Consider the following 512500-nt stretch of genomic DNA (forward strand, 5'->3'; position numbering starts at 1 on the left):
AATGGTTGTCTAGGCAGTTACTGTAAGTCACTGATGTCAACATGTTAATATAATGCACCATAAAACACAAACAAACGTGCCAAGCTTGTCAAGGCAAGGCAAGTTTATTTATATAGCACATTTCATACACTGTGGTAATTCAAAGTGCTTTACATAAACAGGAATAAAACAGACAAGTATAAGAAAATAAAAACAAATAATAAATTCAATTTATTTTTTATTTTTTCATAATTCTTTTTCAAAACGTGTTGTTCCAAAGCTGCTTTACAAAGAATAATGTGTGCAACATAAAATACTGCTGTAGAAAAAGGACAATATTTTTTCATTGTTTACATGTGCACTCATAACAATCTGAATATGTCTTCGCAGCTGATTCCATCTGTATATGCTCAAGAAATGAGCCAAACCACAGAAGAGCGATTATCAAACACATCCGAGATGCGTCCGCCTCGAATCTTGGCGCTCTTAGACATGAGCGAGACCACACATCACAAGGTAAAATGCCATTATTTTAGCATGCTCAGCTCCAGTGCTTAATTAATTAGTTTGCTCTTCTACATCACTGGGTGCATCCCTTAGCAGCAACATTTTCAAAGTTGATTAAGGTCATCATTATAGTTTCTCTCTGGGGAGATACTGAAGGCTTTTAATTTGTGCAGTATAGCAATTGTAGCTGTTTACATTACGTTTGTATGTCAGGCTTTTATACTGACTCAATATTGACTAATACAAATGTTAGGCAAACTGGATTTGATGGATGTAATTATATGTGAAAACCTCCTTAATGCTACATGTTATGCCTCAACACAACCCTGTGTGACACAGCACACATTTTGGTAACACTTTACTTAAAGGGCCTGTTCATTAGGTTGTCATGATACCGTTGTAATCATGTCATGACTTACTTCATGAAAGTAATTGAGAGTTTATGCATGCTTATGCTCATTTTCTTTTACAACTTAACATAACAAAATACAATACAACTTGTCTTTGTCATGACAACTGGATATTATGATGCTGTAACTTAAATCATATCTTATGTCATAAATCTGTCATAAACATGATTGTCATGAGGCATTATAATTGTGTTATAAATATTTTTCTGATCACTTTTTGCAGTGAAACAAAAGGAATTGGTCACGAAAATGTCTTATTAAATGTGTCAATACTCTATCAAATAAAGTTATAGCAGCGGCATTAATATTTAATGACATTTAATGACAAATTAAATTTGTTCCACTGTAGTTGAGATTAAGAAATATATTAATTACACTGCTATAAAATTCATGACAATTGTAATGGCCTCATGACCATAATGTTTATGACTGATTTATGACAAGTTATGTTTTCTTGGTAATGTCAAGCTGTCATGATAAAGACAAAGATTGGTTATGATGCTTTTGGTTATGTCAGGCTCAAAGAATGTCACCTTTGAATTAAAAAAGACATAACAGAGCTAATGACATTTAATGACAGCGGTCATAAGCATGAATAACATCTGATTCATGGCATGCATCATGTCTTGATTATAAAGATTTCATGGCAGTGTTATGAACACCCATTCAAGTAAAATGTTGACCTAATTTTTCCCCCAGTAAAATTAATATTTTAATCATGCAAAAATATATTTAATGATCTTTTTCATACTGAAGATAAAATATAGAAGCGATTTTAAGTGTACATTTTTTCAGATATCTTCTAAAAGTCTGATTTTGACATTTGCCTCATAGTTTTCCTCATTAGATTTGGACCAGGCCATGTTTCAGCCGTACCCGTCTGAGATTGTGTTCCAGAACTACTCACCATTTCAGACATACAAGGTGCCCTTAGAGCTGCGGAATGGTGACAAGGTGACTTTTTTGCTTCGGATATTATATTATAAATTTTTATATATTAAATAGTCAGTGTTATATTTGAGCTATAAGGTATGAGAGGCCATGCCATATTAAATACACAAGGTCACAAGTGTGCTTTCTGCTTTCTGTCTGCAACACCTTCACAATACATCACACATTGAGTATATATATATTTGTGTTATAAAACTTTCACATCATGTGTTTCAAATATTCAAGCCAATATTCACGAAAACTATGTATATGTTATTAAAAGTATTCTGCCATGAAAATGACTGACAATGATAGTAAACAGCTACATACAGCAACAGACTGACACTTCTGCGCAGAGTGACACTTCAACATGTATTACAAATGTCAAAGTGCTTCTAATTCTGATTGACGATGCTTTGTAAGGAATTCTCTGTGCTAGGTTTTGTTAGCTGTATAATGTTTTCATTCATACAATAACTCCTAAATATTTCAGAATGTATTGTTAAGATAATTTAAATGAATAAATAATTCAACAATCTTTAGACTAAATGCTTACTGTATATAGAAAATATAAAGCTATGAAAATGCTGCAGAACTTGCTGTCTTTATTGATCTAAAGTATATGTTGGTAAATACACTCATAATATATTCATAAAAACATCGGTGGTGTAAGGATTTAAAGTTATGAAGCTTTATTTGCATACAGTCACTTTTGAGTATGATATTTTAAGGTAATTTACACCAATATACAGTGCATCCGGAAAGTATTCATAGCGCTTCAGTTTTTCCACATTTTTTTATGTTACAGCCTTATTCCAAAATGGATTAAATTAATTTATTTCCTCGAAATTCTACAGACAAAACCCCATAATGACAATGTGAAAAAATGTTTTTTTAAATTGTTGCAAATTTCTTAAAAATAAAAAACCTGAAAAATCACATGTACTTAAGTATTCACAGCCTTTGCCGTGAAGCTCTAAATTGAGCTCAGGTACTTTCTGTTTCCACTGATCATTCTTGAGATGTTTCAGCAGCTTAATTGGAGTTCACCTGTGGTAAATTCAGTTGATTGGACATGATTTGAAAAGGCATACACCTGTCTATATAAAATCCCAGGGTTGACAGTGCATGTCAAAGAACAAACCAAGCCTGAAAACAAAGGAATTGTCTGTTGACCTCCAAGACAGGATTGTTTCGAGGCACAAGGCTAGTGAAGGTTACAGAAAATTTTTTGCTGCTCTGAAAGTTGCAATGAGCAAAGCGGCCTCCATCATCCGTATATGGAAGATGTTTAGAACCACCAGGACTCTCCCTAGAGCTGGCCGGCCATCTAAGCTGAGGCCTTAGTCAGGGAGGTGTTTAATAACCCGATGGTCACTCTGTCTGAGTTACAGCGTTCTTCTGTGGAGAGAGGAGAACCTTACAGAAGGACTGCATGGTGGCAGCATCATGCTGTGGGGCAGTTTTTCAGCAGCAGGAACTGGAAGACTAGTCAGGATAGAGGGAAAGATGAATGCAGCAATGTACAGAGACATCCTGAATGAAAACCTGCTTCAGAGTGCTCTTGACCTCAGACTGGGGCGTCGGTTCATTTTCCAGCGGGACAATAACCTAAAGCACACCGGCAAAATATCAATTTAGTGGCTTCACAACAACTTGGTCAATGTCCTTGAGTTGCCCAGCCAGAGTCCAGATCTAAATCCTATTGAACATCTCTGGAGAGATCTGAAAATGGCTGTACACCATCATATCCCATCCAACCTGATAGAGCTTGAGAGGTACTGCAAAGAGGAACAAGCAAAAATTCCCAAAGACAGGTGTGTTAAGCTAGTGGCATCATATTCAAAAAGACTTGAGGCTGTAATTGCTGCCAAAGATTCAACAAAGTATTGAGCAAAGGCTGTGAATACTTATGTACATGTGATTTTTCAGGTTTTTTATTTTTAATAAATTTACAACAATTTTCAAAAAATCTTTTTTTTCACATTGTCATTATGGGGTATTGAGTGTAGAATTTTGAGGAAATAAATGAATTTAATCCATTTTGGAATAAGGCTGTAACACAAAAAAATGTGGAAAAAGTGAAGCACTACGAATACTTTCTGGATGCACTGTAGGTTAATACAATAAAATAACACAGGTATATTAATTTCTGCTACCAGTAACTGTTATGTTTATGTTTATATTTCCAGGATAATTAGCATTACCTGTGTCGTCAGTGGGCAGCAGATACACCCATGATTTTAAATATTTCTTGCCCGAAATTACTATCAGTATCATAGATAACATTTGAAGTAACAATACATTTACATACAGTTGTGCTAAGAATTTTTCCTGTGTGACTGAAACTCTTCAAACTAGGTTTTTTTAGGTCAAGTTTTTGGCTGTAATTAAATTATGCCCTCTCTCAGTGAAATAGCAATATGGCTGCTTGAGCACTTCCGGTGGTTTCACGCCTGAGAGCAGTTTAAGATGCAATGAGCAGACCAGTCATTATAGAGTTCAGTGAACATGCCTCATCTAATTCAAGCTCAAATAAAAACACTGAAAACTGTCAAATTAAAAACTAAAATCTGTAACTGTTCTCATACACTGGTATTAATTTTGGCAGCATTTTCTCACTCACATGCATTTGCTTATCTTTCAACATGGAAATAGTAATTTTCCATCTTGCACAGTTCAAACTTCTGTGGTTTATGACCATTTGGTCAGTTTGCCTAACAAAAAGTTTCACTCAATTTTAAAAACATACACTCAAAAAATTATTTTTGCTGTTTGATCAAACTACTTAATTGAAATGAGCTTAAACAACACAATTCTTAATTTTTTTGGGGAGAAACTTAATTGTTTTATGCTGAAACATACTTAAATTTGTAAAAACTAATAAGTTAACTGAATTCCTTCCAATCGTCCCAACACAAATGAGTTGTGTGGATCCCAGCATTTTTTATACTGGACAAACAACATGTAAAATAGAAAGCCTTTAAATACTATTTCCTCTACACTTCACAAAGTATAGTCGTGGTCACATCATTTTCCTTTTTGACTAATCACCATCTCAGACAGGATCTATCTATTTTATAAAACCATATACTACACAAAAAAACATCTAACAATATTATTACATTTAGTCGTGTATATCTTTATACTTGTATGCTTTAATAATAACTTTCAAAGGATAGAAACTGAAATTTAAAAAGGATTTACTTGCCGGAACAATTGGTAACACAGGGCATTTGCATATCACTCTAATCATGTCATGGACATTTTTCAATTACCAGGATTTATGAAAACCTTTACCGACTCCCTTTCACTTGTATACAAAATAGTGGCACAAGTGTAATTGTCCTTGCAAATCTTTTGTGTGCACTTCTGGTGTCAGTTGCACAAACTGCATAGACTTGTCTTACAAGTTAGTCATCAAATTATTTTCTGCAAGACATACAGTAACTGTTTCATTGAAAGATACATTGGTCTAATTGGAATAACAAAACAGGACTGATTTTCCATATCCATGACTGATTACTCCTAATCAACTGCTAGTTAGTCATTCATTCATTTATTTTCTTTTCGGCTTAGTCCCTTAGGGTTGCCACAGCGGAATGAACCGCCAACTTGTCCAGCATATGTTTTACCCAGTGGATGCCCTTCCAGCTGCAACCCATCTCTGGGAAACATCCATACACACTCATTCACACTCATACACTATGGACAATTTAGCCTTCCCAATTCACCTGCACCACATGTCTTTGGACTGTGGGGGAAACCGGAGCACCCGGAGGAAACTCACGCAAACACAGGGAGAACACGCAAACTGCATACAGAATAGCCAACTGACCCAGAAACGCCAACTGACCCAGCTGAGGCTCGAACCAGCGACCTTCTTGCTTTGAGGCGACAGCACTACTACTGTGCCACTGTGTCGCCCTGCTAGTTAGTCAGAATAATTAAAACATAGTAGCAATGTTTGTACTACTTGCTACTCTATTCATTGCACAAATCTGTCCTGTGGCATATATGATTTTGTTCACATTCATCAATAGGTTTTTGACCATGCAGTTATATCCACACAATTTAACATCTTACACTATTTCTTTAAGACATTTACAGATTCTGTTGTCTATTTTCATGTATAATGATCCATGACTTAATGTAGACGGACTAGTTGCTGCCTATTGCAGATTCTTGAGCTTGTAAAGGTTATCAAAGAAGACCTTATGAACATATTTCCTATTAAAGCTGAAATAAGGAAGCCATTTTACATTTCAGATATCTGCTGATACAGTATTTGACTTTTATATTTTTCGTCTTTAAACTTTCATATTCATTGGTGACATGCACCGTTTCAGATCTTGCTTTATTACTTCAAGACAATTCATGATTCTGTTCAATGTATAATAATCGCTGGCTTAATGTTACTAACTCTTGCAGGTTCCTCGACTGGTAAAGGTGACTGTAGAAGACTCACTGTACTTTAAAGTGGTGAGCCCAATAGATGTTAGTAAGAAAGTGGCTCCAGGCATGGCATCTACATTCACCATTCTCTTCACTCCACAAGAGAGCAAGGTAAAGTTATTAGTTCCAATAGAAATGCAATTGACGCTATTTTATTGGTTATACATAAATCGCCATTGCTAGTGCACTTCGAGGACACTTGCTTGTATTTTTAATGAATGAGAAAGAAAATTTGAATTCAGTTCAATTAAATTCCTGTTTATTTCTATAGCGCTTTAACAACGTAGATTGTGTCAAAGCAGCTTAACATAGAAGTTCTAATAATCTGAAACTGTTTCAGTCGAGTTGAAGTTCAGTTTAGTTCAGTTCAGTGTGGTTTAATTTTCACTGCTGAAAGAGCGAATCCATCGATGCGCAGCTCCACAAGTGTCAAGTTAATATAAAACACGGTCTTGTAAATGAACTTTAACATTAAGTTAACATATAATTTCTGATAAACTGAGGAGAGCACAGGGCACTAGAGACTTAGTGTTTACCATGACCACTTTTTTGTACATTGGTGGCTTTTTTAGTTGATTTTTAATCTTCTTTTTTGTTTGACATGAAATATGAATGCAAATTAGGTCATACTTATGTCAAATTTAGCCTATTAAAATAGTTGTGATAGTTCAATTGAAGAAAGACAGTATAATTATTTTTCTTCTAATTGAATTCTGTGTTGGGTTTAGATGCAAGGGTTTTTAGCATGTGGCTGAGGACTAACTTTCAGTAAAATTCAGTAATTTCTGAAGCCTTGGGTTTATTAAATTAAATGTGATGCAAGATATTTAATGGGAAATTCAACTTTTTTTCTCAGTAATCTTTTTTGACTATGGTAAGTGTGCCATTGCTAAGACTACAGTATATCCCAAAAAGTGTAAACATTGAACTTTCAGGCATTGAGAGCATTCTGCTCAAATATTTCAATCGCTTTCCAGCTTGACAATTAGTGAGAGTTAAGACAGTGGTTTCTATTTCTGGCAGGCCAGTGTATAAAATCATAATACTGCATGTGGGAAATAAACTCAGATTCATTTAAAGCAAAGCAAGCTAATATTCAAAGTCTTACCAAAGTATTCATAGACAGACAACTGGGTAACACTTTATTTTAAGTATTTGAGTCCATTTGAGTATTAGTAGACTGTCTGCCTAATATCTGTTGATACTGCTGCTAAACAGACATTTAACCAACTATAAGAAACTTTGCGAGTACATGTCAACTTATACTAACCCTAACCCTAAACCTAACTCTAATCTAACAGTCTACTAATAATCTAATGAGAATTAGTTGGCATGTAGATGCAATGTAACTTAAATTCAACAAACCATTAAAATAAAGTTGCACCAACAACTGGTTGAAACAATATTAAAAATGTCTGTGTTTTTACAAAAATGTAAAATCTGATAGAATATCTGTGTTTTAGTCTAAAGACCAACAATAAATTTATGTTTTTGCTATTTACTGTCACACCTCATATTAACTCAACACTATGTAACTTTTTTTGCTTATGGCCCTACCATAGATGATAATTGGAATGGTTTGCTACCAGTGTTGTGAATGCTGTCAAGTATAAGTTTCTCCATGGGCAGTGCAAAACACATTAATTTTTCAATGGTGCGCTCCACTTTTCTTGGTCTTTGGTTGGGGCAACATCAAACCACACACGCACGACATTGAAATCAATGGGTTTCATAGCGCAGCACTTTCCACGTCTGGTGTGAGAGCTGATTCATATTGCACAGTTACGTCGGCTGGAGGGAGAATGAAACCTGTGCTCTGAACAATTCTGGGTGGTGCAAGAAAAACGTAATCTTTTTTTTTGATCATTTTTCTCTTTTGTCCAATTTGCGAAAATGCATTTTTCAGGCAATAACTTTCTGAAAATTCTGTGCACTCCTATTTTTGAGACCTGCATATTAGATTGTTTAAGTGTTTTTAGAGTTAGGTGGCTTACTCCACCCAGCCAAAACAAAAATATCTTTAACTTACAGGGTCTGAGTGTACCATGCAAAGTTGCAGGTGTGGTTTTAGATGACAAAAGGCTGCACAGGTAGCAGCGTCAGTATAATTAATCTGGTTAAGAGTTGTTTTACCACTGAAATAATTATAGAGACAAAAAAATATATTGTGTTGCTTTAAATAGTTAAATACTCAAAGAAAAAGACTAGCCTTAGACTTGAAACTACAGACTGTCTCTGTAAACAACCACTGACTTTCAGATGCTTGTATTGCAGGATTATATCCACAGTGTCATCTGTATTACTGAACGTGAGAAGTTTGAGGTGCCCATTCGTGCGATAGGACCCCGTGCCATCTTGGACTTTCCTGACAGTCTCAATTTCTTAGTGTGTCCAGTCAAGTGCTTATCCCAGAGAACTCTGCTTGTGCGGAACATAGGAAATTGTGAGGCTAAATTCAGGCTCAGCACATGCAGGTAAGAGAGTAGTGTCAATACAAATTGTTTTGACGTTGTAGTAGAAAGACAGTGTGTCTGTAATAATGTATGTGTTCCCAACAGGCCATTTTCTGTAGAGCCATCTGTAGGGACGCTTGATGTTGGTCAATGCAGGCAAGTTACTGTTGGGTTCATGCCTAAAACCACAGGGGATCACAGTCAGGTTTTGCTGCTGCACTACCATTCAGGTACTTGCTGCTAATTACATTACCACAATCTGCTCTATCCACAAACTCCTCTTCTGCACACTGCTATATGTCACTGTGACACAAGTACTGATTTCCTCATCTCCATCCCACTCACATGTGTAAATGATCTTATTATTAACCTTCACGGTTAATGTCTCATCATCTTTCTTTTTTATACTTTTTATAATTATAATAGTTTTAATGTATTAATACTCTTTACTTTTCACAGCCCGCACAGACAAAAATGTGGGTGACATTTAAAAGTAAAACATCGCATAGACACATCACATAAGCTGAATTACATTATACTATTTGTGGCAGAGTATATCTCTTCATGACTTTCCTCAAGGTTTTGTGGAATTGAATGTATTATTCTTTAAGCGCTGATTACCCTGGGGTTAGTACGATTAAAAAGCATCAGTTATTTTGTGGTATTTGAGCTCAAATTCATTTTTGTTCTTTCAAGGGGTAGCCTTTAGGTGGATAGTTCTATTAATAAATCCTATTACCAGATTTTTTTTGAGCCTGATATGCCTGGTTATTATTGTTATAAATAATACATTCACTTATCTGTGTGATGATGAGGTATACATTATAATAGTCTAATAAAAATCCTATTTTGGAATTTTCAGAACATGCCACAAAATAAATAACTTTTCAGAAGTTTAGTCAATAAGACTTTTTTTACAGACATGTTAGGAATCAGAAGTGGCTAAAAAAGGATCTTTGCATGGTTACTAAGGCCCAATCCCAATTCTACCCCTTAGCCCTTCCCCTTACCCCAATTCCCAATTTTCTGTAAGCTTGAAGGCATAGAGCTAAGGGGAAGGTCTAGATACCCCTTCAAATCGAGATTTTTCAGGACCACACTCGAAACCAATAGGTAAGAAATTTTCCCAGAATACACCAGCTACAATGACAGCACAGTACACTTATTCCCACATTGTATTGTTATGATAACATGATATCGTTGCCTTCTGTGATTTCCTGAAGATGAATACCAAAAAATAACGCAACTGGAATAACTAGAGCAGTTGTGATCGTCAATCTCATATGAAGCAATAGATCGTGATGACATATGATGACGTGTGCTGGTGCTGTAGTGCTGTCCCATTTCTTAGGGGTAAATTTTGAAGCCCTTCCCCTTCACACTCTGTTTTAAGGGCCAAGGGCCCTTACAAAAATAGAATTGGGCGGTACAAAAATAGAATTGGGATTGGCCCTAATTCTATTTCAAATTTATGCTCATTTAGATTTTTTTGAACTAATAAATATAGATTTTTTTTTAAATTTATATATATTTATACAACAGTTCTGTCTGGTTCTCGAATCTGATTGGCTTATAGCCATGAGATATTAAAGTAATATCAGCACTCTTACAGCCTCTTCACCCATGTGTATTACTCCGCCCACACGAGTGGCAAGCAGAGGACCACAGTTTGACAAATATTGCAGCTGTTGGACAACATAATGTACTTTTGAGGTGAGAATGTAGTTGTTTAGATTGCAAAAGGATAGTGATATAATTTTGGAGATTCAGTGTGGAAATCTCTGTAGACTGATGGCATTTTATGCCTTTCAGCTTTATAATCCTAAAATGTGAGCAAAATCACCTGTTTTGTCATCATTTTAGAAATTATGCTAGAGAATCATTCAAATACTAGCTCTAAAGTGACGTTTGTGAAGTAGGAAGGGTTTCTGCTGTCAGCTGGAGATGTGTATCAATGGCGGAGGAAAGTAGTTCCTCTTAAAAAGGGTTTTTAGACTCTCCGTGTTTGATTTTCTTTTTTCATATCCTTGATTATGCCATCGAACCGTTGTATAAATGCAATATCACACTCGTAGCAGTGCGATATGACCGTATATCATCACTGGTGGGGGCACTGAGGCACTCGGTCTGCGGGCTTAAGCCAAAGCACGCCTCCCATCAGCGCCGATATATAGCCGTATTACACTGCTACTCGTGTGATATATCTATATATGCTTCGAAAATCTACATCAGTATAACATCAATATGCTCCAATAATTAACAAAATGGGATTTTTCCACTACTGTATATGATTAGACGATTATGAAAGCATTTTGGATATGATGACATACAGATATACAGTAATAAAAAAGTTTTAAATAGAAAATTCAATATTTAAGTTGAGAAGGCATAAAAACAGGAGCAGTGAATGCAATATGTGGTAATAAAGCAGCATTTACCCAATGGGACAGTTGACTGCTTTCCCCATCTGCCCTGAAACTCTCTAACAGCTACCCTGGGCCAACAGACGTTCATTTTTTATATACCTTGTTTAGTTTTTTGACAGGAAAATAGTCGGCTACCCTTTGAACTTTTAGGAGCAAGTGATTAATGCAATGATATTTCTCATTATTCAATAGTTTATATGTTGTTAGGATTTGTTTGATTATGTTTAAATGCTGACTCATTGTTTTATGTGAATCAGCTGCAAACGGAGAAACATTATTCACAGGGTGCCTGAGAAATTTTAAAATACAGATTATGTGGTTGTGTAAAAGAGTGTGTTTAAACTGACATGGCAGTGCGAGCATGAATTATTGTCTGTGTGAATGTGCGTATATATTTCAGCCTATAATTCAGCATGTGGTTTGGGAATGTGTGTGTAAGGTTTTTGCAGGTGCTCAGCCTGTCTCACCAAATAAACACACAGGTCTGCTGAAGGCCATCGGCATTAACATTTTAATATGCGCTCTGCTCTAAAAATACTACTTTGCGCCCGTCAGGGGAGTATCATTTTTAATTTAGCGCCTTTTCCTGTCTCCTACTCATTTATGTTTAACATGAATCTGCTTTGGAGCATGTCTTCATTGGTTTGGTTGAGGGGTTGGCAGAAACATCTCCCTGTCGTCCCAGCTGCCTCTCAGATAAGCACATAGGGCTGTCTTAAATCTCTAAAGGGGATCTCTCTCTGCTCTATAGGGAAAACAATAACCTTGCACTGTTTTGTACTGAAGGTATAATGCTTTCAGCCAACATCAATTCTTCTATAGAAAATAAAATTTCTTGCTGACTTCTTAAATAGAAATAAGCTAAAGCAGCAAAATTGCTGAACTTCACTTTATTGCATTCAGTCGACTTAAGAATTTTGAATTGAAGCTACATGAATTGTCGGAACATGCAACAAAAATCAGTCTAAGGCACTCGAAAGATGTGGAAAAAATATTAAAAAGCCTTTATTCACATGGGTAATCTTAAAAAAATGTGTTTCGGCAGAGAGCTGCCTTCATCAGGGTAACCACTTGAAGTTTTACCCAGGTTACTCTGAACGCAGCACTCTGCCGAAACGCGTAGGTTTTTTAAAGATTAGCCATGTGAATAAAGGCTTTTTAATATTTTTTCCACATCTTTCCTGTGCCTTGGACTGATTTTTGTTGCTTGTTCCAATGAGTTCCTTGCCCAAAGAGCACCAACATGTTATTTGAGCTACCCCAGAGCCCTTTTTGTTTATTTTTTATATTTTTATACACTGTAAAACCCAACAGTCAACTTTATCAAATGAGATGAGTGTAGTAAACTCAAAATTTACTAAAAGTTAAAGAGTTTTGAACTCCGTGTTGAAGGGAATGAGCTAATTAAAAACATCATTATTTCAACTTAAATGAAGTAAGTTCACAGTACTCGTATAGATTAGTTTTTTTATCTCAAATGATTTGAGTTGACTTAACTTTTTGGATTTTACAGTACTCAGTTGGTTTGAGTTCTCTTCATTTATTGGGTTTTACTGTGCTCAAAATGATTTGTTTACTCGAATGGAGTAAGTTCACAGTACTCATTAGGAATAGTTTTTAAACTTAAATGGTTTGTTGCAATCATTTTTTTTTCCAAATGGTTTGAGTTACAGTACCTTAACTTATTACGTTTTACAGTGTACATGAATTGCTTTTGTTGCAATAACTTAAACTTCACTGGTGGTTTTTCAGTTTTGCATATGACTAAAGTGGAAGAGTAAATGCTGAAATTAGGCATTGAAATAATTTTGTGCTCCTTTTACTGTTAAGTAATTTATTACATGTTGAAATGGTGTTATCAATGTGTTGAGCTTATAGTTGGGTTATTGGATGTCTACTATGAACGTTGTGAACTCTTGACTTGCTGGCATTTGAAATGGTAATAAAAGATATGTTCTTATTTATTTTGTTAGTTTGATTTTACGTTTTAGTAAATTGTGGTAAAAATTGTACATTTTACAAATTTTTTAACTAACAAATTAAATAATGACATGTGGAGTGGCATAGTGGCTGAGTGGTTAGCACTGTCGCCTCACAGCAAGAATGTCACTGGTTCTAGTTTCGGCTGGGTCAGTTGGCATTTCTGTGTGGAGTTTGTATGTTCTCCCTGTGTTGGCATGGGTTTCCTCCGGATGCTCCAATTTCCCCCACAGTCCAAAGACTGTAAGGGAGAAGTGCTATAAGTGAATTGAATAAACTTAATTGACCATAGTGTATGTGTGTGAATGCAAAAGTGTATGGTTGTTTCCCAGTACTGGGTTGCAGCTTGAAGGACTTCCACTGTGTAAAACATAAGCTGGATAAGTTGGCTGTTCATGCCGCTGTGGCGACACCTGATGAGGGACTAAGCTGAAGGAACATGATTGAATGAATGAATAAGAACATAGCTTTAGTTCACATTTTTAAGTCACCAACATACAGATGTGGCCGCTGAGAGTGCGCGAGTGAGTGAACGTGACAACACGCAATGCTGCAGTGTTGGGCGGTACAGCACAAAATGGTCTAACACAAGTTAACATAGTGAACATACTGAACTGATGTAGTAGTGCACACATGGAGAAGTGCAAAGGATAATAAATAGGCTAATTATGATTGTCTCATCAATAGTATCATGAGTTTTGTTATGATGGTTTGTTTACTGAAAACTATATTTTCAAAATGTTGAGGATCAACTCCTAAGGGTTTGAATGTTGTTTCATAAGAAGCAAAAAATTAAGTACCTCAATAAAAATATAATAAAAAGAATTTCACCACAAGAAAATTAACTCCTGCAACTTTATTTTTCATGATTTTGCTTCAGTTCAGTTTTTTTTTGCTTTTTCAAAACATCAGTGTTCTCCTTCAAATTACAGTTTTTTTTTGCCTTGACTTAACTTGACACTATGAAATATTTAAAAGTAATGTATTGCTATAAAGTACAGAATTCTAAGAATCAAATGTGGAAGAAGAAAAAACCCATGAAAAATGCATTCAGACATTGATATTAAAAGACCACATTTAGCGTACAGTTTACTAATAAATGTGTTGTGTGCAGACAAGCAGTGGTCAGATTTTGAAGGTGCAATATGCAAAGATTAACATTAAACATTTTACTCCTACAGAAAACCATTATACTAAAGACTTAACATGGCTTAATCTATTGAAAGTGATATTAGTAGACCAAATTCAGAATCCATCTTATTTCTGATACAAGCTACAGGCAAACAGATCATGGTTTATGAGCTAAATTGCAGATTGCAGGTGCTTTTCTCTTCAATAGAAAGCCTTAATAAGAAGAAAACTTAGTGTGTCTTAGGGTGACATGGTGGTGCAGTGGGTAGCGTTGTCGCCTCACAGCAAGAAGGTTGCTGGTTCAAGTCCCGGCTGGGTCAGTTGGCATTTCTGTGTGGAGTTTGCATGTTCTCCCTGTGTTGGCGTGGGTTTACTCTGGGTGCTCCGGTTTCCCCCACAGTCCAAATACATGCGGTAGAGATGAATTAGGTAAGCTAAATTGTTCGTAGTCTATGGGTGTGAATGGGAGTGTATGGGTGTATCCCAGTGATGGGTTGCAGATGGAAGGGCATCTGCTGTGTAAAACATATGCTGGATAAGTTGGCGGTTCATTCTGCTGTGGCGACCCCAGATTAATAAAGGGACTAAGCTGAAAAGAAAATGAATGAATGAGTGTGGCTTAATGCATTTAGTGAAAGAAAAGGACCAAATATGTTATACAGTTTATTTAAACATTTACTTTGTAGACGCAAGAAGATGAGCCCAGAATGTAAACCCAATTCTAAAAATGCACATCAAGTGTTTTCTCTTAAAAATATCTTTATAAATATATAGCTTTATTGTAGAATAAAGTAATATAAAGGCTCTTTAAATGTTATACTATAGATTGTGGGAAAGTGCTTAATATGATATTTTGTTTTATTTGTTTTTATTCTTCACACACCTGCTTGCTTAAATAAGGAGCACTATATAAAGAATTTTGGTCTTTTAATTTTATTATTATAGTCTGTTATGCGTCATTAAGTGTTTAGTATAGGAGGAAAACAGTTTGCACATCCCATCTGGCCATCTGCTTGCCTTATATAGTATTAATAAGTTGTAGTGTTCTGTTTGGTTTCCTTGTACTAATTCAGAAGTTACAAAAATGAATCAAATCCTAGAGCAATGGTTATATTATAGTAGAAATACAACCAGTTATTTGGTTTAATGATTGCAGTGTTTCTAAAAGTCTCTCATTTTCAAGGGTCAGAAACTCTGTGGAATGTGGATGCCAAGCATAACCATAGCAAAATGTGTAGGTTTCTAAGTGAAGATGATGCTCACTTTTCTAGAAAAACTTTAGCAGATTCTTAGTCATACTCAGATTGGTTTAAATACACAGGATTTCTGTTTTCGAGCAGCAATCTTTATCATCCCCAGCTATAGATCACATATGGTTGCGGCCAGAAGTTACCGATAATTATCTATATTATTTAATAAATGTCCCATTAAATTGTATTTTATTAACATCTACCCTTACCCCAACCCTAAACCCAACCGTCACAGTAATGTAAAAACAGATCTGGATTCTTCTTTATTAGTACAGCTGATTAACCATGTGGATGGATGATAACAGCCTTCTGAGCCTACTAGTATAAGCACCTACTGGCCCATATTCATCAGCTGATAACCCCTGATAATGCACATTCAATCGAGTAATAACATTACAGGTGGTCTCAGTGTGAGTGATCTTTATGTAGAACTGCATGACCAAAATAATGAATGAATCTCAGAACAAATCATACAGTGCATCTGAAAAGTAGCTCATAGCGCTCATAGCACTTTTTCCACATTTTTTATGTTACAGCCTTATTCCAAAATGGATTAAATTAATTTATTTTCTCAAAATTCTACACACAATACGCCATAATGACAATGTGAAAAAATATTTTTTTAAATTGTTGCAAATTCATTAAAAATAAAAACCTGAAAAATCACATGAACATAAGTATTCACAGCCTTTGCCGCGAAGCTCTAAATTGAGCTCAGGTACTTTCTGTTTCCACTGATCATTCTTGAGATGTCTTAGCAGCTTAATTGGAGTTCACCTGTGGTAAATTCAGTTGATTGGACATGATTTGAAAAGGCACACACCTGTCTATATAAGGTCCCAGGGTTGACCGTGCATGTCAAAGCACAAACCAAGCATGAAGACAAAGGAACTGGAGAGAGGAGAACCTTACAGAAGGACAACTATCTGTGCAGCAATCCACCGATCAGGCCTGTATGGTAGAGTGGCCAGACGGAAGCCACTCCCCACCTGGAGTTTGCCAAAAGGCATCTGAAGGACTCTCAGACCATAAGAAACAAAATTCTTTGATCTGATGAGACTAAAATTGAACTCTTTGGAGTGAATGCCAGGCGTTACGTTTGGAGAAAACCAGGCACCACTCATCACCAAGCTAATACCATCTCTACAGTGAAGCATGGTAGTGGCAGCATCATGCTGTAGGGATGTTTTTTCAGCAGCAGGAACTGGAAGACTAGTCAGGATAGAGGGAAAGATGAATGCATCAATGTACCTCATTGACCTCAGACTAGGACGACGGTTCATCTTCCAGCAGGACAATGACCCAAAGCACACCGCCAAAATATCAATGGAGTGGCTTCACAAAAACTCTGTGAATGTCCTTGAGTGGCCCAGCTAGAGCCCAGACCTAAATCCTATTGACAATCTCTGGAGAGATCTGAAAATAGCTGTACACTGTCGCTTCCCATCCAACCTGATAGAGCTTGAGAGGTACTGCAAAGAGAAATGGGCAAAAATTCCCAAAGACAGGTGTGCCAAGCTTGTGGCATCATGTTCAAAAAGACTTGAGGCTGTAATTCCTGCCAAAGGTGCATCAATAAAGTATTGAGCAAAGGCTGTGAATACTTATGTACATGTGATTTTCAGGTTTTTTATTTTTAATAAATTTGCAACAATTGCAAAAAATCTTTATTCACATTGTCATTTGGGTTATTGTGTGTACAATTTTGAGAAAATAAATCAATTTAATCCTTTTTGGAATAAGGCTGTAACATAAAAAAATGTAGAAAAAGTGAAGCGCTATAAATACTTTCCAGATGCATTAAACATACATGTCCTGTTGATGTCTTATATGTTTTGCTGGAAGATCATTTAGAATATTGATGAGTCATTATTGTCAACTTTAAAAGACAATTGTGAATATATGATACAAAGTTGCATCTCGGACCATTATTCCAAGGAAAATTGCACTCCACAAAATGTGATTGGTTGGTTTACCTGTCAGTCATTTAATATAGTGTGCAGTTCTTGACCATTCAAAGTGACCAAAGCTCCCAGACCTTCAGCTGTCAGTCTGAGGTCTGGCTACATGAAACTAGTGTACATATAGTGCACATTCACTCAATCAGTGCCTCTGACAAATATGCAAATAAGAATGCTTACCCAGGGTTTGGAAATGAACTGAATGGTTTGAAACATCAGAATGCTTAGGATTAATTGTTAACCCAGAATTGTGTCTCAAGATGTGCCAGGGTTCCCTAGATTGACTCAGGGTTAACTAGTTTGATTAGCTGTTATAGATCTCCTGGGGGAAAGTTATTGGATCTGTCTTAATATCGTTTGACAAAACTCTCAAACTCTAAATGGAAGAACACACAATTTATTAGTACACTAATTCAATTCTTTCATCTCAGTTTTATAGTCTTTCAGTCAGCGAACAAGCAATTTCCTGTAATCTGTGATGTGCTCAGCGGAGATCTAAAGGTTTGTGTCCACGTTACTCATTTACAACTAGAAGACGGGTTTAAAATGAACAGCCAAGGTGCAATCTGGCACAGTGCCGTTAAACTGCACTGTTTTGAGTGTCCATGAATAATGGACTACAAAGCTAAAGAGTTACTGAAGCCCATGTAGTCCCTCTGAAACCATAATCTGTTTAATTACCAATAGCTGGAAGAAAGTAGAGACACTATCTCCTCTTTGCAACACAGCCAAGGGTGAGTTACTTAATCTGTCCTACATTTTCAGATGTCTCCCAGCTGTTTTGCTTCATATCATCTGCCTTATCCAGGCTGCAGAGTTTGCCCATTGACTCTAAAATATGCATAAGGAGCCAAAAAGCCCTGGGTTTTAGCAGTGGGGCAGAGGGGATCCTACCTACTAGTACACGCTCTCGTTCTTACAGCGTGAAAGTGATTTCCTTTTAAGCGACACTTGGGATTGTTCAAAGGATTTCCCTCCCATCATTTCTGCAGATATTTCTGCCTGTAAATAAGGAACGCATGCACGGAACCTCAGCATGATAAACGGTTTGTTTCATGCATGGTAATGCGTGTATCTCATTTCTTAGATTTCCCGTTACAAATTGCGGTGCAGTGCATTACCCATGGCTTGTTTGCTATTAACGGTGTTCATATAGAAACAAAATCTCATTATCTTTGCATTCGGTGACAAGAGATAAAGGGGGAGCTGTGAGCATCTAGATCTGTTTAAATGGCAACATCGAAGTGAGGAAAGCTAATGAAAAAAACAGCATTATGGTCGTGAATGAAAAAACACGATGCACTAAAGCAAAACAAACAAAAAAACACATTATCTTTGTTGCATGGGTCACAGGTTGGGTTTTCCATTTTGTATACAGTGTATCAATCTCTCTCTTCTGTCTATTCAATAGTCTGTTTTCTGCTCAGACAGCATAACATAATGCATACAAAACATGTCATGAAAATAAATAAGATAATTACTGCTGTACGTTGAATGAATGGTTAAAATGTACTGTAAGAATACAATGCACGAATTGGCAAATTCCTTAGAAATGCCACAGAATTGGTGGCTGGGTTATTAAATATGAGTAAATAAATGGAATAACAAATAAATAAGTAATACTCTCAGAAAATCTGAGAATTAGACAATAAACATGGACAAAAATAACTTTTTAATAACTTTTTACCCAAATTTGGGCATTTTTAGCGTTATTCATATATTTGTTTTTCATTTGAAAATGCATAATTCATTCACTGTAGCCTTATCAAGTCCTAATGTACACTAACTGAAAAAAGTCTTGTCGTCGATCCCAGTTGTAAGAGCAACAAATAACTTGACTTCTAGTTCATCATTTGGAAAAGGGGCAGATTCATCTGTTGAACTCCATCCCAATCATCAAAAATACTGCAGAAGACCTATTGGAACCAGCATGGACCCAAGATCCTCATAAAAAAACAGTCAAGTTTGGTGAAGGAAAAATCTTTACAAGTATAGAGGCGTGCTAGAGATCTGCAGAGACGATGGCAACATCAACAGTCTGGGAATCAAGACATTTGTGCTGCCCATTACATTACAAACCACAGGAGAGGGCAAATTCTATAGCTGGATAGCGCTCCTCATAATTCAGCCTCCACATCAAAGTTCCTGAAAGCAAAGAAGGTCAAGGTGCTCCAGGATTGGCCAGCCCAATCACCAGGAATGAACATTGTTAAGCATGTCTGGGGTAAAATGATGGTGGAGGCATTGAAGATGAATCCAAAGAATCTTGATGAACTCTGGGAGTCCTGCAAGAACACTTTCTTTGCCATTCCAGATGACTTTATCAATAAATTATTTGAGTCATTGCAGAGATGTATGGATGCAGTCGTCCAAGCCCATGGGAGTCATACACAATATTAATTCTTTTTCCACTGCACCATGGCTTTATATTCTGTACTGTACACTATTTTAGTTAAGTGATAAGACTTTTGTCTAAGCAAAGTCAGACCTTACTGTCCTATTTAAATAATAAAAAATCAAGGCATGATCATATTTTATTTTGGTAAAATAAGCTTAATCTTGAGGCCTTTGCCTTTCATATAAGCCACTATTGATACCAAATGATCAACTAGAAGTCAAGTTTTATTTGTTGTTCCTAAAACTTTGAAAGGCGACAAGACTTTTGTCTGGTAGTGTAAGGCTAGATGATATGACAAAATATATTATGATTGTTTTTATTTATGTAGCCAGCTTTGCTTAAAAAGGTAACTTCAACCTGATACAAGCAATTTTATCTTTATTAAAAACTTGCAAAAACATCTATTAAAAGAAAATTAAATTCCAAGTGCACTGTGAGTAAAGTGATCAGTGGTGTAAATGTAAAACAAATGTGCTTGTTAATATGTAAGAAACATAACAGCAAATAACGTATAATTTGTCTCAATCATTCAATTGTTCATTTTCCTTCGGCTTAGTCTCTATATCAGGGGTCGCCACATCGGAATGAACCGCCAACTATTCCAGCATATGTTTTACGCAGTGGATGTCTTTGTACTGTGAGGGAAACTGGAGGAAATCCATGCTAACACGGGGAGAACATGCAAACTCCACACAGAAATGCCAACTGACCCAAGCTGGGACTTGAAGCTGTGAGGTGACATGCTAACACTGAGCCACCGTTCTTGGTTTTGTTTTGTTTTATATAAATATGCACTTGACTGTGTTTGACCATTATGTCCTCATCTTGTTTTTAAAATTCAGTTCAATCCTGACTTCATGAGTACAATTCAAAAAGTGCATATTGTATGAATAGTCTTTTTAGGATGACTGTTATGTTCTACTGTATGATACTGATTATTTCAATACTTAAAGAGCCCTTATTTTGCATTATAAAAGGTCATATTTTGGTTTTGAGGGTCTTTATCAACAGGCTGATATCCATCCAAGGTAAAAAAACACTTTCATTGTCTTATAATACAGTATGCATTCATTCATTTTCTTTTCAGCTTAATCCCTTTATTAATCTGGGGTCGCCACAGCAGAATGAACCGCCAATTTATCCAGCATATGTTTTACGCAGTGGATGCCCTCTCAGCTGCAACCCATCACTGGGAAACAGTATGCATTTATTTTTACCTAATTATCCCAATGACTCCCTTATGATTTGTTCAGCGATTCAGGTTAATCTGCTGTGATTTGTCCAATGACCCGGTCTGTTGTGATTGGTTGACTGAGTTCAGTGCAAGACAGAGAGAAACGCCCACCACATGAAGTAGCAGAGAGTATGTGAGATCCCAATGCAAGAATGCAATAAAGCAATGCAGTTAAACACCGGCATATTACTCTGCTCTTGAACCTTATGCCAAGTAATAACAACTACACACATTCAGTATTAATCCACACAGTGGCAAAAGTTGAACAATTTTGAAAATTGACCATGCCACATGTGTCTAGGAACAGCTGATGGTGGCCATAGCAAAGACAAACGGCTCCATTTAACTCCATTCCATCATTGATCATCATCTTCATGTCATGATCTTGTAATCCCCCACGCTCCGAGAGTGTCTGAAGGAAAAGACGTGTTCACGTTTTTCCGGATCCGGCACTACATATTTGGTGTACCATATCAACGTTGATGTGTTCAGGTAAAAGATTCGAACCTAACACGATTAATTTATTCAACTCTGAGTCGACAATTTTGTTAAAGAATCAATAGTTTTAACAAAGGTGCACTTTCAGATTTGGACCTCAGCTAGATGTTTTCATTCGCTTAGTGCAATATTACACTTTAAAAAACCCATAATATGGAGTCTTTAAATAACATAGCAAAACAAAACATTTGACTTCGTTGATAAATGCGATTTTTTTTTATTTATTATTTTTGTCAGAATCCATATTGTTTCAACACAAGACTTCCAAGAGCAAATAGCTGTTTGCAATTGTATGCTTTGGTCATCTCAGGTTTGTTTTCATTTGATCTGGATGGCCAAATGTGTATTCCACAGTCTACCTTTATGATATAAGCAGACCACTTTCCTCCTCGAGAAGAACTCCCTAATCTCGGCAGGCTTTTTAGAGTGCACTTAAAGAGTGAGCTGATGAAGACATCCCACACACACAAACTCATTGCTGCACTATGAAAGCTTTCCTCATTTCCCATTCTTCTCCCCTCCCCTCTCTTCTGAACAGCTCCCACAATCCCTCAGCCTGCTGGCAGATGCCGTGTCCCATCAAAGACACAATTTCCTTCCCACTTTTTTTCCCTCATGAAGCTTCAAGCATAGAGACAGAGGTTAAATGTCTCTGGCTCATTTGTGAAAAGTGATATCTATGGCAAATTAATCAGTGGAGAGACTAAAAGGATGGGAGAGCGAGACTGGAAAGGAGCAGAGAAAAGTGAGAAACCATAGGACACAACCTGCCTTTTGCCTTTATTATCTTCAGAATTTCACTGATTTCATTTCTTCTCCTAATGTTTTGATACACCCGCTCTGATATCACTCTCCCTCTCTCTGTCTTTCTTACATAATGTTTTGTTTTTTCCCCATACAGCTTCTTTCATCTCCTTCTAAGGCTCAAACTCTTGTTGCTCAAACATTTATGCAAATACTTCCACTTCAGGTACAGCGTACAGTATGTGCTGGGGTTTCAATGCGTTGTTTAAAATGAGCACTGCCCTTAAGCTAGGAGACATGCTTGGATAGCAGTCGCTGTAAAGAAAAATGATCCAGGCTCCCGTCTCCTCTTTCTCACACTCTTTAGCCTCTGCTGCACAGCACAGAAAATGGTTTGGTGAAGGCATATAGTGTTACAAATTGTTTACATTGTGCAAGTCACTGTTTTTATTTTTGCGGTTTAACCTTCAGCTGCAGTTTTTGCTGGTTGTATACAATCTATTAGCATTACAGTGCATAATAATAGAATACAAAATTGTGCATTTGGCAATCTCAATAGCGGAATTTGTAGATTAGCATGTACTGATTAAAATTAGCTAGGCTCACAAAAAATGTGTGCTTGTGGTGAAAACGTAAATTCCTGTATGTTTCGTGGCAGTTGGCAGGTGAAATGTCTGGTGAGTGGTGCTGAAAAGTATGTTTGGTTATAACATAGGCTCATTCTGAAAACGTACCCCATACATTTCTGGAGATCATAAATGATGTAGCTAGAAGTACGTATGGCTGCATTTTAAAATGAATGCTAGGGGGCGGAACGATACCATTGAAATGGTATTCATTGGACTTGAAATGCAGAGTAGAGTTGACTACGATGATGGGGTTCAAGTCTGGCAAAGAATGTTTCCAAAAAGCAGGTAAGAGAAAAACAAAAGCCCAAAAAAAAAAAAAATAATAATAAAGAAGTAAATAACAGGGTGAGAATGTGGTAACGTCTGAAAATGTGGTAAAAATCAGGCTGCAGGGCATTTCTTTTTCTGGATTGCTTTTGAAAACACTGTCGGTTGGGTTTAGGGAAGTGGGTGGGTGCTGGTCAATCAGTGCATTTTACAACACTATCAGTTGTGTTTAGGGAAGAATTGGGTGGGTCAGTCAGTCAGTCAGTCGACAGCGGTCTCTGGTGGATTTACGCAAGAAGAGTAGACGCGAATGGCACTCGTAAGAGAAATGTAAGATTTCAAAAAGCATATACAGCGGCCTCTGTCAGATTTTGGGAAAACAAAAACTGCAAAAAAACATACCTTCTGGGACGTATTTGGCGCTGTCCAGAAATGTATATAGGGGTGCGTAATCAGAATGAGCCTGTTTTTTTTTTTTTTTTTCGACACATAACCATGATTGTGGCAATGTTGATTATCTTGGTTCATTCTCTTAACATAGCATTTGGCAAAATGCAAGGTTGACTTGTGACGCTAAAATGGTAAAACCTTTATTGCCTTTCAAAATGACATACCAGTATTACTAAACCTTGCTAATGAAAAAAAAAAGAATTTACTGAAGCAGCCATGCCATTTTACCTTGAGAGTGATAGGACAGTAGTAGTAGTTAGAGAGAGAGAGAGAGAGAGAGAGAGAGCGGGGAAGGGGTGGGGAAAGGTCCATGAACCATGTCAGCGCACTACCCAAAAGGCTATTGGTGTTGACTATTTTACATTTGTACATCACATCTAGCTCTTTTGTCGAACCATCATTTATTGTATTCAGTAAAGCGCATTGCATCTCCGCTACTACAAAGCAAGATTATATTAGAAATACCAGCATGATGCGCTAATGTGATGCACTGTGGTAGAAGTGTTTTTAGATGATAAAACAGTATTGGGTTAACTTTCTCGGAAGTGTGTCTTCTTTATTTGATAATATGCCTCATCATCATAGTTTTTGTGAAATGGCATGAATGTTTTTTTACTTACGCTAGTGTGCTGAAAATTACAATACATTGTAAATATACAGTAGATGCATGTGTGGAGTTTTGCTAAAATGTTATTAAAGACATGCTTTTTATGTTAAATGACTTTGTAGATTGTATAAAAATTCTATATTAAATTGACTAAACAAATGAAAACATAAAACATTAAAATCAGTTGTTTTAAAAGCTTGAAGTAAATTTAGCCATCATAAGGTTTTAATTATGCCTAATTATTTTATTATTTAAAGGTTTTCTTAAATATGATTAAAGTAGACTAATCACCACATTATAGGTACACATATTGTATTTTACATATTGTACACACTACTCCTAAATATATAAACAGCCAATCACAGCTCTAAGCATTTATACATGTAGACATGGTCAAGCAATTCTGATGTGTTTCAAACTGAGCATCACAAAGGTGAATGAAATGACTTTGAACGTGGCGCTGTTGTTGGTTTCGGTTTTTCAAAAACTGCTGATCTACTGGGATTTTCACACACAAATCTCTCTAGAGTTTACAGAGAATGTTCTGAAAAAAAAGGAGAAAATATCCAATTCAGTGTGCAAAAATGCCTTGTTGATGCCAGAGGTCATTGGTTTGAGCTGATAGAAAGGTAACAGTATAAGCCTCTGAGGAATGTTTGGCACTATTGCATCTGCCATAAAGCATTAAAGGGATAGATCCCCCCCCCCACCGAATTTTTTTATTTACAACACCAAAGAAGATATTTTGAAGAATGTTGCTGGCAGCTGTTGACATCTATAGGGGAAAAATAATACTATGGAAGCCAATGGCCACTGGTTTCCACCATCTTTCAAAACATAACCAAAGAAACTCTTTTAGATTTTATATTTATAGAGATTTAGAAAAAGGGGCCATACTTTTATTCTTGGGTGAACTATCCCTTTAAGGTAGTTCAGTATAAGTGTAAGTGGCTTGTGAGTGTTTATAAAAAAATATAATCTGATTATCTGATAACTAGTGTGAAGAGAGTCATATTATGAGCATCTCAATGTACAGAAAAGACAAACAGTTGAGGAGTTAATTATATGCAATACACCTGCTACCATGAAAGTCTCGACGGGATGGCAAGAAGTAGGGTGCGTAATGTCTTAACAATCTGAAATGCCTCTGGTGACCTTTCTGTTTTTGTCCTAAAGCTAAGGCCCCGGCAGAATAGAGTCATCAGAGAGAGACACATGCTGAGAAAAATAAAAGTATTCTCTCTAGAATGCGTGCAAGAGTTGCAAGCGTTGCATATATACTGTACACACACACACACACACACACACACACACACACACACACACACACACACACACACACATAATGTGTGGACACATTTGTTCATACATGCAATATGCTGAGTGAAAAATACATGCAGTTGTTGTGTCTAGACACTGAAGCGTATCAAACAGGCAATAAATGTAACCACTGAGATTTGTTTCTCTACAATAGCCATTAGTTTACCTCTGATGGATTTCTCTGCTGTATTTGTTCACTTGATCTTGAGGAATTGTCTCATATATTTGCGCCTCTCCTCCCCAAGTCTGTGTTTGTCAGTCAGCACAATCATATTACTGTGCATATTGCAAATGCGGTATACCCTGAGCGGAAGAAGATTTATAGTCCTAGATCAATGTTTACCTGGTATATATCATTTTATAGTGAAAGCAATTGTGTTTTATTTGTTCTTTGAATGCTTTTTTAGACTTGAGTGGGTGCATGACATATTGTCATGGACAAGGCAGGGTCGGGATAGTCCACTAAGCATGAAACTCCTGCTTTGAATGTAGCCAAACTAGTAAAACAAATAAAAATGCAGGGAAATGTCTGTAAGCCAGCTGCGCTTCTGATTTTAGCTCTTGCTTTGAATTTGACTTGCATTTTGGTCACTTCTGATTGGTTTTTGGGTGATGTCATGTGATTGCACTTCACTGGAGAACTCTTGTCCTAATGGACCTTCAGATTCACAATCATTGTTTTGTTGCGCAACAGCACCACCATGGTAGAAAACAAAAACTGCACATCTATTTGCTAACATGTATCACCACATGGTGACTTTATTAATTAGGCTTACTTGCTGATTCTTGTTTTTACAAGTTTATACTTTCTAGTAAAAATATATTTCCCTTTACAGCAACAAATATATGAGCATTTCCAGTGGTTTGGATGTAACATTTGCAGTTAAAACCCAAAACATAAATTCACAGTGAAAGTATATGGCAACATTTTATTGAAACATCTGTTTATATTTTCATAAACAACTAACCGCAGAGTTATGGAATCAGAAAAATATCAACCAGTAAAAATAAATTATATTTTAAATGAGGGAAATAAACATGCGTTATGAATGTGACCAAAAAATCTGTGAGTTTACACTATGCAACATTCTTTGTAGAAATTCTGTAAATTAAACTGCACAACCCAAAAGAAATAATGCTAATCAAGAGAATAGGAGTCGGCTCAGTATAGAACAAACATAATTGATTTTATTTTATTGAAGATTTTTGCATTTATGAGAAAAAAGTGTCGTTATGGATGTCACGTCTCTCCGTTTGGATGTAACATATGTGAAATTGCCACTTGTGTGACTTTGGTAAATCAAATATAATAGATTTAAAACATTGACAAAGACATTTTTAAGTATTTTAGAAGTATTTTAGAAATGGTTTCCGTATTTTGGTGAAAACTTGCATGGAAATGCTCATATGTTTTCTACCATTCATTCTCAAAGAAAATATGCCATTAATGTTGTGATTGAATATATTTACATAATACAATAAACTGTAATCTTAAACTAAGACACAGTTTTTAAATTGATTTATCAATGTCTGTTTAATCTGTAATACAAACAAACATCCATATTATATGATAAATTAAATGTCATAAATTAAATAATGCTTTGAGTGCCACTGTTTTATTTATATGTGACATTTGTTTTTGATCATCAGTTGCAAATGGACATCCAGTCTTTCATTAATTATGTTTATCCTTATATTATCAAAACATTTATTACTAAACTATTCATCTGAATTCTGATTTTCATCCTCATCTTTATGAATTTTCATACATTAATTGTTATTCTATTGCCACTGTGTTACCAGCTTATATTGACACATTCTCTGACTTTTTATGTAAAGGAAATTTACCTTTACACACATTCTACATTTTTCTGTATTACGCAACAAATGCTTAAGTAATGTTCAAGATAATGCAGAAAGCAGTATTCTGCACTGTAATGTTGCTAAAACTTTATTTTACAGTCCTGTTTCACATGTTCATTTTTCACTGGTAACAAGAATGAGCAAGTAATAACATGTGCAAACAGAGGCCTTATTTTGTTCCAAAGAATAAACAGTTTCTTTGGCTTCTCTTTCCTCAGTGTTCATAAACTTTCACAATCATAAGTTTAATATCTTACGAATACAACATATCAATGCTGTTCTTACTGAATAATCCACACTCCACTCTTCAGCACATGCCTCATACTTAGTTATATTATCCAGTTTATGTAATGACTAAGTGCTATTCCTAAACCTACCCCTAAAACTTACCATTAGCTATACAGATTATCTTATATAACCATTACTTAGGGATATCCTGTTGTTGATTTCAATTGCATTTTTATTAACACTTAAATTTTAACAAGGTTGTAATGAAACATGTTTTATAAAGAGAAATGACCCATCAATACACAAGCTGTAGTGAGATGTATGCTGTTTGGCTAAACCTTTTTTCTCTGATCAGTCTGTAAACCCTTTGACTCTTTTTAGGAGAAGACATTGAAATCAGCCTCTATGGAGAGTCCACAGATATAAACATTGCATTGGACAGAAACAGTGTGGTGATGGAAAAAACCTACATCTCTTTGGCTAGCTCTCAGAAAGTGGCAATAACCAACAAGAGTGATTCCATTGTGCATTACCAGTGGAAGACCTTCGCCACTGAGGGTGAAGAAGAACGGGACAAATTAAGGTTTGATTAGTTTGATTAAGGTTTGATTAGTTGCTATATCGGCTTTAGGTGTTTTATTTTGCCATAAATGTATGTTTTTCTAAGTATAATCTTTCGCATTCTTTCTAAATAACGTCTTTTAACATTTGCTGGAGTGTTTTTTGTTCGAAATGAGAGTTAAAAAAGATATTTTCTGGGTTTAAAAGTATTAGTTTTTCTCTATTGTTTTCTTTTTCCTCTTTCACAGGCTTTCCTCAGAGCTCAATCAAGTGGAGGATAAAGAGGTGGAGCAGTTTCTGACAGAAAACACTGATGCTTCTTTGCAAGCTCGTCTTTCGCTGTTTTCACACACCCTCCAGGAAGGTCTCATGCAAACCCAGCAGCAGCTTTTGTCTTTGGACGACCAGGACATCATCATGAGACCCCCGGTGTGTTGTTCACAACTCAAAACATGATAAGCTTCGGGATTTTAGATTTCCGATTTACCCCCATGCAATATTACATAACCAGCAATTAAATTTGAAACTTAGGATGTCCTCATACTGTATAACCATATGCCTTAACATATGGTGGAAATCAAACTCAGACATCACTCTGCTCATTCGAGCAATTTAAAAGATACTGAACGTGATGCTAATTATAAAAAAAAAAAGTTTGTTCATTGGGGGTTGAATGATTACTTGTGAATGTGGAGTTAAATTTTAGTTAACACTTCATCTATGTTAAATTACATTCTTTATTCGTTGGTTCAACCGTGCAGTCGTTGGTACATTCTTTATTTATATATTTCTTTATTTTATATGTTACTTGCGGAATTATTTGTGTCTTTGTGAGTGTTTGTGTGTCCATAGGGGCTGAAAAAATATAGTATGTACTGTAACAGTGCCAGCAGATTATGACAGATCTGTGTGCAGGAAGTTCAGCTCAGCATTTAGTTTTTTTAATGTGTCTAATTCAAACGACACATCCAACAGTGTCTTTTGTTAATTCTGTCACCTTGCTGTGACTTTCATTAGACATAGTCAACTCCTGGTTTCCCTTTTGTGCATAGGTTGTCATTAAAACAACCCTCCCCACAAAATTAGCTTAAAGTGCTGTCTGGAATTTAACCAAAACAATTGATCAAATTAGACTTTTTTTCTTAGTGTGCACATTAAAGAGTTAAAGTGATAGTTCACCCAAAGAGTGTTGATTTGCAAAAAAAAAAAAAAAAAAAGATTTATAAAAATCTATATGATCAAATGATCATATAGGGGAATTACCAACCTACGTCACACATGACATCACAATCACACGGGTTCAACCGTGCATACCGTTTGCAAAAAAGACCGGTTGCAATAGCAAACCTGTCGTGTTGTAGGATGCCAAAATCGGAAAACTTTTATTTTACCGTACACCACGCTACTTTTAATGCCAACCACATCTTTGGCTAACAGCCATCATAAGAGCTGAATGGAGTGAGGATCTAATTAAAAAGATTCTCATTTTATATTACTACTTATTTATATTACAATATTTTTCACTCGTTTTTGATTGCAGCAATGATTTCAGCAAAAGCAGTTAAATATCTTTAAATAAACTGCGGACACTGAATGCTTAGAATGAAATGTAAAAATGTAAATTCACATACCCTGCCATACAGGTGCAGTTCGCTGTCAGAATGAAGTTGTTTTGCTTGGTGATGATTACCCAGGCCTTGTACGGTTCCATCTTCTTTCCTTGTCTTTGGCTAAGTAGAACCTCGGTTTTTAGCATTACAAAGTTTTAAATCTGGTAATCATGGAACATTATTTCTTGCACATGACCACACAGAACAAAATTGTAGGCATCCAACGACTTGTAGGCCTTTAACTTCTATCTTGTAAAAATACTTCAATAAGTTTCAATGGGATACTTGTATATTTCAGGCTGGATGCTTGACGATTTCGTCTTATCCAATATCCATTGGGTGTTATCGCAAAGGGACCTGTCAGACGAACGCCGCTCATTTTAACGTTAATTTTGCAGAATAACAGCTTATCACAGGGTGACAAGCTGTTATAATATGCTGAAAGCATTATGTAAATAATATAACTTATCTCTAATACAACAACAATCTCTGTACCGCATCGGATGTCATTCCCTCACTGTAAATGCTAACGCTCCGTTTTTTTTTTTCTGCAACCTTGATGCGCTCGCATTCCTGAATGTTTACAAACCAGTAATTCACCTATACAAGCAAAACAAAAATAATACAGTGGCTTCTGATGATACAGTACACTGTCATGAAATATTGCAAACGACCGTTTGCTGAGGATGTGGATTAAAGGCAATAAAGTAGTAAAAAATTTTACGTTTTTTGCACTTAGTGACCTTTTCTTTTCATAAGACCTCAATGTTTTGTCATGGACAATAATTTAGTTTCACTTGGACATCACTTGTACATGCTTATACCTGCACAAGGTGCCAGTAAATGTTGAGTTACACCAAGGATCAACTAAAATAATTTTTAATATTCTAGTGAAGAATTATCTTATTAAAGTGCCTGTGAAATCAAAATAATGTTTTTTAGATGTTATTATTAAAATGCTAGTCTTAAGGATAACTATAAGGTAGTGTGCTCTAAAACAGTGACAAAACATCCAAAGCTTGCAGTTTGTCATTTCCAGGTAAATGGATCAATTATTTTTGTGACATCACCTCATACTTCAGTTTCTCATCAAATCGTCTGACCAATAAAATGCTCTATAGCAGGGGTCACCAATCTCGGTCCTGGAGGGCCGGTGTCCCTACAGGGTTTAGCTCCAACTTGCCTCAACACACCTGCCTGGATGTTTCAAGTACACCTTGATTAGCTTGTTCAGGTGTGTTTGATTAGGGTTGGAGCTAAAATCTGCAGGACACCGGCCCTCCAGGAACAAGTTTGGTGACCACTGCTCTATAGTTTATGATATGTCCTGCCCCCTTCTAGATACTTTTCATTCGCTTTTCATTTGATGCGTTTCAAGTATATAAACTGGAAGCTGCGATCTGTATTTTTCTTTCGTATTGTGACGCAGTTCCTAGAGAAACAGAATTTTAAATGAGAAAACAGTGGGTGTGGCTTATTTTTTTTACCTCAAAATCACATCATCTGAGAATAAAACTGGAAACAAACAGAAAGTGCATTTTCAGATTTCAATTAAAGGTTAAAAGGGCAAACAATTTTTTTCTTAATGACATGCACACATGAATTGTTCACCACAAAACTGAGCTGACAAAATCATATGGTTAATTTTGATTTCTTAGGGACTTTAAGGTCAACTGGCTAATTTTTTTAAAGGGGAGGAGCTACTCTAGGTCGCCCCCTGTCTTCATATTTCAGTTGAAATTACGTCACCTTTAAAGTGATCCTATATTTTCCTACATAACTGTACTTTATTATGTGGTTTAATATTTGTACATTATACAGCATGTAGAATACAGAAAAGGGTAAATTAAGGATGGATACAATTTAAAAGTCCACTCCAACCCTAATTGCTCATGCACATGCAGCTTTTTCTAGAATCTAGAAACAAGAATCATGCAGGTTTGAGATAGAAAGGACTGAGACAGAGCACATAGAACAGATCGTATCCCCTCTGCTTGGATGTGAGCATCTGTTTACATGCAGCAGAGCTTGATCACACCTGCTTCGTCAACTTTCTGTCAAGCACTGCCTGGTGACACAACATGCTGTTTGTTCACCAGCGATTTAGCAAACACTTTTATTGAATGTAATTGGAAGGCCAGCCCCCCTGGAGCAGCCTAATTGTAAGTGCTCAACAGCACAGTGATTATACGAGACCTTGATATCTCAAGGTTTATTTATACATCACCTTATGAGATCATACATGTGACGTTTGTGTTACCAGCTCTGATTGTTTATGCTCTCGCCACTTGGTGTGTGTCACTGCTACCTCTGGGTGGAGTGTGGGTGTGTCCTTTTTTATGCCACTGTAATAATAATAATAATAATAATAATAATAATAATAATAGTAATAATAATAATAATACATCTACAATAAATTACTATGAATATTAATTCATACTATTTTTACACTGTTGTTCAGATTTTTCAGGCATGGTTATTAGTTAAAGGGTTAGTTCACCCAAAAAGGAAAATGCTGTTGTGATTACTCACACTCATGTCAATCCAATTCCTTAAAGCCTTCGTTGATCTTCGGAATACAAATTAAGATATTTTAGATAACATCCTTGAGCGCCCTGACCATCCATAGACAGCAGTAGTACCGAGACACTCAAAGTCCATTGCCCATTTTATTGTACGTAGTAAACGCACCCCCTGATGAAATAAAAAATATAGACAGACTTTGAGAAACTTTTTGTTTCTTTGAAAATCTTGAGCTCAGATTTTATATTAAATATCAGCAACACTTTATTTTAAGTCACAATTCATGCTGTTAACAAACCATTAACTAAGACTTTTAGCTCAAAAAACGGTTAATTAGCTGATTTTTAATAGTAAGATAGTAGTTGGGTTTAGGTATTGAGTACTTTATAGCTAATAAATAGCTAATATACAGTTAATATCTTAATAATAGGCAGGTTTATAGGCACAGAATACAAATTCTAAAACATTTTAGAATGTAATAAAAAAATGAAACAAATGTCATCAAAGAACCATCAAAGAACATCAAAGAATCATCAAAGATCATCAAATAATCTTAAAAAACAACTTAAAATATCTAGCTTCAGTATTAATAATAACATATTAATATAATAATATATTAATAATAATTAATTAATAACTACACATTTCAGATCAACTTTTAATTGTATTTTCTGAGGGATTGTGACTCTAAAGACTATAAAGATCTATAAAACATTCAGCTTAAAATCACAGGCATAAATGACCTTTGAAAATTTTATAAAATAGATTATAAAGTAACACCATATTAAAAAAAAAAAAAGAAACGATTCAGTTGCTTTTTCAAAAAATTAATATAGACCCTTTTTACATTTCCGGGTTTCTCAGTAGTGGAAGTCATCATAGTTGGGAAAACTTAGAGCGCAGTGAATAGAAGAGTACAACAATTTTTTTTATAATATTATTTGCTCAAATAATAAAAGAAAAACTCCATGATGATGTTAAAAAGACTTTCAGAAAAAGGAAAAAAATTGTGTGAGACTGATGATGGCATCCAGAGAAGAGAATAATGTCAAATTTACTTCTCCTGTCCTATAGACGCTGCATTAAAAATGCCTCGCACAAGCGGTAATTCGTTTTTTATAATTTGAAGCAAAGATGATATACTACATACATAAATACATACAAATGTTCATATGTTTTTTTAAAAAGTCTAACTCTTAAAAACTTTCAAGGATTTAAGATGCTGATGACCACTAAAGGCGTCATAACAGGCTTGTGAAAAAGGCCCATTTTGAACGCAAATGTGATATATATATAATAACATTTGTTTAAATTAATCTAAATTATGTATTATTATTAATTCTTGCCACTTTTCAGATTTTTATTTCTTTTTTTACAGAAAGGAGAAATCTGGCCCAACAGCACTGCAGAGGTGAACATCATCTTCAAACCACAGGAAGCCAGAATCTACCAGCAGACTGTTTACTGCGAAATTTCTGGTACTTACACCATAATAACAGATGTTGTATTAAAATAAATCACTTTTTCGCTGTCACATCTGTGCTTATGCATGCTTGTGTTGGTTTCTAACAATGCATTGGTATATTTGCATGAAGCATCTAGGCCCATCTGCAGGGCTGGATATCAGGTTTGCATCTATTTGCATGTTCAACTAAGGTCTGACAATATTCTGGTTGCTTGGATTAGTAGTGACCTAGAAAGTCAGACTGTTGATATTGTAGCCAGTGAAATTTCACAGCCAGTTTCATTTTGCTAACCTTTTTTTTTTGCTTTGTTTTCTCATTTGAATGCTCTGTACTTACACAGGTCGTGAATCTCGGCTACCACTCTGCATACAGGGTGAAGGTTTAGGCCCAAAACTGCGGTTCAACTTTGACTTTCTAGACATGGGAAACATCGTCATCGGCTCCCAACAGAGTTATAAGGTACAGTTGTCAATAACTGCATAGATATGAAAACCCTTTTTAGTATATGTGGCATAAAGCTAAACGCTTTGATCCCTAAAGGTGCTGTATGTAAGTTTTTGACTCTTCTAAAACATTAAAATACCATAATATGTGTGTACCATTAACCCACCCAGTGCCAGTTTAGCCAATTGTATATCAGCACCCTCGGTTGTCTTTGTGGAAAACTGCGTTTTTCATTCATTTAGTCATGAAGGCTCTCAAAATATGCATCCATGACCGAAATGCGACCTCCGATGGACATTAGCAAACTCTGAGATGAGACGCAGGTTCAGAGTTCCACATGAGGTGGTTGTTAATTAACAAATAACATAAACATTACAAATGTAAAGAATAGGTGAGCAGGTTACATAGTAACCCTTTGTCCTAATAACACCCTACGTGAGGAGATTTGCAGGGATAAGCAATTTGGGTGTTTGCACCATACGAAACGCAACAGAAATTTAAATACAGCCATTCAGAAGCACAGAATAGTGCATTCCAGCGAAATAGTAAGGTTTATAATCTAATTAATATGGAGAGAGATAAGACTCAATAATAATTCACGCAAAAGACACTATGTACACATGCGTAGCCAAATTCACGTACGTAAAATAGTTATTTATACTTACAAAAACAATTCACATGCACAAAATAAAAATAAATTTTCATAAAATACGTTTCACAAATGCAAAACACCATTTGCAAATATATAAGAGTGTACAAAAAGTTTTGAATGTTTAAAATTCACGAGTTCATCCTGAATGAGAATGTGCAAATCCTCTCTCACGTACGACTCACCCTGAATACCAGTGTGTGCATTTTGAGACTTTCCTGCCAGAAACAGGCAACTCGTACCTCTCAGCCAATCAGATGAGAGCTGTACTCAATGTCAACCACTCTGCGCTCCTTTTGCGCAGTCTGTTCCTCTAACCAACATGGCGGATACTCCTGTAAGTCAATACTGTTTCCTACTAGTTTGTGTATACGCTTTTTATAGTAGAAACTGAGTGTATTTTCAGTAACTCAATAGAAAAGTGCTTGTGTTAAGTCTATGCTAATTTAAGTGTATAGTAATAAATGTGCAAAGCATCTTGTATTAGCCGCCATGTTGTAATTTAATACAAGATGCTTTGCACATTTATTACTATACACTTAAATTAGCATAGACTTAACACAAGCACTTTTCTATTGAGTTACTGAAAATACACTCAGATTCTACTATAAAAAGAGTATACACAAACTAGTAGGAAACAGTATTGACTTACAGGAGTATCCGCCATGTTGGTTAGAGGAACAGACTGCGCAAAAGGAGCGCAGAGTGGTTGACATTGAGTACAGCTCTCATCTGATTGGCTGAGAGGTACGAGTTGCCTGTTTCTGGCAGGAAAGTCTCACAATGCACACACTGGTATTCAGGGTGAGTCGTACGTGAGAGAGGATTTTCTCATTCAGGATGAACTCGTGAATTTTAAACATTCAAAACTTTTTGTACACTCTTATATATTTGCAAATGGTGTTTTGCATTTGTGAAACGTATTTTATGAAAATGTATTTTTATTTTGTGCATGTGAATTGTTTTTGTAAGTATAAATAAATATTTTACGTACGTGAATTTGGCTACGCATGTGTACATCGTGTCTTTTGCGTGAATTATTATTGAGTCTAATCTCTCTCCATATTAATACATATTAAACCTCTTTTACATTATTAGATGTACATGCTGAATCACTGATATGTGTTGACTTACACTAAATAACAATAACAATAACAAATAGCTCTAAAGTTCAATTTAGAATGATTTATTTTAGTTTCAAGATCTGAGGTGAACTCTCTGCAGCTGCTTTCAGTAGTATGGCAATAAATGTCATGTAAAATGACATTTAAACTCACATTATTAGCATTTAACACTAAATAAAGCACATGAGGTGTACCCGAGGTGATCATGGTCAGTTTATCCTGTTGTTCAGTTGCAAGAAATAGAAGCCGTTTTTAAAATATATATTTCAGGTTAGAACAAAAACTCCTTTTAATATGGAAAATATTCCTTCTATCACGTGCCGTTGCTTTTATTTAGAACACAATTTAAATCAGCCCTAAATCAGCCTTTAGGCTCAATAATCAGGCACACTGCTGTGGTGACGTCAATCTGGCAACCTGCTTTTGCGTGTGTTTTCAATCAGGAGTGCAATACCTAGTTCAAACACTGGGTGTCAAACTTACATACTGCACCTTTAATTAAGGTTCCATTTGTTAAAGTATTTACTTACCTGAACTAAAAGTGAATTAAACTTAATCAGCACTTGTTAAAGTGCTTGTTAACATTAGTTAATGCACTGTGAGTTAACAAGAACTAACAATGAATGAACAAGAACTAACATTAACAAAGATTAAAAAGACTGTAATAAATATTGTTCAATGGTCCATAGTGCTAGGAAATACACTGATTAACATTAAATAATGAAACCTTATTGTGGAAATTCCATTAAATGTTCTATTTCATAATTTTCATTCAACTGTTTACAAATGAGCAGATGCATGACACACTAAAGGTGCAAAATGGGTTCAGTCTGACATAGAATTTTACTAATTGAGTAAGTGCTGCAACCGAATGCAGTTTGTTAGTGTTATTGTCTCCTTTTTAACCTTTAGCATAGCCTAAAAGAGAAAACCACTTAGCGTTACCTCCTCCAAATCATTACGCATACTAAAGCATGCAGTCATGGTGGGAGAAAAACTATTGATGAAACAGAAGAACCCTTCGAAGGATTGATTTGTTGTGAAGCCGTAGCAAGCAGGATCTCGCATCAAATTTAATCAGGATGTCGCTGACAATCTGCCAAGTGTAGCATGGACTCAACTGCAGTTTTAATTGAATAATAAAAGCCTCTTATTATCACAGAGTCTTGAAATAGACCAGTGTTTTTTGGCTCAGTTCACATGCACTCATATGCTGAATTATGCAAATGCTGTGGCTTTCCAATTCCTTTTGTTATCTGAGGTTTTGCATGATTCCAATAATACAATTGTCCTGAAACTTTTGGATTTCGAGTTTGAATCTGATTTGTCCCATGGGCCTTCTTTTGAGGTAGTATTCAAGTCTGTGATTAAACAATGTAAGCTGATCCCACTGGTGGAGAAATGAAACAATTGGACGTTCAGTTTGTGCAGGCATAGACTTGAAAACCCTCTTTCTTTTGTGTCTGTTTTCTCTTCCTCTTAGCTGTTTTTGAGCAACAAGGGACTGATAAATGGTGAGTACAAACTAGTGCAGCCCAGTACAGTGCTGGGCCTTTGCTTTTCCTTCAAGCCCTCTGAAGGTATGATTCCACCTGGAGCCTGTCAAACAATGGAAGTCCGCTTCTCTTCTGATAAACTGGGAGTCTTCACTGAGGAGTTACTTTTCAGTGTGGTGGGAAACCCCAAGCCTGTTACTGTCACATTCAGGTAAACCTCACAGGTTTTACATTTTAAACATGAATATGATTTAGGTTAAGGCAAATATATAGATAAATAAATGTAAATGATGTTCTGCATATCAAGGATTTTGTTTTAGGTTTATCTGTACATGGAATAATATAATTATTTGAATGTATGTATGCATTTTCATCATTTTGTTATCAGAAGGCACACTTGTTTACCCTCATACTAGACACTGTTATCAAATTCTGTCATAAATGATATATGACCTAAACATTTGAAAAAAAGTCAAATGTTTTGCTTAGTATCTGTTAAATGAACCCCTTTTGTTTTGCTCATTTTCCTCAACACCAGTATATTCCCCGCCAGTTTCCATTGCATTGCGCTGTTATGTACTAATGGCAGTTTTAAAACATGAACCCAACCATGACATGACAGATTGTCTGTCCCACTCATACAAACACATAAACATACTATTAAAAAGGTCAGTAAAATCTTTTTGTTTATGCATCTTTATACATGCACATACATCGGCCAATTTATAAGGTAGACTCGTACAACTTCTACACATCTACACACACATTAAGCTTCTCCACAATGGATGTTCAGCATTCTCCAACCTCCAGTACCTAGACTGCAGCTCTGGTCAAGAAGTTTGGCCAGAGGAGAAATGGTCTAGGTTTTTTCTTTCACTTTCGTCAAGTAGTGATGTTTGTTCCTCGCCACTGTCGCCACTGGCTTGCTTGGTTTGGGACTTGTGGAGCTGCACATCAATGCATTTGCTTGGTGTTTGGACTTTCCAAAAAAGTGAAATTTTGAAGTTCTGAACTGAACTAAACTGAACTTCAACTCTGAAAACTGGATTGACTGTTTCAATTTACTAGAACTTGTATGTTAAGCTGCTTTGACACAATCTACATTGTAAAATCGCTATAGAAATAAAGATGAATTGAATTGAAAAACTTATAATCAACAGCTAATTAATTATTTATATATGTAGACGTGGTCAGGACGATCTGCTAAAATTGTAACTGAGCATCAGTATTTGTAAGAAAAGTGATTTAAGTGACTTTGAACATGGCGTGGCGGTTGGTGCCAGATGGGCTGGTCTGGTTTTTTAGAAACTGCTGATCTACTGAGATTATTATCCACAACCATCTGTAGGGTTTACAGAGAATGTCAGAAAAGAGGAAATATAGAGTGAGTTTCAGATCTGTGAGTGCGAATGGCCTTGATGTCAGAGCTGATAGAAAGCAACAGTAATTCAAATAAACACAACCAAGGTCTGTAGAAAAATATCTCTGACCATATTGAAATTTGATGCAATAGCTCAGGAAGACCATAGCGGTGTCTCTCTTGTCAGCTAAGAGCTAACGTTTGCACATACTCACCAAAATTTGACCAATAGAAAATTGAAAAGGGTTTCCTGGTCTAATGAGTTGTTATTACTGCTGCAACATTTAGATCAGGGGTGCCCAAACTCGATCCTGGAGGGCCGATGTCCTGCAGAATTTAGCTCCAACTTGCCACAACAACACTTGCACGGATGTTTCTAGAAAGACTAGTAAGAGCTTGATTAGATAGCCCAGGTGTGTCTGATTGGAGTTGGAACTAAACTTTGCAGGACACTGGCCCTCCAGGACCAAGTTTGGGCGCCAATGATTTAGATGGTAGGGTCAGGATTTGGTCTAAACAGCATGAAAACATTGATTCGCACTATAGCCATGGTGTAATCTCCTCGATGACAGCCATATTGCGCCAGACCGCACACCACACATCAGCTGATTGGTGGAGAGGAGAAAGAGTGATAAAGCCAATTATGATATGGGGATGTTTAGGAGGCCACGATGGACAGAGGCCAGTGGGCAAATTTGGCCAGTATGCCCGGGTTAAACCCCTACTCATTTTCGAAGGACATCCTTGGATTTTTAACGACCACATAGAGTCAGAACCTCGGTTTAACGTCTCGTCTGAAAGATGGCGCTCACTGAGCAGTAAAGAGTCCCCTTAATTATACTGGGGCATTAGGACCCACACAGACTGCAGGTTGAGCACCTCCTGCTGGCCTCACTAACACCCCTTCCGGCAGGCACTGACCAGGCTCAGCCTTGCTTAGCTTCAGTGAGCGACCATGTGAGAGTTGCAGAGAGCTAGCTATGGTGGAGTATTATGAGAGATATATTCAGGATGTGAGCGTAGCTCAAAGTAAAAATTAAATAAAGATTGAAGCTATGCTACAAGTCCAGTGATGAGAAGTTTAGACTATTTTCATATAATCTAAATGTTACATATTGATTTTCTAACACATAATTCACATGCAAAATGGCATCTCAAGACAAAACAATATGCATCTATGAAATTATAAGAAAGATTAATGTACATGGCATAATAGAATGTAAAGATTAATGTACTGTAAAGATGAAATTATTGTTTATCTGGGTCTTCAGGCTATGCGTTTTAGGTTAGCATATCTCACCTGTCATTTTCACTGAGTCTTTACGAGGTAGTTCACAGGTTTTTGTCATGTCACATCTTTATAAACTAAAGTTATGTGGGTTAAGTTCATCAGTCTCTAGTCTGAAGTGACCGCACCATTAATTGACAACTGATGGTGAGGCCATCAACAGAAACATATCCATTTCATACACTTGTAAATAGTACAATTATAACCCCAATGTTCTGACAAAATTCCCTCCCTCTGCCCTTATGAAGTGGATGCTACACACTTGTGGTGGTGAACAGAGACCCCCATACAATTGTAATGCGCTTTGGCTGTATGACCATACACAATAAATGCGCTGTATAAATACACATGTAATTACATTATATTACATTACACTTTATTGGCCAGCCTTTCTTGGTACCTCCTGTTTGCGTTTTCATGCTAAATCCAAATGCATGCACCTACTATGTATGGTTTGACGGATGAACATAGGCTCATTCTGAAAACGTAGCTCTATATACATTTCTGGAGATTACGAATTATGTACCCAGAGGTACGTATGGCTGCATTTCATTTTCAAAATGAACGCTATAGGCCGATATGACGCTGTTCCTTTTGGCGCTTACCAACTGACTGCTTACTTCCGTATGGATGGCTTACCTGCTGTTACCAGTTTGTCCATTGGCTTGCTGCGTATGTCGGCGGATGTGGAGCAGAATTGACTGTTACAATGAGGTTCGGGTCTGGCGAAGAATGGTTCTAGAAAGCAGGTATAACAAAAACAAAAGCCAATAAATAATTAAATAACAGGGTGAGAATGTTGTAAAATCTGAAAATGGGGGAAAAATCAGGGTGCCACGAGGGCTTTTATTTTTCTTGTTTGTTTTTGAAAACACTGTCAGTTGGGTTTACAGAAGTGGGTGGTCGGGTCAATCTGTGTTTTTGAAAACACTGTCGGTTGGGTTTAGTGAAGGAGGAGGGTGGGTCAGTCGATCGTTCGATCAGGCGTGGAAAAAGCATACACAGTGGCCTCTGGTGGATTTACAAAACCAAAAACTGCAAAAAAAAAACATACCTCCTGGGACATATTTGGCACTCTCCAGAAATGTATATAGTGGTGCATTTTCAGAATGAGCCTGGGATAGATTTGTTTGTCGGACAAAATTGGCTGGAGCGTCTGTCAGTCAAACTGCTGGCGAATCGTCAGTTGTCTAAGTAATGTCCATCCCTTTATGACCACAGTCTACCCAAATTGTGATGACTACTTTTAGCAGGAAAACATGTCATGACACAAATCTCAAATTGGTTTCTCGAAGATGAAAATGAGTTAACAATGATCAAATGACCTCCAGAGTCCCCAGATCCGTTAGTATCTGTATTGCATTCATACTACAAACATTTATGCTACAGTATGTAAAGTACCCTTTAGCAGTTCTAAAGCAATTACTTATTCAAAATAGGTGTCTACTCAAGAGAATTTCTAACTCAGCCAAAGATGTGCACTTCAAAATCTCATTGTAGGTAAAACTGTAGATCTTTTTTTGCCTACTGTTTAATTATCTACTATAAGAGGGGAGATTTGCATTTCAGTTCCAATCCTAGTATTGCTTTAGTTGAGCTTAGTCAAAGTTGGATTTAAAGCAGTTAAGATACCCTTCGTCTGATGCAAAGATTGACCTACATTGTACATTCCTTCCTTTAATCAACCCCCTCTTATGACCATTATTAAGAAGCGTCAATGTTTCTCCCTCAGTCTTGGTTGTTTTAATCATTAGCTTATGGCTGATTAAATGAATCCATACAGGCTGAACTTTAATTAAACAAGCTCTGTTGAAATCTTTCAAACAAACCAGCACAAGTCACTTCCTTCTTGATTAAGATGGATTACCAACGAAAGTGCTGAATGTAGACATTCCGAAACTACCACTCTGCCTAGTCATCTAAAAACAATCGTTTCTCGTTCCATTGGACTTCACCTCAACAACCTTTTAGTTTTGTATAATTACTTGTAGCGCATGTTCATTGGCCTTCATTCATGGTCAGTAGGGTTTTCTGAAGGTTTCCGTGTCCCTTTATCTTTTGCAGGGGTTGTTTAATAGGGCCTACATTCCACTTCAGTGTCCCAGAACTCAACTTTGGGGAGGTGTCCTTTGGTAAATGAACTTGCACTTTCCACTTCATCAATCAGGATCAATGATAGCGATTAATCTTGTTTTGCGTGTGGTGCGGTGTGTTCAGTGATCTTCTCTCTCTGACCCAAGGGTTTCCACAAATGCTGACATGCAGCCTTAGCAACACCTCAGTGGTGCCCATGAGCTTTGGACTGCGGATCCCTGGAGATGGTACAGGACAGGCGAGCATTACCAGCACAGACCAGGTAGCTCAGCCCAACCGAAGTGAATGGGGAATGGGAGACCAAACCGAAAGGAGACCAAAAGAGTTTATCTTATCACCCTGCACAGGCACAGTTCGTGCTATGGCTGAGATTGATATCCAGGTATGTTCTCTTTCTGAGCTGTCAACATATTATCTCACCGAAAGCCATTTGAATCAATTTCCCTATGCAAAAGACAGATCGGCCTGTCAGGATGATCCCAGTGACCTGTCCACAGAACCACAAATGTCAACAAACGTCAAAAAAACTTTGATCTTTAAAACTAAGTGCAGCCTTAAACGTCCATTCAGAGCAGACCTTTAATCCCTATTAAACCTCAGACAGCTTGGACTTTTGAAAAAAAAAAAAGTCTGCTGCATTCCAATAATAGAAAAATGGGAGGAATATATTGGAAAAGAACTGATAAATGAGAATAGTAGCTCCAGCCTCACTCTCCCTCCATTGGGCTGTGATTATCTTGCCCATACTTCTTTCAGTGGGTGCCAGGTACCTCGCGTACCTGTCATGTGCTGGTCTTTTCCCATCAATGGGAGCTGTCAGCACTTTGGAGGGCTAATCTGTTGGATGTGTCCGCCTGTCTTTGTGCTTCCCGTGGATGTGGGTGTCTCCTGTCAGTGTGCAAATGCGCTTCTCCCATTCTGTCGCACCAGTCTGTGGTGGCTCACTGTGCTCTAATGAGGCCTCAGCAGAAGAATACATATTAGGGGTTTGTAGTTAGTCGTATTAGGGAAATTTTGGACGGCATTCCCAGATGCATCACATACAGCTGGCCGGCAGCCTCCCAGACGTGTTGGCATAATAAAACAATGGCACCTGGAGAGTGCTTTACTGTTCTTCTCAGGCAGTTACATTTCTTGGTGACAGTTGTCTGTGATCCCATATGTGCAGTATTAGAGCACTTAAAGCACTGCAGGGAGAGGAATGGAGGAATATTCCTATCAGAGTTGTTTGGAATAAAATGGTGATTTGTAGAGATATTTTTAGTCAAGCAGCTGTTACAAAGCTGTTCAAAGCTGCTAATTTAAACAATGCTTTGGATGTAGGAAGAATTTAAAGTTTTGCGGTTAAGTGACTTAATATTGTTACGAAAAAAAAATCTAACTATATGTTTTCATTATTTATATTTCATTAAATGCTGTGATTTAAAATTTTTGTTCATCAAAGATTCCAGAAAAAGGTTTACCAATGTGTCCACAAAATATTAAAAATGAATGAATATTATAAATAATAATAATGAATAATAATTTATTTTTGATCAATTAAATAAAATTAAGGTATTTATGCAGCAACTCAACATATTAGAACACTGGTGATTTAAAGTGACTTTGAACGTGGCATGGTTGTTGGTGTCAGCCAGGCTGGTCTGAGTATTTCAGAAACTGCTGATCTACTTGGTTTTTCTCACACAACCATCTCTAGAGTTTCAGAGAAAAGTCTGAAAAAGAGAAAATACCAGCGAGCGGCAGTTCTGTGGGCACAAATGCCTTGTTGATGCCAGAGGTCAGAGGAGAATGGCCAGACTGGTTCAATGTGATAGAAAGGCAACAGTAACTCAAAAAACCACTTGTTACAACTGAGGTAGAAGAGCATCTTTGAACGCACAACACGTCCTACCTCGAGGTTGGAAGACCACACAGGGTGCCAATCCTGTCAGTGAAGAACAGGAAACTGAGGCTACAATTTGCACAGGCTCACCAAAATTGGATAATAGAAGATTGGAAAAATGTTGCCTGGTCTTATTAGTCTCAATTTCTCCTGCGACATTTGGATGGTAGGGTCAGAATTTGGCGTCAACAATGTGAAGGCATGGATCCCTCCTGCCCTGCACTGTATCAATGATTCAGGCTGCTGGTGGTGGTGTAATATGGGGGATTTTTTCTTGGCACACTTTTGGCCCATTAGCACCAATTGAGCATTGTGTCAATGCCACAGCCTACATGAGTATTGTTGCTGACCTTGTCCATCCCTTTATGACCACAGTGTACCCACCTACATTTAGCAGGATAACACGCCAGTTGTTAAAGTGCAAAGTGCAAATCATCTCAGACTGGTTTCATGAACATGACAATGAGTTCACTGTACTCAAATGTGTAGTCAAATCATGCCAATGTGGACCAAAATCTCTGAGGAATATTTCCAGTACAATGTTGAATCTATGCCACAAAGGTTTAAAGCAGTTCTGAAGGCAAAAGTGGGTTGAGCCTGGTACTAGTTAGGTGTACCTAATAAAGGGGCTGTTAAGTGTATATCTATGTACTTTTAATACATTTTGATTTATTAAACTATTTATTATTTATTGAATTGCTTTATTTTAGTTTTAAGCGAATAAAAGTAAATAGGATCTATATTCTAAGTAACTAGTGGAAATAAATTAATTTATTTATATTTTTATAATTGATTTTTTTAACAATTATTATTTTAGTCAAGTGAGTAAACTTATTTTATTTTTTATGGTTTAGTTTTAGTTAATAACCATATTAATATCTGGAATTATAGCTTCTGTAAAAATATCAGCTTTGCTATTATAGAACAAAATACATTCAAACACATCAATTAACACAATAATCTTCAATGTGAAGCTGCTTTGACACAATCTACATTGTAAAAGCGCTATACAAATGAAGAGGAATTGAATTGAATTGAACATATCAGCTATTTTAGGTTGTAATAATATTTCACAATAAAGTTTTAGTAAAAAGGAGTTGTTTATTTCAAAAACATTAAACTTCTTAATTTGTGTGTTTGCTTTGCAGTTAACCTTTTGCTCTAACACTGTGCAAGACTATAATTTGGCTTTAGTGCTGGATGTTCAGGGTGTTGGAGAGGAGGTTTTGGCAATTCCAATCAAAGCTAGGTAAAAAAAAAATAATAGTGGGCATAATTAAATATCCTTGCTACTTTCCAAACACAAAACCTATTTCTAAATGTTCCGGTAGATGTGTTGTTCCTGATGTGGTCCTCAACAACCCAGTCCTTCAGTTCCAGCATTGTTTTCTGGGTCATCCATATGAACAATCAGTTGAGCTCGTGAATGATACTGACCTCCCTGCATGCTATGGTCTTTTGCCTCAGGTAAATCATCACAATTGATGCATTTTTTCCTTTGCTGCATTTCTAGAACAGAAATTGGAGATTTGTGTTATGATATTTAAGGATATGACACAGGCTTCTGTTTATATTTGCAGCAGTATGAGGAAGACCCTGCTGTCCTTTATTCTAGTCCTCACGCACGAGGAATCATCCAGCCGTACAGCACAGAACTAATTCCAGTAGTGTTTCAGGCCAAGAAAGGGGACAACCTGCAGCAAACAGCTTACATCGCTGTACTAGGCCGAAAAGACCCACCGTTGGTGAGTGAATTTAGTATTCTAAAATTAGTATTTAGTAGAGTTGGGACAGTTTACAAAATTGCCAGTTCAGTTTCTATCATGTTTCTGTGGTCACGGCTTATGATTTTATACAGTTTACATTGTGCAAAAAAAACCAAGAACAATACACATGCTTAAACAGAACAATACACACGTGTACCAAACTGTGATAAGAGACAAACCAAACAGTTTGTTTTTTGCATGAATCATTCCCATCCCTAGTATTTAGTATACAGCACACTATTGTTCAAAATTGGGGTTGGTAAAAATATTTTAGGGTATATGCAAAAGTATGTGGAAGGACTTTATTACTAATTTGTCAGTAACCTGGGTTAAGCGCTTCCGGTGATCTGTATGCCGTTACAATATCGGTGCATTTAAGGTCTGTTTTCTTTAATAATCAGCGATCTCCACTGGCTATCCGATCAGATCCGGTCTCAGAATGTACAAGAAGCACTGCATTAAATAAATTTTTTTCCCGCCATGTCTTTATAATATGAACATTTATTTTACCCTAGTATATTCAATAGAGCTTCTGCGCTAGCCTGCTAATCCTGATTGGACTGACGTGTAAATGGCTTTTCATCTCGTTTTACGCTTGAGCAACTAAATTAATGCCAAAGACAATTTAATTTGAATTGTATTTTAATTACATTACAACATCGATGCTGTAAAAGGAACCATATAAAATAGAAAAAAGTCACATTAACCGTTCACCGGAAGTTTATCAGTATGGGAAGAAACACTAGTTCTGCATATACCCTATTGTAACACTTTAGATAAGGGATAACATATTTGCTATTTATCTAGTTGCTTATTAGTATACATATTACAATACTAGCATTTTGACAGTTTAATAGTAGTTATTAAGCACAAATTAATGTCTTGTTCATGACCATCATTTGATTTCCCGGGGGTAGGTGATCCCTACCCCAAACCTACAAATAGCTACTACAACAACAACTTGACCTATCAGTAGGCTGTTCTTAGGAGTTTAACTAGTGACTACAGGTTCCTTAATCAGGTGGCACAGTGGTTAGAGCTCGGTGGTTAGCACTGTTGTCTCCACCAAGAAGGTCGCTGGTTCGAGTCCTGGCTGGGCCAGTTAACTACAGTAAGCAGTAATATTGTAAAATGTTATTACAATTTTAAATCAGTTTAACTTATTTCTGAATTTTCAGTTAGCCAGTGCAGCATTACATGATTTTTATTAAATATATCGGACTAAATCCTTAAGTGTGATTAAGTCATTGTAAATTACTATTTTAGTTTCAGAAATAAATTGAATATGTATATTTTATGAAAAAAAAATGGCTGCATATATATATATATATATATATATATATATATATATATATATATATATATATATATATATATATATATATATATATATATAGAGAGAGAGAGAGAGAGAGAGAGAGAGAGAGAGAGAGAGAGAGAGAGAGAGAGAGATCATGCAAACTCTACACAGAAACGCAACTGTCCCAGCTGGGGCTCGAACCAGCGACCTTCTTGCTGTTAGGCGATTGTGCTACCCGTTACCACCATGCTATATATATATAAATATATATATATATATAAATATATATATATATATATATATATATATATATATATATATATATATATATATATATATATATATATATATATATATATATATATATATATATATATATATATATATATATAGCAGCGGATGTCCTTCCAGCTGCAAACCATCACTGGGAAACATCCATACACACTCATTCACACACATACACTACGGCTAATTTAGTTTATTCAATTCACCTATACCACATGTCTTTGGACTGTGGGGGAAACTGGAGCTCCCGAAGAATATATAAAATATATATTATTAACAAAGCATACAGACTGAAATAACAATGATATGACATACATCAATTCACCCCTCCCCATCTATTGCTGTAAAAAATATTTTTTTATTGTCAGAGTTGGAAATTGTTGCGATGCTTAATATTTAATTTTTATTTCTATAATTTTTTCTGCATTGTCTGAAAACTTTTCAAATCAAAGAAGAAAACATTTAAAACATTGTAAATGTAACTTTCAATCAATTTATTACATCTTTGCTGAATAAGATTAAATTCTAAAAAAAAAAAAACTACACAAACTGAGGCAGCACTGTGGTTAGCATGGTTGCCTCATGGCGAAAAGGTTGCTGGTTTGAGTTCTGGCTCAACCATGAGGTATTTCTGTGTGGAGTTTACTTGTTCTCCATGTGTCTGTGTGGGTTTCCTCTGGGTGCTCCATGGTTTCTCCCACAGCCCAATGACATGCAGTATAGATGAATTGGATACACTAAATTAGCCATAGTGTGTGAATGGGAAAGTGTTTGTGTTTCGCAGCACTGAGGGTTGTACATTCAGTGCTGGTTTGTGGCTGGAAGGGCATCTGCGGTGTAAACATGCAGTATGCCAGAGTAATTGGTGGCTCATTCTGCTTTGGCGACCCCGATAAAGCAGGGAATAAGCTGAAGGTAAATGCGTGTACAGTCTGTGAAAGCAGTAGTGAATAACGTGTTGATGGAATTATTCTTCATCAATAAATGTATTTTATGGCAAGTACATAAATTGACACAAATTTCAGTTATGAAATTCTTTGAAATTATAAACAGTTTTTAATGACTTAAATAATTATCTTAATATAATACAATTTTGTAGCCTAGTGGGTAAGTGTGTCGACATATAGCACCAAGGTTCTCACGGCGATCTGAGTTCGATTCCCAGCTCACGGTCCTTTGCTGATCCTTTTCCTCTCTCTCTACTCCTCGTTCATTCAAATAAAGGTGAAAACCCCTAACAATAATTATTAAAAAATATTATAAAACTATTTTTATAGCAAAAATTCTGATGTACCTTTAAATTATGACATTTTAATTAAGATTTTTTTTGTTGCTCTAATGCAATTACGTGGTGGCACTACAAGTACAGTTTGCCACTTTTGTGGTTTGAGTTGCATTTTGCAAATCAACAAGAAAATGGTTTCTGCTAAAACTCTTTTATAATGTTCTACTATTAAAAAATAATCTAAATCTTGGATGGCCTGAGGGTAAGTAAATTAGCATTAAATATTACATTTGGATGAATTATCCTTTAACAGGAGCTATAGGAGCTTCTGCATTGCCAAGTTTTCAAGCGATACACATTTCCCCTCCAGTGGTGTAGTCCTAAAAAAAGTGGTGTACTATTACTCACCCAATCCAAAAAATCATAATGGCATAAATATAAACATATTAAAAACTTACAGGCTAATTTTCAAATTTCACTATTGTAATATAAGTCATAAAAGGAAATACTTTTTAATACGATACAACACATGATGTTTCAGTCTGATTTCACTCAGATATGCAGTTAAAATGAGTACATTCATTAAGTGGTTCTGTCACTGTGTGTAATCCTGTGCATGAATATATGATATAGTTAATGCACATGCACTGTGTTTTATTTTCATTGTTAATAGTGAAATAAACAGCAACATGTCTGTTAAGTTACATTTTCACTGGAGAAAACAGCTGTGCTGATTGAGGGGACCGCAGTGGAAACAAGTGTTTCTATAGCAAAGACTGCGAATATGTAGATATTCTAACAATCTATCGATAAACACACCTTGTGCTCACGGTCTGCACCGCTGTGGTTTGCTGACTAAATATAAAACAAGTTGAAAACGGAGGAGCGGAATTCTGTTTTTATATCAAATTTAAAGAGGACTGAGGCAATCATTTATAAGTGTACATTTCATAAGGTAATCGCAAAAGTTTTAGGGGGGCTGAATGGAAGTATAGGAGGGCTAAAGCGACGCCCATGCTGTTTTATAATTTTACTTGAACGTTTCAATTTGTTGTGATCTTCGAAAAACTCACGAAATGTTCTCACAGCTGCTGCGGTCGTCAGGAGGCAAGGAATGGCGCAAATTAAACAAAAATGCACCAATTACCAATTACAACAAATTAATATACGAGTTAAAAAACCTTTGGTAGACAGTTAAAGGAGACGCGAATGCACATAAATTCGTAATACCCAATAAAGTCGTAATACCCAAACAGCTCGTGGAAAAAAGTAGGCATACTGAGTATACAGTACATGCGTATAGCAAGGACTACACCACTGTTCCCCTCCTCCTTTACATGAGATGCTGTACTGAACATCCTCTCTGCTGTTTGTCTGTAGTGCTATCATCATTTATTGGCCACTGTTTATATTCAAACTATTAAAATGGATAATTTAATCTATACAGTGCTTTTTCTCTGTCAGAGTTTCTCTTCTTTGTTAATAGATCTGTTGTTGAAGGTGTTTCTGTTGCTGAAGATCATGTTCGTTCACAAATATGATTTTATTCCATTTCATGCAAAAGCATATTCAATGCATTGCATTCTTTTCTCTATAGGAGCTGCTCCTGTCCTGTGTTGGCCAGGGACCTTCTGTCTCTGTCTCTGCTGCCAAACTGAACTTTGGCTGTATTCCTGTGCTGACTGATGTCACAAGAACTCTGCAGCTGTCAAACGAGTCCCCGATTGCAGCCAGATTCTGTGCTCAAATGGTGGGTTCTAATTCAACAGAAGGGACGGAGAGCTTTAGCACTGTTTCCTAAGGGCTTTCTAATGTTCACCTGATGTCCACTCCGTGTCAGATGCATTGGTCTTATTAATGCGCTTCTAGATTAACAACCCCATATGCTTTATAGAAGACCTAATTTCCACTTTTCATTTTGCTTTTCTTTATGTTAAATAAGCTCCTTGATTCTCAGCACTGATAAATTTAGCATTAGGCTTTGTTTAATTAATCCCTGGAAGGATTGCATGCAATAACACACTCACACACACATACTCAAAGAGACTTGGAAATATATACAGACAAAGCCATTCAGATATTCAGGGCATCCTAGATTATGGGTCGACACTCATTGGTAAACTGATCCTGTCTTCTCCTCTAAAGGCTGAGGACTTTCATAAGCCCAGAGTTTTTACCAAACATTTTCCAGCTTTAGTCGATTCCTGAATTTCATTACAGCCGCTCGATAGCGTGGCCGAGTGCCAGGCAGATGCTGACAGGAGCGCGGCGTGAATTGAAAATACTCAAAACGCAGTCTCACGCTTTTGTGCGTCCATCTGTTCATGTACTTTCTGATAAACTATTATTGTGAGTTTTGCAGAAAGATATGTTTCTCTTGAGACGGGCATTTGGTTCTGTTGCGAAGCTCTACAGTGCGATGAAGTTTAAAGCAATCAATGGTGTTAAACCTTCTAATGCAAGTCTGATCTGATTATTGAAATTTCAGCTGGCTTGTTCTTCGCCTGATTCCTCTCTCAAGGGGAAACCGGCCCAACCTGGATCTAGCTCCCTATCGACCGGCTCGTCTATCTCTCTTCCCCTCCTCTATCTCTCTCCCACTTGGTTTGGCAGTTCTCTTTCAAATGAAGACTTACAGAGTGATCTATGCTTCCCTGCTGACCTCCTTTAGTCCAGCGCAGTTCAAATGATAGGGCGATCTCTCTACCCTCTGCCGGCTCAAAGTCGTTTCCTCCTTGCCGAATACTGAATTTGCAGTTTCCCTCCTTCAAGGGAAGCCTTCTGCTGCTCAGAAATGTGTTGTTTTCATTGGCTAGTTCTGGGACGAATGAGCATAGAGCATGTGTTTTTTCTCACACATTATGACAAGAGTTATAGTACTGTTTATTAGCATATTATATCATTTATACTACATAATGAATATTTTACAATACATTCATGTTATTACATACAGTTCAGGACAACGGAGATGAGAATCCACGTGCTGTTTAATAATCAAGAGGAGTCAGGCAGGCAGTGGTCAAGAACAGGGACAAACAGGAGCATGAGGGTAATCCAATGAACGTAGCCAAAATAACAGGCAAATGGTTAGGACAGGCGGCAAACAGCATAGACCATTCATTCATTCATTTTCTTTTTGGCTTAGTTCCTTAATTAATCCGGGGTCGCCACAGCGGAATGAATCGCCAGCTTATCCAGCACATGTCACCTGTACCCATGTCTTGGGACTGTGGGGGAAACCGTAGCACCCAGAGACAACCCACGCGATCACGGGGTGAACATGCAAACTCCACACAGAAACGGCAACTGATCCAGCCGAGGCTCGAACCAGCGACCTTCTTGCTGTGAGGCGGCAGCGCTACCTACTGCGCCACCGCGTCGCCACCATAGACCAACCCAGGCTCATTCTGATTGCGTACCCCTATATAAATTTTGGAGAGAGCAAAATATGTCCTGGGAGCTACATTTTTTGCAGTTTTTGTTTTTGCAAATCTGCCAGAGGCCGCTGAGTATACTTTTTCAGATCTCAAATTTCTCTCGTGAGTGCCATTCTCGCATGCTGTTCCCACGAGGCTGCTGCCAACTGACTGACTTACTGACCGACCGACCGACCGACCGACCGACCGACCGACCGACCAACCGACCAACCGACCGATCCACCCACCCTCACCCTTCCCTAAACCCAACCAGAGGGGAAACCGGAGCACCCGGAGGAAACCTACATGAACGCCACACAGAAATACCATCTGCCCCAGCCAGGACCTGAACCAGTGACTGTGACTTGCTGTTATGCAACAGTGCTAACCACTGAGCCACCGTGCCACCCGCAGATCTTTATCTTAAATAATAATAATATTAATCAATAATATAAACATACATTTGACCACCCCTATAATAGTTCATACCATTGTGAATGCATAATCCTGTCAATCAGTCTATGCGAGAAAAAAAATTCATTCATCTGAAACATGCAGATCTAGAGCACCAAAAGATATCATAATTACTACTACATAGACTACATATAGTATAGCCTAAAATATACCTAAGTGGCAGCAAATGAATTTTTTAAATTTCATCAATTACACACAAAATATAGTACAATAGAAAAGTTATTTTAAATGTTAATAAGATTTCACAACTGCTGTTCACTGTATTTATGTTCAAATAAATGCAGTCTTTGTAAACATGAAACCTCTAACATAGACTCATTCTGAAAATGTAGCCCCATATAGGTTTCTGGAGATCGCGAATTATGTAGCCAGAGGAATGTATGAGTGCATTTCGTCTTCAAAACAAACGCTAGGGGATAGTATAACACCATTTTTTTTCACGATTACCAGTTGAATGCTTACTTCGATATGGACATCTTTTCCGCTGTTACCAGTTTGTCCAGTCGCTCACTACATACATTGGCGAACTTGAGACACAGAACGGAGTTGACTGCAATGATAGGGTTTGAGTCCAGCGAAGAACGGTTTCAGAAAGCAGGTAAGACAAAAACAGAAACCAAAAAATAATATAAACAAGTAAATAACAGGGTGAGAATGTGGTAAAATCTGAAAATGTGATCCCGAGGGCTTTTCTTTTCCTAGATTGCTTTTAAAAAACACGTAAAAATACGTCGTTTGGGGTTAGGAAAGGAGGAGGGTGGGTCAATTGATCGGTCAGTCAGTCGACAGCAGCCTCTGGTGGTTTTACATGAGAACAGCAGGTGCGAATGGCACTCGCGAGAGCAATTTGAGATCTCAAAAAGCATACACAGTGGCCTCTGGCAGATTCGCGAAGACAAAAACTGCAAAAAAAACCTAGCTCCTGGGACGTTTTTGGCACTCTCCAGAAATGTGTATAGGGGTACGTAATCAGAATGAGCCTGGGTTGGAGAGTTCTTTACATTTTTAGTAGTCAAGTATTAAGTGTATGATTTTACAACAATACATGAACACCATATGGCATGTACATTACAACATATTTGAAAGGAATCCTCATGAATGTCACCAAAATCCTGCCTCTCCTGGTCAGTATATTTCTCCAAATTTATTCATGTGATTCCGCAATGGATCACAGTTGAGTGAATATGAGATATGAGCATGGCTCCTTCTGATCACACAGTCTGCCTCACAAACACACTCAGCCCCACACAAATATATAGGTCCTGGAGGACTCCCAATCCATATCAGTTTGAGGAGTTGCTTATGAGAAAGTTAGCTGCCAATTCATCTATGTGAGCCATTTACACGGTTTGCTGGAATACCTGAATCTGACTGGACAGTCATGACATTCCGCGGTCAAGTATATTTTATGTGTGATGACTGCTTATTGACCATCATCGTTTCAATTCGGTCCATTATTTTTTATCATTTTTATTTATTTATTTATTTTCCTTTAGAATAAGACATGTAATAAGTGGGATAATGTACATTCATATGTTATTAATGGCTTAGATTGTTCGTACTGAAGCGGGAAATACTCTTCCTTTAATTTCCTCTCTACAGTCGGCTCACTCGGATGAAGACTGTAAAAGGAGAGAGTTATGAAAATGATGATAAATGTGCCAAAAGCTATACTCACCCATCAGGATAAGCCACGCTCTTAAGATAAATAAAACGCTATTAATCAGAATCCCTTAACACACCAACACCCGTTCTCTTTACCCAGTCAGAAAATCCCAATTAAAAGTTAATGTGCAGGACATCAATCATTTGGCCGCATTATGAAAATTGATTTGAATCCTCCACCAACAGTTATGGAAAGCAGCGGTACAAATTAAGCAGCTGGTGGGGTGCACTTTTGCATGCAAAGATGAGTTTGTACCCCCCCTCCCCCTCCCCTCATTGGTGTATTTCTCGTTATGAGAGAATGAAAGGAAATAATGAAAGTAGGGAGAAAAAGTAGGACAGAGAGGAGGCGCTTCACATCTGGGCTTTGAAAGAGGGAAAAACTGCTTATATGCATATCATCCATGTCAGTCCCCAGTGAATGAGCAAATGTTAGCTTGATGTCAGATTCTTGGGTCAGTTAAAGCACAAACTGTGTCCTTCAATTAGCCGTTCAGCACTCGTTATAAAACTGATGAATAATTACAATTCCTTTATAAGGTTTCTAGCATATAGACTCACTGTACATCTGTGCATGTTATCGCTGTGTGGCTGCTCATTTAAACCCCTGTGCAATTACAAGATAAGATTTCGCTGAGCGGTTGGCTTTTGAGTGGCAGTTGCTTGTGTTGGAGCCAACCGGGAGGGAATGATCATTAATATTTCTCATTACCCACTAGAAAACTCACCCGCCGTGGGATCATTTCCCCTGGACATTACATAAGACACAGAAGAACCAGTCCAGTCACATAAGGGAGTTTACTGTTGTCTTTTGCATAAGACTGATATCGGACTAAGTAATGTGTGAAGCTGAACTGATGGATGATTTAGTGTTTTGTTCCTTGCCACAGTATGTGAGCGTTTGCATTTTTATTCCTTGGAGTGGCCAGGGAAATATAAAATAGCTATTTTAAATTGTAATAATAATTCACAATAGTTTTAATCATATAAATTTAATGTTGGAAGAGATTACAAAATGGTTTTACAAAAAAAACCCATTAAAATAGGCGACATGGTGGTGCAGTGGGAATGTTGCTGGTTTGAGCCCCAGCTGGGACAGTTGGCATTTCTGTGTGGAGTTTGTATGTTCTCCCAATGTTGGCGAGGGTTTTCTCTGGGTGCTCCGGTTTCCCCCACAGTCCAAAGACATGTGTTATAGGTGAATTGAATGAACTAAATTGGCCGTAGTGTATGTGTGTGAATGAGAGTGTATGGGTGTTTACCAGTGATGGGAGCTGGTGCAGCTGGAAGGGCATGTGCTGTGTAAAACATATGCTGGATAAGGTGGGGGTTCATTTCACTGTGGCGACCCCTGATTAATAAAGGGACTAAGCCGAAAAGAAAATGAATGAATGAAAGAACATTAAAATGAACTTTGAACAATACTATTTCACTAACATGCAATCCTTTTAAAATCAAAATTAAACAAAAACAAAGGCCCTTTTAAATGCCTATTTCATTTGAATATTGCTCAATTGTGACCTCATACAGTACACATCGTATTTAAATGAAAAAGATCATACTACTCTATAGTATATACACTTATGAGTAGGCCCACATGGAAACAGCACGCGCAGAAACATGCAGATTTTCACAGATTTTCAGCCAATCATTAATTCTGTTTATTCACTTGTGCAAATGTGTGTAAAATTATATTTATTCAGTTTTTAAATTAATTTTAGTATTAATATTGACTAATATGGAAATATTAATATGATTTATTTACAATATGGTTTGTAAAGTAATATTTTCTGTATTTTATCAGAGATATTCTATGAGAGACTTGCTTTGTTTACCAAATAAGTGAATCTTATTGGATCTGCACTGTAAACATTAAATAAAAGTTAAAAAGGTATTATTATTTTATTTTATATTTTAAGTTTTTGGTTATTAAGTTTTTTAGTTTAGTTAGTGATACTTCCAAAATCATTCCGCATAAATATGCAGATTTTTAACAAAATTCTAAGCCGAATCAGCAAAAAAATATCTGCAGATTCCGCAGATTCTCTCAGATTCTCTCTGGCCCTACTTATTTGAGTCCCACAACCCTGTCGCCAACCCAGGCTCATTTGATCACGCACCCCTATATGCATTTCTGGAGAGAGCAAAATACATCCCAGGAGCTACTTTTTTGCAGTTTTTGTTTTCGCGAATCCACTAGTGGGCGCTGTGTACACTTTTTCAGATCTCAAATATCTCTCACAAGTGCCATTCAGGCGTGCTGTTGTCACGTAAACCCACCAGACTGATTAATCGACTGACTGACTTGCTGACTGACCAACCGACTGATCCCCTCCCCCTTCCCTAAACCCAAACAGTAGTGTTAAAATGCACCGATTGACCTGCCCACCCCTTTCCCTAAACCAAACAGCAGTGTTTTAAAAAGAAATCTAGAAAAAAAGCCCCCTGATTTTTACCACATTTTCAGATTTCACCACATTCTCACCCTGTTTTTTACTTGTTTGTTTTATTTTTAGCTTTTGTTTTTGTCTTACCTGCTTTCTAGAACTGTTCTTCGCCGGACGCGAACCCCGTCGTCGTGGTCAACTCTGCTCTGCATCTCAAGTCCACCGACAGATTTTAAAGATGAAATGCAGCCATACGTAGCTCTGGCTACATAATTCATGATCTCCAGAAATGTGTAGGGCTATGTTTTCAGAATGAGCCTATGTTGGCTGTCGCCTAGCGTTGGGTGCATCTGGTCCTGTCTGGATCAAAAACCTGCATGTGAACTCACCAAACAAAAAACAGCCATCTAAAAAGAGAATGTACATTCTGCACCTGCGTGAGAGAATGTATCTGTTCATATTTTCAGGTGGCAGTATCTATATTGTCATTCCACAACTGGAAACCAGAACTAGTGCTTTTTCACAATACTTCTTCTACGTTTCAAATGTTGTATACAGTTGGCCAAACAATGACTCAAAGTAGAGCTGTGTGTTGTCCACAGCTCAACGATACTAAAGAGACCATTGTTTAGAGCATTTTGTGAGAGCATTTTAAGCATTGTTAAAAGCGACTGCAGGGCAACAAATCACCAGCAGCTACAACAGTGGTGACCAGGAAAATGAGTCACAGCACACAGTTCGTCGTGGCTTTCTCATAATTTTCTACAAAGTATGAAATGAACCCAAGATCACCTGTTTTATACTGTTAATATTTGGAAGAAACTGGCCTGGTCTGACAATAGTCAAGTATAAAGTATGGTGATTAACAACAGAGCCCATGGCACCTTGATTCACAATTGGTGGGCTTGTGGCAGTGGTTGCATGCTGTGGCCAATGTTTTCTTAGGAAAAATTAAGCCTTGTTATCCCAACAGCATAATACCCAAAAGCTGTATATTGTTGCGGACAAAGTGCACCTATTCAGTGCAACAGGACAATCCATCATGATTTGCCATGGAACATGTACTGTAGATGAATTTCTGTTGATGCCTTGGACTCCAAATATACCCATGAACCCAATTGAACGTTTGTGGTTTAACTTGGTAAAGTTCATGCTGTATCACTACCACTCAGCATTGTGACAACTTGTACAAATGTTGACATTATAGTACCAGATAGGGATGTTCAGATCCGATCACGTAATCAGAAATCGGGCCCGATCATGCGGTTTCAGACTCGATCGGAATCGTACATTACATCCCGATCAGGACTCAAAAATATATAGGGGTGTCAAAATTAATTGTTTCTTTGGTGCACCATGATGTAGACGCTGAGAATTTGGTATCTGTTCAGTAATACATCCTAACTGGTTATTACGTACTGATGTCATTTAACTCATATGCGCTATGTCGTGGTAGAACACTATGACAAGGGAGGCAAGCACGAATAGTTAAAACGCAGAAATTCACTGCATGTGTTTGCTGGACAGTCATTCATTGACACTGAAGTTACAGCAGAAGCCCCTATTTCACCCCCATGGAGGAAATGAAAGTAATCTCTCTCTCTCTGTCTACTCTCGGCCGTTACAGCGAGAAATGTGGATTCAAACACAAGCATGTCTGCAGAGTGAGTTTTCTCCACGCGTCTGTCACAGATCAGCTGAGATCGCCGCGTCCGTTTTTCAGTGTCTCTAATCGGTGAATAGCGGCATCACGTCAGAGCCAATCGCAGCCCTTTCTGTAGAGCACGTGACCAATCATAGGCTCGACAACTCTCAAAAAGCAAGCAGCATAATAATTATGTTTGTTTATTTGCTTTAAATGCTCGTGTGGTTTTGTGCATGTCCTTGAGTTTTGTTTGATTCAGAGTGTTTTCTTTAAGCAGGTAAAATTAAAGGTACAGTTCACATATATCTGACTGCTTGGATTAAAGGACAAGATTGTATTACAAATACATGTCAATTGTATTTTTATTCTTGTATTGGGTTAGGGTTAGTAAAATATAAAATTGTATATGAAAAGCATCGTCAATGCACCGTGATGTCGAATTGAACCAAATCGTTGCCGTGATAATTGTAACCGAATAGTGAGACCAGTGTAGGTTCACATATATATATATATATATATATATATATATATATATATATATATATATATATATATATATATATATATATATATATATATATATATGGTCGCAAATATATATATATATATATCCTCTTTTTTTTACAAATCTATGCGGTGGCATAGAGTTAGACCTCTTCCTTGACTTCACACAGAAACAGCAACGCTTGCAGCATGACATCACTTTGTTGCAGAGACTATTGGTTAAATGCCGGCAAAGTAGAACATGAAATCGCGAGTATGTCTGCAGTCTAGAGGTATTATAAAGTTGATGAAGACAACATTGCCTTAGCAAACTGTAAAATATGGAAACTTGGGATTGCTTGCAGGGTATTTTAAGTTGAGGTGCAATTTGTTTTTATATTAGATTTTTTTATATATGTTTACTGTTGCACTAAAGTCCAAGAGTGAAGAATTTATGTTATTTATTACTTGATTGTTCAAGCTACCTCGTAGAAGTGCTCTGTTTGTTAACAGAGTTGTTGAATGTTAAAATAAGGTGAATTGAATAAAGAACATCCTGGATCTGGTTCTTCGCTCTTTTTATTTATTTTTTTTATGTATTATTGAAGTATCGGATCGGGTTTAGTATCGGTGGATACTCAAAATCAAATGACTCTGACTCGAGGGCAAAAAAACCTGATTGGGATATCTAGTACCAGATATCAAAGAAGACCTACTGGCACCTCGATAAATCAATGCTTTGATTTGTGGCTGCTGTTTTGTTAGCTATATTCTATTGGTTATTAGTTGGATGGTCATAATTCTATGGCTTATGTCATAATTCTATGGCTCATGTTTGTATATGCAAGTGTTTCAATATTTACAGAAAAAGTGCTTTTTTGTTGCCATATAATCATACGTTAAATCTGCTCTGATGTGTGTGTCTTTGTTGACAGTTGAGGAACAAGTCTCACTGGCGTGTGGAACCCAGTGAAGGGGAAATTCCTCCAGAGGAGAGTTTGGAATTAAAGTTGATAGTCAATCTGAATGACACAGTGCCCTTCCAGGACGAACTGTTACTGGAAATCCAGGACAGCCAAATTTTTAACATTCCTTTGACAGCCAAAGGAAAGGGCACTACCATAGTCACTGACCGGCCATTTGCTCCCAGCTTGAATTTGGGAACCCACTTCAGGTAAAAAACAACCAATCATATGCAGATGTGTTCACTTAAAGAAGTTAAGCAGCCCAATGTAGTTTCTGCTCTTCTAGTGTGATGTAGTAGAATTACAATAATTGTACAAAAGAGCAAATATGTATGGCAATGAGTTTAGCTTATCTAGTTTAACTGAAATAATGCTGTAAATAATGTTCACTTTCACACCACAGCCTCTTTTCACTTTATAAGATCATTTTAAGAGAATTCATTTTGACTTTAAAAACAATCGTACATACTTCCCCTTTAAATGTTACACAAGTCGGCTATTTCAAGTAGTTCCTAGTTAATTTGTAAAATCTTTTGGTCTTCCAGTTCTGGCCCATGTCAATATGCCTTCAGAATCACTAACCGAGGCCGTCGCACTCACCAACTATTATGGACCACAGAGGGGTTTCCACAGTTTCCTAATAGAGACCATCTGTCACCAAACAAGCCTAGGAACAAGAAAAGCAAGAGTCTACAAACCTCACCTCAAGAAGGCCCAGTCTTCAGTTTATCCCCTGCACGTTTATTACTTCCTCCGGGACATTCAGCTGATATGCTGCTAGAAGGTTCCTCTGACGTCCCCAAGGTACCTATGTCTAAAATTCTTCACCTGTTAATCATCTGATAAATTGACCACATCCTTTGCAACAATTTTAAATATGTTGGTCAACAGCAGTTCCGACACAATTGGCTGAAGTTTGAATACTACAGTGATGAAGGTCCTTAAAGCCGCACTTAATCCTCTTTTAGTGGAGCGGCATAGAGCTGTGTATTGACTTCCTCTCGAGAGCATTGCAGAGATGCATGCCTCCTTGAATCCTTATTGATTTAATGGTAAATCAGATGAGAGAAGGTGAGAAGTGAATGCAGTCCTGACCTGCTGCATCCCACGCTGGGCTGCTGCATTGCTTAGCCATCAGTCGTCGGGATGTCAGTACACCGACTCTCAGCCTTCATAGAGAAGTTCTCTGTTTTAGTGACAAAGCTGAGCAGGCTTTTGATAAATCAAACTATCAAATTATTATTCACATCTATTCATATATTGAGAATATGAAAATGATTTTGTATACACCACTGCCTGAGTACTGCCAAAAAGTGTTGCTCATTGATCTTTTTTTATGTGTTTTTTTATAAAAAAATGTCCCCATTGCATTCAGTGTTTTATACATTGCAGGTGGTTACAGAGAAGCTTGTATGCTATGCTGTTATCGGGCGGCAATATGTGAGGGAGTGCATCATCACTGCAGACGTCACATGTCAGTTTGTCTCCCCAGCAGTTGACATCTCCTCCCAGCAACTCAACTTCTATGTAGAAAAGGTTTGCAAAAAAATCTAATTTATGATCATTTATTTACTAATTTAGTTTTCCAAAACATTTTGGCTTAATTTCTTTATTCAATTTTTGTGTTTCAGAACTGCCAGTGTTAATACTCTAATTTAAATGTAGTTTTTGAGGACTGTTATTTTGTCCCATTTTAATACAAGCAAGTTTTAAACTTATATTAAATAAATTTATGACTCTTTTTTGGTCTTATTCCAGGTTTTATTTGTTTATTTCTGTTTTTATTCATCTATATACTGTAGTTACATTTTTGGTGACACTAAACAAGGTTTTGTTTGTTAATATTAGTTAAATATAGCTGTAACAAATGGTCAGGGTGACAATAGAGTTGAGGGTCCAAATGCAGTTTATTTCCAACTTAGGCAGTCAATGGTCAAAACAGGAGCAAGCGGTATCATGGGGGTAATCCAAAAGCATAGTTGTGGTCACAGGCAAAGAGGTCGGCAAACAGCATAAACAATTAAACAAGGCAAGAATCAAAAAGCACGGCAAGGCTAGACACGAATAACGCTTGGTAATGTTACAGGTGAACAAGACTCAGCAATGTGTGTGTGAAAGTGAGAGATGTCTTTAGCATTGTGTGTGTGTGTATGTATATATATATATATATATGTATGTATGTATGTATGTGTGCGTGTGTGTGTGTGTTGCTGCGTCCCAATTCGCTTTCTTATACTACACCCTAAAAGTACGTAGTTTTTTTCTGAAGGAAAAATATATATACTTTTGAGTGTATAACAGAAGAATATGCAAGCTTTGGAACATACAGTACTACTTCCTCGTTGACAGATCGTTATGTTGCTTAGTTATGAGCCCTGTCAATCATCCACAGCTCATCCACATTTCATCTTTACTTTCCTATCTTATTGGAGAAACAGCAGCAGGTTAATCTGACATTCATGAGTCTTTCATGCAGAGAAATCTCCTCAGGTCTTTGGATAATTATGCATTCAGATATTAATGTCTGAACACATTTATATAGGTTAGGATTGTTGTTGCAAATGAAATATCACACAGAAAACAAGATTTAAACATTCTCCAGTTAGCTAGATATTAATTAACACTCATACAAACACCTTTACCGAAGCCTCTCTACTTGGTGTCTCGCACGTTCATCATGTTTTTAGTTTTTTTTATACTTTTCACCTGTGTTTGTAGTTCTAATTGAATTCATGTCCAATGCGCAATGTACTGTGGGCAACATCAGCGATTAGAATATGGATGCTTCTACACTTCAAATTTTTACCAGAAACGGTAAACCATCCGTGAACCTTTGGCATACTCTTTTCAACATACTACGATTTGGGACGTACTAATTCTTTTTTCAAATACTATTTAGGACAGATAGCATGCGAATTGGGACAAGGCATGTGTGAGTCCAAATTATTGTCAGCTGTAGCGGGTGTTGATTGGCGCATAGCAGCATGGTAGTTGTAGTTCATGTGGTGGCAGATGTGTAGTTTGCCAGCAATCTGCATAGGCTAGATCTCTGGTGATCGTGACAATAGCTACTGTATATAAAGTCAAATGTGTTTGACCTTGTGTTTGTAGAAGAACAATACTTTTACAACATGTATTGACCTTAGTTAATATCGACATTTACTCATACATTTTGAGGATCAAGAGTTGTTTGTTACTGTAAGTGAGAAATAAAGTATATCCAGGCAGTTGTTATCGCAGAATAAAGCCTGACAGGCTTATCTGCAGCTCGACACAGAGGACTGTTGTATAAGACTGAAGGGCTTTATTCTGGATGTACATTATCCAGCTTATTACACAGTTCATTGCCACGAAACCTAAAAATGTCATTTTTGTTTACAGTAATAAAACTGCTGTCATCATCTTCTCGGAACTACAGTACAACCACATTAAATTAATAAGGGGATAGTTTACCCAAAAATTAAACAATGTTCCAATTCTGTACAACTGTCTTTGTTTTATGGAACATAATAACATAAAATATTCTGAGAACTGGTTTTTCTATACAACGGAACTCATTTGTTACCAAAATCTTCAGAATATCCTCTTTTGAGTTCTGCAGAGAAAAGAAAGTCATACAGTTTTGGAATGATGGTGAGAGAATTTTCATTTTTGGCTGAACTCTCTCTTTAATTACTCATTTTGTCCATACTGTATTTCATGTGTATGTTAAATGTCAGGTCCATTATCTGTGCAGCAGCTCGATGGCTGAACTTGTACCCATTATCAAACGTCCTTTCACTTTTTATGAAGCACAAGATGCTTTCTGCTCTCCTGGAAAAGTCTCTGCTCTGTGTAATTACAGCGAGGCAATTATCTGCTCCCTTGTACAGGATTATTGAGACTAATTTATGAATGGAACAGAAGAGATATATATTGTGTGTTCATGTAATCAATCAACTTCGATCCATTTGTAAGTCACTTGACTGTATATAGACAAGGTTGAGGCATGGGCAGCTGTTATGGCCTATTGAAATTGAAAACAGATTGCTGCCCCGAGTATTGACAGTAAAGACCATGCAGTTGTTATGTCCGACTCAATCAAATGAGCTGTCCATATTTAGTTCTCATTTGCAAAATGATTGCAAATGAGCTGAAATGGCAAATTCATTTTAACCCAATGCTCTGGCTTCTCAGGTCCTCTTCTAAAAGCCGCAGAACAAGCACAGTGAGATCAGGAGGAACCATCATTATAATGAAAATGATTTTCTGCCTGCCTTATTTCACTTTTATTATTTCTCTTTCAACACACACGCACATATTTGCACACACAACACCACCCTCCTTGTCAGATCCCTGTTCTCTCCCAGTTTTGCAGCAGCCATACATATTTCCATGCACTCCTTATATCTTCTGACAGCTGCTTTCTGGTGCCTTGCAAGTCTGCATCTTAGAACTAAAAATGCAAATTTATTTCTGTGGCATTCTTTTTATCTGATTCTGTCCCATTTGTCTGTGTTTTGACAGCCCATGCTGCTAGATTTACTGAATGCTCCCTTAGTAGAGCTTGGAGGAATAAAGCAATTAAAGAGAGCGAGTAGGGAGAGGAGGGAGAGAGAGAGGCAGAGATGAGAGGAAAATTGAGGATGTGGGAAAACTCAGACTCAGAGTTGGGGAGAGTGAGATTTGCCTTTTAAGTAATGACAGTAGCACCCACAAATAACTGATATTTGTGCTTGTAAGTGATATTATGTCTGGTAGTATGTATACTGTAGTTTCAGAAATTCTGGGTCTGACTCAAAACTTATTTTCAGTTCACAGTTTTTTTATAGCCATAGTCATATACTGTATATGCATTCATTTTTATTATTTTATGAGTTACACATATTCTGAAGCACAGTACAAAAAACGAAAGAGCACAAATCAAAATGGAAGAACAAATGGCACTCTATCATCTTTTGAAAAATGCCCCACTGAATGGTCAGCAGACAGGGGTCAAAACAGGAGCAAAATATTCAACCCAGACTCATTCTAAAAGCCGCTGTCTGCGCTTTTTGAGACCTCAAATTTCCCCCGTGAGTGCCATTTACGCCTGTTGTTCTCTCGTAAATCCACCAGAGGCCACTGTCGACTGACTGCTTGACTGACTGAATGACTGACCCACCGTCCTCCTTCCCTAAACCCAACCAATAGTATTTTTAAGTCTCGAACCCCATCATCGTGGTCAACTTCTCTCTGTTTATAGATTTTCTAAATTCAATTGGGATAAAGCAAATGGTTGTTGGTCCAACCCATCGCTTAAAGCATACATTAGATCTAATTTTGACTTATGGAATTGAGGTCATTGACGTAGACATTATACCACAAACTAATGAAATAACAGACCACTACTTCTTACTATATAAGCTGTGTTTAGCTGAACTTAGCAGATCCGCTCCGATATATCGCCCTAGTAGAACTATCATCCCGTCCACTAAAGATGAATTCACAAATAACTTACCTGATCTTTCTCTATTGCGAAATGCACCCGCAAACGCAAATGACCTTGATGTAGTAACCAGCAGTATGGAAGCTATCTTTACTAGCACACTAAATACTGTGGCATCCATCAAATTAAAAAAAGGCAAGAAAGAATAAAACTACACCATGGTAAAACAGTCATACTTGCGCTGTCAAAACAGCAACCCATTCCCTGGAACGTAAATGGTAAAAATTTTTATTTAGAGGTCTTTAGAATTGTGTGCAAAGACAGTATGTACAGCTATAGGAGGGCTCTAAAATCTGCCAGAGCTGAGCACCTTCGCAAACTGATAATATATAAAACAAATATATAAAATAATCATAACAATCCTAGATTTTTATTTAACACCATTGTTAAATTAACAAATAATAGGTCATCTTTGGAACTAAATGTTACACCACAAATTTGCAGTGATGACTTTATGATTTTTTTCAGTTATAAAATTAAAAGCTTTAGACAGAATTAAGAAGATGTCAAACTTTCTGCACCACCTTATACTTCAGATCCTTTAAACATTCCACTGAATCAAAATAATTTACAGTGCTTCAAAATCATAGAATAGAAAGAGCTGTATGTTAGACCCAATTCCAACAAAATAACTGAAAGAATTGCTTCCTGTAATAAGAGAACCTCTTCTTAACGTTATCAACTCTTCTTTATCTTAAGGCCATGTTCCAAATCCTTTCAAGCTAGCTGTTATTAAGCCTATTATTAAGAAACCACAACTGGACCCCACCAACTTAGCTAATTATAGGCCTATTTCAAATCTTCCATTTATGTCTAAAATACTAGAAAACGTTGTTTCTGCCCAATTATGCTCCTTTCTGCAGACGAACAATGTTTTTAAAGTGTTTCAGTCAGGTTTCAGGCCTCATCACAGTACAGAAACTGCATTAGCGAAAATAGCCAACGGTTAGCTGCTGACCAAAGGTGCATCTCATTATTAGTTTTACTTGATCTTAGTGCTGCATTTGACACCATCGACCACAATATCCTCATAGATCGCTTAAATTCTATGGGGGTCCAGGAACAGGATCTACAATGGTTTATGTCATACTTAGCTGACCATTACCAGTTTGTGAATATTAATGAACAGCTTTCACAAGTCAGACCAGTAAAGTGTTGGGTGCCTCAAGGATCAGTTTTAGGCCCTTTGCTGTTTATAATATACATGCTACCCCTGGGAGACATTATTAGAAGACATGGGATCAGCTTTCACTGCTATGCAGATGGTACTCAATTATATGTTTCAACTAAACCTGATGAGACATTTAAACTGTCTAAGTTAACTGAGTGCATTAAAAATGTTAAAGACTGGATGAACCACGATTTCCTTCTCTTAAACTCAAACAAACAATCAGAATTATTACTTATTGGGCCTAAATTCTGTATACAGCAGATTTCACATCTCAACCTGCAATTAGAGGGATACAAAGTAAGTATTAGCTCTACTATAAAAGATCTGGGTGTTATATTAGACAGCAATTTAACTTTCGAAAATCATATCTCCCATGTCACAAATAGTGCCTTCTTTCATCTGAGAAATATCACTAAGTTACGAACTATGCTATCTATCTCAGATGCAGAAAAGCTAGTTCATGCTTTTATGACTTCTAGGCTGGATTACTGTAATGCTCAGTTCGCTGGCTGCTCAATATCCTCTATTAACAAACTTTAGCTAGTACAAAATGCAGCTGCCAGAGTTCTCACCAGGTCTAGAAAATATGATCATATCACCCCAATTTTATCCTCCTTACACTGGTGCCTGTTAAGTTTCGTATTGATTTTAAAATATTGCTGCTTACCTATAAAGCTTTAAATAATCTAGCTCCTGTTTACCTAACCAAGCTTCTGTCTCACTACAATCCAACCCACTCTTTAAGATCTCAAAACTCGCTTTTGGTAGTACCTAGAATAGCAAAGTCAAGTAAAGTAGGTCGAGCCTTGCCCCAGAGACTATGCAGCACCACTGATGCGATCCAAGATCCGCTGCGAGATGATCCCAAGGTTTCCATAATCCTGGACCAGGCCATATCCTGAGCAGCTGCTGTGGTGGTCATGGAGGAGTGGAGAGCATGAGACTGATTCCTGTGACACTCCAGGTACAGACGAGTCTTCGCTGATGTCCAACGTTCTCCAGCCACCGATACCTAGACTGCAGCTCTGCACAACACGTTTGGCCATAGGAGAAATGGTCATGCCCAATTGAGCCTGGTTTCTCTCAAGGTTTTTTATCCTTCACTTTCGCCAATTGGTGAAGTTTTTTTCCTTGCCCTTATCGCCTTACCGTAGTTCGGGACTTGTAGAGCTGCGCATCGATGGATTTGCTCTTCAGTGTTTGGACTCTCAGCAGTGAATATTAAACCACATTGTACTGAACTGAACTTAATCTCTGAAAACTGAACTGACACTATTTCAAATCACTATAATCTTCTATGTAAAGCTGCTTTGACACAATCTACATTGTAAAAGCGCTATAGAAATAAAGGTGAATTGAATTGAATTTGCACAGCTAGTGTTTTTAAGCCGATGATAAACTTTTGGTGAAAGGTTTATCTGACTATTTTCAATTTCATAAGGTTCCTTTTACAGCATCAATGTTGTAATGTAATTCAAATATTATCAGTTAAATAGACTTAAGCATGCATTTAGTTGTTAAAGCATAAAAAGAGACATTATGTAATGATTTATGTAAAGACATAGTTGTAAATAGAAATCTTTTACAAAGATATACATTTCTTTATTCAAAGTTTGATCAATTTAATATGTCATTCAACCCCTTACTAACCCCAAGTTTTGAGTGATAGTATGAAGTATATTTTTGTCATGTTTTTTCTTCAATTTATTCATGAAGTTGTCTGACTCACAGGCTCCAGATGCATCTCTGGTTCCACTTTATAAGAGGCTTGTTCTGAAGAGTTTGTCCTCCTTGAACCTCTCTATGGAACTGCTCGTGCACGAGCCCTTTGGATTGTGTGATTATGATGGGGATGATCTGTCTACAACCTCAAAGGTAAACAGGCTGATAGTCACCAGTAATGGCATTGTAATTGGATTTTAAGTGGGAGCCATTACTCATTACTTCTAAAAGCAATACAAATTTATAAAATTATTGTATTTTATCTGGGTAACACGGTGGCACAGTGGTTAGCACTGTCGCCTCACAGCAAGAAGGTCGCTGGTTTGAGTCCCGGCTGTGTCAGTTGGAATTTCTGTGTGGAGTTTGCATGTTCTCCCTCTGTTCATATGGGTTTCCTTTGGGTGCTCCAGTTTTCCCCACAGTCCAAAGACTATAGGTGAATTGGGTAAACTTTTGTTTCCCAGTACTGGGTTGCGGCTGGAAGGACATCCACTGCATAAAACATATGCCAGAATAGTTGGCGGTTCAGTCCTCTGTGGCAACCCCTGACTGGATGAATGAATTAATGTTGCATGTGTATGATAGGTAAGATTTTAATGTTTTACATTACTATGACCCGAGCACCTGAATGTTTGGTCTTTCAGTCTAATAGTTTTTGTCTTTCTGCAGAGTCTGGTGTTGGCTGTTGGAGCTCAGCAGGAGTTATGGGTGCGTTTCAACCCCATGTATCAACAGGACCGCTACAGCCGTGTGGTTGAAGAAGTGCTGGAGTTCTGCTACCATGGCCATCCTCAGCAGGACAGGGTGTTGCTGAAGGGTGAGGTCCAGTTCCCAAATCTCAAGTTCTCCAGCACTACACTGGATTTCGGCTGCATTCTCAACAACACAAAATCACGACGCAAGCTCACCATGACCAACTGCAGCCCACTCTGCGTTTCATACCGTTGGGCCTTCCTGGTGGACCAAGAACAGTGCCATATTGGGTAGGGACAGCAATTGTACATTTTGATCTATACGGCGAAAGCCTCCAAAACAACATGGCTTTCATTGCATGGATAAAAAATTCAGTGGGACATTTTTCAAAAGATAATAGAGTGCCTCCTAATATGGTGTTTAGACATTTGGCATAAGCTAAAACAGTTAGAAGCATGTCTTTGCAAAGTAAACTTGGCTTTGCTGTGCTTTAATTTCAAGCCAGTGCATTTTGAATGTATCCCACCACAGAAAAAGGGCCCTATTGCATGGACTTAAACTGATATTTAGCAATTCAAAGGCTGCATAAGCAACCTCTTGAAAGAAATGTTCAAGGAGTATTGATTTTCTGTTGACAAACAACAACAAAAAATAAATAAATAAATAAACGGGGGAATTAAAAGACTCTTCAAAAGCCTCTAAAGATTAAGAAATCGATGCCTTGCTTCAGCACTCAGATGTTAAAGATGTACAGATGTCCAGTCAAGCCATGCAAGTCTTGTGAGGAAATGCAATAAGTTGCTGTAACTAAATAAACAGGCATTGATGTGTGACAGATTGATGCAGCTGATGGCTCACACTTTGCTGGTGGGAGCGAGCAGTGGAGAAGCATGCGATTAAATAATGGCTCATCATTATTTACAGTCTCTGAGGTGTTTAGCATTTTACAATAACCGTCAATCATGTGAGCTCCATGTTCAACAACAGCATTCAGTCCCCTGAAGGGGAGCCAGTGTAGAAACTGAGTAAGTTTTTAGACTAATTTATTAGTAAATCATATATATACAAAACACAAAACAGAAAGGCAAACGGTTGTAAATCAAATAATTTATTATGTAATAATTTTATTAAATGTAATATGAGATTTATATTTGATTTTGAGTCATAGTTTTTGTCTTTTGATTAAGATATCATTTAAATTTAGTATTATTTTATTATAAATAGTATTATTTAGTATTAGTACAAAATTTAGTCTACGAATAGTTCAAAATTAAACAAGTTATTGAAACATTTTATACAGAGTTTCTCGAGATCTTAAAAATGTCTTAATTCACTCTTCTACAGGCCTTTAAAAAGTCCTACAGGAATAGTTTCCCTCAAACTGAAAATTCTGTCATTATTCACTCATTCACTTGTCATAAATCTATGTTTCTTCTGTTGATCAAAAAACCTGTAACCATTAACTTCCAGTGTTTGTGCTTCTCACTATAAAAGTCAATGGTTACATGTTTCAAACATTCTTCAAAATATCTTCTTTTGTGTTCAACAGAAAAAGGACATATCAATGAGAGTAAAATTATATTTTTGGGTGAACTCTCATTAAATCACAGCAGAAGATCTTTAATTGTAATTAAGTAATTGTTGCATGCACTTCAAATATGAACATCTTTCTTAGTATTTTTCTCTTGAAATATAAATATCTTAACATCTTTAAATCAAGATACGATGTGAAGGGAATAGTATTTGAAAAAACGCTGTATGTCAATGGGGTATAAAAATTACTTTGCTGCTAAAATTAAGTTTTTTGAGCCCACTGGCTGTAAATATAAACTCAATCAACAGTTTTGTCACAGACAAAACAAGATTTCTTTCCTTATGTAATTTGCACTCACATAAATGTTTCTTGATTTAATCTTAAGACGTTTCTTATTTTAAAAAATCACTTTTTTGCTGTGTGATCAAAAAGTACAGTAACAGTTATTTTGTTTAATGACTTAAAAAGTAAAGTGGTACAAAGTTTTATTTGCAAACTCTCAAGTGCTGCTAAAACAGAACAACTCATTGTCTGCTTCACATAAATTTACATTTAGAGGACATATTGATGTATCGTGTTCCCTTAAAATTATTCATTAAATTTTCTTAGCTTACTCTTAAAAATGTCTTACATTTATCTTTATAAAACCTGCAGAAACACTTTTAACACAAAAGTAGTAAAGGAATTCAATGTCTTTGTTTTAGTGCATTGTTATGAAAAAGACATCCCTTCAGAAAACATTACTATTTTGTAGTAAGCCGATGGTATTATACCTAACCGTAAGTGCGGAATATGCAGATCACATAAAATTAAAAAAATAAATAAAAATGTAACATATTAGTACCTAAAAAGTACAAAAATGTTCCTCTTAATTTTTTTAGGTCCTAATATGTACTCTTTAGGTATTAATATGGACCTTTTAGGTACAAATGTGTACCCCCCAGTGACAGATTGCGTACCTTTATTTCTGAGAGTGTAGTATGTAGCTTCAGTTAAGTTTCACTCACACATTTGAGACATTTTGTACAGATGCAGTTGTAATATTGTTTCTTGTGTCTGATTACACATTTCCAGAAATAACAATGTAAGTATAGTCACTTGGGCAAAACCTTTTTAAATGATACAACTGTGTCTGATTTATACCTACAGTAAATGGTGTATTTTGTATCATAAAGGTACATTTAGGTACCCAAAGTGAACATGCACTCTTAAAGTCCCTTTAAACCGGAAGCTGCAATTGTTATTCTTTTCGTAGTGTGACACAGTTCCTAGAGAAACTGAATTTTAAATGAGCAAACGGTGGGCGTGGCTTGTTTTTTGTACCACAGGCTGAATGGACATAGTAAAGTATGGTTTTCATTCAGAAAGATCAGGAAAGGGGTTGTAGAAGAGTTATTTCAACCTAACAGATTTCACCTGCTCTTCATTTCTGTTTGTTGTCAAAACTGTCAGTTGGAGCAGCGTTAGCCATGCCCATTACCTCAAAATCACATCCTCTGATAAATTAACTGAAAACAAACAGGAAGTGCATTTTCAGATTTCAATTAAAGATTAGAAGACAAACATTTTTTTTGTTCTTAATGACATGCACAGATGAATTGTTCACCACAAAACTAGCAATGTGAGCTAACAAAAACATATGATTAGTTTTTAATTCTTGGGGACTTTAAAAATACATTTTAAATCCAAAATGCAGTTTTTGCATCAATTCCTTAGACAACCCATAATTGGGTTCCCAAAAAACCTTTTAGTAGAGTAGTTCATAAAGGAACCAATTTTTTTCTTACTTTAATTTTCAAGTAAATTTTTTTCAAGTATTAATTTTTTTATTTCCCTAAAGAACATTTTTGACTATACCTAAGTACCAAAGAATTCTGGCCCAGATTTGGCATGAATCTTGCACAGCAGGCATTTATCAGGCACTGGCATACAGCATGTGTTGTCAAACATGGCCCTGGTTTGGCAGAGGTGGCATACAATACTTGGACCAGATGTAAAATGTAGTAATTGGCCCAGATGTTGATATGTAAGCCATGTAATTGTGGCCTGACTTTACCCACATTTAAAATACATTTGTATTATTTTCAAATAAAGAAAAAAATTCTACCAATCAGGTCGCTTTGAGAAAAAGCACACCCATAGCATGCCTAAAGCGCAATGATTCATGGGTTTATCAATTTTAATGCAGTAGTGGCACGCTAACATATCTGGCCCAGTTCAGGCTCATTTATGGGTAGGGCCAGACAGAATCTGCGGATATGTTTTGCTATTTCTGCACAGAATTTTATAAAAAATCTGCAGATTTATGCGGAATGATTTTGGGAGTATCATAACTATAAATTTTATGTATGAAATAAAAAATAACTCCCTTTTAACTTTTATTTAATGTTTACAACGAAAATCCAATTACATACTTATTTCAAAGCATTTCTCTCATATAATATCTCTACTACATGACAGAAAATATTATCTTACAAACTGTATTTTAAATAAATAATCTGAACACTTTCATATCAGTCAATAATATTATTTAAATGAATTAAAAAACTGAATAAATATAAATTTACACACATTTACACAAGTAAATAAATCGACTCAATGATGGGCTAAAAATCTGCGGATTTCTGCGCGGGCAGATTCCCAGTGGCCCTACTTGGCCTAGATATGGTCCATGTTTGGCCCTTCACGTCCAGTCATGCACCGTAATTCACTGCGGCAGTGGGCCAAGCAAAGCTGATTGTGTGGGCCAAAGATATTTAGCTATATGAGTAAAGATCCTTTCCGGAAACACCAATGTCAATAAAGACTCTTTTTTTTTTGAGAATATTATTAGCTAAATGAAATGGTACTGCCCTTATGGTCATTTTTTATGTGACAGTTTTAATTCAAACCATTTTATCATCACATCAACGTGCACAAATCTCTTTGTCTGACATACCTAACACCCTCCCAGGGTTTCACACATGCCCATGCTTTCCTGGTTAGAAAATAAAAATGGCTTGCACAAAGCTTCATTTTAAATCTCAGCTTCTCGACAGCTTTAGGTTGAGTTTTTATAGTTTTAAATTGTTGTTTAGTGGCTGCCATGTCCTGCATCGGATTAATCGATATAGCCTCCACGGGGCTACAGTGCAAGCCAGTGAAGATTAATCACTTTCCGCACTGCTATTCGCTTCCTACCTCCTGCATGATCCAATAAGACTATGACCTTTCCTATCAATATCACAGCATGCATTGTCCAGCCTGCTAATTAAAAGCCTATCAGTAATTAAACCAGCAGGCAAAGCTGTTATTATTGCACCACTTCTTGATCCGTTTGGGCTCCTGGCACATGGCGGATTTCTTGCTGATGGACATTTTATTCTTTTTTTTCTCATAATGTCTGCAGCTGATTTGAGACTGATTACTTTCTTTTTTTTCTGGTAGGTTTTTTGATGAGACGAGCCGAGGGATTGACGGAGATGCTGGGGGGAAAAGAAAGGAGAGCGGGGAGGCGCAGTGGGAGCTGTTAGAGCAGAAAGAAGCTGACGGCACGACGGACCCAAACAGGTCTGAGAACAGCTTCTGTGTGAGACTAGAGGCTGACAACTCCCTGAAGCGACTCTGATAATAAGCAGGAATTATTAGGATACATATAAAGTGCGATGTTTACCCGAATCTCATCATGTTAGCAGACCTTTGAGTATTACCTCACCTCCTCGCTGCTTCTCGGAGTTGATAATGAGAGGATGAAGCGTAGCCTCCTACAGAATCATTAGATTACTCAAGAGCAGCCGTCACATAGAGTACGTGCTCATATCGAGGAGGGCAGGTAAATCGGAGGCGTTTGTTTAGCGTTTCTGGCAGCATATGTCTCCTGAGAGGCTCCAGCCTTTGAGAACACCTGCACCAGGCTTCCCTTCACTGCGTTAGCATCTGAAATGCTCTCAGTCATTTGTTCAGAGCTTTCAGTCTGGTTCACAGAGATGTCAGTAAACAAGCTACTACACTTATTATGCCTAATAGCATTCAAGCACAAAAGCTGCTGACTTCCATATGGATTTCTTGCTAGATATGGCTGATGTTTTCAGGGGTCCTGTGGAGCTTATTCATTATCTGTACTAAGTAATCACCTCCTGTTTAAACCACGTTTGTTACATTTTTTGATTAACACTGCCCCCTGCTGACTCCCTTCATAAACACACCCGCTTTTACAACCTACTTAACTACAATACTTTTATTTTGGACAGTTTTTACAAGATTTCTGATTCGATTTCTTGCTTGAAGTGATATATAATATTACACACTGATTCCATCAACTAGTCTCTGTATGGCTCTTATTGTATTCTGTTCCCTTTCTTTAGAGCCTGAGATTTCCTGTGTGATCTTTTCCCCTGATCAATTACACCCATTCAATTATTTAGTGCTTTCAGTAATAAATGGCCATCTTGACAGACCCAATTTGGTTTCCGCCTGACCCTTTAGGCGGAACTAGAATGTGGAGTTAGATGGAGATCTGATGATTGGTGAAAACCCCTAATAATGTGTCATTGTTTTTGTTTCGACAGGGAGACTGACGTAATCATACCTCAATTGGAAGAGGAAGAATTGCATCATGGTAGCTCCAATGGAAAGGAGCAAAATAGGACCTGCTCAACACGAAGGAGCGCAGAGCTGGGAAGCAAACCCATCAATCTCACAGCCAACGGGCATCCGAGTGTGGGTGTGAAAGAGGTTTGTATAAAGCCCAAGTATACTACTTTTTTTTTTTTACAAAGACATGGGCAAAAACTATACGTATATATAACAGACAGTTTGCTGCCATTACTATGAATAGGGAAAAGTTCAATGCTCAGTATGGCGAATTAATTCCCACCTTCAGGTAGACACATGGTTCTTTGTGAGGGGGTCTATACAAATTATCTTGTTACAGCTAGCCCTGTTGTTTGGCAATGTGCCTGTATTGATTTTGACAGGAAAAATGACATCACATCAAATTCTATTACATATCGTGTCCTTCCAGTGTCACCCTGCAGTTTTTGCAGCTGGTTCTGTTGTTCCAGCAATTGTAGCCACATCATTTGGTTTCCATTAACAGCCAGGAAATTGGCGCCAATCTTTTAACTTAATTATTTCATAAGCAATGATGGGACCAGTCACTTCAGATTTTGTTGCTGGATTGAGATATGTAATTTAATTGCGAGTTTGGCGAGCATTTTTGAGATTTCAGGATTCATTTATATAGGACTTTGGTCTTGGATGAACTGCCCAGAGGCGTTGCAAATATGGCCGCCAAGTGAACAGACTTTCATTTAAAGGGACTTGAACAAGGGTCCATGTAAAATGACTGTGATGCTATTTTTATAATCAGATCAGTATGCTCACACTGTTCATGTACCACCCTATTTTTGGGGGGTTTCCTGTACAACAGAGCTATTCAATTAGTTTGTCATGGGGGCCTGTTCATGAAAAGCATCCCAACTGAGGGGCTGGAGAGATATGAGTGATGACACAACAGCATATAAGAGCCCATATGTTGGATTTTTGCTCCTTAAGACACCTACATTGTATTTTTCTACATGTATTTTTCTGCGCACACATATTGACATATATTCTAATATTGGAAATAAAGCACTTACATGCGGAAAAGACGAGATATGTGAATGGCCCGCTGCTATAGTTAATCCAGTGTGCGTGCGTATTAGCCTTGGTGTATAAGTTCGGAACTTTAAACTAGCACACAGGTGGCATAACTTTGTTTAGTTGCAGCAGTTTCGTTCCGTGCAACAGAAACGTGGCGTTGAGAAGCCTTTAAGCTTAACTATCTAAATGTTTTCGACTGTTCGCGCCACTCACTCGCTTAATGTCAGGTGACTCACGCTTTGCGTAGCCTTCAACTGCAGCTCATGCTGTATTCAACAGACGCACGTCACTTCATAACTATAGCGGCCGTTTTTCGACTGAACAAAATTTATTTTTGATGTCTTGGTCACACTTTTTGGAGGGCCGGAAAAAATTGAATAGCCCTGTTGTACAGTGTAAAAACAGCTCACAAATAACCTTTGAATTGTTTTTGCAGTACTTAGTTTGTCCAGATGTCAACACTAAACTGTGCAGACGTTTCACAATGAGACGGAACAAAAAAGAACAACAAACTACCAAAGACAGCAAAAACAAGAGATGGCTGTGTTAATAGTTGCTTGTGTGAGGAGATTAAAATCAATCCAAAAGTCTGTTTTAAATGAGTAATAAGACCTTTTTTAGGAGACTTTGAAGAGAAACTGCAGATACTAGACACTTCAAGAGTTTGTGTGTTTGCTATTAAATAATGTGTACTTTCAAAGGCAGTGCATTGTGCAAATATATCTAAAGGTCTGACTTATTGTAATCCTACATTTAAAGTTCTTTTTTTTTACACATTACAATCATTCTCTTGTGTTTGTAGGTGTTTGATATCTCATCACTTTATGGGGAATTACAACCTGGTGACAGCAAGCTGGTGACCTTCTCATTTCTTGGTCATGCTGACATCAACACTCATGTGTTGGCATTGTGTGATGTGGAAGGAGGGCCCACCTATGAGATAACTCTCAAGGGTCAGGCTTCTTTTGTTTCATATACACTGGACACAAATGACATTGACTTTGGTTTGCAGGTAACTATATACTTTCGCCGTTCTAGCAGTAGGAAGATTTCAGTATTTATCAGTCAGATTTTTATCTATTTTGTTTCCTATAATTGCAGTTGTTTGACCACGTGGCTGAAGCAGAGGTTACTCTGAAGAACACAGGAAAAGTTGGATTTGATTTTTCTACCCTTAATGGTGAACAAGGACCTTTTGTGGAGGAACCCTTACCTGGTCAGCCTCTCATCATCCCAAGCAAGGTGAGATGTTCTGTGTATATATTATATATATATATATATTCTGTATGTAAGCTATCAGCTGTAAACACCAACTTTTTCTATTAACTCTAACCTATAAATCTATTAACACTCTAATGCGTGTTATTTGATATTAAGTTACAGATTTACTTAAACAGTTGTCAAGAGGTTCTCAACCTTTTTCACTTCGGGGCCCACCTTCTTCAAAAATTTTTGAAGGTCCACATCTGACATTTTTTCTGAAACTGTCTAGAGAAAATGCTTTTAAACCTTTATTTATTAGCAAAACATTTCTTTTTCTTGTACTATTTTTATATTATTTTTCTACAACATTTTATAAAAAACGATGTATGCATATATATATATATATATATATATATATATATATATATATATATATATATATATATATATATATATATATATATATATATATATATATATATATATATATATATATAAAATGTATTTTAATTTTTTATTTTATTTATTTTTTGCTCATGTGGGACCCAACTAGGAAAGCCCATGTGGGGCCCACTTGGGTTTGCCCATGTGGGAATTCCAGACACCTACTTGTGACCCTCATAAGCAACTTATATGGGATTGATTTTGTTTGTCCATGTCTAGCATGTTTAATTGTGATGCTTATTCTGAATCTGCTTGGGTTTGCCGATGAGGCATCTAAAGCCATGGTAGGTACTTGTTTTTTGTTAACAGTTTTGAATTATCACGTAATAATGATTAAAATTGCCTAAGTGCACATATTTAAAAAATATATATAATGGCTACATACTGTGTATATATAGAGAAAATTAAATATAGAATATATAATAATATATATAATTTTTTTTTAAAACACACACAGATTCAAAGCTCCTTAATTCTACTGGCAGTATTTGGGCCTTTTTTTCATAATAAATGAACCTGTACTGGACAAAGATGACAAAAAAAATCTGCTGCTTTGATTTTGACTGACTACTATTCTACTACTACTATTATTTTATTGATTGTATTCAATAAAATAAGCAAAAAATAATGTAAAATACAGTAAAAACATTCCAAGTCTATTGAAACACATCGATCTGAAGGCGGTTGGGTTTTTAAGATATTATTGGAATTTGCTAACAGTTCACTAAAACACCACCAAGTCTCGCTAGATCCTCCTATATGTGTCCATTATAAAACACTTGCACTCGCGTTGTAAAACACTAATTTGGACAACTATGCTGAAATTCTAAAAAGTTCACACAATGAGAGCACGAACAGTTTGAAAATCAACGGAGGTGTGCGACTCTGATATGAGACTCCCTGCAGTAGTCAACACACAGAATATCTATCAATAAAGTGAAACCTGACATTTCTTTCTTTGCAAAGGTGCGACCTAAATGAATCATGTGTGTTTCTTCTGAAAGGGTCATCTGGAGCCCTATGCAGAAATAAAGCTCAGTGTTTACTACCTTCCTGGGATCCCAGAAGTTTTTCACAAGACCTTTCAGTTGCAAGTGGCCTTCTATGAGACTGAGAGCATTACTGTTAGAGGAGAGGGAGTTTTCCCACGACTGTGTCTGGACCTGCCTAGAGACCTAAGTAAGTTATTCTCAGTCATATACAGTACTACTGTTCAAATATATGTGGTCAGTAAAAATAACTTTGGAACAAATTAAGGAAATTAATTATTAAAATAAGTAAGGACTCTGTATATTGAAGAAAAGTGCAAGTAAAGGTATTTATAATAATACAAAATATTTCTATAGCAAATTGAAAAAGAATGAACACAAATTTTAAGCTATATATATATATATATATATATTTTTTTTTTTATGTATATATTATAACAATTTCTGAAGGATCACGTCACAATAGCTGTTTCCATGCAGAGATGCAAATTAGACTTATGCGCAAAACTGGAACATCCCATAAAACATTTGCGAATGAAGCATCCTCCCCAACCAATGAGTAAATGTCAACAAATCATCACTTCCTGATAATTTGGTGTCGAATATCAAAAAGAAAAATGGAATTTGCTGTCGTAGGAGAAGCCACTGTGGACCTTTTCTTATATAATGAATTATTTTTGACTCGAAAATGCAACGAATGCACGAAGATGAAATTGTGAACGCATGGTGGCTTTCGGAAGTTTGAGATTGTTCTTTGGGAACACAGCCACTCAGGACAGTTCTGCGAGGATATACCAATGCACCACTTTGAAGTTGAACATTGGCTAAGGGATTTTAGAATGACCAAAACAACATTTCAAATGTTTTACTATGTGGTCAGTCCACTGCATGCATCGTGCACATTTTGACTTTTTGATGCGCATGATGGAATTTATTTTGTAAATGTGTTTCTATTGTTTCTTATCGGATAATCCACTTATCTTACTAGGTTGTGTACATTTGTTTTTAATGTGCATTTTCAAAATGTATGCACACCTTGATATTTCCATTAAGCATTGGATAAAAATAAAATGAAAATGAAAAATTTTTTCATCAGAAATAATTTAGCCTTGGTGAGCATGAGACACTTTAAAAAACATTAAAGTATTGTATTACAGTATACACAAACAAGAGCCAACAACAGAGAAGAACGGGTTTAAACAATCAGAAATCATAGTAAATTAGGTTAAAAACAACACAGTAGCTAGAAATTAAACAAAAAAGAGCAAAGACTTGACCACATTAAATTTGTTGCACAGCTATTTCTAAAGTGTCGAAATTATGGTGGCTTGAGAAAGCCAACATACTGTTATTCTACATTAACGTATTATTATTCTTCTGTCTTCTTCTTCTTCTTCTGAGACTAATTTCGATATGCATGTCTTCCTAGACCGTTCATACTACAACCACCAAACTAACACCAAACCTCCAAACTGGTCTGACTCTGGTTGCTATATATTTTCCAACTGATCCGACTTATGGTTTGTCAAAATCTGACCCAGAAAATTCGGAAAAGTCCCATTGACTTAACATTGGACCAAACATTGTGACCTCATAATTTTACACCAGACTGTCATACAGACTTGAAGTTGGGTTCATTTAACTCAGACTACCAATCTGCCAATCATTGATGACCTTTCAACTTACTAGCCACACCCTAGCAACTTATTATGGCACTCTAGCAACTGTCCCATAAACTTCCATTATAAAAATCTGCCATTGACTTTACATTGGACATGCTACAACATACCAATTCATGCTAACGACATACTAATCCATACTAGAAACATACTAACAAACATATAAACATACTAATCATACTATAAATATACTAACAACATACTAATCTATACTAGAAACATACGAACAAACATACGAACATAGTAATCATACTAGCAACATGGTAATTCATACTAAATTTATGCTAACAACATGCTAGTTTATACTAGAAACATGCTAGCGACATGCTAATTCATACTAGAACCATGCTTACAACATGGTAATTTATGCTAGAAATGTGCTAGCAACATGCTAATTCATACCAAAGCCATTGTAATTTATGTTAGCAACTAACAACCTCTCAGAACACCTTAGCAATAACCTAGCAATGCCTTAGTAACCACTCAGAACACCCTAGCAACCGCCTAGCAACACCTTAGTGACCACCTTGAGCACCCTAGCAAAACCTTAGCAACCACTTAGAACACCCTAGCAACCTTAGCAACCACTCAGAACACCCTAGCAACCACCTAGCAATGCCTTTGCAACCACTCAGAACACCCTAGCAACCGCCTAGCAACACCTTAGTGACCACCTTGAGCACCCTAGCAAAACCTTAGCAACCACTCAGAACACCTTAGCAACCGCCTAGCAATGCCTTAGCAACCGCTCAGTGGTCGACCTAGCAACCACTCAGAATACCATAGCAACCACCTAGCAACACCTTACAGGGTTCATACGGTCATAGAAAACCTGGAAAAGTCATGGAATTTTGACATGCCATTTTCAAGGCCTGGAACAGTTTTGGAAAAACAGAAAAACCCACAAAGTTTTAGAAAAGTCAAGGAAAACAGATATATGTATACTTGAATATCGGTTATTTACTTCTTTTCTGTCCTTGGCCAATCACATACTATCACATTATTAGTGCAGTGTAAGCATTATCTAAATTTGACATAGATAAACATATAAATTTAAACTAAATAAATTGATGCGTGTTTTACAATATGCTGTAATAAATTTGAACCTGCATTGTTTTTGTTTTATCATGCATATGTAGACATTGCATGAAACATTACATCCTAAAAAATTTACTTGAAAGTCTTGGAAAAATCATGGAAAAGTCATGGATTTTTAGTAGTAAAAATGTAGTAGTAAAAATGAACGCTGACCTTAACAACTACCAGTCAGTCAAAACACCCTAGCAACGCCCTAGCAACCATTCAGAACACCTCAGCAATCTAATCTCAGTCTCTCTATGCTTCAAACTTCTTAAAACTACTTTAATCCTTTAAACTTTAAAACTACTTCAAACTTTCAGACGAGGCTTTCTCAAGCCACCATAAAGTTTGTCTACGAACTTTACTTTTCTAGTTTCAGTTCTATGAGAAACAGCCTATTATTTTTCTAAACAGTCAAACTATTCTCCCTGGTACATAGTAGTAAACAGGCGAAGGAAAATCCTACTGCTCAAATAGTTTTAAAAGAGAAAGTAAGTTAAAGTTTTAGGTAAGAGTTTAAAGCCAGAAAAGCAGAATCTGCATTACTGTAAGTGATTGCTCAAGTCGGACACGTATAAATGAATAAACCATTCTGAGGGCATCAGAGCTTCACAAAATGATCGTGCGCACGTTGAGAAGTTCAGACAGGATGTTTTAAATTCCTGAATTTGCTCCAACTTTCACTCTCATCAAATACACTTGAAAGGAGTCCAGCTCTGCGTCCTGGCTCACCTAACCTTTAATCAAACACAGCCGCACCATGCCAGCTTGCAGACAGATATAATGGCTTTGACCTTGAACTATCTCAGGCCCTGCGCTAGAACCGTTCAAACCTATTCCCTCTCTGATCCGCAGCCAGCCCCAGGGAGTGCTATTTATCTCTGAAACAAGCAGTTTTGCTCTCAGTGGGAACTGAGGTCTTGCGGTTATAAAGCAAATGGTGCAACTATTATTAAGGAAGGAATGCTGTGCTGTTCTCTGATTACCTATTGATCCGATTCTGGGCTGTACTAACACAGGCAGTTTGTAGTAAACAGTGAAGAAATTGCAGGCTTTGTTGCTTAAAAGATATATTTACATCAGAAGGTCAATACTTCTCCGTTTAGTCACACTATAAGGCCCATAAGGAAGAAATTGCTGAATTTGTAATAGTGGATATAGAGCAGACTCAACTGTAAGTCTGTTTTGTTGCTGTTTAGAAGCTTTCTAGAAATAAATAAATGAATGGATATTAAATCAAATGAAATTGTCAAATCTGATTTACAGATACAGTTGAAATCAGAATTATTTGCCTTAATTATCAGAATTAATAATAATAATAATAATTATTATTATTATTAAATATTTTCCAAATGATGTTTAGCAAAGCAAGGAAATTTTTACAGTATGTCTAACATTTTTTTTCTTCTGGAGAAAGTCTTATTTGTTTTATTTTGGATAGAAAAAAAGGCAGTTTTTAAATTTTTAAAGACCATTTTAGGGTCAAAATTATTAGCCCCTTTAAGCTAATTTTCGATACTCTACAGCAGTGTTTCCCAACCCTGTTCCTGAAGGCACACCAACAGTACACATTTTCAAGCTCTCCCTTATCCAACACACCTGAATCAACTCTCCAGAACATTAGAAGAGACTCCAAAACCTGAAGTGAATGGGTGAGATAGGGGAGACATCCAAAATATGTTCTGTTGGTGTGCCTCCAGGAACAAGGTTAGGAAACACTGCTCTACAGAACAAACCATCATTATACAATAACTTGCCTAATTAACCTAACCTGCCTAGTTAACCTAATTAACCTAGTTAAGCCTTTAAATGTCACTTTAAGCTGTATAGAAGTGTCTTGAAAAATATCTAGTCAAATATTGTTTTCTGTCATCATGGCAAAGATAAAATAAATCAGTTATTAGAAATGAGTTATTAAAACTATTATGTTTAGAAATCTGCTGAAAAACATCTCTCTATTAAACAGAAATTGAGGAAAAATAAACAGGGGGGCTAATAATTCAGGAGGGCTAATAATTCTGACTTCAACTGTATGCTAATGTAAACATTTTTATCTGAATGAAAATCTGTCTTTTTCTAATAATCTCAGATATTTTGGTTTAATATTTTTGGAACAGATTAATAACACCGCTCAACAAATACTCAACACAGTGGCCGCTATTTTACCCCTTTTTCAAGATTTAATATCCTAATTTCTTAATAAATTTAATATCTTAATTTAATATCTTGATTTATAGTCTTTTGTGTGTCCAGAATGTGTCTGTAAAGATTCCGCTCAAAATATTCATCATATTATATATTATACCTTTCTAGATATTAGGATTTTCAGCTCTGAGAACATTGTAGCTGTTTTTGTTGCCTGTGCCTTTAATGCAAATGAGCTAGTTCTCTCCGCCCACCATTCCCACATCCCTGTCAGAGCCATCTTCTGCTGTGTCAGATAAACAGCACAGTGACAGACATGAAGGAAGCAGATCTCTCGTAATGTTTGTGAGAAATACTACAGTAAGAACTTTCCCAATGATTATTTGATGTATTTTTTGTGTAGTTTATTCAAGCCTTTCTGCAATGATGAGTAGGGCCAGATGGAATCTGCGGATGGTTTTTGCTATTTCTGCTGAGAATTTTGGTAAAAATCTGTGGATTTCTCTGGAATTATTTTAGGAGTATCAGAACTAAAACCTTAATATGTGAAATAAAAAAGAATATCTTTTTTTAACTTTTATTTAATGTTTAAAATGCAAATCCAATTAGATTCACTTTATTTGGTAAACAAAGCAAGTCTCTCATATAATATATCTACTAAAAAACAGAAAATATTACTGTACAAACTGCATTGTACATACATCGGATGAACATTTTCATATTAGTCCATACTTTTTATTCAAAAACTGAATAAATATAGATTTACACACATTTACTCAAGTAAATAAACAGAATTAATGATGGGTGGAAAATCTGCGGAATTCTGCGCATGCAGATTCCATGTGGGCCTAGTCACACACAATGTCATTGCAAAGTTCACGCACACACACACGTTTAGCTTTGCACTGTTTTTGCACGGCAAATGTGACAGGATACATGTTGATATCCACTGCTGTATGGATATCTGTTATGTTAAAGTAATTATGTTAACAAAATAAACTTAATTTAAGGTCCACAACCTGGGATTGAAGCGTCTTCTTTTGTAATGGTTCTGAAACTATGCGGCTGTAATGATGAATTACGTAGCAATTTTACTGTCTTTATTGCAAACATGCACTGTTTTGAAAACATTTTAAACTTTTAAAACTCATGAACACATCTTTTATTCCCAGTTGCTTTCTGCAAATCTCGTCTTGTTGATATGATTATAAACATTACTATGGAGACATGTAAATACGTGGCTGTCAATCAATTTAGTAGGTGGGGAAAACCGCACTCCATCATCACGTTGCAGTTGGCCTCAAAATGGGAGGAATTTGGACCCTATTTTACCGCCAGGACTCATTCATAAAAAAAAAAAAAAAAAAAAGAGACATTGTCTTTATATCACTCTATGACTGTGGACACACTATACTGTACCTACACACAGTTCTATCCAAACAGCTTCAAAAAATCTATTTTTATCATAGGTGCCCTTTAAGCTCCAAAAGAAAATTAAAGTAAATTGTGTTAACAGCAGATTTTGAAAACTACATTATTCATGATGCTGCAAAAAAAAAATTACATTAATCTAAGAGTCCGAATGAGCATATTATGTCAAATGGGAATTAGTTAAGCTACATTTTTTCTGTAGATATAATCAATACATTTAAGTGAATTATTTTTCCACCATTTTTAATCTGATTAGATCGTTCCCAATGAATCAAGGGATTGTGATTGTATTTATTTCTCTCATTAAGGCTGCATTTACTATTTGCAAATAATACAAAATATCTTTTTCCCCCCAATTCATTTATGCCATGTTTTTTTTTCGGTTTTTGATAGGTTGGTAAACCATGAAAAATACCAATCATCATTTCATTACAATCTTAGATTTGAAACTAAAAAGGGTGTGAAAATTTGACAAAACAAAAGTTCTTAAATCATCTTTATTTCTATAGCGCTTTTACAATGTACACTACCTGACAAAAGTCTTTTTGTCGATTCCAGTTGTAAGAGCAACAAATAATAACTTCTAGTTGATCATTTGGAAAAGTGACAGAAGGTAGATTTTTCTGATGAATCATCTGTTGAGCTGCATCCCAATCATCACAAATACTGCAGAAGACCTCTTGGAACCCACATGGACCTAAGATTCTCACAGAGGTCAGTCAAGGTTGGTGAAGGAAAAATCATGGTTTGGGGTTACACATTCAGTATGGGGGTGTGCGAGAGATCTGCAGAGTGGATGGCAACATCAACAGCCTGAGGTATCAAGACATTTGTGCTGCCCATTACATTACAAACAACAGAAGAGGGCAAGTTCTTCAACCGGATAGCGCTCCTTCACATACTTCAGCCTCCACATCAAAGTTCCTGAAAGCAAAGAAGGTTAATCTTGTACTCCAGGATTGGCCAGCCCAGTCACCAGAAATGAACATTATTGAGCATGTCTGGGGTAAGATGGAGGAGGCATTGAAGATGAATCCAAAGAATCTTGATGAACTCTGGGAATCCTGCAAGAATGCTTTTTTTGTCATTCCAGATTACTTTTTAAGAAGTTATTTGAATCATTTCAGACGTATGGATGCAGTCGTCCAAGCCCATGGTAGTCATACACAATATTAATTATTTTTCCACTGCACCATGACTATATTCTATACTGTACATTATTTCTGTTAAGTTACAGAAGTTTTGTCAGACATGACTGTCCTAATTAAATGAATAAAAATCAAGGCATGATCATATTTTATTTTGGTAAAATATGCGTAATCTAGAAGCCTTTGCCTTTCATATAAGCCACTTTTGAAACCAAATGATCAACTAGAAGTCAAGTTATTATTTGTTGTTCCTAAAACTTGAATAAGCAACAAGACTTTGTCAGGTAGTGTAGATTGTATCAAAGCAGCTTAACAGATGAAGATCTAGTCAATTGAAACTGCTTCAGTCCAGTTTTCACAGTCGAAGTTTAGTTCAGTGTAACGTAAATGTCACTGAAATCCAATGATGCTCAATAGCTTTAATAGCTTTACTGAGGGAAAGAACTTCAGTTTCATGAAGCATTTTGATTGACACAATCAATTAAAAATGGCTGTAACTTAAATTAAATAATTAAAAGATAACCTAAATAATACAAAAGTATATACATTCGATTAACAACGGGTATGTCTCTGATGGTTTATCAAATATAGAGAAAAATATTTTCAGAAACATCATATATAAACGCTCTATACAGGTCTTCCTGAAGGGACTATGAACCCATATTAAGGTGTTGTTTTTCTACCTAGATGAGGAGATTTATGGTTCATTGCTAAAGGAAGCAAAAGACTCGATAGAGAATGAAAAATCAAGCGAGGGCCTGTTAAAGGATGAGATGTCACCTGAAGATGACTACATTCCTACAGTGAGTCTGTCTGTGTTTATTACACATTCTACCTTCCTCTGCATAGATTTCACTGGAAATGTATAATAATGTAATCCATCAAGCTCCAGTGAGATTAGCCATTATTGCAGCTTTGTATTTACAGTACATATCTAAATAGTGTCCATTAATATGTGCTGTAGTATGACGCCCTACTGCAGATGGAGTTAGAACGGCTCATTGTAAAGGAAAATGCCACAGCTGTACAGAAACAACACCAAACCACTGATCCAAGAGGAAGTGGGTCCAGTAGCAACTGGCTGAAGAAGCTGTGCAAGTAAGTCCATTCATGCAGAAATCACTCGCTTTCAGAAGGAATCAAAGTGTGTCTGATGGAATTTTCTCTTTAGGTTGAGCTTGCCCGAGTACACACTGGACTTTGGGTTTGTGATCAATAGCAGCATTGTGACCCATATTGTCAAAATAACCAACACTTGCCCACTGGCTGTATCTTTCAAAGCTGACAGGAGCTCACTGGCAGGCACAGGTTGGTCCATTCTGGAGAATGTGAAAACAGAGATTTTTTGTTCTGGACAGCAATCTTGTGATGTGTTTGGGGTGTTGAAATAGCTTGTTGTGTGATGCACAGTTGAGTTTCTTCTATTAGTGTTATGATTTCAGTTTGTTAGTATTGGCAAAGTCTGCTGAAATCTTCCTTCTAGATTGATTTATTCAGAGTGTGCTGCATTAATATGCATTTTTGCTTTTCTCAGGGTTTAGCACGGAATTGGACAGGGTGCAGGGTTTGCCCTTCTGTGAGACGGAGACATTTGAGGTGAAGTTTGACACCCGTGGGGCCAATTTGGGAAAGATCGATGCCGTTATGCCCATACAGGTTTGGTGAAAATAACATTAAATATCTAAGACAAACAAAAACACATTGATTTGAGGCACACACACACACATTAATCTACATTGTTTTTTTTTTGTAGTGTGTACAATACATACTAATTTGAAAGCAGCCACTGTTCATTTTTTATGTATTGCCTCTTAGTTTGTTTTACTATAAGCTGAGTGTGTGATTGACAGGTGACGAAGGGGCCGCAGGTGCAGGTGCGTTTATGTGCAGAAGTCACCATGCCCTCCCTTACAGTGTCAACAGACACACTGCAATTCCACACCATACAGTGTGGCCTGTGTGAGATCATAACCATCCAGCTGTATAATGATGGACCAGTGCCTTGTGAGTGGAGCATCAGACCGGAGGAACGGCCAAAGAAGGTACAATCTAAAATATTCAATTCAATTCATGTTTATTTATACTGTATAGCACTTTTTACAATGTAGATTTTGTCAAAGCAGCTTAACATAGTTCTAGTAAAGTCCAGATTTCAGAGATGAAGTTCAGTTTAGTTCAGTTCAGTGTGGTTTTAATTTCACTGCTGAAAGTTCAAACATTGAAGAGCAACTCCACCGAAGCACAGCTCCACAAGACCTGATACGAGCAGGCCAGTGGCAACAGTGGCGAGAAAAAAAACTTCACCAATTGATGAAGTGAGGGCCTCGGGAGGAGTATCCCCAGTTGGAAATAGAGAATAAAGAAAAAAAAAAACGTAGCTGCTGTTCATGGTGTATTTAAACGAGATGCAAAAATAAAAAATAAACATAGGGCTGCTCAATATTGGAAAAATTGGACATTGTGATATTTTATTTTTCTGAAATATTTATTGCGCTATACTATATCAATACAATTTCACCAAATGATTGAATAGCACTTTTTGGAAAGAATTTATACTCACACTTTATTTTAAGGTTCAGTTCTCACTATTAGCAAAACATTAAATATGACTTTTACTTCAAAAAACTCCTAAATTGTTCCTTATTAGTAGATATTAAAGTAGTTCAGATATTGGGTTAGGGTGTAGAATAAGATGCAGATTATGTAGATTATAAGTACTAATAGGCAGCCAATATCTTAATAACATGCATACTAATAAGCAACTAGTTAATAGTGAGAATTGGTCCCTAAAGTATTATCAAATGTATTAAATTTGATTGATTGGGATGAGTGGGGAGTGAATCATACATGTAATAAACAAACTACTGTACAATCATAGAATAACACAATAAAGCAAAGATGAAAGTGAAATAAACAGCGCATGCTTTATGGTTTTGTATATTTAAGTGTAGATACACTGCAAAGTCAACTCAATATTGCGATGTGACTATTGCAGATCCACACATTTCGATATCGATGCTGAAACGTTATACTGTGCAGCCCTACTCTAAAACTGAGCAGGGAAATTATTTAATTCATTTCACTCCAATATTTAAAAGGTTAACTGTACTTAATCGAATCATGTTACATGAAGTCAAAAATGCATTGTATTGAGGTGAACTTAAATTGACTGACAAGAAGATTTTTTATTCCCAGTGTGTCAGACTCTGTAAGGAAAATCAATATTGAATTTAATGCCTGCTTGCCATGAGTGCTACAGTATAATTTGGTACAGTATGGGTCACCTTTATCAGGTTTTTCCACTGCCAACAGGATCTTTAGTTAGGTGTGTGGTGTATGGCAGAACTTTGCAATTGATGTAATTTTTTATTCAAGAAGAAAGCAGCACAGTTTGTTTACCTATCACATCTTTTGAAAATACAGATGTATTATTTCAGATATAGCAAGCATGCGCAAATGGAGAGAGGAAACAGCAGACTTTCCACACATTTACAGCCAATATGCGAATAGCCTTGTAAACAACAATGGAGGACATACAGCAGATCCTGTTCTTGCTTCTTGTCACAAGAAGAAGATACAGGCGTTGTTTGACCATTGTATTATTGTGTAGGATTTTGGCTGTATATTTGAAAATTCCTGCATTATGGACCCTTTTTACTGTTATGTGTCACGGATTGGTCAGGCTCTCACGATCCCCACTCACGAAGATCACCATCACCTGACTTCTAATGAGCACACAGCTGCATCACATTCACGAGCACCAGATAAAAGCACAGCACTCCAGTCGCTCATTGTCCGGGCTCGTCTCGACGAAAGCGGACAACTGAGCGACCACTCAGCGTAGTCATCCTCAGCTAAAACAAACGCTTTACTTACCTGTTCTCTTTGTATTCCTCCTAGTCTTCCTGGTCCACCCGAATCGTCCTGTCTTCCAGTCCTTCCAAGTCTGTGTCATCCTCTGTCAGCTGTATCTGGTGTGTGCTGTCCATCCTCGTGTATTCCTGTTACCCAGCCACGGAGGAAAAGACCCCAACATCATTCCTGATCCTCCTGGCTATCCTTCATGTGCTCCTTGTTGTCATTTAATAAACACCCTAACGTTTCCTTACCTCTGTCTCCTGTCCGCTTCATAACAGAAGCCCGGACCACTAACGACGACAACATGAGCACCCCCGATCACTTTCAAGAGCTGGTGGACCAGTTGAAGCGGATTCTACAGCCACCAGCTCCACTTTCCAACGCACCACCAGCACCGAGCACTTCCGCCTCCACAGTTTCTTCTTCGGCCCTTCCTTCCAGTCCCATGGCCCGACCAGCGCCCTACTCAGGCGGAGCGGGGGAGTGCAATGGTTTTCTGTTACAATGTTCCCTCATATTCGAAATGCAACCTTCTCTATATCCCACAGATAAGTCAAAGATCGCCTACATCGTATCACTACTCTCTGGGCCTGCACTTAAATGGGCTGAGACGATCTGGAACCAAGCCGGGCCGGTCATGAATTCCATCACTACCTTCACGGAGTATTTCAAAGAGGTGTTTGGACGTTCTGATGGGGAAGTAGCCGCTGGAGAGCAGCTGTATCATCTAAAGCAAGGTACTCTATCTACACAGGAATATGCTCTCCGGTTTCGCACTCTAGCAGCTGCAAGTGGATGGAATGAGAGATCGTTGTTGACCACGTACCGGCTCGGCTTGGAACCCACTCTCCGAATCCAGCTGGCCACATTAGATGATACTATGGGTCTGGAGAGATTCATCCAACATTCTCTCCGATGTTCCGATCGTCTCCGTTCCTATCAACAGGACACCATCACCCCCTCGTCTGCACTCCTCCAATCGCCTGAGTCAACAGCCTCTCCAGAACCAGAACCCATGATAATAGAGTCTGGAAGACTGACATCAGCGGAACGACAGAGGAGGCTGACCCGGGGTCTGTGTCTATACTGCGGTGTCAGTGGACACACCCGTATGGAGTGTCCCCTTCGTCCCATTCGGACTTCAGTGAGTGTATTCAGTACGAATATTGAACAATGTAAACCACTTACTACCACCGTACAAATAACTACTGCCTCTATTTCTCTCCTTGTCACAGCCCTCATCGACTCCGGGTCAGCAGGGAACTTCATCTCCCAATCCCTCTGTCGTCAACTCCACCTACGTACTGAGGCGTCCTCGCATATATACCAGATACAACCGATAACCCAGTGCACTCGATCTTCGACCCGTATCCATCGACAATGCGAAGACATCCTTCTTCAAGTGGGGTTGTTACATCAAGAGAGGATTCAATTTCTGGTTCTGGAGGGTGCAAATATGGACATCATTCTAGGGCGCCCGTGGCTGGTGAAGCACGATCCCATCATCTCTTGGGGCACAGGAGAGATAAAGAAATGGGGATCTGGATGTACACTTACCTGTTTTCCAAATCTCCCTCTTCAAGGTCGGAACCCCATTTCTTTGTTTACAACATCGGTCGAGAGTCCTCCTGAGAAGCAGTCTATCCACATTCCTAAGGAGTACAGCTCCTTTCATGATGTCTTCTGCCCCAAGAGAGCTTCCCAGCTACCGCCGCATCGGCCATGGGACTGCGCGATCGACCTAGTTCCAGATGCCCAGTTGCCAAGAGGTAGGATCTACCCGCTCTCGCTTCCAGAGAATCAGGCAATGGAAGATTACATAAGGGAGGCTCTGAGTCAGGGGTACATACGTCACTCAAAATCACCAGCCGCCTCAAGCTTCTTCTTTGTGGCCAAGAAGGACGGAGGGCTGCGTCCATGCATCGACTACAGGGTCCTAAATAACGGTACAGTAAAATACCGATATCCCCTTCCTCTGGTACCAGCCGCTTTGGAACAGCTCCGAGAAGCTAAAGTCTTCACTAAATTGGACCTCCGCAGCGCGTATAATCTGATAAGAATACGTGAGGGGGACCAATGGAAGACAGCATTCGTGACCCCTACTGGCCACTATGAATATGAGGTCATGCCTTACGGTCTGGTCAACGCCCCCTCCGTATTCCAAAACTTCATTCATGAAGTCCTCCGGGAGTTTCTTCACCACTTTGTAATAGTGTACATAGATGACATCCTCATTTACTCCCGGAGTGAGGCCGAACATCGCCAACACGTTGCGGAGGTCCTACACACATTGAGAGAACATCACCTCTACCTCAAAGCGGAGAAATGCTCATTCCCCCAGAAGTCGATTCATTTCTTGGGATACATCATTGACCAAACCGGTATACGTATGGATGGGAAGAAATTGAGGCTGTTCTATCCTGGTCAGAACCCACTTCCATTAAGGAGCTCCAGAGGTTTCTTGGGTTTGCTAACTTTTATAGACGGTTTATCAAGGACTACAGCAGGATTACATCACCTCTCACTAATCTCCTCAAGGGTAAACCCAAAGGACTGGAGTGGACCAAAGAAGCAGCCGCAGCCTTCCGCCTTCTTAAGAAGGAGTTCACAAGGGCCCCACTCCTGACTCATCCTGACCCAAATCTTCCTTTCGTGGTGGAAGTGGACGCATCCACCACCGGCGTCGGGGCAGTATTATCCCAACATCATGATACACCGCCCCGACTGCATCCCTGTGCCTATTTCTCTCGGAAGTTGAGCCCGGCGGAGCAGAATTACAGCATAGGAGACAGGGAGCTTCTAGCAATCAAGCTAGCCTTGGAGGAGTGGCGTCACTGGTTGGAGGGAGCCAAACATCCGTTCCAGGTGATCACAGATCACAAAAACCTCCAATATATCAAAGAGGCCAAGAGACTATGTCCACGTCAAGCCAGATGGTCACTTTTCTTCTCACGTTTTGATTTCTCCATTTCCTATCGTCCAGGACCCAAGAATCTAAGAGCAGACGCTCTCTCTCGTTTACACGAGCATCACGATCATGAAGAACTCCCAACGAAGATTCTTCCCGAACACATCTCCATTTGTCCGATCACCTGGAACGCTCCTCCAGTCGTTGCCACTCCGGAAGCCCCTGCTCCGCCGGGATGCCCTCCTCATCGGCAGTTCATACCACCTGAACACCGGGTAGATCTGATCCACTCCTTACATACCTCGCTAGGCACTGGACATCCAGGGATCAACAATACTCTCTCGCTAGTATCCCAACGATTCTGGTGGCCAAACATGGCAAGGGATGTGAGGCAATATGTTCAGGGCTGTAAGGACTGTGCCCAATCCAAGAGCCCACGTCATCTACCCGCTGGAAAGCTCCATCCCTTGCCGATTCCGAACCGTCCCTGGTCACACCTAGGAGTGGACTTTATCACTGACCTCCCCTCGTCAGAAGGTAATACCTGTATTCTAGTCATCGTAGATAGATTCTCAAAGTTTGTCAAACTAATCCCTCTGAAAGGTCTTCCCACAGCCTTTGAAACAGCCGACAATATCTTTAATCAAGTCTTCAGGTCATTTGGTATTCCAGAAGATATTGTGTCGGACAGAGGTCCACAGTTCATCTCACGTCTATGGAAAGCCTTCTTCAAGCTCCTAGGTGTGGCCGTCAGCCTCTCTTCTGGATATCATCCCCAAACCAACGGGCAGACAGAGAGGAAGATTCAGGAGGTGGGACGGTTCCTGAGGACCTTCTGCAGTGGTCACCAGAGCTCCTGGAGCCAGTATTTGGGCTGGGCAGAATATGCCCAAAATTCACTGCGGCAACCCTCCACCGGACTCACGCCATTCCAGTGCGTCCTGGGCTTCCAACCACCGCTCTTTCCCTGGGATGGCGAACCATCTGATGTCCCCGCAGTGGATCACTGGTTCCGGGAGAGCGAGAGAGTCTGGGACGAGGCTCATCAACATCTGCAGAGGGCAGTCCGTCGAAGCAAGGTAACCGCCGATAGAAGAAGGTCTGAAGAACCCAGATACACACCCGGACAAAAGGTGTGGCTATCCACCCGGGACATACGCATGCGACTGCCCTCTCGCAAGTTAAGTCCCCGATTTGTTGGTCCCTTCACCATCGTGGAACAGGTTAACCCCGTCACCTACAAACTACAATTACCCTCTCACTACCGTATTCACCCTACATTCCACGTATCACTCCTGAAACCCTATCACGATCCTGTTCTTCCCTCCACAGAGCCTGACCACGAAGAGGAACCCCCTCCTCCACTGCTCCTAGAAGAAGGAGCCGTCTACGCAGTGAAGGAGATCTTGCGTTCCCGACGTCGTGGTGGCCAGTTGGAGTACCTGGTGGACTGGGAAGGGTACGGCCCCGAAGAAAGGACATGGGTTCCCAGAGCTGATATTCTCGATCCTAGTCTCATGGTGGAGTTTCATGAGAGCCACCCTGAGTTCCCAGCGCCTAGAGGCAGAGGGAGACCACCACGGCGTCGGAGGTGTCGGCCCTCAGGAGCGGGCCCTGGGGAGGGGGGTACTGTCACGGATTGGTCAGGCTCTCACGATCCCCACTCACGAAGATCACCATCACCTGACTTCTAATGAGCACACAGCTGCATCACATTCACGAGCACCAGATAAAAGCACAGCACTCCAGTCGCTCATTGTCCGGGCTCGTCTCGACGAAAGCGGACAACTGAGCGACCACTCAGCGTAGTCATCCTCAGCTAAAACAAACGCTTTACTTACCTGTTCTCTTTGTATTCCTCCTAGTCTTCCTGGTCCACCCGAATCGTCCTGTCTTCCAGTCCTTCCAAGTCTGTGTCATCCTCTGTCAGCTGTATCTGGTGTGTGCTGTCCATCCTCGTGTATTCCTGTTACCCAGCCACGGAGGAAAAGACCCCAACATCATTCCTGATCCTCCTGGCTATCCTTCATGTGCTCCTTGTTGTCATTTAATAAACACCCTAACGTTTCCTTACCTCTGTCTCCTGTCCGCTTCATAACATTATGACGCGTTTAACGGACACCATACTATTAAATCCTTGAAGGTTTTTAATATTTAGATTTAAAAAAAACGTATGAACATTTATATGCATTTATAAATGTATTACTGTATATCATCTTAGAGTCAAATTACAAAAAAATGAATTCTCGCTTATGGAAGGGCTGAGAGTAAATTTGACATTATTCTCTCCTCTGGCTTTCGTCCTCAGTCTCACACAAATTTTTTCCTTTTTCTGAAAGTCTTGATAACACCATCGTGGAGTTTTTCTTTTATTATTTCAGCATATAGGGTTGTGAAAAAATTATTTGCTATACTCTCGCTTTCACTGCACTCTAAGTTTACTCAACTATGAGGACTTCCGCTACTGAGAAAAGGGCCTATCGTTCCCCTGGCTTGTTGATTTACTGTGAATAAATAGCATTCAGCAGCGATTCTAGCTCCATCTTTTTAGTACTGTACTGTTGTGCTAGGGTCCCAAAAAATGAGTACAGTACAGTTTGCAATTTTGGTACTTCTGGCAGTGAAACTGTTTGATAAATACTTGTCGTACTCTACAGTAATAAACAGTACTTTTCAGTGGAAATGACCTATAAGTATTATTTTATATGTACAAGATTAACATAGATTAGTCTGTTATCTTGTGCTATTTTAAGATTACTAGAGGTCTCTGTTATGTTTAAATATGTAGGGTTACTGTTGTTGAGATGTGAAGAGACCGTGCTTTATATGATCTCAACCGTAATTATGGAAGTGTTTAAAAAATAATCTATTCAATAGTTACATTAACACATGCTATTGTTGAGTAAGTTTATGTGGCATTTATGTGAACAATCTGCACACATTAGTTTATTTGATAATTCAAATATATTGTAACAAACATTTTGATGAGTAATGGGGCAAAGAGCCTCTTGTATGTCGCCCACTTGTCACAAATATGATGTTGTACAAAATTAAGTTATACTTACTAGGAAAAAATTGGTTTGTATAAATATTTCTTAAAAGATGCATAATATAAACACGTATTTCACACTGATGAATAATTCATAGTAAGATTATGATCTAATATTAAAAGGTTAATACAGCCTGTTTCAGTTTCACATTGACTGATGATTTCCATCCTTTTAATTTGGTTTAGTACTGAATTATATATATCTGCTTAATATTAATGTGTGTTTTCTGTAGGACCAAGATTCATTTGTCTTTATGGCATGTTTGCTGCTGCTGGTTTTAGATCACACTGCAGTATACACTGTATATGAGGTTTACTTCAGTGCTCATACCATTTGTCGTTTTCTCTGATAACTTATCTAGTTTCTGCTGTGATTGAATGGAACTGGAATTTATCCCAGATGTTGTGTGTTTTGGTTATGTGATCAGATTGACAAGCACATTCCACTGTACCTCAGACGACAGGCTCAGATGAAGCAACGGCCTCCTCCAGTTGTGTTTGAGTTATTGCCTTCAGATGGCACACTCTATCCTGGTGACAGAACCAACGTGCAGGTCAAATTCAGCCCAGCAGAGGGGGTAAAGAAACACACACACGCACACAAACACGCACACACACACACACACACACACACACACACACACACACACACACACACGCACACACACACACACACACACATACACACACACTGTGATTATCTTATTATTAGGTTTACATACAGGTATGCACCACAATTCAAAAGTTTTGACATTTATTTTTATTCACAAATCAGTTCTCCACATTGATTTATCAGAATGAACCCCATAATATGGGGTATAGTTACACTATAAATAATTCCAATACATTGTAGTAGTCTTGCCTTTGTTGATCTGCGTCCAGCTGCGGTATATGTCATTATCCGTAGTGTTGATTGTTTTCTCTGTGATGTGTTTCTGCAGAAGGCGTACAGTCAGAGAATAGTGATAACAGTGGCGCAGAGCACTCAGCGGATCCTGCTGTTGGCTCAAGGTCAGGGAGAAGAGCCTCAGCTTGAGTTTTCCTCTTCAGAAATAAATTTGGGCTCTATCCTGCCCTACAGTGAAGGGAAAGTGGCTGAAGTGATCATCCGCAACCTTAGCCCCTTTCCCACTGAGTTCTACTCTCTCGACTTCGACAAACAATATTTACAAGAGGAAGAGGTGAGCTTAATTGGTTCAAAATGGTTTTTTTATTGTTAATTGTCTTTATCTCTCAACTTTGATTCAACTGTCTGGACACTGTCTAGACAATCCTATTGTATGTTTATTAGTGTTGGGCAAACATTATTGCAATTAACCGCATACAAAATTAAACTTTGTTTTGACACAATACATGATTGTATTTTCAATATATTTATTATGTATATGAGATACACACACACACACGCACACACACACACACACACACACACACACACACACACACACACACACACACACGCACACACACACACGCACACACACACACACATATACATAGAAACAAATCTATTATACAAAACAATTTTGTTACATAAATATTTAAATTTAGATATAATTTGTATCATATACATATATATTTTATAACTAAATATAAATGAACATTTTCTCAAATACAGTGCATCCGGAAAGTATTCACAGCGCTTCACTTTATCCACATTTTTTTATGTTACAGCCTTATTCCAAAATTGATTAAATTCATTTATTTCCACAACATTCTACACACAATACCCCATAATGACAATGTGAAAAAAGATTTTTTGAAATTGCTGCAAATTTATTACAAATAATAAACCTGAAAAATCACATCCATAAGTATTCACAGCCTATGCTCATTACTTTGTTGATGCATCTTTTACAGCCTCAAGTCTTTTTGAATATGATGCCACAAGTTTGGCACACCTGTGTTTGGAAATTTTTGCTCATTCTTCTTTGCAGTACCTCTCAAGCTCTATCAAGTTGGATGGGAAGCGACGATGTACAGCCATTTTCAGATCTCTCCAGAGATGTTCAGTAGGATTTAGATCTGGGCTCTGGCTGGGCCACTCAATGACATTCACCAAGTTGTTGTGAAGCCACTCCATAAAAATTTGGCTGTGTGCTTTAGGTCATTGTCCTGCTGGAAGGAGTTCAAGAGCGCTCTGAAGCAGGTTTTCTTTCAGGATGTCTCCGTACATTGAAAAACATCCCGACAGCATGATGCTGCCACCACCAAGCTTCACTGTAGAGATGGTATTAGCCTGGTGATGAGCGGTGCCTGGTTTTATTCAAATGTAACGCCTGGCATTCACTTCCAAATGTTTATTTTAGTCTCATCAGACCAGAGAAGTTTGTTTTTTATGGTCTGAGAGTCCTTCTGATGCCTTTTGGCAAATTCCAGGCGGCTTCTGTCTGGCAACTCTACCATACACTCTACCTGATTGCTGCACAGATGGTTGTTCTTCTGTAAGGTTCTCCTCTCTCCATAAAAGAACGCTGGAACTCAGACAGAGTGACCATCAGGTTATTGATCACCTCCCTGACTAAGTAAGGCCCTTCTCCCCCGATCACTCAGCTTAGATGGCCGGCCAGCTCTAGGGAGAGCCCTGGTGGTTCTAAACATCTTCCACTTACGGATGATGGAGGCCACTGTGCTCACTGGAACTTTCAGAGCAGCAGAAATTTTTCTGTAACCTTCCCCAGCCTTGTGCCTCAAGACAATCCTGTCTCGGAGGTCTACAGACAATTCCTTTGTCTTCATGCTTGGTTTATGCTTTGACACGCACTGTCAACCCTGGGACCTTATATAGACAGGTGTGTGCCTTTTCAAATCATGTTCAATCAACTGAATTTACCACAGGTGAACTCCAATTAAGCTGCTGAAACATCTCAAGAATGATCAGTGGAAACATAAAGTACCTGAGCTCAATTTAGAGCTTCACGGCAAAGGCTTTTTCAGCTTTTTTATTTTTAATAAATTTGCAACAATTTCAAAAAATCTTTTTTCACATTGTCATTATGGGGTATTGTGTGTAGAATGCTGAGGAAATAAATGAATTTAATCTATTTTGTAATAAGGCTGTAACATAAAAAATGTGGAAAAAGTGAAGCGCTATGAATACTTTCCGGATGCACTGTATATGCCAGCATGTGTGTATTTATATACACATAATAAATATATACAGCACACACACATATATCATGTCAAAACAACTTATTTTGGATGCAATTAATCACATAAAATTTTGCCCATCCCTAATAATCCTTTTCCAATATTCTTTTTCTAATCATTTTTGTGTTCTGCTCTTCAGATATTGCGGATGCTAAAAGGATATGATGCACAGAATGTGTTGCTTCTTCCTCCTCGTGTTGCTGGCGAGCCTCTCCCTCCTGAGGTGCTGGACTACTATAAAGAGCACAGCTCACAGGAACCAAAGCAGGGTACAAAACAGCAGCAGAGATGGTTCATATCAAGAAATTTCATTTGGAGATGATCGAGTTCACACAGCTCAATAAATGCTTCATTTCTATAAGCAAGGAATACAACCATATGGAAGTGTTTTGCATTAGACATAAAAAAATTTAAACTGCGGCCAATAACACATCTTTTTCTGAGTAAATGATTTGTCCTGTGAATGAGAAAAATAGTAAAATTGACCAAAATATTTAGTGAATAATATGACAAATGAAAATTGCACTTATACGGGATTAAAGAGCTTTGCTCTTGACATGCAAAATACAATTAAATTCTTGTGCATGTAATAGTCATAAGAATTGACTCCCATCCAAGATATTAAATGTCTATTTGTTGCAATTGTTTTATATTTTTTATTTCATTAAACTTTTCTATAAATCCCAATTTCAAAATCATCTATATGATAAAAAAATGCTTTTCAATGGATATTCACATTAAAGGTTTGGGCTTTTGGCAGAATTCAACGTTAATCTAACAGATCTCACCTCTTTTTTAAGAATCCACTGAAGGTCTTGCAGAAGGAGACAAGGGGGAAACAGCTGCACAGTCTGAGGGTGAAGTACCCAGTGTTAAAGGTATGCTTTAACCAATGGTAACAGAAATTCATTGCATTCATTGATGAGGCTGTTATAAAAATTCAGTACATTATTACACATATTTAAACACGTCTTCCCACACAGGCTTACCTAAGGGCAACAGCAGTGTTGTCACTGCAGTGGGGGATCTGGAATACGACCCTGTATCTACAGCTGTCGCACGTTACATGGGCATCGATCTTTCACCAGAAGGTAAAGCTGCACTAAACCGCCAGGGCATTGCCATCATTGTGCACGGCGCTCCTTTATCAGGTAAGAGTTTTTTGCATAAAGATTTTTGGGAATAAAGATTTTAAAAATGTTTTTAAATGACATCCATTCTGCTCACTAAAACTGCATTTATTTGATCAAAATTATAGTAAAATCTTTAAATTATGAAGTATTATTAAAATTCTAAATTACTACTGTCTTATTTAATGGAGTTCAAAATCAATTTGCTTATTTCTGAAATTGAAAATGCAGAATTGTAACATCACCACTCATCATTGTCAGCTGATCCTTCAGCAATTAATATGATGATCTTTTTCTCAAGTAATATTTATTATAATTATGTCTTAAAAACTGCTTCTTAATTTAGAGGAAAGTGTAATGCAATATTATTCATTCAGAAGTGCCATTAAAATGTATCTACTAAATTGCTCAAGAGTTGTAGATGTTTATAGTGTAAAAAAATGTATATGATAATTTATTTTAATATTATTTTTAAATCATCTTTTTATTATATATCTGTGTGTCTTATTTTGAGCTTCCTTTTGATCAGAAAAAGTTTGAAAATGTGTAAAGCAGGAAAAAAGATGTTTCCAACATTCCAACATAATAGTTATTGAGGATCGAGTACCAATAATAATTGTTAATAACAGAACAGAAATGCATATTATAAGGTTTTCTGAAGGATCACATGACACAGAAGACTCAAACTGTACTGCTGAAATTAAGATTTAAAGCACTGGAATAAATATAATTTTCTACGATATTGTAAGGTAATACTGTAATACTTGTAATACTGTTAAAAATAAAATATTGCAAGAAAACAAAATATTTCACAATTTTACAGTTATTACTTTTAAGTAAATAAAGCATTGGTGAGCACATCATCTTTTAAAAACATGAAGAAATCTTACTAATCCCAAGTTTTGTCCGGTGATGTGTATGTAAACATCTGTGTGCAGGTAAAACGAGGACATCAGTTACTCTGGCGAAGCACTATGGGGCAGCATGTCTCAGTGTGGATGAGGTGGTGCAGGAGGCTTTGTCATCAGGGAACAGCTCTGCAGCCTGGAGGGCAAGAGAACTGTGTGCCAAGGCTGCAGTGGTGTTTGCTCAAAGTGAAGAGCAGGAGGCAATGGTGGATATTACTGCCACTTCTTCTCAGGCTGCTGGCATCCTCAGTATGGAGGCGGTTGCCAAACACACAGCAGAGGGCAGCCAGATCAGTGATCTAAAAGTTCCCCCGTCATCGGCCTCAACCCGAAATAAAACAAATATCACAGGACGTTCACAGAAGAATGACAGCTCCAATCCGGCTGCTTCAGTGGTAAACACACTTATCAATTTGGCACATACAATACATATAGTAACAGAGGTAAAATTCTATTCACTCAGTATCTTTCTAGTAAAAATCACATTAATACAATATCAATACTTGAAGTAACACTGCACTTTATATAAATATTTGATTATAAGGTAATACTGGAAGTAATCTAAGAGGTTCATATGACAGTATTTGAAATGATGTACCAACAGGGTAAGAAAAATGTATTTTACAAATAAATTATTTAAAAAAAATAATATTAAGATGAAGAAAATATAACACTTGTAGAATAAAATGCATTATCAACTACATGTGTTTTATTCAACGGTTTGGTCAGTAACATACTTACGTAATAATAGTAATAATAATCTTATACGTAAAATTAGTACACTTAATAATTATCATATACAGTTGAATTTCCCAGAGATGGGTTGCAGCTGGAAGGGCATCCCCTGCGTAAAACATATGCTGGATAAGTTGGCGGTTCATTCCGCTGTGGCGACCCCGGATTAATAAAGGGACTAAGCCGAAAAGAAAATGAATGAATGAATACGGTTGAAGTCAGAATTATTAGCCCCCCTGAATTATTAGCCCCCGTTTTTTTTTTGTTTTTTTTTTCAATTTCTGTTTAATGTAGAGAACATTTTTAAAAAATAGCTTAAAGTGCTATATATATATATATATATATATATATATATATATATATATATATATATATATATATATATATATATATATATATATATATATATATATATTTATATATATATATATATATTTATACATGCACAGTTGAAGTCATATATGTATATATATATATATATATACAGTTGAAGTCAGAATTATTATTCGTTTTAAAATATATCTCAAATTATGTTTAATAGAGCAATACAATTTTCACAGTATGAAAATTAATATTTCTGATAATATTTTTTCTTCTGGAAAAAGTCTTATTTGTTTTATTTCAGCTAGAATAAAAGCAGTTTTAATTTTTTTTAAAAACATTTTAAGGTCAAAATTATTAGCCCCTTTAAGCTATATATTTTTTCAATTATATTTATATTTTGTATTATATAGTTAAATTTAAATAAAAATTATTTGCAAAAATTTTTTAAAGTTTAGACAAAACAATACACAATTTTACCTTCAGATAAGTGAAGAAATCTTTTTTTGATGCAATAGCTCTAATTTTTTTATTTTTCAGAGAAGACAAAAATGCTGCTTAACACAGAAATTCTAATATATGCATACAACTGTCTATCAATGTCAGATTTTCCACACATTAATATAGTAAAAATGTAACTTGCCATAGTAAAACACATGCTACACCATATGGATCTGTAATGTATCGGATCATATATTAATGAACATGAACAATGTGTTTGTGTTCCAGACAGATGGTCAGGTTCACAGGCATGTGATTGCGAGTGCCAGTCAGAATGAAGAGCTGTTTAACTGCCTGCTGCCTGATGATGTGCTGGTAGAGATCCTGTCAGAGAGACTGCAGGTGAAAACCAGACACATTTTATTGCATACCCTATACCAATATGTAATATACTGTACAGCTGCTTGTTTGTGTCATTTACAGCATATGTAGACAGCACATAGTGATTGTGTTCTCCTTGTCTTCCTGATGCAGCTTAGCGACTGTCACCGTGGTGTTGTGATTGACGGACTGGAGACCCAGTATTGCTGCTCACTGAGTAACACGCTTCAGGTCGTCCTGAAAGCGTTCAACAACCGTCGCCATATTTATGTTCTCAACCTCTTTAACAGCTATAGTGTCTTCAAGCTCAGGTGATTTACACTTTAAATAAATCACTGACAAATAAGTATAAGATTATTTTTGTTTATGAACTACACTGCAAATATGTTTTATTTTTAGGTTATTTCATAGAATGGGGATTTCAAAAATTTTTTTCAGCCAGTACTGTTTGTAAATATTTTAATTTAACAACACATTCGTGTGTTCATAATTCTCTAATGTAAGATAAGGGTCAGAAGTACACAAGAAGGGGTTCTAATGTGTATTACGTTTCTTTAATTACTATCTAGTTAAATAAAAATGCTTACTTTTAAGATACCTTGAGCTCATTTTATGAAGTAGGTCCTGATAAAGTTACAATGCTATACAATAATATTGATGTCTTAATTTCTTAACTTTTAAACATTAAAATGGTGGACAAATAGAGGTAGTAAAAGTCTTAACATATAACCAACACAGGCTCATTGTGAATACGTACCCCTGTATACATTTCTGGAGAGCATGAATTATGTAGCCAGAGGTACATATGGTTGCATTTCGTCTTTCAAACAAATGCTACGGGACGGTATGACACTGCCGATGGCTTTCTTTTTCATGCTACCAGCTGACCAGCTACCTCTGCGTGGACAGTTTTTCCTCTGGTGAATTCACGAAAACATAAACTGCAAAAAATGTACCTCCTGGGACGTATTTTGCGCTCTTTAGAAATGTATACAGGGGTATGTATCCATAATGAGCCTGTGTTGCATATAACAATATTTTTGCTTTTTAATGTATCGCATTATAAAGATGCTGTTGAAGATTTTTTTTTTTTTATCCAACACTGTCAGAAAGAAAGGTACAAAAGCTGCCACTGGGCTGTACTTTTTAGGCAATAATACGGACCCTTTAATTGCAAATGCTTATATGTAGAAAATATGTATGTATTTTAAAGACAGCTTAACCTAAACAGCAAGCTAATTCTAAATTATTAATCGAAGGATGCTCAATAGTTCTTCTATTCTAAAATTGTGTATTACTTTAGAGAAAAGCACAAACTTGACCAAGAACAAGAAGCGAGAATCCAGTGGGAGCTGGAGAATTTAAGAGAAGAGGAAATGACACCCAGTGAAGATTGGGATACCACCCCACGACCAGAAGAGCCTGTGCACCTCTCTGAGGATGTAAAACAAGAGCTGGTTAGTTTGAGTGTGCATTTCACAATATGCTTGGTAATTTTTGTACATAAAATAAAGTTCCAATGAGTTCCGATCAAGTTAAAGTGTATACTTTATGTTGAAGCAATTATTATACTTATTATACAACAGCTAAAATCTGTTATAAAAGCCTTTTCTATAATTGTTATTCTTTATTAATAGTCCATTGAGAGTGACAGACAGCTGTATGTGCGATTCCATCAATACGAAGAGAGCCAAGCAGAAATACAGCACATTCTTCAGTTCTGGGACCGAACGCAGGGTCATTTATTGCAGCCAATGGTCTCCGATGTCCAGGAGACTGTAGACATCACAGATTGTCCTCCTTCTTCCGCAAAGAAGACCAAGAAGGAACGAGAAAAGGAGAAAGCTGAGAGGGAAAAGTCAAAGGTTGATTCTCATACGAAGTCACTACCTCTTAGCCAGACCCAAGTGTCAACCGATGGTGTCGAGGGCTCGGAAAAGATAGTGCTTCCAGAGCCCACTCCGCACATATGGATGTCTCTGAAAGAGAACAAAGAACTGAGCGGATTTGAGATCATCAAAAGCATGAAACTACCCTCCCATGAGGAGGTAAAGTACTTCAACTTCTTTTTATTTTAATGTTTTGTGGAGAGCAAGTATACACACAATATTACGTCCATTTATTTTATTTTATTTAGATTTTGGATGAATTGGGGATAGGACCTAAAGGTCCACCCATCCCACCACCCGTAATATTCTCCATAGTCCATTACCCTAAGATGAGACCACCCAACACACAGCTCTCCAGCAACTACTTTACATTTTTGAAGCCCATATCTTTTGGGGACCTGTCAGAGAAAGAAGCAGACATCAGATCAGAAACTGTCAAGGTACTAAAATCTTTAAAAATTAAACAAACATAAAAGTAAGTCCAGTTCACACATCACTGACTGACAACAGACAGTGTAGACAATTACCAGATTGCATTATGTTGACAAGTTTATTTGACAATAACAAATGCTCTCCAATTGCAACAGTTCTGACAAAACCCAACAAATTGTCTACTGTCATTGGCCTGTTGGTGAAGTCTGAGTTGGCCTTAATACAGTTAGGTCCATAAATATTTGGACATCGACACAATTCTAACATTTTTGGCTGTATACACCAACACAATCAATTTGAAATGAAACTAACAAAATGTGCTTTAACTGCAGACTGTCAGCTTTAATTTGAGGGTATTTACATCCAAATCAGGTGAACGCTGTAGGAATTACAACAGTTTTTATATGTGCTTCCCACTTGTTAAGGGTCAAAAAGTAATTGGCTTTTAATAAGACAATTGGCTTTTAAACTGTTCTGTGGCCAGGTGTGTGTTATTCCCTTATTATCCCAATTACAATGAGCAGATAAAAGGTCCAGAGTTCATTTCAAGTGTGCTATTTGCATTTGGAATCTGTTACTGTCAACTCTCAAGATAAGATCTAAAGAGCTGTCACTATCAGTCAAGCAAGTCATCATTAGGCTGAAAAAACAAAACAAACCCATCAGAGAGATATCAAAAACAATAGGAATGGCCAGAACAACTGTTTGGAACATTCTTAAAAAGAAAGAACGCACCAGTGAGCTCAGTAGCACCAAAAGACCTGGAAAACCACAGAAAACAACTGTGTTGGACAACTGAAGAATTCTTTGTTTGGTGAAGAAAAAATGCTTTACAACAGTTGGCCAGATCAAATACTCTCCAGGAGGTAGGTGTATGTGTGTCAGAGTCAACAATCAAGAGAGGACTACACCAGAGTGGATACAGAGGGTTCACCACAAGATGTAAACCATTGGTGAACCTCAAAACAGGAAGGCTAGATTAGAGTTTTAAAAAATCCTTCACAGTGCTGGAACAATATCCTATGAACAGATGAGATCAAGATCAACTTGTACCAGAGTGATGGGAAGAGTAGAGTATGGAGAAGGAAAGGAACTTCTCATGATCCTAAGCAGTAAAGCGTGGTGGTAGTAGTGACATGGGTGGGCATGTATGGCTCAATGGAACTGGTTCTCCTGTATTTATTGATGATGTGACTGCTGACAGAAGCAGCAGGATGAATTCGGAAGTGTTTCAGAAATATTTTCTGCTCATATTAAGCCAAATGATGCTTCAGAACTCATTTGATGGCGCTTCACAGTGCTGATGGAGAATGACCCAAAGCATACTGCAAAAGCAACCAAAGAGTTTTTGAAGGGAAAGAAATGGAAAGAAGGGAAAGAAGTGAAACCTGACCTGAATCCGATTGAGCTTGCAATTCACTTGCTTAAGACAAAACTGAAGGGAATATGCCCCAAGAACAAGCAGAAACTGAGGATAGTTGCTGTAGAGGCCTGGCAGAGTACCACCATGAATCAAACATGGTGATATCTATGTGTTCCAGACTTCAAGGCTTCAAAGGATTTGCAACCAAGTATTAAAAAGTGAAAGTTTGACTTATGATTATTATTCTGTCCAATTACTTTTGGACCCTTAACAAGTGGGAGGAACAAATGCAAACTGTTGTTATTCCTAAACCATTCGCCTGATTTGGATGTAAATACCCTCAAATTAAAGCTGACAGTCTGCAGTTAAAGCAAATCTTTGTTTAATTTCAAGTCGATTGTGTTGGTGTATAGAGCCAAAAATGTTAGAACTGTGTCGATGTCCAAATATTTATGGACCTAACTGTATATTTTGGAATAAGAATGAATTTGAATAAGAAAAAAGAATACTTGTTTCATTTAAATTATGATTAAGAGTAGCTTTCATGTTGTCTTGTAGGAGGGCATGACAATTACTACCACATCCAACCCTGGCCAGTCTGAGGAGTCCAACCCAGAATACAACCAAGGGTACAGGAGATTCCCTATGCATATAAATGCTTGTAAAATCACAAATAAATAGAAGCATTTACCTACAGTACAGTATGTGTTAAAGGTGTTCTTTTGCAGACTCACTGATTTCCGTTGGATTGTACCACCAAATGAAGCTATTACCCTAAGGATCAAGTTTAACTCTTCGGTTCATGGGCATTTTCATCAGACATTCAGCTTCGAGGTCTTAGGGACCAAACGATGTTATCAGCTACACTGTAAAGGAATTTGTACTTACCCATCGATAAACCGAGACCCTAAGTGAGTTTCATTTCAGTAGGGAAATATATTGTAGTTATCATTGCCATTGGACATGTAGTACTTAGTAGATTTTTTTGTGTGTAATAGGATTCTGTTTGCCCACTGCAAAAAGACTCTGCATCCTGAGAGTGGACTCCAGAAGACTTACGTTATCCAGTCAGACCTATATGAGTTTGGACCTCTGCTGTGTGGAAAGACCAGAGACAGGTGCTAGCATGTAGTACTAAGCCTTTTGCACTAATGGTCATCTTTCATGTTAAAGATATTGCGGAAAAATGTGAGTGTATATTTGGTCTTTATTAATATTATGATGTTATCCTGACTTAGATATAAAGAAGGAAAATATCCAGAGAACATGGAAAAGTTTGTAATTCACAACAATTCTCAAATGGAGGCGGAGATTCAGTTTTGCTTTCAACATGACAGCAAGGCCACCACTTTCCTTCTTGACCCTCCAAATATGACCCTGGAGACTAATGAGCGAAAGGTATGAGCTTTTATATTTTGTACTCTTGGTATAACACAATTTTGGAACTGTTTGTGTGATGCATTTGCTTGTATATGATATTAATTATTTGAATGTGAAGCCAGCAACATGCTAATTCATGCTAGCAACATGCTAACCCTGATGAAAATTCCCTATGGTTTTATTAGTGAAAAACAGTACACTGTAAAAAAAAAAATCGTAAAAAAAAAGGTCAAATGACTGGCAGCTACGGCTGCCAAACAAAAACCATAATATTACGGTAAAATTTCTTTGTTGAAATAAAGTGCAAAAAATAATAAATCTACAGATATTTTCATTAAAATGTTTACAGAAAAACACTGTTATTTTACAGACTTTTCCTGGATTATTACGATCAAATCAGTTCAAAAAAGTTACACACTAAGAGTTTTACAGAGAAACACTGTTATTTCACAAACTTTTCCTAGATTATTATGATCGAACACCATCAATAAAGTGACTGCACTAAAAGTTCAAGAGAAAAAATGTTATTTAAAAGAATTTTATCTCTCAATCATTACAATTAAACACCTTTAATAAAATGTCAAGACATGCTCATGGTCGTAATTTAACAGTTTTATTTTGGATCAAAAACGTCTGGAAAAAACAACAAACGAGATACAAGGGATTAAAATTTTCACAACTTTAAGTTACAGTTGTTGCATTTTATTGAATAGTATTTATATCAAACATGTAGAGGTTTAATTTATATGGAATAATTCAGTTACAAATCTTAAATGAAATGGAACTGTAATGTGAAGGGGATGCTGACAAAGGAGTGCAGATCCAAATGCAGGTTTATTACACAGAGATGGTCAGGCAAGCAACAGTCAACACAGGGGCAAACAGATGTATGCAGGGAATCCAGAGTCATGGTCAATTAACAGCCAAATGGTCAGTCCTGGCATCAAACCACATAAACAATTAACAAACAAAGCACGGCAAAAGAAGAGAAACGCATCATAATGTTCACAGTAATAGTATAGCAAGACTAGGCAATTGGTGCGTGCGTCTGTGCTGCTTTTAAAGTCCATGTAATCAGTTCATAACGATCCTCCGACTGTGTGTGTGCATTCAGCGGAATCCGGAACAGGTGCATGTGAGCGGAATTTATCTATTTTATTTATTGAACAGAATTGATCGTAATAATCCAGGAAAAGTCTGTAAAATAACAGTGTTTTTCTGTAAACATTTTAATGAAAATATCTGTAGATTTATTATTTTTTGAACTTTATTTCAACAAAGAAATTTTACCGTAATTTTATGGTTTTTGTTTGGCAGTCGTAGCTGGCAGTCATTTGACCTTTTTTTAAAGATTTTTTATTTTTTTTACAGAGCAAGTAATTACAATTTATTACTTTAATTTTACGTAATTTTAAATGTACTTCAAAAAAACTGGAAAAAACACTGTGTAAATAATACGGCAATTGTATTGTATAAAACAGGAAAATTGCTGGAATTTGTCATTAATTATATAGTACATAAAATAACAGTCAAGCTGTTAATTTACAAATATTGTTTGTAATTTTTACGGACTTTTGAATATAATTTAAAATAACAGAAAAAATACTGTTTAAATAAAACTGTAATTTCCCTGTTTAAAAAACAAAAATGTCAGTAATTTGTTTTTAATGATGAAGTACCTAAATTGAAAGTCAAACTGTTAATTTAGAAAGATTGTTTGTCATTTTACTAAGTTTTTAATTTAATTTGAAATGACAAAAAAATACTGTAAAAAATTTAGAGATATTTTCTGTAAAATTAGGGTTTTTTTTTACAGTGTAGAAAGCATGTTTTTTTAGGGGCATATTGATTACTATTTGTATTACCACTATTTTACTACAGCTGTCGTGACTAAACTACACTGTAAAAAAAATCTGTAATAAACGGTCAAATGACTTGCAGCAGGGCATCCAAAGAGTTACCATTTCACAGAATTACAAGCAAAAACTGTAAAAATACAGAACACACTTTATGGTCAAAATTAATTAAATAACAGTTTCTTACTGTTGATAATTTGCATTTAAACTGTGACAAAACGGAAAACAAACTGTCAGAATAAAAAATGTAGATAATTTTGTAAAAGAAACAACAGTAATTTCTTGCTCCATAATTACAAGTTATTACTGTCATTTTACAGATTATAACTGTAATGATACAGGTAATTACTGCCATTTTACTAATTATTACTGCAATTATACAGATTATTACTGTCATTTTACAAATTATTACTGTAAATATATAATTTATTATTGTAATTGTACAGAAAATTAATGTGATTTTAAAGACTATTACTGTAATTGTACAGGTTATTAATGTAATTATACGAATTAATTAATGTGATTATAATGAATATTGCTGTAATTAATGGGATTATACAAATTAATTCATGTAATTATGCATGAAATCTCTAAACATTTCATAAAATTTTAAAACAGAAAAAAAAAGCTTTCGAAGATTGTTAAAAAAAAACTTAAGTACAAATAATTGCTGTTGTCATAAAACACTGTAAATATAACTGTTAAACTATAATATAGTTTAAAAATATTTTTAGGATATGTAGGTTAAATTTACTTGAAAAAATACAAAACTGTTATACATCTAATATTTTATTTCTTTTTAACAAATAACACATCAAATCAAATCACTTTTATTGTCACATCATAAGCATCACGTGTGCTGTGATGAGTGAAAAGCTTAGGTGCTGGCTCCAGACAGTGCAAATACAACTATAGTGCAAAATACAGACAGTGCAAAATACAACAACATACAACAGCATAGTCCCAAAAAAACAGGACAATGTAAAATTGGCAGTGTTGACAGCAGTATGTACAATGAATAGATGTACACATAGTTGTAGGCAGTATTGTTTTTTAGGTACGAATTGGTTAAAGTGCAGTGCATGCTACATATTGATGGTGTGCAGTGAGGGGTATGGAAGAGTTTGTGTGGGGTTTACTTATCATTAAGTAAATCATCACATTAAATCATTACATTATCATTACATTTACTTATCATTAAACACAACAAAAACAAGGTTGGTGTCATGTGAGGACGCCTGCACAATAAAGTTAAGTATCAAATAGCAGTTTAAGAGAATTGTATTGCAATTAAAGGTTGAAACAGGAACAAACAGGTGCATACAGATAATCTTAAGCGTAAAGGCGGCAAATAAAGCAAAGGGTCAAACACAGCAAGGGAAACCGCATCGCAATGCTCACTAAACAGTAAACAAGACTTAGCAACAATGTGTCTATGTGTGCTGTGTTTATAGTCCTTGAAATCAGTCCATAATGATCTTCTGGCTGTATGTGAAATCAGTAGAAATTTAGAAATTCGGGTGTGCGAGGTGCATGCTGGGCCGCGTGTACACTGAAAAAAATTAGCCACATGATTTTGGGATTTTTTTGCGTTCTTCACAAAATGAAATTCAATTTATCAACATATTATCTATATATTTTTATTTGCACTCATTTTATGTTATTATTACTAAATAATTTTTTTTTGAGCAACCGAGATGGTGCCCCCCCCCGTGTTGGTGCCCTACGCCAGTGGTTCTCAAACTTTTTAACCCGCGACCCCCATTGTAAGATCGTCAAGAACTCGCGACCCCCCACTACCAAAGCATATACAAACAATAAAAATAGCTTTTTTTAAGCTGTTCACAATATTTTAACTATATTTACTATAGATTACAGGCTCGAAATTAACATTTTTGCTTGGTAACACTGGTGCTTCTAACTTTAAAAATGTAGGCGCACCAGCCAAAATTTAGTGGCTCCCACCAATTATCGCACTGTTACTACAAGTTTTATAAACAGATTTATTGCATTTGAAAATCAACACTAATCAAAACTAACAAGCAAAAAAATAAATATGCATGCGTGAGGAAAATATGTCTCAATGAAATCCCGTTATCACAAGAAAAGACATTTTTATAACATTATTGAGTGACCAAAAGATACACGGACGGATATCCCAAAAGATATCCCACAGACTTTACAGTGAATGCTAGTTATTTTCATAGCAGACTTGAAGCCAATGGAGGTCTTTTATCCTCTCTTCAATAAGTATAGCTGGTGGATTAACATTCAGCACATGATCAGTAATCAGATGTGCCAATATTTGTAGCTTTAGGTGTTTCTAAAACTAAATCTGTCAGTGTTGTTTTCATTCTCTCGTCTTCAGCGCTTTACATTTTCGCGGTTGTAGCTCCTGTCATCTGAAGACAGGAGGCGTTGACTGAGTGATTGACAGCTGATTTTAACTAATCATTCGTGTTCAGTTCTTAGAGCAGTGGGCCAATAAGAAGAGCGCGAAGGCGGGGCAAGCGTTGAAGGCTTTGTTTACTGCGGCAAGTTGACATGACAACAGTTTTAAACTGTTCCTGAGCGCTGCGTTCCAAGTACAAAGATGCATTCTGCCTGAATGTGTCCTAAATACTTTATGAATTTATCAGTGATATCTTTTAAAAAATCTGAAAATATTAGCTTTCATTTTTAATACTGAAAAATATTTATTATAATCACTGAAAATTACACAATTTTTAAATAACTCTCGCGACCCCTTGAAATTATTCTGCGACCCCCGCAGGGGTCGCGACCTCCAGTTTGGGAACCACTGCCCTACGCAACCTGCATACTCTGCATACTGTATAGGGAGTGGCGGGACTGATGCAAGGCTTACTTAAGCCAACAGAGTTTATGCTTAACTACTTTACTATCTAGTTGATGTTTGATATTCTCCTGACAGGTTTTGAATGTGTGGGCTTATCCAAATAACCCCAAACATATAGAGGACAGTGTGGTTTGCTGCATCAAGGGGAACCCAGAGGCTGTTGTCTTCCGCCTGTCCTGTACAGGAGTAAGGCCTGAATTGGAGATGGACCGCAAGCTCCTCCATTTTGACAAAACTCCTCCATTCAGGTCTGCTATTTACTTGTTAAAGGTCACGTGAACTTAAAACGTTTTTTAGATGTTAGTGTCAGTATTGTTCATTTTTTGAATATCTATAGGGTAGTGCGCACCAAAACAGTGTCACAATTCACGTTTAGGAGATATTAAACTGATATAAACATGTAAAGCTTATAGTTTGTCATTCCGCCTAAATGGATTATTCACGTCACCTTATACTTCAGTTTCTCATCAAATCAAGAACAATTAAATGCTCTCTAGTATCTGTAATGCCCCGCCCCCTTCAAGATGCTTCACATTTGATACGTTTCAGCTCAACCACTCTCACTGGCAGAGCGGTGATAAAACGAAATGCTAGGGGAGGGGCTTCACGATGTCATGTTTTGACTGAGATTATGTCAAACATTAAATAAAAATGTACATTTTAAAGCACTTCACGGGACCTTTAAAAAAATGGTAGTTGTTTGTACATTTTAATTTAAATGTGTATACCAGCTGTTACAGTATAATTAAACATTTTTATAGTTTTCTTTCATTTGTCTACTTTTTGTACAGAAAAGAAACCCAGAGCTTGCGTTTGTCCAATAACACCCTTATGCCAGCTGCTTGGAGACTGAGGGGACTGGAGTTGCTTGGAGATGAATTCAGCGTGTCACAGAACCAGGGCATCATCATGCCTCATTCTGACTTCCTCCTACACATGCATTTTATAGCCAAGAGCCCAATCAAACTGAAGAGATCCATTTGTTTAGAGGTACTGCAGTGCAAACTTTTTTTTGTGATTGAAACTGTATCAATGTTTACAAATGTGTGTTTCCTCAACTCAGTGTAATCGTTATTGGTGTTGCACTTAGAATGCATTAGCTATTGTGTATGTGTTTACCAGGTGTCAGATGTGGAGAACATTCTTGGCATCGTTCAACATTCAGAGAACATTCAGATTATTGCAGAGGCCTATGATATTGCGGTGGACATAATCATTCCAGAAGGTACTCCACTGATAATGGTTTATTGGTTCATCACACCATAATATGTCACTCTAAAATGAAAAATGTATCCTTGCGTTATTCAATTGTGTCTCTCGTGTTGTTCCAAACTCGTGTTGTTGTTTTTTTTCTTATGCCTAACACAAAGTTAGAAACGAACTGCAGTGTCTTGATCTGGAATGCCACAACTTTTTTCTTATAAAGGGCAAAAAACCAAACTTGATTGAGGACTCTGGGCCGAAAATATACCAAAGTGAATATATATACAGTTAAAGTCAGAATTATTAGCCCCCCTTTGAATGTTTTTCTTTCTTTTTTTTTATATTTCCCTAATTATGTTTAACAGAGCAAGGAAATTTTCACAGTATGTCATAATATTTTGTCTTTTGGAGAAAGTCTTATTTGTTTTATTTCGGCTAGAATAAAAACAGTTTTTTATTGTCAAAATCAAAATTATTAGCCCCTTTAGGCAATTTTTTTTTTTTTATTCGATTGTCTACAGGCCAAACCATTGTTATACAGTAACTTGCCTAATTACCCTAATCTGCCTAGTAAACCTAATTAACCAAATTAACCTTTACATTTCCCTTTAAGCTGTATAGATGTTTCTTGAAAAATATCTAGTCGAATATTGAACGTATATAATGAACTGTCATCATGGCAAAGATAAAAAAAAAAAAAAAACAGTTATTAAAATTGAGTTATTAAAACTATTATGTTTAGAAATGTGTTGGAAATTTTTTTCCCTCTCCATTAAACAGAAATTGGGGAAAAATCCAACAGGGGGCTATATACAATATATATATCGAACCATATTACATTAAATTTGCCAATGGTAATTTCTAGATTTATTTGCTGAAATGTATAAATAACTAGAAACATGTTTTAATATTAACTAATGTAGTATCATTTTTAACATTTTATAATGAACTTATACGGTAAATCAAAACATAAACAATCCAGTCACAACACAATGCACTTTAATACTGAATACACTAGTCTTTGCCTTGATTTGCTCACAGATGTCTTGTGTAATGTCCTTTATCTGTCAAGTGACTGTATTTACAATTTAAAGTCTGATTCATTTACAACATTTAATTGAAACATTTAATTTCAGTTGGCTTTATTTTGTAGCTCAGCAATAAAACAAAGAAACAAAAAGTTACGTTAAATTCGAAATGACGACTCCAACCACCTCCCCATCATTTTCCCTGTCTTTTCAGATAGGATGGTGGGCCAAATCTTAACTTACTATGGGCCAACTTTGACCCACAGGCTTTAGTTTGGGCATCTCTGGTCTTAATTATTTAACTAAAATAAATTTTTGCAAATGATTTAGCTTTTTTGGATGACCTATTCCTTTGTTAATTTTATGTTTTTTTTTGTATTTACTGCAGATTCGGATGGGTCATTAGACTTTGGAACATTCAGAGTATCAGAAGAATTAAAGCGGTCTATTAAGCTGGAGAACAAAGGCAAATATGACATAGCATTTAAGTAAGTTATGTAGATATTTAATCATACATTTTGTGTTTTCGTGATAAGATATCATCAAATATGTCTGTATGTGTCCTCTCCCTTATAGGTTTACATTAGATGCAACAGAGCCAGGAATGCCGGATCTGAACTCCATATTCTCCATCACTCCTCGGAAGGGCTCTCTACGCCCCAACAATAAGCCCACCACTGTCCAGATAGTTTATCAAAACGACAAGGAAATGTCCATCAGAGATAACCCAATCCTTTGCTGTCAGGTCTTTTATAAATTAATACATTCTTTGCAATCCAATACTTACAGTGCTCTAATACAGTACTCTACGTTACCATGATTTTTTTCCATCTTAGCTCTGCTGCCATCAGCAATAAAACTAATGTTTAGTGTTTTTCCCAGGTTATTGAGCCCAATTTGGAGGGAGGCGAGACCATTAGTACTATTCCAATCAAAGTGTCAGTCCAGGCAGTTTTCTCTAAGTACATTATCAGTCCCTCTAATAATATCAACTTTGGCCCAATGGTCTATGGCTCGCGTAAAAGACAGACTCTCACCGTGGAGAATAAAGGCAACTTCGAGATGCGGTTTACCATTCGGCTGTGTAAAAACACCGCAGTTCCTGCACAAAGGAGAGGGTACTGCTATTGTTTTAAACAAAGGATTTTATATTTGCATATTATACACTCTACATATTGTGTATATAAAATCATTTTCTAACTTAATTTTTTTATCATTAAATTATATACATTCTGGCTCTCTCTCTTTTTTTTAAAGTGTGGTGAGTAAGAAGCCATCAAAAGACAGTTACGGTGCAAAGCCATCCAGTGCCAGTGAATTACGACTCAATATGCAGACTGAGGCTGGAATGTCAACACAGGTACAAAAAAATATTCCTTTACTAACAAGTTTTGACTCAGTATAGGGTATATGCATGGCTAGTGTTTCTTCCATACCGATAAATTTCTAGTAAACGGTTGTGACTTTTTTTCTAATTACATACGCTTTCTTTTACAGCATGGATGTTTTAATGCAATTTAAATACCATCGGTTAAATAGAATTCAGCATTCTTTTAGTTGTTCAAGCGTAAAATGACTTGAAAAGCTGTTTACATGCACACACTGTCAGGACCCGCGGGCGAGTGCAAAAACACCATTGAAAATACTGGAGTAAAATAAATGTTCATATTTTAAAGAGATAGTGTCTGAAAAGGGAATTTAATGCAGTGTTTCTTGTACAATCTGATACCCACTTTATCATATATCAACCAGGCAGTGGAGACTGTTGATTTTTAAAGAAAAAAGTGCCAATTTTGTAACTGCATATAGCACTTGACCCAGGTTTCTGCAAAATTAAAAGTCTTTCTGCATACTTCTGCATATACAGTCACAGTCTGGCATATAATATATTACGCATTTATATACATGTTGTTTTTTTTACAGGTTAATTTGACATGTGGTGTTTTCACATTGTTTCCATGCTTTGGGAATCTGGCACCTGGAGCCCAACAAGTAGTTAATGTGGATTGCAAAGCAGATTCTGTAGGTATTTGGGAGGAATGTTTAGCTATAGACATCACTGACAGAGACCCCTCTGACAACCCAGATGGGATTCCATACAAGCTTGTAGCAGAAGTTTGTGTGCCAGGTTTGCAACTTATACATATTTATATAACTTATATATATATTGATATATAATATATTAATATATTTTACTGAATCTGTTACTATATTATGTTTAAATCTATTTTGTGTGTCATTATTAGGTTTATTAGGACCTTGTTAGGCACACGAATCATATATGGGTTAACAACTTGCTTTGTGTTTTTGAATGATTATAAGAACAGGGTTCCCACAGGTCATTGAATTTCTGAAATATCATGGAATTTTAAAAGGTCTATCCCACACATTGAAAGTCAGGGAGTTTCGTATATATTTTGGTCTAAGTCATCCTAGATTTTTGTTTAACATTTTATAAAAATTTAATTTTTTGGTACCATGTTTTTTATCTTGTTGTTTAACTTATTTTTATAGTTTGTTTGTTTGATTTTTTTTACAACATCAAGCAGCATAAGTTATTTTGTTTTGTTTAAAATAAAGTCTTATAAAATAAAGTTGTCAAGTCTTGACACATTTAAAGTACAATAGTCGCTCCACACTTTTGTGCCACACTTTTTTGACATTACACTCATGTAAGGTTATGGAAAATGTCACGGAAGTTAAGCTTTTTAGTCAGTGAAAGTCAGGGAATTTGACAAATGGCTTAGACTGGGAACCCTGTAAGGAATACAGCATTACAGCAAATAATAAAAATGAATTTTAGTGATAATTTTATACAAATGAATTGTTTACAGGAATAGCAAGCACAGACATTGCTTCTATCTTTGAGGAGCACCGTATCTGTAAGAACAGTAGCATGCTGCAGTGTGAGCAGTACCGGGACAGTATGGGCATTTATGTACAGGACGAGAACAAGTTTGTCTTTAACAATGTATTGGTGGGTCAGTCAGCCAAAGCTCGATTCCGACTGATCAATCCAGGGAAAGTATCCTGTGAACTCACCCTGGCAATCAAAACAGTCAAGGTGTCTTACTTTTTTTGAAACAATTGTAATTTTTGTAACTATTAATGATATGTTTGTTGCTTAATGGTATCTTTGCTCAGCTGTTCTGATTTTTTTTTATCATTTTAGACACAGAACGTCGAGGTTTTTGAGTTGACTCCTACAAAGATGTGTATCCCCAGCCACTCTCATGCTTTTGCTACAGTCACGTTTTCTCCTTTGAGTATGCAGATGTATCACATGGTTTTTGAGGCAGTTCTGAAATCGAATACAAGGTAACTGTTTTATTTATTTATCTTTATTTTTGTGAAACATTACAAGAAACCTTTCTAATGCATCAGAGAAAAATACCATACAAAAAACATCATTTCAAGTGCTGCAGCCATAGAACGGCAGTAATATTTCTTGATTATTACATTATAACAAGAGTATAGCTCCTAGACATATCATCTTTGGTTTCTTTGGTAGCTTCAAAGAAATTCAATGAGCTAAACTAAAAATGTCCATGCCAGACCCAAAAATCTCCTAAATGGATTAAAAAATGGTAAAATTACACTGTTTAACACTAGGGGACTTGTAAAATAAGCCTATTTTAAAAAGTGTAATGTTACAGTACCCGTTCTGTTATATGCAACATAGGCTCATTCTAAAAACATACCCTTATATACATTTCTGGAGATCACGAATTATGTAGCCAGAAGTACGTATGGCTGCATTTCATCTTTAAAACGAACGCTACGGAGCAGTATGATGCCATTCTTTTTCACGCTTACCAGCTGACCGCTTACCTCCGTATGGACGGCTTTTCCACTGTGACCAGTTTGTCCAGTAGCTTGCCATCTACGTCAGCGGACTTGAGATGCAGAGAGGAGTTGACAAGGAGCATAGACAAAAACAGGGTAACAATATAACAGCATATAACAACAATAACAACAGGGTAAGAATGTGGATTGCTTTTTAGAACTGTCGGTTGGGTTTGAGGGGAAGTGGGTGTTGGGGTCAATCGGTGCTTTTGAAAACACTATTGCTTGGGCTTAGGAAAGGAGGATGGTGGGTCAGTCGATCGGTCAGTCAGTCAACAGCAACTTGTGCTGGATTTACGTGAGAACGGCAGGCACGAATGGCAATCGCGAGATAAATTTGAGATATCAAAAAGTGTACACAGCAGCCTCTGGTGGATTCGTGAAAACAAAAACTGCCAAAAAACGTATCTCCTGGGATATATTTGGCACTCTCCAGAAATGTAAATAGTGGTACGTTGTCAGAATGAGCCTGGGTTGGTTGTATTCTCTTCTGAAAAAGTTTTGTATTGTAAATAACAACAAAAAGCTTTTTTATTTAAATTATGAATGTCTTTTATTCAGCAAATCTTTTGTATTTTTCTTGCGCAACAAATGTGGACAATTTAAAATGATGATTGAATATCACAGTACAGTAACTCCTATTTAGTCTAAACTGTTTTTTAAGCTCACAGATTTGCACATTCTATACCAGGTTATTGTTTTCAATGTAAGTTTGAAGTGTTTAGATGCTTGTTTAAAGTTTGTTGAGGCTTTTCTCATTCTGTTTTGTCCATAGTCAAGTTTCTGCCCACAGACCCAAAGCTCTGGTGTTTGATCTAATGGGTGAAGGCAACTTGCCCTGCATCACTGTTTTGAAACCTGTTCAGAGGACTAATCAAGGACATCCAGTGCTACAGTTTAAGCGCTTATTGGTGGGACGAGGGCAAACTCTTCCGTTAGTGATCAAGAACAACAGTAATGTGCCTGCACAAGTAAGATAAGAATTTGTTTGACTAAACTACAGTTGAATGTCAATATTCATTGGAATAATCCATTGTTTAATTTTCAGGTTAGCATTATTCTACAATATCTCCCAGACGTTTTTACTCTAAATGCTGCTCCTGGAACTGTATGCAGACTAGCCTCCTCACACATGGAAAGTGATCCTGGAAAAGGCAAGCCATTAAACACAAATAAAATGTGTTCCCACCAAATCTACATTAATTTCACTCCAAATAAGAGCTTTAAATCTATCAAAAGCAGCAGGATATTTTCTGGACCTTGTTCAGTTTCATTATATTGTTTGTCCTTTGATTATTTAGGAGGTTGTTTAGAGCCACAAAACAGAGTGCGATAGGTAACTTCACATCAAGCAGTTGTGTTTGTCCAGATGAATACAGTCATTGACCAATCAGATTTGTGCATTCTAGAAAGCTGTATAATAACTTTAAATTTTAATTAAGTCATTTGAAGCTTTATGGTCATTGCATTTCACCGAGTGCAGCAAGAGAAGGAACAAACTGTTATTTCTTTTATGGCCTGTGTATGAACATTTAGCTCGCGACAGGCAACCATAAGCAGTAAATTGAAATAAACAGAACGTTAGCATGAGATATCCAACACAAGTGTATTAAAACTAAATGTATGTGGCATTTTTTGCTTCTCTTCAGATGCACAGCTTGCTTATGTAGCCTCTATGACGCTTCTGGCTGGCCAGCAAGCGGAATTCTTGGTTGGGTTTCATCCGAAGGTGGCTCAAAGTTTTGAAGCCAGCATGAAGCTAATGGTTAAGGATAACCAGTATGATCAGACTGTGGTGCAGATTGTAGGTGAGGGTTACCATGACATCATCATTCTGGAGAATGTTGGCAACAGAGTTCAGCAGGAAAGCACTGAAAGTAAGTCACAATGAATTTTCTAAACATTCTAAAGCATAACTGAAATAAGGATGTCATTCATAATTCTTGTGTACTGTTGAGCTTATTTTCATCCACTTTGAGAGGATTTTGAGTCTTAATTCAGCAACAACTTTCTCTGTGTTTCAGCAAATGGAAGGATTTTCAGGGACAAATCTTAGTTTGACACATATTTTGGGAAAATGTTTTGTAATTTTTCAAAAACTCAACTATACAGTCTGGCCAAATTTACGACCCTTTCGTTATGTTGGTGGCTAATTGCCCCATTGGCTTCCTTTATTATGACATGTTTTGATTGATCATTGGTAATTGTTAACACCAATTGTTAATGGTGCAAACTAATGATTGTGGGCAAAAGGAATTTATTTTTATTACTTTTGTGTCTTTATTTTTTTATTAGAATTAAATGTTTAGACTATTCATTCATTCATTTTCTTTTTGGCTTAGTCCCTTTATTAATCTGGGGTCGCCACAGTGGAATGAACCACCAACTTATTCAGCATATGTTTTATGCAGCGGATGCTCTTCCAGCTGCAACTCATCTCTGGGAAACATCCACACACACTCATTCACACACTACAGACAATTTAGCCTACCCAATTTACCTGTACCACATGTCTTTGGACTGTGGGGAAACCAGAGAACCCGGAGGAAACCCACATGAACGCAGGGAGAACATGCAAACTCCACACAGAAACGCCATCTGACCCAGTCGAGGCTCGAACCAGCGACCTTGCTGTGAGGCAACAGCACTACCTACTGCGCCACTGCGTTGCCATGTTTAGACTAACAACCGATTAATCTTTTTCTTTTGTATGATACCATGTATTAACCAAACTAACTCCTTCTTTCTTACTGTGTTGCATACTTCTTAGAAGGAACTGCTGACAAGAGGGAAATAAATATAGTGCGGGGGGCCTTGCTCCAGACTTCTGTCTAACAAGATGTCTAGGAGCTGAATGCTTGTAGAAGTTGTGAAATATATTGAAGAGGCACTTAACTGTTCAGTTCTGGTATGCAGAGAAGGGTTGCGGAAAGAGGAAGTATGTTTGCGTGCAACAGCCAAATGACTGATAAGTGACGTTACACCAAAACTCCATCTGTTAATATCAGTATATGCTGCAGTCAGAGAAATGTAAGTTATTTGTGAACCTCCTGAATGTAATTTTTGTATTGCATTGGGGTAATGTAACCCAGAGCTCTGTCCTCAAATTATTCATTTGTATCGAATAAATAACTAATAATTTAGACATTGAAGAAAATCCTCTCCTGACCTTTTTTATTGAACATGCATGGAATTGGCAAGATTTTCCAACATGATCAACAGTAAAAATGACTTTCAACATTTTCTCCTAACAGGGAAAACCACCAACAATCAAGAATGCATGATTATATGGTGTCATGGCTTTGCAACCAAAAAACGTTATTATAATGGAAGTCAATGGGACAAAAACACCCATTAACATAATGAAAGAGTAGTCAGTTTGAACAATACACAAGGGTTACATTTTTATTTTCGGTTTTGAAACCCTAATAGTGTTATACAATATATGGTAATTATCAATTCTAATTACTTTTCCCAGGTCTGTCTGAGCATCTGGATTTTGGAGATTGTCACGTGGGCCGCACTTATCAAGAAACTTTCACCATGACAAACCCAAGCAGCTCCAAGGTGCTGCGCTTTGAATGGCTTCCCAATAGCCCACAGCTGAGCTTTTCTCCTCAAGTTGGCCATTTGCATGCCGAGTGCTCCAAAGTTGTGACAGTGACCTTCTGCTCAGAGGAGCCCCTTATGCTGAACACACAAACAATAAAATGTACACTCAGCAGTATTACCTTTCAGCAGCCTGTAGACCAGGTCCCCGACTGGGATGATAGTCACAGAACTGTTAAATGGGTGGACGTAGATAAGTCTTCACAGCAGCCAACTAAGCGGAAGGTGAGTTTCATAGAATCACTGATAGATTTCAACAGTAGTCATTTTAGTACTCACAATTTGTGAGATGCATTTTGACCATTCTAAAATCTAAAGTTTCAAGTGTACTACAGTACTGAACATGTCATGTTTTTTTTCTAAGAATAAAATTTCTAAAGGAGCTATTGACATAGAATTGAACCAGATTTTGGTAAAAACCCAAACAATACAAACATAAAATCAAACAAAATAAAAAAAATTGTTGTATTAACAATGAAATGACACAAGGAGAATTATTAACAATGTATCAACAATGAAATGACACAAGGAGAAAGTACTGAAACACATTTAATACTTTATATAAAAATCTTGATAGTTGTCTGGGTCTTGTCTATTAAATCTGATCTTTAATTTGTATTTTATATTGGATTCAAGTCAGGAGATTGGCTGGGCCATTCTACAGCTTGATTTTCTTTCTCTGAAACTATTTGAGGATTTCCTTGTCTACTGTATGTTTTGGATCATTGTCTTACTAAAATATCTGCCCTTGTTTCATCTTCATTATTTTGCTATTGTAGATGTTGGACTGAAGCAGCTAATATTAATTTATAATGAGGAAAGAGTTGCAGAATAACTACTGAAAGATTTCAGCTGCTGTCCAGGCTTTCACTGCCTTTCTACACATCTCTTTCTTTCTACAAATTTCAAGTCAAAGGCACCTTTAGAATAATATTTTCTAAGAAAAATGGTGACGTGTTCAATACCTATTTTCCCCGCTGTATATAAACTAGCGATTACAAAAGATGAGATATTAATTTGCACTTGTCACATATGAAGTCACAATTATAAGTAATTAAGTCATGATTATGAGAAATGAATGTACATATGTGAGATATAATAATGTCAAGATTATGAGAAATACATTTGCAATTTAGATATAAATGTGCAATCAAAAGAAATAACCACTTAGTGCAATAGGAAATGAAGCTACAATTGTGATGTGTGAACAGGGCCGTGAGCCACTGCCCCTCTGCTCTTATTGGCTGAAGTGCCCCACTCAGCCTGTACCCCCCACTTAGCATGATTTTCACGACTGTCACTACCCCACCCCTCCCCCCACTTAGCGTGATCATGACGTATCATGATTTTCGCGACCGTCACCATAGCCCTGTGAGCACCTGCTCATTTAAGAGTCTGTGCATGGCACTGTGTGTGAAGTTACAAATTCAAGTAATGAAGTTGCAATTACAAGAAAAAAGTCTAATTTACTTTTACTTTTGGCTACTTTTCCTATTACAGTTAGTGGATATTTCTTATAGTTGCAAATTGATATCTAAATTGCAAATGTATTTCCCATAATCTTGACATTATTTTAAGTATTCACAGTTTGTGAGATACATATTGACCTTTCGAAAATGGTGAGATATCAAGTAAAATGTTGAGAACAAACGTTTTGATTATAAGAAATTAAGGTGAATTGAATAAACTAAATTGTCCATAGTGTATGTGTGTGAATGAGTGTGTATGGATGTTTCCCAGAGATGGGTTGCGGCTGGAAGGGCATCCGCTGCGTAAAACATGTGCTGGATAAGTTGGCGGTTCATTCCACTGTGGCGACCCCGGATTAATAAAGGGACTAAACCGAAAAGAAAATGAATGAATGAAAGTTACAGTTACAAGTATTGAAGTTAGAGTTAAAAGGAAAAAGATTTACTAAATTGTACTGATTTACTAAAAAATAAAGTTGCAATTTAGATATCAATTCACAGTTGAAAGTGTTTCTGTTAAGAGAAATAAAGTAGTAACTATTACAAGAAATAAAGTTACAAGAAAATTACAATTGTTCGAGAGTTATAAAGAATTAGCTCATAATTAGGACAAATACAGTCAGAATCACCTTATTGTTTACACTTCCATAGTAAAACCTTCATTACAGTAAATCACATACACTGTAAATGCTGAAATCTTACACTGCATAAAGTGCTTATGCTCTTGTATCTGTTCTGTGATCAGAAAGCAGTGACAGACCCTGAACCTCCTCACTCTGCGGTAGAAAACTCCACAAGAGAGATTGAGCTGATAGTTAGTGCCACATGCGATTATGTCCAGTTCCAGTGTTATAATAGACCCATCCGCTTCAAAGACACAATGCTGTACCAGACCAGAGTTTTTCAGTAAGTATAAATGCACTCATAACAGACTAAAATTAGCCTGGATGGACTTCTTAAATGATGCTGTGTTTGTTAGGCTCCAGATGGAGAACAAAGGCACTGTTAAACTGGAGTATTCCTGGCAGATTCTAATGGAGACATATGGAAAGATGGCTTGCTTTGAACATGGAGGTATAAACGTTTCCATTGTGGTTTTATGCATGTTATGTTAGAGAATTAGGTTTATTCACTGTAAAAATCCTGGGATTGATTTGTGTTAGGACAACATAAAGGAATTGAGTTAGCTTAATTGTTTTACAAATATTAGTGGATTTGTGTTCATTCAGCTTATTTTACATAAGTAGTTTGAACAATCAGGAAAAATAAAATAAAACTAATGTAATCAAAATACATCTTATTGATCAGGTAGGGGGTCCCGCTCGGCTCAAGGCAGTAGGACACCAGAGAGACCAGCAAGCTCTCTGCAGAGTGTGTCCTCTTTGCTGATTGGAGACCCAGAACTTCCTCCCTTCAGTGTCGAGCCTGCTGTAGGGTGTATCAACCCAGGAAAGAGTCAAACTTTCCAGATTCGGTTCTCCCCTCTGGAGGTGGCAGAGTTTGAGGCCAATTTGATCTGCCGGTCAGTCACATAGAATGTTCGTTTGTTAGAATGAATGACTAATGGATAAAAGAATATTGATTGAGGATTTTGATGTACTTATTATTTGAATCTGCTAATGTAGAAACACTTCCATTTTATTATTATAGCATCCCTAATCTAAAGGACAACCAGAGTCCAGTATTTACTGTAAATGGGCGCTGTTTGCTGCCATACTGTCATTTCCACCTCAAGGATTCAGATTACCTCACTGGAAACAGGCGGAACCCTGAGCCCCATAGTCCACTTGTGGTGGACCCCAATACCAGGGTTATAGAGTTCACCTCAGTGGGCATTGGCACGTCTGTCTGCAGGTAAATCTGAATTTGAGTCACTCTGAAATTGTTAATTACATTGATGAATAATAAATCATCAAATATAATAGGCATGAAAAATGATAATACTGTATGCATCTAATGTTAGCAGTAATATTATAGATATCATTGGCCCATAAACATTTCCTGCTTGTTGTCAAACTATTTCATATCTGAAACAAAAGGCAATTCAATCTTATTGTTAAAACTGCTATCATAACATTATTTGTCAATATGTGGCTCTTTTTGGATTCTCGGGAACTATGGAAATTAAAAAAGTAAAACAGGAAATACGTTAGCATCATTGTTATTGTTTACATCCCTCAAAATGGTCTATAAACATTTATCTTTTAATATATTTTATTTTTAATGTATGAGCATGGGATGTATGTTCCAACATAGCTGTTTAAGAAATAAAAGCCAGACACTCCATTATTTACTGTAGGTTTAAAAAAATGTTGCAAATATATAATAAAGCTCCAGTCATAGGCTCTTAACTCCTTAACTGTCACCCCACTTTTTGAGTTCACATTTGAAAATTATACATGATATCCTTATGATATGTAGTTTGTCAAGATAAGTTTAGTTTAGACTAAAAAATAAAAAAATAAAAAAAGTATGTACTGAAAATCATACTTTCTGACCAGGCAATGCTTCTTTTTGTGATTACAAAGCTGAAATTTCAGCAGCCATTTTTACTTCAAAAGAACATTCAATACATCTGGAATCTGTCAAATAATTTTTATCACTTTTGATCAATTTAAATTGTTTTTCCTGAAAATAAGTATTAACTTATTTTAAAAAGTTCTCCAAACTTTTAAACAGAAGTGTACTCACTGTTCTGTGTACTATATAGGGTGTACTGACAGCCTTGTCCCTAATTAAATATATGGCTGACTTATTATTATAAACAATGATTGATCTTTCTCTTTCATATATTATGTCTGTCAGGGAATTTGGAATTATTAATCCTACAAACAAGCCATACTCTTTCATCTGGAGATGTGAGGACTCAGGCAAATCTCCTTTCAGTTGCCTTACACCAAGCAAATCCATTCAGCCGGGAAAAGAAGTGAAGGTGATTTGTTATGGTTTTAATGAAACATAGTGTAAACATTATGCTCTTTAGACATGCATCAATATCTGTTAATATCTGTTTCTAGGTCTCGTTTGAGTATCAGGTTCTCAATTTGGATTTAGCAGAGTCCTTCTGGACCTTCTTTATCCCTGAACACAGCTTGTCTTTGCCCTTCCTGCTGGTGGGCACTACTAATGAACCTGTAGTCTACATTGATCGAGCCCACCTTAATCTGGGAAGCTTGCTATTAGGTAAGGCTTCAATAAAATACTATGTTTTGCCATTTTAAGGGGATAGTTTATTCAATAGGAAAAAAACTATGACCTTTATGATGTTACAGACATGTATGCATAAATGTTTCGACTGATGTTCCATACAAAATAACCTTGGACCTACTTACTTTCACTGTATGGACATTATTATAAATTATGACATCCAAGACTAGAGCCAATCATTAATCGCGATAGACTGGTGTTTTTCTGAGGGAGGGGCTCGGACCGTGTATTTCTGCAGATTTTGTGTGATTCGAACGTTTAGAAATGAAACGAATGAGACAGTTGTTGTTTATTTTTACTGTTGATACCTAGTATAAAATTTAATTGTAAGATTGGCAAGCAATTTTGGACAATTTGATGTTTCCCTAGTCAAACAGAATGTCCTAGCATACAGCCTGAGAGGCGTTTCAAAGTTGGCCGCCAAGTGAAATGACTTGCCTTAAAGGGACTTTGGACATAATTTGGACTGTCCAACATTATTCTAACTTTATTTATTTAAATGGAACTGTTAATCCTAATTTTACTATTATTGGTAACAAACAGTATGTCAGTCTTCTAAGCAGGGGTCATCTTGTCTTTGTGTACAGGTTGTGAAGCTCATCAGACAGTTTTTGTGGTGAATAGAGAAGACCAACCATTCCATTTCATGGTTCAAGAGTCTTCATGCCATTCTGAGGGCTACCAGGACAGACTGGTGCTAGATCCTATGGAGGGAACCATTCCACCCAAAGATAGGCATGTTATTTCACAAGACTTAACATATTAATATCTATTTAAATCAATACTGTGTAAAATTTGATCTTTTATTGTCTTAGGATCCCGTTGGTCATATGGATCACTCCTACTCGGGAGGGAGATATGGCATTTAATCTAGTAGTCACAGTGCAGAGGAAGCTCCAGCCGCTGACCATGAATGTGAAAGCAGAGTGTTACAGCATGAATGCCCACGTGCGATACGAGAGCCCTGAAAGATCCATCACAGAGCTCTCATCAAACCAAGTCCATCCGGTGGACTTCAAACGGGTATAAATTTATGTGAAGTCATTTACCTCGTGTGTGTGCTTTGTGATAGATTCATCTGTGGTAGAGTTCCAACACAAAACGTTTAGATCGAGCTTTCTGCCACTTCCTCTCATCTGTTTCCCAAAATAGGTGGAGCTAAACAATAAATCCACATGCACGTTTGTGGTTTCTAATCCTGGGAAGTTCAGTTTGGATGTTGAGTATGATCTATCTGGACCGGCAGCACTCCAGCTCCATCTGCAGGTTGAACCCAAATCAGACACAGTGGCTGTTGGTGGACAGAGCTCTCTCACCGTGACCTTCTGTCCACAGCGGAAATGTGTACTCAAAGATCTGACATTGTCCATTAAGGTAGACCCTCACCTTCTTATTGACCTTATTATTTTATGTACGTGTCAGGCACAGCCATTGGAACCTTTATTGGTCTGAGACTTCCAATCTCATTCACTTCCATTGATTTTTAACCATAAAAAACTTATATTGTTTGATGTTGCTTGTATTTTTTTATTATAATGTTCTTTTTATGTATTGCCATCAACACAATTGTTTGTAGTGCAAGTAGTTATCTGTTTACAGCTGTTTATTATTTCTACGCTGTGAACAAATGCATTTCTTACACATATTTTTGTCTTGATTCTAGTCCAAATATCTAAAGAATTCCTATATCAAGTAACATTTTCTAGATAATAATATGACAAGAAATAATATGACAAGAAATAATATGACAAAATTAAGTGAGTTTTTCCATAAAACAAGCTAAATAATCTGCCCATGGATTAAGCAATATAAGTTTATGTCAAAAGAAAAACAAGATGATTTTGCTTACACCATTGGCAGATTATTTAGCTTGTTTTAAAGGGCACCTATGATGCAAAATCATCTTTTGAAAGCTGTTTGGACCGAACTGTGTGTAGGTATAGTGTGTCCACAGTCATTTTGAAGTAATATAAAGACAAGAAGTCTCTTTTTCAAAATTTCCTGACATTAAAATAGGATCCAAATCCCTGCAATTTTGAGGCCCACCACAAGGTGATATTGGAATGTGGTTTTCCCCACCCACCGAATTAACTGACAACTGCATATTAACATGTCTCCATAGTAACGCATATAATCATATCCATAAGGCAAGACAAAACTGGAATTAAAAGATCTGTTTCAACTCTCTGTGATCAGCTGCACCTCAAAAATGAGTTTCACGAGTTTAAAACATTTTTAAATCATTGCATGTTTGTAATAAAGAAACAACAATAGAATCGATATGTAATTCATAACGATAATCGCTGGATTTGCGTCAGAGAATGCTTCAAGCACACAACAGGAGTTTATTTTGTACAGTAGCATAATCAATATAGCAGTGTATATTAACGTGTATCCTGTCATATTTGCCTCAACTATACATGCAAAAACAGTGCAAAGTTATGTGTGGTGCATGTGTGTACTGCAAACTTTGCAACAGCATTTGTGACTCATCGTTGCAGAAAGGCTTGAATAAACTCCACAACAAATAACATCAAATAAACTTTATTGTTTTTTTTACTCTGGAATGAATATCTTCCTCATTTGCTTCATTGCTGTCTCTGTAACCAACTGCTGTTGTGTGATGCAGCAGAGATACAGATATGCACGTGGGAACAGTGGGCAGGGAGAACCAGCTAATTTGCAGCTAAGACTTATCTTACATCTTGTAAAAGCGGTAAAATAGGAAAAACATATCCATTTTGACATGTTTTTGAAAACAGGACAAAACTATTTGGTTGTCTAGAAAATGTTTCTTGATTTGAGTATTTTTAGATATTTGAACTAGAAACAAGGCAACAACTACATTCACCTACCACTTTATTAGGTACACCTTACTAGTACTGGATGGGACCCACTTTTGCCTCCAGAACTGCCTTAATCCTTCATGGCAAAGATTCAACAAAGTACTGGAAATATTCCTTAGAGATTTTGGTCTATATTGATATGATCGCATCACGCAGTTGCTGCAGATTTGTCGGCTGCACATCCATAATGCGTATCTTCTGTTCCACCCCATCCCAAAGGTGCTCTATTGCTATACTTAATTGAGATCTGTTGACTGTGGAGGCCATTTGAGTACAGTGAACTCATTGTCAGTTTCAAAAAACCAGTCTGACATGATTCGCGCTTTATGACATGCGCAACGTGCATTATCCTGCTGGAAGTAGCCGTCAGAAGATGGGTACACTGTGGTTATAAAGGGATGGACATGGTCAGCAGCAATACTCAGGTAGGCTGTGGCATCGACACAATGCTCAATTGGTACTAATGGGCCCAAAGTGTGCCAAGAAAATATCCCCCATACCATTACACCACCACCACCAGCCTGAACCATTGATACAAGGCAGGATGGATCCATGCTTTCATGTTGTTGACGCCAAATTCTGACCCTACCATCCGAGTGTCGCAGCAGAAATCGAGACTCTTCAGACCAGGCAATGATTTTCAAATCTTCTATTGTCCAATTTTGGTGAGCCTGTATGAATTGTAGCCTCAGTTGCCTGTTCTTAGCTGACAGGAGTGGCATCCAGTGTGGTCTTCTGCTGTTGTAGGCATCCGCCTTAATGTTGGAAGTGTTTTGTGTTCGGAGATGCTCTTCTGCATAACTCTGTTGTGACTAGTGGTTATTTGAGTTACTGATGCCTTTCTAACAGCTGGAACCAGTCTGGCCATTCTATGACCTCTGGCATCAACAAGGCATTTGCGCCCACAGATCTGCCACTCACTGGATATTTTCTCTTTTTCGGACCATTCTCTGTAAGCCCTAGAGATGGTTGTGCGTGAAAATCCCAGTAGATCAGCAGTTTCTGAAACAGTCAGACCAGCCCGTCTGGCACCAACAACCATGTCACTTTCAAAGTCTCTTAAATCACCTTTCTTCCTCATTCTGATGCTCAGTTTGAACTGCAGCAGATCATCTTGACCATGTCTACATGCCAAAATGCATCGAGTTGCTGCCATGTGATTGGCTGATTAGAAATTTGCCTTAACGAGCAGTTGGACAGGTGTACCTAATAAAGTGGCCGATGAGTGTAAGAAAGAAAAGCATTTGTTTGCAATGGAGTCATTTCCACATAGGCAAATGAATTGGAAATTCTAAAATCAAAAGATTACTTATGCATTGCAGATTAAGATCAGTTTATTTACATGATTGTTCTGCTAATAACTTTCCTTCCTCTGTTTGTAGATAAAGAATGGTCCGAAATTCTGTTGTGCCTTGATGGGTTCAGCTGTAGCTCCAGATCTGGAATTTTCTTTCCTCAAGCATAATTTTGGAATGCAATTCACATATTGTTCTGGTATGAGCCCTGCTACACACACACTGGTGATCAGCAACAGAAGCAGTGGAGGAATCAGGTAGATGATTTTCAACAGTTTTAAAAGTAAAATTGTATATTTAGTTTTTATAACACAGTGATGTTTATTCAGTCTAGACTGCTTGTTCTCAAACACAACCGTCCTGGAAGTGAACTTTACCCCTCTGGTACTTCCTCCTGGTGGCTCTGTGGAGGTTCTTATGTCATTCTACCCACGTAAAGCAGTTCGTTACCATGAGAAGGTGGTTTTTGAGATGAATAAGTGTGCAAAACGAGTTGTGGAGATCCTGGGACAGGGTGCTGAGATGAAGGTGATAAAAAGGGTCTGGGAGTTTTAATATGATCTTTCGTTCGGATGTACAGATATTTATCCTCCACTGTTTTTATTTTGGTCCTAGATTGATTTAGAGGACTCGGCACACAGAGTGGTCAATTTTGGAGCTCTGCAGATTGGCCAGCAAAGTCGGAAATTGGTTTCCCTTGTGAATAACAGCCACTGTTCCTTGACCTTTTGTCTTCACAGACATTCTGATAACTCTCTGCAGTACTCCAAGGTAAGTATACAGTACAGTTTCTTGCACTTGGACACATTTAAAAGTATAGGGTTTGGGAATTTGATAAGATTTTTGAAAAAAATTTTTGATCAAACAAAAAGTTGACCACAGCGGAATGAACCGCCAACTTATCCAGCAAATGTTTTACCCTTCTAGCTGCAACCCATCTCTGGGAAACATTCAATCACACTCATACACTACGGACAATTTTGCCTACCCAATTCACCTATACCGCATTTTATTGCTGTGATGGTAAAGCTGAATTTTTAGCATCTTTAATCCAGTGTCACATGATCCTTCAGAAATCATTGTAGAATGGTGATTTGGTGCTCAAAAAACATTTCTTATTTTAATATGTGTCTTTAAAACAGTCATGGGGTTCTATTTTAACAATCTCGGCACAAAGTCTAAAGTGTAAGGCTCGAAAGCATTAAGGGCATGTCTGAATCCAATTTTGCTTTTTAAGGACGGAAAAATGTGTTTTGCGCCCTGGCGCATGGTCTAACAGGGTTGTGCTTATTCTCTAAATGAGTTATGGGTGTGTTTTGAGCATATAGTGCATTAAACCAATCAGAGTTTCGTTTTTCATTCTCTTTAAGAGTCACTTGTATAGCGCCATGGTGCATTTGCTATTTAGATGGTAGACTTTGTAAGTGGAAAAACTGAATGCTTTACTAGCGAGAAAACAGTTAAACAAACCATCTGCAGCGCAAAGATAAAGAACGAGCCTCCTCCGTTCAGCCTCTTTACTTTCTCTTTACTTTACTTTTACTCTTTAATTTACTCCTTTACATTTGTGGAGTTAGGAAATGGTGGAAACTCACTCCACTGAAGACATCCATTAACCTACATATTTGCATTCATTTGTTAAGCACAAAGATTTGTTTCAAAACTATTTCTAAATTCAGTTCTAATTTCCAGCAAATGAATAAATGAACAATAATAACCAAGTGTGGTCAAAAAGTTATGTCCAAACACACGTCCTATTCTTATGCCCCATATGGTGATACATACGTCTCCAAAACCTGACAGGTGGACAAATCTAAACTTGTTTTATTAAAACATTTATAAATATAAATATACTAAATACTACTACTAATAATAATAACATTAAACATATGCACATTGTTATGAATAACTGAAACCAACCCCCTCCCTGACATGAAGAAGCCATGAAGGTGGTTGTTTTTTTCTTCATGTAGAAAAAGATATTATTTGTAATATTTTAATCCTTTAATTTTTTTAGTAGGTAAATATATTTGTGTGTTGCTGTACATCCTGTGTCTATTAAGCAATGTGTACACGTTTTGGACCTGCATAAGCGCAAAACTAACATGATCTGCGCTGGACTTTAGACCAGCTTTCAGTTGGTCAGTGGCACAATCTATTTCAGTTCCTCAAAATACAGTATCAACACGCCAACAATGCGCTTTAACACATCTCCTTTTTAGACCGGAACATGCATGAGTCCACAAAGTGGCGCAAATGGATTTGCTATTTAAACAACGCAAAATGTAACAGCTCAAAATGTAAAAATTTGAGTTGTGTTGAGCTGAAAAAATAACAACAAATTACACTAAACGTGTCTTGTGCCTTATTGTGTGTATGATATAGGGTCCAGGGTGCTTAATATTTTTGTAAAAAAATATTTCGTTTCAAATAGAAATCTATTTTAACTTTTTAAAAATATGTATCGTCTGTCATTTTGATCAATTTATTGTATCCTTATTGATTTGATTAGTTAAATTTCAGTCTTTTGAATAGTAGTGTATAGTATATAGAATGGAGTCTATTTACAGTGTATTTACAGTATATACAATTGTTTATTTTTTGCATTCTTTAATTAAAATCACAAGAATAATAATTAATATACATTTTAAAAATCACTTATTTTTTTTACATTTGTTTTTTGTTGCTGCTCTGATAGCTGCTTTCAGCTTCGTGTAGTCCACAAGCTTGTGTAAAACCTGATTGTCATGTTCTCCATCATAATTTAAAAATGATCCAAACAGCATACATCAGATGAAAAGAATCTGTTTTTTTTCCCTCTTCAGATCTTGTCAGTGCGTCCAGATGGCCAGGTAACACTTAAAGAGGGAGGTGGCCGCTGTGTGGTAGAGCTTCTCTTCTCTCCTCAGCAGCGCATGCCTCCCTTCACAGAGGAGCTGCAGTTGGAGTGTTTAGGTGCTGTTCGCCCCCTGCTGGTCATGAAGGGCTGCTGCCAGGCAGTGGAGGTCAGGCTGGACATTGACTACCTACAGTTTGGGGCTGTGGTCCAGCGATGCCAAGCCACTCGTCGTATTATCATGCACAACTCAGGAGACATTGGTGCAAGGTACATGTTCATGCATAAAATCTTTGAAGGAATAGAGCTTGAATTAATCAAATCTGTCCTGGTTAGAAAAGATAATAATATAATCATAAAATCTGAATCTACTAGAATAAATCTAAAAAGTGTTAAAAATATCCCTTTTTAAGCATTTTATCTTGGCTTCAGCGTTGGCTTTCAGCTCACAATCCGAACAGGGAAATTGATGCAAAATAAATCTTTGCCTGAGTGGTCTCTTAGTTCCTATTCCACAACCATTTTTATTGCTGGATACTCATTCTTGACTGGCAGCTCGGTGACATAGTTGTAAGGTTTCTGTGGAACAATCGGACACTGAATCCCAGATTTGCACCCATCGTCAATTGGGATGGAACTGGTCTGACTTGCAACTCTGCTGCTGAAGGTTACATTAATGGTGTAGGACTGTCCCTTGTGAAGCTGTCAGGGCTTGATGTCAATCAACTACTTTTCCGTCTACTGAGCCACAGTCCACAAATTTTACCTGTTCAGCACTTGTACGAGAGAAAAGAAATAAAACCTCGTCGAGCACTTTGTAGTCCATGGTTCAAATTAATGTACGTCCTTCCTTCTGTGTCCTTTTCTCACACCCTTTTTTTATGTCACGAGACCTAAATGACTGTCCTCCAATCAAATACTGTCTGTATGGGCAGCCCTATGGCGTAAAACTTCTCGATGAACTCTCAACCAATGGTTTTAATTATTTAGTACAGGTCAATCGGGGTTGTTGCTAGATCGGATAAGGTTAGTGCTAAGTTAACAAGAGTTATTTATATTATTTATTCAATATATATATATTTTATTAACGTCTACCACCATCACCACCCCAAACCTAAACCCAACCGTCACAGTAACGTAAAAACAGTAGTTATACCGAGTATTATTTATGCTATCTATTAAATTACACAATAATTTGTATTTTTTAACACCTACCCCCACCCCAACAATAAACCCAACCATCACAGTACTGTAAAAGTTGAATTATTGTTATACAGTGTCTTAAAAAATGCTGCTATATTGATGTGCATATCGCACTTCCTGCTGCTGATCTAGACTTTACCGTCAATTGGAGCTTTTGAAAACACTATTGGTAAGGTAAAGAAGGAGTGGTAAAGAAGGAGTGTGGGTCAGTCAATCGATCAGTCAATCAGTCAGTCAGTCAACAGCAGAAATTACACAGTAACAGCAGGCGCGAATGGCACTCGTGAGAGAAAGTTGAGATCTGTACACAGGTGTACACAGCGACCTCTGGTTGATTCGTGAAAACAAAGACTGTCAAAAAACGTACCTCCTGGGACGTATTTGGCACTCTCCAAAAATGTACAGTATATACCGGTATGTTTTCAGAAAGTGTTGATATTTTTATTCTTTTAAAATGCAGCTTTGATAAGCAAAATTGGCTTCTTTTAAAACAACAAACAAAACCTTACTGATCCCAAACTTCTGACTCCAGTGAATAATTAGAAAATGTTCAAATTTGGTGAATGGTGAATACTAAAATGTGCAGTTGGTTCTGTAAATCAATTTAAATGACAATACTATACCATGTCAAATGTACAGCACAAATGAACTTATCCTCATTCTTTTCAGATTCAAGTGGGATGTAAAGAGTTTTGCTCCAGATTTCACCATTTCACCAGCTGAAGGCTACATCACCCCAGGGATGGAAGTTTCGCTTGAAGTGACCTTTGCCCCTACAGAGCTGAGACAAGACCTCCATTATGACAATCTCTGCTGTACAGTAGAAGGGGGAAAATCTTTAAAACTCACTCTCACTGGCTCCTGCATTGTCCCACCAGTCGCAACAGAGGTAATAGACTGAAGAAAACACTGAATGCTACAGTGTGCCAGTTTCCTTCACTAAGTACTTGAACGTTGCATATTTACTAAGAAAAATGTTGAAAAGTTAAAAGGCTGGACTGTTCATCATGTTACTGTCTATTTCTTGCTCTTTTTCCTCTTTTGTGCAAGCAGGTGGTGAATTTCGTATGTCAGGTGCGCAGTCAGTGCACACAGTCTCTGGCTTTGCCCATCCGCATTAACCAGCAGTGGACTCTGAAATGTGTCATAGAGGGAGAGCATTGGAGCGGGCCACCCACTCTCCTCACTGAGCCTACTCAACAGAACACCTATGAGATCACATACAAGCCGCTGGTCATGACTGCAGATGGGGAGAAGCATGAGGTGTGACACTGTCTAGACAAGAAGAAGGATCTTCCAGTCATTATTTTTTATATTTGGAGAAACTATTAAAGTGAAAAACAAATGTCAAAATTGTCATTATAAAAACCCCACACCAACTGTCAATTATAGTGTTCGCCTAATGCTGCAACAAATTTAGACATTTTCCAATAGTAATGACTTCACTTCCCTCTGCTGTGTTATTAGCATTATGTTATCATTTTTGTCTTCGTTACTTGAGTTTAATTTGGATGTTTTTCCACCATAAGTTAGCATGTTGTATGCATGTTTTACTAGCATGTTTTTTTAATTGTGGGAATTAATTAATTTTCTCTGGGTGATTCAGTTTCCCTCCAAAACTGTTAATTGGCCGTATCGCATGAGAGTGTGTGAACTTTCAGTTAGTTAGTTAGTTAGTTAGTTAGTTAGTTTATTTATATAGCACATTGTTTACAACACAACATTGCCCAAAGTGCTGAACACAATCAATACTAAATTAAAATAAAACCTACATCACATACATAACAATTAAAACATAAGGCAAAGCCCTCAACAATTAAAAAGACTTAAATGCTAAAGAACAAAGATGGAGTTTCAAACGCTTTTTAAAAACAGATAGAATTAAGCATGTCTGATGTGGGAGGAAGCCCGTTCCAGAGTTTTGATGCAATAACAGCAAAAGCCCGTTCCCCACTTCGCTTACACCGAGACCTTGGTACAGAAAGTATAAACAGATCAGAAGACCTTAGTGCCCTACATGTATACATGTAGGAGGTCTGATACGTAAGGTGGTGCCAGATCATTTAAGGATTTAAAAAGAAATATTAATAGTTTAAAATCAATCTGTGACCTAACACTGTCAGGGTTTAGGACTCGAGTTAGTGCACTCTCAGGGCTAGGTTTCAGAGAATTCACTGGTAGAACATGTGCCAGAGTAATTGTTGGTTCATTCTGCTGTGATCACCCCTGATAGAAGGGAATATACTGAAGGAAAATGAGTGATCATGTTATTAACTTGAATTAGCTTGATGCTAGCATGTTTTAACATGAAGAACATATTATCATGAATTAACATGTTGAAAGTTTTCCAAGTAGAATTAACATGTTGTTTGACATGGTTAACACATTGGCATACATTTAACATACTTGTTGAAAGTTTTCTAACAGTAAATGTTGTTTGTATGAATTAACATGATAATAATAGCATGTTTGTAGCATGTTTAGCATATTATCGTAAAGAGATAACAAGGTCCCATGAAATTGAAATAAATTTTTTTAGATGTTTGTATCAGTATTGTTAGTTTTTAAGTTATCTATAAGCTAGAGTTCTCTGAAACAGTGACAAAATTTGTGTTTAGAAGATATAAAACTGATATAAACATGTAAAGCTTGTAGTTTGTCACTTCCGCCTATATGGGTTAACTGTTTTATTCACGTCACTTCATACATCAGTTTCTCATCAAATCATAACCATAAATGCTCTCTAGCATCTGACATGCCCCGCCCCCTTCAAGACACTTTTCATTTGCTTTTCATTTAATGCACTTGAGCTCAAACACTGGTAGAGCGGTGATTAAACAAAATGCTATTGGCTGTTTTTTAAAAAGGTGAGGAGCTACATTATGTCCCACTCTCTCTTCGCGTTTTGGTTCAGATTACGTCAAACATTGATTAAAAATGCATTTTTCAAAGCACTTCATGGGACCTTTAAGATAAATAAAGTAAGAAATGGAGGTCGAGGGAGTACCTCCTTGAAATAAGTATTTGCAGGGTGAGATGTCTGAACATGTTAACATGTTTTAAGCACACTGCTAGCATGAAATGCATGTCTTTTAACCCTGTATTGTGTTGTGTGTTGCAGGGCTCTGCATTTTTCTCATTTCCTGATGGCAGTGGAATAATGTACATTTTGCAAGGCACAGCTGAGCCGCCGAAGGCTGAAGGCACAATAACCGAAGAGATCAAATGCAAAACTCAACACACACAGTCAGTACCTGTTCACAACTGGCTGTCCAGACCTCAGAGGTACATCATCAGTGCTGAAACGTATACATTCAAGTAGGGCTGAACAATATAACGATTGAGCATTGAATAGCAATGTGTGTATCTGCAATAGTCACATCGCAGGATTAGATTATTTATTAAAAATGACACAATAAAGAAGATTTTATAAATTTTTTATTTTATTTTTTAATATTAACCATTTTATGTTTGATAGTTCAATTTCTATAATTAAATATTGTTAGACTCCCCAAAAAACCATAAATCAGTATTTATTCAACTTTCTTTTGCTCGGTCATTTTTAAATATGCTTGTAGTTTATTATATTTCATGGAGATGCACTGCATGGAAAAAAACCTGATCACCCCAGTCAATCTAATTAATGAAGTTTTTCCAAATAGAGGCTATTCAAATCATCTGGTGAAATCATATTCATATCGCAATATATATCGCAACAAAACAAAAAAATGCAATGTCAGATTTTTCCAAGTGCATCCAGCCACACATCAAGTGTAATAATCACAGTACAGTATTTAAAAAAACATGTAATATACAAATTACTTACAAATAAAAATCTCTTTTTCTATCAATTCTACAAAACTGTATAGATGTGCATGCATAAAATTCGCAGACAGAATTTAAATTATCTCAACGATGAAAATAGTGTAATACTGATTAATAAACACTTCTTGCCATAGTTTGTATGCGTTACATATAAACATGCTCTCATGCATAAATATTGTTAATCCTGAAAATACCCATGAAACAGCCATACAATGCATTGCCTCATGGGATATGGCTTGTAATGATCATAAAACCTTTCGTTCACTCAATTCTAAAGCCTCAGTTGCAAATTCGATTCCGCTACTTTGCTACATTGTATAATCTATGTTTTATCATTGTGTGTTTTATGTCCTGCTGTGCAGGTTTCGTGCTGTGAGGGAGCTCATCAAACCAGATCGTTCAGATGACACTGTTTCTCTGGAGGGCCTGGAATACGTTGATGTGCCAGCACTGGATACCAAGAGTTACAAACTCTCCTTCTTCACTTATAAAGAGGGGTTGTACAGTGCTAAAGCAAGTGTCATCCTACCCTACTTTGGTTATAAAACAAATTTATGGCTCATTAAACATCATATTTCTCTCTTTCACAGGTGACATTTAAGAACGAGACTACAGGCGAATATCTGTTCTACAATCTTAATTTTAAAGCAATGGCTCCAGGAGTGATCAGGACTATAGAAATGGCAACTCGAGTGCGACAGGTAACGTCAGGGTCTGTAGAGGTGGAGAACCCTCTTCCTGTGGACGTGTCCTTCACTGCAGAATGCCAGAGCTCAGATATCAATGTTCCTCCACAGTTCCTTGTGCCCGCTCACTCTGAGGTAGGTCAATTTTCAAATGCACATGTTGATATATGAAGACATTGGCTCTCATTCACTAATAATTGTGTACGTTTTTCGTATTTATACGCATATTTAAACTTCTGATGAAAACTTTCCTACTAATTCGCAACACATGGGTACACACATGAGTTTGTTCTTAAACTTGTTCTTCTGTTAGTGAATTTGGAGTGTTTTCAATAAGTATGCGCATACACAAGGTTAGTAATTTTGCATAATACACGCCCAAACCAGCTACATACAAGGACTTTCCCCAAAGCAGCACTTGTTCAGAGAAAATTAAAAGAAGTCAAATTATAAATTAAAGGTCCCATGAAATTAAAATAAATTTTTCAGATGTTAGAATCAGTATTGTTAGTTTTTAGGATATCTATAAATGAGTGTGATTCAAAACAGTGACAAAATGCAAGTTAAGAAGATAAAAAACTGATATAAACATGTAAAGCTTGTAGTTTGTCACCTCCGCCTAAATAGATCAATGGTTTTATTCATGTCACCTCAAACTACAGTTTCTTATCAAACCATAACCAATCCAATGCTGTCTGGTATCTGACATGCCCCGCCCTCTTCAAGATGCTTCTTATTTGCTTTTTATTTGATGCACTTGAGCACAACCACTCTCACTGGCAGAGCTGTGAGAAAAAGCAAAAAGCTATTGGCTGTTTTTTTTAAAAGGGGAGGAGCTACACTATGACCCACTCTGCCTTTGTGTTTCGGTTGAGATTACGTCAAACATCAAATAAAAATGCATATTTCAAAGCACTTCACGAGACCGTAAGAAGAGAAAATTATGGCACCAAAACCCTGAAAGTGTGAGGTAAAACATTGCATTTTTGTTGACTTGGAATTGACTGCATTTTTTTAAGATGCTGGGCAACCACACTGTATCAATAGTTTGGATGCTTTCATGCTGAGTTTTTTTTCCAGCTGCAGCTAATTACATTTCATTCACCCTGTAAATAACATATCTAATTATATGTAGGGTTATTTATAGATGTTTATAAGGCCTGGGAGTACATGATTATTACATACGTGCGGTATCAGTTATTCTTTATTGTTTCATAAATTTAGAATAAATTTTAGTACCAAAGTTTTGATGAAACATGATTTATTTCTGACAAGTCCGTGTGCACATGTCATGCATAAACTTGTGCGTATGTATGGCTAGTGAATGAGACCCATTGCCTGCAAATACTAGGGGCCGGGACTCAGTTACAATAAAATCCTTAAAGGGTTAGTTTATTCAAAATTAAATATTCTGTTATTAATTACTCACCCTCATGTCTTTCCAATCCCAAATTAAGATATTTTAGATGCAATCTAAGAGCAATCCAGAGATGTTTAAAGTCCAGAAAAGGAACATTGTCAAACCAGAACAGGTTTACAGGCAGTGGTCGAATTGTAAAAAAAAAGTTGGACTTGTCCTGTAGCTACACACACCCAGTGATAACAAAATAGGTCTAAATACATTTTTAATTTGAGAAAATGCTTTTTTAAATAACCACCAAGCTTTAACAATCTTAAGCATGTCATTTTTAAGAAAATCATGAAATTAAAAGGGACAATTCATTAATTGACAATGTAAGTTTTTGAGTACCAGCAACAGCTTGATTGACTAAATATAAATTTACCTTTTATTTGCAACCTTTTCTTTACCTTATGTGGCTCACCTACATGAGCTTTTTTAATGTAAACTGAAATAATATCTGGTAGAACATCTTACTATCAGATTAAATCAACAAAACCGCCAGTAGGTGGAGTTAACTGTGTTTTACAGTGAATATAGAACAGCTTAAATTACACTTAGCCGCCTAAACTGTTCTGAAATGTAGTTATGCAAGGCAGGTACAGCATACTATTATAATGTTAGACAATTAAATATTGTACCTTCTGTTCTCTTTTTTTTTTTTTTTAAAGAATGCCAAAAGTTGCGTCTGAACTGCTCTCTTAGACATTTTGAAAATAGCGCGAAATGATGCAATGAACTGTATTGCGCTTGTGCGCCTTATTACAATACTGAGTTCTGATTGGTTAGTCGTCGTTGTTAATAGTCATAAATTACCATATATAGAGAATTTTAATATTTAATTTTCATGAAAATTTTTACATTACACACACTGTTGTTAATCTAAAGGAGATGGTGGTTTTACAAAGGGGATGCTTTTTGACATTTTTTTTTTCATAAGGCCCGCATCCCCCCTTAATTCGAGCACAGGTTACAGGGAAAACCACCAAGATTGTCATAAAATATTTTCTGTTATATTTTTAAGTGCTCCCTTAACTGCTTTTATCCATTACAACAAAGTCATTAGTAAGCATTCCTCCCTACAAAAATGAACAGATCATTAAGGAACCGAAAGAGTTGCCATGTAAGTTATCTGCTGAACTCTAATGCAATGTATGATTTTGTGTCATGTACAGAGGAAGGAGGACATTTCTGTTGATCAAAATAAGGCATTAGAAAAGATATGTATGACATTGGTTAAGTGTAATAGGTGAAAAGGACTTTAAAAATACAAACAAGTCAATAAACAATTGTCTAAACATTTGTGGATACATTCTAATTTGTTTAAAGTGGTAGTCGACTATATAAAAAAAATATTTCTCACCCTCATGTTGTTCTAAATATATTTTGGCATAGTAATAGCATACTACTGGGAAACATCCATACACACTCATTCACACACATACAATACGCCCAATTTAGTTTATTCAATTCACCTGTATCGCATGTCTTTGGAATGTGGGGGAAACCGGAGCACCCGAAGGAAACCCATGCAAACACGGGGAGAACATGCAAACTCCACACAGAAATGCCAGCTGACCCAGCCGGGATTCGAACCAGCGACTTTCTTGCTGTGAGATGACAGTGCTAACCACTGAGCCACCGTGTCGCCCCATGTCAAGGGTCATTTAAAAAGAAATAAATAAGTAAACTGTTAATTAATATCAACAAGTTTAATTAAGGCTATTTTGCTGTGGTCATCCTGGTATTTAATGCAGTTTTTTGTCGCTTAGGTTTCATTGGCATTTGAATATCAACCTCTGTATGAAGGAGAGTCCACAGCCCGGCTGGTTTTATATGCTGCTGAACTGGGACATTTCATCTATGATCTTAAGATCAAGGCCCTGTCTGCACCCAATGAGAAGCCTTTATATTTTACAGCAGCACTTGGCAGCAAACACAGTGGCATAGCGAAGTTCACTAACTTTTCTCGCGTCAAGACTGAATATATCTGCAAGGTAAGAGCCTTCTCTTTCGCATTACCATCTAGAAGATTTTATATTTGTGTTTACAGCATATAAATTGATCACACACACCAATAAAAAAGACTATTCTGTAGTCATTTACTCCCCCTGATGTCATTCCAAATCTGTTTGAGCTTCTTGTTTTCTGCAGAAAACATAAAAGGAGAGATTTTAAAGAATGATTCAATTGTTTTTGTTCATACAGTGAAAGTGAGTTGGGTGTAAAGCAATATTGAAACATTCATTTTCACTGCATGAACAAAAATTGGAATTTCAAAAACAGTCCATAAACGTTTCTCTCAAATGATGTTTCTGACTCAGACGGACAGCCCAAACTTCACAGTGGAAAAGAGCATTAAAGCAGCAGCGGGGAATCAAACTGGCACAGAAATCAGCGTTGGGGTCCATTTCGAGCCCTGCCAGGTTGGAGACATCCAAAGTCGGCTCACAATCTCCTCAGACTCTGGAGGGGAGTTCGTCTTCCCCCTGTATGGCACCTGCACCCCTCCTAAAGCTCAGGGTCCCTTCGCTATCAGCTTAGGCTCCAGTGTGTCCATTTCCTTCAAGAACGTCTTTCAGCAGACCACCACCTTCTCCTTCCAGGTAGACAATCCCGCCTTCATCGTTAAGGGAGCAGAGACAATTTCGGCTCAAAAAACTCAGCACATACAGGTTATATTTGACGGCCCTCCTACGGGCTCCAAAGGCCCCTGTTGTGGAAAGCTGACAATTTCATGCCCACGCATGGAGGGCCATGGACAGGGCATCTTCTGGGTTTACTATCTGAAAGGTGTTTGTCCTGAGCCCACTTCAGAAAAAAGAACATCATGAAGAAATAATTGAGCTGTTCTTTGGATAAAATTCATTTATGGTAGTGGTTGAAAATGGGTTAAAAAAAACGTATTTATTTTTAACCATAAAGTCAAATATACTATTTCAAAAATATAAATAAATATATATTTTAATGACTCAAAATAAACAGTAAAATAAACACATTTTTGTCATGTTGGAGTTTACAGTTTGAATCATTCTTGTCCAGTTTTAAATTAAATGTTGTTGCTACTGGATTGTCTTCTACAGTCCACCAGGAGGTGCACTTGTTGCTCCTAAATCACCTTTAACACGTCCCGTACTGAGGAGCGACAGGAGGTAAATTCCATTTAGATTCATGACTCGGATACAGATTTATGATTGTACATCTGTGTATTTGTGCAGGCAGCAGCATCTGTTTCATAATCGTATGTCATATAAGTGTGTGAAATGTCATGGATTTTATTTCTCATTTTCTCAGAAATGCCCTCCTGCGTTCTTTTGGAATTGATCTTACACTTTCAACATTTGAACAAAGTGAGTGAGCTGAGTGAATGCAGGCTGACCTTATATTTTTATATGATTACTGTTATTGTTCATTAAATATTAGGATAAATATTAAGAGAACCGGGAGCACGGTTGCACAGTGGACAGCATAATCGCCTCACAGCAAGAAGGTCACTGGTTCGAGCCTTGGCTGGGCCAGTTGGCATTTCTGTGTGGAGTTTGCATGTTCTCCCTGTGTTTGCCTGAGTTTCCTGGGTGCTCTGGTTTCCTCGACACTCATGACATGTGGTATAGATGAATTGAATAAGCTAAATTGTCTGTAGTGTATGTGTGTGAATGAGTGTGTATGGATGTTTCCCAGTGATGGATCGCAGCTGGAAGGTCATCCGCTGTGTAAAACATATGCTGGATAAGTTGGCGGTTCATTCCGGGTTCATAATCTGGGCAACCCCAGATTAATAAAAGGACTAAACCTAAAAAGAAAATGAATGAAAGAATTAAGAAACCTAGACTGAAAGAAAATTGGAATCAACGAAATGACTAAAACCTCACCATTAAAATAAAAATCAAGTATTTTGCTAAAAAATGATTCAAAATGTGAATAAAATCTATAACAAATATAAAGCTACATAAATTTTATAGAAATAAAGACAACTTTTAATTTATTCAAAATTCGCTGAACATGTTTGTATGAACAAAATATTATTATTAAGTATATGTTATATTGAATGTTTTATATTTTAAATGCAATATTAAATATTTACATTTGCTTATATATTCATTTAATCATTCATTTTCCTTCGGCTTAGTCTCTATTTCAGTGGTCGCCACAGCGGAATAAACTGCCAACTATTCCGGCATGTTTTACGCAGCAAATGCCCTTCCAGCCGCAACCCAGTACTAGGAAACACCCATGCACACTCTATCACACACACTCATATACAACGGCCAATTAAGTCAATTCACTTATAACGCATGTCTTTGGAATCCGGAGTATGTGATCACGGGGAGAACATGAAACTCCACACTGAAACGCAAACTGGCTCATCCGAGACTCGAACCAGAAACCTTCTTGCTGTGAGGCAACAATGCTAACCACTGAGCAACTGTGCTGCTTACTTCTAGACAAATTATTAAATGTTAAAAATGTTTATTCTTTCTATTTACCAAAATGTACATTTAATGGCTACACACTAACTGAGACAGTTGTAAAAAAAATTGTACATTCAATAAATAACATAAAATAATAAATAAATGTCCTTTGTAGACATTTTGTTTTCCTCATTTCCCTTTTATAATTTATTTTTCCTCTTTTTTTTTTGGGGGGGGGGATAAAAAGCATAAAAATTACAAATAATTTTTTATGTTAATATTGACCTTAATGATGTACATTTTAAGCAGAGATGTCCAATCTAAGGCCCGCCAACCAATAAGAGAAGAAATGGACAAATGATGGGGAAAGTTGGGGTGAAGCCCTCGAACAGAGATCGTCATTTCTAATTTTACATAACCTTTTGTTGCCCCCTATTTATTCCACCTCCACCCCCCTGCTATTTTTCCAACACATTTCTAAACATAATAGTTTTAATAACTCATTTCTAATAACTGATTTATTTTATCTTTGTTATGATGACAGTAAATAATATTTGACTAGATATTGATCAAGACACTTCTTCACAGCTTAAAGTGACATTTAAAGGCTTTAATAGGCTAATTAGGCAATTGTGTAATGATGGTTTGTTCTGTAGACTATCAAAAAATATAGCTTAAAGGGGCTAATAAGTTTGACATTAAAATGTTTATATATATATATATATATATTTATTTTATTTATTTATTATTATTTTTTTTTTTATATATATTGAAATTAGGAAGTTACCATGGCAACTTTAATGTAATATTGTTTGGTATATTAAGCTTTGGCCCACCACCCTCAATCAAGTTTGGTTTTTGGCCCTTCATAAGAAAAAGTTTGGGCACCCCGATTTAAAGACTACAGTTCTAATTAATAATAATTAACACGCACACAAACACACACATATGTATATACTGTAAATTATACATTGACCATCGGGGGGTCAACTTATGAAGTACATGTTTCAATGAATCAAATTTATTTATTTAAATCACATATAAATTATTAATAAAACATCTTAAGGTTTTCAGTGTTTTGAGGGATATTAAGAGTTTTCTGACCTACAGTTACTTCTGATTAGCTATTTCAGAGGTTACTTTAGGCCAAACTATAAAACCCATGACCTTACTTTTAGACTATATCTCGATACAAACAGCTATTATACTAGAAAAGTGTCTATAATAAATAATCACCAGTAAATATCAATTCATTCGAATTCAATTTTGGTTTCCTTTGTTTTTACTGACAACTTTGTTTTTCCCTTATATTTTGTATTTTATTTCTATACATTCACCAAAACAATATGCATTTAAAGGCTATAGCTCTATCAGAACGATTGTGCAGTCCAGTAAACATATTACATACATGTATATTGAAGCTGACAGAATGTCAAAAATGCCACAGCGTATCCAACCTCAGATGACGGACACATCCCCAGTCTCTCTCTTCCCGTTTGAGGCTGCCAAGCCAGAATAACCGTTCACCATTTCATTCAACCCCCTGCACATTCCCTGATACAGTATACCACTGAGTTTGTTTATGTGCAGAAAACATAGACCTGTCACTGCCACACACAAACCGGCTGTGAGGGGTGTTGATCTGAGCACGTCCAAAGACAAGGGATTACCGCTTGTTGTAATTATCGTGAAGAAGTAGTAACAGGTTGCTGTGAGTTGCCCTACATTAAAGAGATGCATCCAATCCCTTTTTTTTCCTGTTTGGCTAAATGCCTCACTATAGGAACGCAGACTGTAGGGGGGTTGTACTTGGTGCCAATTAAATAAAGGCCCTTTTAGTTGCAATGACTTAATCACCCCTTGTAAAGGGCAGGACCGGGGAGCCTTTCAACACTCTTTCAACTCACAAAGGTCATTTCAGACCATTATGGAGACAGTAAGGTAATGAGGGATTTTCTAAGCGAAGGACAACCCACCCCAAAAACTGTCAAGCTGCTGTTTTTTTTTCTCCATGTGTGAAACAAATACTATACATGTTTGTTTGTTAAGCAACAGACATTATAGGGGTGGTCCAGAGTGTATTTTTAAGGCTTGGTTGTGTTTATAAGATGCAAAGCAATGTGTGCTCATGCTTCATTTGTAAAAAATCACGTTATTTTTTTTTATATATCTTAGTTTAATTATATACAGCTACTCAGCTAACATGAAAACTGTCATTTTTCCTAGTTCCTCCAAAAGGCCTGCCCTCATGAGGCTCTGATTGTTCAGCTAACATAATGTGCTGTGATTCGCAGATCGGCTCCACGTCACCAGGAAAAGCGTCACGTCCCTACAAGCACGTGCTTTTGCGCTGTGTAAACACCAGTGTTGCCAGACGTAAGGTAATTATCGTATTTGTATGATAATTTCCACCTCTGTGCGCTGTATGATCAGTAATAAAAAAAACTATGTACAATAATTTAGCATTTAAAATTATTTTCATTGTATTCTTAGGGCTTCTATACTTATTGATCTAACTGCATCTTTTGTCTACGGTCTGTGAGTAGAACGTGGAGTTGCACACGTTTTCTATCTCATCTTACATATTCTCAGCTAATCAACCTGGAGAATGGCTCTCTCACGAGTTAACGTTTGCTTGGCTGTGCTTAGGTCAGTAGTTTTGAGGTTGAGGGTGATCGTTTAAGCAATAAAGTTTAAAAATGTGTGCTGAAAAAGAAGGTGAGAAGCACAAGGGAGTTTGCCCTTGAACTTTTTGTTTTTCTCCATTCAAATAAATCATGCGAACATGTTTTTTTTCCAAAGTTAATATCATCAAAACAAAGCCATGAAATCAGCTCATTACAGATACTCTGAATGGGAATCACAGAGTGTGTTAAAAATTTGGGAGGGTGCATTGCAATGAATGAATGAATGACTCAGTTGAACACTTTTTAAAGTGTACTGAATGCACATCTTTACATCCAGTGTTTCTTTGTGCAATATCCAATAACGCATATAATGATAGTTGGATGGACCTAGAAATATTTTTTTCATAATTATTTTTATGGGTCTTTAATCTTATTTTTTATAGGCCTGTATTGACCTTATTCTTCAATGTGGAAGTGCGCTTGTTTTTGCTATTGTTTTAGATCTAACAATTTAGTTGCCAATGGGAGAACTGACTAGGAATAATAAACGGCAGAAAACGGTCAAACTGCTTGCTCTATAAACAATTGTTTTTATGACTAAAAAACAGAATTAAAATAAATATAATAAGAAAATATCAGTTTGCTAACATCAAGCTGCATCACAAGCCGTTTTTAGCATTTAAAAATAAACGGAGGTGAATGAGACTAGAAATCTCGAGCCAAAAAGATTATGAATACAAATCTTAAAATATAAATATTTTGAAACATGCTAGTAACTGGCACCATTTGACTTCAATGGTATTTTTTCTCCTTTAGAAATCATGCCAGCGACAAGCATTCTTCAAAATATCTTCTTTTGTGTTCAACAACAACAAAAAGAAACTCGTAAAAGTTTAAACCAACATGAGACAGAGTAAATAATGAGGGTAACTTTTATTTTTTGGTGAACTCTACCTTGAAATAACAAAAGTCATAAACAGGCTAAACATTGACTCGTGTTTAGCTGGGTTATTCCTAAGATTTAAATACAGCAACCGCTAAATTGACTATTTTACAGAGTAAAGATATGGGGCTCAAAAGATTCCAATGGCAGCACCCGCGCGTACATTAAGAATGAGGTCAATCATAGAGACTGGAAAGCATAAGAAGCAGAGAAAGGGGTATCGACAAAGGACCTCGAGCTGGGAATCAAGCTTGGGTGCTAAATGTCAATGCACTAACTACTAATCTATTGGTGCCAATAAAACTAACTTTTTTGTGAATTTCTGCCATTCGTTTATGATACACACAGTGGTGTAAAGTAACAAATTACAAATACTCAAATTACTGTAATTGAGAAGTTTTTCTCAAGAATTGTAATTTGCTAAGTAGTTTAAAAAATTACTTTTACTTTCCATTGAGTACATTTTTAGTGCTGTGTCGGTACTTTTACTCCACTATTTTCCTTCAAACTGCAGTCACTACTTTATGTCTTTCTTGTCTATGGGGATTGGCTAAAGTAGAAAAATCAGTCCTGCCATTCCTGTCCAATTTAAATCGCACATAGAAAGTAAATCTCATCATACTGAACAACCTCAAGACATGGGCGCTTTATAAATGCAGCAAGCCTTTTGGAAGCATTAAAAATGGTCAATAAGATGTCCAATACCTTTACACGCAATGACCCAGAGACTTTTTATAGACTGCATGTCACTGAAGAAGATGAAGGATGCTTACTGTATGATGACTGAAATCACTAAACAGCCTTAAACAAACATTAAATGGAACGAATGAAGAATAAAAGGAAGGACAAAATGACGGAAGGACCAAACAAGGAATGGAAGGAAAAACCGAACGAAGCAAGGACCAAACTAATGAAGGAAGGAAGGACCAAATGAAAGAAGGAAGGAGTCAAATAAGGACTGTACAAGCTAAGGAAGGAATGAATGAATGAACAAATGAATGAATGAATGAACAAAGGACTTCATGAAGGAAGGAACAAAATATGAATGAACGAACGAATGAATGAGCGAACGAATAAAGGGAGGACCAAATGAATAAAGGATTCAAGGAAGGACTGTACAAACTAAGGAAGGAAGGAACGAACAAACAAACAAAGGACCTAATGAAGGAAGGAACAAAATATGAATGAACTAACAAATGAATGAGCGAGTGAACAAATGAAGGGAGGAATGAATTAAGGACCAAATAAATGAGGATTCAAGGAAGGACTGAACAAACTAAGGAACGAACGAACGAATGAACAAAGGATCTAATGAAAGAAGGAACAAAATATGAAAGAACAAATAAATGAGCGAACGAATGAAGGGAGGAATGAAGGAAGGACCAAATGAATGTAGGAAGGATTTAAGGACAGACTGAACAAACTAAGCAAGGAAGAAAAGAAGGAACGAATGAATGAATGAAAGAATGAACAAACAAAGGACCTAATAAAGGAAAGAACAAAAATTTGAACGAATGAAAGAATGAGCTAACGAATGAAGGGAGGAATGAAGAAAGGAACAAATGAATGAAGTAAGGAATGAACAAATGAATGAATAAATGAAGGAAGGAAGGAAGGAAGGAAGGAAGGAAGGAAGGAAGGAACGAACAGTGGAAGGAAGGTTGGAATATAGGAAGATCACTAAATGCAATACAGAATGTACTGCATGTACGTAAACGCATCAGCTTTTCACAGCGTTATACTCACTACTCTTGAGTACTTTACAAAAGGTCTACTTTTTAATCATACTTTAAGCAATATTTACAATAGATAATTTTACTCTACTTGCACCACAACAGGGTTTTGGGGGCCTGGAAATGCAAACATTTAAGATTGCGTTTCAGAGAGCGTGTCTACTAAAACTATACAATTTTCGTTTCTGTATGAAATACAAAAATATTTTGTCATGTGCATGCATATCAGTTTTTGCGGATACAGTATGAGCAAATGGGAACACTATTAACAATATCGTCTCTTGTATTCACACAATGTTTTACTTAATGCAAAGAAATATTTTACTTTTTTGTACATTTGTTAAAATTGAGGTTTTGTTTTTAAAAGATGCCTTTTTTTTCAGAAGTATATCGGTTTTGGAACTTAGAGGTTATTCAAAGTGCTTCTTTTCACCTCTTTCCACAAGGTAAACATAGTAACAGTTTGCCGATTTGTTGACAAATATGGTAAGTTATGCATCACTGAAAATGTGTTTACTGAAAGTAACACAAACTCCAGAAATTAAAATGATGTGCTTCTTCATAAAACAATCAAGCACATGCATAATATACAGACTTGAATGTTTAAAATCAATTGTGCCTCCTTAAGTAGTGAATATTATATAAAGAGATAGTTCACCTAAAATGAAAATTCTGTCATCATTTATGCACCCTTCATCATAATCATTGGCTCGTTTTTCACGGGGTTATTCCAAGGTTTTAATACAGCAACCGTTAAATTCGATATTTTACTGAGCTGCAGTAGAATATTTGGTAAAACAGGCCTAAAATAACTACCATAATTAATTCAAAAGTTATTATCTGCTATCATTTCCCTCTTAAATAGTTGCTTCTCTCTCTAAATTGCAAATAATGCCTTTTCTCTCATATATTGTATCTTATTCATCTGCAACTGTACTAAATGCATAGCATTTACTAAACTGCTCCAATTCGGGGTGTCAGGAGGGCTGAGTTTTGGGCTGTGAGCCGCTGATGTCATAGCGGAGGGAGGGATCGCCCCCATAGCGCGCAGCATGAACGCTCCGCGGCAAAAGGATGTGTGAACAAGCAGCGCGCTACTGCAGGGACGGCGTCCACAAACTGCTCCACAAAGAACAAGCAAAACTCCGGGCACAGGACAGTAAAGACCAGCCCACACCCGGGGCTCAGGACAGCGAGACAGCGACGGCTGCACAGTCCGGAAACAGCGGCGCTCAGCCCGGTGGAATAGACGGGCTCGTCCGCTGGATAGTCACCAAGATGAGCGACAATAAAAGCATCTCTACCCGGGAATACGCGAAGGAGGAGGCGGCGGTGGCTCAGGAGCAGTTTTTCGCACCGGAGCCACGAAAGGGCATCTCTGTCATTTTGGATGTAGGTGTTTCATTTTCTCTGTATTATGAAATATGGTGTGTGCGACCGTTCAACTTTTATTTGGTTGCCCGAATAAAGTAATGAAGTAATTTATTCAGTAATCAATTAATTAATTTAGTAACCTCAGAAGAGTTTTGAGCAGTAATTAGACATAAATGACTCATACACAACTAGTCATCCTTTGGTGCTTGGAGAATATTAAAGCAATTACACTTTATGAATTGACTTTTAACTTTAAATCCAGTCTTTTTTTTTGTAGAACAGAGAGTATGTGCATTTCAGTTGCATGTTGTTATCTAATATTCTTTGCATATATTAATACATTGTTTTCTACAGTACTTAATTCTAATTGGTTAGTTGCACGCAATCAGTTTTTGTACAGTAATCTAATTAGATATAGATAGTTGCCGATAGAGACCTACCGGCACTACTTTCTCGTGTCATTCCGCGCGAAAACTAGTTTTCACCGCGCGACTTTAAATGCTTTATTACGTCTGTTGAGTGATAATATTAATTTTAATGTATGTCTAATATGCTGTGAGCATGGAAATTGGAATGATGGGTCTCAAAGTTCCCTTAGCAAGCTCCAAAATGAGCAGAAGAGCAACCAAGAAAGATCGAAAGCTTAAAGGTTATATCTAAATTTTAAGTAACCAAAATTTCATTTAGGGTTTTTGTTTAAATTATTTCTATTTTATGATTTCAGTGTCATAATAACGCATATATGATGGACTTTCTTAGCAGAAAATCTATAAATACAATGATCAATAACTTAAATAAATAGTTTCTGTATAGATAAATAATTTGAGTAGCCATTTTTGATGTGTAAAATAATTTACAGCTGATCCTTAATGCAAAAGACCCCCCATTCAGGATGAGATAAAGCCCTCCCAATGGGACTCTATAACTGCATGCACATGCTCAATCCCAGCCTTTTACAAATACTGTTCAGCTTCTGCACTGGAATAATCAACCCAATTATGAAACACACCGAATATTCTCTAATAGCCACAACGCTGCATACATTTGGCTGTACCTTTCAGCATCTTGAGGTTATACAACAGTTTTCTTTTGCTCTGAATTTATCTCCGAGAAGTGTACCCGAATCTAAATAATTTATTGTGCTTTTCCTGTGAGCCTGGCAGTTATGCTTTGTGGTTGGCTGCTGTGGCGAGGTCTCAGCAGTATTGATTTAGTAGGTCAAAGTATTGCCTCAGTATTGTTCTTCATTGGTGCTGGATAATTATGCCTATCTGATGGTCATACCTCTCGAGATTTCCACATTGCTTTTGGGGGGAGAAGTTAAAACGTTTAAGAGAGTGATAATAAAGTAGTTCAGTTCCAGACCCAGATACAGGTAACCAGAATATATAAGGGGACGAAAACTAATTAAAAACCTCAGGAAAGAAAAGCCAAAGGCACCAGATGCACCCTAGTGTAAATACAATAGTGGAGGAGGGGTTAAGCAGATAATGAGGTGCTGTAGATAATTTGTCTTTTATGGACGGTGAGCATGTGTACACGATTTTCTCGTCGAGACTTAAGATATGGAGCACAGCTGCTTGTAAGGGAATTGATTTCCCCCTATACTTTCTGAGAGAATTCCATTACTTAACTCAATCTTGACACGTCTGCTGCAATGTCTGTTCCAGGATCAGCCTGCAATGGTAAACAGCCGAGCCACTGAGCGTCATTCGTCATTACAGTTTATTCTGAAAGTGTCTGAAGCAGCAATGCAAATGTAAAGACCCCATTTTCATTTCTGAAAGGCTTCGATTCGGCGGCTAGACCAGTTATAGATTCAGAGCGTGTCAAATTCTCGCATCCCTGCCTTCCCCAAACCTGACAGTGGAGCACTAACAAGCTGTCGTAAAGAAGGCAATAAGTGTGTTTCGCGCTATTGCTTTCTTACATAATCATGTCTCTGGTCCCAGACCTCATCTGGCTTTAGGGAGTAATTAAGTGCATTTAATGTTTTTGAACATTTCCTTTCCACTGGGGTTGAATGGTGTGCGCTGAATTACAGTAGTTTATGCTGTAGGACGCACATGTGTGAGAATAGTTGATCAAATGGTGGCAGCACGTGACATTTGCTAAAGACTTCATCACACTATTGACTTGAACTTTAAAATACAAATATATCTGGCATTTGTTCAGTGGATTGGATTTGAGCCAAAGCACAGAGAATCAATCCAATTGACTTGGCAAGTCTAAATGCGAGTCTACGTATTAGTGCCTATTAATTGAATCCATTTGTCACTCTCCCGTTTAAAGTCTTTGTCAATCTTTATCTTTCTTTGGCTGACATATCATTCTCTCTTATTATTTCTTCTAGATCATTTTCTCAACACAAAGTCAGCGTTAGTTTGTAATACTTTTATTCTTACTTTTTATGTTTTTATCCTCAAAAATGAATTAATAAAACTTAATAAATGTGATAGATGTTTTAAAATGTAGACTTATAAAAATATCTAGGCCTACAAATAAATCTACATTTAATGTTTTGTCCTGCTGTACAACAAAACTGTATAAATTCAAACGCATTGTTGTATGATATTAGAGAAAAATTCATTTTAGTATAGTTTAAGTGAAAAAGTTCTGTAAATTCTACAAAATAAATCACACACTTATTTTAAGGTTGCTTTAGCTTATATTTATTGGCAGTTTTTAAGGCTGATCTCGCCTGACTATTTTACGTTTTGTCAGTTTTGTGGCTAATTTGTACGAATTCGTAAAAGTTCAATTGTACGAAAATGTACAATCATTAGGGGATAAGCAAATCGTACTAAACTGAACGAATGAGATCGTATGAATTCATACGAATTAGCCACTACCAAAAAAGTTACAAATTGCCATGAGATCTTGTTGCAGTTTTCTCAAACATTTAAGAGTTCACATTTAGATATTGCTTGACGCTATTTGCAGGTTTAGCATGCTGTCCCAAGAAAGAACCCTGAGCTCAGGGCTCCTGCTAGGCATGGGCCGGTATAAGATTCTGACGGAATGATAACCTTGGAAAAAAATATCATGGTTTCATGGTATGGTGATTATTCATTCATTTTCTTTCGGCTTAGTCCCTTTATTAATATGGGGTCGCCACAGTGGAATGAACCACCAACTTATCCAGCATATGTTTTACAGAGCATATGCCCTTCCAGCTGCAACCCATCACTGGGAAACACCCATACACACACATACACTATGGCCAAGTTAGCTTAATCAATTCCCCTACAGTGCATGTCTTTGGACTGTGGGGGAAACCGGAGCACGGGGAGAACATGCAAACTCCACACAGAAATGCCATCTGACCCAGCCGAAGCTCGAACCAGCAACCTTCTTGCTGTGAGGTGAACATGCTACCCACTGCGCCACCGTGCTGCCGGTATTGTGATAACTGCTCTAAAATATATTCTTTTTAAATGTCTGGGTAAAAAACTAAAACTTTTCCCCCTTTGAACACAATAGATTTTATTTTGAGAAACATTTAAAATATTTTGGAGCAGTAAACATGTCAGGCTAAATAATTCAAATAAATCATTGACTTCTGCTGTCTTCATTAGTTTCAAAAACACAGATTTCTTTACCATTTAAACGGTATGTTTGGATATCTTTTCTGCTGGAGATACTGTTGTCCTAAAACACACAAAAAAAAACACACAAAAAAAACGTAAATAAAATCATACACATACCTTAAGAATGGTATACAGAAAATTTTGCCGGTTTTAAAACCTTGACTTTTCTAAACCGCGGTATACCTTGAAAAGTGTTATCGTTCCATGCCTAGCTCCTGCCTGATCTTTAGCTTGTAAGGGGGTCTGAGAGCAGGTTGGTCTCGAGAGTTTACCATGGTAAAGGAGGAAAAGGAGGAGATGGGTTGGAAAAGGGGATTCTTCCAAAATGAAGATAAGGCAATAGGGTGAAATTGGTCTATATATTGTAGGCTTGGATCAATCTGATTGGATTATCAATGATTATGGATAAGAGACAGACTGCGATCAATCATATCACATGCTCCTCTAGAAATTAGTTAATAAAACATCACAAATGATGTAAAGCTGGTGTTGTGACTCTCAGATTAGCTAGAGATGAAGTTCTTGTGAAATGGATTCATATATTAATGGGTATTTGATTACAACTTGACTGTTTTTAACTTTATTAATCTTAAACTTTTAATCTGCAAAGTTATGATGTTCAAAGTTCAGCTAATTTTCTTTTCCATAATTATCATTTTAAGACCTATAATAATGACTGGTTGCGACTACAAAAGTCTTCTTCCTGTGTTTGTGACATCAGCAGCCCTAAAATTGACAAACCCCGGCCCTGGCTTTAAGTTTCTGGGTCACATGCACTAAACCAGTATTTTCTAAACTAGCGGTTAACAAAGACCAAATTTGAAGACAACAAGGATACAAATTAATGATGAAACAAATTGTTGACAGTTTATTTTATTGTTTAATTAACCATTAAAAGTGTATTTAAGTATGTACATGGTTTGTTATTATTCTTTTTTCTTGGTATTTGTATTTATTTTATTTATTATTATTGTTTTTATTTATTTATTTAATTTCAGATCTTTTAAAATGTAAAATGCTATTTGCAAGAATAAAAATTCCATGACAAAAAAAGTGTATTTAAATACAGCTACTTACCTGAGGTAAATACCTTCCAGCATTAATCATATTTCTTCCAGCATTTCTGCATTTGTTTAAGCACCACCTACTGTCAAAAAGTGTATTTACATTTTCACTTAAGGTGTCTGCAGTGTTTGTTCAAACAAAAGCAGAAGTTAGACGGAGCTTTTATGGACTATTGCAAATATTTAAAAAAATCAAAAAATCTTTAAAAGAAATGTCATTTTATTTGATCATAGTAGACCTCAATAGATCACATCTATCAAGCCAACCTATTTATTTATTTTTTGTTCATTTAAAATCTGATCGTCATTTTTTTTTATTATATGATAATTAAAAACAACTGATAAATTCTAACTGATAAAAACTGATTAAATTCTTGTCTGATAAGGCTTTTGAAAGTATAAGGATTTTAAATATTAAAATCTAGGTCTTCTGGAAAACAGTTTGAGAACCACTGCGCTCAGTCAGTGGGTCCCAAAACGGGGGTCGCTTGGTGATTTTCATACAATTTAATACATTTCATTAAACTGAGTTACATAATTTTATCCATAACCTACAAAAGATAGAAAATTGTAAAATAGTAAGTTACACTTCTAAAAACCACATGCAAATAAAAAGCAATCCATCTTTTTATTTATTCATGTATTTATTTATTTATTTATTTATTTAGTTTTCCAGTGAATTGTGACCACTGAGGTGATTACGTTAATAAGCAGATCGATTTATTTATTTATTTATTTATTTATTTATTTATTTATTTATTTATTTATTTATTTATTTATTTTTTGGTGCCATGTTACACTTTCCGACTCTCTGGCTCCCAAAGGGAGTATCCAAAATTCAAAACCAAGAATGGACTAGCTGTACTCCAGATATTATGCTCACCCATTTCATTAGGTGAGGTTAATGTTGAATTTAAACAAATTTGACTTCATTTTTTTGTGTTGTTAATATGATTGTTAATATGATTGTTAATATACTGTAGGCCTATGGTTGTGTCTGTTCAATTGCACACAACAATTGTATATTTACAACCACCTCAGAAGATATTGGGGGGTTGTGAATTACTGTCATTGTTATTTTAGGGGTAGTGGGCTGAAAAGATTGGGAACCTCTGCATTGGACAGTGAGTGAATCAGAACACACTAGGCCAACTGGCCAATATGACTATGGGGTGGGTGGATCAATTCTAAAGTATTAATATTATTTTCAATGTATCAATGTATCAAAATAATCGATCCTTAAATAGAACTGTCGATCCTTTCTATGTTTCTATTGTTTTATCTTAATGAGTGATCAGTGCGGAGATGCGGTCATTATGACTGAACGAAAAAAGCAAAATCTGGAGTTATTTTATTCATTTGTTCATTTTCCTTCGGCTTAGTCCCCCCATTTATCAGGGGTCGCTACAGCGAAATAAACCGCATACTGTTCCAGCATATGTTTTACACAGCGGATGCTCTTCCAGCCGCAACCCAGCACTGGGAAATACCCATACACCCTCATTCACACACACACTCATACACTACGGCCAATATAGTTTACCCAATTCTTCTATAGCACATGTCTTTGGATTGTGGGGGAAAACAAAGAAATGCCAACTGGCCCAGCCAGGACTAGCGACCTTCTTCATTTTTTGTTATACAGTATATGGCATTATATAGCCAATTTCTATTCAATTAATAACGTTTTGTAATTTGAAGAAATGTAATAAGGTATTATGTCAATTTTTTTTTTTTTAAATAATAGTAATAAAAATAATAAAGGTTATTAAAAAACATTATAGAATCACTATAAAATACTTCATTGAAGTATCACTATCGATTTTGATGTTGACAATTCTTGTCTTGACAATTGGTATTGGATCAGAAAGAAAATATTTGGTATCGCCCATGCCTATCAGAGACTTTGACCAATTTCTGAGGGTGGGCCTTTATAGAACCAGGAAGTCAACAAGTCTTTTTTTAGGAGAGTGGAAACTGCGGTATAAAATAAATAAATGCAATATTTTAAAAACAAAACATGAATACGTGTTACAGGGCACCCCATAAACACAATCAAGTCTTTGAAAATAGCTTGTTGATTGCTTAAAATAGGAGTGCTGCATGAGTTTTAGTTTGTGCAGACTATGACACTCATTAACTCAGAAAGGCGTTAAACATGAAGACTTCTCATTGACGGGAATTTTGCACTGACTGGCTGTTGCTTCTATTTCTGCTATGTGACAGGCTGTTAGATTTCACATCCACATTGAGTAAAATGTCCAGAGCTCATCATTGTTATTGACAGATTTGATCTCTTTTTCAATATGACTTAGTTTATTGCCCCGTCTCCACTCTACTAGTTATTTGGTTCCCGCTGCTGCGAGCGTGGCTCTCTTTCATCAACTTGTAGCTTTGTAGTTCACATTAGCACTTTTTTTTGTAGCTGTCCCCCTTTCCTGTCATGCAGAGACAAATCTTTTGAGGTGCAAACAAACTGGGTCACCTACATTAAGTAGCTTCATATTGTCAGACCTTTCAAAAGGTATTTAATAACCTCACAGTGTCAGCGCAACACTTCAGGCAGATAATGATAATAATGAATAATGGAAGAATGATGTAACTCCCAGCTTATAATGCTTCTGGACTTGTTTTTTAACAGGTGTTATTCAATTTTTAATGTCTCTTTTTGCTTTTTATACCTTTCGGTGTCATCTGCTTAGTATCTATTGTTGCTGTGACCCGGTTCTGTTATAATAAACTGGATCTTGTCATTCAGTGGTACGAAACTGGTTTGGCTAAGAACCCAGATTTTATTTTGGACTTCAAAGGGATAGTTCACCCAAAACAGAACATTTTGTTTTTAAGTTTAAAGAGCCCCTATTATGCATTATAAAAGGTCATATTTTGGTTTTGGGGGTCTCCAACAACAGGCTGATATGCATGCAAGGTCAAAAAACTATTTCACTGTCTTATAATATGCATTTATTTTTCCCTAATTATCCCTCCCATATGATTCGTTCAACAATTTCAATAGTTCGCAAACCACTCTTTAGCGTGTAATAATCTGCACTGATTGGTTTGATGACCCAGTCTGTTGCGATTGGTCGATTGCGTTCAGCATGAGACAGAGAGAATCGCCCACCACGTCGTATCAACAATTTTGAAGTAGTCAGAGTGCAGAGTGTATGTGTGAGCCCAATGCAGTTTTAAATCAGCATACTGCTCTATTCTTAACAACGACATACATTCAGTATTAATCCACACAGTGGCAACTATTTTGAAACTTGACCGCCACACGTGTGTAGCTGATGGTGGCCGTAGCAACAACAAACAACAGAGGATCGCAAGCTCACAAACGCATTTAAATCCGTAAACAAAGCGGCACACGTCGCGTTTTCAACATGGTTTTGGACACGATATGAGAATATGAAGAGTTAACCAGATACAGTACAAGCCACATGGAGCGCTTACAAGTAACAAAACACAATTAAATACATATTCTACAAGCTAGAGAAAACAAGGAGGCAACCATTTTAATCACACTTAAGTTACTTACACTTGTGAACTGGAGGAAGAAACTGATCCATGAACTGCGTACTGTAAAGGTCCTGTCAAGCTCTGACAATGTCCCATACATCAATAGTCTTTTCTGATCCGTCCTTTAACAAACGGTCGATGAATCCCCCGTTGTAAGCATGTAGATTGCTTTAGCACTCGTTAGAAACACAAAGGGAACACAGCACAAGGCTGGGTCTATAATGCTGAGTTTTTTTGCAAAAATAAACTTCAAACAAACCTTCACAGCCTCATCTTTGGGTAGGGAAAATAACACTTTCCCTCACACTTCAGAGCACAGCATCTACGCGACATGATCCAACCGGGATCTGCTACAGTGTTTGTCGTCTTCTTTTTCTTTCTACATTGTTTGTGGGCGGTGCCGGGGGTTTTCAATTTTCTCGGGTCTTCGTGCGCAACAAATGGGCGGGGCTTGACTTCCATTTCAATGTCACACCGACATGGCTAAAGATTCGTAACCAAGACGATTCATTTAATCTACTCTGAGTCAACACTTTTACAGATGAATCAATAGTTTTAAACATGGCACACTTTCAGATTTAAACATCAGCTGGATATTTCACTTCACTTAGAGCTATGTTACACACTGCAAGGAAGGTCATTTTCAAAAACCCATAATAGAGGCTCTTTAAGTTTCTTCGGTTGAACACAAAAGAAGATATTCTGAATAATGTTCAAATCTGGTAGTCATTGACTTCTATAGTATTTTCCTTTTCTGCTATGGGAGCCAATGGCTGTATGCTGAAACATTTGGGTTTCTCTTTGTACAATGTACTACTGTACAATTTTTTTTTCCCTTTGCTCTTATGAAACGTTTAGTTCTACAATTAATGTATCCAGTCCAGTCCAGTCCAGTTTTGGAAAATGATACCATTATTACCAAACTACAAAAATGCAATTTTGTGAAAACAGTGATGCAATGTGTCAGTGTGTCACAAAAATGACAAATTGACACATTGCATCACTGTTTTCACAAAATTGCATTTTTGTAGTTTGGTAATAATGGTATCATTTTTCAAAACCTTGACTTTTAAACAGTTTTTCAAAAGTTACCATTTTCAGTCCCACAAAACAATGTTGTCATGTAAATGCATAAAGTTTACTGTTTTCATTTGTGAATGATGCATTTTAAATGCTCACTAAATGTCTGTAATGAAGTACAGATGATGACGCAGACTCTGGGCTGTCAATAATTCACAGTTTATTTTTCTTTATTTAAATACATATACTTATATGCACTCAAAATAATCTTTTTGCTGCTTGTTCAAACTACGTGTTTAAAATGAGCTGAACCAACAAAAATTGTTTGGGAGAACTTAATTGTTTTATGATCAGTCCACTTAAATTTGTTAAGTTAACTTAATCGATTTGTGTTGGGACAACCTAAATAAATAGTGTGGAACCCTGCGTTTTTTACAGTGTGGTTGGTTGTTAGTTGCTTTTAACTTGTTTTTTTTTCTTCTCTGCAGTCCTTTAAATCAGATACCATTTTTTTTGACCAACCCAACCCAGCAGTTTTGAGCCAGTACTGGCGATTAATGTTGCAGACACTTTTGCTTTAAGCTATAAAAAACGCTAGGAAGATTAAATACCAATAGTGCTTCTTGAGCGCTTTGTAAACTGCATTACAGTATCGATCGAACAGAGCTAATGTCACTGTTCCCACATTTACTCTCCCTTTTTAATGGCTGCCAAAATATGCGCCAATTTCTAAAGGCTGAAAAGCTTCATCGTTAGGGTTGTGCTGCAGATGTTTCAGCGGTTGTCCTGATATCCACGTTTACCGTCTTTTGAGTTTGCTCTGTGATGGTGAAGTATCCTGACAGGAGGAATGCTGTTAGCTGTCAGGACTGAATGAAGCAGCTGGTTCATCCAATTGAGAAGTGATTTAGGCCGTCAAGAGAAGGTGATCACTCTATTGAGGCAGATCAAATTGTGCGCTGTCAATACGTGTTTCAATTATCCGATGTTCACCGCACACTCCTTCCGAGACACAAACATGTTCGTCCAATCATAAGCACACAGCCAGTACAATAAACAATGGCATCCAGATTTGAACACAACAAATTTGCACATCGCTATATATATTTATTTAGAAAATAAGAAAGGGTAAAAGTCGAATGCATTGACTGCTGTAAAATTAGCCTGTAGTGAGTAACGCTTCCCAGCACATTCTATCGACTGTGATTTTTTTTTATTTATTTTTTTCCTCTGTTACCAGAGAGTCTTAAGTGGTCCATTTCACATCTGACTGGATGGTGTGATCAGGTTGCTCTTACAGATTTAAGCATTTCCTCAAGCAAAACGCATCTGCGATATACACACTTGCATAGGCTACATTCACAGAAAGCCAGAGCCTCCCTATATGCAATGTTTTTGCATCTTTCTAAAAAAATAAAATAGTCTCAGAGCCATCACAAATATATCTGTGCACTGAAAAAATACTGAAATCAACAAAAAAATGCAGTACTGTACATGCCAGACCAGCATGTGGTGCTGTAATTCTGCCAAGACTTGGAAATAAATGTAATAATGTAAAGGCGTAATAAATATCGTTTCACAAAATATACAGATTGGCTAAAGGCAATAAAAAAGTTACAACTTTACTCTGCCAAAAAGGTGCATCATTCTGGAAAAATTGGACAAAGATTTTATTAAACTTTTTTTACATAAACATTACAGCCAAACCTAGGGCTGGGCGATAAAATTGCTATCGGTATTTATTTACCGAACACCATTGTCAATAACGATTAAAAAAAGTTCGGCATTAAAGGGCACCTATGGAGAAAAATCTACTTTTCAAGCTGTTTGGACCGACATATGTGTAGATATAGTGTATAGACCGTCATATTGGAGTGATTTAAACACACCCAGTGCTTTTTTTTTCAATTTAATAATAATTCAATTCAATAAAAATAATAAAAATGGTGGACCAATTAAAGCGGTTTTCAGACCGACCGCAACTTTACGTAGGAGTGTGGCCCCCCCACCCAACGAATTGATTGACAGCTGCGCGTATCAACAAGAGGGGACCAGCGCAAAGCAACCGGAAATAAAAGGTCTGTTCAGTTAACTAGGATCATCAATCATCATCAAATGTGATCAAGAGTGAGTTTTACAAGTTTAAAATATTTTAAAACAGAGCATGTGTGTAATGAATTATAGCGATTTACTTCAACTTTACTTCATCACCACAGGCGCGTGTCAGAACAATTATAAAAGAAGACGCTTTATTCCTGGTTTGTGGACGTTAAATCTGGTTTATTTTGTACATTAACATAACAGATTAACCTGTATCCTGTCACATTTGCATGCAAAAAGAGTGCAAAGCTAAATGCGCTCTGTCTGTCTGTGTGTGTATATGTCTACTGCGCTGCGTGTGTGTGTGTGTGCGTGAACTTTGTAACGACATTGTGTGTGACTCATCGTTAAGTTGACTCAACACAACAAATGCATCAAATACCAATTGGTAAAGTTCTTAGTGTAGTATTTCTCACAAACACTACGTGAGATCTGCTTCCTTTATGTCTGTTTGTTATCTGAGGCAGCCAAGGGAGGAGATTAAGGCATGCTGAAAGGCACGTAGAAAGAGTGGGCGGGGAGGACTAGCCTTAAAGGTGCAGTACACCAAAACAGCCTCCTGGTGCAAAAATGTATAAAATAGAATCTTATAAAAGGTATAATAAAAAATCTGATGAGTGTTTTGAGCTGAAACTTTACAGACACATTCTGGGGACACAAAACACTTATATTAAATGTGGAAAAAGGGGTAACCTAGGTGCCCTTTAAGTTTTGGTATGAAGCGCTATAGTTTTATTAAAATGTGGCTGCTGAGCACGTTTTCCAGGTCCACCTTGTTGAAAAAAATATGTCCGTAGTGTGTGAGTGTAAATGAGTGCGTATGGATGTTTCCCAGAGATGGGTTGCAGCTGGAAGGGCATCCACTGCATAAAACATATGCTGGATAAATTGGAGGTTCATTCCGCTGTGGCGACCCCAGATTGATAAAGCGATTAAGCCGAAAAGAAAATGAATGAATGAATGTGTGTGTGTGTGTGTGTGTGTGTGTGTGTGTGTGTGTGTGTGTGTGTGTATATATATTGGGGTGTAACGGTATACAGTAGTCACGGTCGTACCTCAGTTTTGGGGTCAAGGTTCGATACAGGTCTGGTTCAACAAGAATAAGCAACAAATCCCTTGTGCTTTTAAACAGGTAGAAGTGTTTTGTCACATTCATCTACAGAACTTTTTCTAAAGAAGACTTTTTTTATAAAACAAAAATACAAAATAAAAACAATACTTTAGAAACACATAATTAGGAGTATTTGTGTTAAACTTTTAAACTTTCAGTCCAACCTCTCCAAAAACAACAGAAAAACAATAATTGTACATTAAGTTTAAGAATCAATTAGCTTCAACTGAAAATGCTTGCTTTGGAGGTCCATCCAACTGATGTTAATGCAACAGCGGATGCTGTATACAAGTCATGACCATGGCTCTGGAATGTTTCTGTCAAATAAAACATGTGTCATTTCAACTTGCTTTTCTAAACAGAAGCTTGTAACAACTACAAATTCTTCTTATTGGTCCACTGCTTTAGAACTGACACTGATGATCAGCGTCTTAAAAGTGGTACTTATGTCCAAGGTGCTGCAGAAAGACAAAACCGTAACGTCACACACATTCATCAAGCACGTATTTACATAGAAAACAATAGAAAGCAGAACATTGAAAAGTGAAAAGTATTTTCATTGTGAATAGCCCTCAGACAGTTTGGGGCTGTGTCTTATATTTCCATTGTTTTGTTTGTGACATGAGAGCTGTGTTTTTATGACTTCATGTGAAGATAAAAGAATTTCAACTTTTACATGCAGCACTGCTCATCAATGCCAGTTATAAAGCAGTGGACCAATCAGAAAAACTCAAGTGTTGCGAGCTTCTGTTTACAATAGCAAGTTGGCATGACAACTACTTTAATTGACACTTTTTTAAAAACCCATTCCTGAGTGCTGCATCTCATGTTTTTTAGGTGTAGACGCATTCTAGATTTATATTTACTTATTATTAATTGAAGTATTTAAGTGTGCACCTTGGCCAGTACTAGGTTGAGGCTGGAAGGGCATCCGCTATGTAAAACATATGCCAGAATAGTTGGCGGTTTATTTTGCTATGGCAACCCCTGATAAATAAGAGACTAAGCTGAGGGAAAATGAATGAATGAAGTGTGCACCAAAGTAGATGTTGTTAAAGTTTGGCTAGACCATAGGCAAGAGTTACATTGTATGTAATTACTGTATGTAATTACCTACTGAAATTACAGATGACTCTTTCAGGTACTGCACAATCAGTTCTTTCTTTCTTTTTTGATAGACAGTAAGTCCATTTATTGTGAACTTTAATCTTTGAAACTTTATAAACCTTTAAGATTCACAAACAACTGTATTACTCACTACATGAAAGGTAATATGTGAAAAATAAAATAAAATGTGGGCTATTTAAAGGTTATGTCAATTGTTCTAGTGGTGCTATGCAGGAATTAATCTCTGTACCATTCTAAGGACTAAGGTATATGAGGACTGAGGTGCAATTTAGTCTATTTATAGGACCACCTCCTCCTTTAATAGCTTTTCTGAGTAGGTTGACTGACATTAAACCCTGCAGAGAGATGTTTTTTTAATTACCTTTATTTCTATATACTTAACTTTTCTGCAGCCAATGTCTTAAAATGCCTGTTATGGTATGCACATTTCAGATCGGTATTAAAATTAAACAATTAATTGACCATTTTAATGCTGATTATTATTTAGGATGAGCTTTGATTAGGAGTTGATTGTACACTGTAAAAAAAAATGCTGGATCCTACACAATTGATTTGTGTTTGTGCAACATGAAAGAAGTAAATGTAAATTAATGTTTATAATTGAATAACATAATATAATTAGGTTGTCCAAAAAACCCCTCAAGAATTATGTTGTTTCCCCTCATTTTAAATAATTAGTTTGAACAAACAGCAAACGCCATTTTTTGATTGTATGAAATATAATAGTAATGCGAAGTAAAGTGATCAGTAATTCTTTTTAATATTTTGTATTTCTGTTTTTCAGATTTTCCGGAGAGCTGATAAAGATGGTGAGTGTTTAATAATCTCCTTCATTCCATATCATGCTAAATTATTAATGGAAAAGTGTCATCAGACTCTTTGAAACCCCAAAATCAATCTTAATACTCTAATGTAATTTTACCCATTTCTTGTTTCTTCATTTTGTGGTAAAAAAGATCACCAAATCTGCAGTTGTTTGATCAAAAATACCACCAAAGCATCAATATTGCAGTTTAAAAGAACACTTTAATATTGTCAGGATCAAAAATTATTCCAAGACTCGGAAGGTTTCATTTCTAAGATTTTAATGTTCTTGCAGCAAAAGAACAAAACGGAAGAAACACAAGAGGTTCCATTCTGGTTGTTCAAAGGGCAGTCCTTTGAGGCTAGTTTATATACAGGCATACAAACAGATGATGAAGCATCGTCTTTGATCATTGGTCTAAACAGTTTATTTGGTAGAATCATATTGATCATATAATCAAATCATTGTCAGCACAATATTGCTGCAACTGGCACATTCCATCCTTTCAACTGACTGTGCTGTTTGCTCATGCAAAATGAAACACCAGAAAATATACTTTAGGTCTATTTTGATGGCTAAAGCATATCGATTTTATTTTGACTTGTAAGTTCATGGCCATAAAAATGAAAATGTAACCTGAAAACAAGTTATTAAAATAGGCTAAATAAATCAATAAAATGACGGGTAGGCCTAGTAACCTAATGGCTTGTGGTGGCGTTTTACAAATGCCAACTCCACAATTTCACAAAAAAAAAAAAAAACACTTATGATGGCCTAACATAAATAATTATTTTTACCTTTGAAATAATAATAAAAGTTATAGCCTATTGAGTTGCGTGTTGTCCATGCCAAAATGTAACCATTTTTACGGTAATATAATTGCAATCACAATGTCAACACAATACTTACAACAACACACAACTAATGACAGTATATATCATTAATGCCTTATTCACACTAGCAGTGACTTTGTAGCTGTCTGTCGCTCTGGCTGGTGATCTGCTGCAAACGCAGGTCTGTGTAGGTCTACAGCACGGAGAATACAACCGGCCTCTGAGCGAGCTGCTGCTTCTATTGGCTGTCGCTCAAGAAAGTCACTCGTTATTTGCACAAATTTGAATGATTCTCAACTTTGTTGTGTTGAATGATTCTCAACTTTGTTGCATCGCTCGACATGGAGGTTGCCGGTGTTGTGCCGAAAAACGCATCCCTGCCGCAAAATGCACCCCTTCATAGACTTTCATTAACATTGTCAGTCTACATTTTTTTAAAAATTCAAAGGCCATAGTTGATTAAAACGTAAAAAATTATTAGTATTTTGATGGACAAAGCAAGGACAAGAAGTGAAACGCATTTTAAAATGCACTAGATTTACAAATAAATGTAAAAAATGTATTTAATATTGTAGTGTAGCCTAAAATTAGGCTTTTTGGTGGGTTTTAAACAGACATTTAGGCTACAAGGATTACATAAAATTGTTGTTGCTGTTTTAAACTAAACCATACATTAAAAAATTTACTTAATCTCATCGGTATTGTATTGTATTGTATTGTATTGTATTGTATTGTATTGTATTGTAAGGGAAGGGTTCCATTCATGAAACTCACCTCAGTCAATCTTATTAGTGTCATAACTCTATTATTATTATTATTTTTTTAATCAATTTCAGTTAATAGATGCACATATCAGAGGGGGTGCATTTTCTCGGCACAACACCGAAAGAAGCTCGCTCTCCGTTGAAATGAATGGTCGCTTGTTGCTTTGACGTTGCGAGTCGCTCGTAGTGTGAATGAGGCTTAATACTGTCTTTTTTGATGAAATGAATGTCTTATTAATAAATAAATAAGTTTTGAGATTGATTAAAAAAATTAACCATCTGTCGATACTGACAGCTGAAAAGACAGAACATGCAGAAATACTCCAGGACAGACAGTGGCTCATGTCTAATCTTTTAAAGAATCCCCATTTGCTAGGCTTATGAAAAGTTCAATTGTTTTTGTGTACGGATGCCCGACCAGTATGATTTCTGCATGCTATTCTAATGTCGTCATCTGTTAAGAAAATCAATATGCAATGCACCACCCAGTGATTTTCATTAGCTGGATGTTCTAAACTAATGTTTCATATATTACAATGCTAATTAAATTGCAACAGAAATTGCAGATGTATTTCCTAATTGATTTTAGATTAGTCTCATTATGCAAACGAGCCTCTTTATCCATATTCATACCCTGTGTCCGCAGAACAATTATGATTATGAATTCATGTATGAAAGATTTTACGTTACTCTAGATTTTCATCCTGGTGATTTGTCCTTTTCTGGTTAGCCTTAAAGGGACAGTTCACCCAGAAATGAATTTTCTGTCATAATTTATTTACCATCCACTTGTTTCAGATCTGTTTGGCTTTTATTTGTCTGCTCAACACATTCACTTCCATAGTATTTAATTTTTTACTACTTTGGAAGTCAGTGGTTACCAATATCCAGCATTCTTCAAAATAGGGATGCACCGATTCCAATACTCGGATTGGATATCGGTTCGATAACGCATATTCTTGCTGGATCAAGTATCGGCCAGCTGGTACCGATCCAAATCTGATCTTGCGCGTATGCTATGTTTTGTGGAATTTATAAGCCAACAAAAGCCATGAAGGTAGCCTATTATAAAGGACTAGAAAGTTGTCATGTAGGCTATTATATCCTAACTGTTCTGAAGCCATTCTATAGTTTAATATGAAGTACAGATGAATATTCGATTCCCTCAGCTACAGTATGCCTATAGGTCAATCATTCTTCATTCATTCACAATTTAAACTGCGTGTCGCGTTCATGACAATGCAAAAAAACATTCTCCAAGACTATTTGTTCCTGTTAATGTAAGTAATCAGTAAAGAAATGTATTTAGTTTTTCATTAAATGTGTTCATTTTGACCTGCAACAAGGGGTTCATTGCTATTTTTTGAATCAAGTTGCGCTGTGTCTGTTAGATCAGCAGATCACATTCGCAACACTGGAGTAGAGATGGTTATTACCTGCTCTTCACACACAAAGAAGGCATACCTGTAATATTAATTTAGAGGCTCAATAATCCATTGGACTCAACGCACTGATTTCGTCCCTTTGTGCTGTTCAGTTTTGAAAGTGTCCGCAGATAGTAGAGGGCCGCGCACTGCTGTGTCTCAGGGATGCATCAAGCACTTCATTCACACACCGGCTGTGCAGACGCGATGTGCGCCGCTCCACAAGATTATTCTCACAATGAGTTTCTGTTCTCTCATCCTTCCGACTGAGTTTATTCTAAAAAGCCTGGCTCATTGTGGTCAAAGTAGTTGATTAAATTAATAAAAGTGAAACTGACAAGAGCAATATAAATTGTCATTAACAGAAAATGATTTAGCTTAATATAGGTTACTCTGAAACTTAACAGGCGAGTTTGTGTTTTGATTAGGGTCAATAGTGGTAGCCTATTACAGATTTCAAAGAAAAATATTAATACTAAAAAAGGAAACATAAGCCGGACCACAACAGATCAATGTCATAACAAATGCTCAAATAATATAGCCTAGTTTACAGCAAGCATCATGTTTTTAGTTAGATTGTGCCATCTGTCATATATACAGTAGGCCTATGGGTCTGTTATTTTTACTAAAGAAGATATATTATTTGAGTTTATCACCAGAACTATAGAAACTGTATTATGAAAAGAAGAAAGGCACAGTATCGGGATCGGATCTGTATCAGTCGATACTCAGAAAAACTCATAAAGGTTTAAAACCGAAAGAGGGAGAGAAAAGGGTTTCTCATTTTCATTTTTTTTTTGTGTGAACTATGCCTTTAAGCACTTGTCTGTCATTATCTGTTCATTATTAGTTTGCAGTAAAATATACAAATACAAAAACATTTTTAAAAAATTATTTGGTTTTCTTTAAAAAGGGAAAAGTCCTTGCTGTGAAACTAGTCCTTGCAAACGGTTTTAAAGAGAGTCGTTAGAATTAGGCGAGAGATAAAACCTGCGACAAACCTTGTTAAACGGAGTTGTGGCTATTTGATGTACGTGCGAGCGCAATTTGTGTTATTTTTAAAGCACTCTCATGGGAGCAGCTTGGTGACAGTTTTAATGAGCGAGAAAGCGAGAGGGTGGAGGAGAGAAAAAAAAAAAAAAACAAGAGTCAGGACCGCAGGAGATGGGTGCCATGTTTTGCAATTCTTTGGTTTTCAATCATACGACTGTCTAACAAGAAACAAAGCACAGCAGTCTCATTCGCCTCTAGCGTTTAGAGCTAAACTCTTAGAAGTGAAACATTATTATCATCTTTCTTTTTCCAACAGGGCTGCATGATTTAGAGGTAGTTCTTTGTACAAAGAATTTTTTTAATTTTTTTCACATTTGTGATAGTAAATCTGCATTTATAATTTACATAAAATTTAAATCATTTCACACAGTTTATTATATAAGTAATACATTTATTGTCTTAAGTGACAATTAGGATTTTTTTGGTCTTTTATATCTTGTAATGGGGGGCTCAGTGGTTAGCACTGTGACCTCACAGCAAGATGGTCGCTGGTTCGAGTCCCGGCTGGGTCACTTGGCATTTCTGTGTATAGAGTTTGCATGTGCTCCCCATGTTCGCGTGGGTTTCCTCTGGGTGCTCCGGTTTCCCCCACAGTCCAAAGACATGCGGTACAGATGAATTAAATAAACCAAATTGGCCTTAGTGTATGTGTGTGAATGAGTGTGTATGGGGCTTTTATTATTATGTCCTTAAGATTTTTTTTTTTTGATGTGATTATTTGATGCTCAAATCATTTATTATTCTTATCAGTGCTGAAAACAATTAATTTTTGCATTTTTTGGGGAGGAAAACGAGATAAACCACCATCCAAAAGTTTGGATAAAATTAAGGGGGAAAAAATAGATTAAAATGATCAAAACTGATATTTACAGAATAATGTTACAAAAGACTTCAATTTTATTATACTTTTTTTACGGTTCCTAAATTTTATATTTATAAGATATGAATTTTCGTAATAATAAAATAAAAATCGTAATAAGAACCATGATTATTAATGAAGTATCAATAATAATTCATTATGCCGGCAGCTAGCTCTCTGCAACTCTCACATGGTCACCCACTGAAGCTAAGCTAGGCTGTGCCCGGTCAGTACCTGGATGGGAAACCACATGGGAAAGATGGGTTGTTGCCGGAAGTGGTGTTAGTGAGGCCAGCAGGGGGCGCCCAACCTGTGGTCTGTGTGGGTCCTAATGGGGGGACTCTATACTGCTCGGTGAGCGCCGTCTTTCGGATGAGACATTAAACCGAGGTCCAGACTCTCTGTGGTCATTAAAAATCCCAGGATGTCCTTTGAAAATGAGTAGGGGTTTAACCCCGGTACCCTGGCCAAATCTGCCCACTGGCCTCTGTCCACCATGGCCTCCTAATAATTCCCATATCATAATTGGCTTAATCACTCTGTCTCTACTCCACCAATCAGCTGGTGTGTGGTGTGCGGTCTGGCACAAAATGGCTGCCTCCAGGTGGATGCTGCACACTGGTGGTGGATGAGGAGATTCCCCCCTATGTGTAAAGCACATTGAGTGCCCAGAAAAGTGCTATATAAATGTAGGGCATTATTATTATTATTACTTATTGTGATTGAGCTAATGATAATTTAGATCAGCTTATTAAAGTATTTAAAAGAATCACATGACAATGATTAATTTAGATAATGCTGGAAATTGAGCTCTGCCATCATAGAAAAAAAAAATTAAAACAGAAAACTGTTATTGAAGTGGCAAAAATATTTATAGGCATTATTGTTTCAATGTGGATTAATCAACTGAGGAATTGAAAAATACACACTTATAGTGTAATTCAAAATATATGGTCCAAAAAGAAGAACCGAGGTACAGTCAAATATTAATAATTAACACAAGTATCGTTTTAAGGGGTTTGTAGGTATATGAGTCAAAGGTCATTCTTTCTTCATTCATTTTCTTTTTGGCTTAGTCCCTTTATTAATCAGGGATTATCCAGCATATGTTTTATGCAGTGGATGCCCTTCCAGCTGCAACCCAACAATGGGAAACACCCATACACTCTTGCATGCACATATGCTACGGCCAATTTAGCTCATTCAATTCACCGATAGTCCATGTCTTCGGATTGTGGGCGAAACTGGAGCACCCAGAGGAAGCCCACGCGAACGCGGGGAGAACATGCAGACTCCACACAGAAAAAACTGACCCAGCTCAAACCAGCAACCTTCTTACTGTGAGGTGATCTTGCAACCCACTATGCAACCGTGACACCTTAAATCAAAGATCCACAGTGAATATATTCTGAAAGGATAAATGAAAAACATTGAAAAAATGACACAGTAGGGCTGATATTAATTAATATCAATTTGATCTCAGGTAGTTTTCCAAATTTTCATGAATTAAGTGAACTTATTATTATTTATTATAAATTGTAATCTCTCTATTTGCATAATGTTCAGCAGCTCCATAAGCCATACAAAAAGCTGGGACCTTTTGACCTCTAGTGTAAATATGAATGAAATATTAACATGTATGTAACAATATAAAGTAAATATAAAGTAAATTTCATAATTCATAATGATTCATTCATATTGCACATTTTTTATAATATGTGTTTATAATATTTGTATAATAGTTTTATTAGTAAATGAACCATTCCTTTGAAATATGTGGTCGGTGAATTGGTTTCTCCATCATCCCGAGAGCAAACCCACAGGTCATGCCACCCTCCCGCATGTGTCTGCTTGCAGGAGTGATTGCTTACATCATGCGTGTGGAGCAGGCTTAGAGAATCATTACTGTCTGTTGTATAGAGGAAATGACATGCTCTTTTGGCCTAAGAGCTTTTATGCAAGCGTGGCCTGGCAGCCTCGGCCTCCTGCTTTCTGATTACCTGGTCTGTGAGCGTAAATAATGCCAGGGCTGTTGACATGAGAGCAGACTGGCACAGGCCTGCGTGACCCTTCGCCTTATCTGCATCTGCCGTGTGCCCTCCTAAATATATCACTCCTTTTAAGGGGGACAAAGAGCGCTTCGGGTACCTGTAATGGCAATGTAATTGGTTCTTTCAGCCGTTTTAAATTCTGTACTGTTTCTCTGAGATCTCGGCGGGCAGAGAGCAGAAGGTTACATTGGCTACATTAGTCATTGGCCACTATGATAAATCATTTAGCAGACACATACTGTACAGTAGGTTTTTTCTATTGTGTGCAGTTCTAAATGTCACTTAAGATATAGGATAAACATGTACGCTGACATTACTATGGATCTTTTTCGTTGTTTCCCCATCAGTTATGTGCATTAGAGATTTATGTTACATTTAATGTTGATAAACAATGTTTATTTTATGAGTTTAATTTTATGCTTGTTACCATACTGGTGTTTAGTAGCTGTGTGAATGACACTGAGCACCTTCTATACACTGATACACTTTTCTGCTTGTGGGAAAAGTAGTTAGTAATGAGTATTGGTTTATTATGTAACTTACCCATCACCACCTGCATATGGCTGTGTTAACGTGTCTATCTGTGTAACAAAAGATGTGTAAATGTTGGAAATACAAAAGAAAGACAGTAAAAGACAATTAATGAAATACGGTAGTTTACTGTAAAAATGAGAAATTACTTTTATGGTTTGTACCGTATTTTTAACGGTAAAATACTGCCAACGACAGCTGCCAGTTTTTTACCATAAATTTTACGGATTTATTTTTTACAGTGTACACTAAAAGCTACCCCCTGGAAAATGTAGCGAGCTGAGCTAAAAGCTACACAGTAAAAGCTTAGCTACATCTAAGCTATTTGTTTTTAATTTTTAAATAAAGCCAACTTCAAAACTTCAATTAGTCAATTCCATCTTAGTGATCAATAAAACTGTCAATGAAACATATGAGGCATAATTGTTCAGTTCAGGTCAGTAATATCCTGTTCCAAACTGAAATACTAAATATGAAGGCAAACAAAACAGTCCAATAAAACCATGTGTTACACATTTAAAATACTATAGCATATTATAGTAAAAGGAAACGTATAGGAAAGTGCATTATTTGGTATATATAGTATTTACAAATCTTTGAAAAGGTATTATACCACATAATTTAGTAATATTAGTTGCATATTATTAGTAGTATTATTAGTATGGTGGATAATAATTACCATAATACAGTTTACCACCACACTACTTAGAAATGTAGTGATGCTAGTACACAACACTGCAAATTAGGATAATAGAATCCCTTTAAAAGGTTAGTTACTCAGGCTTAGTGATGGTTTGAAATGAAAAAGATATCACATTTTGACAAAAGCTGTGGTTCTCATGCACATCTTGTCAGGGAAACACAGCTCTGTAATCACTAGTAAATCCTCTCTGAAGATCAGCGGGCGTGGAAACTGCAAATACACCACAAAGAAGAAACATACAGTAGTCAGGAAATCAAACAGAGCTGAGGATATAACTGCTCTTAATGATTCAAAATAACTAAAGTTATGTTATATTATGACTGAAGTTATGAGATGAGTTAGGAGTAACATGTTGTTAAGTGTGTTATTTTCACATGCTTTCAGATCAGCAGAAACAGAACCATAGATCACAAAGAAGCACCGCCCCAGCTGTCAAATTGCAGATTCTCATCGATTTCAGGATGCCACTGATTAAATGTTCCGCAAGCTTTTGCATAGCTTGTCAGTGAACTCTGAGCAGTACTGAGCTTCTGAGTAGCACATGCTGATCCATCAGAAATCAGCTGCTGGAGATTAACAACTGATTATAGAACTGGTTTCACTGACAAAATGCAGAATATTAATGCATAATAAATGCAGAATAAATATCACCTTCAATTAATCATGCAGCTCTAATTATTACTCACTCTCATATTGTTCCAATCCCCTGAGACCTTTGTTCATCTTCTGGACACTAATTAATAAAATGTTCATATGATTACAGTTGAACCACTGAAGTTACGTGGAAGGATTTGACTGTTTTTGGTTCATTTTCTGAACTTTGAACATCTCTGGACTGTTGCTGTCTATGGAAGATGAAGGAGCTCTTGTATTTAATCTAAAATTTGCGTTCATTTGTGTTCTGAAGATGAACTAAGGTCTTAGGGGATTGAAACGACATGAGTTTGAGTAATTAATAACAGAGTTTTCATTTTTTGGGAAACTAACCTATTAATTTACCAGAAAAGTGACAACCTAGACGAAGTGACAAGTCTTGGTTTGTTTAGTGCTGTCCTTGAAGGATCACAAACAAGGAAGGATAAACAGATTTGGATTTTTATGCAGTCTAGGGTATTTTTTGTAGTTGATAATGCTATTACTCTTGTAATCCTGATTTCATTTGTGCCATATAAACTTCATAAATACAGTATGTATACATACAGTACCTTTGGTTGGACAGAAATTTTGTGACTGTTAGAAAGAAAATGACCAATCACACAGTCAGTCTCTTACAGTCAATTCAACTATACAACAGGGCAAAGCTATTACCACCAAATATGTTATTTTTAAACGTTTACATTCTTTAACTCAGAAATTCCTAAACTTTTTTTTGCCAGCAGATCCCCTTGGTTATAAAATATTTATTTGAAATACGCCTGATATTTTCCAGTAGACACACAATGTCATCATAAGATGTTAATATTAGTTTAGATTTAGGTTGTGACGTCAGGTGACCAAAATTCAATGTCTAGCCAGCGTCTAAAGACAATCTTATTTTGACATCCAATAATGTCAAATGATGTTGATATTTGGTTGATATTAGGTTGTGTTGTAAAGTGACCCAAATTCTTTGTCGAGCTAACATCTTAAACCAACATCATTGTGACGTCAAATACTGACATTTATTCATCAGGTATGGGTAACGAAGATATTACTGTATGTCTGATAGACGTCATAATGATATAACGTCCACATAACATCAAGCTGGAACATCATTAGACATTGATATTTGGTTGATTTTTAGGTTGGACATTGGACATTGATGTCAGCCTGATGTTGGGTTCTGACAACCTGATTTTCATTTCCAAACAAAATGCAACATCCCCACAATGTTGGGGTACAGCATCGATCTGGCGTCATGTTAACATCCTGCTGGCTTTGAGTATTTTAATAATTTAAAAGTACATTTGAATCTGCCCCCTTTTCCAAAGATGCTTAATAATTACTTTGTGGCATGCAGGTATTAAATATATATATTTTTTAAAGTTTTGGAGTTTAGTTGTTTTCATTCAAATATTTTAATCATTCAGAGTGTTTGTTTGTTTGTTTGAAGTTTTACAATCTGGAGGGTTTGATGCTATTTGCCAAAAGTCAGAGCCAGTCCACAGATTTTTGGAAGTCAGAGTTGACAGATTTCACAGGAAATGGTGTACTTTAAGATGGGCACAGACTGTGAGCTTTTAGCTTCACACTATAGTGTCATCCAGTTGAAGGATATCAAACTTGTTTGATGTTTTGAGCTGATTTTAGAACACATTTTGTTTTCATTTGTATCGTGTCTCCTAGCAACAAGGTGTGTTTCTGTGCGATTTTTAACCACTTGATGGTCTGGCAGTGTGTGATCTTTGGGTGCGTCTCAATCAGCTCCTTTGTTCAGTAGTCAGGGCACTGATCAGGACATCAGCCATTTTAAGGGCTGTATCAGTTGCAAAATTCTTCCAGTGCACAGAAACATTCTCTCCCTGGAGCATCCCACAATGCACCCTAAAAAATCTGGGCACATGGATGCTCACTATGTTTCCTTAATAGAAGTTGTGAAGTGCAAAACAATTCAATAACATAAATTAAAGAAAAAAATCAGTACAGAAATCTGTTAATTTACGTATATTTTTTTCTAGTGTGCCATGATGTGACTGAGAGTACAGTGATGCCAAGAGATTTTCAGCCAGAGCCCTGAAAGTGAAGGAAAGTCAAGACTAAACTGAGAATAAACAGGGCGGACGAATAAACAAATAAACATTTGTGCTGTTGTCAAAAATCGACATGCTGATCCTGTGACTGACAAGCTTATTCTGATTGGATATTGTTTCGTTTCACATGATAATCTCCAGCAAGCATGTTTGCTTAGAAATTACAATATGAATTATTTTGTTTCAACCTAGAGAACTGAACTACAAGTATGAACACAAATGTCAAAATATTAATTAACAGTTTCTATATTTTGTGATTCATGATTTTTCCATGAGCAGTTGAACAAAGTGACTTTTATTGACATTTTAGATTAAAAAAAAAGGTTTGAAAGAATAAGAAATAATACATATTACTGGATTTACCATATATTATGGATTTGCTCTTTAGTGTTTGGATTCTCAGCAGTGAATATTAAAACACACTAGAACTGAACTGAACTTAAACTCTGAAAATTGAACTGACACCGTTTCAATTCACTATAATCTTATGTGAAGCTGCTTTGACACAATCTACATTGTAAAAGCGCTATACAAATCAAGATGACTTAAATTGAATTGAATATAGAGAATTAAGTTAATAAAATAACAAAAAAAAAAAAATCTCTCGAGACTAAAGTTAAGAATAAACACGGCGCACATCAGGATCTCTAAACGTAAATGTTCAACATGTTGAAGTGCCTCTTGTGTTCTTTCAAGCAGATCAAGCTACTCCTACCACACCTCACACCACAGGAAAAACTGATCAAATAATCTTTAGAAGTACTAAAGATAATCGGGACATTACCTACTTTAGGATCTTGGTAAAGGGGGGAAGTCGGCTCATTTTCAGCCTGATTATCTTGTGTTTTGTGCCCAGCCTTAGTCTCAATCTAGAGCACTTCTGGGTTATACACTATTTCTACAGAAAGTCAAGAGGTTTTTGCCAAGGAGGTCTGAATATTTGTGTGTACATACACAGTAACCCATTATCACGCTTGGATTTGACTGGAGCAGTTGTGGGTTTGAATGTGTAAATGCGATCTTCTGTTCTGTACTCTCCCCCACTCTGCTCTAGATTTGTGGGATCTCACTGGCAGTAAATGAGTGTTTATGTGTGCGCTCACTGAAAATAAACATGCTGACAGCAGCCTCCCGCACAGCATGCTAACATCTAGGCTTCCCTGCTCTAGATCTTATGAATCATTAAAATGGTGCAAAAATGGCATGATGGATAAATAATGGCTTATTTCTTAGTCTTGAATATTCCCGGTATTAGAATACAGTATACTGTATCACGGTATACAGGCTGAGAATGTGACCTGTTTTTTTTTTTACAGCAGATGAATGTTTAGTTGGTGTAGACCTGCACAATCTCATTAATGGAGAAGATTTTGGACACCGCATCTCTGTATCCTCCAGGGGCCACAGAGAATAGTAACACATGTTGTCTTCTCTTTGGATCAATAGATGCACGTTGCTTGGTTCTCTTTGATATTTCATCATTCTTCGCTTGTGTAGATGAGCAGCTTTGTCTTTATGTAAACCAAGCAGAACATTTGAGCCACTTATAGTGCCGTGATTAAACTAGTTTTATGCATTTGCTCCAGATGATTTAGCATTACATTACTTTGAAGGTTTATGTTTCATGATTTGCCTCATATGACTGGGCAAGATCTGTATTTTCTTTTATGTAGTTTTCACACTTATATCAGTTCATTTGTTCTAGACCAAAAAAAGGTCATTGCACGTCTAGTACTCAGTATTCACTTTTTTAAAACAGCATGTACAAATACAAAAAGGTGGGCATAATGGTGTGTGTATTTTTTTTTAAATAAATCCTCTAAAAAAAATAATAATAATATATATATATATAGATAGATAGATAGATAGATAGATAGATAGATAGATAGATAGATAGATAGATAGATAGATAGATAGATAGATAGATAGATAGATAGATAGATAGATAGATAGATAGATAGATTTTATTTTTATTTTTTTATTATAATTTTTTTTTTACCCAAGTTATAAATAAATAAGTAAGAATGAAAAAAAGACTGTTTAAATAGTTAAAACCATCAATTTAAGGAGTCAATATTCCGTCTTTCCGGTAGTTTATTGTGTATTAGATATCAACACATTAACAGAACAGGGTAAGTATGTGTGTGTTTAAGAATGCATGCACATAGTCAAATCAATAGCAGAAATATCTTTTTCACACACACACATACATATTTTTGGATCTGCTGCAAAGAGACACGTTTCCAGCATTTGTATTGAATTGCAATAAGAAACATCATGACTATGAATAGAAAAAAACTGTTCTGCTTAAACATCCTGTCCTTTTTATGGCTGCATCTATGGAAACACCATGTGCTGTGTTTGCTTCATTTAGATATCATTGATTTACTTGGAAGTGGACTTAGACCCATCTTTTAAACGGTCTCATGTCTGTTGGTTTGGTTTTTACTAGAGTTCAGATTTCAGCATTCATACACTATAAAAAGCAGTTAGTTACCCCGTTGATTTTAAAGTTAAAACTCTTAGTAACTTTTGAACCTTAACTTTTTAATTTTTATAACTATGCACATAGATCATTTGCTTAATATTTTTTGAGGCAACGGGTTTTCACACTTTTTATGTAAAGTGAACTAATTGCATTAAAAGCTTTTTACAGTTAATTATAAAGAATTGGTTAAATTAGTTTGTATTATAGTATTATCACATGGTAAAATATTCAAAGCACTTCAATATTCAAAGCATGATTCAATATTCAAAGCATGATTTTTGACGTAAAGTATATACAGTTAAAGTCAGAATTAATAGCCCCCCTTTAATTTTTTTTCTTTTTTAAATATTTCCCTAATGATGTTTAACAAAGCATGGAAATTTTCACAGTATGTCTGATAATATTTTTTCTTCTGGAGAAAGTCTTACTTGTTTTATTTCGGCTAGAATAAAAGCAGTTTTTAATTTTTAAAAATAATTTTAAGGTCAAAATTATTAGCCCCTTTAAAGCTATATTTTTTTCTGATAGTCTACAGAACAAACCATCATTATACAATAACTTGCCTAATTACCCTAACCTGCCTAGTTAACCTGATTAACCTAGTTAAGCCTTTAAATGTCACTTTAAGCTGTATTGAAGTGTCTTGAAAAATATCTAGTCAAATATTATTTACTGTCATTTTTGCAAAGATAAAACAAATCAGTTTTAGAAATGAGTTATTAAAACTGTTATGTTTAGAAATGTGTTAAAAATCTTCTCTACATTAAACAGAAATTAAAAAAAAAAAAAAATGGGGGCTAATAATTCAGGGGGGCTAATAATTCTGACTTCAGCTCTATATATTAAGTATAATTATTGGAAATTGCTCATTTAGTTAAAAAAAAGTTTTGACAGTTGGGTGGCAGAATAATCATTGAAAGCTAAATTCCTGTAAAACAGATTCAGGATATTTATTCTTAGGAATTCAGTACTTAATGAAATGGCATATAGTATGAAGATCCATGAATGTGTATTTGTCTATATTTTGATTGAAAATGTCAACATCACTATGAATCACAATAAAATTTTACTTTTAGTCAAAAGTGAAAATTAAAATGTCAAATAAAAAAATGAAATTATTACAAAATATCTGAACAAATAAATATTAATTAACAAAAATGATAACACCAATGACAACTTGGAGCACCATTTCATATAGTTTCACATCTAATGCAGTATATTATATTACAGCTATTATATAGTTATGTATAATTCAAAACAAAAATATATTTAAATAAATAGATGTTTTACTTCACAAAAATAAAACACAAATGTGTCCACATTTAACATTACTCAAAAAGGTCAACATGCTTTAAAACAGTAGATTCAGTGTGAATCATTATTTTCAACACACAATTAAATCAGTTAACCTTAAAACTTGATGGACAATATCTCACTAATGCTAATATTCAGATGACATGACAATTAAAGATTGTGTTGCCATTTATCAAAGACTGTTCACGAGTGCCAAAGCAGTTCAATTATGGCACTGAATGTAAAACATTAATGTAAAACAGACTTTTTAACTTCAGTGGCTCTTCCTGGCTTTTAAACCTCTTGACACGGAGAAAAGCACGCAGTCATGCTGTTGACCAGTGGAGCATGAAAATATTGTGCTGGAGCTGTGCTTTGGCCTATAGCAGGCAGGAACATATATTATTTAACCACTTTTGCAGTGGCATTTTTGGCATGCTGCTAAAAGAAGAAATACCCACCTGTATGCTGATTCAGACATTTTAGGTCACAGCTACAGGAAAAACACAGTGGCTGTATCAAATACTGTGAATGTTGTCACATCTGAGGCCAAAACAATCATAATGCATCGTCTCTGTTAACCCCAACATTCGAATACAGGACATACAAATAAAGACGTTTGTTAAACAGCGGTAAATGTGAATATCTGTCTCACACCCAGAACTTGATTAAACCCAATTATTGCTGTTGATGCTCCAGCAAGTTTTGACTCATAATGTCTGAAACTATTTTTGTCACTCACATTGAAGTATGGAGATCATGTCTCTAGCTGTATATCTTTTTTTTGTGCAAATAGTCTTCTAGATATATATATATGTATGTATTTATACAGTACTTAACTTTTTAAAAGGTCTGGGTAGTAAAACAGTATACACTCACCGCCCACTTTATTAGGTACACCTTACTAGTACCGGCTTGGATCCCCTTTTGCCTTCAGAACTGCCTTAATCCTTTTTTAAATAGATTCAACAAGGTACTGAAAATATTCCTCAGAGATTTTGGTTTATCTTGGCATGATAGCATCACGCAGTTGCTGCAGATTTGTCAGCTGCACATCCATGGCATGAATCTCCTGTTCCACCACATCCCAAAGGTGCTCTTTTGGATTGAGTTCTGGTGACTGTGGAGGCCATTTGAGTAGAGTGAACTCATTGTCATGTTCAAGAAACCAGTCTGAGGTGATTCGCGCTTTATGACATGGCGCGTTATCCTGCTGGAAGTAGCCATCAGTAGATCACTGTGGTCATAAAGGGATAGACATGATCAGCAACAATACTCAGGTAGGCTTAGGCGTTGACACGATGCTCAATTGGTACTATTGGGCCCAAAGTGTGCCACGAAAATATCCCCCACACCATTACACCACCACCACCAACCTGAACCGCTGATGCAAGGCAGGATGGATCCATGCTTTCATGTTGTTGATGCTAAATTCTGACCCTACCATCTGAATGTCGCAGCAGAAATCGAGACTCATCAGACCAGGCAACGTTTTTCCAATCTTCTATTGTCCAATTTTGGTGAGCCTGTGCAAATTGTAGCCTCAGTTTCCTGTTCTTAGCTGACAGAAGTGGCTTCTGGTGTGGTCTTGGTGACCAGAAGTGGCTTCTTGGTGTGATGCTGTAGCCCATCTGCCTCAAGGTTTGACGTGTTGTGTGTTCAGCGATGCTCTTCTGCGTACCACAGATGTAACGAGTGGTTATTTGAGTTATTGTTGCCTTTCTATCAGCTCTAACCAGTCTGGCCATTCTCCTCTGACCTCTGGCATCAACAAGGCATTTGCGCCCACAGAACTGCCGCTCACTGTATATTTTCTCTTTTTCGGACCATTCTCTGTAAACCCTAGTAATGGTTGTGCATGAAAATCCCGATAGATCAGCAGTTTCTGAAATACTCAGACCAGTCCGTCTGGCACCAACAATCATGCCAAGTTCAAAGTCACTTCAATCACCTTTCTTCCCCATTCTGATTCTCAGTTTGAACTGCAGCAGATCGTCTTGATCATGTCTACATGCCTAAATCAATTGAGTTGCTGCCATGTGATTGGCTAATTAGACATTTGCGTTAACGAGCAGTTGGACAGGTGTACCTAATGAAGTGGTCAGTGAGTGTAAGTGAATTAAATATCTTTTTTTTATATAGATTTTTTTTATTAATATATTCATATTTGGTTCTCAAGAAACATTTATTCAATGTTGAAAACAGTTGTGCTGCTTATTATTTGTGTGCAAGCAATTATTGTTTAACACAAAAACATTCTTTGCTAAATATGAACACAATATACGGTTGAAGTCAGAATTATTAGCCCCCCTTTGAATTTTTTTTTTCTTTTTTAAATATTTCCAAAATTATGTTTAACAGAGCAAGGAAATTTTCACAATATGTCTGATAATATTTTTTCTTCTGGAGAAAGTCTTATTTGTTTTATTTCGGCTAGAATAAAAGCAGTTTTAAATTTTTTATGAACCATTTTAAGGTCAAAATTATTTGCCCCTTTAAGCTATTTTTTTTTTCGACAGTCTACAGAGCAAACCAACTTTATACAATAACTTACTTAATTACCCTAAACTGCCTAGTTAACCTGATTAACCTAGTTAAGCATTTGAATGTCACTTTAAGCTGTATAGAAGTGTCTTGAAAAATATCTAGTAAAATATTATTTATTGTCATCATGGCAAAGATTAAATAAATCAGTTATTAGAAATGAGTTATTAAAACTATTATGTTTAGAAATGTGCTGAAAAAATCTTCTTTCCATTAAACTGAAATTGGGGAAAAATAAACATGGGGCTAATAATTCAGGGGGGCTAATAATTCTGACTTCAACTGTATATGTGTGTATGTGTGTTTATGTGTGTAAATATACAAATAAATTCCAGACATAATAGACATTTTTATTTCTTTAAGTTTGGCTGGAAAAGAAAGCATTTTTTAAATTTTGAAATATTAAAAAAAAGTTTATGTATTTCACAAGAGGTCTTGTAACTGCTTTCCTCTGTATAAAATATGTAGGTAGTTTGAAACAGTATAATCTTTAGTTTTGTAATTTATGATAGAAAATCTACTAGACTATAATCTACTAGTACAGTTTTGTTACTTAATCTATTTAGTTCATAACAGTGTACTTTTTTATTTTTCCACTGCCAATATTGATGACACATCTTGCACTTGTGCTGAATGGATCTATTTTTGAGTGCTCAAATAGTAAGCTTCCAATTCTACCACCTGCCCAATAGCAAATGCAAATAATAAATCAAATTTATAGCATTAAATAAAAGTTAGTCTTTTATAAAATCAAGTCAACAACTGCGCTCATCTTATAAACTGGATCTGGGCCTTATGACCCAGTCGATAACCGATAAGTAGCAAAATCCCATGTGCCAAAGTCTATATAGCATAATTACTGTATGGCAGAGTAAAAGCCAGGCAGGTGTAAGCATGGCCAATGCTTTTCGCAGTGGGCATCGTCCCAACACAGCTCGTTTATGAATGCATTACAGAACACTAGGAGAACGCCGGCTCTCACATCTTCCTCCGAATGAACCCTGCTTTGATGGAAGCTGGCCTGAGATCTGAAACCCCTCCTATTCCCTCTCTACTAATTAAAGCCTTACTGGGGCTTCTGGACAGTTCTCCGCTTTAAAAAATGGCCCTGTGAACTCCAAAACACTGTCTGATGCCAGCTAACTGCTGCCTTAAAAAATGTATCTGGAAGATAAATGAATATCCTGAGCCCATATGCTTCTCTGTGTCAGTCCTCGCAGCGGTCAGAAATGGCTCCTGAGAGGCAGCAGATAGAGAAGGCTTAATTAAAGCACAAATAAACACACAAATCCTCATACACACTATGGTTTATGAAGGTAGTGCTTTGTCATTTCGGTTTCAGATGCATTTTCAGCACCTGTTTTTTACATTGCGTCAACTGCTGCACATACGGCTGCTGGCACATTCAACGGTTTTCTGATAAGTTCTTCCTTTTTTGCACCGCTGAAGATTTGCCGTAATGCAATGACATATTTTTAGAGAGGCTTTAAAGTCATCAGAATAGATTCGGAGAGGAACTTTCTTCGCAAAGATTATGCAGCTGCAAAGTGCAACATAAAGTGAAGTCTGCAGGGAATCTGTTTTAAGTATTTGAAAATGCGTTCGGTTCCCGCAGGTCTCTTCAAATCACACTGTTCAATCCCAGGAGACTCTGCCTAATTAAAAATACTCAGGGCCTCCAGCTAAGAGATTTGGGCTCGTGCCTGTTCTTCCATTGTTTTACCCTCCACCTCCACCCCATGCTCACTGATCTTTTTGACTCACTCCTGCGCTTGCTGCTTATGTCAAATTTAAGTTTGACTAATCAATTTTGGGTAATTTTTCGTCAAGTTTTTGATTAGTTTCCACTTATGCGTAAAGGAAATGAATAAACGAAATATGGAATGATTGCTAGTCAAATAGGTGTAGCTTGACATGTGAGCTGGTTGAGCCGTACTGAATTTAGTCCTTCAGTTTAGCTAACAAATTCACATCCTGTGTAACTTTTAACTGTCAACTTAACGAACAATATATGAATATGATCTCAACATTTCTAAATGACATGATGTGAGACCCATCGTGTTTAAATAAAAAGCAGCTAATTTTTATCCCAATGTATTTACTCAAGCTATTCTTTAGTGCTTTCATGAAAACTGCAGCCCCTTTGGAAGAATAAGTCCAAAAGGCCGTTAAATTACAGATATTTACGGTAAAGTAACAGAGGTTGAATTACAGAAATTTTAATTTTAGGAAATTTCTGTAAGTTAATGTCTGTTATTTTACGGTAAATTTCTGTAATTTAAGGGCCGTTATTTTACGGTTTATTTCCGGCACCCCAGCTGCAACTGGGTGAACTTGGGAAATGTGAGCGCGCACAATATGCAATCCCAATGCAATCCTGCGTGCACAAAAGATAAGATATGTTAACAGCATAAGCAGCTACACTTCTCTTCACATTTAGAAGATACCTTCACTCCCGATCCTGCACACAAGTCCAATTTAGCCTGTTTAGGGTGAGTTGGGCCTTCGTGTTTCTGGGTGCTGTTGTCCTCCTTGGTGACGAGTATTGTCCTACAATGCATTCTCTTCAAGTGCTTGAACAAGTTGCTGGTCGAGTTAAAAGCAGTGGAAAGTTCTTTAGAGACTGGACATATACTGTAGACTGTATTTCACAGAAATATTTGTTTTACGCTCAATAAGGGGATTGATGGGATTCTGTCTGACCGCACCTGCAGTGAAGAAGAATTGAAATAATATGATCAGCAATAAAACCTGAAGGTACATCTGCATCTACATGTAATCTATTACATTTTTAAATATTTATTCAATAGTATTTTCTATTATTTATATATATATATATATATATATATATATATATATATATATATATATATATATATATATATATATATATATATATATATATATATATATATATATATATATATATATATATATATATATGATGTGTGTGTGTGTGTGTGTGTGTGAGAGAGTGTGAGTGTGTATATATATATATATTATTCAAACAATTGCAATTATACATTATGATGATATGACATTTTTTGTATAATACAGGCTCAAACTGATACGGCTATTAGCTACACTTACTGAGTTTACACAGCACAAAAGTGCGTGCTTGTAGGGGTGTGACAGTTTTCCCGGTGATGTGGAGCCAATCCGCGAATCACAGCACATTATGTTAGCTGACCGATCAGAGCCTCTTGAAAGCGGCCTTTCGCAGGAACCATAGGAAACATGACAGTCGTTTTCATATTAGCTAAGTAGCTGAATATAGTCAAAGTAAGATATGGAATTGGCTTCCTACAAGCCGTTTATTTAAAGGAGATAAGTTCAGTTTTTTTCTAAGTCACACAGCACTCCTGTCTGCGTGCACTGCGAGTGTTTCCCCACATTTCTCCATCCACCCATTCCACATACTGCCACATTAAAGGAAACACTCTCTTTAATGTGCAAGAAAGCGTTCCAGTCACAGTCTGCAGTGCAGATAAGGGAAGAAGCATGCCAGAATTGTTTTAGGGAATCCTACTGCTTTCAGACGGTGTCCCAAGGCATTATGGTGGAAGGTCGATTAGATCCAAGGCAGTGGAGATTGGTTGATTTTTGATGTTAGCAGAGACCCGGGGGAGTTCACCTGGCTGACCTGCCGGCCCACGCTTTGTGCTAAACCTGGCTGCTTGACAGAGAAATAGTTGATGTGGCCTGTCAGTTGTTTCTCTTGCAGGTGTCTTAGGCCTTTGTTTTGCTGAGCATTAAGGCAATATATGCTTTTTATTTACTAAAAGGCAGGCAGTAAAGCAAGCATCAAACATCACAGCTGTCTCAAATGACAAGTTTTCTAATGAGGTTTCATTTCATCTCTTTTTAAAGGCATATCTTTGATTCACTTTCATTTGGGTAATTAATTGAACTATAAAGGAAGTCTTGCTGCTTATAAATATTTTAGTTGAATCAAATGAACTTTTCTTACATCGGTCAAACTGACTAAAGATATTGGGCCTATCATACACCCAGCACAATAAGGCGCAAATTGTGTTTGGCGTTATTTATTGATATTTTCAGACCAGTTTATGTTTTCCACCACGTTGTTTAAATAGCAAATCCATTTGCGCCACTTTGTTGACTCATGGGTGTGCCAGTCTAAAAAGGAGGTGTGTTAAGGCGCATTGTTGGCACGTTGCTATTTAGAGGAACTGAAATAGACTGCACCACTGACCAACTGAAAGTTGATCTAAAGTCCAGCGCAGAGCACGTTAGTTATGCGCCTATGCAGGTCTAAACGCCTACACATTGCTTAATACACACAGCATTTATAGCAATACAGAAATATATTTACATATGAAAAAAATATATATTTTCTATATAAATGTAAAAACCACTACCTTTATGCCTTCTTCACCTCTGGGGAGGCTTTTTTCAGTTTATTCATGACAATTTACATTTGTATAATATTATTATTATTAGTAGTAATAGTATGTATTATATGCATATTTATATTTGTTTTAATAAAAACAAGTTTAAAAACAAGATTTGTCCACCTGTCAGGTTTTGGAGACGTATGCATCACCATATGGGGCATAAGAATAGAACATTTATTTGGAAATAAACATGGTTATTATTGTTCATTTATTTATTTTCTGGAAATTAGGACTGAGTTTAGAAATAGTTTTGAAACAAATCTTAGCGCTTAACAAACTAAATTAAATATGTAGGCTAATGGATGTCTTCAGTGGAGTGCGTACAACACCGTTTCCTTATCCATGAAAGTAAAGGAGTAAAGTAAAGAGTAAAAGTAAAATAAAGAGAAAGTAATGAGGCCGAATGGAGGAGGCTCATTCTTTATCCTTGCGCTGAAGATGGTCTGTTTAACTGTTTTCTTGCTAGTGAAGTTTTTCCACTTACAAAGTCTGCCATGTAAATAGTGAATGCACCATGGCGCGACGCAACTGACTCTTAAAGGGAATGGGAGATAAGACTCAAACGCTCAAAACACACCCAAAACTCATTAAGAGAATAAGCACAACCCTGTGGTACGGTACAAACTGTATTTTTCTATTCTTAAAATAGCAAAAGTGGATTTGAACACGCCCTTAATGCTAATAATTTGCGCTCAGAACATTAAAATAGAGCCCATTAAGTTAAACTTAACTAACAAAATTTAGTTGAAGCCTGTTTAACCTACTAAAATAAGTTACTGTTGTCATATCATTTTTACTGTGTAGATAGAATTGCTTTAGAAAGCTTCAGCAGATTAAAGTGCATGACAATGTTGTGAAAAAAATATAAATCACACATATACTGTAAACATCTAAAAATGACTGATGAGTGGTGCTAAAAGGTTAATGCTTTATCATGTTTTGCAATAATATGCCACCTACACTAAACCTAAACCTAACAAACACATGTAGTAAAAGGCTGTTTGAGCTCTGATGTAACACAGAGTGTATTGCAGAGCAAGTTTGCTATTTTGGAAATGCCACTCATTTAGAGATACTGTAGATACAGTCAAGCCCAAAATTATTCAAACTCCTGGCAAATTCTTACTGCCACTTTCTGTTCAAGGGTAAGTGAAAGCTGAGAAATATTTTCTTCTACAATGATGCCTCTTGTACATCGTCTTATTATCTTTTGGGAGAAGCCTTTGTCATTTCTGGTCAAAAAAAAAAAAAAAACAACATGCTTGTTGAAAAGTAATTTGAAGTCAGAATTTGCCAGGGGTATGAATAATTTTAGGCTTGACTGTATGCGATGGAGATATTAAAATGTATGAGTTTACTTCAATACGTATCAATTAGTACATTTTGGTGATAACATAAAGTTGAATATAAGGAAACAAGTGGAATTTTCACAAATATAGTACATGGCACAATTATTGTCCGATGAAATTTCAATTCTTTTTCAAATATTTCCCAAGTGATGTTTAACAGAGCAAGGACATTTTAACATTATTTCCTATTATAATTTTTACGAAAGTCTAATTTGCTTAGGTTAGCTCAATTGTTTTTGATGAAAAAAAATGTATATATTTTTGTGTCAATAATATATATATATATATTTCAATTCCACTTTAAGCTGATATAGCATCTAGGGCTGCACGATTATGGCTAAAATGATTTTAAAATGATTAATTTTTTGTTTTTGTTTAAAATCTAAATTCATGATTTTCTCATGACTAGGTGTAAAATAAAGGTAAATATGAGTAGGCTATTATTGTTATTCTCAAACATACTAAAACAACAATAATATTAGGCCTACTGTATGTGTAGGTCTAATGTTGGTTAAATTGCTAAATTTTTTTATAGATGTTGAATGGTGGACTTGAACAGACTTTAAATATGTCTTGGTCATTAATTCACAGTAAAGTGATGACATCAGAATGCAACTATTCATAATTCTGAAGTTGAATTATTATGTTTGAGACATATGCTTATCATTGACAACTTTATTTGTTTTTTTTACTGGTAAAATGAGACATTTGTCATTATCAGTTTCCATTTATCATTATATTCAATGTTATATAGGCTAGAATAGTTAAAGACCTTTTTCTTAGAACGCAAAATTACCCATTATGCTTTGCGTGTATGCGCAGGGAGAATGCTAAGAACTTCCAGTCGGCAGCTGATGCGTGTAAACAGTCATATTTGGACAGCTTTGAAACGATAGTTTTAATCTATTTTACTTGCTTTTAACGTCTGAACTAATACTGCTGTCGATCAACACCACCTGCTGGAGTGATTATTTTAAAAAATGCAATCTAATGGGATGGAAAACAACTACTGGAGGTCATTTACCCTTACCATCAGACTGCATCTTTGTGTGGTTTAAATGGAGCCTTGCCATCGCTAAAGTGAACAGTGTTTTTTCAAATATATAACCAACCCAAACAAATGTGATTCACCAAAATGTTTGACACGCACACGTCCTGACCCACTGACACATTGATTGAAAGAGTGGCACAAAGAGAAAATCAAGTGCCATTTTGAAATGACAGAAAAACACACACCATGGTAAATACTACACAACACAAACTAACTAAATGAAACATAACTGCTCCCGATTAGAATCAACATGCAAATCAGCCAGCAGAGTATCAGTAACGGACTTTTATTGGTCATTTTTGGAAATTGCATGACTTACATACCAGTTAAGTTTCATGCCAGTAATCTGGTTTGCTCTATAATGTAGTGGAGTGTTTTGTGTGTGTGTGTGCGTGTGCGTGTGTGTGTACACATACACATTATATTATATATATATATATGACGGCAGACACGTGAACTAGGAGAACGTTTTTCTCTCGCGCTTGAATCACTTCTGACAGATTATAATGGCTTTAACACACACCTTTCAAAGTTGTGTCACAAAAACACTCCGTAATCCACTCAAAATGCTATTGAAACCCATTTTCGGAGTGCAAATTACCAGTTGTAAATGCTGTAAATGGAAGTTCTAAACATTCTACGGGAAGACGCTGGTCGCTATGGCGCCCTCCATGCAGCAGCCAAGAAAAAGGTCTATCCTGACACTGTAAAACATTTATTTTCATGCAAAACACTTTGTGTTCACTTTGAGGAAAAAACATATAAACAAATCATACTTCCCACACGGCTACCAAACAATCACTCTGTGCATCAATCTGAAGGTTATTTACCACTTTATTACCTGTTATTCACAGCCTATGCAGGTTCTGTTCACTAAGGACGTACTCACACTACATCATCGATGATTCGCTGTTCAGTAAGCGCTTTCGTTCAGCACAGTGGAGATTTCTTTAGTAATATAATTTTAGTTGTTTGGGATGCAGTGACACGCAGTTAAATATTTCGCTGAACAGATTAGCCATTTTGACGCTCAAATTGTGCCTTATATGTAGACAGTATGTGATTTTTTTTTAACAGTTTTAACCAGTTGGGGGTACGTATTTAAAACAATATGAAGACTTGTTAACAGAAATTGGTCACACTTTATTTTGATGGTCTGTTTGTTGAGTTTAAGTTACATTGCTTCTACATGCCAAGTAATTCTCATCAGATTATAAGTAGACAGTTAGGTTGGGGTTAGGGTTAGTGTAAGTTGACATGTACTTGCAAAGTATCTTATACCGTTAAATGTCTGGTGAAGGAGCAGTATCAACAGACATTAAACAGACAGTATACTAATACTCAAATGAACCATCAAAATAAAGTGTTACCCAGAAATTATTCCACTTTGGTCATGCCATGCGTAGCAATTCACTCGAAGGCAGTCATGCTGGGAATGGTCAGTGGAAGTAGGTGGAAAGGCCGCTCAGGAACTCGTTGGCTCGATACTGTCAAATCTGATACCAACATGAGCATGCGCAAACTCAAAGAAGCGGTGATTAATAGAACTGTGTGGATGGGAATGATCCGTAAAATGAAAATCAACCTCGATTGAACGGATGATTGAATTGAAGACTTGTGTGACTGCCTTTATGCTTTTCCCGAACTTGAAAATATAATTGGCTAAAACGTCAAGATTCTGGATTAAGATCGTGTCTGGGGTCAAATCGAGATCGTAATCAGTTTTCGATTAATCATACAGCCCTAATAGCATCTTGCAAAATAATTTGTAAAATATTATGTATTTTCATCATGTCAAAGACAAAATAAATTTGTCATTAGAAAATAGCTTTAAAAACACGGTTTAAAAATATGTTAAAGAAAATCTCTCAGTTAAACATCACTTGGGGAAAACAGGAGGGCTTTTAATTTTGCCTTAAGATGTATAATTATAATATGCCCCATGATCATAATGAAAAGGAATGAATATTGGTATTAAACCTTCACTATTCATTTCACTGAAAACCGCAGTGAATTATTTGTATAGGTACTATATTGTTTGTAAGGGTATTGTGGAGAACAGGTAGAGACCCTTCCACATTCATTGGTCTTAAATTATTCATAAATCTTCACATGTAAAAGGTTTTACATTTCAGATTATGTCTAGATAATTGTACCTTTCAGTACCCACATAATTACATGTGTGCTAGAATCAGAGAGAAGCCTTTTTAAGAGCTTTTTTCAATTGAGAGTGCAGGCTAACCATCAGCTTCTACTTCACTTCAGCCTGTCACAAATGAACAGGGCTACAGTACACAAGAAATGCACTCACAGTCTTATTAGTGGACACAATGCGTGCTGTAGCATTTTCTCTTACCTCGGTACAGTCGTTGTTTTGGCCTGAAAGAATTGAATTGTGCTGCGGCGCTGTGTTAACTGTCACTGTTAGCAGTTGTTTCACAGGGGAGATGCCAGTTGTAACACTGTGCTGGAGCCTGCCAGGGGAACATGGCCAGAATGCTGACAGTATTATCAGTTTGTACACACAGCAGCAGGAGTGAAATGGAGATCCGCTGGGATTGGGAATGGAGAGGGTGCTCTATAAGATCTGTGGGTTATCGTAGGCAACGGGAAGCCAAAACAAGCAAGAAGGGTGCTTGTTTTGTGTTGGTTCTCCCCAAAATTAATATGATATCATTAATTACTTACCCTCATGTGCACTGAAAAATAGATTTCTGCTAAATTGTTGCAAACAATTTATATGGGCTAAATTAAAAAACTAAATTAAAATTTAGTCACGTTCAACTTAATTTGTTTGTTTAAATTCAGCCCATATAAATTAATACAAGCATTTACCTTAAAAAATTGTAAAAACAATTAATAATCTTTGAATCACTTTTTTCAGCATGGTTTCAAACACCTGAGACCTTTGTTCATCTTCGGAAAACAAATTAAGATGTTCTAGGTGAAATCTGAGAGCTCCCTCATCCTCCATAGACAGCAAGGTTCGCTCAAAGTCCAGAAAGGTACAAAAAAACATCCTCAAAACAAATCCTATGCCTTCATCAGTTCAATCAGAATATTATCAAGCTTTGTGCGTACATAAAACAGAAATAGCTACTTTATTTAAGAGTTTCTTCTCCTTAGTGTCAGTATGTTTTTAGTATTTTTGGTCTATGGAAGATGAGGGAGCTCTCAGTTTTCCCATTAAATATATAAATTTGTATTCTGAAGATGAACGAAGGTCTTAGGGGTTTGGAACAACAAAGGATGAGTAATTAATAACATAATAAATAATAATAATAACATTTTTAATTGTTTCTATGTCTTGGATTCAGGAAGCTCTTTATAATACATGAGCATTACACTAAAAGACTTTTGCTGCTTGTTCAACTTACTTATTTAAAATGAGCTGAAACAAGCAACACAGGCTCATTCTGAAAACGTAGCCCTATATACATTTCTGAAGATACTGAATTATGTAGCCTGAAGTACCAAATGGCTGCATTTTGTCTTTAAAATAAACAATGTTTGATTCTTGTGCTGTGTAGTTGTGGACTGAACCTTGATTTGTGTGCATGACAAAAAAGAGTCTGGGTGAATGTAAAACCTGAAGGTTTATATGACAATGATTTACTAAAAAGGAAAAAGTTTTTAAGTTTTGATTTTAATTTGAATCATCAAAAATGACTAAAATGCTATGTTTAGCACAGTTAAACATTTCTGTTGTTTTTCCCAGACACGATAACAGCATTGTTTTTTAAAACATTTGAATGTTCAGGTCCAAAAAGGCAGTTAAAACTGTCACGAGCAACCAAAATGCATTAAAAAAGATTTTAGTTGTTAGTATTACTTTATATGAAAGTCATGGCTTATATGAAAGTCATAGGCCTCTAGATTAAGCTTATTTTACCTAAATAAAATATGATCATGCCTTGATTTTTAATTATTTAATTAGGACAGTAAGGTCTGACTTTGCTTAGACAAAAGTCTTGTCACTTAACAGAAATAATATACAGGATAAAATATAAAGTCATGGAGAATTAATATTGTGTATGACTCCCATGAGCTTGGAGGACTGCATCCATACATCTCTGCAATGACTCAAATAACTTATTGATAAAGTCATCTGGAATGGCAAAGAAAGCGTTCTTGCAAGACTCCTAGAATTCATTAAGATTATTTTAAGCCTTCTTCATCTTACCCCAGACATGCTCAATGTTCATGTCTGGTGACTGGGCTGGCCAATCCTGGAGCACCCTGACCTTCTTTGCTTTCAGGAACTTTGATGTGGAGGCTGAAGTATGAGAAGAAACGCTATCCTGCTTAAGAATTTGCCCTCTCCTGTGGGTTGTAATGTAATGGGCAGCACAAATGTCTTGATACCTCAGGCTGTTGATGTTGACATCCACTCTGCACATCTCTTGCATACCCCCATACTGAAACCATGATTTTTCCTTCACCAAACTTGACTGATTTCTGTGAGAATCTTGGGTCCATGCTGGTTCCAATAGGTCTTCTGCAGTATTTGTGATGATTGGGATGCAGTTCAACAGATGATTAATCTGAAAAATCTACCTTCTGCCACTTTTCCAAATGATCAACTAGAAGTCAAGTTATCATTGGTTGCTCTTACAACTAGGATCGATGACAAGACTTTTGTCAGGTAGTGTATATGTACCGGCCTTCTACTTGCATCAGAAAATAAGTACAATTCACTAATTGTGTTTATATTGTATCACTCAAACATAAAAGGCGATCTACTGGATATGGTTAAATGTCCTTGTGGTTAGACTTACATCAGTAAAACAACGAAGTGTTTAAAAACATGAATTGCTGAACACAGAAGTAATATACGATTAAATGATCAACAAAATTCTATTTCTATTCATTTTAATGCATTGAAACATAACCTTTTGATATTACAATATATAGGCATTGAACAAGTGAAGGTTCCTAGAAGGGGGCATGGATATAGATAGACTTCTATTGCAGAGGGAAGCTTTTTACATTTATACATTGAATACTTTGTCTCCGATGGGTTCTAATTTGGACTTTGATTTGAAATATTTTTTGTAATTGTATGTTTATGTATGTGTCTTTTATTTATATACAGTTGAAGTCAGAATTATTAGCCCCCCTGTTTATTTTTTCCCCAATTTATGTTTACATTTACATTTACATTTAGTCATTTAGCAGACGCTTTTATCCAAAGCGACTTACAAATGAGGACAAGGAAGCAATTTACACAACTATAAGAGCAGCAGTGAACAAGCGCTATAGACAAGTTTCAGGTGTGTAAAAGTCTAAGAGCAAAACATTAGTAAAAATGTATTTATTTATTTTTTTTTGAGAGAGAGAGAGAGAGAGAGAGAGAGAGAGAGAGAGAGAGAGAGAGAGAGAGAGAGAGAGAGAGAGAGAGAAAGAGGGCACAGTGGTATAGCCAGAGAGGCAGTTGCAGATTAGGAAGGAAAGTGGAGACTTGTTTAACTGAGAGAAGATTTTTTTTAACACATTTCTAAACATAATAGTTTTAATAACTCATTTCTAATAACTGATTTATTTTATCTTTGCCATGATGACAGTAAATAATATTTTACTAGATATTTTTCAAGACACTTCTATACAGCTTAAAGTGACATTTAAAGGCGTAACTAGGTAGGTTAGGTTAATTAGGCAAGTTATTGTATAGCGATAGTTTTTTCTGTAGACAGTAAAAAAAAAAAATTTGCTTATAGGGGCAAATAATTTTGACCCTAAAATGGTTCATAAAAAAATTAAAAACTGCTTTTATTCTAGCCGAATTAAAACAAATAAGACTTCCATCAGACATACTGTGAAAATTTCCTTGCTCTTTTAAACATCATTTGGGAAATATTTAAAAAAGAAAAAAAAAATTCTAAGAGGGGCTAATAATTCTGACTTCAACTGTATGTATTCTGTTGTGTTTTTTCTTGATTTTTTATCTTTTTTTTAATATTCTGCCTTCGAGAATGTCAGATGTGCGCACACTTATGTTTTTTGGTTGCTTAAAAACACCCATACACTCTCACATTCTCACACACACATGCAGCCAAATTTGTTTACTCAATTCACCTACACCACATGTCTTTGGACTGTGGGGGAAACCGGAGCACCCGGAGGAAACCCACGCCAAGGGGAGAACATGCAAACTCCACACAGAAATGCCAATTGGCCCAGCCGAGACTCAAACCAGCGACCTTCTTGCTGTGAGGTGACAGTGCCAACCACTGAGCCACCGTGCATTGTATTAACTTAATAGCACATTCAAATGTCTTTTTTGCTTTTCTTCTCCATTCTGCAACTTCTATTTATCATTTATGGACAGCAGCACAAATTCTCTTTTCAGCAGCTTAATATAGTCATAATGGGGGCTATTTGTTTATGTCAGTCGCAGTATCGGTATATAGAAAGAAAACTGGAATATAAAATATGATAATAGTCTCACAATGATAACATTTTGGAGTCTTTTCACTTTCAGACTCATTCAGACTTAATTACTTGCTTTTTTGTTGATTATAATGTGCCTGTTCAACAGCCCCACAGTAGGCAGCTGTAATTCTTTAGTCATTCTCCTATTGTGTCCTTTCCACTTTGTTTCCTTCTTGTTTATTCAGCCCTGTCAAAACACAAATGCTCAACAACATCTGTTAGGTTTTGGAGTTGTTATACTCACATTCCCACTAGACTGAACTAACTCAATCTGTGAGAATTGCTTGGTCAACAAGCTTTAGACCATGCTGTTTGAACTGCATTTTAGCTGTTGAACAGTGTACTAGTCAGGGGTGTGTTTTTCAAACAACAATTTAACTCGCGACTAGACTACCATGTTATGATGTTAACGATGTAGTGGTGAGTGTTTCCCAAAACCATAGTTGCTTTGTCACAGATCCATCACTTGAACCATGTTAGTTAAAGCATAAAACATCCATAATAACTTTCTAATCTTTAGAGAAAAACCCTATACTTTTTTGTGAAAACTATATTGTTTTACACGCACACACATTTTTTTTTAATCCAATATTAGTTTTGGTAAAAACATGCACTTGTTTTTTCATATTAATTGAAATATATGTAAATGGCACAGCGCCTATGTTTCCTTGACAAATATTATTGAGATTATTCCATATTCTATTGTAAAACATAAAACCACTTACAAAAAGCTAACACCTATTCTAATCTCGTAAACAAATATTGTCGTAAATATTGTGTAAACATTCCAAGTTTAAATGTTAGAACATTTAAAAAGAATAGGGCATAGGGGGATTACTGGAAATAGAACAAAACCAGGAACTATGCTTCTAATTACAGCTCTAGAGGTGTAGTTGCAAGCGTACAAGTTTGCTATGCAGTTTGCGAATGTTTGTAGGAATGATGGATTTGGGAAATGCAAAATCAACAACGTTTAATGTTTGTAATGCCGGAACTTGCAACCTTAGTTGGCTAACGATGGTTTTCATAAACTGACTTAAATTTTGGTGTTTCAGAAAGGAGCTGTTACAATTTTGCAGCTAAATATTCATAAATTATTATATTATTTATAATATAATTTAGTTATATTATTTATAATGTAATTAGTTTATTTACTTTTTTAGTTTTTATTTTTGTCAGTCTTATTACAATTTTGATGTTTTTCTTATTTGTCTTTAGCTAAAATGTATTTTATTTTCATCCTAGTGTTGGTTTTTTGTACTTAATGGGATAGTCCCAAAAAAAGATCATGATTTACTCATCCTCCACTTGTTCCAAACCTTCCTGAGTTTCTCTCATCTGTTAAAAATAAAGAAAGATATTTTAAAGAATGTTGGAAAAAAACTGTTCAGTTTTTGTTCCTTTGTTAATAGAGGCTTTTTCCAATATTCTTCAGAATATCCTCTTTGGTGTTCAACAGAGGAAAGAAATTCATAAATGTTTAGATCAAATTGAGTGTGGGCAAATGATGAGGAAATTGAAATCTTTGCAAGAACTACCCCTTTATACACATTTTATTTTAGTTTTTCAGTTTGTACAAATTTTGTCCACCATCTTCTGATCTAAAGAGTGGTCATGTGGTTTTTTCTGCTGCACAGTGACACAGTGGGTAGCACGTTCGCCTCACAGCAGGAAGGTCGCTGGTTCGAGCCTCGGCTTGGTCAGTCTGCCTTTCTGTGAGGATTTTGCATGTTCTCCCCATGTTGGCGTGGGTTTCCCCTACAAGTCCAAAGACATGTGGTATAGGTGAATTGGGTAAGCTAAATTGTCCGTAGTGTATGTGTGTGAATGAGTGTGAATGAATGTTTCCCAGTGATGGGTTGCAGCCGGAAGGGCATCTGTTGCGTAAAACATATGCTGGATAAGTTGGCAGTTCATGTCGTTGTGGTGATCCCAGATTAATAAAGGGATTAAGCTGAAAAGAAAATGAATGAATGAATGAATGAATGAATGTCGGTTTTTCATGTTTCATGGGGACTTTCTATAGATGTAATGATTTTTATACTGTACAGACTGTATATTTCTTCCTTTACCCTAACTCACACAGAATATATTCTGCACTTTTACATTTTAAGGTTTCTTCACTCTTGAGGGTTCAATCTGTATGATTAATGAATCGTTTTCCTCATAGGGACCACAACATGTCCTCACAAGATCAAAAATGACCAACACAGGCTCATTCTGAAAACGCAGCACTATATACATTTCTGGAGATCACAAATTATGTTGCCAGAAGTATGTATGGCTGCATTTCATTTTTAAAAGGAACACTATGGGGCTGTATGACACTGTTCCTTTTCGCGCTTACCCGCTGACCGCCGTTGACCTCTGTAGGGACGGCTTTCCCATTGTTACCAGTTTGTTCAGTTACCTTGCCTTGTATATCGGCGGACTTAAGACACAGAGAGTAGTTGACCATGATGACAGGATTCGAGTACGGTGAACAACCATTTCAGAAAGAAGGTAAGACAAAACAGATGCCAAAAAATAAAATAAAAAAGTAAATAACAGGGGGAGAATGTGGTAAAATCTGAAAATGTGATAAAAAAGCAGACGAGGGCTTTTCTTTTTCTGGATTGCTTTCTAAAACTGTCGATTAGGTTTAGGGAAGTGGGTGGGCAGGTGAATCTGTGCTTTAGAAAACACTATTGGTTGGGTCAAGGAAGGAGGAGGGTGGTTCAGTCGATTGGTCAGTCAGTCAGTCAGTCGACAGAGAGAAGAGCAGGCGCGAATGGCACTCGTGAGAGAAATTTGAGATATCAAAAAGCGTACACAGAAGTCTCTGGTGGATTCGCAAGAACAAAAACTTAAAAAAAAAACAGCTACTGGCACATATTTGGCAGTTTTCAGAAATGTATATAGAGGTACATTTTCAGAATGAGTTGGTCTTTTCTCGTCGCTTAATTTCCATTTACGAAAATGATTGAAGTACTTTTAGTTGTATGTAACAATAAGACCATTGTTCTGCGGTTGTTCTTGTCTCCTCTTCGTTCTCACATTCCTACTTGTTCTCTTTTCCTCACTTTGTTTGTAAGGTTTTGGTTGTCAGGTTTTCTTCAATGCTTGGTGTCAGGATCATGTACAATGCGCTGGTGCTTTTGTTCAAGATGCAATGAGGTGTAGCGCTGCTCTCTCCTGAGGGATGCAGTTTTGAGGATCTTTTTTTCCCCAGTCTTCAATAACAGCTCACCCACTCCTAGATACGTGCTGATACATGTTTTGTACGTGTTAGCAACATAATGTATGTAATTCAGCTGGCAACTGCAGAAAACAGACATTTACAGTACATTTAGTGTGCGTGTGTGAAGTATATGTACAGGCTGTCTCAAAAAAGTTCAGTCGAAGCCCCACAGCAGTAACACATAACCTTTGTACCAATCGGAGATAATTTCTTTCTCCCTCACAACTTGAACCTTGAGATGCCATTTGCAGAATAACAGAAAGTGCTATCTGGTCTGCAGGACTCCCCCGAGTAAAGTGTAAAATGTGGGACTGAATCATCGACCTGACCTTTCCGTTAAAACCTCTCTCCACACGGACAGCACCTCTGACTTTCATAATAATGAACCAAACACACAATTCAGACGCTGAGCTCACACAGCTAGTATAATCAAGAGTGAGCTCTTTGAGCTTCTGTTTATGGTGAACTGTAAAGACTTTAAAATGAGGGGTGAAGAAAATCACCTCTGTTGATCAGCACTACTGTAATTCAATCTTGTTTTCAAGCACTTGTTGATGACCTGCCATTGTGATTATGATTGCATGCACAGGTTTTGAACAGGTATATGATTTAGATGAGGATACAAACATATAGTCATATTAGACACCTAATAAACATCGTAATTTAAAAAGGACACATTAACCCTACGGTGATCCTTGTTTGGGAGTCACACTTGTGGTCTTCATGGTCAAAAAGGGACGAATGCCTGCAAAGTACCCTCATTCAATGATATATATAATGCTAAATTTAATTATTGCAAATCTCTAACATTAACTATCTCAACTGTCTCAAATCGCAATTAACTATTGCAAGTCTGCCTAAAGTGCCATTTATGTATTTGCAGTGCATTTAAGATTGAGTAGCAACATAACTATTTACTTCAAGTGTTATTGTAGTGTTTTTCATATTGGTGGAATTACTGCAACATGTGCATGTTATCTTTAAATCAAGCCAAAGTAGCCAGCAAGCATAGCATCTTATTGATCCATGAATACATTTTATATGCTCTGGGTTGGCAAGAAGTGCACATGGCATATGTAATGTTAATTACCAGTTGTTGTGATGGTAACATACTGGTTGTTGTTCTTGATAACTAAAGCATGATGAAAGTTCAATGCATGCATTTGTGGCCTTTCCCTGTTCTAACTAATAAATCCCAAAAATAAAAATTAGCCCATAATTTACTCACCCTCAAAGGTAGGATTTTCTTCTGTCAAAGAACACAGTCGGAGTAGTTTAACATTTTATTCTAGCTCTTCCATGCTGTATAATGGTGTTGAACTTTTATTTTGAAACCTCCAAAAGTGCATAAATCCATCATCACACTAACCCATACAGTATGCCACCAGGGGGTTAACAAGTCTTATTGGATTTATGAGTTTTTGTAACTGAGATATTTCCAATTTTATTATTGTAAACTCTAATCACTGACTTCTGATTGCACGTTTCGCATGACTGACATATATGACATATACATATATTTCATTAAAAAAAGATTATTAAAAAAACGTTAAAAAAATGTGAAAAAAATTGATAAGATTTTTTACAAAATCACATCAAATCAGCATGTGTTAACCCCCTAGCGGTGTACGGTTAAGTTTAACAATAAATGTATGTGCTTTTGAAAGCTTCGAAATAAAACAAGCCACCATCCAACACCACTATGCAGCATGGAAGAGCCAGGATAAAATGTACTCCGACTGTCTTCATCTGACAGAAGGAGTTCATATACAATAAGCGAGGCTTGAGGGTGCGTAAATTATGGGGCAATTTTCATTTTTGGGTGAACTATTCCTTTAAGCTGTTAACAATCCAGACTCAAATGTGCAGCCATAGGCTTGTAATATATTGTGTCTGTTGTTAAATGGCATTTAAATGTCAGTTAGTCAGTCCTTTATATATGTGAAAAAGGTGAGTGTGCTGTACGTGTTCAGCTAAGTGCCTTTGTGAGTGGACCAGCTTTGGATATGTTATCCTCTCCTTTTGATTTTCAGCTTTTCTGTCTAAAGATGTTTTGACTTTTTATTTCCCCTATAGTGAAAGGCAGTGGGTTTTAAATTAAAAGGAAATATCACACAAAAATGTTAATCTTTTATAAATCTGTAAGAATGGCTCGATCTCTTTATAATATTAAACTCTGAGAACTGTTATGGAACTCCACACAAGACAAGACCACGAGAATGGTCAGGCAATAAAACAATAAACAGTAAACAATAAACTTTCTAGTCAGCTAGGAAACCAGTTGTTCAGGTTGTCTCGATCGAGCCCTGGACTTTACGTTCTCCACCAGAGCAGCTCCACACAGAATGTCTAAGTTTTTAATTTGGTGCATCTTGTGGCTTTATTTTCATGTATGGTGTCATTTTTAAATGTCTTTGTGGGATTGGTAAAGTGGTCTTAATTTCACTGTAATATTTTACAATCTACCTTATATCAGTTAATTTGGGTTTTGACTTTGATAAGATCTTTGCCAGATGCTCCACTCCAGGGCTCCTGGGAAAATGGTCTTTACATCAACTCATGACCAGGCAAGGTTCTTGGTGAAGCTTTTATTGTCTTGAAATTATGATGATTTGAGTATTTAGGCGAAAGGTGCAGAAGTGTCTGTGGGATTCTGTAGCCAGGATACCCCGTTGCAGTGTATAAGTCTCTGAGCTCCACATCAGGACTTATATGCTGCAATGTATTTCTACATGGTCAGGTATTAATCTCTTAAATATATCTTTGAGTAACTGATGTTGTACAATCTAAATTGGCTTATTTTGTTTAATTATGTGAACTGGAATGGAAAATCTTTGCCTGACAAATAAATGTGAAATTCTTGTTTAACTCTAATATCTCCTGAAATCATTGTAAATCTATTGAATTGTTTGGGCTGATGTTTCCGCAGCCTACAACCAGGATTAGTCATACATTCAGGCTCAATGGATGGAGCATAGTATGAGTATAGTATCACTGACTTAGTATGATATAATTTAGTGGCTAAATCAAACTTTCTTTATGTATGAGCAAGCATGGGGCCTATTATTACTTGAAGGAAATTAGTTTAAAGTTATATCCTCTATCAAAGAACCGGAACTGGCGAGGATGTGTCCGTGAGCAGTTAAAACTGGCCAGCATACTGACTCTAAGTGACATCAGGTAATCGATGAACCATTAACTGAAAATAAGGATTTATTAGGTTAATCTATCTAAATTAGACCAAATCACAACCTATAAGGTAATCAGCTTGGATTGGATGAAACTAAATTCAAATTATTATGAATTGGAGTGGGTGACACAGTGGCGCAGTAGGTAGTGCTATCGCCTCACAGCAAGGTCACCAGTTTGAGCCTTGGCTGGGTCGGTTGGCGTTTCTGTGTGGAGTTTGCATGTTCTCCCTGTGTTCGCATGGGTTTCCTCCGGGTGCTCCAGTTTCCCCCACAATACAAAGACATGTGGTACAGGTGAATTGGGTAAGCTAAATTGTCCATAGTGTATGAGTGTGGGTGAGTGTGTATGGATGTTTTCCAGAGATGGGTTTCCAACCTTTCTTTGTGTTAAACAGAAGAGAGAAAAAAAAAGGTTTGAAACAAGTGGAGGATGATTAAACGATTCTTTAACACCTTTAATACTGTACCTCTTTGTCTTTTTAATGTTGTAAAAAAGAAGGAAATTAAAAGTGTATGGGATTAGAATGCGAGTAAATGTTTTCTCCTTTTAGTCTTTCTACTTTTGGCTCCATTACTGTAATCAAACATAGTCAAGCAAGTTCATGAAGTACTTAAAGTCAGTACATGGTTTTCTTATGCCAGTGGCGATACAGCCACAACTCACAGTGCATCAGGACGGCGACAGCAAGATTTAATGCTCTGGTTGCGACTTTCTCTGTAAATCAACCAATAAGTCAATAACTGCAATTGAAAAGAGGTTTGTCAAGAGCAGCACTGTAACTCTATGCTGAGCTCTTCTTTTGTAGCTTCCACTGTTGTGTGTGTGTTTTTAAACTAAAGAGAATTCAGTATATCTGGTCACTTTTGACAGCCTGGGCATCAAAGCCACAATCCAGGAATGTTGAGCAGAAATCAGCAGGGATGGTTTCTACTATATAATGCCTTTTTCCATCTCAGCCTCTCTCTGTCGCTAGTTACCCATGGTTACAGCAAACTGTGATCCCTGTATCCCATTAGGCCTGTGGCTCCTGATGTTGCCATGGTGCCATCATCATCTCCCTAAGCTTGTTTCCTCAGATGCCTGAAGGCTTTAATCAAATGGAAACCCAATATGGGGTCACATCCACATCTTCATCACTTTCACGCGTTCTCTGAGCCCTTAAGTCATCTGACCCAGAAGTGTTCAATTATGTTAAATGTCTATATAATAAAAGACAAATACTTTCTTTTTAAGCTCCCACCCAAAGCCAGATGATTTTTGTCTTAGGTCCCTCGAAGCATAAAAGAGAGAAAATTAATTGAGAATGTTCAATCCCCCGTGGAAATAAAGCAGACTTGCTTGATTGCCACAGGAGAATGTGGGGGTGGGAGGATTTCAGATGAGCTCCTTCTCTTCTCTTCTCTTCTCTTCTCTTCTCTTCTCTTCTCTTCTCTTCTCTTCTCTTCTCTTCTCTTCTCTTCTCTTCTCTTCTCTTCTCTTTTCTTCTCTTCTCTTCTCTTCTCTTCTCTTCTCTTCTCTTCTCTTCTCTCTTCTCTCTTCTCTTGATATATTATGGTTTTTTGTTGACATTACTGTTATTTTACTGTCTTTTTAGTTTTTTTCTCATCAGTTATGTACCTTAGTTTACATTTAATCATTTAGCAGATACTGTTATCCAAAGAAACTTGCAAGTGAGTAGTGTGAATAAGGTTAATGTTAAGTCTTAATTTTTAATAAGTAATGTTTATTGCATTACTTTAACTGTTTGTGTGTTACCATGATGGTGTTTAGTAGTTGAGCAACTTCTTTATATTAGTGTCCGTCTCTGCCAGTGGTGTAAAGTAACAAATTACAAATACTCAAATTACTGTAATTGAGCAGTTCTTCAAAGAAGTTGTAATTTACTAGGTAGTTATAAAAATTTGTGCTTTTACTTTCCCTTGATTACATTTTTAGTGCTGTATTTTAGTGCTGCTTTTAGTTTTTTCTTGTCTATGGGGATTAGAAATATTAGTTCTGTGATTCCTGTCCAATCAAATCGCACATAGAAGGTAAATCGCATCATAATAAACTACCTCAAGACATGGATGATTTATAAATGCAGCAAACTGTTTAGAAGCATCACACGCAATGACCCACTGTTTAAATGCATGACACTGATGAGAAAATGACGGATGGTTACTGTATGATGACCAAAATGGCCTTAAACACCCAACAGGCACAAGACGTCAACATGACGTCAGATTGACGTTGTACACCAACGTCATGGGGACATTGCATTTAGTTTGAAAATGAAAATCAGGTTGACGTCAGAACTCATCTTCAGGCCGACGTCAATGTTCAAAGTCTAATCAAAAATCAACCAAATATCAACGTCTAATGATGTTACAGCTTGATGTTGTGTGGACGTTACCAATATGACATATTAGATGTTAGATTTTGGTTGCCATACCTGATGAATGAATGTCAGTATTGGCTTGACATTGGATTTTGGTCACTTTCCAACACAACCTAAAATCAACCAAATATCAACATCATTTGACATTGTTATTGAACATCAAAATAAGATTGTCCTTAGATGCTTTCTAGACATTGAGTTTTGGTCACCTGACATCACAACCTAAATCCAACCTAATATTAACCTTTTATGTTGTTGTGTGCCTGCTCGGCAATAACTACAGGTAGATGCACTACAGAATGTTACTTTTACACACATCCACAAATTATATGTAAATGCATCAGCTTTTCACAGCGTAATACTCACTACTCATTACTCTTGAGTACTTTTAAAAGGTCTACTTTTTACTCATTTTTTACAATATTTACAACAGATACTTTTACTCTACTTGCACTGCATTTTTAGGCAAGTAATGGTACTTTTACTTTTCAGTACTCTTTCCACCACTGGTCTCTGCTTGTGGATAAACTGTTTGTGAGGTGCTTATGGTTTAGTTTTTGGTTGTGGTACAATGTGAAGATTTTAGTACTTCAAAACATTGTTGTGTAACATTCGTTTATTCATTCATTCATTTTCTTTTCGGCTTAGTCCGTTTATTAGTCAGGGGTTGCCCTAGTATATAATTATATAATTACAATTATCTCTTCAACACAATGAATATTTGCAGAGTCATTCTTGTTGTTCGTTACTCTTTGTCCATGTAATTTGAGACTAGGGATCCAAAAAAAAAGGCTTAATCGCATATGTTTTGTGACTGAACTTACATGACAAATGTAAAAAAATAAATTAATGATGTGCAGTTCAAATTATATTTGTAAAATAATTCCAAGATTATGCTTCCAACGATTAACAACTTAAATTCCAAAAATGATATAGTAATAATTAAAATTATTGTGACTGCACATGTCTGTCGTGTTCTCTTTACATTGCATATATTGCTACATTATTAATAAAATTATCAATTTCATTTTCACTGTACAATGGTTATGTTTAGGTCTAGGGGTAGGTTTAAGGTGTTTAAAAAAATTTATCTCTTTTAGTATTTTCTGATTTTTGTTTAGCTGAGGTTTTTTTTTCAGTATAATAATGTTTATATTTTAAATGTTTCAGTAGCATCAATCAATTCAAGACATGCAAAAATATACGTCTTGTAGCTATAGATATTATATAGAGTTGGCAGGACTTCTGAAGTATCACATCAGAGTTCATTTTAGCCAAACTGAACCTCCGAAAACACTCTTGGAATTATTATTAAAAAAATGTAAAATAATATTTTTTAATAACCTTGAAAACTACACATATGTGTAACTTGTTTTATTGTATATTTTAATCTAACTGCATTGACACAATAAAATAAATGCATAACGAAAACAACTCTTAGTTAAAGGAATAGTTTACCCAAAACTGAACATTTTCACAAACATTTACTCACCCATCAATTGTTTAAAACCTTCATAAGTTTCTGTCTTCTACCGAATTTTAAAGAAGTTATTTTGAAGAAAGCTAACTTCCATAACTTGGTTATAGCGCTCCTAAAAAATCTTCTTTAGTCTTCAACTGAAGAAATAAAACTCATGAAGTTTTTGAACCACTTGAGGGTGAGTAACTAATGAATAAATGTTCATTTTTTGTGAACTATCCCTTTAATGATAAGTGAGTAACAGAATATATTTGCATACTAAATGTCACTTTTCTTTTTACCCTATTTAAAATATGGTTTTGATGGAAAGCATGAGGGGGAGAAGGATGGTCACTCCACTGGCATTTACGAAGTAATTGCTTTTTGGTTTGAGCAACATCCCACACCACAATTTGCAAAAGTTGTCATCATACCCACCCTCATGCCATTCCAAATCTGGATGACTAATTTTCTTCTGTGGAACACAAAAAGAAGATATGTAGAAAATTAAATTGTGAAATTTGTCCACACAACTCTTTTTAAATGAACAGACAACACATATGTTGAGAAGAGTTTTTAAATATCTTCTTTTTTTGTTCAGAAAAAAGAAGAACCTATTAGAAATCATAATTTTTGGGTGAACCGTGTCTTTATCCCTATGCAGAGCCAAAGCAGGTTGGAAATGAGGTCTTCATGCCCAGTTTTCAGTAATGCTATGTTAATTCCACTCTAAATTATTCATGTAGTCTCAGTGCAAAATGGATTGAGTAAACTTGTATTTTACTAATTTAAATGGATTGAGTGCAATTAAATTAAGTTGTCACAGAATGCTGAATAATTGTGTTGCATTAGCTCATTTTAATTAAGTAAATTGAGCGGCTAACACAACAGATTTTTGGAGTGCAGAGAGAAAGTTCTCTGCCTAAACTCTTTTCACATTTTATGAATGTAAAAGTGTGAGCTTGTTTGTGGGAATAGCTATAATTATTCAGACGTAAGATGTTTAATTTTAGACATTATAAGAGTATTTTGAAGTTCACGTGGAGAGTGTCCGTAAATCACTAGTCTCGCTTTTTGTAGAGAGATCCTTTTCTCTAATTTAATAGGCAATTTCTTCTCTTTTCAATGCCTTCCACTCTTACAGAACACGAAAGATAATAGATCTTTGAAGAAAAGTACTCGGATAAGTTTCATCCCTAAACCACCAAGGAAGCTTTTATAGCAAAAACCCAATCCTGGATACATAAAAAGGCATGTTCTGCATGTGCAATGAAATCTCCACAATGGAATGGATAAACCACCTACTGATTTTAAATCCAATTCTATGCTGACGCTGAATATTGAAGAGTGAATTCTGGTCTGTGTCTACTTTTAAAATCCAAATGGCTTATGTCCAGACCGAAACTCTGTAGACCAAGTGGACGTTTGCCAGTGCGACATATTGGTGCAATGCAGATGTCTTTCTAAAAATGATGAATTGTGTTTATAAATAAAATCTAAATCTACAGGGAACATTGCAATTCTTCGAAAAACACCAACCTGTTTTTTTATTTTTTTATTTTAGACATGTATTAGCAGGCAGATCAATTTCAGCTAATGTATTTTAACAGGAAAACCCCTGTTACAGTGGTTACTTTTTAGGGCTGTGCTTTAAGCCAGTTGTTTCATATTTCAACGGTCCCTTAGCACTTCAGGCAAACATAGTCATGAATCTTCTTTCCTAATAATTAGCCGACTGCAGCACTGAGCTGCATATTCATCATACTGCAGTCTGCATTGCATTAGAGATGGGATTCGGGGACTTTATTGACCACAAAACAGGCTGAACTTACATTAGTTGCCTGGCAGACTCTTCATCCTTGACTGATGGCATTGCTTTGAATGGTGCAGTACTAATAGAACCCCACCCATTTCCAACTGGCCCAGAGATCCACTCACTCATACTCAAACTCATATTCAGACTAGCTCTATTTAGACGTGGGTCTCTTCTGAATTGGCCCTTTTGTCTGAGAGGCGGAAAATGATGCTCGCTGTAATTATAACAGGCTCTCTAGTTCCAATTTGAAGAGTTTGTCATTTGTAAAATATGAGACCAGAAAGCTTATTAGAAAAATCCATTGGAGCTAAATTATATTTTCATCTCACTGTCTTTAGTGAAGTACTTAAGTGTTTGGTAGACTTCAGCATAGAGTTTGTTCTTCAGCGTTGAGAGCTTATTGTAACCAAGAGATGTTCACTAAGGGTTTGTACATGTTTGTAGCTTGGTGTCTTGATAGTTTTGGTTAGGAGCTACTAAGAAATAAATATTGCATTACTGATTCACTTCAGTGCTCATGCTGCGATTATAATACCACACCTAAAAATACACTGTAAAAAAATATATGATCAATTAGTCATGACAGCATATATTTTAGTGTATTATAACTTATTAAACTAAGTTAATCATGTTCTAATTTAATTTTATAAGTGTATCAAGGTGTTTTAAGTCAGTTTAACATAGTATAAGTCCAATGGACTCATAAGGTCAATCGTTAATTCGTAAGGCCGTTTCTTTACACTGTACAAATACATTAGTGTGGTCAAAATATAGTTTGCTTTCTGTTGAGGCAATATTTTCTCATAGTGATATCTCAGGCAGCTGAGGTTACTGAAATTAAATGGTTATTATTAAATGCATACTGTTTAGTCTACATTCAGAAATGACTATTTAATTTGAACAAATCTTACGGTGAGATCTTTTATAATTGTGCGCAAAAAATCTTCTAAGATCACATCGAAGCGCACCACAATGCCTTTTTGTTGACAAGAAAAATGTACAGTAGTGTGGTGCGCTTTTTATGTCGCTAGGCAACGACTGAATCAGTTGCATGATTCAAGTGTTTTAACCACAGCAATCGGTTAAAACACTTGCGGACGTTAGTAAATCATTCAAAAAAGGCTCAAAAAACTTGTTTGGTGTGATCGGCCCCTAAAGCTTCATTGATGAACTACGAAAAAGTGTAGGTATGTTATTAGTATTCTTTCCATGGGGAGCCAATAAGGATCAACCACCTCTGCAATATGCTCAAAAATTTTAGCAAAAGGCAGACAACATATTTTTAGATATGTTCATATAATGTATCTCACACGCACAATCTCTCTCTCTCTCTGTCTGCTTATGTCTGATTCAAAGTGGGCAGATCTGTCATCTAAATTGGCATAGCTGAAGTAAATAACTGTCATTTTTACTCCAATCAATCAAATATTTTGCTGAAAAGAGCAATACTAGTTTTGTCTTGTCTATAACTTGTAAAATAACCCTGAAATAAGCTGGATAATCAATGACAAGTTGTTGATTATCCCTTACATATGAGATACCTGCATATAGGCATTATGTTGGCTGATATTTGAGATATTGGCATTGTCCATCAAGAAATCAATATCTGTCAACCATTAGTAAGTTTAGCATATTTAAAATTAATCAGCAATCATTTTAAGCAACAATGCTGAGAAATGTTGGGAATTAAATTTTAACTAGAAATGGATCTGTATTGTGATCAAGCGGCAACCTCCCGCTTTCCCTCATGAAGCCAATACGGAAGTATCTGAAACTGCAATTCATTGACTCGCCTTTGGGGGCTGGCTCTAGGAGGTCAAATTTACAGCTGATAAATACATGTTTACAACCTGGTGCAAAAGATGGTTTTGGTGCATATAGCTAATATTACCCTTCATGACAACTGTGAGGGTGGTGAATTTTTTTTTATAACTCATCAGTTTCATTTTTATTAAGTTTTATTAAGTCTGCATAATTAAGGGCGTGGTCACTTGAGTGACAGCTAGGTCTTGCTGGTCGTGTCACGTCACCTTAGCTGACTAGCCCCTGAACTCTGTGTATACATCGTATCTTTGTTTTTTTATGTAGCTTTACACAGTCAGTTGTCTTTTGGAATAATTTCCTACAATTATCAGATAACATGGCATGCCGTGTGCACTTAATTGTGCTGTATTGTGGTATTTGGGAATTATTATCATCTTCCTCCTGTAGAAAAACGCCATAAACAATGCTGCTCTAAGTATTACAACAGTGTTTTTAAAAAAGATTAAACACTTTATTGATATAGTACACAACCAAGCACATGGGGAACACAAACGAGTCGCAGGTAATGAAGTATTAAGCATTTCTCCCAAAGAAAATCTTGTCTAACCAAAATGCTAGCAGGCATCTGTAGCTTCACTGACGCTTCACCTCTTTGCCCTTGTTTTTGTCGGTGGGATGAAGCGCGAACTAAATGGCAATGGTTGGCCATGCCCACTTGTAGCTTCATTTGCGCTCTTCAGAAACCTATGGGTGACGTCACGGATACTACGTCCATATCTTTTACAGTCTATGATTGTGACAAGACACATTTCGATAAAATTATTTGTCATTATTTTAAATTTTTTAAAAGTTTGGTCAAATCCACACCAATATCTACAATAGACAAATAGAGATCAGTCTGAGCTCCTTTTAGGGGTGGATATCTGAAAACCAGCAATAATTACACAGCAGTTCCATTGGTTTGTGGTACAGCATGCACAATATTGTAAATATTGTCATGAGAATATATCCCTACCCATATTTCTTTTTCACTAGACAATTTCCAGGTTTTACTTGAATTTTCTTGTATAAATCATTCATCTCAGTATGGAACTGCCCGTTTTTAGTTTGCTGCAGTGAACATCAGTCAGTGAACGAACTGTGGGTGGTCTGTGGGCAAACCTCTTGAGACTGAGACTCATTTCTCAGCAAAAAATGTATTACTTTCTCCATGTCTGCTTTTCACGAGAAGGTCATTAGGTTGGTGCAGAGCTACAGTACTTCTGAGAGCATTGCTTTCGAGATTTGTAGATTTGTAGCCCTAGCTTCCCTGTGCTAATGCACTTTTCTGGTGGCTGGGTCACACTAATAGGATTTCCATGTGAAATGCCCACTCAGGCAGCTGAGGTTAATGACTCATTTGAATGAACTGTGATTGAATCAAATTTGTTAGATGAAGCATTAATTGATTCTGTCAGTGGTGCCGGGGATTAGGATTCACTCTTATTCAATCAGATTCTGGATCAGTTCTCATGCAGCCATCCCTTATCGTCTCCACAGAGACCGAGAGAGCGGAGAGCTATTACGTGTGGCGTAGTAGCTGCTACTTTCACAACAAGGAGTTTAACCATTGATCCATAATTGTTTCCATGATATTTAAAAGAGCAATTGAACTGAGTTTGTTTTGAGCAATCGTGTAATTTCCCAAATAAGTACATTTTATTAAACTGTCAAGTCCAAATAACGGAAAAACAAGATGTACAATATGAAAACACTTAACAGATACCAGAGAGCAGCCGAAGGCCACCAAGGTGGTGCTGATGGAGCTGAAGACCACTAATGCAGAGCTTGAGACCTCAGTGGAGCTGAAACAAAGAGCACAAAGTGTTTATTTGCAGCTCCAGCAGGGAGCACAGAGATTTCAGATACTAATTTCTTAGTTATCGTTTAAAAAAAATATGCTACTAAAGTTGTTTAATGGGTTTTTGAACATTGTGCACCATATGCACCAGACACTTTCTTATCAACTCTCCATGTTTCTGGAAATATTGTGGCATTCTGATTGTGCTTCACACAGGTGAGTGGGTTTGACAAACCACCTTTTATACACACCCTCTCTTCTCCATATGCACCAGACACTTTCTTATCAACTCTCCATGTTTCTGGAAATATTGTGGCATTCTGATTGTGCTTCACACAGGTGAGTGGGTTTGACAAACCACCTTTTATACACACCCTCTCTTCTCCATATGCACCAGACACTTTCTTATCAACACTCCATGTTTCTGGAAATATTGTGGAATTGTAAGTGTGTTCCACGCAGGTGAGTGGGCTTGACAAATCACCTGTTGTACATACCCTCTCTTCTCCATATGGACACGAGACATTTTCTTATCAACACTCCATGTTTCTGGAAATATTTTGCAATTCTAAGTGTGGTCCACGCAGGTGAGTGGGCTTGACAAACCACCTGTAGTACATACCTTCTCTTCTCCATATGCACCAGACACTTTCTTATCAACACTCCATGTTTCTGGAAATATTGTGCAATTCCGAGTGTGGTCCACGCAGGTGAGTGGGCTTGACAAACCACCTGTAGTACACACCCTCTCTTCTCCATATGCACCAGACACTTTCTTATCAACACTCCATGTTTCTGGAAATATTGTGCAATTCCGAGTGTGTTCCACACAGGTGAGTGGGCTTGTCAAACCTTATTCTCACTTTTAAGTCGCTTTGGATAAAAGTTTATTGTTAAATCAATAAATGTAAATGTTTTGACATATGACATAAGTTTAACATGTTTGGATATTTTGAAATAATCAACTGTTGTACGGACTGCTGTAGTTGACACAATTAATCCAGTGAATTTAGTGTGATTAGTGTGTGTCTGAATTTTTCAAACAACTTTCCCAGTAATACTTCCCAGAGTCCACAAGTGGGGTAAAATAAACTCTACAGTATGCTGTGAGCTCCTTGATGGAACTATTGAATTCATTGAGATCAAGTAGGGTTGGGTGATTTGGCCTAAACTTAAAATCTTGATTAATTGAACATTTTACCATGATTACAATTAATGAACCTTTATTTTATTTATTTATTTTGGTTTTCCCTTATAGTTCACTAACAAGTTTTGTACAGTAAATATGCTCACATACTAAGTGAGATTACTTGACTTTAAAATAATTGAAAGACACACTAGCTATAATTATTTACTGTATTGAACATCAACGTTGAACAACTGCAATTAAAACACACATTGCCTAAAACCTATATATATATATATATATTTGATAGTGTGCAATAAGTTTTGTGCACGAACAGAGGAAATCTGCGCATGAGCAAAGAGATTCACACACTTGTATTACATGAATGGGCTCTCAACTTGTAATACTGCACTTACGACATTTTTAATAATTGAAATAATGCCATAGAAATCAGATCTCTCTGCAAAGTGCTGAACATTTTTCAGTTCAGGTGGATCATGTGACACATAACTTGGTAGGAAAAGTAATAAAAAATTGACCTGGAAAAATTTGATTGATTATTGGTTCTGGATGTCAATTTTGATTACTTTTCGATTAATCACCCAGCCCTAAGGTCAAGTATTCTGAAATCTTGCTAGTAAGAAAAGAGGAAGAGCAAGAATTTGCTAGTTTATTAGACAAAAGTCAAAGCAATCTTAAAAAGCAGTAGGAATAAACAGACAAAACAGCCAACACTGGAACAAGACCTGACAAGGAACAGAGGAAACACAAGAGGTATTTGTTGAACTAGAAACACTTGGGAAACTATTAGAGACCTAATCAACAAGAAAACTACATTAAAACTGTCAACTGAATATGTGAGCTGCTTAAAATGAAAGCATGTCAGAATACATATTTGTATATCTGTAACACAGTCTTTGCAAACTGATAACAAAGCTGAATGCCATTGTGTTCTCAAATGTTGTAAGAGTTAAAAAAGTTTACAGACCAACTGAGAGTTAGAGTTTTACTCACCAATGGTCTCTTTTTTAAAATAGTATGTTTTCGTATTAAAGGAAACATCTTGATTTGTAAGAATCGACTAATTTTTTTGACAATATGTAAAATAGTAACATGAAACGGGCCAGTTTCATCCTGTGTTTAGAGACTAGTGCACAATGAACACGCTGCATTGGAATCCTGTGAATTGGAATGCAGCTGATCTATTTGAACATCGCACATATTGTAATGGCAGATTTTACATTCTGCTCTTGTGGGATTGTTTTTTCTTCTTCTCTCCGAGCAAAAACCAGTCAGATACTGGCCAAGAGCTTGAGCATGTAGTACAGTCTCAGTAACACCTATTTCTAATTTGGCTCTCTGTGTAGTTACTCTGTTAGCAAACCTGGAGAGGAGACATATGGAAGTGGGTGGATGAGTTGGGCTAACGTTTAGCATGTGTTGCTGATTGATCCGCTCATGCTTTCATCACACCAATCGGACATATGGCGGAATCACAACCCAACGGACTACAAAGATACTATATTTGGTGTCCTGCACAGAAAGGCAGACAGACAGGCAATCTAAAGGCTGATAGATTAAATGATGCTTTGACAGACAGGCCTACAGTGAGACAGGCAGGTAGGGCTCGAGTTTTCAGTGCTGATCGATGTCGCAGAGCGAGAGAAGCTGACAGGCCTGTGAAAGGCTCTTTTACTGTTCATCCATCATTAGTCTCAGAGTGGTGTCTTTGGCACAGGCCGGGGAGAGTGCGACTTTCATTTCAGTTTAACTTTTGAGTTTATTACTGCTTTGGCAATCAAGCTGGAGCTTGGGCGGTTCAGGTTTATACGGTCTTTGGACTTATGCATCAGCATCCCAAAGTTCTCTAGTATTGTTGCTGTTTGGGAAGAGGGTAATTGTATATATGGTGTGTCTGATGCAGAAAGGACATGTTTTTTATTCATGCTGAGGTTGTTTGTAACCACGGGCAGAATTGCAATGACAAAATGAGCACAGGGCAATAAAAAGCAACACTTTTATTCTACAAGGTGAATTGAAATGAGTGTAGATCAGAGTTTGAGGTAAAGCTTTCCAGAAGTTACCTCAAAAGATTTTTTTAATCTTTCAGAATAGTCTTAAAACCTAATGAAATAACCTGGTAATTATTTTTAATATGTGCAAAAATGTATTAATGCAAACATCCAATGAGGCTTAAACATATTACCTACACGTAAATGTATAAAATACAAAAATACAAAACTAAAAGGTAAAACAAAAATAGTAAAACAAAAACAGAAAAATTCCTAAATATGTATAAAAATGACTAATCCTTCTATTACAATAAAAAAAGGAAAAATATCATTCAATTTAGTACATCAAATAAACTAACCACTCTAGTGCTTTCCATACATAGGCTTTACTTGTGCAGGCCATCCAGGGGTGTGTTTCCGAAAATCATCGTTAGCCAACTAAGGTCGCAAGTTCTGTCGTTACAAACATAGTTTGTTGATTTGACATTTCCCAAATCCGTAGTTCCAACAAACATTCGCAAATTGCGTAGCAAACTTGTACGCTTGCAATTACACCTTGCATAGTTCCTGGCTGTGTTCTATTCCCACTCATCCCTCTATGTCCTATTAATTTAGAACAGTCCACTTTGAAAACATTTATGTCATTTTGAACGCAGCCGTGGCTCATGACAAAGGCTATAGATTACCTATTATTTAAAAGCTGAATTTACCTTGCGTCTCCAAAGCTTGTGAAAACAAAAATATATAGCATACGTTAATGCTTTATAGTAGGTTATTTATTAGGAATGTATCTGTACTGTAGGCCTATATAACACGGGCCTGTTGGTTAGAACATTTCTGCAGTAATTTGAATGTGCCAAACAGTAAAAGTAGACTTTAAAAAAATAAACAATGTCCTGCTTAATAATAATAATAATAATAATAATAACAAATAATAAATTAATAATAATAATTATCATCATTATCATAAACTATTATTATTATTAAGTAGGATTTTTTTTTTCTTTTCTTAATACATAGCCTACTGTAAATTAAAACCATTAGCCTAACGATTTATATATGAGATTAAAATACGTGTTAGCTATGTGGATTTATGTTTTAGAATAGATTATGGCATATTCTCAATAATATGTAGAGCTGTGCATCGTTGGATTTGCTCTTCAGTGTTTGGACTCTCAGTAGTGATTTTTAAACCACACTGAACTGAGCTAAACTAAACTGAACTGAACTTAAACACTGAAAACTGAACTACACTGTTCCAATTTACTATGACCTTTTATGTGAAGCTGCTTTGACACAATCTACATTGTAAAAGCGCTATAGAAAATAAAGGTGAATTGAATTGAATATTTGTAAAGGAAATTAGCCCTTAAAATGAAAAAGGAGTGAAACTGATCTCTGAATATCCAAATGCATGCGTTTTTCTTTTTTTTGTGTGTGTGTTTACATGGTCATATAACTGATCCAATCTGTGTCACATATGAGCAAAAAAATCGGAATTGGGTCACATTTGACTGGCAGTGTAAATGGGGCCTTTGACACTATTCTCTGCACCTTCAAGTCAGTGAAGGACCAAGACAACTGCATTGCGAAATGCAGAGGTTTTTCCTATACATTGTGTGGTATCAAATCCCATTAAAACAACACTCCTCCAGCAGTTCATACTCTGCATACTATGTTTTGCACAAGGGGCATGCATGAAATGTCCCGGAATGAAAGTGAAACTGCCGAACTGCAGTTAAAGTTAAAAATGAAACACCTGAAACGACATAAAACTCCGGAGGAAATGTGGATAGCCTGCTGACGCAATGGCATTAATCAAATCATGTGCTGTATCATATTATTGTCTTATTCTGATTAAGGCAAATAATTTGATTACTTATGTCCATCTAAACGTAGTCAGTAACATTATTATTATTATTATTATTATTATTATTATTATTATTATTATTATTATTATTATTATTATTATTATTATTATTATTATTATTATTATTATTATTATTATTAATGTCATTGGCTGTAATTATAGTATTTCCTTTATTTACCTTTTCCAAAATTAAACCAAATGCCCCTGTTGTGGATCAAGAGCTGAATATATATGAGAGGACAGACAAGGGAATGGCAAAAGTAGAATGAAAGAGAGGAAAATGAGAGCGAGCGTATTTACGATTAAGACATCTCAGATCCCAAAAGGCTGCTCCTGTTCTTTTGGTTGCCATAGCAACATGTACCCCAGTTCTCCCCGAAATGCAGTGCGAGTTGTGAGAGCTGAGAGATGGGAAGAGACGTGTTTGAAAGGAGGTGCTAAGATGTGCTGGGCCACGGCTTCTGAAAAGTGCTAATTGCCTCCCTTTCATAGGAAGTAGCGGGGTCTGTGACAGTGTCCAGTCCCTGCAGACTCTTCCTACACATTAACTAAACTTCACCTCTTGGTCCACTTCCACCTCACAAAACCCCTTGCACAGCTCTCAGGACACAGGAACATTTATGTTGCCTGTTTGCTTTTTCTCATCAGCAAATTAAGCTTTGCACTCTGCTGAAAAACATCCGGATGAAAGACTATTTGTGATATATAAATGGGAAACTGTTTCTGTCTATCAAGCAGCACTGCAGTAGTCTACATGCTAATCTTACAGTATGCTTGTCTTATCTACATATTCACATCAGCTGGACTGGTTTATGTGCCAAAGTCTACATCTCTGGAGATTATAATGGCTACAGAAGAAAGATGAAGAGAGAGAACATTACAGGGTCATTACTAGAAGTATAATCCATCTTTTTACAATGGAGTAAGAGAGAGCTAGGACTGTGCAATATGACAATATACACTGCCTGTTTAAAAAAAATTGATTTAACAATGCAAATAGGTCAGAACCGGGCATCATGGTGGTGCAGTGGGTAGCATGATCGCCTCATAGCAAGAAGGTTGCTAGTTTGAGTCACAGCTGGATCAGTTGGCATTTCTGTGTGGAGTTTGCATGTTCTCCCCATGTTCGCGTGGGTTTCCTCCGGGTGCTCTGTTTTCCCCCAACAGTCCAAAGACATGTGCTATATAGATGAATTAAAAAAGCTAAATTGGCCGTAGTGTATGTGTGTGAATGCAAGAGTGTATGGGTGCTTCCCAGTGATGGGTTGTGGCTAGAAGGGCATCCGTTGTGTAAAACATATGCTGGATAAGTTGGTGGTTCATTGCACTGTGGCGATTCCTGATTAATAAAGGGACTAAGCTGAAAAGAAAATGAAAGAAAAATGGGTCAGAATCTTTCCTGTAATAATTATTAAATGGTAGGCTATGTTTCAGAGTTTTTTTTAAACAAACATGTCAGAAGACACATCCTGTGGTCATGAAAAGATGCTAATCTATTTTCAGAGAGGTAAAATTATTGGCATACAGCAAGCAAAGACAAGATCTACAGAAAATACATCCTAAGCTAAAGCTGAAACTGCTAAAATTGGATTAGAGACTTTCCAATGCATTAATAAAAACTGAATGTATAGTGGGCATCCATCATCATGTTTTAGGAAGAAATTTGGTCGTCGTTGTGGAAGAAATGTGGTTGTCTTTGAGGAAGAAATGGGGTTGTCTTTCGGATGAGATGTTAAACTGTGGTCCCGACTCTCTGTGGTCCTAAAAATTCTCAGGATGTCCTCCGTAAAAGAGTAGGGGTTTAACCTGGCATCCTGGCCAAATTTGCATAGTGGCCTCTGTCCATCATGGCCTCCCAACCATCCCCATATCATAATTGCCTTCATCGCTCTGTCTCTTCTCCACCAATCAGCTGGTGTGTGGTTTGCGGTGTGCGGTCTGGCACAATATGGCTGCCGTCGCGTCATCCTGCACACTGGTGGCGGCTGAGGCGAGTGCCCCCCCAAAAAAATGTGTAAAGCACTTTGAGTGTTCAGAAAAACACTATATAAATATAAGGAATTAATATTATTAATTAATATAAATAATTAACGATCAAGATTACCTAAACTTCTGGTGAAATCAAAATCATTAAAAAACAACAGTTTAACTCACAGCTAAAATCAATTACGAGTGAGCCTAATCAGGAAAAATAGCTTCAGTTTGGTTGGGAGAACAAACATTGGAGTCTGTGGCATTGGAAGAAATTCATGTAGTCTGATGAGTCCAGATTTACTCTGTTCCAGAGTGATGGGTGAATCAGGGTGAGAAGCGAGGTGGATGATGTGATGTACCCATCATGCCTAGTGTCTACCATGTAAGCCTGTGGGGACAGTGCTGTGATCTGGGGATGCTGCAGTTGGTCAGGTCTAGGTTCAGCAACATTATGTGCCCAAAGAATGAGGTCAACTCAATATCTGAATATACTGAATGATCAGGTTATTCCTTCTGTGAATTTTTGCTTTCCTGTTGGCATGGGCATATTCCAAGAAGATAATATCAGGATTAATGATGCTCAAGCTGTGAAAGAGAGATTTAGAGAGAATAAGACATCATTTTGACACATGGATTGGCCACCATAGAGTCCAGACCGTAACCCTATTGAGCATCTTTGGGATGTTCCAGAGAAGAGTTTGCACAGCTGTCCGACTCTCCGACATTAATACAAGATCTTGGCAAAAAACGAATGGTACTCTAGACAGGAATAAATGTTGTGACACTGCAGAAGCATATCGATTCAATGCAATGGTGACTGCTTGCTGTAATTAAAGCTAAAGACACTCCAATGAAACAAATGAAAATAGTGTGACTTTTTTTAGACAGACAGTGTATATCATACGGATGGAATAAAACAGCTGTCATTATTAAAACGCCACTATTATTTATTTAGTGCTGTCACAATAATATTATTTGCAGGAATTTGTTTTCTTCATTTGGATCACCACAATCTTACACAACACCATGGGGATGCAGGCAGAAACATGAATGAACATGAACAGCATGGCATGAAAGTAACAAGCTCGAAAGCAAAATTTTTACAATTCACAATATATTTAGCAACATTTCATGTATTTTTTATTTTTTTTATTTTCATTAATATTTATTTTTCTACGTTCTTTATCAAACATTTGCATACAGTGTCATCTGCTGTTAAAAGCTAAGCTCAGAATCGAAAGACAGCAGCGATGCATTTAGAAAATCTCAGATTTTTAAAATATATATATTTTTTTGCTACTGCTCAAGTATATGTACAATATACACATACCGGCCAGTTTAATATGTACACCTTATTAGTACCTGGTTAGACATACCTTTGCCTTCAGAACTGCCTTAGTCCTTCGTGGCATAGATTCAACAATGTACTGGAAATATTCCTCAGAGATTGAGGTCCATATTGACGCGATAGTATCACACAGTTGCTGCAGAATCTTCTGTTCCATCCCATTCCAAAGATGCTCTATTAGATTGAGATCTGGTGACTGTGGAGGCCATTTGAGTATAGTGATGTGCAGCAGTGGTCTTCTGCTGCTGTAGCCCATCTCCCTCAAGGTTGGACGTGTTGTGCGTTCAGAGATGCTCTTGCATACCTCGGTTGTAATGAGTGGTTATTTGAGTTACTGTTGCCTTTCTATCTGCTCGAATGAGTCTGGCCATTCTCCTCTGACCTCTGGCATCAACAAGGCATTTGCGCCCAGAACTGCCACTCACTGGATATTTTCTCTTTTTTCTGACCATTCTCTGCAAACCCTAGAGATGGTTGTGCGTGAAAATCCCAGTAGATCAGCAGTTTCTGAAATACTCAGACCAACCCGTCTGGCACCAACAAGCATGCCACCTTCAAAGTCACTTAAATCACCTTTCTTCCCCATTCTGATGCTCAGTTTGAACTGCAGCAGATTGTCTTGATCATGTCTACATGCCTACATTGAGTTGCTGCCATGTGATTGGCTAATTAGAAATTTGCATTAACGAGCAGCTGGACAGATGTACTTAAAATAGTGGCCAGTGAGTGTAGATAGCGTAAAGTGTAGCATAGGTTTTAATCTTTAGATCTGAGAATATGAAATGCTGCCACTGTCAAGACACACTTACGATATCAGATGAGACTTTTAAGTCCCACTGAAAGGCCATTCACATTATCTAGAAAGATAAACTATTTCTGTCCATCAAGCAGCATTACAGCAGCTCACATGCAGTTTAGGTGAGGCCAGCAATTTGCAGGTAATTGCTCAGCGGGACAGTTCATTTCTTACACAGTTCTGCAAGAAGATACTGTAAAAAATATCATTTTTTTTCCAACCAGCATCCTCCAAACAGTGATCAGCAACATAAAATAATGGTTGTATAAGATTAATTTGTCATGCCAAGCTGGTGCGGAGAGGTTTATTGACTCATTAGGATGTATTACGGAGGTAATGTTTCTGTTACACATCAGCCGTCACCAGAGCACAATGCTGAACGTGGAAACTGGGGAAGTAAATGTCTGCTTCCTGAGCAAGCACTCCTTCCAGAGCAAAAGAGAAGAAAAGTGGGTCACTGCCTAATTATGGGCTGGGTTCCCCGTGCTCTTGCATAGAGATGGGGAAAGACAGAGAAAAACACTCCATATAAGAGATGTGCTTCTGAAAAAATTGCTTTTGAATTTGCTTCCCTTCTGCCTTCACTTTCTAACCATGAGACATTTTATGGTGATGGAGAAAGGATGAGAACATTGTAATGTTAGAGACAGAAAAGCACACAGGTACGTACAGCTATGGAAAAAGTCAATCCCCAGTATCTCTGCTTTCCAATGATGCATACTTTGCTAGGGTAATAATTTTTGCCTAAGATAAAAATATTTGAAAATCTGGAGTCAATTGAGAAGAATAAAAAAAAATCTTAATTCTTAAATTTGTCTAAATTAATTGTCTAGCAATGCACAGTATTAAGTTTTCATATATTCACAATAGAAAATGTACAAAATATCTTCAAGAAACAATCTTTACTTAATATTGTAATGATTTTGTAACTATACGTTATCAAAGAAATTTACATTTGGTGCATAAAACCAAATGGTCACATTTAAAGTTGTGTCTGAGTAAAATGGGCTTTCTAATGACATTTAATGACATTAAAATGCTGCAGATTAAAATAACTATATATATATATATATATATATATATATATATATATATATATATATATATATATATATATATATATATATATATATATATATATATATATATATATATACAGTATATATATATATATATATATAATTTTTTTTTATGTTTATTTTTAGACAACAGAATACCGATGTTTTGATCAGGGTGCAGATTACAGGAGGGTTGGGGTGTTGGGGAGGGGGGATTGAATCCCCTAATTAGCGCTTGATCCCCCCTGAAGGTGTGAGGGGGTCAGCCGTTTAATAGTAAGAAATAGCTTTCTCTGATCTCTGATTTATATCCTAAATATTAATAATTAAAAATGTATACTATAAATATACATTTGATCCCTCCATAACGGTTCATACCATTGTGAATGCATAATCACGACAATCAATGCTAGGAAAAATATCATATCTGAAAAATATCAACAGTCTGAAACTGGCAGTTCTAGAGCACTGATAGACATCTTCAATTTTTACATTTCTTGTAAAATATGTGTTTATATCTACTCGTAGTCTAAAAAAAGAAAAAAATAGACACATAATTTGTATAGTTTGACCGACAGTAACCTCTAAAATAGTCACTAAATATCCCTCAAAACACTAAAAATGTATACTTTTATTAATAAATGAGGTGTAATTTAAATACATTCATAAATTTGATTCACTGAAGCATGTATTACCAAACTACTACCAAAAAAGTTGGATTTTCAATAATAATAAATGACTTTTGGTATTTTGACCAATTGTCATTTTCTTAAAAAAGAAGAAAAAAAAAAATGACAATGACAATATTTTATAATTTGCAAAACCAAATGTATGAAACCTTTATTTAATAAAACAAGTATTAACATTTTTACTCAGACCCAAACATAAAAATCTGTTAAATCCAGAGAAACATTTTTTTCCCTTAACAGTATATTGTGTGCTTCTATTAAAAGCAGAATGGCTAAAGGTCATGTAAAAATACATGGCAGTGTAATGGAGGTGTAGATACAGAACTGCACTGACAAGTCAGGAGTGCTTCTCATTTCCAGTAAAGGCTTTTTGGATATAGAGACTCAATCCAATAGTTTCTTTGGAGCCGGTGATTGTCTGCACTTACTTTCATATTGTATTTCGGGCTTCAGTTTGTCCAATAAACACAGGTCTAACTTCAAGGACAAATCCAGGGTGATGAATATTTCATTTCTCCCAGCGTTGACTGCATCTGAGACTGGTATTTGTAACACCCCCATCCCCTTCTCCATCCCCCCCTGTGCTACTTACTAGACCAACCTTTTCTCGACCCTTCCCCACAGAGAATCAGTGAACTTATCTGTCTCCACTGGTGATGAAAAATGAAACATGAAAGATATTCAAAAACATCCACACATACATACAGTACATTCATATATAAGCACTCTTCAGTAAGTTAAGAAAGTATTACTATAGTAAGCAAGACATTGACTCAAATTCATCAGTTAAATAGGAAAATTATGATCAGGGATAGTATATTATTAAAGGGTTAATACGAATAAAATGATTCAAATGATTTCTAAAGGATCACGTGACACAACTGGAGTATTGATGCAAAAAATTCAGCTTAGTAACAATAAGTGCAGCCATACTGTACATAACACACTTTTGACCAACCAGATTTCTAAAAGTGTTGTGTTTACGCAAGTTCCTAAATAAGAAATGGACTGAGATTTAAAAAGACTTAGTAATTATGTGTCAAATTGTGCACAATGTGTCAGTTCTGGTAAACTAAGATTGTAAGAACAACAAATAATAAATTAACTTCTAGTTGATCATTTGGAAAAGTGGCAGAAGGTAGATTTTCCTGATGAATTATCTGTTGAACTGCATCCCAATCATTACAAATACTGCAGAAGACCTATTGGAACCAGCATGGACCCAAGATTCTCACAGAAATCAGTAAAGTTTGGTGAAGGAAAAATTCAGTATGGAGGCGTGCAAGAGATCTGCATAGTGGATGGCAACCTCAACAGCCTGAGGTATCAAGACATTTGTGCTGCCCATTACATTACAAGCCACAGGAGAGGGCAAATTCTTAAGCAGGATAGCGCTCCTCATACTTCAGCCTTCACATCAAAGTTCCTGAAAGCAAAGAAGGTCAAGGTGCTTCAGCATTGGCCAGCCCAGTCCCCAGACATGAACATTATTGAGCATGTCTGGGGTAAAATGAAGTTGGAGGCATTGAAGATGAATCCAAATAATCTTGATGAACTCTGGGAGTCCTGCAAGAATGCTTTCTTTGTTGTTCCAGATGACTTTATTAATAAGTTATTTGAGTCATTGCAGAGATGTATGGATGCAGACCCCAAGATCATGGGAGTCATACACAATATTAATTATTTTTCCACTGGACCATGACTTTATATTCTATACTGTACATTATTTCTGTTAAGTGATAAGACTTTTTTTTCTAAGCACAGTCAGACCTTACTGTCCTAATTAAATGTAAAAAATCAAGGAATGATTATATTTTATTTAGGTAAAATAAGCTTAATCTAGAGGCCTTTGCCTTTCATATAAGCCACTTCTGATACCAAATGATCAACTAGAAGTCAAGTTATTATTTGTTGTTCCTAAAACTTGGATAGGCGACAAGACTTTTGTCAGGTAGTGTAGTTTTAATATGTAAATTACATGCTCATTTTAACATTTTATAAGTTGCTAAATTAAATGGAAAATGTAATATTCAAAATGAACTGATGTGTATAACATGTACAAACGTTTTAAAATGAATTGTGCTAATTTTATGCTTCCATATGGGGCATGAATTGTATTAATTACTTAATTTACTAAATATGGGCTCTCATTTCCTCATTAAAAATAATCCAGTCATTAGGAAGAAGGTTAAGAATTATAAATGAATCCAGAAAGATTTTTGTATATTTTATTAGAAAGAATGCTTTCTTTCTTTCTTTCTTTCTTTCTTTCTTTCTTTCTTTCTTTCTTTCTTTCTTTCTTTCTTTCTTTCTTTCTTTCTTTCTTTCCTTCCTTCCTTCCTTCCTTCCTTCCTTCCTTCCTTCCTTCCTTCCTTCCTTCCTTCCTTCCTTCCTTCCTTCCTTCCTTCCTTCCTTCCTTCCTTCCTTCCTTCCTTCCTTCCTTCCTTCCTTCCTTCCTTCCTTCCTTCCTTCCTTCCTGGTTTACAGGTGATGCTGATTGTACAGGTGATGCTGTGACTGATGGCAGCCTGTTGTACCTGTTAAGATGTAGTTACAGGAATAGCCTTGATGCTGCTACACAATCCTCTCTGGTGTGATAAAAATGAGGTCGTGCCGCTGAAATCTCCTTTGTTTCTCCCTGCAGATGATGGAAAGCTTTCCCTTGATGAGTTCCAGGCATTCTTCTCTGATGGGACTTTGAACGAAGAGGAGCTGGAAAAGCTGTTTCACACCATTGACTCTGATAACACCAGGTGATTATACAGACACAAAGTGTTGAATACACAACCAGTCAACAGTGAACGAAAATAAAACAATGAAACATTGCTTAAATTGTCAGGGTACAGATCAGCATGAGAAAAAACAAGCAAACATGAGAATTTGTGTGTAGGCCTGTCAAATATTAATTGCTGTGCAATATATTGTCAGAAATGATTGCAAGAAGTGATAGTATTGTCATTTTAACACTGTTTTGATCCGCTAATTATAAAACAACATGATAAAGCAGACAGGCATAAACACTTTCAATGGACAAAACCTATGAACTTTGACACCAGAGATGTAGAATGTAAATGTCCTTATAAAATGGCTTTTAAGGAACGCTCCACTTTTTTGGGGAATATGCTAATTTTACAGCTCACCTAGTGTTAAACATTTGAGTTTTACCATTTTTTAATTTATTCAGCTGATCTCTGTGTCTGGCTGAGGCACTTTTTGCTTAGCTTAGCATAAATCATTGAATCGAATTAGACCATTAGCATCTCGCTCCAAAGAAATTCAAAAAAAGAGTTTACTCTTCTGTAGTAATTTTGCATACTAAGACCAACAGAAATTGTGTAATTGTTGCCTTTTTCTAGGACATCTACAATCTCAATCTACCGTAATAATCAGGGAACATGGCTGCATTAGACGCAATGATATTATGCAGCGCTTTTACCTACAGTTATCTTCAGTTAGCTAGCTGAGGAATATTTTCAGGTGATTAATGCTATAAGCTAAACAAAAAGTGCTCCTGCCAGACCCTGAGATCAGCTAAATGGATTAAAAAATGGTAAAACTCCATTCAAACTTCACTCAAAAAGTGGGTTAAAAATAAGCCTATTTACAAAAATTTCCCTTTAGCATTATTTGTAAATGTGTGCCTATTTGCAGTCAGCTAAAATGTTGCTGACATTCATTTTTATGTAAACACGAAGGGCCATATATATTTCATCACCAAATATTAAGGTCATGATATACTGAGCAATATATGGTCAATATATTGGTTATTACAGCAGGCATAATGCATGTGTGTGCCTTGGCTATTTATTTTTTTATTATTTGGTTCCCACAGTCAAGTTATATTCAATATTATGAGACTCTAGTGACTGTCAGATCAGGGATGAGGTGATATTCGCCTACAGCACAAGCTTCATCTCATGCAAGCTGCTTTGCAAAGCACTGTAATTGTTTCATCAGTTTTGGTGCTCTGGTTTTAGAAAACAAATTCTCACCTCACGTTCTCACAGGTTCTTTCAATTAATCTGCTTTAAATGACCATCTGTGCATATACAATACATGCATCATAGAAAAGATGTCATTTTTTTCAAACAGGGAAATGTTTTTGATGTAATTGTAAATTTTTTAAAGGGGTGGTCCAGAGTGTATTTTTAAGGCTTGGTTGTGTTTATAAGCAGCAAAGCAATGTGTGCTCATGTTTAATTTGTAAAAGAACACATAATTTTTTAAATAATATTACTTTTTAATAATATTATATACTGCTACTCGGCTAACATGAAAACGATTGTCATATTTCCTGTGATTGATCAGCTAACATAATGTGCTGTGATTCGCAGATCGCCTCCATGTCACCAGGAAAAAAGCGACACGCCCCCACAAGCATGCACTCTCTGCATGTCTCTGCTGTGTGATTACTCAGTCAGAGTCGCTGATTGTCGTATCAGTTTGAGCCTTAATCAGACAACAAATGACATAGCTGAACCTCACGTCTGCTCTCTAAAATAAAATCTTACAAGTGTCTTTCGCATATATTCGGAATAAGCATGTGTAAGTAATATGAAACGTTCATAATCTTTCGCGAGTTTATTGTTTGAGATATAGAACGCATGGAAAGCGGCCCAATAGAAAGACAATGCAGCGCAGGTGAAGGCCCTTACAGGGTTTGACGGATAAATATGAATTTGTAGCTAAATTGTTAGCGGTGCCAAACAGCATTTCACGTTGTTTACATCCTTGTTTAAGTCCTTGCTACAACATACTGTCAATGCTAGACACTATGAATATAATAGATCAATTGTAACAAAAAAAATGCAGGTTGTGGCTCAGTCCACAACTTCATCTATTATAGTTGGAGCTGCTCCTTCTTGGAGGAGTTTTTAGCCAGATCCAGCCCTGAACTGGGAGAGATTCTGGAAGCTGTCCTTTGTCAAATGTTAGCTATATATTTTTATAATACTCTGGAACATAATTAAAATTAAATTGTAAGCACTTCTGCCTTTGTGTCGTGTCCTTTGAAAGCCCAAATACAGAAACAGAAGAAGCTCTGTGGAAATAGCAGCATTTGGATGGCATTTTAGCTTTCTCTGCTATAGCATAACAGTGCCCCTGGCCTCTTTGCTGCGCAGATTGTCAATGCGTTTAACCTGAAGCGTTTGTGATCTCACTAAACTGGATGTATTTTTTGTAGTCACCAAACTTCGCTCGCTATAGGCTTTGCTAAGCTAACTCTGTAAAAGCCAATGTCTCTCATTGCAGTGAACTTTGAGCGTATTTCTTCAGAGCTGTTGTTTATGTTCACACAGCTATTATTACACATCAATTAAACTTTAAAATATGATATCATAGTGGACCACCCCTTTAATATTTTAATGTTGCAAAATTTGAAGACACAAATAAAAATGTGTCTGAATGTGTGTTTTCGTATAATAATTCCATATAATATATATTATATTTTATTATATGTATAAATATTTTATATTAATTGTAAATAAATATTTAAAAATTTACATTTATAATCATAATGTGTATATATAATATATAAGTTTTTATTTTAATAAGCGAAATGATTAATACATATATCCTGTAATTATATAGAAAATAAATGTTTGTAATTTTTTTATTATTTTACAGAATATGGCTGTCATTCGTTGAGATTTAATGTTTTAAGCTTTCAGATTTCTGGGTAATAAAAGAAGAAGGCTGATTCAGGGTAATAACAATCCTTTATGGACAAAAATATCGGTAGTTGGTGAAACTGCTGCATGATTTTTGAAGATTGTAGGGGTTTTTTGTAAGCAGTGTCTTCAGGTCTTGGATCCAAATTTAACTTCTTATTATACTTAATGGTTTCTCAAGAACCAGGCACAAAATGAGGCAGAATTCTTTTCTGACAGACATAATGAAGGGTAATGGATGGCAAGAAAAGGGAAAAACAAAACGTCAGTGACTGATGAGGGATAATGAAGTGATGAGGGGATCAGTAATGGGACAAAACCATTTAGAGCACCTTGTACATTTGCTTCTCTTGGCAAAAACATATCCATTCTGTCTCTCTCTCTGAAAAGTTTTCTGTTTAGAAAGTGTCTTAACCTTATCGTGAGTACATCTGTCTCATCTAAAGCCAGATCTCCATCTCTTTCTCTCTGTTCTTCATACATCACACACACACGCACACACACGCACACACACACACACACACACACACACACACACACACACACACACAGTCTCTCAATGTTTGTGTGTGTATAGGTGTGTGTGAGCTGCTCTCAGGAGGCCGAGCAGCTCCTGTGTGTGTGTTGTCTTTAATCACATTTCAGAATGAATTATGTAAAAAAGCAGGATAAGTCTGCAGCTGCTAGGATGCGGTCGCTGATCTGCAGGTCCAACACAGCCTTCTCTCTAAATAATGAAGCAGCAGAGCCCATAAGGACTGGTGCAGAGAAAGGGATGGAGACAAGAGGGCTGGATGATGAGATGGGGGAGGCTGCTAGAGGATACACTGGGTGGGGAAGATGGGTGAAGATCCAGCCGAGGAAGAAATATGAGAGCTGCGTGCATGTCATCTTTTTATGCATCTTTCTCATTTACACCCATGTCTTTGGAGTTGAGATGTGTGATATGAGAAATATGCATCTTGCATTTTTGTTTGTATTTTATTTATTTAAATGTCATGCTGACAAAACACACACACACACACACTTGCATGTTGGTTTTTCATGTTTAATGGGGACTTATAGATTTTAAGTATATAGATTTTTAAATATAGATTTTTATACTGTTGACTGTACATTTTGTCCTCTTACCCCAACCTCTCCAATATTCCAATGTTCAATACCCTACCCCAAAAATATTCTGCACTTTTACATTTTAAGGTTTCTTCATTCTTGAGGGGTCATTCTGTACGATTAATGAGTCGTTTTCCTCATGGAGACCACAACATGTCCTCACAAGATCGAAAATGACCAACATGGGCTCATTCTAAAAACGTAGCCCTATATACATTTCTGGAGATCACGAATTATGTAGCCACAAGTATGTATGGCTGCATTTCGTCATTAAAACGAATGCTACAGGGCGGTATGACGGATTTCTTTTTTATGCTTACTAGCTGACCTCTTACCTCCGTATGGACGTCTTTTCTGCTGTTGCCAGTTTGTCTAGTTATCTCACCATGTATGTTGGCGGACTTGAAACATAGAGAGGAGTTGACCACCACAACGTGGTTCTAGTCTGGTGAAGAACGGTTCCAGAAAGTGGGCAAGACAAAAACAGAAGCCAAAAAATAAAATAAACAAATAAATAACAGGGTGAAAACTAGGTAATACGTGGAAAAAATCAGACGGGGGCTTTTCTTTTTCTGGGCTGCTTTCTTTTTAATTTTAATTTTTTATTTATTTATTTTTATAGAATTTTTCAAAATTAGTCGTATGTACACAGTACTTAGTAGAACATGAACAGTATACAGTATTTTAAGGAAAAAAATTAGAAAATAGAAAAGAAAATTAAATAAATAAAAATAATAAAATAAAAAAATATATAAAATAAAAATAAATAAATAAAATTAAAAGCAGCAGTGTGGTCTAATTCGAAACAATATTACAATATTGTGGTGTGTACAATTAAGGTTACATAAAAGAATTTATAGAATAAGAATAGAGTTTCCCACATTTTCTAAAATGACTTGATTTTCCTTTTAATATATGTCCAATTTTTTCCATCACTATGGTTTCTTTAATCAGGATTATCCAGTCCTTGACAAGAGGGGGTTCTGTCCCGACCTCTGGGTTGCTTTCAAAAACTGCCGGTTGGGTTTAGGGAAGTGGGTGTGCGGGTCAATCAGTGCTTTTGAAAACTATTAGTTGGGTTTAGGGATGGAGGAGGGTGGGTCATTCAGCCAGTTGACAGCAGCCTCTGGTGGTAGAAGCGAGAACAACAGGCACGAATGGCACTCACGAAAGAAATTTGACATCTGAAAAAGCGTACACAGTGCTCTCTGGTGGATTCGCGAAAACAAAAACTGCAAAAAAAAAAAAAAAAAAAAAAAAGTAGCTTCTGGGACGTATTTGGTGCTCTCCAGAAATGTATAAAGGACTACGTTTTCAGAATGAGCCGGGGTTGCAACTTACTGCTATTGCTGCACTCAAATTATTATAATTAATAATTTAAATTATTGTACTTATTTAAAATGAGCTGAAACAACAAAAATTCTTGAGATTTTTTTGAAGTATGAGAAAGATTCATCCTTGTCAAGTGTCTGTGCTTTTTCTATCCCAAAGTTATGAGATGAATGTGTCCTTGTATTCGTTTAGATTGCACTCATGGACATCTTTTATTCCTATCAAATAAGCACTCATCAAAATGAGTACAGAACAATTGATTGTGCTCGTTTCTTATTTACACTTACTGTAGTGGATTTGAAGTTAGACATGCATCTCTCATCTTTTGTCCTCCATTAATGTGAATGTCATGTTGATGTTTACACGCATCACTATAGCAGCATTCTAACCACATGCGGCTATCATAGAAATCTAGAATTTAGTTATTTATGTGTCTTTTCCAGTCCTTTATAGTCACTAGTAACCTTATTTATGTTAAAATTTAATTGATTAAATACTGTATCAAGCCATCCATAATTGCTTATTAAATCAATGTTAAATTAAATGTAATTTTTGTTTGTAAATCATAGTATTTCTTAATTTGTCTTGTTTCTTTATGGAGAATGATATTCAAAAAAAAAAAACTGTCAAGGGCAAAAGACATGTTGATTGTGTAAAAGTAATAACAGTATTATTCAAATGAATACCAGTAGTTAATAATGTTAATTACTGTCAATTATCTCAGATGTGGCCTTGATAATGAATTAAGAAGAGCAAGCATGACTGTTAACATTTTTGTGAGATTAATGCTTTAACAAAAATGACTGCCAAACAATTTAATAGCTAAAATATTTTAGTTAATACATGTTTAGTGCACTGTAATTTTTGAGTATGTGTACACTTTCTTGGATGTTTAATTTGGCTTGTGTTTGTTTGGATATATTAGAAAAATCTAGTTAGTTTTACATTAGAGATTAGTTGTTTTACAGTAGAAGCTAATGTATCCCATGTTAAGAAGCTTTGTTGGTTATAGAAAGCAGAGTATTACACCTGAGGTAACAAGATAACATTAAAAATTCAATTTTTAATATACTGTACATTAATCAAGGGTAAATAAAGACAAGATTGTTATAAAACCAGACAAAGTCTGTTTCATATTATATTGTATAATGTCAATTTAAAATTATAAATGATCAAAGGTCTTTTAAATATTGGGGGTGCAACAGTGGAATAAGTGCATTTTCTCAATATTAAAAGTATTTCAAATATGATAATAAGCTAATATTGTTTTAAACCAAAGGACAGTTGTTAGATGATTAATCCACCCATCGAAATGAAGTGTTAGAAGTAATGGCACTGATGAAAATGATCTTATATCTTATTTAGCTACGGTGCTCACTGCTTACTATAATTGAGTACACCCCATTTTGAAAATGAGTATTTTTATCCATTTCTCAGTGAATATAGGTGATGTGTTTTGGTGCATTTAAACAAAACAGATTTATTAAACAGATATATTTATTCAAATAATATTTTAGTCAGCAAACATATTTAGAAACTGAAAGATAATACAATTAAATTCAAATTCAAATCAAATTTCAAATAAATTTTGCTTTTTTTGCTTCTTTTTTCCCTCTTTTTTTAAAATTGGTATTTAATATTTTTCTAAAACATAAATTTGGGTTTACTAGTTTTTGGACCGTTTTTGTAAGTTATTTTATTAGATAAGCTCCAGATTTGGCTTCAGTACTGACTAATATAATGTATATGCACAAATATAATATTAAATATAATATTATAATATTATACTTATAATATATAACTCCCTATTTTAAATATTAATTTAAAAGATAGATTTGTGAGGGGTGTACTTATATATGCTGAGAATTGTATATAATAGCTAATAGCTTATTTAGCACAATAGGTATAAATGGTATAAACCACAAACAGAAAGACACAGACAATCACATAGTATTATACTCAACAAGTCTACTCGTCTCTTCTGTCCTCTTCTGAGATGCACATACTCTTTATTTGACAGGCCAAGCACTAAGAGCTCAGTGCCATTCAAAAAAAGGCTGGATTGTTAGCCGTGTTCACTCTCTGTGCCCACCGTTCGCCTGTAAATGTCATTCTGTACTGTGTATTTTCTTTGTGCCTCCCTGTGCTGATGACACCTCCATTTTATCAAGTGAGGGAAAGCATAAAGAGCTGAATAGTGCAAGAGCAGAAAGAGATGGAGAAAGATGGGATAAATCCCTGAAATGGCAACAGGAGGAGCTAACATTGTATGCTAAAACTTGATAGATGTAAACTAAAAAATACGATAATTGATCTCAAAAGAACCGGCAGCAGTACAAATTACAAAAAGCACATTATCATATTTTAACACTTGAAATAATTTTAACAGACAGTTTGAAAAAGATTGTTTTAATAGATAGTTCATCCACAAATCTAAATTCATGCAGCATTTACTCATCCTCAAGTGATTATAAACATTTTTGAGGTTTTTGTTTATCAGAATGAAGATATTTTGAAGAATGTTGGAAACTATTGGCTTCCATAGTAGGAAAACATATACTGTAGTAGTCGATGGCTACTGGTTTCCAACATTCTTCAAATTATCTTAAATACACTTCCACACAATTCATTCATGTTGTCCCAACACAAATCAAAAAAAGTTAAAGTAACAAATGTAAGTGGATTAAACATAAAACTATTAAGTTCTCCCAAAAAAATCTCAAGAATTGTGTTGTTTCAGCTCATTTTAAGTAAGTAGTTTGAACAAGAGTGTAGTGTAAGTGTAAAAAAAGTGTTTTTGAGTGTAGTTTGTAATACATAAATGACAAGATTTTTATCTCTGAGCAAACTATACATCAGATGACAGATCATGAGGACCAGATCAGTGTTAAACAGGCCGATTTATTTATGTTCTTGAAGCTGATGACTTTGAGGGATTCTGTGATTCTGGTTCACATATCACAATTTCTTAAAGTTTATTTTGTATTGTCTTGAGGATCCATGTAAATGGATGATGAGATGGAGAGATCCTGTATATCTCGCTGTTGTAAGACACAGATGTAATGTGTGAGTTGTGATGGGTTTTCCCCTGTTTCTTATACCTTTCTTCTCCTGCCTCTTCTTTCCTGCCTTTCTGTACGCTGTCCATTTCCTGTGATGTGTTAGTAATGTTGACACCAAGGAACTGTGCGGTGAGTATCAGAAAAAATATCTGTTCACTTGTTTTACAGGATTGTTTTTTTTTTAAATAGATTTTGTCTTTTCTGTGCTGATGTGTGTACCAGGCTTTTTTTTGGGGGGGACTTGATTTTTCTGTTGTTGTTTTTTTTTTTTTGCCAGCATAAGTTGCTTCCATATTTTCATTCTTCCATGCTTGGGAAATTGCAGAAAATGCTTGATTCTGTCCTGTTTCATTTCTGTTTACCAGACTACTTTGCCAACCACATGGGGGATTATGAAGGAGTGCTGGCCTCCTTAGAGACACTCAACCTGGCCATTCTCAAAGCCATGGACTTCACCAAGAAGGTTAGTGTGCAAAAACTTAAACAGGGCTTGACATTAAGCTTTGACATGCTTGTAAAGTAAATCAGTCTTTCACTTATCTAAGTAAAAAATGTTTTTACTTAAGTATATTTGTGATTATTTTTTATTAATTTATAGGGATTTTTTTGCCTTTCATGAAGGGCAGTTTTTCTTAACATTAACTGTAAAAAGTTAGTAGTAGTACGAGTATTTGAGTGTGTAAACCTGTTGCCTTAAAGGGATAGTTCACCCAAAAATATAAATATACTCACTATTGACTCACCCTCAAGTGGTTTCTTTATTATGTTAAACACTAAAGAAGATATTCTGAAGAAAGCTGAAAACCTGTAAACTTCCATAGTATTTGTTTTTTTTTTCCTTCTAAGGAAGTAAATGATAATAGGTTGGTTATTTCTTCAAAATATCTTCTTTTGTGTTTGACAGAAAAAAGAAAGCTATAAAGAAAAAAGTTTGTACCAAGTAAAGAATGAGTAAACAATGACAGAGGGTTCTGTTTTTGGTGAATTATCCCTTTAAAAATATAAAAGTAAATGATGTAAATGATTTATGCTCACTTTTTTTTTTGAGTAAACTAAACATGACAATTTTAAGGCACTGGGTTCACTCACTTTTAAGTAAAGTAAGTAATCACTTTTTACAGCACAGAAATTAAGTGACATTCTGATATATTTACACATTTAATTAATACAATGTACATTACGAAATTATTCTATAAATGATATTTTCAATGTTTTTATCAATTAAATACAAGATGGTTCTTAGGTGGTTAATCAATCTATCGACATACTTGAAAACAATCACATAAAGTAATCACACAGATTACGCTGAAGACCATTTTGCTCATGTAGGAAATACTGTATGAAATGCAGTGATGCTTTGACGCATAAAACTGAACCCCCAGTAGGAGCTGGAAAATCTTGTTGAGCCAGTTTTTGAGTCATTTATTTAAGCGTTTCATTCAGATGGCTGATTCATTCAAGAATGAACAAAACACTGAATTCTTGTATAGATCATTGAATCATCCGATATAGCCCGTCTGAATTATTAACCCCCTGTTTATGTTTTCCCCCAATTTCTGTTTAACTGAGAGAAGATTTTTTTCAACACATTTCTAAACATAAAAGTTTTAATAACTTATTTCTAATAACTGATTTATTTTATCTTTGCCTTGATGACAGTATATAATATTTGACTAGATATTTTTCAAGACACTTCTATACAGCTTAAAGTGACATTTAAAGGCTTAACTATGTTAATTTGGTTAACTAGGCAGGTTAGGATAATTAGGCAAGTTATATAATGATGGTTTGATCTGTAGACTATTGGGGAAAAAAATCTTAAAGGGGCTAATAATATTGACCTTAAAATGTCTTTAAAACAATTTAAAACTGCTTTTATTCTAGCTGAAATAAAACAAATAAGACTTTCTCCAAAAGAAAAAATATTATCAGACATACTGTGAAAATTTCATTGCTCTGTTAAACGTCATTTGGGAAATATTTAAAAAAGATAAATAAATTCAAACGGGGGCTAATAATTCTGACTTCGACTGTATATACACTATATAAACACTAAATCATGCATGCACAATGTATTTGGTGTGATTTTTGACTTGTTTATTGAACAGTTGTATAAAGTCAATGTGAAATTCAAGAGTTCAACAAAGAAGGTCTCTTGGTTGCGCGGCATTGCTTATTATACTTAATACTCAACTTTCACATTTTTATAACACTTAGTTGTGTTTGTTTTGTGATTTCTCCACAAGTCTTTGCCCCAAACAAAACAGGCTGTGTGAGCTTTAACTGATGCGACCTTGTTACTGCCAATACATTATTGATTATCAGTCGCCATTTACACAGAATTTAATAAAATCAGAATTTTTCTTGCTGAAGTTTTTTTTACTTCCCTTCACAGGCTATTTGTCCAGTCAAGCAGGAAAATGTAACTTTCACTTGGCCCTTCAAAAAAATCAGCTTGTTCTGATTTTGTCAATAGAAAATACCGTAAAAAAAGCATTCGAACATTTTTATTAAACCATTGTTCTGGAACCGTAGCTTGGATCAGTTGTGTCTTTGGTTGTCTATAAACAGAACAGCATCTCTTATAAGCACACTAGAGTAAATCCTCCTCAGATGAGGAATAGATATTGCAAGAGGAGTGTGAGGCTGTTAATGCAGTCTCTCCTAACCATCTAAATATAACCTCTCGTTTCAGAGCTTGGCTTGCATATTCTGTTTGTGGTTTTCTTCTCATTAGCAAGCTGGTGCTCAGCACTGCAGATTACTGAACTGTGGCCATTGCAAAAACGCGCCTCTCTTTTTCTTTCCGTTTCTAACCGAGTGTGTAATCTGATTTATCGAAGACATTAAAACCTTCTTGCTCCAGCTCGTCTCGTATCAGTCTTAAAGTGTGTTCCTTCATCCTCTTTGTATTTCGCTCTCCCTGCTGGCATGCTGGAGAATGTAATTGATGTTGATAAGGTCCTTGTTAATACCGGAGGTTAGAGATCTTCAATACCTGGCCAAGTGATAGTTGTAAAATATCTGGCTCAGTACAAGCTGAGTTCACCCTTTAAAAATTTATGGCCCATTCCAGGTACAGTTATTAGTGTTTGCTTTGGATGTGATCGCATAAGCTTTATAAAGATGGCTTTTGGGATCCAAGACCCTATTATAGATAATCACTTGTTTTAATGCGGCCGGCTGATTGCGTACAAACCTTCATTGATTTAGGCAGCAAATTACACTGTGATTCTTCACCACCACTACATTTGCATTTCTCTTCTTCTTTTTACTTTTTTTTTTACCAAAGCCACTTGCAATTGTAAATATGAGAGCATAACTTTGCCTTTGAACTGTCCTTTTGCTAATATCATTTTGCTTCTCTCTATTATTTATTTTCTGCCCCACCGGAGAATCTGCTGTATATGATTTACTTGCTAATGCAGCAATGTTCTGTCTGTGTTTTTGCATCTTCAGACATGCAATGCCTGTCTGAGCATAATTTACTGTTCAAATAGAGATACAAGCCATTTATCCCATCCATTAGAGAGAGAAAACTGAACAAAACAGTGTTTTAATAAATTCGTTTTACAGCTGTCTTGGTTAATGTGTTTATGAGAGAATAATTTCTGAATATTCATCAGTAATAATTAATTCAGGCAATAATTTTGCACAATTAACTGTGTTTACATTTTTATAGTGGCATATTGCTTTATAAATCCTGATTAAGTATTGAGATCAGCTATAATCAGCTATTTTATTCAGTTGACAACCTTTAACAGTACGAAAATGTAAGAAATAAAAGCATTTGTTATACTGGCCAACTGTCACTTTCTGAGGACAACTGTTTTCAGAGACAATATTTTCTTTTATGTTTGGATGAAAAGTTAGCAGACCTTTATAGAATAGACCTTTATAGAGAGCATAACTTTGCCTTTGAACTGTCCTTTCACTAATAAACTTTTGCTTGTCTTTATTATTTTTTTCCTCCCCATTGGAGAATCTGCTGTATATGATTTACTTGCAAATGCAGCAATGTTCTGTCTGTGTTTTTGCATCTTCAGACATGCAATGCCGGTCCGAGCATAATTCACTGTTCAAATAGAGAAACAAGCCATTGATCATGTCTATTAAAGAAAGAGAAAACTGAACAAAACAGTGTATTAATAAATTCGTTTTTATAGCTGTCTTGGTTAATGTGTTCATGAGTAGGCATAGGCCGGTATAGAAGGTACGATAACCTTGGATAAAAATATCACGGTTTCACAGTATTGTGATTACTGCTCTAAAATCTATATTTTTTAAATGTCTGGGTAAAATCAAAACTTTTTTCCCCTTTGAACACAATATATTTTATATATGTAATATATAAAATAATATATATATAAACATGTCAGGCTAAATAACTTAAATGAATCATCGACTTCTGCTGTCGTCATCAGTTTCAAAAACACAGATTTCTTTACAATTTAGAGAGCCTCTATTATGGGTTTTTGAAAACGACCTTCCATGCAGTGTGTAACACAGCTCTAAGTGAAGTGAAATATCCAGCTAAGGCTTAAATCAGAAAGTGTGCCGTGTTTAAAATTATTGATTCATCTGTAAAAGTGTTGACTCAGAGTGGTTTAAATGGATCGTCGAGGTAACGAATCTTTAACCTCAAACCCCGGCCATGCATTGCGTGTGCAAACCTGGGAAAATTGAAACCACAGAGCCGTCCACAAACACTGTAGCAAAAAAAGAGGAAGACAAACATTGCAGATCCCAGTTGAATCAGGTTGCGAAGACACTGTGCTCTGAAGTGTGAGGGAAAGTTAGTGTTATGTTCCCTACCTAAAGATGAGGCTGTGAAGAGTCAGTGGTTGAAGTTTATTTTTGAAAAAATACCTCAGCATTATAGCCCAAGCCTTGTGCTGTGTTCCCGTCATTTTTCTGACGAGTGCTTAAGCAATCTACATGCTTACAATGGGGATTCGTCGGCCATTTGTTAAAGAAAGGATCAGAAAAGACTATTGATGCATGGGACTTTGTCAGAGCTTGACAGGAACTTTATCGGTACACAGTTCATGGACCAGTTTCTTCCTTCATTTCACAAGTGTAAGTAACTTAAGTGTGATTAAAATGGTTGCCTCCTTGTTTTCTCTAGCTTGTAAAATATGTATTTAATTGTGTTTTGTTACTTGTAACTGCTCCATGCGGCTTGTAGAGTATCTGGTTAACTCTTTATATTATATCATATCACGTCTAAAGCCATGTTGAAAACGCGACATGTTATGCTTTCTTTACTGATTTAAATGCGTTCGTGAGCTCGAGATCCTCTGCCATCTTTCACTGCTATGGCCACCATCAGCTGTTCCTACACACGTGCAGCTGTCAAGTTTCAAAATAGTTCAGCTTTTGTCAACTTCCGATTCAGCTGCCTATGGGAGAAATGACGAGGAATAATAAACCGCAGAAAACGGTCAAACTACTTGCTTTTCAAACAGGTGTTTGCATGACTATACAGACTAAGCAGAATTAAATGATAAGAAAACTTCACTTTGCAACATCAAGCAGTAGAATGAGCTGTTTGTAACATCTAAAAATGAATAGAAGTAAATGAGACCAGAAGTCTCGAGCCAAAAAGATTCAAATTGCTGCACCTGCTCGTATGCGAAGAATAAGGTGAATACTCTGCACTCTGGCTGCTTCAAATTTGTTGATAAGCCATGGTGGGCATTTCTTTGTCTCACGCTGAACAACCAATCGCAACAGACTGGGTCATTGGACCAATTAGCGCAGATTAGCATCGCGCTAAAGAGGGTTTTGGGAATAGAAGAAATTGCTGAATGAATCATATTGGGATAATTAGGTAAAAATAAATTCATATTATAAGACAATGAATGTGTTTTTTGACCTTGCATGCATATCAGCCTGTTGTAGGGGATACCCAAAACCAAAATATGACCCGTTTTAATTGATAATAGGGGCTCTTTAAAATGGCATTTTTGGATATCCTTTCTGCTGGAGACACTGTTGTCCTGAAAAAAAAAATAATAATAAACCATAAAAAAATATCATTTATACTGTAGAAACAGTGTAGCAGAAATTTTTTTTTTTAATCTTTTTTTTTAAATCTGGACTTTTCCAAGCTGAGGTATACCTTGAAAACGATTATTGTCCCATGCCTATTCATGAGAGATAATAATTCATGAATATTCATCAGCAATAAGAAATTAAAGCAATAATTTTGCACAATTAACCCTGTTTACATTTTTATAGCAGCATAAATCCTGATTAAATATTGAGATCAGCTTTAATCAGCTAATTTATTCTGACAACCTTAGGTTTTAACAGTGGGAAAATGTAACACTCATTCATTAATTTTTCTTCAGCTCAGTCCCCTATTTATCAGGGGTCGCCACAGCGGAATGAACCACCAACTATTCCGACATGTGTTTTATGCAGCGGATGACCTTCCAGCCACAACCCAGTACTGGGAAACACTCATACACACTCATTCACACACATACTCATACACAATGGCCAATTTTGTTTACCCAATTTACTTATACCACATGTCTTTGGGCTTCGGGGGAAACCAGAGCGCCTGAAGGAAACCCACACGAACACAAGGGAAAAAATATATCAAATAAAAGAGATTATTATCCTGACCAACTGATATTTTCTGAGGAACAAATATTTTATTTTATAGAATAAAAGTCCTATTTTATTTTTTGTTGTTAATAATTATTTCTTTTTTTTTGTTTGTATTTATTTTTAGCTTAGTGAGTACTTTATTGTCACTGTAGATGTACATTGAGACTGGGGAGCAGCCTTCAGATGCCATAGATGCGTAAATAATTACAAAAGTAATAAACATATTTACAATATACACAATTATACACAATTAGTAATTGACAGTGCTTAGCAGACACATATCACAAGAAACAGATGTGTAAGAGTGTAAACCTAGAATGTGTGTAAACCTTAAATAAATATGTGAAATATTTCCTTGGCAACTATATTAATATGAAACACAAAAGTTGAATGTTATATACGGTGCTAGAAGTAAACACAATTAATTAAGAGATACACAAACAACAACAACAAAGGAACTCTGCGTGAGGCCAGTAAATGTTTTCCTTTTTGCAGAGACTGTGTACAGTAGATGTGTGTTTTGCATTAATGTGGGTATTAGAGTGGAGGAGATGAGTCAAAGTGAGACAGACATTGTCATATACGCAGTAGTGGTAATGTGATACATACCAGATGCTCTGCAAAGTGTTAGCGTAACAGCAACTGTCATATAATATACAGGGGAGCAGCAAAACCACAGGCTGCCTCTCCTTGGATGAAGGTTGCATTGGAATTTACTAGGGCTGAGCAATCATATCCTCTCAGAAGATTCAGAAGATCATCTAGAAATACAGGCTTTTAAAAGCTTGTGACTGATCTCATACAGAGTTACTGTGGATTTTGCTATGCCAGCATAAGCGTTTCCTGTGAACTGTCATGTCATTCTATACTTACTGTGTTTAGGATCTGCCTTGTTCAAAATCAATGATCTGCAGTGTACACTATACCTGATTGAGACACAATTTAAAGTCACATACCAAATAAGAACAGTGTAAATCACACTGTGCCGTGACACATTTAAAAAATATGAATAATTATTTGAACTTACTCTGTAAAACCCAAAAAGTAAAGGTAACTCAGACCATTTGAGAAAACCGATTGCAACAAACCATTTAAGTTCAAAAACTAATCCTAATGAGTACTGTGAACTTAATCCATTTGAGTACACAAAGCAATTTGAGCACAGTAAAACCCAATGAATGAGGAGAACTCAAGCCAACTGAGTACTCTTAAACCCAATAAGTTAAGTCAACTCAAACCGTTTGAGGAAACCGATTGCACCAAACCCTTTGAGTTAAAAAAACAATTCTATATGAGTACTGTGAACTTACTCTATTTAAGTTGAAGTAATGAGGTATTTAATGAACTCATTACCTTCAACACTGAGTTCAAAACTCTTTTCAAATGATAAGAATTAACCTTCAGTAAATTTTGAGTAAACTACACTCATTTCATTTGATATGACTGTTGGGTTTTACTGTGTAGTATTTGCTATGGATATACACACTGCTACTGTATGGTGCCCCTCATGGTGCTGAAATGTAGATATCTTTTTTATAGTGTTGGTTGAACAACTACCTAAATGCACTAACAATGCTTTTAACACTAGGACTACCGACTAAGTTTTTAAAATTTTGCAATTTAATAACTGTGTTAAAATAAAACTCATATGTCCTAAAGGGGTGTATATTTCATTCTAAAGTTGTCAATTAATAAGACTACAAAACACAGAGTATTTCTACCTTGAATGCTCATAATGGTCAAATTAACCCCATACATTTCTCCCGTGCCTTTGAATATGCGCACCTCTGTTGAGGATGCCCATCCAGCTGCAACCCAGTACTGGGAAAACACCCATACACTCTCACATTCACACGCACTCATACACCACAGCCAATTTAGTTCATCCAATTCACTTATAACGTATATCTTTGGACTGTTGGGGAAACCGGAGCACCCGGAGGAAACCCTCGCAAACACAGGGAGAACATGCAAACTCCACTTGCTGTGAGGCGACAATGCTAACCACTCGGCCACCATGCCACATACCTCCAAACTGACTTTCAAAACAGCATTTTCACTGTGGTGAAAAAACTTTTCTGACAAAGTGAGAAATGAATCTTTTAGGGTGGTTTAGTGACTTCTACACAATTGTAGGCTATTTTGCAAAAAGAAAAATAATAATGATAATGTAATGAATTTATTAAGTTTGTCAACAGACATTTAAAGCTTAATTCTAAACTCTCAGTAGAAGCTTTGAATGTAAATATGATGTGTAAAAAATCAGTTTGTCTCATGAATGGTCAGAATGACTGCTATATGGCCATTCTAGTAGTTATAGAATTCTGATAGTTTCAGTGTTAAAGGGTCCTCATGAAACTGAAGATAAAGTCACACCAAACTTTCACGTTATGATTTTTAGCTGGCTCTGTGCAAATGATCAATTGGCCATTCGGTAAGACCCACCCTCTTTAGTTACAGTTGCCAGTGTTGATGATAATAAGTCATCTAAGTCAGTGTTTCCCAACCCTTTTTCTGGAGGCACACCAACAGTACATATTTTGGATGTCTCCCTTATCTGACTAAATAACTTCAGGTTTTGGAGTCTCTTCTTATGTTCTAATTAGGTGATTCAGGTGTGTTTGATTAGGGAGACATTGAAAATGTGTACTGTTGGTGTGTCTTCAGGAACAGGGTTGGGAAACACTGATCTAAGTTACGTAATCAGATTTATATAAGAATACATTTTTTAAGTAACGTTGTGTATGATGCACAAACATGATACTTTCTGTAGTTCTACCTTAAATATGAAAATGTATTTACTCATATCGCTTTCACTAAAACCTATTCAGTATCCCATATAATGAACAAAAAATGTGAAATGCAAACGTATTATATTCATTTTTTAATATAATTCATTCATTGAGCTCATTCACACTGAATGCGTCTTTGCTTCTAAAAACATGAGACGCAAAGCTTTGAAATGTTTGGAAAAAAAAGTGTAGCATAATAATTTGGATATCTGGCAGCTGAATGACTGTAAACAGATATTTGCAACAATTGTCCAAGCTCTTCTGATTTCTCCACTGCTTTGAACCAGCAGTGATGAGCAACCCTGTTGTAAAAGTTGAAGTTTTTTTTAACTTGACACGACATCTAAAAAACACGGCATGTGCACTGTGCTTCAAAAGACACACAGCTTATTGGTCATACACCTACGTCAAATGCATATTTACATTAAAACATTCGAAAAGTAGAGCACTGGAAAAATTCCATTCTGTGGAAACAGCCCCTAAATGATGTTTGTTGTTTTTTCCGTGTATGCTATTGTTCACATAATCCAGAAAGGTTTTCTTTGAGTTTCAGCACAGCTGTAGAAAACTTTCCCCAAAACATGAACAAATAAACTGTCAAACTGTTGCTGTCTTAAAATGAAAATGTGTGAAAACCTTGGCCTAAGTTGTATTTGATACATTTTGAAAACTGAAAGAGCACTATCTGATGAAGAATATTCAAGTGATGCCATAAAGAGATACATATAGATACATACTGTACATACATACATACATACATGCATACATATAATATAATATAATATAATATAATATAATATAATATAATATAATATAATATAATATAATATAATATAATATAATATAATATAATATAATATAATATAATATAATAATAATATAGTAAGATTCATTTGAAAGTTACTGTTCACAGTATCATAATGCAAGTTGGAGAAAGCCCATGTCACAGGCAGGAAACAAAAATCTAGCATCAACACTGTTAATGTACCGCAGGGTGAGATTATATTAATTTACATTTAACCAGTTTAATATGGAGGGGCACTGATAGGCACAAGCTACAGTAGCCTCCATCAGTGCTGCCTATCTACCTTACCCGAGGCAGAAGCTGTGATACTGGATAATGATTGCAATTAAATTACCTGATATGAAGTCAACAGAGTTAAAAGCATTCTTGCTTCAGCTTTCCTTAGAACAAATGTACATCCATTTTGATCTTCTGGATATTCAGTTGGATTTTGTCTTGTTTTGGCTTTAAAGGTTGTATTATAGTAAATGCTCTCGGGATAGCTGGAATTGTATGTAATTGTGGTACAATAACCTCAGTTACAATAAACTCATATATATCTTTTTTCCAATTTTGAAGCATAAACAGCATCAAACCAATGAGAGCTTTGGATCCTCAATTGTTTTTATAATGCTGAAACCTAAAGATATACAAGTTATTGAGCAACCGACACCCAACTCTTATTGGCTCATCTGCACTCCGTGGGAGGGGCTTATTAACTAGTCAGTATCGCTCAGCAAAATTAATTACACATCTAAAAACTACTTGAACAGTGTTACATAATTATCTAACTTATGGATTAACTCTATGCTGAATGTTTTGAAGAATGTTCAAATACAGAGAAATAAACTAGTGACACAGACCATATCATTGTGTAGCCATGCCCATGATGTCACCACACCCTCATTTTCCGGTTAGTTTTATTTAGAAAACAAGGAAACACCAAAGATGCTTTAATCTTGTGTGTTTTATTAGAGTGCACCAGATCAGCAGTAAAAAAAAAAACAGAACCCTAAAATGTATTTGGTATGAAAAAACTGTCTCGGCTATTGCTTCAGCACTCTCCTTTCGCTTCAACGGCTTTCAGTCTTACTCGTCTTCATGCTACCATGATAATAAGTGTACTTTAGCTCATTCATGAACATGATCCCTCATAGGAGCCCCATAGGATGCAATGAAGACAAAAACTTCCGTGATTCCACACTCAGTCATGGCGTCATTAAACTATGCCTTTGTTTGTTATGAATATGTGCCCTCTAGAAGCAAAAATGACATACTGTACCTTTAATTGTTTGTTTGTTTTTGTTATAGAACAATAGTAGCATCAAGCATTATGAACATGAGTTTTTAATGCAGATATTTGTCAGATCTACCTGCCATTAAACAAAATTACCCCTCTGCTTTACTTACTCCATTGTTTTGCCTTGATGAGACAAATAACTTAGAGTCTCAATGACTCTAAGATTGAGGCCATAATTTGGGGCCCATCTGATAGCTTTAATAATTCCATTTTAGACAATTTATTTTAACTCGTTGTGTTCTTATTAATAGTCACCTAACATTAGACAAACGTGTATCCTCTGTCGTAACCTATAAAGTTCCAATTTCATTTACTTTCTGAAATAAAATTAAAAATTGTGAGATAGTAATAGTAATCCATATTTCATAACTGCAATTCTTTATTTTATGGCGTCTCTAAATCTCAGGGACTTCAAGAGGTTCAAAATTCTAGAGCCAAATACCTCAAAAATGTTAACAAATATGACCACTCCAATGATTTACATCCACTTAAAAAAACTGTTGTTATTTTATTACTTAAGCAAATGCGTTGCTCATTGGTAGTTAATATTAGTTAATACATTAACTGAACTTGTAAACCAGTACCAACTTATGTATTGTCCAATACATATTTACTTTTAAAAAAGGTGGCTATAAAATTAATGTATAAAAACTAATTTTTTTGTTAATCAATTAAAATGTAATGGAGTAGTTTCTTCCAACTTCGTTTATCGCAATCCCCTCACAGCAAGAAGGTCGCTGGTTCGAGCCCTGGCTGGGCCAGTTGACATTTCTATGTGGAGTTTGCATGGTCTCCCCGTGTCCACGTGGGTTTCCTCCGGGTGCTTCGGTTTCCCCCTCAAGCCCAAAGACATGTGGAATAGGTGAATTGGGTAAGCTAAATTGTCTTTAGTGTATGTGTGTGAATGAGTGTGTATGGATGTATCCCAGTTATGGGTTGCAGCTGGAAGGGCATCTACTGTGTAAAACATTTGTTGGATAAGTTGGCGGTTCATTCTGCTATGGCAACCCCAGATTAATAAAGAGACTAAGCTGAAAAAAAAATGAATAAATGAATGAACAAATAGTTCTTTCAACTTTGTTTACTTTCCGAAATAAAATTAAAAATTTGACTGAACAGTCATGTGAGACAGTAATCCATACTTTTCTTAACAGCAATTCTTTATTTTATGGCATGTCCAAATCTCAGGGACTTCAAGAGGTTCAGAATTCTGCAGCCAAATTCCTCAAAAATGGTCACAAATATGACCACTCCGCTGCGATTGTACATGCCCTCCATTGGCTACCACTCCATTTTAGGTTTGAGTTCAAAATTCTTTTATTTGTCTTCAAATGTGAACATATGCCAGAGAAATTTACCAGTTCATTCCACTGCAATTCCTGATAAAGCAGTGAATAAGGCGAAGGAATCGAGTGTCCCCGAGTCAATGACTGTCTTCAAATGTTTACACAATCTGGCAAAAAAATTTAAATATATTCCCTATTAAACCCTCTCAGGGGTTAAAGTTCTTGTCTTTCCTGGTCTTCATTTCTTGTCGGCTTAGTCCCTTTATTAATCTGGGGTCGCCACAGCGGAATAACCGCCAACTTATCCAGCATTGTTTTATGCAGCAGTCTTTCCTGGTCTCTAAGATCTTTAACTATTGAAAATTACTATTTCAAGGCTGAAACGCAGGAGGAACCAAGCCTTTCTGTGGTGAATGCCCACCTCTATATCAGTTTTCAAATCTCATCTTAAAACCCATTCGCTTTCCTTAGCTTACAACAAGTACTGATCTGTCGATTTAGTCTGCCCGCCCATGCTATACCAAGCAGTCTGTTATTTCTATTTCTGGATCTTATGTTACTCTTATTTTCTTTTTATGTACAGCATCAGTGTCAACCAAAATGCTTTAAAAATGAACTAAACTTATGAGTGAACTGGATAGACAACACCCTTCTATAATCACCTCTGGTTCTCCATTTCCTCATAGACTTTACCTCTCTCTATCTCTTCCCATTACTAGACATCAACCTTTGGCATTGCACTGAGCAACATGGACTCCAGCTTTTGTTTACCGACTGTCTTCTCCATTACCTCCATGCCTCTAGAGACTCAGACCCTTTCACTCGCTAGAAGAGTATAGCAGAGCCGTGAGATTGATGTCTGTCTGAGGGCAGACAATCAAATAGCTGAAAATCAAAGATGTGTTTGCGAGAGGCATTGATATTGATAAGTGTTTGTGTCCCCTCACGCCTCTTCATTAATCAAAATCCAGTCCTCTGTTCGGCGGAGAAGGTTAAAGGCTGTTGCTAATTATTAATGTAAATGTGTTATTTTCATACAGCTCATGAAATATTCATGCTCTTGCACACCAGGCATCAATTTGCACTGTAGCTTATGTGCGTTTTTAGTTGGGTGAGCTTGTGCATTGAGGGGCACGCTCGTATTGTAGCAGTGGAAATGGTATCAAATCTGCTTCATTTCTCAACATGCCTGAAGCAGATTTAGTTTTTTTGAAGTGCTGTGTATAGACTAGATCTTTCCTTTTATGGACTCTAATAGGATTAGATGGTTTAATTATGCCATGGTGAATTGATGTGAGGTGTAGCCATTGGCTGATATCTTTTATAGATTATAGACAGTAGTTCTCCCTCCCGGATCAAAGCATTCTCTAATTGCTCATGTCTGATTTACATTTCCCACTGAACAATAGCAGAGAATGTACAATTATTAAAACAATGCCAATAATTTGTTTTATATGTGTATGTAAGTATACAATAAATTTTATGCATAGCCAATGTTTATATAATAGTTTTATTTGTGCATGAAACTATGAAATAAAAATAAATTATTCTTTTTATTATTATTAACCCATTATTAACCTATTATTGTGGTTCTGATTTTTACTCTTAATTTCTATCCACAAAAAATCTATAGAATAAAAACATTACAGTTTATTAATATAATATAAATGAGCAATATCACATGAGTAGCAGTGTGATATGGCTGGATATGGGCACTTAGTGTCCCACCAGTGACGATATGCAGCCATATTGCACTGCTACGAGTGTGATATTGCGTTTATACAACAGTTTGACGGCATAATCATTTATATTTAAAAAAATCAAACCGAGTCTAAAAATTATTTTGTATGAGGAATTTCTTTCTTCTGCCATTCATTCACATCTGCAGCTGACATCAGAACAGCAGAAACCTTTGCTACTTCACAAACTTGAACAATTCTGTAGCGTAATGTCTAAAGAGAAGACAAAACTGATAAGGGATAAGATTATAAGGCTGAACGGCATGACACATGATACATTTCCCAGTATTTCTGTTGCAGTCAGGAGATCACAATAATTGACTCTGAAAAAGCTAAAGCAAAGCTAACACTACCAGATTGCCGTTGACAGATTATGCTGTCTCTGTCACCATCTTGTGGATGGACAATGTCAACCGTCTTGGCTCTGCTCAGTACAGGCTGATGGATGCCGATGCGATGAAATGATAAATAATTAAAATAGGCACTATCCATCTAAATAAACTGCATAGATGCAATCTAAACAACTACATTCTCACCTAAAAAGCATCAAAAGTGCATTATGTTGTCCAACAACTGCAATATTAGTCAAACTGTTGTAAGTTTATTGATCTGTTGTCTCTCTATGTGGATGGAGTAATACAGAAGGGTGAAGAGGCTGTATGAGTGCTGTTATATCGCAAGGCTATCAGCCATCAGATTCGAGAACCAGACAGAACTGTAGTATAAACTTATATCATATTATATTATATTATATTATATTATATTATATTATATTATATTATATTATATTATATTATATTATATTATATTATATTATATTATATTATATTATATTATATAAACCAGTTCAATGCACACAGTTAAAGTTAGAATTATTAACCCCCATTGAATGTTTTTTCTTTTTTAAATATTTTCCAAATTATGTTTAACAGAGCAAGGAAATTTTCACAGTATTTTTAATAATATTTTTTCTTCTGAAAAAGTCTTATTTGTTTTATTTTTGCTAGAATAAAAGCAGTTTTTCATAAAAAAACACATTTTAAGGTCAAAATTATTAGCCCCTTTAAGCTATATTTTTTAGTAATACATAGACTTTATACTTCTTCTTCTTCTTAATAAAATATAATGTAAAGCCTAGTAAACCCCCTAATAAATGTGAAAACATGAGAACTATAAGGCTTTTTTATATATATTTTTTGTTGTGTTGACCTTAAAGCAACACAGAGCAATACAAAAAGCAACAACAACTATTAAAGCAGAAAAGAAAAGGCAAACAAAACAAAAAAATACAAAAGACAAAAAAAAACCATCATCAAAATTACATCAGTTTAAAAAACATCATCAAAATTACATCAATTTCTCCAGTTTTGTACATAGGTTAGCAATGTTACACATATATTTCTAGGCCAGTGGACACAGGCATTATGGTGATTTTGCAAACAATGACAGTGTCATACCTTTAAACTTTTATCCTTGACATTTGACAGATAATTAAAAAAGGGTTTCCAGATGGCTTCAAATCCAGCAATGCTATCAGAAAGATTGTGTCTAAGTCTCTTTAAATGTAAAGTGCTAGATAATTCAGAAAGACTTAATTAAAAAGTGCTTCTGATGTCTTTTTCTCTTTAGCTATCACCCTGGACAGTTTATTGTAATTTGATGTGAGTCAGACCAACCAAAAACAGCGATTGCTGGATCAGGGGCGAGCTCACAAGAACAAGCTTAAGAGTAGAAAAGAGAACAATAAGTTTGTTAAACTCAGAACTCAAGATAATATGTAAACTTTTAGCAAACCTGCTACAGAAATCATTGCCATATGTTATCAAAAAAGACCTAAATGGATTTATAATATAAAGGCAGGGTTTTCATAATGTAAGACGGGTATTAAACATTATTCATTGTAACAAAGAAATATCAGATACAGCACTCTTATCATTAGATGCCGAAAATGCTTTTGATAGAGTTGAATGGCCCTTTCATTTCAATGTTTTAGAAAGATTTGGAATTAGAGATAACTTCATAAAAATACGTTAAAGTAATATACAAATATTTAACTGCAGAAATCCAGAAATATTTCCAACAATTTTCAACAAAAATCCTTCTTTGTCTCAGCCAGGATAAAGCAACTTCACTTCGCTCATAAGCTCTGTAACCGTGACCTATTCAGCGCACGTTTTGTGCCATTTGTCTTATGGGAACGCTTGCAGAATGAAAGACTCTTCCTCTCTCTACCTCGCTTCTCATTAAGTCTCTCAACTGCAATGGCTGACATCCCACCGAACAAATAAGTTCAATAGAAGAGAGGACGCTTCTCTCCTTCTGTCTCAACCTGTCAGAGCAAGAGAGCAAAGCAGTAGATCAGAGCTGAAAACAGCCGCATCCACTGTCAGCGCACTTCTGTTATCTGTACCTGCAACGGCTCTGTCGTTCGCTCATCATCCTGGCGCTGCTGCGGCTTGCTTCTCTGCGTATTTTCAGGTGAATGGAACAAGTCTGAAACAGTGGATGTTGTCAGTGTTCAACACTTTATCCCTGGGGAACGCACATAAGATGCATCTTTGGAGATATCAGCCACTCTACAGATCACTGCTGATCACACATATAGGCTGGCAGGTGCTGGGTTCTGTACAGTTTCCTGATGCGTCTATTATTGGTGTAAATATGAAGAATAATACAGATGAAAATGTGTTGTAGAAATCTTCAGTACCAGATATATGTATATAACCAAAGTCTGCATTGTAGTGCTAAGTTTCTGGTTGTGTGATACATTTTTATACAGTTGAAGTCAGAATTATTAACCCCCTGAATTATTAGCCCACCTATTTATTTTTTTTCCCCAATTTTTGTTTAACGGAGAGAAGATTTTTTTCAACACATTTCTAATCATAATAGTTTTAATAGCTAATTTCTAACAACTGATTTATTTTATCTTTGCCATGATGACAGTAAATAATATTTTACTAGATATTTTTCAAGACACTCAGTATACACTATACAGCTTAAAGTGACATTTAAAGGCTTAACTAGGTTAAGTAATTTAACTAGGCGGGTTAGGGTAATTAGGCAAGTTATTGTATAATGATGGTTTGTTCTGTAGATTATTGAAAAAATATATAGCTTAAAGGGGCTAATAATTTTGACCTTAAAATGGTTCATAAAAAAATTGAAACTTCTTTTATTCTAGCTGAAATAAAAAAAATAAGACTGTGAAATTTTTTTTTGATTTGTTAAACATCATTTGGGAAATATTCAAAAAAGAAAGAAAATTCAAAGGGGGGCTACTAATTCTGATTTCAACTGTATATGTTTTCATGTTTTTATTTTATTTTCATTTTTTTTTTGTTTTGTTTTGTTTTGCTTACAGCTGGACCTTTACCATTGTATAAACCATTAGTAGTATTTTAATGTTAGGTACATAGAGATAGAGTATAAAAATTTGTAGTAATAAACATTGAATAATGGTCAATATAATATTATTCCGCAGTATAAAACAGATGAAAATGTGTTGTAGAAATCACTAGCAGAATATATAGTAGTAGTGTGTAGTATATCACAATACCAGATATACAACCAAAATCTGCATTGTATTAAGGTTCTGGTTTGATATTTTTATTTTATTTTATTTTATTTTATTTTATTTTATTTTATTTTATTTTATTTTATTTTATTTTATTTTATTTTATTTTATTTTATTTTATTCTTTTTTATTGAATTAAATTTTATTCTTTTTATTTTATTTTATTCTTTTTATTTTATAAAATTTTATTCTTTTTATTTAATTTAATTTAATTTTATTATTTTTATTTTATTTTATTTCTGGACCTTTACATTGATTTATACAGTAGTATTATTTAAATGTTGAGAACATCGAGTATAAAACTTAGACTCAAACATCAGAATAAGGTTCAATTTTTTAACATTAGCCTTATTTGTTAAAATTAGTTAACAATAAAATTGTATTTAATTACCTTTTTTCTTATTAATATTCATTTTTAAGTCAGTTTTTATTAATGCATTATTTAAATGAAAAGCTGTATCTTTTAATATATTCAATGGTTTACATGAGCTTACAAAAACTGTTGTATTTTTGCAACTTTAGCAAATGCGTTGTTCATTGATAGTAAATATTAGCTAATACATTAACTAAACTTGTAAACCGTTACAAACTTGGTAATGTCTAATACATATTTACTTTTTAAAAAGGTGGTTATAAAATAAATGTATTTTTGTTAATCAATTAAAATGTTATGGAATTAATTTCCAATAATTTAATTTCATTTCATTTCATAATAGAATTTATTTCCATTCATGTAATTTATTTTTTAATTAATTTTGTTTCTTTTGAAAAGAAAAAATAAATACAAAAATATATATACAGTTGAAGTCAGAATTATTAGCCCCCTGGTTTATTTTTTCCCCAATTTCTGTTTAACGGAGAGAAGATTTTTTCAGCACATTTCTAAACATAATATTTGAAATAACATATTTCTTATACCTGATTTATTTTGTCTTTGCCATGATGACAGTAAATAATATTTTACTATATATTTTTCTATACAGCTTAAAGTGACATTTAAAGGCTTAATTAGTTTAACTAGGCAGGTTAGGGTAATTAGGCAATTTATTGTATAACGATGGTTTGTTCTGTAGACTATCGAAAAAAAAAATGCTTAAAGTAGCTAATAATGTTGACCCTAATTTTTTTTTTATTAAAAACTGCTTTTATTCCAGCCAAAATAAATAAAATAAGATTTTCTCCAGAAGAAAAAATATTATCAGACATTCTGTGAAAATTTCCTTTGCTCTGTTAAACATCATTTGGGAAATATTTAAAAAAGAAAACAAAATTCAAAGGGGGACTAATAATTCTGACTTCAACTGTATATATAAACTTAAAGTGTGTTTTTTTTTTTTTTTTTTTGGTAATATCTTTAAGGTAAACTAAACTTGTTTTTAATAATTGTCGTGAGGACCTCTCAGACTTGCTAATCAGCTACTTCCTTTGTTGCGATAATTATTCACATAAATCCTTAGAATAATCTGTAAATGGGCTGAACAAAAACCCAAAAATTAAAGACAACAAGCATACCAGAATAATATAAAGTCTCATAGTTCACCAAAACCCATCTAACAAAACCCTGTCATGCTAATAAACAAGAAAAATAACGTCAGTTGTTTCTCAATAAAGTATGCAATGGCCATCACAAGTTCTGTCACAATACACCGAGGTCTAAAACTTCAAAAACGTGCTTATAATTGCCCATTTAGCAAATGGAAGTGGCTGAAGCAGGACGCCATTGGAGGGAAGATGATAGGAACAAAAAGAAAAGCAAGAATTCATTAAACACATTTCATCTTTCTTTTGCCTGTCCTGCACAGCGTTTTAATGAGCTCCTCTCATTAGAGCTGCTTCTGGACTTTATGCCCAGGCATTCGCACACTGAGCTTCTCGTTAAATCTTCAAATAGCCAACGCTTACTCTTCAATCCACTCCCTGCAGTTTGCTGTTTTCTATTCGAGGCTAAGATTTGCTTTCAGCGGTGACAGAAGTTCCTGTAATTTCTTATCATCTCTCTTCAAAATCAGTGTGTTGAATTTCCGTGTGCGATTTTGTTATTCTCTGTGTTCGGTCTTCAGCTCATTTCGTGTGACGTGCCATATGTGTGTGTTTTCATGCGCTAAAGTGAGCACACTTGTCAGTGTGAAGCACTGAAGCAGCAGTTCGTGTGTGTTGTTTAAAATGTAAATGCGGGAATGGATTAGGATGCCGCGCTGGTTTTGAACAGGTTGGCTTGTGCTGTTCACTCTGAAGCCTTTGTTTGATGCCAGAGTTGATATTAATGAGCCTGTCACATGGCAAACAGTAATTACGCTTACAGGAAGGGATTCTGGCAGGTAGAAGTGGGACAGGAGATTGATTTATTCCAGTTTTTCCATCCTTTTCTTGTGTCTTGACGGGGCTGTAGTGGACAGGGTTGAGCTTGGTCCCTGAGGTCTTAAGATTCAGTTTCCTGACACCTCTGATTTACTGTAATCCTATACAATTCCTGTCACACTGTATATGTTGAAAAGACTAGACAGATGTGTAAGGCGATGGAGCCCGTCAGCTGGCTTCCTCATTCATTTTAATAGAAAACCTGATATATACCAACGTCCCAAGACTACAGTGGCATTGCCTTCTGAAGCCACAAGTCAGACTGATTCACTCACAAACATGCATTCTATCATGTAAAATCTTGGCTGTGGTAGTTTTTATTAAAAAGTAAACATATTAAAACAACATTTCATTTTCAAGGAATAACTGATTGATTATTAGAGATCTGTGATGAGTGTTGTTTTCCACTTTATTTATTACATTATTAAATGACTGCTCTGTGAAATATGTGATTCCGATTGGTCAATCATGTCATTAAAAGATATATTATTCCCTCAAAGCACCTGGTAAATCTAATATCACCAGCTCACCTATAGGTGTATATTATAATTATTATTATTATCATTATCATTATTAGCATGGTGGCTCAGTGATTAACACTGTCGCCTCAGAACAAGAAGGTTGCTGGTTCGAGTCCTGGCTGGACCATAGAGTTTGCATGTTCTTCCCGTGTTGGCCCCGGTTTCCCCCACAGTCCAAAGACATGCACTATAGGTGAATTGGGTGAACTAAAGTGGCCATAGTGTGTGAATGTGAGAGTGTATAGGTGTTTCCCAGTACTTGGTTGTGGCTGGAAGGGCATCCGCTGCATAAAACATGCTGGATAAGTTGGCGGTTTATTCTGCTGTGGCGACCCCTGATGAATAAAGGGACTAAGCTGATAGAAAATGAATGAATGAATGAATGAATGAATGAATGAATGTATGTTTGTGAAAGTGAGAGTGTATGGGTGTTTCCCAGTACTGGGTTGCGGCTGGAAGGGTATGCACTGCAAAACATATGTAAAACATATGCTGGGTAAGTTGGCGGTTCATTCTGCCGTGGCAACCCCTGATAAATAAGGGGCATAGATAAAGGAAAATGAATGAATAAATGAATGAATGAATGAATGATTATTATATTTGTAAAAATTTTAAATGTGACAGTTCAGTGGAAAGATTAGTCATTAATTAGATACAGTAAAAATAGCTACAGTAATATTCAGTAAATGACAGTACAAACAGCTATTTTGTGAAATGCTCTTACAATTTTATATAATCATTTAATACAATTTTAATACTTTATAAAATGTATTTTTAACATTTTTGTTAATATTTATACGTAAATTATTTAGTCTTTTTAAATTTGATTAACATTTTTTTATTTATATATATATTTATATATTTTTAAATGTTTAAATCAGTTTTGAAAAAGTGTGCGTTCTAATTCTATGTAGTAATTTCAAAAGAATATGTATTTGTTTAGATTTTACATACAATAATGTTTTCTCTAGTTCTGTCATTATATGAATAATTAATTAGGGGTGTCCAGATCCAATCACATGATCGGAAATCGGCCCGAATATATATGAATATATATGAATTTTATACAGTATATATATATATATATATATATATATATATATATATTTATATTCTCAAAAAAAATTCACACATCCATAGTTAGGGATATATAAAGGGAAAAATTTATGTTATTTATTACTTGATTGTTCTAGCTACCTCACAGAAGTGCTCTGTTTGTTAACAGAGTTGTTGAATGATAAAATAAGGTGAATTAAATAAAAAATAAGGAATATTCTGGATCTGTTTCTTCTCTCTTCTAATTTTTTTTTTAATGTGTTATAGAAGTTTCGGATCGAGTTTCGATATTGGTAGATAATCAAAATCATATGACTCAGACTCTGACTCGAGGGCAGAAAAACCTGATCAGGGCATCCCTATAATTAATGAGGACACATTTTTTCCAGTGTCAAAATACCTTAAAATGAATATGATTGACCCCAGACTTAAACTGTAGTGTGTAATTCGTAATAGTTTCCAATAAAATTAAATAAATTGTTTTTGTATGCATATTTTTTGTCAATCAGTCAATCAATCGAAGCTTGTTTTGTTCCATTCTATCCTACAAACTGCTTTATTCTTGTGTGTTTGCCGATGAAAAGAGAAGTTGATGTCTGTGCCTTTTCTTTTTTAAGCCTGTTCAATATGTACAGTCTCTCAGAAACATCTGAGGTCCCAAATAGAGGTGAAGGACATTTCCTGAAAGTAATGTTTTCTTAGCTGCAGATGGGACAGAACTTCTCTGCCCTTTCATTTGATGCTGACCTGAGGTAAGGGGGGGTTGGCTATTGTTATATTATAGACATACATTACACAGCTCCTGTGTTCAGTCAGTCTCACTTGCGCTCATTCGCTTGTGGCTGCACAATGTCACCCCGGTTACCTAGTTTCCCTGGTAACCATTTATGGCATATGAGGGTTATTTCGGGGAACATCATATGGCATGCCTTAAGAGCTTGGTAGATTGCAACTCTGGAATTTAATATTAAATATCAATAATTTAAATAATATAATTTTATATATAATAATCATATCATTTAAAATATCAATATTTTTAAATGTACTAATATGAAGAGTGAATGGGTTATCAATACAGTATATATTTGCTGGCTTAAAATATGCTACTGTAATGTTTGAATTCAACTGTAATATTCACTTTAAAATTACATTCATGCTGAAAATTGTAGGTTAAACCAAGATAGTAGTACGTGCTACTACAATAAATTGATGTTTAATTCAGTGGGTCACACTTTACAGTAAGGTTCCATTATTTAGTGTTAGTATGTATTTTATAATATGAACAAACAATACCTACAGAATGTATTAATCATAGTTTACTAACGTCAAATCAAATCAAATCACTTTTATTGTCACATCATCAGCAGTGGATATGATGAGTGAAAAGCTTAGCTGCTGGCTCCAGACAGTGCAAAATAGCAACATACTGCAAAAACACAACAATATACTATTAGCAATGTTGACAATAAATATACGTAAAAGACAATAAATATGTGAAAGAATAATACGTAAAGAAAAACACGTTACACACAGATAGACAAGTACACAGTGAATAAGGTGTACACATTTGATAGTTGGCGGAAAATTATTGTAGTCAATATTGTTTTAAGTAAGAATTCGGTTAAAGTGCAGTGCTTGCTACATCTTGATGATATGGAAAAAGTTTGTGTGAGGTGTGTCAATGTTTATCAGCCTGATAGTCTGTGGGAAGAAACCTGATAGTCTGTATGAATTTATTATTGATATAAGAATGTATTATTGAAAATGTAATACACTTGTTTCCCAGTGTTGGGTTTGGGCTGGAAGGGCATCCGCTGCGTAAAACATATGCTGGATAAGTTGGCGGTTCCTTCCGTTGCGACGAGGCCTGATGAATAAGGGACTTAGCCTAAGGATAATGAATGTATGATTGAATAATGTGCTTGTTAACATTAGTTTAACAATGGACAACTTTATTTTTTAACTGAGATGAATAAATACTGTAATAAAAGTATTGATCATTGTTTTTTTTTCATGTTAGTAAATACATTAACTAACATTATCTAATAGAACCTTATTGTGAAGTGTTCCCTGATCTCGGATACAGAAAATCCAGCAAAATGTCAAATTTAGCAAATGCTTTGAGCACATTTCATAGAAAATTTAATTTGTACTGGATTGGTAGAGACAATAATATAATTAAAATTCAGTATTGATCTAGAATCTTCTCTGCCACTCTGTTCTAGTCCCATAAAAAAAAATATATATATATAGTTCATTTATTAACTCTAATCAAATATGTCTATTTATGTCATGGACATGTTGTTGAGTACTTGATTCTGTTTGAATGATAAATGTTCAAAGGTGTAATTAATATATATATATATATTTACCAGTAGTGATTGGGGAATAACACACCTAGGTATGTTTTGATTGACCAATCAGAACACATATTTCAGTGAGCTGTATAGAGTAGTGCTGGAAAATAAAAAAAAATACACACCATATATTTCTAATAATCAATATTTTATCAGTTATGAGTTATTCTTTGAAAATTAAATGTTTTTATTAGTGGTGTTTTAAAAATTATTATTTTTTAATTCTATTATTTTGTCTGTATGAAGATGTTCGTTGAAAAATGCATGTGCTATAAAAAAAAACAAACAAAAAAAAACAAAACGTTTTTTTCCAATCATTTTATCTTTAAAATACGTTTTTATTCCTGTGGCCTTATTTATAAAAAATTGCATTGAAGCCTTCGTACACCAGAATAACTCTTAATCTATATATTGATGATTATGGCACATATGATGATTGAAAATGGTTCAATTAATCCATATTTAAGTTGAGTTTACTTACAGTTGTGCATATTCTTCCATCACATTATGTTTATCTCAAATTTTGCATGGTAAGTGACCTACGAACGTGTCCACCCCTGTTTATTTGTACTGTATACCCAGCATGATCTCATGAGGAAATACGTTTTGTCAGTTCAGTGACTAATTCTAATCATACTAAATTGTACGAATGAGATTCATACGAATTCATACGAAATAGCAACTAAATCAAAAAGTTACAAATTGCCGTGAAATTGTGTTTGTATACCATGCTTATAAATGAGAATTTAAGGGGAATTTTATTCAGTAAGTCAACATTAAATTGATCTTACTGTAACTGATAGCAAATACAAAAAAAGATTATAAAAGCTTGTTATTTGTAGATTATAATACTTAAAGATGTAGTTTGCTTGAATTTTCTTTTTTTATTTGTTAAAGAATCCTTTAAAATATATTAAATTATGTGGAAATTCACTACCAGAACATTGTTTCTGCACCAGTTTATCAAGTATTGCAGTTGCTTGTAGTAATAATATGAGTTATATCGTAAGATTTTTTTCAAATGTATGTGGAAATTACAGTATACATACAGTATAGGGCTACACGATATTTTAAAAATATTTTTTTTTATTCTCTGATATTTATTGCGAATAGAAATACAATTTCACTAGATTTGTTGAATAACTATTAGGAAAAAATTTATAATTTTAGATGATTGGGATGATTCTGTAGGGGAGTGCAGATGCATGAAATATAAGAAACAATCTACAAGATAAATAAATACAGAAAAAGATACCAATTAAATAAATAGCGTTTTATTGTTTTCAGAGGAGTCGATCTGTATTCAGATATATAGTAATTGAATAATCAAATGTAAAATAATAGTCTTCGTAGTCTTTGTTTGATAAACAACTCAATTAAATAATTGTTATTAATTTGTCAAAGTTACAAACGGTACAATTTCTTATGCCTGAATGTATTTACAACCCTCACATAGTGACGTGAATGTATTTACAACCCTCACACAGTCACAGGCCTCAAGAAATACTTGCAAAATGGTAAATTATAATCCAGATTCAACATTGCGTATACATGCGATGTGACTATTGCGAATGATCACATTGCGATATCGATGTTGAAACTATATATTGTGCAGCCCTAATACAAGATATTTAACTTCCAGTTTAGTTTATTGTACAATACACATGGCTAGAACAACAACAAAGACAGTTAAAGGGTTTAAGGTATCCAGAGCATCATGGACCTTAAAATTCAACAGAAATCTGCTGTATACAGGGAGGTTCACTGCTTTCTGGGGTCTATGGTGCATTACCACAGTGCTCTATGGTAATCTAATTCAGGGCTCATTGGAATAGTGCTACTGCTGATTGAGTTAGTGTGCAGGGCCCCGCGCTTATACACTGCTGTGTACATTTGTCATATACATTGGGCTGTTTACTGGCCTGTTATGGAACCTAAGTGCCTAACACTGGGGACGAGAATGTAAAAAAAAAATAAAAAACAATAAGCGAATTCATTCTTTCCTCCATTACTTTTCTCCACAGTGTGAATGAATATTTATGAGGCGGTGAATCTGGAATTCAGATTTCTGCATGTTGCCATAATGTTATCCTTGAGCAGGCTGTGTGCTAATGAGACTGGCTCATTGTCCAGAGCTGCCTTATGTTATGGAATTGCTTTTCAAATATTCCTTCCTTTCTGCCTTGCGTAACTTATGGTGTTGTGTAACACGAGAGTGGCTTTACAATTCATTTGTCTGTTGTCATTTTATATTTGCATCCTATGGTTTCATCTGCTTCTGAATAAATGACAGTGTTCGCAGCAGCAATATTATGAGCATAATAGAAAGACGATGAGAGGATGCACAAGTGAATCACAATGTCAGTGTTGAATTGAATTGTTGTAGAATAGCTGACAGGAACCATTTTGTAGTCTAATCATTGTTTTTCTGAAGCATCGCTGGGTGGTGCTTGGATCCTTCCAATACTGCACATCTAGCAGCTTTTGGGATTTTAGAAAATGTTCCATTTCAATCAGTGTTTTGTAACTTTATTTAAATGAGCTGTATTTCACAGGAAATTGATGTGGGATTTGAATTGGTATAGCTGGAACAAATGTTAAAATAATTGCAGTTCATAGAGAAGCCTTGTTTGAAGAAATTATTGAATGCTCTGGTTCATTTAGGAAATATAATTTATTTTGTGTGCGTGTGTGTTTCAAACGTGCAATCATATGTTTTATCTGCATGGGTAATTAATTCAGAACATAAATTGTATTGTTTAAAAAGATTTGTACAGCAGCTATTTAAAGAGTGGATTTTAATTTGACTTTCTTACATTCGAGTTTACACTACCTGACAAAAGTCTTGTCACCTATTCAAGATTTTGGAACAACAAGCAAAAACTTGACTTCTAGTTGATCATTTTGTATCACAAGTGGCTTTTATGAAAGGCAAAGGCCTCTAGACTACGCTTATTTTACCAAAATAAAATATGATCATGCCTTGATTTTTAATTATTTAATTAGGAGAGTAAGCTATGACTTTGGTTATTTCTGTCACTTAACAGAAATAATGTACAATATAGAATATAAAGTCATGGTGCAGAAGAATTAGCATTGTGTATGGCTCCCATGAGTTTGGAGGACTGCATCCATACATCTCTGCAATGACTCAAATAACTTATTAATAAAGTCATCTGGAATGGCAAAGAAAGCATTCTTGCAGGACTCCCAGAGTTCATCAAGATTCTTTGGGTTCATCTTCAATGCCTCCTTCTTCATCTTACCCCAGACATGCTCAATAATGTTCATTTCTGGTGACTGGGCTGGCCAATCCTGGAGCACCTTGACCTTCTTTGCTTGCAGGAACTTTGATGTGGAGGCTGAAGTATGAGAAGGAGTGCAGCTGAAAAATTTGCCCTTTCCTGTGATTTGTAATGTAATTGGCAGCACAAATGTCTTGATACCTCAGGCTGTTGATGTTGCCATCCACTCTGCACATCTCTCAAATAACCCCAATACTGAACGTAAACCCAAACCATAATTTTTCCTTCATCAAACTTGACAGATTTCTGTTAGAATCTTGGGTCCATGCTGGTTCCAATAGGTCTACTGCAGTATTTGGGATGATTGGTATGCAGCTCAACAGATGATTCATCAGAAAAATCTACGTTCTGACAGTTTTCCAAATGATCAACTTTATTCACTAAGCATACATTAAATTGACCAGTGAATACATTTATATACGTTGTTTAAAAGATTTATTTTGCAAATGTTCTAGTCGTCCAATAATTCAAAAAAATTTATTTTATTACCACAAAATATTATACAGCAAAGAACGATAATAGACAAAAGCGCCAAATCAGCACATTACACTCTTAGAAATAAAGGTACGCGAGCTGTCACTGGGGTGCTACCTTTTCAAAAGGTACAAATTTGTACCTTAAAGGTCCATATTAATACCTCAAGGGTATATATTACTACCTTAAAAAAAAACAAAAGTGTCCCTTTTAAAATTTTTAGGTACTAATATATACTTTTGAGGTACCAATATGGACCCTTTAAGTACAAATGTGTACCTTTTGAAAAGGTACCACCCCAGTGGCAGTTTGCGTACCTTTATTTCTGAGAGTGTGGGGTGATTTCTAAAGAAGCATTTGACATTAATAATAATAAAAATAATAATAATAATTCCTTACATTTATATATCGCTTTTCTAGACACCCAAAGCGCTTTACACATTAGGGGGAATCTCCTCATCCACCACTAGTGTACAGCATCCACCTGGATGGCGCGACGGCAGCCATATTGCCCCAGACCGCACATCACACAGCTGATTGGTTGAGAGGAGACTGTGTGATGAAGCCAATTATGATGTGGGGATGGTTAGGAGGCCATAAATTACTTTTTCATTATATGTCAGCCTGTTTATTTCAGTTCCCTGTGTTAGTTGTTGCCATGGTTACTGGTTGTTTTGCGCACCTGCTTCTGTTTCAGTTTGCTCTATTTTTCATGCCCTCAGTTTATTTCTACTCATTGTCCAGTATTATCTCCATTGAGGTGTACATGCACTGTGTTTGTGTTTAATTACACCTTGTTAATAAATTGTCCATATTTATCCACCATATATTTTTTTCTTTCTTCACCTTTCTGTATGTGACACGTGCAATAAGCAGTCAGTTTAATGAAGAATAAATCAGTGACCAGAGATGGGAAGTAACGAAGTGCAAATACTTTTACTGTACTTAAGTAGACTTTACTCCACTATTTCTTTTTTTGACAACATTTTACTTTTACTCCTTACATTTTTACACAAATATCTGTACTTTTTACTCCTTACATTTATAAATCAGGCTCGTTACTTTCGTTTCCATGTGTTTGGTGGCGCGATCTATATTATTTCTTGTCATTGTGTAATTTGAACGCCTTTTGATTCTGTCAATCTATTCTTTGTCATTGCGCGCCTGCATGCTGTAGCATGTGCTATATGTTTTCTTATCCTTTTTAACCTCTAATCGCGCACCGTAGGCTTGCTTATTTAAGCTTATCATGGTAATGGCTAACGTGGATGAGATAGAGTGAGTCTGCGATGTTCATCGCATGTTTATACTGGGTAATAAATTTTGGTCGATCGGATCACTGGTAAAGAGACGCATTCCTGTTTAAATCTGCCATTTAAATGAGGTTAAAGTCTTTTATTTACTTTCGACCATGTTGTACTGTACTTCTCTGATGTTTTAATCTAATACCGCACTGAATATAAACTATCAATCATGTGCAATCACTATGAATCACTATAAATCATTTTTGTCATTGTTTGTACACTTAGTACTAAATCAATTAAATACCTATGAACATGTTTATGAGATTTATTTCCTTTGTTTCCAATGAGTTCATATTTCCTAGTTCAGAATTTGTACGGTTTTATAGTTTTAACTTGTATATTATATACACTATTGTCTTGATTTATAGATAGTTGGATAAATATTTTAGAACATCAAAAGTGTTTATACTGGGGGATTTATGAATAAAACTATAATGCAAAGGATCAGAATCAAAAAGATGCAGAAATGTATTTACAGCATTAATGACTTTATCTGTTAAATAAAATATACACAATACTCTGAAAACAAACAAACAAAACAAATAACAAACAGTGAAATCATATGAGCTCCAAGAGTGTTTGAAGAAAATGAAGCAGCTTTAGCATAACTAGAACAGAAACTAGAACAGGTTGTTGTAATTAATACTTTTTACTTAAGTACATATTTCAGGTCGTACTTTACTTTTACTTCAGTACAAAAGTGGAGTGAGTACTTCAACGTTTACCAGAGTCGTTTTAAGCATGAGTATCTGTACTTCTACTTGAGTAAAGGATGTGTGTACTTTTACCCTCTCTGTCAGTGACTATAGAGGGTTTTCACTTACATCGCGATTTGGTCATAATGAAGATTGTGAACATGTTGAATATGTTGTTCTGCTTGTTTATGCTGTCTAAACCATGGAAAAAATGTACTGAATCATATAGAGAACTATGTGTTTTCTCGTATGGAACAGGAAAACATGACATTAGTTCAACATGTTCAGCAGCAGCAAGAATCAAAATATGCAAGTTTTGTTCACTTGGGTGGCTTTATTGAAGTTCTGCTCTTCATCATGACCGACTGATGACATGCCATGAATCTATAAGACAGTCAAAAATTGTTTTTATTTGTTTTCCTCAACAGAAGCAACCAATAGTAAGATAATTTAAGCAATGAACCTTACAAATAACAAATCAAACATTTGATTTCCAGCATGGTGTACTCTTGAATTTCCTTTCCGTTTTCATCCAAGAATTTCCATTTAAGTGCATCTCTGATTTAAACTGTTGCCAGATTGCTGCCGCTCTTCCGATGTGTCCTACTATTTCAATTTTAAACCCTTTCCTCTATGTGTGAAGTGGTAATTTCACAGGCATGTGAAGCTAGAGGCATTTTGCTGGAACTCACCTCTGTCCTTCATTACAGTCCTGAGACTCATCTCTCATCTGTAGTGTGTGAACAGCAGTCTGTGCTCATATGCTTTAACGCAGCGGTGGGCCTGAGAGCTAAGTGCTGCCACAGCGCTTGTCTTTACTTCTTCATTAAACTTCTGAGGCTCCATCTGTAAATCTCTCTGCTGCTGCATTTTATGATGAACTGCAGTCCACCAGCATCGCTGTTTTTCTGTGACAGCATTCTTTATGGCTCATTGGCATGGCTGGAGAATCATTAACTCTATTGTCCGAATCGTACAATGCTTTTCATTAAATGTCATGGCTGGGGAAATTCACTGCCTGTGTGCAAAACGACGAGTAGCTCCTGCTCCTTTCATTTATTGTACTGTTGTGTAAAATGAGTAATATTGTGGTGTAAAATTTATAAAAATGAATAAGCCAAATTAAACTTCTACCATCATTTACTGTACACAGCCTCATGTCATTCCAAACCTGCATGAATGTCTTTCTTCTATAGAAAATATGAAGAATTCTGTATACTGGAGCTTCCAAGCTTCAAAAAAAAAATAAATAAAAAATGGCAAAAACACCATAAAATGTATTGTATGATGTGTATGACAGCATTTCAAGGACCTGTGAAGTACTTTGAAATGTGCACTTTTATTCTCTGTTTAACATAATCTCAATTTGAAACATAAAGAGAGGGTGGGACACAGAGTAGCTCCTCCCCTTTTAAAAATAACAGCCAATAGCATTTTGTTCAATAACAGCTTTGCAAGTGAGAGTGGTTGAGCTCAAGCGCATTAAATGAGATGCATCTTAAAGGGGTGGGGCATGTCAGATACTATAGAGTATAGAGAGCATTTGATTGGTCAAGATTTGATGAAAAACTGAAGTATGAGGTGACGTGAAAAAAATTGTTGATATGTTTAAGTGGCAAACTACGAGCTTTAAATGTTTAAATCAGGTGTATTTATTCTAAACGCTAATTTTGTCACTGTTTAGGAGCACACTAGCTTATAGATATCCTTAAAACTAACACACTAATACTAATATATTCCAAAACTTTGATTTTAATTTCTTTAAGGTATTTTCAATAGCTTTATGTGTGGAATTGGGCGTATATTCACAAAAACATTTATCTTAACACTGAGAGTTCTCTTAAATAGCATTGAGAGTTATTTTAACGAGTTTACACTTAAAGTATTTACAAATGTGCTCAGACAAACTGCTTCTAAGCATTAGAGAGAAGTGTTAAGCTACTGTAAGAGTCAGGGTGAGGTAGACCTCATTGCAATAGATGATGTCAGCATGATTATTATCTGTGCACACAGTGATTGGTTGATGGAGCGCTATTTACCCATAAGTGAAGTACTACATTCTAAAAAGTATGTTTCTTGCTTGTTATATTTTGGAAATTATGTAAAGATTTTCATTTAGTGTTATAAATGAATGTATTTTCTTAGAAAATAATCAAATTATGGTGTTATGGTGGCGCAGTGGGTAGCATGATCGCCTCACAGCAAGAAGGTCACTGGTTGGAGACTTGGCTGGGTCAGTTGGCATTTCTGTGTGGAGTTTACATGTTCTTCCCATGTTTTCGTGCATGGGTTTCCTCCGGAGGCTCTGGAAGGACATCCGCTGTGTAAAACATATGCTGAATAAGTTGATGGTTCATTCCGCTGTGGTGACCCCTCATTAATAAAGGGACTAAGCCAAAAAAATGAAAGAATGAATAATCAAATAATTTTAAATAGTTTTTAAATTTATATAGAAATGGTCAAATTTTTATTTATAGAAAATATATTTGCATACAAATATTTCTGAGAGAATATCTTTTTGCTGTTATTTAAATTAAATTTCAAATATACTTCTTCACTACTCCAAACATTTCCCTGATTTTGGACCTAGTTGTACCACTAAATATAGGACTGACACAACAATAAAAAAAATTTTTTCACCTAAATCAGTAAATTAGGTTGATATCAGCTCTAATACACAGTAAATAAGTGGAAAGAGGGAAAATTGACTCCTTAAAGTGATTTTTTTCATCTTTTTCTTTTCTTTACTCTTTTATTGGTAAACTTGCTCAATTTATTATTATTATTATTATTTTTTCATTTTTGATTTTAATTTATTTTTCTCTCAGATGAGTTTTTATTATTATTATTATTATTATTATTATTATTATTATTATTATTATTATTATTATTATTATTATTATTATTATTATTATTATTCTTTAGGGGTTTTCACCTTTATTGACAGGGCAGTGGAGATTAACAGACAAGAAAGTATGGAGAGCAGACAGAGGGAAAGAATGCATACCGCTCTGTCCAACAAGCAGCTTTGGGGCACTCTGACCATTGTTTGATTCAACTCATACCAACCTACTGGCAGAAAGTGAAAACAGCCAAACCTGTATTAAGATCTGTGAAAAGATGTACTAAAGAAACAGAGCGGGATCTACAAGCTTGTTTCGACCTCACAAACTGGAGTGTATTTGAAACTGCTGCAAACGATCTGGATGAGCTCACAGAGACTGTAACATCTTATATCAGTTTCTGTGAAGACGTGTGCATTCCTATCAGGACTCAACTCACATACAACACTGATAAACCATGGTTCACTGTAAAACTCAGACAGCTGCGTCAGGCCAAAGAGGTTGCTTACAGGAATGGGGAGAGGGCCTTGTATAAGCAGGCCAAATACACACGCAAAAACTAACTATTCTGACAAACTAAGGAGTCAGTTCTCTTCCAGCGACTCAGCATCCGTGTGGAAACATTTGAAAAACATCACAAACTACAAGACACCATCCCCCAGCACTGTAGACAACGAACATCTTGCAAATGACCTGAATGAGTTTTACTGCCCCCACACCCACTCTGAACTGCTCTTCACGCCACCATTAACACCTCCACCACCACCTGTCTCCCCCATACCTGCACTTCAGTTCAGCGAAGATGATGTGCGCCAGTTCTTCCGGAAACAGAAGAGGAAAAAAAAATCCTGTGCCGACCAACTGGCTCCCATCTTCACCCTGATCTTCAACAGGTCACTGATGCTGTGTGAAGTGAAGTGAAGTGCCTCAAACGCTTCATCATCATTCCCATCCCAAAGAAACCCAAACTTACAGGACTAAATGACTACAGACTGGTGGCGCTAACATTTGTGGTCATGAAGTCTTTTGAAAAACTGGTGCTGGCCCACCTGAAGGACATCACTGAACCCTCACTGGACTCTCTTCAGTTTGCCTACAGAGCAAACAGGTCTGTGGATGATGCAGCCAATACGGGACTGCGATATGTTCTGCAACACCGAGACAGACCAGGGACCTATGTGAGGATATTGTTTGTTGACTTCAGCTCGGCGTTTAACACTGTCATCCCAAAACTTCACCTGCCCAAAATAACTCGGCTCTCTGTGCCCACCTCTGTCTGTCAGTGGATCAACAGCTTTCTAACGGACAGGCAGCAGCTGGTGAAGTTGGGAAAGTACCCGCACAATCACTGGCGCCGCCTCTACAGAGCACTGTGCACCATAACCGCCCGACGCAGAAACAGTTTCTTCCCTCAGGCAATCCATCTCATGAACACTTGATGATAATTATTGTGGAACCAACATCACTAGTTGCTATACCCTTTTTATACACATATACACTTATTAAACAACACACTTTACATGCCAATGTGCACATAACAGCTGCACGTATAACGTTGTATATAGTAATATACCTGTACATACACTTGTCGATTTGTATATTTGCATTCACTACTTCTATTTTTTTTTAAAATATTTATCTGTTTTTTGTTCTGTCTCTGTGATTCTGTTGCACTGTAGAAGCTCTGTCACGAAAACAAATTCCTCGTATGTGTGAACATACCTGGCAAAAAAGCTTTTTCTGATTTCTGATTCTGATTAAGGGCCAATTTAATTTTAACTTCGAAAAGTCTGAACAGCATCCCAAGAATGGCTCTTTTTATATTTAGTAAGTCACATGTATGAGTGACACAAATATATTGAGTCAACCATTCTTTTACTGACAATAACCTAAATCATTTCATCTCATGAATTGTGTTGATAAAGAAGAAGAGCTGGCTGAAAGAGGCACTGATGATGGTTTGTGTTTCGAAGATGGTAAATACTTGCTTCATCACCATTACGGCGTATAGAGGTGGGCACAATTGAAACACAGCTGGAGCGCTAGATTTCCTGACTGCAGTCTCAATCAATGCGGTTACGAAACGCTCCCACCATGACACAGATCCGTGGACCTGTGTTGCTTCATCATTGAAAGCAAAGGCTGTCACTGTTACACCGTGTCCTGTCTTTGTGATGATAATTCTCCAGCATCAAGGCGCCTGATTAAAATTGCCTGGAAAACTCTGCAAGAGGCGATTATAATTAGAAGCCCTGTTTGTTTTTGCTGGTTTGTGGCTGCAGCTCCAGAATAACATTGTTCTCAGATGCCTCCCACTGCCTGTGGGGTGTGAATAAAGATTTGTGCTTTCAACTTCACTAGTTGTTGTTGTTGTGCGCTCTCTGAGGTAAACTAGAATTAACTTATTTATACAAGTTCTCCCATAAGCCTGCCATGAAGCTTATCCTCTAGAGATGCCCTCAGGAATCTAAATGTCAAACCGATAAAGGTCAAACCCACAGAGGGTTTGATTGACGTGTAGTTGGTGATCCAGTCTAATACGGTTTGTGAATATAGCTCTATGATGTGGTGTTTTCTCTTAAGTAAATTCCAGCATGTGGGAACATGGATAATAGGCAGTGAGTATTATTATGGAATTCCTTTGCAAATGAGGTTTGTTCTTTTTATTATTATGATTTTTGCCGCTTGTGCTTTCTAGCAGCCTGACTAAATCAACTGATTTAAGTCCCTGTAAAAGCAATTTTGTTAATCATTATCCGTAATTCAGCTGAACAATTTGGAAAAAAATGGTAAATCAGCTGAACAATTTGGAAAAAAAAGTATGATTGCTCATAATTCTTGTTACTTTGAATAGGACTATTGACTTTCATTGTATTGGTTTTACCTAATATGAGTGTCAATGGTTACAAACAGGTTTATTTCCCACCTTGATATTAAAATGTGAAAATAAGGGGTTAAAAAACACTGATATTTAAAGGGGGATAAATAGTCATGTAAAGAAATAGTGAGTAAAAACTATTTCTTTAAACGAAAGCTGTTGTGTAACTTGCAGATAAATGGTAAATCTAAAGCATTGTTGAATACAGTCTTGAAAACTGTATACATGTACTTCCAAACTGTATCTGTCAGATTGTACTGCACAACTGCGCAAGGAACATGAAATAGCTGATTGCGTGTCTCTTTAAAGGACACATTCTCTGGCTTTTTACAGCTGCAGCTTCACACTTTATCTCTCCTTAACGGATAAGTCTGTCAATGGACTCTGGGTTAAACTGTTCTCTCTGGAGGAGATGAAAGTGAAAACGCAGTAGCTGGAACAGATGAAAGCCTTCCAAAAGGCTTGGTTTCCCAAAACTGTGATGCCCGAAGTTAGATAAACTTGAAAGATGCTTGAGACACCTTCAGCAAACAGCAGAAATCAAAGTGTCTTTTTCTTGTTGCATTGGACAAGCCTTTTCCCACACACTCTAACAATAATGGAGGCACAGCTCAATCATCCCCTTTCTTCAAAAGGAAGTCTGTGTTCTCATCTCTTCATTTTCTACCAGACTGGGATTTAATCCTGGTTTTGTAAAGTCTCAGTAACTGTGATTCGGGCCCATGAATGGATGGTGTCCCTGGCTGAATAACTGCATTATGCCATGACTTCTGTTTTCAGGCTTGGCTAATGCGATTGTGATTGAATCTCTTCTCTCAATTCTCGGAAGCTTTGTCTAACTAGGTTGAGCTGCAGGTTTAGACTGTAGGTGGGAGAAACCTTTCCCTGTCTCTGTTGTGCTGTGTAATTTTGGAAGGGATGTTCTTTTCAAGTTGTTTACCCTGTTGGCTTATTCTAGAGAGCTGTTTAACCCTCTTTTCATTTTGCACTTGGAGAACAAGCATAAGATGTTGTAGATGGTGATCAAGGATGCTTGTATCTCAAAGTACACCCACCACATTGCCAAAAAATGACCAAAAATTTATGTTTGTTTAATTGTATGATCTTACTTTTATGTACACTCACCGGCCACTTTATTAAGCACACCTGTCCAACTTCTGAGTATTTCAGAAAATGCTGATCTACTGGGATTTTCATGCAGAACCATCTCTAGGGTTCACAGAGAATGGTCTGAAAAAGAGAAAATATCCAGTGAGCGGCAATGGCCAGACTGGTTCCAGCTGATAGAAAGGCAACAGTTTCTCAAATAACCACTCATTACAACCAAAGTATGCAGAAGAGCATCTCTGAATGCACAACACAGCAAACCTTGAGGCAGATGGGCTACAGCAGCAGAAGACCACACCGGGTGCCACTCCTGTCAGCTAAGAACAGGAAACTGAAGCTACAATTCGCACAGGTTCACCAAAATTGGGCAAGAGAAGACAATAGAAAATGTTGTCTGGTCTGATGAGTTACATTCGGATGGTAGGGTCAGAATTTGGCGTCAACAACTTCAAAGCATGGATCCATCCTGCCTTGTATCAACGATTTAGGCTGGTGGTGGTGGTGTAACGTGTGGGGGATATTTTCTTGGCACACTTTGGGCCCATTAGTACCAAATGAGCATTTTGTCAACACACCAGCCTACCTGAGTATTGTTGCTCATTATGTCCATCTCTTTATGACCACAGTGTACCCATCTTCTGATGGCTACTTCCAGCAGGATAACGTGCCATGTCATAAAGCACGAATTATCTCAGACTGGTTTCTTCAGTTCACTGTGCTCAAATGGCCCCCACAGTCACCAGAACTAAATCCAATAGAGCACCATTGGGATGTGGTTGAATGGGAGATTCACATCATGGATGTGCAGCGAACAAATCTGCAACAACTGTGTGATGCTATCATGTCAATATAGACCAAAATCTCTGAGGAATATTTCCAGTACCTTGTTGAATCTATGCCACGAAGGATTAAGGCATTTCTGAAGGCAGAGGTCCAACCCTGTATTAATAAGGTGTACCTAATAAAGTGGCTGGTGAGTGTATATTACATATAACTTTTTTTGTTTAAACTAATAGTATTTTACATGGATGGAAAATAATTTATTATTTTGACCAATTGTCTTTCATTCTTTCTGTTTAAAAGATCACTTAATAAAGTTTAATAAAGTTTAAAAGAAGAAGTGAACTACAGTATAACTAAGATCTTGCAGAATATGTATCTTACAAGTACAAATAAACACCCAATGGCTTGCAGGTAATAAGCCACTAGTTATAATAATCTAGCACGGTATCCGTGTATCATTAGAGCCAGCCTCATCAACAAATACTGAGGTGTGACTTTCTTTGTAAGTATGTGAATATAACTGTAAGCTTTCATCTATTTTAAGACAAACACACCAGACATTCTCTGTTCAGACATGAGCCAATTAATTGTATCCTAGCAACAGCAGTCAATATGTTTCTTAGCAACAACAGTTTGTGATATGCAAAATTGTGTTTAAGGAGGTTGGGACAAATCAGTCAAATTACATGTCCCATTATAATATGTCATTTTATGCTGGGGTTTCTTTGCCGATGGCTGTTTAAAATGACCACTGGTTATTAAGCTTGAAATGAGGGTTTCTTGATACCCAGTTTCCGTTTGAACTACGAAATATTGCACTTGCCACGATTGTTATATCACAAATGTTATATTTAATGTTTGCTCTTTGGTGAGGTTTCAGCACCTCCATTTTATTTGCACATTTTTAAAGATAACATAGAGTTAAAGGCAAAATTATTTGCCTTTGAGAAAGTTTTTTATTATTTTTTTTTTTTATATTTCCCAAGTGATGTTTAAGAGAGCAATTACATTTCCACATTATTTCCTATTATGTTTTTCTTGTGGAGCAAGCCTTATTTATTTTATTTTGGCTGGAATAAAAGCCTGGCTCCTGGCTGATGATGTTGTTCTGTTGGTGTCAATGAACATGGACCTTCAGCATGCACTAGTTTTCTGTCGAGTGTGACGCGGCTGGGATGAGAATCAGCACCTCCAAGTCCGAGGCCATGGTGTTTCTTTTAAAAAAGCTGGTTTGCCATCTCCAGGTTGGAGGAAAATCCTCTCAATTTACCTACAGGTATGTTCCTACTTTCACCTACGGTCATGAGCTTTGAGTCACAACCGTAAGGACAAGATCGCCAAAATTCAAGTGGCCAAAATGAGTGTCCTTCGCAGGGTGAGGATACATAGGGTGAGGAGCGCTGTCACCCAGGAAGAGTTCGGAGTAGAGCTGCTGCTTCTTCACATCGAGAGAAGTCAGCTGAGGTGGCTCCGGCATCGGTTTCGGATGCGTCCTGGATGCCTACCTAGGGAGGTGTTCCAAGCATGTCCGGCCGGGAGGAGGCCTCAAGGAAGACCCAGGACACTCTGAAGGGACTATATTCCGACCAACTGTCTTTCTTTCTGTTTAAAAGAACACTTCCAAATGACATTATATTTATTTAAAATGAAGTCTAAAAGAAGTGAACTACAGTATAACTAAAGGAGGAGCTGAGCCGAAAGGCAAACCTTTCAATTTACCGGCCAACCTATGTTCCTACTCTCACCTATGGTCATGAGCTTTGGATCATGACCGAAAGGACAAGATCTCGGATACAATCGGCTGAAATGAGTTTCCTTCGCAGGGTGATGGGGCACACCCTTATAGATAGGGTGAGGAGCTCGGAGTAGAGCCGATGCTCCTCCACATCGAGAGAAGTCAGCTGAGGTGGCTCGGGCTTCTGTTTCAGATGCCTCCTGGACGCCTACCTAGGAAGGTGTTCCAAGCATGCCCCACTGGGAGGAGGCCTCGGGGAAGACCCGGGACACGCTGGAGGGACTATATTCTGACCAATTGTATTTCTTTCTGTTTAAAAGAACAGTTCCAAATGACATTATATTTATTTCCAATGAAGTTTAAAAGAAGTGAACTACAGTATAACTAAAAAAGGAGCTGAGCCGAAAGACAAATCTCTTAATTTACCGGTCAATCTACGTTCCTATTCTCACCTATGGTCATGAGCTTTGGGTCATGACCAAAAGGACAAGATCTCGGAGACAAGCGGCTGAAATGAGTTTTCTTTGCAGGGTGACGAGGCGTACCCTAATAGATAGGGTGAGGAGCTCTGTCACCCGGGAGGAGTTCGGAGTAGAGCAGCTGCTCTTCCTCATCGAAAGAAGTCAGCTGAGGTGGCATGGGCATGTGTCTCGGATGCCTCCTGGATGCCTACCTAGGGAGGTGTTCCAGGCATGTCTCACTGGGAGAAGGCCTCAGGGAAGATCAAGGACATGCTGGAGGGACTCTGTCTCTCGGCTGGCCTGGGAATGCCTTTGGATCCCCCGGAGGAGCTCGAAGAAGTGTCTGGGGAAATGGAAGTTTGGCGTTCTCTCCTAAGACTGCTGCCCCCACGACCCGGCCCTGGAAATGCGGATGAAAATGAATGATAAATGAAAGTAATAAAAGCAGTTTTTACATTTTTTTCAATGGTGAATATTAATAGCCCTTAAGAATTTTTTTTAGATTGGTTACAGAACAAACCACTGTTGTCCCATGCCTTGCCTCATTAACTTAACTTGCTTAGTCAACCTAATTAACGTAATTATACCTTGATGGCGCTTTAAGCTGAATTCTAGTATCATGTAAAATAACTAGTAAAATATTATGTACTGTCATCGTAGAAGAGACCAACATTTTTTATTAGAAATCAGTTATTAAAAGTTATTTCCCAAATTGTGTTGCGTTGGAATATCTAATCAATTCCATGTGTGTTCAATAAAAAAGGTCAGGAGAGGCTTTTCTTCAATGTCAAAAATATTAGTCATTTATTGGAGACAAATGAATAATTCTATTCACAGAATTCTGATAGCCCCAATGTAATGCAAAAATTACATTCAGGATATTTGCAACAATTTCCTGACTCAAGCTTTTATATGCAGCTGATATTAACAGGTGGAGTTTAGTGGAATTCGTCAATTGATATTCTCCAGTCCTCCGTTGGCCGCACCCATACATACATCCTCTTTTTCTACAAATTCTCTGCACAAGTTTAAAAGCATTAAACTTCTCAACTGCAAGTATTATGTGTTCATTTTCAACCCATCTCTGCTCACAGGAAGTTGATAGCTGCAGAGCTCAAGATAATTTTAGACAATCAGGCCATTGCATTTCTATCAGCTTCATCTACTTCTGCAAAAATGCTTCATTTGTATGCAAGGCGTATCACAACAGAGAAGAAGTTTGGTTAATATATCACCTTTAAGCAATACAAATACAATTGATTAATGAAAAGAAAAAGAGACAAAAATAAATTCCTTTTACCTAACAGTTGAGAAAAAAAAAAAACATTTCACAGAATGCTAATCATATTGCCTTCAGCTGTACATTTCTTATGGAAAATATCCAATTATTAATTATAATTCTTCTCAACCTTCTTCCCAGCTCCTGATGGCATTTTCCTCTTGTTTGTGCAGTTGTTTATTTTGTGTAAAAGCTGTGAATGACGTATAGCGCTCTTTTTCTTGGTTGAGCGCAGGTGTCTCTGGATACTTTAGTCCAGTATGTCACTCATTGTTATTCAGTAATTCACCTTATCAGTCACACTTTCAGAAGTGCCTAGAGCATATTTTACAGAAGGGTGACAGACCATTTGTACATTTGTGTTTGTGGTATACAGTATGTGTGGACCCATAATAGAGAAGAATGAATATTTCATGACACCGGGGTTTAAAACCCATATCCTTATGCGCTCATGCAGTCCGGGGCACCAAATCATTAGATTCGCTCCAAGCATGGTGTTGGCCTGAGAATTCAAACACATTTACACCTCATTAAAAGCCTGTCACACTTATTTAGAGTTTTGTTTTGTATATATCTTGAGGTTATTTGTCTTAGTGTGTGATTTACATTTAACATTATTATTTCTGTCATTTGGTTAATGCGTTTTGCAGGATTTAAACGTTATTTGTTTTGCTCGTTATGTTGAAGAATCATGTTTATGTTGGCATGGATGGTAAGCCCTGCCTCAGTGCTTGCTGATGTGTGTTGAGGCTCTCGTTGGCACTAAAACGCAGTGCAGAGCCGCTGACCTGGCATTGCATTAGCATAAATCATTCTGAGCCTTCCTAACCGCCATTGTCACCACCTGGTGGCTCCTTGTTCAGGCAGGTGGGCATGACAAACACTACTGTCCTCCATTTGGAAAAGGGATCTTTATTTAACACCACACACACAGCCAAAGCCAGAGAAAGTTTTTATGCAACTTTTTTATGCTGTGTCATCATAAAATAATACTTGGCATAATAGTACTAATACAATATTTAGTACAAATTATTTTCATTATTGGTGATAACCTACAGTATATATACAGTTGAATACAAAATTATTTGCTCCTGTGGAGTTATATCTTTTAAATATTTTAATGCAATTGTAACTGTATTTCCATTATTTATGTAATATTTTTCTTCTGGAGAAAGTTTTATTTCTTTTAGTTTGGTTGGAATAAAAATAAATATATTTTTAAATGTGAAAACTGCTAAGGTCAATACTTTTAGCCCCACTTAAGATTTTTTTAAATTATTGGCTGCAGAAGAAACCACTGTGTGCTTGACTTACCTAATAAACCAAATTCAACCTAATTAATCTGGTTAAGTCTTCAAATTGCACTTTAAGCTGAATACAGATATCTTGCAAAATAACTAGTAAAATATTATATACTGTTATCATGGCAAAGACAAAAGAAATGTGTGCAACACTTTATAAGAACTACACACTATGAATCATCTATTAAGCATTAGCAAAAAATGAATTCATTATATGTTGAGCATTAACTCTACATTAATATACGTTAATAAGTAGTTTATAACAGCAGATATAAATGCTCTATTCTTGACTTATAAGCACATTTAAAATGTATTTAGTAATTGTTCTTTCATACTTTGTTATTGATTCATTTTTCATGACTAAATTAAGTATTGCATTATTTACAAATCATTTATATTTCAGAGTAGTTGGGGTTTTTTAACATCATTCAGAATGAGTTAGTAAATGATTAACAAACTATTCAAATCAACATTTATATTTTATTATTCAGGCATATATTAATAGTTAACTTGTATGTTAATAAATGCTTTATAAACTCAACTTCATGCAGTTTTGTGACCTAATCTAGTGAGGACTATTTATGCTTTATAAATCCCTAATAAATGACAATTAAAGGCTCAGTATCAAATGAACATTAAATCTTGGCAATCTTATCTAAAAAGTAAACTTACTGTGCAGTTTAAACATCGCTGAGTAACAGGAGTGTCAAAATACAACATCAAATTGGATAAAACAACAACAATATAATAATTTAACAAAATAATGTAAAACATTTCAATGTTATTTAGCGATGTTTAAACTGTGCAATGAATTTATTTTAGTTAAGATTGCAAAGATTTATTTTTCATTTGATGCCATTTTATTTGTGTATCTTCGAATGAATAGAAATGAATAAAGTCGTTGTAACACGTGGATAACAGAGACAATGCTAGGATCCAAGTGCAGGTTTATTCGGTAGTCAGGCAAGCAAGGGTCAACACAGGTGCAAACAGATGAATAAAGGCAAATCCAGAATCGTAGTCACTATAACAGGCGAGAGGTCGGAAGGCAGGCAGTGAACATGGACAAACAGACAAACTTGGCAAGGGTCAAAACACGGAGAAACTAGACTAAGGAAAACGAATTGTCACTTTACAGGTAAACAAGACTCGGCCAGGAAGTGAGTGTGTGTGCTGCTAAAGTAGTGTGTGTGTGATTAGTCCAGAAGCAGCATCAGCTGTGGGAGTCCAATCAGTGGAGACTTGGAGCAGGTGTGTGTGTGTGGCATGACTGAATTTGTAGTTCATAAGATGTAGTCCATGTGAAAGGGAGTTCTTACCAGCGACCTCTGGTGGTTAGAGATCGCTGGTAATCATGACAGTCGTTTATTTTCTTTTTTTTCTGTTTAGAATATCTGAGCCTTTAATTGTCATTTATAAGGGATTTAAAAGCCTAAATAGTCCTCCCTTTAGATTAGGTCACAAAACTGAATGAAGTTAATAAAGCATTTATTTAACATAGAGTACAAATTAACTATTAATATTTTCCTAAATTATGAGATAAATAAACATTAATTAGAATAGTTTATTAATCATTTACTTGAGCATTCTGAATAATCTTTTAAAACCAGCAACTTCTCTCAAATCACTGGTTTGCAAATGATGCAATGCTTAATTTAGTACTGAAAAAATAATCATTAACAAAGTATGAAAGTACAATCAATAAGCACATTATATATAAGCAGTTATAATCTGTTTACTAACATCTGTTAATGTAGAGTTAATGCGATATATTAGATATGTTTGAAAAAAAAACCCTGATCTAACAGTATTTTTAATTTTACATGAGTTCCAATAATTTTGTCTTTAACTGTATGGGTTATTTTAAAATTCGATGAGTGTTTATTTATACATTTAGTGTTTAAAGATTTAAACATATACCAGTAAGGTGCTACCCCCATGTATTGTTCATCCCCAAGCTTGACATTCTGTCATCATTTGCAAAGGAATGCCTTTCTTTTTGTTGTGACACTCAAAATATTATGTTAGTTTTTATTTTCCATTTTATAATAGTCGATAGGGTTCCTCATTGCAACACAAAAGAAAAAAAGAGTTTACAGTCTTACAGATATTCAGTCTCTAAATCTTTTTACTGCTTATTCAAACTACATATTTAAAAGGAACTTAAACAACACAATTCTTGAGATTTTTGGGGGGACTACTTAATTGTTTTATGTTTAATCAACTTAAAGTGGTAAAAATCAGTTAATCAGTTATGTTGAGACAACATGAATGAATTATATGGAGCCCTCCATTTTTTACGTTGTAGTACATTTATTTCTGCATGAACTATGCCTTTTAAGTTATGCTTATTCAAATATGCCTTTTAATTTAGTGTGCACTGTAAAAACTATGTCTGCAAAATTGTTGCAGTTTATATGTGTTGAATTTAAACAAACAAATTGAACTCAGTAATTCATTCATTTTCTTGTCGGCTTAGTCCCTTTATTAATCTGGGGTCGCCACAGCAGAATAAACCGCCAACTTATCCAGCATTTGTTTTACGCAGCGGATGCCCTTCCAGCCGCAACCCATCTCTGAAAAACATCCACACACACTCATTCACACTCATACACTACGGTCAATTTAGCCTACCCAATTCACCTGTACCGCATGTCTTTGGACTGTGGGGGAAACCGGAGCATCCGGAGGAAACCCACACAAATGCAGGGAGAACATGCAAACTCTACACAGAAACACCAACTGACCCAGCTGAGGCTCGAACCAGCGACCTTCTTGCTGTGAGGCGACAGCACTACCTACTGCGCCACTGCGTTGCCCCTGAACTCAGTAATGTTCAACTCAATTTGTTTGTTTAAATTCAGCCCAAATAAAATGTTTACTACCACTTAACTTAAAAGAATATGTAAGTCGGTGTTTTTCATTGGCTGCATGTGAACTATAACTTTAAGTCTTTTAATTTCAACCCATACTTCTATACACAAACCCGCTCTTCATCCATCTCCTTTAGTCACGTACTTTGTTTTCTTGGACTGATGAAGCATCACAGGCTGACAGTGCTTCCAGTCTCCTTTATTACTTCTTCTGTTATGGTCATTTATACGCAGTCATTCTAACTCTGCATATAAGTCCAGCAATGCGGTATAATTTACGAGATCCCTCTCAGAGTCCAGCACTGCAGTCCAATTTGACTTCCTTGCCAATGCTGCCTTTCCATTTGGATATTCAATCGTGATCAGTAGTGAAGGCCAGGGTTGGGTAAATCGCTGACCATGACAATCTTTTTTGCAAATCAGTGCAAAACATCAGTGCCAACGGACAATGAAAGAGCAAGCAAGAGACTGGGGTGTTTACTCATTGTTTACTATGATTTGAGTCTTGGCTTTTACATAAGAGTGTTGTTTGTTATTGTTGATACTTTTTGCCAACCACACAATATCGAGATAGGACACAGTGGGAAAAAGTTATTACGAAATTGCAAAAACGTTTCCTCCAAGGCTTGTTCCTCCAAGAGTGTTTATCATATAGAATTCTGATAAATGGAAATATATTCAAGTTACATATGATATACAAGTTGAAATTTGGATTTCACCCATATAAATTATTTTTATACATATATGCAACATATATTTTAAAATACATTTAAATATATATTTTTTTTCAACCATTGGAATTACAAATATGTAAATGTATGTTCAAATATTATATATATATAGCCGTCTATGAACACATATATAAGATTATAGCTTATGTAAATGGATTATAGCTTATGTAAGAATATGTAAATGGAAGTTATTGTAATATTTTGACGTATTTTATACAGTCATGCAAAAGTTTGGCCACTCCGATAATTTTCCTAATTGTAAGCCATAACCTGCTGGCCTTTCAAATCAGCAATTTCATTTGGATATATTTTATACCCTAGGGAAAAAGCAACATTTCAGTTCTGACATAACATTTATTTAATCAACAGATGCAATGCAACTTAAGTCATTGCAAAAACAGACAGATGCAAACATTTGGGCACCCCAACAGAATAATGACATCAATCTTTTGTACAGCCACCATTAGTCGAAATAACAGCCTGTAGATGATTCTTATAGTCAAGAACAGGGGTTTCAAACTTGTAGGCCAATTGCGGCCCGCAGGTTAAGTTTAATGTTAGTGCTGCCCATCGAGTTTGATATGCATAGCACTTTACAGTTTTGTGTGTGGAGCTGAACGAACCCACCAATCATGTCGGGGTATATGGCTCTCGGGGGAAGGACATCGGCTGGACATGACGCATGCAGAGAAACATTTCCCAATGAGTGAAAGTTACAGCAGCGGTGCCATAGAGTGTTTTCATCCATGCCTGCTTGCTGCCTTGTTTCGTCCCAGCGCTCTTCATTCACAACACTTCAAAATAAGTTTTTTAAGTTGCTGCACAGCGGGACGTTATATGTGTATATAAATCAGTGCTTAAATTTGAGCAGGATCTTCCTGATGTTATGAAGCGGACAGGAGACAGAGGTAAGGGAACGTTAGGGTGTTTATTAAATGACAACAAGGAGCACATGAAGGATAGCCAGGAGGATCAGGAATGATGTTGGGGTCTTTTCCTCCGTGGCTGGGTAACAGGAATACACGAGGATGGACAGCACACACCAGATACAGCTGACAGAGGATGACACAGACTTGGAAGGACTGGAAGACAGGACGATTCGGGAGGACCAGGAAGACTAGGAGGAATACAAAGAGAACAGGTAAGTAAATCGTTTGTTTTAGCTGAGGATGACTACGCTGAGTGGTCGCTCAGTTGTCCGCTTTCGTCGAGACGAGCCCGGACAATGAGCGACTGGAGTGCTGTGCTTTTATCTGGTGCTCGTGAATGTGATGCAGCTGTGTGCTCATTAGAAGTCAGGTGATGGTGATCTTCGTGAGTGGGGGTCGTGAGAGCCTGACCAATCCATGACAGTACCCCCCTCCCCAGGGCCCGCTCCTGAGGGCCGACACCTCCGACGCCGTGGTGGTCTCCCTCTGCCTCTAGGCGCTGGGAACTCAGGGTGGCTCTCATGAAACTCCACCATGAGACTAGGATCGAGAATATCAGCTCTGGGAACCCATGTCCTTTCTTCGGGGCCGTACCCTTCCCAGTCCACCAGGTACTCCAACTGGCCACCACGACGTCGGGAACGCAAGATCTCCTTCACTGCGTAGACGGCTCCTTCTTCTAGGAGCAGTGGAGGAGGGGGTTCCTCTTCGTGGTCAGGCTCTGTGGAGGGAAGAACAGGATCGTGATAGGGTTTCAGGAGTGATACGTGGAATGTAGGGTGAATACGGTAGTGAGAGGGTAATTGTAGTTTGTAGGTGACGGGGTTAACCTGTTCCACGATGGTGAAGGGACCAACAAATCGGGGACTTAACTTGCGAGAGGGCAGTCGCATGCGTATGTCCCGGGTGGATAGCCACACCTTTTGTCCGGGTGTGTATCTGGGTTCTTCAGACCTTCTCCTATCGGCGGTTACCTTGCTTCGACGGACTGCCCTCTGCAGATGTTGATGAGCCTCGTCCCAGACTCTCTCGCTCTCCCGGAACCAGTGATCCACTGCGGGGACATCAGATGGTTCGCCATCCCAGGGAAAGAGCGGTGGTTGGAAGCCCAGGACGCACTGGAATGGCGTGAGTCCGGTGGAGGGTTGCCGCAGTGAATTTTGGGCATATTCTGCCCAGCCCAAATACTGGCTCCAGGAGTTCTGGTGACCACTGCAGAAGGTCCTCAGGAACCGTCCCACCTCCTGAATCTTCCTCTCTGTCTGCCCGTTGGTTTGGGGATGATATCCAGAAGAGAGGCTGACGGCCACACCTAGGAGCTTGAAGAAGGCTTTCCATAGACGTGAGATGAACTGTGGACCTCTGTCCGACACAATATCTTCTGGAATACCAAATGACCTGAAGACTTGATTAAAGATATTGTCGGCAGTTTCAAAGGCTGTGGGAAGACCTTTCAGAGGGATTAGTTTGACAAACTTTGAGAATCTATCTACTATGACTAGAATACAGGTATTACCTTCTGACGAAGGGAGGTCAGTGATAAAGTCCACTCCTAGGTGTGACCAGGGACGGTTCGGAATCGGCAAGGGATGGAGCTTTCCAGCGGGTAGATGACGTGGGCTCTTGGATTGGGCACAGTCCTTACAGCCCTGAACATATTGCCTCACATCCCTTGCCATGTTTGGCCACCAGAATCGTTGGGATACTAGCGAGAGAGTATTGTTGATCCCTGGATGTCCAGTGCCTAGCGAGGTATGTAAGGAGTGGATCAGATCTACCCGGTGTTCAGGTGGTATGAACTGCCGATGAGGAGGGCATCCCGGCGGAGCAGGGGCTTCCGGAGTGGCAACGACTGGAGGAGCGTTCCAGGTGATCGGACAAATGGAGATGTGTTCGGGAAGAATCTTCGTTGGGAGTTCTTCATGATCGTGATGCTCGTGTAAACGAGAGAGAGCGTCTGCTCTTAGATTCTTGGGTCCTGGACGATAGGAAATGGAGAAATCAAAACGTGAGAAGAAAAGTGACCATCTGGCTTGACGTGGACATAGTCTCTTGGCCTCTTTGATGTATTGGAGGTTTTTGTGATCTGTGATCACCTGGAACGGATGTTTGGCTCCCTCCAACCAGTGACGCCACTCCTCCAAGGCTAGCTTGATTGCTAGAAGCTCCCTGTCTCCTATGCTGTAATTCTGCTCCGCCGGGCTCAACTTCCGAGAGAAATAGGCACAGGGATGCAGTCGGGGCGGTGTATCATGATGTTGAGATAATACTGCCCCGACGCCGGTGGTGGATGCGTCCACTTCCACCACGAAAGGAAGATTTGGGTCAGGATGAGTCAGGAGTGGGGCCCTTGTGAACTCCTTCTTAAGAAGGCGGAAGGCTGCGGCTGCTTCTTTGGTCCACTCCAGTCCTTTGGGTTTACCCTTGAGGAGATTAGTGAGAGGTGATGTAATCCTGCTGTAGTCCTTGATAAACCGTCTATAAAAGTTAGCAAACCCAAGAAACCTCTGGAGCTCCTTAATGGAAGTGGGTTCTGACCAGGATAGAACAGCCTCAATTTTCTTCCCATCCATACGTATACCGGTTTGGTCAATGATGTATCCCAAGAAATGAATCGACTTCTGGTGGAATGAGCATTTCTCCGCTTTGAGGTAGAGGTGATGTTCTCTCAATGTGTGTAGGACCTCCGCAACGTGTTGGCGATGTTCGGCCTCACTCCGGGAGTAAATGAGGATGTCATCTATGTACACTATTACACAGTGGTGAAGAAACTCCCGGAGGACTTCATGAATGAAGTTTTGGAATACGGAGGGGGCGTTGACCAGACCGTAAGGCATGACCTCATATTCATAGTGGCCAGTAGGGGTCACGAATGCTGTCTTCCATTGGTCCCCCTCACGTATTCTTATCAGATTATACGCGCTGCGGAGGTCCAATTTAGTGAAGACTTTAGCTTCTCGGAGCTGTTCCAAAGCGGCTGGTACCAGAGGAAGGGGATATCGGTATTTTACTGTACCGTTATTTAGGACCCTGTAGTCGATGCATGGACGCAGCCCTCCGTCCTTCTTGGCCACAAAGAAGAAGCTTGAGGCGGCTGGTGATTTTGAGTGACGTATGTACCCCTGACTCAGAGCTTCCCTTATGTAATCTTCCATTGCCTGATTCTCTGGAAGCGAGAGCGGGTAGATCCTACCTCTTGGCAACTGGGCATCTGGAACTAGGTCGATCGCGCAGTCCCATGGCCGATGCGGCGGTAGCTGGGAAGCTCTCTTGGGGCAGAAGACATCATGAAAGGAGCTGTACTCCTTAGGAATGTGGATAGACTGCTTCTCAGGAGGGCTCTCGACCGATGTTGCAAACAAAGAAATGGGGTTCCGACCTTGAAGAGGGAGATTTGGAAAACAGGCAGGTGTACATCCAGATCCCCATTTCTTTATCTCTCCTGTGCCCCAAGAGATGATGGGATCGTGCTTCACCAGCCACGGGCGCCCTAGAATGATGTCCATATTTGCACCCTCCAGAACCAGAAATTGAATCCTCTCTTGATGTAACAACCCCACTTGAAGAAGGATGTCTTCGCATTGTCGATGGATACGGGTCGAAGATCGAGTGCACTGGGTTATCGGTTGTATCTGGTATATATGCGAGGACGCCTCAGTACGGAGGTGGAGTTGACGACAGAGGGATTGGGAGATGAAGTTCCCTGCTGACCCGGAGTCGATGAGGGCTGTGACAAGGAGAGAAATAGAGGCAGTAGTTATTTGTACGGTGGTAGTAAGTGGTTTACATTGTTCAATATTCGTACTGAATACACTCACTGAAGTCCGAATGGGACGAAGGGGACACTCCATACGGGTGTGTCCACTGACACCGCAGTATAGACACAGACCCCGGGTCAGCCTCCTCTGTCGTTCCGCTGATGTCAGTCTTCCAGACTCTATTATCATGGGTTCTGGTTCTGGAGAGGCTGTTGACTCAGGCGATTGGAGGAGTGCAGACGAGGGGGTGATGGTGTCCTGTTGATAGGAACGGAGACGATCGGAACATCGGAGAGAATGTTGGATGAATCTCTCCAGACCCATTGTATCATCTAATGTGGCCAGTTGGATTCGGAGAGTGGGTTCCAAGCCGAGCCGGTACGTGGTCAACAACGATCTCTCATTCCATCCACTTGCAGCTGCTAGAGTGCGAAACCGGAGAGCATATTCCTGTGTAGATAGAGTACCTTGCTTTAGATGATACAGCTGCTCTCCAGCGGCTACTTCCCCATCAGAACGTCCAAACACCTCTTTGAAATACTCCGTGAAGGTAGTGATGGAATTCATGACCGGCCCGGCTTGGTTCCAGATCGTCTCAGCCCATTTAAGTGCAGGTCCAGAGAGTAGAGATACGATGTAGGCGATCTTCGACTTATCTGTGGGATATAGAGAAGGTTGCATTTCGAATATGAGGGAACATTGTAACAGAAAACCATTGCACTCCCCCGCTCCGCCTGAGTAGGGCGCTGGTCGGGCCATGGGACTGGAAGGAAGGGCCGAAGAAGAAACTGTGGAGGCGGAAGTGCTCGGTGCTGGTGGTGCGTTGGAAAGTGGAGCTGGTGGCTGTAGAATCCGCTTCAACTGGTCCACCAGCTCTTGAAGGTGATCGGGGGTGCTCATGTTGTCGTCGTTATGGGTCCGGGCTTCTGTTATGAAGCGGACAGGAGACAGAGGTAAGGGAACGTTAGGGTGTTTATTAAATGACAACAAGGAGCACATGAAGGATAGCCAGGAGGATCAGGAATGATGTTGGGGTCTTTTCCTCCGTGGCTGGGTAACAGGAATACACGAGGATGGACAGCACACACCAGATACAGCTGACAGAGGATGACACAGACTTGGAAGGACTGGAAGACAGGACGATTCGGGAGGACCAGGAAGACTAGGAGGAATACAAAGAGAACAGGTAAGTAAATCGTTTGTTTTAGCTGAGGATGACTACGCTGAGTGGTCGCTCAGTTGTCCGCTTTCGTCGAGACGAGCCCGGACAATGAGCGACTGGAGTGCTGTGCTTTTATCTGGTGCTCGTGAATGTGATGCAGCTGTGTGCTCATTAGAAGTCAGGTGATGGTGATCTTCGTGAGTGGGGGTCGTGAGAGCCTGACCAATCCATGACACCTGAATCCTGTTCTGGGAAATGTCAGATATTTGTTTTTTTCTTTCTGGTATTTATTTTAATTGATTCAGCATTAACTTGTGCGCAGTGAATACCTGCATGTGTGTGTGTGAGAGAGAGAGAATGAGTGCAGCGAATGCTGTGGATTGTCTGTGCGCAATATTTTCAGCCAATCATCTTTCTTGCATTTACAATCACTCTCATTGGTTGGTTATTATTTCGCGCGCAGTGAACAGAAAAGAAATCAAAATGATGCCAGTCAACGACAATGAGTGGGCAAAAGGAAATAAAAAAGACACTGAAACTTCCATCGCAAAATAAAATGTGATATTATGAAAAGAATTAAACAGCGGTAGAGCAACCATCACACACTTTACCTCAGAGCTCACCGGAACGGAACTGAGCTCCAACTCAGAGAAGAAGTCATCCTAATGGGGCCATGACATTTGTTTACACTGAACATCAAGCATTAAGCGGCCGTTACAATGCGTACATGGTGGGATAAAAGAAAAGTAAGGAACTCAATGCAGCCTCATGTAGTCGTCTGCAGTCACACATCGGCAATAAGAGTCCCCGGTAACCTGGAGCAATTATAGAGTCGCACCGTTATTTGTGTGTCATTTGCATCGCCTCACACAATAAATATTACATATAATTCTATATGATGTAAAAGTAGTCAAAACAATTGACAACAACACAGTGTTGCTTTTTTTACCTGTAACAACAGCACAGCGGATAACAGTAAATGTTATTATTATTATCATTATTATTATTACTATTTATTACTGATTGATTTATTTTCTTATAAATTTTTTATTTGTTTATTTGTTCATCTTATTTTGTGTTAAAAAATTTCCAGTGTTCTCAAATCTCTTAATTTGTACTTTTTTAATACAAAATTGGATGAAAAAATAAACAAATTAAAAATTAAAAATTAATAATACAATTAATTTCTTGTGGAAAACCTGATGCGGCCCAACCTCACCCAGACTCTGCCTTTGAGACCCCTGGTCAAGAATAAGTTCTTGAATTCTTGCTGAAGGCATTTTGAGCCATTCTTCCTTGCGAAATTTCTCTAGTTCAGTCAGGTTTGATGGGTGCCGAATATGAACAGACTTTTCAAATCTTTCCATAGATTTTCAAGGATGTTTAAGTCTGGGAACTGGAATGGCCATTCTAGAACATTGTATCATGTATGAGGATGAATTACTTGGTAGACCTGGAACTGTGCTTTGGGTATTTGTCCTGCTGAAACATCCAACCCTGGACTAACTGGATTTCTGAAGATTGTTCTTCAGAATCTGCTAATACTGGGTGGAATCCATATGACCTTTAACTCTGACAAGATTTCCAATACTTGTGCTTGCCACACATCCGCACAGCATGATGGACCCTCCACAACAATTTACATTAGGGAGCGTGTTCTTCTCCTGGAATTATGTGTTATTTTTTCACCATGCAAAGCACCTATTGTTGTGGCATCTGTGCACAGTATATTTTTCTAAAATGATTCAGGCTTTGCATACCTCAAACGACTCTTCTTGTTGGCAGATTGAAAAGGCTTCTTTTGCATCACCTTTCATTGAGCTGTTCTTTGTGAAGAGTGTGCTGGACTGTGAAACGATGTACAATGACATTATCAGCAGCAAGATGTTTCTGGTGCTCTTTAGAGGTGGTCTGTGGTTTGTCTATCTAACCATTCTTAGCTTTTGCCTTTCGGATATTTTTCTTGGTCTAGCACATCTTTCCTGCACAAGAACTGTTCCTGTGGCCTTCCATTTTCTTACTATATTTCTGACTATGGAGATAGAGACTTTAAACATTTGGGATAGCTTTTTGCATCCTTCTTCTAATTCATGTTGGTGAATTATCCTAGTTTTTAGGTCAATAGAAAATTATTTTGAGGTTCCCATGTTGCTACTTTCAGGTTCACAATAAGGAGAAGCACAACTAGCAATCAGCTATCTTAAATATCCTTTTTTCATGTTTTGTTGCAACTGTGTTCGGATTGTTTCGGTTCGCTGAGTCAATCAAATAATTTTTTTGTTGTAATCAATCAGCATTAGGTGACTACAGGTTTTGAAAACCACACAAAAGATCCAAACTTTTGCATAGCCTATATTTCAGTTTCAGTTTAATTTCACACATCTCAATACTTCTACACCACGTATTTCTGTCTGAAAAACATGACATTATCTAGCTTTCTCTGGAAATTGAATGGCATTTCACTGTGATCTTCTCTTATAAAGATAGAGTACATTATTATGCAACCACAGAGGCGTGTCCAAATTTTTGCATAAAACTGTATATGTGAAATCCAAACATAAATGTATGTCATATATCTAATTTGCATATATTGCCATATATCAGAGTCTATATGGGTTGACAGAATTTATGTGTTTGTATATACAACAATAATGCTTAAAGTTCAACTCTAAGGGCCTATTCGCATTATGCTATCCGAACTGTGCCCAGGCCCGTTTCCTGGATCGTTTGAGAAGTGTGAGTGCTCTGAATCAGGCTCAGGCACTGTTCACTTGGAAGAGGTGTGCCAGAGCGTGGTTCTCTTGGGCTTTGGTGCGGTACGCTTGTGTGTGAGTGCAAAACGTGCCTGAGCCCAAAACTGAAAGCAAGACGTGACTTTTAAGGAACTGTTTCATATGGATTTATTAACCATTCTTTCTGTTTAATGAACGCAAACTGTTGTAGTTAATTAAAGACGTAAACCCCTCACTGCAGGAAAGCTGCGCACCTTCAGCAAACCTCCTAACTCCTGCGGCACGAGGACTTAATGATTGTTTATGAGTGTCAAAAGTGGCTAATCTGTTCGGCGAAATATTTGACTGCGTGTCACTGCATATCAAATGACTTAAACGACGATATACCTGAAGAAATCTCCACTGTGCTGAGCGAGAGCACTTCTGACCTGCGCATCATCGATGACGTAAGCGTGCCCAGGCCTGAATGTAATGTGAGTGTGGGCCATCGGGGGAGACGGGAGAGGGGACAATCGTGCTTTGGCCCGGTTCGAGGCAACTGTACATAGTGAGAGTGCGCCCTAAAGCAGCTTCAAGGCCATAGCCTTTAGCACAGTCACAGTCCACTACTTCCAATACAACACCCTTGTGTGACATTATGCCTTTTGCAGTGTAAAACAGACCCTGAGTGTTTGAGAAAGTGGTCAAAATGTCACCAGATCAATGAAGGTTGGCTCCTCTAATGCCCAATACCATTACAAGCTTTCAGAACTTAACTTGCCCTCAAGCCCTACACGAGCTACTTTTTCCCCCTTTCTTTAAGCTCATCCCAGAAACGTTCGTCCCGTGAGATCCTCTGTAGAATCACACCTCTGAGTCATGTATTTTGCTTAAAGCATGAGCAAAGTTCACTAGAGTTTCTTAAACTGGACTTCATCAAATATACATGCTTGTAAAAGTGCTGATGTGCCTTATGTGTTTTTCTCTCCCCTTGAGTCTCCTCTTTTTCTCTCTGCAGGTGTATGAACGTGGAACTAATGTTGAGCAGTTTGTTACCCGCTTCCTGTTGAAGGAGTCAGCCAATCAGATCCAGTCTCTGCTGAGCTCTGTAGAAAGTGCTGTCGATGCCATTGATGAGCAGCATTCATCAGTGGGGTGAGAAACCATATCAAGACCCGAATCATCTAAGTACACCAAGAACATATTGGGCTCTATTTTAACAATCTAGGCGCATAGTCTAAAGCACATGGCGCAAAAGCATTAAGGGCATATCTGAATCCAATTTTGCTATTTTAAGGATGGAAAAATACGCTCTGCACCCCTCTGCATGGTTGTTGTGCTTATTCTCTTAATAAGTTAGGAGTGTGCTTTGAACATAACCTGCATTAAACTAATCGGAGACTCATCTCTCATTCCTTTTAAGAGTCAGTTGTGTCACGCTAAGGCGCATTTGCTATTTACATTGCGGACTTTGTAAGTGGAAAAACTGAACGCTTCACTTTTGAGAAAACAGTTAAACAGACCATCTGCAGTGAGAATAAAGAATGAGCCTCCTCCATTCGGCCTCTTTACTTTCTCTTTACTTTACTTTTACTCATTTACTTCACTTCACTCCACTGAAGACATCTATTTGCCTACATATTTAATTTAGTTTGTTAAGTGCAAAGATTTGTTTCAAAACTATTTCTAATGTCAGTTCTAATTTCCAGCAAACGAATATTTGAACAATAATAACGAGGTGTGGTCAAGTTGTATCCAATATGTCCTATTCTTATGCCTCATATAGTAAAGCATACGTCTCTAAAACCTGACAGGTGGACAAATTTAAACTTGTTTTTATTAAAACAAATATTAATATGCATATAATAAATAATTATGCTAATAATAATAATGACATGGAAGGCAGTAGTTATTAGGGGTGTCAAAATTAATTGTTTCTTCGGTTTACCACGATGCAGACACAGACAATTCGATATAGTTTCAGTAATAATCATACCCGGTTATTACGTACTGACGTAATTTATCTCATATACTCTATAATGCGAGGGAGGTGAGCGTGAATATTTAAAACACTCCAACTACTTAAAAACGCAGAAACTCAGAACAATTTGGGATATTTATATTTGTTTACTTGCTATAAATGCTCATGTTGTTCTGTGCATTTACATGAGTTTTTAAAGAAACAGTTCATGTATCTGTTTGTATTAAAGGACAAAATTGTATTACAAACAGTACACAAACACAAACATTAAATACAAACAGTAAATTTTTATACAACAATTGCTGTGCTGTGAAGTAAAACATAAAATTGTGTATGGAAAGTAACATCAATGCACCGAGATATTAAATTGAACCAAATCGATGGCATGATAAACTAGAGGCACATCTCTAGTGGTTTTATTATTTATGTAGAAAATAATAATTTTGTAAAATTTTAATCTTTACATTTTTTTCATATGTAAAGATATTTGTGTATTGCTGTACATCCTCTGTGCATTAAAAATGGTAAATGGTGCAGTCTGTTTCAGTTCCTCAAAATAGCAATGTGCCAACAATGCGCCTTAACACACCTTTTTTATAGACCAGCACGCCTGTGAGTCCACAAAGTGGTGCAAATGGATTTGCTATTTAAACAACGAGGCACAAAACATGAATTATGGTTGCGCTGGTCTGAAAATAGTAACAAATCACGCCAAACACATCTTGTGTCTTATTGCATCGGGTGTATGGTAGGGCCCATTGACTTCCATAGTATTTTTGCTACTACTACGAATGTCAGCTGCTTTTTCCTCAAAATTCTTAATAAAAGTAAAAACAAAATCATAAATGTTTTATGACCACTTGAGTGTGAGTAAATGGTGCGCGAATTTTAATTTTTGGGTGAAAAATCCATTTAATCATCTGTATTCCTTGTCCTTGTTTTCCCTGTTATGACCTAGATCTTACCCCAGTAAGACCAGCCCACGCGTCCCAGATCGACGCTATGAGGCACCGGTGCCAGATTATCCTCCCAACAACAGAGTCAGTGCAAAGGAAAGCATGAGGAACATCAACACGGGTGCAGGTGAGGGGATCACATCTGTCTCCAAACACCATCTCTTTCTGAAAACCTAACACACTATTAGCTGTTTACAAAAGGCATCATTTGTGTAATTTTTACACTGCAAAAATGCTTTTCTTATTTCTTATTTCTTGTTTCTAGTCTAAATATTAAACAATTCTTAAGTAAAGATGTATTTTATAGACAAGCAAAACATATTGTCTTGTTTTAAGAAAAAATATGTCAAAATTAAGTGATTTTTTTTTCCTAAAACAAGTAAAATAATCTGCCAGTGGAGTAAGCAAAATACACTTATGTTAAAAGAAAAAACAAGATTGTTTTGCTTACACCATTGGCAGATCATTTTGCTTGTTTTAAGGAAAAGCTTATTTTATTTTGGCATATTATTTGTCTAGAAAAGGCTTCTTGACTTAAGAATTGTTGGATATTTGGAATAGAAACAAAACCCAAGTAAGAAAGGCATTTTTGCAGTGCTGTCCCAAAACCTATGTTAAGGAAAAAAATGCATACAGTATGAGTTTTTAAGCATCACATAATATACAACAGCCTTTAATGGCTAATATAGGAGGTGAAAAACACGTTAATTTCATTCAGAAGCTTGAAAGGAGCAAAAAAATGCTGATATTTATATGGGAAGCTTATAAAGAAAGCTGAACTTCTGATAGCTTGTAATGTAAATCAATAAGATCCTTTTAACATTATAGAAGACCACTTAGATAAAATGCATCTAAATATCAGTTGTCGCTCTATGTCTACCAAATAATACGTCTTAGTAAGATGATATTTAAATGCTTAGCTTTACCATCAAAGCTCTGTACTATTTATTGTGGAGACACATGTAATGTAATGCAAAATGGGTATAAATGACCTTTTACAGTATATCTGAATAACAAAATAACATATACTGTATGTTACCTAAATGAATGGGATAAAAAAAAAACAGTATGTGTATGACTTATTACAGCAAAGCTTTGACAATTTTGAAGCCTCAAATAGATAGGTTAAATACACTGTAAAAACTGCAGGGTTCCACACAATTCATTCATGTTGACCCAACACAAAACAAGTAAGTTAACTTAACACTTTTAACAAATTTCTGTGGATTGAACATAAAAACATTAAGTTGTCCCAATGAAATCTCAAGAATTGGGTTGTTTCAGCTCATTTTAAATAAGTAATTTGAACGTGCGGCAATGCAGTGGTGCAGTAGGTAGTGCTGTCACCTCACAGCAAGGAGGTCGCTGGTTCGAGCCTCGGCTGGGTCAGTTGGCGTTTCTGTGTGGAGTTTGCATGTTCTCCCTGCGTTTGCGTGGGTTTCCTCCGGGTGCTCTGGTTTCCCCCACAGTCCAAAGACATGCGGTACAGGTGAATTGGGTAGGCTAAATTATCCATAGTGTATTGATGTATGTGAATAAGTGTGTATGGGTTTCCCAGTGATGGGTTGCTGCTGGAAGGGCATCCGCTGAGTAAAACATATGCTGGATAAATTGGCGGTTTATTCTGCTGTGACAACCCCAGATTAATAAAAGGACTAAGCCGAAAAGAAAATGAATGAATGAATAGTTTGAACGTGCAAAAAAAAAAATTTGAGTGTATGAAAGAGTAGGCATTATATGGTTAAAGGGAATATAATTTCTTTAACATAGGCTCACAAGTAAAACACTTAAGTTTAAAATTTTTTTAATCTATTGAGCCCATCTCATGATCTGGTTGGAGCACTTTTAGCTTAGCATGGATCGTGGTTGCTAGTCATATTGGCCGAGAAAATGGCAACTTTTCATTTTCCATCGGCCGTAGTACACAATGTTTCTACAGAAGAAGCTTTAATTGGACAACTCTTTGGTCATTTTTTGTAAAATGCTAATGGTCTAATCTAATTCAATGATGCTAAGCTAAGCTATAAGTGCTTTCCAGCCCTGGAAATCGACTGAATGGATTAAAAAATTGTGAAACTCAACTGTTTCACTCTAAGGAGTAATAAAATTGGCCTACTTTCAATAAAAGTGTGGTGTTGCGTTAAGTATGTACTTTGGTAGATCTGTTACTAATATTCAAATCAGAAATTATGTGAAAGAATCTGGAATAACCTCAACTGCAAAAAAATGTACAGCGTGACTTACTTTTACTCACTGAATCCACTTATGTCTCCAAGCATCAGCATAAATTGAGCATGCATCTGTTTATGTGGGTAGAACCAGCTGTGATGAGCCTATTTGGACAAGGTTGATAAAATGTTTTCATTTTACCTTTCATACAAATGAGAATTCTTTTCAAAGAAATTTAGAAATGTATATCTTCATTCGCATAAGCTGTTTCAATCTCTGTGGGCTTAATTTTTATGCATTACTTATAGGGCTACACAATATATCGTTTTAGCATCGATATTGCAATGTATTTATCCGCAATAGTCACTTCGCAGGATTGTGATATTTTACTTGAACAGGAACTACAGTTCAAGCCATATATATGATTTGTTGAGTTATTGCAAATTTTAACCATAAAAAAAATTATCAAGCAGTTTATCATGTACATGTGTTTTCAAGACATGTGACTGTGTGAGCATTTCAAGCCACAAATTATGTTTGTACTGTAACTTTAAGATTAATTTTATTTATGTGCATATACGATGAAGACTAGTGTTATTTTTCATTCATTCATTTCTTTTTGGCTTAGTCCTTTTATTAATCTGTCACCACTGCCAATGAACCACCATCTTATCCAGCACATGTTTTATGTAGCGGATGCCCTTCCAGCTGCAACCCATCACTGGAAAACACCCATACACTCTTATTCACACACATACACTACGGCCAATTTAGCTTACCCAATTTACCTATAGTGCATGACTTTAGACTGTGGGGGAAACCGGAGAACCTGGAGGAAACCCACGCGAACACGGGGAAAACATGTAAACTCCACACAGAAATGCCAACTGATCCAGCCGACACTTGAACCAGTGACCTTCTTGCTGTGAGGCGATTGTGCTACCCACTGCGCCACCGTGTCACCCCAGTATTATTTTACATTTGATAATTGAGTTTGTGCATGAATATGCTAGACTCCCAGACAACCATAAATTATGGTTTATTTGATTCAAATCTTTGTTCTTTTGTAGTTATCAATGATTGTGATTGTTTTATTATATTTTATGCAGATCCACTCTCCTACAAAATCATGAATTCTTTCCAAATAGAGCTAAATCATTTATCTGGTGAAACTTATACTCAATATCTCAATATGTATTGCAAAAAAGTCAAATATTGCAATTTCCTAACATCAATAATCCATCTCATGTGTGTATAAATATGCTTTTATTGCAAAGAGATACAATTCACAACTGCTGTTAAGACATGTTTACAGCAAATTCTCCTAATTACATTCCCTAAGCAGGGAAGGAAAACTAAAGCAACACATCTCTTTACATGATCTACCATTAATTCAAAAACTATTCACTGAAGTAACTGTGCCATTAGAAAAAATTATCAGTGTTTAGCCCTGTGTAAGTCTAAAATTTCATTCATAATGGTCTTAAAAGGGTCTTAAAAACTCTTAAATTTCACTTAAAGAACCTGCAGAAACCCTGTGTCAGGCGACAGTGCTAACCACTGAGCCATTGTGCCACCTCTGCCTAAACTCTTGTGTTATCAATCAAAAGTTATTGAATACATTGAAAATCTCAGAAAGAAATCTTTTAGAGATAGTCATTGTTTCACAGTCAGTGTCTGTTAGAGGGAAAGGCACATGAATTAGTATATTTTATTAAATTGGCACATAGATTAGGCCACATTTTAGCCCCACTTTCAATATTTTCCTGCAGTGTTGTAGCAGAGCTTTACTCGAGGACTTGTTTAATGCTGTATTTGTAGTGTTTGCTTTATTGCTTCTATTCATCATGAGCTGTGTTTTTCCAAACATTACATTAATCAATTCAGCAAGGTTCTTGTTTGTGGTCCAAGCTTGGTACCCAACTGCATTATCACACAAAACATCTGCATTTATCATTCCTCATGCCATCTAATTGCTGAAGGCACTGTTAAAGTTTGTCAAAGATGTGGTTCGGCGGCTCTCCCGTGGGCTTTCTCTATCAACACACTCCACATTTCCATTACTGATGAGATTTGTGCCTGAGCTGCAGCGAGTTGGTTATGAAACCACTCTAAAGAGACAGTAAAACAACACAAAGCCATTCGTGTGCCAAGTCAGCACAAACCACACGCTCACGACAGTCTCATATGGATGATGCAACTGAAGAAATGTGTGAGTTTTTAATGAGGAGAGGGTGGAATAAAGGTCTCCCTCAAAGCTTTCCAGAGTTTCAGTCAGTAACTGGGCGCCCAGAGATATGGTAGCAAATTAATTCTAGTGCTTTTCTTTGTCTTCTGTTTCACAGAGAAAGGCAGTATATGATTATTTTTGAAATGTCCATCTCACTTTCCACTTCCTCTAAGTTCTAATAGAATAGTCAGCCAGTCAGTTTTTTTTTTTATCAGATCAGACAGGCAATTCAGACATTTTTGCAGAATAAAACAGACTTGGATTTATTTGGAGTTGTAGCTGTCTGATTTCAGGCTTGCTTTATACCTAGTATTGAAGGGATAATATACCCAAAAATGAAAAGTCTGTCATCATTTACTCTCCCTTGACTTGTTCCAAACCAATTCAAGATTGTTTGTTCTGTTAAACAGAAAAGAAGATACAGTGGTCCCTCGTTAATCGCGGGAGTTACATTCTAAAAATAGCCTGCAATAGGTGAAATCCACGAAGTAGGGCTCTTTTTTTTTTGCAAATATTATAGATGTTTTACGGCTGTAAAACCCCTCACTGCACTATTTTCTGTGATAGGCATTAACATTTTCACACTTTTCTCTCTTCTTAAACACTCTCGTAAATTCTACATTCTTTCAGCATGTCCAGAAGAACTTTTTTTGCGATGGTTAGTATCTTCCTCTGCCTTTTGGCTGCTGCCGCAGGTGCCTTTGAGAGTGCAGGATGTTTCGTCAACATTATAGGGTTTGTTGGGGAGAAAACTTGTACAGTCCAGCACTTCAGAGTCACACTGCTAGCGATCAAAGATTTATGTAAATTTGGCAAGCTGAACGCATTCTGTACTGTACAAGAGACACAACACGGATGAGATTAAATGACAATGGTCTACAGCCAATCAAGACGCAGAACACAATGCGCTAATCTGGATGCAGAACACAATGCTCTGTAAAAAAAAAAAGCATGTCAAATTGAATTAAAAAATCTGCGAAATTGCGAGATAGCAAAAGGTGAATTGCTTTATGTCGAGGGACCACTGTATATTGAAGAATGTTGGAAACCTGTAACTAGTAACATCGACTGGAGAAAAACAAATCCTATGGAAGTAAATGGTTACAAAGATTGTTCAGTATATATTATTCTGTGTTCAACAAAGCAAAACAAACTGAGACAAATCTGAGAGCTCCCTCATCCTCCATATACAGCAACTCTCCAGAGACATTCGAAGTCTAGAAAGGGAACCAAAAATATTTGACTTCTGTGATGCAAATCTAATCATATGAAGCTTCAACAACACTTTTGTGCACCAATAATTTTTTTTGTCTTTATTTTTCTTATTTTATTTTTCATTACAGTCTTAGAGTTAGCAGCGAAATCTGCAATTTTTTTTTTATTGCCTACAGTAAATGTACACACTGATCTGATATAAAAGACATTAGCGAGAAAAAAAAAAGGTTTTAAAGTTTTTGGTTCAGTATATCTTATTCTGTGTTCAACAGAGCAAAACAAACTCAACCTGGTTTGGAACAAGTCAATAGTGAGTAAATAATCACAGAATTTTCATTTTTTGTTAAACTGTCCAGGCATATTTGTTGATCCCGTCACAAACGGACAACAGTTGTAAACAAAATCTGAAATGTTCTGAGCTTGTCCACTGTTGATACGTATTCGACCAGATAACTTGTGTATTGTAAATATTGTCATTGGCTGTTTAGGTATGTTTTAAAGCATGGCCTCTTTATATGATACCCCATAATGCACATAGCAGTAAACTTTAAAAAGAAAATACACAACACAAGAGCATTAAGCCACAACTGAAATGCTGCTGACCACTAGGGGGCAGTTTAAATTAAAAATTAAGATATTTGTTTGTAGCTACATGTTTTTATTATCCATGACTGACCTATAACTTATATGGCACAAAAGAATAAAGACCATTCAGAAATGTGATTCTTTTTTTGCGCTATCACCGTTTAATGACGTCATGTTCCGGGAAAACAGAAATAGTTTGGTGGACGTTGGTCACTGTAACTTTTATTTCCTGTTTTTTGTTCCAGGAATTATTCATTTACAAATTAAGCACTGCACAGAAGTATTCAATTGAACCACAAGTCCCATTGAATGTTTTGTCAATATTTTTGTTTCATTTTTGCTGTCAATGGAGGGTCAGAGAGCTCTCTGATTTGATCTAAAAATTGTAACTTGTGTTCTGAAGATTGGATTGGAACAAAATGAGGTTGAATAATTAATAATTAACAGAATTTAGATTTTTGGGTGAACTAAACCTTTAATACTGAGTGTGACCTGAGCCATACGTTACCTGACATTTGACATTTCAGCACTAAAAGCTATAACTGAATCTCATTGATTTGAACATTCTTTATTTATAGTAATTAATATAGCTCTTAATTGTATTTGTTTATTTTTATTGTAAAGTCGGCTTGCTCAATATGCTGATATTCTTCGAGTGACAACCACAGCGCTGAATCGAAGAGATCTGTTTTATGGGTGACGTTCAAACACTGGCACTAGATTTAAATTTCCCCCAGACACAGATAAAGCTGACTCGGCTCACAATAAAAACTCCATTCTAGCTGTCAGCTGGCATGGGGAGAGCAGGGATTGGAGCATGCTGTCCAGGCTATAGTTTATGAGCACCAGGATGAGAAGATTGATCAATACTTCTGCAAGACTTGCTTTGCACATCGCACTTTTTTCTCCCATCAGTCAATCAGAGGCTTTTCTCAAATAGCTTTCTCTCACACACTCTATTTTGGTTTCATGTTCCACAAGCATACATAGAAGCTCAGTGCTTTATCATCAGATTCACAATATACAGTACACAGTGATTATTTATATTGGAAATACTAGAGAAGTTAGTTTGTTTCCTTCACATAATTTTGGCTTTTTTTTTTTTTTTTGCTTTACTGAAATATTTCTTAAAGGGGTTGTTGTGGTTTGCAGTTTAAATTTAGTCCAGACTTCATAACTTTCTCCGTTTTTGCATAGATAGCATAATGCCATGGCATACATTTGGCAGCACTACATCAGCAGTTAGCAGGTGGTCAGGGAATGGTTTGGGCTCAGCTCAGTCAGTCCTGACTGAAGCCTGAACTGATGTTGTTTTCAAGTCAGTATGTTGTGGCTGAAGCGCCCAAGCTAATCAACATGACAGTCTCATAAGCAAGACGATTATGTTGCAGTACTCTAAGATTATCTTCATACATTCTGTTTTTTATGAGTGCTAAATATGATAAATGTTCATTACTAGATATATGAAAGTAATGGAGACATGCAATTTAAACACACATGTATTACTCTATAGCTTCTAGCATTTTTCTATTCTGGTTTAATGGTGAAATCTGCAGAATATAGTTACATTTATATTATATAATTGATTTATAGTTTCTTAATAATTTTAATAAGTAAAATATGTGCATTAAATGAATACATACATATGTAACTGCATATTTTCTAATTTGTCCTAGCTAACTGTCAAGTTTATAATCACTGAAGGGATTTTCTGAGGTAACTAACATGTAGTTTTTAAGCTGTTTTATTGAAAAAACTTCTGTGGTTGTACTGTTGCTTTCAGCATAGTTTCTGTTGTTCATTCATGTTTATTTGGTGCAATAACTAGTAGTAAAGAGGGTCAAGTCTAGGGAAACAGCTGCGGATACATCAGTATAGCATATTATTTTGACACTGTACAACAGTACTTTACATTTTTACATTACTGTGAGTGTTAGGGTGAGGGTAGGCATTAATAAAATACAATTTAATGAGTACAATTTAATCAATAATATAAATAATACTTGGTATAATTACTGTAATAAACTGGTTTAGGGTAAGGGTAGACATTATTAAGTTTATTTATAAACTAACTTCGAGAGGAGCACATGCTTATAATTGATTAAGGCTGGTCACGCATTAGCTATCACATGATTCACCAATCAGATGATTCCTAAACTCACTATAAAAAAACAGTTTCATACATCAGTTATCTCCGCCTTAAAGAATCCCGCCTTCCACCCCTACTCCACCTTTTTTTCTTTAACTGGACAGCACGGTGGCCCAGTGGCTAGCACTGTTGCCTCACAGCAAAATCATCACTGGTTAAAGTTCTTAATAGGCCAGTCGACGTTTCTATGTAATGTTTACATGTTTTCCCCGTGCTCACTTTGGTTTCCCCCGGGTTTTTCGGTTTCCTCCCACAGTGCAAAAAAAACATGTGCCATATGTAAATCGACCAATCCAACATTGACACTATAGTCAAGCTCTTACATGAAAGTTTATCTCTATATAGCAATAAGGGGGAGTTCTCAAGAACTACCTGAGCTCAAACTCCCCTCTCGCCCTGCAAATGGGGGGGAATCCCAGGGTCGTGGATCTTATGCGCTCATGGCTCTCTCCTAAGGCAGCATGCCAAACTCACTTTATAATCAATCATCAGCTGAGTGTGAACTCTTGAAAATACAATTAATGAGTAATTTAATAAATTACATAAATAATTCTCATTAACTTCCGGCTGCAGCAACAACCAGTATAAAGGAAGAGATGCTGCTAAAACTTAGGTGCCACAGAAATCTGTCATGTAAAATGAGAGCCAATACTACATTTTATGTTTGAATTTGACAGAACTAAATAACTGAGTCTCAACAAAACAAAACCAAGATTTAGTGAAAACAAAGTGAATATTACTACAAACAAAAAACAGCAAAGGAGACATACATGCTACATTCAAAAATTGGTCAGGAAGCTTTATTAGGATTCAGATGTGCCTTTATGCCTTGGGATGCATCTGTAGAAAAAAAAAACCTTTTCGGGTTTTTGCACACAGCCATAATCATTGTGTTTTCTTCTGCTGCATTACATTAAGGAGGACTGCATTAGAGGAATTGCACCACATTGCCACATCGGTCAAACAATGCAATTGCAGGCTTATGAAAAAAGGTCATATCAGATCAAAAGACAGTTGACAGATTTTACTTGACAATTTTACTGACATTGTCAATGTCAACTAATTTGATGTTGTGCTGCAGTATGTTCTAACATTAAAGCTGGTTTCGGATACTTTATCATATTGATTCAGTGACCATCTTACTAAACCTTTAAAAGGATTCTGTTCACTTGGTCTTGCTATTGCTATGGTAACAGTTAATGTGTTCCAAAGTGTCTCCCCTCCCCATTATACTGGCCTCATCAACACAAGGGAGGTGTAAGAGCCTAATTGGTTTGGCACCTCAAGTGGGGCTGATTTCAAAGGCAGGAAAAGCTTTTTTCCTCATTAATAGGATCTGTCATCGCATAAAAGAAAGAAAGCAAGAGTGGAAATCACGTTAATCGCTCTTCAATTTTGTTTTTCTGTAAAAAAACAATGTCTTAACAATGTATATTCATTATTCACAGTACCATAGTACAGTCATGGTCATCAGTTGGTAATACTATGGTACATGTACAAAACTCGATGATAGTTATTTTTAGTATTTTTGTCTTTAGTCCCAAAAAACACCTTTAATGTATAATAACTTTAAGAACACTAACATCTTTGGGATTACTTGATGAAACATTATTTAATGTATTTGTAATTGGTTTTATTAAGACATGAATTGTTCTAGATTGTGATTTCACAAACTTTAACACCTTCGGGATTAAATTATGTAGCATTATTTAATGTAATCCTAAAAAAGTTCTGCCATAACACTCTATACTTGTGCAGGCTGATAGATCACCTAATCTGCTCCTGTGTCATTAACTACATGACACAGGAGATAGGTTGTTGTCTCCTCAGCAGCCAGTGAGCTTGCTCCTCCATTCTTTTTCATTGTAAATGATCATTGTCAATCTGTTATGTTGCAGCGTGTTTTTGGAGACCCTCCTCCACCCCAGTAAAGTGTAATTTTAAATAACTCTGGCCAGTAATTCGAATCCCATAGAGCCTCAAAGCCACAATAATGTGACGCGAGTCATGTGACATAACCCACTGAGTGGTAAGATTTGAATCTTTGATGCGAATCATGCAACATCCATGGATACTGAGTAACACTATGGGTCGAAAAGAGCAAGAAGGCAGAAAAGGCAGGCAGTGGCATCATTATCGCAAAATATTGAACATTTTCAAAAAGACTGCCAAACAGGGTAAGGCTAAAGTAAGTTACTCCCTAACAGATGAAAATCTGTCCCTATCCATGAGGTTCTAAGCTAACTGGCCGCATTAGCTGGGACGTCCTGTATATTTATTGGCTTGTCCAGTACATGACCTTGCTTTCCCTATTTTTAACATATTTTTTTTTAAATAGCCTAACTGTCCGACGAAAGCTTTAATGGCAGGCAGAGTCCTCAGCTGTCAGATGTCACTTCACAGCAAAAGACGCTAACCCGTCACATCTGTGTTTTTGCGGCTGTTTGGTCACTTCATTCGTTTTATTCTGATCGGATATAAATGCGATCGCTCAAACCACTTCAGAAGGTGATCTGTGATGCATTTCAGGTGAAACTGGACAGGTTTAATCATTTTTTGGACAAAATTAATATAAACAAAATAAATTATGACTTTTACAGCCAAAATTATATTAAAAACATGTTTACTATAAGCATAAAACATGTTCTAACTTTTCAGGCCTGTAGCCAGGGGGGTTCAGGTGATTCGAATCGAAAGACCAACCCCCTCACTGACAAAGGTCCAGAATTTGTCCCATACAAGAGCTCATTTGTCCTTTTTTGACTGCTATGCCATCACAAATAATGAACACAATCCATCGAAAAAGGCTTTAAGACCAAACGGAATCCCCTGCCGGCTGTTACTTCGGTGGGACTATAATCTGATGTAAGAGAAGTCTTCTTTCACTACTGTATTGTTTTTAAACAGAGATTACATTTTACAGGTAACTTTTATTCTAAATCTTGGACCTTATTCCTGAAATAAAAATGAGCAATATAAAGGTGTGAAGCACCAGAAGCGGACCATATTAAATTAATTTGAATATATTTTGGCTGTTGTTGATATCCAGGAATTTACAAATGTACTTTTTCATTTAGAGGCTAGAAAAAATCTGAAGATTTCATTATTATTGTATTATTATTATTATGTTTTAATTGTTATTTTTTTATTGAAATGGCCAAACTGTGACTGGGGACAGTTGAATGTGCTGGCCAGTTTTTTTTTTTTTTTTTTGTCTAATAAATGACAGTAGGCTACAGTTTTTTTTTTACTTTAAAACTTTAACAGATTCCTATTTTTTCCTAATAATATATGATGTAATACATTTGTATTTTAAAAATTGGTCTTGTTTTAATTTTTTTTATAGCAATTTTTAGGAAATATTTTTAGTACATCAAAACTTGTGGTTATCTGACTATCTAATCCAGCAAAAAAATGTCACTAAAATGCAGTATTTAAATCTCATATTTAAATAGAAACTGAGGTGTATAACGGCAAAAAGGTCCACTTTTTGAGAAAAAAGACCCACCCCTTTCACCAGGCTGGCTGAAATGCATGTCTGACAGCATGTCTGTGAATATACTGGAAGTAGCAAGTCTCTGTACTTGCTCTGCCATTACAATCAAAGCAGCAGCAGCATAGCAGATCTATGACGCCAAGACCAAACACATCAACATTGCCATATACATATATTTATTACCATACAAAATCTCCAAGAGATGTCATGAAAGAAATGTGGTGTTTTATTAAGATGCAAATTGTTCTGGATTGTGACTTTACAAACATTTGGGCATTAAATAATGAAGCAGTATTTACTTTGATGTTATAAATTATTTGATCGGGATGATTTAGGATTTATTATTTTATCATGATGGATAAAGTGTGTTGGAAGTCACGATTGCTTGTTGATGTAATGCTGGACAACGGAGTGCACATTCAAATGCAGGATTAATCAACAGAATGGTCAGGCAAGCAATAGTCAATACAGGAACAAAGAGATATAATGGGCAATCCAGAGTCGTGGTCAGTAAACAGGCAGATGGTCAAAAGGCAGGCAGCAGACAGGAATAAACAATAAAACAAGGCAAGGGTCTAACACGGCAAGCCAAAGAAAATGCGTCGTAATGTAATACATTAAATACATCTAATCAAGACTCAGCACTGATGTGTGTGTGTGCTGTATAAATAGTCCTTGTATTCAGTCCGTAATAATCCTCCGGCTGTGTGTGTGTGTGTGCGTGCAATCTGCGCAATCCAGAACAGGTGCGTGTGAGTGGTGGATGACTGGATCTGTAGTCCATATAATGGGGGATTTGTATTTCTATGGTGATGTGCGGGTTTACCAGCAATCTGCCAGGATTAGATGGCTGGTGATTGTGATAGTTGAATTACGTATTTGTTGTTTTATTTAATTTGCTGCTATTTTCAATGTATATATTTATGTCTGATGAAGGTCGGAAACATTACATTTAATGAAATGAAATTTATTATTGACATCAATAAAATCCTTGAGCTAGTATCGATGATGTGTGGGATTATTTGTTTGCTTTTCGCACATTTTACATGGTGATTTTCTCTTACTCACCTATCATTTCTTCAGGTTTGAACTGATTGAATGTATAAAAAATCAAAGCAGCTGGCAAAAACATGTAAACGTCCATTAAAATCTTCATAATAGCTTGGGTTCGGTAATAAAGTCTGAATGTTTGATTCGCCCTGTCGCATTGCTATGACAGCTACTCTGAGATGAGGTTTCAGGTGCCTGGAAGAGTAAAACATGATTGAAACTATCTGCAAATTATGCACTGTTCCTCTGTGTCTCTGTCAGGGGCTGTGGAGGTGAGAAAAGAAGGACTTGAGGCACAGATCAATCGGCTGGCTGAGCTGATTGGACGTCTGGAGAACAAGGTAAGAGGTCTTCTAATACTGAAAGGTCAAGTGCTTCCTGCTGGGATATGTTTTATAATACTTAGAGGTCAAAATACTACAGACCTGTGCAGATAAAATCCAGTGTACAATCCAGATACTCAGAAAATACAGTTTCTGGTTTTATAGATATAATCATAAGCAGGGCTTGACGTTAACTTCTTCATCACCACTTTGGCATGCTAAAATGACTTCATTTAGATTTTGTATTTTTCCACATGCCTCCTTATTCATTTCACATGGGTTATTGTGTCACATTGCAATTAGTTTTTATTTCACATGACTTTTCAGGTCTCAACACTAAGGATTAAAAATTTTCTCTAGCCATACCAAAAATAAGAAAAACAATAAATAATTCTTAGCCCAAAATAACAGCAAACAAAAGAAAGCAGGTGAAAAACATACCGTGTGCGATAATGAAAGGATGATCTCGTGAAATGTTAAAGCGAAAAACAACCTGCTGCTTACATAAAGACCTTTAAAATAGAATAATATAATAGCTCTTTTAATGTAATGTAATGTATATTTATATAGCACATTTATTGTGTATGGCCATACACCCAAAGCGCTTCACAATCATGAGGGGGGTCTCTCCACACCACCACCAGTGTGCAGCATCTACTTGGATGATGCGACAGCAGCCACAGGACAACGCTCTCAATTCATAGTACTCTCACTACACACCAGCTATTGGTGGAGTGGAGAGACAGTGATAAAGCCAATTTGGTGGAGTGAGATGCTTGGGAGGCCATGATCGTAAGGGCCAATTGAGGGACTTTGGCCAGGACACCGGGGTTACACCCTTGCTCTTTAGAGAAGTGCCATAGGATTTTTTTTATGACCACAGAGAGTCAGGACCTTGGTTTAACGTCTCATCCGAAGGACGCGCTCACTGACAATATAGTGTCCTCTTCACTTTTACTAGGGCATTAGGACTCCTGCTGGCCTCTAATACCACTTCCAACAGCAACCTAGTTTTCCCATGTGGTCTCCCAACCAGGAACTGATCAGGCTCAGCCTCAATGCTCAGCTTAAGTGAGCTTGGGCTCCAGGGTGATATGGCTGTGGCTCTTGAAAGCAGCACTGTGAATGCACCAGTCTATTTAAAAGAGAACCGATCACAACACTTACATTTCCAGGCACGAATGCTTCGCGCAAGGAACCGTTTCTTTTTAAAACTTTTAAACACTCGCACACATCACATCACATCACCTGTCAGTGCGTCAGCATTGCCTGTGTCTCACTGTGCATGTAATCATCCTCTCATTCGGTATTCACCTGCTTTCTTTTGCTCACACGAGCACAGTTATTATTGTCATCTTTCACACTGGCCCCTCATTGGACAATCCTTATTTTTGAACTCTGCATTTTAAGAAAACTACAATTTAAAAATTACCTTCAACCAACCAAAGTGGCTAGTGAGAGTGGCTGTCAAACCCGCCACAGCGGAAATCTACCTGCATTTGGTGGATTGGCGGGTGTTAATGTCAAGCCCTGATCATAACTACTTTGATTTGATAGAAATGAGGAGATTTATAAGTTATAGTTAAATAGACATGTTATTCTAATGAAATGTTGAATCCTGCTCAAGTCTATCACAATTTCCACAAAATCATTAGCCATCACAGCTATTATTTAACATTGATATTAAGATGTTTCTTTATCAGCTGATAAACGTATCAAAAGGATTTCTAAGTTTGCGTATCAATGAAAACTAGAGTAATGACTACGTAAGTCAGTTTTACCATTATAGAAATATATATTGTAATATATATTTAAATATTGGTAAAATTGTATTTTTGCTCTACCTTAGTAAATTAAGTGCTGCCTTTCGGAAGTTTCTTGATCTGCAAATATCAAATACAGCTTTTATGAATTTAAGGATGCAGTAGGTGATCTGCCAAAATAATAACTGTTAGCATAATAGCTTTGAAAACACAGTCCATCCCCTGCCTTCTAAAGCCATAGACGTGCACCGGAAAGATGACAATCCAGAAAGCTTTGCAGTACTTTATAATACTACAATTCCGATGGAAAACTGTATTGTATTTAGCACGTTTTCAGTTGTGTTGCAAGCAAAACTTGTCATAAAGTGTAATATTTCATATATGCAAGGATCGCTGGTCTCACTCTCTCACACACTTTGTCACCTACATGCTATTTCAGATTGAATATTCAAAGTAGCATTAAAGAGCTTAGAATTACCAAGAGGCGACACTCTGTTGCTATTTGGGAAATAGCCACTTGATGCCGCTAGTGTCACACGGCAGCCATTTTGGAATGAAAATTCCAATACAACAACAGCACAGATTACTAACGTTAGACAGAATGAATCAAAATATCGAGTTAAATTTGAGTTAAAATATTATACTATATATATATGCTCTCAGCAACAATGAGTACACCCCTTTTGAAAAGTAACATTTGTCTAGTAGTTTGTATGGCTTCCATGATTTTTAATGACAGCAGCAAGACTTCTATGCATGAAATGAACAAGTTGGCTTCATTTAGCAACATCTATCTTTTCTATTCTTCAAAAATGACCTGTCTTATAGAGTTGCTCAAAGAGATGCTCAACTTAATGTCTCTTCAGAATTCCCCATTTGTGTTCAATTGGATTCAGATTAGGAGACATATTTATAATAATATAATACATTAACATATTTTACATGAAAGCTTTATTAATCTTTCTTTAACGGACAACACTGGAAAAATACTATTATAACATATAATACTGGGCCTCATGGTGGCGCAGTTGGTAGCACAGTCGCCTGTTTCCCAGTGATGGGTTGCAGCAGGAAGGGCATCCGCTGTTTAAAACATATGCTGGATAAGTTGGCGGTTCATTCCGCTGTGGTGACCCAGGATTAATAATGGGACTAAGCCGAAAAGAAAATGAATGAATGAATGTCAATATAAATTGGTATGCTAGAGCATGAACTATTAATTAAAGTAATTTATAGTAATTAATCTAAAAGTGCTGATGATCACCAGTCTTGAACACCAGTAAGTGTTGTATTGGTGTCTTTCAGGTTGTATTTCAGCTTTAATGTACTTTTTTAATGTGCTTTTTTTTTTTGTAATAAAATAACAAAGCAACTTCTTGCCATCGTGACAGCAATAAGAACCAATGGACAGCCGATCGCTTTCACTCCAAATTGGCAGAAACGGGGGGCTGTTGCTGGGCGCTGCTGTTGCAGTGGAACGTTCTGTTGAGTGTAGCCTGTTGGTGTTTCAAAGCTCTTTAATAGCAGGGTAAGCAATATAGGGAGCGCGTTACAGGTTGTCATTGTTCAAAAATGAACCAATGTGATGTGAATATAAAACCAACTTCACCTCAGTAAAGCAGGCTAGGCAGAATAGCGCTATTTACCTGTTTTGTTGTTAAACTAAATAAAAATCTACATTATCGATGCTGTAAAATCTCCCTTATGAAACTGAAAATGGTCACATCAATCTTTCGCCGGAAGATTTCAGTGGCTGAACAACACTTCTGTGCATATAACCCATTCGTAAAACAATAAAATCTACATCAGCTTTACGCAACTAAAATAGTTTTAAAACATAACATTCATTCATTCATTTTCTTTTCAGCTTAGTCCTTTTATTAATCTGGGGTCGCCACAGCAGAATGAACCACCAATTTATCCAGCATTTGGCTACTTAACAGAATTATGGGAATTATCGGCCTGACAAATTTTAATTGAACAAACATTTTTTAGTTTTATGCCTTAACCCAGAATAAAAAAAATACAAATAAATACATTGAGATCATTTACTTTAATCATTACTCTTGGAATGTGAAGAGAATTTCAACCAGCACAACAAAAAATGTTTCTGAAGACAATCACCTACTGCACCTTTAAAACAGAGAGAGAACGTTCTCATTTCAAAATCCATTGGTCAATTACTGTACCTAAAAGACAGCTCTGTAATTTCTGTTACTATTACACATAGATCTACTCATGCACACACTGATAATTACACACGTTTATATGAAGGCCTGAGATGAGATTCAGATTGCATTCAACACAGGCAGTAATCTTTTCTTCCTATAGTTATTACTCCCGTTGCTCTGGGAATGAAACAAAGGAAGCAATTAAACAGACCCGACAACCACAGCACTGCACTAGTTAATGGGAGCTTTTACACTTCGATTGCTTTCACTCAACACTTATGTAACTTTTCTTTCTTGGTTAAGCATTATTTCACCATCTCTCTATCTTTCTCTCAGTCATTTTATACACAACTGAGTGGTCTAATAGAGTCCCTAGTTAATACTGGAGTCTTTGGCAGGCAGGTTCTTATTGCTGGAGCTAAGAATAGCCAAAGCAACCCAACTGGCCTGTTCATGTCTCGGTGGAGGGAATGTTCTGACATGTCATGGTGAGTCGGGATGAAGGAGAGGAAATCTGGGTTGAGCAGCAGAGATTCCTGTGGTGCTGCGGGAGATGTTTGGTGTCAGGCCAGAGACACAGATTAACAGGGATTTATGGACAAACACCTGTTTTATAACAGGAAGAAAAATATTCTGTTGAGCTAGCTTGAAAAATCAATAGAGAATGAAAAATGCAGCATTTGTTAACACGTGTTATAATGCTTTTATTCAGCAAAAGGCCTTTTAAGTGGGTCAGAAATTTATTTATAATGTTTTAAAATCATTTTATTTCAAGTAAAGGCTATTCTTCTAAACAATACTTTCTGTATTTAAAGAATCCTAAAAAATGATAGTAGTAAGAAATTAATATTACGCATGAAAATAAGGATGTTACAATGATTCCTGAAGGTTCACTGAAGACCAGTAATGGCTACTGAAAATTTGCATCACAAACCTTTGCATCACATGGATTAATTGCATTTTAAAATATATTGAATTTTAAAACTATATTTATATATATATATATATATATTAAATATAGAAAATTTTTTTTGGTTTTATTGTGAATTAGTTCAGTTCAATTCATCTTTATTCTATAGTGCTTTTACAATGTTGATTGTGTCAAAGCAGTTTAAAAGTGCTGTAGGTAAGTTTTTGACTCTTCTTAAGCATAAAAATACCATAATAGGTTTGCAGATATTTAGGAACATGCCAAGAGGACATTCTTGTTTATCTGAAAAACAATGCTGAAGTCAGTTATTCTGCTTTGAAAATGTGCATTGCGTGCCGTAACGCTGTCTTTGTTTTGGTTCTTTTAACCCACCCAGTGCCTGTTTAGCCATTGTATTTCAGCACCCCAGTCCTTGGTGGATAACAGAATATTTCATTCAATTAATCATACAGAAAGGCTCTCAAAGCATGCGCCCATGATCAAAATGCGACCTTCGGTGGACAATAACAGACTCCAAAATGAGATGCAGATTCAGAGTTCCATATGAGGTTATTATTTAGCAAATAATATAAATATTAGTTGAACATAAACATTAGGTGAGCAGGTTACATTGTAATCCTGTGTCCTAACAATGTAATGATTTGTAATGATAAGCAATTTGGCTGTTTGCACCAGATGCAGCACTAAAGAAACTTAAATACAGCCATTCAGAGGCACAGAATATGCACTTACTCACAAAATGGTAAGGTTTATAATCTAGTAATACATATTAAACCTCTTTAAAATGATTAGATTTAGATACTAAATCACTGATATGTGTTGGTTTGCATTATTTCTGCTGCTGCTTTCGGTAATATGGCAATAAATGTAATGTAAAATGGCATGCAAACTCACATTGTTAGTATTTAACACTGAATAAAGCACACGGGGTGTACCTGAGGTGATCATTGTCATAGTTTTCTGTTGTTCAGCTGCAAGAAATAGACACCATTTCTAATATATCAGTTTGAGGTGTTTGTTAGAACAAAAACTCCTTTAAATATGGAGAATATTCCCTCTATTGCGTCCCATTGCTTTTATATAGAACATGATTTAAATCAGCCTTTAGGCTTGATAGTTAGACTCACTTCTGTTGGTCTTCAATCTGGCAACCTGCGCTTGAGTTTGTTTTGATTCAGGAATGCAATACCTAGTTCAACCACTGGGTGCCAAACTTACATACTGCACCTTTAACATAGAAGTTCTAGTAAACTGAAACTCCGTCAGTCCAGTTTTTAGAGTTGAAGTTTAGTTTAGTTCAGTTCAGTGTAGATTAATTTTCACTGTTGAAAGTATAAACACTGAAGAGCAAATCCATCAATGCGCAGCTCCACAAGTCCCAAACCAAGCAAGCCAGTGGCGAGGAAGTTCACCAATTGACATTGAAGGAAAAGGGGATTTGGTGATGCAAATGCAGACTCACTGAGCACAAGAGACTTAGTGTATAACAGTAGTGTATATAATAGTTACTTTAAGTGGTAGTTGAAAGTTATTCAGTAGTTTTATACTCAAAAAACTCAAGCCTCAGCTGTGTCAATTGGCATTTCTGTGTGGAGTTTGCATGTGCTCCTCTTGTTCGCGTGGGTTTCCTCCGGGTGATCCGGTTTCCCCCTCAAGTCCAAAGACATGGGCTATAGATAAATTGGGTAAGCTAAATTGTCCGTAGTGTATGTGTGTGAATGAGTGTCTATGGATGTTTCCTAGTGATGGGTTGCAGCTGGAAGGGCATCCGCTGCGTAAAACATATGCTGGATAAGTTGGCAGTTCATTCCGCTGTGGCGACCCAGATTAATAAAGGGACTAAGCCGAAAAGAAAATGAATGAAAAATGAAAAAAAAATGTTAATCTTAAAAAAAAAAGAAATAAATATCGAGTAAATCACCTAACAAGTTGTCCAGAAGTTTTATGTATGTGTATTGCTAAACCAAATTTATTAATAATACTAATCTTATTATTGTATATTTTTATATATTAACAGTGGGAAATTTATTAAATGGAACGAGATCTTTACTTAATATCCTAATGATTTTTGGTATAAAATAAAAATAGATGGTGGCACAGTGGCTCAGTGGTTAGCACAGTTGCCTCACAGCAAGAAGGTTGTTGGTTCGAGTCCCGGCTGGTATTTCTGTGAGGAGTTTGCTCGTCCTCCCCATGTTTGCGTAGGTTTCCCCCTTGGCAGCTGGAAGGGCATTCGCTGCATAAAACATATGCTGGAATAGTTAGCGGATCATTCTGCTGTGGCGACCTCTGAAATATAAGACAAAGGAAAATGTATGAATAAAAACGGATAATTTGGACTATTCCTTTTTAACTGTTCCGTCAAATATACTTGTGCAACTTAAGACTGGATTATTGGGTCAGTGTCACATTTTCCCAAAAAATAATAATAACAATAGCATGGCCATGAGAATATCAATACAGTATCATGACGTAAAACCACGCAACATATAGATTTTTTTTTTTCAAATCCACCCCTGTAAACTATGCAACATTTTGCAATTGCAATAGTTTGCCTTGCCTTCAGCATTCCCAATTCAGTGACATTTTGTGTGCAGTTCCCATCTCAAACTCCCTCTGTTCAGTCCACTGTGAGATTTGCTATGCGTAATCAATACAGCACACCTGGCTCAATGCAGGATTCAACACAGGCTCTTCTAAACATCCATCCTCAAGCACTCTGCTTTAATTGAAATGTCCAACACAACACAGTGTGTGTCTCTCCTGTCCTGTTCCTCGCTTCAGCAACCCGCAAGCCTGACTTTAGTGACCCGCTTTGGCTCAGAGCAGGATGAGTGATCAGAGTGCTCTTGTTGTCTGCATAATGTGCTCTAGGAAACGCATCATTTCCTTTTCCATCCAGTTGTGGCACCCTGAAATGCCCCAATCGCTGCGGAGACAAACGCTCATGCCGTCCCTGCAGTATTCATACTTCACAGAGCAGTGGATGTCATTCTTGCTATTATTTTTGATGGATAACCCGCCGTCATTTTCCTCAGCGAGAGAGAGACAGCTGCACAAATTTGTGGCATCATTACCGGCCATTATGTACTCTGTCATTGCATGATGGCAGAGAATATTCCGCACGATCCCTGTTCATATGGATGGAGTGGCGGGAGAGACCAGCGGCACTCATTTTATGAAGCGCATAATGATTCGTGCATTGCGAGGATGTTAAGTTTGGACCGCTGTGAATTCCTTATGAATTCATAAAGTCGCTATATTTGGAATGTAGCGAGAATATTTTGAATATATATTGTTCTGGGTCTCTGTATTTCTTTCTTTTTTTTATTATGTGCATGTCATTACATCCCAGCAACACCAAGCATAGCTTCTTCAGGGAGAAAGGGATATAATACCTGCAAACTTTCTCTCACTCACTCTCGCTCAGATTCTAGATTGTTTGAGAATTAATCATACAAATGCACCTTCAATTATATGTTAAAATAGGGTAACACTTTATTTTGATGGTCCATTTGAGTATTATTAGACTGTCTGCTTAATATCTGTTGATAGCCCTCCTTCAACAGACATTTAACCGACTATAAGAAACTTTGCAAGTACATGTCAATTTACACTAACCCTAACCCCAACCCCAACATAACTGTCTACTTACAATCTAATAATAATTAGTTGCAATGTAACTTAAATTCAACAAACAGACCATCAAAATAAAGTGTGACTCAAAATAGCAGCATTTTGAAATAGTTTGACATGAATTAGTTGATAATAAATAGAGATTAAATATTTTTTTAGTACAAATGTGTGATTTTATTTGAAAGTTTTTTTTTATTTGATGAATATCTTGTTCTACTCATTATCATCTACCCATTTAATCCATTATTTCATCTAGAAATGTTAACACTGTCAGACTTATTAGCTTACCTGTAGTGCTGCACGGTATTGGGAAATTACGTTGCAATATTGTGTATTTCTGCAATATATATTGCGATGCGAATGCAGCTTTGTTTGGAAAGAATTCTTCATCTTAGATCAATTGGGGGGATTTTGTAGGGGTTTGGATCTTGAATATTATATAACAAATAACTTACAAGCATAGATAAAAACAACCAAGCAAAGATAAAAGTGAATTACAGTTTTCTGGAGAGTCTAACAGTATTCAGGTACACATATTGAATAATCAACACTGCATAGACTTTATTGTTTATAATGTAATCTTTATTAAAGTTACAAACATTATAATTTCGGGTGGCCAGATGTTTTAAACTTTGAAAAGACCTTAAAGGCATAGTTCACAAATGAAGATTTACTCAAAATTTACTTACCTACAATTTATTCACTTACTTGAAAATTACTTGTTTCAAATGCTTATGAGTTATTAAGATATCTTCTTTTTGTGTTCAAAATAAATAATAGTGTGTAAGTTTCATTTTGGGGTGAAGTACCATTTTACTCCATTATAATTCAACTCTGCATTGATTATAATCAACTATAATCCCAACTCAACATTGAAGATCATGTAATGTGACTATTGCAGATACACACATTGCGATATCGATGCTGAAACGATATATTTTGCAGCCCTACCCCTCTGTATATGTTTTTCCTAATTTCTGTTTAACGGAAAGAACAACACATTTCTTAACATTATAGTTTTAATAACTAATTTCTAATAACTGATTTCTTTTATCGTTGCCATGATCAGTGTTGGGGGAAATGCATTACAATGCGAGTTACGTAATAATATTACTTTTTTTTTAAAGTAATGGGTAAAGAACCACATTACTTTTAAAAAATAAGTAATAATATTTGAGTTACTTTTTAGTTTAATTAATTATCTTTTAAAAAATAAATTGATGAATTAAAATTATCATATCACGCAGTCCATGAGAGACTGTGTTTATTGTTTTAAACACATCGAAGAAAAGGAAAAGGGGATTGTCTCAATGGACAATGATTTTACTTAAGACAAATAGTACAAAAGTAGCAAACACATTGCTTTAAACTTTCAGTAATCTGTATATACGGCATGTAGAGCTCTGGGGTCAGGAAGTTCTCAGATAACATCTCAAAATATGATTTTTTTTTTATATGTTATTTAAATGTAAATATAGGTGTATGTTATACGGTGGGTTGTTAATTGCAGAGCTCCTCTGTTAAAAAAGAAAGAAAAAAATACAGAAAGTTCTGAAAGAGATCAAGCCTCAGCTAGGCAATAAAAAGTAACGCAAAGTAATGTAGTGCATTACTTACCATAAAAAGTAAATAAGTAATGCAACTAGTTTCTTTTTTGGGGAGTAAACTCAATATTCTAATGTATTGCAACAGTAAAACTACAGAAGTAACTTTCCCCAACGCTGGCCATGAAGACAGTACGTAATATTTTACTAGATTTTTTTCAAGATACTAGTATTCAACTTAAAGTGGCAATTAAAGGATTAATTAGGCAGATTATGGTAATTAGGTAAATCATTGTATAATGATTGTTCAGTAGACAATAAAAAAAATTGCTTAAGGGGGCTAATAATATTGACCTTTAAAGGTACTTTTTTAATTTAAAACTGCTTTTATTCTAGCCTAAATAAAACAAATAAGACTTTCTCTAGAAGAATAAATATTATCAGAAATACTGTGAAAAATCCCTTGCTTTGTTAAACATTATTTGGGAAATATTTAAAAAAGAAATAAAAAATTCACTGGAGGGCGAATAAATTTGAATTTGTATCTAAAAATGATCCGCAGTGACAGTCATTGTTAACAAAGCAAAATTTTGGAAAAATTAAACACCACAACAAATAATTCCATATTTTATCATTTATGACAACATTACACTACACATTAAGCTTTCTTTGTTTGTTTTCCATTGCCAGCTGTTTTTTTATAATTGCTGACATCTACCTGCTATTGACATCATTTTTTTGGCAATCCATGCTTTTATATAGCAGTGGGTGATAGTACAGTGGCCTTTCTGAATAAATAGAACAACCAAAATAAAATAGCCTGTTAATGCAATGTTAATGCAAATCATAAAAATTGTTGACACTGACTGACAACATTAAAAAAAAATAGATTGTAGCTTACCACACCTGAACATCTAGTGTATGTAATGCTTATTTGAATAGCAAAATATGGCTATTTTGTTAACGCTGTAACCTGTAAATACCATATGATTTTCTGTCAGTCTGCACTATGAAAAATAAATCTGTTCAATAATAAATACAGAAATCTCATTGATTTGTTTTTTTACTGTAATTTATTACATAAAATGTTGATAAAAGTCACATTGTTGAACTGCAGAGTTATATTTTAAGCTGAAATCAAACTGAAAGCCTAAATAAGCACCCGTGAATCAGAAGATATGGTCTATTTCCATTATCTTACATATTCACACAATTTATGTGAGTGATTTGAATGCAAATATAAGAAATATTGACAATATTGTTAAACATTTATTATTGACCGGCACTAAATGATGTTAATTTTACATACTTTAAAACAAAAAATAAGCTTTCACAAACTTGTTCAAATTAATTGGAATGACAAGATACACACACACACACACACACACACATATTTATATATATGTATATATATATTTATATATATATATGTATATATATATATATATATATATATATATATATATATATATATATATATATATATATATATATATATATATTTTTTTTTTTTTTTTTATTTATATATATATTTTTTTTTCTTTCAGTTTTGAAGCTTGTTTAAATATTAAAGTCAGGTAGACATGTTTGATTGATCATCAAGGGGCGCTTCAGGGGGGCAGTGAATTCACTAGTGGCTTTTCTGTTCTGGTTTTGTTGCAGACAGTTTGGTTTGACCTACATCAGCGACTAACAGACACTGATGGCACAACTAGCGCAGTAAGTACTAAAGCACGTCTTATATACCAAAGAGCATGACAAAAAAATACACCTAATCATAAAAGACAATGCATGCCCAATTTCACCTTTTCCCAGTCAAGTCAAGTGCAGCTTAACTCCTCACGGGTTTCTCCGTGCTGTTCCACACACCTGCAGCAGTTCTGCCACCTGTTCTTCAGGATTTACTCACATTTCTTTTTCCATATATGAAAGCCTTAGCCCGGTGTGTTCAATAACAGCCTGCTCCGAGAGTCATTTGTGCGTCTAAAAGATAAGAGGCAGTATCACACTACACCTCGCCTAGCCACAAATCAGTCTCGCTCTGTGATACACACAGCAGTGCATGATGGGAACACACAGAAAATCATAGCTTTTTTTGTTAAGTGAAAGTGTGGGAGGGCTGAGATTTAATCTCTTGTAGAACCGTGAGGTTTAAAAGTTTTCCATCTAATAAGGAAAGGATTGCTGTGTTTAAAAGAAATGGATGGAGTAGTGCAACTGAATTCAGTGTGTAACAGATCTTTGCTCAAATTGACTTCAGTCTTATTGACATCGGAGGGATCAGGAGTAATTAAATCAGTCCTTTTTATCCATTAATCCTTGTCAGTTTCAGGACAAAACGGGGGTTGAGCAGGTTCCACCTGACAGCTTTACCATATGCCTCTGTGTTTGTTGCTTTAAACCAGATTTATTTTGGGACCTATAAAGTATTTCTGGAAATAGTTCATCACACCTGCAGTATTATCAGGTTATCCTGCCGTGAGAGCAAAAATGAGCTAGTTTATTACAGTTTTCTTTATGATTATATTCATTTGGTTGTTGCAATTTGAGTTTGTTTTAACAGTTGGATGATAACAGTTTTTATTTTTTTTTAAATCATTTTAAGGTCAATATGATTAGCCCCTTTAAGCTATATTTTATTTCGATAGTCTACAGAACAAACCATCGTTATACAATAACTTGCCTATTTACCCTAACCTGCCTAATAACCTAGTTAAGCCTTTAAATGTCACTTTAAGCTGTATAGAAGTGTCTTGAAAAATATCTAGTAAAATATTATTTACTGTCATCATGGCAAAGATAAAATAAATCAGTTATTAGAAATGAGTTATTAAAACTATTATGTTTAGAAATGTGTTGAAAAAATCTTCTCTCCGTTAAACAGAAATTAGGGGAAAAAATAAACAACGTGGATAATAATTCAGGGGGGTTAATAATTCTGACTTCAACTGTACATTGAGAAATGGATTGTTGTTGTTTGTTATAAAGGATAGAGGGATGAGCTCAGACATTTTTAGTTCAGACTAAAAAGGAATGCAGAGTAAGGGGGCAGCATGACCAAAGGCTCGCTTCCCTATTTCAGTTCCATCCCGGGCATCAGAGAAATTATGTTAAGTTTTCACATAGTGGCTTTTTGACCTATGAAGAAGGAAACATGGGTATAAAGGCTCTAGACCCAGAAGAGGCTTGTAGACCAGAGTCATCCAGTGGATGTACCTTCTTACATTCAGAGAAGACCACTCAGTTTTGGCATACAGTTCACAATGGTGAGTTAGTCTACGACAGCCTGTAACAAACCTTAGAGCAGGAGACATTTGGTTGAGGCATTCATATATAAACATCACCATAGTCAAGTAATGGTAAAAATGTTGCAGACACCAAATGTTTTAGAATTTCCTCCAAATTCAAGATGAGGTGTAAAAAAATATCTGTGCATACCTAAAACTAAACTACTGCAACTGTTGTTATGACTGCGCCATTAATCCAAAAAAAAAAAAAAAAAAAAAACAGTCATGAAAATTGTTGCATGGCATCCCACCCCTTTTTCTGCAGTCCCCATTCATTACAGCCCAATTTCAAGTGGAAACTAGCATATGTTTTACACAGCGGATGCTCTTACAGCCGCAACCGATTCCTTGGAAAAGTAATAATAATATAATTAATAAAAATTATTCAAAAATTCTAAAAAATAATATAATCAAAGAATCTCTGTATCGACAATTCTCTTAAAAATGAACTGAATCCTATTAAAAATCTGAACAGATATGATGGCAGGTAGCTTTGTAGATGATCATAGCATTTTCAGAAGAGGTGATATCGTCACATCCTTAAAATTTGGAATATATATGAATGCATATATTTGCATATGATTAATGCTACTTATATATTTTTATTTTTCGCCCTGCAAATATTTATGTAAATCATTGCGGTGAACTACATATAGAATTGAACAGCTCGTTTATAACCTTTTTACAGTCTAAATCACAAGCATCTAAAGATTGTGAGAAAACAATAGAGTGCAGATGCTGAGAGAAAGAGGAGCTCTTATCTTCTCTTTAAGACATTTTTATAGAGGGTGGACTAATGACTGATCGGACCCACAGTTCAATGCATCTGTTTGCTCAGCAGTTTCCTACTTTACAGGCTGTGTTCACCGTTTAAATAGACTCCTGCACCACCAGCGCTGCTTGTCTTGATTGGCCAAGAGGAATATAAATCAGCTGTCTGATGATAAAAACCAGCAAGGGCAGTCAGAAAGAGAAAGAGAGCTCTGTGAATGAGTTATACAACTGCATATCTGAAAGCCATCTTTGCTCATTTGGAAGGAATTATCATGGGATGGACCCAGAGAGGGAGACTGGGACACCCCATTTGCACCTTGAAGGCTGCATTTACACTGCAGATCTTGATGGTCAATTCCAATTCCATCACTGTATCTGACAGCTAGAGCTCTCTTTTCCTTATTCCTGTACTTAATTTGTTCACAGGGTTTAAATTTTTCCATGTTTATTCCACTGTTGTTTTTAGGCATGTTAATTTGTTGTAGTTTATGACAGAAAAGTTTAAATTTGGCATCTACTAGGTTTTTTTGATCAGTAAGCATTTTAATGTCAGGTTTATATGGTGTGCTTTATGCACATTTTGACCAAAATAATTTGATGACACGATATTTGCAATAGTTTTATATTGTTTACACAGCGGATGTTGTGTGCTTGCTCTCTCTGTGGTACTTTCTCTTTTGCTCGCTATCTATGTCGTTAACATGCTGTTTAAATGCATTAGCTTGTGCTTCATGACAAAATAAAATATATTTTGTCTTGTATACAGATTTAAAGTGCACTTGAACTGAAGTTGCTGAGACTTTTATTTCAGTATGTTGATGCACTTCTGTAAAATATCGACCATAAGTGACAGAAATTTAAAGTAAAATAACAGCTGTTGAATTACAAAAATTTACAGTAAAATAGCGGCCGTTAAATTAAAGAAATTTACAGTAAAATAACAGCTGTTAAATTACTGAAATTTACAGTAAAATAATGGCCGTTGAATTACAGAAATTTACAGTAAAATAATGGCCATTAAATTACAGAAATTTACAGTAAAATAACAGCTGTTAAATTACTGAAATTTACAGTAAAATAACAGCTGTTAAATTACTGAAATGTACAGTAAAATAGTGGGCGTTAAATGACAGAATTTACAGTAAAATAACAGCTATTAAATTACTGAAATTTACGGTAAAATAACGGCCATTTAATTACAGAAATTTATAGTAAAATAACAGCCGTTGATTTACAGAAATTTACAGTACAATAACAGGCGTTAAATGACAGAATTTACAGTAAAATAACAGCTGTTAAATTACTGAAATTTACGGTAAAATAACGACCATTTAATTACAGAAATTTATAGTAAAATAACAGCCGTTGAATTACAGAAATTTACAGTAAAAAAACAGCCGTTAAATTACAGAAATTTACAGTAAAGTAACGGCTGTTGAATTACAGAAATTTACAGTATAATAACAGCCGTTGAATTACAGAAATTTACAGTAAAATAACAGCCGTTAAATTACATAAATTTACAGTAAAATAACAGCTGTTAAATTACAGAAATTTACAGTAAAATAATGGCCGTTAAATTACAGAAATTTACAGTAAAATAACAGCTGTTAAATTACTAATATTTACAGTAAAATAACAGCTGTTAAATTACTGAAATTTACAGTAAAATAATGGGCGTTAAATTACAGAAATTTACAGTAAAATAACAGCCTTTAAATTACAGAAATTTACAGTAAAATAATGGCCATTTAATTACAGAAATTTACAGTAAAATAACGGCCGTTAAATTTAACCCTCTTATAAGATGCAATAAGATGAAATACCCATCAGATTATTTATTATAGCCTCCAGAATATGCCTATTTTGGTGTCTGAGTATACTGTAGCTGTTTTTGTAGCCTGTGGCTTCAAATGAAAATGAGCTGCTTCTCCCCACCCACAATTGCCTTGTGCGTGTGTGCTTCTCGTTATGCGTTACGTCAGATAAACAGCACAGTGACAGAACAGGACTCGGATGAAGCTGAAATCATTAGTCAAAAAAAAACAAGTTTATTTCATGTGATGGAGTTTTTTCAAGCCTTTCTGAAATGATGAGTCTAACATAAAGGCCATTTCCAGTAAACACACACACACATATGTGCACATTTACTGACACCATGTGGCCATGGTGATTATAGCGGTTAAGAATTACACACAAAAAAACATGTTATTTTACTGTAAATTTCTTTAATTTTTTCAGCACCCCAGCTGCCGGAAAAAACAGTTACAATTACAATTACTGTACAATTACAGATATATATTACTGTGTAGATAGCGATTTTATTGCCTTTATTACAAATGTGCTCTATTTTAAAAAGGTTTTAAATTTAGAATACTTATAAAAATCCCAGAGAATTGTAACAAATATTTTAATCCCAGTTTATTTGCAAAAAATAAGTTCTGTGGACATGTGTATTCATGTTATTTTAGAAACATGGTGCCTGTCAATCAATTTGGTGGGTGGGGAATGTCATGGGGAATGTCACGACTTCTATGTCAAGATGAGATGGGCCTCAAAGTCACTGGTATTTGGATACTATTTTAACATCAGGAAATTTAAAAAAAAAAGAGGCTTGTTGGGTTTATATTACTCCAATATATCAGTGGATATATCATCATTTCATCATAGGTGCCCTTTAAAGTTTAGGACTCGATGTCAGCATCGGAGTTGACATCAGTTGATATTATTTTTCAGTGCATTGACAGGTGAAAATCCGATCTACCTGCTTGTACTGCAGACACAAAGGCATGTATCTGATTCATTTTGGAGAAATGTCCACATAAAAACGTGGCCTGAAACTGATCCGAGTGTATTGGATTCCATGTGATTCTTTTTTTCCACATACGTATATCTGATCTCTGCCACATGAGAGAAAAAAATTGTAATTGTGTCACATGTACCATTCAGTGCAAATGCAGACTTTAACAAAGCAGAGCATTTAGAGAGGTGCTGAAGCTCAAAGGAGGGAGAAATTAAAATGCGGAATTACCAGAGAAGGAGAAATGGGGGTAGAAATATGCCAATCAGAAAGAATTGGGACGGTATCCCCCAGTTTCCATGGCGACGGTGAATTTTTTTTCAAACCTTCTGAGGTTTCTTCTCCTTTATAGACTTGTACTGTACCTGAAACATTCGCTTAGCTTACATGGTAGATAAAATGTTCTCTGCTCTCATAGTGCACATGTGTGTGTGCGTGTTTCACAGTCTGATGCATAATGTAGAAGTTGAGCAGTTCAACTCCACATGGGAGTATTTAGGGTTCATTAGTTTAGCTTCCCTTCTGAGCTAAAGAGAAACACACACACACATCATACACATACATCCAAAGCACATTCACCACATCACGGAATGCTAATGCCAAATGACACCCAAATGAGAGATATAACAATACACGCCAGAAATATTGATTATGCTGTCTTCAATACGAGAGATTTAAAGTTTCTAATAATACAATGAGCATTTCCCACAGAGCCTAAAGGCTTTTAACAGTTACACAGTGGGTCACATTTGCATCATCTACCAATCAGTTTAGTTCATGAGTCTGAATGAAGCCTTTAACTGTTATAATAAACACTGGAGACTAATGAAAAAGCATTAGTGCAGGCAGTCGCAATGTTCAGATGAGCCACATGTAGAAATGCAAAGAAAATTGGATTCTGAATCCTCACGCATTCCTCTAATTATTCCTGTTTGCCCATCAGATCTGGCTTCCAGTGGAGGAGAATGGATAAACAGAATGATCCTACTTGGGTTTTGTGTAGGTCGGGTAATGTAGTGTTTCTGATTGCATTCTGCTGAGTGCTGGGTGGCATGGAGATCTTGATTAAGTTCAGGGTTTATTACCGGGCTTCTGCTCTTTTATTGCCCTTGCCTTTGGGGAAAAAGATGGCTGTGAAATGGAATGGTCTAATACTTTTGCTTGGGTTTTATCTTTCCCACCTGCAGAGGAACAACACATGCTCTGTTAAAGATGTGACAACAAGATGTGCATGCAGCACATACCAAATCTACTCTGTAATCTATAAAAAAAACTTAAAAAAATACTTTTTACTTACTACTTTTTACTTAAATTTTCTTACTATTTTATGTCCTGTGAAGCTATGACTTGTTGAAGTGCACTTGTGTGATTGTAATGTGGCATATAAAAGTTATTACATCATTAGCCCTCCTGTAAAATCTTTATTCTTTTCTAAATACTAGTGATGTTTAAAATAGCAAGGATATTTTTTGTTTCTTATAGTTATGCTGAAATAATAATAATAATAAAAACATTTTTAAAAGTTAATTATTAGCCCCCAGTATTAAGATTCTTTTTCTTTACCGAACAAACCACTGTTGTCCAATGACATGCCTAATATACCTAATAAACTTGTTTAAGCCTTTAAATAGCATTTTAAGCTGAATGTTTGTATCTTGCAAATAAAAACATCATGGCAAAGACAAAGGAAATTAGTTATTAAAGAGCCCCTATTATGGGTTTTTTAAAATGACCTTCCATACAGTGTGTAACACAGTTCTAAGTAAATGAAAACATCCAGCTGAGGGTCAAATCTGAAAATGCACCTTGTTTAAAAATATAGATTTTTTTAATAAAATAGTCCAGAGTTGTTTAAATGATTTCTTTCGTTTTCTTCTGGATCTTTTGCCTGTGTGTATTGATGTCGACACGAAACAATATCAAATATGAAGAGCCAGATACGGTAAAACGTGAACGCGCCTTTCCCTTCAAACACTAGTGGAGTGCGGTTGTGTGTGGGACTGATCATCATTGAAGATGAGTGAACGTTCTGGTGATTATTGCAATAATCCACCCTGCAACGAATTATTTGTTGGACATTTGTTAAAGGAATAATCAGAAAAGACTATTGAAGTCTGGTACTTTGTCAGAGCTTGACAGGAACTTTCTTCCTCCAGTTCACAAGTCCCAAACTTCACCAAGTTCAAGGTAGCATAACATTATTTTGTCGGGAAAAAAGGACAGAAAAACTGTGATATTGTAAAATGCTGTTAAAATTTCATATGATGACTAAACTGAATTGTCACCATCATTGCTCCAGTCTTCAGTGACTCTTCAAAAATCATTATAAAATGCTGATTTTGTGTTCAAGAAACATTTATCATGGAAAACCTGGAAAATTTTGACATGGCATTTTCCAGGACTAGAAAAGTTTTGGAAAAACAGAAAAACCCAAAAGGTTTTGGAAAAGTCATGGAATCTACATTTACATTTAGTAATTTAGCAGACATTTTTGTCCAAAGTGACTTAAGCTGCTGTCACACTAAAGCTTGTGCTTGCAAAATTCTGCACTATGAAAAGGGGCGGGGTTAAACAATATGATTAGACATTAATAAAAGTGAGCGATTGCTTCATATTTTAAATTTCATATTTTAAATGATCCATACAGTGTGTAACACAGCTCTAAGTGATTGAAAACATCCAGCTGAGGGAATCCACCTTGTTTAAAAATACAGATTTTTAAATAAAAGAGTCGACTCAGAGTTGTTTCAATGATGTGGTCTTATGTGATGTGATTTCGCAGTAAAAAAAAAAAACTTCACCAAGCTTGAACTTTCGAATGCAGTGAAATGCAAAACTTGTCACACATGTTTGCGTTTCTGGTCTGTCGCATTCGCATGCCTATGAATGAAAGTCTATCGAGCGAAAAGTCCAGTGTAATCGCGGCTTTATAATAGAAGTAGTTTTACCTACTATTACTAGTTTAACAAAATATTAGGATTATCTAAAATTAGTTTGACAAATATATGTATTTTGGAATGGAGGTTAGTTGTTTTTACTTTTGTTTTCTTGGCCAAACATGCTCTCACATTATTAGTGCTGTGTATTTTACATAGATATGAAAATAAATTGAAACTATTGCCTTTTTTATGATATGCTGTGATCAATTTAAACGTTTCTAATGATTTACCACCATTACATGAAACATAAGGTCATGAAAATTGACTTGAAAGTCCTGATAAAGTCATAGAATTTTTGTTGTAAAAATGTGTATGAAACCTGATTTATTGTTATGATCACTATCATATTTTTTCTAGATTTAATGAGCAGAGACTAAAAGAGCAGCATTTATTATATTTAATCATTTTAGCAGCATTATAAATACCCTTCCTGACATGTTTTTACTGAATAAAAGTATTCCTGTAGTTTAAAACAAACAAACAAAAAATTAACGGCATTATTTTATATACATTTTTAGAATATTTCAGTTAAAATTCTGTTTAAAAAAACAACATATGGCCATTTTAGACCTTTGAGTTTTCATAAATAAATGCAGATGTTAATCAACACTCCAGGCTCCTCTGGGTCTCAATGTGGAAATATTCAGCCAAGCAATTATTACATTTAAACCTATCATTTCTTAGTGTGTCACTGGGTAATTTTGGTTATTTAATCAAATCTCTCAGACTTAATAAAACTGGTTCAAGATGACAGAACCGATTTAGAAAAGAGTGGGAGGTCTGAGTGACATGTTACACCAGAAAGGTGCAATTATATGTGAAATATCCAAGTCAGAGGCAGTTCACTTTCATTTCCGTTAAGTTGGAAATTGATCCCTCTGAAAATGTTATATATTTTTACACAGCGTATCTGTTTTGTGTGTGTGTGTTTGTCACAAAGCAGGCCATGTGATTTGCCCTGTACTTCATTTCGTAGCCAACCACACTCCCACAATTCTACTTCATTTACATTACACTGGGAATTAATTAGTTTCTCAGGCAATTATCCAAAAGAGTTGCTGTATTGATTTTTCTCTCAAGTATGTACCATATTTATTTTTCCTTCTCCTAAAGGGGCAACCATATATTCATATCTTACATAACCCTTCATCTGCATTAAATATCGTGACTCAGAATAAATGAGGGCCAAAGCTTTTAAAGCAGTTGAAGCAGGTTTGCGGTGTATTCTAACAACAAGGTTCCAGCGACAAGCAATTTGCCTGTCCTTGCCAGACACAACACGACAGAAACATTTAAATACCACAGAAGTTCATTCAGAAGTGCAGAATAGTGCATTACTGCAAGTTTATAATCCAATTAATGAATATTAAACCTGATTAACATTATTAAAACTCAGTGACAATCTGAGATAAACTTACTGCTGCTGCATTCTGTATGACAGTAAATGTAACATAAAATTGTATTCAAAGTCACACTGCTAACATTTGAAACTAAATAAAGCACAAAATCAGCACCTGACATGATAATTGTCATAGTAGTTCATGCAGCCTGGTCTCACAAGAAAACGTAACTACTTTACATATTATCAGAAAAGTGGCTAATTCCTACCAATTCATATGATTATATTTGTATGAAAATTTTTGATTTTTAAAAGGTGGTGTATCCTCAAACCCCACCCCTAAACCCAACCGTCATTGGGGTATGTCAAATTTGTGTGCAAATTGTATAAATGAAATCGTACAAATGAATCTGAATCAGCCACTAAATCAAAAAGCAACTAATTGCCGTTGATTCATGTTGTTCTGCTGCGACATTGCAGAAATAGAAACAACCTGTGTCATTGTTCCAGATGGTTAGGTCAAAACTCTGATTAACATTAAAAAGATTTTATCGCATGTTGCAGCATCACATGCCGTTATTACAGGCTGATAGAGTTAAGTGTTTATAACTTATGTGACCCTGGACAACAAAACCTGTCAAAAGTGTCAGTTTCTAGAGTTATATATTGATTTTGACTTTATTAAAGGGAACCAATGGTGAAAAATCTACTTTTCAAGCTGTTTGGACAGACAAATGTGCAGGTATAGTGTATAGACCGTCATATTGGGGTGATATAAACACACCCAGTCCTTTTTTTTTCAATTTAACAAATTAAAAACTGTGGACCAATTGGAGCGGTTTTCAGACCGATCGCAACTTGACGTAGGAGTGCGGTCCCCCCGCCCACCGAATTGATTGACAGCTGCGCGCATTAACATGTCCCGGTAGTCATGTGTATAATCATATCAACAAGAGAGGACGAGCACAAAGCAACCGGGAATAAAAGGTCTGTTCAGTTCGCTAGGATCATCAATCAAACGTGATCAAGAGTGAGTTTTACAAGTTTAAAATGTTTTAAAACAGAGCACGTGTGTAATGAATTACAGTGATTTATTTCAGGTTCACTTCATCAGCACAGCCGTGTGTCAGAACAATTATAAAAGAAGACGCTTCAATCCCGCTTTGTGGACGTTAAATCTGTATGTTGTCTGAATCTGCTGAGGGTGGAGATTAAGGCACGCAAAACGGGGAGGACTAGCCTTAAAGGAGCAGTACACCAAAACAGCCTCCTGGTGCAAAAATATATTAATTAGAATTTAATAAAAGGTATAATAAAAAATCTGATGGGTGTTTTGAGCTGAAACTTTACAGATACATTCTGGAGACACAAAATACTCATATTAAATTTGAAAAAAGGGGTAACCTAGGTGCCCTTTAAAGTCAGTTAGAGCTTTTAGATTATATCATACTTTGTAATGGTTTCTTTCTTTCAGTGTGTGTAATGTGTCTGTTTGGGCATCAGGTCTGCTAAGCCATTTGAGAGAGTATAAAAAAGCTCCAGACCTGTCTAAAACAATCCTCAAGTCTTAATACTTCTTCCTCTAATGTCTGTCACACATTTGTTTGTTTGTTAGGTTTGTCAGGATAGGACAATATTTGGCTATGATACAGCATTCAGCTTTTTGATAATCTGGAATCTGAGTGTTCAGAAAAATCTAAACACTGAGAAAACTTGGCTTTAAAGTTTTCTAAATTAAGTGCTTAATATTGCACATTACTAATCAAAAATTTCGTTTTAGTATGTTTACAGAGGTAAATTTACAAAATGTCTTCATGGAACATGATCTAAAAATCTAGCATTTTGACCCATAAAATATATTTTGTATTATTAACAGAAATACTGCATATTTGTGCAATATAAGACTAGTTTTGCAGGGTCACATAATTTCTAGACCACTTACTGTATGCTGTAATTTGTCTCTAAATATGTTTTTATTTTGCCTAAAAAGAATGTAAATATACACATCAGGAAAAAAATATTAAAAGGTCTGTTATCCCAACAATGATTATTTGTTTTTAATGAACTCACTTCAGGCTATGTAAGATATAGATAGCTTTTTTTCTTTAGTAGAACATTAAAGAGGATTTTTAGCTAAAACGGTAGTCGACGGTAGTGTTGGGTCAATAGACGATGCCATCATCCATCGCTGATGGCCGATACACATCACAATGCTGAGCCGGCATCGCGATTCTCCGCCCCGCCCTGCCCTGACGAAGCAGCAACCCACTCTCGAAGAACACACTAATACGTCTTAGTTTTAATATGGCATTTTAGAACAAAAACTATCCACATTCACACTGACGTTTCATCTAGCTTTTCTGAAAAGCCTCCTTCCACACTAAACCGCTGAAAACGCAAATCACATGACCACACACACTCTCTGTCATGCGCTGCAGTGTAGGTTATGTTCACATAATTTGAATCTATCAGGTAACGTGTCACAGTGTCAGTGCTCTGCTTCAATCTTTCGCTTTCCTGCATGTACCAAGTTTGTCGATGCCATTATAACGAGACAGATCACTCTGCCTATTCATGCCAGAGTCCCGCGGAAAAAGAGATTGACAGGTGGTAATTTGTGTGTAACTTATCTTTATTTATGATTTGGTTATGGGTAAAACGAAGACCATGCGGGTCAGGTAGTTGAAACATTAGGCTACAAATAATTAATTAGTTCTGAATTAATTAATTATTCATAAATCATCAGTTCACTGCTGCCTATGACGATGATGCAATCGTCTATCACAATGTTTTACATTAGACATCGAACGATGCCAAATTGGGTGCCCAAACTTTTTCTTTTTCCTAATTTATTTGCTAACATTTGAGAATTACTAGAAAACATTGCTTTAAATTATATTAACTAATGCAGTAAAATCTCAATTATAACACAATGGATTCAACGCTGAAAACACTCATCAACCTGCTCCTGCCTTTGCCTAGATTTGCTCGCTGATTTTTTTGTGACAAGTTGACAGTTTTTACATTTTTAAAGTCTGATTCATTTACAACATTTAGTTGAAACATTTAATTTCAGTTGGCTTTTTTGTAGCTCAGATATAAAGCGAAATTTTATTTAAAATCTCTCTGTCAAAGGCATTTGCCCCAACCACCTCCCCATCATTCTTGCTCTCTTTTCAGATGGGATGGTGGGCTAAATCAAAGGTTACTTTGGCCTGCGGGCCCTACTTTGAGCATCTCTTCTCTAGTCCTTGGTGATTAAAATGCAAGTCAACAGTTAATGGCACTGTGAGAGTCAGAAAAACATATACAAGCTATATTATTATACAGCCAAATTAATACAAAGGGCTCCTGAAGATACATTGAGGACTTATAAAGCAAATCGATCATTCACAATGTTTGTTTACAGAGAAGGAGAGCAAACATTTTAGAATTCTTCAAAATTTCATTTTCTTGTGCTTATCCTTGATTCTGCAACATAAAAAAGTTGTAAATACAATATAGTTTGTATCCTTAATTACGCCATTATTCAACAGGTTGCGCTCCAGATATTCACTCCAGATATTCATGAAAAAACTCATGACCATTTGCCAAGGCTGTGGATTATATTGTAAATAATGTTTAGTTTCATTGCACAGAATGATCCTTTCACTTCACAAGACCTCAGCTTATTACTAGGAGCTGCGGGTATTCATTTTGTTTTGCCTTTATATACAGTATGTTTTTGTATATGTACCATTAGCTACTGACTTGCATTTCATGAGTCACCAAGGACCACAGTTTCAGCAACACAAAAAATGTTTTTTAATGCTCAACTGAAGAAAGAACAATCCCTTTTATAAAACTCAAAGTATTTGTAAACTTTACCTGCATTTTAATCAAAAGATATCCCCATCGGCCCCAGAGATTCAGGTTTTTCATTAGGAATTCAGACTGCTGCAAACTAATCTGCCCATTTCTTTCTCTCTTTCTCCGTCTTTAGTCCCTGTACCTGATCCGCCAGGAGATGAAAGTTTCCCAGAAGCAGTTGGGTGATTTCTGTGAGGCCCTGAAACAATACCTGAAGAATGTGTCTACTCAGAGAGACTGTTTCCAGTGAGTTCACTTCTCATCATTCTCTTACTTTGACCCTCTACTGCAAGGATATCAAACTCAATTCCTGGAGGGCCGCAGCCCTGCACAGTTTAGTTCCAACCCTGCTTCAACACACTTACCTGTAGGTTTCAAACAAGCCTGAAGGACTCAATTTGTTTGATCAGGTGTGTTTAATTGGGGTTGGAACTAAACGGTGCAGGGCTGCGGCCCTCCAGGAATTTAGTTTGACATCCCTGCTCTACTGAGCGTTTTTTAAAGAAACACTCCACTGTTTAGACAACACAATGCTGAGCTGGCATCGCGATCCTCCGCCCCACGCCCCAGCAACCCACTCATGAAAAATACACACTCAGACACCATTTACACTAATACGTCTTAGTTTTAAAATGACATTTTAGAATGAAAACGATGTACGCCCACACTGGCATTTCATCTAGCTTTTCTGAAAAGCCCTGCTTCCACACTATACCACTGAAAACACACATCACATGAATTCACACACACACACACACACACACACACACACACACACACACACACACACACACACACACACACACACACACACACACACACACACACACACACACACTGGCATGCGCTGCAGCAGCATATGCACACGTCTGAGCTCCAGGCAGTCAGTAGGTGCTTTGAGCACAAAACCTCAAAGAGCAGTGCACATCGGACAGTTTATCAAGGATGTACTGCTGAATCATGTCTTACTATAGTTGTTAAATGTGATATTTAATTAATCTTGACTCTTCGATAGAGTAACGTCAAAGACTCAAGAATACACAAGACTTGTCTCTCGTATTGTTTTGAATGGGGAAAAGTGTAACAGTCAATATGGCGATTGAAGCCCCGCCTACTAGTACAGGAGCCAATCATCGATCATTATAGACTGACGTTTCTCCAGGGGACCAGACGTGTGCTTTTACGACACATTTTGTGGTCAACAAACACACTGGAATCTCAGCGAATACTTGCTTCACAGACATAAGAAATATACCCACATAAAGCTTGAAACGTCTACTTTTAAATGAACCCACTACACTTGGAAACACAGTTTTGTAATCTGTATGAAATTAACGCGAAGAACAGTTCGTCCTGTCAAACGCACATCACATGACAGCAGCAGCTACTCAAACGGCCACAAACTTGTAAACAGAGTCGCTGTCATTTCTGGAGGAGATTCGCCATCTAGAACAGGTTGTGGATTACTTTAGAGGAGCTGCGCGATCAGACGATCATTATGCAGAGGATGATAATGTGTAGAACTGCCATAAATAAGATTGGTGTTGTGACCGCTTTCATTTCGAATGCGCATGTGCTCGGGTAACCTGAAAATATGCCGATTTTATTTGATTAGAAACTAAACCTATGAGACAGTTGTTGTTTAATATTATTGGCGATTCCAAATATGTAATGTAACTGGAAGCTTGGCAAACACTTTTGGATAATTTGATGTTTCCCGAATTCTCAAACATACCGCCGAAAGGCGTTCAAAGATGTCCGCCAAGTGAAATGACTTGCCTTAAAAGAGACTCTGGTAACATGTCAGTACACTAATCCTTTCGCTTTCGTGCTTCTACTTTAAATTGGTTCATGTTGGTTGTGCACTTTTTTTACCAACCAAGTTTGTTGACGCCATTATAACGACACAGATCACTCTGCCTATTCATGCCAGAGTCCCGCAGAAAAAGTGATTGACAGATGGTAATTTGTGTGTAACTTATCTTTATTTATTTATGATTTAGTTATGGGTAAAACAAAGACTATGCGGGTCAGGTAGTTGAAATGGTAGGCAATAAATAATTAATTAGTTATGATTTAATTAATTATTCATAAATAATTAATTCACCACCACCTACGATGACAAATTGTACGAAGTACGATGCCAAATTAGTCGACATCGCCCAACCCTAATTAGCATCTCTCTCAGAAATGACAAAAGAGTTTTACTAATTTACCTAAGAGTCAAACTTTAAATAGGAAAATGATCAAAACTATTTTGTTATTTTTAAGTAAGATGCTGATGGACTTATCCGATTCAGTTATCAATGCTAAGCTAAGTTAAACATGCTCTGGCCAGACCTGGACATCAGGTGAAAGGATTAAAAAAATGATCAAACTAAGTAGTAAAATTAAGCTATTTAAAAAAGTGCAGTGTTTCTTTAATTCCCTACTGTATACTAACCTCTCATTGCATCTTGTTGAATTTATAAATCATTACAAAGTCTGTGTTTTTGTGCTATCGAATTAAAGTATTTTCAGTTTGTATTATACAATGCTCCATATCAGTTTGAATGTGTCTGTTGCAGGGCAGCGGTAATGATACAGTGATGTATTTCTTGGAGAATCAACCTGTGTTTCTCTTCTAAATGCTTGTGTTCCAACAATGTGCATGTATCTCTGATGTGGTGAAAAATGATACTGTGTCGTTTTGCCTCCTGTGGATAAAGATGGCAGACAAGCAGAGGGGAATGTTGTTATTCTAGTTCAGGAATTAATGATGAAACTGGCTGAACAATTGCTGTTTTTTCTACACTATTAATACATTGTGTTTGCAAAGTCCTAAAAGATCAGAGAATAGTTTGCACATGAAACTGGTTAAGCTACTGTAATACTGCCTTAATCACACTTAGTAAATCCAGAGAAACAAGACAAATGGAAGAGATTAATGTTAATTAATAGGTTTTCAAAACTACAATAGTATCTCAGTGGTACTAAATACTAATTTGGTCAGTACATTTTAAATACTAAACTGGTTAGTCTTTAATTCGTTCATTCATTTATTTATTTATTCATTCATTTATTCAAATAATTGCATTTATTTATATTTATTATTATTTATATATATCTAAATTAACAGGCTAATAATTTGACTCCAACTGTTTTTCTTTGCTGAACTAATTTCTAATAACCAACTTCTTTTGTCTTTGCCATTTTGTTTATATGCATGATATTCAGCTTAAAGTGACATTTAAAGGCTTCACTAAGTTAATTAGGTTACCTATAGGCAAGTTTTAGTAACACTTAATGGTCCATTAGTTAATGTTAGTTAATGTGTTTACTAACGTTAACTTACTGTAGTATGAAAAATCTTGTAAAACATTTATTAATCATAGTTCAACATTAACTAATGCATTATTAAAACCCAAAGTTGTGCTTGTTAACATTAGTTAATGCACTCAGTTAACATGGACTATTCATTCATTTACTTTGCAGCTTAGTCCCTTTATTAATCAGGGGTCTTGCTGTGAGACGTGCTACCCACTGCGCCACCGTGCTGCCCAAGATGAACTAACAATACTTAATTTAACATTAACAAAGATGAATAAACACTGTAACAAATGTATTACTAATAGCTTGTTCATGTTAGTAAATACATTAACTAATGGACCATTATTTTAAAGTGTTGGCCAAGTTTTGGAACCACTGGCAAAAATGTACTATATAATTCATAGGGTGGCTAGTTATTGACCTGAGAAGTTTCAGATTTTTTTTAAATATGTATTTTTAGTTCAGTCAAGGAAAAAGAAATAAGAATATAGATAATAAAAAATAAAGAAAAAGAAAAAAAATGTGTTAAACACTACTTTAAAAATAATTAAAATAAGTAATGATGCAGTCTTCAATTGTAAAATGTAAAAATTTGTTCAACAAATGTGATACAAATGTGTACCTTTTGAAAAGGTACAACCCTAGTGACAGCTCACGTACTTTTATTTCTGAGTGTACAACACTAGACGCGATGCATGTAATAGATCAATTTTAACAAAATAAAAATAAGTTTGTGGCTCATAATCCACAGCTTCGTCTATTATGGTTGGAGGCGCTCCTTTGAGGAGTTTGTAGCTATATCCAGCACTGAACTGGAAGAGATTCTGTAAGCTGTCCTTTGTCTAATGCTAGCTATATATTTTTTACAATTCTCTGGAACATAATTAAAATTACATTGTAAGCACTTCTCTCTTTGTGTCGTGTCCTTTGGAAGCCCAAATACAGAAACAGAAGAAGCTCTGTGGAAATAGCAGCGTTTGGATGGCATTTTAGCTTTCTCTGCTATAACCATTACAGTGCCTCTGGCCATGCCCATTTGCTCCATGTAACCTGAAGTGTTTGTGATCTCACTAGCCAAGATGTAATTTTTTGTAGTCCCCAAATTTCATTCGCTGTAGGCTTTGCTAAGCTAACTTTGTAAAAGCCAGTGTCTCCCTTTGCATTGAACATTGAGCATATTACATTCAGAAATGTTGTTTATGTTCACACAGCTACATTCCACATGTTTAAAATATGATATTGAAGTGCACCACCTCTTTAAAACAAATATAGAGAGCCCAAACTTTTGAACAGTTGCTTTACTTTCACAATTTTGGTCAGGCCACGACTGAGAGCATTTTTCCTCCCCGCAGCATGAAATATTAATGTAAGAGCAGTGAGTAAAATAGGTCCTTTGTAGTGTTTTCAAGGAGAGGCCTTTGTATGGCAGCATTTTGTACTGCCGTCATGATTCACATCAGACTAGTGAATAATTGATCAGTGAGAACATCTGCAAGCCTCTGCAAAGACCCCAAAACTGTCATCTCTAGCCTCTCTTTAATCTGCCTTATTTCTGTCAGCCTTCCTCCTCTATTACTCCATTATCACTGTCTGTTTGTCAGATATTTCTTTTAGTTTCTGAACAGTGATTGAGATGCTCTTTCTTTCTACAACTGCTCATTTAAATCAGATAAACTCATAACTCAGTGTTTGTTTACTATGTGGAAACATTATTAATCTGGTAATTAACCTGTTTTCTTATTGTAATATCAACGATAAACATACTATTATAGTTTTTGTTAATTTAATTTTGAATAGTTTTATTGTTTAGTTTTATTCTTTATTTAAATTGTTTAGTTGGTTTAAGATTTAAAGTTTAGTTAATTTTAGACTATAAAGTTTTATTACATTTTTAGTTTTTTTATTTGTTTGATTTTACTTCATTTTGCACTTCAATTTAAACTAAACTAAAATGGGAAATGTTGCATTGAAGACTTTATTAGGCCACTTTATTAGGTACACCTTATTAGTACCGGGTTGGACCCCCTTTTGCCTTCAGAACTGCATTGTGGCATAGATTCAAAAATGTACTGGAAATATTCCTCACAGATTTTGGTCCATATTGACATGATAGCATCACGCAGTTTCTGCAGGTTTGTTGGCTGCACAGCCGTGATGCAAATCTCCCGTTCCACCACATCCCAAAGGTGCTCTATTGGATTACAATGTGGAGAATGTGGAGGCTATTTGAGTATAGTAAACTCATTGTCATGCTCAAGAAACCAGTCTGAGATGACTCGTGCTTTAGGTCTACTGCTGCTGTAGCCCATCTGCCTCAGGGTTCGATGTGTTGTGCGTTCAGAGATGCTCCTCTGTACTTCACTTGTAACGAGTGGTTATTTTATTTGAGTTATTGTTGCCTTTCTATCAGCTCAAACCAGTCTGGCCATTCTCCTCTGACCTCTGGCATCAACAAGGCATTTGCGCCCACAGAACTGCCACTCACTGGATATTTTCTCTTTTTTGGACCATTTTTCTCTGTAACACCTAGAGATGGTTGTGCTTGAAAATGCCTGGAGATCAGCAGTTTCTGAAATACTCAGACCACTCTGTCTCGCACCAACAACCATTCCACATTTAAAGTCACTTCAATCACTTTTCTTCCCCATTCTGATGCTCGACTTGATCATGTCTACATGCCTAATTGCATTGAGTGTCTGCCATGTGATTGGCTAATTAGAAATTTGCGTTAACGAGCAGTTGGACCGGTGTAACTAATAAAGTGGCCGGTTACTGTATGTTTATGTTTTGTGTTTTATTTCAAAACACATGTTACCTTTTAGAGGGTGTTTACACGACAATTTACCATTTTTTTTATTTGTATTTTATTTTAAATGTTGTTTTATTATTTTATTTTTATTTACAAAATGTAACAATTTTATCTAAATGTGGGAAAAAGGTTTGCGTTTTTTAGTTATAATAGACCATTTCAATGTTGTGATATCATTGGCCCATGAACATTTCCTGCTTGTTATCAAACTATTTCATAACTGTAACAATAGGCAATTCAATCATATCTTAATGTTAAAACAGCTGTCATAACGTTATTTATCAATATGTGGCTCTTTTTGAATTCTCGGAAGCTTTAGAAATTTAAAATGTACAGCAGGAAATACGTTAGAGCCATTTTTGTTTACATCACTCAAAATGGTCTATACATGTGCAATCTAGTCACAAAATAATTTGTGTGCACAGGTGCTTAGTGTTTCTAACTAAAAAGTGTTTCTTCTAAAAGTGACATCGCCATCTACTGGCCTGGCATACAGAGTGCAGCATTTCATTTTCTTGAATGTGTATGAACAGGGACTATTTTGACAGTGTAGTCATCAGTCAAATAGCTCACATTGAGTTTCGATTTGTGTATGTAACATCCACTTTTTACCACACAAATGACTTTGTTTTTTTAATTTTTCTCATTGAAAATCATGCTTCACTTAAATCCATCAAATAACACAAGTGAAATGCACTGCTAAAAACAATTAACGCTGACTTTAAACATCTGCAGGTGCTTTAGGCAGGATATGGCGAGTTTGCTAGCATGCAGTCGACTCAAATTTGAGTACAGCTTGAATCATTTCCATATCCAGAAAGTGTTAAAAAGCTGTGTTGCGAGTTTTGCTGCCTCTAATGAAAGTTTGAGGAGTCTGGGGGTTGTCAGAGCTAGCTTGTGCTTAGATGTCTGTTGATGTATTGAGCTAATGCTAATCGTTGCTGTTTTACTGCCTGAAGGGCTGCAGCTGTAGCACAGCAGGAATATGAGGAAGCACTGCCATCAAGTGGAGGCTCAAACACTACAGTGGAGGATTGTGCCTCTGTTTACAGTTTCTGTAGAATGAGAGTAATTGCCCTCTAATTGAAGACATTTATATCCATTTTCTTTGTCTACGCTGTTTCTACAAGATTAATCAGTGTTTTCCATCAGTTTGCTGAATCAAAGTGAAATGTGTAAGAATGAAAGTGTTTTCTAGAGTTGTTCTTCTTCTTTCTCCAGTGTCACGGCTGTCCGGCTGCCTGATGGCCTTTCCTTTGTGGTGTATGAGTTCTGGGATGGAGAAGAGGAGTGGAAGAGGTAAAAGAGCTTTTCTTTTTTGCATCTCTCAGTGTTTGGTGTATTCAGTGGGATTTTCTCTCTCAACTTTGCTCGTCTTGATTACCATGATCGTATACGTTATTTTGAGACAAAAATAAGTTTGTATGTGTTCCTAACCGGTTTGAGTTTCTTTCTTCTGTTGAGCACAAAGGAGGATATACTGAAGAGTATTGAAAAATGAACTGCCATTGACTTCCATGGTATTTTTTATTCCTAGTATGTGTCAATGGCTGTTTTTTCCAACATTGTTCAAAATATCTTGCTTTGTGTGCAACACAAAGACATTCATAAAAGTTTAGAACATCCTTAGTGAAAGTAAATGGTGAGGAAATATATATTTTTGGGTGAACTATCTCTTTAACTCTTAAAGTCAGTGTGAACTGGAATTTGTTAAGACTTTTATTTCGGTATGTTGATGTACTTCCAACTGAAACTGGATATTAAGTAGGGGGTGGGGCTTTCTTACTGCACATTTTCCCCTAGTAGAAAAGGGGTGTGGTTAAAAAATATCAAACTGACGTCAACAGAGAAGGACCGCCACACCTATTGTGGAAGCAACATGTCAGACTTTGATTGAAGATTACCAAAACAAAAAAAATTCAGTGAATCAACTACGGATTCATTGTTGACCTTAAGATAAACAATGTGCGCTAACAAAATAAGCATTATAAATTTTGATTTCACTTCAATGTACTTCAATAGACTTTAGTGATGATGGTTTTACTACCGTGAAATGATTGACTACAGTAATTTTGCAATTATCCATCATTATTAGAGTATTCATAGACTTTCCCTTTATTTTGATACTCCCTCAAAACATTCTACTAAACCCAATTAACTTTGCAAGTACATGTCTATGTACTCTAATAACCTTAATCAAGCAGACTACTATAATGATTGATATTTGTGATTTAACATGTTAATTTCCTCTCATTTGGCCGCTGTCAAGACTTTTCCTTAAATTTCACCATGCTTTACATGATTTTCTAAGAAGATCTCTGTAATATTATTATGTTATTGATTGAACAAGCACATTAAGGTAGATAGCATGAACATTTTTGTATTGTTAGTTAAAAATCAATGCAATTGTTGAAAATTGCATCTTAAAACCAGAAGTAAATTGGGCTCTAGTTGACTAGTATATACAAAGTCAACAGAATTTATAAATAATAAAGTTCTGTTCAGAATCTATTTAGCTGCGAAGTCACATGTACAGGGTTTTATTGATGCTGCTTTGCATCTGAACACTGATTATAATGCTGGAACTGTGTCGCTTGATTTTTCTCTCAGGCATCTTCTGACTGCAGCCTGTAAGGCGTTCCAGCATGTGAAAGTGGATACTCTGTGCCAGCCTGAGGCGGTGTCCACTGTCGCTGTGCCCGGTGTGTTCCTCTGTCTGCTATAGAGGCTGCTGTGGGCATTGGAGCCAAACCAGCCTTTGATGCTGCTTGTTTTGCATGTCTTGTGTAGTCTAGAGGACTGATGTCCTTACATTTCATAGCTATTATGAATTCCTACCTGCCCTGCAGGATTACTCTCATTTTCAGCATGTCTGTCCTCTGACAGTCTCTGCATTAAGAGCTTCTGTAATGCAAACACTCTCACGCTCATTACAGTTCTATTGCAAAAGAGAAATACTAAAAAAATAAAAATAAAAAAAAAACCAATCAAGAGTCTACAGAGAGTTGATGTCAGAATTATTAGCCCCCCATTGAATTTTTTTTTTCATTTTCAATCATTTCAATCATTTCAATCATTTTTTTTTTCGATAGTCTACAGAACAAACCATCGTTATTCAATAGCTTACTTGATTACCCTTACCTGCCTGGTTAACCTAATTAACCTAGTTAAGCCTTTAAATGTCATTTTAAGCTGTTTAGAAGTGTCTTGAAACATATCTAGTAAAATACTATCTACTGTCATCATGGCAAAGATAAAATAAATCAGTTAATAGAAATGAGTTAGTAAAACTATTGTTTAGAAATGTGTTGAAAAAAAACTTCTCTCCATTGAACAGACATTGGGGGAAAAATAAACAGGGGCTAATACTTCTGACCTCAACTGTAGTTGTAAATAAAACATATATACTTAGATAGACACACAAATGGTGCAGAGCAGTAATTTGTAATCAAATTGTAGTATAATTTACATTTTATTCTGTCACTTACACAGTGGCAGATTATTTAGCAATTTATTGATTTTCCCTTATTCTAAATGTCACTTTTTCATTTAAAAATACAAAATATGTTACAATTTTTATACATTTGGACAGTTATGTACACAATGGCAAGTTATTTTGTTGTTTATTGATTTTTTACTAATTGTAGATGCCACTTTTAAATTTAAAAGATACAATAGAATTGTCCATTTTTATACAGTGGGAAATTTATGTACACAGTGGCAGGCTATTTTGTTGTTTACTGATTTTTTTTACTAATTCTAGATGTTACGATGTTACATTTTGAATTAAAAAAATGGAATAGAAATACATTCATTTCATCATTTTACAAACAAGTTTACTATAATAGATTACAATAAACATGTTATACAAATGCATATGCATATATATTAAAGCATATATTCATTATTTAAATTAATAATGTGGAAGTTGTATAGTTTAAAACTACTGTTATTTAAAACTAAAATTGCTATTATCTATGGACTCTTTTCACAAGACAGTTATGATGCATTTAATGATCGTCATAACCTTAAATCCTTGAAAGTTTTTAATATTTCGATTTTTAAAAAAACGTATGAATATTTATATGCATTTATGAATATTTTATATTACCGCTTATGCGAGGTGTTTCTAATGCAGCGTCTATGGGGCTGAGAGTAAATTTGCCGTTATTCTTTCCTCTGGCTTCCGTCATCAGTCTCATGCAATTTTTTCCCTTTAAGGCAAGTCATTTCACTTGGCGGCCATCTTTGAAACGCCTCTCGGGCAGTATGCTCGGGCATTCTGTTTGAATGGGGAAACATCAAATTCTCCAAAACTACTTGCCAAGCTCCGATTACATTTCGTATTATGAATCACCAATAAAATTAAACAACAACTGTCTATTTAGTTTCATTTCTAAATGTTTGTATCACACAAAATCTGCAGAAACTCACGTCTGGTCCGAGCCCCTCCCCCGGAGGATTGTCATTTGATAGGGATCACTAATTGGCTCCTGTACTAGAAGGCAGGCTTCATTCGCCCTATAGCGATTACTGATTGGCTCCTGTACTAGAAGGCGGGGCTTCATTCACCATATTGACAGTTACACTTTTCCCCATTCAAAAGTATACAAGTGACAGGTCTTGTGTATTCTATAGTCTCTAAGTTTAGCCAACCATGACGCATTCCGCTACTGAGAAACCTGGAAATGTGAAAAGGGTCCGTAATTAATTAAAGTACTTATTAAACATATTAGTTTACATACTGTTATATATGTTTAACATTAAATATAGTTATTTACTTATTTATAATGAATTTATTATAAATAGTTGATCTTAAAATGTGTGTGTCTGTATAAATATATGCATGTGTATGTACGAGTGCCTGCCTGTCTGTGCTTTCAGTAAAAGTGCATTGATTCTGCCTCAAATTTTTCATTACACATTCCAGGGCAAACTAAATCTATCTGTGTGTCTCTGTGAATGTGAAATGATCTGAGCAGCCATTCTCTACAGTGCTTTGCATAACCGCAAAACCATAAGCTTGTCTAGAATGTGTTTACAGAAATTTGTCAACCGCCATACAAAGACTGCATTTACAGTCGTTCATTGCTTTAATAATGACACTGTCTCTCTCTCTCTCTTTCTATCTAGCCGCCTGGTGCAGCCTGAACAGAGACTGAGAAGTGAGCCGGTCTGCGGGTGGGACGTCCCGCTTAATGCCTGAAACCCCTCTCTTCTCCTCTCTATCTCTCTGTCACAGTCTCTGCTTTCTTACCTCCTCTTTCTCTCTGCTCCCCCACTCCGTCTCCTCTTTTGTAATTACTTGTTTACACAGTATCCATTTGATATTGTGCCAAAAGTAGTGTCTCCAGACACAGTTCCCTCTTCACATCCACTGCAACATACAGAAAACCGCATTAAAACTCCCACCGCATTCGGGAAGCTCACTTTTGCATCTAAAACCTCACCTTACATGAACAGTCTCTACTAACGAAAAAGAGGCTGATTAATATTTCATCCCAATTCAAGCACGCATCCGCTGCTTTGCAGACAGTTCCCTGCGGTACAACTTCTGAGAAGACAAAAACTGTGCAGCAAAGTATTTCTACAGCTGTCCATGGACACTAGCATTTCTGTAAAGGCTGTTTAATACTAGTTATAGGTTGGTATGTTAAGTACTTTGGACTGTATCTTCATGAAACGTTTGTGTAACGCACTGAGCCATGTAGAGAGACTGGTGCTTCTGTCAAAACCGTGAGCATGACCAATACTGCCAGTCAAGGGGCCTACATTTACAACACATCCAAATCAACATCTGCTCCAAAAAGCACAATGTTCCTGAACGAGGAATGAAATGCTTGTGTAAATGAGATTCGCTGATGAAGAGAACATCATTTTTATGTTGATCATTCTTGAGAGGGAATATATGGATGCGGGACGAGTGCTTAAATTAAAGAGTGGCATTGACTTAAAGGGAAAGTTCATCCAAAAAAGAAATTTACACCATTTACTCGTCTTGAGTAGTTGAAGATATTTTGAAGAAAGATCCCATAGATATATACACTAGATATCACATACGGACCCTGAGCATGCGTCAATAGCACCGCCATATTTGTACAGTGCTCCCCAGGGAAAAGTCATTGAACTGCACTAGTCAAGACTAAAGCCAATGTGAAGATGCTGGACTTTCGTGCTGTGTATGGGTGTAGCAATGAGCAAACAAAGAAAACAAAGCATAAAGGCAGAACATTTCATAGGTAAGATTTAGTTTTTTACGTTTTTGTACAGGATGTTACGAACTTTTGTGCTAAACAAGTAATGTTATTGATGATAATACAGTCACTTACTGCACTGACCATAAGCAGATCCAGCTTCTGCTAGTTTTGTTGAATAAAATCAGCAAACAATGTCAATGAAATATGACAACAAGACGCTGATGCCAGAAACTTGTATTATTGTCGGCTAAGTGAAGTAGTTTTTGAAGTAACTTATAAGGAAGCCTGATAACATAACAGTGCCTGCACCTCAATGTGCACACTGTCCACCCTAAATTATTGAATATTACAATTGTTAAATACCGTTTAGATCAGAAAGTTGGATATGCACATTGAGACGCAAGGATATTGATGGTTCACATGAGCCGTTCATAACGGGGATTCAATCTAAAGCCCTGCATTTGAGCCCAAGCCCGACTTTTTTATGCCCATAGGGCCAGGCTTCTGGCAAATTTTCACGTCATAGCTAGCACACATATCAGGCTCAGGGCCCGCTTTAGAAAAAATTAAAAAAAAAGTTTAATGAGATCTAATGCGTGGGGCTCGGAAGTGCCAGTGATGCCTTGCATACAGAGATTTCCAGCCATGTGCAATGGAGAACATAAAGAGAAAAACTGCCAATGGCGAACTTTAAACTGTGAAAAACACTAGAGGAAAGGCAAACTTCTGCTCAACTTTTCAAGTAGGGACAACTTTAAATGAGCCAACTGGTTATGCACAATGCACAACTTAAAGTAAAATTTAGTAAATGCACTGTGGACAACATACCGCTTGGATATCGATGTCTCTTAAATAAAATCTTACATTTAAAAAAACAAACTAAAATTATTCTGATAAAACAACAACACAAGAAAATCATACATTTTCTATTAAATACAAATCTGGCGTATTTTAATGCCTGTAACAGTATAAGCGGGGGGAAAAAAACAGGCTTCGGGTCAGACTCGGGCCAATGATAAGCTGTTGAGCAAGGGCCGGGCTACAGCCTGTGCATCTCGGGCCACCCTACTGAAAAAACCTGCTTAAACCAGCCTAGGCTGGTTGGCTGGTTTTAGCTGGTCGACCAGCCTGGAGGGGTTTTGGCCATTTCCAGGCTAGTTTCCAGCCATTTCCAGCCTGGTCTTAGCTGGTCAGGCTGGGTGATGACCAGCTAAAACCAGCTTGACCAGCCTAGCCAGGGTGGGAGCCCAGCCTAAACCAGCTATGTCCAGCATAAACCAGGCTGGTTTTAGCTGGATTTAGCTGGTCATTTTCTAAGACCAGGCTGGAGATGGCTGGAAACCAGCCTGGAAATGGCCAAAACCCCTCTAAAACCAGGCTGGTCAACCTGCTAAAACCAGCCAACCAACCTAGGCTGGTTTAAGCTGGATTTTTCAGCAGGGCAGGGCGGGGCTAGGGCTTAGATTTAAGGCCCATGCAGGGCTCTAATTCATTCACAAACGAATAGCTCCCTGCATTAGAATTAGAAGTAAAAGCAGGAGAGGGGCGTGTTTCAGGACACGGATAAGATCAAATTTAAGAGGGAGGAAGATAATACATTGCCATGCACACAAACACATGCTCCTTGTCTGCAATGCCTGTGCAGTCACTTATCCGTTAACCTCTGGATCAGGGGTGCTCAAACACGATCCTGGAGGGCTGGTGTCCTTCAGAGTTTTGTTCCAACCCCAATCAGACACACCTGGGCTAGCTAATTAAGCTCTTACTAGGCTTTCTAGACACATCCATGCAGGTGTTGAGGCAAGTTGGAGATAAAATCTGCAGGACACTGGCCCTCCAGGACCAAGTTTGGGCACCCCTGCTCTAGATAATAGATATATGTATAAATGTTTACATATCTACGGCTCCGAATGGCCAGGCCTTCACTACATCTTGGTCCCACATTCATGTCAAAGGAGCGCTACGCTGTACTAAAATGGTGGCTAAAATATCCAATAGACAACAACAGTGTAGGTGACATCTAAAGTAAATATCTATGGAAAGATCCTATAAACATTGGCGATGGATTATACGATGGAAGTCAATGGCTTCCAGTTTTCTTCACAATATCTTTTGTATTTTGAAACAAGTAAATGATGACAGAGTGTTGATTTTGAGGTGAATTATCCCTTTAGCAGTCCATCAGTTTTATTACTTCGGTATAATTGAGCATTTGGCATCAAAATCATGCCATTTCTCAGGTCGAGTGAAATGTCCTCATAGTGGAGGATGTTTCAGAGCGGCTCATATCTTCACATCTGTTGATCAGTAAAGCCAAGACTGTTGTATTCCCTTTTGGCTCAAAATGTAAACAACTCGACTCCATAAAAAAGCGACTGGGCCCAAACTGCAGCATTTCTTTCCGTTTGCTTTCCCACCGATCCTGCCTTCTGTTTTGGTTTGTTTTTTCCCCTCACGGTGAGTGCATGTTACAAATGAATGTCCAGTAAATGATTTGCCGTAGACTTTAGCTATGCTACTTTAAATGGATTTTGTGCATTTCTTATTTTCTTTTGTATTACTCCAGTAACGGAACAAGAAGAAACTCTATATATGAAATGAATCAAACTTACTATATGAGCAGTCACTTTTAATGGCATTGTTTGATGAAATACTACTTCTTATACCCATGTATGTTTCCGTATACTGGCTTTCTCTCTTATAAGTGAGTGTAGAGATTTATTGCAGGGATGCAAAGTATTATATTCGTCTTCGATTTGTTAAAATTCTAGATTATGTAGAGTGCTGCTATTCAATAAAGTACTGAAAAAGAGCTGCCACTGTATTTGTCATCATTTCATCGTTACAAAACATGATGCTGAACAAAACTAACTGTGATTGGTTGCTTTCGATCAATGCTCCAGAACATTTTAAAAACAGACAATCTATACTCAGGGTGTCCGCTGGGTCTTAAAAAGTCTTAAATTTAAAAAAAAAAAAAGTCCTAATTTTAATAAAATATTGTTTTAAATAATTTTAAACAGGTTTTAATTTTGCTCTATCCAAGTGAAGCCACTCAATCGGACAGACATCCATCCAATGACCAACAAAACATCTTAATTAAACATTTATATATATATATATATATATATATATATATATATATATATATATATATATATATATATATATATATATATATATATATATATATATATATAGACACACACACACAATTGACAACAGCTGTTTGACATTTTTACAGCAAAATCCCCAAACTGAAGGGAAAGAAAACGATTACAAAATTCCTCATGATAACACTGGGCCATTAGAAAAAGTCTTTAACCCTGTATGTCTAAAATTTCATTCTTAATGGTCTTAAAAGGGTTTTAAAAAGTCTTAAACCTGCAGAAACCCTAAATAGATAGTCTATAACAGGTTTACATTGCTTATTTGTCTGAGCATTTAAAACATTATGGTCACACTTCACAATAAGGTTTCATTAGTTAATGTATTTACTAACATGAACTAATTATGAAAAATACTTGTACAGCGTTTATTAATCTTAGTTCAACTTTTACTAAAGCATTGTTAACATTCAAAGTCATGCTTGTAACTATTAGTAAAACGAACAAATACTGTAATAAATGGATTGTTTGTTCATGTTAGTAAATGCATTACAGTTTTTCTCAGTGGCTTTGGTGCATTTCTCTCAACACTATTTACATTTGCACAACAGTTAATGCATTTCTCAAAACAATTAGTGATTTGTGCACATCATAGTAGCAGTTTCTCATTCCTTCCAACAAATTGCAAATGCTTTTGGACATGCATCAGTGCTTTCATACAACTCTCTGCTGTTTTAAAACAGCATCATTTGCTTATGTCATGTCAGGCAAAATTTACTAAACTTGTGAATGCTGAATAGTCATTCCATATAAAACTAATAGTCCTCATTTCATTACTTGAGTCATTACATTCAAAAATGTTGAACTAGTTGTCAAAATCTGTCAAGCAAATTTTATAAAACTTTTAAAATCTTTTTTTTCTTCTGAAAATGTCTTCCAAATTGAACAATGCCATGAATGATTTACAGACCTGTGTATGTTGTAGGTTCCGTTCCAATATGTACTGCAATATAGTTTACAGTTGTGCACAGCTCTACCCAAAGGAAGTTTATGTTTGTTGTAAATAAGGGTGTATTTATTCTTTTGCACAATGCTGTGAATAAATTAGAATTGTAAAGAGCATACAGTATGCAGTAAAAATGTAAACATAGATATTCAGTGTCTTGTACTCAGATACCTCACTAAATACAGTGATGTCTAACTTTACTGTAGTTTTCAAATGGCTGTGCTAATAGTATATAGTGCTGTCTTGAGCATTTTCAGGAAGTCACCAAAATCTGACATTTTTTGCATTGGTAAACTGGCTTAATGAAAACATGACAAAGCCATTTGACTATCTTGTTGATAAACAGTGGTGTCAGGACTTTTCATTTTGATGACTGACACTTTCATTGACATGAATACTTTTGAGGCATGAGCTATCCATTTTGAGCAAGTGACACGCTTTTGCAGGTTATCAACTAGGTTCTGCAGTTTGTACTAATTGTTTTGAGAAATGCATTAACTGTTGTGCAAATGTAAATAGTGTTGTGAGAAATGCACCAAAGCCACTGAGAAAAACTAACTAGCATTAACCAATACAATCTTATTGTAAAGTGTTACCAACATTATTATGATATAATTTGTGATTACATTCTCCATTTTAAAGGAATAGACTTGTTTAACCATACACTTTGTTATTTAACAACACACTTTACATGCCAATTTGCACATAACAGCTGCACATATAACGTTGTATATAGTAATAAACATGTACATACACTTGTCAATCTGTATATTTGCACTCACTACTTCTATTTTTTTAAAAATATATTTATTATCTGTTTTTTGTCCTGTCTCTGTAATCCTGTTGCACTGTAGAAGCTTTGTCACGAAAACAAATTCCTCGTATGTGTGAACATACCTGGCAATAAAGCTCTTTCTGATTCTGATTCTGATACACACTGAAAGAAAAGATTCAAAGATGAGTCCTTGGATTTACTTTGCCCTTTTTAAGTGGTTGTAAATATTTTATTTGGGCTGAATTTAAACCGACAAATTGAGTTGAAAATGACTCCATTTAATTTGTTTGTTTAAATTCAACTCATATAAATTGTTTGCAACAATTTTGCAGAAATCTTTTTTTCAGTGCAGTTAAAAGTCCTTGGACTGAATAGTAAAATGGAGATTTAAACTTCAGTTATGAGTTGCATGATGGCGATTGAAGTGCTCTGTCCAAAGATAAGGGTACCACAGAAAAGCGTGATCATTCCCCATGTGACCAGAAGATATCTGGGAAAACAACACAAAGAGACAATGTTATGTACAATCGATTGAAAAAGTATTGCAACATCCCATATTGACCTTATTCTGCTATTGACCTATATTGACTTATTCCCTATTATTGATCTAATTCTTAAGATTGATTTAGAACTTCTGTTTCAATTGCCTATGAGGGAAATGACTAGGAATTATTAATGGGAGAAACAGTCAAACTGCTTGCTCTACAAACAAGAGTTCGTGACTATACATAAAAAGGAGAATAAAATAACAATAAAAGTTTGGCATCAAGCAGCATAACAAGCTGTTTTTAACGTTTAGAAATCAATAAAAGTGAATGAGAACAGAAGTCTCAAGCCAAAAAGATTCCAATGACTGTGCTTGCTCTTAAGTAACGAATAAGGTCAATACGGGATTGTAAAACTACAAGATTTATATTCTCACCTCATTGTAGGAGATACTGACTCTGACTGCACCACAAATATTAGGCAAAGACCTTAAAATAAGAATGAATGCACATTTTAACCATTAACTGAGTTGACAAGAAGATATTTGAGATTTTCCAATGTTTTGTGCTTTAGTTCAAGATGCAAATCTCAAACCAAAAACCACATGGCATGTCTAAAACAGAATTTTATGTATTTGCATCTTGTTGTTTTTAAAAGGTGTATGCGAAATTCACTGAATTATCACAATAACAGAATTGACAAATAATGAATCTACTATTGGTGTATCCTAAACATTTAGTACAAATGACTGAGAGAAGAATAATGAGTTTACCCGCAAGAAGAAGTGACCACTTGGAGCAAGTCACAAGCGTTTTCTATTAGTGTTTTACAAACTGTTATGCCTTTTTGTAACCAATGTAACAGAGCTGGCACAAAATGATTTTTTAAAAATTACTGATATTACAAATAATACAGAAATTATCAAAATTTGTATTCATTATTCAATGATATCTGAAGCTAAATGTATAATTCAGGAGGCAGAGACAGTTAAAAAAAAAGTGTACTGGGCGTCTTTAATTTGTTATTTTCAAAGTCAAAATGTCTCTAAATACAGTGCATGCGGAAAGTATTCATAGCGATTCACTTTTTCCACATTTTTTATGTTACAGGCTTATTCTAAAATGGATTAAATTCATTTATTTCCTCAAAATTCTACACACAATACCCCATAATGACAATGTGAAAAAAGATTTTTTGAAATTGTTGCAAATTTATTACAAATAAAAACCTGAAAAATCACATGTACATAAATATTCACAGCCTTTGAGCTCAGGTACATTCTGTTTCCACTGATCATTCTTGAGATGTTTCAGCAGCTTAATTGGAGTTCACATGTGGTAAATTCAGTCAATTGGACATGATTTGAAAAGGCATACACCTGTCTATATAAGGGCCCAGGATTGACAGTGCATGTCAAAGCATAAACCAAGCATGAAGACAAAGGAATTGTCTGTAGACCTCCGAGCCAGGATTGTCTAGTGAAGGTTACAGAAAAATTGCTGCTGCTCTGAGTGTTCCAATGAGCACAGTGGCCTCCATTATCCATAAGTGGAAGATGTTTGGAACCACCAGGACTCTTCCTAGAGCTGGCCGGCCATCTAAGCTAAGTGATCAGGGGAGAAGGGCCTTAGTCAGGGAGGTGATCAATAACCTGATGGTCACTCTTTCTGAGCTCCAGCGTTCTTCTGTGGAGAGAGGAGAACCTTACAGATGGACAACTATCTGTGTAGCAATCCACCAATCAAGCCTGTATGGTAGAGTGGCCAGACAGAAGCCACTCCTCGCCTGGAATTTGCCAAAAGGCATCTGAAGGACTCTTAGACCATCAGAAACAAAATTCTCTGGTCTGATGAGACTAAAATGTAACTCTTTGGAGTGGATGCCAGGCGTTACGTTTGGAGAAAACCAGGCACCGCTCATCACCAGGCTAATACCATCCCTACAGTGAAGCATGGTGGTGGCTGCATCATGCTGTGGGGATGTTTTTCAGCAGCAGGAACTGGAAGACTAGTCAGGATATAGGGAAAGATGAATGCAGACATCCTGAATGAAGACCTGCTTCAGAGTGCTCTTGACCTCAGACTAGGGCAGACAATGACCCAAAGCACACCGACAAAATAGTGGCTTCACAACAACTCTGTGAATGTTCTTGAGTGGCCCAGCTAGAGCCCAGACCTAAATCCTATTAAACATCTCTGGAGAGATCTGAAAATGGCTGTATACCGTCACTTCCCATCCAACCTGATAGAGAGATTCCCAAAGACAAGTGAGCCAAGCTTGTGGCATCATATTCAAAAAGACTTCAGTCTGTAATTGCTGCCAAAAGTGCATCAACAAAGTATTGAGCAATGGCTGTGAATACTTATGTACATGTGATTTTTTTCTTCTTCAGGTTTTTATTTTTAATAAATTTGCAACAATTTCAAAAAATCTTTTTTTTTTCACATTGTCATTATGGGGTTTTGTGTGTAGAATTGCGAGGAAATAAAGGAATTCAATCCATTTTTGAAAAAGGCTGTAACATAAAAGATGTGGAAAAAGTGAAGCGCTATGAATACTTTCAGGATGTACTGAACACAATGCAAATTTTATACTTGATAGATATTAAAGATATTTTAAAAATTGCAATTAAAATGTAAGGATGCTAAACTTCTATGATGTGCAACACAAATTCATCTAAGATCTGAAAATCATGACAAAGCAAAAGGCCATTAAATCAAATGAAGTCAGGTCAAATTACCTGGAAATATGAAGATGAAGAAAGCGCTGACACCGCCGACAACACTAATCACTTTGCTAATGTCCGGAATGAACACTGCGATGAGGAGAGTGACTGTGACCCAGGCTGTGGTCAAGGCTACACGGGTTCGACTCTCATAAGACTCTGTCACCGCTGTGTGTTTGAAACGCCGCCGCAGCAATGGATCCTGTATCACAGATCTACACAAACACACTTAAATGAATCTGGACATTCAATCATAATAACAGTAGAACAGTAATATAGCAGAACTATAAGTCAGTTGGTTTCATACCTTCCAAGTAGGACAATGATGGGGTAGATGGTGATGATTGAGATTCCAAACAGAAGCCTGGCGACAATCATGGTGACATCGCCACCACTGTATGACATCAGAATATCAGGAGCAACGTTCTTTCCGAATGTCAGGTACCCAAACACACCTGGTTAAAAGTTTGTAACAATAACTATTTTAGCATCCACACCAATATACAGTTGAAGTCAGAATTATTAGCCCCTCTGTTTATTTTTTTTCCCAATTTCTGTTTATGGGAGGGAAGATTTTTTTTCAACACATTTCTAAACATAATAGTTTTAATAATTCATTTTAATAACTGATTTATTTTATCTTTGCCATGATGACAGTAAATAATATTTTACAATTTTTTTAAAGACACTTCTATACATCTTATAGTTACATTTAAAGGCTTAACTATGTTAATTAGGTTAACTAGGCAGGTTAGGGTAATTAGGCAAGTTATTGTATACAGATGGTTTGTTCTGTAGACTATCGAAAAAAAATTTGCATAAAAGGGCTAAAAATTTAGTCCCTAAAATAGATTTTAAAAAATGTAAAACTTGTATTCTGGCTGAAATAAAACAAATATGACTTTCTCTAGAAGAAAAAATTTTATCAGACATACTGTGAAAATTTCCTTGCTCTGTTAAACATCATTTGGGAAATATTTATAAAAGAAAAAACATCAATAGAAGGTTAATAATTCTGATTTCAACTGTACATAACATTCTCCACCACACTGCCATTATTTTCAAAGATATCAATATTATTGGCTGATAAATAATGCTACTGGCCATGATGTGATGTTGCAGATGTTGTGAAACTCCTGTTTTATAGTTAAAAGTCTTAATATATGTCAATAAATGATTCTGGAAATCCTTAAAGTAAAGCAGGGGTGCTCAACCCTGTTCCTGGAGATCTACCTTCCTACAGAGTTCAACGCCAACCCTGATCAAACACACCTGAACCAGTTAATTAGGACCTGAACAGCTCTTGATAATTACAGGCAGGTGTGTTTGATATGGGTTGCAACTGAAATCAGAAGGAAGCTAGATTTCCAAGAACAGGGTTAAGCAGCCCTGAAGTAAAGCATCCGCTTGTTAAGTGTGATGTCACGTGAAGAGGCTTCCGGGTCCAAGCAAACTGTATGGGGAGACTCATCAAATGGTAATAATAAATGTTTACAAAGCGCGATAATACTTTCGAAAATCACGATCGCACTATATATACCCATACCTAATATCAGATGGCCAGAAAATGATTCATTTTTTAATAAATTGTTAAAATTTTGGTATTTGTGATGCAGCAAGTCCAGAGACTGTTGTGTACACTATGATTTTATATAAAATTAACTTTAATGTGTGATATGACTAAAATGGCCATAAACGAATATTTTCTCAATTCAAATGTGTAGCAGCTTGGACCTGGAAACAGTATTCAATACGTCACGACTTAAGCGTATAGTACGTATTTGATGCAACAAAGCCACTCAGTCCCCATTAAAGCCTTTCACACTAACAGAATTCTTTGTCAAAATTGTCTTTGTTGCTAATGATGTATTTATAATATCTGAAATATATTTACATATATTTTATATTATATATTCAAATAGTTTTCAATTGAAGATAATTTCAATAATCTCTTTAAAAGTGAATTTGCATTTAAAATATTTATACTTTATTTAATATATAAGGCTTTTAAAATGTTTAGCTGTTTGTGAACCCACAGTACATTATTAAAATCAGTTGATGGATTGATTTGCATCGACATACTAATATTTGCTTTAAGTTTCCTTCTCAACCTTTTGCTGCATCAACAGTTTATTTCTGCATTGTAAACGTAATTAAATTGAAGTGAATTGCACTGGCTCTCTTGAGAGAAATGAATCAAACTGATTGGCTGTTTGTGTTTGCTGCACACGTCATGCTTAAAGGTGCATGTTGCATGTGTTAATCACAACTCTGAATTAAACTCAGATTTAACAGAGAACATAACAAGTGTTGTGAAACCGCTTATTCTGATCTTAACCAGTCTGGATTTTTTTAAAGTTTTGTCAACTGGAAATGTGCTCATTTCGTGCAACAGGCCACTGTGCTTATTTGAAATAGAGTTGGGATTCTTTATATACAGTGCTCAACATAATTGAGTACACCCCATTTTGAAAATGAATATTTTTATTAATTTCTCAGAGAATATAGGACATATATTTTGGTGCATTTGAACAAGACAGATATTTTAAACAGAGATACTAATTACAATTATATTTTAGTCACCAAACATCTTTAGAAACAGAAAGATTATACATTTAAATTCATGTCAAATATTGAGAAAAAAAAATTACAAACTACAAAATTTCAACTTTTTTTTTTTTCATTTTTTATTTAATATCTTTTCCTAACATAAAAATTTAGGTGGATTAATTTTGGACCATTATCATTAGTTATTCTGTTAGATTAGTTCCAGATTTGGCTTCAGAACTGACTAATCTATGTATATGCACAAATATAATGTTTTAAAGCTTTCTAAAGAAAATATTAATCCAAATGAGAGATTTGTAAGGGGTGTACATATATATGCTGAGCACTGTGTAAATAAAATGTTTACTCTCATTTTGATCATTTTAATAAATCAAAATTCTAAGTATTTTTAAAATAGTTTTAAAATAGAATTTTAAAATAGTTAGCAGTTTATACAAAAAAGCTGTCAGAATTCATTCTAACTCATCTAAAGATGAAATAATATAATAAAATGAATGTTAGCATTAGCCTGTATAATTTAATATAAAAATAATAATAATAATAATAATAATAATAATAATAATAATAATAATAATAATAATAATAATAATAATAATAATAATAATAATTCATTTAATTTATAAATATACTTTTAAATGGCGCCTTTCTGGACAACCAAGGTCGCCTTACAACAAACAAATGTCTTAAATGATGTGTTGAGCATCATTTAAGACAATGTTAGCCCCTGTCAGCTTTATTTGTGGGAAAACTGGATAATTTTGAGCGTTTGTCAGCTAATTTCATCTTCCGGGATTAAATAAATTTTTGGGACGGGATCAAAATTGGTGTCGTAGCGCGAATACGCTAGTGGAGTGATGATGCGCCAGTTTCTCATTATTATCATTAGCTGAGTTTTCCTATCCTATGAGAAGGATCCTGCTTCCCTGGTTATTAATTATTCATAAAAGCACGTGCTTCCCAAAGGCAAGGCAATTTTGTATATTTTCTTTATACCCTTCATGAAGGGTCGGATGTGTTTGTTTCCATGATCCATGGGGTTTTTTGCATGGGTTTCCCCACGATGCTGTCTCCAGCAAAGCTGTTGGTTTACAGCAAGCATTGTGGACGGGAGAGCTGTATGAGAATTGGAGAATGGCAGACTTTGTCTTTTATCAGTTGAGTTCGTTACTATTCAGACACATCTCATATATCTGTGCTACTGTGTTTGCCTATGTTTGAAATGATCCCAATTACCTGCAAGGCTAATGGTTGAAATAAACAGGGAAAGAGACCTGCAGCACTGCTATCCACTGTGTCTGCATTCAGACCCAGGGATTCAGGAGCAGAGAAGTCCTCCTCATTTATACTGTTTACATGGTTATCTTTAAAATAATATAACAAATCTGTGTCTATGAAACTACGAATAACAAATGTAGCAGGGCATTAATCTACTGTTTATTTCTTTGCGTTTCAACTTTGTAAACTATAAAATCATGGGTCTCCTCATGGTTTGTGTCCCCTTTTTTTCCCCTGCTCTGCTGGCCATGTCCACTTCTCCCTCTCCTCACGGCGCTCCACGCCCATCTCGGAGCATTTTTTGAAAAAATACTGAGGTAGACTTGAACCAAAAGAGGGGAGTTTCATGGCCTTTAAATACAATTGAAGTGATTTCTATAGCCAAGGAGCCATAGAGCTAAAATATCTGGCTCTCATTGTGCTTAATCGGGTACAGGGTGGTACCAGAGAGCTAGAATTGGATGATCTAAGAATGCGGGAAGGGCTATAGATATGGAGAAGTTATTAATAAGTAATATTTTAAAATTGATGCGATACTTTACTGGAAGCCAGTGAAGCTGATAAAGAAGTATTGTGACTTGTACGTGAAATGAAGCCCTAGAAATGACACGAGCTGCAGAGTTCTGAACCATTCATTCATTCATTTTCTTTCCGGCTTATTCCCTTTATTAATCTGGGGTCGCCACAGTGGAATGAACCGCCAACTTATCCAGCATATGTTTTACGCAGCGGATGCCCTTCCAGCTCCAACCCATCACTGGGAAACACTCATACACTCTCATTCACACACATACACTATGGACAAATTAGCTTACCCAATTCACCTATATCACATGTCTTTGGACTTGTAGGGGAAACCGGAGCACCGGGAGGAAATCCACACAAACATGGGGAGAACATACAAACTCCAAACAGAAATGCCAACTGACCCAGCCGAGGCTCTCACCAGCGACCTTCTTGCTGTGAGGCGATCATGCTACCCACTGCACCCCCGTGACACCCAGTTCTGAACCAGCTGGAGTTTATGGAGAAGTTTAGAAGGAAGCCCAGTGAGAAGAGCTTTACAGTAGTCGATACATGAAGTGACTAGTGCATGAATGAGAATTGATGTATTATTAGTTGTGAGAGAAGGACAAAGACGAGATAATATAAAGAAGGAAATATAAAGTATGTGTAATATTATTGTTATTGACCACAATTTTAACTGATCTAAAAAAAGCCAAAGTTCACAATCTGAAACGTTATTTGATTGAAAGCAATCGTTGTGTTTCAGTGAATGGGAGTCAGCCACTGACCTGTGAGCGAGTAGATGAGCAGGCAGATGAGCATGGACAACACCGAGATGAAGACCCAGTGTGACAGTCTCCTGTTCTCCATACTGCTGTACACAGCAACACAGGCCTCATGGCACTGAAACAGCACAAGCACAGCTGTGTTCAAACATCTCCAGCCTACACCCCAAAATAAAATATAGCTCCTCCTGTAATAAGGAACTTTTCAGCACCGCCTCATTCCCCGTGCTGCACAGCTCTTTTCATCTCTCCATTTCCCTTTTCTCTCCATTCCTGCCTCGTAATCAATCAGCCTGCGGCACACAGAGTAATTGTGTGCTCTTCTACGATACCACTGGACTTTTATTGCATTTTTGAAAATCCCCCAGCACTGAAACTCAACCTTATAGATGCACCATTTTTCACGCTTTGCATCTGACCTGACCTTAAATATTAAAGCGAGAGCAAAAAAACACCCCTCATTTGTGATGATATTAGGTGAAGGAAGAGATTTTTCTTTTCCCTCAAAGATACAACGGGAGGATGTTGAATAAAAGAAAGGAAACTCACCTGAAAGCCAAAGCAAATAGTCGGGATGACGCTGAACACTGAATCCCATGAGCTTATTCTAAAAAACAACAACAATAATGATTGTTAAACAGATGGTTTCAGCATTTCTATTCACATTTAAATGTGATCATTTTGAAGATGCTTTTATCTTAAGTGACTTACAAACAAGGACATGGCTGATTCTAGAATAGCGGGTACATTTTGCAACCAAGATAAACCACCTGTTATTTTTCAAAAAGCAAAACTTTAATGAAACATTTCTGAATAATAACAAAAATTAGATCACTATATCTAAAAAATAATGTTTGTATGTGTATTTAGAGCATAGGTCTCAGACTCCTGGATTCCTGAAGGACTGATGCAACTAATCAAGGTGTTCAAGACTACTCTTCACCTTGGAATTATAAGGTTCTATCTGAATTCTAAATGATTTTGAGATATTGAGTTTTAAAGTTTTTTTGCATTCCATACATCAAACAATATCCGTTTAACAGTTTTAAGCAGGTGTAAGTTGAAGCTGGTTGGAGCTAAACTATAAAGAGCTGCAGCCCTCTAGGAATTGAGTTTGAGACCATTGATTTAGAGGAATTTTGTCTTAAACATATTAACTACTGTTTCCACCAACATGGAAAGAACTTATATGAGGATATATGCACATTTATGAAACCGATATGCAGTATATATATGATAATATATATGCTGCATATGTGTGTATATGTGTCACATATAGGCAAAATTGAGGTCCATATATGTGCATATACAGGCCATATGGGTCTCCAGTATTGCTTCTTTATATCCACATATAAGCACTATATGAATATACAAGATGTCATACAAGATGTACATAGCTCATATTTTCTGTTATCAAGGCAATAACTAAGAACTAAAAAAATGCAAAAAAAAATATGTACTGTATATGTGAACACTTGAAAGGTTTTATCACATGTAATTGGCATGTTATGGAATTTAACTATGGCAAATAAGTACACGGAAGGAACCTTTATAAACATATATGTTTTAATATAGGTTTTTCAATATTTGTGACATATAAAATTGGCCGTTTTCTTTTATTTTATGTACATATACAGTGGAAGTCAGAATTATTAGCCCCCTGTGATTTTTTTTTCTTTTTTAAATATTTCCCAAATGATGTTTAATAGAGAAAGGATTTTTTTACAGTATGTCTGATAATATTTTTTCTTCTGGAGAAAGTCTTATTTGTTTAATTTCGGTTAGAATAAAAGCACTTTTTAATTTTTTATGAACCATTTTAAGGTCAACGCTTTAAATGTCACTTTAGGCTTTATAGAAGTGTCCTGAAAAATAACTAGTCAAATATTATTTACTGTCTACAAGGCAAAGATAAAATAAATCAGTTATTAGAAATAAGTTGCCAAAACTATTATGTTTAGAAATGTGTTGAAAAAAAATCTTCTCTCAGTTAAACAGAAATTGGGGAAAAAAACAGGGGGGTTAATAATACAGGGGGGGGCTAATAATTCTGAACTCAACTGTACATATAATGTAGGAAAATGGCCAATTGGAAGGGCATCCGCAATGTAAAACATATGCCGAAATAGTTGGTGGTTCATTCCACTGTGGCGACCCCCGAATAAATAGGGGACTAAGCCAACTGAATGAATGAATTATGTTACACTAACAATGTATTCAGTTTACTTTAATTTTTATTTGTTAGGAAATGGAAATTAAAAATGCCTGAAATGTACCACAATTCTGGAATGAGTTTTATTTAAATATATGATAAAGATAGAACAGAAAGTGTTAGCGCTAAACAAACTACATAACAATATAAGAGCTATTATTTAAACAAAAAAAAGACCATTAGGTACAAAAATGAGTGTTAATGTTAGAATGTTATTTCTGTAGTAGACTGGGTAGAACATAGATTAATAAGTGTTAGTGATAGTTCAGCCGTTGTCAAAAATATGATCAAAAGTAACTGATCAAAGTAAGAACAAGCTGCTTCTTGCAAATTACTGAAGAGTCTTAGACCATAAAGCAATTAAAATCAACAAAACATCAACGTCTAAGTGCTTTGACAAGTTCCTGCTGGTCTTTTAAGTAGATTAAAAAAACAGATTTCACAGTGTAAGGATTAGAAGGTCAAAGCAAGATTTTTTCTATTAATAAGGATATTACAATATCATATTATTATATCATAGAAAAAGCTTCAATGACCTTTTGCTTTCAGCTAAATGAAGCAGTTATATTCAAAGCTCAGCATGACAGTATGTTTTGTTCAGGCACAGCGGGAAGAAAGGTGGTGCTAAAAATGCTCGGCTCCTTTATTGAATTTTCCAATAAATATGAAAGCTCCGTCAGCGCACACTCACCCACTGCTGTAAAGAGGTGACAGATTGATCTCATGGACGGGTCTCATGTGGTATTTCACAACGATGGCCACAGTCAGATATGTGGCAGCAAAAGTTCCTAGAACACTGAGCAAAAATAAATATCAAAGACGACTGAGGAGAAAATAAACACGGGTGACACTGAACAAATCATCTTGCTGACGTGTGGGGGGGAAGCAATGCTTATTAGTCAGAGGAGAGTCATTTGAAAACTATCCAAAATGCTGCGCACTGTCACAGCGATTGACCATAAATGTCCTAATGAAAAACAGAAGCAATAAAAGCACTTCATAAAATTCATGAAGGCGCAGTCATTGTCTTTTTATTCTCTTACTAGCAACTCTTTCCATCTCAGCAGGGTTCCCACATTTTGCCTTTTACATTTTTTTTCTTTCAAACTAATTTAATAAGTGCAAACAATTCAGTGAAAATAACTTCAAAATGATTCCCTCATAATCAGGACACCATTATGGCTTTGTGTGAGCTAATCTAAGCAATGAAATGCATCTTTAATATTAAGTTGGCGCATAAAAGTACATTTCTGGTAAAAGAAATACATATAAAAACAAAGACAAAATATTAAATGCTATATACGTATATATTAAGTTAATCCACTCTTTTAAACACTGTAAAACCTAAGAAGTTAAGCTAACTCAAACCATTTGAGGAAACCGATTGCAACAAACCATTTAACAATGTTCAAAAACTAATCCTAATGAGTACTGTGAACTTAATCCATTTGAGTAAATGACACAATCTGAGCACAGTAAAACCCAATAAATGATGAGAACTCAAACCAACTGAGTTCTGTAAAACCCAATAAGTTAAGGCAACAATAACATTTCACAGTTTTACAATTTTCTCTGTATTCTTGATGAAATAAATGCAGCTTTGGTGAGCAGGAGAAGCTTATTTTAAAACATTTAAAAATTCTACTGACCCCAAACCTTTGACTGGTAGTGTGTGTTCAATACTTCTTGAGTTATTGGCTTAATTGCAAAGTTCAGCAGGAAAATAAAACACACACAAGCACTTTTTTTTCCCATTTTTGAACAGTCCCCCAATAGCAAAAATAAAGTTAACAGAGTTTAATCAAAGACCAAGTAATATATAATAAATTAATGAGTACACCCCATTTTGGAAAAAAAAAAAAAAAATACATACATACACATTTCTCACTGAATATAGACAATAATTTTTTTATTGTCTGTATTTTGAATTACAGTTTGGTCACCTAAAATCTTTAGGAATAAAAAGATACAATTTAAATTCGAATGAGTTATGGTAACACATTATTTTGATGGTCCATTTGGGTATTAGTAGACTGTCTGCTTTATATCTGTTGATACTGCTCCTTCAACAGACATTTAACTGACTATACGAAACTGTGCAATACATGTTAACTTACACTAACCCCAACCTAACAGTCTGCTTATAATCTAATGAGAATTAGTTGGCATGTAGATGCAATGCAACTTAAATTCAACAAACAGACAAAATAAAGTGTGACCTAAGTTATTGCTACATAAAACATTACAAACTACACAATTTCTACTAAATTGGATATTTTTTTTATGTTTCTCTTGATTTTTCCTGTTTATTACAATTTTATTTCATATTTCCCCCCAACATATTCATTTGGGTGTACAAATATTCTGACTGTGATCTTATGACTTTGATGAACTGTGATTTTTGGCTTTGATGCTGATTTATCTATCTGATTAATTCATTTTTGACTCTTCTAAAGCATAAAAATACCATAACTTGTTTGCAGATATTTAAGAAACATGCTAAGTGAACATTCTTGTTTATCTGAAAAACAATTCTGAAGTCAGATATTCTGTGTTGACAATGGCCCCGTTTACACTGCCAGATAAACGTGACCCAATTCAGATTTTTTGCTCATATGTGACACGGATCAGATCTGTTCTATGACCATGTAAACACGAAAAAAACGCATGCATTCGGATTTTCAGAGATCGGTTTCCAGCCTCCATCATATGTGAATAAAAATAAATCAGATTTAAATCGGATATATGACAATGCAACTCATGTAAACAGGCAGATCAAATTTATTGTGGCATTTTGTTTGTACGTCCGTAAACTTGCGACATTGTGGTACTTCTCCATGGTTTCATGACAAAGAAGGAAGAGCGTGTGTGGAGACACCAACACTGTAAACAACAACAACAGAGGAAACACAGAGGAGGAAAGTGGTCAGTCGCCACAATTTGCTCCCACCAGACCTGAGATCTCTCTCATACCCACTAATTCCTCTGAATGGCGGAGGACACCATTTATAAACCATAGGTGCAAGCTGCAATGACGGCCCTTTCCCTCCGCCTCAAAATCATTTTAAAGTTGGGTGAACTTCATATATTTCGCAGAGCTAAAAGCAAGACAATTTCTTCCATCGCGGCTAGTGTGGCGCAAATGCGAAAACCCGCATTTACAGAAGCGTGACATCGTAAATTGTATGGCAAGTGTAAACACATGAATTGGATATGGGTCACAATTAAAAGAGCATGTAAACAGACAGGCAAAAAAGTCAGATATTGGCAACAAATCGAAATTAGTCATCAAGACCTGACAGTGTAAACAGGCCAATGTGTGTTACATGCCAGAACGGCTGTCTTTGTTTTGGTTCTTCTAACCCACCCGCTGCCACATTAGCCAATTATATTTCAGCACCCCGGGTTCCCTTGGTGGAAAATCATGTATTTCATTAATTCGGTCAGAAAGGCCCTCAAAGTATGGGACGCAGATTCCGAACGCAGAATCGTGCACTTACTGCACTCCAACGAAATGGTAAGGTTTATAATCTTATTAATACATATTAAGCCTCTTTAAGATTATTAAATGTAGATGCTGAATCACTGATATGTGTTGACTTACACTGAATCACAGCTCTAGAGTTCAATTCCAAATGGTTTATTTTATTTTCAAGATCTGAGGTGAACTAGCTGCTGCTGTTTCAGTAGTATGGCAATAAATGTCATGTAAAATGACAATAAAACTCAAATAAAACTTTAATTATTATCATTATTAGCACTGAATAAAGCACCTGAGGTGATCAATGTCGGTTTATCCTGTTGTTCAGCGGCAGATAAAATAGAAGCCATTTCTAAAATATAAATTTCAGGTGTTGGTTAGAACAAAAACTTGTTATAATATGGGATATGGACAATATTCCTTCTATCGCGTGCAGAACATGGTTTAAATCAGCCTTTAGGCACGACAGTCAGGCACACTCCTGTTGGTGTGATCAATCTGGCAACCTGCGCTTGCGTGTGTTTTGAACCGGGCGTGCAATATCTAGCTCAACCACCGGGTGTCAAACTTACATACTGCACCTTTACAAGAGAGATCTGTGAGGGTGTGTTCTGAAACTGACTGAATTCCTTTGCTCACCTTGTATACTTTTGTATGCTGATCTCCTTCGGGACAGACAGCGGGAAAATGAAAAGGAGACACAGAAGAAAGAGGGCAAACCTCTGGTCTGTGTACCAGTGATACGGCATTTCTGATTCTGGCAGGCCTGTGATCAGCTCATACATAGAAAGACACACTGGGAGAGATGAATCAATATGAGGATAGATGAACAACAAGCGATAAGGTCAAAGTCCCATGAATAACTGTGTGTTTCTTACATTTGTGAAGCTGGTCTGCCACTATGACCAAAAAAGCAACAGATATGAAGAAGAGGTTGAAGACGTAGCAGATCTCACAGAGTTTACCTATGGCAGGACCACATATATCTGTGACCACAGCCTGATATGTGTTTCGTCCACTGACTGAAGACGAATAGCCCAGAATGACCAGTCCACTGATCAGGAACACAAGAGAAATCTATGTGAGACAGAAATTCAATTCATGTTTAAGTGTACACTGATTTCTCTGCACATTGTTTCAAAGCATATTTATGTACTAAACAATAACATGCACAGAATTCTAATAAGTGAAAATACTTAAGTTCAAACATTACAGAGAAGAAAGTAATAGTTCAGCCCAGGATTTAAATAGTCATTATTTACTAAGCTTCTGCTTTTAAAGATATGTTTAAGACCAAGAAATGAAAATGAATTTAATCATTTCAAAGGAATATGTCCTTATGTTCTTTAAATAAAAAAATTATAAAAGATTATAGCTGAGGTTTGAATAACATTGAAATATGGAAATAACCAATGATTATTTCAAACAAACAGCTAATGGTTCTTAAATTAGGATGCAATTACTTGGAAAAAGCAAAATAACATAATATGTATAAAATGAAAACAAAGATGTGCCAAATGGCTCAGAAACAAATTTTGATTTAATAGGCAAAGCCATTTATTTAATGAAGTAATTTATTAGTTTTGTTTGTTTTCATTTTACAAATCCAGTAAATGTATCTTGATTTAAAAAGGTTTAAATATTTGTATTCGAAAACAAAAATACTGAGGATGTTGCGCCACGTTTAATGTGTTGGTTTAATATATATTTATTCTTCCGTTCTGACATTTTAAGGTCTTCAATTATGTAATGGCAAATTAAAGGGACAGTTCTACAATCATTTACTCATTCTCTACTTGTTCCAAACCTAAGTGTTTTTTCCTGCTGAACACAGATATTCTGAAGACTTGTGTGAAAAACTGCCATTGAATTCAATAGTATTTTTTCCTGCTTTACTCCCAATATTTTTCAGAACATCTTGTCTGTGTTCAACAGAAGAAATACTTTAGAAAAGTTTAGATCCACTGTAGTGTGAGGAAATTATGAGGACTTTTGCATTTTTGGATTAACTGTCCCTTCAGAGTTCCCACTCAAAGCCAAATGTCAAATTCCTTTTTCTTTTCCCTGACTTTCACTGACTAAAAATCTGTATTTCTATGAGCTATAATGAACAGATAAATTGGGCAGCTGTAATGTTGAGCACTGACAAAAACTGTGACAGAGAGGATTTTAAAAACCTGGTGACTGCATTTGACTTAATGAGAAAGGAATACATTGGCACTGAAAACAATAGTATAACCATAAGAACTAGAAACAGCACAATAAAAAACACGGTCTAGAAAAAATCACTCTGATAAATAGAAAGTAAAATTTAAAATGACACAAATATCCCTGATATTCCATGATTTTGGCAAAAAAAAATTATTATATTATATTAACCCCTGAATTTCAATGTCTGGAATATATCTTTTAAAATTTCATGACCTGTGGGATCCCAGCCCTTTAAAACCCCCAGAAACCATGAAAAACCATTCTTTGAAACAGCCAGCAATTACTTCACAAGATCAGTGTGTTAGAAGCCACAGTAAAAAAACTATTCACACAGTTAATGTTCAGTAGTCAGCCAGAGTTACTTGCCATTTCCACAGTGACAGCAGAGTGAATTCCTCCAGCTTTAGCAAATGCCCAGGGAAAGATGAGCAGCCCGGCGCCCAGCGCCGACTTCAGCATGATGAACACCGCTCCTAAAGAGCCCAGCCTCGGCTCATTTGTCTCCTGGGAGGACTTTGATAAGAAGCTAATGCTCTCCTTTGCCAGCTCCTCCATACTGGTAGCTGTTAGATCGCTCTCTGAGGAAGAACAAACTTCAGGTCAGGTGAATGAGGGGTGGAGGTTTGGTCGATCAGGCTAATAAAAACACTAGAATAAAAACGAAGTCATTATGGGGTCAGTCTCAGTGTTGTGCCGTACAATGTACCCCTGCCAAATTATGCAGCCCCTGAATTCACTACCTGATTGCCTAATCCCAACCACACCTCCTAATCCTAAAACTTTCCCCAAACCTAATCCCAACCTTACCCTATACTGGTGAATGATGGGGTGCATAATATCTGGCAGGGGTGCACCGGTCCGTCATACGTGGATTACTGTTAACTGGATTTGATTGTTGGCGAATTGGCTTGATCCAGGATAGTTTTGTTCTTCAAAACGCATCCAGTAGTTGTAGTTGTAACAAAACTCATCCAGTACCTGTTGTCATGGCAACAGTCGGGGTGTTCGGTTTGAGTATTTTTTTAGTCAATTCTTGCAAACGACTCCAGAATCTACTTCATTTACATTCCTAGACTGTCTCCAACATTATAATGCAATTTACTAAACTAAAAAAATGTTTAGTAAGTGTTCTTCAGTAAGGAAAAAAACACCCCATTTGAGCCTACAATCAAATAAAATAGCCTAAATATCTACTTAATCAAAGTCCCTTTAAGGCAAGCCATTTCACTTGGTGGCCATCTTTGAAAAGCCTCTCGAGCATTCTGTCTTTATAGAAAAACATCAAATTCTTCAAAACTGGTTTCCAAGCTTACGATTACATTACATATTTGGAATCGCTAATAAAATTAAACAACTGTCTCTTAAGTTTAGTTTCGTAACGTCCGAATCAAACAAAATCAGTATTTTTCAGGTTGCCTGAGCTAATGCGCATGCGAACTCAGAAGGAACGAGATCACGACACGAACCTTATTTAAAGCCGTTCACATTATCATCCTCTGGATAATAATCGTCTGATCGCGCTGGTCTTCTTAAGTAATCCACAACTTATTCTTGACGACAAATCTCCTCCATAATGACAGCGACTCTTTGTTTACAGGTTTGTGGGGGTTTGAGTAGTTGATGTCATATGATGTGCGTTTGACAGGACGGACTGTACCTCACGTTGGTTTCATACAGTTTACAAAACCAAGGATAGTTGGTTAATTTAAAAGTAGAGATTTCAAGCTTTATTTGGATATGTCTTATGTCTGTGAAGCAAGTATTCGCTAAGATTCCAGTGTGTTTGTTGACCACAAAACTGTCGTAAAAGCACGTCTTTATTTTATTTTATTTATTTTTTGTAAAAGCACATACCTGGTTTGAGCTTCTCCCCCAGAGAATGGTCAGTCTATAGCGATCGATGATTGGCTCCTGTACTTGGAGGCGGGGCTTCATTCACCATTTTGACCATTACACTTTTCCCCATTCAAAACCATACGAGTGACAAGTCTTGTGTATTCCTGAGTGTTTGATTTAATATAAAGGTTTGATAATTGAGTACTGAGTAGGCCTTGAGTGAACAAAATAATCTGCCATAGTGGACGGTCATGCAGCGCATGCCCCAAAATTGTGGGATGTTAATTTCTGTTTTTTTTTTTTTTATGGCAACAAATGCTCTATCGTTAACCGATCAATAACCAAATTAGCTAGATTTTTCAATTTGATTTATTGAGCAAAAAAAAAATATTAAATCCCATGCACAAAATGTTTAACTTAATTCATACATTATCAAACCCAAAATCAAAACAGACAGACTGTGCCTCAAAGCACATCATACTGCTCTATTTCGTGTGTATAGCTAGTTGTCATATACAGGCCCATCTAGTTTTATCACAATGTATTAATGAATGTTAAATCTACTGATAATATAGTAAATATGACAATATGGGACCTCAAGCATTTTGAAAAGTATTGTCAGTTGTGTTTAGGTCATGTGGGGTGCACTGAACTCTTCAGGATATCCCACATTAATTAACAGCATGTGTTCCAGTGGTGGGAATTTGGCACTGGTGTGACAGACTTAGTGTCAGTCCTCTGGAGCCCAAAGCTGGTTCTCTCTGTTTGAGCCTGGCTCCACTGGATGAACAAAAACTCAAGCAATCCTGGGAACTTTCTAGAAATGTGGGAAAAACTGGAACATGTGACCACCTTTATGGCAAGATTTGGGGAATCCATTTAGGCACAGATAACTGGTCAGGGTTATTTCCCATGTTCTTCATGTCATTAACCCCATCACGCTTCATCACCTGAAAAGGACTGGTGACATTTTCACAGGCTATTCCTCCCATTAAAAATGGATCAGGAAGAGATTTAGTGAGACTTCCCAGCACCTATCACTTTTAATGGAATTAGCTGATTTCAAACTGGCCTGAAGCAAGAGCACAGGCAACTTCAGGATTGCTTAGCAGGCAGTACTGTTGATCCAATTCACAATGAAGAGGAAGAGGAGTGTTTCATTCATCCATCTGCACCAGCATTTAATTACGCAGATTTAATGCCAAATTCTGACCCTTCCATCCAACAGTGGCAGCAGAAATTGAGATTCATCAGTCCAGGCAACCTTTTATTGTCAAAATTTGCTGAGCAAGTATGAATTGCAGGCTGTTCTTAACTGACAGGAGTGGGACAGTTGTGCTCATTGGCTCCAAGATTTGGCATTCAGAGACCCTGTTCTGCAGACCTCAGTTGTATTGAGCTGTTATTGGAGTTACTGTTGCCTTTCAATTATTTGAAACAGTCTGATAATTGCTCTGACAAGTTATTTTCACATAAAGAACTATCACTCACTCATTTTATGACTACAGCATTTATCTAAACCCTAGAGATGGTAGTGCGAACATCCCCCTATATCAGCAGTTTCTGAAATGCAATCATGTCACGTTCAGAGTAAATTAAATCCATTGTTTTCCCTTATTTTGATGCTATATTGTATAGGCTGTATTAAATCTACACCACATCTACATCCCTAACTGCATTGTTAATTTCTGATGATTGAAACATTTACTTGCACTTACTAGTAGTTGAATAAGAGATTGCAGAAATCAGCTTATGTGACATACCCAGATTTGTTTAATGATGTGTAAGCAGATATCCTCAGCTTTCGGTATCAAAAACTGAGGTAACTTTCAGAACAAGTTGCAATAGCAGCGTATCTGAACCTGGTCAGGAGCAGGTTATTCATAAATTTTTCTTCGGCTTAGTCCCTTATTTATCAGGCGTCGCCACAGCAGAATGAGCCACCAACTATTCCAGCATTTGTTTTACGCAGCAGATGCCCTTTCAGCCGCAGGCCAGTACTTCATCAAAAAAGAGAAAATACCAGTGAGCGGCAGTTATGTTGGCTCAAATGCCTTGTTGATGCCAGAGGAGAATGGCCAGACTGGTTCAAGCTGATAAAAAGGCAACAGTAACTTAAAACTTGTTACAGCTAAGGTAGAAGAGCATCTCTGAATGCACAACATGTCGAACCTTGAGGCAGATGGGCTACAGCAGCAGAAGACCACACCGTGTGCCACTCCTGCCAGCTAAGAACAGGAAACTGAGGCTACAATAAACACCGGCTCAACAAAATTGGACAATAGAAGACTGGAAAAACGTTGCCTGGTATGATGAGTCTCCATTTCTGTTGTGACATTCGGATGGTAGGGTCAGAATTTGGCGTCAACAACATGAAAGCATGGATCCATCCTGCCTTGTATAAACGGTTCAGGCTGGTGGTGGTGGTGTAATGGTGTGGGGAATATTTTCTTGGCACACTTTGGGCCCATTAGTACCAATTGAGCATCATGTCAACATCACAGCCTACCTGAATATTGTTGCTGACCATGTCCATCCCTTTATGACCACAGTATACCCATCTTCTGATGGCTACTTCCAGCAGGATAACCTGCCATGTCATAAAGCACGAATCACCAGAGCTCATTCCAATAGAGCACCTTTGGGATGTGGTCGAATGGGAGATACGCATCATGGATTTGCAGCCGACAAATCTGCAGCAACTGCGTGATGCTATCATGTCAATATGGACCAAAAACTCAGGAATATTTTCAGTACCTTGTTGAAATTGCCACGAAGGATTAAGGCAGTTCTAAAGGCAAAAGGGGGTCCAACCCGGTACTAGTAAGGTGTACCTTATAAAGTGGATGTTGAATGTATACGTGTACTGTTATAAACTAAATTTTTGACACTTTCCTACTGCTTGCATTTTATTATTATGAGCAACTACCAATAGTGAAAGAAGCAATAAAAATGTAACTCACCATTAAACAGAAGAAGGCATGCTGCTTTTTGGCATCTGTTTCCATGGAAACTCAGGCTTTGGCGATCTGTTGAGAATGCACTTTTTTTGTTGTTCAAGGTTAAGAATCTGAGTTGACAGAACTTACTCCCAAGAACTGATTTTGAAACAGACATACCTTGAGTGAGCAGTTTTGGATTAATAAACAGAGTTCAGGATAAATGTGAAGGTAAGTCAAACTTGATTTCTGGAATACACCTTAGGTGCTTAATATAAAGTGGTTGGCGAGTGTGAATTCAAACAATAAATTAAAATTTTACCAAGATTTCAGATTTCATTGTATCACATTTACCTTGAACGTAAATAGAAAACATTGTTATACCAGGAATAAATAAGATTTTAATACATATAATATGCAGTTAATTAGAATTTCATTGAAGATGTTTGCAACGCATCTTTTTAAAAAGATTTATGGTAGTGCATATATCCTAGCATTTGATAATAATGAAGATAAAGATGGACCAACTCAAATATGGCTCTCCTCCAAAAGAATGTCCTGAAGTGCTATTTTACTTGTATATTTTAGCTCAGGCAAACTAGCGGGCCACACAGTCAAACCGTGACAGCTTCATCCATCTTATGCACATGTATTTTATGCAAACAAAGAACAAATAGCTTCATCCATCATCCAAAGTGGCAAAAGTAAGCGGGACCATTCCACAGGCACACACACTTCAGCCGAGTTTACCTGAATCATCCCTTGGATAAAAACAAGATGAAAACTCCACTTGTTGTTTGTTTTTTCCATTGTAACCCTTAACTGAGGACTATCACGCAAGATTTATTACAAAGACAGAGAGGCAGGCTTTCTTGCTTTATATCGGATAAGATATATTTAAAACATTGATAATTCCACACCAACAACAGTGAAATCATGATGGGCTATTTACAAAAGACGCAAGCACACAACGCTTTTATAAAAACACAGTCTGACGGAATACAAAAATGAGGACGTGTAGGAAACAAGTCCAGTTGATCGAGGAAACTGAATGGCTGGTGTCTGTCTGAACTTGCCGTATAAAGCAAAAGGTCAACAGTCAATTAATCATCATCATCATCAATAAATTAAAAAAGGAAACATTCCTCCATTTGGTCACTGAATTGAAAGGCATGTGTTGAATAAAGACAGGAGAGGAACACTGATCTCCAAGCAAAGCCCTCGTCTGAGCTCAGGTGGCTGCTGGTTTTTCTCAACAAGAGTCCAACAATCTCATTTTCACGGGGTTACGGTATCACACACACCTCAGGGAAGACCCTTCCCCATTAGGTTTGTCCAGATGTGGCCGATCATACGGTGGGGTTTTTGCCTGAGTGAGGGGTTTGCTGTTGCTGTTGTTGAAGGTAAAGTGGCCGTTTCACTCTGGGTTTCCTGCGTTTGGGTTTGCTCTTGGCTTTGGTCAATTGCACTACAAAGAAGGAAAGCACAACCATGGCACCAAGAAAGGCAAACATCGGGATGGTCTGTCCCACCTCTTGATTATAGCGTCCAGGCATTATTCCTGAGGAAAAACACAGACGTGGATTATTGGAATGCTAATGGCCATTTTAAGAATGATATCTGGGCTTGTACCATGATGATGGTTGAACAAACTCCAGTTAGAATAATTTTGAGTTGACAAAACCAAACCATTTCAGTCAGGCTAGGTTGATACCATGATGCTGATCATCAACTTTCTCTGTAAATCCAGACTTTAATCCTGAGTTCAAGGAGTATGCATAAATAAAGGTATGTTCTATCACTGGCGAACAGCCAATCGCATGTCATGTCACAATGACTGATGTCTTACAATAGAATGACCACAATTTCAGAATTTAAACAAAGCGAAGTAAAACAAACATGAAATATTAGATTAGATTAGATTCAATTTATTGTCATCACACATGTACAGTACAAGGCAACGAAATGCAAGGCAACGAAATGCAAGGCAAATATGACAACTATCGAAAAACTATTTGCTTTATTAGTACAACTGGACAGTCTAAAGTAACTTTTTTGTAGTTGATAAGTATACAGATTCAATCTAGGGTCATTTATAGCCATTTTAAATCTGTATCTATTGATTTGGGCTTGTGTGTAATGTATTAAGAGTTTATTAATGACATAAATTATAAAAAGTTGTTGTAAATAAATCAATCATTGCTAAAAATAAGATCATTATCTTTAAAATGCTTTACCAAGTAGCAATGAAAGACAAGATAAGAGAAACAGCACTTTCATGGTCACTTAACCCCAGAGTTGGAGCAAACTAAACCAAAACTTATTTATGGTTGATTATTTCCTAAAAGATAACAGTTAAACTTATTTGGTTAAGCAGCTAAACCAGCTTCATGGTACAGGTTAATTATGGTTGATTATTTCCTAAAAGACACCACTTTCATGGTCACTTAAACCCAGAGTTGGTGCAAAGTAAACTGAAACTTATCTGATTGAGCAGCTAAACCAGCTTCATGGTACAGGTTAATTATGGTTGATTATTTCCTAAAAGACACCACTTTCATGGTCACTTAAACCCAGAGTTGGTGCAAAGTAAACTGAAACTTATCTGATTGAGCAGCTAAACCAGCTTCATGGTACAGGTTAATTATGGTTGATTATTTCCTAAAAGACACCACTTTCATGGTCACTTAAACCCAGAGGTGGTGCAAAGTAAACTGAAACTTATCTGGTTAAGCAGCTAAACCAGCTCCATGGTACAGTTTAATTATAGTTGATCATTTCCTAAAAGACACCACTTTTATGGTCACTTAAATCCAGAGTTGGTGCAAACTAAACTGAAACTTATCTGGTTAAGCATGTAAACCAGCTTCATGGTACAGGTCAATTATGGTTGATTATCCCCTAAAATACAACAGAGATCCCTTCCTCACCTCCAGGAATGTCCCAGGCTCCACTTTCGCCAGGAGACAGGGGTCTAACCTGAGGCCGATAAGGCCTGACGTTAGGCAGAACAACCTTGTCCATGTCCACTGACAGAAGCTTCTGGTGCTTCCACAGATTGCTGAGAAAAAATTAAAGCCAACAAACTTAGATGTGGATATTGAAAGACAATGCACCTGAATTTAGATTTGTTTGCAGTGCTGGCGCAGTGGTTGAGAATGGCAAAAAGGTCATGCACTGACCTAGGAGCAGTCTCATTTAGTGGCTGAGGTTTGGCCCAAGACAGATGAGGGCATGCAGGAAGAGGACGAGGCTTGGGATCACCCAGATGAGCCTCCAGCACTTTGGAGTAACGGTACAAGTGATTCCCTGTAAAAATAGGAATACGAATAAATGACAATAAAAATAAAAAACTAAATTCACTTCAATGAATGACCAAAGACTTACTTAAATTAAAAATGAAAAAAAAAAAACAAAAAAAAAAACACAACAATTAAAAGACAAATTAAAATGACAATATTATTAAAATGACAAATTCAAACATAAGGGAACAAAACATGCATCAATTAAATTAGATTTTAAAAATAAAATAAAAAAAAAATCCAATAAAAAAAGTCCTTAATAGAAAAGAATAAATGAACTAGAAAGTTAAGAAAAATAAAGAACTGACAAGAAAAACAATGAATTTCTAATTAAAAATAATATATTAAAAAAGCAAAAAATGGGTGAATTCAATTCTGCTGAGAAATTAAACTGATTTCAAAATAAAATAGGATTACATTTAAAGAAACAAAATCTAATTTAAATGAAATAAATAAATAAAAAACAAAATAATGAAATTCAAAATAAAGCAGTTACAAAAACAATCTAATGAAAATTAACAAAATAATTAAAAAAATTAAAACAAATTTAATAAATTAAACAAATAACTTACAAAAAAAACTCCAATAAAAATAAAAACATACACAATAAATAAAAATAAAACAATAAAAACTAAGCAAAAAAATATATATTTATAAACAGAAGTGTCACCTTCTAATCTCTGTGGTAATGGCCTCTCTATGCCTGTAGGGGGAACCATTCTGTTTTTTGAGTGGGTGAGGCTGGGCGGAGTCATGCTGTAGGAAGTGTACTGAAGCAGAGCATCCAGCAGCCAAAAACAGTCTGCATAGACAAAGGTAAACCCAAACACATGCAAATTACATTAACAACTCTACAAATGAATAAACTTTCAGATCATACCTCACATTTTTCTATTACCTTTCTGCCTGTGACTATCATCAATGCAGTTGGAGTCTCCATAGAGTGCAATGCGACCTCCCCCATCAGAGGGCGTTTGGTACAGTCCAAGCACAGGCACATTTTCCACCACTGCAGTCTCTTGCTTCAAGACCTCCAGACCTAGAGATTTCAGGATGTCGCATAACAATAACAAGAGGATTAAGAGAAAGCCTCTTCATGAATACAGCAGTGATGTGAGGTGTGTGATAAGAGGAGGTGCAGTGTACCTTGATCTTTCAATGTCTGAGCGATAACAATCCCATCCTCGGGAAAACGAGCAATGCTGCACCCAGATGCATAATACACTGAAAGCAAAGAGACAGTATATACCGCTGAAATGATTTAAAGTGTATAAAAAGAGTCAAACACTGCAGGCAAAAAATACTTTTTTCCTGCACAAAGCTGTTTAGCTTTTCATAGAGTTTTTTCAGCCTATTTGGGGAGGAAAAAAAGTGTTTTTTTATTTTTTATTGTATTTATTTATTTATTTTTTTTTTTATTGCACTTTAATCAATCCATGTCTGCACATTTACATTAAAACTAGTGGTTTGGATCACATTATGGTTTTTTGTTCACGGATCGGACCATTTTTTTCGGATCAGCCAGAAAGGGGAGGAGACAAATGCCATATGCTTTCCATTTTTTACAAAAACAGTACTGCAAGAAACTTTTGGTTTAAATAAACATAACTTAGAACCTGTAATTAAATAAAAAATAAAATAAAGAAATAATCAGCGGAATAAAAATAAACTTAAATATTTAGCACTGTGAAAAATTCACTGTTACTACTACGGTTACTGATGAACATTATAATTTATACAACCCATATTTATTTTTAGTCTTATTTTCAATAAATGATACAGTTGTTCACTTATAAAACTTCATGTTTCATTGCTAGATGTGTAATTTTTTAAGAATTATTCAGTGGCATATTTTTGAGGGCCACCTATTGGTAAATAATGTAATTGCTGCCTACAACTTTATTTTTGAGCGTCGTTAAATGCATATGAAGGTGATTTTAATCTACCATAAACATCAGTGGTTTTATCTAAACTATTAACTGTTATCCCAGTACTTCTTTGTTATTTGACTGTTTGTAACTTCATAACCAACTCAAAAGACTGAATCTTATTCTTGTGTTTTCAGATTTGAATGCAGCGATTCGAAGGATTAATAACCATATGCAAATCACCGTCATTTATAGTTTGTTGCGTGGGTGTTGAGATCCCGATCTTTTAATGATTAATCGTGCAGCTTACACAATGCATTAATGCAGGCTAAACAAGTAGTGACAGAAAACACGTTAAATGAAACCCACCACATCCAGAATAACCTTCCACAACTTCTTCCATCATCATTATATTTTACAGGAAAGACTAAATGCTTTCATCCATGTGATTTGAATGACGCGACAAGCGATCTCTCTGTGATCGTTAAACAATTAGGATTAATTAATTTATTTATTACATATTTATTGCCACATCAGCAACTTATGGCTATTTCGTGGCCAAATGGATATACATTTAAATATTACAATGTAAAAACAAATTCGTATTATATTAAAAAATTTACTTAGTCAAATATACAAAATATAAATATATAAAATTTACAAAAAAAATATTCAAAGTTAAATATGGTTTTTCAGTTCTATTTTTGATTAAAAAAAAATGTAAAACTCTTCCTGGTGGTACCTTTTTAAAAATGTCCATCAAAGTACTCTCCTTATAAAAATTTTGTCTAATGGAATTTAAAATTCTACATTCCAACAAAATATGTTTGATGGTAAGAGCAGTCTGGCAGTTATTACATTTAGGTGATTCTTCGTTATTTAATAAATATGAATGTGTCAACCTAGAATGTCCAATTCGACCGTCTGATCATGCCTGGTTTCGAAATTATAATTTGCTAAATGTCTTTCATTTATTTTTGGGTTAATTTCATATAATTTGTTGTTGATGCAGTTGTCCCATTCTCTTTGCCATGTTTTGTTTATGTACAAATTGATGGTGGGTTTCAAGTCATCAGGAGGAATTAAACATTCAGTCACATTCAAGGAGATAGCCTTTTTTGCAGTTTCATCTGCCAGTTAATTTCCACGTAGTCCCATATCACCTGGAATCCAACAGAAGATAATGTTGAACTTCTGATTTTCTAGTGTTGTCATTTTCTTTAAAATCATGGACATTATGGGGTGATCAATTAGGATTAATCTACCAGTAAATAAAAAATGTATTAATCCGCGTGGCATGTGCATGATCCATTACACCCCTATTTAAAATACCTTCTTTTCTCCTACTCGCCAGTTTTATTAATCTTTATATTTTAAACGTTTATTTAAGAAATATTTGTACATGTGTTACATTTTATTTTACAAATAATATTTTTAAAAAAATCAGACATTTTGCAGTATTTTCAGAATTATGAAGTGATAAAAAGAGCCCCAAATTGAACTGTTATAACTATTATGTATAAAAATGTAATTATTATATATTATCTGTTTTTTCCCCTCTGTCCAGGCAATCCCATTCTGCCTCCATAATACTATATAAAGGTCTGGACTCTGAGGAGGCCATTTCATGACTGTTTTAGCTATTTTTGTCTATCATATTACATGAATATATAGAAATATCATATAATTATCTATAAATATTATTACTGTTCAGGTTAAGAGCAAGAGATTATTATAAATAGTTGGTGACCAAAGACTTTTGCACAGTACTGTACATATAATAATTTTTGAGTGAACGATTTCACTATTAACCGCGCTTTAATTCAACACGGTTAATTAATCATAAAGGCTTCTCAACACCACGTTTCTGCACGAAACAAAACTGCTGCAACTAAACAAGTTTATGCCAACTGTGCGCTAGTTTAAAGTTCTGAGCTTGTACACCAAGGCTAATACCCAGGCACACTGAATTAACTATGACCTAGGCTATTAACCAAGGTTAGTTTACATATCGCGTCTTTTGCGCACACAAGTTCGTTATTTCTAATACGGGCATACGGCTTGCGCGTTAATATTGGGAGCGACGCAACAAAAACTGGACCGGTCAGCTTCATAATTTGTATGGAATATGCACATTTCTACTCCAAAGGGAAGAAAAATGCAAAAATTAAAATACCAATCAATTTTGTAATACCGTTCCAAAGTGCCTTTCAGACAGAGGTTCAGCAGCCTTTGAGTACATTTGCTCTCCTTAAAAAGAAAATACTTAACTAAAATGTAGCTTAGATTTATGTTAGACAAATACATGTAATTTATTTATGTATTCATTGTTCTGTTATTTATTTTCAGTGTAAAATTATTACTTAAAATTAAGTGAAAAAAACGTTTTTGTCATTTAAACATAAGTCCAAAGAGAAATGAACTTTTGTTTGTTTTTAGTTTTTTTGTGCTGTATTGTTTGGTTACTGAGCAACAATAAATAACATTTTAAAATATAAGGAGTTTTCAACTGATTTTCTAACTAGTAGCGTTTTGAAATTAATGAATGCATAATAATTAATGGTGATAACCATGAAACCGAGATTATTCCTCAGACTATAATTGTACAACCAAAACTTATAATCGTAGCATTCCTATCTCTGAGTGATGTTGTAAGGCGGTATCTTACTGTCATGATCTGCTAAGGTGAAGTCTCCCTCATACAGGCCATCACTGAAGGCCATTCCCCACACTGAGATCAGGTCATTCAAAGCTGGCACATTAGCGCCCCCTGTGTCCGGCATCCACCACTGTCTGTAAAGTGCAAGAAATTTGCCTTAATTTGGGAGTCAAAACATGTTTGTCCTGAATCGGACACTTTATTAAGAGCCCATCATTTGTCAGATTCCACAATAGAAACCACACCAAAATGACAATAGTTATGAATTGGAGCACTTAAACACCCTAATGGGAAGCACTCAATGAATTAGGACAGGAAAAAACAGATGGTTATTGGAAAATTAGATAAACAGCCTGCTGAAATAAAGATGTCAAGTGAAATCACAATTAATCATGTAATTAGCAAAGCAAGCTTGACACTAATTATTGTCTAGTGTTTTTTGCCATTTACAGTGGAATCTAAGACATATAAATGGGTCAAATACAAAAATGGCCTAAATTCAAGTCGTAAAATAGGGCTGGGTTTGAATGTATCTTTTGATTCAATAACAGATTTGATTCTCAATTCCTGATACAATGAAATAGATATTGTTTTAGCAGATGTTGCCTATGTTGATTTTAATTTAGCTGAAGGCAAAATTATCAGAAATTTGTATTCTAAATATTTCCCAAGTGATATTTAACAGAGTTACTATTTTACAGTATTTGCCATAATGTCTTTCTTCTGAAGAAAGTCTCTCTCTTTTAGTTTGGCAGCAATAAATGCAGTTTTATATATGTATATATATGTATATATATGTAAAATCTTTGCGAACCGATGAGACCTACCTATTTAGCTCAATGACAAAATGACAATAAATATAATATACATATATACATTTTCCAATACATGCAGAGTTGTCTCATAATATTGCCTCAGCTTAGCCTCAATGCACTTTTTTCCCACAAGAGATACATGTGGCAGGACAAACTACAGAATACATTTTTAGAGAAGGCACAATAACACACTCAGTACCTGGTGTTTTCATCATAGAACTTGACTTTTCTCATGACTGATGTGTTGTACCAGTCACTGAAGATGATGAGAGACAGGCCATTATCAATGTCTCTCCTCAACTTGGTGATCTCTTCTGGGAAATACTCCTCTTCGCTGTCCACCATCAGCAAGGTTCCTATAAGACGAAACAGAAGTGACGGTTGATTTAAGCACATTCATCATCACATCAGAATCCATCATACTGTATGAACACTTACCATATTGACTGGCATCAAAGCATGTGATTGGTGCACCCAAGACCTCAACAAAGTAGCCCATGCTGCGAAGGTGCTGATACATGTCTCTGAAGTTAGTATGAATATGGTCACCATTCCTGAAAAACAAAAGAAAAATAAAATCATCTACAGCATTTAAGGGAAAATGGGGAACAAAAATGATACAAGAGACAAGCAATGAAATGGTGTCTGCTATAAATTCTGTCCCACAATGTAAATAATTTTTCACTAACTGAATGTGGGTTATTTTTGGTGTTTGTGGCTCACCAGTCAAGCGGATCATTCTTCATGCGCAGGTTATCTCGGGGGAAGTATCCAGGCGGGTAGCGCAGGTTGTGGTATTGGTCCCACAGAATCCTCTTACTGCGTGGAGGAGTGGGGACTATCTTCACTTTCACTGGCAGCTTCACCGTGGAGGTCATTTCACCACCTATTGCAGACTGGAAACAAACACATGGAAAGCAGAGCACAGCAGATCATGATCTGGAGCCAAATGAAAGACATTCAGAAACCATCTAAGGACCCTTAAAGTATTATAGGGGAACTGCAAGATTCTAGAGAATTATATTTATATTTTGGTGTTTTCATGATTCTCTCACTATTGGAAATGGGACATTTAACACAAGTTACTAGACTAGTTACTAGTTTTCAGTTTTATTTGATGCTACCTATAAAAAAAATAGACATACAGACAGACAGACAGACAGACAGACAGACAGACAGACAGACAGACAGACAGACAGATAGATAGATAGATATCTATATATATAAATAAAAATATAAATTTATCATTAAAAAATTTATTAACTTTAAATAAATTGAATTGTTTTTTAAATATATCTATCTACACTCAACGGCCACTTTATTAGATACACGTCCAACTGCTCGTTAACGTAAATTTCCAAATCAGCCAATAACATGGCAGTAACTCAATGCATTTAGGCATGTAGACATGGTTAAGACGATGTGCTGCCGTTCAAACAGAGCATCAGAATGCGGAAGAAAGGTGATTTAAGTGACTTAGAATGTGGCATGGTTGTTGGTGCCAGACGGGTTGGTCTGAGTATTTCAGAAACTGCTAATCTACTGGGATTTTAATGCACAACCATCTCTGGGTTTTACAGAGAATGGTGCAAAAAAAGCAAATATCCAGTGAGTGGCAGTTCTGTGGGCACAAATGCCTTGTTGATGCCAGAGGTCAGAGGACAATGGCCAGACTGGTTCAAGCTGATAGAAAGGTGACAGTAACTCAAATATCCATTCGTTACAACCGAGGTATGCAGACGAGCTTCTGAACGCACAACACATCCAACCTTGAGGCAGATGGGCTACAGGAGCAGAAGGACACACCAGGTGTAAATAATCCATACTTGTCCAATAAATGATGTTTAATACTTGTTACACTTGTTCTCTACATGTCAAACACAGATTTGCATGCATACTTTTCTGATTATAAAATTAGCATCACGTGCACAGAACATGTAAAAACTGAGCTTAAGCCATATTATGATTTTACTCCAAAATATCATGTAGCCTTAATGAGCACAGAAATTTTACTCACGTCATTTTCTGCAGGGGAGGCCACTGTAACCATGACATGACCCTGAGCGATGCCTTCCCAAGATGCTGCTTTTTTGGCCACAGATATAGAAACTGCCAGGTATCCGGCCCAGGGCCAGAGCACAGGCGAGTAAGACACCGCCACGTCCACATAATCTCCATTCTGAGGGAGATAGGGCTGCCAGATGGGCTTTGAACATAAATTCATGAACCATGAATATTTAAAATTACAATTTAAAGTCAAAAACAACGTATCAGTTTACAATGAATAGCAGTCAGTCTCTTTATTAATACCTACCTTCTCTACAATCCGTCCTGTCACGCCCATACCATTAAGAATGGTCACGTTGACAATTGTTGGCATGCCTCCGTAGTAAATGGGCTGAGAGCAGTAGGGCCACATGTACGGGCATTCGGTCAGATCGATGTAGCTTGGACTCAGGCTAAAGAGTTAAAAACACCATCAGAAATTCATTAAGATGAACTCAGTACCAGTGGAAGATAATGAACCAGGTCAAATCTACTCCAAAATCAGCCAGAAATGTAATTAAATTCAAATAAGGGCGCATTATAGACGTTGGCTGCATTTAAAATGGACCAGTTTAGCATATATGAATAAGAAAATGGGAGCATGTGATGTGAGCAGAATGCTAGACAAAGATCATTTCCTCATTTAGAAGTCTCTTCGGATAAAATTGTCTGCTAAATGCATAAATATCCTTTAGGAATGCACTATATTGGGGGATAATAATATCACATGCAATATTTACTTCTGCAATGAATGTTGCAATATGGGGAAATACAGGAAGGTTCTCCAGATGACTAGAATAGCTATATTTGGAAAGAAATAATGCTCCTGACGACAGTTGCTTTAAATACAGACCATCCTTTTAGAGCTTAATTTTTTTATTTTAATAATTTCATATATAAATATAAAATTATATATATTATAGTTATTAAATAAAATAGTAAAAATACATACTGTAATACATTAAATGTTGTTCTGTAAAATAAGATAATTTATTTACATTTTATATAAATTAATTTATTTAAATATATTTAATATAAAAAAATCTATTATAGTTATTAAATAATATAGTAAAAATACATTACATTCTATTCTGTAAAATAAACATGCAGTACTATTAAATGACAATATAAATATTTACATGTTAATTTTGTTATCCCCAAACTAAATTTTCTGATAGATTACTGGTAAATGAACATAATGACATGAGAAAAAATTTGGCACTTTACAAGCAGTGAGCTCATGATCCAGATAAAATGGTGTCATATAGTCATATACCATTTACAGCGTATAATTTTTTTATTAAATTGCAGTCTCAATGATTTGACAACCACAGTAAGCCATGTTGATTTCCTAAAAATGTAAATGCAAAGGCAGAAACACTATATTTGTGTATGCGTGTATCAGGCACGTGCCTGGCTTGCGGCTTGTAGCTGTTAAGGATCTGATAGGCTCTGAGTAAATCGAGTTTGCCATGGCCCTGCTCAAACATGTTGACGCCAGGGAGCCTGCGAGCCGAGGCGATCAGGGCCTGCTTCATACTGGCCGGATTCACCAACTCTCTGTTCAACACAGTGCTGGAAAGACAAGAGAAAATAAAAACATGATTACTTTGAATTGATGTGGCTTGATGGAATAGCATTTCAGGCTGAGGACCAGAAAACAAACTTAAAAGAAACACTGGTGACTCAGATGCTAGAAACCAAAGAGGCGGATGAGCCAAAGTACCAAAACAAAATGAGAGTAATATATATAAAAGATAAAGAAAGGAAGGGAACTAAAGAAGGTGGGATGAAAACAATGTAAAGTAGAAGCACTAACAAATTAGATTAGTCTATCACAATCAGAGAGGATGTACTTCATCAAATATACAGCAAAAGCATGTATACAAGAGGATGTCATTCAGTTCCAAATGGAAAATAAGATTGATTCTGTTCGTTAATTTGAGACTTCTTTTTCTTTTCTTGCAGAATGAAGTTTTATTTATTTTTCTTTCCATACGATGACAGAAACAAAACTCTTCTGCAGAAAACTACAGTTTTAGAACACCATTTTTTGTGCTCTACTTCATATCAACCATTTCAAAGAGCAGTGTGTTAATAATAATATATGTGCAAAGTACAGGTGAGCCCAATATCAATCACTATCAGTCCCTGATAAAGCAGCACTGATTATATGGATATAAAAGTAGTCCACACCTAAAACAACATTCGAACTCACTGAATTTGTGTCACGGGCTAAAATTGGAAACACCTAGTTTTGGTGTTCAATGTAAAACACTACTATTCAAACATTTTGGGTCGGATTTATTTTTTTGAAGAAATGAATTATTTAACAAGGATTCATTAAAATTATATTTAAAATGGCAAATACATAGCTAAAAATGTCAACTTTATACAATTTATACATTAAAGTCCAAATGAACCTTGCTGAGACTTCTTTCAGTATGTTAGTTTACTTCCAATTGAGAAAAATAATGAGTAGGGGGCAGGGCTTTCCTTTTCCAGATCATTCCCTTTTATATATATTTTACAATATGATAATAAACAGAGCCAATTCTCTATAATCAGACTGTAATGCAATTAAATTCAAGTAAGGGTGCATCAAAGATGCCGACTACAATTTAAAATGGACCGGTTTAGAATACATAACTAAGATATTGTGATGTAAAAAGGAATGCTAGACAAAGATAATTTGACTATGCAAATCACTTTGGATTAAAAGTATCTGCTAAATACACAATATAAATTAGGCATGCATTATACTGGGGAAAATATCACATGCAATAGGTTTTTGTTCTGCAAATTTGGGAAAGAATTAAGCCCCTTTCAGATCAAACGATTGTCATGATTTTGTCATGATTTCCTTCACGTAGGGTATCATGGGGAGTTGTCGAGAGTGTCGTGACACAAGAATCATTTCTTCTCGTGTAATGTGGCATAGTTCACGACAACTGATACAATGTCTGCAATGCCTCATGACACTGTCGCAGAAAGTCTAGCATGTTTAATTTCTCCCCCGATCTTCACAACGAGTTCCTGCATGTGGCGGACACTGGACTATAGGAGCACATCATTTCTCAGTTATATCCATGGGTGCTGCCGTTAATCTGTGGGTCAGGTAATCAACAAAATAGGCTGCATATTTACTTATGGGTCAGTCTCGGGTGGATAAGATCAATCATTGGTTATGCAAACTATTTTTTCTAAAATATTAAAGTGTTTTAAGCAATTTCATTTGACTTCTCCATTCTCATAACGAGTTTCTGAGTTTTCTCAGCCTTCAAACAGAGTTTATTCGTTCGAGGTAATCTGGAAACACATTCAGTGCTGCTAATACATAGTAAAAGCCTTTCTTGCTTATTCAAATTACTTGATTAAACTCACAGGCAATAAATGATTTTGTCATTAAAAATTAAAACTGTTTAATATAGGCTTCTCTGAAACTGTTAATATTTCACTTTAATTTTATTTAGGCTAGATTTGATTTTATTTAACAAACCAGTTTGTGCTTCTGCACTGAAGCATACAGCAGACTGGTTTTGGAGCACTTCACCTCAGATGTTATTCGTTATTTTTGTTTATCTAGTAGATAACTGACCAACAAAAAACACATTAAAATTAAGATACAAATTATACCAAATGAATTTTGTTTCAAAAAAGATATTTTTTCCAAGAACAATATATATATATTTTTTTTTTGTTAGTGCCAGTCCACTAGGCTACTCAACTTTGCGGGTGGATAATTTGTTTCGCTCTGTGGAAAATGAGTATTTAAATGAATGCTTCACTGTAATTGTTGTATCACAAACCTCTATATTATTTTGTCTTGAGCATCTGATTTTTCTTTTGTGCTGATGAGCTTTTTATTTTCTTCATCTCACTCGTGGCAAGTTCAGGTGAGGGAGTGTTTAATAAGCAACCCATGGCTGGAAAATATACTTTTAGATTTAAAAGAAAATATCTCAATACTAAAAAGGAAATATGTTTGATCCTACTGTATCAATGTCATAACGAATGCCCTTAAATAAATGTAGCCTAGTTGTCAGCAAGCACAGGTGTTAGATCAAAAAAAAAACACTGAAATTAATAAGAAATATTGTTTTAGCAACACTTGTGACTGCTTTGGGAAATAATGCTCATCGTAGACGTCACAGATGACTGATCGTGAAGGAACATGCAGTCTGGCACATTTGTTACACATGACAAGTCAAGATTTCATCAAGACAGAATCACTTTTCTGTGACTTTTGTAACCAACAATACACATTGTGTGATCTGATCGGGGCATTAATCATACCCAAGCGAGATGGGTTATTTTGTTGATCCCTACTGTTTGAGTTCATATTTGGTCAAATATTACTTTTTAAGGAAGACATGAACCTTTGAAAATGGACTGTAAATGGTAGTACCTTTTTCATTTAATTTCTCTTTTCGCTTTTTTATATTCCAAGAAAGCAAGTACAATTAAACGACAGTAAGAAAATAAGATTGTGATGCTGTTTTTGTAGATCCATCTCTTACCTGGCCAGCAGTGTGACAGCTCCTGCTACTACAGGTGATGCAACACTAGTGCCAGAGAGAGATCGACAGCCCTCTTTCAATCCCGAACCGCGCACACCAGAGCCGTACGTCACAATGTCAGGCTTCACCCTGCCATAGCCCCCCGGCAGCTCCTGATCAGCAGAGCACAGGGAAAACAGCAGTGATTAAACTGAGCTGACAACACACACCGACAGGTGTTATGATGAATGGGAAAGAGAGTATCGCATGCTACATTCAGGTCCTGAGTTGAACTTGGGATGTTATATGATGCACAATGATATATCGATCTACCATGTCTTCTGGAAGTCCCTTTTTCTTAATCTGAAAAGTTCGGCAACATTTCCAAATGCAGGTAACATCAAGAAAGTGAAGCATGCATCAGGTGTGCACACATTTGATTTTGTGCAAATGTATAAAAGTATTTGTACAGCACATTTAGCACACGTTGCTAGTTTAAGTTTCACTTTAAATAAATTTGTTTGAGCTTGGTGTGGTACTGCACTGTAATTTAAAAAATATATATTTTTCATTCTGTTTACTATTTAAAAGATAAATTTAATCGATTAGATGTGGATTTATAGCAAGTAAAATACATATTTATAATGTTCGTAGAATTTGTGTTTAATGTAGAGCTACAGGTAGCTTATTTGACACTTTTGGAAACGTATTTTAGAAATAAAATACGTTACAAAAATGTCAAATAGGCAACTTTTCCGTTTTTTAAGTCAGTTTTCTTTTCTAAAAACGTCATAAGACTTTCACTTAAGGTCTTTGCACACTGAAGTCCAAAATTTTTGCATGCGTTTTTTTCTTATTCATATTTAAAAATGAATCACGTACACAAACTTTGGACACCAAGTCAGATGCATAATTCATTATGAAAAAAGCTAAACATTTCGGAGTCAGTTCAAGCAGTGCTACTTTCTTCTCCTCTCCTCTCCAAAGTAGAGGAATAGACTGTATGTTGTATTCATCCAATACTGCATAGAGGAAGGAGAGTTCAGCTCATTATCAAAGAGCTGCGCTGAATTATCCCGAAATGCAAAGTTTATTTCAAGAAATCAGTGGAATTTTGATACATTAATTGTGACACTTCACACATTTACGTATGTAAACAAATCTTGAACAGAGACTGGCAGCACCTATAGACATTATAATAGATGGCGGCTGCATTGACGTGTCCAAAAAGCGGACCATGCTTTCTATTACAATGTCTATGGGCAGTTTTGTGAAATGTTTGAGCATGCACGCACAAATCATTTCTTCGGATGTGAAAAGCGAGGAAGGAGAAAAAAAAATTTTTAATAAAAAAAATACAATTGACAATGTGAGGTCGAATTTATTTTTTAACGTAAGAAAATTATGGACAAAAAAAGTGTCCAATAATCTTTACTGTTAGCCTTTTCTTGTTTCATGACTTAATTTAAGTAGTATAAAAAGTATTTAAACTTTACTTAGACAATGAATTGTTTCATTTCCTATAATCATTACCCAAAATGTTTATAATGTTTTGTTGTCTAAAATAAATAAATAAATAAATAAATAAATACAAAAAATAAGATTCAGTCATTCAGCTGTGTGTTTATCAGATAAAAATCCAAATCAATATAAAAAATTGTATTAATCTTAGCATTGTTTTACATATATTTTAGCTAATTATTTGACATATACTTTAAATACAGTCCTGCGACATTGGACAGGTTAGTCAATTTAAATATTTTTACGCCACCATTCCTTTCTATGCATTTTTAAAAGTAAATCCTTCTTAGATTTTTTTTACTGTCCTTTGAAGTCTAATTCACTTCAATTTATTCTCCTTCCTAAAGATGAGGAGTTGAGGAATCTCCAGCTTTGTGTAGCAGGAGGCGTCTGTCTGCCCTTTTTAGGTCAGATCAAAACACACAGACATGTCCTCACAAGCCTCTTCATGCAGCTGCACAGGAAAAATGCAGTACTGCGATGTGTACCCAAAACAGAACGTACCCATGTTGTCATGCCCCTGGATGAAAACCTGGCAATGTTGTCCTCAAAATCAATCCCTCCAACACCTATAACATCCATCTGATCAGCTGGATTGTTTAGAGTTCTAAAAAACACCAACAGATACACACACACACAAAAATATAAATGTATATGTTGGAGCTATAGGCCAAATCTAATATTTGTTGTTGTGAAGCTACACTTACCCATAAAGTGGGCCATCATTGCCAATAGCAGACACCATAATCACCTTGTTGGCTGTGAGCTCCCAAACCTTGTTAAATACAGAGGAGTGGAGCTTTTATTAGAGCACTACACTGCAGAGAGCATAAACAATTTAATGTACCGACCCAAACACACTCCACCTTTACTAAAAAACAGCCTTTTGTTTCTAATGACAAACTGCTTGATGTTTCTCATTTCCAAAAATCACACTGGAAAAAAGTGAATGCTTAATAAATAAATGGTTATTTAATGCAATCTATCCATACCTTATCAACGAAAGGATGGTCCATAAAATCTGGTCCCCCTATGCTGAGATTTAAAACGTCTATCTTCTTCAGGATAGCATAGTTAAAGGCATCCAAGAACCAGGAGGTGTATGAAACCTAAAAGACAAAAAATATGAATGTGAAGGCATAAAAAAATCTTAAATGATCTTGAAATCAACCTTTTCCACTTAGTAGCTAATAAACAACAGTAGGATTTGGTAATTAATAGTAGGCTTACATGATTTACAGGTACTATGGTAGTATTACAGTGAAAAAGCTTAATTTCTGAATCACAAGCTACCAAATTGGTTAGTATGATGATACAAGTCACCAATCATAGCTAATTTACAACTGCATTACACCCCAAAACATTCATATACCGAAACTTAAATCTTTCTGAACTTATACAGCTATTATTTTCTTGAAGAAATTATTGCCCATCATTTACTCAACCTCAAGACATCAGTGTAAATGATTTTTTTTTTTCTGTCAGATGAAGACAGTTGGAGTAATATATATTATATTATATATAAATAATTTTATACTGGCTTTACTATGCTGTAAAATGGTGTTAGGTAGTGGCCATTTTTTACGCAACCAAAAAAAAAAAAAAAACGGAGCATTTCTTACGAAGCAGATCAGTTTGGTTTTGTAACAAAAATATAACTTTTTTATTATAAATGCAAATCACTGACTTCTAGGCTGATCAGACTAAATATTTGATGCATTTTTAGAGGCACTGTAAGAGTATTTAATGTATAACTTTTGCCAGTAACAATAGGCCAACTAGTTCTCTTTTTTTGTAAACATATTTTGTGGCAAACAAACTGTGTGGTAAGTGATTCCCACGTGTATTCCTGGAACATCTACTACAAGTTAGTTTTAGATTATGTGTCAAATCACTGACAGAAGACAAGCAGTTATCTAAAATGCACGTTCGGCAGGTCAGTGAATTCAAAAATATTTTACTTTTTTTAATATTTTTGAAACAAAAACATATCAATCCCATTTATAACATGTGTTAAGCACCAACCAGCATATGGATTATTTTTGTAACAGATTATGTGCTTGTGGAAGCTTAAAAAAATTATCACCACCATTAATATCATTATACAGCATGGAAGAGTCCTGATAAAATGTAAAATTACTCTGACTACACTTGTCTGACAAAAGAAAGTCATATACATGATAGATGGCTTGAGGGTGTGTAAATTATGGGCTAATTATAATTTTTGGGTGATCAATTCAATATGTTTATTATTTCTTTCATTGGATAATTATTTCATTATTTTCTTTGATTATTATATCACTTTTAATTGGTGGTTGCATAAGAGCGTAGATTTGAATGTTGTGTGCTACCTGATTATTAGTGAAAACTCTGAAGATATGTAGCTCAGAATCAGGAGCGAAGCCCTGACACTCTCTCATACTGGCAATCACTCCAGCAACAAATGTGCCATGACCCAACCCTGAGAACAGAATGTGAGACAAATATGTACTACATTTCATCCTACCAATTCATCTGGGCTGAATCTTTCACTCAGAACTCAATAATAAAACTATGACTGATTAAATATGTGTAATGACATACACCATTACAAGAAGTCTTACCATCATCCAGCGTTTTCTCGTTGGTCCAGTTGGTTCTTTCTTTAACATTTTTAAAGTGAGGATGCCTCTCACTCAGACCAGTGTCAAATACTGCTACCTTCACTCCGGAGCCTGTATAACCATAAGCACATATAACCAGAAGTACAAACATAATAGCAAACCCTGATCTTCCAGAGAGATAGAACACCATGTATACTAGGCAGTCTGCATACATACCAGTGTGTCCCATCTGCCAGAGCACATCTGCTTGCAGTATCTGGGCGACATGTCTAGGGATGGCCCGCAGGAGACGCCGACTGGAGTGTCTTCCTGTGGCGTGCCAGAAACCAGAGCTCAGAGACAGACTAGTCCTCCTGAGTGGCCTTGATGACTGCCACGACTGCCACTTCTGCACCCAGCGTGTGTCATTGCATGGGGATGCCCCATCAGTGCCAGCTGAAAGAGCAAGGCAATGGGAAATTATTAGCAATTAATTTTACCTCATCCTACCCAGGGCTTCTGCAGGTTTCACCAAGTAAAATTTAAGACCATCAACAATGAATTTTCAGACGTTTACAGGGCTAAAAGCTAAGGATTTTTTTTTACTTTTTTTAATGTTTGCAGACTGTTAGCTATGCGTCTCTTCTGTTTAAAGTCACAAAAGGTAAATTAGTGTTTGTTTGTATATTTTATTTTGTTTTTTTGACTATTTGTCTCTGTTTTGTGCAAATTAAATTTTCTTGAAATCCTATAAATAAAGTATAAAAAGAAAAAAAATTATAAATTAAATCTACTCAGAACATTTAGGAAGCATGGTAACATTGGTAACTTTACATAAACAAAGGAAAATTATGACCCATTTTAAATTATTTAAGACCTACAATAAAATATTTCAAGACATTTTAAGACTTATTTTAAACCACACAGACACCCTGTCTAGGGCTGTGTATATGACAAAATATATTGTATGAATAAAATAAAAGTCTAACATTTCATATAATGCTCATTCGTTTATTTCGTGACGTCACAAAATAGATGTTTGGGGTGAAACCTTTTCATAATTTATACGAGTGCAATATTACACACCATTACAGGAATGTAGACAGAAAGAGGAATTATGGTATCATGAGAAAATTGCAATCTTGAAAGTTTAATGTTTATATTTTGCATTTTATTCAGTGATATTTTTATTTTTATGTTTTACATATAATTATTAATTTTTGAAAATTTATATTCTATTGATGATCATATTTTAAAAATTAACCAAACATTTGCCCCTGAAGTTCTAAATAAGTGAAAAATATGATCACATGTAAATGAGTAGATTTCTGAGTATATACTTCAAAAATGTAAAAAAACAATAATACTAAAACTATAACTACTACTACAACTACTACTACTACTACTACTACTACTACTACTACTAATAATAATAATAATAATTCCCATCCATGTGGTTAATACATACAGTATATAAACTATTAATTGAGTTTACATAAATGGTACTACATAGCAACTTACACTGTTTTCAGGATATGAGATCACTTAGATTGTGATGAGATCACCCAACCCTACTTCATCCCAGCTGATAATTGTATTTGTGCCACAAATATAGTGATACCTTTATGTCTGCAATCCAATAGGATATGCTATATTGCCAACCAGAGTTGAATAAGAGGATTGCTAAAAATGTTCAATGTCCACTCCTTTCTATAGCTCATGATTAATTACATAATTAAAATTTTCAGGCCATGTTCCCTATTTAATCCTACCTCAAAAACACTTTCAGGCCATCCCTGTGTAAACATCATTGAAAGAAAATAGGAAAAAATGCCCCTATTATTAAGAATACTTCAAATCTCAAAATAAATCCAGCGGAACACAAAGGAATTGAGTAAATTAGCCTTGTGCTGCCTTTGTAGTATAATTTTACACATTATGTTATGTTGTTTCTCAATATAAATAACTTTCTTCATTGAAATCCCTAATTGAAATTATACATTTCTAAAATTATCTAAAAAAAAAAAAAAAAAAAAGACAAAATAACTTGTTTATAATTTCAAGTCTAGCTACATAACTTTAACTTCAATACAAAAATAAATGAAAACAAGGCTTACAGTATCAGATTCTGTCCATCTGTCAAAAAACAAAACAGAGCTAACTGAACAACATCCACACCTTGATTAGCATTTTAATTGCCATCTAAATCATAACAGCCTGTGCTTTCAAGAACACCAACATGATTTATCAAACACAGAAGAGAGATAATAACTGTTATCAAACCTTTGAGGACACTTTTACATAGAACAGTAGGTGAGGAATAAAAAAAAAACCTTTCATAAAGTGGAGATGCAGCACTTTAAAAGGATTCGTAGGTGTTCAAAGCATAGCAGAGCTGCAGATCAACCACTTGGACCAGCTCTGACATGTCAGTCTTCCTCTTTGGCTGATTGCTGCTCATTAGATACCCTTGAGCTATACAGATGAGACTACAGCATATACTGTAATTATATTACATTTCAATTCCCCACACATGCTCTTGTGGCATTGACCCTGATATAATTTAAATGATAATTACTTTCACATATGCTCTCAAACTGTGACCAGGGGTTATTCTTAGAGGCACTTTGGTTTCAGTGATAAGAACAAAAATACATCATTAGCTGCTATTAGTTGGGTCTCATTCTTTTAGCAGAGCTATATATAAACTGAGCTTGAGGAGTGAGATAAGCCAGTGTGTGCTGGTATAGACTGCAGTTCCTGGACCATTACTCCACAGTGGTGAAAAATAAAATAACATTTATTGCATTGTCCTCAAAGAACAAACCCAAAAATATCCAGTTCTGAAATTAAATGATGCTACATATACTGTTACAATTACCTCCGGAAAAAACATTAGTTAGAAGACAAAAAACTCAGGAGAACATTATTTTGCTAAACAGATGCAAACACTCTATAAGATTACCTTTTTCCTGTTAAAGGTGCAGTAGGTGATTGTCTTCATAAACCTTTTTTAGTTGTGCTGGTTGAAATTCTCTTCACATTCCAATAGTAATGATTAAAGTAAATGATCTAAATGTATTTATATGTATTTTTATATTCTGGGTAAGGCATAAGAAGAAGAAAAAAAAAATTCATCCAATTAGAATTTGTCAGGCCAACAATTTCCATAATTCTGATAAGTAGCCCAAACCGTTTAAGCAGATCTGCCGTTTGCACGTGCGCCTCATTCACGTGCACATGAGAGTGACAGCGGTAAAAACAAATGCCGAATCAAAACATTTTGAAATCCTAAATCAATATTGGATTACTTTTGCACACTGGAGAAAGGATCACACCATGGCTAAAGTATTTCTTTTAGACAGGTAATGTTATGTCTAAAAACTATTAAAAATGCGTAAAGCTGATGTAGATTGTGTTGTTTTACGAATGGGTTATATGCACAGAATTGTTGTTTAGCCACTGAAATCTTCAGGCGAAAGATTGATTGATTGAGATCGCACATGACGATGGCCTTTTGAGGGACTGTTTGCATATCGCGTTTTTTCTAGAGTTCGCGCAAGTTCGTTGTTTCCAATGGAGGTGTGCAGCTTGCGCATACAAGCGATGTGATGTGCTCGCGCCTTCCATACGTACGCACCCTGTTAAATGAATTCCGTGAGTCACGTGACAAGATTTGACCGATCAGCTGCAGCTTGTATGAAATATACGCATTTCGGTAAGACTAATTATCTTAGACAAACAGAGAACACCTAAACACTGCAGAGCTGAAATTTTTTTCCATAAATAAAACTTGCATCAGAGTGACAGCAGTGTTTTGTCAGCTTGTCATCTGAGAAAACGGTTGATGGTCGCCCAACAATCTACGATACACCACCACCAATCGCTTCACCACTTTTTCAAAAGACAAGCATTTATCTGGTTAGAAAACATTGCATTTTAGGTTATGGCCAAAAAAAGGCTGCAGTCCTTAAAAAATCTATTATTAGTAAAAAGTTAAAAAGAAAAAAGTTTTTTACTTTAAACAATGTAAAAGACTATCATTATCAATTTAACGCATCTCTGCTGAACAAAAGTGTTGGTTTCTTTCCAAATAAAATCATACTGATGACAAACATTTAAACAGTATAATTAAAAAAAATAAATAATTTTTGAGAGGTTGACATAATTGGATGAACATGATCATACAGATGCAGCTTGTTTAGAAAGCTTGCAATGGAAGATGTGAATAAAGAGGAAGTCTGTTATTATACAGAAGTGATGCTGGCAAACAGCAATCACTCTCCTGGAGTCCCTCAACACCACAAGCAGATTTGCATGAAGGTGTGATTTCTTTTTTTATTCAAGTGGTGGGGAAATTGATGTGCAAAGACAAGACATTCTTTCACCTCAAACACTTCTGAAATCCATTTCCTCCACCCCATGCAGTAAATAAACACTTCCTATTCAGCTCATCCCCTGCTGATGACTTCCTCCCTGCAGTTAGCCCAAAGAGAGCGGTGTGTGGTTCAGACATGATTTATAAATACAACACAGTACAACATTTTTGCAGTTTAGTAAAGTACATCTCTATAGAAGTTTTATGGACACACGGTAGGGCTGCACAATATATCGTTTAGCATCGATATCGCAACAGTCACATCACAGCGATCTGCAATGTAGTTGGGATTATAGTGGACTAAACATTACAGTTAACAACATAGTGGAGTCATTTCAAATTTTAACCTAAAGGCTCGTACACACCGTCAGCGTTTTACGAGACGTTTTTCCGCATTCAAACTAAAGTGATTTTCACTGGCGTCAAGCAGAAGAGTAGGCAAAATCACTTCTTTACGTTAGATGGCGCAACACAACTTTAAGCTTCTGACACCCCGCTTACAACACGAGATATATCCAGCTGCAGAACCGCAAAACCACACACGTTTCAGGCACACACAATCTAGCACACACGATTTAGGCAAACCATATATGGCAACTAACTAACTAACTCCTTACCATTATCGCCACCTATTGAATTTCACAAATATGGTTTTCCATTTCAGTCATTATTATTATATCGTAACGATCATTTTAACATCTCTGCAGTTTCTGAACTCAAATTATGTAAATAAAAATAATTGGTTAAAGACACGTATGACTTTATTCACGTGTCCACATACACAAAGAAAACATAATAGACGGTCTAATTGTAGGATTAAGTGTATTTTAATATTATCATACTTGGTTAAAATAAGTTTGTTGTAAAATACAAAAAGCAAACAATAATGCGTCACATTATAATGAATTACTATAGTTAATCATTTAAAGTAAACAATATATAATATAGCTATAAACTGATTATCTTAACTGATTATCTGATTATAAACTACTATCTTTTACTAAACTGTCACAGCTGTTATATATATATATATATATATATATATATATATATATATATATATATATATATTTATATACACATACACATTTACTTATTATTATTATTATTTTTTTTTTATTAATTATTAATAGTTAATTTGTTTCTATTGCTAAATTTTGGTTTAAAAACTATATTTTGCTTACTATAAATTACTACAGTATTTATTGTGGGAAATCATTAATTAAATAGTTATTAGAAAATTAAGCAAATACACACTATTACATCGCTTGAGTAAAATATTAATATAATGTTATACATTTATTACATGTAAAAAGATTTTTATTACATATAATATGTATTATTGCCTATATTAACTTGCTATTATTTCCTTCATTATAAATGAATCCATTATAAAAATTAAACCTGTCCAATTTAGATCTTTCAGCAAGGCCAGCAAACGAGTATCTGAGATATTGACTCTGTCAGACAATAATGACTGATCATCTATGGTGACTGATAGAAAACTGTTAAGTCTATTATAATTGAATGGCTATTGGAAACAACGTTCCCCCCCATTCGCCCGTCTCGATCTTAATATTTGTGAAATAAAGTAAACACTATTGTTTATTGTGTACAATATTTATTAACCATATATATCAAAATATATCGATGACGATGTCCAAGAAGACGTTAATAACATTAACATCCGCCGTAACCATATATGGTATGCCTAGATTGTGTGTGCCTAAAACGTGTGTGGTTCTGCGGGCCTGCAGCTGGGTATTATTGTATAACACAGAAGAAGCGGAAGAGAGGATGTTCACACGCTTGTTGTTAAAGTTACTGGTGACTTGAACAAGCATGGATGGTTCAAGTAGCAGCTCCAGCTCTAGCGATGAAGAAATGATTATTGTTCACAGTGCAATAAGCAGCTCCACGTTCATATCGCCTCTGGGCATCTTCTTCAATGTGCGCTCGCATTGCCATTGACAGTTTTGCGCTTGAGCACCTCCAAGTGCTGTTTACTGTTACTTCAGCAGCTCCGTGCACGTGAACAAAGGTTTTAATCTTATTGGCGGAGAAGGCTTTGACGCAGTGCGTCAAAACAAAAAAACGAGCATGAGGCGTTTTTTTTAAATGATGCTTTTGCGCCTGCCATTTTGCACGTTGGTGTGCACGATCACATTGGCGCCCTTTATTTAGTCACGAGGCGTTAAACGTCGATGGAAAACACAAGCAAAAAAACGTCTAGGTGTGCACGGGCCTTAAGAGTAAAGTTTAGTAAAGAGAAAGAGTTTATTATTTGCATGTGTTTTTAAGGCTTGTGACTATGGCTGTGCGTTTGGGAAAATTTCACAATTCTTAATTCCAATGTCATTATTAAACTACTAGTCTAACTTATATAAAGTTGCTTACAAATGCAAATGTAATGCAAATACAATGCTTAACATTCGTTACACAAGTTCAACAGTGATAGTGTCCTTTATTATTTATTATTGTTAAAGACCATCTAAGCTTTCAGAAATTACTTCATCTACTGTTCTGATCACTTTAAACGTAACCGATTGAGTTTTAAAGTCAGATATTGTGATTTAAAGATGGGTATTTTGAAGTTATTTAACATATTTAGTCCATGTATTGATGAGCAAGAACATGTTAAAGAGAACTCAGCACTTGCAAACTGGGACAGAAAGAAGAAAGAAACTGAAACGTGTTCGCACCATCAACTGTGAAATGAGCTGCTGTAAACTCTGCAGAAGTGGACAAAGTGAAACTGTGGTGGAATAGACTAGACTTTAGTGGGGTCTTAACACCATAACAATATGCTTCAAGTGGTCTGACTGAAAGCGTGGCTTATTGAGTGACCGGCAGGAGAGTCGTGTGTACATGTACTGCGGTGCATGTGAACTTACTGTCAGAGAGAGAGAGCGTGGCAATATCCATACTGCAGAAAACTGAGATTGTATATGTATGGATTATTTAGACAACACTGCTACTTACAGTCTGTGAATTTGAGACTGCGGAGGACCATGCGCTGGGGCGTCACACGTTTGATATAGGGGTGGTCCTGGAGGGTGAGCAGGCTGTTGCGGGTGTCCTGCTTGATCTCCACCACCTCAAAATCACTGGGGTAATCGCTGGCAGGATTGTCCCGCCGTACGATGCGCCATTTCACCGCATCTACATCCCGCAGGGCGCTGCTGATGAAATCACTGCGTGCTTTAGCTGTGAAGTATCCATTAAATGCAACGATGTACTCTAGAAGAGACAGATCAAGAACAATTGCACTTGCATTTACTTAGGAATGCAACTCCAGCATTAAAAGGTGGGCGTTCTGCCCAAATACAGAGCCAAAATGTCAACTCCTCATTCAATTCCAGATTCAGTCTTGCATTAACAATCACAATAGAGCCTTCAACAGAAATAACCGCTGCTGACTGAAACTTTAGGCCAGGGTGGGTATATAGGAACACCCATGTTCTTTCATTGCTCGACAAACCTGAACAGGGACACCTCCATCAGAACACCATGAATTATGGCCATCCTCCAGAGCGCTTGAAGTGATTTATGACAAAGCCAATAGTACACAGGCAAACACTAAACAAGAATGCAGATGCACAATAAGCTACCATTTACACTAGTGTGTTTTTGTTTAAAAATGGCATATTAGAATGGAAATGCTATTTTTCCAGACTGGACATTGTGTTTTTCACAGCCGAAAATCCATGATAAATGACTATTCATGCTCATTGGGCATTCAAATATTTTGCTGGCATCCATACTTGCAGTCTACCAGTTGTGTAATAGTCATATGGATGGGCTTACCAAATCAGGGAACGATATGCAATAAAACCAGTCGGAGTGCGATTGTGAATAGACAACTCCATTTTCAAAAGTTTGCATTTCAGTCCATCTATTTTGAAACAGAACACCAGCATTGGCAAATTAAAACAAGATATTTAGAGTAGGGCTGCTAAATATATAGTTTCAGCATTGAAATCCCAATGTGCTCATCCACAATACTCACATTGCAAGATATCCCATGATGAGTCTGAATTAAAGTTGACCAGGAGCTACAGAAATGTAATTAATTACTATATTTATGAGTTGATGCAAAAATTTAAAAATTAATATAAATAAAATATCTAAATTTCAAGGAGAAAATAAGATTATTTTGCTTACCCTATTGGCTTGATTTAAGAAAAAAACTCTCAATTAGGGCTGGGCGATATGGCAAAAATGCAATCTCGATAATTATTTTCCATATTGAACGAGAAGGATAAATATTTCGATATAAGTTGTTAATGCTTCCAGATATAAAAAGAGTACCCCAACAATGACTGAAGCCACAAAAATTAGAGGGTCCATTAAATGGCATTACATTTTCGGTCGATAAATTTTCAGTGGCCGAAAAATCCGTATATCTCTAATATTAACACACTTTTAGATTCCCATTGTTGCACATTTCTGCTGTGTGATTGGCTCTTAGATCAAAACAAAAGAGTAAAAAAGTCTAGAGCTTATCATTGTTATGGACACAAATTTTATCGCGATTCTATATAATATCGCTTATCGGCCCCGCGCTACTCTTAATTTTGACTTATTGCTTCTGAAGATGAAAAAAATATATTTTTTTTTACATGCGCCAAGAATTTTTTCATATTTGTACTAGAAACAAGACAAAGTATGAACAGCATTTTTTACACAGTGATCATTCAATTTCTATACCTGAATACTGTTAAGGATTCTCAAAAAAACCATCAAAGAGAGCAATCTTATGAAACTGTATTTATCGCAGAAAAACAAAACTTCGCAATATCAGATTTTTCCAATACTGTGCAGCCCTACTTTAGAGTTATCAAAACACTGTTTTTGCATTTTGAAGATGGGCGCAAGTTCAAACTCAATTCCTGAAGGGCCGCAGCTTTGCACAGTTAACCAGCTCCAACTCACACCTGCTTAATAGTTTCTAGTAGTCCTGAACACCTTGATTAGTTGGATCAGCTGTGTTTGATTAGGGTTGGAGCAAAACTGTGCAGAGCTGCGGCCCTCCAGGAATCCAGTTTGAGACCTATGATTTAAAGTTTAGTGATTGAGAGCAGCAGAGAAAGAGACGTATCTAAATAAAAGTCAGCATTAGGTAGAAAAAAAAAAAACTTTCAAAATTAAAGTATTTTCTAAAAACATACTGATATTTTTGCAGACAAATCAAACCCAACTCCGTATCATGAATAACTTCATGTTCTAAGTGAAATTAAGAAGAATGGATAAAAAAAAATGGCATATTAGCAAAGGATAATCATTGCTCACAATTGAACAATCACGAAACATAATGACAAAGCATGAAAACTTGCCAATCCCACACTTCAGAGCTTTTGGGTGAAGAAAGTGGAAATGAATTAAACAGCGGATGGCACAAAGGCTGCTTTCATAGGGCCGCAATCAGGCCACTATAAATAATGCGTTACATTCTAGTCTTGTATACCCACATCCACACCACACCCAGTGTACAGAAAAGTGCACCCCGCGAAAACAACGCTGAACTCAGATTAAATCTTAGGAATACATTGCCAACACTCTGGGCCAACAGCCAGTAAACACACATACACAGTGCACAGAGGACAAGCTCCAACCAATGAATGGGCAGTGGAGAACATTACACCAACACTGTTTGACCTAAAGAGCTCACGTTTTGTCCTGCCCTAAATTAAAACAGGAAGGGCAACAGCTGCTTTATCCCTTAAACTCCATAAACAGACTAATTGCTTATTTTCAGTGCAATAAACCATCACTATCAACACTAAAAACTAAATTACGGCACTAAATAACACACTAAAACACAATGTCTGAACATGTTGCGGCCTATTTGGAATTCAGCGTTCTAGTCAAGGTCATTACCCTAAATCAAACAAACATAAAAACTGGCCTAATATTATCCTAATTTTGCTAAAGACACAACAAAATTCTAATCCTATACAAATGAATGATTAAAGACTACAATAGGATCACTTACCATGCTTGACCACTTGGGTTGAGAAGTCCAGTTTTAGCGTGAGCTGTGAGCAGTTTGGGCTTAAGTGTGCATCAGCATTTAGAGGAGGAGGAGGAAAAGGGGTTAAAAATGGTCCACTGTCTTTTTCTGTGCCCACCAGAGGAAATCCAGCCCCTAAAAAGGCCAAAAGCAAGCACAGCCGTACGATCATGATCCCTGCGGTCAGTGTCCTCAAAGGTAACAAACGTGTTTTAGTTTTGAAATGGTTTAGGTCCAAAACGCAGAGAAGCCTGAATAACACATGGCTTGAGTTTTCATTTCTTTCGGCGTTTCCTCTCCATTGTGTGTTTGTGGTGCTGTGAAGGTGATCAGTGTGGCAGTCTGAGGATGAGGAGAGCGACCATCTTCTTCAGCAGAGTCAAACAAACTACAGTAGATTAGGAGGGGCGTTCATCTGGTGATGGGTTCCTCACAGTGACTAAAGGCCTTCTATTCTTCTAGACAAAGAGGAGACAACACAATGGTTACATTAAGCCAAGCACTGGAAGAAGGAAAAAAAATTCAAAGATCCACAGTTGGCCAATAATTATTCATCCCACTGAGGACTTTGCAGTCATATTACAATTACAACATATGGATTCATTAAAGTGCTTGTGAGTTATAAAAGACATGTATTAAAGGTCCCATAAAATGTAAGTTTTTTTTAGATGTTAGTATTAGTTGTGTTCATTTTTAAAATATCTATAAGCTAGTGTGCTCCAAAACAGTGACAAAATTTGCATTTAGAAAATATAAAACTGATATAAACATGTAAAGCTTGAAGTTTGTCACTTCCCGCTAAATCAATGGTGTCAAATTCAATTCCTGGAGGGCCATAGCTCTGCATAGTTTAGCTCCAACCAGCTCCAACTCACACCTGCTTAATAGTCTCTAGTATCCTTGAACACCTTGAGTAGTTGGATTAGCTGTGTTTGATTAAGGTTGGAGCAAAACTGTGCAGAGCTGCGACCCTCCAGGAATGGAGTTTGAGACCTATGCTCTAAATGGATCAACGGTTTTATTCATGTCACCTCACACTACAGTCTCTCATCAAATCATAACCAATCAAATGCTCTTCAGTATCTGACATGTCCCGCTTCCTTAAAGATGCTTCTCAAGCGGTCTCATTTCAAAGATTGCATCCTCCAAAGGATGCATTCGAAGTGCACTGCGTCATCGCGGCTCTACGAAGGTGGTTAATTTAAAAAAAATTCGAAGGCCTCTAAATGCATCCTTCATTTCACAGGTAATTTAAGGATACAATCGGTAGATCCTCCGTGGAGCGTCTCAACATTCATTGCGCGCTGATAACGGCACGTTTTTTTTAAAGAAAACTCTGGATTAAATGTATGAATTAGGAATGGGACGATAACCATTTTCAAGGTATAGCATGGTTTGGAGAAGTCAAGATTTTAAAGCCACCAAAATGTTCTGCTATACCATTGCTAAGGTACGTGTTAGATTTTTTTATTTACTTTTTTTTTTACAACAGAAATACAACAGTATCTCCAGCAGAAAGGATATCCAAAGATGCCATTTTAAATTGTAAAGAAATCTGTGTTTTTGAAACAAATGAACACAGCAGAAGTCCATGATTCATTTGATTTTTTTGGCCTGACATGTTTACTGTAACAAAATATTTTAAATGTTTCTCAAAATAAATTATATTGTGTTCAAAGAAGAAAAAAGTAGCTGTTTTTACCTAAACATTTAAAAAGAATATATTTTAGAGCAGTAAGTACAATACGGTCAAACCATGATATTTTTAATCCAAGGTTATCATACCATCAGAATCTTATATTTTACTTGGATATCTAAACATATGGTAAAAAACAAAAAGAGTATGACATGTCTTAATAAAGAATTTTTAAAATATGCTTAAAATATGTTTTAAAATAACTTGCGTCATAAAACGTCATAAAAGTCATTACAATTTTTATTACTGCTTCTTAACGGCAGCTGTTAAGGTTGTTTTGTGACGAGATCTGTCCTCTGTAGGCTAAAAAAATAAATAAATAAATTAATTAATTAAAAAAAAAAAAAAAAAAAAAAAAAAAAAAAAAAAAAAAAAAAAAAAAAAAAAAAAATCGCCTCATTTCAAAACGCTCGGTTTGGCCTGTGTGGACTTCGCATGATGCACTTCACGAGATCTTTAAAGAATTACATATTAAATATTCTATCATGGGGCGTTACGGTAGCGCACTTGCCTCACAGCAAGAAGGACACTGGTTCAAGCTCCGGTTGGGTCAGTAGGCATTTCTAGGTGGAGTTTGTATGTTCTCCCTGAGTGTTTGGTGGGTTTCCTCTGGGTGCTCCGGTTACCCCCACAAAGACATGCAGTTTAGGTGAATTGGGTAGGCTAAATTGTCTGTAGTGTATGTGTGTGAATGAGAGTGTATGGATGTTTCCCAGTGATGGGTTGCAGCTGGAAGGGCATCCGCTGTGTAAAACATATGCTGGATAAGTTGGCGGTTCATTCCACTGTGGCAACCCCAGATTAATAAAGGAACTAAGCTGAAAAGAAAATGAACGAATATTATATTCATAAAAAAATGGTAAACTAAATGTTTTTATAGTAACAAATTTCTTAAGGGTCACATTAGCAAATGTCATGATATACTCAAAGAAAAGTTCTTTGTTTAGGGGTAAGAAAATAATTTTAAAAACTAAAGTGCATGCAGAGTAGACAGCAAACAGACAGTGAACATCCTGATGTTGCTGACATGACTGAAAATAGTTTGTAGATAAACATGTAAATGTCTGTGTTAGGTGTGAACGGCATTCAAAAAAAAGCTAAAGGTTGCAGCTTTACAGTATGAAACAAACACAAAAAGAAACTGCCAGTGTTACTTTGTTTTTAGGCACAAAACAGGTTTAGTTTATTACCATTAAGCAGCTCTTGAAATGTGATGTAGTATGATCTGATGATAGTCGCTGTTGGTTGCTGCCTGTCGTTTCAATGTGAATTACCCATGACAATCAAATAAGAAAAAAAATCAGAAGAGCATTATCAAAATCTGTTGGGGTTCACTCAGCTCCAATGCTGCCGTCATTAAAACAATCTGGAATGATGCTTGAAATCAACCACCAAGTGTTAACCTCAGGACAACTTGAGGGTCATTTCCTTGAAAACATGTTCCCCACCCACAGGCACACTTCCAGAGACTTAATTTCCCACTGACTCCAGGCTGTGAACGCCTGTCCCGCATGATGTGGGCTCAACTCGGATGGACTGAGTTGTTGTGCAATTCTGTTTTATATCCTGGAGTAAGAGCCCAATATGTACACCATATGGTTCTTTAACATCCTGTTAAGTCACCAATGCAAGGCTGTAAAATACTTGTAAAGAGAGAAATACTGCGGACTTGTGCCAATTTGATCCCTTTCATCAAAACATTTAATTGTAGCTTACATAAAAAATATTAGTGGCATGTTTGTAATGTGTTCATTTAAAATTATATTCTAAATGCATGTTATAAAGCTTAAAATTTGCTGTCTGAGCAAATGGAAAGTAAAAAATATATACATGTATACACATTTTATATTTTGCTTTTACAAAAGTAGTTCACATAAAGTTGACACTTTGGAAATCTTTCTGCCTCTAAGACCCCAGAAATGTAAAATGGGAAGAAAAGATCTGTGTCCAGTGGGAAAAAAAGTTGTGAGGATGTGAATGTTTTCTTCACAGAATCAACATTTACTTTAATGTTATTTGCAGACAAACACAATCTAGGATGTTAGTGCAACATACTGAAGCAATACTTCACTCATGTACAAAATTTGTAATTATTTACCCTTCCTGTTTGATTTGCTTAACGTTACTTCTGTGGACCTCAAAAGTTGATTTTAAGTAGAATAATGTCTTTTTACGCTGTGTAAAACATATGCTGGATAAGTTGGCAGTTCATTCAGCTGTGGCGACCCCAGATGAATAAAGGGATTAAGCCAAAATGAAAATGAATGAATGAATAAACGAATAATGTCTTTAGTAAAAAGCTTTTTTAAACAACAGTGAACTTAATATATGCATTTTTTTAGTAAGAAGGTAACTTAAACGTCACGTTTCAGTCTGAAGGCAGTTATCAACAAAAACAGAAGCTCAGCATAAATGAGTTCACCCCATTTTGAAAATGTTTATATCCTTTTCTCAGAGAATATAGGCAATGTATTTTGGTGCATTTGAACAAAACAGATTTATTAAACACATATATTTATTAAGATTATGTTTTAGTCAGCAAACATATTTAGAAATTCAAAGATAATACAATTAAAGCTAAATATTGCAACTAAAAAACCCTACAAAATTTCAACAAAAATTCTCACATTGTTTTGCTTCTCTTGATTTTACCTCTTTTTTTAAAATTGGTATTTAACATTTTTCTATAACATAAATTTGGGTGTACTAGTTTTTGGACCGTTATCGTAAGTTATTTTGTTAGATAAGCTCTAGATTTGGCTTCAGTACTGACTAATCGAATGTATATGCACAAATATAATACTGTATAGCTTTCTATTAAAAATATTAATTTAAAAGATAGATTTGTGAGGGGTGTACTTATATATGCTGAGCACTTTATAACTAAAAACTATCCAAAGTAATAACCTATTGCTCTTTTCTCTATTTTTGTTGTTACTATACCTTTGTAGTATATATTTGTATATATATATTCTTGTTGACGTCTCCCAACACTCTGAACAAAGCCTTTGTATTGACACGGACTGCATTCTGTTAGATGCAAATTTGGAAGCAAAGAACGAATCTATTTGAATGGACGGTTTTGTTATTGCAGTCGTCACTAAATGAAACAATTTATTGTTTTATTTTACAGAATACACTAACGTTATATACAAACTCGTGACAATAAGAGTAGTAGTCAAGCTAACATGACAGCACAAAAACAAACGTTTACGCTGCGTTTGCTACAGAGCTAATTATTTACGACCTTCTCGTATACAGAACAGCTTGAAATATATAGATTTTTTTCGCTAAATAAAGCAAACATGTGGCCTCGTCAACATCCTGCTACAAGCTAACGTTAGCTTAGCAAAGCATGAGTATCATCATCATCACAATCCCATATTGTACTTACTATCAGCGGAATGTACAACGACGGTGCAAGAAATGATTATTCCGGTAATGTGTAGTCTGATGTTTGTATGGAGCTTTGCCTTAATACATATTTGAACTATTCACAAGCTAATGGCGTAAGCTGTAAGACTGTAACGTGAGAAACTGGTATTAAACACAACAAGCAGAAGCCAATTATCGATCGTTACGTCACGTCTCGACTAAGGAGGGATACGCGTGCAGCCAATAGAAAGCGTTTTTACTTTTACGCCTCCACATGATTGGTTAGAACAATTCCTTTGATACAAGGCTTCATGTCAAGACTCAGGAGCACAGTTAAAGGTGCACTAGCTCGGCTTGCTTTAAGTTGTGTCAGTTTATGTAAACGTGATCGTGTGTATTTTCATTATGATATCATTTGTTTTGCATTAAAAACTTTCTATAAGTAAGGTACTTAAAATATCCCTGAAAGCATATACATGTAAGCTGAAGAATCTAGTCATAAACAGATATAGCCACTAGTACCCTATTTTCATTCTGCCAGTGTACTTATTAAATTTTAATACACATATAAATCGCAACTGATTCTTTATAATTATACTACTAGTCTTTATCACATACTACTTATTAATTTCCAATAGACTACACTAGTAGTTACTAGACACTAACATAAATTAAATAGATATACATTTGTTTATTAGATACTAGTGCTATTCAAAATGTTTAAAGGCACAACAAATGATTTCTTTCATAAAAAAAATATATATATAAAAACAATTACAACAGTTTTATAGTGTTTCCCCTTCCATTAAATTAGGGTGGCGCCTCGCCCTCCCAACAACTTTCCCCGCCCCCCCTTAAAGTCAAGTTAATTTTATTTTCTATATAGAACCAGATCTCTTTCTTTTAATATATATATATATATATATATATATATATATATATATATATATATATATATATATATATATATATATATATATAATTAGCCATATGTAATATCTTTTTTATTATATTGTTTTTATATTATATTATATTGTTATAACATTGTACTTACTGTGTCATTACATTATAATTACTATGTAATAACATAGTAATTACATTGTACATTGTAATTACATTGCTACTACATTGTGACTACATTGTTGTAACTTTGTAATTTCATTGTTGTAACATTATTATTACTATGTAATAACATTGTAATTATATTGTTATAACACTGTACTTACTATATCACCACATTATAATTACTATGTAATAACATTGTATTTACATAGTAATTATAATGCAATGCCTGAAATGCTGTAACAATGTAATTACAATGTTATAACAATGTCATTACAATGCTATTACATAGTTATTATGTTATAACAATGTAATTACACAGCAATTATAATGTAATGACAATGTAAATACATCCATATAAAAGTTTGCAATTACATATGTACTGCCTATGTTTACGTATAAATAAACAAATACTGTACATGAAATATACAAAGAAACATTTAAGTTTATAAAAATTATCTTGGATGTAATTACAATACAAAAGCATACGAACTGTGCATATTTACGTATACAACTATAAATAAATAATACTGTAAGAAAGAAACATTCACATTTACAAATATTATCTTGGATGTAACTATTCATGATTTTATGTTGTTGACGTCAAATTCTGTTGTCTAATTTTGGTGAGCCTGTGCGAATTGTAGCCTCAGTTTCCTGTTCTTATCTGACAGGAGTAGCACCTGGTGTGGTCTTCTGCTGCTGTAGCCCATCCGTCTCAAGGTTCGACATGTTGTGCGTTCAGAGATGCTCTTACCACAGTTGTAATGAGTGGTTATTTGAGTTACTGTTGCCTTTCTATCAGCTCGAACAACTCTAGCCATTCTCCTCTGACCTCTGGCATCAACAAGGCTTTTGTGACAATTTTTCGTTTTTCGCACCATTCTCTGTAAACCCTAGAAATGGTTGTGCATGAAAATCCCAGTAGATCAGCAGTTTCTGAAATACTCAGACCAGCCTGTCTGGCACCAACAACCATGCCACGTTCAGTCACTTAAATCACCTTTCTTTCTCATTTTGATGCTCAGTTTGAACTGCAGCATATTGTCTTGTCCATGTCTACATGCCTAAATGCACAGAGTTGCTGTCATGTGATTGGTGGATTAGAAGTTTGCTTTAACGAGCAGTTGGACAGGTTTACCTGATAAAAAAAGTGGCTGGTGAGTGTAAGCAATACAAATAAACATTTTTAATAAGTGAACTAGGCCATATTGTTTAGCCATGCTAATAACATCTTACACCCTCAATTTCTGGTTGGGTGTTGTAGAAAAAAAATTGAAACACAAAAACGCTTTGTGCATTTAATTAGAATGCACAGAGCAGCATTACAGAAAACAGTGCTGTTTCTTCACCACGACCAGAAGACCGGCCTAATAAAAACCTACTATGCCAGTCGACTGTGGCATAAAAAATTTATCGTGCTAGTCTCTCATTAGCAATTGCTTCAGCAATCTCGTTTCACTTCAACAGCATTACTTGTCTTCAAACTACCATGATAATATGTCTTGAACACTTTAACTTATTCATGAACATGATTTCTGCAAGAAATCCAGTAGAATGTAATGAAGACTACAACTCCCATGATTCCATTCTCAGTCTCCTCGAACTACTTTTTTTGTTGTGAATACAGGCCCTCTAGTGGTAAAAACTATACACAGTGCCTTTCAGAATAAATGACAAAACAGCCTGCCGTACAGATATCCTAATAAATGTTTGTTAATTTGACATAGAGGTTGACTGAATGGTAGCAGACATGTTGAGTCAGGCATTCAGAGTTGCTGGCAGGGCAACAACAGACTACAGTATGTAGTAGTATATTTGCTGTCAAGACCCTCACTCACAATCATATTCTTGTTAATAAACATCCATTATTCATATCCATTATTTCATGCCATCTTTTCACAAACTCATCAAATAAAGCAGCTGAAGTACTGCATTGTACAGCCAGTCAGAGAACAATTTACACATATTAAAATTATATATTTATATGCATTAACTTTGCAGAATAGCAGTGAAAATTATAAATTATTTTGAAAGTTTCAAGATTAAACTGCATTTAATTTAACATATTGGAATACAAAAAACTTATTAAAATTAAATTAAGATTTTGTAGGTTTTTTGTAACTTATTTTGTAAGTGCAAGAAGGATATTACTAATATGAACTATATATTTTGTGTTTTTATGATCATTGAATGCCTAAAGTAGTGTGTTTTAATGCTACCTTGCCCACCTCTGTTGTTCAGTGTTACATTGAATTATGTTGACGGAACTGTTTCACTTCCATGAACTAAATATTAAGAAAATTTAAGTGGCCTTTCACAAGCATTTGCCTATTAAATGTGTTTTACAGTGGTATGCAAATTTCATAAGGCATGCTTTACTAAAACAACAGTTTATGGCATTGTTTTCAATGGACCTTAAAATAGAGCTAAGTTTGACTTCTGCAACAAAAGAGCACTTTTAGTTCTGGCTGTCAGACGTGAAGGATATGCTTGAATATGCAATCAAAAGGAATGTGGTCATGCATAGTTCTTTGACCACGTTAATAGGTATAACAAAACATAATGGAATCCTCTTTTACGAGCTGCAACATTATGTGCTTATGTCTTGCATCACTATTTAAGCATTATTAACATCTCAAAAACCTTTTAAAATGTTTTTATTTAATTTCTTTAAAATTATTTACCCTATAAATGTCACATTAAAAAAGTCATTCAAACATATTCTCACTTTACAACGAGCACAATCTTAAAAATCAGTCAGTCAGTGCCATGAGGTAAATTAACAGTCTTCAGATATGGAGAATAAATCCCCATAGAGCGCCTATTAATATTCTTTTCTTACATCAGATCAGTGGCAAATTGAGGTCAAACTTTAATGCATCATTAAATCCACCCAGTGTTGCTTCAAGCATTTCTAACTTTCCTTCTGAGAGTGACAGCAGCTTCACTCGCGTCGAGCTCCTCGTGCTCCAGTGGCCGTGACGTGACACACTTCTACATCGGCCCCGAGTTTACGCAGCTCATCCAGCCAGATCTGTTGCTTCTGGGACAGACGGTCATTAGGGCCCTTCACTTCCACCAGCTAGAAAGCAATAACTCAAATGAGCAACATTTTAAGACTCCTACACCACCTTACTGAAGCACTTAAAAAAAGTTACTTTTCGGAGTGTTTAAAAGCCTCACCTTATACTTGTTGCTTGAAGTGCTCCAGACCACCAGATCTGGAAGTCCTCCTCTGCAGTGTCTGTAGTCCTTGGCCATTCTGAGGACCACACCGCTCAAGAAGTGGCCACCAAGACATGCCACTAGACTCTAAAATACAGAGAAAATAAAACTTTAACGTTGTGCTTTCATCTAGGAACATAAGATGCCCTATCAGACACTCGGTGCAATAAGGCGCAAGATGTGTTTGGTGCGAATTTTTGCTATTTTCAGACCAGCTCAACCCTAATTTTCACATTTTGCCCCACGTTGTCTAAATAGCAAATCCATTTGTGCTACTTTGTGGACTACTGGGTGTGCCGGTCTAGAAAGGAGGTGTGTTAAGACGCATTGCTGGTGCGTTGCTATTTTGAGAAACTGAAATTGACTGCGCTGTTGACCAAGTAAAAGCTGGTCTAAAGTCCAGTGCAGATCGCGTTGCAGATGGTTTTGCTGTTTTCTCACTAGTGAAACTTTCAGCTTTACCATTCAGTTTCTCCACTTACAAAGTCTGCCATGTAAATAGCAAATGTGTCATGGTGCAAAGCAACTGACTCTTAAAGGGAGAGCGAGATGAGACTCTGATTGGTTTAATGCACATTATGCTGTAGCCCACACCCTTTCCATCCTTAAAATAGCAAAAGTAGATTTGGACTCATCCTTAATGCTTTTGCACCATGCGACTTTGCGCCTAAATCGTTAAAATAAAGCCCAAAGTGTTGCAAATTACTAGATTAAATTCATTCTTATCAAGCCTACGCTTTCTTTTAGTTTACTCTGATTGGTCAGATGACCCAGTCTGTCAGGATTGGTCTACCGTTTACAGCATGTTGTAATGTAATTCAAATACAGTATAATCAGTTAAATAGACTTAAAAGCCATTTGGTTGTTAAAGCCTAAAAAGAGATGAAAGACCGTTTACACGCAGGCACCGTCATTAGCAGCATGCTGGTGCAGAAAATGAAATGAAAATACTGAACAGAAATTAAAATACTGGGTTAAAACTAATTTTCATATTTTAAAGACATGGCGAAGAATAACAGAATGTAATGCAGTGCTTCTTGCTTGGTCTGATACCCATTTTATATAACCAGCCAGGCAGTGGAGATCGCTGGCGATTTTGTATGGGATGACAATTCACAGGAAGCCCTGAGGGCTGGCTGACTGAAAATAAAAGTCTGTGTGCATATACCCCATTTCATCTCCGGATGCTTCCTCAGTCCTCATCAAGTATCAGGGACTACGTTTATATGGACATCAGTAATCAAATTATTTGTCTTAATCTGAATGATTCACAAATATGATGTTTACATGAAGTGTTTACACGAGTTGCTTTTTGAATGTTCCATTCATGATCCCGGTTTACATGTTGCAGCACATATTTGTTTAATGTCATTACATCACCACACGATCCACATTTCTTCCGCAGTTTCATGTAATTTCGAGTCTTCCATTTTTAATTTGTTGACTTTAGCTGCAGATTGGCAGTTTCACTTTCATTCAGGAACATTTCATGCATGCCCACCGTGACGAGTCGCAAAATCCTGTCGCAAAATGCACGACAGTAATAGTTTAATAGCACTTCAATAATGCAACTAAAATCAGCATTTAAATTCAAGTTCTGTTTAGTTCAATTTTGACTTCAGTTGGATTAAATTAATAATAAAAATAAATTAATTAAATAAAAAATTAATTAATTAATGAAAAAAATAATTTAAAAAATTAATTGCTGTTTACAAGGTAGACTCCTAATCAGAGTAATATCTTAATCGTATTAAAATCAGATACATGGTGTCCATGTAAATGTACACAATGACTACGTTTTCATGCACCTATTTTTAAGCCCATTTTGAAATTGTTCACAAAAAAAGATATGCACACAAAGTAGCATTATTTTTTTTTTTATACAATAATAAAAAACTATGATGCAAACACATTTAGCATAAAAATCCAGCCGGAGCTCGAACCAGCAACCTTCTTGCTGTGAGGCGATCATGCTACCCCCTGCACCACTGTGACGCCCCTGTGCATTAATCACAAAAGCTGTTTAATTCACATCGTTGGATTGAAACGTAGCTAGTTGCTCAGATTTTTACCATATAAATTTAAGTCATAATACAATGATGAAACACTGGAAGAACACCTTGATAAACTCGAACTTCTATCTTTAGCATGTCTTGATTAGGGCATTTCTGAGTAGTAAATTTTGACTTGTGTACAATCTGACATGTTATTAATGTGTAGTTCCTTTACATCAGTAATAACAAGTGTGTTACATTGAACACCGTGCAATTCTGAGTGTGCTTCATGCTAATGAGTGGGCTTGACAAACCACCAGCAGGAAACACTTTTGTACTCCATATGCACCAGATACTTTCTTAGAAACACTCCACATTCCTGGGACAACTTTACGCAATTCTAATGTTTCAAACAGGTTTGTGGGCCTAAAAATAAGTCTGCAGAGCAAACTGACCAATCCATGATGATAATATATGGAACATACATAGGTGTGTATACACTGAGAAACAAGACAATGTGATTTACATAAACGCATTGTGGTACTCTAAGGGTGTGCTCACACTTGGCAGCTTTGGTTTAATGAAAACAAACAAAAAAAAACTTGATTGCCCTGTCAGTGCTGTTCTTTTGAGTAAGTGTCAATGCCATCAACTTAGGTGTGAAACAAACAAGCAGATTAAGACTGCTAAAAAGATGAATTCCATGCAGTTCAACTAAAACATGAATGTAACATGGACAAAGACATCATAGCCACAATGTTACCATTACAATTCAATAAAGGTGTCAGGTCTCCTTGCAGCACATCTTCGTTTATGTGTGACAGATGTATCCCTGCTGATGCTTTGACTGCTTTACATATTTTAGAAATTCTCAAGTTATAAAAATAACAATTGTGCACATTTAAAGCATGTTTGGTTCAACATATAGCACTGATCTGGATGTCCAGTCAGTTCTGTCACAAGATCTTTGTTTTTTTTGCATGTGGAATTAAATATGACGATGTGAAGGCTAATGCCTTGTTTCTACTGAGAAGCATGGTACGGTTCAGTACAGTACAATCTTGTATGGGTCACCCTGAAGTTGACCAGGAATGTTTCCACTGCCAGCAGCACTCCTTTACTACAGGGTTTCTCCAGGTTTCACTATGTTAAATTTAAGACTTTTAAAGACATTTTTAAGATCATTATGAATCAAATTTTAGTCTCATACTGGGCTAAACGCTAAGGAGTTTTTCAAACTGCCTAGATGGAAAATATTTATATTTGCCCTATAAAAAATATTATAATTTAATACATTTAATAATACAAGAATAATTTAATAATAACAAATGTAAATATTTTAAATATTACTTAGCAAAATATTTTTTTGTATCGTGTCAAACAAGCAAGCTCTTGTTGTAAACATAAACTTTTTTTTCAACATAAACTTTCTAAAAACAATGGACAAATGTTTTATAAACTATAATAAACTAAATGTACGCACAACAGCCTGTTAAGGTCAGTGTTCTCAAGTGTCCTCAACAGTAAATACATGGGGAACTTTTAAACAATCATTATTATAGTTAAAAAGAATATTTTTAAATAAAAGTTTTATTGAGATTGATTGTTGGTGATTGTATGGGTGTTAAAAGCAAGATTGGGTGGCTATACATGAACAAAGGAAAATTGAGACCTGTTTAAAAAGATTTAAGACCTACAACACAATATAACAGTAAATTTAAGACTTTGAAATTTATGCTGAAAAGTGGAGATCAACGTCATTCTCACTTAAAAAAATAAACCATACGGGCCATTCACGTATTGAATCCTTTCTGAACTCCTTTATTATTTCAAATGTAGACATGCGGCAGGTGTGAGCAAATAAAAAGAGAAACGCCCCATGTGCGTTCCACATGTTTAAATGCAACATGTAAACAGTCCTGTAAACAAAAATATAGGACATACAGCAAATCCTGTTCTTGCTTCTTACCATGGCTGTTTGCCACAAAAAGAGACAGGCTTTGTTTGAGCATGGTGCTGCATGCTGTCACTGTAGTTAAGGCTGTGTTTTTTAAAATACTGTGTTACTGTGTTGGTTTGTAGCACACACAATTACGTTTCTCTGTAAACCAGTAGTGTTCAGCAGTGAGTCTACCTCACCCCTTTGGTAAAGTACTGTTGTGCTAAATACTTTTACAAAATGGTCCCAAAAAAGTGGTATGGCACAGATTTCAGTATTTCTGACAGTGGAAATGGAAATAAATGGATACTGTATAGTACTGAACTGAACCTAACCGCTCAGTAGAAACGAGCCGTAAGTTAATAAGGACTTTTGTTCTGTGGCCAGGACAGTATGATACGGTGGCCTTGATACGGTGGAGAGAGCTTAACGTGCTGCAATTTAAGAAAATATGGGAAGTTTTTAAAAAAACGCCAGCAAATTGAGAAAATATCTTCATCAGTTTGCCAGCACACTTGCTGCAAATCGTCACAAAGCAAAAACATTTTTAAAAAACGCGCTGCATTTTCCCACAATGCAAACAATTTATAAAACGAGCTGCATTTTCTCACAACACGAACATTTTTATAAAAATGCGCTGCATTTTCTTACAACACAATGGAAATGTTTCAAGGAGAAATTAAAATGTGACAGACCCAACTATTTAGGTTATGGTTATTTAGGCTAATAAATACTTAAGACACGGGAATCAGAATAACAGGTATTGCAACCACCTGGTTGATCTTTTAATCATAGGTTATCATTTTTATTTGAATTGCTTATTACTATTTATCACAGTTTTGCCAGCATATTATTCAATACAAGATGTGGGCCAAAAAATGTTTTTTCAAGGAGTGCACCTTAAAGGGTTAAAGTAAACAAACCAAAAACTCAATGTTCAAAGATCACAATAGTCATGGTACAGCGGCGTCCGTCATGTTTTTGGGCCACCTTAAAACAATTCTGTTGTGTTCCATTCTTTTTGTGTTGTGGGAAAATGCAGCGCGTTTTCGTAAATTGTTTGTGTTGTGGGAAAATGCAGCACGTTTTATCAATTTGTTTGCCTTGTAGGAAAATGCAGTGCATTTTATTAATTTGTTTGCGTTGTGGGAAAATGCAGCATGTTTTATTAATTTGTTTGCGTTGTGGGAAAATGCAGCATATTTTTTTATGTGTATGTGTTGTGAGGATTCGCAGCACGTGTGCTTTCAAACTGATGAAGATCTTTTCTTAATTTGCTGGCGTTTTTTGTAATTGCACATGTTAAGCTCTCTCGGCCACCGTAGAATAAACCAAGAAAAACAAAGTACAGTTGCGAACACATCCTAAATGCAGAAATAAAACAAACCAACAAAGAAATTCAAAACAATTGTTTCAGAACAGAACAAACTACAATTCAAGAGAATGTCCTATTTCTTGCCTCAGTTGAGCTACAGAAATTACATTTACGATACCATTATTGGCAGACTTCATTGCCAATTTGAATTATACTTCTGAAAAGTAATCAATTTGTAAACAGGCTTCCTCATTCAAGTAGAGCGAAACTGGCGAAAGCTATTACCAAGATAGTTTGTGTGTGAACAGACTAGCAGTATAGAGTGTGTGATTACCTGCGCCTGCTGAGGCGTGGAGAATCGCTCCCAGTTTATCAGCGCACACACTCTTCCCTCCTGCGCGCTCCACACATCAGCGATCAGATCCTGCAGCGTCTCTACAGATGCCTCACGCAACATCTCAGCACGAGCCTCGATGGCCTCCCGCCGACTGCCATAGAAACAGTCCGTGTGCAAATCCAGAGGACACGTCTGGGAAAGGGCAGGTAGTTATGAAATTATTGAGCTGTTGGTGTTGGTGTGTGTGTGTGTGTGTGTAAGCGTGTGTGTGTCCTGACCCTTAATGTGAGAATTACACCGCATTCATTCTTAATTATTTTGTACCTGGTAGGGGTTTAGAAAGACATCAGGAACCCCGTCCATGAAGATGATGTCCCACATGAGGAGTCCAAACAAGGTGGAAAATGTGGATCCTTCTCCATGAATACCTTAAAACAGCAAACAGATTACTGAAACCCACATGTACAAATGCGTACAGTAGAGCAGGATTTTCAACAACAACAAATAAATAAATAAAACCCTCAATATTAAATGAAAAATTTAATGTTGTTGAACACAAATCATGCAAATGTGCTGTTATACAGTAGTAAAAAGAGTAAAATCTCAGGTGGTATTATTAATTCATTTTTAGTCAAAAGAATTCAAGTTATTAGTCATCTTTATTTAAAATTTTAAGATGTTATATTAAATAAATATGATCATGCTTTAGCAATATTAAAGGGCACCTATTTTACCCCTTTTTCAAGATTTAAGATTAATCGTTTGTGTCTCCAGATTGTGTCCGTGAAGTTTCAGCTCAAAACACCCATCAGATTATTTATTTTACCCCTTAGAACATTAGAATTTTCTGCTTTGAACACAATGTAGCTGTTTTTGTGGCCTGTGCCTTTAATGCTGGTTCTCCCGGCCCACCGTTCCCACGTGCTTGTCAGAGTGGGCCTCAAACTCCGGCTGCGTGAGATAAACAACATAGTAACAGACATGAAGGAAGCTGATCTCACATATAGTTTGTGAGAAATACTACTGTAAGAACTTTCCCAATGACTATTTGATGTATTTGTTGTGGAGTTGCAACGATGAGTCAAACATAATATCGTTACAAAATTCACGTGCAGGCACAGACAGAGTGCGCGTGTTTAACTTTGCACTGTTTTTGCATGGCAAATGTGACAGGATACACGTTAATATCCACTGCTGTATGGATATACGTTATGTTAATGTACAAAATAAATCTGATTTAATGCCCACAAACTGGGATTGAAGCGTCTTCTTTTATAATTTATAGTGACATGTGGCAGTGGTGATAAAGAAAAGATGGTAAAATGGCTGTAATTACAAACATGCACTGTTTTAAAAGCGTTTTAAACTAGTAAAACTCATTCTTGAACACATTTGATGATGATTGATCATCACATTGAGCTGAACAAATCTTTTAATCCCAGTTGCTTTGAGCAGTCTTGTTTTGTTGATATGATTATATGCGTTACTACAGAGACATGTTAAAACGCATCTGTCAATGAATTCGATGGACGGGGAAACCGCACTCCTACATCACATTGCGGTGAGCCTCAAAATGGGAGGATTTGGATCCTATTTTAACATCAGGAAATTTTAAAAAGAGACTTATTGTCTTTATTTCACTCCAATACGACTGTGGACACACTATTCTTACTGTTCTGTTCAAACAGCTTACAAAAGATGATTTTCATCATAGGTGCCCTTTAAATTCCGATTTTAAAACACTAAATTTATGGAATACACTGTGCTTCTCTTCTCAGTCGCACTGAAAGAAGCTTTTAAGCTTTAGAAATTTAAAAAAAAAACACCACAAAACTTTATTTAAAAAAATGTGTCTAAATGATTATTTAAAGCCTTCTGAAGTCATGAAATATTTTTGGAAAAAGAAAAACGAACCGAAATGTGAAGGTTTTCATTAAGCATCTGTACATGACTGAAGTAGCAATAGCAGATTACATTCAAGTCGAATCTTTTCAATGAATCACCTGATCTGCTTCAGAAACCAGTCTGAAATATTCAGACATCTGGACATCATCTCACATGAATGCATGAAATAAAGCTAGGCTATTAGCGCAGATGACAAGATGCTCATCTTCAGCCTCTTTCATATCTCCATCATAACAAAGTAAATTCTTCAAAAATTCTCCTTTTTCAGAAGTTTTGAAATGACACGAGGCTGAGTTAATGATGCATGTCTCAGTGAACTGTCCCTTTAACTTGCTTCACTTTGAGTACTCAAACAATGTGATGGCAGACCTTGATCAAATCCAAGTGTTCTGTAGTGCTCCAGAGCCAGATCCTCAACTGAACACATGACCACAGTCCCTCGGCCTCCTCCAGAGCCTTCATCCTCACTGGCTGCTCGGAGGAACACTGATTTACCCATACCACCCTCATGAGGAAAGAGCTGGCCTCGAATAGTCACCTGTTAAAACACTCCCAGTTGAACAACACTGCTATTGGTAACTACAACTAACAAAAATGTTAAATAATTATATTTATATTGTGCATTATTGTTAATAATAATAATAATAATCTAAATTGATATATTAAAATTTAATTAAACTCGTTACAAACAGAAAATTCCATTTACATTTAGTAATTTAACATGTGCCTTCATCCAAAACAACCTACAAATGAGGATAGAGGCATTTTTATCACCAGAGAGCAGCAATATATAAATTAAATTAAATATAAATAATATATTATAATTATTAATACAATAATAAACAACAAAATAAATAATAATGATAAATGTATAATTATTATTAATAAAATATTTTTCTTACAATATTGTCCTTCTCAACTAAATACATACAGTTATAAAATAATTAACACAACAAATGTCAATCAAATTATTAAAAATAATTAATAAAAAAAAAATATTTCTAAATACTTAATATACTAAAATAGCACATAAAATAAAGAAATAGTAATATTCTACTCACATGAGTGACATCCTGTACATGAACAGTAGGTAGATCCCGGAGCAGCAGACGATACTTCTTTAAGCTAGCAGACTCCTTCATTCGTGAAGCTCGCTGGTGAAGTGACAACTTATGTCCTGTTCGGGCCAGAGGGTCATTCAGTCCATCCCGAATAGCACAGATGGCCTTGATACAAATATGCCAAAATGAATCAGTGAACTGAATAAATAATTGTGTATAGCATTCAAGAGTAACATCCGTCTGTTTACATTCATCTACAATGAGTTGAGGTACCTGCTCATGCTGTTTCAGGTGTTGCTGGAGATTGAGAGCAAGCCTGTCCCACCAGCGCCCCCTACTGTCTACACAATACAACGACTGAGACAGGAGATTTCTCAGCTGCTCCACTGCATCCTGTAAAGATATTGAACAAAAATCAATATACACGGCCCTTCTGATGTTTGGGATCATTGTTTTTAAAAGAAGCCTATTCTGCTTGCCAAGGATGTATTTATTTGGTCAAGAACACAGTAAAAAGAGTATAATTGTGAAATATTATTACAATTTAATTATATATTTTTTACCTTTATAAATGTCTTCACCTTCACTCTAGAAAGATTTAATGTGTTCATTCATTCATTTTCCTGAGGCTTAGTTGCTTATTTATCAGGGGTCATCACAGTAGAATGAACCGCAACTATTCTGGCATAAGTTTTACCCTTTTGCCTTTCCAGCCGCAACCCAGTACTGGGAAACAGCCATACACTCTCGCATTTACACATGCACTTATACACTACAGCCAATTTAGTTCATCCAATTCACCTATACCGCATGTCTTTGCACTGTGGGGTAAACCGGAGTACTCAGAGGTAGGCTTGGGACGATAACCATGTTCAAGTTATACCGCGGTTTGGAAAAGTCAAGGTTTTAAAACCGTCAAAATTTTCTGCTATATCGTTCCTAAGGTATGTGTAAGACTTTGTATTTACTTTTTTATGTTGTTTTTTAGGACAGCAGAAGTCCATGATTCATTAGAATTATTTAGCCTGACATGTTTACTGCTCCAAAATATTTTAAATGTTCCCCAAATTAAAATATATTCTATACAAAGGGGGAAAAGGATTTGTTTTTTACCCAGTTGTTTAAAAAGAATATATTTTAGAGCAGTAATCACAATACTGTGATATCGTGAAACCGTGATATTTATATCCAAGGTTATCATACCGTCAGAATCTTATATCGGCCCATGCCTACTCAGAGGAAACCCATACGAACACGGGGAGAACATGCAATCTCCACACAGAAATGCCAACTGGCCAAGCCGGGACTCAAACCAGCAACCTCATTGCTGTGGGGCAACAGTGCTAACCACTGAGCCGCCCCAGTTCATTCATTTATTTTCTTTTTGGCTTAGTCCCTTTATTAATCTGGGGTCGCCATAGCGGAATGAACCACCAACTTATCCAGTATATGTTTTACACTGTTTTACACAGCGGATGCCCTTCCAGCTGCAACCCATCACTGAGAGACATCCATACAGACTCATTCACACACACATACACTACAAACAATTTAGCTTACTCAATTCACCTGTACTGCACGTCTTTGAACTGTGAGGGAAACCGGTGCACCCGGAGAAAACCCATGCGAACATAAGGAGAACCTGCAAACTCCACACAGAAATGCCAACTGACCCAGCCGAAGCTCGAACCAGCGACCTTTTTGCTGTGAGGCGATCGTGCTACCCACTGCGCCACCATGATTCCCTCCCAGTGAAAATATTTTACGTATTTTATAATATGTTTCATATGAAGCAGCTCAACATTTTTCCAAACTGATATTAAGAATAAATGTTTCTTTTTTGTGATTATTTATTTATTACTGAACAAAGCCAGCATACATAGCTAGCAACAACTATATACAAGCCAGAGTTGGCATTAAATCAAAATACATAAAAAATTAACTAAATAAATAACAATAAACAGGAAAAGAAAAAACTCTGGGGTGAGAAATAACCTTTATACACCTCTAACATATAATTTATCTTTCAGTACACTTTAGTCTATCATAATAAATAATTCTTGAGCAGCAGATCATCATATTAATTTCTGAAGGATCGTGAAACCCGAAAATTCAGTTTCGAATCTAAAAAACAAACTGAATTCGGTGAAAAAAATAGTATTATTGTATTTTATATTAAATAAATGCAGAAATGGTGAGCAGAGGTGACGCAGTGGCGCAGAAGGTAGTACTGTTGCCTCATAGCAAGAAGGTCGCTGGTTCGAGCCTCGGCTTGGTCAGTTGGCATTTCTGTGTGGAGTTTGCATGTTCTCCCTGCGTTCGCGTGGGTTTCCCCCACAGTCCAAAGACATGCTGTACAGGTGAATTGGGTAGGCTAAATTGTCTGTAGTGTATGTGTGTGAATGAGTGTGCATAGGTGTTTCCCAGAGATGGGTTGCAGCTGGAAGGGCATCCGCTGCATAAAACATGTGCTGGATGAGTTGGCGGTTCATTCTGCTGTGGCGACCCCGGATTAATAAAGGGACTAAGCCGAAAAGAAAATGAATGAATGGTGAGCAGAAACTCATTAATTTACACATTTGTTTTAAATCATACGGATGCTAAACTTGTGAAGGGTAGCATACAAAGTCATCACACATGCATTTTTCCATATTCCATAGTTTCCTCCTACCTCATAGCGCTTAAGTCTCTGTAAAATCTCAACACCACGGGAAAGTATCCGAGTGTAGGTCCAGCCCACAGTGAAACAGCGCAGAAACACAGGCAGCTGTTCTTGATGACTGCAAAACATTCATACATTATTATTTGACATACATATTTAATATCTTTCTGATCATCTAATCACATCTTATTCTATATCACTCATATATTAGAGCTAGGCATGGGCCAGTGTAAGATTCTGATGTTATTATAACCTTGGATAAAAATATCACGGTTTGACGGTGATTACTGCTCGAAAATATATTCTTTTTAAATGTCTGGATAAAAACAACAACTTTTTCCCCATTTGAACACAATATATTTTATTTTAAGAAACATTTAGAATATTTTGGAGCAGTAAACATGTCAAGCTAATTAAATCAAATGACATGTTTGGGTATTATTTCTGCTGGAGATTCTGTTGTCCTAAACAAACAAACAAACAAAACATTTAAGAAAAAAAATACCTTACATATACCATAGGAACTGTATAACAGAAAATTGACAGTATTAAAACCTTGAGTTTTCCAAAAAGCGGTATACCTTGAAAACGGTTATCGTCCCATGCCTAATTATAACTCAATAATTGTGAAGAAATGACATGAACATAGTACCTTAAGTCACAGGATTCTTTAATTTCCTGCCAGGTGGCCATTGCTGTAGTATAGAGGTCATAGGCGTCTTCCCAGTTGCCAGACTGCATTGCAGTAATCACTTCCTGAAGTGCACGCATTGCTGTTTCATATCTGCAGAGGAATAATCAAATCAATCATAGTGTTTACAGAACATAATGCAATGTAATACAATGTAATGTGTATTTATATAGCACATTTAGTGAGTATGACCATATACCCAAAGCGCTTCACAATCATGAGGGGGGTCTCTTCACACCACCACCAGTGTGCACCATCAACTTGAATGATGAGGACAATAACGCCAGTGCGCTCACCACACACCAGCTGTAGTTGGAGTGGAGAGACAGTGATAGAACCAATTTGGTGGATGGGGATGATTGGGAGGCCATAATCTGTAAGGGTCGTTGGAGGGAATTTGACCAGGACACCGGAGTTACACCCCTACTCTTTACGAGAATTGTCAAGGAATTTTTAATGACCACAGAGAGTCAGGATCTCAGTTTAACATCTCATCTGAAAGACGGATAAATATTGGCATGTGAGTTTGTGTGGAAAACGTCCCATAATTCAACCAAAAATCTAAAGAATTGATTGACATTGAATAATTTTATATATAGCATTCATGGCTAACTGTTTGAATTAAATGTAGCTTTTGTTGTGTTCTGCAAACAACTACATATCTCCAAAATACCACATTATTGGTTCGAGACTTAATCACTTCCATTTATTTTTTTTTAGGTGTAAAAACAGCTTGATATTGCAAACTGGATTTTTATTTGTATTTTTATTTGTATGCATTATCAGAAACATGCACGTTTACAGAGCAAGTGGCTTCACAGTTTATGGCTGTTTGTTATTCCTAGTCATTTCCCCATAGGCAAACGAATAGAAAGTCCTTAAACAATTGCAGAAAAGTGCTGACTAACGCATTGCAGTGTAAGGTCAATACAATACAACTGTAAAGAAATCAATATTTGGCAGGATGACCCTGATTTTCAATTACAACAAATGAAGACATCTGTCATTTTAACCAATTGTCCATTGTCAATTTGAACAGTCAATTTATTTTCTTTTCGGCTTAGTCCCTTTACTAACCAGGGGTCGCCACAGTGGAATGAACCGCCAACTTATCTAGCACATGTTTTAAGCAGCAGAAGCCCTTCCAGCTGTAACTCAACACTGGGAAACACCAATACACTCTTGCATTTTTTTACACACATACACTACGGACATTTTAGCCTACCCAATTCACCTATAGCGCATGTCTTTGCACTGTGGGGAAAACCAACGCAAACACGGGGAGAACATGCCAACTGACCCATCCGGGGCACAAACTAGCGACTTGCAGTGAGCCGATCGTGCTACCCACTGCGCCACCATGCTGCCCTCAATTTTAACCAGAAAATCCCAAAATAGCACTGCTTATATTTGAAATTTGGAAGAAGTGTTATCAGAGTTTTATAGAAAATAAAATATAATAACATTTTGCTCAAACATATACCTAGTAAATTCAATACACACTTCAATGTGGTCTCTTCATTTCTTTTTTTTTTTGGATAAAATTATCATCTTTTTGCATTGAACATTTTTTACAATTATTATAAACATTATTATAAATACTGCACACAATTATCATTAAAAAGCACTCTTAACACAGACAATTATAATAACGTTTAGTCAAAAATGTATTAAAATTTTTACTTCTAAATTTGGAGTGAAATGCGACTCAGTATGGCCTGTGGGATACACCATCACTGCAAAGTATTATTAAAAAAATTTATTTAAAACCTGATGCAGTCATCCCTGTCCTGAAAGAGTCTGGTTGAGCGATGTACGGAGTACTCTGGGAAAGCCAGACGGCCAGAATTGACCAGCAGAATGGTGTAGAGCTGCCCCTGCCCTCCAGAAGCCAAATCCTCTTCCTCTAAAGTGTCTGTGAGGGTGAAGAGGAGCAGGACCCGGGAGAACACAACACGAGAGCTGCGGCACAGACGCACACAGGAACCTGCAGCCTGCTTAGCCCTGGGGAAAATAAAAAGAAGCTACAGTACAGTATACAGTTCACTTACAGTACATTACTAAGATTTGTTCTGTACAGATTATATGATACATTACTATATATCATTTATTAAGTCAGAATTACAGCAAAAGATGTATTAATGTGAAAAGACTATTACAATTTTTAAGTTTAAATATAATAATAGAAATAAATATAAATATTTATAAGTATAAATAACGTGTAACAGGGTACATGCAGAAATCCTAAAGGTAATTTCAATACCTTTTTAAGACTTTTTAAAGACCTACCCAGAATATTTTAAGACCTCATCGCCACTTCAAGATCTAATCAGTATCAAACCTTTAACTTAATAAACAGTTGATAATAAACCGCTATAGCTAAATAAATGGAGCACTACTATGCAACAGATCTCAGATAAGCGCAGAAGATACAAAGCTTGAAAGAATAAAATTACGAGGTTGTTTTCAGTGACAGGCTTCAGCCACTGTTTAAATTCTTGTTTCTTCAACCAGGAGTACACAAACTTAAATTCACCCATTTTGCCGTCTGTTTCGCTCTATGGTTTTGCTACATGTGGAGAGCGTCACATCACCTTCCTGCATTTGTTGCACCTGACATCACCCTGACGGAGGAGCTTGGCTGTCCATTCCCCGGCCCGAACCAAACACGTGGATCGAGCACACTATTGTTAATATTACGAGGAAAATAAATATTTTTATGCTTTTTTTGGCGTCAAAAACTTAGGACAATGCTTGAACTAAATTTAATACGTGATTGAAAACATGATTAAGACTTTTAAATAACTTTTAAGGGCCTTAAATTTCTGATAATTGATTTATCCACTTTTAATACTTTTTAAGACCCCGCGGACACCCTGTATAAATTTTAAGTCTTTTCAAAATAGTAAAGCTTTTGACCAAATAAATGCAGTGTCACAATTACTTTAATACTTTGATGCAAAACTATGGGTATTTTTAAGTAACTTTGAACTTTTGAGTAACATTGAGTATTTAGTTCAGTCTTCATTGCTAATTTGTTCCTCAATAAACATTTATTTTTTATGTTAATATTGAAAACATTTGTGCTGTTTACATTTTATGTGATATATACAGTATTTTATTTTGCTCATAACCACTGAGGGCCACTAAGATTAGGGCTGGGCAATTAATCAAAAAGTAATCTAAATTGACATTCAGAACTAATAATCGATCAAAATTCTCCAGGTCATTTTCTTTCAGTTACTTTTCCTACAGCGTGTGGAGTCATGTGACCCTGCACTGTTAAGGCTGATTTATACTGTACTTCAGCAGATTTAATATGAAAAACTTTGAAAATAATTTATTTTGTTTCCAAAAGTCCAAGTTATTTATCTTCACTTCTTTATAAGAAAAAAAGTGACCTCATTTTAGGTGATGTGTGTTTTAATTTCAGTTGTTCAGTGTTGAAGTTCAATTAATAATCATAGATAGTGTGTGTTTCCTTCAATTAAATCTCTTACTTGTAATATGTGAGCATATTTACCTGTACAAAACCTGTCAGTGAACTATGAGTGCAAAAAATAAAATAAATAAAATAATCGTTCATTAACAGTAATCGAGTTGAAACGTTCAATTAGTCGAGATTTTGATTAAAGGTCAAATCTCCCAGCCCTAACTGAGATGCTATTGGAGTATTTATGTTGTGTATAATTATGTTGTGTTTGTCTACATGGTTTTACATTTTGTATTTTGTTTTAAATTCCAAACCTGATAAACACAGTATTTTTATCTTTTATTTCAGTTAGGGTTACTTTTTGTAAACATCAGAAATTAGTCAATTATATAAATATACTGTATGTATTCAAATATGGTGACAATGCTTTGAATGTTTCATGTTTTGATGTTAAACATTTCTCTTTTTTCCACAGTATTTTTGTTTGTTGTTGTTGTTAAAGAATGTTATATCCGTTATTAAAATGCTTATGCCATGTGTGACTCAGCCTTAAAAAATTAAAAGATATCGTTTTATATTGTCTATGTGCTTATATAGGCTTTTAGATAGTATTTAGTCAAGTAACTGCTTATTAAGTAATTAAATGACTTTTTAGACATAGTAATTAGAATTTTTTTTAAATACATCTTTAATGATGTAATTACTAATAAATTACTCTTTTGATTTAAAGACTGTCTAAACAGACCTCATGAGTGGTGAATAACAAATCATTGGCCAAAATCACTCTACTGTGGTACCTCTTGAGAATGACTGCAGCTGTGTTGTTTTGACCAGCAAAGAGAGATCGCTGTTTCCCCAGCTGGAGCAAACCCTCCACCAACTGCTGTTTCTGACTCCCTCCACGGCCAAGGTGAAATGTTTTGGCCAGGTTTCTGAGCTCCGGTGCCGGAAGCAGATCCAAAACTTCATGAACATCATGAAGCTCGGATTCTGTCAAATGGAAGAACTTAAATGTAGTACAATATCACCTTAGATATTTAACCATTTACTTAAAGGGATAATTTACCCAAAAACGTGGCACACTCAAGTGGTTCTAAACTTTTACGATATTGTTTTCTCTGTTGGACACAAAACTAGGTATTTCGGAAAATGTTAGCCATTGACAAGCATAGTATCTATGAAAGTCATTCATTCATTCACTTTCTTTTCGGCTTAGTCCCTTTATTCATCAGGGATCGCCAAAGCGTAATGAACGGGATATGTTTTACACAGTGGATGCCCTTCCAGCCGCAACCCAGTATTGGGAAACACCCATACACTCTTGCATTCACACCCACACATACACTATGGCCAATTTAGCTTATTCAATTCACCTATAGTGCATGTCTTTGGACTGTGGGGGAAACCGGAGAAAACACACGCCAACACGGGGCTCGAACCAGAGACTTTCTTGCTGTGAGGCGTCAGCGCTACCCACTCGCCCCTGTATGGAAGTCAATGGCGGTTTTATTTCAACATTCTTCAGAATATTTCAAGATAAAAAAAGAAAGGTTTTGAACAAGTGGATGATGAGTAAATGATGACAGAATTTTCATTTTTGGGAGAACTATCGCTTTAAGGTTATCACACTACTCACCTGTCTGTAGGAAGCCACATGCAACAAGCTCTTGAACGACAGGTCTGAGATCTGGGCTGATCTCTGTGTACTCGACCTTACTGACTTGAAGCCACTTCAGCTTCCTTTGAAACAGACGGACATAAAGCATCTGGCCAGGTACTACAGAAAAGTGAAAGACAGGGCTTTATTAGTACAAACTTAAAAGTTTAGTTAACTCAAAAATAAAAAACGTCTAATTTAAAAGGTAATTTCTCATCCTCATGTTATTATTATTAAATAAAAATAAATTCATTTTAGATTTCAAAATGTTTGCATGACTCCCATAAATTATTATTGCTTTAAAATTTAAGATATTGGCCATTTCTATTACCATACACTCTCAGAAACTGTACTAAAACTGGGTCAGTATCTTTTAAGACTATATGTTTGCGTTTGTATCTAAAAGGTCCATAGGCCTAAAGGTCTACATAGTCACTAATGAATGTTTTCTTTGAACCCCTTGGCAAGGAGCACCCCAAATTTCAGAGAGTAGATTATATTACAGTTTTATATATATATATATATATATATATATATATATATATATATATATATATATATATATATATATATATATATATATATATATATATATGGCTGATTCCAGTGTTGTGGATGTGACATTTGCAATAAAAACTTAAAACATAAATTCACATAGAAAGTATATGTTAACATTCTGTTGAAACATCTGTTTATATTTTCTAAAACAACTAACCACAAAGTTATGGAATCAGAAAAATATCAAACTGTAAACACTTTTTATACTTTAAGGAAAATATAATGCGTTATGGATGTGACAAAAAAAGTTTGTGAGTTTACAGTATACAACATACTTTGTCAAAATTCTGTCAATTAAACTGCACAACCCAAAAGAAACAATGCTAATCAAACAGACATGAGTCAGCTCACTAAAGAACAAAAATTATTGATATTTTTGCATTTATGAGGAAAAAGTGTTGTCACGGAAGTGACAGATGTGAAATTACCACTTGTGTGATTTTGGCAAATTAAATATAATAGTTTGAAACACTGAGAGATATATTTATAAGTATTTTTAAAGAGCTCTAAAATACTTGCTAACACAAAAAAATGTAGAAACGGTTTCTCTATTTTGGTGAAAATAGGGGGGTGGTGGGCGGCAAGGAAATGGATAAAAATACTCGTTTTCAAAAAAAAAAAAAAAAAAAATATATATATATATATATATATATATATATATATATATATATATATATATATATATATATATATATATATATATAATTATTTTTTTTTTATCCATTTCTCAGTGAATATAGACAATGTATTTTGATGCATTTAAACAAATCAGATTTGTTGGCGCAATAGCCTAGTGGTTATACATATATTATATCTGTTTATATACTGTTACTATTGTAAGAATATATCATCATACTTTTCAGTATCTCCTTTGCTTGAAATGACACAATCTAGTCCTGTTTATATGAAATAAGGCTGCTCCTGAGCATGTTTGAGCTACCAGAACTGTTGCTATGAAAACAACTCTTAGATCTTAGAATTTTAAAGAGCAAACTATCCTGGATGGAGTCAAATCGACAATAACCAAATCCAGCTAAATGAGTAATCCAAGTATGAAGAACGGATCCTTTATTGTCAAGAATCATTTCTTATAATCAACAATGATGAAAACTATTGTGCTGCTTAATGTTTTAGTGGAAACCATGATTATCAGCATTCAGGATGAACAGAAATATGTTTGTAGAAACTGGAAACATTATGAATGTCTTCACTGTAGTTTTGATCAATTTACGAAATCCTTGCTTTATATAAAACATAACATTATTTGACAAAAACAAAGAAATAAAAACCTCACTGATCTCAGTATTTTAAACAACGCACCTTACATAACTCAGTACAAGTGCATTTATACTATGGTTGCATATAAGAGCAAAACTGACACTTCAAATTGACTTTTCAATAGCTCCTCTACCTGAAAGCTGCTGAAAAGCCTGAATGGTTGAGAAGTCGTCTTCATTAAAGAGCATCTTATCATCCTCATTCTCCAACACCGCCTCAAGGACAGTCCGAAAGTTTCGCAGATAATAAGGCAGTCTGGTGTGCTGATGCTCTGATCCCTCAGCCACTTTCTCAACATCAAGCATGTTGTGTTCATTAGCTGGTGTCTTGTTCAGCTCCTTCTCAATCTCCTCATGTGTGGTTTTGCTTTTGATTGGACTCTTTGATGTTAGAGCATCATATGCACTAGACGAAGCTTCAGTTTGATCTGATTTGACTGTAGTTTCGGGTCCCTTTTCAATACTGCCTTGAAAAAATCTACTTTTCTTATGTGCAATATATGTTTCAGTAGTGTTTGTGTCATTTTTAGGTATCTCTGTGGACTTTCGCTTCAGTACTCTGGATGAGGATGTGTGCACATCACTGCTAATGCTTGAATCTGATGCAGATTTCTCAACATTTTTCATTTGCGGTTGGTTTGAAGCTTCTGGCTCTGTTTCTAATATATTATCTGTATCCGTGCCATTATTTTCAGGCTCAAAAGTTAAACTCTTCATGCAGTTTTCCTTCTGTGAACTGTTCAATTCTGCATTATGATTCTTTTCTTTACTCGAGAGGTGAGTAAGATTTACACCAGACTCATCTGAAAGTCTAAGTGCTCGTCTAGAGAGTTTAGAGGATAAACTTCCCAGACCAACAGTCATAACCGGTTTAGCTTGTGAATCTGTTTCAGATGAATCTCTCCTCACTGCACAGTTCTTTTTGAAAAACGGACTAGTATCAGCATCTTTGTCTCCAGGCCTTTTCTCTCTCTCATTACTTGATGTTACAGCACCGTTAGAAGGTGTTTTGGTGATTTCCTCCTGCTTCTCGTCATTCTCCACAAGAAATTTCTGACACTGGGAGTCTATGTGTTCATTAATCTTGTAACGAGGTACAAGTTTGCCACACAGAGGACAGGCAAGTTTACTTGGTGGTGTATTCCTGAAAAATGAGGTTATGGAAGCAGATCCTCCATTACTTGTTCTCTCTTTAACAGCATTGACACTTTGGCTCTTTTTCTTAGTCATTGAGAGTCTTCTGGCACTTTTTCTCCCCGTCTGAGACTCCATAACAGCAGCGTGTTCATATCATATGAAACAACAAGACAGCGTCACATGGAGTCATATAAATGAAGCAGGCTGCATGTTTGTTTATAACTCTGAGGAAAAGTACACACAAGAAGACAACAGTAGTAAGATAGACTGACAGAATTAAAGTAATGGTAATGGCATTCTACTTTTTTATTTCATAAGTCATTCACAGATTAAATTATTGGATTTGTCCGTTGTTTCAGACTCTGATATAAAATGCATGCCACAAATGTATTTAAATAAAACGTTTTCAATTTAAGCAATACTGTTTAATAAGTGTTAAATAATATATTAAGGTAAACATTATACGATGATAAATTAATCTGCAGATATTTGCACAGACCTGTCTGGCTCTGAGATGAAATGTGAAGCCAGCTGTAAGAATTCATGGCGCCTTGATTTTTTTTCTGTTTTTCAAAATAAAAGTCATTTGACCGAGCCTAGATATGTAGTTAGTAAAGGTCTTTTAACTAAGTTCGGTGAACAATGCAGTTAAATGGCAACCTACGTTTAATAAATACACAGTGGATTCAATAATAGTATGGACTGTGAATGATTATAAAATGACAAAGTTTTGTTTCAAGTAATTTTGCAGGAATGGTTCTGTCAAAATATTTGATCTCTTACCTCATTCGCATGTCGTTTTAAACCTGCATATTATTCTTTCCTTTTTGTGGAAAATAAACTTCAAACATAGAGTTTTTTCATTCGAACGTCAATGGACTTTTTTGTCATATTAAAGGACTTTTTTCTATGTAAGGTTAAATGGATCGTTGACCCAAAATTAAAGTCTTTCATATATACTGGGATATGCCCAGATATGCTGGGAAATGCCTCACAGTGTGTGTTTTTTTTTCTTCCAGACAATGGAATCAACGGGAAGTCAATGTTATTCCTCCCCAGTGTTCTTCAAAGTTCTTCTTTTTTGTGATTTGGAATGAGAGTGACTAAGGAGTGATTAAAAGATTATCCATTTAACCACAGTCCTTATTTTACTTATATAAAAAAAAAAAAAATTCAGACATTACTGACATTATTGATGAATGTCATGACTATGTTCACCAGTGATTCACCTATTTTACATCTTCCAATTCCTAACAATTTACGTATTAGGTAAGTGAATCATAATTTATGTTGCACAAAATAATATATATTAGTTGACCTCATTTGAACTCAGACATTTTCAAAAGTTTAATAAAAGATCTTGAAGTGAAAGCTTTTGGTTTTAGATTTTTTAAATTTCAACACTTTACAAACATTAATAATTTCACCATATATTTGGGAGGGAAAAGGGGAACAATTCTTTTAATTAGTTTTCATAAAATTGACAAAAGGAACAAAACACTTCCTTTCAAGAGACAGTGTTGGATTTAGCAAATGAACAACAGTTGTAAATAATTTCAACTGTAGCTATAAACATTCATTCCTTACATGAATGTTTGTGAGACACAAAATTATTTTTATTATTAATTTTTTGAGCATTTACGTCACCTGCTGCTTCTCCAAAATGGATGTCCAATGTTTTCCAGCCTCCGGCACCTAGACTGCAGCTCTGCACAAGAGGTTTGGCCAGAGGAGAAATGGTCGTGCCCAACTGAGCCTGGTTTCCCTTGAGGTTTATTTTTTTCCTTCACTTTCGTCAATTGGTGAAGTTTGTTCCTCACCGCTGTCGCCACTGGCTTGCTTGGTTTGGGACTTTTGGAGCTGTGTATCGATGGACTCTTCAGTGTTTGGACTTTCAGTAGTGAAATTTAAACCACACCGAACTAAACTAAACTGAATTTCAACTCTGAAAACTCTGGACTGACAGTTTCAATTTACAAGAACTGCTATGTCCAGCTGCTTCGATACAATCTACATGGTAAAGGCGCTATATAAATAAACATGAACTGACTATATTCTCAATTTGACGTGCAAGCAAATCAGATGCAGTTTAACAAGTACATAAATAAAATATCTTTCTTCTTGATAGAGGAAAAATGGCTATACATCTACACAGTTAATTCAAAAGTCATTTTTGATTATACGATTTTAGTGACTATAATGAAAAACAAAATAAACAAATAATGACAGCCTAAACACCCACATATGAACCCTCTTCGAACTGAACTTCCAAATTTCTAGCTGTTTTTAGTTCATCTGACAAAAAATATTTCAATAGTTCATTTCCTTCAGCTTACACCCTTTAATCATCAGAGGTCACCACAGCGGAATGAACCACCAACTTATCTAGTATATGTTTTACGCTTCCAGCTGCAACCCACCACTGGGAAACATCCATACACACTCATTCACACACATACACTACGGCAAATTTAGTTTATTCAATTCACCTATAGCGCATGTCTTTGAACTGAAAACCGGAGCACACGGAGGAAACCTACGTGAACATGGAGAAACATGCAAACTCCAGCCGGGGCTCAAACTAGCGACCTTTTTGCTGTGAGGACACTAAAAATGCTGAGTTATTTAAACCAAAACTGGGTCAAATATGGACAAACCGAAACATTGGGTTAAATTTAGTCCCTTTATTCATCAGGGGTTGCCACAGCAGAATGAACAACCAACTTATCCAGCATATGTTTTACACAGCGGATGCCCTTCAAGCTGCAACTCAGTACTGGGAAACACTCTCACATGTACACACATACACTACGGACAATTTAGTTTATTCAATTCACCTATCTATGTCTTTGGACTGTGTGTGAAACTGGAGCACCATGAGGAAACCCACGCGGAAATATGCAAACTCCACACAAAAATGACAACTGACCCAGCCGGGACTTGACCCAGCAACCTTTTTGCTGTGAGACGAAAGTGCTAACCACTGAGACACTGTGTTACCAATTTAAACCCAAATTGTGACAAATATGGACAACCCAAATAGTGGGTTAAATTTAGTCTTATACATTTTATTTGAAAAAAATCAACCCAGCAGTTAGTTTAGTCCGTATTACACCCAGAATTGGGTTAAAATAACCCAGCCTTTTTCAAAGTGAAGGAAACCAAAAATCAAAACGTTATCAAAAAGTGTCCACCAATTTTTTCCAAAATATTTTTCACAACAGCGAAACAAATTCAAGGCACTTGCTATAAAATGGAATCACAAAACTCAAATACAGATTCCCTTTTCTCTTTAATTTTTGATATACACTTTTATATAAAAACAAAGATAAAAAATGATCTAAGAACACATTTTGAGAAATCTTCATATCATCACAGTTTTATCAGTAATTATTTTCGTGAGGAATCATATGTCAGATCTCACCAAATGTTCCTCGTTAATACATCAGGCACACAGGAATTTCTTTGGCACATCGCTGCTGGTTTCTGACAGAGGGGGGGAAAGAGTGAGAATCTGCCAAAAGGCCTTCATGGTGTTCAGTGTCTTGCTCAAGAAACAACAGCTGGTGGCAGAGAAAGCAACCGATTGTGATTCAGGGCTTTCCAATACCGGCCGCCCATACTGAGAGAGCAATCAGCATCGGATATTAATTACTGCAATACATGAACAGGCAGATCCAACTGCAGAAGTCAAGAATCACTGCAGGTTTTTTCACCGACCACATTTAAAGATTCATAGTCAAAACTCAATAGCCCATGTCTCTTTTTTGAAGGTTAGTTCACCCCAAAATTTAACGCATTATTAAAATCCAAATTGTGTTTGTTAACATTAGTTAATGAATTGTGAGATAATGAGAACTAACAAAGAGTGGCTTTATTTTCAATTAGGTAATGTTAACAAGGATGAATGCATACTGTAATAAATGTATTGTTCATCGGGATCAAGGTGGGGCCAAGTCGGAGTACTCACTCTGGTCCCCCAGGCTCTGCAGTGGTTGGGGAAATTTCAAGTTGACCCAAAACAAATTATTACAATTGGTTTAAGATTGGCACTGAAAATGCAACCAGCAGAACCTGGGAATTATATATAAAAAATTATTGTTCATCATTTATGTTTGTAAATTCATTAACTACTGAAACTTTATTGTAAAGTGCTAATGCTATTTTCAATCAAATCTGATTGTACCCCCATTGAAAGCCAGTTCACTCAAACTCTGAAGCTTAAAACATTCATAGAGATTAAAAAAATAGGACACAATCACTTTTTGAACTGAACAAATTTAAGTTAATTTTTTTGCATATAAACATTGATCAGCAAGCAGTGTTTACTTTCAAATCTGGCAATTGAAGCTTTGGAATGCTTGCTTGACAGGAGAGAACCAATAAGGTTCATTTTGGAGTGTCACATGACACCTTTGAGCTTATGTAAGATCCAATGAGGTTTGTTATTATGTTTCAAACATGTACTTTATTTGTTAATAAAAGACTACACTCCGTTTATTATATACAGTGATCGTGATTCTTCTGAAGACTTGGATTAAACTGCTTCATTCGTATTGATTTGTCTTTATGAATGTTTTAAAAGGTCAGACTTTCAATGTAGGGACGGAAATTTGGTTCAAACATATTAATTTGTGTTCCGAAGATGAATTTCTTATTTTTTCTTTCGGTTTGGAACAACTTTGGGGTGAGTAAATCATGACAGAATTTTGACTTTAAACTTTAAAGTCAAGTCTCAAGATCCTTTTAACTATTTTTGACAGGTATAAACAACTGATACTACCATTTTTGGCCCTTATAATATGCGGGTCACAAAAAAAGGGACAGCTATCTTATTTAGAATAAATATTGTGTAGAGTGTAGAGCTCCTTGATATTTTTGGACCAAATTAAAGATATAGTTCATCTAAAACTGAAAATTTACAGTTAATATACTCATTCTTAGCCCATCCAAGGTTTTTTTTTCCTTTATTAGAATGTCAAATATTATCTTTAGCTTAAACTGTGATCCTTGGTAAACTCTTATACACAATTATATACTATTATAGTGATTGGTGTATCAGTGATGATACAACAATCTTACCCTTTTATGCTGGTTGCAGCATCCAGGATAAGCCAAATCATAGACCATTTTGATGAACAATACAACACATGTCCTCCTTTTCCATTGTAAACACACAGTATTGGCTCACATTGGAGTTTGCACCCACATGGTATAATGCAATGTAATGTAAATAATTTTGCTCCATAAAATCTATATGTATCATCAAGAACCACAGGTATTGCATTTCTACTAAAGAAAAGTCAACATACATCTTGAATGGCCTACGTTTGAGTAAATTAACTGCCATTTTTCATGTAATCATTTACTCAGCTTCATGCTGTTCCAAACCCATTTAACTTACATTTATGAGCACATACTTAAAATTTTAGAGAGGAAAAAAAGGCTATAAATGTACACAGTGGTCTTTCAAAAGTCATTTTGGATTATTTTAGTTAATATTGTAGAAATTAAATGAACAAATAATGTATGGCAGCCTTAACACTCACATATGAACCCCTTAAGTAACTTCAAATTTTGTTGTTTTTAACTAATCTTTGATAAAAGAATATTTTGCAGGCTTAAAAATAGCTGAATTTAACTAATGAATTTAACCAAAAAGAGAAATATAAATTGTCCAAGACAAGCTTAGATGAAAGAGAATGCGAGGAAACCAAAAACATGGATATTTCTGTAGTTATCGAAGTGTCCAAAACCATTTTTTAAAAATATTATTCATACTGTAAAACCCAACAGTCAACTTTATCAAATGAAATGAGTGTAGTTAACTCAAAATTGACTGAAAGTTAATTCTACTCATTTGAAAAGAGTTTTGAACTCAGTGTTGAAGGTAATGAGTTAATTAAATACCTCATTACTTCAACTTAAATGGAGTAAGTTTACAGTACTCATATAGATTAGTTTTTTAACTTAAATGGTTTGTTGCGATCGGTTTTCTCAAACGGTTTGGGTTGACTTAATGAGTTTTACAGTACTCAGTTGGTTTGAGTTCTTATCTATTGTGTTTTACTGTGCTCAAATTGCTTCGTTTACTCAAATGGAGTAAGTTCACAGTACTCATTAGGATTAGTTTTTGAACTTAAATGGTTTGTTGTAATCGAGTTCCTCAAATAGTTTGAGTTGCTTTAACTTATTGGGTTTTACAGTGTACATATTTCAGAATAAGGCAAAGGAAGATTACAAAATGAAGATTTTTGTGTCGAAATGGTTCATCAAAACCCCTTTTGCAAATCTGTAACAAAGTAAGGCTGAGTAAATGATAGAAACATTTTCATTTTTTGGCAATCTATACCATTAAGGCTCATTGTTATAATTAAACAGCAGACTGATTCTAAATGTAACGAGCAGTTACCAATGATTTGATTCTAACCATCCCTCATGTTCAAAGTAACGTTAACGTAAAAAAAAAACCTGCCACTATGTCTAGTGATTTGTTGGTAAAAATGAATAAACAGCACATTTCCCCCATCAGAAGAGCGATCCTCTTGCTGGGTACCATAACAAAATAATTCACAGCAAAATCAGGAAGGTGTATTCTTAGTCCTTCCAGCAACGTTTGTAAAATTCTGTTCAACAGATACAATCAGGTAAAATGCTGAATGAGATCATTTCCAAAGTCAACACAAACATGAAAATACACCAGCAATAAATAAATAAAACACTCACATAAAAGGTAATAAACAAGAGGAAGACAGCAGAAAAATAGAAAACGAGGGAAGTTTTAGACGGAGGTTTTCTGCTAATTGGCTCTGTGGTGACGGAGCAGGAAGTTGTTCTGCTCTCTCCACTGTTTTTCCTAAAGTAAACGCTGTCTTGTTTGCTCTTAACCGTTGCACTGCTGCTGGTACCGGCGGTTGAGCTCTCGCAGCTCTTTTTCACGAAGGCGTCGTGCCTTGCTGGACTTGGTGGAGCGGCTGGAGCGAGTGGACTGGGATGATTTGGTGCTGTGGCAGCGTGATGATGCTCTCTTCAGGAGATTCTGGGAAATGGACCGGTGCAGGTTCTTCATGGAGGAGGAAGCTGCCATGCTCACAATCCAAGGGTGTTTGAGTGCCTGGCCCGCAGAGAGCCGCTCATTAGGATCCACGGTGAGGACGCGGTCGATGAAGTCCTTGGCCAAATTGGAAACACTTGGCCATGGCTATTGGAAAGCAAAAGAGAAAAGGAAAATGGCTTGAATAAAATTATATATACATCTTTAAAAATCCTGAGGCTTTCATGTGTATTGATGCAATGTAGAAGGAAAAATAAAAGCTTTAAATTAACTGATCAAAGTTGAATAGCTGCAGCAAATATATGCATAAGGTGATATAAAATAACATACATCAAAAACGCTGTATAAAAACATGTCAAATTTTATGAATTTCTAACACTTTAAACCAGTTTTTCCCAACCCTGTTCCTGAAGGCACACCAACAGTACACATTTTCAACCTCTCCCTAATCAAACACACCTGAATCAACTTATCATAACATCAGAAGAGACTCCAACACCTGAAGTTAATGGGTCAGAAAAGGGAGACATCCAAAATATGTACTGTTGGTGTGCCTCCAGGAACAGGGTTGGGAAACACTGCTTTAAACAAACAAATATTCCCCCTTAAATTTCATTTATTTATTTTAATATTTAAAACATGAATGAACAACTGTAATAATTCATTACTAAAAATTGTCACAATCACCAGCGATCTAGCAGTTGGAGATCGCTGGAGAACTACAAATCTGTCACGGAACTGGACTTCAAATCCCATCATGCACCTCACACACACACACCAGTTCCAGTTCTGGGTTATTGCTAGATCGGATATGGTTGTGGCTGGAAGTTAGCGAGAATTATTTATATTATTTATAAAATTTCCCATTTTTTGTATGTTATTAATGTCTTACCCCACCCCAACCCTAAACCCAACCGTCACAGTACTGTACAAATATTAATTATTGTTATACAGTGTCATAAATAAATGCTGTTGTATTGTTGTGCATATCGCACTTCCGGCCGGCTGCGTTTCCGATCTAGACTTTACCCCAGTTCTCTCCCTGATTGCACAGACACAGCTGTAAACGAATCATAGACTAATTACATGGATATAAATATATTCACCTCTCACACATACACACCTTGCTGAGTCTTGTTGTATGTTTACCTGTAACATTGCAAAGTGTTTTCTTTGTCTAGTCTTACCATGCTTTTAGATCCTTGCCTTGTTTCTTTGCTTATCCTGTTTGCCGCCTGCACCAACCTCTGTCTGTGACCATGACTATGCTATTGTCATGATTACCCTTATGTTTGTTCCTGTTTGACCATTTCCTGCCTGACTAATCTGTTAATAAACTGCGTTTGGACGCTCAGTCCATTGTCATCCGACTTCCTTGTTACAGAAATAAAGTTTTATAATCATTATTATTATTATTACTTTGAGAAGCATGCTCTAGTGTGCAACAGTATGATATTTCTTTAAAGGAGTGGTCCAGAATGTAATTTTAAGGCTTCGTTGTGTTAATAAGATGCAAAGCAATGTGTGTTTCACTTGAAGGAAATCACGTTATTTTTTCATAAATCTCACTTTGATTATATACAGCTACTCAGCTAACATGAAAACGACTGATATATTTCCTCTGAAAGGCCCGCCCTCAAGTGACTCTGATTGGGCATGTGTCATAATGTGCTGTGATTCACGGACCGGATGTGCTGTGATTCACAGACACAGAGCAGTCGTCTATAACAATAGATCCATTGGGCCAGCTCTTATTATTAGGAATAACATCCTTAATATAGAACATTTTGAGGGATGTAAACAAATACAATGGTCCCTGTTTTACATTTTTAATTTCTATAGCTTCAGAGAATCTAAAAAAGAGAAACTTATTAATAAATAATGTTATGATAGCTGCTTTAACATTACGATGGAATTGCCTCTTGTTGCAGTTTTATAACAAGCAAGAAATGTTTATGGGCCAATGACATGACCACATTGAAATGGTCTATACGTCAAAACGTCTAGCCATTTGATGTATAATTAAATAACATGAAATAAATAATAAATTGTTTATTAAAGTCTTACTATTTGTTCACTATTTAATTTTGCTGATTGGTTTAATAACCCATTATTTTAAAACATGCTGAATGCATGGATGTCAATGGGTCCAGTTGAGCAAGACACAGGTTGAAAGCAGCAAAGTTTGTATTATACCACAGTCTATCAGTTCCAGGGGTCCGTTCTTCAGTTCTTTGCTGGTTTAGACTGCTTGTTTGGTTTAGTGTGCTGCAAGTAAAAAACAATTGAAAACTACACTGCAATAAATGATTCTGAAGAGCATACTGTAGCTTAAGTTCAGCGAAAGACATCATATCACGTGTGCCAACACTGTCTGGATCAATACATAATGCTTTCGGCAAATCAAAAACTGCAACAAATTAGTTCCTTTAACTTAATTATTTTCCTCTTCCAGGCACATCTTTAGACAAGCCGTGCATGTCCTGGTATGTTATGACAACTGGCCAAACACTAGCAGCTCCATAAGCAAGAGAGAAAACAAAACATGGCTTGGTTTTTGTTGGTTAGCATGACTCCTCCAGGGCTTTTCCCTGCACAGCCCACATTCGTCTTGTCTGTGACTCACAGCAGCAGAGCGGCCCTGACGCACACACTCTGCCAGGAACTCTGCGGCCTTACATCACACGCTCATGCAGGGGGTTACAGCGGGATAACACATGATGACAGGACACAAGCACACACACACATACACTCCTCCGAATAAAAGCACACGCAATCCCACCAAAAACATGCATACAAATACTCGCACAATAAACAGAGGCACGCAAATAAACACGTTGGGAAAACCAAGGTCAAACACAGAACGGTTGGCAAACGTTTAAAGTGCTTGAAAAGCCCTTTGTGATGAATAGAAACAGAGCAGACAGACAGACAGGCAGAAAGAGGCAGAACTATTATGGCCTGTTGTGTTTTGAGATGGTGGCTTTGTGGGGGAAATTTGGATTTAGGAATGCACTTCTGAATGGACTGGGTAGAAAACCTCATTGACCTCAAGTCGCTGGAGAGATGTAGACAGATATTTCTGCTGGGGCACTGTCATTCTTGTTCTAAAGGCCATCTGATTGGGCAAAAGTTTGTGTAGTGCAGGATGAGTCATCAGTAGGCGCCTATGATTTACACAATGTTGGATAAAGCTGACAGAATCATAGAATCTGCAGGCATAGAAATGTAATTTAATATAGCATGGAATATTAATCAATTTTGAATGATTAATATGTAATTTTCTCTAGAGGGCCTCTAATTTTCTCTAACTTGTTTTGCTAGAGGACCTTTACTAACAACAAACAAAGACATAATTTGATGTCCCTGTGACTTAGTGTGGAATCATGGGAGTTGTCATCTCTATTACATTCAATGGGACTCCTGCATTATGTTCATGCATATTCAAAATTTATCATCCTGGTAATATGAAGCAGAGTGAGGCTGAAAGGCTTCAAAGTTAAAGTCACTAGTTAAAATTGCTTATTTCTTTGGATCTGAACATTCTTCAAAACATTTGTGATAATGTACACCCAATTAAAGCCAAGGTTATGACTAGGCCCACATGGAATCATTCTATCTATTTATTTACAGATGTAAATGTGCATAAATATATATTTATTCAGTTTTTATGTTTATCTTGTTGAATAATATACAAGCATTTTAATGGTTTATGTACAATACAGCTTGTAAGGTATCTACTAAATGCTACAAAAATGCAAAATGTTAAGTGATATCATCTGTCTTATAGTGGATATATTATATGAGAGACTTTGGTTTGGTTTGGAGAAACAAGAGGTTCTATTAGGATTTGCATTGTAAACCTTAACAACTTATAGCTAGTAAAATATACTTTATAACTTTTACTTTATAAATTATAACTTTCAATAAAAAGTTATTATTATTGTTAAGTTTTTAGATACTACACTCTCAAATTCATTCTGCATACATCTGCAGACTTTGTAAAAAATTCTGCGCAAATTCTGTCTGGCCCTGTTTATGACTTTAGTTTCTACACTGTAAAAAAATGTAAGTCAGTACAACAAAAAAAACATAATAATTATTTCCTTTTGCTTTTTCTTGTTCAGTCAACTTTTGAAAACATCAGCTGCACTGACCTAAAATTATTAGTCAGTAATACAAAAAACATTTAGTTGGGTTAGCATAAGATTATTTATTATTCTCTAGATAGGTGAACTACTTTGTAACAAAACTTTTAAAGTTGTGTCAACTGAACAATGTTTTTGTCTGCAGAACTGGAATGCTTGAAGTTGAGTGAACAAAAAAAGTCCTTATTTCCTGAAGCATGCCTTCCTGTTTTTTCAATTGAAACCATGTTTTGTTTGTTCTGATAATGTATTATTTCTTAGTACCAATTTCCAAGAGTTTTTTTTCTTTCGTTTACTCAACTTCAGATATTTTAGGTCAGTACAACTGATGTTTTCAAAAGTTGAGTACACATCAGCACCTGTAGTGGTTAGTGCGTCAACACATGGCAATGTCACTTAGTTGTTCATGGAGACCCGAGTTTGATTCCTGCCTCGAGGTCCTATGCCGATCCGTTCCCTCCCTCCTCTCCCCATGCTTTCCTGTCTATACTCTCTACTGTCCTATCTATTAAAGTTGAAAAAAAAGTTGAGTACATGAGAAAAAACAAAAGGAAATAAGGATTATGTTTTTTTTTTTTGTTCACAGAACTTCACACAACTTCAGGCATTCCAGTTCTGCAGACAAAAAATGTTCTTAAAAAGTTTTATTACAAAGTAGTTCACCTCCCCAGAAAACTAATAATCTTATGTTAACCCAACTAAATGTTTTTTGTATTACTGACAAATAATTGTAGGTCAGTGCAGCTGATGTTTTCAAAAGTTGAACAAGAAAAAGCGAAAGGAAATAAGGATTATGTTTTTTTTTGTTGTACTGACTTAAAAGTTTTTTACAGTGTAGTCAAAGCTTGAACTAATTATTAAATGTATCCATTAAATGCAATGCAAGTCGCTTTAGACAAATATGCCTAAAGTATATATGTAAGGTTCTCTAACTATTTGTTTTGCCATGGAACACATTATTCTTCATTTTCTCACTATTTAAAAAAAAATTAAGAAAAAAAAAACCTTTTAGCACTGTCGAAGTAAAATTAGTTGTTAAAAAACAATCCCATGTTGCTTTAAGCCACAACACAATAAAAATCAAATTTTTACACAAAATGAACATACTGAAGTGTTCCTAATATTATGCTTCTAAACTGTACATTATACAGCACTTTTCTGCATGAAAAAGATGTTGCACTCTCAGATTTTGTTACAATTAATATTCATTTATTTAATCATGTAACAGTATTTAAATATGTATATTCTGATTCTGAAGTATGCTTCTTATGCTATGTGTAAACTAAATGTACTCTATGAGAAAACTGCAATTATTAAAATGTCTGAATTATAAAAATACAACATTTTAAATTTAGAGGTTCAGGTGGCATAACATTAGGGAACCCCTGTTCCATGCAACAAGTAAAAAGAGAAGTCAATTTAGGTTTACAGGAAGCAATGTAAAAGAAAAAGGCAAAAATTTATAAGTGCAACATAAATTATAATAATTTTATAAATTAAGAAAACTGAGCAACAAGAATTCTCAAATCTTTATATTTATTTTTGTTCTTTCATGTAAAAAAAAACTGTTTTGAGTGTACAGGCACTAAATAAAACTGCAAAAATATGTTTCTTAGTAAACACCCCACCCTCCTCCCATCAGCTGTCACTCAATGGACAAACAGGTAGTGCCGCCCTAAACTCAAACCATTTGTTTAGTCAATTGCTACGTCAGGCTACTCAAACAAACAGTGCAATGCTGAAAGCGCCACAGACCACAGCGCTTACACTTTTCGGGAAAATCAACCTACAAATGGCTTACTTACACTTGTCTCCAAACACACACAAACAAGCTGACACAGGAGAAAGTATTTTAAAATACACTCATCAGCTTTAAACCTAAGGTAGGGTTAAAGAGTTTACCATCACATAATAGCACACATCAGAGAAGTTTAAGCACATTTAAAGGCAAACATGACCACACGTTAACATCTACATACATTTAATACTTCATAAGAGCTTGTTTGTTTGTGAAAGCAGTCGGCCAATAACAATTTAATCATTTAGTACAATGCAAACAAGCCCAACAACACGGCACACGAATACCTCTGGGTTTAATAAAACCAAGTAACATTAGCATATGCTTTAAAGCACTTCAATCCTTAATCAGAAACACATGTATTTCCAATCTACCAGAACCCATGTTTTGCACATATGATCCACGCTGCTCATATAAATCTCCTATAGCACAAGCAAAAAGCTCAGATACAACGAGTGCCATTTTAGAGGTACCGTTTTAAAATGATGTCCCATTTGTAAATACATTAACTAAAAAGGCAACAATAAATCTCTAATGGTGTTTTTTTTTTTATAGTTCTTGGTGTCAGCTACTAAAATTGGCAAAAATAGCAACTGGTCCATGATATCATTTTACTACAGTGTTGTTAAAAGCTTGATTCTGATTGGCTGATGAAGTTATAATCAGGGAAATGCTCAGCTAAAGTTGAAATGGCTATGAATGTTTATCTCAACAGTAATAGAATTTTTAAAAAAAAGGTTAAATAAATAAAATATAGTCAAAATACTTAGAAATCAAAGATGAGGATTCTTGAGCCTAAAAGCCAAAGCACTGGTGTCTAAGGAAGGCTAAAAAAATATGGTAGCCTGAAGTCTAGATAGCCCGACAGGCACGGTGTAGATAGATTTTACGAGCCCAGCAAAGATAAAAACAACAACAACAACAATAACGTATAATCATCTTCACCATAAGCAGAAACAATTAAGGTTGGGTTGATAGACATCACGATACTGAGCCGACATCGCGATCTTCTGCCCGCCCCCATCGCAACATTAGGCCCCATTTCATTTTCTTTTCGTCTTAGTCCCTTTAATAATCTGGGGTCACCACAGCGGAATGAACTGCCAACTTATCCAGCATATGTTTTACGCAGCGGATGCACTTCCAGCTGCAAGCCATTACTGGGAAAACATTAGACCCCATTTACACTAATACATCTTAGTTTTAAAATGGCATTTCAATCTGGCATTTCTGAAAAGCCCTTCATCCACACTATACTGCTGAAAACACACATCATGTGCGCACGTCTGAGCTCCAGGCAGTCAGCGGGTGCCTTGAGCACAAAACCTCAGAGAGCAGTGTACGTCAGACAGTTTATCAAAGATGTACTACTGGATCGCGTCTCACTATAGCTGTTAAACGTGATATTTAATTAATCTTGTCTCTATCTAACGCCTCTTCAGTCTTTTGAATCTATCAGGTAATGTGTCACAGCGTCAGTACACTGCTTGTACTTAGTAATTTTAGCATACTGTTGGTTGTTTTCTGTTGGTTGGTTGCTGTTGGTTGTGCACCTTTTTTACCAACCAAGTTTGTTGACGCCATTATAACGAGACAGATCACTCTGCCTATTCATGCCAGAGTCCTGGGGAAAAAGTAATTGACAGATGGTAATTTGTGGTTAACTTATCTTTATTTATTTATGATTTGGTCTTGGGTAAAACAAAGACCATGCGGGTCAGGTAGATGAAACGGTAGGCTACAAATAATTAATTCGTTATGATTTAATTAATTATTCATAAATAATTAATTCACCACCACCTACGATGACGATGCCATTGTCCATCACAATGTTTCACATTAAACATCGTACGATGCCAAATTGATCGACATCGCCCAACCCTAGAAACAATGTTAACTATTTCAAATTTAAATTGTCTTTCTTTGACAACTACAATTACTTTTCCCAATTATTTTTACATTGTTCATTTTTTACACTCTTAACATGCTGGTTAATACAAAAGCTGAATGTAGTTGACAAAAATGTTGCCACAAACCTGGTTTCTTTGAGAGGTCTGAGTTACATACTCTCATTTTCTCCAGTATTTTAGTGAAAGTATAAATGTATTTGGCTGCTGACTGTGTTTGCTATACTGTTGTTTAAAAATCATTATGTGTCATATGCAACTCTTGTAACGTTTTACATCTTTATAACGTTTTACATCTTTATAGAGGGTCGCAATGTTCTCAGATAAGAAATGCTTTGAATAAAGCAAGTATGGCTCTAGATATTATATTATTAGGATACAGACAAAACAATCAGCACCACAAATGAACCCTGAGTACTTCAGGTATATATTTACCAGCCTGATCTCATGTGAAAATGTAAGTATTTTACGTTTGTTAGTTTAGTGTCAATTTTTTTCTTTCCCGCCCCTAAACCCAACAGTCATTGGGTGAAATCGCACTAAATTGTACGAATTAGATCGTACAAATTCATACGAATTAGCCACTAAATTAAAAACTTACGAATTGCCGTGAGATTGCGTTGATATTTACAGTTTGTTTTGTCACACTGCTCACATTAACCTGTGCTAGTTTGTCCGTTTGTCTCAGTCCTGCTTATAACTAGTAAGGGTCCGAAACTTGACCACAGTTCACTGCAATGATTTTGTCAGTAAAATCATAAAATTAAAGCTTCATGGTTTTCTCACTAGTGAAAGAATAGCAGTGCTGTTCTAAAAGCAGATATAAACTTTTATCTCATTCTGGAATTGAACAATTTTGCTATTAGAGATGCACAGACAATTCATACAGTTTTAATATGTCATAACTGCACTAAGCTATCGATGGCTTAAAGTTTGTGTAAAATGTAAATTTACAGTGTTTATTTTGCTAGCATACAATGTTATCCTTTGGATCAGTGGCTCCCAAAGTGGGGCTCACACAACAGTGAGTGCGGATCACCTGATGATTTCCAAAAATCAAATCAATTTTATTAAACAATTAGTTGTACCTTATTTTGGGTACATAAGATTGGCCGTAGTGTATGAGTGAGCATGTAAATGTGAGAGTGTATGGGTGCTGGAATAGTTAGCTGTTATTCCGTTGTAGCGACCCCTGATAAATAAGGGACTAAGCCAAAGAAAAATGAATGAAATTAATAGTACCTTATTTTATCCATATACTTCAAAAGATAAAAAATAGTGGTTAATAGTTCTAAAAAAATCAACATGCAAATAAATAGCCATCAGCATTTTGATTTGTTTGTCTGTAGATTGCAACCCCTGTGAGATCACATTTGATTAAAGACACAGCAGATCAATTTTACAGCACCATGTTACACTTTCCGACAATTATTCAGCACAAAAAACAAATAACAACTGAATTCCACGTTTGATGATTTCCAAGTGGTGATCTCCAAAATTAAAGCAGTAATCTTGTTATTACATAAACAATAACTTGTGTTCCAAACATTGTGTCCACCCATCTTATTAGGTGAGGTTCATGTTGAAATTAAGCAAATTAATTAATTACTGTAAAAAGTTTTATAGTAAGACTGTTGCTTTTTTACATTTTCTATATAAGATAGTGTTTACTTTAGGCCTAATGTTGTGTGTGCTCCATTGTGCACAGCATTTGTACATTTATAACCACAGTGAGGGTGTCCCTGGTATTGTTATTTTGCAGGTCGTGGGCTGAAAAGTTTGGGAGCCCCTGTTTAAGGTGACAATTAATCCATGCAAGTTAATCCACTGAAAAAATAAATGTTTAGGTAATCTTCAATCAAAGTCTTATCATTTGTTTACATGTTTGAAGTGGTGGTCTCTCTCTGTTGACATCAATTTAATTCTTCGGCCACAAAATTCTTAACCACACCCCTCTAACCATTAGTTTGCTTTGATGTGCAAAAAAAGCCCCGCCCCCTACTTAATATCTGCTTGTTAAATGGACTCATTTGAATTGAGAAAATATATTAATTTTCGTTTATGCCCACTTTTTAGTCATATCACACATTAAAGTGAATTTTATATAACATTATGGTCTACACAACAGTCTCTGAACTGTGGCTGCGCCACAGATATCAATATTTTAGCAATTTATGAAAAAATAATCACTTTCTGATCATCGGATATTAGGCATGGACATAAATGTTGCGATCATGATTTTCGAAAGCATTACAGCGCTATATAAACGTTTATTATTACAAATTGTTGAATTACACCATTCAGTTTGATAGAGCACTTGGACCTGGAAGCCGATTCATGTGACGTCAAACAAGCGGATAGTTGGAATTACATCAACATGCTGAAATAAAAGTCTCAGCAATTTCCGGTGCACGCAGACTTTACTAGCTCTCTATTTTGCAATGGAGGTTTGAGTTGGGAAAGGGATGAGAAGACTTGCCAAATGTCACAAAATATGATAAATGTCAAGAGTATTAATGTGCTTGTAACCATGGTATAACAAGAATAATTTACTCCAGCCCAATAAAATTGGAATTATTCCTTACTTTTGTGTTTTACTCCTGTAAAATAAATAAATGCTTCCACTAAAACATAACTGTAGTAATTCTGACAGTCCTTACCTCCCCAGAGAAGCTGTATTTTCCTTTGAGGATCTGTCGGTACAGACGCATTCGATTGTCGTCCTCAAAAGGCATGGTTCCACTGAGCAGGATGTAGGATATGACACCAAGTGCCCACATATCTACTGCATTAGTGTACGGTTTGCGAACGAGTATCTCAGGAGCGATGTACTCGGGTGTTCCACAGGTAGTCTTCATCAAACATTCGTCCCCTTTCTTTCGAGTGCTGGCCAAGCCAAAGTCTGTGATCATAATTTTAGAATCAGCACCAGGATGGTAGTAAAGCAAGTTTTCCGGCTTTAGGTCCCTGTGTGTGATGCCCAATGTATGGAGGTACTTCACCCCATCAAGAACCATCTGAAGAACCCGTGTGGCGTCCCTTTCTGTGAAAGACCCACGGGTGATAATGCGGTCGAACAGCTCTCCACCGGTGGCCAACTCCATCACCATGTAGACCCGCTCAGCCGTCTCAAAAACCTCCATTAGCTGGATAATATTAGTGTGGCGCACACGTCGTAGGACGCAAAGTTCAGATTCACATACTTCTCTGCCTTCACGGTAGCGCGTCTCAATCATCTTGATGGCGTATGGTTGCCGTGTGCTCCTGTGTTCCACTCGTACTACCCGACTGAAACTGCCCCGACCTATCAAAGCTTTAATGTCATACTTGGCAGTCACTCGAGGGTCAAATTTGGCTCTGTATTTGGCTACTTTTTTCCGGTGTGAGTCGGCAGGTTCTGGCTGGTCATTAGCCGGTGGAGGGGATTGGCTCACCTTTGCAACAGCCTGGCTTTGACCCTGAGGGGACGGCGAGCCTGTTTTCTCCCCCCCACCATCATATTTGATAAAGTTTTTGTAGACATCCGTCTGATGCGGCTCTACCTTTTTGACAAGGTCAAGTATGACGTCACCGGGTGGTTCTGGGAGGACTTTGCTTGTCCTGCACCCCATCACGTCAAAATCCGTCCTTCCTGGTGCCCGCAGCACATCCTCATCTCCCTGGCAACATCTAATCGGTGCACGGTGCAGTGCCACACCGGCAAATGCCACGAGAGGGCACGTCCAGTCACACACTATAGGAACCTCTCCAATCAATACTCCAGAATTATCTGAACTCCAATCAATAAGAAATTTATAGATAATAATCTGAAATAAAAAGAAAAGGAAAACCTTAAACATTGTAAGACATTTGATTAACATTATGCAGGGTTCCCACTCTTTCATGGACACCAAATATAGGGACTTTCAAGAACTTTTTGAATCTCTAATATTTTAAATCCAGACATATGTAGTGCCATGAAAGTCCTATCTGACTTAACATTTCACTTACACTTAATATTTACATTAAAATGTCATAATGATGATGTTTTAAATGTCATTCACTTTCCAGGCCTTGAATTCATGTTTTAAAATCAAGCACTTTCAAGAAGCGTAGGAACCCTGACTATATGCAAGTATGTTAAGTATATGTTGTATGCATTTTACCGAAAGTGTGAGAAGTAGCTTGAGTTTGATATTAAGCATGATCAAAGTGATATTTAAACATCTAAATAATCTGTTTGTAACAATTTAATATTTTCTGGAAAGTCTAGACTTATTTTTATTTAAAATTACCTACTAAATTACATGGATAACTCGTCAGACAGACAGACAGACAGACAGACAGACAGACAGACAGACAGACAGATAGATAGTATAAAATAACTGCTGTATTGCAATTATGACAGACAGACAGACAGACAGACAGACAGACAGACAGACAGACAGACAGACAGACAGACAGACAGACAGACAGACAGACAGACAGACAGATAGATAGATAGATAGATAGATAGATAGATAGATAGATAGATAGATAGATAGATAGAATAACCTAACTGCTGAGATATTACATTCATGTTAGGACAGTCAAACAGACAGATGACAAGAAAACGGATAAATATATTAGTTTACACATTGTTACAAAGATATCATTTTGCTCAATCCATTAACCATAATAGTGCGTCTAACTATATTAGATATCACTAAAAGTGTGACGCGACGATATTCTGAGTTATTGTGATAAGCGGTTTACAACGCTGTAATAACTGTTACATCAGGAAAACGAGCAGATCAATAACTGTGCAACCAATACTCGTATTATAGCAACCAAAACATATCAGTCGAGCACTTACTAAACTTTTACATTAGTATTCGTATAGACAACTTTTAAACTTCGCCATTAAAAATCGCTGGCCCCCCACAAAGACTCAAAGTGAGACACTTGTTCACTTATTCATCGCTCAAAACCAACTCGAAACATTTTTCTTCAACTCCGTTAGCCGCTGCAGGCCTAAACGGAGCCAGGTATATTATAGAGTCGTTAAACTGTTAAAACGCTATAAAGTATACGATATAGCGGATATACCCCCCAAAATCAGAAAAAAAACTCCCCGTCCAGCACAAATCAATTGTTTTCCCGAGGCCTGGGACAAAAATCGAAATAAATCACTACGGTTTCCATACTCTGCCTGTTTTAACGACAACAAAGTCATTTTAAAACTAAAACACGAAACTTTAAAAGTCCAAACAAAGCTGAAAATTACCTTAATAGTTTATTTTCTTATTGGCAATGGTGGGAGTAGAAAGGCGAGATTCCCAGCGCCAGCCTCCTCGCCCCAGTTACAGCTCTTCTCTTCACTTTAACGTTACCGCATTTCTAAAACTTTAATTCGGCTAAAAAACAGCATCTCTTTAGTATCTGCTAAAATAAAGATGTTCAGTCCAAAACAATGGTTGTTAGTGTGTTTGTATCGCTTCGGAAACGAAGTGATACGAGAAGAAAAGTATGAAATTGAGACCGCCTGCTTGGAAACGGTGTTTTCGGAGTGGGACCACCTTTTTTCCTGTATAGACCTTTCTTTCTCTCTCCCCCTTCTCCTTTTTTTCCTTTTGGGAAAGGAAAGACCTCCGCTTGCTTCGACCCCTGCAGCAAATATTGTGAAGCCAGTATCATTAATATGGTCGAGAAGCAAGAAAAACTTTTTGTTTTAATCTACAAGTTACGTCTTTAGATAAACGCCAGTGTATGTATGGCTGCATCAAACAACATGTTATGCTAACAACAAAACAATTTTCAAAACATGAAAAATGGCTTGTCCTACTTAATTTTGAACACTAAGAATAAGCATTTTGACATTTAAAAAAACTGTCATTATATACAGGTTAAAATTACAGCTGTTTTTATAGTTGAAATAGTAATTTTCATGTTTTTGGGTACACTTCTCGACTAATGTATAACTTACAAGCGTATCTAAAGGTGGTTAAACATATTTAATATTTGTAAAGTGTAAATGTGTAGTATTTACTGTAGTTTTATCCTTCAGAAATGCAAGATACACATGTACATTTAGGCTACATAATATAATGTTTTAAATTATTTTACATTATATTATAGCAACTTATTTTAAACTAAATATTATCCAAATTAAGAAATAAGAATTTAAAATATTTTTAATCTTTTCTAAATTAGCCTATTTATATCTTGAAGCACTGTTCTGATGAAGGGAAGGGACTTTTATGTTGTACATATGTTTCGATGATCATTTTGCATGTGTCGCAGCTTACTTCATACAGGTAAAAGATACGAATAGAAAATCATCCCACTATTCTATCACACTTTTCAGAAGCATACAGATGACTTGCAAAGCTTTATCATTATTATTATTATAAATTTTCATAATTTATCAATTGATTAATACAATTTCTCCATTGTTTTCATCCAAAAGCATTGAAGTTGGGCAAGAAATGAGCACAAAAAACGTCAAAGTGTTTAATATACTAGCAATTTTTATAAGTCTCATCTATTTTATGTCAGATAAAATATGGATCTCTTTTCACACAACTTTGAGGCGCCAAAACACAAAAACAACAAATTGTTCATTGATCCACTAGATGGCGCTGTTTTTTAATGAATGTCAGACTCTATACGCTTGTTTCACGTGGCCGCCATTTTAAAGAACCAAAGCGAGGCTGCGGTGGGAAGAAAACCGGAAATATAGGACAAGGACTGTACACATTACAGTAACATGCTGTGGAGTACACACCTCCAGCTGTTGCCGAGATTTCAAAATGCAGAACTGGTGTAAACATCACTTTAATATCATTCAGTAAGTTTAATTTAGAAAATTAAAAGCAATTTAGCATCAAACAACATCACAATCTCTTTAAGAGTAATATGCTCAAGTGTCCTCCTAGGCTTCAGATCATGGCAGCAGGTAAACACCGTGGGGACGCTTCCCTGCTTCAGTCTATGTTACCCAGTGAGCGATAAAACACTGTAGCACACCCTCGTGTTGTCTGTAATAGTGTTGTCCCGGTACTGAAGTTTTAAAACCATCTATTTCCCGCTGAGTTAACATTGAAGCGCCGCTGAGCGCAGATGACTCGACTGATCTTCACGGCTGCTTCGCGTTCCAGTCTCCTTGTATCTGTGTTTGCACTCAGTTTACTGCTCTTCACCCAGTGCAAACACAGATACACGGAGACACGAGCGCGAAGCAGCCATGAAGATGAAGATCAGTCGAGTCATCAAGCAGATCGCTCGGCTCGTCTGTGTTTGTACTCGGTAAACAGCGGAGGGTGAACTGATGACCTTCTCGGCCAATCACAAGCTATTCTGTTGATCACGTGAACACAATGGCAAATCAGCGCTGTTTTAAGAAAGCCATCAACAGTGCCTTAAATGTTAGCGGGAAATTGATGGTTTTTCTTTTAATTCAGTATCGTGACAAGTCTAATATAGTGAAAGAATAAGTTCATTAACTCGCGTTTGATAAATGGCGTCTAAAACATGTGTTTGGGAAAGGAAACGTTAGCTAACTAGTGCCATTTCCCTTAACTTAGCTGAAAATAAGCTCTGATATCCCTTTTTATTTTCACCATTCATTCAGAACGGACCTTCGGGTCACTCGGAAGGCGGTGAAATGATAAATTTGTGTCACTTTCTCTTCGCTGATAAGATATACAGCAAGCTACACAACGTTCCAATGTAACTCCCAACGATACTTCCGGGATTCTTCCCACCGCAGCCTCGATTTCGCTTTTAAAAATGGCGGCCGCGTGAAATCAGTCTATAAAGCATGTTCCTGCATTTTAGTGCAAGTTTACTACGTGCTGTTGGTAGTTCTCAATTAAGAGAATGTACTTAAAGACTTAATTAAGAACAAAACATACACTTGTCATCTCGTGAGCATTCAAACTCACTGAACAATCTTTTAGTGTAAATATCACTGTCAATTACTGATATGAGGCTCTCCACTGAGACTAACCATCCCATTTCTGTCATATCTGTGATTTGACCCATGGCTACAGGTAGCACCGAACTCTACTTCTTGTCTTTGTGATATTTCCACTCCAAAAAGCAATAACTTCACAATTGCTCCAACAGGGCAAGATGATGATATAATGCGGTGTAACTTCTAATGCTCAGAGGAAATGCCAGAGGATTTGTGTCCCTGCAGTAGTGAAAAAAGCTGGATGAGAGCCATCTATTAAAACAAAAGGGCACCACCAATCCAAATTAAAGAATCAGACAAGAACAGTGAGACACTGTTGACATGCTGTATGATGGTAGCTAGGATAAGAAAAAGAGAGTTATTGAGAATGACAAAGAAAGAATACATTTACATTAATTCATTTAGCATGCTTTTATCCTAACTGACCTACAAATGAGAAATGCAACAAGCCATGCATCTTAATAAATGTATGATGTTTGCAGATCTGCGTGCCTTACAATATGTCTTCCGGGGACTGCAGTGCTTGTCATTACTTCAGCTAAAGTGTTTCCATAAATTATAAAGAGAAACATTTATATGAATACATCTTTATGCAACATTTCACAATCAAGAGTGCTGTATCTTTAAAAAAAACATAGATGATTAAGCAGCTTTATGTTAAAAAAAAAAAAAAGAACATAACTGTAATATTGCATGCTGTAAAACTAAACATTCATTCATTCATTTATTCATTCATTCATTCATTTTCTTTTTGGCTTAGTCCCTTTAATAATCAGGGGTTGCCACAGCGGAATGAACCGTCAACTTATCCAGCACATGTTTTATGCAGCGGATGCCCTTCCAGCTGCAACTCAACACTGGGAAACACCCATACACGCCCATTCACACACATACACTGAGGACCATTTAGCTTACCCAATTCACCTATAGCATGTCTTTGGACTTTTGAGGGAAACCGGAGGTCACGGAGGAAACCCACGCGAACACAGGGAGAACATGCAAACTCACAGAAATGCCAATTGACCCGGCTGAGCACCCACCGCACCGCCCTAAAACCGAACAATCAAATTAATTTAAAAATATGGACTCATTTTGCTGAAATATTTAAAAAGTTTGCTGTACTTGGTAGTAACAAGTTATGAACTCATTTTTTATTGAATTACTGATTCAAATAACTCATTTAATGATTTATTAATAAGCAGCTGCATCCAATATCACTCTATTTTTCTGCTAATAAACAAAAAATAATACTTGGTGGTCTTCACACTATTCATAAAACATGTAGGCAAGAATTGACCAGACGACACAGGACAACAAAAAAAACTACATGTTGTGTTTAAAACATTTTTAAATATGTGATTTTTTCTAGATTTTACATAGATACATACATGCAATCATACACACAATTGATACTCACATACAGTAAGTATCGAACAAATGATATTTTTTTATTAGTAAATACATTTGCATACACATGTATGAAGCACTGAGGTGCTCACAGCGACCCAAGATTCCCGGCTCAAGGTCCTTCCCCTTTTAACAGTGATAGAAAGGCAAAAACATTCCCTCTTTTCTACTGAAATGCTGAATTTGAGGTTTTTTTGTTAATGAGATCTTTAAGACATTTTTTTTAATAGAGAATGGAGTCACATGCATTGTTCGGATGTGATTTTTTCCATAACTCCTCAGAGTCTTCAAATCTTGACAGTTCTGTGGGGCTTTTAACTCTGATCTTTAATTCTTATTTTCTATTGCATTCAAATCAGACGGTTGACTGGGTCAATCTAGCAGCTTTATGTTCTTTTTCTGAAAGAAGTTAAGTTTTCTTCTTGTGTTTGGGGTCATGCACTCAAAAAAAAATTTTTTTGTTGCTTGTTCAAACTACTTAATTAAAATGAGCTGAAACAACACACTTCTTGAGATTTCATGGGGACAACTTAATTTTGTATGTTCAATCCTCATAAATTTGTTAAAAGTGTTAAGTTAAATTAATCAATTTGTGTTGGGTCAACATGAACTTTTTTACAGTGTGTGCACCCTGGTTTCATCTTCATCATCCTGATAATATGGGACTGATCCAGCAAATGGCAGCCTTGGTGAAAGTTACATTAGAAAGTAATGCATTACAATATTGAGTAACTCCACAAAAAAGTAACTAGTAGCATTACTTTGTTACTTTTTATGGTAAGTAATGCATTACGTTACTTTTGCATTACTTTTGTGTTATACTGACCTGGCTGAGGCTTGATCTTTTTCATAACTTGCAGTTTTTTTTTCATCTTTTTTTTTAATACAGGAGCTCTGCAATTAACACACTTCATTTATCTTTAAAGAAAAACATATAAAAATGAATGTAGGATAATGTTATCTTTGGAGGACTTTCTGACCCCAGAGCTATACATGCTATATACATACATACAGATTAATGACAGTTTAAAGGAATGTGTTTGCTACTTTTGTACTTTTTGTCTTATTAAAAGTAAAATCACTGTCCATTCAGATAATCCTCTTTTCCTTTTCTTTCATGTGTTCAAAATAATGAGAATATTTCCATCGCAGAAATGTAAGGCTCTGCCTTCTTCCTTTCTGTCTGTTGCTGCATTCTCTCATTGCATGCTGGATTCAATGTGACTACGTTCATTTTAATTGAGCAATTTATTTTTTAAAAGCAAATTAACTAACCTAAAAATTAACTCGCATTACATTTATTACAAAGTACCTCAAATATTATTACTGAATATTGAAAAGTAATGTTACTTTACTCGTTACTTAGAAAAGCAATATTATTACGTACCTCATGTTACTTGTAATGTGTTACCTCACACACTGGCTAATATTCATTTAAACTGTTGAGGGGCAGAGGGTTGTTTTCTAACTACAGAGAGATTTTAGCTGCTGTCTGGGCTTTCGGTGTCTTTTTACACCTCCCTTTATTCATGTGTTCAATACTTTTTACCTGTGTCATTTCCTTTCATTTCATTACACATAACTTAATTTCTAAACAAATTAGTTTTGTTTTCTTTGTATTTATGGATTGCTACTGACAAGTCAACAAAAGCTTTAGATATAGTTTTCTGAGAAAAATGGTGACATGTTTAATACTTATTTAAAATATTTTCTTACATACATACTCTTACATTACAGTAATGGGGAAAATTATACTACTAATAATAATAACCCATTGGAATATCATCACCCTTGACAGGGAGAGTTGATTTACTATCAGATCTCCTACAGAACTTTTCTCAAAGCCCTGAGGGGAGACTCAGCTTACTTGGGACTTAATTTAGTTTTATGTGTGTTTGATTCATAGATGCTGTCCAAACTTCTTAATGGAGTTTTGTCTAAAAAGCAAATAAAACAAACATGGTACATTCCACTTGTAAGTTTAAAAACACACCCTCAGGTCAGTCACAACAACCACAACTTCATAATCCAATATGACCGCAACAGAACAGAAACATGCATAATATATTGTTTGTTATATCACTTGTGTTTGTCTGTGTGTCTCAATATACACAATGATGCACAAAGTTTCATCTAAGCATATGTTTTATTGACTAGTATTGCTAACTATAGAATTGCCAACAATGGATGTGTCCATCTCAGTTTTCCATCTTTCTCACTAATCCAATCCACTCAGTTGTCACTTCATTTAAAACACCAGCATATCATTTCCAGCCTACACACACACACACACACACACACACACACACACACACACACACACACACACACACACATACATACATATTAAAAACATAGTTTTTTTTAACAGTCTCAAAGTAATACAGGATGCAGTATGTTTAGCACTGTAGCCTCACAGCTAGAAGGTCACTGGTTCGAGTTCCAGCTGGGCCAGGTGGCATTTCTGTGTGAAGTTTGCATGTTCTCCTCATGATTGTGTGTGGATTTCCTCTGAGTGCTTTGATTTCCCCCACAGAATTGGCTGTAGTGTATAAATCTGTGTGAATGAGAAAGTGTTTGGATGTTTCCCAGCACTGGGGGTTCACAAGTTAGTGTACTCTCAGTGCTGGGCTGGAGCTTGATGGGCATCCTGAATAAGACGTATGACAGAGTAATTGTTGGTTCATTCCTCTGTAGTGACCCTTGCTAAACCAGGGACTAAGCCAAAGGAAAGTGAGTGAGTGAGCATTTTGGACACGGCCTATATGATTTTATATGCAGGCTGCTATGACTGATTCCAAACTTGCATATTCCCTGCAGTGGTGGTTTTGGCCTACTTTTTTAATGAATAATATTTATACGGATATAGGCCTTGTTTTTCATCTACTAAGAAGTTAGGAGTACAGTATGAAAATCACAAACATGTTCAATTTAACATTGAAGAAATCAGTCTATTTGGAAGTAGAGCATTGTTTATCGCCACAGTCCATCTGGGTATCACATGAAATACAGATTTGATGTTATATACACTTATTGTGTAAAGTATGGTGCAATATTTAAATATTTTAAAGCCAATCAAATCCTCAAATCTTATTGGTTAGTCAGCAAAAATAAGTATGCCATTTGTTTATCTAAACAAATCCATTGATTGAATGAAAAAGTGTTTAAAACGAACTGGTTAAATGATTCCATGAATCATTCAAATGATGATCACATTATAATCCAAAGTTTGATACATCTTCTTTGTATTATGATATCAAGTGAAGATCAAAACATCCAACATAGGCTCATTCTGAAAATGTAGCCCTATATACATTTCTGGAGATTGTGAATTATGTAGTCAGAAGTACATATGACTGCATTTCGTCTTTAAAACAAACGTTATGAGGCGATCTTATTTGCGCTTACCCCCTGCCCGCTTACCTCCATATGGACGGCTTTCCCACTGTAACCAGTTTGTCCAGTTAGCTTGCCATGTACGTCGGCGGACTTGGGATGCAGAGAGGAGTTGACCACAATGACGGGGTTGGAGTCTGGAAAGGAACGGTTCCAGAGAGCGGGAAAGACAAAAATAGAAGCCAAATAATAAATAAGAGGGTGAGAATGTGGTAAAAGCTGAAAGACGAGGGCTTTTGTTTTTCTAGATTGCTTTTGAAAACTGTCAGTTGGGTTTAGGGAAGTGGTGGGCGGGTCAATCGGCGCTTTTAAAAACACTATTGGTTGGATTTAGGGAAGTGGTGGGCGGGTTAATTGGCGCTTTTGAAAACACTATTGGTTGGGTTTAGGGAAGGAGAAGTGTGGGTCAGTTGATCGGTCAGTCAGTCAGTCGACAGTCAGTTGAAAGCGGCCTCTGGTGGATTTACGTGAGAACAGCAGACGCAAATGGCACTTGCGAGAGAAATTTGAAATCTGAAAAAGCGTACACTGCGGCCTCTGGTGGATTCGCAAAACCTGCAAAAAAACGTAGCTCCTGCATGGGAGGTATTTGGCTCTCTCCAGAAATATATATAGCGGTACCTTTTCAATATGAGCCTGGGTTGAAAACATTGCCATGTTACCTCTTTTCTGAATTAAAGTTTACATTTATAAGACTGGAGTAAACTAATTATAATAAGCTGATGGTGCCTTTATAGCGTGATGTCATATTATTAATTACCATTATATCATTCATTAATTCAGTTTCTTTTCGGCTTAGTCTCTTTATTAATCTGGGGTTGCCACAGCGGAATGAACCGCCAACTTATCCAGCATATGTTTTATGCAGCGGATGCCCTTCCAGCTGCAACCCATCACTGGGAAACACTCATACACTCTCATTCACGCGCATACACTACAGACAATTTACCCTGCCAAATTCACCTATACCACATGTCTTTGGACTTTTTGGAGGGGGGGGGCTGAGGCGGAGGTGGGTGGGCGAGGAGAGGTGGGGATGTGTAGGTCCTGGTCTGTACTATGCACCAAGTTTCAGGCAGCTGCTGCAATCGGACATTACACCAATGTCGGCAATTTGTGGCATTATATACTATACCAAAAAGTTGAGGACTAAATTCCGGGAGTTTTCTGGGAGACAAAACAAACGGGAGATGAGTCTGAAATACGGAAGACTCCCGGGAAAAACGGGAGTGTTGGCAGGTATTATTAGCATATATGTACAAACCTCAGATACTATTGTAATGGTGATGATGTTTCAGCTTAAAACAGTGCTTATTGATACCTTAACACAGTCAACTCATTCACTTTTACATGATGAGAGTTTTGACTTTTGATCTTGATGGTCTTCCTTCCGTGACTCCAGCTTTACTTTACTGTGGCAAAACAACATAGCCTTCAGAAAGAGTGCATTTTAAATGAAAAGCTTCAAAACTGTCTGTTTACAACCGAAAGTATCACCACTTGACCAATCAGTTTTAAGGATTTTGTTCACAGTTCACAAATGGCATCATAAGTGACACAATAATCTTGGTTCACCTAAACCATCACATCTGGATTTCACTTGATATCATGTCCAATGTAGCAATAAAGTTGGCTAAAGGCTTCCAAGAAAACAATGACTTATTTCTTCAATGTTAAATTGACTTTGTCACACCATAATCTATGTTTGTTTGTGATTTTCATAACAATATGCAAAGCAAATCAACAATATCAGCATGATTGATTGTTTGGCCTTCAAGGCTGTCTCTCTCGATCCCTCTCTCACTCTTAATTCATTCTCATTCTCTCAGTCTCTCTTTCTCTCTCTCTTCTCATCTCACACCACTCTCACTATCTGCCCAAAAAGGTCAATATCATCCGTTAAATCCAAATATGCTGACTGCTGTGCATTATTTATCAGTATGAAGATAGAAACAGCTCTATTAAAAGCAGCACTGACTCTTCCTCTCTCTCAATTATTCTCATGATAATCAGTCTTACCCCGTGGGGCTGTCAGGTCCAGGTCGGCAGAACAGGCAATATGGCCACTAAATTTGGTTCAATTTGAGCTTTTTCCAAGAACACCGAGCTTCCTTTTGGTCTTTTATAATGGATCACAACCTTGATTTTTTAAACTCCCTTTGGTCATTATGCATGGAGATTAGATTGAACATGGGCAAATATTTGGAGGACTGAAAATGAATGTCTTTACCAGATCCAGGAATTGGGTTTCCATTACAACCTGTCTGAAGCTCTATAGCAGAGGAATCCTACATAATCGTTTGTTTGAAAGATACAACCCTAGACACATTTTCCTGCAGATGTGCTATTTTTATTTTACACTCCTATTTCTCAGCTTCTAAAGTGGCTCCCCAGATCATATGAGAGTCAGACTGAGACACAGTGAAACTTTCGGAAGAAAAGATTCTTTGGGACGGAAAGCTCTCTGCCCTGCTTTTGCTTTCAGACACTAATGGGATACAGTGAAGAAGTTGAAGTGATTCAATAAGTATCTGATGGGAGCAAAGTAAAATCTAATTTCAGAATCTGGCACCGAAAACCAAGTCAAGTTCAATGACTCTGAGTTTAGAGAACGTTCTGTATAGTCAGTATTAAGAGTCACTGTGAAACTGGTTTATTCCTACAGATTAAATATTATGTCAAGGTTTTGACTGATTCATTTGGACGTGATCCGCTCTTTAAAGTAAAGGTTCCAAGTAATCGGTGGTTCCATGAAGAACCTAACTTTTATTCCTGTATGGAAACTTTTTTGAAATGCCTCTCGGGCGATATGCTCAGGCATTCTGTTTGAATGGGGAAACATCAAATTCTCCAAAACTGTTTGCAACAAACATCTCATACGTTTTGTTTCTAAACATTCAAATCAAACATAATCTTGACATTTTCATGTTAGTTGAGCTAATGTGCATGCGCACTCGAAAGGAACGAGATCACGACATCAACCTAATTTATGGCCGTTCTCCACATTCATCCTCTAGATAATGCTTAGCCTGATTGCACCGGTGTTTTTAAGTAACGCACAACTTGATCATGATGGCGAATCTCCTCCAAAATTGACAGCGACTCTTTGTTTACAAGTTTGTGGGCATTTGACTTGTTCATGCTGTCATATGATGTGCACTTGACAGGACAGACTGCACCTCGTGTTCGTTTCATATAGATTATAAATCCAACCAAATCTTTTGTTTTCAAGTGCACTTGCTTCTTTTAAAAGTAGCGATTTCAAGCTTTATGTGGATATATTTCTTATGTCTGTGAAGCAAGTATTCGCTGAGATCCAGTGCATTTGTTGACCACCAAACTGTCGTAAAAGCACACGTCTGGTCTGAACTTTTCCCCTGGAGAAACGTCAGTCTATAGCGATCGATGATTGGCTCCTGTACTATTAGGCGGGGTTTCATTCGCCATTTTGTCCGTTACACTTTTCCCCATTCAAAATTATACGAGTGACATGCCTTGTGTATTCTATAGTCGTTGGTTCAGTCCACTTAAATATGTAAAAACGATTAAGTTAACAATCAAATTGTGTTGGGACAACAAGAAGTTATTGTGTGGAAGCCAGAATTTGTTTACAGTGAAGAATGCCATAGAAAAACCTTTTTGCGTTCTTTAACTTACCTTTTCATAAAAAGAGTCATTTTTCTTAGCCTTATGAACAATTTATAATCTGAAGAACATTTTTTTCACTGTAAAGAGCCTTTTGTTTTATGAGATTCAATAGATGTTGAAGCCCATCATTGAATCATTTGATTTAAATGGATAGTTCACCACAAATTAATATTCTATCATTATTAACTCATACTCTTTCTTTAAATATATTTGACTTTCTTTCTTCTGTTGAGAAGTAAAGAAGATAGATATCTTTTAAAAGCTGGAAAATGTAGGCACTAACTTTTCTACTTTAAGATGTCAGTGTGTACCAGTGTCCAACATTCCTCAAAGTATCTTCTTTTGAGTTCAACAAATAGGTGAGTAAATGGTAAATTTACATATTGGGGGGAACTTTCCCTTTAAGAGTGTGCAGTCTTTGTATCAATTCAAACTTAGAAATGTTATTTTCTTATTCATTATTCATTCTTATTCAGCTTAGTCCCTTTATTCATCAGGGGTCGCCACAGTGGAATGAACTACTGACTTATCCAGCATATGTTTTACATAGCGGATGCTATTTAATACTCCCAATACTGGGAAACACCCATGCACACTCATTCACACGCATACACTACTGCCAATTTAGTTTATTCAATTCACCTATAGCACATGTCTTTGGACTGTGGAGGAAACCAGAAGATCCAGAGGAAACCCACATAAACATGGGGAGATCATGCAAACTTCACACAGAAATATCATGCAAACTTTACACAGAAATGCCAGCTGGCCCAGCTGGAACTCGAACCAGCGACCCTCTTGCTGTGAGTCGACAGTGCTAACCACTGAGCCACCATGACACCTTTATTTTCTTAATGACTTTAATAATTATATATGTTATAATTTATATGTGTTATTGTAATATATGGTATAATAACTTTTTTAAAAGTCTTTTATTTATTAATTGTAATGTCTTTTGTCATTATCCACTCTTTCCTCACAAGCGCAGAGAATCTTTTCTGAGACGTTCCTCTCATGCCAACCACACACTATTTCCGGCCTTATTAAAGGTGAATGGATTCCTCAAAGGACAGGCTATTAAACATGAGGAATCTATAACTATTCAAAAGCTTCCAACATTCCACCTCTATTTTTAGAATATAATTATTTTCAGCTGATTCTATTTTTCTGTGGATTACTACAGTGAGTGGGGCCAGTTGTCAGATGGGGAAATAACTATCTATCCATCCATCCATCCATCCATCCATCCATCCATACATACATACATACATACATACATACATCCATACATCCATACATACATAAATGTAAGACTGTTTATAAGACGTTATACAATGTTCTATCTGGTTCTTGAATCAGATTGGCTGATAGTCGTGCGATATTCTGCAAATAACCGCACTCGTACAGCCTCTTAACCCTTCACCCTTGTGTATTACTCCGCCCAAATACAGCGACAAGCAGAGGACACTCTACAGTTTGACAAATATTGCTGCTGTTGGACAACATGATGTACTTTTGAGGCTTCTTCAGAGAATTTAGTTGTTTAGATTGCAACTATGCAGTTTATTTATAAGGATAGTGCCTACTTTAAAATATTTATAATTTCTGAAAGACAGCACCTGTCATTGAGCAAAGCAAAGACGGTTGATGTTGGCCATCCACAAGATGGCGACAGAGACCGCATAATAAGCCCTTAGAGGAGGAAAACAGCGTGACACTACTGATCAAATTATTAAACTGGTAAGTTACTTTCTAAATTGATCTCTCTCTCTCTCTTTTGTATGTTGTAGTGCTGTATTTATACCATATAATTGTAGTGTACTGAGTGTGAGATGGGACTCACATATCAGAAATGCATGTATTTTGTGTTGGCCACTCTTTGTAAAACCCTGAGTTACTTTTTGATTGGTCATCTGTTTGTTTCTAATGAGTCTCCTGTTTTCGCAAACTAGTTCAGTAAAAAGAAAGAAAGAAGAAATGCCCGCATGTGTTTAGAGTTTTTCCTTATCAAAAACATAACAGTAATCTGGTAGTGTTGGTGCTGCTTTGGCTTTATCAGGGTTGATTATTGTGATCTATTGTGACACTAAGGGCACACTCACATTAGGTACAGTTGCCTTGAACCATGCCAAAGCGCGATTGTCCCCCATCCCCCCTCTCCCTCGGCCTGCACTCACATTGCATTTTTACCTATATTGGACCTGAGCACACTTGCATCATCGATAATGCGACTGTTCAGTTGAACAGAAAGAGAAGCGCTCTCCCTCAGTCCAGTGTAGATTGCTTTAGTTATATCATTTTATACTATTTTTAGTTGTTTGGGATGCAGTGACACACAGTCAAACACTTTGCCGAACAGATCCTCCACTTTTGATGCTCATCAATTATCATAAAAGTCCTAATGTTGCAGGTATTAGAAGGTTTCCTGAAGGTGTAGCTGATGTGCAGCGAGGGGTTTGCATCTTTAATAAACTACGACAGTTTGCATTCATTGAAAATTAAGAGTGATTAATAAATTCATATGAAACAGTCCCCTAAAAGAGAAGTCTGCAGTTTTGGGCTCAAACTTTGCACTCACACTACAAGCGCACCGTGCCAAACCCCAAGTAAACCGCGCTCTGGCACACCTATATTAACCAGGCCAGGGCCGGCCAACGGAACCGCGCCTGACCCCGATTCAGAGCACTCACATTCAAGAGCACTCAAGCAAATTGGGAAACGCGCCTGGGTACGATTCAGAGAGCATAGTGTTAGTGAGCCCTAAGGCACGCCTCACACCAGTGCTGATATACAGCTATATCGCACTGCTACTTGTGTGATATTGCTCATAAATACTTGATGTAAGGTTATATTTCAGTATAACTAAATAAATGTCTAGTTAAATATATTACAGTACGTATTATAGTTTTGCAGAATATCAGTTTGAAAACTGATTAGCAGTTTTTTAGCATTTGTACAGGCTCATATAATCTAATTTAATGTTACTTAATATTTAGCCGTTTTATGTTTTTTTAAGGAATGTATTTTTAAACATTTGTGATTATATAATTAGTTTTAAATTAGACAACAAGCCTCTTGCTCTAATCACATGTAGGCTGTCATAAAGACATTGGTCGAAGAACATTATTAACTATCAATAACCTAAAATATTAATAATGTAAATTAACAACATAATCCACAACGCATTTTGTGTTGGGACAACATGAAGGAATTACATTAACTTGTTAGTTTTTACAAGTTTAAGTGGATTGAACATAAAACAATGAAGTTGTCAGCAAAAAAAGAAGAATTGTGTTGTTTCAGCTCATTTTAAATAAGTAGTTTGAACAAACGTCATGTTTTGAATGTACAATGCAAACTGTTGCATTATATTCATCTTTTTAATTATCTGTCATTATCAGACCTCCATTCCTGTCTGTGCATCATCCTAAAAGGATTATTTCAAAAGTGAAGACTGTTTTCTGTCTACAGTGATTGACTTGCAGGCGGGCCACTATATCCTAAATCAATACTTGCTTACACACATGGCTCAGTGTCTCCCCATGGGCCCATTCTCCAGGCCAGAGGAAAGCCTGCTGCTTTTATTTGCTATTTCATTCCTCCTCATTAAAGCCAATGGTGGACAGTAACATAGTATTTTTACTGTACCCAAGTACTTATTTTTAAGTATCTGGACTTTATCAGTGTATTCGAGGAAACTTTCACTTATCTACATTCCAAAACAAAACAGTACACTTTTTACTCCATTACATTTTCATTCTGATGGGGAAGCATTGTACACAACAAAATAATTATTAAAATAGATTAATATCTGTTTCCCCAATCACCTTCCATAATCACTTTATTTTAAACAAGTTTGTACAGACAGTGGTGTTTAATTCATGAAAAAGCTGTATTTTATCAGATACCCTGTTAAAAGTTTAACAAACTGCATTGAAGAGGTCATTTGTGATTCATATAGTCAGTTTAGAGTGAGTATCTTGTTTTTTCTCTCTCTCTTTTTTTTTATTTATTTTATTGACACATTAGACAAATATTTCCAGATGGGATTTTGGAAATCTCAGAGACTTTAAAGAAATGATTTTTAAAATTTGAATCCTTCAAAAAAATGTAGATTATTAAATTAAAATTAAGTTAAAAATTCAAAATTAGTTTTTAGATTTGTTTTTTTATGTCTTTTTAAAAGATTTGTGTCTGATTTTATGTATTATTTATTGTTGTTTATGTCTTTTTATTGTTAGAAATCTATATGAATCCTTCAAAAAATAGATTTTTTTATTTAAAAAAAGTTAAAAATTAGTTCTTAAAGGGTTTTTATGTCTTCTTTTAGATTTGTATCTTTTTTTATGTATAATTTATTGTTGTTGATGTCTTTTTATTGTTATTGTCAGCCCGCTGGAGAACTACAAATTTGCCAGCAAAAGAACTATATATCCATTCATGCACCGCTCACACACCTGTTCCAGGTTCCATTGGTTACACACACACACAGGCAGAGGATTGTTATCAACTAACTACAGGGACTATATACTCAACACACGCGCACAACTCTGGGCTAAGTCTTGTTTATCTGTCATTGTGAACATTACGATGCAGTATCCTTGCCTTTCCTTGCCTTGCCTTGCCTTTCCTTTCCATGTCCATAGACCCTTGCTTTGTTTTATTGTTTATTCCTGTCTGCTGCCTGCCTTTTGACCATCCGCCTGTTTAATGACCTTGACTCTGGATTTCCTGTATATATTTGTTTGCCCCTTTGTTGACCGTTGCTTGCCTGACCATTCTCTTGTAATAAACCTGCGTTACAGATATAAACCTATATTAATCCTTCAAAAAATAGATTTTTATGTCTTTTTTAGATCTGTATCTTACTTATCTTATTTTAGACTTAGACTTACTTTATTTATAAAGCACAATATAACAACAGTTGTTGATCATTGTGCTGTACACAAATTGTGTTAAAAATTATCAAATGAGATCAAAGGAATAAAACAACATACAATACATGAAACAAAAAACAGCAAGCTCAGCTAACTACAATATTAAAAGCCTTTTCTTAAAGTTGAAGTTTCAGTTTCCCCTTGAACAAGGATTCAGTAGAGTTTATTCTAATAGAGAAGAGGTAGAGAATTTTATATATTATTTATTGTTGTTTATGTCCTTTTTATTGTTATAAACCTACTTATTATTGACAGTTTTTCTCAGTTTCTTTGGTGCATTTCTCTCAACACTATTTACATTTGCACAACAGTTTTCTCAAAACAATTAGTGATTTGTGCACATCATAGTAGTTTCTCCTTCCTTCCAACAAACTGCAAATGCTTTTAAACATATATCAGTTGCTTTCATACAACTCTCTGCTGTTTTATAGCATTATCATTTGCTTATGTCATGTCAGTCAAAATTAATTAAACTTGTGAATGCTGAATAGTCATTCCATATAAAACTAACAGTCCTCATTTCATCACTTGAGTCATTACATACAAACATGTTGAACTAGTTGTCAAAATCTGTCAAGCAAAATTTATTTAAAACAAACGAAATGTTTTTTTCCTGAAAATGTCTTCTAAATTTAACAATTTCATGAATGATTTACAGACCTATGTATGTTGTATGTTGCATGTATGTTGACCAATATGTACTTCAATATAGTTTACAGTTGTGCACAGCTCTACCCAAAGGAAGTTTATGTTTGTTGTAAATAAGGGTGTATTTATTCTTTTGCACAATGCTGTGAATAAATTAGAATTGTAAAGAGCAAATGCAGTAAAAATGTGAACATACATATTCAGTGTCTTGTTCTTAGATACCTCACTAAATACAGTGATGTCTAACTTTACTGTAGTTTTCAAATGGCTGTGCTAATAGTATATAGTGCTGTCTTGAGCATTTTCAGGAAGTGTCACCAAAATCTGACTTTTTTGCATTGAAAAAATGTAAACTGGCATAATGAAAACACGACAAAGCCATTTGACTATCTTGTTCATAAACTATGGAGTCAGGACTTTTCATCTTGATGACTGACACTTTCATTGACATGAATACTTACTTTTAAGCAATGAGCTATCCATTTTGAGCAAGTGACACGCTTTTGCAGGTTATCAGCTAGGTTTTGCAGTTTGTACTAATTGTTTTAAGAAACGCATTATTGTGCAAATGTAAATAGTGTTGTGAGAAATGCACCAAAGCCACTGAGAAAAACTGTAACAATAGTGTTATTTATAAAAATGTTTTTAAATTTGATCTATTTTTGCCATGAAATAGCCAAGAAAGCTATATGGTAATCAACTCAGAACTCTCTCTCCCGCACACATATTTACATTCATACTGTCGATAAATTGCCTTTTAATTTAGTTTGTTTATTAAACTGGTATTATTATTTTATTTGTACAATTGTTTAAATGTATATTGAGAAAATTAGTATTTTATTCAGGCTGAGTATCAAAATGGAATATTCGATCTTACTATTCAAATACATGTATTTGCTTTTATGGATCTCATAAAATGCAACACTTGGACAGATTATACAGCAGAGCTCTCATTTCAGAATGATGGGGGTTGCCCGCTGTGTGTGTGTGTGTGTGTGTGTGTGTGTGTGTGTGTGTATGTGTGTGTGTGTGTGTGTGTGTGTGTGTGTGTGTGTGTGTGTGTGTGTGCGTGTGTGCGTGTGTGTGTTTGCACTGTTACAAAGCTGTGATTCATTTTTCACCGCTGCCATATTTTAATTCCCCGCTGAGATAAGAATGGTCCCTGAAAGAGTCCCTGTGGAAATCACAGGAGGCAGTGGTGGGCTTGCAATTGCTTTGCACTCAGGAAAAGAGTAATGAATAATCTATTGGCACTACAGGAGTGCTGGGTTAAACGGATATTGGTTAGGGGGGAGAACCTGGCAACGATAACCACACATTAAAATGCCATTCTTACACATTTTACACATAGTAGTTATCAGTGACATTGATTTATAATTACCTGGTTTGCACACACACACACACACATTTAATCCCACTGGTGTTAACCTACTTTTTACAACTGTTTTGCTTCTGTTTTGTCTTTAGACATGTTTTTATTTATTCATTATTTTTTACAGAAACATAAGACTTGTGGTGTATGAATGGACACAAATGTAATTGCCCTAAAAATGACACCCCAAAAACTGAACACCCAAATTTATATTTTAGGGAAAAATATTAAATAAAATTAAATAAAATTAAAAAGAGGCGACGCAGTGGCGCAGTAGGTAATGCTGTCGCCTCACAGCAAGAAGGTCGCTGGTTCAAGCCCCGGCTGGGTCAGTTGGCGTTTCTGTGTGAAGTTTGCATGTTCTCACTGCGTTCGCGTGGGTTTCCTCAGGGTGCTCCGGTTTCCCTCACAGTCCAAAGACATGTGGTGCAGGTGAATTGGGTAGGCTAAATTGTCCGCAGTGAGTGTGAATAAGTGTGTATGTGTTTCCCAGTGATGGGTTGCAGCTGGAAGGGCATCCGCTGCATAAAACAAATGCTGGATAAGTTGGCGGTTCATTTCGCTGTGGCGACCCCAGATTAATAAAGGGACTAAGCCAAAAAGAAAATAAATAAAAAAATTAAAAAGAGCTAAAATCAAGAGAATATTGAAGAAAAATTTTCATTTTCAAGATGGCGTGTACTTATTTATGCTGAGCACTGTATATATAAGCTATGATATATGTAGCGCCCCTATATATTATGAATATAAATAAACAGTGGCCATTTGCTCTGGTACAAACACAACATTACATGTATGCAGTCATTTTTTATTTTATTTTCTTTTATAATATGTATAATATTTTTTTTTCATCTAATTCTTTTATAATGTTCGCTTCAACATTATTCAACACTATTTTTATGGCTTGTTTTTGAGTGTATGTGATGTTTTCAATTTATTTCAAAATGTGACAATGTGATATAGACATAGTAACATTCATTTGTAAATTTAAGATTCCGAAGGCAGAATGAAACAAACATATAAATGTTAGCAAACATACAAATAAATAACTATCCAACAGATAAAACATATGGGCAGCATGGTGGCGCAGTGGGTCGCACAATTGCCTCACAGCAAGAAGGTTGCTGGTTCAAGCCTCGGCTGGGTCAGTTGGCATTTCTGTGTGGAGTTTGCATGTTCTCCACGTGTTTGCGTGGGTTTATTCCAGGTGCTCCAGTTTCCCCCACAAGTCCAAAGACATGCGGTATAGGTGAATTGGGTGAGCTAAATTGGCTGTAGTATATGTGTGTGTGTCACACCCTCGGCTCGTACCTGCAGCCCTAATCACCACTCTCCCTCACCACACTCCACACCCGTGAACTATCACCTGATTACTGATCACCTACACCTGCACCCGCAAGCACCCGTGCACTATATAAACTCACCGCCTTCATTCACTCACTGGATGAAATCGAAGTCAGATGGTTCTCCTTATCGGCTCTCTCTCTTCCTCTCGTACTCTTCTGTAGATGTTCTCTTTCGCCTGTGGATGCAAGCACTGCTTAAGGGGAAGTGACTAAAGTTATTTTGGTATATTACTGAAGATCTGATACTTACCATTTGAACTATGTGTGAGATCGCTCTCCCTCTGCTACACCACTTACCTGCTTCATCTCTCAGCATTTGTTGCATTGCACAACAAAATACCCTTAAAGAGTTATCCATCTTTGTCTTTCTTGTGTGACTATGGCAATGTGACTGAGTGTGTATGGATGTTTCCCAGTGATGAGTTGCAGCTGGAAGGGCATCTGCTGCGTAAAACATATGCTGGATAAGTTGGTGGTTCATTCCGTTGTGACGACCCCAGATTAATAAAGGGACTAAGTCGAAAAGAAAATGAATGAGATAACACATGTAACTGACCCAAAACCAACACAAATACATGAATGTTAGTGATGGGTCGTTCTTGAACGATTCATTCATTTTGAACAAATCTTCAATATAACTCGGGAACAAGTCCTCTCAGGGTGATTCGTTCATCTGTGTGTGCGCACATTTGTGCAGGTGGTATCATTTGTTTTTCAAGTCTTTTGAGTCGTTCATCACGGAAAGGCAGAAGCCAATCATTTGTGCTTAGAGCCGGAAAAAGATTTGATCCGTTCATCTCTCGAGTCCTCTATTGGGTTTGAGTCATTCATTCATCACGGGCCAATCATATGCGTTTTGAGCCGGAAAAAGATTTGATCTGTTTATTTCTCGAGACCTCGGGTTTGAGTCATTTCTCTTTACATTCTGTCACTTGATGAACGAACAACTTGAGAACCAGAAGACATGAAAGGTGAACTAATTCAATTCACCTTTATTTGTATAGCACTTTTACAATGTAGATTGTGTCAAAGCAGCTTCACATAAAAGGTCATAGTAAATTGGGACAGTGCAGTTCAGTTTGTAGTGTTTAAGTTCAGTTCAGTTTAGCTCAGTTCAGTGTGGTTTAATAATCACTACTGAGAGTCCAAACACTGAAGAGCAAATCCAACGATGCGCAGCTCTACAGATCCTGAACCATGCAAGCCAGTGGCGACAGCGGAGAGGGAAAAAAACTTCACTAATTGGCGAAAGAGAAGAAAAAAAACCTTGAGAGAAACCAGGCTCAGTTGGGCACGATCATTTTAATTTCTCCGCTGGCCAAACATCTTGTGCAGAGCTGCAGTCTCAGTGGCGGAGGCTGAAAGCTGGCCTCAGCGAAGACTCGTCTGTCTCTGGAGCGTCATAGGAATCAGTCTCATGTTCCACTCCTCCATGACCACCACAGTAGCTGCTCAGGATACGGCCTGGTCCAGGATATGGAAACCTTGGGATCATCTCGTCATTGGTCTTGGATCGAATCAGTGACTCTGCATAGTCTGAGGGCCTCGGGAAGAGTATCCCCAGGTGGAAATGGAGAATAAAGAAAATAATTAGCGTAGCTGCTGTTCATAGTGTATATAAACAAGATGCAGAACCTGTGTGGAAACCCGCTAAGTGGTGCATTGAGTGTATGCTTTACTAAACAGATAGGTCTTTAATCTAGTTTTGAATTGGGAGAGTGTGTCTGAGCCTCGGACGTTATCAGGAAGGCTATTCCAGAGTTTAGGAGCTATAAATGAGAAGGCTCGACCTCCTTTACTCGACTTTGCTATTCTAGGTACTACCAGAAGCCCTGAGTTTTGAGATCTTAATTTTGGATCTTGGATTGTAGTGAGACAGAAGGTTGGTTAGTTAAACAGGAGCTAGATTATTTAAAGCTTTGTAGGTAAGAAGCAATATTTTAAATTCAATACGAAACTTAACAGGCAGCCAGTGTAAGGAGGATAAAATTGGGATGATGTGATGTAATCATGGCTCCTTTGGGCACAGACTCTGTACATTGGTTAAGATTATATGTGGCTGTCAGAGTGGCATGAACGAACCACTGAAATTTGAAGACATGAAGAGGTGAGCTGAGCAAAGAGCCAAAAATACCTTCATAGACAAAAGAGCATTTTCTCCTTCTTATACAGTAGTATTCTATTTAGGACTTGTTTGTAGTGTGATCAACCTTTTGGGCTCGTTGTAGATGTGTTTGGAAGCAATTCGTAACATTTTAAACATATTTTGGCAAATTGAACCAAATGAACGAAATGACTTGAAAAAAGATTTGTTCATCTCAAAGATCCGAGTCAGTAAAATGATGCGAACTTCCCATCACTAATGAATGTATAATATAGCACCATGTACCAAAGAATACATTTTATGAACATATAACATTCCTATAAAATAAATAAATGGCACATACATTTAGTAATGCTTTTTATTTGTACATTTTCTGTTAAGTTTATCTAAATATATATTACAAAACAGATTTTAGTAGCCTTTGGATTGGTCTGTTAACAAAATCATTTAATAAAAACTAAAATTTTTGTACAGTAAGCTAGTGCTGTACAAAAATGACTAGCCATTTGCCTCTGATAAAGGTCATATTTGCTGCAAAAATACATTTCAAAAGCTGGATTGCTATTAAAGTGTATCTCTTTATTCGAAGTTCGCTCAGAATTTATAATATGCAGGTTTATTTTTTGTTAAATCCCCTATTTGTTATTTTACAACAGTTTCAAACTAATATCCAGCCTCTTTCCATATAAATTCCCTCTTTATCTCTTGTTTAAACTATTTCCATTTCCATCAGTCGCCGTATCCATGTTTTCCCACATTTCATTGTATCTTCCCAAACACATCAGATTCACCCTTGATTTGCTTGTGATGAATGTATCACAGACAGAGAGCCAGAGTGAAATGCTCATATGCATTTCTTCTCTCTAGCAATCTGTGTGAAGAGAAGGAGAATTCCAGAAAGTAAACTAGATTCAGCCCCTTGGGCAGAGTTTTAATAAGGGAGCGTGTGCTAGTTTTGCTTGGAGCTGGAATGGGCAATATCAGGATTTCCTGAGTGATAAATTACCTTTTGTCTTCCTGAGTTTAATGAGTGAACGCGGAGAAGGATTTTAAGGTCTATTATCTATCATGGCACATTTGTTGCTGAGTGAGGAAAGAGCTGCTGATGTAACAAAATCTGGACCCAAAGAATTTACCATTTTACATATCATTGTAGACACACTTGAGATTCGCTGGACAATTCCAGATCACAGTTTATCACCCGCTATAGATGTCACTGTGGCAAAAGAGTCATTCAAAAATATGAAGCTAATCATAACCTTTTGTTTTATTACATTTGTCAGTTTTTTTGTATTACTTAGAATCAATAATTCTGTTAAAATCAAATACTATTAGACTATTTTAATCAGTTAAAAAATCCTTCACTGTAAAACCCAACAGTCAACTTTATCAAATGAAATGAGTGTAGTTTACTCAAAATTGACTGAAAGTTAATTCTACTCATTTGAAAAGAGTTTTGAACTCAGAGTTGAAGGTAATGAGCTAATTAAATACATCATTACTTCAACTTAAATGGAGTAAGTTCACAGTGCTCACATAGATTAGTTTTTTTTAACTCAAATAGTTTGTTGCAATCAGTTTCCTCAAACGGTTTGAGTTGCCTTAACTTATTGGGTTTTACAGTACTCAGTTAATTTGAGTTCTCTTCATATATTGGGTTTTATTGTGCTCAAATTGCTTCATGTACTCAATTGGATTAAGTTCACAAATGGTTTGTTGCAATCAGTTTCCTCAAATGGTTTGAGTTACCTTAACTTTTTTTGGGTTCACAGTGTATGAATATGGTATAAATATATCTAGCTGTCGAAAAAGCCAGATCCAATTAGTAAATTCTATGAAATTTTTGGCGTAGCATTTAAAACACATTGGATTTAATGATATTATTACATAAATCTAGTTTTTATTTGTTTCATTTAAGTTTAACTAACAAATATCAATCATTTAAAGTTTATTTGTTCAGTCATGGTAAAAGTATGTAATCCAAATGGATGAAAATTTTATATGCAATCAGAACACATAAATATTAATTCTCTTAATAATAAATATTTAGGTTAATTAGGCATAATTATAAGCGTCCAAAATTGCATCCTACTCGTGTGGAACTAGATTCTAATTACTTCACAACTGTTATGCTGCAGTCACACTAGAGTTTGAGCATGCAAAGTTATGTAGTATGGCGCGGCGAAAAGAGGCAGGATTAAACAAGATAATTAGCGAGCGAGCGATTAGTCCATATTTTAAATTTCTGTTCAGAGTTCATGTTTTGATCTTCAATTGGTCTTATGCAATCATGTGATACGATTTAGCAAGTCAGAGTTTGCATTTCACTCTGTCGCATTCGCTTGAGTATGAATGGAAGTCTATGGGGCGAAAAGTGCAGTGTGACCGCAGCTTTAAAAATTTACATTTTTGTATGACTATGAGTAGTATGGTATTTGTTTGTACTACCTACACCATTTTTCATTATCACATGACGTAAGCGCATCAGTTGCCTAACTTCACTGCTATTGAAAAATTCTCTTGGCTTCATGGGATAATAAAGTGTCGAATCTTGCTGGAAGTAGTAGGTCGTCCGGGTACTTCTTGTCTACTTTTTATTCCGAATACTTTGAATTCAAACATACTACTCTGTTTGCTTAGTATTTTTCCACATACTAAATAAGGAAGTATGTGATTTTGGATGGACATTTTTGACACATGCAGTACTGCTAGATATTTTTGTCTTTTTTTTAGTCCATCACTTAAAATAGTTCCAAACAAAGTCGGAATATCATGACACACTTCCATATCCCAATGATTGTTTCATTGTTTTTGAGTCAAATCTTAAGTCCATCAAGTGTCTTGAGTGAATCAATTGAATGAATACATGGTTTCTGGCTGTCATTAGCATTTTAGACTGATTACACCTGTATGCAGTGTTGTCCACTTGACAAAAACACACCTTAGGCCCTGTTTACACAAGGTTTCAAGATGAATAGTTCTCAATATACATTTGTAAATGGTTAGAGAATAATGTGTATTCAAATGGCACAAATACTGCATTACTGGAAATAAACTCACTGAAAATTAAAGAAAAGCTAAATTAAATATTTTACCTTTACTCAGTTCATTTTGATTTCACTGCTTTAATAGTCTATTTGTGACCCTGGACCACAAACCGGTCCTATGTTGCACACATATATTTTTGACAATAAACAAACCAGTCATATATCATAACTCAAATTCTGATTAGTAACTTTGATTAGCACTTTATTTAGACACCTTTAAACAGGGATTTTCTCAGTCTAGTATTTTTTTAACCTTCAGACTCCAGATATTCAAAATACAGTTGTGTCTTGGCCAGATATTGTCCTATCTAACAAAGTATACATCAATGGAAATCGTATTTATTCAACTTTTAGGTGATGTATAAACTTCAATAAAAATGACTGGTGACTTATGACTGGTTTTGTTGACCATCATACTATTTACTCTATTATTCTTAACAGAAAAAATTTAGACATATTTTAGAATGAACCGAAATTATGCAACTTAAGTAAGAGTAGAAAATCAGGAGGGAAATAAAACAAATAAAATACAACCACCACTAAAAGGCCATCTTTAATCAAAATTGGACCCAAAAGAGATGGTGATCAGACAAATAAAAATGCATCCTGATACCAGGTGATATTGCCCTAACCTGGCATACTGATACAGTTTTTTTAAAAAGTTACTAAAAACACAAAATCTAAAATGATTGCAGTATAAAACGATAATATTAGCTTTGAAACAAAAGATTAGGATAGTCAGGGCATGTGAACTTTATGCCTCTTTCCCCCTGTACTCTTCAGAAGATTCATAAAACATCACCTGGCCCTCCCTAAAGTGCTACTGTGTCAGATCTGAACAGACGCCAGAAGCGCTGGAAGAGGAAGGAGAGCGGGTGAAGTGAAGGGCGGGATGTGATCAAACAGCTCATCCTCCCCCGATCAATCAGGAAGCATCTGATTAATGCAAGCAGACTTATAGTTTGTGTGTGTGTGTGCGTGTGTGTGTGTGTGTGTGTGTGTGTGTGTGTGTGTGTGTGTGTGTGTGTGTGTGTGTGTGTGAGTGTGTGTGTATTTGTGAGACCGTGCAACATCTGCACAGAGGGCGAGTGGCCCAGAAGATCTCTTACCTAAATCAAGCACAAACTGTCGGAGTTGATGAATGAGCAGGACATTGCTGATGAGATGTGAATGCTTTGGTTTTCAGTCACAAAATCTTGAATTCTATAAAGATTAAATGCAGAATAAAGCCTGACAGGCTTATCAGCAGGTGTGTAAGTCTGAAGGGCTTTATTCTGGGAAATTTTTTTTTAAATCAATGCCTTGATGTACATTATACACTGTAAAAAAATCTGTAAAATTCGGCACACTAATATAATAATAATAATTATAGAAGCTATTTAGTGTCATCCACATATTGACTAAACAGCATTATTGTAACACAAATCTAATTTAAATAATGCAATAAACATTACATAAAACACTAATGTGCATAACTCAAGAGAAATTGTCAACAAAAACCGTTAAAAGTGAAGTGTCGTGCAGGGAATTCTGGCAAAGTAAATTTACAGTTATTTATCGAATATAATAGTCTTTATAGTATTTATCGAATATACAGTTGAAATAACATTTTTATATAGTGTACCATTTATACAGAGATAACTGCCATAAAACTAAACAATTAGACACATATGATTGATCTGAGCTCCTTATTTAACTCCAAGCTGACAGAAGCAGTAACGGCTGAATGCAGCCTATACTAACCTACTGATTTATTCAGACGGAAAATGATGCCAAACATTCAAGAACAGCCGCATGAAAGATATAAGTGTGGACATGGATGTGTTCATGTAGGGTCAAGATGATTCGAATTACCTGGATGGACCTGTGTTGTTAGTTTCAGCTGTTGTTAGCTGGGAATAACGTACCTTAGAAAGTTGTTATTGACCAATTAGAATCAAGTATTCCAGAGAAGGCACTGCCGAGAGATGCGATTAGATGAATATGTTAACATGTGCTGTACGTTTTCCTCTCTGTAACAAAATAAAGACAACTAAAATGTGTGAGAAATCATTAGTTGAGCAAGCATGCTATAAGAGCAATGTGAATATCTGCCCGAGCACTGAAACAGTAGTCCGTGTTGACCAAGTGAACTATTTATTTTGGTAAGCTAAACTCTTGTAATAATGAATTCTAAACCAACTTTGTTTTGGCCAGATTTAGTTTGAACTGATGTTACACCAATTCCTTGTTCAGTTTTGCTAGGAATATATTGTGTGGCTTAAGTGGAGTCTCTTTTTTTTTAGGTATAAAATAAAGCTTAAATAGTTTACCCAAAAAGTTTGTTGTTCCAAACCCCTGAGACCTTCGTTCATCCTTAGAGCTCCGTGATCCTCTATAGAAAACAATGATCCTGACTCGTTCAAAGTTCAGAAAGGTGGCAAAAACATCCTCAAAATAGACCATAGGCCTTATGTGTTCAATCTGAATATTATAAAGCTAAGAAAATACTTTATGTACATTAAATAAATCCTAACTTTATTTAACAGACTATTCTTTTCAGTGTCGGTATAGGGTGCTCAATCATGAGCGCTGTGTACTGATCTATACCCTGGATCTCCACAGTCGACTTCCTCTGTTTGAAACAAAGTACAGGCACATCTGAGGTAAATGTCAGATACATGACCAAGCGCAACACTCATAAAGGCCACAGAACTCTCGTGAACATGCACAATATACTGACACTGAGGAGAAGAAGCTGTTAAATAAAGTTGTTTTATGTGCACACAAAAGTATTCTTGTAGCTTCATAATATTCCAACTGCACATCTGATGTTATGGGAAGCAGACGGACAAGTAAGGTGAGTGAGATATTAACGATGTTTATTTACAACATATAAGCACATAAGGAGAACGGAGGAGAAGTGAGTGGAGTCTGGTTGTTCTGATGATCCTTGGTGGCAGGTTGGATGACGGATACTGAGGGAGACCGAATGCACACACCAGAGGGCTTGCGGGGAAGACAGACTGACGATAAACACAAGGCAGACAGGATACCGGGAACACTGGACAAACTAGGAGAGACAGAGAGCAGATAAGTACAATATACTGATATCGAGGGCTAGTGATTACCAGGAGGTGTTCACTCAGAGTCCGCTTCGTAGGAACGAGACCGGACACTGAGTGAAGTGAGGTGTGTGCTTATGTAGTGACTATAAGTGATTGGGTGCAGCTGTGTGTGGTTAATACTCAGGTGATGGTGATCTTTGCGTGATGCTGGTGGAAGAGCCTGGCCAATCCGTGACATCTGAAGACATATGAACTGTTTTGAGGATGTTGTTTGGTATTTTTCTGGACTTTGATTGAGAGGAAAGCACTGCTGTCTATGGAGAATGAGTGAGCTCTCAGATTCATTCCAAAATATCTCAATATGGGTACGAAGAGGAGAGAGAAACAAAATTAGGGTGATTAATTAATAACATTTTTTTTAACACTTTGAAGACAGTTACAGAAACCTAATGATGAAAACTCTAATCGTTTACTCACTCCCATGTCTTTTCAAATGTGCATGCTATTTTGTTGCTGGTTCTGTGAGTTTAAACTCTACTATCTTAAAGTAATAGTTTATCTGAACATTTTGTCATCATTTACACATGAATGCCTTTATTTCTTCTTCTGTGAACTATACAGATACTTTGAAGTTTATTGATAATCAAACAGTTTTTGTTCCATTGAATGACTTTCACTGAATAAAAGGTGTGTGCAAAGGGTGATACAAATAAGGGTAAAAAAAATGAGTGAATTTTCATTTCGGGGTGAAGTGTCACTTTGGATTTTATAACAGGGCAGCTTTAAAAGATCATGTCACTCACTCAGTTTGATACAGAGTCACAGATTGTTGCTGTTTGGAAGTATGCTGTCAAAGAAAGGGTATTAAAACATACCTAACAGAAGAAGAAAAATAGGAAGCTTCCTTCCAATTAAACACCCACATAAACACGACACATTACAAGCTATAAAAAATGACACGACCACATTAAACTATTACTGGATTAAAATTCATCATTACCACACCAGAAAGAACACAGGCAACATCTAAAACATGAAAATTCTGCCATCATTTACTAACCTTCCACTTGATCCAAACCTGTTTGAGTTTATTTCTTCTGTTGAACACAAAAGAATATACTGCAGAAATCATCCATTGATTTCCTTTTTCCCCCTTATATGTTATTGTTACTTTATTGTTCAGCCGAGGCTGAAATTGGTCATTGTCTCGCTTCACATATACAACAATGAAACATTCACATAACACAATCACAAAACATATACGTAAAAGTCTATACCTCACCTAAGAACATTACATTACTACTTTATTCAAAAGATTAATTGCATAAGGTACAAAGGTTTGTTTGTAGGTTGCTTTAATTGCCTTCACTGACCTGTAACGGCATTCAGATGGCAACAAGATAAAGGCCTGGTTCAGAAGGTAAGTTACATCATAACATATGGCCATGGCCTTCCTCTGAACTGTTATGTTATACAATTCATCTACTGATTTTTGCTTAAATCCTATGATTTTACCTGCTTCCTATTACATTTTGCTTTGCTAACTAAAGTGGTTCTCCCAAACTAGACCGTTATGTTGTACCCCAAAATTTGTACTTTTACCCAAGCTGACATACACCATCTGTAAAATGCCTGAACAGACATTACATTCTCTAAGTTTCCTTAACAAATATAACCTTTGGTTTGCCGTTTTACAGCCTTCACCTTTACAGAAAAATGTCATTTACAATCAATCATAGTTCTCAGATATTTAAAAACCTTCACCATTTCCAAAGGATGACCACGTCATTGTCATCAATCATCAAATTCAGGTTCTGGATGATTTAAGCTCAATTCTTTTGCTTTTGCTATGCTAAATGTATTTATCAGCAAGAAACCCTCTTTAAATCATTCCAACACATTTTCTGTATTCCTGGATGCTATCATCTTTCAATAGAAGTGCAACAAGTGCCATATCTTCAGGATATTTATAAAGTTCAAGATTTGTACTCTGCATTCTCATCTCATTTGTGTAAACGGAAAAAATCGAGGGGACAAAACACATCCCTAGGGTAACCCTATATTTATAACCATCATGTCTGACTTAACTCCCCTAATGCATACTTGTTGTGGTCTATCTATTAGAAAATATTTAATCCAACTGACATCTTCTCTGTTCCCTCCTATAAAACTAAAAGACACTCTAAAAGTAGATGAATCAGCATTGTATTAAATTCAGATGTATAATAAATAAAAAGAACACGTACATATGCCTTTGCTTTTTAAAGATGACTATAGCAAGTCCACCTTAGTAGAAAATATATATTTTTTCTCTTAAATACAACAGTTAAAATGTTGTTGATTTCCAATACAGTTTATTTCAAAATGTTTGTTTTATTTTCAAACAGGTTCATTTCACTGTTTTCAGTGCTACGCCCCATTGTCAGCCTCATGTCATCCTAGTATGTTGCCTTAGTTAAAAGTGCAGGATGTAAGTTTGACACCCAGTGGTTGAACAAGGTATTGCATTCCTGGATCAAAACAAATGCAACCGTGGGTTGCCAGATTGAGGACCAAAAGGAGCGATTCTTACGATTGAGCCTAAAGGCTAATTTAAATCGTGTTCTATATAAAAGCAGCAGCACGTGATAGAAGGAATGTTTTACATCTTAAAGGGAGTTTTTGTTCTAACCAACACCTCGAATTTATAAGCTTGCAGCTGAACAACAGAAAACTTGTGACAATGATCACCTCAGGTACACCTCATGTGCTTTATTCAGTGTTAAATGCTAGCAATGTGAGTTTGAATGCCATTTTACATGACTTTTATTGCCATACTACTGAAAGCAGCAGCAGATAGTTCACCTCAGATCTTGAAAATAAAATAAACCATTTGAAATTGAACTTTAGAACTGTGACTCAAAACCAACACAAAGTAATTTCAAGAGTTCACACTTAGATAATGCTCGACTATGATTGCAGGTTTGGCATGCTGTCCCGGGAGAGAACCCTGAGCTCGCAGATAGATGAGCCCAAGGTTCCCGCCTGGTCAATGAGCATTAAGAGGGATACAAGATCAGGAGTTTCTCGAGTGCCCCCTTTTGCTATGTATGCGTTAAGTGCTTGTGACTGTATTACAATTCACTTATGTACATGTTTTTAAACTGTGGGAGGAAACCGGAGGACCCGGAGAAAACCCACGCAAACACAGGGAGAACATGCAAACTCCTGTGGTCTTCTTACTGTGAGGCAGCAGTGCTAACCACTGAGCCACTGTGTTGTCAAGAAAGAGGAGGAGGGAGAAGCGAAGGATGGGGGGTTTTTCCAAAAACGAAGATAAGGAATGAAGTTTAGGCAGGATATTTATAGTAGTTTTAGAATGATCTGATAGGCTAGCTAATGATTAGCAATGAGGATCAGCTGTACTCAATCATATCACGTGCTCCTCTCGAAAATAGTTTATGAAACTTCACTTAGCATCTACATTTAATAATGTTAAAGAGGTTTAATATGTATTAATTAGATTATAAACCTTACCATTTCATGAGTGAGTGCATATTCTGTGCTTCTGAATGACTGTATTTCAATTTCTGTCGTGTTTCGTCTGATGCAAACATCCAAATTACTTATCACTGCGTATCTCATCACATAGCGTGTTGTTAGAACACTGGGTTACAATGTAACCTGCTCACCGAATGTTTACGTTCGTAATATTTATATTATTTATAATGAATAACCTCATGTGAAGCTCTGAATCTGCGTCTCATTTCGGTGACAGATGCATACTCTGAGAGCCTTCCTGACTGAATGAATAAAAAATACACTGTTTTCCACCAAGTAAAACCTGGAGTGCTGAAATATAATTGTCTAAACTGGTAGTGGGTGAGTTAAAAGAACCAAAACAAAGACAGCGCTCCGGCATGGAAAACAAATTTTCAAAGCAGAATATCTGACTTTAGCATTGTTTTTCAGATAAACAAGTGCGTTCACTAGCATGTTTCTTAAATATTTGCAAACATGTTATGGTATTTTTATGCTTTAGGTGAGTCAAAAACTTACATACAGACCTCTAATAATTGTCTTCGCCCCCTCGTTTCCTCATTTGGTTGTTAGCCCATGGCTTTCTCAGTGTATTTATGTCCTCTGTTTCGCTCTTTATCAGTTTGTTGAAATTGGAGGTGCTTTATGTTCCCTGGTTTATGTTCCTGTACTTTTTTTTTTTACGCTGGACCTTGTATTGTTTCTGTGCATTTGTTATTAAGCTTCCGACTGAACAAGAGAAATGTTCCGTTGCAATACCCATAAAATTGATGATTCTCATATAACGCTGTTTATGTATGTATGCTGTGTTGGGAGGTAATCTCCGTCTTGCTAACTGAAGGTGTGTCTGTTTTTACAGAGACATCTGTGACGCATGAAATATTAAAATATAGAAGAGGTAGAGGAATAAAAAACCCAATCCAAAGTGAGAATGAAGGATTTACACACATTCGGCTGGAGCTGGGATTTTACGTTTTAATGCAGGGAAAATCCCAGTGACTCTGAATGAGTTGAACAGCACCTTTTATTTTTATAATAGCAATCATTTTATTTATATAATGTATAGAATATAACTTGTATGTAGCAAATCATTGTGCAGACAGACAGAAAGCAAGAAGCATTTCAAGTTTTCTCATGGACGCCTTCAAGATAATTTTTAAGACGATTGTTCTTCCATGTTAATGAATGTTAATATATCGTCAAATTTCAAAATAAAGGGAGAAAACACTTAATTACATGCAATTCATAAAATACATCTACCAAGCAAATTATAACTGCCTCCGTATATTATCACAAATTATAAATAGGGGAGGTATTAATAAGTACTGTGTAGCAAGGAGTCATGTACACTTAAAATCTGTACATATTAGCCCTTACTATATTATTTAGACATATCTTCATTTAGATTGTACTACATTCAATGGCTTTGACAAAACTGAATTGGATTTAAAGCAAAGAAAAGCATGTGTTGATAGTCATTTGAGACATAAGTGGCAATCCTCCCCCATTATAGTGTTTTTTTTAGACTAAATAAATGGCTTTTGCCCTCCTTAATAAGTTCACTGCATTGGCAAACATGATTGATTGCCAATTAAGCTTAAAAATTAAACATAAATCACACAGACTGAGGAATCCGCTGAGCGGAGCAGAGAGCAGTGTTGAGTAGAGATAATGAAAGCTGATCCGGGGAAAAACCTCTGCCACTTCTTTACACACAAAGTCATGTAGCTACAGAAAAAAACACAGATAGGGCTTTTCACACTTGAAATGGCTACCTCCAGGTCGCTCCAAACCCCAGGGAAATGTTATCTCCCAGCAGGCACCCAATGTCATATGACATTAATATTACGTTAGTATTAGGTCGTGATGTCGGGTGACCAAAATTCAATGTCTAGCCAGTGTCCAGGAACAACGATATTTTGATGTCCAATAACGATGTCAAATGACGTTGATTTTTGGTTGAGTTTAGGTTTTATTGTAAAGTGACCAAAATCCGACGTCGAACCAACATCTTAAACCAACGACATACTGACATCAAATACAGACATTTATTCGTCAGGTATGGCAACCAAAATCCAACATCTGATAGATGTCATAGTGGTAACGTCCACACAACGTCAAGCTGTAACATCATTAGACGTTGATGTTTGGTTGTTTTCCCAAAGATGTGTTGCAGCTGGAAGGGCATCCGCTGCGTAAAACATGTGCTGAATAAGTTGGCGGTTCATTCCGCTGTGGCGACTCCAGATTAATAAAGGGACTAAGCCAAAAAGAAAATGAATGAATGAAATTTTGGTTGTTTTAGGTTGCGTTGGAAAGTGACCAAAATCCAAAGTCTGTCCAACGTTGGACACTGACATTGCTCTGACATTGGGTTCTGGCGTCAACCTGATTTTTATTCCCACCCAAAATGCAACATTCCACAATAATGGTGTACAATGTCAATCTGATGTCATGTTGACATCCTGTACCTGCTGGGCTTGCTTCTCAAGAAACCCACGGACAGGGTTAACAATTAATCCTGGATGTACAAATGTACAATGCAAAACATCCAGGATTAATTGTTAACCCAATTAATCCTGGATGTTATGCATTGTACATTTTTTTGCTGCAGTCCATCTTGGAAGTAAGATTTTTCCAGCCTGATCTCATGAGAAAACGTAACTATATTGTCCGAAAAATAGCTTCTGAGAGTTCATACGATTTCATTTCTAAAAAAAAATACTAAATTTTAAAGGAGGCGAGCACCTAAACTCCATCCCTAAACCAACTGTCATTGGGGAGGAGCAAATTGTACTAAAATAAGAAAGGGTTCATACAAATTTATTTGAATTAGCTAATAAATCAAAAAGTTATGAACTGCCGTGAGGCGTTGCGTTGGATTTTTCCCACTGACTCTTAAAAAAAATGCTACTCCAAATTGGAAAACCGAATTCTAAATTTGCATGACAAGTCATTTGAAGAAATTTCCATCATGATGGTGACCAACAAGCACAGTGTAGAGCTACAAGTTTTGTTTGTTTTGCTGCACAAATTTTTTGAATGTGGCAGTAGCCATATACTATAAAATTGATTATACTGTTTATCTACCCTGCACAATGTTTCTTGCCTATTCAAATTATGTGAAATTGAGGCACGAGACAATGCATTGCAACATTACACTGAAATGTTTCACACTGCACAAGTTTGGCACCAAAATGAAGGATTTAATGTCCCCAGAAGAGATGTCATTTCACTTTAACAGGAAAACAGAAACGCATTTTGAGCAGCAAGTGATTTTGAGCAAGTGACCAATTGAACCGAAGCCTAAATTTGGTAGGCTGGGCTCTTCAGACTCTAGAGAAAAACTGATGAGAAGCTAAAGTGCTGAGGGATGTCATGATACTTGTTGAAATTACAATTTTGAATGAATTTTCTTCTCTAAATGTAACTTTTGTCACTGATTTGGAGTTTAATAGCTCCAAAACATAGGTATCCATAAGGCTAATACATTCAAAATAAAGGCCAAACCATTTCATTTAGATTTCATGGGATTTTCATACCACAAAACCACTTCTAAATTAAAAGTGTAATCCACCTTTACCCAGGGTTAAAATCAGTGAATGATGATAACCACCAGTGTGAAAAGCCCTCGTATATATCATATTTATGGTGATAATCATTTACAATTTACTCTTATTGATGTTAATGTGTTCACCTCCACTGATTTGCCTCATCTGTTCATTATGCACTTCAAGATAATATACTCATCCAAATAAGCTCTTCTTTACAGCTTATCGGTCTTATTAACTATATCACCATCATCAAGTGACTCTTTTTAAGCTAATACATCATGTCTTGTATCAATTCAAATACACATCTCTGAAAAAAAAATAAAAATAGCTATGAGGAATGTAGAATGTAAGACTGTACAATATATACACAGTATTCTGGCCAACATCAAATGAACAGCAGTTCCATACTGACACAGACTATAGTACAAAAACACATTGAAGCGTAATGCTGTGCTATTAGTTAAACTGAAACAAGGAACCCATCATTAATAAATTGGGCTCTACCCGTCACCCAAAGGCATTCAGACTACAGACTACAAAGTCTGACAAGTCTGTTCTCAGGCAAAGCCTGTAGGTGAGCCGTGATGCTCAGATTTACTTTTATTTGTTGTAATCCTTAAACTTAATCCTCTCAGGATCCTACAAAAGAAGATTACACTACAGAGTGAAATAATAACATTTTTGAAGGCTCTTCGCATTGCTTAGATACTCATAGCTCACAAAATGTGATAATGTATTGCAATATACCTTCATTTCATTTCCTCTCAGATGAAGGCTTTCAAATGATTGCAAATGTCTTTCGCCAACTTCAATTTGTCCTCATCTGCTGCATTTTGGTCCTCCTGTGGATGACATTTCTGTTTTGACATTTGAATCTTTCGCTTTTTAAAAAGATTTTTTTTTTCTCATACTTAACAGAAAGAAACCCTGAAGAAGAAAAATGCCCTGAAAATAAATGTGTTCTTATGAAAATGACAATCTTTTTGTTCCAAAAATCAAATTTTAAGCATAAAATGAATAATTACTAGAAATAAATAAATCAAATTAGTCCTAATACATGAGATCTTTATGAAAATGTCAGAACAAAACCAGTCTGTTGTCTATGTGCTTGTCTATGTGAGTCCTGAGATGTGGTTATATCCATGAAAACAGCAATAGCGCAGGCAAACATAAGGTCAGAAAGGTCAGGCTTTTATGACTAGCGCCACCCTTTAGCGACTCCTGATTGGTCTCATCGGGGCTTTGGGAATCAGAGGCGGCTGCTGATTGGCTACGGCTAGAGCACATCTCATACAGGTTTCCAGAAAACTGCATCTTTTTGGATTCTTGTCTCAGAGAATCCCACACTTTTGCAGCTTCCTCAGGACAGCCAGCCATGGCCACATTCGCACAGTCATGGAAATCATCCCAGGATCTGCAACAGACACAAGCTTAAGGTTTAAGGGGGTGAATATTTAAGACCTAACTTACAAGCTAATGAGCTGGAATCACTTCTGAGACATCCCTCATAGTTTAAAATGAAGGACAAGTTAGCACTACAGTGAAATACAGTGATTTTAATTGGTCATAAACGTATACTTATTGCCAATATTTAAATTTAACTTTTTTGGTATTATATAATAGACATTTCATAACTATAAAAGTGATAATATAGAGCATTCACAGATGGTTGTTATCATGGAATTAATCCCAAAAGAGTGATCAGAAGGACAGGACATGAAGTGGATGGGTCTTGATCACCCTGAAGGCTTTTTTCTACATAAGTAAATAACTGGACGCAAAATATTGATTGAGTCTAAATATTTTATTACCTCTCTGAATGCAAAGCTTCCATAAGGAAAGCAGTTTTTAGTAAATCCTACCACTTATTACATGGCTTTTAACCACATTAATAATAATGAGATGAAAATCACTAAGAAGACAGTCTCTAGCAAGTATAGATTATATCACTGACTTCTGGTTGATGTAAATATGAATGCAGAAAGCTAATAAGCACAACCATGAAAACGCTCTTATAAAAATATGCAGATGATCTGGCATTGGTTTCCTGTCAGGAAGAAATGAATAGCTCCTTATATTGTAAATATATTAATAGTATCACAGGTTGTTTGGCAAAACTTCATTACATGTTTATATTGGAAAAACAAAAAAAGCTATGTATGGGGAGTCAAACAAGAGTAGCACATACTTCATTTTATAAACCAGTCATCAGAAAATGAAAAAAAATAGTAGAGCAGGTCTCAAATTTTAAGCATGTAAGCACTATGATTGACAATAAACTGAATTTTGATAGTAATGTAGAAGCTGTTTATTAGAAGGCAAGTCAGCGCCTCAGTCTTCTCTGCAAGTTGAGAAGTTTTAATGTAAGTACACAGACTTCAAACATGGCATATAGATCATTAATAGAGAGTGCTCTCACAAATAATGTTGATTCATGGATTGGTAACACAACATTTGAACAGAAGAAGAAAATATCACGAATTATCTATCAGGCAAATAAGATAACTGATTACAAACAACATTCGCTGCAGATTTTATTGGACTTCTTTATGGAAAAAACAGCAATCGTGATTTTTAAAGATAATCCACATCCCCTTAACTCAGCTTTTGAAATGTTACCATCAGGACGCAGGTTTAAAATTCCAAGAGCCAGAAGAAATGCTTATAAAAAGTCATTTATCTCAATTGCAGTTGTTGTATATGTCAGACCCCTGTGTTTGTGTCATGGGATCTTCCCAATGTGCTGTGCTCTATTGCCTTGTTTGTATCACGTGATCCCTTTGTTCCGTTTCCCGCCGTTTCTTGATGTTCATGAGTTCCACCTGTGTCTCACCCTTGTTTGTAATCAGTTCCATCATGTCATGGGTATTTATATCCCTGTGTTTAATTAGTCCATTGTCTAGTATTGCATTGTCAAGATCCCATGTTTACATGGGCCAGTGTTTGTAGTAAGGGTTTTTTAAATAAATTTGTGTTTAGTTTGAGAATTCCAGAGTCTCCATTGTCAAACAGTGATCGTGACTGCATTAAATTGGATCATTGTTTAATGTGAATGGTGCGGTTGTTAAGAATGATTCGCAGTAATATGTATGGGGCTAATTTAAGTTTATTCATGTGGTTGTCTTGAGTGTTGATATTATGTGATTGTCATATGGTTGTTACCAGTGTTAAAGAATTTCATTTCTGTGTTAAGCAGAACGGTCAATAAAGTTCAAGCTAACTAAACTAACCATTTTTTTTCTTTCACAATTATGCAGAATTACAGTATATCCTATAAATCTTCTGATCTGTTGGTTGCCTTGATTTTATTTTGTTCCTCCACAAATCTCATCTCGTTTTCCTCATTAAGCATTCTCCTCACTTACACTGTTGTTTCCATGGTAACTAAGTACACTAATTTCTGACCAAACTTAATGGAAATATTATTGATCTTGGTGAAAATAACAGAGCAACTGATGGACAGGAAATCGTTATCCCTAAAATAAATGTTCAAATGCTTTTATTATTATTTTACTTTTCATTAAAATATCACAGCTTTTTACAAAGCGTTATAGATAAACTTTATAATAACTACACGTTATAAACCATTTATTAAGCATTAGCAAATAGTGAATTCATTATTTGTTAAGCATTAACTCTACATTATTAAACGTTAGTAAACAGTTTATAACTGCAGGTACAAATGCTGCATTCTTGACTTATAACCAAATTTATAATGTGCTTAATTGTACTTTCATAATTTGTGACTGGTTGATTTATTTTTCATCACTAACTAAATTAAGTATTGCATTATTTACAAACCATTTGTATTTAGGAGTAGTTGGAGGTGTTTAAGATCATTCAGAATGAGCTAGTAAATGATAAATAAAATATTGAAATTAACATTTATATATCTTATTATTCAGGCATGTTGTAATGGTTACTATGTATGTTGATAAATGCTTTATTAACTCTACTTCATGCAGTTTTGTGACCTAATTTAAAGTGAGGAATATTTATGCTTTATAAATCCCTTATCAAGGACAATTAAAGGCTTAGTATCAAATGAACAACAGTCTTTGCAATCTTACCTAAAAAGTAAAATTACTGTAAAGTTACTGCTGAATAACAGGAGTGTCGATATACAACATAAAATTGCATAAAACAACAACAATATAATAATTTTTGTGTGGTTATAAGTCAAGAATATAGCATTTATAGCTTCAGTTGTAAACTGTTTACTAATGTTTATTAATGTAGAGTTAATGCTTAACAGATAATTAATTAACTATTTGCTAATGCTAATGAAACACTAATCATAGTGTGTAGTTATTATAAAGTGTTACCAAGTTATGTAATATCAGGAATACTTTTATTAGCCATTTGCCTATTTAAAGCTAAACAATCTACTACTAAAATAAAAAAATTAAAAAAACTACACGCACACAAAAGACATTTCAAACACAGAAGAAACAAATTATAAAGCCAAAAAGTAAAAGTTCCCAAGAGTTTCCCAAGTTTTAATGTGACCTTCGTATTATAAAAAGAGAATAAAATAAATAAAAAATCTGTTAGTTTTGATAAAACTCAACCCCAGGGATATAAAAGTTCCCAGTGAAGAAGAAACACCCTTTTATGTTAAAACCGCAGTTCTTAAATAGACTGAAGCGCAGCGAGACTGTTACCTATTAAAGAGAGATGTACTGAGCGCAAGTCTGTCCTTCAGCAGCACAAATGTCCTTCAAGAGTCGTTTCTCTTCTTAAATGTTCCTCTCAGATCTGTGATTGAGGAGCAGTCTCGGCCTGAGCCTGACTTTGTGCAGTCTGGAGGGAGACTGCTACTGTTGCAGAAGATCCCCTGACGGATGATCAGATCTGCTGTGAAATAGTGTGTGAATGTGTACATGTGTGTGCATACCTGTGTTTATTAATGTGCGCACGCGATCACTGAGCTCAGTGCCAGGATTAATTAGCACCTGGAGGAATAGCACTTAAATAGCTGTGTTACAGTCAGGAGCCATCCTCTTTGGCAGCTTGTGTATGCCTTGAATGCGAACATGCTAAACGTAGAATATTTTAACTCACAATATTTTAAACGTTTGGTAAAGACTCCTAAAAACCAATTTGACATTGTTTTTTTCAATGTATGTCGAGTAAGCTGTTACTTTTTCTTAAATTCTGCCTCAATTCCGGATGAATTTAATTCATTAGAATAATAATTTAATTAATTATTTAATTAATGTATTTAATTATAGAAATAACATTTTTGAGCACCTCCCCTTTTTGAACTCTAAGCACTTCTTAACAAATATAAAACACTGACTGAAGTACATACCAAAATTGAAAATTCTGTCATCCATTACTTGAATTCTAATAAATGAATAAATTCTATATACAGGCCCGTAGCCAGCCTGGTAAAAGGGGTGGTTCTTTTTTCTCAAAAAGTGGACCTTTTGCACTTATCAGCTTCATTTTCATTATAAATATGAGATTTAAATACTGAATTTGGGTGAAATTTTAAGCATTATTTTTAGCTGAATTAGCTTGTGGGATGGTCTTCATAACCACACTTTTTGATGGACCAAAAGTATTTCCTAATTATTGTTCCTAAATAGAGAAATATGGCAAATATTGATTTTTAAAATACAAATTTATTACATCATATACCATTAGAAAATAGTTTTAAATTAAAAACTGTAGCCTAGGGTAATTTATTAGGCAAATAACAAACTGGCCAGCACATTCAACTTTTCTCAGAATATGTCCATTTGAATAATAAAAATGAAAACATAATAATAATTTAGACCTTTTTTATTGGTCGTGTTTTCTTTCAAGAATAAATTACAAGATATTATACAATAAAAGTTACTTGTCAAATGTTTTCTCTATTCAAAAACAGTACAGTAGCGAAAGATGACTTCGTTTATGTCAGATGTTTTCTTGTGCAGCTGCATGTTGGATTCATCAGTGGTGGAAAGTTCTAAAAAATCATACTCAATTAAAAGTACCATTATTTACATAAAAATGCAGTGCAAGTAGAGTCAAAGTATCTGCTGTAAATATTGCTCAAAGTATGAATAACAAGTAGATCTTTCAAAAGTACTCAAGAGTAATGAGTAGTGAGTATTATGCTGTAAAAAGCTGATGCATTTACATATCATTTGTGAATGTGTGTAAACATAACATTATGTAGAGTATTTAGTTATTGTCCAGCAGGGACACAACGTCATAAGACGTTAATATTAGGTTAGATTTTAGGTCGTGACACCAGGTAACCAAAATTCAACGTCTAGTCAATGTCTAAGGACAACATTACAGTAAAGATTTAAAACATCTTCTTTTGGAGACTTTTAATGCTTCCAAACATTCATTCATTCATTTTCTTTTTGGCTTAGTCCCTTTATTAATCAGGGGTCGCCACAGCGGAACGAACCGCGAACTTATTTTACGCAGCAGATGCCCTTCCAGCCACAACCTATCGCTGGGAAACATCCATACACACACACTATGGACAATTTAGCTTTCCCGATTCACCTATACCACATGTCTTTAGACTGTGGGGAAAACCGGAGCACCCGGAGGAAACCCACGCAGGGAGAACATGCAAACTCCACACAGAAACGCCAATCGACCCAGTCGAGGCTCATACCGGCAACCTTCTGGCTGTGAGGTGACAGCAATACCTACTGCCCCACTGCATCACCCTGCTTCCAAACAGTTTGCTGCAATCATAAGGAGCCCATGTCTTGAGGTAGAACATTATGAGGCAATTTACTTTCTATGTGCAATTTGATTGGACAGGAATCACAGGACTGATATTTCTAATCCCCATAGACAAAAAAAAAAATTTAAGCAGTGACTGCAGGGTGAAGGAAAGTAGTGGAGTAAAAATTTGTCTATGAGGGGTGGGTCTTCCGAACGACCCGAACCCTCAGTGGCTACGGGCCTGATATACCTATTGCTGTGTTTTATAATAACATATAGTTTGGTACTGTATATTTACAAAAATGATCTAATGCAAATAATTTTTATGTACTTCTTTAAGCAGAATAAATACATTTTAAAAATGTCCGATTTGCCATAGACACATTGTGTTGGCATTATTTGAAACATTGCTTTTCATGGATGCATTGTCCTTTAACAGGGATATCCCATCTGTCCACTTGCATTGGAGGACACAAGTGCACATATCTGATGCATATCACATATATAGATCCATATATGAATGAGGCCTGAAACCAATCTGAGACTCTCTGAATCCTTGTGCTTCTTTTCTGCTTGCACATTCATGGGTCATATTCGACCTGTGCCACATGGGAGGAAAAACTCGGAATTGGATGTCTTGAACCATGTAATGTAAAGGCAGTCTTTTTGACAGACTGGGTGCCAATTTTGTGTCATTTTTCAACAGGCAGTGGACACCATCACAACCATAACAAACCTTTGGTAATCATTATTTAATTCTAATATGTAGTCGAATACATATTGGTAAACTGTGTAGCATTGAGGTTGTATGCAATTCTTTGGTTTCTCCTCCTTAGCCAAAATACATCAACTTGGAGTGCTTTTGTTCAAACACGTTTATTGCTATCGGCTCCAAAAAGTCTGTGTGACATCTTGTCTACCAAGATGCTAGAAAACTCTGCCTCCATCTTGGGAATCCACACACATGCACAAACATAAATGGACTTTTAACAGAAACTCCACTCCAAAATGTATATAATGTGTTTGTTTCCAATCTATATGTTATGTTCCATACCAAAGTAGTTTAAATATTATACGTATGCACCAATAGACCTCTTATGGCATAATATAATGTAGAAATGCATCGATTCTGCTTAATGTGTGTTTAAACTATCATGTTTGGTATCATTCTGCTCTTTACATAATTCGACAGCTCATGAGCAAACCATTTCAAATCTTGAAATCTATTAAAGTTTGCCTGCGTGCCTTGGAAAAGTCTCATATCAGCGAGAGGAAAAGAGAAAATTTCCTTGCCAACCTTTCCTCTCACGCCATTGGTTAGTCCATAGAAAATAGGTGTGACCAAAAAACTGTTTAAATTTTGACCTGTGCAAGCAATCTGCGCAGAAGGTCCCTGACAGGAATACCACCAGGGAAGACCTGGTTTCTGTACTCGCGCGACTCGCCTGAGTCCAATTTTTTTTATTTTCCCAGCAAATTATAACTTAGTTTAAAGTTTGTGCCTCATGTATCCTCCGATCTGCACCGCAAACTCCACAAAACGACAAAAAGACTTCCTTAGAGACTCCATCTTCCAAGCATCAGAGAAAATCACAAGAAAAGAGAGAGAAACCCAAAGATACATGTATTATGCATCATGCGTTTTAAGCTGTGCCCCTTTAAAGGTGTTTATCAATAATTTGTGGTTCTTATTAGTCATGTGGAACTGAATGATATTTGCCATTCTTTTATCTAAATGCTCTATTTTCCTCGCTGTTCTTTTTGTTTGTGTATGGTATGGTGTTATGTGTTAGTGTAACCCCGCCAGTCCTACTGCACCCAACCCACTCCGAACTGGAATCGAACCGGCGACCTTCGGCATGGGAGTCGGTTGCTCTAATAAGCAGGCTAAAGACCATGGCTGCTAGCGTCTGTCGCTAGAGCACCTTTTAGAGGTTTCATTTCCTAAACCTCACTCCCATCTGGGTCACAGCGCCAATGTAACCTCATCGGTCCTACACCACACAACCCGTTCCAAGCTGGCATTGCTCTTACAAGGAGGCTAAATACCATGGTCTCTAGCGTCTGTCGCTTCACTAGCTGGTCATTAAGCCACTTTATTAACACGTTATAAATTATGTTTGCCTCACAGAAACGGTAAAAGATCATTGCTACGAGCTTTATTAAGTTTAACAAAATTTCAAAACTGTTCATCTACTTCATAAGAAGTATAATTCCCTTTCTTAATAAATAATCGATTAAAGTTATTGTTATATTTATTTTGTTAAATTAACTTAAGTTAATTCTGAATATTCAGAATTAATAATAACTTGTTTTTATTAATCATTAAGATTCATAAATCAAGCTAATTAGGCTACAACTGTCATTATAACATATGATCTGATATGATTAGAACTGTGATTTATTTAATATTATCAGGTCAGTATCTTTTTTGTCCTGCAAAATGTAATCAGATATGGGTCACTTCTTAAAATTTGATAAAAGCTGATCATCAAATAAATCACATATACTGTACCTGTTATGAAGCGGACAGGAGACAGAGGTAAGGAAACGTTAGGGTGTTTATTAAATGACAACAAGGAGCACATGAAGGATAGCCAGGAGGATCAGGAATGATGTTGGGGTCTTTTCCTCCGTGGCTGGGTAACAGGAATACACGAGGATGGACAGCACACACCAGATACAGCTGACAGAGGATGACACAGACTTGGAAGGACTGGAAGACAGGACGATTCGGGAGGACCAGGAAGACTAGGAGGAATACAAAGAGAACAGGTAAGTAAATCGTTTGTTTTAGCTGAGGATGACTACGCTGAGTGGTCGCTCAGTTGTCCGCTTTCGTCGAGACGAGCCCGGACAATGAGCGACTGGAGTGCTGTGCTTTTATCTGGTGCTCGTGAATGTGATGCAGCTGTGTGCTCATTAGAAGTCAGGTGATGGTGATCTTCGTGAGTGGGGGTCGTGAGAGCCTGACCAATCCATGACAGTACCCCCCTCCCCAGGGCCCGCTCCTGAGGGCCGACACCTCCGACGCCGTGGTGGTCTCCCTCTGCCTCTAGGCGCTGGGAACTCAGGGTGGCTCTCATGAAACTCCACCATGAGACTAGGATCGAGAATATCAGCTCTGGGAACCCATGTCCTTTCTTCGGGGCCGTACCCTTCCCAGTCCACCAGGTACTCCAACTGGCCACCACGACGTCGGGAACGCAAGATCTCCTTCACTGCGTAGACGGCTCCTTCTTCTAGGAGCAGTGGAGGAGGGGGTTCCTCTTCGTGGTCAGGCTCTGTGGAGGGAAGAACAGGATCGTGATAGGGTTTCAGGAGTGATACGTGGAATGTAGGGTGAATACGGTAGTGAGAGGGTAATTGTAGTTTGTAGGTGACGGGGTTAACCTGTTCCACGATGGTGAAGGGACCAACAAATCGGGGACTTAACTTGCGAGAGGGCAGTCGCATGCGTATGTCCCGGGTGGATAGCCACACCTTTTGTCCGGGTGTGTATCTGGGTTCTTCAGACCTTCTCCTATCGGCGGTTACCTTGCTTCGACGGACTGCCCTCTGCAGATGTTGATGAGCCTCGTCCCAGACTCTCTCGCTCTCCCGGAACCAGTGATCCACTGCGGGGACATCAGATGGTTCGCCATCCCAGGGAAAGAGCGGTGGTTGGAAGCCCAGGACGCACTGGAATGGCGTGAGTCCGGTGGAGGGTTGCCGCAGTGAATTTTGGGCATATTCTGCCCAGCCCAAATACTGGCTCCAGGAGTTCTGGTGACCACTGCAGAAGGTCCTCAGGAACCGTCCCACCTCCTGAATCTTCCTCTCTGTCTGCCCGTTGGTTTGGGGATGATATCCAGAAGAGAGGCTGACGGCCACACCTAGGAGCTTGAAGAAGGCTTTCCATAGACGTGAGATGAACTGTGGACCTCTGTCCGACACAATATCTTCTGGAATACCAAATGACCTGAAGACTTGATTAAAGATATTGTCGGCAGTTTCAAAGGCTGTGGGAAGACCTTTCAGAGGGATTAGTTTGACAAACTTTGAGAATCTATCTACTATGACTAGAATACAGGTATTACCTTCTGACGAAGGGAGGTCAGTGATAAAGTCCACTCCTAGGTGTGACCAGGGACGGTTCGGAATCGGCAAGGGATGGAGCTTTCCAGCGGGTAGATGACGTGGGCTCTTGGATTGGGCACAGTCCTTACAGCCCTGAACATATTGCCTCACATCCCTTGCCATGTTTGGCCACCAGAATCGTTGGGATACTAGCGAGAGAGTATTGTTGATCCCTGGATGTCCAGTGCCTAGCGAGGTATGTAAGGAGTGGATCAGATCTACCCGGTGTTCAGGTGGTATGAACTGCCGATGAGGAGGGCATCCCGGCGGAGCAGGGGCTTCCGGAGTGGCAACGACTGGAGGAGCGTTCCAGGTGATCGGACAAATGGAGATGTGTTCGGGAAGAATCTTCGTTGGGAGTTCTTCATGATCGTGATGCTCGTGTAAACGAGAGAGAGCGTCTGCTCTTAGATTCTTGGGTCCTGGACGATAGGAAATGGAGAAATCAAAACGTGAGAAGAAAAGTGACCATCTGGCTTGACGTGGACATAGTCTCTTGGCCTCTTTGATGTATTGGAGGTTTTTGTGATCTGTGATCACCTGGAACGGATGTTTGGCTCCCTCCAACCAGTGACGCCACTCCTCCAAGGCTAGCTTGATTGCTAGAAGCTCCCTGTCTCCTATGCTGTAATTCTGCTCCGCCGGGCTCAACTTCCGAGAGAAATAGGCACAGGGATGCAGTCGGGGCGGTGTATCATGATGTTGAGATAATACTGCCCCGACGCCGGTGGTGGATGCGTCCACTTCCACCACGAAAGGAAGATTTGGGTCAGGATGAGTCAGGAGTGGGGCCCTTGTGAACTCCTTCTTAAGAAGGCGGAAGGCTGCGGCTGCTTCTTTGGTCCACTCCAGTCCTTTGGGGTTACCCTTGAGGAGATTAGTGAGAGGTGATGTAATCCTGCTGTAGTCCTTGATAAACCGTCTATAAAAGTTAGCAAACCCAAGAAACCTCTGGAGCTCCTTAATGGAAGTGGGTTCTGACCAGGATAGAACAGCCTCAATTTTCTTCCCATCCATACGTATACCGGTTTGGTCAATGATGTATCCCAAGAAATGAATCGACTTCTGGTGGAATGAGCATTTCTCCGCTTTGAGGTAGAGGTGATGTTCTCTCAATGTGTGTAGGACCTCCGCAACGTGTTGGCGATGTTCGGCCTCACTCCGGGAGTAAATGAGGATGTCATCTATGTACACTATTACACAGTGGTGAAGAAACTCCCGGAGGACTTCATGAATGAAGTTTTGGAATACGGAGGGGGCGTTGACCAGACCGTAAGGCATGACCTCATATTCATAGTGGCCAGTAGGGGTCACGAATGCTGTCTTCCATTGGTCCCCCTCACGTATTCTTATCAGATTATACGCGCTGCGGAGGTCCAATTTAGTGAAGACTTTAGCTTCTCGGAGCTGTTCCAAAGCGGCTGGTACCAGAGGAAGGGGATATCGGTATTTTACTGTACCGTTATTTAGGACCCTGTAGTCGATGCATGGACGCAGCCCTCCGTCCTTCTTGGCCACAAAGAAGAAGCTTGAGGCGGCTGGTGATTTTGAGTGACGTATGTACCCCTGACTCAGAGCTTCCCTTATGTAATCTTCCATTGCCTGATTCTCTGGAAGCGAGAGCGGGTAGATCCTACCTCTTGGCAACTGGGCATCTGGAACTAGGTCGATCGCGCAGTCCCATGGCCGATGCGGCGGTAGCTGGGAAGCTCTCTTGGGGCAGAAGACATCATGAAAGGAGCTGTACTCCTTAGGAATGTGGATAGACTGCTTCTCAGGAGGGCTCTCGACCGATGTTGCAAACAAAGAAATGGGGTTCCGACCTTGAAGAGGGAGATTTGGAAAACAGGCAGGTGTACATCCAGATCCCCATTTCTTTATCTCTCCTGTGCCCCAAGAGATGATGGGATCGTGCTTCACCAGCCACGGGCGCCCTAGAATGATGTCCATATTTGCACCCTCCAGAACCAGAAATTGAATCCTCTCTTGATGTAACAACCCCACTTGAAGAAGGATGTCTTCGCATTGTCGATGGATACGGGTCGAAGATCGAGTGCACTGGGTTATCGGTTGTATCTGGTATATATGCGAGGACGCCTCAGTACGGAGGTGGAGTTGACGACAGAGGGATTGGGAGATGAAGTTCCCTGCTGACCCGGAGTCGATGAGGGCTGTGACAAGGAGAGAAATAGAGGCAGTAGTTATTTGTACGGTGGTAGTAAGTGGTTTACATTGTTCAATATTCGTACTGAATACACTCACTGAAGTCCGGATGGGACGAAGGGGACACTCCATACGGGTGTGTCCACTGACACCGCAGTATAGACACAGACCCCGGGTCAGCCTCCTCTGTCGTTCCGCTGATGTCAGTCTTCCAGACTCTATTATCATGGGTTCTGGTTCTGGAGAGGCTGTTGACTCAGGCGATTGGAGGAGTGCAGACGAGGGGGTGATGGTGTCCTGTTGATAGGAACGGAGACGATCGGAACATCGGAGAGAATGTTGGATGAATCTCTCCAGACCCATTGTATCATCTAATGTGGCCAGTTGGATTCGGAGAGTGGGTTCCAAGCCGAGCCGGTACGTGGTCAACAACGATCTCTCATTCCATCCACTTGCAGCTGCTAGAGTGCGAAACCGGAGAGCATATTCCTGTGTAGATAGAGTACCTTGCTTTAGATGATACAGCTGCTCTCCAGCGGCTACTTCCCCATCAGAACGTCCAAACACCTCTTTGAAATACTCCGTGAAGGTAGTGATGGAATTCATGACCGGCCCGGCTTGGTTCCAGATCGTCTCAGCCCATTTAAGTGCAGGTCCAGAGAGTAGAGATACGATGTAGGCGATCTTCGACTTATCTGTGGGATATAGAGAAGGTTGCATTTCGAATATGAGGGAACATTGTAACAGAAAACCATTGCACTCCCCCGCTCCGCCTGAGTAGGGCGCTGGTCGGGCCATGGGACTGGAAGGAAGGGCCGAAGAAGAAACTGTGGAGGCGGAAGTGCTCGGTGCTGGTGGTGCGTTGGAAAGTGGAGCTGGTGGCTGTAGAATCCGCTTCAACTGGTCCACCAGCTCTTGAAGGTGATCGGGGGTGCTCATGTTGTCGTCGTTATAGGTCCGGGCTTCTGTTATGAAGCGGACAGGAGACAGAGGTAAGGAAACGTTAGGGTGTTTATTAAATGACAACAAGGAGCACATGAAGGATAGCCAGGAGGATCAGGAATGATGTTGGGGTCTTTTCCTCCGTGGCTGGGTAACAGGAATACACGAGGATGGACAGCACACACCAGATACAGCTGACAGAGGATGACACAGACTTGGAAGGACTGGAAGACAGGACGATTCGGGAGGACCAGGAAGACTAGGAGGAATACAAAGAGAACAGGTAAGTAAATCGTTTGTTTTAGCTGAGGATGACTACGCTGAGTGGTCGCTCAGTTGTCCGCTTTCGTCGAGACGAGCCCGGACAATGAGCGACTGGAGTGCTGTGCTTTTATCTGGTGCTCGTGAATGTGATGCAGCTGTGTGCTCATTAGAAGTCAGGTGATGGTGATCTTCGTGAGTGGGGGTCGTGAGAGCCTGACCAATCCATGACAGTACCATTATGAAAACAAGGTTTATTCAGGTGTGCTATTGGTATACTTTTAAACAAAAACAAAAATAGACAGTATACTTCTACTTTTTTGAAATGTACTTTAGATACTTCTCAGAAATATACTTAAAAATGCACTTAAGTATACTTGATTACGGAAAAGTCTTAGTATATTTGGCTTATACTTATAAACATACTTAAATGTACATGTATTACATATTAAGAATATTTAATTTGTGGTTGTTTTTACTCTTTTAATTGTGTGGCAGATTAAATATATTTTTAACATAATATTACATAAGCAAAGGATTCAGAGAATTTTATTCTAAAATTGGCTACTTCAAATTGCACATTTTGTCTTTAAACTATCTCTAGTTAAAAGTATGTGTTTGTATGCGTGTTCACAACTGTGTGTGCACTCAAAGCTCTAATTTTGAGTTTGATTATGAAGTATTAAATATCCCCTATTATGCATAATAAAAAGTCATAGTTTGATTTAGGGGGTCTCCAACAACAGGCTGATATGCATGCAAGGTCAAAAAACACTTTCATTCTCTTAAAATATGGATTTTTTTTTTACCTAATTATCCCAACGACTCCCATATGATTTGTTTAACGATTCATTCCCAGCAAGCATTTTTTTGTGTTTAAAAGATATCTAATAGATGTCTAATAGATGTCTAAACACCCAGCAAGCAATAGCCGTCATTTCACCGGCTAGGTGAAGTAGACCAGATCTAGCCCGGCTATGTGTAACCTAATTTTAGCCCGAATAACCTTAAATTTGGTTGTATGTTGTTTTTTGCTAAATAAAGCTTATGATATGTATGATACTCCATAACATGGTCGTCTTGGATAAAACAAGGGTAAAATTTGGGCTGTCAGTGAAAATCTAATAGACATCTAAGAATAGGCCAAAATCAAATAAACTGTAATGAATGACTACACATATAAAGTCTGTCTAATCTGTCTATTTGATGACGAGTATAGTTTTTGGGCTATTCTTAGACGTCTATTCGATTTTTACTGACATTTTCACCTTGTTTTAACAAAGTTGTCTACGTTTAGATGTCTATTAGACGTCTATTAAACACAAAATGGTTTGCTGGGTTGTGATTGGTCGACTGCGTTCAGCACGAGACAGAAAGAAATACCCACCACATCTATTAAGTAGCAGAGAGGATATGAGAGCCCAATGCAGGAATGCAATAAAGCAGTGCAGTTAAACACCAGAAAATTACTCTACTCAAACCTAAACCCAAGTGATAACAATGACACACATTCAGTAGTAATCCACACAGTGGCAAAAGTTGAACTATTTTGAAAATTGACCTCAGTGTGTGTGTGTAGGAACAGCTGGCAAAACCAAAGAGCAGAGGATCGTGAGTTCAGAAACAGTTTTAAATCAGTGAAGGAAGAAGCACGCGTCGCGTTTTCAACATGGTTTTGGACACAATATTGCAAATAGCTTATACAGATTTAACCTGGGAGATGCAGTGCAAGCACTGATCTATAATAGATAAGTGATTACATGCCGCATGGAGCGATTACAAGTTACAACACACAATTAAACACATATTTTGAAAACTACAGAAAACCAGGCAACAATTTTAATTACACTTACATGTTATGATCTGGAGGAATAAGAAACTGGTCCATATGAACTGTAACAGTCACTGACAAAGTCCCGTACATAGTGGTCTCTGCTGCTCTTTTCTTTAAAAGCAAATGACAGACGAATCGCTTGTTGCAGCGTAGGTTATTGTATCAAAAATCAGAAAAGTTACAGGATCGAACAGCACCAGGTTGGCTATACTGTGGTGTTGTTATGAGAATGAACTTTCACACTTTATTCCCCACAGCCGAATCTCCATCTGTCAGTGATCGTCATCTTCATGTCATGATCAGTCCTGTGATCCCCCGTGCTCCGCTATTCTCTGAAGGGTAAGGCACGTTCACGTTTTACCGGATCTGGCACTTCATATTTGGTGATGTACCGTATTGACATCGATGCGTTTCATTTACAAGATTCATTTATTCGACTCAGAGTCCACTATTTCGGTAAAGAATCAATAGTTTTAATCACTGTGCACTTTCAGATTTAAACCTCAGCTGAATATTTTCATTTACTTAGTGCTGTGTTACACACTGATTGGAAGGTCATTATCAAAAACTCATAATAGGGGCTCTTTAAACTTTAATATTTACTACTGTAAATGCCATTAACTACTGTTATGGCATATTTAAAAATCTTATACCGAAATGTTGGCCAATTTAGTCCCAAACTATATTCAAACATACTACTAGTACATAGACGTTATTTATTACATTAAGTATAGCCTACTTAAAGGGATAGTTCCCCCAAAACCAAAAATTCTGTCATCATTTACTCATCATTCACAAACATGTTTCATTTTTTTTCTTCTGTTCTTCTGAACACAAAAGAAGATATTTTGAAAAATGTCAAAACCTGTAACCATTGACCTTTATAGTATTTGTTTTTCCTACTATGAAAGTCAACAGTCAACATTTTTCAAAATATCATCTTATGTATTCAACAGAACTTTCATTTTTGGGTAAACAGTCCCTTTAAATATGTTAATTAAGTATACTTTATAAAACAAACTTTAGGGTAGTTAATGTTTTCGATCGGGCAACAATATCTGCAGTCTAAATGTGGCGAAAATTAAGTCTGGAATTATGTTAAGAGTCCTAAACAGGCTTTAAAAATGTGAGTAGTAACAGAACGCATTACGTCAGCACCATTTATTGCTCTTCTCCATTCAGTAAGTGGCATAAATAGGTGATGTGTAACGGATTGAGTCTGACTGAAGGATAAACAGCAGGCTGTTTTGAACAACATCATGCTGCTACACAATGAATACTTAAAGACTTCCTGCAGCTACAGGGTGTGACATAATATAAAGTCATATCATAGACGCATGATCTATGAAGGGGCAGATGGGAAGAGACAGACAGGGAAATAGAGAGAGTCCAGTCTTTAATTACAATATCCAGCGCTTTGGGAGGAAGAGAAAGATGAGTGAGCAGAGGAAGAAATAGGGGAAAAGAGTGGAAGGGAGCAAGAGAAAATGAGATGAAAGGCAATGTAGGGAGATGGAGAATGAATGAGGTGTCATATCAGTGAACTGTGATACTCTATATCACATTCTCTCTCTGCGACAACACAATGAACAGTGTATACTGCAAATGATCCTGTGGTGAGAATGAGGCGTTTTATGGGGCTGTAAAGAAAAGTAAATGTGTGGTGGGTCATTTGTGATATGCAGGACCTTTTGAGCTCTGTAACATTTCGAAGTATGACTATGCTGCTCTTTATTTTATTAATTATTTAAAAAAGGTAGATTTTCAGAAAAATCCTCTGGTGAAGCTCAGGCACTCAGTATGACTTTGCAATTTAACACTGGGAAGAAAACAAACCAGGTGGAATTTGAGAGTTGGTATAATAATTACAACCCAGGCTAATTCTGATTACGTACCCCTATATACATTTCTGGAGAGAGCAAAATACGTCCCAGGAACTATGTTTTTATTGCAGTTTTTGTTTTCACGAATTCACTAGAGGCTGCTGTGTATGCTTTTTCAGATCTCTAATTTCTACTCGCGAGTCGACTAATTGACTTACCCACCCTCCCCCTTCCCTAAACCCAACCAATAGCGTTTTAAGAAGCACCAATTGACCTGCTCACCCCCTTCCCTAATTCAAATGACAGTTTAAAAAAGCAATCTAGAAAAAGAAATGCCCTCGCCTAATTTTACCACTTTTTTAGATTTTACCACATTCTCACCGTTATTTACTTGTTTATTTTATTTTTTGGCTTTTGTTTTTGTCTTACCTGCTTTCTAGAACCATTCTTTGCCTGATTCAAATGCCTGTCATCGCGGTCAACTCCGCTCTGCGTCTCAAGTCTGCTGGTGTACGCATTAAGCTACCGGACAAACTGGTAACAGCGGAAAAGCCGCCCACATGCTGGTAAGCGAGAAAAGGAGTCATACTGCCCTGTAGCGTTTGTTTTAAAGACGAAATGCAGTTATACGTAGCTCTGGCTACATAATTCGCGATCTCCAGAAATGTATATAGGGCTACATTTTCAGAATGAGCCTGTGTTGAAAAACTAGTTATTATTAATAGTGAATTTATTTTTATATCGGAATGCACCGATCTATCGGCTAATAATCAGTATTGGATAATTGTTTTAAAAAACTTTAACACAACTAATCTAAAGCACATGCTGTTGTTTTACCAACAACATGATGTTGTCACGATCACCAGCGATCTAACCCTTATAGATCGCTGGAGAACATTCACTATCACCCATACTACAATCCTGTCATCATACTGTGGGAACTACAAATCCTGTAATACAACACACACACACACCTGTTCCAGTTCTCCTTTGATTACTCACACACACAGCTGGGAGCGGCTCAAAACTGATTACATTGACCAAATATACAGCACACAGACACACACAGACTTTGCTGAGTCTTGTTGGTTCTACTGCTTCTTCCGGGCACTGATCTTGCATCAACTGACCCTGTAACATTACGAAGCATTTCCTGGTTTAGTCTCTCCGTGTTTTGACCCTTGCCCTGTTTTATTGTTTATCCTGTCTGCTGCCTGCATAGACCATTTGCCTGTTCTCTGACTATGCTTCCAGATTTCTTTATTTGTACCCATTTGCTCCTGTCTTTGACCATTTCCTGTCTGACTAACTGGACTGACACATTTTCAGTTTACTAGAACTTCTATGTTAAGCTGCTTTGACACAATCTACATTTCAAATGTGCTATAGAAATAAACTTGAATTTAATTTAATTTAATTTAATTGACTACTCTGAATAAAGCCTGCATGTGGATCCTCATCTGTGGATCCTGTTATTTTTCAGTTTCAGAGTAAAGTTACAAAAAAGTAGCAGGATCAATCATTTAAGAACCATATACAGTATGTGTGTTTATATACTGTATGGTAATTTCATTGTCATTGATTGGAATATAAATATAATTTTTTGGAAGTCATAAGAGCCCCTGTGGGTTTTTACCAATGAGTATGTCAATGAGTGCCCTTTAAAAGATTTTATGTTTCTGACTTAAGATTTTAAAGTTGATGATCATCTCAAGCCAAAGCAGTGAAATTATTAAAAATTCGCCAATATTTTTACTCATGTTATGATAAGGAAATGACTTCCATCTTTAAATATACTTGAGGCAGGTGGCACATTGGCTCAGTGGTTAGCAACTGGATAAGTTGGCGGTTCATTCCACTGTGGAGACCCCTGATGAATAAAAGAACTAAGCCAAAGGAAAATGAATAAATGAATGAATAAACTTGAGACATACATTTTTTGATGAATATAAAGTTGAACCACAAGTCTTTACTGTCACTTTTGCTCAAATTAAAGGGAAATGTTTCATTAATCCCAGAAATAAAAAAAGATTTTTTTTTTTTACATTTATTTATATTAGCAAGTTATTTAGGTTTCTGGTAACTTGTAGGTAGCTTAATTGTTTAAATTACATATACTTTAACTTGATATTTAAGTCAGATTAATTGATGCAAGTTAAAATGTAAGGTTTTTTTTACATTTTATTTATAACAGCTTTTAATAAGTACAAAACAGAACAAAACATTTATACAAACTATTCTATATCTACTCTACTTTTTACATAAATGATAAGGAAAAATACAGAAAAAAATTATTAATAAAAACAACACAATAATAATAATAATGATAATAATAATAATAATACATAAAAAACCAAGCACCGTCCATCCAAACATGCACAATATAGAGTAAATAATATACACCAAACTCAAAACATTGAAAATGGAGTGGAAAAGTAAGAGTAAAATTGTCCATGAATCATAAGTGCCCTACTTTCAACTCTTAAAAAGATACGCGAGGAAGAGGCCCCAGATTTTTCAGAACTTTTTAGAAGCATCTGCCCTAGCAAAACGAATTCTTTCAAGCTTAAGAGCAGCAACTATTTCAATCATGAAAAGTAGGTGGTAAAGTGGACTTCCAATCCATCAGGATCACCCTTTTAACCACCACCATGCCAAACATACTGTATGAAATGACTTGTGAAATTAAATTGCGTCAACTTAAAAATTAAAGCAATTAACACATTTTTACAATGCACCATTTACACACATTTTTTGTCACATTTTTTTTCTGCCAAACCCAAACGCTGATATTTAAAAAAGAAGAGTTACCAAGAAATTGATTATTCTTGTTGACTTTCACTTTATTCCCTACAATCAAGTCAACGTAGACCAACAATTGTTTGATAACCACATTCTTCAAAATATCTTCTTTTTAGTTTGGCAGAAGAAATAAACTCAATTTTTTTGTCAAAACTAACAAATTTTTTATTATTATTTTATTCTCTTTTTGTTATACGAAGGTCCCATTAAAACTTGTGAAACTCTTGGAAACTTTTACTTTTTGGTTCGCACCATTGCAGTATACATTTCCTTCTAAAAACAGTACTTGTGAATGATTGTGTGTACGGTTTTTACATCCATGCTTGTGTATGCTTTTGCTGGTGTGGGTTATTTTCTTACTTGCAGATAGAGTCGATCTCCTGCGTGTCCTCATCTTTTTGGGCACTGACAGAAAGACTGTCTCCCAGGGCCAGCAAACAGTGGGCAAACCCTTTATAGATGGAGCTGCACTTATTTGTGGCTGCAGCAGAACATGGACTGGGGACAAGCACTAGAAAAAATAAAGAAACACAATAATATCAGTCACATATGGGACGAAGATGAGATTGTAGGGAAACACCTAGAAAAGTGTTACTAACCCAGAGTAATTTTTCATTTAAAAATCATTTAAAAAATGCACAAATACATAAAGTCAATCTCAAAATTATTCATAGAACATGGATATGAATAACTTCGGGCTTGAATGTATTTAGTAATATTTGCAGTAGAGATGTATCTACTGATACAGATGTATCAACTGTCAATATATTTATTAACCGATATTGGATTCATTTAAAGTGATTCTGCAAAAATCCCTTTTAAAGGTATAAAAATGTATTAATTTTATATTTATAATCACACTTGATAAAAAACAGTCTGCAGAAACACCTTGATTGACTTTCTCTGTATATACGTCATCAGCGGGGATTAGCATTAGCATAGTACGATTGTCTTGTTTTTGAATCTGCCACTATGCTGGCACATAGGCATTTGCAGCTCCCCCCCCCCCCCTTTTTTTTTTTTTCTTTCTTTTTTTTTTAAGAACACGATCTCATTTGAATTTACAGCGACAGTCACCAAATTGGCACAATTAGGATCAAAGCCTAAAAGGGGCAGTTTCAAAGAGTTATAAAACATTATTTGTGAGGTATTTTGAGCTGAAACTTCATATACACACTCTAGGGACGTCAGAGACTTATTTTATATATCGTAAAAAGGGACATAATACATCCCCTTTAAAACTATCAGCAATAATCTAAAAAAAAAATTGGCAATACTGATGGTTAATAATTATGTGGAGACAATGCCCCTTTCACCATGCCGGTAAATATCTGGAAAATTTCCAGAACGACTTTACCGGAAAATAAAAAAGCAATGTCGACACAGGCAAGGATGTTCCGGAATTTTTCCAGAAAAGACAGGTAAATTCTGACATCATTAATCAAAAATGAGCTTAAAATGGCTGCGCTTGTATTTGTAAACATAGAAGGGGTCGGTTGATGGTTTCACTTTTATTTAAAGCTTTAGCATTCGTGCAGCTGCTTTTGTCCCAGAGACATCCAACAGCAGAGGTGCTAACCAGAGCTCGATGTTTACACATTTGACTACATTACAAATTCTGTGGATGGATAAGTATTGTGACCAACTTCCGGGAAAACATATGGAGGAACACTTTCACATGTCGAGATGTACATAATATGTGTATGTGCTGGGCTGGCGCTCACCGGCTGCTTCACGTGCACATGCGTCAAGCAACTAAAGCAGAGCTTGAAGGTAAACAAACAGCGGTTTATCATAAGCACTTTATCTAGTGGCTAAATGTTTGTTTTCATAAACAGTGCGGATGTGAATGCCTCTGAATGTTGTGATTGGCTGGAGTAGACGTCACACGGTGCATCATTCCGTCAAATTACCAGTAACGTTACAAATTCTTTTTTCCAGAAAATTGGCGAAACGAATTTACCAGTATTTTCAAAAAGTGCCTGTTCACACATAATTATTTGTGGAAAATTGCTGTTAATTTTCCGGAAAGGTCTGTATGTGTAAAAGGGGCTACAAGGTTTCACTCCTTTTAAATAATTTCATGTTTTTCTAAGAGTGAATTAATTTTTAGTCTATCTGTAACATTTTCAGTAACATTTTGCCTCTTAAAATGTTGAACAGTTAAATGTTAATTGGATCCAATCTACTGTTCATTGAGTAAAATTAATTGTACTTGTACAATAAAGTACCGTGTGTAATTGACCAATAACTGTAAAAGTATCGAAACCACATTTGTAAAAAGTTTTTTTTTAAATCAGCATAGGTATCTGACCAAAAAAACGGATTTATCCTTTGTTTGCAGTGGAGAATCTGAGCATACACCATGAAATTGAAGTAAAAGCATTTTTATTTTTCATTTTAGGTTGCCAGGCCTTCCAGTCTGCTATGGTTCATTTATTTTCGAAAGCTCAAAAACAAATAAAATTTCTTCAAAAATACACTCATTCCCAAAAACCAAGGCAAGGTCATCAGTAAACCTGCAGGGTGGCATTGAATGGCTTTCACTATCAGTATCCTAGGAAAAATTCTCACAACACAAAAGCCTTCAGTGCCACCACTGCTGGCTTCTTGGTTATTTATAAATTGTTTATAAAAACTTTTGACCTTTTTCTTGGCTGCTGCATGGAGGGTGCCATAGTGAGAAACGTCTTCCGGTGGAATGGTTAGAACTTCCGTTTACAGCGTTCACAATTGGTAATTTGCGCTCCGAAAATGGGTTTCAATAGCATTTTTATTGGATTACGGATTGTTTTTGTGACACACAACTTAGAAAGGTGTATGTTAAAGCTTTTATAATCTGTCAGATGTGGTTCAAGAGCGAGAGAAAAACGTTCTCCTATAGTTCATGTGTCTGCCGTCAGAAATACAGTGTGTGTGTATGTTTCCCCGACCTGTCAGCTGTTAGCTCAGCGGTTCTTCAACACACACACACGCACACGCAGTATAATACATTCACTGCATTATAGAGCAAACCAGTTAACTGGCATGAAACTTAACAGGTGTGTTAGTAATGCAATTTACAAAAATGACCAATAGAAGTCTGTTACTGATACTCTGCTAGCTGATTTGCATGTTGATTCTAATCGCGAGCCGCTTATGCATCATTTAGTGTGTTGTATTCACCACGGTTTGTGTTTTTCTGTCATTTTATTTTCACTTTGTGACACTTATTAAATCAGTGTGTTAGTGGGACAGTACAGCAGGATATATGTGTGTGTCAAACATTTTGGCAAATAACCTTTATTTGGGCTGGTTAAATGTTTGAAAGAAAGAGAAAATGTTGACTAGCGATGACGAGGCTTCATTTAAACAGCAGAAGATGCCGTCTGACAACGAGGGAAAAATGCCTCGCAGCAGTTGTTTTCCATCCAATAAATCTCATTTTTTTAAATGATCAGTCCAAGAGGTAGAACAGTATTAGTTCTAAAATGATAAAAGCAGGCAAAATAGATTAAAACTATTGTTTCAAAGCTATTAAAATATGACTGTTTACACGCATCGGCTGCCGACCGGAAGTTCTTAGCATTCTCCTTGCGCATACACGCAAAGCACATAGGGTAATTTTGCATTCTAAGAAAAAGGTCTATAGTTCTATGCTTCATTGTTAGAACAGAACACAGATCTCCAACCTTGAGGATATGGGAGAAACATTCAATAGAAATGCTCTGAGCTTTCAAGTGCCTGTGTAGTTTCAGCTACTGTGTCATCATGAAAACACTACACTTTTTTGTTTTGAAGTTTGCTTCAGATACACACACACACACACACACACACACACAGAGAGATGCATCATTAGTGCCTGTTTCTTGGACTGCTATATATATATATATATATATATATATATATATATATATATATATATATATATATATATATATATATATATATATATATATATATATATATATACACACACACCATTCTCCATATTGGAACAGTTAAAACCGGCAAGGGACCACTCGAAAGTGTACAATCAAAACTGTAGTCAGTGCTGCCCTGGGTAGTAAGTGAGTACATGTAATCTGGATTATGTAATCAGATTACAAAAATGAAGTACTTGTAATTAGATTACATCACATAAAATAGTTGCAATCAGATCACCATTGCTTTTATATTCTTTCAGTATGTCAATGATAAAACATTAGCTTATTGAAAGTTCTGTGAATAAGAAATGACATTCAGGTAAATAAATTCTTTAATTTTGGCTCAAATAATTTATTTTAATGTTACATTGTTGTGATTGATTTAATTAGAATCTCACAAACCTTTATGAAAGGTAATGTAATGAAATGTCATGTAATGTAATTTAATACAAGTCATGCTGTTAATAGCAAAAAATGAAAAGCATTTTTTTCACTTTGTTTTAAATCATTACATTAAAAAATTGCAAAAATAATGCAAGATAACAATAAAAGTTATATACTAGCAAATTATAATCTAGCTTGTGTACACTACTTATGTACACTATATTTGTAATCAGTAATGGACATTTACAAGTAACTGAGTATTCTAAGAATGCTGGGTTGTTGTAACTCAACACTGGGTAAAACTAAATATTTTAGAGCTCATTCTCATTCATGTATAAATGTCTAAATATGCAATAGACTTCGGCAGTTTTTTTTTTTTTTTTTTTTTGTTAAAATAACACAACATTAAAAAGCAACTATATTTTAAAAACATATATATTAAAGAAAGTTGCTAATTGGATAGTTTACTCCAAAAGAAAAATCCTGTCTTAAAATTTTTTGAAGACAAAATATTTTGAAGGATGTTGGAAACTAGTAGCATTGACATACATGGTATTTTTTCCAACTATTTTAGTAAATGGCAACCGGTTACCAACATTTTTGAAGATATCTTCTTTAGTGTTCAAAACAACAAAATGAAAATTTACTCATCATTTACTCACCCTCTAGTATTTCAAGATCTTTATGAATTTCTTTTTGTTTTTGTTGTTTAGATTCAACTTAGATTAGATAAAGTTGAATCTAATCTAAGTTAATTCTAAACAACAAAAACAAAAAGAAATTCATAAAGATCTTGAAATACTAGAGGGTGAGTAAATGATGAGTAAATTTCCATTTTCTGTTTCTTTAAGAAGAATTAAAAAGTTAAGATAAGTTAAGTTACAATGAGATAAGATGAAAAGATAAGGTAACATAAGATAAGTTAGGTTAAGATAAAATAAGATATAAGTTAAGATAAGTTAAGTTGTTAAGTAAGTGAAGTTAAGATAAGTTAAGATTAGATTAGTTAAGTTGTTAGGTTAAGATAAGATAAGTTAAGATAAGGTAAGATAAGTTAAGATAAGATAAGTTGTTAAGTAAGTTAACTTAAACTAAGTTAAGTTGTTAAGTTAAGTAAGATAAGATAAGATAAGATAAGATAAGATAAGATAAGATAAGATAAGATAAGATAAGATAAGATAAGATAAGATAAGTTTAATTGTTAAGTTAAGTTTAATTGTTAAGTTTAACCGCAACACAATAACATAAAATACCTCCAAAAATAAATATAAACAAGAAAGAGAATAAAGAAAGAAAGAAACAAACAAACAAACAAACAAAATAAAATAAACAAAAATATTGCAAATTAAGTCTCAACAATGGATTGTTGGTGTAAACAATAGAGTCTTTCAGTGTCTCTGCCAGAATTGGACTCGGTAAGATATAAATAAGTCAAATGCTATCAATAAAAAACAGAAAATATTTGTATTAGTCATTTTTTGCATGTTTTTTTTTGTAATTAATGGCGTAAACTTAAAGTTTAGAAATGTAGTGTCATAACATTATCACATTAATACATATAGTATGAAAACAATAGTAAACCTTAAGGAAATTATGAGCAGTGTAAAGCGTTAAGTAAGATAAACAGGTTTAGAATGAGCCGGTGTTAACTATTTCAAGTGTGAAAAGCCCAGTTGTCTCTCCATCTCTATAACCAACACCTATATTGACACGTAAAACCACAAACTGAAGCGCCAGTGAACCTAAGTGAGATATGCAGGAGGATCTTAATTGGGTCAGACAGCAAATCACCAGCACTCTCCTAATTCCCCGGAGGAAATGCATGATTAATATTTGATAGGAGCGAGTTTTCTCTCTCTCTTCCCCCCCTGCTAGCTTTATTCCCACTCTGCTGCAAACCTATTGATTTCCAGCTATGTTTTTGCAGTGAGGTCTGAGGATTATTGGTTTCACTCATCCCCATCAACTTTTAATGAAGATCTGGAGAAGGAGAGAAAACCAAGTCGTACATTACAGGAGGAGAAGACAAAAGAACTCTTTCGCAATCATTGCAGCTTCACACGTAAATGGACTGAAGCGCTTTGATGATGCCAATGGGAAAGTCGGACTGTCTGTCAATACCAGATATGGATCACTACAATTATAATGGATAACGAAATCAAATATTTTAGTTTATGAAATTTATATTACGGTTCAACCCGCTTGCTGTTACTCACTAAATAAATAAATATTTGGACATGATGCAATGATCGGAGTTTAAATTATTCAAAATCTTTCCTACTGTATATATTTTAAGGCTTTCACTAAAACATGAAGAAAGGTTTATACTGAAGTTCATTATGTGATATATAGAAGTTATTGTTATTCAATTTTATTACTTTTTTTGTACTTTTATCAAGCTGAACAATCGCAAAATTGCCATCTTTGCGAGCACATCACCAATGAAACTGAAATCTATATTATCTAATTCAATAATCTATATTGAAATTAATAATTAACAATGCATAATTATAAATTATCATTATTATTCATATTAATAAAATATGATATTATATTTAAACGCTATTGATTTTTGTATGTTAATAATGATTTATAGTGTACATTGATGATATTAATAATAAGCTACAGACTGAAATTGAGAAGATTTTCCATTAACTGGAAACACCTCTCCGATAGAACTCTGATACATGGCAATATATGACATACAGTGCAAGTTCATGTTTGGATTTTACAAATATACCGTATATGTAACATATATTTTAAAATATGCAAAAATGTCAGTTTACATATATTTGTACTTGTACTTAAACTACCTGACAAAAGTCTTGTCGTCGATCCTAGTTGTAAGAGCAACAAATAACATACTGACTTCTAGTTAGTCATTTGGAAAAGTGGCAGAAGGTACATTTTTTCGATATATAATAATAAAATAATCTGTTGAACTGCATCCCAATCATGACTAATACTGCAAAGAATCTATTGGAACCAGCATAAACCCAAAATAGTCACAGAAATCAGTCAAGTTTAGTCAAGCAAAAATCATGGTTTGGGGTTACATTTAGTATGGGGCATGCAAGAGATCTACAGAGTGGATGGCAACATCAACAGCCTGAGGTATCAAGACATTTGTGCTGCCCATTACATTACAGACCACAGGAGTGGGCAAATTCTTCAGCAGGATAGCGCTCCTCATACTTCAGCATCCACATCAAAGTTTCTGAAAGCAAAGAAGGTCAAGGTGCTCCAGGATTAGCCAGCTCAGTCACCACACATGAACATTATTGAGCATGTCTGGTGTGAAAGGAAGGAGGAGGCATTGAAGATGAATGCAAAGAATGTTGATGAACTCTGGGAGTCCTGCAAGAATGCTTTCTTTGCCATTCCAGATGACTTTATTAATGAGTTATTTGAGTCATTGCAGAGATGTATGGATGCAGACCCCAAGCTCATGGGAGTCATACACAATATTAATTCTTTTTCCACTGCACCATGACTTTATATTCTATACTGTACATTATTTCTGTTAGGTGACAAGACTTGTCTCAGCAAAGTCAGACCTTGCTGTCCTAATTAAATAATTACAAATGAAGGCATGATTATGTTATGATTATAAGGCATGATCATATTTTATTTTGGTAAAAAGCATAGTCTAGAGGTCTTTGCCTTTCATATAAGCCACTTCTGATACCAAATGATCAACTATAAATCAAGTTATTATTTGTTGTTCCTACAAGTTGAATAGGCAGCATGACTTTTGTCAGGTGGTGTACATATAACTGTTGAAGTGACAAACATGTACATATAGGTCTGTTCAAATATAATAACTATAATTTTATATATGTTTATATTTACCCATATTTCAGATTTCCCTATGGGCTTCTACTGTAGTAAGTAAATGAGATATTAATTTATTCATATGAAAAAAATCTAATGTAGTGATAAATGTTAGCAAATGCTAATTTGAATGTAAACGTCATGCCAATTGTTTTAAACTTAGACAGCTGAACGACAAATTACGAGAGACATGTTTGTGTCACAGTGTGTGTGTGTGTGTGTGTGTGTGTGTGTGTGTGTGTGTGTGTGTGTGTGTGCATGTGTGCGTGTGCATGTGCATGTGTGCGTACCCTCATGTTGTAGGGGTATGGTAATTATAGCAAAGTATGGCAATACCACTAAATTTAGACCTTTTTTTAGTCCTCGTTAAAGGCAAACAGATTGTTGCAGATTGTTTTAGGTCAGAGCCTGGTTTACTTGAAACACCCCTTTCAATAGGCTGGCTACGGACCTGGTGTGTGTGTAAATGTATAAACAGAAATGTAAAAAAAAACATTTAAATTTTATTAAAAAATTATAATTTTAACATTTACCAATCAAAATCTGGAACAAAATTTGTAAATAGTATGATATATTACTGAACAGACATGGGTTAATATGAAGTAATGAACAACTGTGCATTAATAACATCAGCAAAGTCCTGTAATGCAATGCTAACAATAACAGAACCTTAAAGTAAAGACCTATCATTGAACCATGTAAAAAAAAAAAAAAACACTGACGTGCAGTAAAGCCCACACCACCACATACGTACAAACAACTAAAGCGAGAAGCCTGAGGAAAAAGAAATCATCTTACA

The 512500-nt window shown here is 36.3% G+C and overlaps 7 protein-coding genes across 10 annotated transcripts in view; 2 read left to right on the forward strand and 5 right to left on the reverse strand.

The window, feature by feature from the left end:
* Positions 1-144155, forward strand: part of hydin (HYDIN axonemal central pair apparatus protein) — a 145276-nt gene extending 1121 nt beyond the window's left edge. The window contains exons 2-81 of the mRNA XM_056478776.1: positions 370-495; positions 1731-1850; positions 6258-6392; positions 8556-8755; positions 8840-8964; positions 28102-28303; positions 28530-28710; positions 33793-33892; positions 34221-34339; positions 37581-37804; positions 42306-42373; positions 42482-42717; positions 45369-45469; positions 45552-45687; positions 45801-45965; positions 50394-50546; positions 59802-60040; positions 60377-60635; positions 61224-61367; positions 68201-68344; positions 68861-69174; positions 73845-73967; positions 74966-75131; positions 76843-77052; positions 77142-77282; positions 78692-78866; positions 86847-86962; positions 87124-87257; positions 87331-87467; positions 87694-87815; positions 88010-88201; positions 96403-96552; positions 96916-97155; positions 99264-99393; positions 99925-100002; positions 100108-100275; positions 101193-101557; positions 102948-103061; positions 103194-103351; positions 104344-104497; positions 104678-105088; positions 105178-105369; positions 107283-107353; positions 107453-107635; positions 107723-107842; positions 107963-108122; positions 112893-113065; positions 113609-113807; positions 113940-114042; positions 115437-115536; positions 115625-115793; positions 115931-116166; positions 116306-116408; positions 116972-117176; positions 117883-118112; positions 118221-118366; positions 119670-119865; positions 119943-120048; positions 120544-120771; positions 122373-122728; positions 124718-124878; positions 124952-125046; positions 125281-125494; positions 125623-125826; positions 126778-126904; positions 126990-127155; positions 127767-127914; positions 127995-128202; positions 128332-128553; positions 131408-131577; positions 131650-131848; positions 131936-132091; positions 134146-134426; positions 136029-136248; positions 136413-136622; positions 138481-138644; positions 139547-139697; positions 139775-140005; positions 143042-143266; positions 143594-144155. Of these exons, the coding sequence (XP_056334751.1) occupies positions 370-495; positions 1731-1850; positions 6258-6392; positions 8556-8755; positions 8840-8964; positions 28102-28303; positions 28530-28710; positions 33793-33892; positions 34221-34339; positions 37581-37804; positions 42306-42373; positions 42482-42717; positions 45369-45469; positions 45552-45687; positions 45801-45965; positions 50394-50546; positions 59802-60040; positions 60377-60635; positions 61224-61367; positions 68201-68344; positions 68861-69174; positions 73845-73967; positions 74966-75131; positions 76843-77052; positions 77142-77282; positions 78692-78866; positions 86847-86962; positions 87124-87257; positions 87331-87467; positions 87694-87815; positions 88010-88201; positions 96403-96552; positions 96916-97155; positions 99264-99393; positions 99925-100002; positions 100108-100275; positions 101193-101557; positions 102948-103061; positions 103194-103351; positions 104344-104497; positions 104678-105088; positions 105178-105369; positions 107283-107353; positions 107453-107635; positions 107723-107842; positions 107963-108122; positions 112893-113065; positions 113609-113807; positions 113940-114042; positions 115437-115536; positions 115625-115793; positions 115931-116166; positions 116306-116408; positions 116972-117176; positions 117883-118112; positions 118221-118366; positions 119670-119865; positions 119943-120048; positions 120544-120771; positions 122373-122728; positions 124718-124878; positions 124952-125046; positions 125281-125494; positions 125623-125826; positions 126778-126904; positions 126990-127155; positions 127767-127914; positions 127995-128202; positions 128332-128553; positions 131408-131577; positions 131650-131848; positions 131936-132091; positions 134146-134426; positions 136029-136248; positions 136413-136622; positions 138481-138644; positions 139547-139697; positions 139775-140005; positions 143042-143266; positions 143594-144103 (14313 nt within the window). The 3' untranslated portion in view covers positions 144104-144155. The remainder of the gene's footprint in view (positions 1-369; positions 496-1730; positions 1851-6257; positions 6393-8555; positions 8756-8839; positions 8965-28101; positions 28304-28529; positions 28711-33792; positions 33893-34220; positions 34340-37580; positions 37805-42305; positions 42374-42481; positions 42718-45368; positions 45470-45551; positions 45688-45800; positions 45966-50393; positions 50547-59801; positions 60041-60376; positions 60636-61223; positions 61368-68200; positions 68345-68860; positions 69175-73844; positions 73968-74965; positions 75132-76842; positions 77053-77141; positions 77283-78691; positions 78867-86846; positions 86963-87123; positions 87258-87330; positions 87468-87693; positions 87816-88009; positions 88202-96402; positions 96553-96915; positions 97156-99263; positions 99394-99924; positions 100003-100107; positions 100276-101192; positions 101558-102947; positions 103062-103193; positions 103352-104343; positions 104498-104677; positions 105089-105177; positions 105370-107282; positions 107354-107452; positions 107636-107722; positions 107843-107962; positions 108123-112892; positions 113066-113608; positions 113808-113939; positions 114043-115436; positions 115537-115624; positions 115794-115930; positions 116167-116305; positions 116409-116971; positions 117177-117882; positions 118113-118220; positions 118367-119669; positions 119866-119942; positions 120049-120543; positions 120772-122372; positions 122729-124717; positions 124879-124951; positions 125047-125280; positions 125495-125622; positions 125827-126777; positions 126905-126989; positions 127156-127766; positions 127915-127994; positions 128203-128331; positions 128554-131407; positions 131578-131649; positions 131849-131935; positions 132092-134145; positions 134427-136028; positions 136249-136412; positions 136623-138480; positions 138645-139546; positions 139698-139774; positions 140006-143041; positions 143267-143593) is intronic.
* Positions 144156-152023: 7868 nt separating this feature from the next.
* necab2 (N-terminal EF-hand calcium binding protein 2) lies at positions 152024-345971 on the forward strand. 2 transcript variants are annotated; one of them, XM_056478385.1, is made up of 13 exons: positions 152024-152376; positions 166675-166699; positions 226403-226511; positions 235041-235066; positions 235303-235400; positions 290676-290812; positions 292597-292721; positions 305750-305829; positions 317519-317575; positions 330978-331090; positions 338184-338261; positions 339573-339664; positions 342096-345971. In XM_056478385.1, the coding sequence occupies exons 1-13, from the start codon at positions 152059-152061 to the stop codon at positions 342122-342124; spliced, it is 1287 nt and encodes a 428-aa protein (XP_056334360.1). In that variant the 5' UTR covers positions 152024-152058; the 3' UTR covers positions 342125-345971. The 2 variants fall into 2 exon arrangements, with proteins under 2 accessions (XP_056334360.1, XP_056334361.1); XM_056478386.1 differs by lacking the exon at positions 317519-317575.
* A 2428-nt stretch (positions 345972-348399) lies between these two features.
* On the reverse strand, positions 348400-364852 carry slc38a8a (solute carrier family 38 member 8a). Its single transcript, XM_056478706.1, has 10 exons — positions 364664-364852; positions 362965-363163; positions 362726-362882; positions 359297-359401; positions 356943-357000; positions 356397-356511; positions 351566-351713; positions 351274-351473; positions 348970-349021; positions 348400-348537 (listed from the first exon to the last, which is right to left on the reverse strand). The coding sequence occupies exons 1-10, from the start codon at positions 364850-364852 to the stop codon at positions 348435-348437; spliced, it is 1326 nt and encodes a 441-aa protein (XP_056334681.1). The 3' UTR covers positions 348400-348434.
* A 5088-nt stretch (positions 364853-369940) lies between these two features.
* Positions 369941-403987, reverse strand: mbtps1 (membrane-bound transcription factor peptidase, site 1). Of its 2 annotated transcripts, none has more exons than XM_056478123.1 (23): positions 403846-403987; positions 398738-399210; positions 395725-395982; positions 388602-388820; positions 388386-388496; positions 388134-388243; positions 386775-386891; positions 386490-386557; positions 386287-386389; positions 384283-384434; positions 381176-381337; positions 380031-380175; positions 379734-379922; positions 378440-378612; positions 378155-378270; positions 377916-378072; positions 376911-377035; positions 373521-373598; positions 373273-373413; positions 373045-373176; positions 372255-372381; positions 372003-372133; positions 369941-370633 (listed from the first exon to the last, which is right to left on the reverse strand). In XM_056478123.1, the coding sequence occupies exons 2-23, from the start codon at positions 398925-398927 to the stop codon at positions 370422-370424; spliced, it is 3216 nt and encodes a 1071-aa protein (XP_056334098.1). In that variant the 5' UTR covers positions 398928-399210; positions 403846-403987; the 3' UTR covers positions 369941-370421. The 2 variants fall into 2 exon arrangements, with proteins under 2 accessions (XP_056334098.1, XP_056334096.1); XM_056478121.1 differs by having other exon boundaries at positions 398738-399213.
* A 3544-nt stretch (positions 403988-407531) lies between these two features.
* fan1 (FANCD2 and FANCI associated nuclease 1) lies at positions 407532-428627 on the reverse strand. 2 transcript variants are annotated; one of them, XM_056478523.1, is made up of 14 exons: positions 428582-428627; positions 427080-428306; positions 425090-425230; positions 424251-424443; positions 421791-422024; positions 419982-420113; positions 419339-419447; positions 416941-417060; positions 416668-416832; positions 415976-416144; positions 414026-414129; positions 413699-413893; positions 408075-408203; positions 407532-407973 (listed from the first exon to the last, which is right to left on the reverse strand). In XM_056478523.1, exons 2-14 carry the CDS (start codon positions 428215-428217, stop codon positions 407836-407838), a joined length of 2967 nt encoding a protein of 988 aa, XP_056334498.1. In that variant the 5' UTR covers positions 428218-428306; positions 428582-428627; the 3' UTR covers positions 407532-407835. The 2 variants fall into 2 exon arrangements, with proteins under 2 accessions (XP_056334498.1, XP_056334497.1); XM_056478522.1 differs by lacking the exon at positions 428582-428627 and having other exon boundaries at positions 427080-428540.
* Positions 428628-430766: 2139 nt separating this feature from the next.
* Positions 430767-448515, reverse strand: pskh1 (protein serine kinase H1). The gene is made up of 3 exons (XM_056478629.1): positions 448235-448515; positions 445650-446795; positions 430767-435283 (listed from the first exon to the last, which is right to left on the reverse strand). Exons 2-3 carry the CDS (start codon positions 446598-446600, stop codon positions 434966-434968), a joined length of 1269 nt encoding a protein of 422 aa, XP_056334604.1. The 5' UTR covers positions 446601-446795; positions 448235-448515; the 3' UTR covers positions 430767-434965.
* Positions 448516-480475: 31960 nt separating this feature from the next.
* Positions 480476-512500, reverse strand: part of nrn1la (neuritin 1-like a) — an 89519-nt gene continuing 57494 nt past the window's right edge. The window contains exons 2-3 of the mRNA XM_056478862.1: positions 503939-504089; positions 480476-484364 (exon numbers count right to left, since the gene is read on the reverse strand). Coding sequence (XP_056334837.1) covers positions 484085-484364; positions 503939-504089 — 431 coding nt within the window. The 3' untranslated portion in view covers positions 480476-484084. The remainder of the gene's footprint in view (positions 484365-503938; positions 504090-512500) is intronic.

This window comes from Danio aesculapii, chromosome 18, assembly GCF_903798145.1.
Source record: "Danio aesculapii chromosome 18, fDanAes4.1, whole genome shotgun sequence".
NCBI lineage: Eukaryota > Metazoa > Chordata > Actinopteri > Cypriniformes > Danionidae > Danio > Danio aesculapii.

Bases quoted from the DNA above. Each gene is read 5' to 3' on its own strand.
- pskh1 (XM_056478629.1), bottom strand. From the start codon at position 446,600: ATGGGGTGCAGGACAAGCAAAGTCCTCCCAGAACCACCCGGTGACGTC. The intron at 435,284-445,649 runs GTAAGGACTGTC...GCTTTCCAATAG, and splicing joins AATACAGCTTCTCTGGGGAG to CCATGGCCAAGTGTTTCCAA.
- slc38a8a (XM_056478706.1), bottom strand. From the start codon at position 364,852: ATGGAGGAGCTGGCAAAGGAGAGCATTAGCTTCTTATCAAAGTCCTCC. The intron at 359,402-362,725 runs GTGAGCAAAGGA...ATTTTTGCTCAG, and splicing joins AGCATACAAAAGTATACAAG to TGTTCTAGGAACTTTTGCTG. The intron at 356,512-356,942 runs GTGAGTTTCCTT...GTGCTGTTTCAG, and splicing joins CTATTTGCTTTGGCTTTCAG to TGCCATGAGGCCTGTGTTGC.
- necab2 (XM_056478385.1), top strand. From the start codon at position 152,059: ATGTGTGAACAAGCAGCGCGCTACTGCAGGGACGGCGTCCACAAACTG. The intron at 166,700-226,402 runs GTGAGTGTTTAA...TTCTCCCTGCAG, and splicing joins CCGGAGAGCTGATAAAGATG to ATGATGGAAAGCTTTCCCTT. The intron at 235,067-235,302 runs GTGAGTATCAGA...TCTGTTTACCAG, and splicing joins TGACACCAAGGAACTGTGCG to ACTACTTTGCCAACCACATG.
- mbtps1 (XM_056478123.1), bottom strand. From the start codon at position 398,927: ATGATCGTACGGCTGTGCTTGCTTTTGGCCTTTTTAGGGGCTGGATTT. The intron at 384,435-386,286 runs GTACGTTCTGTT...TCTGCTGATCAG, and splicing joins CCAGGGGCATGACAACATGG to GAGCTGCCGGGGGGCTATGG. The intron at 373,599-376,910 runs GTAAGATACCGC...CTTTGCTTTCAG, and splicing joins CACCTTAGCAGATCATGACA to TGTATTATGCATCTGGGTGC.
- fan1 (XM_056478523.1), bottom strand. From the start codon at position 428,217: ATGGAGTCTCAGACGGGGAGAAAAAGTGCCAGAAGACTCTCAATGACT. The intron at 424,444-425,089 runs GTGAGTAGTGTG...TCCATTTGACAG, and splicing joins ATGTGGCTTCCTACAGACAG to AATCCGAGCTTCATGATGTT. The intron at 408,204-413,698 runs GTAATCACACAC...TCTGTATTTTAG, and splicing joins CCACGCCTCAGCAGGCGCAG to AGTCTAGTGGCATGTCTTGG.